General features: G+C 39.3%; 3 protein-coding genes and 1 pseudogene across 67 annotated transcripts; all 4 read right to left on the bottom strand.

Moving 5' to 3' along the window:
• Nucleotides 1–1,584: 1,584 nt before the first annotated feature.
• On the bottom strand, nucleotides 1,585–305,346 carry STAU2 (staufen double-stranded RNA binding protein 2). 50 transcript variants are annotated; one of them, XM_086336490.1, is made up of 16 exons: nucleotides 305,208–305,326; nucleotides 297,716–297,781; nucleotides 281,036–281,146; nucleotides 276,488–276,618; nucleotides 264,884–265,043; nucleotides 255,166–255,301; nucleotides 198,607–198,766; nucleotides 197,292–197,399; nucleotides 195,027–195,239; nucleotides 190,113–190,250; nucleotides 180,493–180,624; nucleotides 167,392–167,452; nucleotides 138,974–139,281; nucleotides 121,798–121,911; nucleotides 3,832–3,920; nucleotides 1,585–2,674 (listed from the first exon to the last, which is right to left on the bottom strand). In XM_086336490.1, the coding sequence occupies exons 3-16, from the start codon at nucleotides 281,073–281,075 to the stop codon at nucleotides 2,581–2,583; spliced, it is 1,884 nt and encodes a 627-aa protein (XP_086192616.1). In that variant the 5' UTR covers nucleotides 281,076–281,146; nucleotides 297,716–297,781; nucleotides 305,208–305,326; the 3' UTR covers nucleotides 1,585–2,580. The 50 variants fall into 50 exon arrangements, with proteins under 50 accessions (XP_086192616.1, XP_086192612.1, XP_086192618.1 ...); XM_086336486.1 differs by having other exon boundaries at nucleotides 276,488–276,633; nucleotides 305,208–305,321; XM_086336492.1 differs by lacking the exon at nucleotides 305,208–305,326 and adding an exon at nucleotides 304,807–304,890.
• Nucleotides 284,384–284,471, bottom strand: LOC147359353 (U6 spliceosomal RNA; annotated as a pseudogene).
• An 11,689-nt stretch (nucleotides 305,347–317,035) lies between the features above and the next one.
• On the bottom strand, nucleotides 317,036–408,529 carry UBE2W (ubiquitin conjugating enzyme E2 W). Of its 16 annotated transcripts, XM_086336465.1 has the most exons (8): nucleotides 408,326–408,485; nucleotides 377,711–377,802; nucleotides 371,973–372,075; nucleotides 359,469–359,624; nucleotides 358,949–358,995; nucleotides 355,801–355,876; nucleotides 317,944–318,048; nucleotides 317,463–317,503 (listed from the first exon to the last, which is right to left on the bottom strand). In XM_086336465.1, the coding sequence occupies exons 1-7, from the start codon at nucleotides 408,425–408,427 to the stop codon at nucleotides 317,953–317,955; spliced, it is 672 nt and encodes a 223-aa protein (XP_086192591.1). In that variant the 5' UTR covers nucleotides 408,428–408,485; the 3' UTR covers nucleotides 317,463–317,503; nucleotides 317,944–317,952. The 16 variants fall into 16 exon arrangements, 15 of the variants coding, with proteins under 15 accessions (XP_086192604.1, XP_086192591.1, XP_086192593.1 ...); XR_015140728.1 differs by lacking the exon at nucleotides 358,949–358,995; XM_086336464.1 differs by lacking the exons at nucleotides 317,463–317,503; nucleotides 317,944–318,048 and adding an exon at nucleotides 344,278–347,826.
• Nucleotides 408,530–435,399: 26,870 nt separating this feature from the next.
• LOC147359350 (tudor and KH domain-containing protein) lies at nucleotides 435,400–441,245 on the bottom strand. Its single transcript, XM_086336461.1, has one exon. It carries the CDS (start codon nucleotides 439,979–439,981, stop codon nucleotides 438,299–438,301), a length of 1,683 nt encoding a protein of 560 aa, XP_086192587.1. The 5' UTR covers nucleotides 439,982–441,245; the 3' UTR covers nucleotides 435,400–438,298.
• Nucleotides 441,246–444,018: the final 2,773 nt, after the last annotated feature.

Here is a 444,018-nt window from a genome sequence, read left to right as displayed (position 1 = left end):
GCTGTCAAAAAAAAATCACCATTGAGAATGTTGGCTTGGCCAAAGAATACTAGGACACCTCAGAGAGGTCACCCCAGGAGAGGGGAGGAGGGTCCTTGTCACAGCCTGAAGGGTGGTGTCTCACCATTGATCTTTGGCAAGTTGTGCTGGAAAGGGCTGGTCAGAGTTCCAAAGTGCAATATTATATTTCCAATTAAAATGTAAAAACAAACCTCTTCCATAAAACACATTGGCTTCAGCCCTGGGAAGTGACTACAAAGCCTGCTGCTGATTGAGAAAAGCTGAAAGCAGACACTGTAATTGATAAAGAAGATAAGTCAATCTGTGTCCTTTAAAGAATAATGAGTTCCATTTTTCATCAAAAAGATCTCCCTGTGCTGAAGAAACATTCTTTCAATAAATCTACTTAATGGTTTCCCCTCTAATGATATATAACATGGCAGGCCACCCATCATTTGCAATGCTAATTCAACCCAAAGGAAACCCAACCAGTTCCCAGGAAAGGCTGCTGGAAAACCATCTAAAGGGAAAAATTCGAAAGGCCTTTTGGGGCTCCTCAAGTAGGTAGCTGGATGGGAATTTGAATACATAGAGTCTCACTAAACTTGAAACTCGATGCAAATGTCCATCCACTACCCCCACGGCCACTCCTGTGTGCTCACCTCCAAGGATGACTTGTCGGAAGGTTCCAGAGTAAATACCTCAGATGCTTGGGCTGTGAGAAACGATGAGCTTTGTTTGTTTCCTGAGCTCATCCATCTCCCACAGCCCGGCCAGCCTTGGTGGTGTTGGGACCGTGGGCTGTGGGAGGCACTTTATGGCATTCGGGAAACTGAAGATGTGTTTTAAAGATCCTGTCTGAGTGATGCTGACAGGGCATGGTCCCTGCCCAGCCCAGAGCCAGAGCCTCAGGTGCTGAAAGGCCTAGGGGGAAGGAGGGGCCTGCCCCCTTTCCCAGGGTGTCATGTAGGACCCTCCTCACCTGGTGCCAGGCAGCAGACTTATTGTTTGACCTGGCTGATCTTTGTGAATCCAAACTTTACAAATGGGCTGTTATCTCCACCAGGGCCCAGACTTTAGGGAGCAAAACCTATTTCCTCTGAGGGCACCCAGCCCTCTCGATGCTGGCGGACTTCCCCGCCTGGGAGTCATTAAGAACAACCCTCCAGTGATTTCCTTCTGTTGCTGTTTGTTTATCCTCCAGTCGCGTGTGAGTCAGCCAGATCATGACTTGCGGTGGTTTTGCTTGTGAAACCTTATATAATTCTAGGCCTATTGTCACGTTGGGCCGAGCAGTTAGACCATAGAGTGTTTTCTCATTGCACAACGTTGGCAGATCAATAGGGAGAAAACCTGAACAATGAGGTGACGCTGGCTGGTCAGGAACCCAGCTCCGAGTCACCCAGGGAGGCAGCCCTGCAGTTTCGCAGAGGCAGCCTGGTAGCAAGAGAAGCCTGGATGTCCCCTACTGTCAGCACTGTGCAGTGACGGGGCCCGCCTTCGGGACGGGTGACACTGGGGTGACGTTTCAGAGAGGAGAGCGAAACAAGGAAAGAAGAACAATGACCACGCTTCACACAGAAACCGACCACATTTTTTTTTTACTGCGTTGTCTTCACCCTGGATTCCAACATGCTGGTCCAGAGTGTGGCTGGCAAGACCTCTGTGGATCCTCTGACTGGCCTTCCTTCCCCGCCGTGTACATTACTGCTTTTGATACCACTCCGTGACCCAAGTGCAGAGGCAGTTATCAAAGAACACTTTGGATGCAAACAGTGAGCAGCTTACAACACATGGATGGGGTGGGAGCGATGTCCACCACGAACGTGGAATCCACAGAAATGGCTGGAGAGGCAAGACGCCTCCTCAGTGGCTAATAGGATGATGGCGTTCAAAACCCACAACTGGTTTTTGTTTTCTTTCTGAATTCCTGGCGTCTATTGAAACCAGTTGTTCCTACCCTTATTTCATATGTGTAATCACAAGTCTGACCTGATTTCCACCATGGTTGTTGGCATACATCTTTGAGTGGTGCACCCTGAAGTTATTCATACTGATATAGGATGAAGCTTACAAACATCTGCATTGAAAGAGAAACTGGGGTGACTCTATATGAAGACAACGACCATCACATTGCACAGCACATCGTTGGTTAATCTTGGAATCGTCAGGCATTATTTAAAACGAGAGAGAATAGAAGCGAACACAAGTGCCACGAGAAAACAATCCTAACAACAGAACCGAACCCAATTTCTCTATTCATCATTGAAAAACCAAACCCGATTTCTCTAACACTTTTCATTAATTGTTATTTTAAGCTCCAGTAGCAGGATCGGATTTCTGCTGCCTCTGGGCAAATGAGTTATGATCTGATCTCAAGTTCCAAGGGAAATGCTCAAAGTTTTATTTTCCCCCAGTTGAATAAACAGTCCTATGTCTATTATCCCTTGTGTTAGAATAGTGTTGTCTTCACATAAGACTCAAATCATGGTATTAGTCATTCATTTCCTTGAACACAGACACCCTCATGCGTGCTGACAGGTTTATAAGGATGCGGTGGCAGCGCGGTTATGGGAGCTGCTAGATGACCGACCTTGATTTCTTGCAGTCCTGAGCGATGGAGCCCGGGTGTGTCTGGTTATTGTTCGCTTTCTCTCCCAGATGCTGGGCTTGTCTGGAAGATTAATACATTAACAAGAGCTGAAGGTCCAGGGTTGCACATCTTCAGACATGTTTATTAGCAGATGGCACACAGGATTCAAAGGTCACCACAAAAGTGACATTTTAAAGTGAAACAACAATATTTATGTTCAGATAGTCTACTGATGAGATCATGTGGAAATGGTTTTGATTAAATTAGCTTATAAATGGTTGCCAATCTATAGACAACTTAAAATGCCACGTCTGTTTACCAAATGTTTTCTTCTCACGCTCTCACCCTTTAAATATTAATGACCAAATGCTGTTTTATCTTGGTCGGCGTGGGGGGGTGGATAAGCTTTTTTTAACTGTAAGATCTGTATATTTGGTTTTGACTTCCTGGGTTATCTGACTTTTCCTTTTTTTTTTTTTCATTCTAAAAATGTTATCTCCTGTATGAGTTCTGAAGTCTCACCTGCTATTATTCCTGCTCGGAAAGAATTTGGATTCCACTATGGTAAATACAATGGCTTGCAATTTCTTTAGTATAAATTGGATCTCTGGAGGGACCTAAAGTTCAGTCCCTCGGATCAAACGTTATGTTCAATATCATAAAAGTGGTATGAGCTGGATTTTAGAAATTCTTCTTAAAGCTGCGATTTGGCCTCTGCAGCCCTCAGAAGCCACAGTTTTGTGACAGTGTGCGCCAGTGCTTCATATAACAACGTGAAAAAACAAAATGAAGCCAAAGGGAGAGAACCCTGCTCTCATCTTCTTTTTTTTTTTTTTCCCCTTCTCTGTTGTGCCTACAACCTAGCAGGGCTTTGAGGGCAAAATTTTACCTCAGAAAATGGTTTAGTCAGAGAACACCCAACAGTCTGAAATCAAAGTCATCTTTTGTAAGTTTTGCAGGTCTCTGTGGTCCATAAAACTCACAGAACTATTTCCAGCAAAGGCATTAAAATGCAGAAATAATGATCCATCAGTAGATTAAAACTTTCACAGAGATATTTAGAGGCAACAAATATGAACATATATACTGGTTCTCTTTTATTTACACTGAATTGTTATGAATAATTTTGCAGGATATAGATATTATTGTCTTGAGTTTTTCACTTTATTATGATGTTGATCTTATTTTCCAGACAAGTTACAAAATTACAAATGTAATACCACAGAAGATGTACTCACTTTTCAAGAGAACCTTTTTCAATATTCATTGCCCCTTCCATTGAATCCAGTCCTTGTTCAGAAAATTGTTTCAAGGCACTTAATGCTGCCTAAAAATGAAAACAAACACACAAACAAGGAGATTCATTCACTGACTTTCATGTAATAAACAGGAATGCAATGGTAAAAGAAAGCTGTGATATATAGTAAAGGCTATCATTTTCATTCCTCTAAATAAATGCTTTTTTGTATCACTTAACAAAATTACATTTGAGAGGCTATATTATGATGGAGCAATGTATGTCCTAGAAAGGCTTTATTTTTGTGTGTTTGTGGGGAGAGGTGGAGAGAGGAACCTGCATAAACCTTATGCCTTATCCATAATTTTGTAAGATGGCAACAACGTTTTATCCGCAAATGTAGAAACATGTCATAGAAGCCTATCTATGTTCAATGATGATTTCTGCATCATTTCTCCTTACATTCCTGAAACTACATGTTCTCTTCTTCCAGATGTGAAAGCATCAGATATTTTTTCCCAACTGTCCAAAGCTAGCATAAATGTACTGGTCAATTTTACAGACATTTAGCCCCAACCAAGTCACAGAATGTGAGCGGTGAAAGGGACCAAAGACACTCTTGAATTCCGATGGGATGGTATGATGACGGTATTCTGTACATAGAGAAAAAATCTGCCTCCGTGGGGGCCCTGGGGAGGCCCGCATGGCCACCGCAGAGCCTCCTGAGGTAGGGATATGCCCGGATGCGTGGGATGCCGAAGGGTGTTGACAGGCTGGTGGAGCCTCGCTGAATAGCTGGGAGGCACCAAAAAATGTGATGCTGATAAGATCTGCATAACTTGTTGACACTCTTGTGCACGGTCCAAACTGTTATTTCTTTGAATAAGAATTTGGTTCTTCTTCCCCTCCCCCACAGCCCACCCTTTTAAGCTCGATTTAGAAGGGCTTTGTTGAGTCTGAGATAGGTGTGAGCGGCCAGGCTTGTTTGTATCTTGGAGATCCTGCTGGGTCACACTTTGGTCATCTGCATCTTCTCAAAGGCCTTTGTAAAAGAGTTAACTCCTGCCACTGCTCAAACTTTTATCTGCCAGCAGCTTCTTTTGGGTAGTTAAGTGCATGATCTTTTCTGCATCTCTTTATACGTAATATATCTTTTTGGTTCAGATTTTTAAGTTAATAGACTTAATTTTTTTTTTTTTTTGAGAGCAGTTTTAAGTTTATAGAAACATGAAGCAGGGAAACCCTCTTCCCTTCCCCCTCCCTCAACATCATTTCCCTTATTATTAACATCCAGCATTACAGAGGTACATTTATTACAACTGATGAAATATTGATATATTATCATTAACTTAAGTCCACAGTTTACAGTAGGATTTGCTCTGTGTTGTACATTCTATGAATTTTGACAAATGTACAATGTCATGTGCCCACCATTACATCATGGAGAATAATTTCATTGTCCTAAAAATCCCATGTTCCACGTGTTCACCCCTCCGAGCCCTTTCCACTTCCCCATCCCTGGCAACTCCTTTTTTTTTTTACAATCTTTATAGTTTTGTCTTTTTTGATGCCATACAGCTATAAGTGTACAGTATGTAGCATTTTCAGACTGGTGTCTTTCACTTAGCAATATGCATTTAAAGTTCCTCTATGTCTTTTCATGGCTTGTCAGCTCATCTCTTTTTATTGCTGAATATATTCTATTGTCTGGATATACCACAGTTTGAGGGACATCTTGAGTTACTTCAGGTTTTGATGATTATGAATAAAGCTGCTATCAACATCTATGTGCAGATTTTTGTGTAATGTTTGTAACATTTTTTTTAGTCCTTTTATTTTTAAAATATCAACCGCTATATTCAACCAAAAGGACTAAAATATCCTCATCTTTTCCTTCAGGCTGTTTCTTCCTTTCAGATCTCTCAGCTGATCTTCCCAGTTCAGCTGAATGCCCACTGATGCCTCCGCTCTGGCCTGGGAGAGCTGGGGCAGGGGCAGGGTGATGATGGGGCGGCTGTGCTGGGCTCTGTGTTTCATCACTATCTCTCTAAACCCAGAGTCCTTTAGGAATGGCAGTGCCCCAGCCCCATTACCCTTGATCTCGGTCTAGGCTCCTACTACACAGTAGCTGGCGTAGGCTACAGTGACACGTAAGCACTAACCTCAGTTGGGTAGGACCAGTATGGCCATCTCATTGGGGTTACTATTATTTATTGAATTATGTCCACCCTCAAATTCGTATGTTGTTCCAATCCCCCATACATAGAACATGGCCTGAGTTGGAAATAAGATCTTTGCCAACATAATTAATTAAGATTAAGTCATACTAGATCATCCATCCCAGGTGGCACAGTGGTAAAGAATTCACCTGCCAATACAGGAGATGAAGGAGACTCGGGTTTGATCCCTGGGTCAGGAAGATCCCCTAGAGTAGGAAATGGCAACCCACTCCAGTTTCCTTGTCTCAAAAATTCCATGGACAGAGGAGTCTGGTGGGTTTCAGTCCATGGGTTTGCAAAGAGTCAGCCACAACTGAGCTCACACACACACACATATATTAATTAGATTAAGGTGGGTCCCAACCCATTATGACCAATGTCCTTACAAAAAAAGGAAAATTCAAAAACAGAAACACACACAGGTAGAACACTGTGTTAAGAAAGTGAGTTAAGAAAGTGTTGAATTGCTAAAAAAAAAAAAAAAAAAAGAAAGTGTTGAATTGATGCAACAGAAGCCAAGGAACACCAAAGGCTGCCGGGCAACCACCAGAAACTAGGAGAGAGGTATGGAACAGATTCCTTCCTCATGGCCCTCAAAAGGAACCAACCATGCCTACACCTTGCCCTTGGACTCCTAGCCTCCAGAGCTGTGAGACAAGAACTTAGTGTTGAATTTATTGTGGGTAGTCCTTTGTTACGGCAGCCCTAACAACAATTACAGGCACATCATCATTCCTCTATAAGGAAAGACCCTCTTTCTCCTCTCTTTAATATTTCCTTCATTGTCTTTTTATTATAAAAATAGTTTCTCATTACAGAAAAATCATAATATGTAAGCAAGCAAAAAGAATGTGAAAATATTCAGTCTTACACACCACTCAAAACTTGGTGCATGTCTTTCCGATCCTCTTCTATCCCCCTCCTCACCGGTACGCACTTTAACCTGGATCATATCCTAACACTGTTTTAGAACCTGCTCTTTTCATTGAATCATTAGCGATTTTCCATAGCAACAGAAACACTTCAGCAACGGCATTTTGCAGGACTATACAGTATCTCACTGACTTTATGTGCCTTCCTGTATTTAACCAATCCCTACTGTTGACATTGAGACCACATCCAATTTTTAGGCTCTTATTAACGCTGCACCAGGACCTCCCTGGCAGTCCAGTGGTTAAGATTTTAAGCTCCCAATGCAGGGGGCATGGGTTCCATCCCTGGTCATCGAACTGAGATCCCACATGCAGTACAGCATGACCCAAAAAACCAAAAACACTGCACCAACCAAGCTTTCTAATACTAAATCATTGCCTACTGTCCCAATAATTTCCTTGTGATAAAGTCCTATAAGTTGAATTTCTGGACCAAAATGCACGCATATTTTGAAAGATGTGATATGAACTTCCCTCTGCCCTCAGAGAGGTTGTATCCACAACAATGCTCTGAGGAGCACCTGTTTCTCTAGGTCCTTTTGGAATTACCTCTCAGAACAACTTGTGGATCATTGGAGCCAACCGGTTTTGTCATTTTATGGCCCCACTTTATTTTTCATTTGTCCATCCTAAGCATTTACTTTATTCACTAGACTTAACTTTGAGGGAAGTTTGGTTGCCTTCAAAAGTTAAATTCACCCTCAAAGGACTCAGATTTGGACATTTCTCCTCCTTAAAATAAAAAGTAATTCACACAGGAATTAGAATGTTTTAAAGTCAATGAAGTGACCTCTGTGGTCCTTTCAAGTCCTGAAATACTCAGGGGGCCTGGGCAACCTGCCCACGTGACTCTGCTGAGCATGGCCCTGCGGGTGTGCACATCCTTGTGGGCTTGTCACGTGAACCTGAGTGCTGAAGTCCCGCCCCCTGTGCACTCGCATGGAGGGTGGCACCAGGCCTGCTCGCAGTATGTGAATTATTGGCAAGAATGCTGACTTTTATCAATTTCTTCCCAAATGGACATTACAGAACACCTTCCACAGTCATCTGTCTGCATGTGGCTCCTGTTGCTCAGGAGTCCTGAATGAGACTCCTGAGCGCTCCAGGGCTTCTTGGTCCTGCTTTATTCCCAGCATAGCCAAAATGACCACCAGTAAAAATTCTTAAAAAATAAAAGCAAAACTCACTTATGAGCTAACTGCTCAGCCCATTTTTCAGTAGTTGCTTGGGGAATACAGGTTGTGTCAATACCAGAAATGCTATGTCTTGGCTCACAGAATCCAGGACCCATTGAAACTCATTCTCTTCCATCCAAATAGAGGTGCCCCTAAGAGATGAAGGTGAAGTCTCAGGGAACAGGTTGCGTGCTTTAGCTCTTGCAAAAGCTTTTGGATGATTTAATCAACATGACAGGCAGGTCCCCAAGCGCTGTGAAGATGACTGTCACCTCTCCAAGAACGTCCTCCCAGCTGGAATGGCGGCATACTCTTTCACTTGATGCCATGAATGGATTTTCAGAATTCTTATGTGGCTGGTTCCCTCCAAAGGTATGTTTAAAGGCTTTCAAATAACATTCCCTTATCTGTCTGATGAGATAATCCAGCCCACATCTTATTGATAACCCTGAATACAATCGCTTCTAAGTATGAGAGGACTTCTTTCTAATTTATAAAAGGCAATGAAGATACTTTATCTTCTCTGTAAACAGCAGTTGCTGCCATTTGATGAGCATCCCTGTGCCACAGTCATGAGACCAGGTCCCTTACCTGCGTGACCTCAGGTGTTACCACAGCCCTGCAAGATGGGCCCTTCCCATGAAGAATTCAATAACCTACTCAAGGTCACATGGCTAGTAAGTGGCAGAGCAGAGGCGTGAACCCAGCACACATCCTGGGTCACTTCACATTATTTTCTTCAGATATAAGAACTGCTCACATTCAGCCTAGCCAATTTCAGCATAACTCCTTCCAAAGTCCTTCTAGTCTAAACGTCTAAACAAGGTCCGTCTAGTCAAGGCTATGGTTTTTCCAGTGGTCATGTATGGATGTGAGAGTTGGACTATAAAGAAAGCTGAGCACCAAAGAATTGATGCTTTTGAACTGTGGTGTTGGAGAAGACCTTTGAGAGTCCCTTGCACTGCAAGGAGATCCAACCCAATCCTAAAGGAAATCAGTCCTGAATATTCACTAGAAGGACTGATGCTGAAGCTGAAGCTCCAATACTTTGGCTACCTGAGGCGAAGAACTGACTCACTGGAAAAGACCCTGAAGCTGGGAAAGATTGAAGGCAGGAGGAGAAGGGGATGACAGAGGATGAGATGGTTGGATGGCTTCACCGACTCAATGGATGTGCGTCTGAGCAAGCTCCGGGAGTTGGTGATGGACAGGGAAGCCTGGCGTACTGCAGTCCATGGGGTCGCAAAGAGTCAGAAATGACTGATCGAACTGAACTGAACTGCATGGACCTAGAGACAGTCATATAGTGTGAATGAAGTAAGTCAGAAGGAGAAAACAAATCATTCAGTAATGCTTAGATGTAGAATCTAGAAAAATGATACAGATAAACTTATTTGCAAAGCAGAAATAGAGACACAGATGTAGAAAAGAAATATATGGATACCAAGAGGGGAAGGAGGTGGTGGGAGGAATTGGAAGATTGGGATTGACATATATACACTATTGATACTACGTATTCCTAGGGATCTTTCTGACCCAGGGATCGAACCTGCATCTCCTGCATTGGCAGGAGGATTCTTTACCACTAAGCCACCAGGGAAGTGGTAAAGCAATGGAATATTCAGTTCAGTCAATTCAGTCGCTCAGTCGTGTCCGACTTTTTGTGACCCCATGAATCACAGCACGCCAGGCCTCCCTGTCCATCACCAACTCCCGGAGTTCACTCAGACTCACGTCCATCGAGTCAGTGATGCCATCCAGCCATCTCATCCTCTGTCGTCCCCTTCTCCTCCTGCCCCCAATCCCTCCCATACAGCCATAAAAAGAATGGAATAATGCTATTTACAGCAACATGGATGGACCTAGAGATTATCATGTTCAGTGAGGTATCAGTGAGTGTTAAATATGGTGTCACTTATATGTGGAATGTAAAAAAAAATGATATAAATGAACATCTTTACAAAATGGAAATAGACATATGAAACAAAGTTATGGTTACCAGAGAGGATAGTGGGTGGTGGTGGTCAGGGTAGGGGGAAGATAAATTAGGAGTTTGGGATTAGCATATACACACTGCTGCTGCTACTGCTGCTAAGTTGCTTCAGGTGTATCCGACTCTGTGTGACATCATAGACGGCAGCCCACCAGGCTTCCCTGTCCCTGGGATTCTTCAGGAAAGAACACTGGAGTGGGTTGCCATTTCCTTCTCCAATGCATGAGAATGAAAAGTGAAAGTGAAGTCGCTCAGTCGTGTCTGACTCTTAGCGACCCCATGGACTGCAGCCCACCAGGCCCCTCCATCCATGGGATTTTCCAGGCAAGAGTACTACTACACATAAAACAGGAAAACAGTAAGGGCTTACTGTATAACACAGGCAGGGCTTCCCTGGTGGCTCAGTGGTAACAAATCTGCCTGCCTCTTTTCATGGAATTTTCCAGGTAAGAATACTGGAGTCAGTTGCCATTTTCTCTTCCAGGTGATCTTCCCAACTAGGGATCAAACCCATGTCTCCTCTGTCTCCTGCATTGGCGGGCGGATTCTTTACCACTGATAAAGGTCTATCCAAGGCAGTAGATGTAGCTTTGTTTGAAAGGTGAAATTTTAAGTGTTTTTAAAAAGTGGATGACATTTCCTTTTCTTAGTGTCTTTCCAGCTCATCACTTGTATCCACTTGTGTGTGTGTGTGTGTTTCCCTTAGAGGAGGGCATCTGCATAGATACAAAGAAATATTTTTGTCCCCCAAAGATTTTACAACTGTTTTGGGAATAAAGCCCCACAGGGTCTAGAACAGATGTCGCTACCATTTCATGTAGGGCTTGTTTTGTGCGTAGTTATAGCAATGCCAGAAACATAATGCCAATAAGATGCTTCCCATGCCGGTTTGTTGGTCTTGGTTTGCATGTGTGTGTGTGTGTGTGTTCACAGGATAGGGGTGAGCCTTTCCAGTCATTTCTGTCATTTCTAACTTTCCTCTGGTTGATGAGCAATTAAGCAGACTTGAAACCAGTGCCTACTCTTCCTGCTTTCTTCTGCAGGGATTAAATAGCTTGTAACGACAATGTAGCAGCGTTAAATCATTCTTTGAGAGACAACAATGGTTCATTAGCAAAATGTGAATTTTAACTCATCCCCTCTTGACACGCAGCACTTTTAGGAGTCTTTGAACAGGATGCCCAATAGATCCTTTTATTCCTTTCTTTTTTTTCCATTTCACACTTTTCCCACCGATTTCACATCCTGAACCCCAGAAACAGGCTGTTCCCATTAAAGTCAATGGTAACCATACAAGTCCAAATGTGGCCTTCATTTTGAAGTTAAGTGTTCAAGGTTTGTTTAGCCTTTTCCCCCTTAAAGTGCTTGCTCATATGGAACTCTTCCTGGGAGTAGATCTAACTGCTGGACTCATTTCAGAACGCACACAAATGGACCTATATGTGGCTCATTAAATCAGTCTCCTTTAATGAGAAAATCACAGGCTTCAAATTACAAACATCTTCAACTGAGCTCAGGACTCCTCTCACTTTTTTTATTTTTTAATGTGGCTCATTTTTAAAGTCTCTATTTTATTTGTTACAATATTGTTTCTGTTTTCTATTTCAGTTTTTTGGCTGCAAGATACATGGGATTTTAGCTTGCCAACCAGGGATCGAACCCACGCCCCCTACATTAAAATAAGTCTATCCATGGGTTCGCCAGGGAAGTCCCAGGACTCCCCTCACTCCTCCCAATAATCTTTGAGGTCAACTCTGTGAAATCACTTAAATGACTGAAAAACCAGAAGGTCTTTTCTTCAGTAGGTTTGAAGCCTTACTGCCCAAAGAATGTGAATTTTAATGTTTCTAAGTTATCATTTTCTTACTTTTAAAAGTCTGTAACAAAATGCCAAGTCTCTCTTTATATGAAATAAAAGAAACCCCAAAGAGAACATTGTATTTCTAAATTTTATTACATTATGATAGAAGCCTCAATCTGTATTACATTTCAGATGAATCCATGGTTGGACTTAAGAAATAAAAATAGGATTATATTGAGCTTTAATTAAACCAATTGCTGCTCTGCTTTCTAACAGTTTCACTATCGTCCCCACTTTCATTTGTGCTTACACAATCCTGTTAGTTCGGGTAATTTTAATAAAATTAGTATTTTATTAAAAAAAAAAAAACTCCTACTGTTGGAACAAAGGGATGTCAGCTAAGGTGAAGACTACTCATTCTGGGGAAAAAAAAGAGGTGGGGGTGGTCAAAAGACATGCACATTTTAGACCATCTCCTAAGGCAAAGAATAGGAATTTTGGCTTGAGAATTTGGGGAATTAGTACAAAATGGGACATTTAAACTATAGACTTAGGCATCATCTTTATTTCAGTGATCAGGCTCTGACTGTTGGTTAATCCACGTAGCTGCCAGCCTTGACAATAATACAGAATCAAATTTGAAAAAGGATTAGCTGTGCTAAGAGGAGTGTTTTCAGCGTGCTTAGAACAAGCTCGAGTGGCGCCCTCATCGTGTTCTCGCCGTCCAGTCACGCTGGGTCTGTTTTACCAAGAGCATTCATTTAAAATTTGTGTGTTGTCTCTATTTTTGCTTCAACGAAAAGTCCCCTTTGTAATGGCGTTTATGGAAACATGTGTTGGGCACAAAGGCAAGCGTCCCTGAATGGTGACAGCATCTATCTCTAAGCTTGGCAGGATAATCCTCCCAGAGGTGTCCATGTCTTACCCCCCAGAAGCTGAATATACTGCCTCACATGGTAAAAGTGATTTTGCAGATGGGACTGAGGTATGAACATTGAGATGGAGAGGTTATCCTGGATAATCCAAGTGGGTCCAATTTAATCACGTGTCAAGTCACTTCAGTCGTGTCCAACTCTTTGCGACCCCATGGACTGTAGCCCTCCAGGCTCCTCTGTCCATGGGCTTCTCCAGGCAAGAATACTGGTGTGGGTTGTCATGCCCTCCTCCAGGGGACCTTCCCGACCCAAGAATAGAATCCACGTCTGTCTCCTGCATTGGCAGGTGGGTTCTTTACCACTAGTGCCACCCAGGCCCTAATTTAATCACACAAGTGCTTAAAATTACAGAACCTTTCCTGGCTTTGGTAAGAAAGAAAGATGTGGCCAAAAATATGGTCAACGAAACGCAATGTTCTTAGTCTGAAGGTGGAGGAAGGGGGACACAAACCAAGGCAAGTGGGTGGCCTCTAGAAACTAGAAAAGGCAAGGAGATACTAGAGCCTCAAAAAGGAACTGCAGATATCTTGATTTCAGCTCAGTGAGACTTAAGACTCCTGTCTGAACTCTAAGATAATACATTTGTGTTGTGCTGAGCCTATCCAAAAGAAAATCAGTCCTGAATATTCATTGGAAGGACTAATGCTGGAGCTGAAACTCCCATACTTTGGCCACCTGATGAGAAGAACTGACTCATTTGAAAAAACCCTTATGCTGGGAAAGCTTGAAGGCAGAAGGAGAAGGGGACGACAGAGGATGAGATGGTCGAATGGCATCACTGACACGATTTACGTGAGTTTGACATAAGATTGACATGGTAGGCTCCAGGAGTTGGTGATGGACAGGGAAGCCTGGCGTGCTGCAGTCCCTGGGGTCACAGAGTCGGACACAACTGAGCAACTGAACTGAACTGAGCCACTAAGCCTGTTGGTTTTTTATAGCAGCAGGAGAAAACGAATACACTCTTCTGGTCGCCTGGACAAGGAAGTGAGAGGGCATGGCACTTGAAGTCTGTCAGGCCTAGACTCAAATGCCAGCTCCATGGGAGTTCCCTGGTGGGCCAGTGGTTAAGACTCCATGCTTCCACTGCAGGGAGCATGGATTCAGTCCCTTTCAGGGAACTAAGATCACACATGCCTTGAAGCATGGCCAAAAAAAAGAGAAAGAAATGCCAGCTCCACTGCAGACCAGCTGTGTGTCTTCATGCAAGCGACTGTATCTCTCACAGCCTTGTTTTCCGTGTGCCATGATTAGGCCTAAGCAAGCTAACAATAAACCCTTTCTATCATCTAAATACCCGGGTCATGTTAAAATTTCCCTGATAACTTCAATAATGTATTTTAAAGTTGGTTTTTGAATCTATATTCCAACAGTTCACCAGTTGTATCTGATCGACCTTTTAGGATCTGCTGGCATTCCATGGCAGCAGAATAATGCCTCCCAAAGACATCTGAGTTCTTGTTCCAGAGACCTGTGAATAACAGTTTTCAAGGGACTTTGCAGACGGGATAAACTGAGGGCCTGGAGATGGGAAGATTAGTCTGCATTCTCTGGTGAGTTCAATCTGATCCAACGAGCCCTCAAAATTAGAGAACCTGTCCCACCTCCAGTCAGAGAGAGACACAGTGATGGAAGAGGGGTCGGAGGGCTGCGACATATTGGCTTTGACAATGGAGGAAGGGGCCAGGAAGCAGGGAATGGGGGAAGCTTACAGAAGCTGGACAAAGCAAGGAAACACTCTCCCCGCTGAGCCTCCAGAGAGGAACACAGCCCTGCTGACTCTGGCTTTCAGCCCTGTGAACCGTGATTGACTTCTGACTACAGAAGTGTCAGATAATCCACCTGTGCTGTTTCACACCACCCTGCCTTTAACAGAGGGACTGAAGTCACACTGAGGTGTGACCTCTGCCGCCAGGTTCTTTCCCAGGACCAGGCTGGTGCTGGGTCTGACAAGGAGGTCAGAGGGCCTGCCTGAGACTCTGGCTTGGGGGTCTGAGAAGAGGGGCCAGCTGAGTGGCCGCCCTCCTCAGGCAAGAGCCAAAGGACTCTTCTCAAAGCAGACTTCACCCTAGGATCAGGTCGCCAAGATCAAGTCACCTAAATCCTTCTAGGACCTCCCTCTGCCCTTGGGGCCCATGCGACTTCTCTCCCTTCGCTCCTTCCATTCTGTGCTGGCCTCCTTTCTGTTCCCTGACTTTGACAAACTCCCCCTGACCTCAGGGACTCACATTGGCCAGTCCCTCCAGCCACCCTCTCCTCAGGACCAGCTGCCTGTCAACAGTCAGGTCTCAGACCAGGAAGGCCTGACCACCGCCAGCAAATCACACATTATCCTCATAACACTTGTCACAGCCTGTCATTATTTCCCAGAGGGAGGGGCCTTGTCTGTCTGATTGACAACTGGGTACCGTCATTCAGTCAACAGAGTCAGTGGTACTATGAGGTACCACCTCACACCTGCCAGAATGACCATTCATGAAAAAGTCTACAAATAACAAATGCTGGAGAGAGTGTGGAGAAAAGGAAACCTTCCTACACTGTTCATGGAAATGTAAATTGATACAGCCATTGTGGAAAATAGTAAGGAGGTTCCTCAAAAAACTAAAAGTAGAATTACCATATGATTCAGCAATTCTAATCAGAGATGTATAGACAGTAGATTGGTGGTTGCCGAGGGGGTCAGGGGTGGGAGGGGGTTGGACTGGAAGTTTGGGATTAGTAGATGTAGACTGACAGATACAGGACGGATAAGAAAACAAGGGCCTACTGTAGAGTGCAGGGAACTACAACATCCTGTGATAAATCGTATGTAACAGAATATGAAAAGGAATGTAGATATGTATATAACTGAATCACTTTGCTCTACAGCAGAAATTAATACAACATTGTAAATCAACTATTCATCAATAAAAAATAAAGGGACTTCCATGGTGGTCCAGTGACTGAGACTCTGTGCTTTCAATGCAAAGGACCAGGGTTTAATCCTGGTCAGGGAACAAAATCCCACACGCTGCCACTAAAGATCCCACATGCCGCAATTAAGACCCAGCACAGTCAAGTAAATAAAGATAAAAATAAATATTAAAAAAATACAAAAGAAAAGAAAACAGGGTCATTGAGACCGGGGAACCACACTGGGCACCAGGAAAACTCAGCTGAACAGACAGGGTCCCTGTCTGACCACACCAGGCCGAAAGGTGATGCTGTAGAGACAGCGCCGACAACAGCAGCCCTGGGAAGGGCACCCAGGTCTGCCTCGAGAAGACGCTGTCATGGAGAGGCCACAGGGTACGCAGGGTGAGAAGGACTCCTTCGAGGAGGCGAGCGGTGGGCGGAGGGTGATGCTGGCAGGGGGCACTGCTCCTGCACAGGGGCTGGGAGGGAAGGAGGGCTTGGGGACATGATCAGAGTCCTGGGTGATAGACCAGGGAGGCTCCGTGTCCTGGAAAAGCTGAGCCAAGCCCGAGGGGCAGAAGCCATAGGCAAAGGGATTTGGTCTCCAAACAGGAAGGAACCTTGTGTCTGCAGAGAGCAAGCTGGGCCCTGAGGAAGGACTGGGTGGGACACCTCGCTGGAGCAGGTACCTGTGAGGCCACTTGCGCCTCAGGCTCTCCGATGCTCTAAGTCAGGTGAAGAACGCCTCACAGCTGCAGAGTGAGGTGGCAGTTGCAGAGGTGACAGGTAGAGCTTTGTCACCTGTGATGACTGTGGTTTGCAGGGGAAAGCTGAGTTTGGGCCTGAGCTTCATTATGGGCCCTGTGAGAAAGTGTCTTTCCCTTCTCGTTCCTCAATGTCTCAATTTAGAAGACGGAGTAGCCGTACTATTACAGGGGTGAATTGATGGGTGTGTCCTGGGGTTGTCTGCCACACACTGTGCTGCATGGAAAATGTGTAACAACTAACCCTCGTGGGGAAAAATCCCTAACTGGTACCACCTCCAGCTCCCTCCTCACTGCTCGGAGGCGGGGCAGCAACGTGGTTCTAAGAGCCGGGCTTACTGACCCGCTCCACCAACTGGCAACCATAATAGGACTTTAGGCAAGTGAAACTCTCAACTCTTAAATGACATCTCATGTTCTTAACACTCACTTTACTCTAAGAACTTTCCATCCCTAACTCGTTTATCTTCATGGTTGCTACAAGGAGCCTTGACTGTCATCTCCAATTTAAGAGGAGGATGCAGAGACAGAGATGAAGAACTTTATGCAAGATCAATAGGACTTGATCTTGATGGATCTGAAATCTGGACACAGATGGTTTGGCTCTGGAGCCAAGATTCTTAACTATTATATTGTACCACCTGCCAATCCAGTGATAGGATGCACCATCTGAGTGCTCAAGAAATGGCCTGATGGACTTCCCTGGTGGGCCAGTGGTTAGGACTCTGGGCTTCTACTGCAGGGGGCACGAGTTCAATCCCAGGTTAGGGAACAAAGATCCCACATGCCTCTCGGTGTGGCCAAAATATAACAAAAAATTATTTTTAAAAAATATGCCAGTAGATCTTGTGTGTGGTGAGGTGCTTAAAAAGAAAGAAAGGGATGGCATGAGCCAGTCCAAGAGTATGGAGCCTCGTGAGAGACAGGGTCTGAGTGCAGGCTCTGAGGATATGGGCTGCCTCTTTGATCCAGTCCCTTACTTCCTCTATGCTCTTCTGAGCTGTGGGCTTTGGGTGGGAATTGAGAACATATCTGGAAAGATAGATGTGAAATGTAAATGTTCTAGCTGCTCTTTAGGACAAAATCCCAATTTCTGACTCAGGCCCTGACGTCCTCGTGACCGTCGCCATCTACTGCTCAGTCTCAGCAGCCTCATTACCACACTCTTCCAAACCCCAGAGCTCCAGCCACACCAGCTCCTCTGCTCTTTGTAGAGCACCTTGAGTTCAGTGCTGTCTCGTGGACCTTCACACACTTCTCCCTAGACCTGGGGCCCTTCTCTCTGGTCTCCATAGGGCCCTGTCCCCCATTTCAGCCAGTTCTCTGCTCAACTGTCATCCCTTGAGACCAGTGACCCTACAGGAGCAACACATCCCATGCCTAGCCTGGCGTTCTTGCATCTTCTTACACTGCCTAATTTTCAGTGCTTACTGGCCCTAAAATTTTATGTTATCTATTTAACCATCTCCTCAATTATTGCCTACGTCCACATTAGAATGTAAGTTCCGTGAGGGCAGAGATTTGTCTGTTTTGTTCATTGCTAAGTGCTCCACACCTAAAATAGACACTCATTTAATAAATACTTATTAGTTGAATAGGGCTTCCCTAGTAGCTCAGATGGAGAAGGCAATGGCACCCCACTCCAGTACTCTTGCCTGGAAAATCCTATGGACGGAGGAGCCTGGTAGACTGTAGTCCATGGGGTCGCTAAGAGTCAGACACGACTGAGAGACTTCACTTTCACTTTTCACTTTCATGCATTGGATCGGAAATGGCAACCCACTCCAGTGTTCTTGCCTGGAGAATCCCAGGGACGGGGGAGCCTGGTGGGCTGCCGTCTATGGGGTCGCACAGAGTCGGACACGACTGAAGTGACTTAGCAGCAGCAGTAGCTCAGAATCGTCTGCAATGCAGAAGATCCCGTTTTGATTCCTGGATTGGGAAGATCCGCTGGAGAAGGGATAGGCTACCCACTCCAGTATTCTTGGGCTTCCCTCGTGCCTCAGCTGGTAAAGAATACTCCTGCAATGCAGGAGACCTGGGTTTGATCCCTGGGTTGGAAAGAGCCCCTGGAGAAGGGAAGGGCTACCCAATCCAGTATTCTGGCCTGGAGAATTCCAGGGACTGTGTAGTCCATGGGTTGCAAAGACCCATGGACTGACTGGGTCCCACTGAGTGACTTTCACTTTATTAGTTGAATTAATGAATGACTGAATGAATGGCTGAAAACAGTGACCAAGAATATCTAGCTACCTCATATATACGGTAAAGTGAAAGTAAAAGCGTTAGTTGCTCAGTCATGCCCAACTCTTTGCAACCCCAAGGGCTGTAGCCTGCTAGGCTTCTCTGTCCATGGGATTTTCCAGGCAAGACTACTGCAGTGGGCTGCCATTTCCTTCTCCAGGGTATCTTCCCAACCCAAGGACTGAACTCTGGTCTCCTGCATTGCAGGCGGATTCTTTACCATCTGAGCTACCAGGGAAGTCCTGTATATACAGTACGGTTTTATTAATTCTCAGAAGTTCCTTATGGAAATTAAGGGGTAGCTCACTTCCTCCACTGATCAGAAGTAAATAATCCAGAAGTAAGCATTCATTTGATGTTGAAAGGCTGATTATTCAGCTGAAGTACGTAGCTGCTACATGTTGGTCTTTCAAATGAGGGAATTAAGTATCATGATAGATCCCCAAGGTGGGTGTTCTCATATACTGTGGACTTATTTTACGCCAATTACTTTATTACAACATTGGAAGAAACTTTCTTGGAATTAATTTTAGTTTTTTTTTTTTTTCTAGAAATTCTTTGTTTTCTTCAACTAAGAGAAATATTGTCACTGTCAAGTTCAAGAAGTAAACTTTTATCTTCTTTCTCTAGGTGCCACTGAAAGAAGCACATCACTAACAATATCACAGTTGGTTTGGTCATTTTTAGAAACTCCATTAAAAGTAATTGTTAAGGTTTATAATTAAATAGCCATCTTAAAGGAAAAAGTAGTATCTTGGTTTCCTAAAAACACCTTCATTAAGACAATATAATCAAACAAAGAGATTTATAAATGGATCACAAATAGTCCCCTTTCCCTGCCTCCACACTCAAATGAAAAGTAATTTAGTATACTTTTGGGGATGTAGTTTAGGTTTGCCAAATTCTTCTAAGTTGTTTCAAGCTAGTACTCTGAGGGTTGACATTCTAATATATCCAAACAGAGGTTTTTTTTTTTTTCCCCTAATTGTTTGGCTGCAGATAAAGATGTAAGGTTATAAGTATAAGAATTTATGCGATGATCAGTGATGGAATCCTAATCCATCTTAAGCTGTCAGCATGACAACTGGCAGTTCCCAATGTGTATTAAGAGACAGAGAAATTTTTTTTTGCCCGAGGGTACATTTCCTTTCAAAAGCAGAATATTTTTCTTCTTTTGCTTTCTAAAGATATCATGTCAGACTCCATTCTTAATGGTTAATCTTTTAAGGAGGCAAGATAAATCGGAGAGAAAATATGTGATAGATTTATAAATTGGGGGAAAATATAACATGAGGCATTCCAAAACGCAATTTCAAATCAAAACCTTAACATGGGCAAGGGACGCTATATCAACCAACAGCATTCTTTAGAAATGCCTGACATTCAGTTGGATAGAATTATATATTGAAATAGATTGTAGGCATATTGGGGATGTTTTTCCTCTAGCATCTGGTAGTATCAAAGGCCAGGAGGAAGAGTGGGTCCAGAATTTAAAAGCTGCCTTTTGGATAAATATGTGGAAAGGATAGGAATTAAGTTATCAAAAGGCTAGAAGAATTTACTGAAAGTGAGAAGGGTGCTAAAAGCAATAAGCTATTTGGAATTTGATAGCACTCAACTTTAGGGCTTTGCAGAGCTGGTATTGTTAGCCAAATAAGGGTAAAGTGATCGTACAAAAGAGGACAATTTAAGAATGAGTCAAACATGAAAAGCAACCAGGCAATACCCTGATCTGTGAAAATAAGCAGTATTTATAGTATCTGAAAGTCTTCCCAGTGGCTCAGTGCTAAAGAATTCGCCTGCGGTGCTCGAGCTACAGGAGATGCGGTACGATCCCTGAGTGGGGAAGATCCCCCGGAGGAGTGCAAGGCAACCCACTTCAGTGTTCTTGCCTGGGAAACCCCATGGGTGGAGGAGCCTGGTGCGCTACAGTCCACAGGGTCACGAAGAGACACGACTGAAGAAACTGAGCATGCACACACATATAGCATCTGAGAGGCAACCTGGAGTGAGCCCCAAGGGAGCCTCCTCTATGAAGCCTTCTCTATATTTGGAAAAGAATAGTGACTGGTGATTTCTATGCCCTGCGTCACTCAAAGTAAACTGCTAAACAGTCACCCCTAGAATCTCAATGCTCATGGAAAGACCTATTGCACATTGCTGGACAGCGGACCCTGATCAATCAAGGTCCTAGACCCCTTCCATCTTGTGACTCCACCCTCCTCTAGGCTTGCATTATGGTCCTCTCCATTCAGCCAGTGAAAGAGAAAATAAAATGGAAGATAGCACTTAGGAAGATTTTATGAAAGAGATCTCAAAGCCCTCGTGCTGCGGAACCCAGTGACATGACCATACTGAACTCCACGACTCCACCCAACTCCAGGTTGGGTAACTAAATCTGGCTGTGAGCTGAGGAAAAGAGGAAGCAGGTGTTGTGAGCAATTAGTCTCAATTAGCACTCACAAGTGGTACTATGTCATCACACGCATTTGCTGAGGTATCTGCATGCCTATCTCCTAGAGCTGAAATTATAGTCTCTAGAACTGGGCAGGGAGAAGGCAATGGCACCCCACTCCAGTACTCTTGCCTGGAAAATCCCATGGACAGAGGAGCCTGGTGGGCTGAAGTCCATGGGGTCGCTAGGAGTCAGACATGACTGAGGGACTTCACTTTCACTTTTCACTTTTATGGATTGGAGAAGGAAATGGCAAGCCACTCCAGTGTTCTTGCCTGGAGGATCCCAGGGACGGGGGAGCCTGGTGGGCTGCCATCTATGGGGTCGCACAGAGTCGGACATGACTGAAGCAACTGAGCATCACCAGCAGCAGAATCGGGCAGAGCTGGATGTTGTTTAGTAGCTACAGCACCAGCAATGACATAGAATTAAGGCTCATTTGTAGTCAGGGGACGTGGGCTGCCTGGTTTACAGAGCACAGCAGCCTGGAGATGCTAAGACTGGTGATCTATGTGTGAATATTGCCAAGAAACACCCAGGTCTTTCTCCCTTCCTCAAGATGGCCTCTCTGTGAAGATATTTCCAGAGGGCAAAGGGACCACATGCCTACAGTGGGCAAGGGGCACTTAAGTCTGTTAATTCTTAATGTGTCTTCATGCAAAAAGCCTTCCCAGGGACCCTATGTCTCTTAGGAGGTGCTTCATTGTGGGAGGGAGCTGTTGGGTTCCTGAATGACAAAGGATAGGGTAGAGGGTTTCTTGTGAACCCAAAGTTTTGGACTAAAAGTGGAAACAAAATATTTGTCAAGGGAACTTTACTGGTGGTCCAGTGGCTAAGACTCTGTGCTCCCAATTCAGGGGGCCTGGGTTCAATCCCTGGCCAGGGAACTAGATCCCACATGCTACAACTAAGACCCAGTGCCGCCAGATAAATAAATACATTTTAAAAATAAAGTCTACTAAAAAATCTTTATCAAGGATACACCAGACTTTCTTGTTAACTGAGAAAGAAGCCAGAAGTGATAGGTGAATAGGTAGGACTATTTAATGTTATAAATTTATAGAATGTTATTCTGTCTCCATTTGATTTCACACAAAGTAGTAACGGCCCCCATGTGACTGACAGAGGACTGGTATCTAGAATATATAAAGTAAATAACAATCCAACTAGAAGATGGACAAAGGACACGGAGAGAAGGTTCACCAAAGAGGATTTACAAATGGCAAATAAACACCTGAAAAGATGCTTAACATTACTAGCTGTTAAGATTATGATATCATTACAAACCTATTAAAACACTGAAAACAAACATTTGTGACAATACCAAATGAAGGAGAGAATTCAGAGAAACTGTGTCTATTGTTATACATTTGTGATGGGACTATGAAATGGGTCAGCCACTCTGGAAAATAGTTTTCCAGTTTTATAAAAAAATACAACATAAACTTACTATACAGCCCAGCAATCATACTTTGGGGCATTTGGGAGGTTTGTGACATTGTACAGGAACGTACAATGTCACTGTACAGGAATCAAGACCATCCCCAAGAAAAAGAAATGCAAAAAAGCAAAATGGCTGTCTGAGGAGGCCTTACAGATAGCTGTGAAAAGAAGGGAAGTTAAAGCAAAGGAGAAAAGGAAAGATATACCCATTTGAATGCAGAGTTCCAAAGACTAGCAAGGAGAGATAAGAAAGCCTTCCTCAGTGATCAATGCAAAGAAATAGAGTAAAACAATAGAATGGGAAAGACTAGAGATCTCTTCAAGAAAATCAGAGATACCAAAGGAACATCTCATGCAAAGATGGGCTCAATAAAGGACAGAAATGGTATAGACCTAACAGAAGCAGAAGATATTAAGAGGTGGCAAGAATACACAGAAGAACTGTACACTGTTCACAAGCCAGATAATCATGATGGTGTGATCACTGACCTAGAGCCAGACATCCTGGAATGTGAAGTCAAATGGCCCTTAGGAAGCATCATTATGAACAAAGCTAGTGGAGGTGATGGAATTCCAGTTGAGCTATTTCAAATCCTGAAAGAGGATGTTATGAAAGTGCTACACTCAATATGTCAGTGAACTTGGAAAACTCAGCAGTGGCCACAGAACTGGAAAAAGTCAGTTTTCACTCTAACCCCAAAGAAAGGCAATGCCAAAGAATGCTCAAACTACCGCACAATTGCACCCATCTCACACGCTAGTAAAGTGATGCTCAAAATTCTCCAAGCCAGGCTTCAGCAATACATGAACCTCGAGCTTCCTGATGTTCAAGCTGGTTTTAGAAAAGGCAGAGGAACCAGAGATCAAATTGCCAACATCCGCTGGATCATGGAAAAAGCAACAGAGTTCCAGAAAAACATCTATTTCTGCTGTATTGATTATGCCAAAGCCTTTGACTGTGTGGATCACAATAAACTGTGGAAAATTCTGAAAGAAATGGGGATACCAGACCACCTGACCTGCCTCTTGAGAAACCTGTATGCAGGTCAGGAAACAACAGTTAGAACTGGACATGGAACAACAGACTGGTTCCAAATAGGGAAAGAAATATGTCACGGCTGTATATCGTCACCCTGCTTATTTAACTTATATGCAGAGTACGTCATGAGGAACGCTGGGCTGGAGGAAGCACAAGCTGGAATCAAGATTACCAGGAGAAATATCAATAACCTCAGATATGCAGATGACCCCACCCTTATGGCAGAAAGTGAAGAAGAACTAAAGAGCCTCTTGATGAAAGTAAAAGAGGAGAGTGAAAAAGTTGGCTTAAAGCTCAACATTCAGAAAGCGAAGATCATCGCAGCCGGTCCCATCACCTCATGGCAAATAGATGTGGAAACAGTGGAAACAGTGGCTGACTTTATTTTTCTGGGCTCCAAAATCACTGCAAATGGTGGTTACAGCCATGAAATTAAGATGCTTACTCCTTGGAAGGAAAGTTATGACCAACCTAGACAGCATATTAAAAAGCAGAGACATTACTTTGCCAACAAAGGTCCATCTAGTCAAGGCTATGGTTTTCCCAGTGGTCATGTATGGATGTGAGAGTTGGACTATAAAGAAAGCTGAGTGCCAAAGAATTGATGCTTTTGAACTGTGGTGTTGGAGAAGATTCTTGAGAGTCCCTTAGACTGCAAGGAGATTCAATCAGTCTATCCTAAAGGAGATCAGGCCTGGGTGTTCATTGGAAGGACTGATGTTGAAGCTAAAACTCCAATACTTTGGCCACCTGATGCAAAGAGCTGACTCATTTGAAAAGACCCTGATGCTGGGAAAGATTGAGGGCAGGAGGAGAAGAGGACGACAGAGGATAAGAGTTGGATGGCATCACTGACTCAATGGACATGGGTTTGGGTGGACTCCAGGAGTTGGTGATGGATAGGGACGCCTGGCGTGCTGCGGTGCCTGGGGTCACAAAGAGTCGGACACGACTGAGTGACTGAACTGAACTGAACTGTCCCAGAGAAGAGAAAATTTATGTCCACATCAATAACTTGTACACAAGTGTTCAAGGCAGTTTTATCTGTATTAGTCAAAAGAAAAAAAAGCCCCAAACCCCCACAATAGATAAATTATTAAACTGTGGTACATCCACACCATGGAATACTTCTCAGCAATATACAGGGATGAACTGTTGGTACATACAACAACTTGGATGGATTGCAAGGGTATTGGGCTGAGTGAAAAAAAAGTCAGTCTCCTTTTGAGACATACTGAGTCACATACTGTATGATTCCATTTATATAGCATTCTTGAAATGACAAAAGTCTTGCCAAGGATTAGTGAGTGATAGTGGTGGGAGGAGGAGTGGGTACAGAGTGAGACCACAAAAGGATAGCATTAGGGAGATCTCTGTGATGATCAAAGAATTCTGTGTCTTGATTGTGTGGTGGTTACATGAGTCTCTGCATGTGATAAACTGGCCATAGACCTACATTACAGAAGTGGTCCATTGTCAGTAGGTTTCCTTGGTGGCTCAGAGGTAAAGAATTCACCTGCCAAGGCAGGAGTTGTGGGTTTGATCCCTGGGTTGGGAAGATCCCCTGGAGCAGGAAATAGCAACGCACGCCAGTATTCTTGCTTGAGAAATCCCATGGACAGAGAAGCCTGGCGGGCTACAGTCCATGGGGTTGCAAAAGAGTAGTACGTGACTTAGCAACTAAACAACAACAAACCAGTGTCAATATCTTGGTTTGGATATTGTACTATAGATAAATAAAATGGAAAATAAATAATACATAAAATTGGGGGAAACTGAGTACAGAGTATACAGGGCTTTTTTGTACTATCTTTGCAACTTCCTGTGAATCTATACTTATTTTGCAATAAAAACTGGAAACAAAATTTGGACTGTACTGCTTGTAAAAATTAGTATTCCTAATTTTAAAATAGTCCTCATTGTAAAACTTTGAAAAATACTTAAATGTCAAGGAAAAGCCGCCCATATTATCTTACCCTTCGATCAACTACAAGCCCACAAACTAGAAGTAACTGCTAATTAATAGTTTGGTGTGCATTTTTCCAGGTATTTTGTTTGGTATATCCTTACACATATACATGCTCTTTCCCTTGTGACTCAGACGGTAAGGAATCTGCCTGCAATGCAGGAGACCCAGGTTCCATCCCTGGGTCAGGAAGATCCCCTGAAGAAGGGCATGGCAACCCACTCCAGTATTCCTGCCTGGAGAATCCCATGAACAGAGGAGACTGGTGGGCTACAGTCCATGGGGTCACAAAGAGTCAGACGCGACTTAGAGACTAATACTTAATACTTATACATATACATATATGTGAATTCTGTGTTTTCCTCAAATGGAATCGCTATGCTGCTTCTTCTGAAGCTTGCTTTAGTGGTACTCTAGATAGGTGGTTTAAAATTAGATGGGCCGTCCTCCTCTGCGTTACTGAAGAATAAGGATTTGCAAGCCCAGCTGCCTGATTCCATCTCTTGAGGAATTCTCTTAAGATCTGGAGCTCTGTCATCAAGGGCACCCCCTTTCTTTGGGAATGTGGTTGTCTGGCCCACCTGTAGGCTTGGCAGTTCTTGCTGATGGGACACTGATACATCTGCTCTAGTTTGAACCCACTAGGGCACCTGAGGCTAGGGTCAGGTTTCCCTGCATTTAAAAGAACAGGCTGGATTAAAATGTTTGCATTTGTTTACTAAACAACACATTGTGTGTTTGGGAGAATTTGGTCTAATAATTGCTTTTATTTTAACACACCACCGGACAGCATGGTTAAACAGAGAGGGCAAGCTCGCTTCTCCCATCCTTAGTTGCCAGAAGTAACAGTATGTGCATGCTCGGTCACTTCAGTCATGTCTGACTCTGTGCAACCCCACGGAGAGAGGAGCCTGCCAGGCTACAGTCTATGGGATTCTCCAAGCAAGAATACTGGAGTGGGTTGTCATGCCCTCCTCCAGGGAATCTTCCAGACCCAGGGATTGCACCCGAATCTCTTACATCTCCTGCACTGGCAGGCAGGCTCTTTACCACTAGTGCCACATTGACCAACATTCACCAAAGGATCCACTGGTTAACGACAGTCCTAAGAAGCATACACCCTGCTGGGTCTGGGGAATGACTGGCCCTCTCAGCCATTACCTCCCTCTTTCTTGTTTCCATCACAGACCCATCCCCATTGTGATTCCACTTGAAATTTACCTTGGACTAGCCTAGCTGTCTATGGGGTCGCACAGAGTCGGACACGACTGAAGCGACTTAGCAGCAGCAGCAGCAGCCTAGCTGTCAAGGGATGGAAGCTTCCCAAGGAGGACCCCGGGGCAAAACCCTAAAACAAATCTACTGTAAACTCAGTTCTCTCAGTTGTAGGCATCACTGAATCTTAACTACAGAAAGGAAAGGTTGGCAAAAATCATCTTGGCTGAAATTCACAGGTCAGGGATCACTGGGGAGAGATCATTTGGAGAAAAATTCCCATATGATTTTTTAAAAAATCATTTGCCAACAGGAGACACAGACCTTAGAAAGGCTGAGAAACACTGACTGGGACCTGTGCCCATGGTTTACTCAGAAACTTGTATCTCAAGGCGGTCATGGACTCTTCTGAGGTCACAAAGCTCGTGAACAGCCCGCCCCAGCCTTGAACCCAGATTATCCTGGAGTAGGATAGAGTGAGTACAGTCCAGCTGGAGGGATGGCTACATGTATTTGTTCATCGGATACTTACAGCAAGCAGAGTGCCAGGCCCTGGGCCAGGCTCTGGGCACACAGAGATGAAGGACAGACAAGCCTGCCCGTGGGATGCCCTGGGCGGGTAGGGAGCACGAATGCGCATGTGATGATGTATGCAGTCTGGCCTGCAGGGTGCGGGGGGTGGGGAGGAACTTCTTGAGTGAGGTGCAGCCTGAGCTTTTGTAAAGAAAGGCATCCAGGCAGAGACACTGGGGTGATAAGCAGCATGCCTGGGTGCCTTGCGAAGGACGAGGCACCAGTGTTCCCAAGCGGCAAGGGGACACTGGGCCTGTCCTCATAGGAAGCCCGAGAGTGAGGCTCTATTAGTTTGCTGGGTTGCGTAACAAAACACCACAGACTGACAGACTGGGTGCCTTAAACAATAGAAACATACTCTCTCACGACTCTGGAGGGGAAACTCGGAGATCGAGGTGTCAGCAGGGTCACTCACCCCGCAGCAAGGCTTGCAAACAGACGCCTGCCTTGTCCCTGCATTCTCACATGGCTTTTCCTCGGTGCACATGCCTCCCTGGGCCTCTCTCTGTGTGTCCTAATCTCCTCTTCTCATAAGGACACCAGCCAGATTGGATTATGGGCTTCCCGGGTGGTAAAGAACTTGCCTGCCAAAATAGGAGACATGGGTTTGATCCCTGGGCCAAGAAGATCCCCTGGAGGAGGAAATGGCAATCCACTTCAGTATTCTTGCCTGGGAAATCCCATGGACAGAGGACCCTGGCAGTCTATAGTCATGGGGTCGCAAAGAGTCAGATACAACTGAGTGACTAAACCGTTCTTGGCCCCATTTCATTTATAACTTAATCATCTCTTTAAAGGCCTGTCTTAAAGCAGTCACATTCTGCCGTACTTCACTGTATGGGGCTTCAATATATGCATCTTGAGAAGAAAGAGCCCAGTCTCTAACAAGGGCCTATGTGTCATTTCAAGGAGCAGGGACTTGGGCTACACAGACGTTCACCAAGACAGGGACACGCTCAGGTTTGCGTTTCTGAAAGAGCCCCGCGTCTGCAGCTGGACGGTGGCCATGGCAGGGAATGCAGTCAGGAAGCAGCAGAGTGGACCAAGCTTTCTCTTCCTGACTTGATCCTTTTTCAGCTCTTCTTCCACCAACAGCCCTTGTGGTTACACCACTTTCACTCTGTTTGGGCCCAAGCGGCCCAGTTCATTTCAGTTGCTCAGTCATGTCCGACTCTTTGTGACCCCATAGACTGCAGCGTGCCAGGCTTCCCTGGCCATCACCAACTCCCGCTTACTCAAACTCATGTCACTGAGTCAGTGATGCCATCTAACCATCTCATCCTCTGTTTTCCCCTTCTCCTCCCGCCTTCAATCTTTCTCAGCATCAGGGTCTTTTCAAATCTTCTCTTCGCATCTGGTGGCCAAAGTATTGGCATTTCAAATTCAGTATCAGTCCTTCCCATGAATATTCAGGACTGATCTCCTTTAGGATGGATGGGTTGGATCTCCTTGAAGTCCAAAGGACTCTCAAGAGTCTTCTCCAACATCACAGTTCAAAAGCATCAATTCTTTGGCTCTCAGCTTTCTTTAGAGTCCAATTCTCACATCCATACAAGACTATTGGAAAAACCATGGCTTTGACTAGATGGACCTCTGTTGGCAAAGTAATGTCTCTGCTTTTAAATACGCTGTCTAGGTCAGTCATAGCTTTTCTTCCAAGGAGTAAGCGTCTTTTAATTTCATGGCTGCAAGCACCATCTGCAGTGATTTTCAAGTCCCCAAAAATAAAATCTCTCACTGTTTCCATTGTTTCCCCATCTATTTGCCATGAAGTGATGGGACCAGATGCCATGATCTTAAGTTCTCTGAATGCTGAGTTTTAAGCCAACTTTTTCACTCTCCTCTTTCCCTTTCATCAAGAGGCTCTTTAGTTCTTCTTCGCTTTCTGCCATAAGTGTGGTATGATCTCCATATCTGAAGTTATTGATATTTCTCCTGGCAATCTTGATTCCAGCTTGGGCTTCATCCAGCCCAGCATTTTGCATAATGTACTCTGCATATAAGTCAAATAAGCAGGGTGACAATATACAGCCTTGACGGACTCCTTTCCCAATTTGCAACCCAGTCTGTCCATGTCCAGCTCGGCCAAGCGGCCCAGCCAAGGGCAAAATGGTTCGGGTGCAGAGAGGCCTTTCCTGGGTGTCCACTGCTATCCCCTGGGTGACTGCTGGGCCCCTTCTGCCATCATCAAAGACAGCAACACCTTCCCAGCGGGGCTGCAGAGAGGGTCAGAGGCAGACAGAGGCCAGAACTCCTGCCAGGCTACTCAGCGCAGGTCCAGGGCCAAAAGATGGGCCGAGGTTCTCGGAGGCCAGGGGCTGAGTAGAACAAAGTCGCAGCCCAGGGCTGCTGCTTAGAGACTGTCCACCAGACCAGGGGTTTAACTTTGGGCTCATGGATTTAGGAGCTTTATGAATTTAGACAGGGGAGAGATTCAGTTATGCATATTAACATCTAACAGAAACTTAGCACTTCTTTAAGCAAAATATTGAGCTTCCCTGGTGGCTCAAACGGTAAAGAATCTGCCTGCAATGCAGGAGACCTGGGTTCGATCCCTGGGTCAGGAAGATTCCCTGGAAAATCTTGGAAATGGCAACCTACTCCAGTTTCTTGCCTGGAGAATTGCATGAATTATATTAGATGTATGGTTATCAGACCCACTGCGAGATCTAGTCAGTCAGTGTGCAAATAAACAGGTTTATTGCTATAGCACAGCTTTATTCTTTTGATAACTGAATATCTGATAATTGATTTTAATATTTTTTAAATCTTATGTATTTTAATTTTAGGTAGGTTCACAGTATTCTGTGCAAAGGTCTGAAGGTTTCACCAGATAACCAACAGAGTTGTTGTTGTTCAGTTGTGTTGGTGTTTAGAGGTGTCATACACAGATGTTTCAGACTGCCAACCACCCTCAGTTGTTTCCAACTCTTTTTCGACCCCATGGACTGTAGCCCGCCAGGCTTCTCTGTCCATGGGATTCTCCAGGCAAGAATACTGGAGTGGGTTGCCATTTCCTTCTCCAAGGGATCTTCCCAATCCAGGGATTGAACCCAAGCCTTGTGTACTGCAGGAGGATGCTTTACCACTGAGCCACCAGGGAAGCCCTCTGGCAATAGATTCTACGGCTCAAAACACATTATAAACCAAGGCCACAGATATGATGAAGCAGAGTCCAAAGACAGGAAACTAAATGTGCATTTTACCCTCGAATAATTAGGCGTTTGGGAGCCAGGACTTCAGAGAATTAAAGCAGCTCCTGAGCAACTAGCAAGTTCAGAGCCTCCAAAGAAAACACAGATCAAGATGAGAAAGATATCTGTGTTCCTCTGATGACAACTGATCTGAGTTCTTTATTATCCTTTTGCACACAAACCACAAATCTGAAAATGGAGAGACCTTTTGTAAAACACTGATCATCATCAGGTCGCTTCTGCCTTCAGCCCTGGATGTGTTTATTTAAAACCTACCAGTGTGTGCCAAACGGGGTGAGGGGCTTTGCTAAACTCACACCAGTCAGTGAGTGTTCGTTCTGTGCTTCTAGCGGACCAGAGGCTTCCGTTGTGTATGGAAACACCGCAGGGTGTGGTAGCCTGGGGACTCAATCGCCACCCGGAGAGAGGACAGGAACAAGATGGTGACGGCTTTTGCAGTTGCCAACCACCCTCTGAAACGTCTGTGTATGACACGTCCAATTGCCAGTGTAAAGGACGTGCAAACCAAACCGGGGAGGAACTGTCCGTGAAAATATCAAAATGCCCAGTGGTCCATGAGTTGGTGCCCCATGCTGCTGGGCTAGGCATGAAGTTGGTGGGCGTCTTGTCGCATTTCTTTCCCAGAGCAACCAGGTAAATGGAATCCTTGAACAGGGTGCTCTTCTTCCTAGCCACTCCTTCCTAATTCCGGGCTTTCTACTTTTGAGATGTTGTCTGTGTTCATCGCACTTGAACCTACAGCCGTCAGCCCCTTTAATAGGGGTGTCTATAAAGAGCTGCCCTAAAATATGCTTTTCCAGTGCACTTAATGTCTTTCCAATTAAATCCAGATGTGAAAAGCTGAAGGATCAGTTCTCAGGACCAAACAAGATGACATAAATCTTGCAGCTGACAGAGATCCCACTGAGCTCGGTTGGAGAAACTCACAGAGAACTTGTTTGGGGCCAGAAAATCGGCTGGGTATAAAGACAGATGTGTACACTCTGATGCACAAAAATAAGTTAAGAGAGAGAAAACGCTCTTCTAACCCGGAGCCTCCAAAACTGGGCTGGAGGCATGGAGCAGGTTGGTTGGACTCCCCTCCCACCCTCTGCTACATCAAAGGAGGTGATTGAAAAGGCTTTACTAGAAAACAGACCCAACCCAGCAATGCTTCCTGGTCTCCTTAATTGCTCTTCTTAGGGAGAGGAAGGTGGGCACTCCTGACAGACCTTCGCTGGAAGAGAACAAGGGCTGTTTGTGCAGCTGAGGGCTTGGCTTTATTTTTTTAATTATCGGGTTTTGTACACTTTCCAGAAAGTTCCTTTTAAAAATAGTATATTCTTCCTCCTCTGCTCCAGATGCTAGGAAGTACAGGTTCAACCCAAACCGTGTCTATTTCAAAGGGACACAAAAACCCAGGGCTGGAGTTCAAGGAGTTTGGTGGCAAGCTGCCCAAGGACTAGAGGCTTGGGTTTTCTCTTACCCTCCCGGTAATTTGGTTTTAAAGCTTGGAAAACAAATTCCCCTTGGAAGATGGGCTGCTGCAGGATGCAGTGTGGAGAAAGGCTGGGCTAGGGGTAGAAACCAGGAGCCGGGGGCAGGGAACACGCCCAGGCCAGAGTCCAGGCGGCCATACTGACGGACAGGTGCACGATGGACGCACAGCTCCCTGCTCATCCAGGAGGCTGGCTGGCTGGGTTTCAGGGACACAGGACAGCAGTGTGGCCTTTCCCCCTCAGGAGCGCCCCCTCCGCAAGTATCCCTTGCTTCTCCTCTCACCCCTCTCCTGCCCCATTGTGACAGCAGCTCTGTGACTGAGGACGGAGGGCTGACACTTGCTCGCCCCACCCTGGCAGGGCAGTGAGAAGCCTCCGGCCTCCTCCATGGAGCCTTTTGGCTTTTTCCTGCCGTGTGTCCCACAGAAAGCCCTGATGAGAGTGCATTTCATTGACAATTTTACGACCCTGACCATTTCCCCCTGTAACCATATCTTTAAAATGACTCGTTGTCTTCAGGTGGGTGAGACTGTGCCCTTCTTTCTACTTCCTGCTGCCAAAGACGTCTCTGCCCAAAACAATGGGACTAAAGTCTTAGAAAGTGAGTTCTGGATCACAGAGCTATGACCACTTTTATTTTCCATCTTGAGATAAAAGCCAAAACATGTTTTTTAAATTTATGTTTGACATCTTTTCGTCGGGTATTACTTTTCAGAGTGAATTCGAAGTGTTGTAAAGATGTCTTCAAAGACAGACAACTTCAACTGGGAAGAAATGAATGCCAATTACAGTGCATCCCACATGCTAATTTATAGCACCGTAAAGGTACAGTTCAAAGCTCGGACGAGCCAGAAGGAAGCTGGTGGATTGATGGTTTGCAGTAAGAAAGGTTTAGAAACAATAAAATGTAACCAGGATTTTAGCTTGGAAATGAGCTAAAGGGTCCATTTGTTCCAAGTTACTGAGTTTTTAATTTAGATCTGCTGTTAAAACCTAATGCATTTTGTGTCTGTGGTTAGTAAATGACTCAAACCCAGTGTCTTTAAGGAAACATTGCAAAAGAGCAGGAATAATTCTTAGATAAGACTCGAAGCTGCAGGTTCCTTAGCAAAAATGTAAGCTTGACATCTCACCTTTAAAATGATGTGATTACAAAATACAAAAGTTAAAAAAAAAAAGACACACCTGTGATTTTTTTCTCTTAGCGGTTAGCAATTATTGTAAAAGGGAAAGCTTATTTCCACAGAGGCAAAAATTCACTGGTAATAGCATATAACATATTGTACATTCATGAACACTTACTGGCAGTTATTTTCCCCAAATATTTGAACCCGAACAAGAATGCAAAATCTATCATTCGCTGTATAAATACATGTATAAACATGTACTCCCATTTCTGTGCTCAGTATTCATGTCACTTTACTCTGCATCTACACCTAAGATGGAAATATATTCAAGAAACGTATTCTTTAGATTTAGAGTGCTATCTGGGAAAAACTGAGAGGCACTTCACTACCCAAACCAAGCTGATGAAAACTGGCACAGAGGCTTGTCATAGCCTGAGTGTTTTGAGGCCAGAGCAGGTAAACTAGTTTGAAAAGAGATAGCTCTTCTTAGAAATCAGAAGGAGAGAGGTTTTTTGTTTGTTTGTTTTCTAGTAGGGAATGCATTCTTAGGATAGGTCAATTTTATTTTTCATTTTATACTGAACAGAAATATAAACTCTGCTTTGGTAACACAACATCTCTTTCTAAAAGACACAAAGATATTGATTAGGCATGTCTTTTTTTTTTTTTTTTCTTTTTAAAGTCAAATGTCCTAGGTGTGAGTCAGAGCAGCTGGGCCACTCTCCCCATTGAGGTACCCATCTCTGAAACAAATGACTTTCCCCAGTGACCACTCTGCTCCGAGGGCAGAGCTGAGTGCCTTCAGTCAGGGCACATCTGCATGGCCAGAAAACAAAGGGGCACTTCCGCTGAATGTATCTTCCTTTCTCTCAAGACCATCTGATTCTAAATATGCTCCTCAGGGGGGAAAAAATGACCCAGAATATTAGACTATTTAAAAATGAGTTATCCATAATAAATAAATTCTCTATAAAATGGAGGTCATTAAATTTGTTTCTTAGTAGAGCAAGCTGTAAAACAGGCATCCTGTTTGCCCGTCCAAGTTAGCAGCTACAAATTCTGCACTTTATGCTGCATGTTCGTTCTTCAAATACCACACATTCATAAAGTTGGTTTTTACTACACAGGCTGAAACATTAAACAGTAACTGGGATATTACACCCACTGGACAAATTCATGATTCACAGGACCCTGAAGAATAAGATTTCACCTTGGATTGTCTGTTTGCCCATTTCATTTGTAGATATGACCTAACTAAAAAAAAACGTTAAGTGGATCTACCTTCAACTCACATATTTACCTATGCGTTTTTCTTTAACCCATTTTGCCCCTGTCTCTCTCTGCTCTTACCCCTTCCTGGGAACCGCCAATCTGTTCTCTTTACCTATGAGTCTGGGTTTTTGTTTGTTTGTTTTTTAATTCCACACACAAATGAGATCATATGGAATTTGACTTTCACTTAACAAATGCCTCCAAGATCCATCCATGTTGTCACCAATGCAGGTTCTCCTTTTCATGGCTGAATAGGATTCTTCTCTCTCTCTCTGGCTATATATATATATATATATATATATATATATAGGTTTCTCTGTGGTTCAGACAGTAAAGAATCTGCCTGCAGTGCAGGAGACCCAGGTTCAATCCCTAGGTGGGGAAGATCCCCTGGAGAAGGAAATGTCTACCCACTCCAATATTCTTGCCTGGAGAATCCCCATCGACAGAGGAGCCTGGTGGGCTACAGTCCATGGGATCGCAAAGATTCGGACATGACTGAGCAACTAACACACACACACACATATACACACATCACATTTTGTCTATTTGTCAATGGACACAGGTTGTTTCCATATTTTGGCTATTGTAAATCATGCTGCAGTGAATATACATGGGAGTGCATGTATCTTTTCTGATTTTGTTTTCTTTGGATAAATACCCAGGAGTACATTTTCTGGATCATATGGTAGTTCTACTTTAATTTTTTGAGAAGCCTCCAAATTGTTTTCCACAGTGGTTGCACCAGTTTACATTCCTTTCCATAGTACACAAGGATTCCCTTTTCTGCTTATACTCCTTATGCTTTCTATGTGTGCTTCTTGATAATGTGACCATAGAAATGAATTTAAAAGACTTCTTCATGTGATGCTTGTTTGCACCTGTATTGAGGAATATTATTCTAAACCCTAACGCAGTGGTGGCAACACAGAAGGAAAACGAAGATCAAGATACACAGGAATGGGACCTTGGGGCCTGTTTCCCAATAGTACCATATACTCATCCACTCTCTTCTTCAACATAACAAAAGTAATAATACTCCACAACAAAAAATTCAACTTTAAAACTCAATTTAGAGACGGGATTTTCCCCCTCTAACACATACTGAACATAAATAGCTATCTATGTTTAAAAGTTTTCATTACTATACTAAAATGTGAAATAATACTTTGAACGTTATTCCAAATCCAAATAATATGACTGTTATATAGACTTCGTAGTAGTGTTAGTCGCTCAGTTGTGTCTGACTCTTTGTGATCCCATGGACTGTAGCCCACCAGACTACTCTGTCCATAGGATTCTCTAGACAAGAATACTCAGAGTGGGTTGCCATTCATTCCCTTCTCTGTTCTTTGGGCTTCCCTGGTAGCTTAGTTGGTAAAGAATCCACCTGCAATGCAGGAGACCCTGGTTCAATTCCTGGGGTGGGAAGATATGCTGGAGAAGGTATAGGCTGCCCACTCCAGTATCCTTGGGCTTCCCTTGTGGCTCAGCTGGTAAAGAATCTCCCTGCAATGTGGGAGACCTGGATTCGATCCCTGGGTTGAGAAGATCTCCTGGAGAAGGGAATGGCTACCCACTGCAGTATTCTGACCTGGAGAATTCCATGGGCAGAGGAGCTGACAGGCTACAGTCCATAAGGTGGCAAAGAGTCAGACACGACTGAGCAACTTTGACTTACACATAAACAGAAGAACAGAAAAGTGAAGTGAAAGTCGCTCAGTTGTGTCCAACTCTTTGCCACCCCAAGGACTGTAGCCTGTCAGCTCCTCTGCCCGTGGAATTCTCCAGGCCAGAATACTGCAGTGGGTAGCCATTCCCTTCTCCAGGAGATCTTCCCAACCCAGGGATCGAACCCATATCTCCCACATTGCAGGCAGATTCTTCACCATCTGAGCCAACAGGGAAGCCCTGTGAGCTACAGGAAAGTCCCAATTTATAGCCTTTAAATTGTTATAAATGAAATGAAGTCATTTATTGAAAAATATTATAAAGTAACAAGACATGGTCAGTGTAATAGTGGTGGGTATGAAATTCAGGGCCTTTATTTCCAGTGTCTGATCTCATTAAAAAAATAATAATAGTCCATGATGAAATCTTACATTTGAATGGCATTTGCCATTTAACGATTTTCAAAGAGAGAAGATAAGAGACCAGGAAAAGACTAATGAGGACGTTCATTCAAAGGCAACTCAGTATCATCTCAGCTTGGTTGTAGAAGTTCTAGATGGATGGCCTGTAGGCACATGCCCACAGAAGACTGCTTCAGTGACTTTACAATAAGGCTGACAGTGAGACTGTGCTCCCTAGGGAACAATGACAGCAATGAGAGCTGTGGATGCACAGGTCGGTCATTGTTGGCGCTGGAGGGTGGGTGCCTGTGAAGCAGGCAGAATACTTTGGTGGAGAGGACAGTTCCCCCCGGGGCTAGAAGGGGAGTGGTTTGGGCAGTTCTTCCAAGCCAGCTTATGCTTAAAGATAGGATTCAGCCTCGAGCAGAGATGGAAATACTTAGCCAGGTCATCCTATTCAGTGTTTGTAGCATGACACTGGAATTCTCCCATGTGCAAACCCACCAAACACATGCCTTGCTGCAGGCAGAAGGGCCATCTGGTTCCCATCTCTCTGTACCAAGGTGCAGGTCTGGGAGTCTCCTGCCTGCTCCACTTAGGCTGGGGCTGGGACTCACTGCCACCTAATGGCAGGGACATTCTTCCTGAAAAGGTTCAGAAACGAGAGGCCCTGAGGATTTGGAGAATTTAAGATCTTTGGCCTCAGGTCAAACTCCTTCTCTCTTGAGCTGTGTGGCCAAGGTGGAAGGTCCAGAGTCTGGACCACCAGTCAAAGGCCAACATGCCCAGAAGGCTCACACCAGCCACAGCAGACTCTGAGGTCTCTGATCAGATCTCCCTTGACCTGGGAAGGGTGTGGGAAACATTCCCAATAGGCTCTATGTGCACACTAAGTCGCTTCAGTCTTGTCCAACTCTTTGCAATCCCATAGACTGTAGCCCACCAGGCTCCTCTGTCCATGGGATTTCCCAGGCAAGAATAGTGGAGTGGGTTGCCATTTCCTCCTCCAGGAGATCTTCCTGACTCAGGGATTGAACCCATGTCTCTTAAGTCTCCTGAATTGGCAGGCGGGTTCTTTACCACCAGTGTCACCTGGGAAACCCACTGGGCTCTGAGGCAACCACAAATCAGGGCAAGGATGGAAGAGGGTCGTCACAGCCCCCAGAGAGAGGCTCAGCACTGCTCCAAGATTTTGCTTGGGCTACTTTCTCTGCCTAGAGGGCCCTTCCCCACCTGCCTCCCCATGAAAAACCACTACTTATTACATATTAAAGATTCAGCAAAACCATCATTTCCTCCCTAAAACACTCCCCACATTCCCTAAGGATGAGCTGTTCCTGCTTTTTGTATTCCAGAATGTTTTGCCCATGTATTCATTAGAGACTTTATCACACCCATGATATGCAAGGCTACACATCTCTGTACCCACCAGGCCACCAGCTACTGAAGGTCAAGAGGTGTGTTGTACTTATCTCTGAAAATGAAAGTGTCCGTCTCTCAGTCCTGTCCGACTCCTTGCGACTTCATGGACTGTAGCCTCTGTTCATGGAATTCTTCAGACAAGAATACTGGAGTGGGTTGCCATGCCGTTTTCCAGGGGGTCTTCCTGACCCAAGGATTAAACCTGGGTCTCCCGCATTGCAGGCAGATTCTTTACCGTCTGAGCCACCAGGGAAGCCCATTTATCTCTCTAGTCCTAACACAAAACCCGAAATATAGTGGATGTTCAATAAATATTGGATGGATAGATAGATGAGAAACTAAGGCTTGGTATCTGAAGGTGTCAGCCAAATCAAAGTTCACTGGCTTTTTAATTTTTAAGCTTTTTATTTTGTGCTGAGGTATAGTTGATAAACAGTGTTGTGATAGTTTCAGGAAAACAGCGAAGGAATTCTGCCATACATATACTTGTATCCATTCTCCCCTGAACTCTCCTCCTATCTAGGCTGCCATGTAACAGATTTCCATGTGCTGTACAGTAGATCCTTGTTGGTTATCCATTTTAAATAGAGCAGTGTGTACCTATCCATCCCAAACTCCCTAACTATCCCTTTCCCCATCCTTCCCCGCATCATGGAAGTCTGTGAGTCTGTTTCTGTTTTGTAAGTAAGTTCATTTGTTATTATTTCACTTTAGATTCCCCATTTAAGGGATGTCATACTATATTTCTCCTTCTCTGTCTGACTTAACTTCACTCCAAATGACACTCTCTAGGTTCATCCATGTTGCTACTAATGGCATTATTTCATTCTTTTTTAATGGCTGAGTAATATTCCATTGAACATATGTACCACATCGTCTTTATCCATTCCTTTTGTTGATGAACATTTAGGTTGCTTCCATGTCTTGGCTACTGTAAACAGTGCTGCAGTGAACATTGGGGGTGCATGTATCTTTTGGGGCCATGTTTTTCTCTGGATATATGCCCCGGAGAGGGATTGCAGGGTCATATGGTAGTTCTATTTTTAGTTTTTTAAGGACTCTTCAGACTGTTCTCCATAGTGGCTGTACCAATTTACATTTCCACCAACAGTGTAGGAGGGTTCCCTTCTCTCCACACTCTCTCCAGCATTTACGGTTTTTTTGATGATGGCCATCCTGGCTGGTGTGAGGTGACATCTCACAGCAGTTTTGATTTTCATTTTTCTAATAATTAGCAATGTTGAACACCCATTCGTGTGTCTATTGGCCATTTGTATACTTCTTTGGAGAAATATCTATTTAGGTCTTCTGCTCAATTTTTGAGTGGGTTGTTTTTACGCTGTTAAGTATCATAAATTATTTGTAAATTTTGGAGACTAATCCCTCATCTGTCACATCATTTACAAATATTTTCTCCCACTCTGTGGGTTGTCTTTTCGTTTTGTTTATTGTTTCCTTTGCTGTGTGAAAGCTTTTTAGTTTAAGTAGGTTCCCTTTGTTTATTTTTGTTTTTATTTCCATTATTCTGGGAGACAGATCAAAAAAGATATTGCTGCAATTTATGTCAAGAGAGTGTTCTGCCTATGTTTTCTAGGAATTACATAGTGTCCAGTCTCATATTTAGGTCTTTAATCCATCTGGAGCTTATTTTGTGTATGGAGTTAAAGAATGATCTAGTTTCATTTTTTTTTACATGCTGCTGTCCAGTTTTTCCAGCAGCATTTGTTGAAAAGACTGTCTTTCCAAAATTGTGTAGACTTGCCTTTTTTGTCATATAGTCACATGGGCTTATTTCTGGTTTTTCTATCCTGTTTCATTGGTCTAAATTTCTATTTTTTGTGCCAGAACTATACTGTTTCGATGATGGTAGCCTTGCAGTATAGTTTGAAGTCAGGGAGCCTGATTCCTCCAGCTCTGTTTTTCTTTCTCAAGATTGCTTTGGCTATTTGGGGTCTTTTGTGTCTCCATACAAATTTTGAGACTTTTAAAATTCTAGTCCTGTGAAAAATTTCACTGGCTATTTTTAGAGTCTAAGAAGATGGGTTCAGTGTTGAGGTCCAAGTGAAAAAGGAAGCCAGGTACCGGCACAAACTAACTGTGAAGATGTACTCTCTCTGGTGGGCAGGATCAGGCTTAGCAATAAAAAAATATTCATATAATATTCAGATCTGGGAGCAGATGTACTTCAGTCTTGTTGCCACTGAGCATTGTTGAATTAAAAGTTAATCTTATAAAGCAATTATCCTCCAATTAAAATTTTTTTTTCTAAGGTTAAGCAGGGCATAATTACTGCATGGGATTAAGCATAAAAAATAAAAGATTATTATAAAGCAATTATCCTTCAATTAAAAATAAGTAAAATTTAAAAAAAACTAAGTATATTATATTTAAAATACACAGCATGGTCTACTTAGATCCCAGTTGGTGGTATAGAGGACTTTAAACAAGATCTGTTTAAGATAGGTGAGCCTAAATGAATCCAGGCTAAGAAAGAGAACCTCTCAGCTTGCATTACACAGAGAAAGAATAACTGAAATCCGCCCAGAGTTATCAATCATTCATTCAGGCAGCTATTTTCTGGACACCTCCTAAGTGCACAGCATTGTCTCTGCTTCAAGGAAGGGGTAGAGAAACAGGCAAAGCGCCCATGAAAGGAAGAACTCGTCATGTGGTCTGAGAGCAGCAGGCACTCCTCCAGGCAGGAAGGGGAGGGGCAGGGGGCCCAGAGCTGGAGGTCTTGGCGAGGTTCCATTCCATTTCATCTTACCAGATAATTATTCTCTTCCTATTACTCATATGCAGGTCACCTGGGCTGGTACAATTCTATATTTTTATCGCCACTGACATTTTCTCTAGGTCAACGTTTACATTTTTTTAAATACGGAAAATTTATACACAAACACATGGGCATCCATTTAAAAATGGGAACAGTACAAGGGCTGCTGAATTCAAATTTGAAGAGTATTACGGAGACCTTTTATTTTGTAGTGAACCACACAAAGCGTATTAAATAACCACATTTAGCAAGTGAAACCAATATCCTTTTTTTTTTTTTCAAAATCTCTGATGCACTAATTTAATAAATGCATCGCTACTTGCACTTGCTAATGACATTCTTTTAGCCCTGACATCTTTCTTTAATTTGCCCTGGGCCCTCTTTGAAATGCTATGAGTTTTCCTCAAAGGCATGTTATATCCATGAATTAAGGTTTTTTTTTTTCCCCATAATTCTCTCTGGCCTTTTTTTGCCAGAGAAAAGGACATGGGAAGGTACAAAAATGAGTTTGCCAGTGGAAAAAGGCAAGGATATTAGAGACGTAATCAAGCTTAGAAATATACAGAAACCTCAACAACCAAAAAAGCACTTTCCTTCTGATACTAGCATCTAATGCCAATCAATAACACAACAGACTGGAGGTTAGTGTCCAAGCATAGTCCCCTGGGGGCTACTGGACCAACAAGCCTGTACCAGGTGCCTGGGGGCTCCAGGCAGCCCCCCAACAGCCTCAGCTCTTACACATGTGGTTGGGTCTTCATCTCAAATGAACCATTCATGCCTAGGCTTCCTCTCATATTTCCATTTGTAATGTCATAAAGGAATTTCATTTTATACTTTCCAGACCAATGATTTGGTACAAAAACGATCTGCTGCCAAAATAAGAGGATGGGGGAGGAAAAGAATTCTCGCAGACACTTGTGAATCAGCAAGGCAATGGGCTGAGAGAAACTATGCAGTGACTTTCATCTTCTGGGTCCCAATGTCTCCAAGGCTTGGCTTACAATCTATCACAATCTATTCAATCTGGGCTTTAAATACCAGTCTTAGTTTTCTCTTTGATGTCATATTTGTATTCATCTGACTTTAATTTCTACTGAAATGTCTTAGTTTAGGTGTTAATTTATATGATTTCCCACTAGGTTAGGCATGCTATGCAAAGTCCTGAATGACAGGATAAGTTAACTGGTTAACAGGTTAACATGGGCATTGACCAAGCAGAGCTGCCTGCTGGCCTGGGCTGGGGCAGGGCCTTCAACATCCCATTTTCACTGGGTGTAATTCACTTGGTAGCTGGGTCCTGGGGAGATGGAGTTGGGGGATCTCAGAGAGGGGCCTGGGCAGCCATGGGGTTGGTGGCAGGCACTCAGAACTTGAAAATGCAGCTATTACCAATGGGTATGGAGGTGTGTCCATATTTTAACGATCAGTTAAAGTGAGTACATTGGTGGTGCAGTGGTAAAGAATCTGCCTACCAATGCAGGAGACACAGAGACATGTGTTTGATTCCTGAGTTGGGAAGATCCCCTGGAGTAGGAAATGGCAACCTACTCCAGTATTCCTGCCTGGAAAATTCCATGGACAGAAGAGCCTGGTGGACTAAGTCCATGGGGTCGCAAAGAATTGGACACAACTGAGCACATCAGTGTGTTCAGTGTGAGTACACCAATATCCATCTGAGGAATATCATCTCTATTAAGATCTACTTTAAAATTTCATTCCTTAATCTGATTTTTAAGTTTCCTTACCAGGAACCTCATGGAAGGAACTACTACTCAATTAAAATTCTCAGCTTTACTTCCATAAAACATTTGGTTGGCCAAAAAGTTGGTTCGGGTTTTTTCCCCCCATACGATGTTACGGAAAAACTCAAGCAAACTTTTTAGCCAACCCAATAAAACTGGCCCTAGAACTGACCTGGAATCTCGGTTTTCACAATTATAGTTTTCCTTATTAGACAGTTCAGCTTCATGATAAACTATTTGAATCTCATGGTTTCTACTCTAATCCTGATTCAATATTCTAAGATATTTAGGAATATTACTTTTACTCCTGTTCTCATTCTAGTGCACAAATACCTTTTTCACTTTATCAGTTCTTTGGACTTAACCTTGTCTAGGAAGTTTATAGAAACAATAAAGAGAGAGAGAAAAAAGAGCCTGCAGTTTCATTAACAGTTGCCAGACATTCTTCCCAATACTTGTCAAGGAAAGCTCAAGGAAAAAGGTTAAAAACTGAGAACAACAACAACAAAATACCAACAGAAAAGTCACTATAGAATGCTCTTTAAAAAAAAATTATTACTCACTCGAATACCACCTCTGACTGTAATAAAAACATTGGCTCGTTCTGAACCTCTTTAACAAAGATATAAGGAAGTGTCTATTGTTACGTGACCTGATTTTTGTCATGTGTATTCTCCAAAGGGGAAACCAGAATTTTATCCTGATATGTTCAAAACCAAAGTGGTGTAAACCAAGCTCTGAATACAGAGAAAGAACAGGAGGAAGTTGATGCTGTTCAGTGGGTGGATGGCACTGAAGAAGGGCAATAACACTTGACATTAATTATACATCTACCCACCCGGTCCGAGGCAGGGTATTTGCCAAGAAGTTCTTACATTCCTGTGGCCAGGAAACAGGGCCACACTAAAGTTTCATGGAAAACAACAGTGCATTATAAAACATTTTAATCACTCCAGCTCCCTGCAATGACTAAATAACCTAACAAAACTTTTCACTGAATAGAAGCCTACCTTTGCGAAAGTAATCAAATTTGGACTCCAAAAAAATTTTTTTCTAAAAGAAGTTTCCTTTACTCATTTTTCTCTAATGACTAACAACTGCTGATTTGATGTTAAGTTGACAAGGTTTTTATACTACAAAGATAGATGCAGAGATATAATTTACAAAAATAAAAAACAAAATCAAATAAAGGGTGCTCTTACTTTGTGTATTGACACAGAAGAGAAGCAGAGCTGTTTCTCACCTAGCATGAAACAAGATAATTTCCAACAAACACAGAGAATAGGAGCCATTTCTGATAGGTTTTATAATTTTTTGTTGTTTAGTAGTTAAGTTGTGTGCAACTCTTTTGCGACCCCCTTGGACAATAGCCCTCTAGGCTCCTCTGTCCATGTGAATTCCCAGGCAAGAATACTGGAGTGGGTTGCCATTTCCTTCTACAAGTCTTTATCATTATATTCGTACAAAAGACGTAGAGTTTTAGAGAATATCTTTTCCGTACAGAAACTGGCAATTGCTAAATCCATTCTGAGAGCCTGCTGAATGTCCAGGCTTTTTTTATAGGGACAATTTTATTTTAAACAGTAGTCATTTTAATGAGTAAACTATTCTATTAAAAGACAGAATCTGAAATAAAATACCTATATAGCTATGTTGTTTACTATCAAATCAATTGTACTATAAGGGGAAAAAAGGCCTATGTCTGCAGAACATTTTATTGAAGTAAAATAGCCAATAACAATTCTAAACTGACATCTTATAGACTAGTCATTAGCTGGTGCCTCAGACAGTAAAGAATATGCCTGAAACGTGGGAGACCTGGGTTCAGTCCCTGGGTCAGGAAGAAGGAAATGACAACCCACTCCAATATGCTTGCCTGGGAAACTCCATGGGCAGAGAAGCCTGGCGGCCTACAGTCCATGGGGTCGCAGAGTCAGGACACGACTGAGCCACTAATACACACATCAATAGAAGCAACTTTAAAACAGTTCCAAGGCACTCTGGTTTCTGGGGCTTCCCAGGTGGCGCTAGTGTTAAAGAATCTGCCTGCCAATGCAGGAAACGCAAGAGTAGCAGTTTCGATCCCTGGGTTGGGAATATTCCCTGGAGGATCAAGTGGCAACCCACTACACTATTTTTGCCTGGAGAGTCTCATGGACAGAGGAGTCTGGTGAGCTACAGTCCATGCGGCCACAAAGAGACACAACGGAGCACACATGCACACTGGTTTCCGGCGCTGCACCTTCTCCTGCCAGGAAGTGGGGCCCCCTCCCTGAAGTCTGATCTCTTGAAAATGATGCCCGCCACAGAGCCCTCCAAGGCGGCCCGAGCATGCGCAGAGCTCCCCACTGAAGTCAAAACCCACTCCCGACTCACGAAGCTCCGCCCCCAGATGTGGCCGCATCCCACACAGGCTGCCGTCCTCACAGCAACGCTGTTGTCACAACACCCCACGGGGCTGTTACTAAGGGCCCTGGTATGCGGCCGAATATACGTATTCAAGAAGTTCAAAACATATTTCAGGAATACTAGTCCTTGGCTCCACATCTCTGTGCGCTCAATGTGGCCACTGTGTCTGAGGGAGCAACTCCTCTGGGGCCTGGCTTCCCGGACTCTGGAGGCCTCTTGGTCCCCAGCCCCAGTCGTGAATACACAATGGAGTTGAGAGGAATGCTGCCGGAGGAATCTAGGGCAGAGATGAATGGGCTCCTTCTCCTCCTTTTAGACCATTCATACAGGTCATCACATCTCACTTCACCCCATCCTCTCCTCGGCAGTGGCTGCCAACCCCAGCTCCAGCTCCTGCCCAATTTTGTATCCTTATCTTCTTAGGAGTCTCAGTGTCTTAACCTGAGGTACCCGATGAGTTATGTGTCTGGCAAGCATTTGGTTCACCACCACCCCCCACCCACCCCTCAGACTGGGTGTTGTGGAGTGGCTATTGTTTGTATATTGAACCAAGGAAGAACTTGAGGACAAGGGCATTGCTGTTGTTTTGATAAAGGTGGTTTGGAGAAGGCCATCTGCTCCAAGTGAGAAAAGCAACATGATTTAATCAACAGCACAGATGACTAAATCAAGATGTTGTTCAGTGGCTCAGTCATGTCTGACTTTTGCAATGCCATGGACTGTACCCCTCCAGGCTCCTCTGTCCATGGGATCTTCCAGGCAAGAATATTGGAGTGGATTGCCATTTCCTTCTCCAAAATCAAGATGTGGGGCTGTTAATTCTTTTTGAACATGTATGCTAAATCCCTACAGGGGATGAGAGAGATTGTGAGCAAGTTTAAACACATTTGACAATCCTTCCTTTTGGAACGCCCTTCAGCGTTTCCTGGAAATTGCCATGAGTAAACTAACAGAGGGAAAGGATGGCTAGATGGTAATTACAAAGGGCTTTTGAGGAAATCACTTAAGCAAGAGGGGTGATTTCTGTCCTCTGCTAAGGCTCTGAGGACCCTTAGACCCATGGTCTTCTAGACTGGAGGTGTCTTATGATTTTTCCCTAGTTGCTTCAGAGGAGTCGGCTCTGGTGACACAGAAGCGTCCTTTGCTTCTAGGATGAGAGGCATGATGATTTACTGCCAGACTGCACACAGCTTTGTTTTCACAGTCCTCACACTGATATCATAAGGAGCTCTATGATTGTCCTTGTGCACTTAGGACTTGGTCACATTCCACAGATTTCCAATACGCTTCTGAAAGGAATTCATTCCAAATGGTTTAGCTGTCAACACTAGAATCTGCTTTGCATTAGGAGCCTGAATCATAGCTCTGAGTTTTAGTTTTTGGGTGCACCTGCTCCCCTCCTGCACCACCCCCCTATTCTTTCCTTCTTTCAATTGAGTTCAACAGACATTCAGTGAATAACTGTGTGCCAGGTTCTTTGGTACGTAGTACGTGACTGTACGGGCTGCGGTGTCAGACTGACCTGGCCTGCACCCTGGCGGGAGACCTTGGGGAAACTGCTTCACCTCTCAGAGTCTGTTTCTTCAATGGTGGTGGTTTAGTCACTCAGTTGTGTCCAACTTTTTGCAACCCCATGGACTGCAGTCCACCAGACTCCTCTGTCCATGGGATTCTCCAGGCAAGAATACTGGACTGGGTTACCATTTCCTTCTACAGGGGATTTTCCTGACTCAGGGATTGAAGCTGGGTCTCCTACACTGCAGGCGGATTCTTCCCTGAGCCTCCAGCAAAGTCCTTCAGTAAGTGTCCTCAAAGGAGTTAGTGCACACCAGTGTTTACCAATGTCTGACACTATGGAAATGTGTGACACACAGCAGTTCTCACTATCACACAGATGTATGTGACAGACCACAAACAGCTCATGGGCTAGTGGAAAAAGAAGACACTCAACATGCCATTGCAATAGTTCTGGTTAAGTGTTGGTTTTAAAGGAGCAACACTTATCTCAGCCTGAGTTAGTAAGTAGGTGGAAGGTGAGGCTCAAGGATTGAGACCTGAGCTATATCGTATTGGATAAATAGAGGGAGATGTCCTCTCTCTTTGGTTTAAGAAAAATCAGAAATGGAAACAGTACAAGTGCTTCTGGATTCAAATTTGGAGAGTGTTACAGAAAACTTTATTTCATAGTGAATCACACACAGGGTATTAAATAACCACATTTAGCAAGTGAAACCAATATTCTTATCTATTCCAAAATCTCTGTTGCACTGATTGAATAAATGCCTCACTACTTGAACTTATTAATGACATTCTTTTAGCCCTGCTGACATCTTTCTTTAATTTGCCCTGGACCCCCTTTGAAACGATATGAGCTTTCCTCAAGGGCATGTTATATTCTTGAATTAAAATTTTTTTTCATAATTCTCTTTGGCATTTTCTTGCCATAGAAAAGGACACAGAAAGGTATAAAAATGACTTTTCCTGTGGAAAAAGGCAAGGACATTAGAGACCTAATCAAGATTAGAAATACACAGAAAGAAACTTCAACAACCAAAAGTGGACTTCCCTTCTGATATTAGCATATAAAGGCTGGTGGCTCAGTAATAAAGAACCCACCTGTCAATGCAGGAGACGTGGGTTCGATCTCTGGGTGGGGAAGATGCCCTGGAGGAGGAAATGGCAACCTCATCCAGTATTCTTGCCTGGAAAATCCCCATGGACAGAGGAGCCTGGCGGGCTACAGTCCATAGGATTGCAAAGAGTTGGACACGACTGAGTGACTGAGCATGCACATACGCCAATCAATAACACAATTTCTCCTGTGTATTTGCAAATGCATCTGTATGTTAAGGACAGGATACCACATACATCATGTCATGCTGGTGGCAGCCCTAGCATGAGGATGGCACACAGCAGTGGGAGGAAGATGGAGACTGTGTAGGAAGGGGAGAATGCGGTGGGGATAAGCAGGAGTCAGGCTGGGCCCCAGCTGCAAGCTCTCTCCCATCTGTGGAATGCAGGGGAACTCTGAAACTTCGAGCCTGCAGGAATGGAACTGGCCCAGTCACCTGGGACTTCAGGCTTAGGTCTCTGCCTGGCCACGGTGCCCCACCCCGAGCTCTAGCTCCATTGTCCCCAGCCTGCTTCCACCCTTCTCCTTGGTCAATCCAGCCTCCCTGCTTCTTTGCCTAGTGTGATGACCTGTTCCAAGCCTGTCACATCACCTTCTCTATCAATCTTTTAACCACTATCCTCCATTTATAAGGATATTTTATCCACATCTACTGATAAATAACAAAAAATGTTAAACCTAAAAATATGTAAGGGATGTTTCCTTATTCCTGGTGTATCCATGAACTTCAGACCTCACCTATACTGTGATTTGCCAAAATGTGTTTTTAGTCAATTTAATGTCTAAATGATACCTACTAGTTAAAAAAATGTGCAAGTCCAGGGGTTAGGAGTCCACCTTCCAATGCAGGGGACTCAGGCTCGATCCTGGTTAGGGAACTAAGACCCTATATGCCATGGGGCGACTAAGCCCAGGCACCCGAAACTAGAAAAGCTCCTGAGCCACAATGAAGCAAATACTCAGAACAGCCCCAAACCCAAAAAACTAGTTACAATAAATAAATATGATAAAAAAATTTTTTAATTAAAAAAATGCAACTCACTTGAGTGCTTTTGGAACGTACACAATTGATCAGGCAATACAGATTATGGGATTCCAGAGTGTGTAGTCAATGATGGGGAAGGAAATTGTTTGCACAAGAGACAATTAACTTGAAGCAGGTAATGAGATGCTTTTGAATTGTGGTGCTGGAGAAAACTCTTGAGAGTCCCTTGGACAGCAAGGAGACCAAACCAGTCAATTTTAAAGGAAATCAGTCCTTGAAGGACTGATGCTTAAGCTGAAACTCCAATACTTTGGCCATCTGATGCAAAGAGCCAACATATTGGAAAAGACCCTGATGCTGGGAAAGATTGAAGACAATGGAGAAGGGGGTGGCAGCAGATGAGATGGTTGGATGGCATCGTGAGTTTGAGCAAACTCTGGGAGACAGTGGACAGGGAAGCCTGACATGCTGCAGTCCACGGTGTCGCAGAGTTGGACGTGACTTAGCTTGAACAACAACAAGATAATGAGAAGGCTCCTTTCTTTTCTTTCCGGTCTACTTGTCTGCCTGCTTCTGCTTACCTGCCAGCATTCATTGAGCCAAAATGGAGAAGGGTGTGTCAAACAGGCCTGGATGTGACTCCTGGCTGTGTGACTATGGACAAGTTAATTAGTCATTGTGACACTCTCTAGAGAGTGATAAGACTAATACTGCCTAGTTTTATCCTACTTCATACCTCATCAAGGCAATATCCTGACCTTTGAAAGTGAAAATGACCCATAGGTCTTTCTGGATGGCCAAGTCCATTGGCTGGACTTGAACTGGTTCATGTGGCTCTTTCCTGACCTACTTGCACCAGTGATGAACAAAATAAAAATGGCTTTTATAACAATGTTGTCCAGAACAATTGTATTCTTGACATCTAGTGCATGTGTGCCAGTTCTGAAGAGTAAATATGCTTTAGCCATGAATTTCTGATACTTGATTATAAAGGATATTGCTTCATAAGAAAGATCGTAAAAAAATAAATCACCATAATTATTCTGTAAGCTGATGACAGAAAACAAATGTTCACAGTTCAGGCTTCTGAGTCTTTCTGAGTCATCAAGACGTTAGCCTGATACTCTTCCCACAACTTTGCTAGAAGTTTATTTATTGTCTATAATCCACGATTCAGACCTTACTTTTATGGGAAGCACATTCAAACAGAGGAGTGGAACAGAGGAGTGGACTCTATATCTGAAGGTGACTTTCAAGAAGGCAATTTCCTTTGGTTCTGATTTATCTCATATCTGAGGTGAACAAAAGTTTGAATTCTGCAAAATGAGTTCTAATCAGCGAGCAGCTTCAGGGAACACTTATGAGCTGTAGGATGCAGAACAGGAGAAGGAAAGGGTGTCACGGCTCATGGAACTGAGTCTGAGTATTGTCAACTGGAACCCTGCAAGCCAGCAGGTTCACCCATCTTGGATGTGCTCAGAAGAGGGAGAGGAGGTTGGTGGCTACGAAGCCAAGACTTGAAGATGGTACATCAGAATTCTTTCTACTGACAGCCACGTTCGTTGCTGCTGCTGCTAAGTCGCTTCAGTCGTGTCCGACTCTGTGTGACCCCAGAGACGGCAGCCCACCAGGCTCCCCCGTCCCTGGGATTCTCCAGGCAAGAACACTGGAGTGGGCTGCCATTTCCTTCTCCAATGCATGAAAGTGAAAAGTGAAAGTGAAGTCGCTCAGTCGTGTCCGACTCTTTGCGACCCCATGGACTGCAGCCTACCAGGCTCCTCCGTCCATGGGATTTTCCAGGCAAGAGTACTGGAGCGGGGTGCCCGTTAGAAAATATTTTTATTCCACCATTTTTTTTCCTTTTAATAAAGAGTCAGGATTTTTGCACCAATGCTTCCCAAGTTGCCTGAATAATTTGTAACAACTTCTAACTTTTGAATGAAACACTTCTGGGATACTGCCTGAACCAGCAGGCCCTAGTGGGTTTTTGTTTTTTTTTTTTTCCCCACACAAGAAACAGGCTGGCAGAGGGACCAGGCAGAGCCTTGTTTCAAGAGGCCACTCAATCTTCTAAGCTCACACCAAGTATAAGTTGGTTCTCAGAGTCTACATTTCCTCTCTGAATCCTCTCTGAATGAAGGTCCTTGGGGCTGCTCACTATCCTTTTGGAGGGTGACACCTACTCTCTATTCTCCCTCACTTTGAATATCATTTTTCAAGCTTTCTGGGAAACGCTGTTACACTTCTATGAAGAGACTCCAACTGCCAATCTCGAAATATTCTTTGAAACCAGTAACACCAGGTGCTCTGTTTAAGGCGGAAAGGAGGCAGTGCCATAGAATATACAATACGACATTTGTTCACAGGGAGAGCATTGGGCTTAAACACACACACACAATGGCAGCCTAAATAGCTCAATGTTTCTCTTGAAACACTCTAAGGGTTTCAGGAAATGCAAGGAAACTTTCAAAAACAGAGCATTTAAAAAAATGGAAACAGAAGAATCAAAGGAAACTTTAAAAAAGGGATCCAAGTTGAACAGGGCTTGTAATAACATGCTTAAAAGAGCGGAAGCTGGGAAGATGGATGGAGTTATATCATCAACCTGCAAATAAGAATGACCTCTTTCAGAATGAGAAAAGATCTACTCTTTGTAAGCAGTTTTAGAGGGGGTGGATTTGTTTTTGTGATATCATTTTAGGAAGATACAGCTCAAATGAGCTCACTGCCTGTTGGAGGATACTGCTGTTTTCTCAGTATAATTTATGTATGGAACCAGAGTCAATGGAAGAATAAACATCAACACAATGTTTTCTCCTGTTGCCAAGAAACTAATATTTCTTCTTGAATTTTTAGACAGTCTTGCTTTTCAAAGAGCAGAGACCTGCAGAGGAGGAAATTGAGGTGGTAGACAGCTGACCCCAGGCCCAGCCCACACACACTGATAGCCTGGGTCTGGTCTACTTCCCTGGTCACTCGGGCCGTGTGACCCAACAGTGCTGAGGTATCCTATCCGATGCTCAACAGTTTAAAGACGTGATAAACATTTCATATCTTTTTGGCAGCATGTTTTATGTTTTCCAGCACATGTGATCATATTTCACTAAGTATTTGATGGCAGTTTTAAAAACAGTTCCTTTATGGTATCCTAGAGTATCCCCGGGAGAAGGCAACGGCACCCTACTCCAGCACTGTTGCCCAGAAAATCCCATGGACGGAGGACCCTGGAAGGCTGCAGTCCATGGGGTCGCTAAGAGCCGGACACGACCGAGCGACTTCACTTTCACTTTCCACTTTCATGCATTGGAGAAGGAAATGGCAACCCACTCCAGTGTTCTTGCCTGGAGAATCCCATGGACGGAGAAGCCTGGTAGGCTGCTGTCTATGGGGTTGTACAGAATCGGATACAACTGGAGCAACTTAGCAGCAGCAGCAGAGTATCTCCATCCTCCTTATTTACTTATTTCCACATTTACTAGGAATATATGAGACTAGAAAATGTTCAGAGCCTCCCAGATGGTGCAGTGGTAAAAAAAAAATCCACCTGCCAATGCAGGAGATGTAACAGATATGGGTTTGATTCCTAGGTCAGGAAGATCCCCCAGAGTAGGAAATGGCAGCCCACTCCAGTATTGTTGTCTGGGAAATCCCATGGACAGAGGAGCTTGGTGGGCTACAGTCCATGGGGTCGAAAAGAGTCAGATATGACTCAGTGACTGAGCAAACAGAAAATGTGTTAGACCCACCTTCTTTGTTAGTGGAGGTATTGGGGTGACTCATTTATTTTTTATTTCTTAATTATTTACACTAATTATCTCTTTTAAATAAAGCTTAGGTAGCTGCTGTCTATATTTTTTGAAGAAGGTGATTAACTTCTCTCTTTGCTTTCAAAGGACAATGGTTTAAAACTCTCCTTTTCCTAACCTTTCCCAGGCAAGATCACTTCGGACCTGTTCCAATTGATACTAAATGTGAATAGCTCCATATGTCTATCACAGCCTTGCTTAGTTGTCATGATTTAAATATACGTGTGCACACACACATATATATGTGTACATGTATTGCTTACTTATATCACAATGGAATTTGACACCCGTTATTCTTTGTTGCCTTTTGTGTCTTCATTGTTCTGAGTTTCTTATCCCTGAGTTTAAACGCAGTATATGTAACTGTGGGCTCCCCGGGTGGCTCAGCTGGTAAAGAATCCACCTGCAATGCAGGAGACCCCAGTTCCATTCCTGGGTCAGGAAGTTCTCTTGGAGAAGGGATAGGCTACCCACTCCAGTATTCTTGGGCTTCCCTGGTGGCTCAGACAGTAAAGAATCTGCCTGTGATGCAGGAGACCTGGGTTTGATCCCTGGGTTGGGAAGATCCCCTGGGGGAGGGCATGGCAACCCACTCCAGTATTCTTGCCTGGAGAATCCCCATGGACTGAGGAGCCTGGTGGGCTACAGTTCTTCGAGTCACAAAGAGCTGGACACGACTGAGCGCCTAAGCACAGCACAGCACATATGCTATGGTAGGATTATCCTCAAATGTTTTCATCTTTATTTTTTGACCAATTCAGCAAATGCTAGGGAAGTGCTTTTGCATTTTAGAAGAGCATACCTATAGATCTCACAGACCTGAATGGCCATTCCTAAATTACATTGCTTTAAACCAAAACACCATGGGGTTAATCTCATAGCTGTGCTTTATGCAGTTACTCAATCCTCTTTACTATTTTGTATGTTCTATTCATTTTAATGTGGCTTACAAATCGTGAGCTCTCCTTTCTTTACACTGTAGTTCTGAGTCTTAAAAAGAAATTATTTTCCCAGCTATTAGCTCCCCCATCTTTGTAATAAAATTCCTGTAGAGGAGAGGTGAAAGGGCTTGAACAACGCCTTCTACCCTCTGGCTTGTTAGAGAGGATGAAGGGTTTCTAAGCAGGATGAAAGCAATAATCCAGGAAGGAAGCCAGGAAGAAAAGGGGGTGGAGGGAAACCTAAGCCAGTGTCAGGAGGTCGGTAAATAGAAGAATGTGACACAGAAGAGCAGAAAAGAGAAGCCACTCAGATAAATCTCACTATCCATCCTTGAAGGCCTGTTTCAAAGTCTTCTTCTCCCTAGAGCCTTCCCTGCCTTCTTTACCCTCACACAGCCCCACCACTGGTGTCCCAGAACATTTTATCTGCATCTCCCTGACAGTCCTTGCCAATTGCGACTTTGGATTATAGGTACTTGTGTGATTTCCTATAAGCCCTCCATTAGTTCAACACAATAAACGATTACTGAGCCCCACTTCCCTTGATACCAGTTGCTTTGCTAAATGCCAGAGGTCCAAAGATGATTGGGACATCACTGTTGCCTTCAGGAAGCTAACGGGGGACTTCCTTGGCGGTCCAGTGGCTCAGACTGTGCTCCCAGCATAGGGGAAAGTGAAAGTGTTAGTTGCTCAGTCGTGTCCAACTCTTTGTGACCCCATGGGCTGTAGCCCACCAGGCTCCTCTGTCCATGGAATTCTCCAGGCAAGAATACTGGGGTGGGTAGCCATTCCCTTCTCCAGGGAATTGTCCTGACCCAGGGATCGAACTCGCGTCTCCTGTCTTGCAGGCCGATTCTTTACCATCCAAGCCACCAGGGAAGCCCCGCAGTGTAAGGGGACCGAGTTCAATCCCTGGTCAGGGAACTAAATCCCAAATGCCACAACTAAGACCCAGTGCAGTCTCTGTTTATATACATATAATTCCCAGAATCAAAAGGAAACAACAACAAAAAAGAGGCTAATGGTGGCCCAGCCCTTGCCTAAACCACCAATCCCATTCCCTGCTGGGACTCATCATCTTGTCTCTGTCATTTCTCTGTCAGTGCAGTATCCCTTGCCTGAAACACTCTTTTCTCCTTTTCCTTCTTCTGTCTGTCAAGGCTCATGTGCAAACTCCTCAGGAAGGTTTCTCTGAACTGCCAGGCTGGGTTCCCACATCATAGACACACTTCCCTTCAGCACTTCCCATAAATCAAAACTTTCTGTTTGCAAAACTATCTCCCCCAGTGGATTCAGGGTGGGACCCTTGCCTTCTTCCCTTTGATTTTCTAAGGTCAATGACTATGTCTGGTCCATGGTGTGTTTATGTGTGTGCATGTTAGTCACTCAGTTGTGTATGAATCTTCTGTGACCCCATGGACTGGGGCCCATCAGGCTCCTCTGTCCATGGGATTTCCCAGACAACAATACTGGAGTGGGTTGCCGTTTCCTTCTCCAGGGGATCTTCCTGACCCAGGGATTGAACCCATGTCTTCTGCATTGCAGGCAGATTCTTTACCACTGAGCCACCAGGGAATCCCAATAATTAATTAGCTCTCCTCATATGTCCCTCTAAGGTAAGGTGGGAAGCAAGGGACAGTGCTGTGGACTGTTGGTGTCCACCTATCCCCCCACACTGTGCCAGATTCATCTGTTGAAGCCTGACCCCAAGGTGATGGTATTTGGAAATAAGGCCTTTGGGAGGTCATTAGGTCATGAGGGTAGAGGCCTCATGAATGGGATTAGTGCCCTTACAAGAAGGAACACCAGAGATCTCTTTCTCTCTGCCAAGTAAGGACCCAGCAAGAGAAACCAGGAAGAGGGCCCACCAGAACAGACCATGCTGGCACCCTGATCTTAGATTTCTCAGCCCCTCAAACTATGAGAAATATATTTGTTACTTAATCCATCTACTCGATGGTATTTTGTGAAAGTAGCCCAAACTGACTAAGACAGATGGAGAGGATCAGTGGCCCAGCTCCAGATTTAAATGATGGCAGGGTTGGGAAAGGGGCTTCCCAGGTGGCATAAGTGGTAAACAACCTGCCTGCCAATGCAAGAGACATGAGAGATGCAGGTGCGATCTGACTTGGGAAGATCCCCTGGAGGAGGGCGTGGCAACTCACTCCAGTATTCTTGCCATGGATAAAGGAGCCTGGAGGGCTATAGTCCATGGTGTTGCAAAGAGTTGGATGTGGCTGCAATGCACGCATACACAGGGAGAGGCAAGAAGACGTATCTTCTGCTCTAGTCACCAGACTGTTATCAGATTTGATATTAGAAAAAGGTGTGCCTGTTTCTTCTGTGTCATCTTAGAGAGTTTGGCTAGGAGACTGAGGAGAAGGATGGGGAGATACAAAGATGCTGGGACAGACATGGTAGGATCCTATTTGACAAAATGGGGAAGTAAGTGAAATGTTATTTTTGGTAATCTCTGGAGAAGACAGGTGGAGAGTGTTGCATGGATTCTAACCATGTCAATTCAAAAAAGGAAAACAATGTGGGCCAAAGGAAAACAGGGTGAAAAGTAGATTAACCAGTGACTACTTCTGCTGGGCAATAACACACAAATAAAAATATCCAGAGGGCAACTGAGAAAAATCATATTAAAGCTTGAGTTAAAGAAAAACTCTTTGCTTAGAGGACAAGGTGCAACCTGGGAAAAATGGGAAACAGCTGAACTGATTTATGAGTGACTATCTAATTGATGTGACTTTTAAATGTGCAGATGTATTTTATTTTTACATAAGGGTGACAGCACAGGGCAGTGGGAGGGGCCTGCTGGCTCCATTTTCATTCAGAAGCTCTGGTTTTAGGTCTCCCTCTTAAAACTCACAGGCTCTGTCACTTTGGGCAAGTCACGTAGCTTCTCTGAATTTTAGTTTCTTCTCAAGATGATATCATGCTGTATTTTATAGGGCTGTTGTGAGGACTGACTCTTCATTAAGAAGTTCAGAATTGTTTTGCAAATCACTACATTCAGGGTTGGATGAGGTTGTTGGTCAGTTTTCTCAAAAGGCAGACGCTCCTTTATGTCTTGATGGCAAATTTCAGTTGCATGACCACCGCCAGGTGCAAGGAGTCTGGGAAAATGATAACCAGTCTTGTTTTTGAGGGTTTTTTCCTGTTTTTATTGTTACTGTTTGGTTTTTGTTTCTATAAAGAGAAGAATTTCAGGCAGAAAGGAATTCAGAAAGGTTTTTGGGTTCGTCAACCTTTGCCTCAAAACCCCCTACCCAGCTGTGACAGCACCTGCCTAAGTGGACAGCAGAACGCAATCATGGGACAAGAGCTAGGCCGTGGGCTTGGGATAATGAATCTAATTAAATAGTAAATTAAGAGTAATAGAGTCTGTGGGTGGAGAAGCCCATTAAGAGGAACTGCTGAAGCGCTGCCACCGTGAGTTTCCAGGAATAACACGTAGGCATATTTCCAAGAAAACTGAGTAGGAGATCAAGCTGCCTCCTTTTAGAGTCTCTCTTTTTCATGGTTGGATGTCAGCATTTGCTTTTCACTTTTCACTTCTCCCTGCTATCTACCCCGAACCTGGATGGTTTTTAGTCCCTTAAATGCCATTTTGGGGTGGGCTCCATTTCCCAGGATTTTCTGTTTCTGTCTCTTTTCCTCAAGAACTCAACTATCTCATGTTTCATTTTCTCAGACTCTAATTCTTGTTATTGCCTCTGTGACTGAAAAAGAAAGGAAGGACAAGAGAGAGGGAGGAAGGGAAGGAGGAGGGAAGGAAGGGATAAAGAAAGAAAAGCCAAGCTGAGGTGGGTTAACCCTCTCTTATTTACTTTTATTTACATTTTAATAGTAGCCATTAATGTCAGAATACAAAGTCCTGCAACAGGGAACAACGAGCATGATTTGGGGCATTACAGGATAGGACCAGTAGAAAGAAGATTTTCAGATTAGGGGACCTTGTCCTAACTTTGTCAGCTAACACATCCTCACATTGGTTAAGCCAAAGACCAACACTGTTCACACCATCTGGAAACAGAGATGCTGGAAGGGAATGCAGAATGGACTTGCCTCTAGTCAGAGTGTGGGGTAATAGTGTACTAGAGTGTACACACAGGGTGGTGGTGTACTAGAACTGGGTGGGGAGGGCAGATCTGTCCAAACATGAGAAGGAAAACTGATGTGCTAAGGAGGGATGACACAGGGTTGAAAATGAAACTTCATAAAAAGCTACACAATTGCATAACACCCAATCAAAATACTCCTTGCTGCTAATGGGACTATTAGCATGGAGATAAAACTGTGAGTTATACATGATAACCAAGGAGGGGAGGGGTGGGTAGAGGGAGAATACGATTAGGGAAGGAAACAGTGAAGATAAAAGTTGGCCTCATATTAAAACATACCCCGGGCAAAATGAAGGTGACTTTAGTTTGCTTATTCTTCAATAGAATGAATTTCTTTTCCTATGTGTTTAGCTATAGGTGGGTACTATTAGAAAACCATCAATAAAAGAATAGGGAACTCTGCTCAATGTTATATGGCAGCCTGAATAGGAGGGGAGTCTGGGGGAGAATGGATACATGTATATGTATGGCTGAGTCCCTTTGCTGTCCCTGAAACCATCGCAACATTGTTAACTGACTAGACTCCAATATAAAATTTTTAAACAGTTTTTTAAAAAAAGAATATATACAGATAAATTAGGGATTACTGACTTTACCAAAAGAATTCTCTTAAATTTTCCTAAGTGCCATTTAAAATACTACACAGGTTATCAAAGTTCTTTTTTAATGTATAGTATAGCTTTTAAGAATTCTATTTCATAAGGTAATTCCATGTAATAGAGAGTTAAAGGTTTCCATCAATTTAGTTCAGCATAGAAAAAAAAGAAGAAACATACACTGCTAACAGAGAAAGGAGATAGAAAAATGCAACCCACCTTGAGCTGTAATGAGGGGTCATTTTATATGCTATGCCAGTAAGCTCTTGTTTCACCAAGAAGAATTCATTAAGTAGAAAGAAAGTCAATAAAAATGAGCTTTATTAAAAAAGAACTGATATAATTAAAGGTATTGGTGAAAACGAGCCCAGTTATGAAGGGGAAATGACTCAGCTGCATGTTTAAGAAATGAAACAATGTTCCATAGAATCTTCTCCCAGTTTAAGTTATTTCGGAAACAGAAAAAAACGATACTCTACATAATCTGTAATAGCCAAGGTGAATGCCAGCATGATGGAGGGGGAAGTGCTTCCATAAAACTGTCACTCTTCAAACAGTAGTGAATTATAGTATTGACAGTGCTCGAAGCCCAAGAAATCTGTTCACGGGGGAGGTAAGAAAGCACACCCCCCCCAACTTCTGGCGGCTTAACATGGGTAACGGAGATGTTCCTTAATACCGTGCTGCATGTTATAATCTAAATGAGAACACTGGGTTTCTGGAATACATAAAGATGCAGACTGGGAAAAATAGGTTTAAGACTCTCTGAAAATCCCAGATCAGATGATATTTCTGCAGAAGCAAATGTATGGGCTAGTCAAATGGAAGAGCACACACATACCACCCAAGAGCAGCAGAGTGGCCACGCCGTAGTTTCTGAAAAGCATCATCTCATCCAAGTTTACATGGTCTTAGTGACATGGCTGAACATAGGGCAAAAATCCACACGAGAAGAAAATGGCAACCCACTCCAGTGTTCTTGCCTGGAGAATCCCAGGGACGGAGGAGCATGGTGGGCTGCGTCTGTGGGGTCGCACAGAGTCGGACATGACTGAAGCGACTTAGCAGCAGCTGCAGCAGCAAGACCAAGTCACATGTATGCTGGGCATTTTTGCAGACCTGAGATTCAGGGATCTGCAAAGATGCCAGAAGACCCCAGGGAGTGACTAGCACCCTCTCTCCCTGGGGGCCTGGGGCTTAATGCTGTCTTGTGATCTGAACACGACCTGGGAGACAGAGAAACAGCTGGAGGCCTGGATTTGCCAGCAATGCCATATGACAGGTCTAACACCTTCTAATATAACACCACCAAAAGGATAAAGTGCTTACTGGCTACAAAGCACTAGAAAGGTTAGTGCAGTGTTCGACTTACTGGCTGCCTTACCCACACGTCGAGGGGGACATAACAGGGGTATTGTGAGAAGAAGGGAGATGGAAAAAGTTGGGAAATTTCCAGTTACAAAAATAATCAGTTCAGTTCAGTTGCTCAGTCGTGTCCGACTCTTTGCGACCCCATGGGCTGTAGCACGCCAGGCCTCCCTGTCCATCACCAACTCCTGCAGTTTACTCAAACTCATGTCCATTGAATTGGTGATGCCATCCAACCATCTCATCCTCTGTCATCCCCTTCTCCTCCCACCTTCGATCTTTCCCAGCATCAGGGTCTTTTCAAATGGGTCAGCTCTTCGCACCAGGTGGAGTATTGGAGTTTCAGCTTCAACATTTACAAATGGATGGCACTTACCAAATTGGAATAGAACGTTTTCATATGCTCTGTGACCCACACAGTCTTTGCTGTCTACCCCCAGAGAGTCCTAAGACAATCAAATGAAATATTGTCTACAAGAATGATTTCACAACTATAAATCCCTTAGAATTTATGGTGGTATGCAGTCTAAATGGTTAAAAACACAAACCCCAAAATACCTCAAGAAGCTTGAAGAGGAGTATCTGAAAATGGTTAGGCCTTCATCGTGTCCCTAGAGTTTGCAGGCATTTTTCTCTTGAAATGCTTGACAGTGCACATCAGAACTGCATAGTTTGGGGCAGTAAAAGGCAGATGGTCTAACACAGTAAAAATAAAATTTGGGTGACCAATTTGGGGGATGGGTTAGTTCATGATCTAATTACTGTCATCTTGCCATGATGTGTAAGGGAAAGACATTAGAAAAAGTTTTGATGAATCTGAAACTTTAAGTAGGTTTACCTTACCTAAAACTTTTTATACCCACAAATCACTGCTCTGTTAACAAACAGAAACTGTCATGTTCTATCTCTAAGCATTGCTTAGGATGGAGTGCTCTTCAACTTTGCTCTGTTTGTCACTCCTTAGGCACAGGAGGTATGTCCCGTTTACCTCCCATCTTAATGGGTGTGTCTATCCGGGAGAGAGGAGAAGAAAGTAGGCTGCATTGAACAAAAATTAATTTATGCCTTTTGATGTATTATAAAGCTAATTTCTACCCAATATTCCAACAGATCAACAGTCCATATGCCAACATATCAGAGAAGGCTACATTTAAAAATGGATCAATCTCCCCAGTAGAAGTGGGCATGTATGGTCTCCATATCCTCTGAGCTACCAGGGAAGCCCAAAGATATAGAAGAATATATATAACAATATTCATAATAGCCAAAAATGGAAAAAGATAAACTGTGGGTAGTCCAGTCATGGGATAGTAAACAGCAATGACAGTGAATGACCTCCAACTAACACCCAACAGTATACAGAAATATAAAATTGAGTGAAAGAAATCACATAAGAGCATTTACAGCAAGACTCCATTTATGCAAGGCACAAAGAGAGGCACAACTAAATGATGTTGGGACTTTTGGGGGTGGGGGTGTGACTGAAAAGGGGCACAGTGGGGGTTTCTGGGTGCCTGTGTATTTTTTGATCAGGCTACTGGTTAAATAGACGTGTTCAATGATTGAAAATATATTAAGTGTATACTTACAGACTTTTCCCTGTGGTATATTTATTTTAGAAAGATGTTTTTTTAAAAGTGGAGTGGCCTCTAAGTTGACAGGATTCAATTAGATTTGTTCTAGCCAGTACTCTGATACCACCTGTTTCCAAACTTTCCAGTTTCCATGGATCAGGAAGCAATAGATCAACAGAAATTTGACTGTTTTCTAAGGCTTAAAGTTGAGACAGAATCTATAAATAAGGGTTTTTACTTCTACTATAAATCATGGATTCAGTAAATGCATCTGTAAATTCAATGGATCTACAAATAGGTACTCTGAATTCAGTGGGTGCTATTTTGGTTATCTGGATTTTGTTCTATTTTTGAGATGTCTTAAAAACCTTGGAGATGCCATATCCTCTATATGACCGAAATCTAAACTATCTACTGAATTTATTTAAATTGACAAAGGATTTTTCCACTGACATATGATCAGGGTCTCACAATGCTAATTTGGAATCATAGAAGATGTTTTTGAAAATGATCATGTTATGATTTTTAACCCCCTCAGTTTATAAATCAAGAACCTGAGACTCAGGCTAAATGATATGCCCATGGCCAGACAGATATTCAAACGCAGAATATGGACTAGAATTCAGGTTCTCTAACTAGTAGACCAATTTATGTTCATTCTAGCTTTCTGGCTTCTATTTTACTGTTGATTCACAGAATCATGAACAACTAAAAAGAGATGGTATGAAATGAAGTTATAATGGGCCAACACTAAAATTTTAATTTATTGGGATATTTACACACTCCAAAGATCAAGTCCAAGAAAGTTATGTGACCCTAAGTGATTACTGATTTTTAGAAACTAGCTAATATCAGTTAAGGAACTCATATATTAATACTATCTTTTTGAAAAATACTTTCATATTGGAAATTATTGTTATCAATGGGAGCTGTGGTGGCTATTTCATTTTCTTGTTCAAGAACACACATTATCACATATTATCAAAATGTCCTCACATCAGCCAGAACAAAATTTATCAGACTCTTCTACATACATCTGAAGACATATATTTAGATGGATTTGATGTTATCTCTAACTTCTTAGCTTCGGGCCATGGGTCCTGCAGATGTTTTCAATTTTTGAAAATACATCAAGTGTACACTTACACACACTTGGCCTATGGCCTATTTTTACTTTACAGTGGCCTTTCAAGGACTGTTTACCTGCTGTGGGTCCTTACTATTTGTAAATGGTGATAATTATCTGAAGTTAAAACCATTTACGGTGTTCATTCCATTTCCCTGGATGCTTTCGACTCTGACTCACTGACTGTACCGAAAAGTACTTTCCTTATTTTTGAACCAATATACTTTCTGGCTTTGTATTATGGGTAATGTACTGTGACTTGGCATTGTGACTCTTATTCAGATTAAAAATATAAGTTTTCTTGACCATGGCTGTGTAATATCTATAGTCGGATTTAGTACACGCTCAATAATAGGAATCGCTAGATAAGACTAGGTTAAAAGAAACCATCACACGAATGAATTGACAACATAACATTTGGTGACAGACGTTAGGATATGAATGTATTCTCAGGCTGAGGCTCTTGGATGACTGGGTATAAACTGCACTTTCCTCTCACTGCCTGAAAAAATGGTAACCTCTCTCATGGTACTTATGGTACTTGTACCCATGGATGGACTCCTTGGCCCACATGCTCAGGGGACATAAAGAGACAAATGCTCACAAGTGGCTTCTAAGTACTGTAGAAATCCAAGCATAGAGGTAATATTAATTATATACCTAGTCCTCAATAACAGTTGGGAGTGGGCATGATATAACATCAACACATCCATCAAAGACTTCATGAACAACTATTCTGTCAGTTGGAGTTTAAATGAGATAAGCCGTGTGAAGGGTTTAGCATAGTTCTGGTCTGTGATTAACACTTTATAAATGTTATCAGGGTGGAGTTCCCTGGTGGTCCAATGGTTAAGAATCTGCCTGCCAATGCAGGGGGCACCTGTTAGATCCCTGATCCGGGAAGATCCCACATAGGATCTTCCAGAAGGACAACTAAGCCTGTGCTCCACAACTACTGAGCCCGCACTCTAGAGCCCGTGCTCCACAACAAGAGAAGCTGCTGCAAAGAGAAGCCCACACGCCGCAACTAGAACGCAGCTCCCGCCTGCCGCACCTAGAGAGAAGCCCATGCAGCAACGAAGACCCAGCTCAGCCAAAAATAAAAGTTAATTGAATTTTTAAGGTGTTATCAGGGTGACACGTACCGAAGGAAGCGACTCTGAAGCCGGTATGGGAAGGAGGGAAAGAGTTAACCAGGCAGACACAGGTAGAGGAAGCAGAGAGTTGTCAAAGGCAAAAAGAGGCTGGCAGCCCTCTGGGACGGTCAGGGGTCCGGCAAAGCTGAGACATCAAGTGGCAGGAGCAAGGGCCGGGGTTACAGAGGTGAGCAGGTGGCAGAGTACGAAGAGCCCCATCATTCTCGTTAGAGAGGTTGGTTTTTATCCTTTGTGCAGTAAGAATCACAAAAAGCAGTGCCTTCCACACCATAGGGTCTCATCTATTAGTTAGCTCCAAAATCATTTTCATGGATTTCAACCAGCATTACTTTTATAACAAAAGAGATCAAAGCAGAATGAGATAGGACAGAATAAAAGACATAAAACTTGTTTATATACTTGTGTGTGTATTGGGTTATGATGTTAAATTTACTTCTTATTGTAAGCTGCAGACTCAAAGATTAAAGGCCACTTCTTTGAAGGATTTAAGTGGACAAATGATACAAACAGCCTTGCACTTTGGAAAATCAATTTGGCTGCCACATAGAAAGGACTGGAAGGGAAGAGGCGTGAGAACAGTAAGATCAGTTGCCACAGCCAGGCTACACGCGGTGACAGTATTACCTGAGGGTGGAACTCGTGAGGATGAACGGACCTTCTGTAGATGGGTATCAGGCTGCTGAGCGGGCCGGAGGGAGGAGGGGAAGGTGATATCAGTGCAACCTGGGTTGCACAAGCTTCTACCTTGGGCGGCTGGTTGAGCAACCGGATGAGTGTTGCTTCTCTTCTCTGGGGCAAGAAACATTAGTGCCAAAGTGGTTTTGAAGGCACGAGAAAATGATTAGGTCAGGACATGCCGAGGCGCAACGTTGAAAATATGAAGAACACAATTTAGATAACGTGACAGAAGAACTTCTAGAAACCAATCATTATCAAGTGTCTGTCTGATGCTAAAAGTTAGCACAGATATTGATATTAATGTCAGAAATACAAGTATATGCGTGTGTGTATTTGCAGTAAGGAGAGTACATAAGGGATTTGCAAGTGTTCAGACATTAGGAACAAGTAGAAAAAAGACACTTTCTAAAGTAAATGCAATTAAGACTCCTAAAATAGCCAGTGGGAATTTTTTATAATGTGCGGGGAGGTCATGTGGTGCTCTGTGACAACCTAGAGGGGTGGAATGGAGAGGGAGATGGGAGGGAGGTTCAAAACGGAGAGGTCGTATGTATGTATACCTGTGACTGGTTCCTATTGATGTATGGCAGAAACCAACACAACATTGTAAAGCAATTATCCTCCAATTAAAAATACATTTTAAAAAAGACCAAAAAAAGACTCATTAATAGAATAAGGTTAATGATTACGGACAATGCATATAAGCACACATAGCACCTGACGCACAGTAGATGCTCCAGCATCTGTTAAGTTTTTCTTTCCCTCTGCTTTCTTATATTTTGTCAACAGGTCTCAAGATATAGCAAGATTTGAACTATTTACGTGAGTATATTTCAAATAATCTGATAATTAGATTTAACAAATGATGGTTTCATTCACAAAACTGATCATGTGTTTTATTTTACAAGGGCTACCAAGAAGTTAATGAGCAAAACCATGATGTACCTCCAGTAAGTATATATATATATATATATATATATATATATACAGAAACTCATCATGGGCATTTTGTATATTTCAGTTCAGTGCAGTTCAGGCCCTCAGTTGTGTCCGACTCTTTGCGACCCCATGAATTGCAGCATGCCAGGCCTCCCTGTCCATCACCAACTCCCGGAGTTCACTCAAACTCATGTCCATTGAGTCAGTGATGCCATCCAGCCATCTCATCCTCTGTCGTCCCCTTCTCCTCCTGCCCCCAATCCCTCCCACCATCAGAGTCTTTTCCAATGAGTCAACTCTTCGCATGAGGTGGCCAAAGTACTGGAGTTTCAGCTTTAGCATCATTCCTTCCAAAGAACACCCAGGGCTGATCTCCTTTAGAATGTACTGGTTGGATCTCCTTGCAGTCCATAGGACTCTCAAGAGTCTTCTCCAACACCACAGTTCAAAAGCATCAATTCTTCAGTGCTCAGCTTTCTTCACAGTCCAACTCTTACATCCATACATGACTACTGGAAAAACCATAGCCTTGACTAGACGGACCTTTGTTGGCAAAGTAATGTCTCTGCTTTTGAATATGCTATCTAGGTTGGTCATAACTTTCCTTCCAAGGAGTAAGCGTCTTTTAATTTCATGGCTGCAGTCACCATCTGCAGTGATTTTGGAGCCCAGAAAAATAAAGTCAGCCACTGTTTCCACTGTTTCCCCATCTATTTTCCATGAAGTGATGGGACCAGATGTCATGATCTTTGTTTTCTGAATGTTGAGCTTTAAGCCAACTTTTTCACTCTCCTCTTTCACTTGCATCAAGAAGCTTTTTAGTTCCTCTTCACTTTCTGCCATAAGGGTGGCGTCATTTGCATATCTGAGGTTATTGATATTTCTCCCGGCAATCTTGATTCCATCTTGTGCTTCTTCCAGCCCAGTGTTTCTCATGATGTACTCTGCATATAAGTTAAATAAGCAGGGTGACAATATACAGCCTTGACATACTCCTTTTCCTATTTGGAACCAGTCTGTTGTTCCATGTCCAGTTCTAACTGTTGCTTCCTGACCTGCATATGGGTTTCTCAAGAGGCAGGTCAGGTGGTCTGGTATTCCCATCTCTTTCAGAATTTTATTTCACCTCAGTCTTATTTTTAGGGCTTTTCCTCAATTCCTCCACTTACACAATATCATTGAGAAGTTTTTAAAGTCACTTTAACTCTTTTTTTGAAACAAGTCAAAGCCCAAATGGATAAATGGCCCAAATTCATGGATGGCTGCATGTTTGATGATTAATTATTAATCAGAGGTGTATGAGCTTGAGTAGCTGAATTAGTTCACTGAGCCTTGGATCTTTCTTCTTCTAAAAATATATACAGAACTAGGTAGACTAGTATAATGAGTCCCTATGAATCCACATGCTAGCTTCAACAATTGTCAACTTATGGCCAATCTTGTTTCATCTAAACCCTCATCCACTTCCCAAATTCCTGGATTAATTTAAAGAAAATCTCAACCACTGTATCACTGCATTAATAAATGTTTTAGTATGAATTTCCAAAAGATAAGGACTATTTAACAACATAACCATAACACCATTATTACACCTAAAAACAGTTAACAATTACTCCTTAATGCCATCAAACACTAGCCAGTGTTCAAGTTTTCCCCCAAATTGTTTCTTAAACTTTTTTTTAACAAATTGAATTTTAGACACAGATTATTTCTGGATCAACTTTTAAAACAGTTCCTCGATAAGTTATATTGGACAATTTTTTTTTTTAGTTTCTTTTGGCAGCACCATGTGGCATGTGACACCATAGCTTCCTGCTCAGGGATCAAACCCGTACCCCCCGCACCGAAAGGCAGAATCCTAACCACTGGGCCACCAGGGAAGTCACAGTTCCTCAGTAAGTTCAGCTTAGGATCAGGAAGGGAAACTTACAAAGGAACCTTCTCTTCCTGGCCTGTAGCTGGATTCCTCCAGCTCTTCCTTAAACTTGTTTTTCTCTTCCTATAGTCCTCCCATCTGCTCATGTTCTTTGGGTACAACTTGAGTTCACGAGTGCATATGCACACATGCACACACACACAATGGAAGAAGCTTTGAAACTTACTGAAACTTTTTTTTACATAAAAACAAATGATATAAAACTGAAAATTGTAATATAACAGAGAAACAGGCAAAGCAAGTCCTTAAGAACACTGTTAAGAATTATGAAATGTATAACAATTATCAAATCTTTGAGCAGCCTATTTTTTAACCCTGATATATATAAATACTATTCACATATATATATGTATGTATGTATATCTACAGGCATCCCAGGTGGCACTAGTGGTAAAGAACTTGCCTGCCAACGCAGTAGACGCAAGAGACATGGGTTCAATCCCTGGGTAGGGAAGATTCCCTAGAGAAGGGCATGGAGAACCCCATGGACACACCAATATTCCTGCCTGGAGAACCCCATGGACAGAGCAGCCTGGCAGGCTGCAGTCCACAGAGCCACATAGAGTTGGGCATGACAAAGTGACAGCATGCACGCACATGCATATGTATCTACATACATATGTAGGTATTTATGTATGTGTGTGGGGGCCAAAAAAGAACACTTTACAGTGAATATTCAAAGTAAAATACCCCAAAGTTTCTGAAAAATTTTATCTCCCTTTCAAAATATCTCTAGGAATACAGACATACTGAAGTGAATGGCTTTAGGGGAATGAAAAAAAGAGCACACAAATGTCTTTCCTTCCACTGGCTCTGGTCAGCCTCTGTACTGGTTTCTCTCACTCCCGTCTTTCCTCCATGCCACCCAACACATAGATGCTGACAGAGCTAGTTTTCTAAAACCCAGATCGAACACATCATTCTTGAAATCATCCATTGCTAACGACTGTCTATAAAACCAAGTTCAAATTTCTGTACGTGGGAGTCCATGGTTATTACAATCCACTCCCAGCCTGCTTTTGCAACCTGGTACCCCACCTTGTGTTCCCACACAAGTCCCTCTGTGTGTGGCAATCATTCCACGCCCTTGGTCTTCACACCTCGGTGTTGTTCCCTTTGCCCCAAATACAATATTTACTATTTATTCAGCAGGTAATAAATATGATCTTGCAATGAAGTTAGGCATAAGGCATGATCACTGCTCTCAAGGAGCTCACAACCTGATGGGAAACCCAGATAAGTGAATAAATTTCAATAGAAATGTGATGAGTATAGATGTATTAATATGTATAGTAGGTTGGGTGGTGACATAAAGAAGGGAGGACTTAATTGTGTTACGGATATGAGACTCTTAGTCAGCATGGAGAAATACAACACACACACAAACACATGGAGAAAGGAGGTCCAACCTATGCTTTAAGCACCTCCCAAATTAAGGATGGAGAAATGACATGTGGCCACGGGATGGCTATATTCAAGAGTTTCATCTAAAAGCGTTCACAGTTTATTACAGGTAAGGCTGAGGACAGATTGTAATCACAAACTCAAATATAACTGCTTTACTTTAAGAAGTCTTTGTTACTAAATAAACACAAAATCTGTGGGAACCAAAGTGGAAGTGGAGGATAGCAAAGGGAGGCCAAGCATTGTGACCTACACACGGAGAGACTCAAGCAATTTCTTCCAATAGAGTACCACACATGCTAAAATACAGACTCACGATTCTTGTAGTTCAATGTGACACTGAGAAGTAAAGCTTCTATTGTAAATTTGAGTTCGCCATACTTACTTGCTAGCTTCCCAGGTGGCGCTAGTGGTAAAGAATCCACCTGCCAAGGCAGGAGATGTAAGAGACGTGGGTTCGATCCTTGGGTGGGGAAGATCCCCTGGAGTAGGGTGTGGCAACCCACTCCAGTATTCTTGCCTGGAGAATCCCTTGGACAGAGGGGCCTGGTGGGCTACAGTCCATGGGGTTGCAAAGAGTCAGGCACGACTGAAGCAACTTAGCACACACACACAGCACACAAACATGCTTAATGCTATATTCACTCTGATGTTATTTAAATACTTAAAAACAATATTTTTAAAAATTCTTAGGAAGATTATAAAACAAAGAGTGCATATATACAAATTCATTTTTTAAAAAGTCAACAAGCATCCATGTACCTAACTCCCAGGTTAAGAAATAGAACATGACTGGGATCTTGAAAGCCCGAAGAACCTCCCTCCCCCATTGCCTCCCATTCCTTTCCTATGAGTGGTGACCATTATCTTGTTTTTTGTGCTAATCATTCCTTTGGTTTTTATTCTAACTTTACCATCTATAGCCTACTGCCTAAACAAGCCTTGGGTTTAGTGTAGGAAAACACACAGCAAGCACGGACCTAACAGTCTAAGGAAACTCAAGCAATATTGCTGTTGCTAGATGGAGAAGGCAACGGCAACCCACTCCAGTACTCTTGCCTAGAAAATCCCACGGACAGAGGAACCCAGTAGGCTGCAGTCCATGGGGTCTCTAAGAGTCGGGCACAACTGAGCGACTTCACTTTCACTTTTCACTTTCATGCATTGGAGAAGGAAATGGCAACCCACTCCAGTGTTCTTGCCTGGAGAATCCCAGGGGCAGGGGAGCCTGGTGGGCTGTCTCTATGGGGTCGCACAGAGTTGGACACGACTGAAGCGACTTAGCAGCAGCAGCAGCAGGTGGAAGGCCAGGAGAAGAGGGACTCAATGGGAGCCTATCCTGGCTTCAGGTTCTTTGAGGATTTTCAAGAGCCTCTGCTTGAGGCGCTTAACCAACGGACCACCAGGAAAGCCCTCGGGAAGCTTTTTGAGAAAGAGAGCACAAGAGGTAAATATTTTGAGATTTTGCAGGTCTGAAACTATATTTGATTCACTCATTATTGATGAATAGTTTGGGTGGGTAGAGAATCTAGTTGGTGGCTATTTTCCTTAAGAACTCTGACGGTTTTGTTCCAGTGTCATCTTCCTACATTGCTTTTGAGAAGCCCAGAGCTGTTATGATTCCCGAGCCTTTACATGTAAGCTCTAGAAGTTCGTAGCTCTTCTCCTTGTTCTTGATGTTGTGAAGTTTCACAATGATATGCTTTCATGGGGAGCGATTTTCACCCATTTCATGATACACTCTGTTTTTTTTTAACATGGAAACTCACGTTTTTCTCTTCTCTGTACTCTATTTTCTGAGACCCATAATATTTGGACATTTTTGTTTCCCTACACCTATTTTGCATCTCTTTATCTTTTTGTCTTGCTTTTTCACAATGTTTCTCAACTTTATTTTCTAATCCTCCTGCTGCTGCTGCTGCTAAGTTGCTTCAGTCGTGTCCGACTCTGCGACCCCATAGATGGCAGCCCACCAGGCTCCCCCATCCCTGGGATTCTCCAGGCAAGAACACTGGAGTGGGGTGCCATTTCCTTCTCCAATGCATGAAAGTGAAAAGTGAAAGTGAAGTCGCTCAGTCATGTCCAACTCTTCGAGACCCCATGGACTACAGCTCACCAGGCTCCTCCGTCCATGGGATTTTCCAGGCAAAAGTACTGGAGTGGGGTGCCATTGTCTTATCCACTAATCCTCCTATTAGCAAACAAAAGCATATTTCTGGGAAATAGCCTCATCATATTTGTATGCCACATGGCAGTAAAGACTAGGGAACACCTTCTAAGCAAAAGTTTCAGGCCAGGCATAAAAGGAAAAGGGGGCCAAACGCTCCCAAGAGCAGTTGCAGCTGTAAGACCAGGTGAAGTTACTGCAAGTGCAGCGTGCGGCTAATTCTTTGGGTCTACTGAATAGTCAGCTTTCCTCAACTGTTCTCTGCTCAGAGGACTTGCTATAAAATTTCACCCCGAGGAATTCCCTGGGTTCAGTGGCTAGGACTTGGCACTTTCACTGCCATGGTCCCAGGTTTGATCCCTGGAGAATCCCAGGGACGGGGGAGCCTGGTGGGCTGCCGTCTATGGGGCTGCACAGAGTTGGACACGACTGAAGTGACTTAGCAGTAGCAGTAAGGAACTAAGATCCTTCAAGCTGTACAGCCAAAAACATTTCTTCCCTGAAGACGCCATGTTCCAACATAAGAATAGAAATTTCTACCAGCCCTAAAATCTTGAATGTGTCTTTCAAAGAATTTGTTCATTTCATATAAATTATTGAATGTATTTCCATAAAGCTGTTCATAATATTTCCTTATTATCCTTTTAATGTTTGTAGACTCTGCAGTGATATTACCTCTCATCTCTGATAGTAAAATTTGTGTCTTTCCTTTTTTCTTTTGTTGTTCTGACCTCTAGTCTGGCCAGAGGTTTATCATTGTATTGATCTTCAAGAATCAGTTTTTTTGTTTCACTGATTTTCTTTATTCTTTTTGTTTATTATTTCACTGAGTTCTCCTCTGATTTTTGTTATTTCCTTTATTCTACTCACTTTGGGCTTATTCGCTTTCCTTCTTTTAATCCTTGGGGATGAAAGCTGAGGCCAATCATCTGAGACCCTTCTTTTCTAATATAGTCATTTAGTGCTATAAATTTCCCTATAATTACTGCTTTAGCTGTGCTGACAAATTTGAATGAGTTGTAGTTTTGTTTTCATTCAAGATATGATCTAATTCCCCTTGTGATCTCTTCTTTGATCCATTCATTATTCAGAAGTGTACTTTGTAGCTTCCAAGTTTTGATTTCCCATATTTTGTCCTGTTACTTATTTTGAATGTAATCCTATTGTGGTAGAGAACATAGTTGTGTGACTTGAGTCCCTTCAAATTTATTTAGACTTGTGTTACAGCCCAGAATATGGTCTGTAGAGGTAAATGTTCCATGTGTACCCGAAAATAATGTGTCTAGTGCTCGGTGGAGTGTTCTATTAATGTCAATTTGGTCAAGTTGGTTGATAGTATTTAAGCTTTCTGTATCCTTACTGATTTTCTGTCTAGTTTTTTCCTCAGTTATTGAGCAAGGGTGTTGAAATCTCTGACTATAATTGTAGATTTGTCTATTTTTCTTTGCAATTCTATCAGTTTTTGCTTCATATGTTTAGAAACTCTATTGATAGGTGCATACACATTTAGGATTGTGGCCTCTTGATGAACTGGTCTCTTTACTACAATGAATGATCATTTTTATCTTTGGTAATAGTCTTTGCTCTAAAATCTACTCTGTCTCATATTAATATAGCCATTTCAGTTTTTTTTTTTTTATCTTCTTTGAGTGCAAAAAACCGATGGCCATGTACAGAACAATCATCTCTGTAACACATCTGACAAAAGTCATAAAGCTAATATATTAACAAGTTCTGTGTGGTTGAAAAGATGACATTCAGAGCAGGATACTGCGACTTGCCAGTATCAGCATCACTTAGGAACTCGACAGACATGCAAATTCTTAGCTCCACTCCAAAGCTACTGAAACGACCCAGAAATCTATGTTCTAATAAGTATACCTGGGAATTTCAGTGCATGCCAAAGTTTGAGAGTCCCTGCCTAGAGCCCATTCTCACTTCTGATTCTAGGAATAAGTATTTGGATGAGAATATTTATTTGTGGTAGATATGAACCCAAAACCCCTTTCTCAAGCTAGAAGGGTATTTCTGCCACCCTACATTTATATAATGTGGCTAAGAGTCAGATACGACTGAGCGACTTCACTTTCACTTTCATGCATTTTGGAGAAGGAAATGGCAACTCACTCCAGTATTCTTGCCTAGAGAATCCCAGGGATGGGGGAGCCTGGTGGGCTGCCGTCTATGGCGTCACAGTCGGACACGATTGAAGCGACTTAGCAGCAGCAGCAGCAGCCCCAACTAAAGACCCATTTTTGAATGTTAGTTATATAATAAAACTTCTAATTAAAGTGTAATAACAGAATAAATAACTATGCAAAGAACTAAAATTTGTTTTAAATAGAATCACATTTCAGGAAAATGGGGAAACATTCATTGCTTTGAGTTTTCTGCTATGATCTTTAAAGGTAGGCAATGCTGCTTGTGGAAACAATGAATTTTCACTGCACATGACTAGAGTCTTGGGGATCAATCAAAGGCAGGATGACTCAACAATTCCCTCCTTTAGGAACAGCTCTACAGGGCATGATTTTAGTTTCCCTTAAGGTCTAGTACAGAAGGTGAGTGAAGTTTCCTTATCCTGCAGTTGGTCGGTGTATGTATACTCTGTCAAATGCTATCCCACAGAAGCAGGATTCTTCTTCCCTTTATTTATTTTTTGGCCACATTGTGTGCCTATAGGATCTTAGCTCCCTCACCAGGGACTGAATCCGTGCCCCCTGAAGTGGAAGTGTGGAGTCTTAATCACTGGACCACCAAGGAATTCCCTCTTCTTCCTTTCATATAAATGTACTTTTATACCCCCTCACTACTTTCTGCTGCTACTTCTGATCTGTACCATTTTTAAAGCTCCTCTCGGGTGTGGGGCTGCACTTGGTTCTTTATACATATGATCTCATCTAATGGCCCCTATCACCCTGCCAGGCAGGTACTACCCATGTTACTGACCAACAGAACAGCTGACCTATGATCCCACTGCCAGGGACTCTGTAGATGAGGTGGAAGATTACTCTGAATCCAAATCCAAGAGAATTCCCACTGGGGCCACCAGAGCTACAAGTTATAACTTCAAAACACAAAGGACAAAGAAAAAGACTCAAAATCTACAAAAAAAATTTTTTTTTAGTTCAAAAATTGAATAGACATTTGAATGGTAAACAAGGTGGTATATTTTAGCCTACATGACATATTCTAGGTATTAAAGGAATCCAAAGGAAGGAGAAGATATTCCTTGCCTTGGCACTTTGTAAACTGACTACACACACCCTCACACAAACACCCTAAGCCAAGAGTTCTTTCAATAAACAGTCACAGGCAATGTTATGTGGCAGCCTGGATGGGAGGGAAGTATACGGGAGAACGGATATATGCATATGTATGGCTGAGTCCCTTTGCTGTCCACCTGAAACTATCACAACATTGTTAATCAGCTGTGTGTGCATGCGTGCTAAGTTGCTTCAGTCGTGTCCATTCGACTCTTTGCAACACTGTGGATTGTAGCCCACCAGGCTTCTCTGTCCATGGGATTCTCCAGGCAAGAATACTGGACTGGGTTGCCATGCCCTCCTCCAGGGAAATCTTCCCAACCCAGGAATCAAACCTGCATCTCTTACATCTCCTGCACTGGCAGGCGGGTTCTTTACCACTAGTGCCACCTGGGAAGCCCCATTAACTGGCTATATTCCAATATAAAATAAAAAGTTAAAAAAAGAAACGGTAGCAAAAGCCATTTCAGTGTTTCGCCTCTCATTTAATATGGTCTAGACTATATACTTATATGAAATGTACTAAGTTTTATTTTTAACAAAAGTCTTTTATTTGGGTTACAAGCTACATATTACTTAATTTTTTGCAATCAGAAAGATCAAGACTCATTAATTGTGGTACAGAAATTTTATCATATAGCAGTAATTAAGTAATTATTTTTATATATTGATTTGAACCACTCACTAAATAAAACTTAAGAACTTCATTTTGGGGATCACAGGGAGAATTAGGTTCATATTAAATATGGGAGCTATTTTGTCAATTAGGGTGGCTTATTTGGTGGTTTTCTCTACAAAGAATGGTAAACAGAGCTCCCATACCTTTTCTAATTTCCTTGTATCAGAACCCAATATAATATTTAATATTTGCTTTGTACCTTATACAAGAAATTGTTTTTTAAAAAGCCCCATGCACAGAGTAGTCAGTGGTCAGCAAAAGAATTTGAAAGCCTCAAACAAGAAACAACACTGAAAGACAGAGTGGTAGATCTTTCCTCTTTGGTATCTATTTCTAGTAGCATAAAAGTGGAGTCACAGAAAAAAGTGTTTTCAACATGCTGATCACATGCCTTGAAGGAATTTTAACAACATAATATTAAGGGGAGAGGAGGCTGTCATATGAAAGCAAAAGCATGTCCACAAGAACTTGAAGAAATCAGGAAAAAAAACTTCACAAACTGTCTAGACAATCATGAACAATCATTGACTTGGTTTGTTATAATTTCAAATTCACTCCTCATTAAAACATGTTATTTATATGTGACCATTTACACAGCTCTTATCTATAATTTCAAAGGTGATCAGTTCAAAGTTTAATGAATTTTCTCAATACTGAATTTTTAAACCTTTGAAATTACAGTTCAGTAATGTACTATTAGCATTTTTAAGCCAAGCTGCAGGATCTAGAGAAAATGCAATCTCTTCTGATGATTAAATGTCAGTAATTAAACATAAAAACATTTGGAACCAGAAGGGCTGTATAAATGAACTGTCAGCATATATTACAACATTACAGGGTTGCGTAGGTAAGAAAAGGCTCCTTGAAGAAGTTGGCACAATGACCAGCCAATTGGAAAAACAGAGGAAGTGAGCTATCACTGCAATAACGAGGAGGAATTCCATTAAGGCTCCAGGCCAGGTATGTGAAGGAGGTGTGATTGATATGTGGGACTTGGAGATTAACTGTGTGGGACATTCTGAGGCTATGCCTACACACATTGAACATAACGTGATATTTGGTATCAGAGTTTGACTGAAGTGATGTTTACAGAGTCACTGCTCTTACCCTTTTCTTTTAAAGGCTAAGGATTTTGTTTTACCGATGGCATCAGCAAGGGAGCATTTTTTTGTGAGGAAAAGAAAAATATAGTCATGCCCAGAGTTAAGTCTCATATTAAGATGCGATTAGTGTTCGCTTTTAATGTCAATGACAATTTAAAAGGCTACATTTCATACAAAGACAGGGATGACAATGCCCATGAGCTCATCAAGTTCCCATGTTCCTATCAGTAGGTCCCTTTGGATATTGCTAATAAATGGTAATATTTTAGAAGCCAGCAGAATGACATGATATAAAAACAATTTCACAAATTTGATATTTATGAGTATGGGAGTATGGAAGAAGTCATTGTTCTGAAGCTGCTTCTAGAATGGCTACAGAGCATTGGAATTTTAGTTCAAGTTAACATAACATCTTTGAAATATTGAGGGCAGGAGGAGAAGGGGACAACAGAAGATGAGATGGCTGGATGGTATCACCGACTTAATGGATGTGAACTTGAGCAAACCCCGGGACATGGGGAAGGGCCAGGAAGTCTGGCATGCTGCAGTCCATGGGATGGCAAAGAGTTGGACACAACTAAGCAACTGAACAATGACAACACAACATCCTTAAAATGTTAAAAGACAAAGGTTCATTCTGAGAATATATATCTACTGTAAGTGATCATATAGTGGAATAGAGGTCAGCCGGCTGGGTTTGAATATCCTCAGTTTTTAAAATACTCTTTCTGGAATATCAGTGAAGCACTGGAAATCTAGCACAATACAATCTTGTTAAGGGATGGTTTTTTATTACATGAATTCTGATATGGGAAGGGTTCAATAATGTTTTACGAAACTCACCTATTACTTACAATAAAAGTAAGTATGTGATAGCTTGGGCTTCCCCAGTGGCTCAGTGGTAAAGAATCCACCTGCAATGCAGGCGACAGGGACTCGATCCCTGAGTTGGGAAGATCCCCTGGAAGAGGGCATGGCAACCCACTCCAATATTCTTGCCTAGAGAATCCCTATAGACAGAGGAGCCTGGTGGGCTACAGTCCATAGCGTCGCAAAGAGTCAGACACAACTGAAGCGACTTAGCACACACACACACACACACACACATGTAATAGGTTGGTTTGTAAGGTAGATGTTAGTTCTGTTTACCAACACCCAAGTTATAGAGAAAAGATCCTGCTTTCCTGTTTATGACTTCTGCTGTACATATAGAAGAACGAAGCAGTCTGGGATTCCTAGTTCTGTTACTAGCTCACTCTCTGCGGCAATTAATAATGCAAAAACTGGGACTTCCCTGGTGGCCCAGTGGTTAAGGTGCCACACTTCCACTGTAGGGGGTGCAGGTTCGATCCCTGGTCAGGGAACTAAGATCCTACATGCAGCATGCTTATGACCAAAAAGGTAAAAGAAAGAAAGAAAAAAAATGCAAAAACTACACACATTGGAGGTTTAAGGTTTCCTACAAAATGTTCTCTAATTAAATAATGTTTAACAACTGGCCCCAACAGAAGTAAAAGACATAACCTTAAGGTATCTGCTTTTTCCATACGTTGTTAATTAGTAATTTTACATCATAATTGTACTTCATCTTTCTTCCAAGACCAAGTTCAGATGGACACATTCCAAATCCCACGGGCACAAAGAAGCAGCTTGTCAGCCAGCATTGCCAGGGCAGTCCCTGTTACTAGAAGTCACAATGTGTCTTCAACACCAGCAACTGGTATTACAGGCAATTTTTTAAATGTTGCTCTGTTTTGCTTTTTAGAAAACTACATCCCTACACTTTTAAAATGATAATTGGTTCTAAAATGATCAATCAGTTTGATATGACATATAGCACTGACATTCTTCCCCACCCCCATCCCGCCCTACTCTGTGTACTTAGGAGACAAACGATCTTCAGCCCAACAGGGAATTTATAATCCAACAACCAAGTGGCTCCAGGAGAGAAGTGAAAAATGCATGGTGGTTCACATATACACAGTATTGATACTATGAATAAAATAATGAATGAGAACCTACTGTCCAGCTCAGGGAACTCTACTTAGTTCCTAAATGTGGTGACCTAAATGGGAAGGAGATCCAAAAAAACGGGGATATATTTAAAATGTACAGCTGATTCACTATGTTGTACAGTAGAAACTAACACAACATTGTAAATCAACTATTCTTCAATAAAAATTGATTTAAAAAACTATAGAACTTAGAAAAAAATTGGAAAAGACCCTGATGCTGGAAAAGATTGGGGGCAGAAGGAGAAGAGGGCGACAAAGAATGAGATGGTTGGATGGCATCACCGATTCAATGGGCATGAACTTGGGCAAACTCCAGGAGGTGGTGAGGGGCAGAGAAGCCTGGTGTGCTGCAGTCCATGGGGTCGCAAAGAATTGGGTACGACTTGGTGACTGAACAACAACAATAACAGAGAATTAAGAAACTTGTTTCTGGAAAAAGGTGACCTCTGCAATGAGATTTCAAGTATGATGATATAAATATGAAAGAAAAAGCAAGAACAAAATAAACCATCACGAAAGCCCAAGGAAAACTAGGTGGTTTGGCCAAAGCCAAAGAGTGTCTGTGGGATGGTGGGCGAAGAGGCTGCCAGGACGTCTGGGTCTACTGTTTAGGATCTTGGATTCTTCTGATAAGGAGTGCAGACAGGAAAAAAAAAAATGGAGGCAAGACCTCTCTCCACAGACATCTTACCTGAGACTAGGCTACTCAAAATACCATGTAAATAGAGAAAAATGATCAAATTCTATGTGCAAGGAGTGGATGTTACAAGTTTGTACTGGAGACTGCTCTTGCGTACGATTAACTATTTATGTGCATCTGTATTAAATGCAAAACAATTTTTTTTTTACTAAACATGAGCTCTAATAACAGAAAATACTCATCAGTTTTTCCTGACAAATATCTATTCTCCATATCTGCTTTTAAACAATTAAGCTAGGAATCCAAGAAAATGTCTTATAATGATCACAGAAAACCATACCTAATATTTCAGAATTTTCCTCTCTCATTAGCCATGTAACTCTTGAAACTGGTGTGAGTGACAAATGTAATATGCTCCTTCATCCCTACTTGTGACATCATTCAAGGAAGGAAGCATTTTAATGGAGCCCTAGCTTAAGAATTCTCTTGTCCATGAAGCTGCCAGTGCTACCCATAGGGCAGTCAAGGAAGTGATGCAGAGAACGTCTTATTGAAAGGCTTCCCCAGACACTACCTCTGGACAAGACCTGGGGCCTCAGTGCCTGCTATTAACTCTGGTGGGTGGTGGGGGTGGAGTTTGGTTGTCTTGATAGAAGACAGGGACCCTGGTGTTTCCTCCCCAAACTGAAAACCCCTGACTGTCTTTGGAAATTAATAAAGAGGTGAAGAGACAGTGAGTTTTCTGCAATAATAGAGGAGGTTCCCAAACATGGCAGTGATTATGGATGAAGAATGCACTTTTCTCTCCCTTCACAGAAACACCCAGGAGTGCCCTTCTATTTGATAAAGAGAATGATAGAGGATCTGATTTGTTTGTTTGTTTAATGTACAACTCTTGCCTGTTCCTGCTGCACTCTGCAACACAAAAAGGAACACTTTTCTTGCCAACTCCACACATACAGCATGTTCGCACATCTTTAAGAGCTTTAAATATATCTGTAGAAGGCAATATTGTGTCAGAAATATTAATGTTGAACAGTGGTTTAAACAATTCCAGACCAAATTAGCTTAATTCCAATTAACAATTGATACCAGAAAAGAAAACCAACATTTGGGATCTAAGAAAGGAGAGGGCAAAGTTACTTAAAAACCAGATATAAATTTTCATTAGGTGCAAACTGTATTTAACATAAAAATGAATTCATGCTTTATAATGAGTCAAAACATGTATTAACTGATAGTGATGAAATTATTTGGGAGAATGAGTGATTCTCAAATAGAAAATTTTTAATCTAATTTGGGGGGAAAAAATCAGTTTTTACTATAAACAAAAAACATTTTCTGTGATGCAAATATTTAGTCCAGGCAAAACAGTTTCGGTTTTGTCGCACAAAGTTTGTACTAGGTAAGTGTTACGGGAGTATCTGGGTCAATGAATGAAAACTTTACTATGAACAATTTTGTCCTTTAAAAGAACAGTGGGGCAATGTAAGTAGACTCTTATGTAGCACATAATTTTTAAATTATTTTTATTTATAAACATAATTCCAAATAAAAAGATGGAGCTAAAATTCAGAAAACAACATATATATTTTTTATATATTTTCTGTGCGAATGACATCAGGTTTGCATCCAGTTGTGGATGCAAGGTTAAAAAAATATGCTCAGATTTCCTATTTGAAGACCAAATTCATCATAAAATAGCTTTTGATTACAAAGAATCCAGCATTTATGTCTCTGCTAGTCCAAGGAAATAAAGCTGTACTAAAGGAAATAAAGTGGTAATAAATTGCTCTAAAGCAAAGGTAAAATGACCACTCAATTAAGACATAACTCTAAAAATCACCTTGAGGTTACATTGGGAAGAAATAAGAGGAAAAGGGCAATTAAAGATCAGTCTTTTAAATTTGAGGCCTCCTCACTGATAATGAAAGATTCAGTTACTTAAACTGTTTTTCGCTCTTTCATTTATGACTTGCTTTTAATAACATTTCATTCCTTAACAGAGAGAATAAGGAATGCTCTTAGAAGAGAAAAAAGCTAGACCAGGCTATCAAAATCTTTGCTAAGAAAAATAAACGAATCAAGATTGATCTTGTGGATTTCTCAGAAGTTCACCAATTCCAAATGTTCACATACGTTTCACAAGGGAAGAAAACAATAAAGCTTCTCTCTAGTAGCATGGTGAATAACTCACGGAGGGTGGTAATGTAGGGGTTACTCCTGCATTTTGTAAAATGCATTAACTATAATGAACATAAATGTGCATTTCTTTTCCTTTTTGAAAAATCCAAGTTTCTATTCTCCAGTACTGAGAAGTATGGATCAGTTTTGTCTACCAAATCTTTGGGGGCTTTCTAGAATATTTTTTAAGAACAGATTGAATGTGCTTTTAGCAATACTTTGACAGAAAGGGTGTTTTTTCCAAATTAAAAAATCTAACAATCATTTAAACTATTAAGTATGTTTACAGAGCAAACACAAGGGAGACTTCCTTTACATTTAAGCACACTTACTTCTTTTTCAAGAGGTTTTCAATATTAGTGACTGATAGAGCAAATGAAAAAGATTTTAAAAAATATGAATCACATTACCGAAAAAAAAAAAAAAGACTGGTTATTTCCCCTTGTTTTAAAATTCTCTTCCTGCTTCTTTTAAAGTCCACCCCAAACACAGTTTGCTCTAAATGTCACACAAATGGAATGGCTAAATAGTTCAATACAACTGAAGGAATCTTAATCTAATGTTCCACTGTCTGTCAGCTACTCTCTCCTGCTTTAACAATCTGAGTTTAACTACTTTGTGATGAATGAGACAGGGTGCAAATGACCTGAGTGTTTCAGCCCATAAAACAGGCTTAGGGAAATAAAACTTGCAAATTTGATCACCCCCCTCAGATTGGCTATCATTTGGCAATACAGTTAGGGTTTCCACAGAGACTAACAGTTTCAAAGAAATTGTCTAAGTGTAATATTAGATAACGAAACGTTAATACTTTAAATGTAAAGTACCATTTACCCTACAGCAGACTCCTAGCTGCAAGATTTGCCATTACACAACTGAAATTCAGATAGCTCTAAATTGAAAGATGGTGAGCTAGCTGCTGGAGGATCCACTGAAGCTGAACATTTTGTAGACTCAGTTTTACAGAAAGTTTCTCAGAAGCATTAACCGGTAGTCACATTAAGCAAAAAAGACTCTGGTTGTTAACAGCAGTAGGTCTATTGTTCCAGAAGTAATAAATTTCAGGAGGTTCATTATCAAAGAAAGAGGTTGGGGCGGGGGAGTCCTTTTTGGCATTCTACATATCAAATCTTCTCAAAAAGACATCTGCAGTTTAAAAAAAATTCCACCTACTTTTACTACTACAAACCTTGTTAATTTTCTACAATTCTCTGCTCTGACTTAAAAGTCATTTCCTTAAGAAAACAGATGACAGACAACTTGAGTGACTGATTATATTGGACCATCACTTTGTTTTTCTCCAAGGCCTTGGTTTAAGAGGATGGATGTTAGTGTAGATGACAGAAAGGGGAGCTTCGCATACGATTTCACTTCTGTTCAAAGACAAGCTAATGTAACCTCGCTGCGGTGCGATCAACTTGACAAATGGACACGGTGCAACCCTCTGCCTCCCACTGAAACCTGAGAGCCTGATTTATACAATGTTCTCCCTGTAGATGGAAAAAGACTTCATGCTGCTTGGCTGTATAATGGGTTGATCTGATAATTCTTTGTATGTCATGAAATTTGATAATATGAAAGTGAAATGCATCTCAAAGACTGAAGTGGGTTAATGATCTTATAAAACTACACTTAAGTCTTTTAAAGCCTGAATAAACAGACAAAGGGACTTATTAGCTTAAACCATACCAAGAAAATACAGCAGTTCTCATGCTTAACTCTGCAATCAATGAGAGAGATATATATGGCTTTTACTGACAGTGAATAAGAGATCCTTGCTCTAAGGAGTACAGCCCTATTTAAACAATTCGATATCATCTGTAGACCTTGGTGTGCCTTATCTTTACCATCAGATTTTTCTGTCCTCAATTCTTTACCTCAAGAATTGTACATTACTTTATCCTGTTAAATTATGCCCCTGAAAGCTTAATATCTTTCCTTTTAAAGTAGGACATTTCTGAAAGAATTTATAAATACTACTATATTTTACAATTATACTATTCAATTTGCAAAATTAACGAACAGTTCATGTGGGGATGTAAAGTATCTTAAACCAACTATGGACACAAGTACACACACACAAATCACAGCTTCAGAAGAAAAATAAACTTTTGATTTAAAAACACAGTGTAAATTCTTATTTATTCAAAGTCTGAATGTTTAGATACATTACTTTAAAAAGAGGCACACGGTGTAGTGTATTTTGCAGGCCAGGCTACTTTCAAATCCTCTGCAGTAAACCTGTCTTTTGGTATCAACGCTTGCAAATAAATACCATGAATGTAAACTGCAATCAGAAGCAGTTTTAACACATGTAAATGTTGAATGAGGTAGAATTTTAGTCTTTTGTTTACTTTGCTGTTGTCACAAATAGAAAAAGCACTTATGAAAACATTTCATGCTGAAGTGAATGGATTTCAGCAGCTGCTGACTTGGTGACATGGAGAACCCCAGTGGAGACATCCTGCTGAATTAACGTTTTGGAAATGTTAAAAAGAAACTTCAAACAGACCTCGTTTTAGCAGGCGGTCAAAGATTTTGCTCAGTGGGGATCATGTGAAGACTAGCAGAGCAGTCATTCAACCATGAATCAGACTTGTCAATAGTTGCCCATTTTCTCAACAGGTGATTCAAAAAAAGCACACAGTCTATTTCCCCTAACATTTCTGTGTGTGCTTGCATGGAAAAAAAAAATCCTAGATTTCTGCTCTGACATTATTTAGGACGGCACAGCATGCATAGCTGAGGAAATTATAGTTTCAGGGGTTTAAATACATTAAAAATTTTTCGGTACTTATGTTCGTTTCTAACCCAAAATATTTAGCTAAGCTATATTTAAAATCCACTGACTTTCAAATAAACTTTTATCCTAAGATGGAAATCTGGGACAATTCAATCAAAGAATTATAGAACAGCAAGGAGTCTTGGGGATACCAAAGATCAAGTTCCTTGTTTTACAGATGAGCAAATGGAGACCTACAAAGATTTAGTAAAGATTTCAACAATTTGTCTGAAATTTCAGGACTTCCCTATAGCTCAAATGGTAAAGAATCTGCCTGAAATGCAGGGGACCCAGGTTCGATCTCTGGGTCAGAAAGATCCCCTGGAGAAGGAAATGGCAATCTACTCCAGTATTCTTGCCTGGAGAATTCCATGGACAGAGGAGCCTGGCAGGCTACAAGTCCATGGGGTCACAAAGAGCTGGACATGACTAAGTGACTAACACACACACACATCAGCAATTTGTCAGAGATCACACAGGTATTTCTTTATGTCTTAGGACTTAGAATGTCCATCTGCTGATGTCTCAGCTCAACATTTATTATACTTACCCTTAAGAAATAAATCAGATTTAAGCCTCATTTAGCAATGTAAAATACTTAAGGAAAGAAACCGTTAAGCTGGGCAAGATCTCATGGTTCAGTGTTTTCCTGATCTGGCATGTTTTGATTTTTTTTTTCCTTTAAACTGGCCACAAAGAGAGTTAATGGAAAATTCCTTCCCACATCACCAAGAAATGGGGGAGGAGGAGGGGGGCATGAAAAGAGGTCCAGTACCAAGCTTTGTTTTCAACTTTCAACATTTAAGAGTTTAGTACAAATATAGAGTACAAAAATAATAAAGCATTGCATTGTTACTGATTCAGATTGGCACTGTAAACTGTGCAATACAAGCTACTATTATGTCAGAAAATTACCAGGTATCCATTAAATGAGCCCAGACTATTTTCTATTGTTCAAGGATTTTTCGTTGTTTTGAAAGCCTAAGTACAGAGTTCAGTGAGAGTTCTCGGAGGTGACTCCACAGTCAGAGTGATGCTCACCAGCTTAGTCAACCTCACCTACAGCTCTGTTAACACACAGTCATTATCAGCAAAAGCAAAAATAGAACCTGAGGCTTAGGAAATCATTTCATATAGACAAGACATACCCTGTTGGAAAATACTTTCCACTTTATTTGGAGAGAAAAATCAGGAGGATTTGTAAGTAAATGACAATCCATAAACAGACACACAACTATATACACAAGCTCTTAGAGTCCAAGTTCACTAATTCTTGTTATTAAAATTAAGTTTAACTCCTCATAGGGTAAGAGGAAGCAGGGTACTCTGATACTAAAGTTGACGGGAGTGTAAAAGCCAGATTGGGTTTATACATCAAAATGAAAAATGTTCTAATCTTTTGACCCAGAATTCCCATATATAGAAATTAACCCTGAAGAGATAATTCAACAAGTAGGGAAAGATATATGTGCGAGGCAGTATTTTTTATGGTAGTACAAAGTTGGAAATTAAGTTAAATTAAAATTAAATTAAATTAAAAACTGGCCAGAAAATAAAGGTACATACATACAACGGCATACATGCAGCTGTTAAACATGGTCATTCACTTAATACAAAGCTACGATAAAGATATTAAAATCACCATTCATTTTATATAAAGTACAGTAATGTTAGCATATTTACTAAAGGAAATCAACCCTGAATATTCATTAGAAGGACTGAAGCTGAAGCTCCAATACTTTGGCCACCTGATGCGAAGAACCCACTCATTCATTGGAAAAGACCCCAATGCTGGGAAAGACTGAAGGCAGGAGGAGAAGGGGGTGACAGAGAAGGAGATAGTTGGATAGCATCACTGACTCAATGGACATGAGTTTGAGTAAACTCTGGGAGATAATGAAGGACAGGGAAGCCTGATATGAGGTAGCCATGGGGTCACAAAGAATCAAACATGACTTAGCGACTAAACAACAAAAATATTAGCATACAGATTGGCAAATAGATGAATGGAACAGAATAGAAAAACCAGAAATAGACTCACACTTAATTTGGTCATTTGATTTTCAACAAAACATCAAAGTAATCCAACTTTGCTAGCATTCCCTAACTGAACGCCATGTGTAAACAAAGAAACAAACAGAACTTAGACTTCTCTCACCACACACAAAAATTAACTTTAGGTCTATCTTAGACTAATGTAAAAGCTGAAACTATAAAGCTCTTACATGAAAAAAAGAATATCTTCACAAATTGGGACTAGGCAAAAGTTTCTTAAAACAGACTTAAATGATCATAAAGTAAAAATGTATGGACTGTATCAAAATAAAAAACTTGTGCTCATGAAAATACACTGCAAAGAAGATGAATAAGGAGGCCAAAGACTAAGAAAAAAAAAATACTTGTAAAGCATATATGACAAAGGATTAGTATCTAGGATACCAATAATGAACTTCTATAACTTAACAATAAAAAGACAAACAACCTATTTTAAAATGGGCAAAAATTTAAACAGATTCTTCACAAAGAAAGATATATGAATGACCAATAAACACATGAAAAAGTATTCAACATCATTAGTCATCAGGGAAAAACAAACTCAAACCAATATGAGATATCATTACACACCCACATTATGGATAAAATTAAAAGGACACACCCAATGTTGGCAAAGATGTGCAGCAACTGAACTCTGCATGTGATTGGTGGGAGCATCAAATGGTGTCTTATACAAAATGCACACCTACCCTATGACCCAGAAATTCTACTCTTAGGGACTGATTCAAGAGAAATGAAAACATAAAAGACTCGTAGATGAATGTTCGTAACAGCTATACTTATGGTAGTTAAAAACTAGAAAGAGCTCAGATGTCTATCAAAAGGAGAATGAATAAACAAACTGTAGTCTATTCCTACAATAAAATATTGAACTATTCGGCAGTAAAAAGAAACAAACCACAGACACACAGAGCAACATGGATATACCCCAAAAACGTGTTGCTGAATAAAAAGCAGCAATGCACAAGCAAGTGTATGCTATATGAGTTCATTCATATGAAGTTCTGGAACAGGCAAAACTAATAGATCATGGAATAATATCAGAACAATAGTTACCTTTGATGGTGGCAAGGGCTGGGATTTATGGAAAAGGGACCTTGGGGAATTTCTTGTGGCGATGGTAATATTTTATATCTTGATAGAGGCTTGAGTTGCACAGGCATACAGTTAAGACTTGTCAGCTGGTACACTTTAGGATTTGTGCATTTTATTATATGTAAATTTTACCTCAAAAGGCAACAGAAGAACCATCAACAAACACTGAATTCAAGTTAATAACATGCATTTTAAATTACTGGAGAGGAGGAGGAGTACATGAATGTCTACTCTTTTGAGATGTCATTTCCCAAAGAGAGATTAATAGATGCTTAGACACATATATGATGAAGCAAGTATAGTAGTCACAACTGTAGGTGATACAATGAAAGCACAGAATTTTTCAAAATAACATTTTTGCAAACTGATGTTTTGCCTCTACGAATAGATACTTCTCTCATCTTTGTACGCAATCAAGTTTGATGACTGAATGATATTCAAGTCCATCTATGGTAAATTCAAAAGAAGATGTTAAGTAAAACTAGTTCAGCTTGATCTATAGGTCTGAATATCTGAGTTCTATTAAAAATCTAAAAATCTTTATTCAGAGTAAAAACTTTTTTTATGAGTTCTTTCTTTTTTAAAGAAAAGTCTCACATTTTTAAAGTCTCTATTGAATTTGTTACAATATTGGTTCTGTCTTGTCCCTTTGTTTTTTTGGCCTCAAGGCATGTGGGATCTTAGCTTGAAAGCACATCCCTTGTATCGGAGGGCAAGTCTTAACCAGAGGACTGCCAGGGAAGTCCCTAAGACTCTTAAAATGATCTGTATTATCAATAAATTGTAAGCCATTTGCACTGCAATTAGAAATATAAAAAATTTTAAGAAATAACGTTAACTTAAATTTTAATGGAAAGTTTTGATTACAACTAACATTTAAAATCTTATAGATTACTTATTTCGGAGAAGGCAATGGCACCCTACTCCAGTACTCTTGCCTGGAAAATCCTATGGATGGAGGAGCCTGGTAGGCTGCAGTCCATGGGGTCACTAAGAGTTGGACCCAATTTAGCGACTTCACTTTCACTTTTCACTTTCATGCATTGGAGAAGGAAATGGCAATCCACTCCAGTGTTCTTGCCTGGAGAATCCCAGGGACGGGGAAGCCTGGTGGGCTGCTGTCTATGAGGTCGCATAGAGTTGGACATGACTGAAGCGACTTTGTAGCACCAGCAGCAGCAGCAGCAGATTACTTATTTATATGCATACAGAAGGAAAAACATTTTTCCAGTTGTGTTATGTCAACAAAATGGAGATTAAAAAATCACAAGACATTGTAGAATCGCCCAGAGTAATGTATAATAAGAACACTTTATTACAATCTCAGAGTTTCTTTATCATATATTTAGAATAAACCTTAACTTTGTTCCCATTTCTAAAGTAATATATTCTATTGATAAAAGGAAGAGTTTTTACTCTTGTTGGGTATGATTTTTTATTTGCAATTGAAACAATAAATCTACTTTATATCACATTCTGGGTTGGTTGGCTATAACCCAAAATACCATGCAAGGAAACTGACCTGTTCAAATTAGAAATGGACTGGTCTCGGTATGCTGCTGCTGCTGCTAAGTCGCTTCAGTCGTGTCCGACTCTTAGCGACCCCATAGACTGCAGCCTACCAGGCTCCTCCATCCATGGGATTTTCCAGGCAAGAGTACTGGAGTAGGTTGCCATTAAGCACTAAATATATCACTATGTATAAAATTTAATGAAATATAGGGGAATATGATTATGGTATTCATTAATTTACAGATATTGTTTGCTACTTCATATTATAAAAACCACATAACAAGCCTCAGCAGGATTTCTTCATTTTCTTGGGTGATACAATATTTTTGTTCTCAGTCACACAAATACATGGCATCACATATCAATAAAGGTCAATGAAGTAAAAGTGCTCTGCCATTTAATTGGAAGTGAGGTCTTTGGTTTTTCTTTTTTTTTTTTCTGGTTAATGAGTAAAAATAATGGCTAAAATGTTAAAAAGTTTATTTTAAGCATTTATATTTCTAACTTGTTATTTTAATAAACACGTATCAGTTACTTTACCAAATAATTCATTACTTATTTAATGTCCTCTCTATTTAATGTAACATTATAGAGTCTTCCAGTCATTAAACAAAAATGCCAATAAAAAGTCACGTTTTTTTCATTACTTAATTTGCCACATTTAAAGACAAGAGACCTTAAATTATAAATTACCAGTAAGAATAACTTATAAAGCTCCATATATATAATATATATTTGAATAGTTAACACTAATTCTTGGGTTTATCTCATAAAAAATGTGACTATAAAATAACAATGATTAAGGTATCTCAGAAATTAGGTATACAAATGAGCACTCTTATTAATATTCATCAACAGAAACAGCAATTAATATAGTTGGAGAAGTCCATTTTGGAATTACCTTTCACAAGACTGTCTACCTCAAGCATACGTGTTCTCGCTCGCTCTCTCTCACACACACATAGGCACATACGTACACACAGGTGCACAAATATGAAGTTATCTTCTTTTAAAATCATACTTTCAGACACAATAAAACTACTTTGCAAACATCTCTAAATAATTTGTGTGTGTGTCAGTCGCTTAGTCATGTTCAACTCTTTGCGATCCCATTAACTGCAGCCCACGAGGCTCCTCTGTCTGTGGACTTCTTCAGGCAAGAATACTGGAGCGGGTTGCCATTCCCTTCTGCAGGGGGTCTTCGCAACCCAGGGATCGAACCCACGTGTCCTGCATTTCAGGTAGATTCTGTACTGTCTCAGCCACCAGGGACTCTGGAAATACTTTGTAGTTATTTCTAAAAATCAAAGCCCCACAAAAAGTGATCAAGTTGCTACCAAAAGAATGTTTGGAAAATTCTGAAGACATTTCTGAAAGTGGAAACTTACACGTATCACTAAAATAAACAAACATACAGTGCCTCCCAAGATGCTAAGACGGCCACTTCTTATTGAAAGCACTGGAAGAACCAACACGTACTGAAACATACATGCTCTGGAATGTGTGCATGTGTGTGCGTGTGTGTGTGTGTGTGTGTGTGTTACAACTCCCACAGCCGAAGGAAGTGTCAGAATGGAAAGAACTGGGTCAGATATCAGAAAGCCTGGGTTTGAATCTCAGCTCTCCCTCACAGTTTATAAGCTGTGCAAGTTTGGATAAGTCCCTTCACTTCTTTGGGTTTCCGTTTTCTCATCTTTAAAATAAAAGTTTGTCTAGACAAGCACAGTCTAATAGAAATATAAAATGGGATACATTTCTAATTTTTACAGCCACATTTTAAAAAGTAAAAAGAAAGAGATGGAATTAACTTTAAGAATATATATTTATTAACCTGATACATCCAAAATAATCTCATTTCAATATTTAATCAATAAAAAGTCATTAATGAGATCCTACACATTTATTTTTGGTACTGGATCTAGAATGGGAAAGACTAGAGATCTTGTCAAGAAAATTAGAGATACCAAGGGAACATTTCATGCATAGATGGGCTCAATAAAGGACAGAACTGGTAGGGACCTAACAGAAGCAGAAGATATTAAGAAGAGGTGGCAAGAATACACAGAAGAACTGTACAAAAAAAGAGCTTCACAACCCAGATAATCACGATGGTGTGATCACTCACCCAGAGCCAGACATCCTGGAATGTGAAGTCAAGTGGGCCTTAGGAAGCATCACTACGAACAAAGCTAGTGGAGGTGATGGAATTCCAGTTGAGCTATTTCAAATCCTCAAAGATGATGCTGTTAAAGTGCTGCACTCAATATGGCAGCAAATTTGGAAAACTCAGCAGTGGCCACAGGACTGGAAAAGGTCAGTTTTCATTCCAATCACAAAGAAAGGCAATGCCAAAGGATGCTCAAACTACTGCACAATTGTACTCATCTTACACACTAGTAAAGTAATGCTCAAAATTCTCCAAGCCAGGCTTCAGCAATACATGAACCACGAACTTCCAGATGTTCAAGCTGGTTTTAGAAAAGGCAGAGGAACCAGAGATCACATTGCCAACATCTGTTGGATCATCAAAAAAGCAAGAGAGTTCCAGAAAAACATCTGCTTCTGCTTTATTGACTATGCCAAATCCTTTGACTGTGTGGATCACAATAAACTGTGGAAAATTCTGAAACAGATGGGAATACCAGACCACCTGATCTGCCTCTTGAGAAACCTGTATGCAGATCAGGAAGCAACAGTCAGAACTGGACATGGAACAACAGACTGGTTCCAAATAGGAAAAGGAGTATGTCAAGGCTGTATATTGTCACCCTGTTTATTTAACTTCTATGCAGAGTACATCATGAGAAACACTGGACTGGAAGAAGCACAAGATGGAATCAAGACTGCGGGAGAAATATCAATAACCTCAGATATGCAGATGATACCACCATTTTGGCAGAAAGTGAAGAACTAAAAAGGCCTCTTGATGAAAGTGAAAGAGGAGAGTGAAAAAGTTGGCTTAAAGCTCAACATTCAGAAAACGAAAATCATGGCATCTGGTCCCATCACTTCATGGCAAATAGACATGGAAACAGTGGCTGACTTTATTTTTCTGGGCTCTAAAATCACTGCAGATGGTGACTGCAGCCATGAAATTAAAAGACACTTACTCCTTGGAAGGGAAGTTATGACCAACCTAGACAGCATATTAAAAAGCAGAGACATTACTTTGTCAACAAAGGTCCGTCTAGTCAAGGCTATGGTTTTTCCAGTGGTCATGTATGGATATAAGAGTTGGACCATGAAGAAAGCTGAGCACTGAAGAATTGATGCTTTTGAACTGTGGTGTTGGAGAAGACTCTTGAGAGTCCCCTGGATTGCAAGGAGATCCAACCAGTCCATCCTAAAGGAGATCAGTCCTGGGTGTTCATTGGAAGGACTGATGCTGAAGCTGAAACTCCAATACTTTGGCCACCTGATGCAAAGAGCTGACTCATTTGAAAAGACCCTGATGCTGGGAAAGATTGAGGGCAGGAGGAGAAGGGGACGACAGAGGATGAGATGGTTGGATGGCATCATCGAGTCAATGGACATGGGTTTGGGTGGACTCCGGGAGTTGGTGATGGACAGGGAGGCCTGGCGTGCTGCAGTTCATGGGGTCACAAAGAGTCAGACATGACTGAGCGACTGAACTGACTGACTGACTGAATGAATTTTGAAATCCTTAATGGCACACATCACATGTGAACAAACCACATTTCCAACACTCGGTAGTCACATGTGGCTAATGGTTAACAATTTGGATAGCATGGCTCTAAACAGTTGCTAACAATTCTTTCTATTTTAAAAACCTACTGTTACTTTGCTGCCCAAATTAATATATTAGCATCAGAATTAATAGAAAGTTCAGCACAAACGTATGAAAACCATAGATTAAATGCTTCCAAGGAGCATCTCCTTCCTGAGTAGGAGCATTCCTACTCAGGAAAGGTTCATTAATTTCCTGTCTTATCTGGCATTTTTAAACTCCGGATGATTTTTCCCAACCCTGAACAATCATTAAGAAGTAAAGAACAGCAATTACCTTCTGGACTCAACCCCATAGAGAGCGGATTACTTAATCTATCAAACTGGCTTAAGTCTATTAATAATTGCCAAGTCCCCCATTTCATATTATGTGATGCAGATTTGGCCTTAATCTGAAGCTTAGATCTTTATGTAATCATAAAAATCATAAGACTCTTTTGCAAATGAATAAACATCCAAAGTTACTATTATAATGATAAAGTCTACTTAATTTTTGCTTTGTTTCATGTAGCCCAAATGACTAACACTATCAGGGTTTTATATCAGTAAATCATAGCACAAGTGAATTAGTGTTCAATAATAAGATACCATTTTGTCGATTATTAGGAGTTTATTACTGGAAAAGCCATGTTCATTAAAACAGGTAATAATATCCAATAATATTTTCTTTTTTTTGAAAGATTTTTTTGATGTGGCCCATCTTTAAAATCTGTATTGAATTTGTTACAATATTATTTTATGTTTTGGTTTTTTGGCCACAAGACAAGTGGAATCTTAGCTTCCCAACCAGAGATCAAACTCATACCCACTGCATTGAAAGGTGAAGTCTTAACCACTGGACTGCAGGGAAGCCCCAATATTTTCTTAATAATAATTGAGAAAAAGAATTAAGCCATTAGCTATGCAGTATCATTAATCATTTGGTCATTTAAAGGCTGGAGCAAAATCTACTTGCATCACAGGACAACTGTTTAATTATCAATTACACCTATGACAGATTCTTACAAGTTATTTATCTCCAGGTACAATTGTACATCATCTCAATTGATTATGAGTTTGTTACACCAAAATTTACAAAAATCATATAGATGTACTCTCTGATTAGTATAATCTTCTGAACTGTCTCTTTCCTCCTCAAATTCATAATAATAGAACATTCAAGTGTTTCTGTATCATTGGGGCTTCCCAGATGGCACTAGTAGTAAATAAATACCCTGCCTGCCAATGCCAGAGAAGTAAGAGATGAGGGTTCGACTCCTGAGTCAGGAAGATCCCCTGGAGGAGGGCATTTATTTAGCAAAATTCTTATTTTTTAAAAAAAAGTTGCTAATAAAACATCCTATATGCTTTATGTAATAAGTGTTTCTGCAAATCTCTAAAATGTATTTCAACATTGTATAAAGAGAAAGCTGATGATACTAATTTATAGGTAGCAACCTAACAACAGTGACCCCTTAACAACGGGCATAACATACACTGTGTTTATAAGGGCTTCCAAGGTGGTGCAGTGTAAAGAATCCACCTGCAATGCAGGAGATGCGGGTTTGATGCCTGGGTGGGGAAGATCCCCTGGAGAAGGGAATGGCAATTCAGTCTAGTATTTCTGCCTAGAGAAGATCATGGACAGAGGAGCCTGGCAGGTTACAGTCCGAGAGGTCACAAGGAATCGGACACTACTGAGGGGCTGAGCATGCACACAGGCATATTATGTTTGTAAATTTGTCAGTAGGATAAAATCATGTTATTTGGAGTCAATTTCCTACATGATTTATACTATTCAAGGAGCATTCAGCAGAGCCAGTCTGACACATAATATTGTCATGTCTGGAGGAAAAAAGATAAGCATTATTGCTATTCTGCAGTTACTATAACTAATCCCGCCAGGCAATTATCTTTTACATGTCAGTGGCCAATGGAAAAACTAACAAAGGCAGAGTCATAAAACCCTTAATGTTATGTGGTCCCTCCTACTGTACTGCCTGGCACTTTGGGGATGTGTAATGTTTGCTGTGTGAATGGCCATACAGCACATACACTATACAGTATATAGTATATATAATATAGTATATATATAGTGAATATGTGTATAAACACTGTACCTTGCATTCATTCTATCTATAAAGAAGCACACATATACATATACACACAGTGTATGTACTGTATATGCATATTTCCTTTTTTTTTTTCTAACTAGAGAAATTTGTTGGTAAGAACTTTTAATCTGATTCTAAAGTCTGAATCTTAGCTCCCCATTTGGGTGACATCAAAACTCAAGTCTTTTTCCTGTTTTCATTCATTAAGAACTCCGTTCATTCATATTTAGGTAGCCGGCATACGATAGGCACAGGGCTGATACAAAAAGAATAAGTATATCATGGAGACAAACACACAGACCAATCATTATTGTTTTATAAACAAAGAGATTGCTATTTGGGAAATTAAGAAATGTGCCCAAGGTAACCCAGCCTATGAGTGCAAGAATCAAGGGTCAAAACTCAATCTAAATGTCTTCCAACTATTCCCAGAGCTGAAACACACCAAGAGCTGGAAAGGAAATGTGATGGTTAATTTTATGTGTCAACTTGGCTAAGCTGTGGTGCACAGTTGCTTGATCAGACACTAGTTTAGATACTGTGGTGATAATATTTTGTAGATGTAATTAATATTCATAAGCAGTTGCCTTTAAGTAAAGGAGATTATCCTCAATAGTGTGGGTGGGGCTCATCCAATCAGTTGAAGATCTTAGGAGCAAAATTAAGTTTTCAAAGAAGGAATTTTGTCTCAACACTGTAACACAGAAATCCCGTCAGCCTGCCCTTCAGATTTCAGACTTAAGATTGCAACATCGACTCTGCCTGTGTTTCTGGCTGGCTGACCTGAACTACAGACTTTGGACTTGGCAGCCCCCACAACTGCATGAGCCAACTGTTTAAAATGTCTCTCTATGTATGCATCCTACTGGATTTTGTTTCTCTGGAGAACCTTCACTGATACAAGAAGTCACAGCGAAGTACAGAGGTTGGTGAAGCATCAAAGTATGGATGTCGATGCAGTTCATGGAAGTGGAATGACACAGATGAACCAAGGAATCAAGGGTAAAACTTGGGTATTGCAGCATTTAAGGGGCCAGTAAAAGATGAGGAGTCAAAAGTAAGAGGTGAGTCAAAGGAAAAGAGGATTTCATAAAAGAGGGAAGTAATCTTGCAGAAAGGCCCAACAGGAGAGCTGTGTATGTGTGTGCACGCCACGTCACTTCAGTTGTGTCTGACTCTTTGCAACCCTATGGACCATATCCCGCCAGACTCCTCTGTCCATGGGATTCTCCAGGCAAGAATGCTGGAGTGCGTTGCCATGCCCTCTTCCAGGGGATCTTCCCAACCCAGGGATCAAACCTAGGTCTCCAGCATTGCAGGCAGATTCTTCATCATTTGAGCCACCAGGGAAGCCCAGTCTAGTACTATAAGGGATTCAAAGATGCATGAGACCCATTAGCTACCAGTCTACTTGTTTGGCTAATATGACCTAGTACATATTGAGTCACTGAACAGAGTTTTTATCCATTCCTAGAGTTAAATTATTACTAGTACGGGGTTATCGGAGAAGGCAATAGCACCCCACTCCAGTACTCTTGCCTGGAATATCCCATGGACGGAGGAGCCTGGTAGGCTGCAGTCCATGGGGTCGCTAAGAATCGGACACGACTGAGTGACTTCACTTTCACTTTTCACTTACATGCACTGGAGAAGGAAATGGCAACCCACTCCAGTGTTCTTGCCTGGAGAATCCCAGGGACAGAGGAGCCTAGTGGGCTGCCATCTATGGGGTCGCACAGAGTCGGACATGACTGAAGCGACTTACCAGCAGCAGCAGCAGTATGGGGTTATACAATATATTGTGGGAAACCTTTAGCAAAATACACTCATTTCTGTCAAGAATTAATAAAAATTACTATTGGTCCTCTGTGTTTCATCATTTGTAGAAATTTTTAAATAGAAGCTTGAAAATAAAATTTCCAGTACACGGTTTGGGGCTTCCCTATTGGTTCAGTGGTCAAGAATCTACCTGCCAATGCATGAGACATGGGTTTGATCCCAGGGTTGGGAAGATCCCTTGGAGAAGGGAATGGCAACTCACTCCAGTATTCTTGCCTGGAGAATCCCATGGAGGGAGCAGTCTGGCAGGCTACAGTCCATGTGGTTGTAAAAGTCAGACACAACTTAGCAACTAAGCAACAACACACAGTTTAGTTATAATTCCAATTAAAAAATAACTATGTGATCTTAGTGTCTATATGAAGAGATCACTATTACATATAAAAGCATAATAAAATAGCACAGTATTCTTTGATCTTACCATGTTCAAACGTTTAGAAGACTACACTTGAGACTAATGATCAATAAGACTTCTTCTTTATTATTTTCACAACTGTGAATGTAAAGTTATTAGACAAATAATATGTAACATTTTTTCCTTAAAACAAAGGAATTTGAACATTTTTCTCACATTCTGTGAAACTATGAGATGGGTGGTTAGAGGCTAAAATCTTTACGTTTTCCAGTGATGCATTAACTAAACCAAAAGGACAACTTTACTCATTTCAAAATGTTTTATTATAACAGCAATCTTCGAAGGCAAACACAAAAGATTCTTCCATGCTTAGATTTTAAAACATAAATAACCAATTTAATGCATCACTAATAATGTACAATAGATGTCTTCTTGTAGTACCAATTCAAATAAGAGACTGATGTAATCTGCCAGATACTTCAAAGTAACTAATTTGCTAATAAGAAAACACTTCTATTGTGCAAAATTCCCTACTAAAAAAAACTGCAGAAACCTTCCCAGTTGGATATTTACTAAATAAAAGTGTTGAAGTCTCATTAAAAATGCTATTTAATAAGAAAAAGAGGACTAAGTATTTTAGGTCTTAAAAATGTATCTTAGGCTTTTAAATGGAAATATATCTCTATTCAAAGAAAATAGATATTAATGGCAAAGTATGACCTCTTTTAGAACTGTGTATTTATATTCAATGCATTTATATTTCATGTCTTCAAATTTTAAATATCTATTACATCTGTTGCTTTATGTTATACACTCTATATACACACACTCCAGGTACATTATCTATGAAAAAAGTATAGTAGTACACTTCACTTTTCTATAAATCTTCCCCAGCAAGAATAGGTAAAATATTTCCCAGATTCTAAACTTCTGAAGGTAAAGACTTAGGTCAGTTTCCTAATCATATTGTATTATACTGTTTAACATATTTTTCCAGAGGAAGAAACTTTAGACTTCTGCCTTTTTTCTCTCTCACCTATCATGGAATCCATAATTTCAGCCTTAATAGGAAGAAAAAAAAAAGCCATACAAAATTCAACAAGTATTTCCCAAACATGTTTAATAAGACTATTGTTCGTTGACACAGGCCATTTGCAATTTGTCTTTTGGCCTACAAATGTCAAGCAAAATATAAATGTAAATTAAGACATGTTCACTTATCTGTTGTTTCTTCTCCAGAACCAGCTAATCCTGGGAAAGTACCTCTTATTCCACAAAGGAACAAGAAAGAAGGAGTTTCCATTCCTACAGTCACTGAAAGAAGGGTGTCCAGAAGTGGCCACAGTAGATGATTCTTCAGGCTCCTTTCAATGGTATTCAAAAGACCCAGGATCTAATTCTTCGATCTTTTTATGGCTAATGATAGAGGGATAGAAGTAACACCTATTGTGTTACCAACAGAAGTAACATCCTACTGTTACACTAGGATTTTCCTCCACCACATACTAGATATTTTAGGACTTATGCTCTTAATGAAAGACAAACCTAAATCATTTGAGCCATATAATAATAAATTATATTATCAAGGGAAGCATTATATTATTTATTCCACAGAATTTTAGAACTAGAAAAAAAGATATTTCTTGAATTTGCTGAATTATTTGTGGCTTAATATTAATGGCTGGGTATGTCCTATGCCAGTACATTAGCCATGTTTGGCTTGCATGTTTGCAAATTTTCCTGGCTTCTCATGACCTGCTGGATGAGATCCAAATTCTTTGTCCTGGCATCCAAGACACTTAACAGTCTGATCTCTGTCTCTCTAGCCCCTTCCTCACTAAGATCTGAAGACCAACGTTACACTTCAACCAAAGAGTTCTGCTCCCTAAATGAGCCTCCCCCCTCCCTGCCAGTGCCTGGGCTCCTACTAGCCCAGCTGCCACATTTTATTAAAAATACCTTTTATTAAATGCCTTTTCTATTGTTTATTGGGAAATCTGATTTATCCTCCTTTTCTAGAGAAGGCCACTTTCCGCATAAAATTGTCTTAGTCAAAATCATCCTTAAGGGTCCCCCAGATTTCTTAAACATTTTGCTGATGTTTCTCATAGGACCATTGTCTTTAATTTGCATTATAGATCTTCTTGTCATCACGGTAATCAATCTTTAGGGGCAGCATCCATTTCTCCTACACACCTTGAGACACATATCCCCTCACTGCTTGGATGCATCAGACATTCAGTAAAGGTTTATGGAGTGAATTAACTTTTATGTAATCATAATCTTTTATTCTGGATTTATTCTTACATGAGCAGTCACTGTAGAAACCAGCGTCAAAAACCATCACTGCCTATAATCTCCTTTCAAAAGCAAACAATAGAAATGATGAATCTCTCAATTATAAATTCAATTGGAGGTGAGACTAGAGATCAGCCTCATTCATAAAATGAGACAGTAGAAGCCCATAACAATACTGACAACCAGGGACTAAGCAAGGGGCCCTGAATGATAGGTTTCCTCATAACTCTGCATATCAAAGCGTGCATGGGACATGCCATTTGATGTAAGACAGGAATGAATACAGGGTACACTGAAGCGCTTGATAATGAAGTTTTGCTGAATACATTCTTTCCTACGCTACTGAAGTGGTCAAATTTTAAAACCTCTAAATCAATGAGGCTTAAAGTAATAGCAAGGCTCATTTCCTGGGATGATACATGATTCTCTGTTCAGAGTTCTGTCATCTGCATAAATTGAGAAGCTTGTAATGAAAGAATTAATAAAATCGGGTTTTCTTTCACAGAACTGGTTGAAACAGTGAGTCACAATTTGAAAGTTACTCATCTAAAACAACAACAAAACATAAAACATCCAAGCTCCTTGCCTCTGGTTTAAAACACAAGAGTGCTTTTTTTTTTTTTTGGCACATAGAGATATTGAACAAATATTTGTTGAATGGATGAATAGATGACTGGTTGCTTTTTAAAATCGAAATATTAAATGAGAACACTGTGACTAGTGATGCGATGCTAATATCTGAGCACGAACTTTAGAGGAAGAAACCAAACACTGGCTTCTTGGGTGCAATTCGAGAAATGTTCCCCCAATTTTATACTATTTCTGCTTATGTGGAACTACAGCTCCAGGGGAACTCCATTGCTCTTTGTGATTCTGGCCTGAGCATACAAACTTTAGTGTGGGGGAGTCCGTTTCTGTTAGAATAAAAGCAACGGTCTGTTGCCTTTTTAAAGACATCTGGATACAAGAAGGACAAAGTAAAAACATATATGAAAAGAAAAAAACAATACCTAAAAGAAGGGAAATCACTAGCAGTGTCAATGTTGAAAATAAAAGTGGATCATTACTTGCTGACTCTAACGAAGAAAATCTTTTGAATAGCACAGTTTATAAACTGCTTTTTGTCTCAGGCTATTCTGAAGCATATCCTAAGTCCTATGAAATTAATGAAACCTCCAGAAACTTTTGTATTCATGCAAGAGAGAAATGCAACCTACAGTGATAGACATTGGTTGAAAAAGGACTTCTATGCACGATGCTGGATGCTTGGGGCTGGTGCACTGGGACGACCCAGAGGGATGGTATGGGGAGGGAGGAGGGAGGAGGGTTCAGGATGGGGAACACATGTATAATTTTTTTTTAATTAAAATTGAATAAAAAAAATAATAATAAAAGAAAAAAAAAAAAAAGGACTTCTGAGAGCTTCCTACAAGCTACCACTAGATATAGAAGCTTACTTAAAACAGAGTTGGTCGTTTAGCTCAGGGTTCTTTAATAGTATTTTCCAAAGACCTATGTAGAGCACAGGAAACTGTGCTCAGAGTTATGTGGCAGCCTGGATGGGAGGGGAGTCTGGGGGGGATGGATACATGTACATGTATGGCTGAGTCCCTTCGCTGTTCACCTGAAACCTTCACAACATTGTTAATCGGCTATATCCCAATAGAAAATTTAAAAAAAAATTAAAGATAGCATTTCCCAAGAACTTTAGGGACAAAATTGTGAATGGCCACAGTCATTCTGTCTTTGTACTTTATATACCTATTTTAGTATTTTGTGTGCATCCCCAAGCATTCATAACTGTTTCCTGCCAAAAAATCAACACAAGGTGTATCTTCACCCTCCACTTCACAGGAAACCTCAGGATTACATAGACTATGTATTTCAAATGTATAGAGTGTTTGATTTTTTCAAAATGACGGTTTTTAAGGACACATCACTGAGGAAGAAATGGCAAAGCTGGGTGCAGAAGCCCTGCTGTTTTCTCTCTCTCCAGCAGCTTGCTTTTGCCACCTAGTGGGGAGGCAGTTTCCTAGTTACGTTTGTGTTTTGCAGGACTCTGAGAGCAAAGGTGAGCTTAGTAGAATATGATCAAACATACTTCAATATGATCAAACACACTTCTCTTTCATATTGGGGATTTTAGAAAGTTTGGTGCGTGCTAAGTTACCGCAGTCGTGTCCGACTCTGCGACCCCATGGACTGTAGCCCTCCAGGCTCTTCGGTCAATGGGATTCTCCAGACAAGAATACTGGAGTGGGTTGCCATGCTCTCCTCCTGGGGATCTTCCCAACACAGGGATCGAATCCACATCTCTTTTGTCTTCTGCATTGGTAGGTGGGTTCTTTACCACTAGTGCTACCTTAGGAAGCCCAGAAAGTTTGGGAATAGCCATAAATAATATCTCCAAATTGTCTGTCCCATATGCACTGATTTTCTTTTGAAAAGTCAGTTGTTACTACAATGATCAACCCTGAGGAGGCAAGGTAAAATAAAGCCTCCTCATGTACACGTATTATTGTAACTGTAAAAACACTGACCTCTTCCTGGTTTCTAATCATTCCCCATCCTTCTACCTCACAGGACTTCACAAAGCTTCAAACAGTCTGTGTTTTTGCTCATTTCTGTTTTTTTCTTTTTCATGTTTCCCTCATTTTCCCTTTTTTTTTTTTAAAGCAATTAAACATTTTTAAATTTACTTTTGGCTGTGTCGGGTGCTCACTGTTGCACAGGGTACTCTATGTGCGGTGCGTGAGCTTCTCCTGTTGCAGAGCACAGGCTGTAGTGCACTCAGGCTTCAGTATTTGTGCCCACTGGGCTCAGCAGTTGCGACTCCTGGGCTCTAGAGCACAGGCTCAATAGTTGTAGTGCGTGGGCTTAGTTGCTCCACAACATGTGGGATCTTCCCGGATCAGGGATCGAACCCATGTCTCCTGCATTGGCAAGGGGATTCTTTACCAGGGAAGCCCCTCATTCCTGTTTTACATACTTAGGTGGGGACCAAATCTATGTCTTCACCCCTTAATTTCTCATTGAGGTTCTAATCTCAAATCTTCAGTTATCTACTGAATATCATCCCTCGAAATTACACTGAATATGTCAAAAAACCTGCCATCATCCTTCAGAAGAATCAAATAATGGGCTTTCCTTTAGAGCCAGTGTGGCACGCTTAATCAGAGCTAGGCAGCAGTACCAGAGGTTAAAAATGGCAGAAAAAATTTCTTTTCAAGTGTGTGAAAATTAATGAAAAAAGTTAGGCAAAAGGAACAGTCAGGATCAGTTTACTGGGTAGGGTGGGAGGAAACACGATGAACATGAGTTTGGTGGAGCAATAAAAATGAACAGGAATTGAGGTCAGGAACATAGGAAATTTAAAACAAAGAAAACTGGAAATAAAAGGACAGAGAGTTTGGAAAACGATCACAGCTCAAGCCTTCAGGCTTAGGCATATGCAAGGACTAAGAGGGTGAGGACCAGCAGATTAGTGGGGTCTCAGACCTGGAGGAACGTGGTGATAAGGTAACCCCCACACCCACCCCAAGCCCAACTGCCATGGAGGCTTCTGGAGAGCTTCCAGAGTTCCTGACCCAAATAAATGATTGCTTACCAAAACTGCCATGATCATGAACAGCCCTTTAATCCTGTTGGTCTCTGAGGCTTTGAAGGTTGTTTTTTTTTTTAACTCATTTATTAAGATGGGGCTTTCAGGTGACATAGTGGTAAAGATTCCCATCTGTCAACGCAGGAGATGCAGGAGACATGGGTTCAATTTCTGGGCTGGGAAGATCCCCTAGAGAAGGAAATGGCAACCCACTCCAGTATTCTTGTCTGGGAAATCCCATGGACAGAGGAGCCTGGGGGCTACAGTCCATGAGGTTGCAAAACAGTCAGACATGACTTAGCAACTAAAAAACAAACACAAATTAAGATATAATTATATAAAACATAATTATATATACACCACAAAGTTCATCTCATGTGAGTAGTTTCAATAAACAGCAAGTTGTAGAAACATCACCACAATCTAGTCCTAGCCACTGGACCACCAGGAAATTCTCCATGTAGCGTATTTCTGAGGTTTGTCTTTGTTACAATGTGTATCATGTCTGATTCTTGACCCATGACCCATGGACTCAGAAAGAATCAGACATGACTGAGTCCACACACACAGGATACAGCCATACAATGGAATACTATTTAGCAATAAAGAATGAACGGATACACATCATAACAAAGACAAAGCTCAGAAACATGCTACGTGGGATTTTCCAGGCAAGAATACTGGAGTGGGTTGCCATTTTCTGTTCCAGGGGATCTTCCCAACTAGGGATGGAACTGATGTCTCCTGCGTCTCCTGCATTGGCAGGTGGATTCTTTACCATTAAGCCATCTGGGAAGCCCACATGGCTATATCACATTTTGCTTATTCTTTCGTCAGTTGGTGGGCATTCAGATCATTCCCAGTTTTTTGGCCATTTTGAATACTCACTGATGCTGTGAATATTCATATATACATCTTTGTGAAAACATATGTTTGGAGGGCAGATGTAGGAGTGGAATTGCTGGATCATGTTGTAAATTTGTTTAACTTTTTAAAAAACTGCCAAATTGTCTTCCAAAGTGGCTGTTCAATTTTCTATTCCCACCAGCAATCTGTGAAGGTTTTGGTTTCTCCCTATAGTTGCCAATACTTGTTATTGCCCGCCTTTTTTAGCAAAATCATCTTAGTGAATATGAAGTGGTATCTCACTGTGGTCTTACATTCCCCTAATAGCTATTGACACTGAGTATCATCTCAGGTATTTATTAGTCAGTTGTATATTTTCTTTGATGAACTGCCTATACATATAATTTAATAATTTTAATTGAGTTGCTTTCTTATTATTACATTATAAGAGCTCTTTGTATATCTGAGACACAATTCATATTTCCACATGATTTGTTAATGTTTTCTTCACAAGTTGGTGGCTTGTGTTTTCATTTTCTTAATGATGTCTTTTGAAGCACAAAAGTTTTAAGTTTTGATAAAGTCCAATTTACCAATTTCTCCTATTATGGATTGTGCTTTTTTTTTTTTGACTGTGGTAGGTCTTCATTGCTGTATGATGCCTTTCATTAGTTGTGGTAAGCAGGGACTACTCCCTATTATATAGATGCAGTGTGTGGGCTTCTCTTGTTTCAGAGCATGGGCTCCAGGGTACACGGGCTTCAGTAGCTGTGGCTCATGGGCCCAGAGTTGTGGCCCACAGGCTTAGTTGCCTCACAGCATGTGGAATCTTCCCAGACCAGGAATCAAACCCATGTCCCCTGCATTGGCAGGCAGATTCTTAACCACTGGACCACCGGGGAAATCCTGGATTGTGCTTTTGATGATGAATCTAAGAAGTATTGGCCTAACCCAAGCTCAAGCCAAGTTTCTCCCACGATTCTTTCCGAAGTTTTACAGTTTTAGGATTTAAGTCTATTCTTCAAGTTAATTTTTATATATGGCTGAGATAAGAATCTAAATTATTGTTTTTAATATGGATATTTAACTTTCCTAGTACCATTTGTTGAAAAGACTATCCTTCCTCCATTTAATTTCCTTGGCATTTTTGTTGAAATTGAATGAACATAAATTATAAAGTCTCATTTCTGGACTATTCCATTTGATTCTGTTCCATTAATTTATATGCCTATCCTTAAGCCACTAACTTGAATAATGTAGCTTTATAGTTAAATGTGAATCAGTAGTGCAAGCCTTCCAGTTTTTTTCCCTTCCTTTTCAAAAATGTTTTAGCTACTCTGAGTTCTTTGTATTTCCATATAAACTTTAGGATCAGCTGATCAATTTCTACTTAAAAAAAATAAGCCTACTGGAATTTTGTTAGCAGCTGCATTGCATCTATAGGTCAATCTGGGGAATTTCCAACTTAACAATAATGTCTTATAATCCATGAAAACTGAATGTCTCTCATGTAATATTTGCTGCTGCCGGTTAGTTGCTAAGTCATGTTCAACTCTTTATGACCCCATGGACTGTAGCTCACTAGGTTCCTCCGTCAGTGGGATTTCCTAGGCAAGAATACTGGAGTGGGTTGCCAATTCCTTCTCCAGGGGATTGTCCTGACCCAGAGATAGAACCTGCATCTCCTGCCTGACACGAAGATTCTTTATCACTGAGCCACCTTAGATCCTTAATTTCTCTCAGCAATGTTTTATAGTGTGAAGTCAACATCTCTTTGGTTAAATTGATTCCTAAGCATTTTCTATCTGATGCTATTATGAATGACACAGGAAATTTCATTTTTGGATTGTTTCTCATATACAGGAATAAAATTGACTTTTGTATATTGATTTATATCCTGTAACTTTACTGAACTTGCTTTAAGCCCTAATAGGGCTTTCGTTTGGTTGGCTGGTTGTATTTTCCCTAGGGTTTTCTACACACGGGACCATATCATCTGCAAATAAAGGTAGTTTTGTTTCTTCCTTTCCAAAACACATGTCTTTTTTTTTCTCTTTCCTTTTCCTTCTCTCCATATTGAACTGGATACAATCTCTAGAATAATGTTGAGTAGAAATGATGAAAGCAGGCTTTGTTCCCAAACTTAAAGGTAAAATATTTAATCTTTCACCATGAAGATGACATTAGCTATAGTTTTTTTTGTAGATGACCTTTATCAAGTTAAGGAAGTTCCCTCCTGTTCCTAGATTGTTCAGAGTTTTTAATCAGAAATGGGTGTTGGTTAAGCTGAATAAAAATGACTCACACCTTTGAGTTTTACTCTTTAAATAAAAGGAAAGAAATGGGTGTTGGATTTTGTCAAATGTTTTTTTGTCTAGAGATTATCATGTGGTTTTTCTCCTTTATTGATATGATGTAAACAACAACTGATTTTCAGATGTTAAATCAACCTTGATAACTGTGTTTAATCCTTTTATATGTTGCTTGATGTTGTCAAACAATTTATGAGGCTCTGTTAATTTTTTTTATTCTTTTTTTTTGTTAATCAGACTAGATTATTTCTTTTGAACTATCTTGAAGCCTATGGACTCTTTTTTCTGCCATCTCAAATATATTATTGAATCCAATCCCTTTACTAAATTTTTCATTTCAGCAATTACTTTTTACCTCTAGAATTTCTATTTGGCCTTAAAAATTTTTTTTAATCTCTTCATTGAAAATCTCTATTTGTTGAGTCATTATCACTATGTTTTCCTTTAATTCTTTCAGCATGGTTTCCTTGACCTCCTTGAACATATTTATTACTGCAGCTTTGAAGTCTTTGCTGAGTCCAACATCTGGGCCCACAACTTTTTTACAAGGAATACTGGTTACCCTTTTCTTTCTTTGTATATCTTGTAATTTTTTATTGAAAACTAGAAATTTAGATAATACACTTTAGTTACTCGGGGTTTTAATGTTTCTCTCCAGGATTGTTGCTGTTGCTGTGGTTTTCTTATTTATTAATTTGCCTAGATTAAATCTGTGGACTCCATTTCCCTCACAGCATGTGGCTGCTTGTGTCTCTTCTCAGTTTTTTAAAAAATTATTTTCCTTTTCTATTTTTAAACCCAGTCTCCTAGGGTTTAAAACATCTTGTGTCTATACAATTTAGTGGCAGTCAATGACTGGGCAGTGGTTGTACTTCAACACCCTAAGCCAACAAAGCTTCTACTCTCTGACAATGAATTTGTGTTTGGGTTGAGGATTACATTCAAAGATCAGGCAGTTCTCTGGTCTACTTTGGCTCTACTTGCTGCCAGGCCCTCTTACATTTCCTCTGCAGGGATATGTAGATAAATCAGGGATGTACACTCAGCCAGGGATGCGTAGATAGCATGAGCCCTCTCTGGTCTCTCCTGCATGTGTATGAAGTCTTTTGATCAGCTGTGTTGAGTTTATTGAAGCCCCTTATCACTGTTCATTTTCGAAGTCTCTCTAACAAATTTCTGGCTAGTCTATTGGTCAAAGACTGTAAGCTCAGTTTCACTGAGCTGCTAGCTAGCCTTTCCTGTTGGTTTGCTACTAAGATATTTACTTTTATTCACAATGCCACTGGGATGGGTTTTTCACATTCCACTTAAATCAAGTAAGGCCACTCCTCCAGTGAAACTGCTGATTTCCATGGCTGCTTTGCCTTTGCAGAACTAATGTGTGGGCTGAGCCTAGAGATGGGAAAGAGATCAGCTCCAGGCAAGAACACCAAAGAATTCTATCCTTCTCATCTGAAGTTCAGTAGTTTTTCCATCAATAAATATTTCTCAATTCGGTGAATGCTTCTGACCCACTTCCAAGTCCTAAAGTTGATATTTTTGACAATTCAGTCCAGGTTTATTGTTGTTTTTTTGGAAGATTTGCTCAGCTCTCACTATGCCATATTGGTAGCTTGCCTTAAATGTTATTTTTAATTGCTGTTTCTTTCCACTATACTCAGCTGGTCACCAAAGTCTGCTGATTCTTTCTCTACAATGCTGTATTTAGTCACACCCACCAAGGTAATTAGCACCCATTCATTCTTGAATTACAACAACATAAGTGTTCATCACAGTCAATTCTGCATGTGGCTAATAGAATAACTTTACAGGCACCAGTATAATAATATCCCTTGCTTCTGACTGAAGTATGCTTCTTTGATGCAAAGAACATATAATTCATACTGCTCAATCTAGCTGTCAAGAACTTACTCAACGGTCTTGATCTTATGGAGGATTTATTCCTGGAGCTTCCTCCAAGTTGAGTTTTTCTTCACCCACATACTCCTTGCCAATTTCCATGCTTCTGTTTTCCTTCATGTTTTCCCTATATGGAAAGCCCTTATAATTTGTCTTTCACTTCATAGTCCATCAACTCTTAAAAGAAGCTTAATCAGGTAAATTCTTCTGCTCTTGATCATTTCCATCAGCTACAGTCAAACTTCAAAATTCATATACATATATAGATTTTTAAAACATTTCTTGACACTAAATCATGTCGCTTTGCAATCAATCCTCAACTGTTTCTGCATATGTCTTGTTGTTTCTCCAACTTTTTACCTTTTAAATACTTTACTTTTTAGAGGAGTTTTAAATTCACAGCAAAATGGAGCAAGGAGCACAGAGAGCTGTCATATACCCAGTCTCTAACTTTTAATTGCACTCAATTTGAGGGCTTTCCTTATTTACAAAATATGAAATACTTCTTTAGCATCTAGTACAGTGGTAGAGTACCGGATGCTAAAGAAGAATTTCCTACTTTGTTGCAAAAGAGCTGGGACACAACTTGGTGACTAAACAACAGTGGTGGAAACACAGCTGGTGCTCGGTACATGACAGCTGAATGCTACACTAAAACACTTTCTGATTTCCCAGGGACATTTTCAAGACTCTTTCAAGAAAAATGATCACCTTAGGGTATCTCCCCCACCTTCCTACTCCCTTGAAGAACTTAACTCTTGCAAATATCTCTGAAAGCAGTTGTCTAGGAAGCAGAAATGTATAAGCAACAAGGAGACGGCAGCCAGACAACTCTGTCCCTGAGCTGGAGATTTTCTTACTTATGTGCGTCCTACTAGGGTTTCATCCCTCCCTGGTGGCTCAGACTGTACAGAATCTTCTTGCAATGCAGGAGACCCAGGTTCGATCCCTGGGTGGGGAAGACTCCCCTGGAGGAGGGAATGGCTTCCTACTATGGCAAGAAGCTATACAAAAGCAGGTGCTATCTGCATATGAGGTTAGGTGACCCAGCTACAAAGCCTATCAGCTGACAGTCTGTTAGAGTGAGAAGTATTACAGGTGTGGGTCTTGGTAGACTGATGATGCTTCTTACCAAAGGTACCAGGTTTGCTGGTAGTACATCACTGTACAGGCTATGAAGGGCAACAGAGACATTTTAAAGTAACTGTGTCGGCCCCTATTGTTTAATTTCACACCCATTAAATATTTGGGGCTTTAAAAAATGTCTTTACATTCCTCCCATCAGAGGATGCAAAAAAAAAAAAAAAAAAAACAACCAATGAACCAAAGAGTATTTTAAAAATATGTGGAGAGACATTAGCTATCAACTTAGAAACAAGGAGAGCAGGTCAAATAACTGTTAGCGATGACAGAATAAAATTGAGAATTAGGAAAAATAACCAGTGACTTGCCCGTTTAAAAACGAGTTTTGGAAATGGGGAGAGGCGTGACTTAATTGAAGGTGCATTGTTAAGAGAGAGAAGGTGACCGATTTTCAGTTTTAAATAGTGTAATAAATCATACACAACACCATAATTTGAGTTTATGAGGAACGTAATACTCTTTAGGTTATAAAAGTGACCTCTAGTGGGCAATAATGCTCTCAAATTTGTGACCGAGGGAACTATATTCTATTGATCGTCACTTTAAAAAGGTCTATATAGGCAACAGTTCTCCATTATAACTTTCATATCCATTTAGCCAATTATACACATGTGGTATTTACTGACTCAATAATGTATCTGGTTATAATTCACCAGTATGAACTGTTAACAGAAAGGTTTTTAGGATATTTCCCCAACAATCTTCAAATCAACATCAAACATCTAGCCCTAGGAAAAGTTGGAATATTAAATTCCTACTTAAATAATTTAAAACTAGAATACTGAACTGAAAATTATAGAACTACTGAAATGGAATATGTATACAGGTCCAAAACAGAACAAAACTTATTAGAGAAAAATTTTAAGAAACACTTTTGGACTCTATTTGTCTCCTATGAGATCACAAACATGAAATTATCTTCAAAGAGATAATCTGTTGTGAAACACTGAGCTACAGGTAAGGTGAAGTACAGAGCAAATAACCACATTGAAAATATTTTTTTCCTTGGTGCAACTGGAAAGTCATGTTTTGTAAAACTTAAAATTTCACACTGTTAATGAAAATAGTTGTTCTTCATCACTATAGGGAGCTTCCCAGGTAGTGCTAGTGGTAAAGAACCTGCCTGTCAGTGCAGGAGACTTGAGATGCGGGTTTGATCCCTGGATCATGAAGATCTCCTGGAGGAGGGGGGCATGGCAACCCACTCCAGTATTCTTGTCTGGAGAATTCCATGGACAGAGGAGCCTGGTGGGCTAAAGTCCATGTGGTCGCAAAGAGTCGGATACAACTGAAGCAACTCAGCATGCTTCCATCATTTCAAGAAAAAAAAAGAAAGAAAACAATAACGTAAACTTGTGGGTTTTGACTAGAGTCCAAAATTATTTTATGGGTTAAGTTCGTAAGTCACTTGTGTGTCCAATATGAGGATATATACAACCTCTTGGAAACATGGTCATGATGCACTAAGCATAAATAAAATTATGAGTCAGTTATAAAATGCATGGGCTTCCCTTGTGGCTCAGCTGTTAAAGAATCTGCCTGCAATGTGGGAGACCTGGGTTCGATCCCTCGGTTGGGAAGATCCCCTGGAGAAGGGAAAGGCTACCCACTCTAGAATTCTGGCCGGGAGAATTCCATGGACTACACAGACCATGGGGTTGCAAAGAGTCAGACATGACTGAGCGACTTTCACTTTCACATACTATAAAATGTATAATATTCAATCTTCCCATTACCTTCCCCTGTAACTGATTGTTGGTTCTGGAAACTGGTTATATATTTGAAATGAAGAGACGAAAGATCATTATGGAAACAACAGAATATTCTCTATTACTTAAAACCTACACACAAAACTCAGTTAAGAAGCATTTCTAATGGGATTTCAAAAATGACACAAAGTAACCTTTTGCTATTAGTAAACTTTCTTTCAATGCTTCAGTGAATACTGATGAATAAAGATAATTATTTTTCCCTTAGTGAATTAAACTGCTTTCTAATGTAAATAAATCCAAAATTCACAACCAAATCTAACTGTATTATAATACAGGCTACATTTTCAGTAAAACGACACCTTTCTGAAAGAAAATGAACTCTGAATGACCATGTTTAGAGTAACATTTGACACAAAATTCAAAAAGTGCATGCCTGATGTTTCTTTCTTCTAGTTCCGGGAATGGATCAACAAACTTTCTATAAAGGAGAGGACAGTAAGTATTTCAGGTGTTGTAGGCTAAAGGTCTCTGTTGTAATTACTCGTTTCTGTTGTAGTGAAAGTGGTCACAGACAATATTGAACACATGGGCATGACTGTATTCCAATAAAACTTATTAACATTAGAATTCTATGTAGTTTTCTTATCTCATGAAATGTGTGTACAAATGTGTTAGTCGCTCAGTCGTGTCTCTTTGTGACCCCATGGACGGTAGCCCGCCAAGCTCCTCTGTCCATGGAATTCTCCAGGCAAGAATACTGGAGTTGGTAACCATTTCTTTCTCCAGGGCATCTTTCAAACCCAAGGATTGAACCTGTGTCTTCTGCATTGCAGGCGGATTCTTTCCATCTGAGTCACCAGGGAAGCCCCTATCTCATTAAATATTAATCTTCTTTTGATTTCCCCCCCCAAATTTCAAAGTCTAAAAGTCATTCTCAGTTCAGCTGGTAGGCTGGATTTGGCCCATGGCTGTAGTTTCCTGATTCCCGTTCCAGTCCATTAAGTAATAACTACCCAGTGATAAGAAGCTTTACCTGGTGACCTTCCCTCCTGAAGTATTTTTTGAAGATATGACTGAATATGTAACCATGTGTGGTGATGGATGTTTACTAAACTTGTGGCAATCTTTTCACAATATATACATATATCCACCTAAAATTAATACGATGTTATATTTCAATTATATCTCAATTAAAAAACAAGTAGCTAAAAAACAAAACCAGAAGGAACTTGTGGACACAGCAAGGCAAGGGGAGGGTGGGATGAACTGACAGAGTAGCACTGACATATATACACTGCCACGTATAAACAGAGGGCTATGGGAAGCTGCTGAATCACACACGGAGCTCAGTTTGGTGTTCTGTGACAACCCAGAGGGGTGGGACTGGGTAGGCAGGAGAAAGGCTCAAGACAGACAGGATATATGTGTACCTATAGCTGATTTACACTGATGTAAGCAGAAACCAACACAACACTATAACACAATTACCCTCCAATTAAAAAGAAATAAAATTTAAAAAGAAAAGGAAAACCACAAAAATGCTATTCGAACTACCGGACTAATTACTGACATACAAAACGTAAAGGAAAAACATACGGGAATTTTATACTGCAAATGGAAAGCCAGCAGAACAAATTTTATTCCTATAATTATGGGATAAGTTTCAGATAAAAGAAATATCTTAAAATACAAAAACAACAAATATGAAAGCACTTTCCCAAAACAAACATTAAGACTGATGTGTCTTTTTAGTATCTCTCTCAGCATCCTATTTCATAAAAAATAAACAAAAATCAAGTTTCCTGTTGAATTTTGGCAGCTCCAGAACCTCCTAGAAGCTGCCAATGGCAGTGTTTATACCTTCTCTTTCAAAACCCTATGGTCCTCAGCACTGTGGTTTGACAGTGGAGCAAGTGAAAAAGTGAAGTTCAAAACTTATACTGAGTCCATGTAATACAAAGAATGCCACAGCTCTATTGCAGCTATGCCTAGGACAATGCAGTGAGGCCTGCTATTACACAGTGTCAGTCTTTAAGTGCCCTTTATAGTAATACAAAGCCCTATTTGTTGTGGCTCAAACCTCTGAAGCCCGTGCTTCTTTATATTCAGAGGGATGCACTCCTCCATGACACTATTCAGTGAATATTGACTTAAATGGCGCCTGTACTCAGTCATGTCCAACTCTTTGTGACCCCATGGACTGTAGCCCGCCCAACTCCTCTGTCTATAGGATTCTCCAGGCAAGAACACTGGAGTGGGTTGCCATTTCCTTCCCCAGCGGATCTTTCTGACCCAGGGATCGACCTGTGTCTCCTGCACTGGCAGGCGGATTCTTTACCACTGAGCCACCTGAGAAGCCCTACTGATGTGTAGATTACATTGTGAAATGCTAGAACCAGAAAGCAGTGTTGGAACTTGAAAAAAGGAATCTAGACGCTGAGAAGGATGTACTCAGGTTAGAGAAATTCAAAGTTACAAATAGATCAGTAAAGAAATTAATGGAGATCTATGATGGATTCCCAAAGACAGTTATATGTATTCAGATTATTTAGATACTCTGAGGTCACATTTGGAGGGCCTCAAGATGCTTTCATAGAATACGTACCTATAAAGCCACCACCAGAGGAAACAACCCGGGCCAAACATTCTATTTCTCTCCTCAGTTCTATCAAATGAATCCTACCAAATCCAAGTCATTCTAAATTTTCTCAGAAATTCATTTCCATGCTATAAATATGTATTGAGTGCCTCCTAACTGGGCTTCCCGGTGGCTCAGTGGTAAAGAATCTGCCTGCAATGCAGCAGCCACAGGAGATTTGGGTTTGATCTCTGGCTGAGGAAGATCCCCTGGAGGAGAAAATGGCTGCCCACTCCAGTATTCTTGCCTGGAGAAGCCCATGGACAGAGGAGCCTGGTGGCTCAGACAGTAAAGAATTTGCCTGCCAATGTGGGAGACTCAGGTTCGAACCCTGGGTTGGGAACATCCCCTGGAGAAGGGAATGACTACCCACCCCAGTATTCTTGCCTGGAGCATTCCATGGACAGAGGAGTCTGGTGGGCTACAGTCCATGGGGCCACAAAGAGTCAGACACGACTGAGCGACTAACTCTGTCAGTTTTATCACACCAGAGCAAAGTCACAGAGAACACTCACGCAAAGAAGACACCACCCTGGACCTCAGTGCTCAGAGGCGTAGACTGATAAGGAAAAAAGTAATGGGAAAATCATTTCATCAATGTAACGGTGGGATGATGTAAAAAGTAGGTTTTGTTTCTCCAAAGAAGCTATACAGATGGCCAACAAACACAGGAAGAAAATGTTCAATATTGCTCATTATTAGAGAAATGCAAATCAGAACCACAGTGATATATCACCTCACACCAGCCAGAATGGCCATCATCAAAAAATCTATAAACAATAAATGCTGGAGAGGATGTGGAGAAAAGGGAGCCCTCTTGCACTGTTGGTGGGAGTATAAATGGATACAACCATTATGGAGAAAAGTATGGAGAGTTCTTTAAAAACTAGGAATAAAACTATCACATGACTGAGTAATCCCACTACTGGGCATATACCCTGAGAAAATCATAACTGAAAAAGACAATGTACCCCCAATGTTCATTGCAGCACTATTTCCAATAGCCAGGACATGGAAGCAACCTAGATGTCCATCAATGGATAAATGGGTAAAGAAGTTGTGGCACATATATACAATGGAATATCACTCGGCCATAAAAAGGAATGAATGTGAGGCAGTTCTAGTGAGGTGGATGAACTTAAAGTATGCTATACAGAATGAAGTAAATCAGAAAGAGAAAAAAAATTGTATTAACACATATATAACAGAATCTAGAAAAATGGTACTGATGAACCTATCTGTAGACACAGAGAACAGACTTTTGTACACAGTAACAGAAGGAGTGAAAGTGAAAGTGAAGTCGCTCAGTCGTGTCTGACTCTTTGAGACCCCATGGACTGTAGCCTACCATGCTCCTCCGTCCGTGGGATTCTCCAGGCAAGAATACTGGAGTGGGTTGCCATTTCCTTCTCCAGGAGATCTTCCCAACACAGGGATCGAACCCAGGTCTCCCGAATTGCAGGCAGATGCTTTACCATCTGAGCCACCAGGGAAGTGGCAGAAGGAGAGGGTGGGACAAATTGAGAGAGTAGCACTGAAATATATACACTGCCGCTACTGCTGTTGCTAAGTCACTTCAGTTGTGTCCGACCCTGTGCGACCCCATAGATGGCAGCCCACCAGGCTCCCCTGTCCCTGGGATTCTCAAGGCAAGAACACTGGCGTGGGCTGCCATTTCCTGCTCCAATGCATGAAAGTGAAAAGTGAAAGTAAAGTCGCTCAGTCGTGTCCGACTCTTAGCGACCACATGGACTGCAGCCTACCAGGCTCCTCCATCCATGGGATTTTCCAGGCAAGAGTACTGGAGTGGGGTGCCATTGCCTTCTCCGAACATATACATTACCAAATATGCAACAGATAGCGAGTGGGAAGCTGCTGTATAAAACAGGGAAGTGATTATCCTCCAATGAAAAATTTTCAAAAGAAGTAGGTTTGGAGAAGGCTTATTGACTGGAGTGACATGTTGCTGGATCTGATGGACATAACAAAATCTCTCTTATAAGCAAGGAGCAAATAGCCCCAGCAGAGGAAACAGGGCAAAGACAGACAGATACAAGAGAGCAAGAGATGTGGGAACAAACATTCCAAGGCATAAAGTGTGAGTACAAGTTAGGCACATGGAGAGCGGTCAAGGGTGAGACTGGAGACACAAACAAGGACGGAGTCATAACGCCCTTGGAGTTCATCCTTTCTAACACACTGAGCACTTCAAAGAGACTAGTCCAAAATGGGATGTATAAAAAAATATGAAATATCTCAATAATTTAAAAAGTTGATTACAGGTTGAAGTCATAATTTAGATATATTGGGTTAAATAAAAAAATATTATGAAGATTAAACTTATTAGTTTCTTTTTAGTTTTTAAGTGGGTCTACTAGAAAAAAAAATTGTAGGACTCCCTGGTGGCTCAGAGGTTAAAGCATCTGCCTGGAATGCAGGAGACCTGGGTTCGATCCCTGGGTTGGGAAGATCCCTTGGAGACGGAAATGGCAACCCACTCCAGTACTCTTGCCTGGAAATTCCCATGGAGGGAGGAGCCTGGTAGGCTACAGTCCATGGGGTCGCAAAGAGTCGGACACAACTGAGCGACTTCACTTTCACTAGAAAATTGTAAATTATTTATGTGAGATTTTATCCCTCATGTAATAGTCCTTGTGGTTGATTCCTCAATAACCCTTTCACCCCAAGCATTTACACTAGCAGGGATCTCTTTTTCTCTTGCCAGTGACTAGCTTAGATGTGGGCATGTCACGGACACAATCCAGGCCTGAGCTGGGAAGGAAAGATGGCAGGAGGAGTTCCAGCTACAGGTATCTTTGCCCCAGAAAGGAGACAGATGGAGACCAGAACTCATTTTTTTTTTTTTTTTTCCCTAAGATGTGGCTATATGACCAATGACACAGAGAACCATTGTGGCCATCTTTCCATGACACAGGGGATAAAGCAGAGGATGGCAGAGTTTATAAATGAAGTAAAACCCAAACCCCTGTTGACATCACTGAGCAGCTTTATCAAACAACCTTGGAGTTCACCCTTCCTCTGAACTTCCTGTTATGCGAGATAACAAGATTTTTTATTTTTTAAGCCAAAATGAGTCAGTTTTTCTGTTAGTTGTGGCCAAAAGCATCTGAGCTAATACACTCCATTAGACTAAAGGGCAAGGAAATATATGTATTATCATTTAGGACTCAAGCACTGTGAAATTCTTTACATAATCTACAATCTACAGTGTGATAGTATTGATCGTTGGGATAGCATATACTTAGTATGTGTCAAGTATTTTTCTCTTTTAATTTTACATTACTATACAACTGTAAGACATTATGACACAATTACTCAAGTGAGTGTGTGAGTGTGAAACCTGCTCAGTCGTGTCCAACTCTTTGGGACCCCATGCACTATATAGTCATGAAACTCTCCAGGCCAGAATACTGGAGTGGGTAGCCTTTCCCTTCTCTAGGGCATCTTCCCAACCACGGATTCTTTACCAACTGAGCTATCAGGGAAGCCCCAATTACTCAAAGAGATCTGTAATTAGTCCAAAAAAGAACTATGAACAGGATTTAATCAAAAGTAGAAGAAAATACTCCTAAGATTTGTAAATTCTCAGTTTAACACTTGGTTGCCCTTTCGTTGAGAAGTCTGCCTTGAATTCTAGTCAAAGCGCATGTATTGAGAACAACTACACTTAATTTTACTAACCTGGACATAAACCCTTAAAGGCAATATAGCAAGTGAAACAAGTAAGCAAATGGTACAGTTTCTACCTCATCAAGTTATCAGAAGAATTAAATAATGTAAGTCGGGTCTAGCACAGTATCTAGTACACAGTAAACACATTATATATAAATCTGGTTATTGTTCAAACTAGTAATAACCCATGGGGAGCAGGAAGGGAGGAGAGACAAGCTGGGAGTAAGAGATTAGGAGGTACTAACTACTATACATAAAATAAATAAGTTAAAAGGATATATAGTATAAAACAGAGAATAAAGCTAATGTTTTATAAAAACAATAAATGGAGTATAACCTTTAAAAATTGTGAATCACTATGTTGTACACTTGAAAATACACCTCAATTTTTTTAAAAAAGAAACTAAATTTGGCTTGTGTTCCTTTTCTCTCGTAAAATTGATTTCTAAGATTCTAAGTAATGTGTTAAATATGCATTGTCATTTGCTCTGTAAGATAATCTCATTTAGTGATAATGACTACAGGTCAGTTTACAGCAAATATAAGCAGACAGGTTACACTTCATTGGGTAGTTAGTGCTTCATTAGGTGGTTGATTTATTAACTCATTCTTTCAATTATACAAAGCAGGTGAGTTTCAGAGTTAATCTGAAAAAATTAAGGTAGGCAGTGGTAACACTGTTAACCAGAAATTTAGCTACAGTATTTTGACTAATCTTGCTTACCCAGTATTTGTGAAATTCATGAGATTAATAATGAGTCTGAATGAAAATGGATAGAAAATATACAAACAAGTAAGGAAGTTTATGATTTTGAGGCTGCAATAGAAGGTGACTGATGTAATTCAGACAGACAGAGAGGGAGAGGTACTCAGTAACATCTTGGAATGATATATAAAGATGCAGAAGGGTATCAGGCCAGGAGAGAGGACGGATAGCATCTTCTGAGTTATACCAAGATAGGATATTCTAAAAACCTTTCTGCAGTATTATTTTTGCTTTTACTAATATATACTCTACAATATAAATTTAATTTCCAAATAAGATATTCTGAAAAATACTGACCAAAATCCTCACTAGCTCAACCTTAACAAATAAGTGGGTTTTTTTTAAATTTGGCTTATGAATAAGGATGATGGTCCTTGAAATCACCATATGATCTATAAATTTTAAATTTTGCAAGATGACTGGTTCAGAGAGGACTGTCTTACTATAAGGACTGTTAAGGCAGTTATCTTTGGATGCTCCCATATCTAGTGCAGGATTCCTACATAGTTGTTAACAAATGTTTCTAAAACAAAACTCAACACCTATAAATTTAAACTATATTTATATTCTGGACAATTAAACATTCTAAACTAATGTGAATGTATAATATCACATTTCTTATGGCGAATAAGGCAAACACATGTAGAACATTCTCACCCAAACAGGTGGGGACCTCCAGGCAGATACCGCCCTGAATGAGGCTGTCCACTGCCTGGATGTGAATTCAGAGTTCCCAAGTGGGAAACAATGGCCTACAGACCCTTTCCCTAAAGTCAGACAAGGGCAGGCTCAGACCAGTTTTTGGAGACTAATAATTATTCTAGGAGGCCTTAATCAACCACTGGTATTCAGAGGAGCTCTAACCCAGGCTATTAGTTAAACACAGCACGTTCCCAAGGTGGACCCAACACTCAGAGAACATAGGAAAGGGGATGACATCCTTCCACGTTTCCCTGGGATCAATACCACATGAGTAACTGATAAAATAATGAGTCTGAGGTTTTTTAAAGTTAGGTTTATTGAGGTGTAATCTGCATAGAGTAAAATTTACGTCTTTGAGTGTACAGTCCTGTGAATTTGACAAATGTACACAGTCATGCTTCTATCACGACAATCAAGATATGGTACATCTCAATCACCCCCCAAAACTCCATGATGATATATGGTCAATCCCTCCCCACCACGGTCAATCCCTTGCCATCCTCTGCAACAATCGATGTATTTTCTACCTCTTTAGTTTTGCCTTTTCCAGAACAGCACATATATCACATCTACAGAACTCAGCCTTTTGAGTGTAGTTTCTTTCATCTATTATGATGCAACTGGCCACAAGGCCAGTGAGACTGGGACAGAGTGAAAAGGAGAGTGGCAGGATTTGAAACTGGAGAGCTAGTGGGGCCACATCACATAGGAACTTGGGAGGCCGTAACAAAAGTTTGGGTTTACAACAGGTGTGATGAGAAGCCAGTGGAAGTTTCTGAGCAGCTGAGCAATATGATCTGAGTACCTTAAAAATAATTTTGATCAGCCAGTTTAGAGACTATTGTAGTGGTCTGGGTTAAAAATGCTCTTGACTTAAACCAGAACGGTAATGCTGGAGGTGGTGAAAAGCGTTCCGATTGGAGATGTAATTTAGAGGAAGACAAGTTAGCACTGGATGCAGCACGTGAAGGGGGGAGAGGAGGCAAGGATGCTTCAAAGGGCGTGGCATGAGCAACAAGGCAGATGGTCATTTACCAGGATGGATAGAAAAGAAAGGAGATAAAAGATAAAAAGAGGGAAGAGCAGGTTTGGGATGGGGGAAAGGGAGAATTAAGAGCTCTGTACAATTGGATATCACCAGCATATAGATACTGAATCTCTTTCCCGACTATTTTGCGTATCTATGTTGACCTTGATAGAGAATTTCACTTACTGTTCCCCATCCTGTTACTCTTGGTACAGAGAGGGGAACGCACTGGTATACCACACATTCAGTTTCCACTTTACTGGGTTTCTAGAGTTACGTTTATTTTTATTAAGAAGACAAGCTGTACACTCCACTCAGTATTCTGTAGTAATCTACGTGGGAACAGAATCTAAGAAAGAGCAGATATATGTATCTGCATAACCGATTCACTTTGCTGCACAGTGGAAACTAACACAACATTGTAAACCAACTATACTACAACAGAGCTGAATTTTAGAAAATGAGGTATCACAGGGAGCGAAGTCTATACTAAGATGCTTGATGATGCCGGCAATGTCGATCTAAAACAAATACTTGGAGCTCCAACACCCAAAAAAGGAGGAGGAGGAAGACAGCTGTAAAGGTTAAGGCTAGAGATGTCTTCCATTTCTCACCATCATCTTCTACATACATAAGAACAATCTGAGTTTCCTAGGAAGGACTGCCGCTACATTTTACATATGCTCTTTTTTTTCCCAAATACTTATTCTCTTGTTCAACTGCAGTGGTTCAGATGAATTAAGAATAGAAGACACTTATTAAATAATAGTAATTTTTCTTGCTTTACTTTCCTGTTTTCTAATATTTACCAAAAAAAAAACAGAACAAAATAGGTTAAAAAGCATTCAGTGACCATGTTTTTACCTGATGAGTTGGGAGCCTAGGCTTTTGGTATGGTGAGGGGAGTAACTTTTGCTCAGACAGACCCTCGGTATGAGGAAATGGCAACACAATGTAGAAAAGACATGGAGCAGAGGTTTCCTCTGTGTCTGCTCTCCTCTAGAAACCCAATTACCCAAGCACAAGGCAGGGGCACTGATCACACCCCCATCCCCACTTTGCACCTCTGAGGCCACCAAAGCAGAGTGCTTGATAAACAGGATGGTCATTCTAGTCATGGCTCCATTTATGCATCTGTCTATCTGCCCATCCATTTGATGTATTTCCTAGAAGTCTTTTTTTTTTTCATCTTAAAATTTCATGTAAATTTGTCCCCTGTAATATAGTTGTATTTCCTGTAGTATAAAAATCTCTTTATTTACTTACCACTGAGTAACTAACATTCCAGATAAATGTAGACTAAGACCACCGCGTACAGTCGTGCAGGCTGTGCACGACACATCACGACTGGGAGGGCATTTGCACTGTAGTTACTGTGGGTTTGTCTATTATGACAATTTTCTATTGCATGCTTTGAGTCAGAGGTGTCTTTTTTTTTTTTTCTAATTTGTAAAAATGCCTTATGGGCTAACTGTAGCCCTGCCACTTGGTATATATATCCACATATATGGACTTGGTACAAGCCTGAACCAGCCTCATTATTTGACTCTTGAGGAAGCCAAATTCCAGAGGTGAAGAGACAAGGTCCCACAGCTAGTTCACAGCAATGTTGGGTTTGATTCCGGTCTCCATTCCCAGTCCAATACTCTTTTATAGCAACAAGCTACCTCTACCAACAGTGAGCTGCTCTTCTCAAGTGTGTGGGTTTCTGAGAATGCTTTTATTTATTTGCTTTGCCTAAGGAGAGACCTTTGCAGGATGGATATCTCATGCTGCTGTTGCCCTTTGTTTTTTGGCGTGAGTGAATATATAGAGTTGGATAAGCAGCAGATAGACTTCTTGCAAATTATTCAGAGGGGTGAAAGTATTGGAGTGTGTGTTCCATAAGAGCAGGAACCATGTCTACCATTCATACCATGCCTCTGTGGCACCCGACATATAGCTCAGCTACAGTTTTATACAGGGAAACACAAAACATTCCATTATCTAGGTCGAACCCTGTGCCTCCAAGCCCTGCTATAGTCTCTTCTGCAGCTGGAGCTAACATCAGTGCTGAACCCTGAGAAGCACTAGCGAGACCTCTAAGCTGCTTCCCAGACTGGCATGCTATTATCTGTTAATAACTGGCTGGGCACATTCAACCAAGAGCACAAAGATTACTAGAATGAATCTTGCAAGTCAACTAACTCAACTCCCTCACTTAGCATCCTTGGAAACAGAGTCCCAAAGAGATGACAGTATTCACCCAGGTGGCTGTAGCAGCTTATGTATGCTGTGGTTAGTAACTAACACTCAGATTAGTTATAATTTGATTATTGCTCCTTCCGAAACACCACAATGCCTTGTCACCAAGCAAATGATGACCGGAAATCCATAATGTCAGGGACATCACGAACTACAAAGGTATGCCCTTAGGAATGTTTTTCTTAGGTCTTGTTTGGGCTGGACAATAAACCATGTATTTGAGAAGATAACACTATTATGCTCTTTTATTCTTTTCATGCAACGATACTACTTAGAAAAGAAGAGTAAGGCAAGACTATTAGAAATCCTCAAATTTACTGAGAAAAGGATATGAAAGTGTGTTATGAATGTTATGCATGAAAATGGTTAATTTAAAAGGCAAAGCTGGTTAGTCATACAGTAAGCTCTATATGTCTATTTATTTTGATTCCAAACTAGAAATTCTATGACCTAGATCATTAGTTTAGTCTAATCTCCTGATTATTTTAATTGAAAATATGTATTATAAACAGGATGCATTCTCAAGCTGCTGTCTAAACAATCAAAGGCATTTGTCTTTTCAGAAAATACACTTTTCAGATTTTTAGCTTTATTTCAGAACTAAAACTTTTAACAGTAAAAACAACATTGGAACATCATTTTAATAATATTCCAAGTTATGAGAATAAATGGATGGTTGTAAAAGTTTACTCAGTTATTTTATATTCTGTAACATGAAACTCTCTTCAATAGAACTAAGTCATATGTATCTTAGTGGGTTTATCGTAGTGAGATTCCAGTGTTATCTATATTGTGTTGCTGACCCTTCTTTCCATATGTAATTATTAAAAATAAAAATAACATAGGGCCATTACTTCTTCCTTATAAGAGAATTCTATATTTAATAATGAATCACAAACCAGAAGTCTAAAATAATCGACATGTCCTAAGATACCAGGTTACCAACACACATACACACACACACAGAATTCTGATTTCTCAAAAGCCTAGTAAGTGGCACTAGTGGCTGATATATTAGGGTGAGCAAAGCTGTATGTGTGCACATAGCTTCCACGTTGATGGTCTGGGATGTCTTAGCTGGGCCATAGCACAGCAAAATGGTAGTGGCACGTTATACCTGGTCATGGCTGGCTTCAATGGAGCTTCCAATAGCATGGAAGGTCGTCTGCACAGGGGCTAATGTCAGACAGGTCACATACTCTTTGCCACTCTGTCTATCACAGTAGTGCACCTATAACAGAACACACGCAAGCTGCTGAACGCCACCAGTAAGAGGGAGCCAGATGCAACTGGTCCTTTGCAAAGGTTCTAGCTTTCAAGAAGAAATTTCACGTAACTTATGCAGCAGAACACAATTCAAATATTTAAAACCTTATTGGGACTCGAAGATCTATGGAGACTCTATTAATTTTAATTAATATTTTATATTAATATCCTTTAAAAGAGTATTAGGAAATGCTTTGCAGAGTGCTCTACATTAGTACAGCCAGAAAAAAAAATTCACAACTAAATGCTACACTCATCTTTTTTGTCCAACTTTTCATAATGCATAAAGGGCTCTAAGGTCAACATAAGTCAAGTTCATTTGAATCCAATAAAATTTTGTCAACCTGAATTTTCCTCATCTTTGACTCTATGTGTGTGTGACTGCCACTTGATTGGTCTGACATTCTTCTATTTCTACATTATAGTCCCTATAAAACCAATGTTATCCATATACACACACATATACATATATATATGTATGTATGTATCTCAGTATACCATGTCTGTCTGGAATTTTGACATTAAAATCAAAATGAATTAAACTGAAATGACTTATAATGTACAGACCAAAATAAAGTTACTATAATATTTTTCTTTTAGTTGAATACAACCAACCATTATTAAAACCATGTGTAAGACACTCTATCAGAGGTAAGGTATGAGGGGTGGGAGTAGGGGAATGTGAGTCCATCTGCCCAATGGAAAAATTTCCATCCTTCAAAAAAGTTCTATCAAGCAGTGTTTAATTCTAAGCTAATAAAGTAAAAATCGTGTTGCTTTTGTGATAAACAAACATACATATATATATAACACACACAGTTATAATATGGATCTGACAGAAAATGATGATACAAATCCTCATCTAACGGTTTAACATCATTTTTAAACCAGTAAGGTTAAGATTCGCCATTAGTGTCCCTTAAGGCAGGGAAACTTCCTGGGATCTATTAAAAGTAGTTTAGGGTTCAAATCAAGCCAACATACAAAGCTTTGTTTCCAAAGCACTTTAAAGATTTTGTTATAAAAATATTTTTTCCAAATTAACTTTGGGGAAAAGGATTTGATGACAGTTCGAATTCACTGTACCTCCTGAGCAAATTAAAAGTTCACTCAGTGTACGAGTTCAAGAATGTGGGCCTGTTGTTTACTATGCAGCAGTGAAATATGAGAGGGGGGGTGGAAATGAAACTTACCACATAACAGGTTTATGCAAAAGTCAATCAATGGTGACACTATAATAGCTACAGCTCACAACCATTTATGGTATAGTTAAAATATTATGTCTGATATAGTGCTATCATAAAACATGCTTTTTAAAATGAAATATAATCACCTTTTGACATCAATTGAAAGTCTATATGAAAGACAAGTCACTCTCCCAAAAACCCAAACTGATAGTGAACACGCTCATATGTCAGCAAACTTACTGCAGCTTTATTTTTTTCTTCTAGATAAATGAAAATTAGGAAGGACAAAAAGAGCACAAGACATTTCCAGCCAAAAAATAAATTTCAAACTTCATTTCCATCAGTGGCTTGGATACTAGGACTGAAAGATTTAACTTTTCTTCTAACTCACCATGAGCCTGCAATATCCTGTAAAATATTAAGACATCCTACAGACACTGAATATTGGTAGAACAATACATGTCAGACTAAATGAAAAAGAGTCTCAGCAGAAGCCAAAGGGATACTCAGGCCAAGCAAAGTGACATCTACCAAGAACAAGGTTAGGGGCATGGACCATGGTAAAGTCCAAAGGAAACATAGCTGCCCTTCAGGGACAGAGGGAACTGGGAAAAACATGTAGTATTTTACAATAACTGTAGATGGAGTATAACTTGTAGAAACTGTGAATCACCATATCGCACACCTGCAACTTACATAATATTGCACAGCAACTATACTTCAACCAAGGGAAAAAAAAAAGTAAACATCATCTACATGGAAACCAGTAATGGATGAAACTGGGCTAAGTGTTAGCCTCCTCATTCTGCAGGGCTTCCATCAGAGGAGTGACTAGGCCTGAAACAGAGGTAGAATGTGGAAGAACATGTCTCAGAAGCAGATTAAGTCCCCAGTCCACCAACCACAAATATTCAAAGGTGCTGGAGTATGAGGAAGACAAGAAGAAATCACCGCATACTCTTCCTCCTCTATGCGTCTTGAGCCAAAACGGACGGCTGGCAGTGGGGGAGCGGGGGCAGTGGGGGGGAACATGAACGTGTAGTTTTACAGTGAACTGCACTAAATTTTTTAAAACTAAAGGTGACCAGAAAACCACGGGATTTGCCAAATATAAAAAGAAACACGAATGAGAGATATTACCGATCATGGGGAAAAGTGGTGGCTGGAGAAATAAAATCATTCCAGGTTTATACCCTCACTGCACTGAGACTGCTCCCTCCAAACAGATAAAAATATGTACAAAAATATATATAGGAAACTACTGCTTGAGGACACGGTTTCAAATTAAATAAAAAGTTACAATATACAGACAAAAGGCCTTAAGAAAGAATCATATTTTACATAATCAATCACTAATAAAACAGGTTGGATATGGCTCTTCAGTTATTCTCTTCCTGGACATAGAAACATTAGAGTTCATAAAACTGTGAATTTCTAAAGGAGAATAATGTATGAATGACATTTTAAAATTCACCTTTCTAACTCTAAAAATGCTTCCAATGATTCAAAGCATTAGCGAAACCAGGAATCTTAGAACTCTAAAATAATTAGGGTAATAATATCCCACTGCATTCTACAATGTACAAAATCTTCAGGATTGATGGGTGAAATATTTCTGCTACAACAAAACAGTTGTTTCTACAAATGTGGTCCTAAAATTTCCAATGTACAATAATAATATTCCAGTGTCATAGATCTTGATTTTGATCAGAGAGAAATGAGTAAAGATAATTTTAGAAAACTACAGAAGTCATCTCCTATGTTTAAGATTTACGATTTATGATATCATTTTGCTGTCTTTTGTATTCTAAAATGTACACAACTCATCTTGACTCTTACACTATTGTAGCAGTAGTTCTGGATTTATAACACCATTGACCACAGAAAATTGACATTTTGTTTCTTTCTCTTGGGCTTACAAAAAATATTCCACTAAAAATAATGGGTCAGAAATTCCAATATGTGCAAATTAAATAATGCAGCTTCCTTTGAAATCTGCAAATCTATAATAATTTTTATGTTAAAATAAGTTTCCTAGTTTGATTTGTAATCGCATAAAGCCAGATGAGATGCTATAATTGTGCATTCTGTTAACAATTTCTGCCAGTCTAGAGATTTCTTCTTCTTGAAAGAAGTGATTTGTGTCTGAGACTCATATTCAGATAACTTAAGAAATAAGAATTCAAACCTCAATTTGTGATATGTTTAAATGGCAAATCTTGCTTTGATTTGAATAATATCCTCATTCCTTAAAAAAAATGAAATAAGGGAAAATACTATAAGCTATAAAATAACTTACATAAAAAGCTAGATATGTGAATTTTTCATGCCCTTCTGAAAACATGAGGGACCATTCAAATGAAAAATTTTAATTCTATACCCCCTATCTCTAAAAAAAGTTGAATCAAATTGTTACTTGCAGAGGTTGAGAAATTCCCTAATGTGGGACTATTATTTTACTAATCTCATCAGGGAAATGGTTAACCGCTTGTCTGTTACATATTTTTACAGGTCACCTGCTGTGGGACAAAAATGAAGAGTGTAAAAAAGGTCCATATTTAAAGAAAGCTACTCAGTAGATTGATAAGATAAAGGTCTGTACATTGATGTCTGATAATTAACATCATCATTGTGTCAAGAAAACATGTTTGATGAGCACACCTCCCATTCATGAGTTTACTCCACAGCAGCAGGCAGAGATCACATTGTAGCTATTGCCTCCAGGGAGAGGTGAAGACAGCAAAAAGCTGAAGGGTGGCAATTTAGTACTAGATCTTAGAATACTCCAAACATGCTTGATTCTTGCAGTCTGCACACTAGCTGTACAAAAGATCTAAATCTTTATTAACATGAAAATCAGCATATTCTTGGCAAAGCATAAAACAATACTCCTTGATAAATATGTAGAGTAAATTGGTAATAAACATTTCTTAACTACATCGTTTTTTTGGGGGGGCGGGGGGAAGCTTCTCAGGTGGCCCAATAGTAAAGAATCCTCCTGCCACTGCAGGAGACACAGGTTTGATCCCAAGGTCGGGAAGATCCCTTAGAGAAGGAAATGGCAACCGACTCCAGTATTCTTGCCTGGGAAATCTCATGAAGACAGGAACCTGGCGGGCTACAGTCCATGAGGCCACAAAGAGTTGGACATGACTGAGCAACAAACACTTTCACTTTCCCAGGCAGTAATACAAATCCACACTGTTATCTATTTAGAACAAACAAATTTATAAGTGATAAATAAAAGAAGTTCCCTCAGGAAAAGTACTTAGAATGATGCCTAGCTCACAGTTACCATTAAAATAAATAATAGATATTATTAGAATAACACATCCCATAATAATGTTTAAAATTAAGATATGACATTATGTATAATTATTTCCTCAATACTTTTCATAACTAAAGTCAAGTCCTTTATAACTAAAATGTAAACATATATTTAACATGCTCAGTCATGTACCAGTGTTTTAGCTGGATGAGTAATCTATTTTACTCTGCATACAATATGCTTGACACATTAATGCCTCTAAAGGGATAAGTGAATGAATGAAATCACATTATACAGACTGAGCCTCAACTTGTAATTATCTTTTCTCTCTTTTGGAAACTCTATGCTTAGGAAAAGATTTGAAAATTACATGGCTTTATTTGGTATACAAAATCCAGCAGTGATGTACAGATTTATTTCTAGTATAAAGTCACACACAAAAAAACTGTCTAACAAATGCAACAACAGATGTGTTCTCAGTATTGTTAAGGAAGATAATTGCATTCTTACTTTAAGTGGTGAGTTTGTACATGACACAAATCCTAAATCTTTGTTCACTGCTTTTCTGCTTCGTTGACTATGCCAGTGAAGGTCTAAAGAGGCAGCCAATTAATATATAAATTATACATACACACACAGAATTATTTTAGTTTTACATCCCTGGTGGCTCAGACAATAAAGCATCTGCCTACAATTCGGGTGACCCGGTTTCAATCCCTGGGTGGGGAAGATCCCCTGGAGAAGGAAATGGCAACCCAATCCAGTATTCTTGCCTGGAAAATCCCATGGACTGAGGAGCCTGGTAGGCTACAGTCCATGGGGTCGCAAAGAGTCCGACATGACTGAGCGACTTCACTTTCACTTCCATCAAAACAAAACACCACATAATTTTTAACAGTCTACTACACATCTACCAGAAAAGAAGTTCCTCTCTTCTGTAGATTGTACTAAGGCTTTGATGTGCTCACACACACCCATTTACATATGTAAAACAAGCTACATGAAAATCTACAGGCTTTGCAAAGAAATAACTTTTTAACAAGGAAAACTTTCTCCACGGTCAAAGGAAAATAAGTTATATAGGCACTCTGTATACCCTGATGCTGGGAAAGTTTTAAGGCAAAAGGAGAAGGGGTGGCAGAGGATGAGATGGTAGATAGCATCACCAATTAAAAAATTATCAAATAGAAATGTTAGATCAAACAGATACAATGTGCTGTGCTTAGTCGCTCAGTCGTGTCCAACTCTGCGGCCCTAGGGACTGTAGCCTGCCAGGCTCCTTCTCTATCCATGGGATTCTCTAGACAAGACTACGGGAGTGTGTTGCTGTGCGCTCCTCCAGGGGATCTTCCCAACCCAGAGATCAAGCCCCATTTCCAAAAAGATAGAATAACTGAAGTGAAAAATTTATTATATGCGCTCAACAGCAAATTGGAGAGGACAGAGCAAAGAACCAGTAAATCTGAAAATAAACCAACCAAAGTTACACAATCCAAAGATGGTGAAAAACTGTAAATAGTCTCAAAGACCTCCAGGACAATATCAAGAGGCTCAACTCATACATAACTGGAGTCCCAAAAGGAGAAGACAAAGAAAAGGGCAAAAAAATTTTTTGGAAAAAAACAAACAAACAGAAACTAGCCCTAAATCTTTCAAAACTAATGAGAAACATTATGGTAATCTAAATAGCTAAATGAATCCCAAGCAGGATTAAAAACAACCCTAGACATAGCACAGCCAAACTGGTGAAACCAAAAATGAACAGATATCTTAAGAGCAGCTAGAGTAAAACAACACATTGCATATACAGTACAGAAACAACTGGTTACCCTGTGGGAAAAACAGACTTCCACTCTCACCCATACCACACACACAAAATTAAATGAATATCAGAATTAAACACAAAAGCATAAACCATAAAGTATTTGGAAAAAAATCAGAGAAAAATCTTTGCAACCTTGGGGTAGTCAAAAATTCCTTAGATAGGACAAAAAAAGGTATAATTTATGGAAAAAAAACAAAAAATTGAACTTCATCAAAATTGAAAACTTCCCCACTTTTTAAAAGATGCCATTAAGATACTGAAAAGACAAGTCACAAGCAGGGAGATAATATCTGCAACAGAAAGGATCTGTATCTAGAATATATAAAAAAAGCTCTGATGACACAATAATTAAAAAAAATCAATACCAGAAACTGAGAAACAAATGTGGACATTTCACAAAGATAGAAAATTGGCCAACAAGCACAAGAAAAGAAGTGCATATTACGGGTCATCAGGAAAATACAAACTAAACTATCAATGAGACAGCACTGTATCCTTCATAGAATAAGAACCATATCAATGTATAAAACCCACTGCTTTTGTTGTTTAGTTGCTAAGTTGTGTCCGACTCTTGCGACCCCATGGACTGTAGCTCGTCAGGCTCCTCAGTCCACAGAATTTCCCAGGCAAGAATACAGGGTGGGTTGCCACTTCCTTCTCGGGGAGATCTTCCTGACCCAGGGACTGACCACGTCTCCTGCACTGGCAGGCGGATTCTTTGCCCCTGAGCCACTGGAGAAGCCCATGTCATATGGTACAGCACACTGAAAGAGCATCGGACAGTTCCTTGTAAGCTTGTAAGGATACTTACCACGTGACCCAGGAATTGCACTCTGAGGTACTTTTTTCAAGAGAACTGGAAACTCTGCACAAAATCTTGTACATGAATAGCCGCAAACAGCTTTATTCATAGTAGCCTCAAGCTGAAAACAACGCAAATGTCCACTGACAGACAAAATGATAGTTTGTGCTACACGTCCATGCAATGAACTACTTCTGAGCAATACGAAGGAGCAAACCGCTGATATGCACAACGTGAACAATCTCAAAAACATTGAGTGAGTGAAAGAAGCAGGAAACAAAACTGTCTGTTCATGCTGTCTGATTCCATTTTTATGAAATTTTAGGCAATACTAATCTAATACTCGGAGAAGGCAATGGCACCCCACTCCAGTACTCTTGCCTGGAAAATCCCATGGACAGAGGAGCCTGGAAGGCTGCAGTCCATGGGGTCGCTAAGGGTCGGACATGACTGAGCGACTTCACCTTCACTTTTCACTTTCATGCATTGGAGAAGGAAATGGCAACCCACTCCAGTGTTCTTGCCTGGAGAATCCCAGGGATGGGGGAGCCTGGTGGGCTGCCGTCTATGGGGTCACACAGAGTCGGACACGACTGAAGTGACTTAGCAATAGCAATAGCAATCTAATACTAACCAAGGATAGCCTGGTTGTTACCAAGCCACAGAGAGGTGAGAAAAACAGGCTACAAAGAGGCAACAGGGAATTTTTTCACAGTAATAGAAATATTCCCATCTTGACCCTGGTTGTAGTTACACAATAGCATACATTTTTCAAAACTCATCAATTTATATAACTAAAATGGGTGTAATTTATCATGTATAAATTATACCTCAATGCAATCGATTAAACAATTAAAAGGTGTAGTTATTTGATACACTGATACAACAGCTGGCAACACTAAGTTATTGCTCACTACCTCTCATAAATAATCATAATTAATCTCCCAATTAATTTCCAATTAATTATTACCTTAGGAGACTAATCATTTGAATTTATCTTGTGTCCAAATGTGACTGTGTACACTTCCACTTGTCCTGTTCCCTTCGCCCTGGCCATATTCCACATCCCACTCCCATCAATCCCATCGTGATGTTGGCTCCACGAGGACAGAACACTTGACTGTCATTTACGTTATATCCTTAGTGCCAAAAAGTACACCCGGTTCACAGCAGGCGCTCAATAGACTTCAGCTGACTAAATGAATGAACCAATCCCTTCAACTGTTAGTATTCACTGGGAATATCTCCGAGGTCTTTGCCCACTTTTCTTGGTCAGTCTTACCTACTTTTATGGAATCAGTTACATCTGCACACTGAAGACTCTTGAATATCTGTGTCCTACACCCTCTTGCTGTTCACCAGAACCACTGAAGAATGCCTACTAGACAGCTGACTTTGAAAGTCCCAAAGGCAACTTGTTCGTCATGTTTAAAATGGAACTTATTAACCTCCTCTAAGTCTATACATCACATTCATACTAAAAAATAGAACCTTTCCTACAACATTCATACTATCTTCCTACTTTACTTTATTCTCAAATTCTTGGAATGGTCAACATATCATCTGCCTGCGTCTGCCCTCAATGTGGGAGACCTGGGTTCAATTCCTGGGTCGGGAAGATCCCCTGGAGAAGGAAATGGCAACCCACCCCAGTATTCTTGCCTGGAGAATCCAATGGACAGAGGAGCCTGGTGGGCTGCAGTCCACGGGGTCACAAAGAGTCAGACACGACTGAGAGACTTCACTTTCAACATATCCTGAGATAGCCTCTAACTACTCTTCAGTGCCGGAGAAGGCAATGGCACCCCACTCCAGTACTCCTGCATGGAAAATCCCATGGACAGAGGAGCCTGGTGGGCTGCAGTCCATGGGGTCGCTAAGAGTTGGACACGACTGAGCGACTTCACTTTCACTTTTCACTTTCATGCATTGGAGAAGGAAATGGCAACCCACTCCAGTGTTCTTGCCTGGAGAATCCCAGGGGCGGGGGAGCCTGGCGAGCTGCTGTCTATGGGGTCGCACAGAGTCGGACACGACTGAAGCAACTTAGCAGCAGCACTTTTCAGTGCATTGAATCTAGCTTCCCTCCTGATCAGACCAGTGAAAGTGCCCTCACAGAAGTCAGCACAAGAGACCATTTAATCCTCTTATCTGTACCATGGACACGTGCACCTCCGCCCCACTCCTCTACAACCACTGTGTGCTCATAGCTCAGTTGTTCTGACTCTTCGCGACCCCACTGACTGTAGCCCGTCAGGCTCCTCTGTCCATGGAATTTTCCAGGCAAAAATACTGGAGTGGGTAGCCATTTCATTCTACAGGGGATATTCACAACCCAGGGATCAAACTCGAGTCTCCTGCATCTCCTGCATTGGCAGGCAGATTATTTACCACCGCACCACCTTGGAAGCCCCAACAACCATTAGCTTTGCTTAATTCAATCTTTGCTATTTTTCCACTGAATTCAAGCAAAGTCACTCTAATTGGTCTTTCTGCTACCAATCATTTTTTTGTCTAGTTCCTCCTCCACATGCCTACAAAATTATCTTTCTAAAATAAAAAACCAATGTCACCATCCTTTAAAAAAGAAGTTGGTGGTCTCTAACAGCTAACTTCAAATTCTCAGCAACACACGTCTTTTCAGCTTCCTTGCTGACACTTCCGCTTTGAATTCTAAGCATTTCTAAAGCACATGCCCTTTTATGTCTCAAGTACTTACCTCCTTCTGCCTACAATTCCTTTCCTTCTTAGAATTCACCTTAAGATTCTATGTACTTCTTAAAATTTATTCAAAAGTCCCTCTGCTATGAACTCTTCCTAATTCAATCAGTCAGAGCTGTTCATTCCCACCCATTTTTCTTACATGGCTGACCACACCTCCCCCGATCACTTACCATATTACACCTATAATGACACTTATTACATGAGGAAGGCATTTCATTATTGCCTGCAGTATATTGTAGCAGGTTACATATTTACTACAAATATGTAATTTTTTAATTGAATTGTCACACTATGTTCAAAAACTGATCCCTGGAAACTGGACACAATTGTAATAATGGCCAATCTTCTGTGTATTGATTTTATTTTCCTGTCTGACCCCAATTTGACCATAACACTTCCTGTGCCCACTGCTTAGTATGCTACCTGGCATGTGTAGGTACTTATTAAGTATCTGCCCAGAGTGATTAAATAAATAAATATTCAATTTATTTATTAACTAAATCAATTCTACCATTCAATAATATTTTATAAATGAATTAACTTCATATCCATCTATTCTTCACATACATACTGAAATTAATGAAAACTATTCTTAATGTACTATCTACTATTTCTAGAATTTTTGAAGTTGTGGACTGTGTATTCTTCTCCAATTGTAGTCCTTGTTTCTTCAAATGTTCTCTGCAGGGGTCCCCAACCTCTGGGATCTAATGCCTGATGACCTGAGGTGGAGCTGATGTAATGATAAGAGAAATAAAGTGCACAATAAAAGCAATGTACTTGAATCACCCAGAAACCAGCCCTTACTCAATCCATGGCAAAGCTGTCTTCCAGGAAACCGGTTCCCGATGCCAAAAAAGGTTGGGGACCACAGTACTACAGGACTTGATTCTGAACTTTTATTGTACTTTAAAAAATACTACTACAGATAAAAACATTTTAGAAGCTTTTCAAACATCTCTTACTTCTAACAGTTAAATCTGCTTTTTGATGAGACTATGTGAAGACAGAACTTCCCTGAACCTGAAATCTCCCAGGGATTAGAAGGAACTAATAATTCTCTATGTGAACATGAGTAACCTGCATTACTAATAGGATGTTTTATTTATGCAGTTCCGCAAATGTGTATTTACATCATAAAGTTATCTCTCTGAATAAAATCTAAAGTTCCTTCCAGCTCAAAAGAGAATTAACTCTTAAATGACTCAAACTCAGTTGTGTACACAGTGGAGTGCATGAAAGAAAAAAGAAGTGAAAGTGTTAGTAGCTCAGTCATGTCTGACTCTTTGCAACCCCATGGACTATAGCCTGCCAGGCTCCTCTGTCCATGAATTCTCCAGGGGATCTTCCCTTCTCCAGGGATCAAACCTGGGTCACCTGCACTGCAGGCAGATTCTTTACCATCTGAGCCACCAGGGTGGAAGGCATAAATAAATTTATTAATGCAATCTATGACTAAACCAAAGACCACAGATTACCATGAACACTAATCCTACCTTCAGGAATCAGGCTTCAAACACTACACAATAGTTGGATTTAAAATAAAGATTTGTAAGCAAGAAGCAAAAATGTACTGGCATTTCTGCTGTGTCATAAAATAATGTGTGTAATTCCTCTTTCGCTATCTGATACATAACAAGGCAGTCAATAAATGTCAGTTTCATTTCCTTGTTTACTCATGTATCTTCTAATACCCCTGGCATGTCAGAGTATTTTTTTTCAGTGTGCAGATATCTTTACAGGCAGCATTCCACATACTGCTCTCTTTTTCTCAACAGTTGTCCTGGATGAGAAAAGAACAGTACATTTGAAATTTTAGATGCTGTCATTCATGGAAAAAAAAAAAAAAACTTCAGCTGTAGCTGAATGCTGAAGAGAGGAAAATAGACCATTTCAACATGACTTAGAAAAAAATAGGTGTATATATATATATATATATACACATATGTATATGTATATATATATATACATCAGCCTGACATGATGTAGTACATGATGGGTACTACAATTAATCTTCTGTTACTAAGTAAAAAATCACATCATTGCCAACCATTTCTAGCAAAAAGAAATGAAATTCACCTTTAGATGAAAAATAATTTCCTTTTCTTCAACTTGATTGAAGAAATAACTGCTTATTGCTTTTCAAATAATTTCAAATAGAATTCTTGAAATCTCTTGCAATACAAACAAAAAAGGCTACAGATATTTCTAGTTGGGGATGACACATAATGACAACTATTTTTTTCTGCACATCAGTGGCTCATTTCAGATCCACATCAAAGTCACTGTGTTAGGACAGCTCTTCTAAGTATTACTCTTTCTTTGAAGTGTGTCTTATTGTGTATATGCTGGTGTATCAAGGCTCAAGAGCATGTCTGCCCTGATTACACTGTGCAGTGATTCAGGGTGGAGTTAGTCCTGAATAGTTTATGGTAGTACTGGACTATTTTGCTTCCCTGGAGGCTCTGTGGTAAAGAAGCCGCCTGCCAAGGCATGAGATGCAGGTTCAGTTCCTGGATCGGGAAGATCCCCTGGAGAAGAAAATGGCAACCCACTCCAGTATTCTAGCCTGGGAAATCCCACGGACAGAGGAGCCTGGCGGGCTACAGTCCATGGGGTACAGAGAGTCAGACACGACTTGGCGACTAAACAACAAATGGACTATTTTATTTAAGAATTGATCGATTCTTAACTGTTATTCATCACACTATGTTTTTATAGGCATCAGGATTTCTTTCTTCAAATGTAATATTTTTCTCTAAATATTTGGAAATTTCAGCCAAGTGAGCTGATATGTAATTCTAATGCTTTTTATAAACTATAGTTATGTGAAACGTATTGACAGTTTGTATGCCCTTGAGGTTTTGGCCAAGTATATCAAACTCTGAAGAAACCAGACAACAGGTCAGTTTGCAGATAACAGGCTGCCCACTTGAAGAACAAACCTGAGTTTTAGCGTCACCACAGGAAGACCAAAGACTTCAGGAGAATTCTTCCAATTTCTCCAAGGTCTTTGGAAAGTTGAGGCTAAATCCAAGAGGGCTTTGTAGGAAGTGACCATAAATCAGCAAAATCTCTTGACCCCATGCCAAACCCATAAATGTATTTTGCTCATTGTACTCGGTAATTTCTCATCACTTTATATACATTGTTTAACAGTGTAGATGAAAATTTGGGCTCAGAAGTGACACGGTAAGTTATGTTTCGAGGACAAATTAGAAATGGGGGAAAACATTTCTAAGTGGAGGAGTATATGCCCATGCATGATTTATTTCTCCATATTTTCCTATTAGAAGTCTACAAAATTTTACTTATACTGGTTTTTGAAAAATGGACCCCTTACTCCAAAAAAACTAGCCGCAAACAGCCTGATTATAAATCAAAAAAACTCTGATTATAAATACATGGATTACAAAAAGTGAGGTATAGGGAAAATAAGAAAAAAGAGAAAGAACAAACACTGATTCTCGAGTTGGGTAAGCCCCACTCCCCATGTCCCATCTCAGTGTAAACTGTACTAAGACCAAACTGTTGAAATATGTTATGTCATTCATGCCTTTAAGAGAAGCCCATAATCATAAAGAAACCTGCTGTAATCATACTAAACTTCAAAAAAGAAGACATATTAATTGAAAGGTATTATGTTTGAATTGTACTTGAAAAGAAAGTTTTTAATTAAATAGATACTTCTGAGCCTTTTACTGACATTCTCATCTTGCTAAAAATCACACCAACATCTAAAACTCACAATAATGAAAAGGCACCCCGTCCAGTAAAACATTCCCTGATTTTTATAAAATTAATTAAATATGGTTTAACTAAGATACTAAGTACTTTCTTTACACTCTTTATATGAAAAAGACAAATCTAGTTTTTTATATTTCACTCTGGAGGTTTTAAAAACAATACTGCTCACTGGACGATAATCACAAGGAAGGGTACAGACTAAAAGATTAAAATTAAACCCATCTAGAAAGGATAATTTACTAAAATAATTCATTTTAATTTCCAGTCTAATTTTTCTAATGACTCAATTAAACAATGAAACTGCTTACAGTTAATTATACAGAGAGATTTCTAATATAATTAGTATGGGAAAACATATTTATGATGCAAAAACTCAGAATAATGTAAATTATAACACAACGAAACAAAATCTACTTCAGCTCAAAAATTGATGAGCATTTCAAAAATGTCTCCTCAATAATAATTTTCTTTAAAAAGCTGAATGATTTTGAAACATTTTGGCATTATAATGAGAGAGTATCAAGTACACACCAAGGAACCCTAGACACTAAGGTATACCTGTATTTCAAATGAATTTTCATGAAATGCATAGAAGTTAAAGAAGCATACTAACTGGGCTGGACAAAGCTTGAGGTTCACAGAACTGCTGATATAAAGTTTTTTTTTCCTAAAAAGTAATAAGTCAATAACATTCAAGTTCTAAAAGAAAATTTAAAAAAAAATACTAAATAAAACTTCAAAAAATAAATATTCATTTATGATAGAAATCCAAAAGCTTGCATCTAAAATGTGATTAAAAACTTTAGGTTAGCCCAAGCAAGGATAAAAGAATTACTGAGAATATGCAAGTGTTCAGTCATCTTCTGACCTGCGGAGCCAGCTTTATTAATAATAACTTTAATTGTATAATAATTTTAATTATTTTATAGACTTAAGGGAAAGGATGTGCTTAATACTTGCATTCTGGTGAGCAAATAAGCTTTTTGTCACTCAAATTTCAGTTAAAGAGTGGGTAATGAAAAAAAATTTAAAGTTAAAACAACATAGTTTTCAGTACACTAATATATTTTTTACTTTTAATACAATATAGCTGTCACATACAATGGCTCTGGTAGGCTTAAATCAAATGTCAATGGGCACAGAAGGCCAGAGAAGAGTTTATACAATATTCAATAAGCAATAATATCTATTCAGTGTACAATAACAAAATTTTAAAAGTACTAACCTTGAGACACAGAGAAAGAATTTATTGTTTTTAAGTTCCAGAAATAAAAATAACACAATAGCATGGAATCCGTAACAAGCTGGCCCTATCATTTCTAAACTATGGTCCAATTAAAACATTTAAGAAATAGAAACAATCCTACATGTTTTTCTAGCAGGTAAATACACCTGAGAAAGTTACCTATAAAGAAATAGGCTTTAAAACTCTTAACCACAAAGACTCTTCTACTGTGACATTATGAGGATGTGCTGGGCACCTGTCAGGGCATGGAGCCATTTCCCACAGTCTGTTCACTGCACAGCTGCAGGTTGCAGCTTGTCAGCAACACAGTATTTCTTATCAACATCAAGCTCATTTGACCAAAGAAGCACAGTAATGTTTCAAACCATCTGCTTATATTCATTAGTATGTAAAAATCACCAAACACAATTTGGAAATGTTTACTAACTTGTCCATAAATAAGAGTGTAATATCTCAGCATAAACTTTAAAAGAAAAAAAAAAGGGTCTGAGTAGTCAGCCCAAATATAGGAGTAACAGATTCTACATTTTGACTAAAGCAAAACTATTTTAAAATTACAGTTGCTGTCACTGCCAAGAATTAACAAATAAATACAAATTTAAAAATTTAAGTAGTTCTTCTGGCAGCTAAATGAACATCTACCACAGTAACTTCTCCAAGCAAAAAACTCAATTCAGAGCTTGAATCAATTTGTGCTTTGTTTCTATAAAAATCCAAATGTAGTATTACTTTCGGACATTTTTAGACAACTAGATTTGTAAATAAACAGTGAATTCCTTTCCATCACAGTTTATTTCTAGTTCATCCATGCACAATATAGATAGAACTAACTGCTTAGTTCTTTTTCTGCAGGACTTTAACTGTGTGAATGAAGGTCCTTTTAAATAGTGAGTTATTATTCTTAAGGTAAACCACAAAACAAACCCTAAAATTTTAATTTTTAAATTAAATGCTTAAAATTTCAGATGACAGAGCCAAAAACTGGTAACAGCTTTTTAGATTTCATATTAATAATCTAATTAAAAACACTAACCACTACCTGGCAAGAGATTGGAAAGAATCAGGTTTCTGTGAAGGGAAATAAACAAACAAAAAAAAACATGCAAAAATTCCACCCCCTCAACCGCATGATCTTCTCTCATATCTAAATTTGAAAAAAATGTATAAATACATGATCATTTTAGACAATACAGACCTTCTAGAGCATTTCTAAAGGAAATTACAGTTTTTGGTCTTAGGGAGTAAGACTAAGATGGAAAGGGGTGTGAAAATCGTGAACTCTGCGGGGACAGTCTGTTCTTTCTACACACAGGCATGCTGCTGTTCATCCAGTCAAGTGGTTACAGTTCAGTACAGGATTTTCAAGGCAACTAAGATGTCAAAACACAAGTATTTCCTCTTCCTAGAGTTAACAATTCTTTTAAAAGATCTACCCACAGAGGATTATTGTGGTTTGTTTTTTTCCAAAAGGAAACAATGACTAAATGGGGGAGGGGGAGAGTTTCCAGCCCCAAATTCTTATACACAACAAGGGGCCTATAAGCTAGGTGTAGACTGCCCGATGAAATAGAATTATTGGTACCATCTGAGGTAGGTGCTACCCTAGATGGTTCCAAACACAATCCAGTAAAACAATACATGTTTTTATGCCTCAAAGAGCTAGAAAGCATTTATTACTGTTCTAACACCATGGTTAATGAACTCCTAAGACAACAGGCTTCCAGGATTTTGTACCTTAGTGGCATCTCGGGATCATTACTAGCAACAGAATGCCAAGTTGAAAATTGCTATGACAGTAAAATCAGCATTAGAAAAACTCAACCTTACTGTAAACTGAGGGAGCACTTAGTGTTAAATACTAAGACCAAATGTATGAAGGCAGGATCTTTACTTGGGAGGACAGAGTGGAGGGAATAGATGCGCCCAATTGAGACCAATCAGAAGACAGAACAGAGGATGAAAAATGTCTTAAAAAAAAATAGAGGAGGAAGAAAGAATATGGAGGAGAGCCAGGCAGCAAAAAATAATTACTGGAGAGAATGAAAAATCTTTAAAATGAGGCATGTGCACATGGCTCGTTTTTCTGTCCTCCGTGTTCCTAATGATTTACAATGTAAGTGGCACAGAAGTCACGCTAGCAGGCAAGAATGAGCTTTCTGATGGAGAGAGATGGAGGACTAGGGGCTAATGAAGTGCTTTGTTTTCTTGGTTTTGCTTTTAATTCATACCTGAAAGCCTTGAATCCTTGCTAAATATTCCAGCTGTTTTGAAGGTTGTACTGGAGAACAAGGGGGAGTAGGAGAACTTCCTTTTAAACCTATGGCTTCAGCTGTAGAAGATGTTCCGTTCATAAGGAGTTCCCTGGCAATTGTAGCTGAACTACTCGATGTGGGAGATATACTGAAGAAAGAGCTCGAGGGTTGGTTCATATCTTTGGGTGACAAATAGCCTAGAGTCGTGCCAGAGATCACTTTGTGGCGGCTGGCTTCCATCTCTTGATAAACATCAGGAGACAAATGAAGAATTCCTTTTGGAGCTATAAGTAAAATAAAGGAACATTGTTATTACACTTAAAATAAGTGAAACAGAAACATGTTAGAGCATTAGTGACTCAAGGATTTCACATGAAACAAGGCAATGAAAAACATCGTTAAGTACCCGTCTTCCCCATACTTGCAAAGGCAACTGCAGTCCCCTCTTTGGAGGCGAAAAATGTACGTTTCAATATTCCTAAAAATCATTGGCTTAAAAAATCACAAAAGTGACTTCAAGGGGAAGCATATGTGGTGGAGAAGCTATGGAGGAAGATGGGTTACTGACGTGTAGAAGTGCACTGGGGGTAAGATTAGGAATGTGTACGGTCTTCAGCCTGCAATTTAATATTTTATGATTTCATAAAAGAGACACTAAATCCCTAACGTATGCAGCAGTTGAGACACAGAGGTAAAATGATGGCTGGGTCAGTCCAGATTATCTGAGCAAAAAAACTCATACATCCAATGGCCTGCTGGTATTCCTCTCTCCACAAGGATGTCCCACTGTCAACTCTACCTAATGAACATGTTAAAAACTGACAGAGCATCTTCTTCCCCCAAATTGTCTCCTATCTGGCTTATCTCATCATGATAGGGCTGCCCTGGCGGCTCAGTAGTAAAGAATTCGCCTGCCAATGCAGGCGATGTGGGTTTGATCCCTGGGTCAGGAAGACTCCCTGGAGAAAGAAATGGCAGCTCACTGCAGTATTCTTGCTTGGGAAAGCCCTTCAACAGAGGAGCCTGGTGGGCTTCAGTCCATGGGGTCACAAAAGAGCTGGACACGACCTAGTGACTAAACAACATGATACCACCATCCATCTGCTCAGCTGCCCAACCTAGACTCCTGGCAACCAGCTTTGACTCACTCACCAACAAGTAGCCACTATGTGCAGTCTAGAATGTGCCCTGTCAGCTTATCAAGTGTATTAGCCCAAGTCAGGCCATATGCAGATTCTAACATCAAGAGGAGTGAGCCTGGGGCTGTGTCATCAGTTGGCAGAGTTGTAAACATATTTCCCTTGACCTCCATTTGTCTGAGAGATATTTCAAACCACATTTCACATGCTTCTTCTAACATCTTTGGATCAGATATTAATGACTCTCAAATCATGACACCATCTTCTAAAATTACTGATCAATCACCAGTTTTGGAGAATGTGCTCTGAGAAAGAAATCCTGACACTCCCTTTCCCACCACTAACCTCCTGACTCAGGCCCTCAGTGTTTCTGACAGGGCTATTGCAACCATCACTAAAAGCTTCACACTGCTGCTCTCCCCGCTGTCCATTTCCCAAAGTGGGTCTATACCATAATCCCCAAATATAAGGGTTCCATGATAAATACATGGGGGAAATACTGCAAATTATATCACACACAAACATCCCTTTGGGAGGATTAAAAATGCATGTTAGCACAGTAAAAACTCTGAGAAATCCAGAAGAACAGAAATCCATTTAACTTGGTTTAAGCCAGGATTTCCCAGATTCATATTATATCCAGGCTTCCCATGTAACATTAATAACAACACCCTAGGAAATGCTAAGGCTAGACATTCTCTCACTTTAAAATCTTTACTGGCTCTCCATCACTTACACATCAAATCAGAATCCCTCAGATGACAAATGAGGCCCTGAGTGCTCCGGCTCCTCCTTTCCTCCCCATCCTACTAAAATCTTCATGGAGACCCCATGTTCCACCCATGCAAATATAGTCACACCTCTCCCCATACTCTGGCTTGTTTGATCTCATCACATCCTTATTTCTATTGTTCAGTCTCTCTTTCTCTCTCTCACACACACCCACACCCACCCTCCCCCCCACACCCCCACACCCTCCCCCACACACCAGTTAGCCTCCTACTGTTAGGTTTTAGGCACCGTGCTAACCAATAGTGTCCTGACCTCAAGTCACCCTCAGTCTCTCAGATGAAAATGAAAGGGATAAATATCATGGTGTGGCAGGTACCTCTGCAGAGACGGGTTGGGGAGCAGTGGGAATGAGAAGGGAGAAGCACTGGGAGCTCAGGAAAGGCTTCCTAGAGATGGTACTGTCAGCACATCCCAAGGGACGAGGAGAACTGGGCCCAGGAGGGAGAGAACTGAAGGCAGGGGGAGGCACGAACAGACACAGGGATCAGCAGACCTGGGAGCCTCTGCCCTGGAGCAAGAAGGGGGAAATGTGGACTGCAACAAGGAAAAGTGGAGGGCTGGAAGGGGCCAAGCTCCAGGGAACTTCACCCTGATGGTGTTATAACATAAAGCGAGTGAGTGAAAGTTGCCCAGTCATGTCCAACTCTTTGTGACCCCATGGACTATACAGTCCATGGAATTCTGCAGGCCAGAATACTGGAGTGGGTGGTTACCATTCATTGGATGGAACACAGGTCTCCAGCATCGCAGGCAGATTCTTTACCAGCTGAGCCACAAGGGAAGCCCAAAACATAAAGGGGTTGCTTTAAAAAATAATTTATATATGGCACTTCCCTGACATTCCTGTGGTTAGGACTCTACATTTCTACTGCAGGGGGCACAGGTTTGAAACTGCTTGGGGAACTAAGGTTCTACATGCCGCATGGCATGGCCAAATGAATAAATACATAAATAAATTATACAGCATAAAATATCATCCTATTTTACAGATTTAAAGGACTTCCCTGTAGCTCAAATGGTAAAAAATCTGCCTGCAATGCAGGAGACGTGGGTTCAATCCCTGGTTAGGGAAGATCCTCTGGAGAAAGAAATGGCAATTCAGTCAGCATTCTTGCCTGGAGAATCCCATGGACAGAGGAGCCTGGCAGGCTACAGTCCATGGGGTCTCAAAAAGTTGGACACGACTGAGCAACTAACACACACATGTTTTATGGATTTAATTTATCTTTGTATTAGCTTTACATTCAGGAAAATTTTTAACAAAAAAATTAAAAAGAAAACATATGCGTTGGGGAAAAATTACAGATAAATCTCACTAGCCAGAGTAAACTACTTTTAACATTTTGCTTTAAACATATACTTTTAGTCTTTTTTCCTATACATTTTTTGTTAATTGAAAAAACAAGTTAAAAGACAGAAATACAACATGATCCTTTTGTTATTTATAAAACTATGTACTTTCATTAATAACTTTAAGCTTAAAATTTCATTATATCAGTTGTTTCTTTAAACAGTTTCGTATTGTTGGACATCTAATTTATTTCCTTTTTAAAAAAAACAACACAGGGGGACACATTTTTTAAAATTACATCTTTATTCACATGAAAATTGATTTCCTTAACTCAGAAGCAGAACCGCTATTTCAAAGAAAATGCATTTTTTTACACTAATAAATTGCTCTAAATTGGTACAAACGCTAGTAGTTGTGCCAATTTCACACCTCCATACAAATATGTGAAAGTTTCTCCTTCTTATTTCAGTAGTAGATATTATTATTAAAAAACCTTTGCCACTGCTGTTAGTATAGATAAGTGGCGAAGATTTTTAAAATAATAATATCTAATATAAAAATAGGGGAAAAAAGCTACTTTCAGCTTCACCCCATGATATCTGGGGAGGTGAGAGAGGTTGGAGATTTGAGGGCTTCCCTGGTGGCTCAGATGGTAAGGATTTGTCTCTCATGCAGGAGACTCGGGTTCGATCCCTGGGTTCAGAAGATTCCCTGGAGAAGGGAATGGCAACTCACTCCAGTATTCTTGCCTGGAGAATTCCATGGACAGAAGAGCCTGGCGGGCTACAGTCTATGGGGTTGCAAAGAGTTGCACAGGACTGAGCGACTTCGCTTTCACTTTCATGTGTGACCAATGGTTTAATCAATCATGCCTACATAATGGAACTGCCCCAAACGCCCATAAACGAGGAGGTTTGAACACTGTTTGAGTTTGGGTCGTGTCTCCCAGCTTTACTGGGACAGACGCTTCTGTGCTCCAGCTCCTTTTGAGCCCCACCCTGTGTACCTACCTCTTCCTCTGGCTTTCATTTTAAATCTTTTATAATAAACCCATGATAGTATCTTCCTGAGTTGTGTGAGCTGTTCTAGCAAGTCATCAAACTTGAGAAGACGGTTGTGGGAACCCCCTGAATTTACACCATTTCGGTCAGGAGTACAGATGGGAATATGGGGCTTGTGACTAGCAAAGTGGGGCATCTTGTGAGCCTGAGCCTTTAATCTGTGGGGTCTGCACTGATTCCAGGGAGCAAAGGAACCAAACTGTAGGACACCCTGTTAGTGTCCAGAAAGTTGGAGAACTGGTTGCTATGGAGGAAAAGAATCCCTACACAGTTAGTGTCAGAAATGCGGTAAAAACAGCCATATGTCAACTCTGATCAAACTAGACATGTATGTGCAGTTTTATGTTCAATTTTATCTCAACAAAAAACATTCGCCAATTTGATAAGTGAGATGACATATTACTTTTTCACTAGGTGTACCAACACCAGACACAATTCTTATTTAAAGGATAACTTAACGTATGACTCTAAATTCTACACTTAATTTAAGAAATCAAGAAGCTAAGAGCATTATTTCAGCAATGTTATTATATAGCAATAACGGGCTTGCCAATAGCAATATTATCAAGCAACAAAAATGCTCTCCCAGCACTCTGGAGAGGGATTACATCACAGCAGAAGAACTTATGTGGGGTACAGGCTCCCTTATTCCACTGTAAAGCCTGAATTGACTTCATGAATAAAGAAGATTCCTTTCTATGGAGATCAACTAATATAACAGTCACAGAGAGAGTAAAGATATGTGTAGATGTCTGCAGTCAACTACTGAATGATTTTCAACATGAATATTAGTAACTGTTTGGATCAGTCACAATTCATTTAGGTTCTTTCTGTTGTAAATTTAAGTCACTTTTCAGTGGGGTAAAGACCTAAAACAAGAATCAAAGAGTAATTTAAGGACTCTCTGGTGGTTCAGTGGTTAAGAATCCACCTGCCAATGAAGGGCACACAGATTTGATCCCTGGTCCGGGAAGATCCCACATGCTATGGGGCAACTAAGCCTGTGCAACTAAGCTATGGGGCAACTAAGCCCCACAACTGCTGAAAGCCTGTGCACCTGGAGCCCATGCTCTGCAGCGACTCACTCAACTACAAAAAGTGTGCAGCAGTGGAGACTCAGCCGAGCTAAAAATAAATAAAAACAATAAAACGAGTAATTTAAAGTATACATATTTAAGGACTTTCCACTGTCTCCTGAAAAACCACCCATCTCAATTTATACTGCTATTAGCAATGTGTGACTAAACCTGCTTTCTTACACATCTGTCAAAACAGGCTTTAGTTATTCTAAATAATTACTATTACTCTACAACATTTTGTTGTTCTATTAATTTACATTTTTTTGATTACTGCACAGATAAACTTTCTCTCATGTGACCCCCGTAGGCCCATGCCTTCTTTCTTGTTGGCTCTGAACTCAGTTTTGCTCATGGACTTGGAAAAGAATTCCCCTGCTCAGCCTTGTAACGTCTGTTCTTTTCACCCTCTATTTGAAGATGTTCTGAACCGTTCTTCCATCATCTACCTTTTGTCCCTGATGTGGCCTTTAATATTCCCATCTTGGTGTTGTCAATCTGTAACCACTGTACACAGCTACACTGCAGAGACAACACGGGCACTATTCTAGCACTTTACACGCATATGTCGTTTAATCCACACAACCACCACATGAAACGGATTTTTATTTCTCTAGATTATAGATGAAAACACTGAAGCACAGAAAAGTCAGGAAACACAGCTAAGGGTATGGGTAATGTTTAGCAATGCTAGATTTTAACTCCAGGTGGTCTATCACTAGAGTCTGGACACATTACATTAAATGACTTCCTAAAAGAACAAGTAGAGGGAAAAAAGTGAAAAGTCCAGCCAGTTCTAAACACCCAGGTTTAATCCAGGAAGTGAACTCCACATGTGAAGTTTACCCAGACTGGCTCCACAGTTGATCCATGCCACCATGGCTGTTCTTAGATGTTCCAGAGATAGCCTCACCAAAATCTTCCCTAAATTATATGACGTCATACAGGATTTTAAAAGCCCCAATGTGCCAGGGACAGTGACATCCTACAAATGAGGAATGCCAGGCCATGGTGCCCTTTCTACTTGTTTTCCCCACTAGGTTTATGCTTCTCTCAAATGGGTGTGTAAACCCTCTAGCCTCCCACAGCGTTTTCCCAGTGCTCCAGTTCTTACTGGAAGGGCTGAAGAGGACATTCTGAATTGAGATCTCTTAAAAGGTCTTATCATATGTATAGATCAGCAAACTTAGCAGAACCTTGCCTTTTGATGTTCACTAACATCGTAACTCTTTGAGAGGCTGAAGAACATAAATGAGTAGTAACTGGTACTAGGGGTATCAGAACAACAGGGCAAACCAAAGGAGTAAGAAAGATAACGTCACTTCACTGGTACAAGCGGTTAATGTTAGTCTATAAAAATGAGTTTCTATGCACATCCATTGAATGAATGCATTGTGTGTGCTTCATCACTAAGTCATATCCTACTTTTTGTGACCCCGTGGAATGTAGCCCGCCAGGTTCCTCTGTCCGTGGGATTTCCCAGGTAAGAATAATGGAGGGGGTTGCCATTTCCTTCTCCAGGGAATCTTCCAGGGATTGAACAAGCATCTCCTGTATTGGAAGGCAGGTTCTTTACTACTGAGCCATGGAATGAGTACCTAGCTATCGCTTAATAAAATGAACTTGTCACTTTTTATACCAAAGCTTCAAAAGAAAAATCTTACTGTATGTTTCCATAAATCAGCTTGAATCTTGCCACAATACTGCTGGACTAAATGTTTTATTTATAAATACTCAAGTACCCAACAATATTCATCTACTTCTGTCTCAGTGAGATTTTTCATAGCAAAAAAAGAGCAGAAACAGTGATGACGGGTTCTTCTGATTGAGATTTACGACATGTGGGTAGATGTATGACTGTTTCAATGCAGATACTATCAAGGATGACTCACCAAATGTTAAGAAGAAAGTCAATTGTTTGTATATGGTTTGAAAGCTGAGGACTTAGAATTATACTCCTCCTCTGATCAGACAGAACATTTTGTTTAGTACTGATACTATCTCAGAAGACAGAGTCTTGCTTCCTAATAGGCATCAATTATCTTAAACCACAACCTAGTTTTGAGGTTTGCCAATTTAGAACTGGATATCTGAAAAGTTACTTGGTTGTTACTGGAAAAAATAGACTCTTAATGAGGATTTTCATTTTAACATTTCTTGTTCAAAGTTTCAAGTGACAGCCAGGAAGATATAAACACATTCTGTGACTGGTCTTCCTGATGGTGAAAGTGAAATCCGCCTCTCATAGCATTTGCTGTAAAGTCCACCTCTCCTGGCATTTGCTGCTCAGTGAATTTCCCTAGGGTGTCCTGATGGTGGCAAAATCTCGTCATCATTCCAATGTTGAATAAACCTTATTTTTAAGGTATCAAAAAATTATCATTAAAAAATTCTTAAAACTTGGAAAAATAAACTGCTGGTTCAAAACAGGAAATGTGAGAAAAGGATGAGCAGGAACAGCAAGATTTATCAGTTTGACAGTGATTTTAAAAATCATTTATATGAAAACTCACAAAAATCCAAGTAAGGTCTATAGTCTAGGTCACTGTATCATTCCTGTGTCAATCTTCTCATTTTGATAAAGTGCTATGATTTTATAAGATGTCGCCACAGGGAGAAGCTGGGTGATGGGTACACACTGTACCATTTTTACAGCTTTAAAAAGCTTTAAAAACCCATCTACATGAAAGCACTGTTAGGCTGCTCTGGGCATTTCCAGGATAGAGGACCTAGAACAAGGCTGTGTGGAGACCTCAAGGTGGAGAGAACCTTGACAGCTCCAGCTTCGGCCACTGCCTTGCTTAATGTGCAGCCCTGGCTCCCTGGGCTCTGGCTGCTTGACCTCTGGTTCCATGATAATAAGGAAGAACATGATGGGAGTGTGGACCTCGTGGTTGGCTTTCTGTTCTTCAGCAGGGAAGCACCATGCCACCAAAGGACAAGTGGGGAGCCTAGGCTCTGAACCTCACCAAGGCTTCGTTGGTGGTTCACTGTAAAGAATCAGGCAGTAATGCAGGAGATCCAGTTTCAATTCCTGGATCAGGAAGATCCCCTGGAGAAGAGAATGGCCACCCATTCCAGTGTTCTTGGCTGGAGAATTCCATGGACAGATCCATGGTCAATTTTGGAGCTTTCCTGGTGGCTCAGATGGTAAAGAATCTGCCTGTAATGCAGGAGACCTGGGTTCAATCCCTGGGTTGAGAAGATCCCCTGGAGAAGAAAATGGCAACCCACTCCAGTATTCTTGCCTGGAGATTCCCATTGACAGAGGAGCATGGGGTCACAAACAATTGGATACTGAGCGACTAACATACATGCGTACTCACATTAGCTGTAATGAGGTTCCCCTGGACCCTGTGGTAGTGCTGCACACAGCCTAGAAGAGAGCTGGGACTTTGATACTGCTTCTTGATATCAATGCAGACCACAGGGAGACTGGACTTCTACTCCCAGCCAGCAATAATGAGTAGTGTCATAAGAGAAAGAGTGGGAAGTCAGGACATTAATCATCACCTAGAGGTAAAGAGCTTATCCTCTCTGTGATATCAGTGAAGATCATGTAAGGACCAGAATTCCTACTCCACCCAGCAATAACAAGGAATCTACCACCTTGGACACCAATGGAGGCAGAACAGGGAAACTGAAGTAGAATTCTGAAAAGTGATCAAGTAACCCACAACGAGTGAGTAAAGGAAAGCAAAAGAATAGAAAAAGTAAATAAGATGGCAGACTTAAGTCCTAAACACATAATTACATTAAATGTAAATGATCTAAATATATCAATTAACAGGAAACTAGCAAAGTAGATTAAAAACATGACCCAACTACATGCTGCCTAAAAGAAATTCACTCCAAATATACTGATATAGGCAAGCTAAGAGTAAAGGATGAGGAGATAAGATGTATATCTTATAAATATTAATCAAAAGAAAGCAAGACATTCTATTTCTAAATAATGACATATGGAGGTCTATGGACCCACCCCAACAAACAACCATAAGTTATGAATATTAATTTTAAAATACTTTTAAGTCTCTGGAAATTATTCTAAGGGCATATAACAAATAAAACATCCTCCCATGTAATAAAAAATTTGGCTGGACTTTGTCCCCCGTTCCCGGGAGACAGCTTCTAAGTCCTTAGAATTCTGTGAGTGACACAAGTGTCTTCTTTATTCATGGTGCACCCCTCGGACATGTCAGGATTTATGCCAACAAGGTAACTCAGAATGGGGGATGGCTATGTCAGAAAGATCAATCATGTGTGTAGAGGGTTGAAGCTTTGAGTCACGTGGCATCAACTGAACCTCTATGACCAATGATTCAATCAGTTACACCTGTGATATTAAATCCCCACAAAAACTGCACAACTCTGGAAACTGAGTGAACCCCCACCTGGCAATACTCTGTGCATATTACACATCACTGAGTTAGGGAGCAACATGTTCCTGACTTCATGGGAAAGGACATCAGAAAAAGTACACTGGAAGATTTGTGTCCGGGACTCTTCAGATCTTACCCTATGTGTCTCTTCTTTTAGCTGGTTCTGATTTGAATCACTTTTGCTGTAACAATATTGTAATCATAAATATAAGACTTCCCTGAATTCTGTGATTCATTCTAGTGAATTATCTTATCTGAAGGGTAGTGCTTTTCAAACTATGGTATCGAAAGACTCTTGAGAGTCCCTTGGACAGCAAGGAGATCCTAAAGGAAATCAACCCTGAATAGTCATTACAAGGACTGATGCTAAAGCTGAAGCTCCAATACTTTTGCCACCAGATAAGAATAGCCAACTCACTTGAAAAGACGCTGATGCTGGGAAAGATTGAGGGCAGAAGAAGAGGGCAATAAGGATGAGATGGTTGGATGGCATCACCAACTTGATGGACATGAGTTTGAGCAAGCTCTGGGAGATGGTGATGGACAGGGAAGCCTGGCATGCTGCAGTCCACGGGGTCGTAGAGAGTCAGACATGACTGAGGGACTGAATTGAAAGGGCAGTGGGAAGCCTTGACTTTATAGTCAGTTGGTCAGAAGTGAGGGTGGCCCTGGAAATCCTCCCAATAGTGGCTGGTGTTTTTTTTTGTAATTAATTTTTGGCCTCCCCGGGTCTTTGTTGCTGTGAGTGAGCTTTCTCTAGTTGCAGAGAGCTGGGGTTACTTTCTTGCTGCAGTGCACAAGCTTCTCATTGCAGTGGCTTCTCATTTTGGAACATGGGCTCCAGGTGTGTGGGTTTCAGTAGTTGCAGCATACAGGCTCTAGAGTGCGGGCTCAGGATTTGTGGGATACGGACTTAATTGCTCCACAGCATGTGGGATCTTCCTGGACCAGGGATCGAACCTGTGTCCCTTATGTTGACAGGAGAATTCTTAACTACTGGACCACCAGGGAAGCCCTGGTTGGTGTCTTTTGAAGTGAAGCAGTGTTGTAGAAGACTATGCCCTTAACCTGTGATACCTAGCCTAGCTCCAGGGTTTGTATCATTAGTCATTGCACCTTTATTCAGGGAAATCTAATAAATCTCAGAATAAAAGGCTCTGGTACTTGAGCTATGACTCATTCCTTCCACCACCTGCAGCTACAAAGATGGGGCTCTTTTTCTCCTCAACCACCTGTAAGTAATATGGTAACTCACTAGAAGGGCAGGTCACCAGAATTTCTCATTTCCCCCAGCTCCGAGCTGCAGAAGTTAAATTTCTCACGTATACAGCCAAAAAAGTCAGGCAGTCCCTTTTTACACCCAGCCACCACTCACACAGTGAAAGCTGAGAGCACCTGAGAACTGACTGCTCTCTCCTCAGCTTGCTCATGGGATGGAAGTTCACATCAGAAAAGGCAAACCAACAATACTAGAGACTACCACCCCTGACCAACACTCTGCTCACAGAGCAGCAGTGTCAACTCAAAGAAGTGGGCCACTGTCCCCATTCCTACTCCAGAACAGTAGCTCAGAAATTCTGAGGTAGTCCATAAGAACAGAGTTCTGAAGTTTTCCCAAAGGAACTGACTTTATTTTAAATAGAAGATAGGAAAATTCAAGCCTAGGGGCAGTCAGTCATGCATAACTCTTTGCTGGCCCATGGACTGGAGCCCTCTAGGCTCCCCTGTTCATGGGATTTGCCAGGCAAAGATACTGGAGTGGGTTGCCATTTCCTCTTCCAGAGGTTCTTCCTGATCCACAGATTGAACCCAGGTCTCATGTCTCCTGCATTGGCAGGCGGGTTCTTTATCACTAGCACCACCTAGGAAGCTCTACTGGAGGTTTTGGTAGTAAGTAATTCACAGCCAATGAGCTCTAGCAGTGAGCTCCAACATAAACCAGCTAATTTCCCAGAAAGAACCAGGGAAAGAGCTAGGAAAAGCGCCTCTAGGGACTGAACAAATCTGAAATACTGGTTTCAAAAACTATCCTGAAAAGGGACTCAAACTTGATTGTATCCGAATGAGAGCAATTTATGGTTTTATGCCAATAACCAGCAGTACTTCCCAGGTGGGACCAATGGTAAAGAACCTGCCTGCCAATGCAGGTTCCATCCCTAGGTAGGGAAGATCCCCTGGAGAAGGGCATGGCAACCAGCTACATTATTCCTGTCTGGAGAATCTCATGGAGCCCGGTGGGCTACAGTCCATAGGCTCACACAGTCAGACATGACTGAACTGACTTAGAACGCAGGCACGCAATCAGTGGAATCAAACAGCTGAGTGTCGTGTCACAAAACAGGCAAAACGTTTATCACATTAGAGTGAGAAAGAGTAAAAGAGAGCCCTACTAAATCTGTCATTCCATGTGACTATGAGCATGCTAAAGATGCTCCCTCCTGAGAGGTGACATCAGAGGCTTCATTCTGCAAGAGAAATAAACTTCATAAAAATAGTCCAGCTTTTCTTCTGAAATCAGGAACATGGCAAGAATTCCCCATTTTTGACACTTCTATTCAACAAATACTGGAAGTGCTAATCAAAGCAGTTAGGCAAGAAAAAAAAACACACAAATTGGAAAAGAAGTAAAATTATCTCTATTTGCAGATTTCTTACATGTAGAAAACATGAAAGATTCCACAAAAAAAAAACCTGCTTAGAACTAATATATGAATTCCAGCAAAGTAGCAATACATGAAATCTATAGACAAAAATCAGTTGTTTTTTCCATACACGAAAGATAAACAATCTAAAAAGGAAATTACAAAAATAATTATATTTACAAAGGCATCAAAAAGAATAAAATATTTAGGAATTCTCTTAACCAAAAAAGTAAAACTTTCATACTGAAAATTATAAAATACTGCTAAAAGAAATTAAAGAACACACAAATGAAGAGATCCTGTGTTCATGGATAGTGAAATATGTTAATAATACTATTAAAATGTTCATATTACCATAACAATTTCTAGATTCAATGTCATTCCTATCTAAATCATAGAGGCATTTTTTATAGAAATTAAAAAAAAAATCCTAAAATTCATATACAAGTATAAAAGACCTTGAATAGCCAAATCAATCTTGAGAAAGGAGAAAAAAGCCGGAAGCATCACACTTACTGATTTCAGAATATATCAGAAAGCTGTAGTAATTAAAACACAAGGATAAAAGCATAAATACTGACATACAGACCAACGGAACAGGTTAGAGAGCCTAGAAATGACATGCTTTATGGTCAAGTGATCTTCAACAATGGTGCCAAGACTACACAATGAAGAAAGAACAGTTTTCTTTAACAAATGGGCAACAGGATATCCACATACAAATGAAGGGAACTGGATCCTCAATCTTACACCACACACAAAAATCACCTCAGAATAGGTTAAGGACTTAAGATCCCAAACTGTAAAATTCTCACAAGAAAACATAGGGCAAAGGTTTTACAACATGGGTCTAGGCAATGATTTCTTAGGTGTGATACCAAAAGCACAGCACCCCCCACCCCGCCAAAAAAAAAGCAAAAATAGACCAGGTGGAACAATGGCAAACTAAAATGCTTCTACACAGAAAAGGAAACAATGAACAGTGTGAAAAAGCAATCTATAGAATGACAGAAAATATCTGCACACCAACTATTTTATAATCAGTTAATATCCAAGATATATAAGGAACTTCTATAATTTAACAGCAAGAAAACTAATCTGGTTAAAAATGTACCAAGAAAGGACTTAAATAGACATTTCTTCAAAGAACACATATGAATGGTCAATAGATATGAAAAGATGCTCAACATCACTGATGATCAGAGAAATAAATGCAAAGGCAAAGCCATAATGTAGTATTGCTTCACACCTGGTAGGACGGCCATTATTTTAACAAAAATGAAATAAGTGCTGACAAAGATGTGGAAGAAACTGGAGCCCTTGTGCACTGTTGGTGGAAATATAAAATGGTATAGCCACTATGGCCGGCGCTACCTCAAAGAGTTACAAAAAGAACTATCGCATGAAATAGCAATCTCACTTCTGGGTATTTACCCAAAAGAACCTGATAACAAGTTCTTAAAGAGATATCTGCACTCTAGTGTTCACTGCAGCATAATTCACAAAATTCAGGAAATGGAAACAATCTAAATGCCCATCGATGGTTGAATGGATAAAGGAAGTGTGATTTATACACACCATGGAATATTACTTAATCACAAAAAAGAATGAAATCCTATCATATGCAACAACATGAATGAACCTTGAGGAGATGACGCTAAGTGATATAAGCCAGTCATAGAAGGACAAAACTAGTTGATTTCACATAGAAGAGGTATATAAGGCAGTCAAACTCATAGAAACACGAAGCACGATGATAGAGGGGAAATGGGGACCTGCTGTTCATTGAGTACAGAGTTTCAGTCAGACAAGGTGAAAAAGTTCTGGGGATCTGCTGTACAACACTGTGCTTACAGTTAACAATACTGTATTGTACACTTAAAACTATTAAGAGGAAAGAGCTCATGTTATTTTTATCACAATAAAAAATAGTGAAACTTATAGTAAATATCCTACATTCCAACAATGAAAAAGTGTAATTTGAAATTAAAAACACAATACCATTTATTTTAGCACTGCCCCAAAATGAGATATTTAGGTATAAATTTAACAAAATATGTACAGATCTATATGAAGAAAACTCTGATGAACAAAATCATGAAAAACTAAATAAATGAAGAGATATTCCATGTTCATGGATAAAAAGACTCAATATTGTCAAGATGTCAGTTCTTCCTAACTGAACCTATAGATTCAACATAATCGCAACCAAAATCCCAGCAAGTTGTTTTATGGATATCAACAAACCGATTCCAAAGTTTATATGGAGAGGCAAAAAACCCTGTAAAAGGCAACACGATACTGAAAGTGAAGAATAAAGTTGGAAGATTGATGCTACCTGACTTCAAGACTGACTACAAAGCTATGGTAATCAAGATAATGTGGTATGGGTGAAAGAACAGACAAATATACGATGGAACAGAAGAGAGAGCCCAGAAATGGACACCCATAAATACAGCCAATTGATCTTTGATAAAGGAGCAAAGGCATACAATGGAACAAAGGCAGCCTCTTCAACAAATGATGCTGGGATAACTGGACATGCACATGTAAAAAAAGTAATCTAGACACAGACCTTATACCCGTCACAAAACCCATAGTAATAAACGTAGAATTCAAACTATGAAGCTCCTAAAAGATAACACAGGAAAATATCTAGATGACCTTGGGTATGGTGATGCCTTTTCAGATATAACACCACAGATCCATGAAAAAAATAACCGATAAGCTGGACTTTGTTAAAATTAAAATTTCTGCTCCACAAAAGGCATTATCAAGAGAATTAGAAGAGAAGTTACAGACTAGGAGAAAATACTTGCAAGAGATACATTTAATAAAGGTCTATTATCTAAAAATATTTTATGAGAGGCTCTTAAAACTGAAAAATAAGATATCAATCCATTTTAAAAATGAGCCAAAAACCTTGACACCTCACCAAAGAAGATACAAAGATGGCCAATAACCATATGAAAAGATGTTTCACATCATATGTCATCAGGGAAATGCAAACAAAAACAAACAGATATCACTACATAACTATTTGAATGGCTAAAATCTGAAACTCTGACATAACCACCAAGTGTTGGTCAGAACATGGAGTTAAAGGACTCTAACTCATTGCTGACAGGAATGCAAAATGGTACAGCCACTCTGGAAATTCATTTGATGGTTGCTCACAAAACTAAACATACTCTTACTAGCATATGTTTCCTGGTATTTAATCAAAAAAGTTAAAAACTTATGTCCACATAAAAATCTGCACACAGATGTTTATAACAGCTTTATTCATAATTGCCAAAACTTAGAAGCAAGCAAGATGTCTCTCAGTAGGTGAATAAACTGTGATACACTTTTCAGAGCTAAAAAGAAATGAGTTATCAGTCGTGAAAAGACACTGAGGACCCCTGAATGCGTATCACTATGGGAAACAAGTCAATATAAAAAGATTACAGGTCTGTGATCCCAACTACATGATATTCTGGAAAAGACGAAACTACGGAGACAGAACAGTGGCTGCCAGGGGTGATGCGAGGTTAGGAGAGCCACAAAGACAAAAGGGAACATTTTGAGAACAGTCAAAATATTATGTATGATACTGTAATGACAGATATACATTAGTACACATTTGTCTAGACCTATAAAATGTTTAGTACCAAGAGTGAACCCTAAGGCTCACTATGAGCTTTGAGTGACCATGATATGCCAATGCAGGTTCATCATTTGTTTAAAAAAAGGTACCATCTGTTGAGCTATGTTGTTAATGAGAAAATTTATGCATATATGATGATGGAAGGTATATGAGACATCTCTATATCTCTTTCTCAATTCTTCTGTAAATCTAAAACTGCTCTAAAAAAACTAAAATGCTTTTAAGTAACAACAACAAAAAAATATTAGCACAGAATGTAACAAAGGAAAGATGATACAGTTCAGTGGTAAACATACTTGAATGAAGCCCAGCTATCAGAGGTCAAGTTACAGATTGCCTCTTTACCTTGTTTCCTTCATCTGTAAAATGAATTATACTAAGGGAACTTGAAAATCTCTTTCAGCTCTAAAAGTTTATGAATCATCTTAACACAAACCAGAAAGCTTGGAATAAAACAATATGCTTGAATAACATCACCCCAAAAGCTTGTTGAGTGTTTTTAAAAATGGACTATTACTAAAGTTTTTAGGTCTTAAGAAAAGTCATATAAGGCAGATGGTGGTTTCACTGGTAAAACAAACACTGCACGTGCTTTCTCAGCCGTTTAGTGTTTTTACATGATCCACCCAAATATCAAACTGGTATCTGAAACAATAGTTTGGACATCTTCCACATTATGAAACATCCTATAAAACATCCTTTCAAGAAAATGCGTATTTAATTTTAGTGGAATTTCTTTAAGAAAACATTATTCAATTTTCCCTTAATTATCAGCAAGTGATATATCTAAGAAATAAATACGTTGTCAAGTAGCAAACGCAGATCTTAGAATCAGAAGACACGAGTTCAAGTTTTCACTATCTCTAACTAACTGAGTATCCTCAGGCAAGTTATAAAATCACCTGCAACCTCAATTTTCCTGTTTATAAAATATAAGAGCTGGATGTTCTCCGATCTTTTCAGTCTTAGGACTTCTGTTGTCTTTTTGTTCTATGAATACCACGATTCAAGGATCTGTCTTTCAGACAGACTGCATTTCTTTAGTAACAATAAATGATCTTTCTGTTTCTTCCACCAAAGACTGCCAATGTGAGATTCAGAACAGCTTGATATATGAACTCAGACATACACTGTTCTAACCCAAAGCAAAGCAGTCTACTAAGAATGAATGCATTATTTCTACTAGGTTGTTGAAATACCAATAATGATACCTATTATATGTAAGAGTCTGGCAACACCATGCTGAGAACTATAAGTCTAGATGATATCTAAGACCATTAATACAGTGGGAAGAAAAGTGAAACACTGCTTTTTTTTCATTTATACGAATATTAAACACTGACAATGTCAGGTACTATGCTATATTATTTTATTTTAAAATTATAAAAGCAATTGATTTTTTTGTTCAAATTACACTTTCCACTTTTTAAGTTTTCTTTCCTTTTCTTATGGGCAGAAGAGGAATAGTTAACCCTGTTTATCTTACAGACTGAGTAGCTTCCCAAAAAGCAGTTTCAACTTTTTTTTTTTTTTAGCAGTTTCAACTTTTAAAAACTTCATTAAAATCAGCAATAATACCAAAACCAGTACATGCATGCATGCTCAGTCACTTCAGTTGTGTCGAACTCTTTGCCACTCTATGGACTGTAGCCCGCCAGGCTCCTCTGTCCATGGGATTTTCTGAGCAAAAATACTGGAGTGGGTTGCCATTTCCTACTCAGGGGAACTTCCTGACCCGGGGATCAAACCCAGGTCTCCTGCATCTCCTGCACTGCAGGCAGATTCTTTACCACTGAGCCACTGGAGAAGCCCCAAAATACTACAATGTAGTCTATAAATACCTTCTGAAGGAATGAATGAATGTTACACCCATTACACAAAGAGGTTTTAGGGAGACATCACCGCTGCCTTTCCAGACCCTAACTGCCTTCAACCATACAGTCCCCTGCCGCCTCTTTCAGTGCTCTTAATTGATAACGTGACTAGCCACACTCCTCTCATTTCTTATCAAGGGGATTTTTATCTTTTCAATTATTTATACTCCATGTAGTATGTGCAGAAAAGAACATAGACCAAACATACCTTCATTCACATATGTTTTAAACAAAGTTTAAGTTTGCTGCTGCTAAGTTGCTCCAGTCGTGTCCGACTCTGTGCGACCCCAGAGACGGCAGCCCACCAGGCTCCCCCGTCCCTGGGACTCTCCAGGCAAGAACACTGGAGTGGGTTGCCATTTCCTTCTCCAATGCATGAAAGTGAAAAGTGAAAGTGAAGTCGCTCAGTCGTGTCCGACTCTTCGTGACCCCATGGACTGCAGCCTACCAGGCTGTTCCGTCCATGGGATTTTCCAGGCAAGAGTAATGGAGTTAAGTTTACTCATATTAAAATAATGATTAAAACTGGTGCACAGATAAATGAGGGCTTTCCAGGAGGTTCAGTGGTAAAGAATCCGCCTACCAATGCAGAAGATACGAGTTTGTCCCTGGGTTGGGAAGATCCTCTGGAGAAAGAAATGGCAACCCACTCCAGTATTCTTGGACTATGGGTTCTTGGACTCCAGTATTCAGGATATGCCTGGACTATCCCACAGGCAGAGGAGCCTGGCTGACTATATAGTTAATGGGGTCGCAAAGAGTCGGCCACAACTGAGAACATGCACATACACCATGGTCAAATGAACAGAAGACAACAGAAAGTGCAGAATAAAACCACATACACACAAGAATCTTAGTATACAACAGTCATGTCAATGCAATGGGGATGAAAGCTGAATCCATACTTTTAGCATAAATCCCAGAGGTATCAAAGATTTAAGGACAAAAAAGAGAGAAAAAAAAAAAAAAACTACAGAATTTCCAGAAGGCAATTAAAGAATTTTTTATAATCTCAGAATGGAGCAGGCATTATTAACTATGCTAAGATTACAAATGCTATAAAAGATCATAAAATAAAGGCCATTCAAATACATTAAAAAGAAAACCAAAATTTAAAAGAAAATTCCACCATAAATAAAGAGACCAAGAAAAATATTGGCAATTCATATCATAAAGGCACACACACATGCTCTTTTCAAGTAAGGGGGAAAAAAAGACCAACAAACTAATTTTAAAATGAGCAACAGATATAACCATATCACTGACATAAACTAGTTTAGAAACAAAAAAAGTGTCGAAATGGCTCATAAATGTACAAAAGATATACTCAATCCTACTCTCAATGGGAGAAATGCAAAATAAAACTACGCTGGATAACATAGTTCAGCTATCAGATTGGCAAGTATCCAGAAGTTTGAGAGCACATGCTTACTGAAGCTGTGGGGAAACAGGAAATCCCATACACTGCTGGTAGGAATGTAAACAGGGAAATCTCTATTGAGCATAATCTGGCGATGTTTATCAAAATTATAAGTGCATGTATTCTTTGACTTACTATTTCCACTTGTGAGAATTTATCCAAAACACTAGCAAACATGTAAATGGATGTGGGTATGAGGTTTTATGCAACAGGATTATTTATGATATAAAAATACAGTGAAGTGAAAGTCACTCAATTGTGTACAACTCTTTGCGACCCAATGGACTATACAGTGGGCTTCCCTGGTAGCTCAGACAGTAAATCACTGCAGATGGTGATTGCAGCCATGAAATTAAAACACGCTTACTCCTTGGAAGGAAAGTTATGACCAACCTAGACAGCATATTGAAAAGCAGAGACATTACTTTGCCAACAAAGGTCCTTCTAGTTAAGGCTATGGTTTTTCCAGTGGTCGTGTATGGATGTGAGAGTTGGACTATAAAGAAAGCTGAGCGCTGAAGAATTGATGCTTTTGAACTGTCGTGTTGGAGAAGACTCTTGAGAGTCCCTTGGACTGCAAGGAGATCCAACCAGTCCATCCTAAAGGAGATCAGTCCTGGGTGTTCACTGGAAGGACTGACGTTGAAGCTAAAACTCCAATACTTTGGCCACCTGATGTGAAGAGCTGAATCATTTGAAAAGACCCTGCTGCTGGGAAAGATTGAGGACAGAAGGAGAAGGGGATGACAGAAGATGAGATGGTTGGATGGCATCACCAACTCAATGGACATGGGTTTGGGTGGACTCCGGGAGTTGGTGATGGACAGGGAGGCCTGGCGTGCTGCAGTTCATGGGGTCGCAGAGTCGGACACAACTGAGCGACTGAACTGAACTGAACTGAAAGCACCTCCCTGCAACGTGGCAGACTTGGGTTCGATCCCTGGGTTGGGAAAATCCCCTGGAGAAGGAAATGACAACCCACTCCAGTACTCTTGCCTGGAAAAATTCCATGAATGGAGGAGCCTAGTAGGCTACAGTCCATGGGATCGCAAAGAGTCAGACACGACTGAGCAATTTCCCTGGTCACTGGACTATATAGTCCATGGAATTCTCCATGCCAGAATACTGGAGTGTGTAACTGGTCCCTTCTCCAGGTGATCTTCCCAACCCAGGGATCGAACCTAAGTTGCTTGCTGGGCAGGCAGATTCTTTACCACTGAGATGCCTGGGAAGTAAACAATCCCAATGCCCGTCAGTTCAAAACTAGTTCAATAAGACTAAAGTCCTACATATAATCAATTTGGAAGGATCTTTGGGACATATCACTGAATGAAAAGAAAATTGTAGAAGAGTGTGTCTAGAAAACATATTAAATAAAGGTATGTATTATTTTATCCATATTTGAATTTGCTTCTATATGTATAAAAAGATTCTGGAGTAATATATAAGAAACTAATCAAAAGTTACTTGTTTGAGAGACAGGGTGGAAATTGTGCCAAAGAGGACAAAAGGGAGATTTCTGACCTTTTTTGCACTTAAAATTTTTATCCATTCAAAAGACTAAGTAACAATAGAAGAGTAAAATAAATAAGATTAATGATATAGTCTTAATTATTTTACTCTTATATAGTACAGCTTCCGTGGTGGCTCAGATGGTAAAGAATCCACCTGCAATGCAGGAGACCCAGGTTCAATCCCTGGGTTGGGAAGATCCCCTGGAGAAGGGAATGGGTACCCACTCCAGTATTCTTGCCTGGAGAATTCCATGGACAGAGGAGCCTGGCGGGCTACAGTCCGTGGGGTCGCAGAGAGTAGCACACAACTGAGGGACTAACAATGACAGAATAGAATTTGAACTAAATTTGAACTAATCCAACTAAAACATCATCAAAATGAAGTCAAAGGTATAAAAGTGAGTTTAAAATGTTTCTATTTCTACTAGATATTTTGAAGGGCACTCCAGTTCTTCTTCTATAAAACAACCAGTGTTTCCTGTAAATCTGAATTTACACATACCCAGTTATACACAGATACCACTCCAAGGTGTGTTCCCAGAAACTCTTACACAAGTGTACCAGGAGACATGGTCAAAAATGTTTACAGTGATGCTGTTTATAATAACAGAATCTTGCAAATAACCTCAGTGGCTTAACAGGAGGATAAATCAATTGCAGAATATGCACACAGTGGCACAGTGGATGGAATAACCATATGTTAACCAAAGTCTTAAATCACAATTTGAAGTGGGAAAACAAAGTTCCAGAAAGTATACAACATAATGTCATTTTTCCCCTAAAGTTTAAAAAAGCAAACTAAACAAATACTGTTAAAGACACATACTTAACAAGTTGGGAGGACTATATGTAAAATCCAGAGCGAGCAGTGACCTCACGTGGGAAAAGGCAAGCCAGCCAAGAGACGTGAAAGAAGGTAACGACACTGGCAACATTGTGGGTCTCAAATGGAGTGGTAGGAATCTCAAGTGTTTATTATCATGTGTCATAACTTATTTGTGTTAAATTTACTATATAGCAAGCATTACCTATATTTTTTCTTTAAAAATAACACACAGTTTAACATCTCTTGGAAAATTACAATATATTATCTGGGAGTTTATAAACCTCCATCTTTCTAGACATGCTGATGAATGAGTACTTACTACTCTTATTTTCTCCTATGTTTATTGTAGAGTTTCTCTGATAACAGAGAAAATCAACACTGTAGTTCTTAATACCTCAACTTTCAGTCTGGGAGACTTTCATCTGTGTGTCACTGCTCTGCTCTTTTTCAGTTGGAAAAATCCTAGTTCCAAACACCTTTGATCCCCATAGGCCTCTGAGAATACAGAGCACATATTTCACATTTCCAAAACACATTTCAGAAACTGAAATTGCATTCAAACTTTAGAAAACTACTCATTTTCTCTTCTTAAAAAAAAAGTCATAAAAGGCTCAAGTGGAGAGCCTTAGGTATTCAGATAACTACCTCCCTAGCTATTTAGTATATATATCATTTGTTTAAATTCAAACAGATTGTGCAATTCAGGCCAAAGTTTGTACATCTGTGAGTGTTACAAATACACTTCAATTTTTTTTCTGATTATAAACCAGGGTATGTTTATTACAGAAAAAAATTCTCTTATATTTTTCCATATCTTTTAGTTAAGTTATAAGAAAAAGTGGGCCTAAGCTTTGTATTCTTACTTCTTCAGAAAGGCACAGCTAATTCACGATCCTCTAACAGCTGGTGAGTGCTTGTTGCTTCAATGGTTGGAATAATCATTTTTTAACTCTCGTCAATTATATGGATCAGAAATTATGGAACATTTACTTCTAAACTGGACTTTCCTGATTGCTGAACAATTTCATTATTTAATTTCTGTTCTTTTTAAATGGCTCCCTAAGTTCTTTGGGCATTTTTCTATTGCTGTTCAGCAGCTAGGTGTGTCCAGCTCTTTTGCGACTCTGTGGACTGCAGCCTGCCAGGTTCCTCTGTCCACGGGCTTTCCCAGGCAAGAATACCGGAGTGGGTTGCCACTCTCTCCTCCAGAGGATCTTCCTGACCCAGGGACTGAACCAGTGTCCCCTGCATTGAAGGCAGATTCTTTACTACTGAGCCACCAGTTTATCAATCTCTAAGTGTCCTTTGTGTATTTTTACCTGTGGCTATATAGGATGCAAGTTATGCCTTCTATCATTTGACTTTTTACCTTCTTATGTTGTTCCTTGAATTCATTTTTGGTTTTCATATATCTAAATCCATACCTTTCTTATGATTTCATTCTCTGCTCTTATGCTTAAGAACACTGTCATCCTGTAATCAAGGGATGCAGCCTTAAATTGTGCATATGGTTTCCTTTTTTCAAAAAACATGTATCTGAAATTGTTTTGCATGTAAAAATGTAAGTCACGCAAGTTTTTTAAATCACGAAAATTTAAATTCATTCGATCTTTCTTGAGAATATTTCAGAAAAATATACTGTGTTAATCTGATTAAAGACTTTCCTTCCAGTTTCAGGTTATTTTTCCTTAAATAAATAGGCATTTGATTATTAACTCAACTGGTATGCCTTAAACAGATAAGTTTAACACTCTCTCATACCCCTAATCGAAATACCAATGAATTGAGACTTCCTTCGTGGTTAAGAATCTGCCTGCAAATACAGAAGACATGGGTTCTATTTCTGGTCACGGGCAACAAAGCCCGTGTGCCACAACTACTGAGCCTGTGCTCTAGAGCCCATGCTCCACAAACAAGAGAAGCCACCGCAATGAGAAGCCTGCACACCACGACTAGAAAGCAGTCACCAACATTACTTATTGTGATGATCATTTCATGAGGCAAGTCAATCATTATGCTGTACACCTTAAAGTTATACAGTGTTATATGTCAATTATAACAATAAAACTGGAAGAAGAAAAAAGAAATAAGATCGCCACAAGTAAGCTATACTCTTAGATTTCCAACACAGTATTTATGTTCAAGTAAATAATTAAGTTGAATCACTTGGCTTTATATTTAAATCGTTTTGGCTCCAAGTAATTTAACTGTCTCATTACAAAGAAGCTTCTATTATGGAAGGCCCCAAAGGGAACTGTATATTCTTGCCTGGAGAATCCCATGGACAGAGGAGCCTGGCAGGCACAGAAATGGACATGAGTGAAGTGTCTTAAGCATAACACAAAAGTGACAAAATTTTGGTAAGTCAACTTCAATACTGCAAAGGTTAATAAGAATTCTTTCCCATCCCAAAAGTATTTGTCTTGGGTCATCTCTAATGAACCTAGAAGAGTCAGCATATTTCACAGGGGCTAAATAAAACTTTTTAAAAGGTTAACGGAAAAATATTTATGTGAAAAATGCCTCCAAATAATGTTTTAGTGGGTGGATTCGGCACATACCAGTGAATACCTTTGAGCTGAGTCCAATTCTGAATTAAGCTGGAGTTTACCTTTAAGAAACAATGAACCTGCTTTTAAGTAAAATCCTGTATTAATAAGAAACATGGGATGTGAATTTAAAAAAAAGATTTTATCAACTGAACTGTATCTAAGTATTTTACAAAATTTTCCATGAGCCATCAGTAAGTCTTTAAAACACATGATCTTTTAAAAAACTTGCTAGTCATTCATCTGTAAAAATCTAGCTTTTTATGTGCATGCCAAGCATAAAATTGCCCCCATGCTAAATTTAACACAAACCTCACATTACAGAATTATGTGTTCTTACACTTTGACATGACTATGACAGTGATTCACAAGGTGAAAATACACTTAGAATGGTCTACGTTCTGCAACTCAGGACAATGAAGAAAGCCTGGGAAGGATGTAAAAATTAGGTCCATATTTTAAATCTGCAGCCAATCAAGCCAGGAACCCGGCTATGCAATCACAATCACTTGCAAAACCATTTAAACTATTTCTTAGCTGTACTTGTTAGCAGTTTCTTATGACTGTAATCTTTTAAAAAAAATATCTCCCACTTCAAATATTAAATGCACATGTACATTAACTTTTTTTTGTCTACCTACAGTTAGGCGCCGGAGAAGGCAATGGCACCCCACTCCAATACACTTGCCTGGAAAATCCCGTGGACGAAGGAGCCTGGTAGGCTGCAGTCCATGGGGTCGCTAGAGTCAGACACGACTGAGCGACTTCACTTTCACTTTTCACTTTCATGCATTGGAGAAGGAAATGGCAACCCACTCCAGTGTTCTTGCCTGGAGAATCCCAGGGATGGGGGAGCCTGGTGGGCTGCCATCTATGGGGTCTCAGAGTCAGACACGACTGAAGCGACTTAGCAGCAGCAGCAGACAGTTGGGTGCTAACAGCAGCAGGCTAAAATTGTCTTCTTTACCCTTTACAATTCTGCATTCTCTTAATTTTTGTATACTATAGCTTCAAGTTAATTTCATAGTATTTATCCACATAATGAGTGGTTAAAATTTTGTTCCTTTTAACTACAATTTGTGAAGTAAAGTTTAGCCAAGAAAACAATGAAGAGAGTCACTTTATGACATTTTGTTGTTTGCAAAGTAATGTTACCTTTTTAGATGTTATTCAAGGGTTATTAGTCAAGTTTAGAAAATCAAAGACACTTAACATTATAAACTGATATGTGTAACTCGTAACAGAGCACATGGAACAACAAGATGTAAACTGAGTTGCTCAAGGTCATACAATATGGCAGTGAGGCGGGCAGTGAGGCGGGCAGTGAGGCAGGCAGCTCAGGCAGTCTCAAACTCTTGTCTGCCCCTCACGTACCATCCTGAGCAACTCCTGCTCTAACTTCTGCCTGCAAAACACTAAGACACATATTGTTCACAGGACAGGAAACACCTAGGGCAGAATTTCAAACTTAAGGAACTGATTAAGTAGAAGAGACTTTAACCTAAAAGCTATCATACTATGTGAATTTAAATTACTTTTTAGGTGATGGAGTCATCATAGTGATCTACTTTTTCTTGTATTTAAAGTAGCTAGGAGCTGGCTCCAGAGGACTCAGGGGTTCCACTACACAGAACCCAGGGGTTTCACTACACTTCTCTCAGGAGAAGAGAGACAGCTGACTGTCAGAGCTGGACTGCCCTCGCTGTCTGTGGTAACCTGGGCAGGGCCCACTCAGAGAACCTCTGTATCAGCTTTCTCACCTCCACAATATTGGGAAGGGGCCAGGGAGCATTCTTCTTTCAGATTTTGAACTACTGGAGACCAGAGAAAGTCCTAAAGTGCTAACATTTGGTTAAATTTTAAGGATGCTTCAAACAGCTTATCATTTCCAACATTATGTTTAAAGCAAATCTTTTAGACATTCTTATACATTTCTCATCAATGAAACTCCCTGGCCTTTTTGTGATATTTCTTCCCCTAATTGCAAAGGAGCTCCAAATCCCTCAGAAAGTTAAAAAAAAAAAAAAAAAAAAAAAATCAACAGACGTAAAGATGAGGGTCAAAATACCACTGTTTAGTGATGGAGGCTTCAGGTCACCTATAATGTGCTTTCATGTTAAAACTACCAAATTAACAACTATCTGACTTCCATATTTAAATATGTAATGTTTATGTTCTCTGAAAAAAAATCTAATGTCAAAAGTAATCATTCAAATACAAACCATACATATTCTTTGGTCACGTGTACATGCAGAAAAATCTGAGAGATAAGAAGTTTAAGAATGACATTTTTGGCAAGCCTACACAAATTTATAGAATTTTTATTAAAAAAACAGGGGTGGGGGGGAAGAAGGCATGGAAGAAAACTAACATTCATTATGTGTTTGCTAAGAAATAGCTCCTGTGCTAAGTACTTTACATAAAACTGAAATCAACTGAATGTTTCTCACATTCCTTGACCAAATAACTATATGCTGTGCTTAGTCACTCAGTCATGTCCAACTCTTTGCAACCCCATGGACTGTAGCCCGCTAGGCTCCTCTGTTCATGGGATTCTCCAGGCAAGAATACTGGAGTGGGTTGCCAAGCCCTCCTCCAGGGGATCTTCCCAACCCAGGGATCGAACCCAGGTCTCCCACACTGCAGGCAGATTCTTTACTGTCTAAGCCACCAGGGAAGCCCAAGTAAATTCAATCCTCTATATTCAAACAACAAAGGAATTAAAAACTCTCTGAGAATCCTGAACTGATTCCATTTTTCCTTCGGGCAATGTGCTGAGCCTATCACATTGAACATCCTTACATACACAGACAAAAGGCCCAGACTCATACTGAATTATTGAAATTATTCCCAGAAAATAATTCATGAATACCACTGCCTCACTGAAACAGTTTTTTCAAGAGGCTAGTTTTGATAATCCAAGAATTCAATTCTCATAAGCAGGCTCTGATAAGAATTGTCACAAATTTCATTATACATCAAAAGATGAGCTACTAATATGAAAGAATATACTCTTCGTGACAACAATTTACGTATTTAAGCTAGTTCTGCTTCTGAAGGTTATCAGGAAGAGAACTGGGGTTAGAGATGAGAGAGATCCAACTTTACTGGGGACTTCACTTTGTCAGGGTCTTCACTGGCTGGCTGTTTCATTTTATTGATTTACAGTTAAATGGTCACTTCAGTGAAAACAGATGCTTTTGGGGAGGCGGGGAGGAAGTTAAAAATGTCTACACTTTCAATGTGTAACAGCTTGATCATGTACCTTTGAAAACAGAAATACCTGAAGTGGATTTTTATTTTTATTCTTTTAAAATGTTTTTGAAGAGTGAATTGGCTTTATTCGATGATTCATGAATCAGGCAGCATACTATCTAGCAACCAGGAGGGTGCTCCAAACACTGGGAATTATCTTAGGTGAGCAAAATTTGCCTGCCATCCTAAAATGTTTCTCTGTGACATGTAGATTATTTTGAGCTGAAAACAATCAAGGTCCCAAAGACTCAGGAAGACCCTTTCATCTTCCCATTAACTACTTAGAAGTATTTAGTTAGAGGATTCACTCCAGGAAGGGAGCTATCACCATAGCTCCCTTCTCCCACTTCAGAAATGAAGTGGATTTTTAGATGATGATATACTATTATTTGGAATAAAATTGTGAGCAATTTTATCCTTACATTTCTGATATTTCAATTAGTAACTTTAATAAAATACCAAAAATTCTAATGACTCAGCACAACCTAAAAAATGTGTACTACAGTGTTAAATGAAAACACACTACAAATTTTTGTCTATATTCTAATTATGTTAAAGTATCTGTGTGTGTACCTAAAAAAGTAGAACTGTGAATACAGTTAATGCTGGGTTACATTGGACTGGTAGATAACTGTTTCTCTTTCTTGATTCTTTTCTACTGTGATAATGTCACAATAAAAACAACTTTAAAAAAAACAACATCACTTTATGGATAAAATGGTTTTCTGTCTGCAATGACTTAACCATGTTAAAGATATAAGTTGCTGTGTCTTCTGTCAGTTGCAGGAAAGCAAACACCACAACTTCCTGCATCCTTCAAAACACTTAGCATAGCATCTCAGACCCAGTAAATTCCCAGTGAGGGACATGTCATGGAACCACTGACGAACACCAAGTGTAGCTAATATAAAGGTAGAAACTTACTGTTATTTGTTGGTTCAGGAAACCCAGCCTTTGGACCACTCCATCCTTTGTTTTCCCCTGTCTGAAAAATTAAACCGATTGTTTAAATTCAGGAAAGAAACGTAAATTCAAAAAAAAAGTTAATCCTAATTAATAAAAAAAGGGTACAGGTTATTCTGTTCATCCTCTCCACTGCTGACCCCAGGACCACGGACACAAGAATTACTAACAAGAACTATAACATCTATCCCTTTTCTACATTCATATCTGTTTCTTATGCCTCCTGATTTTATCTATTTAAATTTATAATTTACATCATCAAGAAAGCCCTGTATTTAGCATAATATTTAGTATATATATTATGTATAACATGGGCACTATCAAGGTGGTGAAGAAGTAAATAATTTGTTTTCAAACAGTAAACAATAATCATCGCAAGTGCTAAAGTAACTAAAAGAGATTTTTTATCACTTCTGAAGTTAAATTAATGATAGAAATATTATTATGTCTGTTCTGGAAACGTCATGATAAGGGTCACTGAATATTGCTAACGACAGGTACAAAAAACTGAAAACTAAACCCTAACTCGAAGCAAAATCTGGAATATCCTGGCTTTTCCAGATGTTTTGGTCAACATTTAGTGTAAAATACACTCTGAGGAGGGAGGAGGGTTCAGGATGGGGAACACGTGTATACCTGTGGCGGATTCATTTCGATATCTGGCAAAACTAATACAATATTGTAAAGTTTAAAAATAAAATTTAAAAAAATTAAAAATTTTAATTAAAAAAAAAATACACTCTGAGCTCAGACTCTAAAGTAGTATTTTAATCAAATTATAAGTGACATTAACTGGTTATGTTCTCTTTTTGTGGAGCTGGTATTATTGATATAAAGTACTTTGGGGTGGGGGAGACAAACTTATTTTTATAATCGGTATTTTATATTATGCTGCTGCTGCTGCTAAGTCGCTTCAGTCGTGTCCGACTCTGTGACCCCATAGACGGCAGCCCACCAGGCTCTGCCGTCCCTGGGATTCTCCAGGCAAGAACACTGGAGTGGGTTGCCATTTCCTTCTCCAATGCATGAAAGTGAAGTCGCTCAGTCGTGTCCGACTCTTAGCGACCCCATGGACTGCGGCCCACCAGGCTTCCCGTCCGTGGGATTTTCCAGGCAGGAGTACTGGTGTGGGGTGCCATTGCCTTCTCCAAACACAAACTACATTTCTAGCAAATAGCTTGCAACTGTGAAAGGGTGGAAGAGAAGGTAACGTGTGTAAATGCAGATACACATGGATGGGAAGGCCTGACGAGACTCCCACACACATGTTCTCTGTGAAGCACAAGACAGGATCATAGAGAGAGGGGGGCGCTGCAGGAGGGAGGGAGGTTATAAATCTAAGCAAAGTGTACACAGTAAGCAAAAAGTCTAGGAAAGAAAGAGCTCAACGATTAGAAGAATACAGATCCTCAGGCATTTGAGGGCTCAGTTGAAGTTGGTAATAATATATTTAGCACTTCATTCCTCCTTTTCTCTCCTTCCACTAATAATCAAAGTTATTTAAATATTGTTTTATTCCCTAAGCCTGATTTTTCATCAACTGAATCCCAAGCCTGCTGCTCTCTGATTTCTATCTCAACACTCTAATGAACTGCTTTTCTAAGGTTTCTGCTTTAACATGACAGAGTAAACATTAAGAGTAATCTCTTCTCTCTCCCCAAACAACTCTAAATTGATAATCCAATAATCCATAAACTCTCTCTCCTTCCCTCTGCCCCTAGCCTCCCCTGAATATGAAAGGAATCAAGAGAAGAGAAAAGTCAAAATTTGTAACATGGAGAGTAGATTAATTATAACTAACTTAGCAGGTGTGGGCCGGCTGAAACCTCACCTGCAGAGCTAGAAGCTAACAAAGAGCTTACAAAGAGTAAACTGATTTGTGCTTCAGGACCCCAGAAAGCCTCAGGAATCAGAAGCACACCTGGTACTTCTAAAGATGAATCCTGGAAGAGTATGAAAATAGGAAGATTGTTTGGAAGTCTTTCAAATGTTATGAAACTTTCAGGTCACTTCTGTGACCCCAAGGAGACAAATTTCCTAAAATGTTGCCTCTTCAGAAAGGACTAAAACAAAGAGACTCTGGACACCAGGTACAGCTGAGGATGGGATGGATCTATACACCACATTGAAAAGAGAGATGGATTCCAAAGTTACATCCTGGAAGATAAGATCCCCAGCTCCCTTTATCACTGGGCCTCTAAAGACAATAATCAGTCTCCCAATCCACAAGGAATGGTGAGCATAACACAGGGAACAGAATAAAACCTCAAAAATCATTAAAATAAAAAAAGCTCTCAGAGAGACATAAGTATTATACCCATTAAACAAGAACAAGAGGTTATAAAAGGAATATTCTGAGAATGAAGAATAGCTCTGGGAAATAAAAAATACAGTATCCAAAGGAAAATATTTCAAAGAAGGACTGGAAGACAAAACTGAAAAAATCTCCAGTAAACAGAACAAAAAGAGAAACAGAAAAGAAACAAAGGAAGAAAGAAAGAAGCAAAAAATCATTCCTTAGACTAACAGGTATCCTAGAAAGAACCAACAGCAAAAATGGAAGGAAAGAAATCATCAGAGAAAAAATATAAGTTTCTCCACTTTTAAAGTACACGAATTTTCGGATTAAAACCCAAACACCCAAAAACAATTTATCAAAGAATACACAAATACAGTCAGTCGCTCAAGAAATTTCAGAACTTCCGAAAAAAGATGTGAGAAAAGCATCACGAGGGAGAGGAAATGTAAAAGTTTCATAAATTGGCTAAAGAATCTGAAGACTTTGGAATTTCAACAGTAATGCTGAGAGATAGAAAACATTGGTACAATGCCTTCAAAACTGTGGAAAAAATATTTCCTATTTAGAATTATCTCTCAGAAAAACTACCAATTAAGTGCGGGGGAAATAGAAAGATATATCAGAACTACAAGGTCTCAAAAAACTATATTACTCATGCATTCTCTATCAGGAAACGATGAAAATGTGTACTCCATCAACACAAGAAAATAAATTAAGAACAAGGAAACTGTCCAGAAAGCAGGCAACTCAACAAGAGAGAGGCAAAAGGAATTAACAGGGAAATCGTGAAGAGAAGAACCAAAACACTGGGTCTTCAGCAGATCTATCAAACAAATAATCCAACACAGAAGAGGAAGATAAAGAACTCCAACAAAGAAAAAACAAAGAAACTAAACAGTACATGAAGCGTTTACTTGGCAGAGGGTAACAGGGATAAGTTAGAGAGACACAGAAAACTATACATGTTGAGTAAGAAAACTAACTCTTTGGTTTTCAAAGCAGGAACCCAGATAACATCTAAAAAGAAAAAAAATCAAGAAACTGCAGTGTAAGTTATTAACAGTACAAAATAACAGAACAGCTAAAACGGGTAGTAAGTGGTTGCCTCTATAAAAAAGGTAACAGAAATGGGCAGTCCCAGGGCAGGACAGCATGGTTTATTATAAATCTTGAGTCTTTATATCATTAATCTTGACTAAGTCTTGATTTGTTATGCATATATGAGTATTACTTTGAACAATATATAATAATCAAATATAACAAAGAATGAAGCACATGCCAGTTACATCTTGATGCGGAACAAGCTCTAAGTTGTAACCGAAACCCCATGTAATTGAAAAAAAAAAAAAAAACCAAGATGCTAGAACAGTGTATTTTTTAAAAAGTAAAGAGTGTTCGGCTCTTCCTTAGAATGTAGAAATATAACAATGACTCAGACAATGTAAGAAATCATAACTTTTCTCAAACCCATCAGAGATCTGAGATTGTAAAGCAAACAGATGACATGAATTCTAGAGAGTGACAAAGCCCTCTGAGGCGAGGTTCAGCTCACAAAATATTTCAACATTGGCAAAGAAAAAAGAGATGAATATCAAAAATATTGGTAAGAAGAAAGCAGATGAAATGTTAATGAATTCTAAAAGACTGTGTGAGGGTCAGCACAGCAGTTTAGAAAAATTAGGAACTCCAGAGAGAAGTTCTTTTCTATGGGCTTCCTTTGGGAAGTCAGGACAACTGGAGATACAGCAGAGAACCAAAGAGCCTCACTCAGTGGTGCAGGTGTGAAGCAGAGAGAACAGCTCAGAAATCTGCACACTCCTCTGGAGAAGGAAATGGCAACCCATTCCAGTACTCTTGCTTGGAAAATCCCATGGATGGAGAAGTGGTGTAGGCTACAGTCCATGGGGTTGTAAAGAGTCAGATACGACTGAGCGACTTCACTCACTAGACTCTTCTTTTACACAAAGCAAACAGCACAAGCTACAAGAGAAAAGGAAGAAACAAATCCTGTCTGCCTCTGAGATAAGGCAAGAAATTTTGTTGCTCCAAAAGCTCAGGCAAGGACTCACTGTTTCTGCAAAAAGACTAGAAGCAAAAGTTACCTGCTCCTAGGAAAAAAAGAAGGAGGTGAAAACCTTGAGAGCAAATCCCTGCACCAATATTAAGCAGATTTCTGAAAATGCTGGGGAAGGGGCTGGAAAACTCCACTGCACCTAAGACAACCTCCAGTTCAAAAGTAAAATTTGGCTATCATGGAGACGGAGGTAGAAACATTAGGGAAAAACCCACTTCTGAGACTCAGGCACACAGAGTTTGAGAATGAAGCTGTACAAGAAAATCAAGAGCTATGCTTCTATACCCAACACAATCCTACAACCAAATAACAAACAACAGCAATTGACTATGGAGCATAGAGCTATCCCTCACCTCATGGCATAGCAAAGAGAGGACTGATAAAACCAGAGGATGGAGCAGAAATATTGAGGAAAATCTTCCCCAAACCTCTCCCCACACAAAACAAAGACACTGGCAAACCAAAGCTAAAGGAACCTGAAGTTAATAGTGACTGTGGAAACAAAACACCCAAAATGAGCTTAATTACCAACTGGATTGATGTCACCCTCCATGTTAACAGTCTGACAGAAAGGGAGACATGCCTGTTTCTTAACATAAGTACTATTTAACTCTGCCTTTACTGTTTCACAATACACAATGTCCAGTGTTCATTCAAACATTATAAGACACCCAAAATTGCAAAAATAAATATGTCAAATGATAAAGAAGTCAATAAAAGGGAGGCTCAAGGGTGGTGGTAGGGGGGAGATATACGTATACTTATAGCTGATTCATGTTGTTATATAGCATAAACAAATACAACATTGTAAAGCAATTATCCTCCAATTAAAAATAAATAAATGAAAATTAAAAAGAAAACAAGTCAATAAAACAGAGCCCAGAGATGACCCAAGCGCTAGAACTCTAAGAAATAAGTTTTATAATATCTATGATTAACAGGATAAAAGATCTAATGAAAAAGGCAGACAACATGCATGAATATTTGGAGAATTTCATTAGAAAAACAGAAACCTTATAAGAAAAGCATATGGAAATCCTAGGGGGAAAATACCACAGATGAAAATTAATATTGATAACATTATTAACAGATGGACACACCTGAAGAAATAAGTCAGTAATATTACAGATAAATTAATAGAAATTACTCAAACTGAGACACACACAAAAAAAACGGAGTGAAAAATAAAAAGGAACAGAAAATCCTGGATCCATAAGACAATACTAATGGTCTAATTTTTCTAAACTGCTGTGCTGTCCCTCACACAGTCTTTTAGAATTCATTAACATTTCATTTTCCCCAGCATTTTCAGTTATATATAACTGTAAACTCTCAAGGAGAGAGAAAACAAGGAAGAAGAAATATCTGAAAAGAAAGATAACAGCTGAGAATTTGACAAAAATTAAAAAAAACAACAAATCACAGATCCAATATATTCATATTCATTAAGCAGAAAAAAATACAAAAAGGAGAAGAAAGGAAGGAGGAAGAGGATGAAAATGAAGAGACAGGGAAAAAAGAAAAGGAAGGAGGAGAGGGAAGAAGAGGAGAAAGAAAGGAAAGAATCAAATTTAGATACATCACAGTTAAACTGCTAAGAACTAATAAAAAAAGGACATTTCTGAAGGCCTTTGGAGGGAGGAACAAAGCATGTCAAGATGAAAAAGAAGATAATCACAGCAGACTTCATACAAGACTATGCAAGTCATAAGACAATTGAATGAGATCTCTGAAAGTGCTGAAAGAAACATAAAAACTCAGAATCCTATACCCACACAAAAGTAACTTCTAAAATGAATACAAAATAAATTTCTCATCAAACAAAAGTTGACAGAAATCACTGCCAGCAGACCTGCTAATACAAGTAGTATTAAAGGAAGTTCTACAAACAGGAGTATAATACCAGAAAGAAATCTGGATCTAAACAAATGAACAGTATTGAAAATGGTAAAAATGAGGGTAAATGTATTTTCTGTGATTCTAACCACATAGAAAGAAAATTAACTATATAAAGCGAAATTTGTAACAACGAATTATGGGTTTTATACATATAAAGGTAAGTAAAATGCACGACTACATGAGAGGTCAAAGAGAAAAAAGTGAACAAAGAATAAATGGAATAAATAGAAAACAATTAGAAAAATGAAACGTTTAAATCCAACCATACCAAAAGCTACAATAAGTACAAATGGTCTGATCACTCCCAACTAAAGGTAGAGATTGTCAAAGGGTATTTTTAAAAGCAAGACTCAATTATATGCTTTCTAAAAGAAATCAATTTAAACATAAAGACACTGATAGGCTAAAAATAAAATGGTGGGGGGAAAATACCCCATGCAAACACTAATAAAAATAAAACTGAAGTGACTATTAATATCAAAAAGAATTTAGAACAAGGAATATTACCAGGGATGGAAAGAAAATCACATAATAATAAAGTTGTAAAGTCATCAAAAAGATATAACAATCCTAAATGTATATGTATATAACAACATAGCTTCAAAGTATATAAAACAAAACCGATAAAATTTAAAGTAGTCAAATTCAAATTTATAGTTGGTGACATTAGCACTTGATAAAAGAAGTAAACAAAATCAGAAGAAATATAGGACTTGAATGAAGAAACCAAAGGGAAATTAGAACATATTTTGATGAAATGAAGTAAAAACTCAACTTCTCAAAATTTGTGGGCCAGGGCTAAACCAGTACTTAAAGAGAAATATATATCACTAAATTCTCAGATCCACAGCCTAAGCTTCTGGCTTACAAAATTAGAAAAAGAACAGAAAATTAAACCCAAAGCAAATAAAGGAAGGATAAAATAAAGAACAGAAATCAATAAAACTGAAAACAGAATAACAGGGAAAAAAATCAATGAAATCACAATCTTGTTGTTTGAATATGATAAAAACAATTGACAGACCCCTAGCTAGATTCATCAGGATATAAAAAGAGAAGAAACAATTATCAATATCAGAAATGAGAGAGAAAATATCATTATAGATGCTATAGCCACTAAAAGAATAACAAAGGAATCCTATCAACAATTTTATACCATTAAATTCAGCTCAGAGGAAATGGACAGACTCCTTGAAAGATTCAAACTGCCAAAGCTCGCTCAACAGTAGGAAATCTGAGTAGTCTTATATCTATTTTTACATCAATTTATACTTAAAACCTTCTTACAAAAAAAATTATAAACCCAGATGGCTCCACCAGTAAATTTTACTCAACGATTAATGAAGGAAGAATACCAAACTCTCTGAGATGATGAAAGAAAAGGAGATACTTCCAAACTTACTATATGAGTCTAGCACTACCCTGATAATGATACTAAAACCAGTATTTCTACTTCAGATGATGAAAACTTTCTGGAAGTGGATAGTTGAGATAGTTGTAAAACAATGTAAATGTACTTAATGCCACTGAATTGTACACCTAAAAATGGTTAAAATGGTAATTTTTTGCTGTGTATGTATATACAGGTATTTCACACTTTACACTTTTCAAAAGTTTATGTCACTTTGCTTTTATGAAAGGCATGCACTAATACCTGTTTTTGCTAACTAAAAGAAATCCAAAGAGGATTTTCACTTTTATGGAAAAACAAAAAATAGCATTCAGTGTTTTACTTCCCAGCTAGCCATTACTGAGGCAGCACACACCAGGAGCAGGGAGAGTGGCAACTATACTCAGTATCTCAGCATCCAGTCACCACAGCTTTGAACCGTGTGTGAGAATCTGTGTTCTGTCTGGATTTATTTTGTCCATTCATTAGCAAGATGAGTCCTAAGGTAATTGCTTCTTTGTATCAGGCCATTTTGGCTTACAAAAGGTTTCACAGCAATTGCTTTACTTTCAGATAGTGGGGGAAACCTGTATCACATAAATTTTAAAAATCCATCAATTAAAAAAAAATTCACCATATCCACAAACTAAACAGAAAAATCATGCAAGTATCAACAGATGCGGAGAAAACATTCAGCAAAATTCAACATTCACTGATAGTTACGGTGGGGAGACTTTTCAACAAAGCAGGAACACTAGGAACTATCAAGCTGATGTAGAGCATGTATAAAAAGCCTACAAGCATCATGTATATAATAGCAAACACTGAACAATTTCCTTGTAAGATCAGGAACAAAGTCAAGATACCTGTTTTTCTGTTTCAACAATCAACTTTCTATTCAACACTGAATGGGATGTTTCACTCAAGGCAATAAAGCAAGACAAGTAAATAAAAGCATACAAATTAGCAAGAAAAAATTAAACTGTCTTTATTAACAGATAACACAATCATCAATGCAGAAAATTGCAAAAAATCTACAAAATAAGCTACTTTAACAGATAAGTCAGTTCAGCAAGGTCATAGGATGCAAAGTCAATATATAAAAACAACTGTATTTCTATATGCTAGAAAAGAAGAATTAGAAACTGAAATTAAAAACCAATGCCATTACCAATAGCACCCACAAACATGAAACATTTAGGGATAAACATAAAAAATGTGGAAGATATTTCTATAAAAAAGTACAAACACTGTTGGGATATATTTCAAAAAACCTAAATAAACAGATCAAGATCTTGTTCAAAGGTTGGAAGACTCAATATTTTTAAGATATATTAATAAATGCAAACATGATCTATGTAATATTCAACATAATCCCAAAGAAAAATTCCAACTGGATATTTTTTTGGTAGAAATTGATTTAAAAATTTATTATGAAGATATAAAGATTAGCCAAAACCATTTTTTAAAAGTAGAACAAAGATGAAGTTCTTTATCTGATCTCAAACCTTATCCAAAAAAGGTACACTCTATATACAGTTGTACAGTTGAAGAATAGACATACAGATTAACAAACAGAAAATCTAGAAACAGATCCACACATAAGTGGTCAACTCATTTTCAACAAAGGTCTAACGAACTCAATGGAAAAAGCATTAATCTTTTAAACAAGTGGTGTTTGGACAACTGGACAACATATGTAAAAAAAGAAGAAGAGAAGACAGAAGGTGAGAGACAAGAATCCTTTATCTGATAAGGCACTGGCATCTAAAATATATAAAGAGCTTTTATAACTCAATAATAAGAAAGTAAACCATCCAATTTTTTAAAAGACAAAAATTCTGAACAGATACTTCAAAGAGACACGAGTGGTAAATAATATATGATGAACTAGTCAGCATTATTAACTAGGGAAAATGGAAATGAAATCCAATAAAACAACATTAAACACCTAATACCATCATCAAAACTATAAAAACTGACAATACCAAGAGCTAGAGAAGATGTGGAGTAAGCAGAAATCTCAAACATTGCTTGTGGAAATGAAAATGGTACAACATCTCTGGAAAACATCTTCAGTTTCTAATAAAGTGGCATGTGCACTATTATATGAATATGTACCTAACAGGCTATATTAGAGAATATATACAGTCAAGATTTGTACATGAATGTTCATAACCACTTTATTTACAATAGCCTCAAACTGAAAACCTAAATGTTGGTAAAGAATAAAACAATAACAAACAGAAAAGATACATGATAACAAATGATAAACATGATAAATGCAACAACATGGATCAATCTCAACAATTAAGGGTTGACACAAATGGCTACACAATATACCATTCAATTTATTCAACATTCTGGAAAAGGCAAAACTGTAGAGACAGAAATCAGATCAGCGTTTGTCAGGAGCTGAGGAAAAGGAAAGACATTTACTATAAAATGGCATTAAGAAACTGGGGTAACAGTAATGTTATAAATCTTAATTGTGATGTGGTCATATACACACACTTGTCAAAATTCTTTAAGCTGCAATTCACTAAATCTTAATGTTTTTAAAGTGGAGATATATTCGTGCATACATACAGAATATCTTTGTGAGGACATTTATCTTTTTTTTTTTAATCCTTATACAAGATTCACTATATTCAGACACTATTCTAAATGATGCACAAACATTAACTAAACATGGGAGATACCTTTAGGAAGAGACCAAGTCTGAGGGTCTCAGGGTAAAGTGAGGCTAATCTTTTCTTCACTGTCCACTCTTTTGCACTTTTAAATCCTTCCATGGACAGAGGAGCATGGCAGGATATAGTCTATGAGATCGCAAGAGTCAGAAACAACTTAGCAACTAAACCACCACCACCATCATCACTCAGTTATGTACATACCTTGATTATTTTTTTAAAAAGCCAACTTTTCAAAAGCTACTTTTAAAGATTTATTTTTATAATTGCTTTTGTCACATTCTCAAAAGCTCTTCTTATTGACAAATCAAGGTATTAACTAACTCCTCTTACTTGATCTTTGCAGCATACAACTACCACTGTTTTTATTTTTGGCCATGCCACGCTGCTTGTGGGAATCTTAGTTCCCTGACCAAGGAATGAACCCGGGGCCAGGCCAGTGAAAGCACCAAGTCCTAAACACTGGACCACCAAGGAATACAGGCACCTCTTCCGTAAAGTCTCTTGCTACTCTCTTTTTTACAGGTATTCTTCCTTTCTGTATCCTCCATGCACTGTATCTGCTACTGAAATCTTAACACATACACTTAAGAAGCATGGCTGGTGTCTTTTCCCTCTCCTCTCTACACCACTGCCCTAGTTCAGACCCTCAGTGTCTTTCACCTGAACAATTCTGCTAGCATGGCCTCCCTGCCTTCAGTCCTGTCCTGCCCATATCCATTCACTACATTACTTATAGGACTGTCCTATGTAGAAAGCAAACCAGATCATGCCATTTTCAAGCTCAAATCTCAGTAATTCAAAAGCACATTACTTCACATAAAAATAGTCATCTCACTACTCCTGACTTTCCAGACTCATCTTCACATATCTAGAATTTTAATTATACTGTAACTTTTGTTACGTGATATAAGCTCCTCACCCCTAACACTTACTGGTCAGTTTCGTGAGTGCAGGGACCAAATTCCAGTCATCTTATCTTCAGTTTTAAGTGTCTGGCATTTAGTGAGTGTGATGATTAATTTTATGTGTCAACTTGTCTGGGCTAAGGTACTCAGATATTTGGTCAAACGTTATTCTGGGTGTTTCTGTGAGGGTGTTTTTGGAAGAGATTTACATTTAAATCACTGAACTCTAAAGAGTAAAAAAACTGACTCTCTAGACTGTGGGTGGGCCTTGTCAGTTGAAGGCCAGCAAAGGCTGACCTTCCCTGGAACGAGATGCAGCTTGCCAGTCAATGGCCTCCAGACTCTGCAGCTCCTTCCTGAGTCTCCAGCGTGCTGGCATCCCCAGCAAATTCTGGAGTAGCCAAGCATCCAAAACTTCATGGGTCGATTCCTTAAAATAAGTCTCTGTGTGATACACACACACACACACACAGACACACACACACACACTCCCTGTGGGACTCTGTTCCTCTGGAGAACCCTAACTAATAACACAGTGGGTATGCAAAAATATGTTTTTCTAATTAATGAAATTAATGCCGGTGTTTTTTTCTGTTTTATTTTCATTTAACTTACAAATAAAGGTCTACGAGATTTATTCTGACATATTTTTATAAATCACTTACCAGTTTTAAGTCAATATAAATGTGTTAAGTTAAAACAACATATACACAATGTAAGAACTACAGAAATTTGAACACGTGTTAGGTTTCATGTTACAAATACTTTTAAAACAAGAAAACACATTCACTAGCCAGGTTATAAAAACAGAACTGAAATCTCCAGTGATATCACACAGATAAATAATTTTTAATCACTCAAAATAACTGCCTAGATATTTACAGCACCTTAAAAAGTGTATCTAAGTATTTTTTAATAGATAATTTCATTTTTACTCCAAACTTCACAAAGGTGTTCCTGCAGAAACTGAAAATATCCCTGAAATAGAATCCATATGTGAGAAAATGGCATGGAAAAAACCGTATTGTTTATGACAGAAATAATTATTAAGCTTGTTTTGGGAATGTTCATACAAATGAAATGTTTAATAAAAATAATTTCTACATATGTATAGATAAAATGATAATTGAATACAAAGTGAAATGAAGTCAGTTCCTGCCAAGTTAACTGCCAAGGCCTGAATTCAGGGTTCTCAGCTTCTCTTGCAATGCAGGCAGGTGTTAATGATGTCATTACCTGCTGCAGAAGAAACAGGGGACCATGAACACAAGTCTTGGCAGAAAATAAACACCCTCTGAGTTTACCTTTAATTTAAAGTAAATAGAAAAATCAGTTTATAGAATGTCTGTCCTATATAGCTCCTGCCCTAAAGGGATAACTCAGGATCTTTATTTCCAGGGTTTTCAGCTGTATTCCAGAAATAAAGGCTAACAACCTCCATTCTTAAAAAGCACAAATTAAAAAACTGGGTATATATATCATTAGTCAGTATGGTAAAACTCACTACACTGGTACTAATATTATATAAAATATATACAATTATACAGCAAATTTTTAGTATTTTCTAATTGTAAGATTATAATATTTTATTGTGACCCCTAAACAGTGGTTATTTTGTACCAGGAGAATCTGTATCTTTAAAGATATGAAGATAAGAGTACCAACTTGGAAAAGTTAAAACTTGACATCTACTTTACACTAGTTAAGACAATACTGAGTCAAGAACACTGGAACAGAACTTGCTCATTATTTTTATATTCTGACAGGACAGAACTTCTCCATGTAAATTTAACTCTCACCTTGTCAAGCTGATCTTGAAGACTAGTGGATGCTTTATAACCAAGTTGTAACAGCATAGCTTCCGCAGCATTTTTTTTGGCTATCTTTTTATTAGGTCCTGTTCCAGTAGCAACTTCATTCCCTACCTTGACCTGGTAGGAATAAAGTAAGAAATGTAATGACAGCTGCTTTGGTAACAAACATTAACATCACTAAGCAATGTGTTCTGCTCTCTAGCATTCAAAAATATAAAGTTCAGTCCATAATAAAATAGCAATTACGATCCCTTTTATATTTTATATATATATATATATATATATATATATATATACATGAGAATGCATACACAGAGAAAAGTATGGAAATCTGGTCCTCAAAATTGAGGACATTATGAGGGGTTATATCAGGATGACAGAATCTTGAGTTCAGTTCAGTTCAGTCGCTCAGTCGTGTCCAACTCTTTGCGACCCTATGAACTGCAGCATGCCAGGCTTCCCTGTCCATCACCAACTCCCGAAGCTTGCTCAAACTCATGTCCATCGAGTTGGTGATGCCATCCAACCAACAGTTTTAGAACATTTTTATTTCCTTACATATTTCTATATTCTTTGATTTTTAAACAATAAACTTATTTATGTAAGCAAAAAAAAAAATTCACATTGTAGAGAGTTGATCATGACTACATTTAGTATTCTTTACTTAAATTAATAAACTGAAAAGACTAAAATTCACATTGCTGCCATTTAAAATAACGTTAAAATGCGCAGAAAACCTGAATACCCATTTCTCCAAAGAGGATACGGAGATGATCAATAGGCATATGAAACGATGTTCAGCACTGCTAATCATGAGGGCAATGCAAATCAAAAAACAATGAGATATTACCTCAAACCTGTCAGAACGGCTATCATCAAAAATATCCCAAATAACTAATGCCGGCAAGGATGGGGACAAAAGGGAACCCTTGTACGCTGCTGCTGAGAATGCAAATTGGTGCGGCCACTATGAACACAATGTGGCAGTTTCTCCAAACAACTAAAAACAGAATGGGGGGAGGGATAAATTGGGAGAATGGACTAGAGATATATACACTGCTATACATAAAACAGGTTACTAGTGAGGACCTATTATACAACACAGGGAACCGACTCAGTACTCGTAATGACCTATATAGGAAAAGAACCTTGCTAAGTCACTTCAGTCGTGTCTGACTCTCTGCGACCCCATAGACAGCAGCCCACCAGGCTTCCCCGTCCCTGGGATTCTCCAGGCAAGAACACTAGAGTGGGTTGCCATTTCCTTCTCCAATGCATGAAAGTGAAAAGTGAAAGTGAAGTCGCTCAGTCGTGTCTGACTCTGTGCGACTCCATGGACTGCCGCCTACCAGGCTCCTCCGTCCATGGGATTTTTCAGGCAAGAGTACTGGAGTGGGGTGCCATTGCCTTCTCCAAAAGAACCTTAAAAAGAGTAAATATACGATATGTATGATTGCCAGGTGGCTCAGTGGTGAAGAATCTGCCTGCAATGCAGCAAACGCAGGTTTGATCCCTGCGTCTGGAAGATGCCCTGGAGAAGGAAATGGCAAACCACTCCAGTATTCTTGCCTGGAGAATCCCATGGACAGAGAAGCCTGCTGTACAGTCCACGGGGTCACAAAAGAGTCAGACATAACCTAGCGACTAAACGACAACATGTATATGTATAACTGATTCATTTTGCTGTACACTTAACACTGATACAATACTGTAAAACAACTATACTCCAGTAAAAATCATTAAAAAAAAAAAAAAAAGGAACTACCATATATCCCAGCAATTCCACTCCTGGGTATATATCTAAAAAGCAAAAACACTAATTCAAAAAGATACACACACCTCAACGTTCATAGCAGCAATGTTTACAACTGCCAAGATAAGATGCAACCTCAGTGTCCATCAACAGATGAATGGATAAAGAAGTTGTAGTAATTATATACACAGTGGAATACTACGCAGTCATAAAAGAATGAAATTTTGCCATCTGAAACAACATGGATGAACTTGAAGGATATTATGCTAAGTGAAATAAGTCAGAGAAATACAAATACTGTATGATGTCACTTATATGTGGGATCTAAAAATACAACAAACTAGTAAATATAAAAAAAAAAGAAACAGACTTACAGATATAGAAAACAAACTAGTAGATACCAGTGGGGAGAGGGAAGCAGGGAAGGGCACTATAGAGGCAGGGGATTAAGAGGTGCAAACTATTATATATAAAATAAGCTGTAAGGATATACTATACAGAAAAGACCATATAGCCAATACTTTATAGTAACTATAAATGGAATATAACCTTTAAAAATTATTATAAATTATTATACTGTACCCTTGTAACATATACTATTGTACATCAACTATATACAATAAAAAATCTTTAATCCAAAAAAATAAATTTAAAAAATTATATAGTTTACAAAGGATTACATTAAGTAGTTTCTGAAGAGTACATATAAAGATTAATACAATACTGTGGTTAAAAACAAAGACTTCTGAGTCAGATTTGGGTATGAAATCTAACTCCATTATTTCCCATGAACTGATTCAAATTACTTAATATCTCTAAGCCCCAGTTTTTTCATTAGTAAAAGAGGGGTAATACAATGACCTAATAGTGTTACTCTGAAAATTAAACAAGAAAATGTATGTAAACTACAGTGTGTATTATAGCGTAATTGCTCAATAAACAGTAGCTTTTTATCATTAGAACTATCCCACAGTTCTCTTTTGTGAGCAAGATGCACACATGTATGTACTTCCATACATTCAAATATACATCAGTCATCTTATGTCCACATGTACATTTCCTGAGCTGGGTAATGATTTTTTAGTCATGTATATGCTGAGATAATATAAATATAAAAATTAAATCAGCAAACAAAAAAGGAAAAAAATTATATGAATAGAAAATACACAGTGAAAGTGGGATTTATTTTTACAGATTGTTCTCAGTAAGTGATAGAAGGAGCAGACAAGAAGATCATCACAATTTTGGAAATTAAAGAATGTAATCTAAATAATCTATGGGCAAAGAAGACATCTCACTGGAAATATTTTAAATAAGTAATAATGAAAATGCAATATGTCAAAACTTGAAAGATGCAGCTAAAGAGGGTGTAGAAGAAAACATGTAAGCCATAAAAGCTTAGAAAGAGTAATGAGCTAACCATTCATCTCAAGTAGTTACTAACAGCAAAATAAATCCAAAGAAACAGGACATTAAAAACAAGAGCAAAAATTTAGGAAATATAAAACAAAGTACAACAGAGAAGTTCAAAAAGCCAAAAGCTGGTTCCCTGAAAAGACTAATACAGTGATAGACCAAAGGCGAGGCTGATCAAGAAAAAATAAGAGAAGACACAATCAAGAATGAAGATGGGAGATTATGAACCTTCCATAGCATCACAAAATAATAAGGGATACTGAATAATTCAGCTAACATTTTTTAATACTTAAATAAAATGGAAAATTTCTAGACAATACACATTTCCAAAACTGGCACAGAATAAACCCCTAACTATATAAATCTATAACTACAAAGAAGTTAAAACCACAATTAAAAACTTTTTCACAACGAAAACTTCTGAGAGTTTTTCTAGCAAGTTCTACCCGATATTTAAGGAAGAATAATGCTACTCTTACAAAAATGCATCCAAGAATAAAAAAAAAAAAAAAAAAAGAGGAGTCCATCCCCAATTATTCAGTGAAGCATCACTTTGGTTTCAAAATCCAACAAGAAAAGTATAATTTGGCAAAACTAATACAATTATGTAAAGTTTAAAAAATAAAAAAAAGAAAAAAAGTTTAAAGACTAGTTTCATTCATGAACATAAATGCTAGTTTAAACCATGTAATAGTACACTGAACAAAGCAATGTGAAAAAAAAAGAAAAATAATGACTAAGTTAAGTTTATTTCAAAAATGTAAGGTAGGTCTAACATTCGGAATTCAATCAATCAATGTTATTTGCTATATTAATCAGTTAAGGAGACAAATCATATGATCACCCACATAAATTGAACAAGAGCATTTGCAAAACCTCAATGTTCATTCATATTACTCAGCCACAAAAAGGAATGCATTTGAGTCAGTCCTAATGAGGTGGATGAATCTAGAGCCTATTATACAGAGTGAAGTAATCAGAAAGAGAAAAACAAATACCACATATTAACACATATATATAGGATCTAGAAAGACGGTAGTGATGAACCTATTTGCAGGGCAGCAGTGGAGACACAGACATAGCGAAGAGACTTAAGGACGTGGCTGGGGGGTGGAAGGAAGGAGAGGGTGGGATGTATGGAGAGAGCAATATGGAAACATACATTACCATATGTAAAATACAGAGCCAATGGGAATTTGCTGTATGACTCAGACCGGGGCTCTGTGACAACCTAGAGGGATGGGATGGGGAGGGAGGCGGTAGAGGTGTTCAAGTGGGAGGGCACATAGATAAACCTATGGTTGATTCATGTTGTTTGGTAGAAACCAGCATACAACTGACAGTGTGGAGATTCCTTAAAAAACTGGAAATAGAACTGCCTTATGATCCAGCAATCCCACTGCTGGGCATACACACTGAGGAAACCAGAAGGGAAAGAGACACGTGTACCCCAATGTTCATCACAGCACTGTTTATAATAGCCAGGACATGGAAGCAACCTAGATGCCCATCAGCAGATGAATGGGTAAGAAAGCTGTGGTACATATACACAATGGAGTATTACTCAGCCACTAAAAAGAATACATTTGAATCAGTTCTAATGAGATGGATGAAACTGGAACCTATTATACAGAGTGAAGTAAGCCAGAAAGAAAAACACCAATACAGTATACTAACGCATATATATGGAATTTAGAAAGATGGTAACAATAACCCGGTGTACGAGACAGCAGAAGAGACACTGATGTATAGATCAGTCTTATGGACTCTGTGGGAGAGATGGGGAGATTTGGGAGAATAGCATTGAAACATGTATAATATCATGTATGAAACGAGTCACCAGTCCAGGTTCGATGCACGATACTGGATGCTTGGGGCTGGTGCACTGGCACGACCCAGAGGGAGGGTATGGGGAGGGAGGAGAGAGGAGGGTTCAGGATGGGGAACACAGGTATACCTGTGGCGGATTCATTTCGATATTTGGCAAAACTAGTACAATATTGTAAAGTTTAAAAATAAAATAAAATTTAAAAATAAATAAATAAATTCAGAATGCTTGCTAAAAAAAAAAAAAAATCACGTGTATACCTGTGGCAGATTCATGTTGATATATGGCAAAACCAATACAATATTGTAAAGTTAAAAAAATAAAATTTAGAAAAAAAAAAAAAAAAACAAATTTAAAAAAAATGTTTAAAGGATGTCTTAACAGCTATCAGAAATTTTATAGTTCAGATCTGTGCAATGTTTTTGAAACATTTCATCTTGCTTTTTCTGCTGAAACCACATTATAACAAATCAACAGTAGTCTTATGGACCCCACTTAGAAGCACCGATCTAGTGCCTGGAGTTGGATGAACACGCACCACCTTCCGTATCTGTTGGCCTGCTCCTGACCCGAACAGCAGGCCCTATACACAAAGTCTTCAAGTCCCTGGCTAGAGCCAGCCTCTGCTGCCTGTTGTTTTTTCCAGTGCTTGGTTTGTTCCCTGGCTTCACGAGACCCTGTGCTGTTGCTGGAAAACTTGAAGCTGGAAAGAAGCTTCTGCTACTGCTCTGAGGGTCAAAAGACTTGCCAAAGTAAATGGCAGTGAAAGATAATGGAGCAGCAAAAAAATGTTTCAACTGTTTTCACAAGCTATATACCTTTTCTCATTCTCATTCAAATCTTTGGCTCCTTCATCCTTAAATCTCAGTTACTGCCCAAGCCTGAGACCCTCTGCCTCTAGGTTCCTATTCTTGGGACAGGGGGTTCCTATCACAGCATTCATTTTAGATCTGAGTCTGCTGGCTTTCCATCTGACCTACTCTGACACCTGAAGACTTACTTACAGAGTAAGTACTTTCAGATTCATTTTTCCTATTCATTCGCCCCTTGCCTAACACGAGCTTTTATAGTTCCATAGTTCAATAGCTTGTGAGTAGCTGGTTACCCCAGAGTTATTTGTTAGGACTGAAAAAGACCACTGTGCTAAAGGACTTTGGTTCCCTGCCAGCACTTACAATGAGCACTCAAAAGAAAAAAAAAATTTACCGCATTATAAAAGTCAGTAAGCATGTAAATGGGCTTCCATGGTGGCTGAGTGGTATAAAGAATCCACCTGCTAATACAGGAGCCACAGCTTCAGTCCCTGGTTCAGAAGATCCCCTGGAGAAGGAAATGGCAACCCATTCCAGTATTCTTGCCTAGGAAATCCCATGGACAGAAGAGTCTGGTAGGCTACAGTCCATGAGGTTGCAAAAGAGTAAGACATAACTTAGTGACCAAATAACAACAAAGCACGTAAGTAAACCTCCAAAAGTCATCTTCCTAAAAACCTTCCAAGATTTATGACTACTGTAAGATTTTTACATTAAAATGTAAATTTTTCTACAAAGAAGCTCAATTATTTTACTATGCAATAATTTTATGATGACTAGATTTTTGTCTTTAAACAAATCATTTAAATTAAATCCTCTGGACTTCACTGGATGTCCAGTGGTTAAGACTCTGCACTACCACACTGGGGGGGCATGGGTTTCATCCCTGGTCAGAGAAGGCGATGGCACCCCACTCCAGTACTCTTGCCTGGAAAATCCCACGGACGGAGGAGCCTGGTGGGCTGCAGTCCATGGGGTCGCTAAGAGTCGGACATGACTGAGCAACTTCACTTTCACTTTTCACTTTCATGCACTGGAGAAGGAAATGGCAACCCACTCCAGTGTTCTTACCTGGAGAATCCCAGGGACGGGGGAGCCTGGTGGGCTGTGGTCTATGGGGTTGCACAGAGTCAGACACGACTGAAGCGACTTAGCAGTTAGCAGGGAACTAAGATCCCACATGCCATACAGTGCAGTCCCCTCCTCAACAAAAATTCAAGATACTATTTTTTAAAATAATAATAATAAATTAATTCATTAATGAAGTCTATAAAAAACTAACAAGAAGTCTGGTAAAATAGCATTTACCAAAAAATTAATGAAATTTCCTTAATACATATTTTTTAAAACTTGAAATCTTAAAAAAAAAAAACCCAAACCTGAGATCTTAATCACAGATAGGTAGAAAAATTAACATATGATATATAATAATAAAATGTGCAGACACACAATTAATTTAGTTATCATTATTTTCTCTTTGAAAAATTAAAATACCCCTTTCCAAAAAAAGAAAAAATTTCCTCTGGACCTAAATGCCCCAATAGTGTCACTGGAAATTTTCCTGTACCTAGTAATCAATACAAGTAAGGACATCCATTTTATAACACACATTTATTTGTGGTGTTTTTCTGGTGATAGACAAATATGAGCATATTATCTTTATATCATTTACTTCCACATTCAATAATAATGATTCCATTATAACAAATGATAACATTGTTTAAGCAGTTTATACAAAACCCTTTACTTTGATGAAGTTACAGCAACACTGTAATGAATCCACTGGGGCTTTCAGAAGAAGGAAAAAACAATATGAATTCAGTGTAAAAACATTTAAAAGCACAGCCAAATGTTCCTGTTTGACTAGAATGTTTATGAATACCCATAAAATGGAAGCTGGCCTAAGATATTCTAAATTCCTCTTTCAAAAGGGATATTCGGTATATTCCACAGGAAAGGAATTGTTTAATAAAGTCAAAGCCAGTTTTTATTTGTAACACAGGTCTAAAATGTGTGTGGGGGGGTGGGTGGATCTTTTTTCCCTCAAGTTTTGGACTTCAAAAAATACTTTCTAGAATTCCTCAAAGTTAAGAATGTAAAAAGAAAAATGGTGCACATTCTTTACAGAGTAAAAAATACTAGAACAACACTGCTCTGGGTCCTAATGACATCTAGAAAACCACGTGTTTAGTAACCACAGCAGAATCCCTCCTCCTTGGACATCTAAGTTAACAACCATGGTTTACTTGTAACTACAACATAAGTTTATATCTCCAACAAAAGTCAAACATACTAGCTCTCAGTCAGGCAGGCAACAAATATACCTTATAGGTTTATAAGATCCTACTATACACATACCACCATATTGGGTACTGTGAGATAAAGAAACACGGAGGTTATAAATTGGGAAGGAAGGTAAAACTTAGACATGCACAAGAAGTTAGTCAACATGAGATACCATGTTTGAGTCTAGATGTCTGCCATATATGGTCAGCACTTAATTAACATCTGTTGATTGTAACTGGGTTATATCAAATGTGAGATCCACAGGTTTGGCTGGAAAAGCTTCTTTGACAAGCCTGTTGTTGCTCAGTAGTGTCCGACTCCTTGCAACCCCATGGACTCTAGCCTGCCAGGCTCCTCTGTCCATGGAGTTCTCCTGGCAAGAGTACTGGAGTGGGTAGCCATTCCCCTGTCAACCCAGGAATCGAACTGGGGTCTCGTGAATTGCAGGCGGATTCTTTACCAGCTGAGCTACCAGGGAAGCCCATAACCTAACAGAAACAATTGGGACCATAAAGAGAATTTAATATAGACTGGGTGCTAGAGGATTCTAATGAGCCATACCTAATGCAAGAAAAAGTAAAAACCTATGTGTTTTAGAGTCACACACTAAGCATACAGGCTAAAATGACATGTGGTTACAAATTAGCTTTAGAAAACTTCAGAAGAAGGAAAAGAAGGAGGGAAGAAGGGAAGAAGGAAAAACTGATAGCCAAAGCCAAGCACAGCAGAAATCTTTACTGTTGTTTTTGGATGATGGGCATAGTCCCCAAGAGGCCGTTACGCTCTTTCATTATACTGTCCTTTATTGTGTACTATTAAACATATCCATCCACCTTTGGATATGCTTAAAATTTTCATAATAAAAATGAAACGTTTCTATGATACTGAGACTTGAGTTGGTAAATGAAGATGGATAGGTAGCATTTAAAAAGGAGGGCATTTCAGGCATTCTACCTCACTCCCAGTCCCCATCCCTAGACCAATACACCAGCAGCCACTCTTCAAGTTTCCAAGCTGTACAAAGCAGCACTTAAATCTCTCAGCAACTCAGAGCCCCTCTGTGCTCACCAGGCAGCCAGCTATCCCTCTTTTCTCGATTTCTCCAATGACAAGCAACCTCATGCTCTTGGCCCTGTTTCACCTACTACCTCCATCCTTCTAAATTATGTTTCTAATTCCATCTGTCTTTTATTCCCAGTAGTTAACAGACTCCAGCTGCAAATTGCAACACATTAAGTTAGAGATAGGCGTTCTCAACGAGGAACTCTGGGTGAGCTCATAGTCCCTTTGAAACCTCACACTCTCCAGTCTGACATGTCCTTGACACTTGAATGTTCCAACCAAGTTGGTAGATGGATCTGGAGGGAATGAACACTTTAAGTGTAAACAGTTTTATCTTCTACTATTAATTCCTAGTCTTCCTTCCCACCATATCTTTATTCTAGCCTTAGGATTTCTAAATGTTTTCAGTAGTTTAGAAAAAATCTTTTAATATGAAAGTGAGACATACTTGCATCACAAATTCCCGACGTCGCGGCATTCCTCTTTCTGAAAGCAAAACGTAATCTGGCTCCTTTTCCTTTTTGGCCTGTTGAATCTGAGCCAGGCGGCTAATGGGGTTCATTCCTTGACCATATTCTGGTCCAGCCTAGAAAATAATTGAAGAAAAAAATTTCAAAATATGAAACATGCTTGTAAAACTTCTTACTGGATCCTTAAAGAAACCATGGTTCTCACCTCCTCCCCTGCACCCCAAAACTGTGACTGGAGGTAATAAATGAAAATCAAGACAGTTTATAAAGGAAAATCATAAAGTGAATCTGAAAGTAGGGTTTCTAGAGGATTTAGGGCTCACGGGTATTATTGGTAAGTTGGGTCAACTATCCTTTTAAACGCTTTAATACAGTGGGAGTTGTTTCACAACTTGTATTCATCAAAAAACACCAAAAAGAAAGAAGACAAGCTATCAACTGAGAAGAGATATTTGCAGTATGTATAACTAAAAAAAGATGTATCCAGTATCCAAAATATATATTTTAAAACTCCTAAAAATTATTAAGAAAAAGACAATCTAAAAAAATTGAGCAAATGAGATGAACAGATATTTAACAGAAGAAAAAAACATATAAAAAGATAATTCATCTCATTAAGATTCAAAACGCATATTAAAACCATAGTGAGGTACTATTTCACACTTATCAATTTAGTAAAAATTAAGAAGTCTGACCACACCAACTGGTGAAGATGGGGAGTAACAAAAACTTATACAGTGCTGATCCTAATATAAATTAGGAAACAATTTGGCAATGTCTCTAAAGCCCATGACCCATTCTTCAGTAGTCTATTCATCTAAAAAACTGTTACCCAAATGTGCCAATTCATTTGTACAGGAATATCCACAGCTGCATTATTTAAAATAGCAAAAAAGAAAAACTAAAATAACCTTATGGCATGTTCATACAGTGAAAAGGCATACAGCAGTGGAAATTAAGATTTAAGTACTGCTACCTGCATCAAGATGAATGAATTTAAGAAAAAAAAAAGTTAAGTGGCAAGAACAAGCACAGAAGAATATATGAACTATAATATAATTTATATACACTCCTGCTGCTGCTAAGTCGCTTCAGTCGTGTCCGACTCTGTGCGACCCCATAGACGGCAGCCCACTAGGCTCTCCCGTCCCTGGGATTCTCCAGGTAAGAACACTGGAGTGGGTTGCCATTTCCTTCTCCAATGCATGAAAGTGAAAAGTCAAAGTGAAGTTGCTCAGTTGTGTCCAACTCTTAGCGACCCCATGGACTGCAGCCTAACAGGCTCCTCCCTCCATGAGATTTTCCAGGCAAGAGTACTGGAGTGGGGTGCCATTGCCTTCTCCGATACACTCCATTAAAACATAAAAAACTGGTGAAATTAACTAAGGTCTCAATAGGTGGACAGGCACAGGTGAATGGAGCAACAGATCCAATATTTTTTAAAAGTCAATTGTTTTCCAACTGATCTACCAGTTCTCTGCAATCCCAATCAAAACCCCAGCATGCTCTTTTTGGGTAATAACTAATAAGCCAGTGTTTAAAATTCACATGGAAATACAAAGGAAAAATAATCAAAACACCTTGAAAAAAAGAACAAAGTTGGAGGAATCCAAATACCTGATTTCAAGATTTATTATAAAGCTATAATAATCAGGACAGTATGTGTGGTACCGGGACTTCCTGGCGGTCCAGTGGTTAACAATCTGCCTTGCACTGCAGAGGATGCACGTTCAATCCCTGGTCAGGGAACTAATATCCCATATGTCACAGGGCAGCTAAGCCTGTGCACCACAACCAGAGGCCATGCACTGCGACAAAAGATCTCGCATGATGCAACAAAGATTCAGTGTGCTGCAACTAAGAGATCTGACACAGCCAAATAAATTAAAAAAAAAAAAGACAGTATGTGTGGTACTGGCATAAAGAGAGAGAAAGAAATCAATGAAACAGAACAGCAACCCGAAATAGATCCATACACACGCGGCCAACAAGGGTGCAAAAGCCATTCAGTGGAGAAAGAGTAGCCTTTCAACCAATGGTACTGGAACAACTGGATATTCACGTGCAGAAATAAATTTCAATCCACACATCACAGAAAAATTAACTCAAAATGGCTCATAGGCTTAAATGTAATATCTAAAACTTCATAAAGAAGATACAGAAGAAATTTTTCTGGTTTGGTTAGGTTAACTATTTCTTAGACACAACACCAAAATCACATTCAGCAGTAATAATAATAATAACAACAACAAACCAGTAAGGATAATCTTATCCAGAAAACTTTTATCTCCAACAGCAGAAAACCTTCTCTGAGGCCTTACCTTGTAGAAGAGAATTACATTAAAATTGAGAATATAAATTCAAAGACACCATCAGGTAGTCTTACATTTTAACAAGGTAACTCTGTAGAGTAAATTAAAATCCAAAAGGAGTTCACAACCACCCAGTTTGAAACTGGCACTGGCATCAGACGTGACTGGACTCGAAACCTGACTCTGCTCTGTGATCTGAGGGAGGTTTCTTAAACACCAAGAACCTCATCTTTAAAATGAGGATAATATCTACATCTCAGAGTGATTAGGAGGTTCAAATGAGACAATGTGATAGCTTCATTATTCTAAATAAAATCAAGGTAAATCATCAACAGATATCTTCCCTGTTTCTATTGTATAATAAGGAATGGTAGAACCTAGATATAAAAGACATTTAAGGAAGTGACTAAAATGTTGAAAACCAAGATACTATCCAAGGTGATCCACTTACTGGCCCATTATAAGGTCTGATCATACTCAAAATTAACCTAAATTTCAACTCATTGTATCCGTGTTGCTTTCTCAAAATAACCTAATATTTCAGAGAATATCTATAGACTTTAACATAAGACAGATATGATACAAGTAATTCCAAGTGTGATGTATGTGAGGAAAAATGCAGGGGGCTAAATGAATGTGGGAGTCAGAGAGAACTAGAGAAGACTTCCCTGAGGAAGTCAAGTGTAAGCTGAGATCTGAATGGTGGACAAGAAGAAAGTTCTGCAATTAAATGCATATATAATAGAGGTAGTAGCAAAAAGTCATTTTTAAAGTTCAAAATGTTTCTCCCCTCTTTCAGAAATTTCAACAATATTCTTGCTTTTAATGGCTACAGTTAAAAGTAACGGGAGTTATATTTTTAGTCTACTATAAAAATGATAGATCTTTTTTTAGATTAAAGGCTGGTTATTCTTAATTTGAGATTAGAGTTAGTTTAATAGATTAGGTGCAAGTTAATGTGACTAGTTTTGCAGTAATGTAGAGCACTGTTCTTCCACTATGAAGAAGTTTTATGTAGATTTTATATACAAAGGAATTTAGGAAAACAGACCACGGATACGCTCATATACATATAAAATATGAACAGACAGAATGAGATACAAAATAACAAAAGCTGGTATTTATTGAATGGGTTTCCCAGGTGGCTCTGTGATAAAGAATCCACCTGCCAAGCAGGAGTCTGGGCCTAGGTCGGGAAGGTGGCCTGGAGGAGGAAATGGCAACCCACTCTAGTATTCTTGCCCAGGAAATCCCATGGACAGAGGAGCCTGGCAGGCTACAGTCCATGAGGTCACAAAGAGTCGGACATAGCTTACTGACTAAACAACAAGCAACAAATATTTATTGAGTACTTACTATTTCTACTGTTAATACATATTTAATAATAACTAATGCATTCTATGTATCATCTTGAGTAACATGTAACAATAATTCAATTATTATTCACCTCATTCCTCTGAACTATGCCTTAATTTTTTTTTTTGATTAATGTACGCAAAATCTGATTCCATAAAAGAGAATCACAACCTCCTGAAAAGCCGTGTGGCTCTACATTTTTCTGAAAAGGTACTCACGCCTGAGAGAACAGAAACCAAGCCATCCCATGACCCCCAGGTGTGCTCAGTCACTCAGTCGTGTCCGACTCTGTGACCCCATGGACTACAGCCCGCCAGGCTCCTCTGTCCATGGGGACTCTCCAGACAAGAACACTGGAGTGGGTTGCCATGCCCTCCTCCAGGGGAGCTGCCCAACCCCGAGATCAAACCAGGTCTCCCGCATTGCAGGATTCTTTACCGACGGAGCTAACAGGGAAGCCCGAGGGCTGCTCTGTAGATTAAACGTGATACAGCACATGAAGCACTGGAGCCCCATCTGGCACACCAAGTGCTTTATATTTGCTGTCTGCTGCTGCGGCTGCTATCATCAGTGTGAGTGTTACTCATACAATTATTACTCTGCATCCTATCACCATGTCCTAAAATCTTGGGAAGTTGCCACACAGCAGTGTGGACTGCCCAAAGAACGCTGGATTATGGATCAGCAGTTCAGGTTGCCACACGTGATCAGTGAACACAAGCAAGCAAAGTCTTTGAACGTGTTTCATAAAACCTTATTTGTAAAATGAGGGGCAACATCTGCCTTCATTGTGATGAGAATTTTACCAAAGGCGCTTATGACTGAGAAAGTATTTTTTAAACCATAAAAAACTATAAATACGCAAGGTATTATTATTTAATGAATGAACCCAAGTATACAAGTGTCTAAAAGCAAAACAGAATTACTATTCACTTATAGACACATGTCCAACCCTGATTCTGCTGATAACCCACAGGCTTAGGTGCCTGCCCTATGGAAAAACTTTTAGCTAGAGTTACCAGGGGAAGATCCCCTGGAGGAGAGCATGGCAATCCACTCGAGTATTCTTGCCTGGAGAATCCCATGGACCAAGGAGCCTGGCGGGCTACGGTCCATAGGCTTGCAAAGAGTCAGATACAACTGAAGCGACTTAGCATGCATGCACTATAATAAATATATATATTATATATATATATAGTCTAACATTCACAAGCATATACTTACCTTTACTATTGTTTTAGGGCGTTTTTTAAAAAATAGTTTTGGCTTTTCAACCACAGGCAGAGGTGGAAGTTTCTTAAGCTCCTGTAGCACAGTGGTTGCAGCGCGCTTCTTGGAGAGTTTTTTGCTATTTCCCTCTCCTTCAGCGGAGAACTCTCCCACTGACACCCGAGTCACAAAGCTTTTCATGTGTGGTGGTCCACTTTCTTTAATAACCTATTAAATATAGGCAAAAGATTCAATACAGGGACTTAAGATGGGTTTTATGGCATGAATCTTTCTTAATGTTCATATAAAAATCAAAATTGAAATTATTAAGAATTATACCAAAATTATGGATTTCTTCAATAAAGCTATTATGAACTCATTATACAGAGACTCTTCATTTACACTTATGATGCTTAATGAATTACATTGGAAAAAATAGAAATCTAAATAAACATATTCAAGTCATGGTCAAAATTGTGTTTTACTAGTTTAAAAAAGGCAATTCTAATTATGGTTGCCCTGTTTCTTATGGGACAGAAAATTAAGATCATAAAACATACCATTACTGCATACATATCTAACTTTCTCCTCTGTGCGAATAAGTTACTGGAGTATAAGGAGTATGTCTCACTGGAGTTCTATAACTTATGAAGCATCTTGCATGTGGAAGCTTCTCACAAACAGGTGATAGATGAAAAATCACCTATTTTTGATGGAGACCTCAATGGTTATTTTACAATAAGGAATATTTACTCTCTGTGACATGGTCTTAAATAGGTAAGTAGATTTGCCATAAAAATACCTAGCTTTCTAGAGTAAAGGATTATGAATCTGTCAGCTATGAATGTTCCTAAATCCTGTATTTAACATGCTCTTTTCAAACTATGCCAATTTTGGGAAGCAAAATGCCTTCTAAGACCCAAGTGCTCAAAACTTCATTATGTCTGTCAAAAAGCCTGACCTATTAAAAAAATACCCTATTTAAATAGTTTACCATTGACCATTATATTAAAATTTTATCTTCTAATATTGGATACCAATGAAGAAAAGATACAGTATCTCAATAATCCAGTACTATAGAGGATAAAGGAATTTATGATAAGCATACTTTTCAAGTAATTTAAGCTTACAGATTGAAACACCAAAACTGTTTAACCACTTTGATGGACATCTTTCTCAATTAAAAAAATATACATGTATATTTTACTGACTAAATATTCAACCTGTTACTGCTCACATTAGATCACCATTATAAACATGAAATATTCTACACTAAGGACATCTAAGGCCTCTAGGGACATCTAACATTTTTAAAACTGTTCCTGTTCATCTAGCGTTTAAAAGGCCCCATCTTCCAAAGACTTTCAAGTAAATGCAGTTACTATTGATAGGTTTTCCATATTTTCCCTGTCATTTCTCTCTGGGACCAATAGGCCCTCAGGTACATTCTCTTCCTGCCTTCTTCATTCTGCTGCCTTTAATCTGCTATGGGCCGAGAAATCAGGTAACACAACGTGTAACAGAATTATGTTTAAGAAAGAAAACAGGCTCTCAGTTGAGGTGAGTAGATCCTGCCAGTGAGTAAAGCGTGAGAGCTTTCCAATTGGTGAACAGAACATAATTTGAAGGAAAATATTCCTCAACTGTTTCAGCTTATTCCTGGGTTTTGCCTATTTCCTAAATACTTGAGTTGCAAAATTAGTGATCTCTTAATAAAGGAGGTATTATAACAATTTAATATTTTTTCTTTTTTAAATGCCACATAATTTTACAAATATTTTATGACATATTTATCCAGTTTTAAACTAGAGAACTGCTTAATTATGTCTTAGTGACTTATCAGTAAAGGTTAAATGTAAAGTTAAAAGATTAAATTTATATTTTGGCCTCCATAACTTTAAAAGAAATTAAATATTAATATATACATGTGACTAAATATTAATTATATATTGAACATTTTCAATGTGACCTTGTCAAAATGCCAAATCTTATAGGTTACTATAAATTATCTTAAATTTGGAAAATAAATTTTATGATGAAACAAATGGCTGAATACAGAAAAGCCAAAGAGATCAAGAGGACTCCATGATATTGTAAGCTCTGTTTTCTTAGGGCCTGCATCATTTCATGATAGACAGCTCAAACAGAAGGGAGCACATTAATTCTTTCAGGATGCTAAAATTTTATTTGTCAAATAAAATTTTGTTTTATTTGTTTGTTTGTTTAAAACAATGAGGAGCAAGGAGGGAAAAAAATGGGAGATCACTGCTGAACACATACCTCAAAACTGACGGGCATATTTCTCTTCAGAGCAATTTCAAACACTAAGCTGATCTCAGACTTATTTGCATCTTTATCATCATCCATTTCTTTTCCTGATTCGCAATTCTAAATCACAAAAAAATAGGACGACATTGAATCTTCACTTTGTAACAAACTTTACATGTACTGAACAATCAAGAGAACCTATCTTACACATCACAGGAAACCAGAGACTGGATCCTGTGGATTCCCATGGAACCACCGCAGTCAAGGGCTTTGCTGAGAGGCTTCTTGTGATTTGTTTTTTTTTCCCTCGAGTAGAAGGATAAATGCTGAGTGTGGAAACCTTTTACTCAAACACTAATCTGATGTAGATATCCCCAGACCTAGTTTTCTTTACAGACCTCCATTGCTCTCTCTCTCTCTCTCACATACACACACATAGTATCTCCACAAGTGTGTGATATTTAATCTTCTATGAAGACTAAGTTGCAGAAAGAGTATAGGATGCAAACCAGGATGCTGGAGCTCTGTGTCTGGCTCTGCACCTATTTAACACTTACTTCTGGAGCCTTACACATGCTGAACACCATGTAAGCCTTAAAGAGATCAAGAGACAGTATTCTTGCTGTCAAGAAGCTTAGGACTTAGTGGAAAGACTGAGAAGCAAACATAAGAGTCATGATGAGAGTGCACAAGGACAAAAATACTAAGTCTGCCATTAACTAAGATAAATCTCAAAGGGGGAGAGACAACAGGTTTGAGGAAAGGCAAACTAAAGGCTGGACCTCTAGCTTCAAATAACGAAGTGGAGAACTCAATAAGAAGGGGACTTATTAGACACTCCTGAACTAAAGATACCATTTTGAAGTCAACAGAGAAAGCAGCTGAAACCATGGGAATGAGTAAAATTACTGAATATCTGCTTTGAATAACCTCACTGGTAAAATAAAGTAGGACTAAAAAAATCCATAAATATCTCCTCCACTTTAAACTCCTTGATTCTAGGTGAATTAACACAATGTAATTCATGCTCAATAAAACAAGCACTCAATGCAAAGTAAATGAACGTTATTTCTCACCCTTGCTCACATTCCCAAATCCTGACTTGCCTGGGAAGTGGACTCCCTAGGCTGAGCCAAAGTGCTCAAAGGCAAGGCTATCCCAACAAGACACAAGAGTCTAACCGAACACACAGGTGCACTGAGGCGCCGCCACAGCCAATCCAGCGTTCCCTTCTATTAGCAGAGACGTCCTCTATTCGTAAAGGAGCATTTGTCTTTGTCTTTGTGTGGCTATTAGAGATAGGCTGCCACACACCGCAGGGACCCACCTGAGCTGATTTTTCTGGAATAGGTTCATTCTGCAGTGCCTGAAGGGCTTTCATCGCGGCATTGTGTCTAGCGGCTTGTCGAGTCTTCCCTTCCCCAAAAAATTCATTATTTCCTACAGTCAGCTGAACATAAAAGATCTTGGGCACTGGGCAATGATACCTAAAATAAGAAAATAAAAATGTTAATACAAGTTCAATAAAAATCCCTCTGTAATCATTAGTAAAATGTGTTTTGTTTGAGATATTAATAAACAGGCATGATCCACTATGTGTGTGTGTGCCAAGGCACTCCAGTCGTGTTCGACTGTTGTGACCCCATGAACTGTAGCCTGCTGGGCTCCTCTGTCCATGGGGATTCTCCAGGCAAGAAAACTGGAGTGAGTTTCCACGCCCTCCTCCAGGGGAGCTTCCCAGGGATCAGGCCCAAGTCTCTCATGTCTCCTGCATTGGCAGGTAGGTTTTTTTACGAGTGCCACCTGGGAAGCTCAGATCCATTATAACCTCCTATTAACCTCAATAAAGTTTTACCTCACAAATGTATTTATAAAAGATAAAATGTGAGTGAGCATATATATTGATAATACAGCATGTATGCTGATCTCCATGAAAAATGTATTTTGGAAAACATTAAACATAACTTAATACTGTAAAAATTATTTCATTATATCACAGAAGACTTCCTGGCAACAAGTTTTCAGTTACATTTTGATGGAAATGAGCCATATGATCTGGGGCTGAAGGATGGGGACCCGCCACAGAGACAGAAACAGGCGAGACCATCCAGGTGAATATGCAGACTGCCATGCTTTTAGCAGAGGGTAACCATGATTAGACATGGGAAGGGCAGAGAGATGGAACTACTACTGTAAAGTAATAAGCACTTTGCAAAGTACTAAGGAGAGCAGATTCAACATAAGAATGGGGAGTTTCAGCCAATTCTAAAGCAGAAAGAACCATAATAAAATGTATTTAAGGTGAAAACTTTTAGCAGGTTTGTGTTTAATGAGACTGAGAGGAAGCATAATTAGAAAGCTGCAATGATGCCAACATGAGGGGAGATTGTAAGGGGGTTGTAAGAAGAAAGGACAAACAAACGAAATTAAGAGGCTTTGCAATATAATCTATTAATTTAACAATTATTTATGGGGCACCTTTTTATGATGAGGGACTATCACAGCAAACAAAAACATACCTTACAGTGGAGAAGACAGACAATAAATAAAATAAATAGGCAGAATATCTAGGATGTTAGAAATACATGTTGCTTTTTAATATTTATTTGTTTGGCTGTGCCAGCTCTTAGTTGAGGCACACGGATCTAGTTCCCTGACCAGAGATGAAAGCTGGGCCCCCTGCATTGGGAGAATGGAGTCTTAGCCAATGGATCATCATGGAAGTTCCATATACATTTTAAACAGAAAAAGAAGGAAAGGTTCAAAAGTGAACTTTTTAAAAATTGCATATATTAAGATTACAATAGAAACACTAGTGACACCATCTGAACAAAAGCAGTGATTTAATTCATTCACTGGTAATGGCAGTGAATGAAATAGTGAAAGTCTCTGGAAAGAATCAATCAATTATCCAAGAGCTGTAGATCTGACTGCAATATGGTCTTCCGGTGTCGTTTGTACCTTCAGCGGCTTTCTCCTTTTTTGCCAACTACTCTTTTGAAGTCGTTCATATTTGTTGCCTGGAGTCCCAGTAAAAGTAAAATATGAAATTCTTGTTGTTTCTTCTTCCCTTGATTGGGCTGAGGTGTGAGGAAAGAGGGGCAGATAGAGTGATCAGTGAGTATCTCACTGAGAAGGTGACAACTGTGACAAGAGCTTGAGCAAGTGAAGAAGGAAACCATACAGATATCCGGAACAGGGCATATAAGGCACTGAAAACACCAAGCACAAAGGCTCTGAGGCAGCCGAGCGTCAGGAACGTTGAAGCAATTCGGAGGATTCCCACCCGGTGAGAGCTGAGGGTGTAAAGGAAGGTAGGCTACGAGCTGGAACCGGTGCCCAGATGCCATAGGGCCTTCCTTAGAAATCACTGCAAGGATCTGACTTCTACCCTGAGTGAAATGGCCAGCCTCCAGAAGGCTTTAAGGAGAGAAGTGACATAATCTGACTTAGACCTTGGAAAGATCATCTATTATGTTGAAAACAGACTGTAGGTGAATGATGGCAGACACAGGATATCTGTAAAGAAGCTATTGCAATAATAAGGGGGCCTGAACTAGGGTGACAGCAAGGGAAGTAATGGGAAGTACCTGGATTCTGGACGAATTTCAAAAGTAGAGAAGATGGGTTTACCGAAGCACTGGCTATGAAATATGAGAGAGGAGTCGAGGAAGACACCAGAATTTCTGACATGAGCAACTGGAAGATGGAGTGCCCACACATTAAGTTGGGGAAAACTGCAAAAAGAATGGGTTTGTTGGGGATGAATACCAGCAGCTCTGGTTTGGAGATGTTGAGTTATTCAGTCTTTTAGACATCCAAATGAAGATGTTAGACAGTCAGATCTAATAAGTCTGGATTTCAGGAAAGAGGTCCAAGGTGGAGATAAAATTTGGGAATCATCAATGCAGCATATATGCTGCTGCTGCTAAGTAGCTTCAGTCGTCTCCGACTCTGTGCAACCCCACAGATGGCAGCCCACCAGGCTCTTCCGTCCCTGGGATTCTTCAGGCAAGAACACTGGAGTGGGTTGCCATTTCCTTCTCCAATGCATGAAAGTGAAAACTGAAAGTGAAGCCGCTCAGCCGTGTCCAACTCCTAGCAACCCCATGGACTGCAGCCTACCAGGCTCCTCCGTCCATGGGATTTGCCAGGCAAGAGTACTGGAGTGGGGTGCCATTGCTTTCTCCACAATATATATATATATAGGTGAAATTTAAAGCTACAAGACAGTGAGAACTCTGTGGGACGGAGTGATAGGAGGAAAACCAAGCAAGCAGAATATCCTTCCTAAAAGCCAAATGGGGACAAGAATGTCCAGGAGGAGGGAAGAGTCAGTCCTATCAAATGCTACTTTACAAGTCAAATGAAATGAAGACAGAACTATGACCGCTAAATTGGGCAACTGAGCAAAACTAACAGAACCAATTTTGATGGAATGCTGAATTTATCATTGAAACACTGAAAAATAAGTTAAAAATCACTCCAGTGCTGGAAAATGTCTCTTTTTAAGCAAAGAAAAGCCAATCAAGTTACCACTAAGGTTTAGACGATTATTGGTGTCCAAGTGGCAGACCTCTATAGTCAACCTGAGATAAATTGCACACAGCCCATTGTATAAGAATTGACAGGTAGATGGGACTCATCAGTGAAGGTTTACTGAAGGTGAAGGACTAGAAATGTACATCAGTACTGAAGATGAGATTTGGGAGGTAATAACTGAAACCATGTTGAGTGGATAAGCACCTGGAAAGGGTAAGTGTAAAAGCACCAAAAAAAAGAAAAAAAGAGCCTAAGGCTGGGATCTGATGAATACCCATGATCAAAAGGCAGGGGAAATAATAGACAGCAGTGAAGGAGATGAAAGAGGGTCAGAGTTAGAAAAGAAATTACAACACAATGTCAGAGGAAGAGATAATCAACAACGTCAAATGTAGCAGAGAAATCCAGAGTGAGTATGAAAAAAAAGGCACTGTTTTACATTTTTAAAGTCAATTTTCTTGGCCCACAGTTTTCTATTAAGATAAAATATGTTAAATGTGTTTTCATTATATGTCATATGTTCTCATTTTTAATTGCTAAATATAAAAAAGTTAAAGGAAGAAAAATCACTTATAGTAAAAGATATTTTTAACATGCAGAGACTACAAAGCATTAAAGCCACAATTCTTTTTGCTCTTTGATTGCAAAAACTAATGATGTATTGAATTATATAATTTCCTAATACCTATTTTACCTTAGATCCCTTTAATGCAGAAATTTTGACAGACTAATATCATGAATGCAGGTTATTTTCCTTCTCACAAGATTCAGTTTTCCTATCTTCACAGAACTTTATGCATATTTCTAACTGGTTCCACTATAAAACTTGAAAACAGACAACCTGAAATCAGAAATTTACTCCTAGACTGAGATCTTATGTGGCAAGCTTTCACCATAGAGCAAATGTTTACAATTAATTATACACTTCTGAAAACAGAGGTCCCCGGCTGGAATGCTAACAGATCTTTAACTACAGTGGAGGGAGCGGGCGCCACTATAATCACTAAGGCCTGCTGACAATTACAAAACTCATTTTGGTTTGCCACAGAGACAAACAAAATTTCTGTTCATTATAACTTTACTGGAATATGATGTCATAACACATAACCATACTGAAACAATCTGCTGATTTTCTGACCAAATTATTAATTGCACACTAAAGAGCCCTTGGGGCCTCTTCCTTTTTGGCCATCAAAAATGGCTCTATGTACGTGTATGTGTGTGTGTGTGTGTGTATACATATATATATATATATACATATATATATATAGTATCACATAAATATCAGAAGGAAAACTATGTTGTATTTTTAACGTAAAAAGTAAAATGCTCTAGCACTAACAGCAGGAAATACCAAGACCCAACGACTGACTTGTTTCATTCCAGTTTCATTCCATCCTCTTACTTAACAATGATTCTTAATAATTTACCCCACGTGGTTTGAATACCTTATATATCACATCTCCTCATATCATCATGACTATTACGATTAACCAGAGCACTCTCATTAATGGCTCCCAGATTGAATTATAGGAGAGAAGATGAAGAATTCGTTTTGTATGTTAGGTCCTGGTCTCTAAATATTCATTTCCCGTGGTTAATAAAAAAAAAAAAAACTAAGGTATTTAACTTTAAAAGCTGGTATGGACAGAGGATGAGATGGCTGGATGGCATCACCGACTCGATGGACGTGAGTCTGAGTGAACTCCGGGAGTTGGTGATGGACAGGGAGGCCTGGCATGCTGCGATTCATGGGGTCGCAGAGTCAGACACGACTGAGCGACTGAACTGAACTGAACTGAAGGTCCATTTAATGGAGTTCCTTTTTCTATTTTTATTTATTTCTATTTTATTTTTGATAAAGTGTGTATAATAAGTGATGCATGTTTTTTTACAAATTAGTACATATATACTTACCTAATCTTATTCTCCTCTTTTCTCTTTTAATATTCATCAGTTTGGTTTTATTTTTATGAAAACTTTTTAGTTTGTAGTGGGGCACAGCTGATTAACAATGCTGTGCTACTTTCAAGTGAATAGTGAAGGGACTCGGCCGTACATACACATGTATCTTCTCCCTCATCCCATCCCATCCAGGCTGCCACAAACACTGAGCAGAGTTCCATGTGCTCTACAGTAGGACCTTGTTGGTTATCCATTTTACACTGCTCTTCTTGAATGATCTTCCTTAATTAGGATTTTGTGATCAATGCTTCAATCCCCATAGTGATTACTGTTAAAAGATGAGCCATGAAAACTCACCCATCCAGGCTATTAAATGTTCAAGGTCAAATGATTTCTACCCACCGCTTCTTCCAGAGTATGTTTTGTAAAGCATGATTCTGCTTTCATAAGCATCTTTGGTGCTTGTTACAGATGCAAGTTCCTGTGTCCCAACCCTGATGCGCTGAATCCATCTCTGAGAACGGAACACAAGGCTTCACTTGCACAAGTTGCCCTGGTGAGCGTGCACACTATAGTCTGAGAGTACCTGCAGCCTACAGGATGGCTGATGCAACCTGATGACTGCTTCAAACCCAGTGCAAGCAAAGGACTGAACTCGCTCCCTATATCGCCACAGTTAGGTTTCTTGCATCTCTTTCTCATCTAATCCTAAAGGCAGCTTGGTGAGATTGACGTCTCCATGGTCACCTTGTGTGTGTGTTAGTCGCTCAGTCGCGTACGACTGTTTGCGAATGCATGGACTGTATCCCACCAGGCTTCTCTGTCCATGGAATTCTCCAGACAAGAATACTGGAGTGGGTTGCCATTTACTTCCCCAGGGGATCTTCCAGAGCCAGGAATAGAACCCAGGTCTCCTGCATTACAGGCAGATTCTTTACTATCTGAGCTACTAGGGAAGGTTTTATGGTCACTTTGAGATGTAGCAAAACTCCCCAACAGTTACTGGGGGGTCAAACTCAGTCTTCCTAACTTCAGAGCGTAGGATGCTCAAGTCATTTGCTGATAATCTGCCTTATCTTCTTCTATTTTTGTTCACATATATTTATGATACTAGTTATATCCTTAGCAGGCAAGAGAATATAATACTGGGTTTTTTCTAAACCTAATAAGGTCTACTAACAGATGTCAGTTGTGCTTTACTGACAAGCTGCTGAACAAACAGAACTCCACAATGATATTTTATATTTTTATGGTATGTCAGGCCAAGCAGGGACAAAAATAGGCACAACTGGGTAACCTACCAGGCACTAGTAGTAAAGAATCCACCTGCCAATGCAGGTGACACCAAAGACGGGTTCAGTCCCTAGGTGGGGAAGATCCCCGGGAGTAGGAAATGGCAACCCACTCAAGTATTCTTGCTAGAAAATTCCATGGACAGAGGAGCCTGGCAGGCTGCAGTCCATGGGATCACAAAGAGTCCAACAGACACACATACGGACGGACACACACACACACCCCCAGGAGCAAAAGATCAGAAAAATGGACACACACACACACACACACACACACACACACACCGAAAGGAGCAAACGATCAGAAAAATGGGCTCAAGTACCACCCTGCCTAACAGTCTTAAATTTTATAAAGGCTGTTTGTAAGACCACATTTTCCCCCCATTCCTCTTTGTCCTCTGTCTGCTAATAGTCTTATAAAAAACAAACAAGCACAATTTCAAATAAAATAAAAGCTTCCCTTTTCTTTAGACCTCAAAAGTCTTTAGATTTGGCCTGTCTTCAACATTTCACAAGTCACTACAACAATAAAGAAAAGAATGGTACTTGGTTCTTTTGAATTAGTACTTGACATTCCTTATACAGTTTTGCTTTGTTTCTGAGCAAAGGGAAGGTTTTACATTCTTATATATTCTCGTGAGAACATGATATTCTTAGTCTTATATCTCACTGTCAGTTATAATGACTTTCCATACCATAGATCCTTGCCATCCTCCCTAAAGTTACCTCATTAATGCTCTCTTTGCAGACTCATTTTATATTTATCTTTCTAAACAACCAGAATCCTCCCGATTATTCTCTGCCTTCTTCTCCAACAGCACCACTCTTCTAAGTATCATTTTTACAAGGTGAGAAAGATATAGTCCAAATAACATTATAACTCTTAAAAATTGAAAAATAATTGCCTCATTTTATTTGATAGCCTTATTCATAAATCTCAGTCCAGCTTAAGTGTTCATATCTCCCCTACAGGTTTATGTCTTAAATATATGAACATGTTATCTTCTGATCTAATAAAGAAGGGCCTTGAATTTCTGTGTTTACTTCTAACATGGACTGAAAACAGCAATGTCACTTAATCTTTCTATCTCAGTTTACTTAGCTGTAAGATGTTGGCAGAATTTATGTTTAAAGGACTCTAAAAAGCAAAACTGAGAATTCAAATGTCCTTTTGATTATTCTGACGCTCTGTACACTTTTTGGCACAACGAAGCATTCTTTTTCTTGCTATAGAAAAATAATAGGCTTTATCACAAAGCTATAAAATAGTCCCTGGCACATTTTCAAGCTTGTATGTATATAAAATGTCCAGATAGGAGAGAGTTCTTTCTCTATTCACATCTATAAATTTTGAAAATATATCTTTTATGGGAATGTTTAGTCTTGAGAAATTTCAAAAATGAACATATATTAGAAAAGATTCACAGGGCAGCTGAAAACAAGCTTTAAAAGAGTTTTTAGAATATTCTATTCTATTTGTTAAATTATTAGGTTGGTCAAAAAGTTTCATTCAGGTTTTTCCATTACATCTTATGGAAAAACTCGAACAAAACTTTTTGGCCAACCCAATGTTATGTTTAAAATGCATAAAGAAAAATACAGAAAGATATGCACTAAAAGCTGGGATGGGATGTTTTGAAGTGATTGAATTATAAATGATAGTTTCTTTCATAATCCCAAATGTTTTAAAATAATATAGCTGTACTGGTGTATAAACAGAAGAAAATGTTGAACTGAAGTAAGTCTAGGCGCTGTCCAAAGGTAAACCTGTGTTCAAAATGTAAATCTGATGAATTAGTGGAATGACTTGTAGAATATAAAATATGAGCCATTAAGAGTCAGTAATTTGTACCAGGTCACTGATGCCAGGAACAGGACTATGGAAACCAGAGCATGTTATCAAAGAGCCCCACTTTATAAACACATAATCAGCACCCGCAATCCCAAACTTGGATCCAGCATGAAACTATTCTTGCCCCTTCCCTAAATGGTTATCTAGATAAATCATCATCACCACCATCACTGTGATCACAGCAAACACACAAAACTCACTACGTGCCAGTCATTATTCCAAGCTGTGTGCATACTCAACTCATTCAGTCACCATAACGACCTCAACATCACTTCACACATGAGGAAATGAACAAACATGTTAACTAATTTGCCCAAGGCCATACCACTTGAGTCAGCATTTAAACCCAGATAGGGGCTTTCCTAGTAGCCTACCTGGTAAAGAATCCGCCTGCAATGCAGGAGATCCCGGTTCGATCCCTGGGTTGGGAAGATCCTCTGGAGGAGAGCATGGCAACCCGCTCCAGTATTCTTGCCTGGAGAATTCCATGGACAGAGCAGCCTGGCGGGCTACAGTCCATGGGGTGGCAGAGACTTGGATACGACTGAGTGACTAAGCACCCACAGTCTCACTCTAGAGTCAAGATCTTAATGCCTGTATTATGCAGCCTCTGAATGAAATGGATAAATGAGCACTATAAATTTCAGAGCTACTAACCCTAAACTTTGGAGAGGTCATGACAGACCTAGGACATCAAGGCAATTTAAGTCAAACTAGATATAAGAAATCAGTGCTCACATCGGTTCCAAAGAGAAAGCTGGGGGCGGTAAGTTCAGGAGATGGAGCTGACACCAGCCTACTGATCTTTCTCAGGCTTTGCCTCCTCTCTTAACCCACCTTGTTGGAACCCATGCTTAAACGCTAACAACCCCATTGTTGCTGTTCAGTTGATAAGTCATGTATGACTCTTGGACTGTAGCACATCAGGCTTCCCTGCACCTCATTATCTCCAAGAATTTGCCCAAGTTCGTGTTCATTGCATGGGTGATGCCGTCCAACCATCTCATCCTCTGATGCCCTCTTCTCTTTCTGCCCTCAATCTTTCTCAGCATCAGGTACTTTTCCAAAGTCCCATTAGGGAACTGCATTAGTTCCCATCAGAGAACTGCAAATCAAACCCACAAGGACATATCAACTCACATCCACCAGGATGGAAACAGTTGTGCAGCCATTGCATTCCTTAAAAGTTACACACAGAATTACCATTTGACCCAGCAATTCACTCCCAGGTGTATAAAACCTAAGAGAAAATGTTAAAGGTGCTGAAACAAAAATGGGTATGCAAATGTTCATAGCAGCATTATTCGTAACAGCCCCAAAGTGGAAATAATCCAAAGGTCTGTCCAACTGATGAATCAAAAAACAAAATGTAGCATACCCAAACAATGGAGTATTGTGCAGCCATACAAAGGAATGTGTGGGTGCTAAGTTGCTTCAGCGGTGTCTGACTCTTTATGAGCCCATGGACTGTAGCCTGCCAAGCTCCTCTGTCCATGGGGATTCTCCAGGCAAGAATACTGGAGTAGGTTGCCATGCTCTCCTCCAGGGGAGCTTCCTGACCCAGGGATCGAACCTATGTCTCCTGCATCTCTTGTACTGGCAGGCGGGTTCTTTACCACTAACACCACTGGGGAATGAAATCTTGATATATGATACAATGTGGATGGACTCTGAAAACATTAAGCTAAATGAAAGCTAGACACAAACTCTACATATTGTATGACTGCATTCAGATGAAATGTCCACAACAGGCAACTCCATCGAGACAGAAAGGAGATTAGCGGTTGTCAAGGGCTAGGGAGAGGGAAGGTGGGGAGTAACTGCTAAGGAGTATGGGGTTTCTTACAGGGGTGATGAAATGTTCTGGAATTAGATAGTGGTAATGGCTGTAAAACACTGTGAATGTAGTAATTCACAATGCACTGAACTCTACAAAGTGGTTAAAATGGTGAATTTTATGTTACTGTGGATTTTACCTCAATAAAAAACAATTTAAAAAAATGTTCATACTCCCTAGGCTTCAATCTTCTGTTTCTCATAGACGAGACAGTCTTCCTAGGTGATGTCACCTGTTCCTACTTACATTCTTGGCAGACTCCCAGAAATTAGCCTGCCAAACTGGGGGAGCACAGGGGAGAGAGAATAAAACCATTCCTCCCTTCTGAACGCTCAGGAATGAATAACCTGGTCCTCTTCCTGCCCTTGTTTGGTTGCCAGGGGTGTGGGTAGGTGGGGTATATGAATCAAATTATTGACTCAACAAATATTGATTAAGGGCCTAATTTGTGCTAGGGACTGTTTTAGTCCTAGGGATGGTGGATAGGACTCAGGAGACAATCAATCAAACAGCATCTACTGGTAAGAGTACTAGGAAGAAAAGTAATGCAGAGGAAGGGAACAAAGTTAAAGGGCTCATTCAGGAGGTAACACCTGAATAAAGAGATAGATGGAGTAAGAATTCTAGGCATCCAGATGCCAGGAGGAAAAAGTGTCTCAAGCAAATAGCACGGCAAGTGCAAAGGCCCTGGGGCGGTAACAGAGGGGGGCATTCTTTGAGAAAGAGCAAGTGTTCTTATACCTGAGAAGCAGTGAGTCAAGGGGTGAGTGGTAGGAAACTAGTCATACCTTTACTCCACGTGTGACAGGAGCCATGCGGGCGGGGGGAGACGGGTAAGCAAGGAAGTGACACGGTCTGACTTCTTACTGAAAAGTCTCTCACTGCTGTTTGTCCGAACAAAGGCAAGAAGAGAGTGGTTGGCAGGACATGGCATAGTCCAGAGAAGTCATCTCTGAGCACATGAGACTGAATTTGCCCAGGAGGATACAGCAGAATTGCAGCAGAGATGAAAGCCCACCTAAAGACTATGGTCATTATTTTAAGATGAGACCGGTCAGCACAGTTATACTTTCTGAGGTATATTTGCAACCCTATGGACTATAGCCCACCAGGCTCCTCTGTCCTTGGGATTCTCTAAGCAAGAATACTGGAGTGGGTTGCCATGCCCTCCTCCAGGGGATCTTCTCAACCCAGGGATCAAACCCATATCCCTTGCATCTCCTGCACTGCAGGTGGATGCTTTACCTGCTGAGCCACCAGGGAAGCCCAATACAGAGGCAGAAGAGCTGGACTTAACCAGTTAAAGTTCTGCAAAGCATCAGTGATCAATGAAGCAGGGATGCACTAGGAAGCACAGGAGTTAAGTGACTGACCAGGATGGTAAGAAAAGAGTGATTAAGCGCCCATGAAATGCAGCCCTGCAGAATCTGGCAGGTTACTAAAGGCTGCAACTGTCCTGGAGCTCTGCGCAACGTGTGCCCTAAACACGGGTAACAGAGGACACCCTCTATTTCCTGCCACCCCGATGAACGGCGGGCGTGGATCAGGGCAGCTAGGCGCGCCTCCCATGTGATGGCTGACATGCAGTGCTGGAACTTGTGACTGGAAAGAAGGGTCCCCAGCAGAGCAAGCTGCAGGGAGCTCCCCTGCCAGAGTGTGTTGCTGCTGTGTCCCTCTGGGCATTGAGGCACACCGTCCCAGACTGGTAAATGACTGGCACCGCAGCCAGCCATGTGAGGAGTGATGGTACAAGAATGGGGTTGGGGCCCTCAGGACAGAGTGTCTCAAAGTGAAGTGAAAGTGAAGTTGCTCAGTCGTGTCCGACTCTTTGCGACCCCATGGACTGTAGCCTACCAGGTTCCACCGTCCATGGGATCTTCCAGGCAAGAATACTGGAGTGGGTTGCCATTTCCTTCTCCAGGAGATCTTCCCGACTCAGTGATTAAATCTGGATCTTCTGCATTGTAGGCAGACACTTTTACCATCTGAGCCACCAGGGAAGTCCCTCAAAGGCCCACATAAAAACCACCAGAGTCCAGGACTTCCCTGGGGGTCCAGTGGTTAAGACTCCAAGCTGTCAGTGCAGGGGTCCAAGTTCAATGCCTGGTCAGGGAACAAAGATCCCACATGCTGCCTGGTGTGGCCAAAAGATTAAAAAGAAAAAAATCATCAGAGTTCTCCTGGAGGGGTCGAGGAACACCAGTTAAAAGGCAGATTCAAGACTGACAATCAGACTCTTCAGGTGAGTCCAGTAATCAACACCATTAACAAACTGCCTTGGTGATTTTTTTAATTTTTCTTCCCTTCCCCTGCTTATGAATGCAAAGGATTTCAATTTCTAAATGTTAACTTTGTCCTATCTCCCTTACCGAATTCTCCCGCTGCCTGTAACAAGATTTTAGTTCTCTCGCAATTTTCTAGATAATCACATCTGCGAAAAACTGGTAACTTTCTCTACTTCTTTCCATATTCTTTTCATTTTTCCCTAAATTAAATGGGTCCATATTTCCAACTTTATCACTACGAATAAAGCTAGTGGAGGTGATGGAATTCCAGTTGAACTATTTCAAATCCTCAAAGATGATGCTGTGAAAGTGCTGCACTCAATATGCCAGCAAATTTGGAAAACTCAGCAGTGGCCACAGGACTGGAAAAGGTCAGTTTGCATTCCAATCCCAAAGAAAGGCAATGCCAAAGAATGCTTAAACTACCACACAATTGCAGTCATCAGAACACGCTAGTAAAGTAATGCTCAAAATTCTCCAAGCCAGGCTTCAGCAATACGTGAACCGTGAACTTCCAGATATCTGTTCAAGCTGGTTTTAGAAAAGGCAGAGGAACCAGAGATCAAATTGCCAACATCCGCTGGATCATGGAAAAAGCAAGAGAGTTCCAGAAAAACATCTATTTCTGTTTTACTGACAATGCCAAAAAGCCTTTGACTGTGTGGATCACAATAAACTGGAAAATTCTGAAAGAGATGGGAATACCAGATCCCTTAACCTGCCTCTTGAAAAACCTATATGCAGGTCAGGAAGCAACAGTTAGGACTGGACATGGAACAACGACTGGTTCCAAATAGGAAAAGGAATACGTCAAGGCTGTATATTATCACCCTGCTTATTTAACTTATATGCAGAGTACATCATGAGAAACGCTGGGCTGGAAGAAGCACAAGCTGGAATCAAGATTGCCAGGAGAAATATCAATAACCTCAGATATGCAGATGACACCACCCTTATGGCAGAAAGTGAAAAGCAACTAAAAGGCCTCTTGATGAGTGAAAAAGTTGGCTTAAAGCTCAACATGCAGAAAACTAAGATCATGGCATCTGGTCCCATCACTTCATGGCAAATAAATGGGGACAGTGGAAACAGTGTCAGACTTTATTTTTTGGGGCTCCAAAATCACTGCAGATGGTGATTGCAGCCATGAAATTAAAACACACTTACTCCTTGGAAGGAAAGTTATGACAAACTAGATAGCATATTAAAAAGCAGAGACATTATTTGCCAACAAAGGTCCCTCTAGTCAAGGTTATGGTTTTTCCAGTGGTCATGTATGGATGTGAGAGTTGGACTGTGAAGAAAGCTGAATGCTGAAGAATTGATGCTTTTGAACTGTAGTGTTGGAGAAGACTCTTGAGAGTCCCTTGGACTGCAAGGAGATCCAACCAGTCCATTCTAAAGGAGATTAGTCCTGGGTGTTCATTGGAAGGACTGATGCTAAAGCTGAAACTCCAATACTTTGGCCACCTCATGCGAAGAGTTGACTCATTGGAAAAGACCCTGATGCTGGGAGGGATTGGGGGCAGAAGGAGAAGGGGACGAAACAGCATGAGATGGCTGGATGGCATCACCGACTCGATGGACATGAGTTTGCGTGAACTCCGGGAGTTGGTGATGGACAGGAAGGCCTGGTGTGCTGCAATTCATGGGGTTGCAAAGAGTCAGGCACAATTAAGCAACTAACACTTTCACTTTCACCTCCAACTGAATACTGAAGAGGAACTGATAACGGATGGTCTTGTTTCTTATTTTAATGGGAATGTGACTAGCGTGTCCTTATAAGCATAATGCTGGCTTTTGGGTTGGGTCAAGATGGAATGGGATGGTTGTGTGTGAAACAGAGAGAGACTATGATTTCTAAGTCAAGAATGGGTTTTTAAATGTCTTTTCAGCATCTGTGTAATTAACAATTTTTGCTTTTTATCTGTTAATAAGGTGAATCTTATTAACATATTTTCTAATAGTGAAACAATTTTACATTCCAAGAATAAATACCACTCAGTAAGGGTACTTACTTCTACATACTGACAATTGTTGGCCAATATTTCAATTAAGATTTTTCCACTGATATTCTAACACACAATATTGATCTGAAGCTCTGTCCTTTGCTGTTTCAAACTTGCGTTGTTGAGCTAGACATCAAGGTTATTCTTCACAGGTTCAGTAAAATCCCTCTGTGAAAGCACTGAGGCCAGGTGCCTTTCCTTCAAGGCAGTGGGGGAAGGTGGCGGGAGTTAGCTCTTCAACTACTTATCCTTTAACATGGATAGACATCGCATCTTTATTTTCTCCTTTTGAGTTCAGTTTTGATTGTCTATTTTCCTACAAAAGCAGCCCACCCGTGATCGTAGGTTCTGAACTCTTTCCCGCTGAGTTGCACACAGCCGCCTGTCAGGAGGGGTTTCAGTTCTGCATCTGCAGTGTTCTCCCATCCTCAGACTGTGTTATGCGTATCTGCGCTTTTGCCTCATAATGGCTTGCCTTAAGTCACCTATTCATATATTGTATTGGTTCTAAGAATAAGATGTTGGATTATACATGTTTTTTTCTATTTTTCTTCGGTTTTCTAATTTATCTATTAATACATTCATCTTCCTTCCTCAGACTTCTGTTACTCCTTTCCTAACTTCTTGTGTTGGACATACAATTAATTTTCAAGGTAACTATTTATCATAGATATAAGGTTAATGAACCTGCCTTCTAATAGGCCTTATGTTGTCTGAACTGTAATGTCTTCAAGAGGGAAATACACAATACAGTGCTTCCTAAATATTTTTGGTAATGAAACTCCCTTTCTAGTGAACTAGCATTCTACAAAACACACCTAGAGACATACTGCGTTAGTTAGGACTCTGCATATCCCTCTGGGTTACTGCTTAATCTGCTAAAAGCTTTTTATCTTAAATGTAATAAAGATTACTTAATATTTTAAGAAATATAATTAAAAATATTTATCAAGTACACTTACAAGATTGATCAAATTAGATAAACACTAAGAGAGTGAACAGAGATCTTTAGATTACATTAAGATCAATCGGATTGAGGCTCCATCTCAATACATATCTCATATATATATATCTCTCTCTCATCTATAAGCTCTTTGGGTTAAGAGGAGGAACTTTTTCTAAGACTCATCAATAATATGAAAGATTTTGTCTGTATCAACTTTCTTCATCTGATTCAAGTGGCAAACCAGAGGGAAATGACTGCAATTTTCATGAAATATCACAGCACATCTGTGTATTTATTCAGGAACAATTTTCAAATGTGTGTGTGTGTATGCAAGCACCTCAAGTGCACTTTGCACTTCAAAAGCTTTTGTAAAACATTTAAAGAAATACAATTTAAAATTTTAATATGTATTTACTAAATACTGCACACTACTAGTCTAACAGCAGATCCTTTAGCTTAAGGAAATTATGGAACACGTGGCTTATTTTTTCTTTGAGTTGAAAGATTCTCTTATTCAATTCCATCAACAGATCAGCTTTGGTTGGGGGCTGTCTGAGAGTGTTCTCTGAAAACCATTGGTGAAGAGAACCTCTCAAATCCTTTCCAGTTCTTGAGACTAGTTTCAGAAAATATTTTAAATACTTCTGTTTCTTCATTAGCTTAAGCCCCAACGATGTATGTTATGTTACAAACATAATAGATTATAATTTTAAAAAGGGTCTAACATGCTTTGTGGATAAATTAATTTTGTAATGTCTAGAACAAAAGATTCAAGTTCATGACTGTTTGCACTGGAATCTTCCAAGAGCTTTAGAAACTGCTTTGTTACAATGTCGAACCCAGACATCTACTCCAGTGCCTTTACTGATCAGAATTAACTATCAACTTTGGACGCTTGCCCACTTCAAATACTCCCAAAAGTAACATGGAGACATTACATCAGCGTCATTGCAGGAAGATTAATGTGCTTTGTTTGGAGATGCAAACAGTAATTATACTTACTGCATACTTCCAGTATTTTTGCCTTTTTTACCTAAATCTAAGTGAATCTACTTGTATATTTGCATATAGTTTAATAACAACAAAAATGTGTAGTTAACAGATATTCACTGGAATATAAAAATTTATTTGGCATTTTCCCAGCTAATTGTTTTTACAGCTTGACTTCACTTATGCATTAGCTGCATTCATAAAAAGGTTTACATAAAGCAAATATTTTCATACTAAATCCCATTTTCCCACTGTTGCCCAATATTAAATCTTGAGTTGTATTTCTACAGGAAAATGCTGGCTCCAACACATCATAAAAATTATAATTAAACATCTAAAGATGTATGCCAAAGAATAGGTACATTTAATCAATTATTTTACAAAATACATTTTATCCTCTCACCTGCAATAAAGATTAATCAAATGGATAGCCATTTTGTTTCACATTCCTACAATCATTAGAAGGGCTTGTACATTAAAATAACAACAACAAATGCAGAGTTTTGGGTGACTTCATAGAAACTGAAAGTAGAAATATAACTTATTACCTAAAATTGCCACAGGGAGACATGTTGTCAGATTCAGGCAATGCAAGTAGTCTCAGATTATTGATAATAATCATTAAAGGGTCTTAGCAATTTCTTCTGGTTATTGGTAATATACTTGGCATTTTATTATAATCCATACCAGATGACTTACTGGAATTATACTGACCATTGGAGCCAACACCATCATCTGACTCAAAGATTACTTTTCAAAGAAATGGAAAAAAGGACATGCTCAACTACCTGGGATCCTTTTACAGTATAAAAAGGGTGAAAAGCACCTTCTGCTAAAGTAGAAGAGTACCTGGGACTTTTACAAAATTTGCCAGCTTTTAACTATAAATAGTTTCAGGTAACGCTAAGCAATTCAATTTTCAGTCATTTTAAATTAATTTGTTAATTTTTCTGCACAAATTCTCCAGGGAATACTATGTGGACTGCAACTGTCTATGTACCCCTTTCCACAACAGATGCAGATGATCTAGGTATGCTTTTCATCAATAATAAAAAATAAATTTAAAAAAATAACATCCTTACTTCAGAATCTGCACTAACCTGCAAAACATGAAATCTTCATTTCTGCCATGAACTTTGAGGAAAAAACATGGCATGGCAACAAATCAGATGATCATACTGAAAGCTGTGACACTGATACTCAGTATGACTACTGCACAAAGGAACAGGCTGAGTAACACTTAGAACTTTATTTATTTATTTATTTATTTTGACTATATGCACCTTTATTGGCAAAGTGATGTCTTTGCTTTTTTTTTTTTTAATTTTATTTTATTTTTAAACTTTACAATATTGTATTAGTTCTGCACTTAGAACTTTAAAAGGCTAACAGTTCCAAACTCATGGTTGCTGGGGTAAAGGACAGTTCGGGAGTTTGGGGTGGATATGTACACACTGCTGCATTTAAAATGGATAATCAACAAGGACCTACTGTATAGCACAGGGAACTCTGCTCAGTGTATGTGGCAGCCTGGATGGGAGGGGAGTTTCAGGGAGAATGGATACATGTATATGTATGGCTGAGTCCCTTTGCTGCTCACCTGAAACTATCACATCATTGTTAATCAGCTATACTTCAATACAAACTAAAAAGTTTAAGAATAAATCAATTTAAAAAATAAAAGATTAACAGTTCTAACCTCTGATTATTCAGATAGTTTATTCCTGATCACAGTATGGATAAGAGACTATACTTCAGTCACGCACTGCAAATTCTCTTTTGTAGGCAAAGCAGCTTTTGAGGTTATCCTTGAATCAGTCTGCCATGATCTCCTAATATTCCAAAAGTGGTGACATTTATAAGAGTGAGCATAACACAGCAGAAATAAAGCATGAGCTCTGCAGACATGTAATCCTGGGCTCGAGGACCACCTTGGTCCTCTACTGGCCTATAACCCACAGCAAGTTACACTCGGGGTTGGAACACAGTAAGAAATCATGGTTGTCTGCCCTCCTCTTTCTTGGCAACTAACCCATCGTCCTTCTTAGACATTCCACAGTGCTTTTATGATACTTCAGCACCTCTCATGCTTTTTATTATTCCCCTTAATTAAACTAAGGGCCTTGCCACCAGCTCCTCAAACCCAGGGACCCTGCCACCAGCTCCATTTAACTATGTCTGCCAGGGGAGCCCAGGAGGGAGGTGAGGCAGTGATGCTGGTGGGTCTCTAGCATTTCACTTCACGTGCTGGGTGGTGCCCCCGTCAGGACTCACCACATCAGGGAGAACAGCACTCTGTGACTGCCTAGGAACACTGCCAGTTGGTTCATCAGTCATTTGAGAATGCTGATGCACATCAAAATATCAGGTGGTGTTCAGAAGGCATAATGACATGTCCGGATATTACAAAGACCAGGAAAAATCAACTACATAAATCTTCCGATGAATCTAATGTAAAGTAATGAACATTACTTTTACTATACTTTTGAAAATTCTGTCTTATGTCTCAAGGACATCTATTTACATGTTTGGGGTTATGTTCTATCCGTATAAACTATTCTGTATTGTGTCAGTCAACCACAGTGTAGGAGTCTAGTAATTAATTTATCTTTGAAGAAGTGCATCTTGACCAGAGACTGTGAGAATGTCAACAAATAATGAGGAAATAAAGAAAGCGAGTGGGTCAAGGTTCTGATAACTGAAGCCAAGAAAAAGCCTGGGAAATTATTGAGCAGTAAGCTCCCAGGAAACCTGCACTGAGAAAAGCAGCAAACCATCATAAGAATAACACCTGAGATAATCACATATACAGTCCAAACAGTAGCAGAGGATCCTAAACCTGACTCTGAGGGGAAAGAGAAAGTGAAAGTCACTCAGTCGTGTCCGAATCTTCGCGACCCCATGGACTATACAGTCCATGGAATTCTCCAGGCCAGAATACTGGAGTGGGTAGCTGTTCCCTTCTCCAGGGGATCTTCCCAACCCAGGGATCAGACCCAGGTCTCCCTCACTGCAGGCAGATTCTTTACCAGCTGAGCCACCAGGGAAGCCCTGACCCAGAGGTAAAGGAGAACAACTAAACAGGTGAGGGTGCTTTTTTCCATCTCAATGAGAGAGACAAGGGATGAGGAAATGGCAGAGAAAAAGCATGAAGGCAACAGAGTGGAAAATACCTGATGACGCTAGGTATGGTATTAAATTATTTTATTATATTCCATTAGAAATAAAGACCACTGAAACAACATAAACAAGTACTGGATTTAGGAGAGATCAGAACATGAGAGAGTTTTCTTTTTGTTTTACAGTGGGATATGGAGACATCTTAAAGTTCAATACAGTTAAAAAAAAAAATGACCTGCTGACTTTACTGATTTCAACAAAGTCTTCCATATGATCTTAAAAAGACAGGATGTCAATCAATGGGTCATTCAAACCTAGTGTGTATAACATTCCAGAAGTATTTGAGGAATTCTGAGGAACACAAGAGAATTCTGAAAACCTGAGACCCACATGGGAGTAAAGTAAGAATGCACCCTGAGCAAATTTTACTTATTTCCGTTATTCTCTTTTTCTTACTTTTATCACTCTTCTGAAAAGTTCACTGAAGAGAACAGAAGAAAGGCTCACACACACACACACACGGACTAGAGAGTCTTACTTGTGGAGAGTGACAGCTGTTGCAAGACAAGGAGAGAAACTTGCAGTATAATCTCAGATGGTAAAACTGGGAACTCCCCAGTCATAGAGGCAACAAGACTGACAAGTGCATGAGTGCAGTGATCCCCAGGGAATAAAATCACCCACACATGCAGGAGAAATCCCGGCCAGACACTGAGCACTTCAGAGCTGGGGAACTTATGATGACGTCAACCAGATGAAGAGCGAATCTTATCATCTTGGTTGTCATTTGACTCTTGTTCTATGAAAATGTAATTCTAATAACACCAAAATAAGTACATTCTTTTACTTCTCAAATTTAAGAAGGCAAGGCCGCCCCTGAAAATGCCTGTGAACCCTGTAACCAACCATAAAACTCCTTTACTAAAAGAAATGTTTAGAATGAATAATTCACATACTCTTCTGGAGGTGATATTCTAGGAAGGCTGTAAATGGACTGATTTCTGCTCAAACACAGGGGAAAGGGGAATCTTATTCATTGTAGTCTTAGTGTCTCTTATCTGGCGTGACGCTGAGCACTTAAAAGGAGTCCAACAGGACTTCCCTGGTGGCGCAGTGAGTAAGAATCCACCTGAGAATGCAGGGAACACGGGAAGATCCCACATGCCACAGAGCAGTTAAGTCTGTGCCACAACTACTAAGCTCACGCACTCTAGGGTTTGTGCTCTGCAACAAGAAAAGCCACCACAATGAGGAGCCTGTGCATCGCAACTAGAGTAGCCCCCACTTGCCCCAACTACAGAAAGTCCATGTGCAGCAACGAAGACCCAGCACAGCCAAAAATGAATAAATAAAATAATAAAAAATATTTTTAAAGAATAAAATGAATTTTAAAAAAAGGAGTCCAATAAATCTTTGTTAACTAAGGGAAAAGATCACAGTTAGCATTTACTAAGCAGTGACCCTACACCAGCACTGTGCGTATGGAAATTCATCTAGTCCACACAAGAACCTTAGAAGGTAAATACTATTCTCACTTCCATTTGACACCTGAGGAAACTGAAGAAGAGAGAAGCTAAAGTAACCTGGACGAGGGAGGTCAGACTAGCTCCACAGCCTCCGTGACGGCTCCTCCATACGCTGCAGTCCTCTCCACATGAGAGTGGACGGCTGGGGGAGCAAACTGGCCAAGCAAGGGCCAGGCTCTAAGTCTATGGGAATAATGGGTGAAGAGAGGACAAATGGAGAGGTGAGAGGACAAAGCAGCCCTTGCAGCAGGCTGAGTTCAAACTAAACGACTGTCTGTGAGGTCCGGTGAGGGAGCGTGCCAGGAGCAGACATGCTCAGTTGTGACAGTGGACTCTAAGAACGTCCCAACACTTGGCATGATCAGTGACCTCAAGGAAGAAAAGCTATGACAAACCCAGACAGCATATTAAAGGCAGAGACATCACTTTACTGACAAATGCTATATACTCAAAGCTATGGTTTTTCCAATGGTTAGGTACACATGTGAGAGCTGGACTAGATAGCAGGTTGAGTGTTGAAGAATTGATGCTTTTGAACTATGATATTGGAGAAGACTCTTGAGAGTCCCTTGGACGGCAAGGAGATCAAACCAGTCAATCCTAAAGGAAATCAACCCTGAATATTCATTGGAAGGACTGATGCTGAAACTCAAGCTCCAAGACTTTGGCCACCTGATAAGAAGAGCCAATTCATTGGAAAAGACCCTAATGCTGGGAAACTAAGGGCAGGAGAAGGGGATGACAGAGGATGAGATGCTTGGATGGCATCACCAACTCAATGGACAGGAGTTTGAGCAAACTCCAGGAGATGGTGAAGGACAGGGAAGCCTGGTATGCTGCAGTCCACGAGGTCGCAAAGAGTCAGACACGACTTAGTGACTGAACGACAGATGGGAAATCTCAGAAGGGAACTATTAAAACAAAAATGGAAATTCCAAAACTGAAAAATAAAATTTTCATATTCACTTAGATAGGCAAAATAACGGAAATGAGATGACAGAGTCAAGATTAATCAACAGAAATTATACAATCTGTATAATTAATCAACAGAAATTATACAACAGAGCTAAAATGATTGGAAAAAATGAATGGGGCCTTAGGAATCTGTGAGACAATATTAAAAGGTCTACCAGGAAGAAAGAAGATAAAGAAGGCAGAAAAATATTAAAAGACATAAGAGCCAAAAACATCTCTTGGCAAAAGATGTTAAGTACACAGTCAACAAATTCAGTGAGTAATATAAAGAAAACCACACAAGACACATATACTTGAATTGTTAAAACCTAAACACTATACACAGGAAATGATCATTCAAAGGATGGTTGACTTCCTTTTTTGTCAGTTAAGGAAAAAATATGGTTGTTTTTAAATGGCTGACTTCTCATGAGGGAAAAAAGTGAGGCCCAAAGACAGTGGAACATCATCTTTAAAGTGCTAAAAATAAAAAAGCTGTCAATTCAAAAGCCTATATTCACTGAAAATATACTTCAAAAATAAAAGCAAAATAAAGACATCTATTTTAATGAAACTGAGGGAACTTACTGCCAGCAAACCTGTAGTACTATAAGAAATGCTGAAGAAGAAAACTCTAGGCTAAAGTGAAGCCAGATGGAAACCTGGATCCTGAGAAAGGAATGAAAATGGTGAACTTGTGAGAAAATGTGAAAGACTATTTTTTTTCCTTTAACTTTCTTTAAGATATGCAGACTACTTAAATTCCAAATTATTGTGGCAGTTCATAGGGTATGCACACGTAATACAAAGAACAATACAATTAACAGAGGAGCTGAGGGGTTAAATAAACCCCCACAGTTATCAGTTCCTAACATCTTCACACTAAGTTATAAAAAATGATGCAACTCCGTGTAGTAACATGGAATAATCTTTAAGGCGTAACTCAAACTTTAAAAAGATTCAGAATATTGTTACAGAATGATGCTCTGTTAAAGTAAATATACACATTCAGCCAGAGGATATCCTGAAAGGATAAGCATGAATCTGGCAAGGGCAGGTTGGGTACTGGAATGCATGGGTGGTACAGTGTTCACACTAATACTCAACTTTTAAAAATTTTGTATATAAAAGTAATACCAAAAAATTAAAAATAATATACACAAAAAGCAAAAGCTCTGAGAAGTTACACAGTAAGAAAATGTTTACAGTGTCCTTGATTCATCATTTCCCAAACCTATATGACTAAAAGAATGCCACTCCCTTCCCTTTTTAAAATAACAGCTATTTTATCTCAAGAGGGGTTAGTGATGTAGGTAGTGGCTTTTTAAAAAAAAATCACTCAAAAAAAAAAAATCACTCTTGGATTAATTAAGCTAACTAAATACAGTAAGAAAACTACTCAGGTCATTTGAAATACTACTTTTAAAAAAGACTTAGACCACCCGAGTAACTCTAATTATAATTGCAATTGCACTGGCAGTTGAACAAAGTTGCATCCACTGAAAGTCTAAACTCAGTATCTTCCAAGATACGCTTAAAAGCAGTCACTATCCCATGACTTTTTTATTTTAAAAAGTCTGTCTTGGGTGTCTCTGACATTCCTGGCCAAACTGAATGAATTAACTATCTCTGAAAGCACAGAAACTTTGTTTGTTGAACAAATAGGTTCCATTAAAAATGCCACAATACATTTTTAATTCCTAAAGTTTTACTTCCTAAAGATTGATATGAATTATGACCATTATTTTGGTGTAAGGATGAAAAAATTTAAGTTCAATTAGTATTATTAGAATGTATCCATCTTGGTGTTACAGGTTAATATATAATCTTTCCATCTGATAATACACTCATTTTACTAGTTCTCTGGATTCTGGGTTCCTCTGGATTTTAAATAATCCACTAGTCAATCTTCTTTGAGTGAGTGAGTGAGTGAAAGTCGTTCAGTCATGTCCGATTCTTTGCGACCCCATGGACCATACAGTCCATGGAATTCTCTAGGCCAGAATACTGGAGTGGGTAGCCTTTCCCTTCTCCAGGGTATCTTCCCAACCCAGGAATTGAACCAGAGTCTCCTGCATTGCAGGTGGATTCTTTACCAACTGAGCTATCAGGGAAGCCCTCAATCTTCTTTAATAGTGTATTTTATGCAATTTCTCTTTGCACCTCTATGAACAAAGGAGTAAGACCACAAAATGTGAATACTCAGAAGTTCTTTAAATCAGGAGATTGTATATGTTTCTATGCTATTTGAAGAGAGGACATGATCCCAGTTTCATCTGTGCTAACAATGAGAATTTATTATGAAAAAATTGGGGAAAGGGATGAGATGCTAAAATAAAAGAAACAGACGCCTACTATATTTGACTGGTTTTCCTCTTCATAAATGAAGTGCTGATAGTGAGGTGTTAACCCATACTTGATAGCTATTCTCTACAACCCTCTCAGATGACTCAGAATGAAAATAAGTTTCTGTATTACAAATTAAACTAAAAATTATATTGACAAGGACATGTTTAAGTACTTTAGAGGTATCTACATATTCCAAGTTGATTCTTAAAAACATCATGCTTTAGGTAACTTTGAACAAGACAGGCATAATTCCATTATTCTTATTCTGGTTTGATATTGTTTTTGTTTCTCCCAAACCATAAAATTTGTTAAGAGAAATAAATTCATCCATAAAAGCGTTCATATATTTCAAAACAAAAATTAAATCAACTCTCTATAGAGTCAAGAAGAGAGTTATCAAACAGAATACATAATAGAAACAAAGTTATGCAAAACTAAACTGGTAGCTGCTGCTGCTGCTAAGTCGCTTCAGTCGTGTCCGACTCTGTGCGACCCCATAGACGGCAGCCCACCAGGCTCCCCCGTCCCTGGAATTCTCCAGGCAAGAACACTGGAGTGGGTTGCCATTTCCTTCTCCAATACATGAAAGTGAAAAGTGAAAGTGAAGTCGCTCAGTCGTGTCCGACTCTTCATGATCCCATGGACTGTAGCCCACCAGGCTCCTCCATCCACGGGATTTTCCAGGCAAGAGTACTGCAGTGGGGTGCCATTGAACTGGTAGCACCATATATCAAAGAGGAACTAATCTAAGAAAATTTATTCTGGCTACTTTAGGAGGAAAAGTCAATTAGTGATTTGCTAGGCCAGCAAAATCCAATAAGAATATTATTCTGCTGATTATAAGATCATTTGAAATAATTATTTTTTAAAAAGATTTAGTCTATAGCATTTTAAGGGGCTTCCCAGGTGGCGCAGGGGTAAAGAACCTGCCTGCCAATGCAGGAGAGGCAAGAGATAGGAGCTTGATCCCTGACTCAGGAAGATCCTCTGGAGTAAGAAACAGCAACCCACTCCAGTATTCTTGCTGGAGAAATCCCAAGGACAGAAGAGCCTGGCAGACTATGGTCCACAAGGTCGCAGAGTGGGACACGACTGAAGCGACTTTGCAAGCAACGAGTTTCATTTACCCCACATGTAAAACAGTATTAAAACGTGGCCACAATAATTCTGGCATTTTCATAATTAATGTCATTCTGTATGTTAATACTGAAATGTCTTAGAAAAAAAAATCGAGACACAGTCATGGAAACCACACTGGTTACCTTTAACTAGTTAAGATCCCAAGGGAATCACATAAACCAGCATTACCTAAAGTCTGTTCTATATCCACAGATAATCTTTAAAATAACAGAATCCATCACCAAATGAATTTGGGAAATACTATACACTAGATATATTTCTAGATTTATAACACACACAAGCATACCATAAATTCTGAGAAGCTGTGCATTAAAGAAACTTTTTGGTTTAATCCAGATTCTCCAAAGTGACTCAATTGGTTTTTTAAAGAAGTAGTCATTAACATCCCCCCAAACTAAACTTCCTTAAACCACAATTTGGGAAATTTTCTCATCAGTAGAGATGAGACAAATAACGCTTCGGGTTCTAAATTTTAAAATTCTGAGAGATTATTTGTGAAAGCTGCTCAATATTTAATGCAAGTTCACAAACCTGAACCCTCTGGGCCAAACAAACTCATTATGCTCCCACAACACTGGGCCCTTCCTCTTTTGGAGCACTTACCTTCGGATTGAAATCACCTCTCTAATCGTCTAGACTCTCCTTAATTGGGAGAGAGAATCATACTCCATCATTCTTGTTTCTTCAACACCTAACAGGGTGCATGGATTATTAAATATTTTGCTTTTGTCTTTATTCTAATGCAACAGATTCCTATTTGATTAACTCATAACCACTCTTAACCCCTCTCTTATCGCCTCTCTATGCAACTATGGTTACGTTTCCTCCTCCTTGAAAACCTTCATCTCTCACTCCTCTTAAGATAGAGGCCAAATGCCATTGGACAGCCCTGGAGGAGCTCACCTTCATCCCCTCTTCTCCAGCTTCACTTTGCATCTTTGCTCCTCTCTGCTTTATACACTGCAGTCACACAAAGACAGTACAGATGCCACCAAATGGCACACACGAGAAGGACAGGACAGGGACTGGGAATGTCAGGGTGAAGTCAGGTGTGCGGCCATGAATGGCATGACTAAAATGTTCCACTAGTGACAGGGAACAGAAAAACAGCTTGAAACTATGAGACTGGACAACTCATTTGGAACATGCAGCCAGTGTGGCTACAGGGGAGCTGACATGGTGGAGAGCAGCCCATGAGGTCAGAAAAGTAGACCAGGACCTTCGAGGGCACTGGGCACGCAGCCAGCTGCTACCGCCTCCGGGGTCATCTCCTGTATCAATCTAGATTTGACAGCTCCTCTTGGATGTCTTACTGGAACGTTTATCTGAGGTCTTACTTTCCATTTCAAATGTTTCTCCTCCATTCTTCCCCATCTCAGCAAAGGGCAGTGACTTCCACATACTGGCAAAAGCCAGAAACCTGAAAGTGCCTCCCACTGAATTGAATGTAATGAACATTCTCCATGCTCAGTGGCCATTTCCTCTGATTAGCAGAGCAAACTTGGGGAAGAACCTAACCCCATACACAGAGTACTCCACTGATGACTGCCTCCAGGCATATATTACACACATACTTGCATCTGATTCCCACGGGAAGGAATTAACATTCCTGTAGGTGCAGAGGCTGGGTGAAGTGGGAAATTTAACCTGGGTGTCCCTGAAATGCCACATGTTCATCTAAGACAAAAATGGAACATCACCTAGCTTTCAACCCTAACAGTAGCTTCAGGCTAGGAGGCAGCAGTCACAGAGGAAGGGGACCCTACAGCCTTTGACAGTCTTAAGTCTAAACGAGAGAGATCCAGTGAACCCTATCCAGTAGGATCAAATGTCCCAAATTGCTTTATTTTTACACTCTCTAAAAAGAAATGGAAACCACAGACCAGGAACTACTGTTCTGCTTGGAAACTTCCCCATGATTATTATTTGTGTTATTATTACTTCATGGTGACTAGCAACCAACTTCACACAAAAATAACAATAAATTATGGTGTATTACTACAGTGAATGCTAAGCAAATTTATTAAGTGATAGACAGTTACATGGAAAATCTTAATACATTTTAAGTGAAAGAGGAATATATGATTTCCAAACAAAATATTAGTAGCAGCACCTCTGAAAGGTAAGAGTAGAGATAGTTAAATCAAAGGTTTGTATATATGCTTGTCCTAGAAGGTAGCAAGAGGAGCTAAGAAAATGTGGAGCTAAGAAGGAAAAATACAAAATCAGACATAGATTTTTTAAAACTACATTTTATGAGACTTACTGTAGTCTTTTACTAACAAAAACAGATTCTGACACCTACTTTCTACTTTTGGTAGTCTTATTATTCAAAAACCTTTTGTGAAAAATTTTCTAGCAATGAAATACAAACTTCTATCTTTACTGAAACATTAAATTAGCTATGTATGATGCTTTACTCCTGAAGTCTAATAAAATTTATACACATAAAAGGAAATTATGGGTTCCAGGATAAGACAGAGTAGATGTACTTCTCTCCTCCCCTCACGCTAAGTACACTAAAACTCCAGATCGTTACACATACCATAAACTTAAGAAAATTCTGAAGGTTGGAGAAGGGAAGCTGGCTAAAGAAACTGGGACCAGACGAACAACACACCAGGATTTCTTTTTGCCTAATATACCCTGAACTGGGTGCTAAGAAGCCAGCAATCTGGAAATGTCAGTGTGTACAGACAAAACACACACACACACGCACACACAAAGAAAGGCTTATTCTCTCCAGCCAAAGGATGAGGAAAAGGGCAATCATGCAGGACAGAGAGCTTTTAGATAATAATTGCTATACTCCAACAATGTACCACAAAAAAGCTGCAATTCCATCCCATCTCTGCCAGCAAGATTTACGTAAGGAGCCTAGATTTCCATCCTCCCCAGCTATAATGAGGAGCTCTTTTTCCCCCTGCTGGAATGCTGTCAGAGATAGCCATGTGAAGTTGGGACTTTCATTCCTACCCAGAGGTAATGAGCCTCCTTTTCCCCTATGAGGTGTCTATGACACTAAGCAGGAAACCTGAATTTCCATCCAGACCTGGCAATCGCATGACAAAGTCCTCACTTTCCTGCTGGTGCAGTATCAGAAAAAGCCTACTAAAAAGATTTAAGTTAGCTCCACAGTCTCACAACATAATACCCAAAATGTCCAGATTCTAGCAAGATCAGTCATCATACCAAGAACCAAGAAAACCTCAACCTGAATGAAAAAAGACAATCACTAGATACCAAGGAAAGACAACGCAGATGTCGGAATCAACTGACAAGTATTTTTAAAGCAGTTGTCATAAAAATACTTCACTCAACAATTACAAACATACTTAAAACAAATAAAAAATAGGAAGTCTGTGTCCAGAAAAACAAAAACCAGAAGATAGAAACAAGTAGAAGTTTAAGGACTGAAAAAAAAAAAATACAATAATCAAAATGAATAAGTCACTGGAAAGGCTCAAGAGCAGAACAAAGATGACAGAGATAAGAATCAGCAAAAGTGAGCCTAGGACATGAATTTCTCAATCAGAGTAACAGAGAGAAAATAGACTGGAGAAAAAAATTAACAAAGGCTCATAGAACTGCAGGGCTATCACAAACGATCTAAACATTTGTATAACTGGTGTCTCAGAAGAAGAAAAGAAACAGTGTATAGGGTTGGAAAGTAAGTCCTCTTCCAAAGTGGTTGGAAAATTACCAGTTTTCAAAAGATGTAAACTTACAGATTCAAGAAGCTGAGCGAACTCCAAACAAGATAAACCCAAAGAAAACTATGCCAAGACAAACTCCTGAAAATTAAATCAAAGAAAAAATTTAAAAGCCACAAGAGAGAAATGACACATTAACACAACCTATCAATAAAGGAAAATCGATCTGAATTGCAGTGGATATCACACCAGAAACCATGGAGGCCAGAAGAAAGTGACATAACATTTATCATGTACTGAAAAAAAGAAAAAAACTATCAACACAAAATTCAACATCAACTAGGCTTATCCTTCAGGAATGAAGGGGAAATCAAAGCATTTTCAGATGAAATTAAACTAAAAGAATCTGTTGCCAGTGGACCTATCTTGAAAGAATAAAAACAGAATGTTCTTGAAATGGAAAGAAAATGATAAGATCTTGGAACATTCAAAAGGAAAAAAGAACAAGGGAATAATTATAGATAAACTGAGGAGATTTTTTCCCCATTTTGATTTCTATGCTATATTTAATGCTTGGGAAAAAAAAAAAAACATAATACCACTGTCTGATATGGTTCTCAAAGTACACATTTAAAACAATATTACAAATGAAAGACTATTAAGGGACTTACAGGGAGGCTAAGGTTTCTAACATTACTTTTACTGGTAACATGCAAATACCAGTAGACTCTGATAAGTTATGCATGTATAACATAATATTTGGAGCAAGCATTTAAAAATCTATACAAAAGGATATACACTGAAACACCAGGTAAATCAAAATAGAATACATAAGGCCCAAGCAACCCATATGAAGGCAGGAAAAAAGAAAACAGACAAAAGAAAAACAGAAAATAATTAACTGATGAAATGAAAAACAAAATAAAATGGTAGGTTTAGGCCTTGACATATCAATAATTACAGTAAATATAAATGGTCAAAATATTCCAACTAAAAGATAGAAACTGGCAGAGTGAATTTAAAAACATTATCCAAATATATACTGTAAGAAAGTACTGAAAATATAAGATTACACAGAGGCTGAGAATAAAATGATAGGTAATAAAAGAGTACTATTTTAATATAAGAGTAGATTTCAAAGCAAAGAAATTACCAGAAACAAAAAGGGAAACAATATAAAGATAAAAGGGTCAATTTACCAAGAAGATACAGTAATCCTAAAAGTGTATGTGCCAAACCACAGAGCTACAAAATACGTGAAGCAAAAACAGAAATGGAAGAGAAATGGACAAGCCCACAATTTTATTTGGAGACATTAATATACTTCTCACGGTCAACAGAACAACCAGACAGAAAATCAGTGAAGATACAAACTTAACACTTTTAACCAATATGACCTAATCAATATTTATGGAACACTCTACCAACAACAGCAGAATATATATTCCTTTCGAGTGCCCATGGAATATAAACCAAGAAAGACAATATCCTGAGCCATAAAATAAATTTCAAGTTTAAAAGAAGTACAATCATACAGAGTACACTCTCCGACCACGAAAGAATCGGACTAAGCATGAGTAGTAGAAAGGTAACAGGAAAAATCTCCAAATATTTGGAAACTATACAACACACTTCTAAAACAATCCTTGGGTAAAAGAAGAAGTATCAAAGGAAATAAGTATATACATACTGAACTGAATGCAAATGAAATACAACATATCAAAATCTGTGAGCTGAAACTAAGAAATGCTAAGAGATAATTTATAGCACTAAATGTGTACATTAGAAAAGAGGAAAACTCTCATATCAATAACCTACGCTTCCATCTAAAGAACACAGAAGAGCTACATAAACCCAAAGTAAGATGCAAATCTAAAATGGAAATCAATAAAATTGAAAACAACAAAAACTATAGAGAAAAGCAATGAAACAAAAATCTTGGTCCTTTGAAAAATCTGATAAAGTTGACAAACCTCTGACAAGTCTGGCAAAGAAAGTAAGATAAGACACAATTATCAATACCAGGAATGAAACAAGATATCACTACAGACTTTGTAGACATAAAAGGGATAATAAAGGAATACTAAGAACAACTTCACACACATGAATTTGACAACTTAGACAAAATGGACCAAATCCTCAAAAAGCACAAACTGTCACAAGTGATTTAAAATGAAACAGATGACTTAAATAGTCCTATAAGTATTCAAGAACCTGAGTTCATAATTTTAAAGTTCCTGAAAAACGTTAAGTCCAAATCCATACGTTTTACAGAATTCTATCAAACATTTAAAGAATTCTGTGCAATTTCTTCCAGAAAACAGAAAAATGAACACTTTCCAATCCTTTTGAGTCCAGTACTATCCTGATACCAAAATCAAGCAATGTACTAAACAAATCAAAAAAGCTATTGACAAATATCCATCTTGACTATAAAAGCAGAAATCTTTAACAGAATATTAGTAAATAGAACTCAACAACATACATAAAAATTACAGATCATGGCCAAGTGGCATATATTGAAAGCATAAAATATTCAAAAATCAATATTCAACAGTCAATTAATATAATCACAATGACAGCTTAAAAAAGACAAGTCACATAATTAGATCAATTGCTGCAACAAAAGAATTTAACAAAATTCAACACTCATTCATTACAAAAATTCTCAAAAATCTAGTTAAGAAAAACACTCTCAACTTAATTTTTAAAAATCTACTGTTAAAACATATAGCTAAAATGATGCTTAATCATTAATGATTAAACTTTTTCTCCCCAAGATCAAGAATGAGGCAAAGAGGTATGCCCCATCACTTGTATTCAACATAGTGCTATAAATGCTGGCTAGTCAGTGCAATGAGACAAGAAAGGGATATAAAAAGCATACAGATAAGAAAGAAATACAAAACTATTTGACGATGGCTGACTATCTATGGAGAAAATTTCAGGAAATCTATTTTAAAAATCACCTAGAACCAGTGAGTTCAGCAAGGTAATAGAATACAGGATGAAAATTTGAGGGCGATAAGAGGATGAGATGGTTCCCATCTCATGAACTCAGATCATAGTTCCCTATGATGAACTTTGATTCTGCATAAGAATGTGGATTCACAGTAACATAGATTCTTGGTGTTGGAAGAAATCTTAGAAGTCATCTAGATTAGTGTTTTTAAAGTACAAATGATGACCCATCAAGGAGTCATGAAATAAATTTAATGAATTACAACTAGCATTTTTAATAAAACCAAATAGAAAATATTATAGACTACAACACACACGTACTGCATCACAGACCTTCTGTTTCATTTGTATATGTGCATGCATGCTCATAGCTAAGTTGCATCTGACTCTGTGACACGATGGACTATAGCCAACCAGGCTCTTCTGTCCATGGGATTTTCCAGGCAAGAATACTGGAGTGGGTTATCATTTCCTCCTCCAGGGGACCTTCCCCACTCAGGGATCAAACCTGTGTCTTCTGTATTGGTAGGCTGATCTTTACCACTGAGCCACCTATGTGTATGTATGTATACATAAATAGGTACTAGGTCACACTACTGAAAAAATTATTCCTTACCACAGGTTAGTCAAGAAAGTTTTAAGTCATTCACCTACATCAAGCCACAGAAAGAAACCTCTCTTGGATATCCTTGCCAGACGATAATGCCACCTCTCTTTAAATATCATCAAAAGTAGTATATTTACTACTTACACTTCAGACAGTAATGTTAGGAAATATTTTATGTAGAACCAACATCTTTCTCTATTGATTTTTGATACACAATTCAGAGAAAAAAGGTTTTTTTTCTTCCAAAGAAAAATACTCTGCAGTCCTGTTTCTTTTCTTTTTCTTTTTTTAATCAATGAACAGAGACAGTTACACCTAAATTTCAAAAACTACAAAAGCAACTTCTTTTCTTTTGGTTCCCAAGAGACTCTGGAGACAAAGGGCAATAAAGGAACAGAGAAAGTACATAAGGACCCTGACTTGAGGAAAAAAGCAATACCGAATAAAAAGGTCAAGTCAATAAAGGAGTATCTTTGTAGAGATGACATGAATAAAACTATCAGACTCTGCAGACAATTTCATGAGACTACGCATTATTTACCAGCAAACAGTCTCATTTTGGAAATGAGACATATCTTTTTTTAAACACACACATCCACAAAGATAGAGAAAAGAATTATATTCAAAAGAAGAGGAAAAAATTGTGCACAAATGATACCCTCTCATTAACTTGTGAGGAAGCCATTATTTGAAATTTATCAAAGCAATTATTATTTCTGTCCAATCTTCCTGTCATTAAATACATAAATATATATATAAATACATTATTTTATAAACATATAATTATCCAAACATGTATTCAGTTAGCTGGCAACCTCATTCTACCTAAAATGCATAAAAAATTCAAAATGCATGACATGAAAACTTATGACATTAAAAAATTCATGAACTAAATAAAGCTCATGAACTTCACCCTTGGGCTTCTCAGGTGGCTTAGCCGTAAGGAATACCGTAAGGTAGCCACCAGTGCCTACCAATGCAAGAGATGTGGGTTCGATCCCTGGGTCAGGAAGATCCCCTGGAGAAGGAAATGGCAACCCACTCCAGTATTCTTGCCTGGGAAATCCCACGGACAGAGGAGCCTGGTGGGCTACAGGGGTAGTCCTGGGGTTCTGGGGTTGCAAAGAGTTGGACTCGATTTAGCAATTAAACAACCTCATACTTATAGGAGCACCTCAGAGCCCAATCCAAAACCTTGTTACTCTTACTCTGCTCCCAATTCTAATATCAGTTTCCAAGACAATAGCAGTTTAAGAACATTAAATTAGCAGGCAAGCACTGTGTACACAAGTGCTGACATGCAACAAGAAATAAGGTGACAACCTGACTGTCAAGGATGATTTACAGAGTAACAAGGTGCTCAAGAAACTGATGTCAAGCATAAGGACAAGCCACAGTCTCATGAGGCTTAGAGTAACACTTGCCATTTATATGGTTCAGACTGAGTCAGCATGTGAGATTCTTTATGTTCATAACTGTTAGCATCTTTTTAATTTATTTTTAGTTGGAGGATAACTGCACTGTTGACATTTTTAACATGAAAAAGGTATGCCTTAACCTTTAGAAAATTTTCTCTCCACAATCACTGAAGTAAAAAAAGTTTAGTTTTCAAAAAAGGGTGAAATCCTCCACGATTTGGAACCCTTGGCTGTCCAGAAACAATTGATTCCCTGAGATCTGTGGTTAACTGTAACTTTTACCTTCTACTTAGCTCTTTCAAAAGTTCTATGACTACTTTAAACCAACATATCATAAAGTAATCTTTGATATTAACAGAGGGTACCGTGTGTTTGGGTTAGTATTCCAATGACTGCACATTAGAATCACCAGGGGAACATTTTTAAACACTGATGTTCAGATGCCCCAACCAGAAATTTTGATTTAATTAGTCCAGATAGAGCCTGCCATCAGATGTGTTAAAGCCTTCCAGGAGAGCCTGCCATTCAGTCAGGGTTGGGAACCACTTGGACAAATCATTTTCTGCGTGACATCTTTAAGAATCTGTAAGGAGTCTTCAGGGGGATACAGGATGCGGCATTTTGCAAACTTATCTTCAAATCCATTTCTCAAGGAGTACCTGGTAATTCATCAAGATAAATCTTAAGTCTGGAATCAAATTGAGTAGTTTTACAAATTTATTAAAGCTCTAATGTGCTTACCAGGGATAGGGAAAGTGAGGGAAAAAAGAAAAAGAAAGGTTCACTTTTATACAGCTATTTTTTATTATATTACAAAAATTCCAAATGAAAGATTTTAATTTGAACTAAGAAACTTCACAGTTTATTTAACTGATGCTGACATTACATCTGTGACTCAAAAGCATTCATACACCATGAAAGCTAATTCCAAAGGTAAATTTATGCTGCCCTCTAATGGGTCAAGACAAATATTTTTACCTGGACTATGCCAGAAATATCAATGGTGGATACAATTTTATTATTTCATAAATGGGAGAATTATTTTAAATACTATAGAAAGAAAACAAGATTTCACTTTTGGGTGTAACTAAACTCAAAAGATGAACTATGACTGCCATATTCATGTTCAAGACTTTTTAAATTACCAATCATCATCTACTTCTTTTCATCATCCATTTTCATTGCCACATTTGCTAACGTATGTAAAAGGCAAAATGAAACTGTACACCCCTCTGTGCATTCTGCAATGGTCATCTCTAACTCAGCTTCTCTTCAAATCAGTCCATGGCAATGGTCTTCAAACTTAATGCTCATACCTCATAAAAGAATTTTGAAAACTATGTATATATACTCCTCGACATTTTTGATTACATTTAAAATTTTAATTAGTATCTAAAATTTTTCATTAGCAGCTGAAATACAAAGGATGAAGTTTCTGGCTTATTGTAAATACTAATATTTCAAAATAAAGGCGCTATGTCACTCCTCTAAATGTACTGAAAAGAATCTAAATATCACAGTAAGCTGATATCCACCCTTATCTACTTCAAAAATACATAAATTCTGTTAAATACATTAGGAATTTTACATCAATTTTTTCTTCTTGATCTTCCTTTTAATTCTACTTTCCATAGATTTCTATTCTAATGTTACATTTTGTTGCTCACTCTCACAAACCTATGCATGAAAAACATGAATATTAATTCAAATTTTCAGAAATTTGTACTGCCTGTGATCATACACATGAACATTTAAAAAATTTGTGGAATTAGCCATTATTCCAATTATTAGCAGATAAGTAATGGAACATGAATATTACAAATTTTGATAAATAACTTTCTAAAAATGTAAAATCTTAATAGGCATGCTTCTCAATGAGATAGATAGGGCTTTTAAAAAAAATGTACACAGCTGTATCTAAGGAAGTATTTCTTACTACTAAAAAAGATAGTTTTCTCTATTTTATTCTTATTTCAGAGTTTTCTAGGCATAATCACTGACAATTATTCACAAGTAAATCATCCTTGAGTTTTGTTATAGCAAAAATTTTTTCTATCACAACTTACATTGTGATCTATCATCAAAAATTATTTTTAATGGTATGGCAATTGACAACTTGACTGGCTCCTCAAGAACCAGAAACTGCCTGACTTACAACAGGGTGTGTTACAGGTTTATTGAGCTTCCCAGGAGACGCTGGTGGTAAAGAATCCGCCTGCCAATGCAGGAGACACGGGTTTGATTCCTGGGTCGGGAATATCCCCTAGAGTAGGAAATGGCAAGCCTCTTTCAGTGTTCTTGCCTGGAAAATTCTATGGACAGAGAAGCCTGGTGGGTTACAGTCCATGGGGTTCTAAAGAGTCTTTTTAACTAATGCCCCCAAGACACACACACGTATATATCTCAAACTTCACATCCTTTATACTTGCTGTCAAGAGCATCTGCAATATTCCCCCTGATCCTACACTACATCTCAAAGAAAGCATGAGAAAGCTTCTACAAAAAGAAATATTACCAAAAAAACAATCTAGGAGCAAAATATAATAAACCAAAAATGAGTTAAAAATTTTTATAAAGAAGACCCTTCTAACTCTGAAATTGAACCTGTAGTAAAACAACTTTATAACAAGAAAAAATTCTTGGAACTATAGAATCGTTAACAATAATGAAAATACTACATAACAGAATCTAAGGGACACCTGTAAAGCAGTGATCAAGGAAACTGCAGAGCTGTCAACAGTTAAGCTATAAAAATGAAAACATTAGAATAAATGGGTTGAATTCAACTCAAGAAGATTTTCTGAGAGATATACACTTTAATTAATTTGGTATCAGAATCTATTTGCTCAAGTTTTTTTCTCATATGTTTATATATTAGACTGCAATTTCTTTTTCTGTCCTGTCTTGCCAGGATTAGGTATTAATGTTATATTTGTTTTCTAAAGAAAATTAGAAATTCCACTTTCCTCTCTATCCTTTCCTCTCTACTGTCTAGTCAATATAACATTAAAACTATCTGGTCTTTGATAATTTGAGGGATAGAATTCCCCTGTGAAACCATGTGGGCCCACTGCTTTTCTATGGGCTTATTAACTTTCTCAATTTTTTTCCAGCGTATATTGACATATTTAAGCTTCTATCTCTAATGGGCCGATTTGGTGCATAATATTTTCCTGGGAAATTATCTATACCATCTAGGTTTTTAAACATATTTTTACAGAAGTCTGCAAAGTAGTCTCTTATAATTTGTTCACATTTTTCTCCAACCCCATGGTTATTTTCTCTTTGTCATTTCTCTGTCTTTTTTCATCTGTTCTTTCTCCCTTTTACCTCTTTGATAGTTAGCTAGTGGTTTGTCTATTTTGTCAATTTTAAAAATCACAGTTTTGATTTATCAGTTAGATTTACTTCCCTCTATTCTCTACCTCATTTATTTCTGTTTTCATCTTCTTTATTTCTTCCTCTGTACTTTCATTTATTTTACTGTTCAAACTGGCTTTTATGTTGTTGAGCCATCCTATCCACACAAAAAATATCTTTTCATTCATTGAAGTTTACTTTTATGTCTTTCCAAAGTACTCTAAAGTTTTCCTCATGTGTTTTTACACACTTCTTCGTAAGTTTATTCATCAGTGTTTTCTCCTCTTTGTTGTTGTTGTAAGTGAAGTTTTCTCTATCATTATATTTGTTTTGTTGTTGTTTCAGTCACTAAGTCGTGCCCAACTCTTCTGAGACCCCAAGGACTGTAGCCTGCCATGCTCCTCTGTCCACGGGATTTCCCAGGCAAGAACACTGGAGAGGGTTGCCATTGCCTTCTCCAGGGGAATCTTCCCAACACAGGGATCGAACCCACATCTCCCAAATGGGCGGATGTGGATTCTTCACCACGGAGCCATCAGGAAGTCTACTTATAAGTCCTTGTATATTTGAAGGCTATTGATTCTAGATATAATTTTATCATGCCACTTTGCTGAATTCTTGGTTTCAATTATTTTCTAAGCCTTATGCCTCTAAATTGCTCACTCTCTCTCTTCTCTAACTGCACCAACTAATGCCTCTAGGCCAATGCTGAATAGTTCTGGAGATGGTGTGCCTTATTCCATATCTTAATGGATATGTTTTAAACAAGTTAAATTCCATATCTTAACGGAAATGTTTTAAACAAGTTAAAAACACTCTATTTTTGAGGTGTATGTGGTAATTGCTGTCATGGCATGTATCACTCTGAATTATAATCATCTACCCTCTCCCACTAACTTATAAACTCAAGAATAAAGGTGATGTCTTACTCATCTTCATGTTCACCACCATCTTACTAATAAATATATTCCTCTGTCAATGAATCAGAGAAAGAACATGTCCCCAGACAAGAATCAGGAATGGAGAAGTGGCTTTAAAATTGGTGGGGATCACTTCATATCCATTAGGATGACTATTAAAAAAAAGAAAAAAAAGTATGGAAAAGGTGGAGAAATTAGAACCCTTGCACAGAAACAAATTTGGATGATGTAGATTTTATCTTATAAAGCAGAAATTTCCCTACAAAATATGGGAACTGTTTTGTTCCAACATGCCATTCCCACTTCTTAACAACTTTACACTGCACTAAACATTATATTTCATACTATTGCTATAAGGCATGTCTTAGCCACAACACCCTGGAAAAAAATTAATGCCATTATCACTTTTTCATCTTCAGGTCCTTTCTACAGTTTTTACATCTGGTTATTTAGCCTACTGCTGTCTTTAAGCCTTCTCTTAAAGCACAGCCAACCTTAAGGCTCTTCTTTGTGACTGACTAAATTTGTTTCCATTAATAAACAATTTGAATTAAAACCGTGGAGGAGGAAACTCCCTCTATCAGCCCCTTTCTTTTCTACTCCTGATACTTACTATTAGAGTTGCAATAAGCTCATTACTATAGATCAGGTGGCATTAAGAACATGTTCCTTGAAGTTAGAACTGTTTACAAAGTATGCTGCTCACTGTAATTAAAACGAGTTTTTATAGGCTATCTTGGGAACTTTGCTACCATTTATCACAATCTTTCTATGATCAAATACATTCAAGTTTCCAGTCACCAACATAAAAACAAACTCTGCACCATGGCCTATTTTGACGATCACCCAAATCTTGCCCAGAATTTATGAGACACAATATTCCATTTCCAAGAAGTCCTATTATTACATAAACTTCTATAAACATATAGCATAAAGTCTTATTATTAAAAGTCATAGCACTTGCATTAAAAACTATACTTCAATTTCTTTTTTAAGTCCAATTAAAGTTAAAAACTTCACAAACCCCTCACTAAATATCATTAAGTGTTAGTCTCTCAGTCGTGTCTGACTCTTTGCAACCCCAAGGACTGTAGCCCACCAGCCACTCTGTCCATGCGACTCTCCAGGCAAGGATACTGGATAGGGGTAGCCACTCCTTTCTCTAAGGGATAATCCCGACTAAGGGATCAAACCCAGGTCTCCCACATTGCGAGCAGATTCTTTACAGTCTGAGCCACCAGGGAAGCCCCCATAGTTGAAGGAGATATATAAAAAGTGATTATTAATGAGAAACACCAGATGACACTGTTTCTCAATTCATAAAGGAACTCTCCAAAACAAAGGAAAAAAAGATTCAGAATTTTCAAATTTCTCAGAACTAATATAAGGAACCTATACAAATTTTCTTTGCACAATTCTGAAAAATGAAAGCCCCTCATTCACCTGATATGCCACCTTAAAAAGAGCTTTGTAAACTGATCTGTCATTTTGCCCAGATATTTCCTTAAAACACAAATAAATAAATAATATGCACTGCTGAAGCAAGATTCTGTTCAAGTGAACAAAAAGAAGACATCTGTGAGACCGTATTGCTTCAAACACAAAGGAAATTAAGTATTGTGCTTGGTTTTCAGAGACTGAACAACAGATTAATAAAATGTCTCAATAGAGGATGTGGTTTATTTCCCCTAAACTAGGGTAAAAATTGTTTAAATATAATAAATTTAGCATTTATCACATTTAAATCATGGTTGCTGCTGCTGCTGCTGCTGCTAAGTCGCTTCAATAGTGTCCGACTCTGTGCGACCCCATAGACGGCAGCCCACCAGGCTTCTCCATCCATGGGATTCTCCATGCAAGAACACTGGAGTGGGTTGTCACTTCCTTCACATGAAAGTGAAAAATGAAAGTGAAGTTGCTCAGTCGTGTCCGACTCTTAGCGACCCCACAGACTGCAGCCTACCAGGCTCCTCTGTCCATGGGATTTTCCAGGCAAGAGTACTGGAGTGGGGTGCCATTGCCTTCTCCGAAATCATGGTTGCATTTTCCTAAAGAATCATGATGAACTTGAGAAGGGAAAAACAATTATTCTTTTGATGCAATTTCCTTATATTCACATTTATGGAAAATAATACATAAACTTTTAGTATAAAGAACTCAAAAACAGAACTCCCCTCAACATTTAGTGGTTAACACTCCACGTTTCCAATGCAGGGAGATGGATTTGACCCCTGGCTGAGGAACTATTAATAAGATCCTGAACGCTACACAGCAGACAAAAAGTAAAAAAGTCAGAAAGGATTTCACGAGCATTTTTTTTGAGACTAAACAAAACTCAGACAAAGGTCAAGCAAGAATTATAAAAAGTAACTTTTTAAATTTAAGAATTGGCTTTGTTCACGTCTGCTTTTGTTTGGGGACTTTTTTTGGGCGGGGGGGGACACAAAAAATGTTAAACTCATGTGGCATGAAAATACTTTTTATTTAATAAACCTACCAGATCATTTAAACCCTCCTAATCTAGTTATGTGGTGAGCCTTGAGCCTGCCTGCCTGACTGCCTTCAACAGCAGAGCCAAGGAATAGGAAGTTCTGGATGTGTATCATGGGAAATTCATTAACAAGTTATTAGTACTTGAATACTAACTCAGTAGCAAGGAAACACAGACTAGCCATTTTTCAGGAATGAAAGTGAGAAAGTTGAAAGATCAAAGGTAAAACAGATGGCTATAATGCCATGGCGAGGCAGCAGTGGGATGTGCATAAGACAACTACATAAAAGGCACAGGTGCTCCGAGGCCTGCATTTAAACCCTAAGTTAACAACCGCCGAAATACACAGTAGTTTTCCAAAGAAATGACTCTGAGCTGCAATGACAGCATTATCCAAGGCCAACTGAATTCCAACAAACGGCCAAGAGTATGCATATCCGTATTACAGAATCAGCCATCCCTTATCTGAAGCATATACTCAGAAATAATAATAGAATTATAGTGTAATTTTTTTAATTGGATAGAAATGAAACTTTGAAAACCTCTCAAAATAATGTCCTGGAACAAATACACAGTTATTTAAATTATTTTTAAGGAACTAAAAACATTATGGTAAAGTAAGGTAATGGGCCATGTGCAGTCACGGAATTGTTAAATTCTGAAAACTACCCTATGAGGATGCAAAATTTATTTTCTCCAATTTATAGGTGAGTTAACTGAAAATGAGAATGTTTGAGTAACCTGCTCAAATCCACACAGCTACCATTTCAACTCCAGAGTATGCATTTGTAACCAAACAATATTACCCATAATATAATAAAGGCTAACAATTAAATACCATTTATTGAAGAAAGGCAGAAGCTAAGCAATTAATAGACATTTTAGCCTCACTCTATGAGGTAAATATTACTTTAGCCCCTAGTAAGACATTTATAATGGTTTTAGCCAAATGCTTGAGAGGCAAAAATCAGATGCTTTCTGAGAAATATTTTTAGCATCAAAGAAAATTGAGAATTACAAAATGTATTGTTAAGTCAACTTTATTGAGGTGTATTTTACATATAATGAAATAGGCCTACTTCAAAACTCATAACTAATGAGTTTTTACATCATCTATTTAACAATCACCAAAATCTAGACAGTTTGGGTAAACTCTGGGAGTTGGTGATAAGACAGGGAGGCCTGGCGTGCTACAGTCCACGGGGTCGCAAAGAGTAGGACACGACAGAGAGACTGAACTGAACTGAAAATCTAGATATAGAATATTTCTATCACCCAGAGAAAAGTACTGGTATGTTGGAAAAAAAATTCCCACTTTTTTTGTCACAACAGATTAGTTTTGCTTTTTCTAAAATGTCACAAAAATAGAATCTTCTAGTATATACACTATGCATCTGGCTTCTTTGGTTCAGCATAATGTTGTGGGGACTCACCCATACTGTGACTTGGACCAGAAGTGCTACTTCCAAGTAGTATTCCATGCCATGGGTATGACACAATTTAAGCATTTACCTGGTGGTGGATATGACCAGTTCAGGGCTATTGGATATGACCAGTTCAGGGTTATTCAGTTCAGTTCAGTCGCTCAGTCGTGTCCGACTCTTTGCGACCCCATGAATCGCAGCACGCCAGGCCTCCCTGTCCATCACCAACTCCCGGAGTTCCCTCAAACTCATGTCCATCAAGTCGGTAATGCCATCCAACCATCTCATCCTCTGTCGTCCCCTTCTCAGGGCTATTACAAAGAAAAAATGCTACAAACATGCATGAACAAGTCTTTGAATAGCCACATATTTTCTTTCCTCTTAGGTAAATACCAGAGTGGAACTGCTGGATGGCATGTAAGTGTATATTTAACTAGAGTGAGAAACCACGATAGAATGGCCATACCATTAATATTCCCAGCGGTAATTACGAGGGCGCCAGTCATTCCACCCTCATACTTGGTATTATCAGCCTTTTTGGCTTTTTTTCAATTGGGGAGGGAGTATGTTTGTTTTGGCTGCGTGGCTTGTGGGATCTTAGTTCCCCAAACAGGTACTGAACCTGGACCAACCGCTGTGAGAGCACAGAACCCTAACCACTGGACCGCCAGGAAATTCCTTTCAACCTTTTAAAATTTTAGCTATTTTATGCCACATTTCCCTGATAACTAGTGATTTCAAGCATCTTTTCATGTGCTTATTAGCCATTCTTTATCTCTTCATTGAAGTGTCTAGTCAAATATTTTGCTCATACTTGTCTTCCTGTGTTCGTTTATATCATTCTGGATTCAAATCCTGTCAACATAAGCACTGCAATTTTTTTTTCCAGTCTGTCCTGCTTTTTCGAGTTTTTTGTTTTAGCCACACCACATGGTACGTGGGATTTTAGTTCCCCGACCAGTGACGAACTTGTGCCCCCTGCAGTAGAGGCAAGGGAAACCCTAACCACTGGACTGCCAAGGAATTTCCCCATCACTTTTGCACTTTTTTTTTTTAAAGGTAAGAGGTGAATTTATTCAGAGAGAAACACACTCCACAGACAAGAGGGCCATCACAGCGTGCGAGTGCGGCAGACTTTTTCCCTCTTAAAACTGTGACTCTGGGGTAGTAGAAGTTTTAAATTTTGATCAAGTTCAATATCTCAATTTTTTCTTCTATGATTTGTGTTCTTTGTGCTCCAAATCTCGGTCTCCAAAGTAACAAAACACTTTCTTCTAGAAAGTTTACAGCTTTTTACATGGAGGTCTATGATCTATTTCTAATTAATTTTGTCTATGGTGTGAGGTAAGTGTTGAGGATCACTTTTTCCCATCTGGATACTAAACTGAATTACCACTGGTTGTTGGAAGGAGTAGACTCTGCCTATTAACACCTTCACTGAAATTAATTTTGAAAACAAAACAAATTGACCATATGTGGGTATTTTTATTTCTTGACTTTATATTCCTGGGATCAGCAAACTTCTATACAGGGCCAGATGATAAATATTCTGGGCTTTGCAAGCCATAAAACTTCTGCTATACCTACTCAACTCTGCTAATGCAGCAAGACAGCAGCTACAGAGAAAACACAAACAAATAATCATGGCTGTGTTCTAATAAAACTTCACTAACAGACCTTAAAATCTGAATTTCATCTAATTTTCACATGTTATAAAATATCACTCTTTGGATTTCTTTTCCTCAACCATTTTAAAATGTAAAAAACATTCTTAGATTACAAACCACGCAAAAGCAGGCAGGAAAGATTTGGTCCATGGGCCCTAGTTTGCCAACTTCTGTTCTATTCTGTTCCACTGATCTACACAGTCAGCCTTCATTATCTGTGGGTTACATACACATCCTTGGATTCAACCAACCATGTGCAGAAAATATTAAAAAAAAAAAAACCTCCAGAAAGTCCCAAAAAAGCAAAACTTGAATTTACCACACGCCCTAGCAACTATTTATATAGTATTTACATTGTATTAGGGATTATAAGTAATCTAGAGATGATTTAAAGTATGAGAGAATGTATACAGATTATATGCAAACACTGCATCATTTTATATAAAGGACTTGAGAGCATCATTGGATTACGATATTTGCAGGGGCTGGGAGTGGGGTTCTAGAACTCACTCCCCATGGATACCTAGGAATGATCATATATTATTCCCCATGCCAATATTTCACTGTCTTGATTACTGTAGGTTTACAGTAAATTTTGAAGTTAGGTGGTGTGAGCTCTGCAAATTTATTCATCCTTTTCAAAATTGTTTTCACTACTCTAGATCCTTTGCATCTCCATTTAAATGTTAATTTTATCTTACTATTTCACAAAAAAAACCTGCTAGGGTTTTGATTGAGATTTTATCACATCTTCATGTTAACTTTAGGAAAATTGATATCTTAATAATACAACTGTTCTTTAGCTTGAGCAATATTTTTTCACAATCAGTATACAGATTATGCACATATTTTCCTACATTTAAGCCTGAGTATATGTTCTTATGCTTTTTAAATTTTCTGGCTGTTCTTTACTATTAAACAGAAATACTGTTGATTTTTTTGTATAAAAATTAATACTGTAATTTTTTGATCTTGTAACCTGTGATCTTGCTCAACTCCTCTATTTCAGTAGCTTTTGTGATTTCTTATAATTTTCTACATATATGATCATGTAATTTGCAAATAAAGAGTTTTATTTCTTCTTTTCCAGTATTTTCTATTTATTTCTTCTTCTTCCTGTACTTGCTAGAACTCAAGCACAATGTTGAACAGAAGTGAAAATGGTGTGCATCACTGTCTTGTTCTTTATCTTAAAAAGTATTCAATCTCTCACTACAAAACATGTTAGCTAAAGGTTGTTTAGAGAAGTCCTTTATTAGACTAAGTTCTCTGGCATTCCTAGTTTGATGAGTCTATATCATGAATGATTCCTGACTTTCATCAAATGCTTTTTCTGTGTTTACTAAGGTGCTCATATGGTTTTTCACCTTTATAAATATGGTTAATGCTTTCCTAAGATAAACTCCATTTAATCATGTGTATTGTATGATTTAAATATTACTGAATTTAAATTGCTAATATTTTGTTAAGGGTTTTTCTATCTGTGATGATGAAGGATACTGATCTCAAGTTTTAAGTTTTTTAACTGATTTTGGTACAAGACAACACTGGCCTCATAAAATGAATTGGGAAGTGTTCTTTTCCTCTGTTTTCTGAGATAATGACAGTATTTCCTCCTCAAATGTTGGTAGAAATTATTAGTGAACTCGTTTGCAATTTGAATTTTCTTTCTGGCAAAGTTTCTAAAATAAACTCAACTTCTTTAATAGGGTTTACTGAGATTTTTCTAATTGTCTTTAAGTCAGTTTTGGTCATTTGTGCCTTCTTACAAATTTGCACCTAAGTCAGTCAACTTTTCCTTAAAGAACCAGACAGTAAACACTTTAAGCTTGCAGGGCATATATAAATAGTCTGTCACAACTACTCAACTCTACTGTTACAGTTGCAGCCCAAAACAATATATGAATACATGGACATGGCTATGTTCGAATAAAAGTACAGGCAACGAACCTACAGGTCACAGTTTGCCAACCAATGATCTAAGAGATCAAATCTAGAAACAGTCATTCTTAAGGTTCCCTTATAATTCTTTTGGTATCAGTAGAATTCCCTCTTTTAGTCCTGATATTGGCAGTAATATAAGTTCACAATCTCTCTTTTGTTGGTCTAGCTAGAAATTTATCATGTTATAGATCTTTTCCCAGAATTACTTTTTATTTCATTGATTTCACTGAGATTTTTTTTTTTTCAGTTGTTTATCCGTTTTCAATGTCATCACCTTTTGCTCCTATTTTTCCCATTTCCTTCTCTGTATTTTGATATTTAATATGCTCTTCTTCCTCCAGTTTCTTATGGTAGAAACCTAAAGCATTAATTTTGGATCTGTTTTTCCTCATGTAAGCATTTAAAAATATACATTCTCCTCCAAGCACAACTTCAGCTGCACCCACATATTTCAATGTTTCATTTTTACCCTAATTTAGTTCAAAATACTTCTCTAGTATTCTTTGTGACTTCTCCTTTGACTCATGCATTACTTAGAAATGTGTCCTTAAATTTCCAAATATTTACAGAATTTACAGAATTTACCAGATATTTTTATGATATTTCTAACTTTTTCCCTTTGTGGTCAGACGACAGAGTCTGTATCATTTCAAGTCTCTTAAATTTACTGAAAATTGTCTAATAGCACAGCATATCCTGTCTTGCTGAACACTGCATGTGCACTTGGAAATAATGTATATTCTGCTGTTATTGAAGGAGGGTTTCATAACCCTGGATGACAGTGTTAATGAATTCTATCAATGTCTTAGCTTGCGCTGTCCTAGTAACTTACCATTGACTGGGAGGCTTAATCAGGAATTAAATTCCTCTCAGTTGTGGAAAGCCAGATGTCCAAGATCAAGGTGCCAGCATGGCCAATTTCTGATGAAAGAGCTCTCTTTCTGGCTTGTAGACAGCCAACTTCTTATGTCCTCACATAGGGAGAGGGGCAAAGTGCAGAAAGCCAGCTGTCTGTGGCTGTCCTTATAAGGACACTAATTCCACGCTGAGGGCCCCACCCTCATGATCTATCTAAGCTTAATTACCCTCCAAAGATCCTATCTCCAAATACCATTACTTTGGGGGGTGTGAATCTTGGGAGTACATAATTCAGTCCATAGCAGCAGCAGTACGTATTTCTATTAACTTACTCTAAAGCCTGTTAGTAGGTGCATGTATATTTAGAACTGTTAAGTCTTCTTGATGATTTTACCCTTTTATCACTGATAATTTTATACCTTGTCATATTCCTTGTCCTAAAGTCTACATTATCTGATATAGCCACTCCAGCTTTATTATAATTAATGATTGCACAGAATATCATTTCCCATCCTTTTAACCAATCTACGTCTTTATATTTAAAATTGGTTTCTTTAGATAAAGGTGAACTTACTTACAAAACAGAAACAGACTCACAGACTTAATGAATTTATGGTTACAGGGTGGGGATGAAGGATGGATGGAAGGGATAGTTAAGGAGTTTGGGATGGACATGTATATACTGCTGTATTTAAAATGGATAACTGACAAGGACCTACTATGTAGCACAGGGAACTCTTCTCAATGTTATGCGGCAGCCTGAATGGGAGCAGAGTTTGGGGGGAATGGATACATGTATATGTATGGCTGAGCCCCTTCACTGTTCACCTGAAACTCTTACAACATTGTTAATTGGTTATACCTGATAAAAAATTAAAAAAAATTTTTTTAATATTTTTAAATAAAGTAGATTTCTTTATACATCATATAGTTGTATCTCCTGCTGTCTTATACAATCTGACACTCTAACTTTTAACCAGTATTTTAGACCATTTACATTTAACATAATTATCAATATAATTGTGTTTAGATCACATTGTTCTTTGTTTTCTATTTATGAGTTCATTACTCCTTTTTCTACCTTTTTTCTGCCTTCTTCTAGATTACATTTTATGATCCCATTTTTATCTCCACTATTGTATTCTTAACTATTTTTTGCCCTGCATCAATATACATCTTTAACTCACAACTTCTCTTCATATCAGTTCATATATAATATAAAAATATATCCAGGTTTTCTAGATTTTATAGTGAGAGGGTAAATCTAGTCCCAATTATTTCATCACAGCCAGAACATAAACCCCCAAAATATTTTTTAATAATTTGATTTTTAATCCTATACTTGGGGAAACAGATGTTGAGAGACCCTCTTCATATTGCACTTTAAAGAAAAAAGCTATATTTCGATTTCATAAAATGAAGAGTGTTGCATCTAGTTTAACCAAGCAATTAGTTTTGTTTTATTTAAAGGGTTACAATGTACAGTAGTTCCTATTCTTTATTTTTCTTTCAGTTACTAGTTCTTCTTCTTAATTTTAAATAAGACTGCCTAAGACAAGAGCTTCTGACCCAAATAATTCTTCCTTTACCTTTATCTCCCTGGCTCTCTGATTCCTGGCTTCATTGAATTCCAGTTCATTCTCCCTCATTTTTGCTTTGGTAACCTATTCAAATTCTCTTTTCTGGCTTATGAGAGTTTAATCTTTCTTTATTATGGGTTTAGACTTATTTCCCAAAATGAAAAGCATCCCTAATTTAATTAATATAATCCTATATAAAAATATGAGGAAGTACTGAAAGTTTTGTCTTGCAGTCTTTCAGTTCTACATCTATTCTATAAAGTGATATCTTCATAAAAAAATACTATTTTTAAAAAGTATCATTTTGAAAAGTTCTGACATACATTTCATGAATAAAGCATATGATAAAAGAGAAAGAATATATTCAACAAATCAAGAAATATAATACATAACAGGTAAAATCAGATTTAGAATGAGTTTCTGCTTTTTACCACTTCATATTTATTTGAGATGGATGGCATCACCGACTCAATGGACGTGAGTTTGAACAAGTTCCGGGAGCTGATGATGGACAGAGAAGCCTGGCGTGCTGCAGTCCATGGGGTTGCAAAGAGTCGGACATGACTGAGTGACTGAACTGAACTGATTTATTTCACTTATCCAAGAGGCTTTAGAATTATGTACTTAGCTAAATTTTTCCTATTAGGTTGAACTATACGAAACTGTAATATTTACAGGTCAAAGCAAGGTCAAAACTGGCAATTTTATATAATTTAACCTGTCACTAATCAATAAACATAAGCCTTGGAGTATTAACCAAAGAGAACTTAAAAAGTGTGTAGGTTGTTTTATCAGTACACAAGCGCCATCTAGTGGCAGAAAGCAAAATTGTAGCTCTGTACTTGTTAATACTACTGCTGCTAAGTCACTTCCCTCCGTCCATGGGATTTTCCAGGCAAGAGTACTGGAGTGGGGTGCCATTGCCTTACAAACATTCAATTTCTCAACTGTTCTACTTTCCAACATACTTTTGAGAAAGGCATTACAAACTGGTAACACTTAGACTGATTGTTTAAACAGGTTCAAAATACCTAGTAAGCCAACATCACAATAATTAGCAGCTAGTCATCAGCCTATAAACTTTGAAGATGGAGAAGAGGGGACAGTGACTAGATATTTAGGAGGCAGACTTGGAGACTGCATGATAGAGGCCATGAAGGGTGACTTTCACATATGTTGTAATAGTGTTCACAATGAGAGGAGTTGGAGTAGACCTTTGGAGAGAGAAGGAATTCAGTTTTGACTATGTTCAGTTTCAACTGAATATGAGATCCTTATAAAGAGTCCATTTTATCACTCTTTAAAGCCTCAGTGAAGGGTATTAGAAGATCTATCTTTGGCATTGAGGGTTTGTTGGGAGTACATATGGAGAGAGGAGTTTTAGGGTCTAGCGCTTCCATAATATGGAGAAGGCAATGGCACCCCACTCCAGTACTCTTGCCTGGAAAATCCCATGGGCAGAGGAGCCTGGTGGGCTGCAGTCCATGGGGTTGCTCAGAGTCGGACACAACTGAGTGACTTCACTTTCACTTTTCACTTTCATGCATTGGAGAAGGAAATGGCAACCCACTCCAGTGTTCTTGCCTGGAGGATCCCAGGGACAACGGAGCCTGGTGGGCTTCCATCTATGGGGTCGCACAGAGTCAGACACGACTGAAGCAACTTAGCAGCTTCCATAATAGGGATGTGTAATATTATCTTGGATAAAATGGCATTGTTTAGGATACAACCTAAGTTTGAGTGACATGTCTGTTATTCATTCATCTGGTATTTAAGCTTCTCTCCTCAAAGAGTTTGGTTATATTGGATTGCTGTTGTTCCATTTAGAACAATTTCATGGCATGCTCCTGTGCCAAGTTCCCCTTGTCATCAGGTGTGCTTGGTATGTTTGTGTCAAGACAGTATTTGGTTGCTTTTGGCTAATGTGTCCAGGTCCTGGTCCAGTCACTGGTAGCTAGGTTAGAAAAGTTGCTTTCTCTTAGCATGTGTAGTATGAGTCACAGCAAGTTAAACTTGTCCCTATAGGCAGATCCAGGTACTGCTTGAGGCTTCATGGTCTCCCGTTTTCCCTGGGAGATAAATCTGTGAGACTTAGAACTTCGTGGACAGCTGTGGCTGTTAGTAGAAATTTGATAGGTGAAACAGATTTTCTGAAGCATCTGAGCTGATTTAATTTCATTATGTTAATTATCAGTAAAACTAGAAATAACTGGATTTTAGGTTATGAAATAGCTTATTAATTACATTTCACTTTCAGGTTCTCATCACATTAAGCCTGAATTACAGCATCCTTGTAATGCACCTTCTCCCTTAAACTTTAAGCCTATCCAAACTATTTCCCATGTAGTGCAAAAGCAATTATTTCAAAGACAAATATACAATTATTTTATCTCTCAACTTAAAATCCTTTCAAGGCTCCCAATCAACTCCAGGATAACCTCTAAATCTCTTGGCATGCCGCTTGAGGACATCCAGATTAGCGACCTGCCTGAGCTTCAGCCTCTTTATTCCATTCAAACCAAACTGCCTGCATGTCCATGAATAAACTAAACTTCTCAGGATTCCTTGCCCTTGTTCCCAAAATCTAGATTGATTTTTTTAACCTTCTTCAGCTGGCTGATGCCTTATTAACCTCGAAGATTCAGTTCAAGTGTCAATTCCTTCTGTCAATTCAGTTCAAAGCCAATTCCAAGTCAATTGGCTTCTTTTAATTCCCCAATCTGAGTGAGGTGCTTACTGTCAACATTTCCATAGCAGTCTATGGAGACATCTATCACTCTGTTAGTTCCTCTTCACTGTCTTCCTCCTCTAGCCAACTATAGTCTACCATATTGTCTTTCACCAAATTATCTACTCTAACACAACATGTGGCAAAGAGTAGTCATTAGATAAATGTTTGCTGAATGAGTGTAATCTTGCAAAAGAGGAAAGTAAGGGAGGTCGAGAGCCTTGCCCAAGATCATACGATTGAAGGCATCAGAACAAGAACTTGAACCAAATATTCTGACTATAATGGAAATAATTTTCCCTCTGCATCTTTGCCTTCAGGGAGCAACTCTATAAAATAACTGTGCTCTGAAGAGCAGTTTGGATGGGACTAAACCCTGTTTCTCTAGGTTGACAAATTCTGGGATGAACAGATTACCTGGAACTTGTCTAAGAGCTATCCACAAACAAAAATGTGTTCCTCCTCTAGTACAAGTCTAAGGGCTATGTGGCCTATGAGGTATAGCAAATGGAAGACAGTGTTTTTGAAAATCAAGTCAAGCAGAAGAAAAATGAGACAAGAGCTAGAAAGAGAGAAAGGGAAAATGAGGGTGAAAGCCCTACAGTTTACCAGGCCTGAAGGTTTCCCCAAGAGACGTCCAGGTACACACAGAGAAATTCCCATGTTCAGCCTATACAGTTTGAGTTGTGGCCCTTTGACTATCTGCATCAGTAGACCAAGGGGCTTTCTGGCCATTAGCCCTGCAATAAGGCTTTTTTAATCTGTGAATACAAAAAAACTAATCAACTATTTGCAGGAGGCCTGATTTCAGCCATTCTACTCCTTGAGATAATGTAAGTCTTTATTACAAAAATATAAACAAAAGTATAAAATGTTCACCAATCTTACATCTTGTACTGTCATATAAATTTCTGTGTGCATTCAACTTCCTATCTGTCAGTTAACACTACCCCAAATGAGAAAGAAAAAGATATCCTGGATGTATTCATTTTCAAACATCTTGGGTACATTAGAAGGAGACCCAGGTATTTCAGAATTCGAGTTGTATACACAGAGTTTGCTCATGGATAAATCCTCTTCCCTCAATCAACATAAAATGAGGCAGGCTCGGGGAGGGAGACCTTTTTATGAGCTCCTGTTTAGGCCTTTGAATAAGTTCAAGTGAGAAACCTAACCAGAAAAGAATTTAAAACAAAAAAGGCATGAGTAATATCTAATTATTAAATAATATTATTTTAAACAGAAAATGAAAAGATCTTTTCAAAACTCCCTCTAAATGACACCTGTCTCTTTGACTTCTTAACTTTTCAGAACCTGCCTTAGTAAAAAGCTACCAATTCATCTGGAGTCTGACAAGGAGAAGAGCGTCTCCTCTGATCTTTGGTTCCAAATTCCCTGTCACACACACAGGTGTTGTCACCTGCAAATTAAGATCATATATGAAACCATAACGTTAACAGCCTAATAAGTAATGGGTAGGTTTGCCCTTTTGTGAGCAGAGTGTTTAGGTTGAAACATGGTTTGGTTGTTTACCAGTACTTCCTTATTTTCTTTTTACCCTTTTTATGATCTGCAGAAAATTCTAAAGACTCTTCAAAAATCTGAAGGAAGAGTCCACTTGATCCATTAAATGGGAACCGCCTAAGGCATAATCGTTTGGAGAAGTCGTTAAAAAATTCTCACAGCCTCATGACAACCATGGAATCAGACCTTGAAACCAGAAATTGCCAAGAACGGAAAAATGACAATGTTCTTAAGGTAGTGCTAGTGGTAAAGAACCGGCCTGGCAAGGTGGGAGACATAAGAAACGGAGCTTCGATCCCTAGATCGGGAAGAATCCCCTGAAGACGGGCACAGCAACCCACTCCAGTATCCTTACCTGGAAAAATCCCATGGACAGAGGAGCCTGGAAGGCTACAGTCCATAGGATCGCAGTCAGACATGACTGAAGCAACTTAGCACAAATGCAGGCACTCACTCAATAGAAAATCTAAAACGGGGGAAAAAATCAAATCAAACCACCTGTCTGCAATGCAGGAGGCCTGCATTCGATTCCTGGGTCCGGAAGATCCCTTGGAGAAGAAAATGGCAACCCACTCCAGTATTCTTGCCTGGAGAACTCCATGGAGAGAGGAGCCTGGCAGGCCACAGTCCATGGGGTCACAAGAGTCAGACACAACTTAGCAACTAAACCATCAGCAAACCACCTGACTCCTGTCACATCCTCATAGCCCCACTCCTCTCCTCCAGGCCCAGGGCGGTCCAGCCACACTGGCCTCCTGGGGGCGGCATCGAGGCACCAGGCTTTGTGCTGCTTTTTCTTCTGCCTCAAAGTTCTCCCCTCTCTCTTAGCATTGACACTGCTTATTCCCTCTGCTCCTAGGCCTTGATCAAAATAGTCACCTCACCTAAGACAGAAATTACTGTCTGATTTTTTCATTGCTTTAGCACTAGACTGCTTTCATTTAAAAGTAGTAAGTTCACTAATCAAAAACTTCACTTCAAATAAAGGACTACAGATATCAAAATACATTAAGCTTTAAATATAATATTCTCTTGAATATTCATTATAGTACATTAAAAGAAAAGTATCTTATAAGTATAAAATTGACAAGGTGTTCCTATCTCAGGTGATCAAACCTATCTGTTGTGCTCAAGTAGGCAAGTAATTGTATTTATATTCGGTAACCTCAGACTGATGAGAAAGGCAAGGGTATGTAACAGAAAAAAGGGAAGCAAAGCAACCATAAGAGAAATGGTTTATCTCTTGTGCTTCCCATGCAGCGTGGACACCAAGTTGAGGGCTGGTAAGCCTGGCAGCGTATGCTCCAGTAAGACAGAAGAGGATAAGAATCGAACCACATCCAAAGGAGACAAGGAGAGCTAAGAGCTTAGTCCAAAAGGGCAAGAGGAAGATGGTCAATACTCTCCCACAGCATTACCTGAGGGGAAAAGACGGACTACAAGTCACCAACTGCAGGTTTCAGCAGGGCAGACAAGAGAGGAATCAGCCACTTGGTGGACAAGAGACATCACACCACAAAGACCACATGAGCCAGCACTAAGAGGGGGTTGGGGGGAGCGGCACCCTCCCTTCTCACCAGGACAATAAAGTAAACCCCCCCAGACACACTGGAGAGGAAAGATAAAGAGGCGGACGTTTTTCTTAGAGAACTTGAACAACAATATTTAAATGAGCCATTTATTATTTGAGTAAGACTGAATCGTGAATGGTAATTTTTCCACTACCAAGCAAGACACCAAAAAGTATTAGATTATCTATTGATTAAACAAATAACTTGTCCTATCTGAACGGTAATAATTTGTCAGCAAATACACAAAATGCTTTTAAAAGCAACAGCATCCCAACACTAAAAGGAATGATAATCATGTGACTGGAGAGAGGTTATAAGCTAACACTACAATGGCACCCATACTGCAATATAAATGCATCGAATCAGTGTTCTCTATACCTTAAGCTTACACAACGTTGCACGTCAATTATGCCTCAATTTAAAAAAAAATTTTAAGCATCAACAAATGTCTGATCAAACATGAGAAATAATTTCTTAAGCATAGAAGCTGTGGGAGAAATCACACCAAAAATTTTATAGATTATGCCATATAACATTTAAAACTGGAGTACATTAAAAAACAAAACTAAAAAAGCCATTTTTAAAAAACAGGAAAATCAAACAAATATTCTTAATGCTAATATCCTCAACACACAAACATCTGAAGACAGATTAAGCAATGCAATCAAAATTAGCCAATTAAAATGGACAAGTAACTAATAAATATTTATTTAAAAAACTGTTGAGCCTAACAGGTTATCAATAAAACCAAAAAATATACCACTTTTTAACTATCAGGACTATGTTTCAAGCTCAATGTTGTCAGAATAGTATGAAATACACTATAAGAAATTAGTATAAACTTTAATGTAATTGGGTAATATATTATTCTTTTTATTTTTTTTTAATTTTATTTTATTTTTAAACTTTACAATATTGTATTGGTTTTATATTACTCTTTTTAACCCAATACTCCCCTTATAGTAATCTATCTTAAGGAAATAATCAATGATATAAACAAAAACTTGCATATAAACATTTTTTACTGAAACATTATTTATAATTGTCCAAAAATAGGGGGAGGAACAATCTAGATGATCAAAAACAGGTGTTTTTTAATATACTTATCATTAAGTATATTAATAAGTATATTAAAGTCTTGTAAACAAGTCTTGTTTACACTTTACTAAATTCTTGTAAAGTATACCTCAACCATATGAATATAGCCATCAAAACTGTTTTTCAAAGGTTAAAGATATGAAAAATGATACCTCTATTAAGTGAAAAGAAGGTGTAATACTCCACGTTCAAAATGAACAAATGATGATATATTCATACAAAGAACATTATTCAGCAATTAAAAAAACGGTAGAACCTAGGTATAAGCAACATGGATGAATCCCAAAAATCAAAAACTAAAAACAAACAAAACAAGAAAACCATTATATGAAGTGAAAAAAGCCAGACACAAAGAATAAAAGCTGTAGGAGTCTATGTAAGTTCAAGGACAGGCAAAACTAATCTATGGAGATAGAAGAGTGGTTATTACTTCTAGGAGGAAGAATACCAAGTGCAAATAGGTATGAGGAAACTCTCAGGGGGATGGAAATGTTCTGGAGCTTGACAGGTGATGATCACATGAGGACACACAGATGTGAAAGGCCATCAAATAAACTATAAATACATAGGTCCATAAATAAAACAATAAAGTCATCAAGATGTACATTGAAGACTCGTGCATTTTACTGTTCCTGTATTATACTTCCATAAACTAAGACAGAATTGCATATAAAGGATAATTTATATTTGGTTAAATATATTTGTGTGAAAAGAACAAGAAGAATGTAAAGCACATCAAAATATTAAAGGTCTTTAATTCTAGGTTTGCAAATTATCTGTATTTTTTTACTTTCTGCATTTTCCACATTCTCTACAATGAGCCATATGACTTTTATAAATAATCAGGAAAAAATAAAAACCCTTAGATTTTTTACAGAATTCTGCCACATGTGCAAAAGAAAATTCTGTTACACTTAAAACTATCCCAAAATTATTCCATGGGCAGAAACACTTAGTAAATCCTAATAACTTTCCTGTAAGTTATAAACAGTCATGTTTGCAATGTATTCAGACAAATTAAGCAAAGTACTAATTAAGCTAAAAGCACCTGCTTGCTGAAAAAATGAGCAAGACAACTGAAAATTCCACAGCACACTGTGGAACAACTTTAAAACGTGGTCCTGCCTGCAGCAAACGTAGGGCTCTCATGAGCTCCTGTAAAAGTTATTTTTTTTAATGTATTACTTTTTTCTTTATAAGCCCGATATATCTATATTCCATGAAAAATACCCCAAGTGAACTTTCTTTACAACAAAAATACCTTTTGAGTTTCAGAAACTTTGATAATATGCATAAAATAATAAATAAGAACAAAACCAAAGAAGACATACAAACCTCTGATTGTACATGCCCCGAAAGTTGTAATTAGCTCTATAATTGGGGAAAGGCTTTGGGTCTAATGGCCTGTAGATGGCAGGCTCTCCCCTTTTCATAGCAAGCCCATTCAGTTCCACAGTTGGAGTGATACTACCTGTTTAAAAGAAATATTAAAGGCACAGAAATGAAATATTTCCATAATAAATCATCAAGTGTATGTTTATTTTACATATAACTAGCACAGAGGAGTGGATGGCCCCTTGTCTGATTTGTCTAAGGAGGCGCATAAACAAGCTGCATAAACAGGAAAGTCATTTCTAATGAAATCTCTTCAGGGTTTTTGCAACATTTTCTGTACAGTAATGGCCAAAAATTGAACTTTACAGTTACACTATTTCAAAAGAAGAGAAACAAACATTCATAAATCGCTTAGTTTGTACGTCATAAAAACCGTTGAACTTGACAGTTACTTCCTCCAGAAAGCTTATGATTTTTAATCATTAAAACCATTATCATCTGAATATTTTTATTTATATTTTGGTAATCAAGCAACTAAAATTAGCAAAAAATACAGGGTTATCAGTAATTCTTGCACTTATCTAGTGAAAATAAATTTTTTCTACAACTAACAACAGGAAAAAATAGTACATAAAACAATGTCCTGTGAATAATCTTTAAAGATACTGAAGCATTTATGGATGAAGTGACATATCTGAGATTTATTTCAAAACAATTCAGAGGACAGAGAGATGAGAAGATGGGACATGTAGGTAACTGTTGCACCTGACGACAAGTACAGAGATATTCACTATCTTACTCTCTCTACTTTTACAAAAGTTTGAAAAATCCCATAATAATTCACAAATAATGTACAACTATTACGTCAACTTTAAGCAGCAAAAAAGGTTATTTAGTTAAAAATATATACATATATGTTCCACATGTTGTTGTTCAGTCACTAAGTCATGTCCAACTCTTTGCAACCCCATGGGCTGCAGCACACATTATAACAAACTACAAAAATGAACCTAAAGCCTTAATAGAAAGTAAAATGTATTTCCAGTCTAATTCTGTATTATTTCATTTGAATTATGCCTTTTGCAGGCTCCCCTATAGCTCAGCTGGTAAAGAATCTGCCTGCAATGCAGGAGACCCTGGTTCGATTCCTAGGTCACGAAGTACCCCTGGAGAAGGGACAGGCTACCCACTCCAGTATTCTTGGGCTTCCCTGGTGGCTCAGACAATAAAGAATCCACCTGCAATGCAGGAGACCTGGGTTCGGAAGATGCCCTGGAGGAGGGCATAGCAACCCATTCCAGTGGACTGGAGCCTGGAGGGCTACAGTCCATGGGGTCGCAAAGAGTCGGACACAACTGAGCAACCTGAGCATAACATAGCATGCCTTCTGCATCACAGATTTAAGACTCCATTCATCACTAACAAAAATGGGTCCACTTATTGCAGAAGAGAAACTGGGGCACAGTATCAGCTAAGGGGTGGTAGAGCCTGACATAAACGCACAACTGGCAGCCAGGCCAAAAGCAAGCCATCAAGAGTCATAAGCTGCTAATTTTATGTCTCATTTCTAAGGAATTCACATGAAATCGCTGAAGAGTATAATAAAAACAGGAACTAAGAAAAAAGAATAAAGGAGGTGGGAGGACAAAGGAGGAGGCAGAAAAAGAAAAAGGATAAGAAAAAGTTAACATATTAAATAAGTCCAATTAGTCCAAACCCAAATTTAATGCACACACTCAGAGCAGAGGAAGAGTATGTCAAGCACAAAGGGATTCTCTTCTTGTTTCTTACAGTATTTTACCACGGTATAAGTAAAATACACAAATCTTGAGCATACAGCTCCATGAAATATTATCTATGTACACACGCATATAACCACCGCTCAGATTAAGATCTGAACATTTCCATCACCCAGAAATACCCAGTCAAAACCCACCTCCCCACCTTACCTGTTCTGACTTCTGCCATCATAGATTAGTTTTGCCTGTTTTTCAAATCTGAATGTATATTAGTTTGTCTTGTTTCTTTCCTTCAAAATAAGGCTTTGTTGAATATCACTATTTCAGACTTTGTCACTGAATAATATTCTGCTCAGTTTATCTAACCTGCTATTGATGGAGTATTTGGGTTGTTTTCAGTTTGAGGCTATTAAGTATAAAACCACTTCAAACATTTTTCAAGAAGCCTCTTGGCAGACACATACACTCTTTTTAGCTGGGTATACATCTAGTAGTGAAACGGCTACATCACAGAGTAGGCTTATGTTTAACTTCATTAGAAACTGCTGAACAGTCTTCCAAAGATGTTTTAACCCCAAAGAGCCATGAACGCCTTTAGAAGTTTAGACTTTTCTTATTTCAGAAAGATTTGTTTAGTAATTAACAGACTAATCACTTGTATGATTTATGTCATTATGAATTCTTTGCAACAATCACACAGACACAAACAGCATAAAGTTCAAAGGGGAAAAATAGAAAAAAAAAAAAAAAGAAGCAGCAGCAGCAGCTTGAAAGACCTCATCCTTTAAGTGTGACCATAAACAGAAAACTAATGTCTTTGAAAATGATCAGTGAAATGATTTTAACACACTGGCAGGATACAGCATGTCTGCCACCCACACCAAAATTCTATTTTAAACTTGGTAAAAGTACTGTATTCATATTATTTAAATAAAGAAATAATCCCATGTAAATTCCTCACTTGAAAGTAAGGCTACAGTACATTATCTTCACAGAAATGCTAGAAACTGGTGTTGTAAAGGAGAGGAGAAAAGAAACAGAAAAGCACAAACCATATGGAAAAGGTCCCAATTTCTTTAGAGCGAGGGACTCCATCTGTTTCCTACAGAACAAGACTGACATTTCTACACGAGAATACCTTTTGATATTGGATTGGCCAAAAATTTTGTTCAGGTTTTTCCATACGATGTTATGAGAGAACTCAAACTTTTTGGCCAGCCCAATACTTACACAGTAACGCTGTCACAGAAAACATTTAAATAATCGAACTATGTGCTGCCTCCAGGAACTGCTAAGTAGTACCATGGTTTTCAACATGTGTGGGTTAAGACCCAAGTTGCATAAAGATGACCATTACATAGAAATCCTCATATATTTTATGGCTATACAGTTAACAAACATCAGTTTTTAGTGGTTTTTAGATACATCAAAGGAAATTTCTACATTTACTGATGACAAACATAAAAAGACTGATTAATTAAATATACAGAAGTACATAACAACAATTGCGGATTCCTGTTATGAGACAGATTTAAAAAAGATGCCACAACTAGTTCTCAAGGAGCAACATATTGCTAACATTTAAAGAAACAACTTTGTAGGAAGTTAGAAAAGTCCCTGGAACATATAACAGTAGTCACTCAATAAATATTTGCTGAAAGAATGAATTGATTAGTCAGTCAATCAGGGCTCCTAAAAAAATGACTGTAACCAGGGAAAAGAAAATGTAAGATGACCTAGAGACAACTTCTACTGCCAGAAAGCAATGCCCAAAGAATGAGGAGGAACTATCTGAAGGACACAGGAGTCAACCTGAGGAGCCATACCACTGGCCAAGCCTGGGACAATTTGAGCATCAAAATAAATAATGATAATAATAAATAAATATTTATTTATTCAGGAAGCAACCTGAGCTTCCCAGGTTGCTCAGTGATAAATACCAGAATCTGCCTGCCCATGCAGGAGACACAGGTTCAATCCCTGGGTTGGGAAGATCCCCTTGCCTGAGGAAATGGCAACCTGCGTCAGTATTCTTGCATGGAAAATCCCATGGACAGAGGAGCTTGGCGGACTACAGTCCATAGAGTCACAAAGAGTGTGACATGACTGGATGACTGAGCATGTGACCACACACACATATACACATATCATAAGCCTGTAGGTAAAACAGGAATCCAAGAATCGATAGTGATACAAACAAACAAAAAAATGAGGGGGATGAGAAAGCTCTTGGGTAGAATTCCAACTAACTAATAAATCAAAAAAGAATACGGAATTAAAAATCACCCTTTGGCAACCTTCAGAGTAGTCACTGATTCAGACAAGAATCATCAATGGATGCCAAAGCTGGTAGGTGAATGAAAGTTTGATAAGGAAAAGAATGTTTACATAGTCTCAAAGTATCTCCTCAGAAAATACTTATTAATTATACTGTTTAATAATAAAACATACTTATTAATTAACTTTACAAAACAGAGGCCTGGCTGACACACTCTTCACCAAGAAACCAACGTCATCACTAATGGGACATTTCAACATCCTGGATCTCCAGACATGAAACACTGAGATGACCCCAGGTCACTTCTGTGATGTTTGTGCTAAAAATGCATAAGTCATGAGGAAACACCAGACAAATTCAAGTGAGGAGCATTCTACATACAGTGTGTGGAAATGTCAAGGTCATAAAAGGAAGACTGAGGAACTGTTCCAGTTCCATTCACGTAAGTGGAATGGAGAGACACAGTAGGCCAGTGATCCTGATGAGATGCTGCTCCTATAAAGGACGGTATTGGGGTCATCACTGAAAAGTGAGGAGAGTCTGTGGGCTGGTGGTTTGTGGGAGTCGAGTCTGGTGATACCAGATTGATGCCAGCGTCCTGAGTGGACAGTCTCTGTGCACTTAGGGAATAAGGGATAATGGGACACCATGTCCATAACTTATTCGCAATTGGTTTGGCAATGTTAATCATTTCTGGGTGATGGTTACCTGAGAGCTCTATGTACTCTTTCTATAAAGTGTGTGTGTGTATATAAAAGAAATTATTTATTTAAAAAAGTTAAAAAAAAAGAGGAAGAAGAAAGCAAATACTTCTTAGATACACTCCTCATTAACTGGCAGATTACCTATGCAGTACTAAATTTAACTCCTCTCTTGGATGTAATTACTATTTAAGGCCCATCTACTTCCTATGAAGTCAGGCCTGGATCTCCCCTCTTCTGCAGTGCAGAGAGGAATGGAGTGAATGGATTACCTTTTTAGTAAATAATGCTAACTGAATGTTTATGTATTAAAAGGGAGAAAAAAATCTTGAACCCTACCTCAGCTCATACATAAACCTCAATTCCTGACAAACTTAGATCTAAATTTAGAAGATGAAATAATAAAACTTATAATAATAATAATATTTATATAAATAATAATTATTATTTATCATTATAATAAGCTTTATAATAATAAAAATAATATGAGGTCATCTTCACAAGTTTGTGGGAGACAAAGGTGTCTTAAATAGCACACAAAAAACCACTACCATTCTAGCAATTCCCCTTTGAGTATTTATCTCCCCAAAATAAAAAACTTGAAAGTATATTAATATGTGCACTCTCATGTTCACGGAAGCAAGCTAAGTGTCCGCTGATGGATGGATGGACAATGAAGAGGTGATACACATGAACAAGAGACTATTAATCAGCAATTAAAAAAAAAGTTGCCATTTGTGACAATAGGATGGCTCTTGAAGGCATTTTGCTAAGTGAAATAAGTCAGATAGAGAAAGACAAATTCCACATGACCTCACTTATATGTGGCGTCTAAAAGAAAGAAAACACACAAAAACACCACCAGAATTCACAGATACAGAGAACAGACTGATGGGTTGCCAGAGGTGGGAGATGGAGGTGGGTAAAGGGGTCAAAAGATACAGACTTCCAGTTATAAAGCAAACAAATCAAGAGGACGCAATGACAGCATGGTGACTACAGTCATACTGTAATTTATATTTGAAAGCAGCTAAGAAAGGTAGATCTAAAGGCTTCTCATTGCAAGAAAAAAACATAACTATGGGGACGGATGTTAATGAGACACTGTGATGATCATTTCGCAACATATACAAATATCAAATCATTGCGTTGTGCAGCTGAAACTAATATAAACCTATGTTCAATTACACTTCAATTTTTTAAAAAGCATTTAGAAAGATGATAACAATAACCCTGTGTACGAGACAGCAAAAGTGACGCTGATGTATGGAACAGTCTTATGGACTCTGTGGGAGAGGGAGAGGGTGGGAAGATTTGGGAGAATGGCATTGAAACATGTAAAATATCATGTATGAAACGAAATGCCAGTCCAGGTTCAATGCACGATACTGGATGCTTGGGGCTGGTGCACTGGGACGACCTGGAGGGATGGTATGGGGAGGGAGGAGGGAGGAGGGTTCAGGATGGGGAGCATATGTATACCTGTGATGGATTCATTTTGATATTTGCAAAACTAATACAATTATGTAAAGTTTAAAAATAAAATAAAATTTAAAAAAAATAAAAATAAAAAAATAAAAAGCACTATCCATAACGGGAAAGACTAATATATTACACTTCATTAATATAAAAATCTGTTTACTAAAATGTACCATTAGGAATACAGAAAGATATCTGCCATACACATATCTGACAAAGGATATTAATCCAGAATATCTAAGAAACCTGTAAGTCAATAAAAGAACTGAAAAGAAATAAACAACCTGCCAATGCAAGTTTTTAACAGGAAAAATATATCAACCTCAGAGAAGATCCTATTGCCAACAGGCATATGTAAAGATGTTCAGTTTAATTACTAGGGAAATGCAAATTAAAATCACAATGAAATACTACTATATCCCCAGAAGAATAGGCAGAAATTTTGAAAGCTGAGCATGCCCTTTGTGGACAAGGACATGGGAAAGTCGCATATACTGCTAGAGGGAGGAAAATGTGTCAGGTTGAACATTATGTATAATACTGAACACATACATAACCTACTTAGCTACACCCCCAAAAGAAATGTATACATCCAAAAATGTTCATAGCGTTGTTGTTGTTTAATCACTAAGTTGTGTCCGACTCTTTGCGACCCCATGGACTGTAGCCCACCAGGCTCCTCTGCCCATGGGATTCTCCTGGCAAGAATACTGGCGTGGGTTGCCATTTCCTTCTCCAGTTCACAGCACAGTAGTCTTATCTCTAACAGCCCCAAACTGGAAACAACCCAAATGTCTACCACCAGTATAATAAATACATAAATCGTGGTATAGCCATGCAGTGGGATATTACACAGCAAAAAAATACTATACTGTTAACAACACAGATGAATCTCACAAACATGACACTGAAAAAAATAAGCTATGACAGAAGACTCTGGCGGACGATTCCAACAAGCAGGCACAACAAATCTAGGCTGACAGGACGCAGAACAGCGGTTCCCTTTGGAGTTGTTTAACCTAGTTAACTAGAAGGGCTTTAACCCCTATGAGAGAGGCTTCTGAGGCTCTGGGAAACCCTGCAAAGCATTCACAGTGCAAAATCCCATCAAGGCTCCACAACCATAGTTTGTGCACTTGCAGATACATAGTTATATTTATTTTAAAATTTTACCTCAGCAACAAATAAATGTATAAAATGTCATACAAAAAAAAAAATTCAGTTAAAAAAACTAATTTACCCCCCCAAAATCTACTCATTCTGTCAGCTCAGTTCAACGTTCAATGGTGGGAATATCTCCACTGGCCTTCACACTCTCCTGTTCCCTTGCTCTGACTCCTCTGCTCGCTGGTCTCCTGCTATAGCCCCTGGGAGTGGACCTGAACCGAAGCTCAGCACACAGCTGCTCGTGCTTCACAGCCTCTGCCCCAGGGGGCAGGTCCACAGGCCTGGCTTTCACCAGTGGATCAGTAACACTTGTCCTTCTGCCCATTCCATGAACATGAGTTTCTTCTCTTTCTCTTCACCCATCAACTATGGCTGTGGTTTCCTAACTGATTTAGCTTCTAGTATCTTCCACCTTCCATACATATGTCAAACTCAACATGAGCAACTAAACTGCTCTTTTGAACACATCATCCACCTGCTGGTAAAAATTAATCCCCGAATAGAGATAACATTTATTTCCTAAAGCTGCATTCCAGTCCATCACTATCTGCTTTCTAACTACATCTCTAGTCTTATCTCTTATTAGCCACTTAACTGCTGCTGCTGCTAAGTCGCTTCAGTCGTGTCCGACTCTGTGCGACCCCATAGACGGCAGCCCACCAGGCTTCCCCGTCCCTGGGATTCTCCAGGCAAGAATACTGGAGTGGGTTGCCATTTCCTTCTCCAATACATGAAAGTGAAGTCACTCAGTTGTGTCCAACTCCTAGCAACCCCACGGACTGCAGCCTACCAGGCTCCTCTGTCCATGGGATTTTCCACACAAGAGTACTGGAGTGGATTGCCATTGTCTTCTCCGAGCCACTTAGCTACTCTACTTAAAAATCATCTACAGGGGGAGGGGAGAAAAAAAATCATCTATAAAGAAAATATTTTTTTGCCAAACCCACAGTCCAGATTCCTATTCCAAGGAGTTTCCTCAGTATTCCCGTAGCCTGGAATACCCTTTCCTCTGCCCTACACCTGCCTGCTCTCTATTCAAGACCTATACCTCACCTCAACCACCTCAGTACATGTGTATCACCTATAATACTGAAATCTGCTATTACCCACTTGGTACTTAATCTTTACCACTGGGTTACATGTTTTATGTAAATAACTAAAACCCTTACAGAAAAGAACAATGGTTTTATTTTACATCTCTTAGATGTATTAAAACAAATGCTTAATAAATAGAATTAGTAGTATGGTGCTAATGATCAACCAGTAATCTGAACAGAGTCTGAAAGTTAAATATAGCCTCTACCTAGCTTTAAGCTAAAAGAGTCTTTTTTTAAATTTTAACAGTATTTTGGCTTATTTACCCATACTTAACAAATACTGGAATAAGCTGAACATATGTAAAAGGACTACCATTAGGAAGGTCACGAAGTTCTGAAAAGAGCAGTCCTTGAAAAAGGAGACTGTCTACAGAGCACATGCCACATGGGAAAGAAGTGCTGACCTGATTATGAGTATGAGCATGTGGACTCTAACTAAACAGCCTATGGAGTCAGTGTTGGCAGGCAAAATGTCTTTTTTCACTCCATCACAAAAATACCTAAAGCAACACTGGTCAGAAGGTAACCACTTGCATTAGTAAGTTAACAGATGAGTAAATGGCATAACGCTGGTACTAAATTTACAGAACTTTATTAATTTGATGCTATCAATTCATGCATGGTGTCCAATACAGGTTTGTTCTTCCCAATAGATAACTGGACATATAATGCTGCTGGTACTGCATGCAATCGACTTTTTAAAGTTGATGCATGGAACAACTTTTTAAAATTATTCTTAGGAGCTTAAAACTAGAACTCTCATTTTCTTAGAATATTATACACAGGAGGTTTTACTGGATTTGTGGGTTTCTTAACAAACTTCATATGAATGTTTTTAAATGTAAATGGCAACCATCTCTACATGAGCAAACAAAATAGTAAGATGCTTAGGACTAATTTTATAATTTTCTATTAAACTAAAATATAGACTATTTTAATTAATAATTATATGTTATATACTTAGAAAGAGAAATTGATGACTTCTATCTTTGCTTTAGAAAAAAACCTCAGTCCTATTTTCATGTCTTTGTATCCAAATGCCTTTTTGTCACATTTAAAAAGTAAATAATACACCTTTAGAGTAGCCATTAAAGCAGAATTTTAAAATAACTCCAATTACATTCTTCATTCTCTCATCTTCAGTTACTATACTGCTGTCTGAATACCCATTGACTATGCAACAGGCCTGCATGAAGGAAAATACAAGAACAGCACATGCAGAGGACAAGAACACAAGGAACCAAGTCAGGGCCATACCTGGGTTATTATTAACATTGCTCTTGGGTGGCTTCTGAACTGGTTTGGGGAGCGTGGATTCCGTCAAAGCTTTGTTAGCGACGGCTTGCTGGGCCTTCTTTATACTGCTCCCTTCGGATTCCCATGTCTGCTCCCCAAGACTCAGTTGCACTGAGAACATCTTGGAAAAACATAAAGAGACCAGGAAAACATTGAAATTTTTCAGGAAATAAAATGTGCTGTCTGAGAGAAAAACAGACACACCACAGAATCAAAATGTTAGAGCTAGGGTTGAGTTTATAGGTCATTTGTAACAAAAATCTTATTCTCTCTAGTGAAAGAATGTTAAGAGGTCGAATTCTGTTCTATCCAGAGGCTTAAAGGCAGCTCTAAGTGTACATTTTTGGTAGACTATATCAAGAAGAAAGAGCTTCCCTAAATGGAATCATATTGTTAATGCCATTCAAATAGTCCTCAAAAAAAGTAGAATAAGAACAAAGAATAAGAGAAATTGTAAGAGAATCCAAAAGAACCTGTCTCTATAACTGTAACAAAAACTAATTACTTAAACTTTATACTTAACACAATTTAGTCAATGAGTCGGGAAATCCTATTAAATATCCTGTCACCAAGAAACTCTCAATCCTCCACAATCAACCTTTACCCAGTCACCAAATCCAATCAGTTTTAACTTCATAAATATTTCTCAAATCTCCTTCCTCTCTTTGCCAGGAACTCTGCTGCACTGGCTACAGTCTTTCATCATCTTAGCTTGGATGTAATAATCTCCCATCTGATTGCTGCTAATGCTATCTTTCTAAAACTCAAATCCCATTGCATCACCCAGAACACCACCAGCTTGAAAACCTTCAACTGCCCCCAGTGCTGCAAGCCACAAAGGAGTGACCTGTCCATCTTCACTTCACACACACCCCTCCCCTTGCACATCCTAACACTCCATCTACACCGTATTTCCACATGGGCTCAAACACCTCTAAAATTTAGGATCAAGTTACAGTATACACACACAATCTGCTGTTTTCCTCTCTAGATAGCCCACTGCTCTGTAGGAATACAAGGTAAGAACCTCAAAATGCTTATTAATTATTTAGAAATAAATGTGAATTTACAGGAAAGAGAGCAGGTAGAAGATACCTTTAAAAACCAAGTGTTTAGAATTAGCATCATCAATAATCATACAAATGAACATCACACGCCTCCCGACAGGATCCAATGAGAAATATGTAGCATTCTTGGCCAAAAATGCTTACTGTGAATCTAATCATAGGAAACAATCAGACAGATCTGTATTATGGTGTATTCTCTAAGAAACTGACTGAAACTCTTCAAAATGTCCATGTTATGAAAGAAGAAAGACAGAAGAATGCAAAGGGGCTGTCCTAGATGAAAGGATGCTAAAGAGATATAGAAGGTCACAATAAGCTATCAATAAGCTATTGATCAGACTTGTACTAGAAAGAAAAAAAGTACAAAGCGTATTTAGAGAACAACCAGGGGAAACCAGGGAAATTTGACTATAGACTATATAATAAATAATGTCTTCAGTTATAATTTTCAATTAATTGAGTGATGATAGTATTATGGCTATGAAGAAGAATGTCTTTGGTCTCACAAGACAGATATACAAGTATTAAGGATAAAAATGTCATGATAGTCGGAATTTATTTTCAAACTGTTCAAGGAAAGAGTATATATATTTCTATACAGAAGGAGCAAAGAAAGAGATAAATGTAGCAATGTACTGAATAAATTAATGACTAGTAAATATGAAAGATTCATTATTATACTGCTCTTTCAATTTTTCTCACAGATTTTCAATTTTTCTCATAGATTTTCAATTTTTCAAAATATACAGCTGAAAATATTTACAATCATTTGAAATTCAAAATATATACAAATCTTTTAAAAGTGAGTAATTTTTCTTTTGATTCAGTGTAAAATTTTTATCTAAAACATATTTTAAATACATTTGCCCAATTTTAAAATGATTTCTCAGTGACTAGGTCTTTTGGTTTTCAAATTATATAGTATGTAACAGAGAACTCTGCCACAAAGGATATATTCTCTCTCCCATTTCTTCCAAATCAGCTCATCCTCCAGAATGTTTCATCCATTTTTCTTTCATTAATTCAGGTTCAAAACCTCAATAGCTCCTTTGTTTATCCTTGTCTTCTTAAGATTTATTTCGCAACACTTCAAAACTGTTCCCTGACGTTTCTTTTGTCACCACCTTAGTCTAAGGCCCTATAAACTCAGGTTTCCTGCCTCCTAACCTTCCAGATGTCACCACTTTTCCAGTTCACAAGCCAAACACCTTTGAATGGTCCTCCTTGTCTGCTCCATTTCTCTCTACATTCTCCCCTGCATCCAACTGATTCAATTTCAAAAACACTTCTCAGATCTGGCCTTTATCTGTATTCTCAGTTAAGAGTATCAATGTATCTCTCTCCTAAATTACTACAAGACCACCCTAACACCATTTCTTTCACATAAGACTTTCCCATCAAACTGTCCCTCTTGGGAATTCCCTGGCCATCCAGTGGTTAGGACTTGGTGCTTTCACTGCCAGGGCCTGGGTGCAGTCCCTGGTTGGGAAACTAAGATCCAGAAAGCCATGCCATCATCAACATGAACATGCTATAAAATGCAAATGTATCCAAGTCAATTCTCTGCTTTCTGAGACCTCTTAAGAATTCCACTATGCTGCACCTAAAAGCAATGCAACATTATACATGAACTACATCTCAAAAGAAAAACAAACCAAAAAAAAAACCTGGAGAGGAAAAAAAGTCCCACTATAATAAACATTTAGTAGCAATTTTGAGTAGGAGTCCTGGGACATACTGCTTATGAGCTTAAGTCACAGATCCACCATTTACTATGTGTCACAGTAAGGAAGTTATTTACTCTTTCCATTTGTCTTCTTACTTCTTTAGTGAAATCAGGGTAATAACCACAGAATGGTTATGAAAGTTAAAATGGTGTAAATACCCCCATTTTAAATGTAGAGACTGTCAAACTGGATAAGAAAACAAAATCCAACTACATGCTTCCTACAGGCAATGCACTTCAACTATAAAGATACATGGTTTAAAAGCAATGGGATAGAAAAAATATATCATAACATAAATTAATGAAAAGTCAGAATGGTTATAATAATATTAAGCAAAGTAGATTTCAGAGCAAAGACTACTACCGATAATAACAAAGGTCACTTCATAATGACAAAGGCGCCAACTAATCAAGAAGAGGACTAAAGATTCTAAACACTTGGGCAATGCAGTTCATATATACAAGGGAATATTACTCAGCCATAAAAAGGAATGAAACAGTGTCATTTGCAGAGACATGGATACACCTAGAGATGGTCATACAGAATGAAGTAAGTCAGAGAGAGAGAAACAAATACTGTATAATATCACTAATATGTGGAATCTAAAACAATGGTACCAATGAACTTATCTGCAAAGCAGAAATAGAGACAAAGATGTAGAGAACAAACTTACGGATACCAAGGGGGAAAGGGAGAATGGAATGAACTGGGAGACTGGAACTGACATATATACACCACTAGGTATAAAACAGGTAACTAATGAGAACCTACGGTACAGCACAGGGAGCTCTACTCAATGCTTGTGGTGACTAAATGGGAAGTCTACATAAAGAGGGGACATATGTGTAGTTGATTCACTTTGCTGTACAGCAGATATTAACAGAACATTGCAAAGAATTATACTCCAATAAAAAATTAATTAAAAAAAAAAACACTCGGGCAACTAACAACACGGCTTCAAGATACATGAAGCAAAAATGAACAGAATTCCAAAGAGAAATAAAGAATCCACAATTAAAGTCAAAGACTCAATATCCCCTTCTCAATAATTGATATAACAATGACAGCAGACAATCAGGTGGAACAGAACAGAGCTGAACAACACTATCAACCAGTATAAACTGACTGCAATGTCTTTAAAACACTCTACCCAAAAGGGGCAAATATACATTTGTCCTCAACTTCTCACAAAATATTTACCAAGACAGACAATATTCTGGACTATAAAATAACTCACAACAAATTCTAAGGATTCAAGTGATGTAAAGTATATTCTCTGACCACAATGGAATTAAATTAGAAACTAATAACAGAAAGATCTCTAGAAATCTCCAAATATTTAGAAAATAAATAACACATTCCTAAATAAATAACACATTTCTAAATAACCCATGGAGAAAAGAAGAAATCAAAGAGGAAAACAGAAAGTATTTTAATCTGAATGCAAATGAAAATACTGTATCTCAAAAGATGATGCTATTAAAAATACTAAAGGGAAATTTCCAGCACTACATACCTACACCACAAAAGAAGTGAAGTCTCAAGTTAACTTCAGTTTTAATCTGAAGAAACTAGAAAAAGAGTAAATCGAAGCTGAGGTAAACAAGGAAAAAAGTAATAAAGGTAAAAGCAAACATAAGAAAATAAAAAATAGGAAAAAAATGGAGAAAAACCCAAAAAACCAAAAGCTGGTACTTTGCAAAGATCAATAAAATTTGTAAACCTCTATGAGAAAAAAGAGAGAAGACACAAATTACCAGCATCAGGAATGAGAGAGGACATCACTGCAGATTCTCACAATATTAAAAAGACAACAGGGGAATATTTAACTTTATGCCAATAAACTCAACAGCCTAAGTTTTTAAAGGCCACTGTTATGAAAGCTCATTCAAGAAGAAACAGGCAACGTGAATAGCCTTATATTAATACATGTTAAAGGAACTGAATCTGTAGTTTAAAACTTTCCTACAAAGAAAATTCCAGGCCCAGATGATTTGGATATAAAGTCTACCAAACGTTTAAGGAAGAAATAATGCCAATTTATAAAAACTCTTCCCAAAACCTGAATCAGAAGGAACACCTCTTGATTTACGTTATGAAGTTTGCATAACTTTGACAATGAAACCACAATAAGATACTACCAGGGAAAACAAAACAAAACTACACACCACACAAAACATAAAAGTCCTTATCAAAATTCCATTAACAAATGGAATCCACCAATACAGAAATCAGATAATACTTTATAACCAAGCATTTCACTCCACAAAGACAAGGACTGATTGTACATCTGAGAGTCAAACAATGTAATTCACAATAATAAGAGATTAAGAACAGCAAGGTCATATGACCATCAGAATCAATGTAGAAGAACCATAAGACAAAAACCAATATTAATTCATGTTAAAACTCTCAGCAAAAAAAATAAAAGTAGTGAAGAATTTCCTCAATCTAATTAAAGACATCTATAGAAAAAGCTACATTTAACATCACAATTAATGAGGGAAAACTGAATGACTAAGTCACGAACAAGTTAGAGATGTCTGTGCTGATCACTTTTATTCAACATTGCACTGCAAGTTCTAGCCAATGCAATTGAGCAAGAGAAATAAATAAAAGGCAATCAGGTTGGGAAATAAGATTTAAAACTGTCACAAATAGCTTGTGGGACACACAGCAGGATCTTAAAAAAAAAAAAAGTCTACTAGAACTAATAAGTGAGTTTAGCAAGACTGCAAGATGCTGGATCAATATACAAAAATCAGTGTATTTTTGAAGCAGATTCACAGAAAGAACAGACTAGTGGTTCTGGGGTAGGGGTAAGAGAGGGGAAATGCAGGGATGGGGGAATGGAAGGTACAAACTACTGATCATACAACAGACTTAACGCTGTGCTGTACAAATGGGGAATAGAGCCAACATTGTGTAATAACTATGAATGGAAAGTAACCTTTAAAAAATATATAAAAGGGCTTCCCTGGTAGCTCAGTGGTTAAAAATCCACCTACCAATATAGGAGGCATGGGTCTGATCTCTGGTCCAGCAAGATTCCACATGCCGTGCAACAACTAAGCCCGTGCACCACAACTATTAAGCCTGTGCTCTAGAGCCTGGGAATCCCAACTACTGAGCCCCGCGCCCTAGAGCCAGTGCTCCGCAAGCAGCAGCAGCCACGAAATGAGAAGCCCGTGACCACAACCAGAGACGAGGCCCCACTAACTGCAACTAAAGAAAAGCCTGCACAGCAACGAAGGCCTAGCATACCCAAAAATAAATATATTAATTTTTAATTACATAAAAAATTTATAAAAAGAATTTTTAATGTATCATAAAAATAATCTGATATATTTCACTCTCTTCTACATTCTTTGGCGCTGTATGGATTCCCTATATTAGAAAGGCAGTTATTTTTAGCACTATTTGACAGTATAAATTAAAGTTAACCTGCTATGGAAAAACTAGGAATCTTCAGATTTCTCTATTTGTACTTTTATTCTTCACACTCTCATGTGTGCATACTTATACAGAAATGCTATACATATTTCAATGATTTAAAATTTATAAAAGAAAATATACAGAACAAAAAAATCACTGTATTTTTATATATTAGCAATGCTTAATAAGAAAAATTATAAATTGAAATTTTTAAAAACCATATCACTTACAATGGCTTCAAAAACATGAAATATTTAGAAATAAACCTAAAGATGAGAAATACCTGTCCACTGAAAACTACAAAATATTGAGAGAAATTAAAGAATGTCTAAGTAAACAAGAGATACTTTGTTCATAGGTTGGAAGACTCAATTTTTCTAACATGTTACTCTTCCCAAAATTGAGCTATTTATTCACAGCAGTTCTATTCAAAATCCCAACAAGGTGCTTTATAGAATGGACTAGTGGACTTTAAAATCTGTATGAAAATGCAAAGTGTATTGAATAGCCAAAACGACTCTGAAAATGAAGAACAAAAGTAGAAGGCTGGTACTACCAGATTATAAAGCTATAGTAATCAAAATAGTTGTCCTTCCCAGGTAGCTCAGTGGTAAAGAATCCACCTGCCAATAAGGGGACATGGGTTCGATCCCTGGACAGGAAGGTCCTCTGTAGAAGGTAATGGCAACCCACTCTAGTACTCTTGCCTGGGAAATCCCATGGATAGAGAAGCCTGGCAGGGTACAGTCCCTGGGGTCACAAAGAGTCACACACGACTTAGTGAGTAAAACAACAATCAAAACAGCATAGTATTTGCCTAAAAACAGAAAAAGAGAGACCAACAGAACAGAACAGAGACCAGAAATAAAGATATATATAGACAGCTGATTTTGGACAAAGGTGCAAAGGCAATGAAGTAGGAAAAGGACAATCTCTTCAACAACTGAACATCTGTAACCAAAAAACAGAAATAAAAAATAAATTTTGTTACATATCTCATATCATCTATAAAAATTAACTCAAGGTGGCAATTAGATCTAATTAAAAGACCCAAATGTAAAACCTACATAACATCTAGAAGAGAGCACAGAAGAAAAATCTTATGACCTCTAATAGGGCAAAGATTTCTTAGGTATGATACCAAAAACGAAATCTATAAGAGAACAAATGGATAAACTGGAGTTCATCAAAATTAACAATTCCTGCTCTTCAAAAGACACTGTAAAAAAAGAAAGAAAAAGATAAGCCATGAAGAGGGGGAAATAATTGTCAGGCACGTATCTAATAAAGGATTTGAATCCAGAATATACAAAGAGGCAAAACGGCAGAGCAGAAAGCTCCAAAAAGGAACAGTGTCTGTCATATTATACTCAACAGATATTTTACCAAGGATTTTTAAATCCTGTATACAACTATTAATAACATACAATGAGACAATTATCCAGGCATCTCCATTATCAACATACTTGCTAAGAATTTACAAACTATCATCCTATTATACTATACTAGAACAGGTACAATAGTTCTCAAATTACAGGTGAGATTCTAAGTTGTTTGAGGCCACACAAGCCAGATAACGTAAGGCAAAGATCAAGCCTGGTAAATCTAGCAAGAATTAAAAGAAGAAAAATACTTCACTTCAAGGCCACTGGGTAGAACTGCCTCCCTCAGCAATATTTATTCCAGAGTAAACTTTCTTCAAGTGTCACTATGACAGCAGCTTTCTTAACACTCAGCCATGCATATCTACAACTCATCAAAATAGGGAAATAAAGTAAAAAAAAGAAAATACCACTTTATGTTATTCATGGCTGTCTGCATTATAATAGCCTTCTTTTGAGATTTGAGAAAATCTAAACAAGTCATAAGAAAATAAAGAACTAGATTTAGGTACCTAAGAGATACAATACAGCAATGTCATAATAACTCACATAAATATAAGGAATAACAAATAACAAAAATAAAAGGGGACAAGGCAAACATTAAAATAGTTTTTATTTACTAGTCACACATTGAAAGTTCTGCAAGTTGTTCACATTCTGTAAGACTCAATGAGGAAAGAAGAAAGCATGTAAATATAGATCAATACTTCCCATCAAGAAGTATGTATGAGAAGACAGTTCTATACCACCTTGAAGATATTAATCTCTGTCCTGTGTTTCTCAACTCTGGATGCACATCAGGGTCATCTGAGAGCTTTAAAAAAAGTCCTGGTATCTGGGCCTCATCCAAGACCAATTAAATCAGAATTTCTGGGAGTAAGACTCAGGCTTAAGTATTTTTTAAAGCTCCAATGAATAACCAAGGTTGGGAACCACTACTGTTAAACATGTGTGTGTGTACATAAACACATCTTTACATACCTATGGAAGTTGCCATATAACCGGCTAATGTCCCAAGAAAATTAATGAGTTGGAGCTAGGTTTAAATTTTTCATGCCAGAGATAATCATTTATTTCACTCAAATATATTTTATGTCTCACTTAAAACCACTAGCATACATGCATAAATGCAAATGACTTTACTTTCCACAAAAAAGACTCAGACTTAGCCAACTATTATTAACATTAAAATTAATTATGACTTAAGACCAACCTAGACAGCATATTAAAAAGTAAAGACATTACTTTGCCAACAAAGGTCCGTCTAGTCAAGGCTATGGTTTTTCCAATGATCATGTATGGATGTGAGAGTCGGACTATAAAGAAAGCTGAGCACCGAAGAATTGATGCTTTTGAACTGTGGCGTTGGAGAAGACTCGTGAGAGTCCCTTGGACTGCAAGGAGATCCAACCAGTCCATCCTAAAGGAGATCACTCCTGGGTGTTCACTGGAAGGACTGATGTTGAAGCTGAAACTCCAATACTTTGGCCACCTGATGTGAAGAGCTGACTCATTTGAAAAGACCCTGATGCTGGGAAAGATCGGGGGCAGAAGGAGAAGGGGACAACAGAGGATGAGATGGTTGGACGGCATCACCAACTCAATGGACATGGGTTTGGGTGGACTCCAGGAGTTGGTGATGGACAGGGAGGCCTGGTGTGCTGCAGTTCATGGGGTCACAAAGAGTCGGACACGACCGAGCGACTGAACTGAACTGAACTAAGACTTGTAAGTACTACCTTTCATTCAAGAATATGCTACTTATTCTTGTTCTCACTCTTTTTAAGACGAGCAACAGGCTAAATGGTGTGGTGTATGATCAAAGACCCAGAGCAGTAGGTGGAGGTTGCCAAAGGAATCTCCACATTTCCTTAAAACCCAAAGGAATCTAGGACTGTCTACAAAGAAGAATGTGGGCCAAATTAGAAGCAGAATCCGGTCCATTAGAAGCAGAATTTGATGACACAGAAGAAAGTTACGGGAGGAGAGGGGAGACAAAGCTGGAGGAATGACCTTGACTAGGCAAAGAGGGGTTGGGACTTGGTAAAGAAATAGAAACAACTACTCATTGTCCTCTACAAGTCGTTCATCCATACCTCAGAAGGGACGGCAGAGTGGGGATTTGGGTTGGGATTTTGCTAAGCGTGTTCTAATCAAGAATGGAAGAGAGTTAAGGGTACATACCAAGTGTATGGAATTAAAGCTGAAAAAGGAAATGAAGACTGAGGTAACTGAGAAATAGTAAAAAGGTGGTAGAATCAATGGACTTGTGTTGTGGAAAGACTACTGAAGGCAGACTACTAGACCGAATGAACTGGGTGTCAGAGACAAATGAATGCTTGCGATTCTAATTCTGGAGGGTCTTGCAGTTACTGGTAATGGTAAAATCAAGACTTTGATCATAGGAATGAGTGGGTGAAGGAGAATGGAAGACAAGATAATTGGAGAAATGTAAGACACTAAAATGTCAGCACGCTGAAATAACCATCATTTAGGCAGTATCACCAAAAATTAAGAATGAATATTGTAGAGACTGAAAGTGAGCCATGAGAAATGTGATGGAATCACTCAGAGGTCAGCAAATGTCTAGTGTGATGTCACATGGGCGGTGAGTCTATTAACATGAAATTCAAACCCGGAGGTCTATCTCAAGGAAGAATTCCTGGAATTGGCAATGAGAATAAAAAAACAGGAGACATACTACAGGAATTATGAATTGTAGTAGGATAAAGTATTTATTGCTCTAAGGAAATGGTCTCACACAGCACAGTAGCACAGGACAGCAACAACTACAACTAAGAAGGTCAAGGCCTGCCAGAGGCCCAGTGGAGGCAGCAGAGAAGTTTCACAAAGGTCTGGAAGATGTGAGATGTGTGTTCAAATCTGACAGATGTGAAAAACCATGAGACACTGTAAGAAATTCAAACACTTCAACAAGATTAAGGGTAGAAAGAAAGAGTGTGTAATAGATATGAATTAACAGGTATGGAAGAGAAAGGCTACTACCTTTGTCTCTGAACAAAAGATATTCTGAACAAATTAAAGTGCTGCCCAGAAATCCTTCACAGAAGTCTCCAATATGGAACAAAATGGACAGATTTCAGTTTCATCTCATTTCCCTTACTTTGAAGGAGATGCTAGAAGACAATTAAATAATCCAATAACCTGTACTGTATGAAGATTAACCAACTTTTAGAGAATCAATTGCTTCCACATTGCATACAAAAATGTATAATCATTATCATAATCTCCAATATCCAAGATTAAAAATGTACCAAGGATATGTGTGCACAAGTGGTATTTTTAAAAACAGGATGACAGAGCTCAAGCATAAACGCTTTAGTCATAATTTCTTTGCAATGTATACACAAGCAAACATGTATGCATGAGGCAATATAAAAATATAAATCAATTTTACATTTAAAAGAACAATATCATAAATGAATACACAGCTAACAACAAAACTGGCACATACAACTTTTATAAATGGTGAATCTCGGAATTAAACATCCTATTGGAAAAGGCGTCTAAGTAACTGTTGCTGTTTTTACTCTGCATCCATTTTTAGGTTATCAGTTACTATGTCATGGGAAAAGCACCATACCTGGAGGTCACAGAATACATGGACAAGTGCTGGCGCTGGCACTCATGAACTACTAAGCAAGTTACTTAGCTTTTCTGTGCCTGAGTTTCTTAATTTACAAAATGGAAATCAAAAATTCGTATCTCATGTGGTTGCATTAAGATTTTTGTGAAGTACTATATCAGAATGAACTCTGCAAACCATAATGAGCTATACAGTTACAGACTTTAAAATACTTTTAAAAGAGAACTAAGAGACCCTTTAGGCCATCCAGTACCCCCTCCCCCCAAAATAAAGCACAGTTAAAACCTGAGATGATAAATCTCACAGATTTGATAAGCATGGCTCACCACCTCTCTTCGGAACCTTACCTTCGAATGAGCAGGCCCTCTTTCTTTCAGAAGTTTATACTGGGGTTGGACTCTATTGAAACGGGCTAACTCATTTACCAGACACATTGGAGTTTTCTCTTTGGGGTTTGCCATTTTATCTTGGAGAGAAGCTGTAAATAAAAAGGCTGTAAAGTTTTTGTGAAGAATGACTTTACAAAATGGAAGAAAAACTAGTTTTGACTTTTTCAGGTTGAAATCAGATTGTATATTTGGACTAAATTATTTTCATGAATTTTAGATAAAAGTTTCAAATCATCTAAATTTCAAATCATCAAACCATTTGATCATCATTCAAATCATCTAAATTTCCATTACATGCAATAGAAATATGTATCACATTTTAAACAAATTAAGGTAACTTTTTTCCTGAGTACCTAAATTGCTCTCTATACATAAACATGAATAACAGCATGCTTAAAGACTGAAAAACAGTATAAGATTATATAATAACTTTTAATTTATCCTATAACTTTCTTCTCAAGAAATTTTAGCATAAACACATAATTCTTATTCTTATTGCTATAAAACTAAATTTTATCTGACTGTTTTATCATGTAATCTTCCTTTCTTCCTTCTCATTCTAAGGTAGCATATTAAATTGAAAAAGCTCCAGACGTGGGAATCAAGTCCTAAGTTTAATTACTAGCTCTCCTGACTATTATGTTTTCATAACTTTTTTTTTTAATGAAATTTTGGGGAAAAAATTAGAATAACAAATGACCAGTTACCACCCAAAATTAAAATTAGTATTTTGTTTGCTTTTAGTCTTACTTTTTAAAAAAAGGAAAAACAGTATTACATTCCAGTTAAGTTCCCTTTATCATTTGCAGAAACTACCACTATGTGAATTTAAACTATATCCCTCTCGGATAATCTAAGATACATTTATATGCATGCATATATATCCACAAAGAAATACATAATCCTGACATATGTGGTTTTGTAGTTCATATAAATAGTAATATAACAGACATACCATTTTCACAACATTCTTCACTCTTCATTATGTTTTTGAGATTTAACTCATAGATCCAGTGTATTACTTTTTAACTGATGTATAATTTTCATCACAATACCTTAGCCATGTTTTAACCCTCCTTACTGATAGAAGACTTTTATTAATAGATTGTCTTCAATTTCTCACTCTTACAAGTTAAAGTTACACTACCCCAAACATCACTAAAAAGGATTGTACCTTTCCTCGGCAGCATGGTAATTACTATTTCCCTCCAACCTTGAAAATGTGTAGTATGGTCAGATATTTTCATCTCTGACAATCTGATGTCTGACAAAACTGTTTTTGATTATCTGGGTTTCCTCTTCTGGGAACTAGTTCTGTCCTTTTTTCTACTGACTATTTTACGTATAATATTTATCAATCTTTTCTTTTGTGGTCTGTGACTTTACTACCTTAAGAAACTCTCCCCTAATCTGAAATGTCTTAATTATTTTTACTTAAATTTACTAAGCCTATTATTTTTTATCTATACAATAAGAGTAATAAGTATATTCTACTTAACTAACAGGTTGTTATAAGGTTACAATTTTAAAATACATAGTACTTTAAATTCTACCACAATTACAGCTTCAGAATATTTTTATAGTATCTTATCCTGTATTTTTCCTTCATCTCATTTACAGACATATTTAACTGCTTTTTTAGTTTTTCTTTCACCTCCAATTTTAAAACTTAAACATAGGGACTTCCCCAGCAGTCCAGTGGCTGAAACTCTGCCTTCCAAAAAGGGGGCGTGGGTTCAATCTCTTGTTGGGGAAATAGGGTCCCACATGTCATGGGGTATGGCCCAACACTTAAAAAAAAAAAAAAACCTTAGCATAAAACATGCAAATGGATTACTTCCTGCTCAATTAAACTGGAGTCACAATATATAAAGAATACATTAAATAAACAGAAATAGCTGGTTTTAGGAACTTCATCTATAAACTTTCTATGACAAGATTTAATGTAGAAAATAGCATCTTTTTTAATACTTTTAATTTACTTTTTAATACACTTTACAGGACTAATAATTTGGTATAATAACGATCTCAATCATTATTAAGAAATTATTTTGTAACAATACTACACAAATACCTAGTAAGGCATAAGTTAAAAAAAAAAAATATAAGCAACCAACTGTAGGACCAATACAGTTGACAGTTAATTCTACAATTAAACCATTCTAAATGGCTTGCAAAGCAAAAATAAACAAATAAGGAACACCACAAAAAAGGCAAAGACTACTAGTCAAGAAAGTTGAGGAAATCTGCATTTATAAACATTTTATAAACATTTCTGTGCCAGGAAATCAGTTATTATATAAAATACAAAATGATCTGGGACCATAGTCAAATTCTGATCCTTGCAACCATAGTGTTAAATACTAAAGTACAACAGATCACACAGCTACCTGAACACCAAAAAGCAAAAGAAGAATGAAAATGAGAAAATATTTAAGCCTGGCAAAAATGAGTTATTTCGCATAATACTAAAACAGCATTTATACTGCTACTATGACAATTTTCGTAACTCAGCAATGCTGCATATTCATCTGTTATGATTCAAAAAATATTAAGATCATAGCAAGAATAATGTGATGATTTTACAGTATAAAAAGTAACAGCACTGGATTTAAGCATGTTTAAATGTGTTTAAAATATGTTTATAGCTCTATAAACTTAGCTCTGTTTGGTAAGAAAATCTGATCTAAATTCCTTAAAGGAAAATGATAATAACATGGCACTAAAACTTATATTCCACTCATTCTAACTTTCTGCTTCATAAACATTACATGAACCCAATAATGGATTCACAGAACGGAATCCAAAAACGGATTCCATGTTTAAGTTTTGGTGTGAAAGATGTGCAAAATACATGTAAGATCAACAAAACTTCAAAGTCCAAATGTTTAGTTAGTAAGTTCAAAAATAATTAGTCCTGGTTCAGATTTTATTTTACAAAATGATTAAAACTTTATTTTCCATAGCTGTTCCTGCATTCAATCAGATATCTTATTAACAATACTAACAATACTAACAGAGTTCAATGACAAAGTAGTAATAAAAAATTAAACCAAAATTTTGATTAAATATCTACAAAATTATAAAACAAATTGGTCTATAAAAGTTGATATCCATAAACTTTATTTATTATTTTTTAGAAAAGTCAATAGTACAAAAAGTGAGAGAGATATATATATATATATACACATTGTTTCATATGTTTTCAAGAGACTAAAGAAAGCTTCAATTCAATTTGGTGGCTGGAATAGTAGATACCTGCTTAGAAGTAAATAAAATTAATGACAATGAATTTCACAGTTTTAAAACTTTGCTTCTGAGAGAACAAATGCCATATATTTAAGAGCCTAAGAGCCTGTTTTGGGTATCTCTGCCACTGACTGACTTCTACACATAACGTTGAGAAAGTACTTAAATCTCACTTTCCTGGACAGTGAAATAGAAATAATAATTGTTTTTTACTAGATTATAGTATATTGGTTGAATCAAATGATGTAAGATACTATTAACAATAAGAATCCATTATTACTCTGCATATAAATAATCTTTAGCACACTATCACTGAAAATGATATGATTTCATAAACTTTTTTCATGGCTTCCTAAGCTAAAATATTCAGAGTTAAAATGTTTGTTAGGATAAGTTGATTATATTCATACTATTATACTTCTTTATTATTCTATGAAAAGCATGTATTTGCTATTATTTTTCCACTGACTTACTATAACATATTAAGCTTGCTTCCATTGAAAAATCCCCAAGTGTGATATATATTATATGTAAGATTTCTCATATTTCTGTTGGGGAAGTGTTTACCTTGGATATAAAGTTTGTTTACATGTAACTCTCCGTAACTTTGACAAGTTACGTTGGTAAAATCACTGTAACAACAGGATCTGCACACTCAGCAAAACAGAGGCCTACCCTGCTTTTTGAGACAGATTGTTTCTATACTTAATAAAATGTCCTAAACTCTCTGGGACTTGATCTTCAAAATATGCCAAAATAATACAGTTGACAGTTTTCAATCAATAGGCAAAGAATACTTGTTCCAAAGGAGTTCAGAGTCTGTGAGAAAACACGCACAGAGAGAAGAAACACACACACTAGACTACAACATGGAAGGTGCTGAGATAAGGCTTTAAAGGGACTCCTTAGGTGAAGGGGTGTTGAAAGGCAGGTTTCAAGGGGTGTGATTAGATTACACTACATTAGTTAAGGAAAGCAGGCACTCACCGAGTTAGTGAGGGAGGGAAAGAGAAAGAGGCAGAGCTTTTCCAGAGCACACATGCAGAAGAAAGCACATTAAACACATCACATTCTGGAAAATGCAAGCAGACCACTGGCAGAATGTAGAATGCAGAGTAGGATGTAGCAGAAAAAATACGTGACCAGAATCCACCAAAATACCAAAAGCTGCCTAAGCCAGAACTCAAGAGTAGCACCATTTTTAAGGTAGTTAAATTACAGCTGAAGTGATGCCAGGAAACCAGAGGCTAACCTCACCTGCCAAAGCAAGTCTCTCCATAGAAGAATCCGTGTCCATCACAGGTACAGAAAGTGACTGGAACACAGTCTATGTCTCTCTGCTGGCTCCCCTCTCCCTATTCCCTGCTACTGGAAGGGGGTCATCCGAATTCCCAAGTAAAACAAAAAGAAAGAACAGAGTCAAAATAGAACAAGGAATTTACCTTCCACAGAGTCCTGACCTCTAAGAGAAATGTAACTGTCTGTCCACAGCTGCAACTAAAACATAGCTTATAACTTCACATCAGACCATAACCTAAGGCTGTCCAAGCAAAATCACCACCCAAGGATCAAACTGCTGTACTAGAATTGGCTGTTAATTAGGAAAAATTAAAGTTCCTATCTCATATGGTTGTGGTGGTATTTTAGTCACTATGTCGTCTGACTCTTTTGACGCCATGGATATAGCCCGCCAGGCTCCTCTGTCCCTATCTCAAATAGACAGAAAAATTAATTCCAAATGCATTAAAGTGAAGAGTATAAAAATATGACAAAAGCACAAGAAAACTTGGCTAAAGGTATGTCAAAATCCTGCAACATAGAAAACTTCTAGAAAGAAACCTAAAAATCATGACGGGATAAACTGATAGATTTAACAACACAAAAATGTAAAACTTCTGTAGAGCAGAACACACCAGGAATGATACTAAAAAATTGTCAACATAGACAATTCCCCTGGATCTACAGATTAATTTGGTGAAAATCAACATTTTAACAAAGCTGAGGCTTCTGATCCATGTACATGACATATAATCCATGTACATGACATGAAAATCTCAATTTTCATTATTGAGATGATGATATCTCAGTGATAGCTATGTTTTTTAACATTCCTGCAAAACAGTGAATTATTAAATACTGAGTTATTGCTTCTGGGGAAATAAAAGGTTAGGTTCCTGTAAACATCTGGGCATAACATTTTTTTAAAGTCAACTAATAAATAACCTTGTTTTATGTGTGTTTTATCTAGCTAAAGATCCCTTACTTAATATATACTGTTGAACTCACTAATACTGAACTCAGAGCCAACAATAACTCCTGAATGAAGCTTAGCTAAACAGATATATCTTCTCCATAAGACATATCACAGCCTTCTTGTGCTTAAAGACCCTATAAAGCACTTCAGCACTATGCTTGGGAGCCATTTTAATAGCTAAATCACCAACCAAAAGACACAAAAATAAAATGTGGCACTAAATAAACCAAGAAAAGGACACTTGCTTATGGCAGGAGAACTGAAACGAGAGCAGCCTGTCATCTGGTTCAACCCCAGTTCAGACTGTGCACACAGGGCAACTCAATTTTTCACCACTCCGCACTTGTCAGTAAATGATCACAAAAGCACTGCAAGGATTATTTAGGGATTACATATAAATTTTAGCAAATAGACCAATTCACAAATACAGAATCCATGAATAATAAGGATCAAATGGATCTCAATTATTTAGGTATTCTTTCATTTCAGCAGTATTTTATAGCTTTCAGTATTCTTTAACATACTTTGTGAGATTTATCCATAAATATTTCATATTTTTTATACTATTTTTAAATAGTATTTTTTTTAAAGATTGTTCCTTGCTGCGCACGCTCAATCATGTCAGACTCTTTTGCAAACCCATGGACTACAGCCCATCAGGCTACCCAGTCAATATGATTTTTCAAGTAATACTGGAGTGAGTTGCCATTTTCTACTCCAAGGGATCTTCCCAACCCAGGGATCAAATCTGCGTCTCTTGTGTCTCCTGCAATGACATGTGGATTCCTTACCACTGTGCCACCTGGGAAGCCTTGCTAGTGTATAGAAACACAATCAATTTTTGCACATTTATCTTGTATCCTTCAATCTTACTATACTTCTTCATTAGGTCTAGTAGGAGTCCATCAGATTTTCTACATAGAAAATTAGGTCACATCTGTTTATTAGGACTTTCTTTTATTCCTATTCCAGAACCTACTGCCTGGTTCTGCATCTCAGTAATGCTGACACTGAGGTCTTTAGAAACCACTCCTTCCACTTCAAATATTTTTGAAAAGTTGGTGTAGAACTAATATTATCTCTTCCTACAGTATTTAGTAAATTCACCAATTGGTCCAGTAGGTGAACTGGACTTACAGTTTTCTTTGTGGGAAGTTTTTTTTTTTAACTACAACTTTAGTATCTTTAATACATATATAGCTATTCAGATTAATCTCTTCTGCTTCCTCTAGAATTAATTTATCCTTTTTCTACATCATTAAGGTGGAAACTAAGGTCATTTATTTGAGATCTTTATTCTTTTCTAATATAAATATTTAAAGCTATGGATTTCCCAGTAAGTACTGTTTTAGCAACATCTAATATATTGTGTTTCTGTTAATTTAAAATACTTTATAATTTCCCTTTTTGTTTTTTCTTTTAATCATGAATTACTTATAAGATGCTATTTAATTTTCAAATATTGTAGATTTTCCAAGGATATTTCTATTAATAATTTCTAATTCAACTGCACTGTTATCTGAGAAGGTTCATTTTAGGAGTTGATTCCTTCTGAATTATTGAGATTTGTTTTATGGCCCAAAATACAGTCTATCTTGGTAAATGTTTGGTATGAACTTGTGAACGAATGGGTATCCTGACCTTCTTGTATAAAGTGGTTTGTAAACGCAGCCAGGTCAAGTTGGTTGACAGTGTTATTCAAGTCAACTACATCTTTGAAACTTTTTTTTCTGTCAATTTATTACATCAGTTATTGAGAGGGATCACTGAAATCTCTGACCATAATTGTGAGTGTTTCCTTGAATTTCTATTAGTTTTTGCTTCGTTTGTTTTGAAATTCTATTACTAGCTGCCAGTGGCTCAGTGACAAAGAATCTGCCTGCCAATGCCGGAGACCTGGATTCAAACCCTGGGGCAGGAAGATTCTCTGGAGAAGGAAATGGCTACGCACTCCAGTACTCTTTCCTGGGAAATCCTGTGGACACAGAAGCCTGGTGGGCTACAGTCCATGGGGTTGCAAAAGAGTGAGACATAACTTAGCAACTAAACAGCAACAACAACAACAAAACATTTGGCACTAATAGTCCTCTTAATTAACTGATCCCTTTATTGTTACAAAGTGATCTTCTTTAACCCAGGTAGGAAATATTTCTTGCTCTGAAACCTATTGTAATACTAATAAAACCAGTCCAAGTTTCTTTCAACTAAGTCAATCTGTTATGTCTTTTTCCATTATTTTAATCTATTTGTGTTTACAGTTACTATTTCTTAGAGGCAAGTATATGGTCAGATCTTGCTTTTTAATTCAATTTCAGCCTTCAAATCAGGATGGTTTTTAACACTACTTTTTTAAAAATATGAAACACCACACAAATTTATGTATCATCTTTGTACATCTCTGTATCGTTCCAATTTTACATGTGCTGCTGAAGCAAACACTATTTACATTTAATGGGATTATATAATATCACTAGGTTTGAACCTATCATATTATTATATTTTTCCCATCTGGTCTTTGGTCCCTTCATCTTTTCATGGTTTCTGTTGACTTAATTATTTTATATATTCAATTCTATCTACTGCTTTGGCTTATCAGCTATAAGTTTTTGTTTTGCTGTTTTACTAACTGCTAGAGTTTATGACATATATCTTATCTACCTTTATATTGTACCACCTAATGAAGGGCATTAAAATCTTTAATAATATCTTCCATTTCTCCCTCAACCTTCAAGCTGTTACTATGCACTGTACTTTTTTGTATGCTATAAGCCTTACAATAGTTTAATATTTTTGCTCTGAATAATAAATTACCTTTCAAAAAGATTAATAAAAAAAGATTATACATTTACCCAAGTAATGACCATTTCTGCTTTTTTCTTTGTTCATCTTTTGCACTTTCCTGCTGCCTGAAGGACATTCTTTAAAATTTTTCCTATAGTGGTAAGGTATTTGCATAGACATTTCATCAAGAATGACATACAAAAAGCCAACAAGCAAATAAAGAGGCATTAGACATCACTAATATCAAAGATGCAAATAAAAACTCTAAGATGCCACTTCATATCTAGTACGATGGCCATTAGCAAGGAGGAGAGGGCAGGAGGGAAAAAGGAAGGAACAAAGGAGAGAAATAAGCACTGGTGAGGATGTGGGGAACTTGAAGCTCTTGTTTATTATTAGTGGGAATGTGAAATGGTGCAGCCACTAAGGGAAACAGTCATTAAACAGAGAACTACCATAGGCTCGAGCAATTTCACTTCTGGATATATACCCAGAATAACAGAAAGTGGGCATCTGAACGTACACTTGCACCCCCAAGCTCACTGCAGTATTACTCACAAGAGCCCAAAGGTGGAAACACCCCAAATATCTATTGACAGATGAATGGATGAACAAAATGTGATATACACATAGAACAGAGTATTAGCCAATGGTGGTTGACAGGGGCTGATGGATTGAAGAATGGGGAATTAGTGCTTTAATGGGTATAGAGTTTCAGTTTGGGAGTATCAAAATTTCTGCAGATGGATAATGGTGATGGCTGCATAACACTGTTCATGTACTTAATGTCACTATACACTTAAAAATGGGCTTCCCATTCTTTACCAGCTCAGTGGTAAAGAATCCACCTGCCAATGTAGGAGATGTAGGTTCAACTTCTAGGTCGAGAAAGTCCCTTGGAGAAGGGAATGGTAACCCACTCTAGTATTCTTGCCTGGAAATCCCATGGACAGAGGAGTCTGGTGAACTACAGTCCATGGGGTCACAAAACAGTCAGATACAACCTAACAACTCTATAACAATAAAACTTAAAAATAGTTAAAATGTTAAGTTCTGTGTTATATACTGAATATTTTATAATAATTAAAAAATTTTAAACAAAAGAGTCACTTCTTTTTCATTTCCTCTGGAATATATTGTTATTGAAGTATAGTTGATTTACAATGTTCTGATAATTTCGGGTGTACAACAAAGTGATTGTTTTATATAAAAAATATACGCATATATTCATCAGGTTCTTTTTCAATTATAGATTATTACAAGATATAGAATACAGTTCTCTGTGTTATATAGTAGGTCCTTGTTATTTATCTATTTTAAGCATAGTAGCGTGGAGAGGGCAATGGCACCCCACTCCAGTACTCTTGCCTGGAAAATCCCATGGCGGGAGGAGCCTGGTAGGCTGCAGTCCATGGGGTCGAGAAGAGTCGGACACGACTGAGCGACTTCACTTTCACTTTTCACTTTCATGCACTGGAGAAGGAAATGGCAACCCACTCCAGTACTCTTGCCTGGAGAATCCCAGGGACAGGGGAGCCTAGTGGGCTGCTGTCTACGGGGTCACACAGAGTCGGACACGACTGAAGCGACTTAGCAGCAGCAGCAGCAGCAGCTTCGTGTATCTGTTAATTCCAAACTCCTAACTCATCCCTCCCCTACCTTTCCCTTTGGTAACCATAAATTTGTTTTCTATGTCTGTGAGTCTGTTTTGTAGTAAGTTCTTTTGTATGACAAGTAACTTCTCAGAAAACATTCTCAGAGGGAACAGAATCCAAAGTTAACAAGTATTTTATGGTATGTTTAAAATGTCATTTGACTCTTTTCTGGCTTGTACATTCCAACAAAAACTGTCATCCTTATCTCTTTTTCTCTATATATAATGTCTTTTTTCCCCCTGACTGATTTGAAGATTTCCCTTTACTATCACTGATCTTCAGTCATTTGAATATTGTTTCTCTCAAATTAGATTCACTGAGCTTTACACAGTTATGAAGTTTATACTGGATTGGCCAATAAATTGGCTTGGGTTTTTCCATAATATTTAATGGAAAAGTCATTGAAAAGTGAATGAAGTCGCTCAGTTGTGTCCGACTCTTTGCGACCCCATGGACTGTAGCCTACCAGGCTCCTCAGTCCATGGGATCTTCCAGGCAAGAATACTGGAGTGGGTTGCCATTTCCTTCTCCAGGGGAAAAGTCATTATTTGGTCTAATGTTTTCCTGTTCCCCCTCCCTTCTCCTGAACATCTAATTAATTTATCTTAGACTTGTGATGTTATCCAATAGCTCACAGATGCTCTGTTCACTTTTTTCCTGTCTTTTCACTCTTTGCTTCATTTTGGTTAGTTGCTATTCCCTACATATTCCAGCTCACTTACCTTTTCTTCTACAGTGTCTGCTATTAATTCCATCAAGTATTTTTTACTTCAGATATTGCATTCTTCATTGCTAGAATTCCCATTTAAGTCTACTCATACCTTTTATTTATATTCTCATCGTTTTCCTATTTTCCTCTACCTTCCTGAACATTGACAGCATTATTAATAGCAACTCTTTTTACAGTTTTGTCTGCTGAATCAATCATCTTTGTCATTTCTGGGTCTCTTTCTAGAGATTAATTTTTTTACCCTAGTTATGGTTATATTCTCATGCTTCTTTGCAAGCATTTTAATTTTTTAATAGAAATGAAACTGACATACCATCAAATTAGCCATTTCAAAGTGAAGACATCAGGGGCATTAGTACAGCCACAATGTCATGCAACCACCACCTCTACCTAGTTTCAAAATGTTTTTATCACACCAAAATAAACTCCATACCCACTAGCCAGTGATTCCTCCTTTATCCTTACCCCCCAGGACCTGGCAACCACCAATCTGCACTCTGTCTCTATAGATTTACTTATTCTAGCTATTTCAGGTAAATGGAATCAGATAATATGTGACTCTAGTGTTTGACTTCTTTCACTTATTAAAAGTGTTTTGAGGAGCATCACATTATACCATGTATCAGTATGTCATCTTTTCTTACAGATAAATAATATTCTATGGTGTGTATGCACCACAATTTGTTTACCCATTCATCCATCCATTTGGGCTGCTTATACCATCTGGTTATTATAAATAGTGTTAATATGAACATGTGTGTGCATATATTTGAATAACTGTTTTCAATTCTCTGGGGTATATATCTAGGAGTGGAATTGCATGGTAATATTATGCTAAACACTCTAAAGAAATCCCAAACTGTTTTCTACAGAAAATAAAACACTTTACATTCCCACCAGTATAGTACAAGTGTTCTGCTTCCTCCACAACACCACCAACACTTGTTATTGTCGGTCTCTCTGATTCCAGCCATCCTAGAGAGCAAGAAAGGATACTCATGGTGGTTTTCACTTGCATTTCCCTAATTACTAAAGAGGCTGAGTATTTTTGTTCACGTTCATGTTGGTCATTTGTATATTTTCTTTGGAGAACTATTTATTCAAGTCCTTTACCCATTTCAGTTGGGTTTCTTTTTATTGTTGAGTTACAAGAATTATAGTTCTTATGTCATTGACCCATTTTGAGTTAATTTTTGTATGTGGTGTGAGATAGGGGTCCATGTTTATCCTTTTGCATACAGATATCCAGTTGTCTTAGAACTCTTATTTATTGATGATGTTATTCTTTCCTGCGCTGTGTGGTTTGGGGCAATCTTGTCAAAAATCAGTGGGTCATATACGTAATAGCTTATTTCTAGCCTCTCAATTCTATTCCATTGGTCCTCCTTCCTTACGCCAGAACCACACTGTTTTGATTACTGTAGACTTACAGTATGTTTTGAAATGGAGTATGTAGGAGCCGTCCAACTCTGTCCTCTTTCAAGATTGCTTTAGCTATTTGGGCCCACTGCAATTCTATAAGCAGTTGAAGATCAGTTTTTCAAGTTCTGCAAAAAAGGTCACTGGAATTTTGACAGACTTTATACTGAATATGCAGACAATTTTGCATAGTACTGCCATCTTAACAATACTAAGTCTTCTAATCCATAAACAAAAAATATCTTTCCATTTACTTGAGTCTTCTTTAATTTCTTTCAACACTGTTATATAGTTTTCAGAGTACAGGTCTTCCAATTTCTGTATGCTTCTGGATGATGTTATAAATGCAACTGTTTTATGAATTTCCTTTTTGGATTCTACACTGCTGGTATAGAGAAACAGAACTGTATTTTGTATCATCTTGTACTACAGCTTTTCTGAATTCGTTAGCTCTGTTTTTTTTCTTTGTACTCATAGATTCTTTGGGATTTTCTATATACATGGCACATGTCATCTGCAAGTAGAAATGGTTTTATTTCTTCCTTCCAGATTTTGGATGTCTTTTATTTCTTTTTCTTGTCTAATTACCCTGGCAATAACGTCCAGTACAATGCTGAAGCAGTGGTAAGAACAGGCATCCTTGCCTTGTTCCTGAATATAAGGAGAACTTTTTAGTCTTTCACCATTAAACTGGATGCTACCTGTGAGTTTTCCATAAATGTCCTTTATCATGTTGAAGAAGTGCCCCTCTATTCCTAGTTTTTGAGTGTTTCTATTATGAATAGGTGTTGAATTTTACCAAGTGCTTTCTGTATCACACAGGAGGTGATTATCTGTGTGTGGTGTGGGTTTCCATTGTCTATTAATGTAGTGGATTATACTGATTGATTTTCCTATGGTGAACCACTCTTGCATTCCTGGAGTAAATCCCACTTGGCTGTGGTATACAATCCTTTAAATATATTGTTGGATTTAGTTTGTTAGCATTTTGTTGAGGACTTTTACACCTATATTGATATGGAATACTGATTTTCAGTTTTTTCTTCCTCATGGTGCCTTTGTTTTGGCTTTGATACCAGAGTAATACTGGTTTTATAGAATGAATTAGGAAGTATTCCCTTCTCTCCTATGTTTTGGAAAAGTCTGAGAAGGATTGGTGTTAATTCTTCTTTAGATGTTTGGTAGAATTCATTAGTGAAGCCATCTGGTTCTGGACTTTTCTTTGGGAGGGATTTAAAAAAAAACTGAATCTGTTTACTTCTAATAGGTCGGTTGAAATTTTTTATTTCTTCTTGAGTCTGTTTTGGTAATCTGTGTTTCTAGAAATCTGTCCATTTCATGTAGGTTATCCAATATGTTGGCATACAACTGTACTATGAGCCATGCTGCTGCTAAGTCGCTTCAGTCGTATCCGACTCTGAGTGACCCCCATAGACGGCAGCCCACCAGGCTCTGCCATCCCTGGGATTCTCCAGGCAAGAACACTGGAGTGGGTTGCCATTTCCTTCTCCAGTGCATGAAAGTGAAAAGTGAAAGTGAAGTCGCTCAGTCGTATCCGACTCCTAGCGACCCCAGGGACTACAGCCTACCAGGCCCCTCCATCCATGGGATTTTCCAGGCAAGAGTACTGGAGTGGGTTGCCACTGCCTTCTCCACTATGAGCCATAGTACTCTCTAATAATTCTTTTACCTCTTTAAGGTCATGGTAATGTCCCCACTTTCATTTCTCATTTTAGTTATATGCATCTTTGCTCTTTTTGTCAGTCCAGCTTGTCAGTTATCTTTGCAAAGAACCAACTTTTAGTTTCAGTGATTCTTTATACTGCTTTCCATTCTCTATTTTATCTCCACTTTAATCTTATTTTCTTTCTTCAGCTAGCTTCGGGTTAATTTACTCTTTTTCTGGTTTTCTTAAAGTGAAAAGTTAGGTTATTTGTTTGAGATTGTCCTTTTTAAATGTAGGTGTTTCCTGCTATAAATTTCCCACTGAGCACTGCTTTTACTGACTCCCCTAAGTTATAGTATACTGTATTTTTATTTTCATTTGTCTTTGTTGTTCAGGCGTTCAGTCATATCCAACTCTTTGCAAGCCCATGGTTGCATGACACCAGACTTCCCTGTCCGTCACTGTCTCCTGGAGTTCGCTCAAACTCACGTCTATTGAAACAGTGATGCCATCCAACCATCTCATCCTCTGTCGCTCTCTTCTCCTCCTGCCCTCAATCTTTCCCAGCATCAAGGTCTTTTCCAATGTGCTGGCTCTTCACATCAGGCGGTCAAAGTATTGGAGCTTCAGCATCAGTCTTTCCAATGAATATTCAGAGTTGATTTCCTTCCGGACTGATTCGTTTGATCTCCTTGTTGTCCAAGGGACTCTCAAGAGTCTTGCCCAGTACCACAGTCCAAAAGCATCGATTCTTCAGCACCTCAACCTTCTTCATGGTCAAACTCTCACATCCGTACATGACTACTGGAAAAACCATAGCTTTGACTATAGGGACCTTTGTCAGCAAAGTGATTTCATTCATTTTTAATACACTGTATAGATTTGTCATAGCTTTTCTTCCAAGGAGCAAGTGTCTTTTAATTTCATGGCTGCAGTCACTGTCCGCAGTGATTTTGGAGCCCAATAAAATAAAGTCTATCACTGTTTCCATTTTTCCCCATCTGTTTGCCATGAAGTGATGGGACTGGACATCATGATCCTATTGTTTTGAATGCTTCTGAAGCCAGCTTTTTCACTCTCCTCTTTCACCTTCATCAAGAGGCTCTTTAGTGGCTTTTTGCTCTCTGCCATTAGGGTGGTATTATCTGCATATCTGAGGTTATTGATTATTTCTCCCGGCAATCTTGATACTAGCTTGTGTTCCATCCAGCCTGGCATTTAGCATGATGTACTCTGCATATAAGTTAAATGAGCCGGGTGACAATATACAGCCTTCATTTGTCTTTAATTATCTGCTTATTTACCCTATGATTTCTCCTTTGATCTGCTGGCTGTTTAATAAGAGTATGTTGGTTAATTTCCACATATTTGTGTGTTTTTTTGTATTCTGTCATTGATTTCTAGCCTTATTCCACTGTGACCAGAGAAGATACTCTGTACGGTTTCAATCTTTCAAAACATACTGAGGTTTGTTTTGTGACCTAACACATGGCCTATTCCTGGAGAATGCTTTATGTGCACTCAGTAAGAATTTGTATTCTGATGTTGCTGAATGCTTTGTATATGTCCATTAGCTCTAATTAGTTTATAGTGCTGTTCAAGTCCTCTATGTCCTTACTGATCTTCTGTCTAGATGTTTTATCCCTTATTCAAGGTGAGGCAGCATTTTAATCTTGGATGACAAACACTGAATTTTATATGTTAGGTTCTGGATTGTGTGGCATTCCTCTATATAGTTTTGGACTTTGTTGTGGTGCACAGTTAAATTACTTGGGATCACCTGGAGTCTTCTGAAGACTTTCCAATACCCTATGTATTACAAGGTCTTTATAAACTAGACAGTGGAAACACAAACTATTCCCAGCCTCGTGTGAGCTCCAGAAATTCTTTTCTTACTACTCTCCAGTACTTCTTTCCCTGACTTTGATATGGTCCTGTCATGCATCTACAGATCAGAACTGAGCCAAAGACTCAAGAAGAACCCTCTGAAGCACTTTAGAATGCATATATGCTTGAGTGCACTCTTGATTATATATTTGCCACTTCTCCCCACAGCTCCCTTCTCTCTGGTACTCCGACCTACAATTCTAACCACCCTGGCCTTCCCGAACTCTTATCTTTGTTTCCTAATCCCAACAAAACTTGGTTCTGTTTTGATTCCTCCTCCTTCTACTGCAGCATGCAAACAACCTCTGGCTCTGTTTCAAACTACTGCAATAGAAGGGCTTACTTCCATGTGTTTCTATTCTCTCAGAGACCACAGTCTGTTGCTACCTGTCATCCAATGTCTAAAAACCATTGTTCACATATATATATACATATATATATATATATACACACACACACACATACATACACACACACATACACACACACATATATATGCTTTCAAGTTTTTTAAGCAGAAAGAGTATATTATTGCTGCATAACAAATTACCCTCAACTTAGTGGCTTAAAAAATAAGCATTTTTTAAATCTACTTTCTAAGGTTCAGCAGTCAAGGACCAGCTTGGCTTAGTGGTTCTGGCTCAGAATCTCTCATGGTGCTGCAGTCAAATGGTGGTGGGCCAGCAGTCTCTGGGGTGGAAGCTTCACAAGGGCTAGAAGACCTGCTTCCAAGAAGGCTCAATCACACAATGTAAGCTAAAGGCCTCCGTTCCTTGTTAGCTGTTGGCAGGAGACCTCAATTTCTTACCATGTGGGCCTCTCCAGTGAGCTATTCACAACATGGCAGCTAACTACTCTCAGAGTGAGCAATGCAGGGTGACACAGAGAGAAAGAGAAGAGAAGCTTTTTTTCTTTTGGGGGCCACACTCTGCAGTATGCAGGATCTTAGTTTCTCACCAGGAACTGACCTTGTGCCCCCTCTGTGGAAGCACAGTCCTCTGGGCTGCCAGGGAAGTCTTCCACAAGGTCTTTTATAACCCATCCCTGGAAACGATCCATCACTTCTACCATATTCTACTGGCCAGACCTGGCAGAGCATTAACACAAGGGTGGCAGAGATCACTGGGGGCTATCTTGGAAGCTGGCTATCCAGAGGACAAATCCTGTTACGCCAGCATGGCAGAAAGCCAAAATCTTTCTTAAACATTTTATCCTCCCTGTGATTACTACTTTTTTTAATCCCCTAACTGTAAACTGCATCCTGTGACTTTAAAAAGGGATGGGCAGACTGTGGACCCTACTCCAAAGACAGACTTTGAAGAAAAATAACTAAGAGTAAGTACCAGCAGCTTTTAAGTGAAAAGGACAGTTCTGGGGCATATGGTAAGAAAGAAGAGAGCACTTGCAGCTGACCTGCCTTGAGAAACATTCAAGTGCTTCACTCCCCCAAACAATTACTTACTCTAATGACCAACTTAAACATCTGCCCTCCTTTCCCAACAATTTCCAGAGCAACAATAGCAACAATACCAGTCATAGTAATTTTAACAGAAGTAACAAGAGTGCTAGGACCAATGCTAAGCATCTGGCCTTTGTTGTCCCAATTATTCCTCACAACAGACCTGTGGGATACTATCATTATCCCTTAAACTTTAGACCTTTTGTTTCTTAATGACCAAACCCTGGCTTTACACTTTACAGTATACCTTGATACAACTTTATTCTTTCTCTATAATACCTGGCTCCCTCTTGTTCTATAGGATTCTCAACTTTTCTGGCACTGAAACTCTATTTTGTCCTCCCTATTCTCCTACTTCACTTCAATCAGGCCTTAAAGCTTCCCCTTAGTTTCCACGTTCCCAACAGCAACTACCAAACCTCTTTAGAAGGAATCACCACTTTAGACTTCTATTAAATCCCTGCTGCTGGGCTCTCCCAATACTACAGTTGCCTAACACAGACTTCCCAACCCCCTGAGACAAACTGCCCAATCAAGTGTGCCTCACCAACTAATCCGAAAACATTTGCCCTATTTCAGTCACTAATTTTCAAGGATCATTTCACAGCACATGTGGCTTCTCAATTTATATTTGCTGCAGCTTAATGTTGAAATGGTTTCCTTTCCCTCAAAGTAAAAGTGTTAGTCACTTAGTCGTGTATGACTCTTCCCAACCCCATGGACTATAGCTGACCAGGCTCCTTTGTTCATGGAATTCTCCAGGCAAGAAAATTGGAGGGTGTTGCCATGTCCTTCTCTAGGGGATCTTCCCAACCCACAGATCAAACCTGGGTCTTCTGCATTGCAGGCAGATTCTTTACCATCTGAGCCACTAGGAAGCCCTAAGGGCTAGTAATGAAACATCAGGAAGAAAGATCCAAACTCTTAGTACAGTATGCTGGAAACACAGGTTACCATCAGTTATTTGTTGAATGAATGAAAAAAATAAATAAACTAATGACTAACTTAGAAAATTCTGAAGGGGATATAATCCAAAGAATTTTTACAAATAAAAAGATAAAGATGCCAGTGAAAACATAAGCAATTCACAAAAGCCAAAATACAGAAGAATGTAAGCAAATCATAGAAATTCAAATTAAAATATCTCTTTTTGTCAGACAGATTGACAGAGACAGAAAATTTGTCACAGAAATAAGGAAACAGGCATTCTGATAAACTTCTAATAGATATAATTTTGTATTTTTGGTATTTATGCATCAAATATCTTTAAAATCTGCATATTCCTTTGAATAGTATTTCCATTTCTAATAATTAATTGCAAGAAAATAATGGACAAAGGAACACAGGTGTATATAAAAAAATACTCATGGTGGCATTAACTATAATACAAAATCTGTCCAACAATAAGGATTTGATTAAATAAATTTTAGTACTTTCAAACTATGGATTAAATCACTTGAGTATTATGTATTACATAATTCCAGTTTTTTTAAAATAATACATATTCACATAAAAATATAACTGCATAGAAAAAAAATTAGAAGTATACACCCCAAAATGTTAGCAGTGATTACTTCTGTAAAAGAATAATGGAATTACTGGTGATTTTTTTTTCCTTTTTACATATCTATACCACCTAATTTTTCTGCATGAGTTGTACATGCATAAGAACACACACTTTTAAAAGGTGAAAGTAAAATTGTGAAGAACAATTTAAAGGCAGAAGTATCATTATGGCAGCAGAACATGGTACATTCCTATGTTCCTTAGTAATAATGTCAGCTAGAGACAATATAATATCAAAGAGGATACCAAGTAACTCGGTATTCAATACTCTAGTTTTTAATTAGTTCTAGGAACATATATGGAATAATTTGCTAGTACTAATCAGGCATTTTAAGAAACAAAACACCTCCCGAATAAAAATTTATCTACTAATCCTAAAGATAATACTGAAAATCACAAAGTGAAAAATCTCAACTGCTGCAAGATGCCAGCTTCAATCGCCTTTTCATATCTTTTCACATTTATCTTGAGAACTCTCTCTCTAATACGAAAGCAATCACCATGAAAATAACAAAACATAAAAATCACTTGTAAGTTTAAAAATTCAATGTGACTTTAGGTTTGGCCAAAGAGGAAATGTTCTCTATAACTTCTACTATTCCAAATTAGGTTAGTTTTTTCTCTCAGACTTGAACAGTTTGGGACGATAAAACTTAATCAATAACAAGAGAGGGTCCTGAAGCGAGCTGAGAAATACTTATTTGCTACAAGCAAAGTATGTCTGTCTCCTGGCCCTGTGGACAATTTCTAGCCAAGGTGCAGGGAACTGCTGTGGCCATGCAGAATGTTGCCTAGTTTTTGTCTGCAAGGCCTGGTTCAACATGACCAGCAGCACTGAGGGTTAGTAAATCCTCATTAGGACTGATCCATAAACCATAATTTTCAATGACGTGGTCTGACATAAAACAAATGATAATTTCTATCTATCTATGGTAGAATTACTGTACCCATATAATTAACAGCAGGTATTCATACAGTCACTTAGGGGGAACTTCACACCTACAGCGCCGTTTGTAAGTCACATCCCATAAAGCGCCATCAATGCAGCCAGTGGGACTTGACGGCAACCCTGAAGGCACAGGAAGCGCTAAGCACAGTACCTTCCCTTTAGCCTGTGGAGTAATGTCTTTGAGGAAAGCAGTATTTGCTACACAAGAAAACTGCCTAATTCAAGGAAAAAATCAAAGATAACTTTGCATAAAGGAGAGATTTACATTAATGGCATCTGCGTGAAGCAGCATCATACAATACCAAAACTTACAACACAATTATGGTTACTGTTGACAAGGATGGAGATCTCCCTGCTTTAGTGGCAACCCTAGCACCATTCACCCACTCATCCAGCAAATACGTAAATATCACAGACAATAAGAACTATTCTAGGACCTGGGGATTTAGCAGTAAACAAAGTAACAAGGAAGACAGATGTTAATTAACATTACCTATTTGAACAGAATTTCAAATGTCAGAGCGTCATTAAATAAAAGGGCAGGGTGTTATGAGAGCACATCCCAGGCCTGTGAGTCAACTGAACCAAGCACAGGGCAAGAGGTGGGTGGGGGGAGAGTGAGAAGAGGGCCAGGGAGAGGTAAAGCAGGAACAACCATGCTTAACCTAGGACCTAAAAGAGTCTAGTTTCACTGAAGCATTTAGACTGTTTCCTAGGCACACATTAAGTCCGAGACGCAGAAAGATATCCAAGCTAAGAGATCAAGTTGGTAACTGCTCCCTAAGTCTGAAGCTCAGAAAAGAGGTCTCGATGAGGTATAAACTTAAAAGTCATTGACTCAGAAATGATACGTGAGGCAGAGGAACTGGAGATTTCTTAGGCAAGGTGAACTTCATGGAGCGGGGATTAGCGGGGAGGTCATGGATTACTCCCTCAAATCACAAAAAAATGTAATTTCTTCTTGCAGTGAAATTAATTACTCCTCTCTTGATTTGCAAATGTGAAATAAAGTAATTTTGTAAAATTACAGTTATGATACAATACCCTTTTTTGTTCAGAAAGGGTAAGATTAAATGTATAAAGTTCTTGGAGAAATGCCAAGACCTAAGAAAACTATTTCTTACAGTGAGTCCAAGGCATTATATGCTATAGTTTATTTAGCAGAGCACTTCCTTTTAGCCTTCTCCAGCACCCCAGAAAAAGCAATCTTTTTCTAAAGCACTGATACAACTACTTCACAAGATTTGTCACTGAAAGTACTTCCAGTCTGCAGAACTGCCACCTACTGAAGCTAGATCATGACTCCTGAATACACCAAGTCCTGGAGGGATGTGACACCAGAAAGAACAGACGAACCTTCTGCTGTTAACACTCAAAATCTACCAGCGTTCAGGACTACTGCTATAATTCTTACACAACCTGCCCTGCAGCCTTCCTATGACAAATATATAGTATGTAACTGCTCTATAAACTGGTGGTCAGGTGGTGGTTATAGGAAAGCTGAGTTAAAATGCTCTATAATTTATGGCCCAAGCACCATATAAGAGTGACATGCCTTAACACAAACTCACCTGATTTATCTGAAGCATGTTAAAACAATATTGACCAAAGTGCTGTATCCCTCACGGCTCCAAAAACTAGAAAACGAAAATGAAGAAATAAAAGTTCAACTTAGTTGGTGATCACAATGATTAGCACTTTAAACATATGTTCGTGACCAAAAATCAAATATATAATGGAGCAGATCTAGATCAGCGTAGAACTTTCTATGATGATAAACATATTCTAGATCTTCACTGTCCAAGCTGGTAGCCACATGTGGCTACTGAACACTTGAAATGTGGCTAAAACAAATAAGAAAGTGAATTTTAAACTTCCTTTAATGTTATTTAAACTTAACCACAAGTGTCGACTAGCTACCATACTGGATGGAGCAGATCTAGGCTGAACAAAGTCTCTTCTGGTTCTAGAGTTCTACAACAATTTCAGCAAAAGTGAAGCTGTTAAAACAATCTAAAAGTTTCAGATTAATATTGAATATATACTTCCCTTGCTTCAGTAAGGTTTTAAACAGCTCTGTTCCCATCCTCTATAAGATAAATTAAGCCTGAAGATGTAACATGCATACTCTCTTAGGTGGAGTGGAAAAGAGCACATGGTAAGGCTACCTAGTTTTGGTTTTTTCCTGTTTCTGGCTTTAATATCATTACCAAAAAACTGCATGCATATTAAAGTTTTATATAACATTTTCAAAAAGAAAATCACCACTGTGACACATCCCATTCTTACATTTGGATTTGTTTCCTTATGGGTCTGACCTCCTTGCGATGGCTGTATTATCTTCATGTGGCAAATCTCTTCTACATGTAACTTAAAAATAGCTATCAGGGACTTCCCTGGCAGTCCAGGGGTTAAGACTCCGTGCTTCCACTGCAGGGGGCACAGTTCGACAGTTTCACTACCAGGGCTCAAACAAGATCCCACAAATCCCGTGACCAAAAAGAAAGATAGCAAAGAAGGGCAGGAAAACCCAAACTTATAAATAAATGGACCTTGTAATGGTAGAAGTTAAGACACAAAATTATCTACAGTCCCCCCAAAAAATTATCACAACTTTTATATACAGCAAGTTAAATTCAATCACTTGTGTAGAAACTTTTATACTAAAAAATTTTAATACTGAACTTTCCCTCTGAAGCAAAGGTTCTTGAGATACGTATATACAGACACCATATGAATATACATGTGTTTATATGTATATACATTTCTGACTACCATTTTTTCAAGATGACAAACTAGAGTCAATTCAAAATGCCTTTGAAAGTTTTCAATTATCTAATAGTGACCTCAGCATCTATGTCAGTTTTTACATTTTTCAAGAGAACTGCATGTTGTAGAAATAGCACAAGGCCTGAGTACCGGTGAATTTGCATTTTAATCCAAGCTCTTCAGGAGATTGCCTTTTGAGCCTTGGTAAATTACTTTGTGTATCTTCAGAGTTCTTTCTCTTGCTTCTATTTTCTTTTTTCTTTTTTAATTTTTGAAAAGTAAATGCAAGTCCTCTGGTAGGCAGCCTCTAATGAATAGAGGAAAGCAGCAATAACAAACTACCATTTCCAAGACTGAGTTATAAAAAGACCATCATTACCCTCCTGCGCGTCACCTGCTCTCATTCCCTCTCACCTGTTTGCTCTGTGGGAAGCCCGTGCCACGTTGTAAGCTGTCCTGTAAACAGACCTACGTGGCAAAGAACTGAGGGACACCTTGGGCCAACAACCCAGAAGAAACTGAGGCTTTTGGTCCAAGACACTGCAAGAACTCAGTCCTGCCAAGAGTCTCATGAATGACTCAGAAGCAGATCTTCCTCTAGTCAAGCTTTCAGATGAGATCACAGCCCCAGAAACAGCTTACCTGCAATTTCCTAGGAGACCTTGAGCCACAGGCACCCAGATAAACTGCACCCAGATTTCTAACCCATAGAAACTGGGATGATAAATATTTGCTGTTTTAAATTCTTAATTTCTGGTGTAATTTGTTATGTGGCAATAAGTAATACAGTCCTGGTCAACTCTAAAGTTCTATAATTCTATGATGCTTTAGATGTTAACTAGTATATTTAGGCAAACCCCAAAAAATCAATTCCCTGTTCAACATTAATAAATAATTAATGCTAGAATATGAAAGTGGTAAATTATGAAACTTAAACATTTACATTTTATTCAAGAGAAAATCATTAAAAAGTACAGCATTAGTGAAATGGTGTTAAAATACACCACCAATATGTAAAACTACAAACCAAACCAATTTTCTTTTTTTAATCGAAAAAAGTTCACTTGGACATTAAAATATGAATTAACTACTAAAAGCATTCTCAGTGATCTAATATCCCTTACTTCCCAGAATTTAACATTATTTAATAAGAATTTACCAAAGTTAAAAAAATCTCATTTTGTTTTTCATGTATGCCTCTACAAGTTAACAATGCTTATCTACAGACCTGTCTGTGTTTCTTCAATATTAGAGTTTGGCAACACTGGTGGCTGATCCTGAGAAAAAGGCACAATAAAATACAGCGGAAGTTCTAATCTTCCGATATACAAAAGGCAGTTTTATGAAGAAGCAAAAACAGAAGCACCTATTCACTCAAAACTGACGATACAATTTTAAAAATTCTGTAAGCCTTTCCTTCACAATTATAAAGATCTGTATAAATTAAAACATGAAACTATCAGTCTGTAACAGCACTCTGGGAAGTCACAGGATAAAAACTCTGAACTTAGTTTTTTTCACAAACAAGTTATATTAGATTTATACCAATATAAAGATTTCAACTATTCCACAGACAATCTGGAATGCCCACCATAGCACATCTCTTTAACTTCATTTCTTCTTTAAAGACATGCCACATCTACTGTCCTATATTTAAAAGAATCTGATAAAAATATCAAGTCATATCAATACAATGCAGAGCATTTTATACTGCCTACAGCTTCATAAAATCCACCTTCCCTTCATCTGTCAAAAAGTTTCTAGCTACCTTTCATTCCAATTACAACTATGTGCTTTTAGAGAAACCTATTCACGTGTCCCAAAATTGCCCTACAGTGATACCCTGTCAGGCACATCAGGACATGTAGTTCCAGATTCCAAGCTACTAAGTGAAAACAGGCAGGATGGTTTATGGATACAAGGCACCACTACCTGGAGGGGACCTGCCACTCATGAAGAATTAAAGGTCCATCGTGAATCTGAAATGTACTGCTATTATCACTTGCTGGGTGTATTATGAATCACATTCTGCTCATCTGATTAATTGAAAGCTGTGCAAAATTAAATCTATAAAATCCTCAACAATTAAATCCTGCTTTATAAAATGGCATTATTAAATTATTATATCTATACAACATCTTATATTGACACCTATCCCACAACCGACAGGCAACCCTCACTTCAGTGTCTCATCTGACAATATGAAAAGCAAAACATTTACTATTCCCATTCTTAGATTCCAAGCCACTACAAAACTGAATACCAACTCAAAGCTTCTTACTCTAAAATTTTCATGGGCTTCTTAAAAAGTGTTTTAAAAAAAGTTTTTCATTTTCATTTCTTTTCAAAAGTACCACAAATAACTATTTTTCTGTAAGAAAAACAGAACAATTTGGTACATATTTTAACAGTGCCCTAGAGACTATGAAGGCTTCCCAGATGGCTTAGTGGTAAAGAATCCACCTGCCAATGCAGGAGACCTGGGTTTGATCCCTGGGTTGGAACAATCCCCTGGAGGAGGGCATGGCAACCCACGTCAGTGTTTTTGCCTGGAGAATCCCATGGACAGATGAGCCTATCAGGCTACAGTCCATGGGGTTGCAAGAGCCAGACACAACTTAGGGACTAAATAACAACAAAGAATCTATGATATATTCTAGAGAAGTCTCACTCTATGAACCATTCCAGTGGAAAACATCCACATACATACTACCAGCCAAATAAAAAAGAAAATAGTTATCAGACACCAATTTTAAATATCAGGTGCCATATTTTGCCATATTTATATTACCTCCTTTAATCCTCATCACCTTGGAATGTAGGTGATACCTCCGTTTTTCTAGAAGTTGGGTCACTCCTCCATGGTCACATCACTAGGATTAAAACTCAGTTTTGTCTGGTTCAAAGTCCCCTTCCCTCCATTATATGTTAAATTATAAAGAACTCAAGTCCTTAAAAATATTCCTGTAACAAAGGGCCTGATCTCTAAAACAATAATGGCAAGGATCCTATATAGAACTTCAGGGAATTACTCAAAATCGATGACACAAAAATATAAATTATAATTATTATGAATTCTATACACATACCTAATATTTTGAGTATCTAGAAAAGGCATGAATATATCTAGATATGATTTGATTATAGTGTGTATTTCTCCACTATTCAGTCTAATAAAAACAAAATTCAATTTTGCAATATCTAGACTTTTATTATGATCTATACACATAAATGATCCGATATCCAGTGCTCAAAGTATACAAAAGAAAAGAAGACACAGAAATAGATGTAAAGAGGAGGTTAACTACAGAGAAAAAAAAAACCCAACACATTGGCCAATTATAACTTTCAGAACCTGATTCTAATACAGAAAAACCACTCAACCTCACTTTCTATACTGTTTGTATACTAATAACTGATAATCAGCTTAGATATTTTTGATAGTCTTATTCTTTGTTGAAAACCAGACCAAGCCTCTCCTTCCTAGAATTTCATTCCAGGCATGGCAAGTAAGCTAAAATGTGAAATTTACATGGTCTTCCATGCTGAATTATGTCAGAGTAAAGAACTATGATGTATGTAACTTATCCTCAAATGGTCTAGGAAAAAAAACATTATGTGTGTGACAGAAAGAAAGTAAATGATAAATAGTAAAATGGTAACAGGTGACTCTGAGTTAAGGTTACAAGAATACTCTTTGCATTATTCTTATTATTGGTACTTTTCTGTAAACTTGAAATTATTTCCAAATAAAAAAATGTAACTTAAAAATTACATGGCAGTCTATCTGAAGTTAACAGTGCAAACCTGGAATATACAGCAACATTGTCACAAATACAAATCACAGATTTTTAAAGAAAATTTTAGTGATGGGTGAAGAAATCTGAACCATGTCCTACCAACTAATGATCACTCAGGAATAAATTTCAAACTACACTGCCATGGAATGCAATGTGGCAACCGGTGCCTTGAGTTGAAAACATATTAGGATAAAACCGTAGACATCACATAGTTTGTTTTAAGTTTCACAAATTTAATGTAGGCCTGCTGCAAAATGCAGCAAATTTACAATTCAAGTGGTATGTGTTATCTCTGGTTTGCAATAAAATACAAATTGAAAAATGAAAAACCTGCCAAATTACAAAACAAGAGTATCTGGATTTTGATGGTTTTATTAAACAAGATTTTTTTTTCCTACTGCAGCTCAGTACACCGTGGTATGTGTGAATCATCTTGAGAACGCAAGGACAGAGAAGAAATAGCCTCCAGGAGCAATGTTGCAATCTTTTCTCCTACAAGGTTACTATTATCCCGCGTGCCCATCACAGTTTTGATTTCAAATATTCATCATGCTTCCTTAAAACATAAGGATGCATCAGAAAAAGTGATTAATGCTCAAAGTTCCCCAAAATCGTGAAATCAAACATTAAAATTGAAGGTTTTCAGCTAACAGTTAAACACCTTTAAAAGATCATCTCATCTTTTCTGCAGGAATCACCCAACTTAAAATCCTTTAGTATGTTCCGCTAATTGAATGGTCCTTCTCTACCCAAGGAGATTTAAACCTTTTGGGGAAGGTGGTGGGGGGTGCGGGAAACGCGTCACCCCAAGTAAAGATCCTTTCCAAAGAAAATTCTCAGCAAGTGCAAAATTCTGCACATATTTTCAGGGACTTTCAGATCCCAAGGCCATTATCCCCGCCCCCTCTCCAGAAGGATCCCAGCTGAAGCGTTTCCCCGATCGCCTCTGCGGAACACCCCCCTGGACCCAATCCACACAGTGCCCGGCTCTCCCCCGAGGACGGGAGGCTCCGTCCTCTCCGGGTGGATTCTGTAACCGATCTTTGTCTCTCCGCTCAACTCCCTTCACCTCGGCAAGGTCACTAGCTGCCAACCACCCCTCTGTGCCGAGCTCTCACCGTAGTAGTTCGTAGGAGCCACGGCACAACTTGCGTATCATAGGATACATTTTGCCCCCCTCGGCCCCACCTACCTTCCCCATTTCGGAGCCTTACGTCTTCATCACTTGCCCATTATACAGAAATAGCCACCACCGCCCGCCCCCCGCGCGCCCCCGCCCCGCCCCACCGATCCTCCCGCGCCCCCCGGGCCCCTTCTTGGCAGACACTCCAAGGATGGACCCCCCCCCACCCGTCTCCCCTCCCTTCCCCTCCGCAGGGACCCTCCCCCTCCCTCTCCCGCACTGTCGCCTCTCCCGCAGTCCCCTCTTCCGGCCGTTCCCACCCCCCCGGCCCCCCTACGACCCCCACCTCCCGGGTCCCTGCTCCCCCTCACCCACTGGCCCCCTCAATCCATTCGTGCCGGCCTCCTCGCCTCCCTCCCGGCTCCTCCCCTCTGGACACCTGTGTCGTCCCACCCCCTCCACATTCGCCCCCCCCCCCCAATTCATTCACCTCCTCCCCGGCTCCCTGCCCCCCGCCATCCTCCTCCCCTCCCCCTCCCGCCCCGAGAGGGCCCGAGGAGGGAGGGAAGGCGCGGGGGGAGGGGAGGCCGCCAAGGGGCCGCTCTTCTCGGGGTTCGCCGCGCGCCGCGGACCCGCAGAGCTCCCCAGCGCCCTCTGTCTCCTCCCCCGGCGGGGCGGAAGTCGGGGCCTCCAGGACGCCCCCAACGAGGGTATTTACCTTCTCGCCGGGGACACTTTGCAGACGACTCCAACATTGGCAAACACTACAGAGAACTGACCCCGCTCGGCCGCCGCCGCCGCCGCCGCCGGCTTCCACCCCTCGGGTTCCCCGCCCCCCGCCTCCGCCCGCCTTTCGGGCGCTCCCGCCGCGCCCTCCCGGGCCCGCGCCGCGCGCTCCCGCCGACGCAGCCGCTCCCGCGCCCCAGCCCGCCCGGCACGCGCGCGCGCGCGCCCCCGAACCCCCGCGGACCTGCGCCGCGCGCCCGGCACCGACCCTCCCTCCCTTCCTCCTCTCGCCGGCCCGCGGCCGAGCGCGGCCATTGTTCGAGGCTCCGCTCCCGCCCCCTGGCGGCCGGCAGTGCGCCGCAGTGGCGGCCGTCCCGGGCGCTGCGGTGCTGGCGCCGGCAGGCCGGGCCCCCGGGCGAAGGCCCCGTCCCCGGGTCCTTGGAAAACGGGGGCGAGCGAGCACCCTGTGATCGCGCCCCGTCCGCAGTCTCCGGGCCCCCGCGGCCCGGTTCCCCGCCCCCTCGGCTGCAAAGGGTGGGCCTGGGGCAGCCTCGTCCACACCTGCAACTCGGCCACTGCCTCCCCCGCCCAATGGACCCTCTGCTCTTTCCCGGCGGTGTCTGCACCCCGACTCCCCGCCCGTACCTTCCCCAGGCTTTCTCGCTGCCCCCCTTTGCTCTGCTGGGGACGCGCTACCATCCCGCGTCTGCTCCGGCCGCCGCTGTGCGATGCACGGTTTAGCGGATCCTGCACCTTTCCAGACTGGGAGGAGGAGGGGGCGGGGGAAGGGGAGGGGGTTAGCGCAACTGTCTCGCCCAGAAAACACTAGTGATCAGTAATCACCTGCTCTCCAAGAGCCGCAGCGTGGCCAGACAGCCTCCTCGACCAGAAAAATCACGAAAAGATATATCTTTCGAACCAAAAAGGAGGAGGATCATCCTAGAATAGTGCCCTAGATTCTAGATTGTTGAGGCGAGAACGCCAGAAAACTCGAATTACTTCTTGATTCGTCCTGGTTTTGATGTGGGTTACTGATGTCTGGATAACTTCAACCCAGTTAAGCCCCGTGAAATCCAACACTCCATTTAGTAAATGGCACCATAAATAATCTGGTAATAAAGTACGTCTAAAAATAGAATTATTACTGTGTTTCACAAACTTATCTATTTGCATTATTATTCCCAGGGTTCCTCTCCCAGTATCAATTCTCTGCCTGAGACATGTCTACCAGACCTGTGATTTCTTTCAGTCATCACGTAAAACCGATAGTTCTCTGAACAGCTAGGAAGACAGTGTAGCATACAGGTTACAAGAAACGGCATTCTAACTAGATAACCAGGGCAGGTTATCCACTTACCAAGTAGAAGACCATGGGGATGTTATTTACCTGATGAGTTTTATTCTTTTGTTGCCCAGGAGACAGCAATGTGTATTTTTTTTTTTTTAGGATTTATTTATTTTGGCTGTGCTGGGTCTTCCTTGCTGCATGTGCTTTTCTCCAGTTGCGGTGAGTGAGTGCTACTCTCTAATTGCTGTGTGCAGGCTGCTCACTGTGGTGGCTTCTGCTGCTGCTGAGCACGGGCCCTAGGGCAGGTGGGCTCAATAGTTGCAATACCCCAGCTCTAGAGCACAGGCTCAGTAGTTGTGGCACATGGGCTTACTTGCTCTGCGACATGTGGGATCTTCCCAGACCAGGGGTGGAACCAGTGTCCTCTGCACTGCCAGACGAATTCTCAACCACTGGACCACCAGGGAAGCCCTATAACGTGTGTTTAATGTCATAGTATGCACAAAGCCCTTTAAAGCAGGGCCTGACCTGTGGTAGGTCTCCCGTGCAAGGACACCATCTCCTGCCATGTTTTCCTCCTAGAACTCTTTCCTATGCTTCTTCCCTCTTTTTCACCTCTGCCAGTTCCTTCAAACTTAACGTGGCGCATCCTCCCTAAATGTGCCCTAGTCCTTGGTTAATGACTTCTAGCGCTCAAGCCTAGCATTCAAATACTTGTTCAATGCTTTGAATGAGAACATGCCCTTCATACCAGCAATATGGAAGGACAAGCCTCCCACATTTGTGCCTTTGCTGGGCTCCTCCCGCTCCCTGCAGTCCATCCTCCTGTGAGCAAGTCATCCTTCAGTTCAGTTCAGTCTCTCAGTCGTGTCTGGCTCTTTGCGACCCCATGAATCGCAGCACGCCAGGCCTCCCTGTCCATCACCAACTCCCGGGGTTCACCCAAACAAACTCATGTGCATCGAGTCAGTGATGCCATCCAGCCATCCAATACTTTGGCCACCTCATGCGAAGAGTTGACTCATTGGAAAAGTCATCCTTCAGATCCTTCCAAAATCACCTTCTTGAGACCATTTTGCAGCTCCTCTGAGCAGGCCAGCTTTTTCTTCTCTCTCCTCTGACATGATAGGTGTATTAGATTGTTTTTGAACCTGATTCTATATGCCAAACAGTACCTTGTGTAAGGCCAGGCTCTGTGTCTCATTCATCTTTGTAGTCCCAGCATCCAACAGCCAACAGGTGGAAGTAAATGCTTTCAGAATAAATGGATGAGTTGATGCTTTTAGAAATGGCGCTGAAGTGGTCAGGAGTGTCATTCCCTCTTATTCAGGTCGTTATAGTTGATTGAAAACTTTATCTCCGCTGTAACTTTTTCTTATAATTAATTTTAAGGCTTTGGTTATCCACTTGCTAATTAAGAGATGTTGAGGGGGCGGGAGAGAGACCATGGGTGTGTTACATTTAAGCCCCAAATTGAATGAATTTTTAAAATTTCATTTATTTAATTTAGTTTTGGCTACACTAGGCAGCATGTGACAAACATGCTTACAGTGAAAACACCAGACGTGGGAAAATCCATATATGCAGTATTAGAAATGTTTGTATGAATAGTAAAAGACTGTTTCGTTTTTCTCATTAAGTTGGCATGCAGAGAACCAGAAAATCGGCTGGTAGTGCGGGAAAAAAATTCCAGAGAGAGAATTTATCATCTGGCTTTATTCTACCATTGTTACTCTAATTCCTGATACTTTTCTTTGTGCCTTGCTTGTAATTATTTAAATTTTCTTGAAATAGAAAAAATGTGTAACATCTCTGAACACAGGGGCGTGGGATAGCAGGTGTTTCTTCTTAAATAAGTTCAATTACTTCTCCTAACCCTTTTTAATTGTGTCTATTTTGAAAGGTATCATTTAGCACTTTGTCATCTTTCCTTCGTGTCCTATCCCCTCTTCAAAAGGCTTCATTATTCTTTCTCCCTTCCCATTTATAAAGGAGCGGGGCGGGGGGTGGGGGGTGGAGAATAAACATTCTAGCTATTTATACTTTCTCACTCTTTCATCTCTTTGGTACTTGTGATTGCATTCTGAATTAGTAATATATTGCAGTTGTAATAAACCATCCCCAGGGAAATCCCTGGTAGTCCAGTGGTTAGGATTTGGCGCTTTCACTGCTGGGGTCCAGGTTCCATCCCTGGTAAGGGAACTAAGATCCCACAAGTTATGCAGCACGGAAAGGAATGAATGAATAAAATAAGCTCTCCCCACATTTAGTGACTGAAAACAACAGAGGTTTATTTAGTTCAGGCAGTCTGGACAAAGCTCAATAACTTTATATTTCACTGCTCCCACAGTTATCAGCTAGGACAGCTCACAGGCTGGGAGCCCAAACCGGGTAAGGCCACACCTGTGGTTGATGCTGGCCGTCTACTGGGACCTCATCCGAGGCTGTCGGCCAGAACACCTACCTGTGGCCTGTGAGCTGCTTGGCTTCCTCAAAGCACAGTGGCTCGGTTCCAAACAATAAGAAGTCAAAGACACGTGTTCTTTTAAGGCCTGGACTCAGCAGCTGGCACAACTGTGCTGTGAACTCTGCCATATTCCATTGGTCCAAGAGTCCCAGGGCCCAGATTCAAGGGGTGAGACCAGACTGCCAAAGAATTTTAGAGTCACATTTAAACTCTACACATTCACTGAAATATATCTCCTTGTCTGTTCACTCTTTTGCTCTTGTGTTAAAATAACGATGGCATTGAAAATGTCTTTTCATGGACACCTGGGTCTGTGTGTATCATGGCGACTGATTTCTCATTGAACGTGTCCCTCGCCCACTGAAGACACCTGAATGATGGAGGCTACAAAAACCAGGTTCCAGAGGCCTTAGTAAACTTTTCTAGTCCACTCCCTGCCTCAGGTCAAGGGGGAGACTTCGGGCAAGTCAGGTAGTCAGCAGCTGCAGCAGTGGGAGAGAGAAACGGGTAGGTTGGATGCTGGAGGAAAGGCCCAGGCTGTAACGTGCAATTGTAACACCGAGTCACGCTGTGTTTCTGGAATGCGTGCAGTTGGCCGTGCGCCATGCGGCCAACGAGGAGGTGAAAAGTGACCCTGGGAGGGACCGACAGAGGCAGGGTCAAGACAGGGTCAAGCCAACTGGCAATGTCAAGAGGATACATCACCCAGGACAGGGGCTACTCCTTCCTCTCCCATCCCTTTCTCAGCATCTCTGTTGCGCTTAGTCGCTCAGTCATGTCTGACTCTTTGCGACCCCACAGACTGTAGCCCACCAGGCTCCTCTGTCCATTGGGGATTCTCCAGGCAAGAAAACTGGAGTGGGTTGCCATGCTCTCCTCCAGGGAATCTCCCCAACCCAGGGATTGAACCCAGATCTCCCACATTGCAGGCAGATTCTTGACTGTCTGAGCCACCAGGGAAGCCACCAGGCAGGTGCATTTTTTCATTTACTCATTCAGTGTTCATGCTGTGCCTGGGGCAACCCCAAAATATGGCAGCTTGGCGTGAGGAGTATGTTAAGCTAAAGGAATTTTAGAAACAGCATGTAATGGAAAAACTTTCTGACCTTCCCCTGAAACAGGTCATAAAACCCTCATGTGAAACATGCCCCCTTTATACCCAGAGGAAAGAGCATCCTTATCTTCCAAAGATGAAAGGACACGGAGAGGAACTTGCATGAACAAGCCTTGCTCAGCTTCGGCCAGTTTGCTCCCCTTACCTCATAACCTCTGTCCCATCACATCTTTCCCCAACGTTCCACTGTTCATCAAACCTAGCATAAAAGTTTGCAGGTTTAATTGTTTCTTTGAGTCCTCATTGCCTTAGGAAAACTTCTGTGTCGTGTAAAACTTGTGTCCAATAAATCTGCATGCTTTTCTCTTGCTGATCTGCCTTTTATTATCGGGGTCCCAGTCGAGAACTTGGCAGTGGGGAGACAAAGATCTATTTCCTGCACTACAGCCGCCAGTGACAGTGATGTCTGTCAGGGTATTAAAATTGTCTGCTGCCACTCTGTACCCCTGCCACTACACGGGGCCAGCAGATTTGTCTGCCTCACCGACCCAAGTTCCAGTGTGCTACCCTCTGATGCTGAAAACTTAGCTGCTGTGCAAATCAAATCTCAGAGACAGATTTTGAGGTGCAATAGTAAATAATAGCTTTATAGCTTCCATGGGCAAAAAGGGACACAGCAGACTTGTGCCCTCAAAAACTGTGTCTTCCACCAGGGTAGGGGGGTGAGAGTATTTGGTGAAGAGTCTTATAGCAGTGCTTCAAAGGTGGGGTTGCTGATAAGGGTCAGTGTATGTGCGGGGTAAGCACGCCTTTAATTTGGCCTCAGGTGGTCTCCTAATGAGCTTCCGTGGTTCTCAGAATGCTCAAACTGTGACTTTCCTTGGAATGAACAATGCTTCATCGAGTATCTCCCATTTAGGGGTTAGTTCTATAGAAGAGTTTAAAGATATTGTCATATATTCTCTGAGGCAGAACCAAGACTCTCTCCCAAGGCTGCATTATTGATTCTTGACTGCTCCTCCCATGTCTTCTCCTCCCCTCCTTTCCCTGATTAGTAACTGTTTGAACCTACCCTCTGAAACTCAGGGAAGGTCATGGAAGCTGAAGCCTGTTACTTACAAGCTAGAAGCAGGGAACACAGAAAGGCCTCTGTGCCCAGGAGCCCCACAGGGTCCTGTTTGGTTTCACATTCATCCTGCCAACTGCCCTCTGACAGACACACCCACACATACACACAGGGTCCTGTCTGGTTTCACATCCATCCTACCAACTGCCTTCCAACACACACACACACACACACACACACACACACACATTTCATTTCTTAAGACCTGATATACAGCTTCTGTCCAGTACCTGCTGACCTCTAAGCCTACACTTACCTGCATCCTCATCTCTTAGGGTATCTTCCCCTAAAAGTGATCCCAGCTGTCCGCAGCCTCACTGCAGCCTCAACACTTGGCTGCTGACCCTCTGCCACTCCAACCTTTCAGGGCCCTATGCTCCTAGCTCCCTAATTTGCTTGCAACTGCACTAAGGAGTGTCTCTTTGACCTTCTAAGACTCACACTGGCAAGACCACCACTAGGCTAAACGCTATGGAAGGTAAAGGAGTCTTTCCATAAACCCACTTAAACATTCCGGTCATCATAATTCTATCAGCACTCACGTTTCTCCATTCACTCCACTAAGTGGTCCAAGAGGCAGCATTTCACCAAACTGGCTGGTACTCAGTGCACAGGGCTCCCACGTCAAGACTCGCAAAGTTCTCTTCTCCGTCTTCTGACATACTTTACCGCTCTTGTGCATTAGGCTTTGGGTCCCCAGTGAAGGGGGTTGAGCCTATGGACACTGGCCCTTCTGTCAATCTTTATCTTAACTAATCTGCCTGAGATTTGCATCAAGTGGTTGCAAGTCAGGTTTTTCATTATAAACTTTGCTTTCCAGCTTTTAAAATGTCTCCAAACTGGGGTAAACAGAGCTGACCTATTTGGGTGTCTCACTAGCCTGGCCAACCTTTGAGAGCACAGTGGTAAGACCTCTGTTTTAACCCCATCAATGTCAGTTTTATGCAACCCATTTTTAAATAACCGTCTAAAGCTTTCCACCTGGCTGAGATGAATTCCATGGCCCTTCTTTTTCTTTTGTCTTATACTCCATCAATATTTCCTTTATTCAGATTCTTTCTTAATAACAATGTTACAGTTTTCATACTTCTAAGACCAGTCCCTTGACTCTTGCCTTTGCCTCTCCCCATTCTCCTGCTAATTAATCTAATGTTTTTATAAGCATCTGCAAGACCCATGAGGGGAAGCTAAGAAAGCAAATTCCAGATTCTCGCTTGATTATACATCACTAAGTTTATATGAGGTACCAGGAGATGTGGGTTCAATTCTTAGGTGGGGAAGACCCCCTGGAGAAGGAAATGGCAACCCACTCCAGTATTCTTGCCTGGGAAATCCCATGGATAGAGGAGCCTGGGAGACTACAGTCCATGGCTTTGAACAAGAGTTGAACACGACTCAGCAACTAAACAACAGTTCAGTTCAGTCACTCATTTGTGTCTGACTCTTTGTGACCCCATGAACCACAGCATGCTAGGCCTCCCTGTCCATCACCAACTCCCAGAGTCCACCCAAACCCATGTCCATTGAGTTGGTGATGCCATCCAACCATCTTATCCTCTGTCGTCCCCTTCTCCTGCTGCCCTCAATCCTTCCCAGCATCAGGGTCTTTTCAAATGAGTTACCTCTTTGCATCAGGTGGCCAAAATATTGGAGTTTCAGCTTCAACATCAGTCCTTCCAATGAACACCCAGGACTGATCTCCTTTAGGATGAACTGGTTGGATATCCTTGCAGTCCAAGGGACTCTCAAGAGTCTTCTCCAACACAGTTCAAAACCATCAATTCTTTGGCACTCAGCTTTCTTTATAGTCCAACTCTTACATCCATACATGACCACAGGAAAAACCATAGCCTTGACTAGACAGACCTTTGTTGACAAAGTAATGTCTCTGCTTTTTAATATGCTGTCTAGGTTGGTCATAACTTTCCTTCCAAGGAGCAAGCGTCTTTTAATTTCATGGTTACAGTCACCATCTGCCGTGATTTTGGAGCCCAGAAAAATAAAGTCAGCCACTGTTTCCACTGTTTCTCCATCTATTTGCCATGAAGTCATGGGACTGGATGCCATGATCTTCGTTTTCTGAATGTTGAGCTTTAAGCCAACTTTTTTACTCTCCTCTTTCACTTTCATCAAGAGGCTCTTTAGTTTTTCTTCACTTTCTGTCATAAGGGTGGTGTCATCTGCATATCTGAGGTTACTGATATTTCTCCCAGCAATCTTGATCCCAGCTTGTGCTTCCTTCAGCCCAGTGTTTCTCATGATGTACTCTGCATACAAGTTAAATAAGCAGGGTGACAATATACAGCCTTGACGTACTCCTTTTCCTATTTGGAACCAGTCTGTTGTTCCATGTCCAGTCCTAACTGTTGCTTCCTGACCTACATACAGGTTTCTCAAGAGGCAGGTCAGGTGGTCTGGTATTCCCATCTCTTGAAGAATTTCCCACAGTTTATTGTGATCCACACAGTCAAAGGCTTTGGCATAGTCAACTAAACAACAACAAGATTATTTGAGGTACCTAGGCAAAAGTGGCCCCCTTAACGCCAACATTTACCATGATTCAGGTGACGGGCAGTCAGCAGGTGAATATCCTGTCAGGAAGGCACTTCCACGTGGATGCACATGAAGCACAGCAGCGCTTCACCTAGAGTGCTCCACTGGTGTTTATAGAGGGAGTTGGCAGTCTTTCTTCTCAGGGTAAACAGACCTTACGTGGCTTGTATCCAGTTCACAAGCCTGGCTGTTCCCTCAGGAATACCCTGCTTTGTGTCTTGATCAAGTATAGTTTTCTGTGATCTGTCGACTAAAAAAAATGCTCACCCTAAAAGCTGAGAATTATATTTTATTCAGCAAACTCTGAGGACTTAAGCCCAGGAGATAGCTCCAAGGGGCTTTCTGAAGAGGTAAGAGGGGAGCCAGAATATTTAGTTTTTGCAAGAAATGAGGTGGTAAGAACATCAAAACATCACTGTTAATTAAAGAAAAATAGACATCTCAAATCAATGAAGTTAGCACTCTTCTTTGTATGGGAAGATGCAAGAGTCTGGGTTCTTTGAAATCATTCCTTGGATATGTAGATATATACCTTATCACTAAGGGAAAAAAAAGTTGCCTGTCTTATCAGTAAAAAAAAAAAAAAAGAATCTTACAGCCATCAAGTCATCACATTGCAGCTGGCCTGATGGTGAGCCCTAAGGGAGCTCAGGGCAGAAACAGGAAGCCGAGCCATCAGACACTGCAGCCGACACCCTCACCACAGAGCACCCTGAGACTCAGGGTGAGAAAGTACAGATCCTGACCCCAGACAGCTGAGGTGCACATCAAAAGAATGATTTCAATGGGTCCTGACTTTTGCATCTTCCCATATAGAGAAAGGCATTAAATTCCTTAAGTTGAGATGATTGGTTTGTTTTAATCAATAGTCATCTTTTAATGTTCTGATTTATTGTCTTTGTTGCAAAAAGTCCTTTATATTGTGATCCTCCCTTACCTCTTCAGTGCAGTCTCTCAGAGCTGAGATGCTGTGTCCTGGGCTTAAGTCCTCAGTTTTGTCTACCAAATAAAACATGATTCTCAACTTTTAGGTTATGCATTTTTTTTTCCAGCCAACAACCTTAACTATCTAGGGACAGAATCCTCATTTTCTCCATCCTGAATCCATTGGGGGTGGAGAAGGGGACGGCTGCAGTGGCTGACGGCTTGATGGCTGTTTTCTGATACAGCAGGTGACATTCTATGTCCACAGTTTAATAGTGAGGCGTGTGTGCCTGGCTAAGTCACTTCAGTCATGTCCAACTCTGCAACCCTATGGACTGTAGCCCACCAGGCTCCTGTGTCCATAGGATTCTCCAGGCAAGAATACTGGAATGGGTTACCGTTTCCTCCTCTAAGGGGTCTTCCAGAACCAGGGATCAAACCCACATCTCTTACAACTCCTGCACTGGCAGGCAGGTTCTCTACCACTAGCACCACCTGGCCTGTGCCATAGTGAGCCGTGGGTCATGGATAAACCCAAACAGGCTCTTGCATTTGCAGCCTTCAAAACCAAAGATGCTCCTGCTACATTACTCTCACAATATGTTTTAGTAAAGGTTCTTCAACAGCTGCAGAGAGACTTTCCTGGTGGTCCAATGGTCAAGACTCCATGCTTCCACTGCAGGGGGCATGGGTCCAATCCCTGACCAGGGAACTAAGATCCTGCATGCCGTGTAGCACAGCCAAAAAGTAAATAATAGTTTTTGGTTTTTTTTAAAGCTGCTGATACCAATCCACAAAATGAAATTTTGTCACGCTGTACTCCATGCTTGGCTGTGCCCTCTCCCACATGGAGGTGTGCAGTCAGGGGCTTGAGAGTGTGAGGCTAAAAGTTCTAACACTTTAGCTAAGACTTGATTTTCCTGGTGACCAACCCAGCTACTCATCATCTCATTAACATTAAAAAACAGACACACTCATCACTCAGGACATTCCAAGAATCTTAGAAGTTCTTGTGTCGTTGTTCAGTCGCTAAGTCACGTCCAACTCTTTGTGACCCCATGAACTGCAGCACACCAGGCTTCCCTGTCCTTCGCCATCTCCCAGAGTCGTGTCCATGGAGTCTGTGATGCCGTACAACCATCTCATCCTGTCGTCTCCTTCTCCTCCTGCCTTCAGTCTTTCCCAATATCAAGGACTTTTCCAGTGAGTGGGCTCTTTGCATCAGGTGGCCAAAGTATTGGAGCTTCAGCTTCAGCATCAGTCCTTTCAGTGAATATTCAGGGTTGATTTCCTTTAGGATTAACTGCCTTGATCTTTCTGGTGTCCTGCATTGCGGGCGGATTCTTTACCAACTGAGCCACAAGGGAAGCCCTTTCTGGTGTCAGAGAAGACTAAATATTATAACAAAAGACACTCCTATTCCCCCATCATTTAGGAAATTACAAGAGTTTCAGGAGCACTGTGTCAGAAACTTGGGGCAAAGATCAAATATATATTTCTTATTATATGACAAATGTCTTTTGTGAGAATTTAAAAAATATAACTCCTCTGGGTGGTCACAGTTCCACAGACGCAAATGTTATTGAGTAAATATCACCTTTGTGCCAAGAAAATGGGTATAAGGAGAAGATGCAATGGATCTCCAACCCCACTAGGCTCTCAGCTAGGGCTTTGTGAATGGGTAGCCAGAAATGGTAACCGCTCTGTTTCCATGCTGTGGACTCAGTCAGTTGTCTGAAGCCAGCTGGTGGCTGACAATACCCTGAGGTCAGAAATGATCTAACCCTTCCCATTCCACTCCCAAGTTAATGCCATTTTTCCACTTCCATTCAGTGAGTGACTGTCTGTCTCCCCTTATAGAACAAAAGGAATCAAAACACTCATCACTGGATCCTATCAGGTCAGTTTTTCCAGCACTTCTTTTAGCAGCAGACACAATGGATACCGTCAGAATTATTCTTGGATCCCCTAAATTCAGACTATAAAGCCAGAACCAGTCAAAAACAGGGTTAACAATATCAAGTATGGAATCTTTTGAGCAAATTCCAGACCTTAAATAGGACTGATCCAGAATACCATGTACTATAATTCCATGCAATCATTTCAACAGACATTAATAGATGTTATGTGGCGAATGGGTTCTCTGATTAAATGTGTCTAAGAAGCTGTTAGACACATTCTTTAACAAAGTTAGAGAAGCTTCTTTACTGCAGAATTTCTCAGAGACTTTCTTCTGCCAATATAGATGAAGTCTCCAAGAAGGGATAGGTTATGTTCTGTTTCCCAAACTTATTTGGCTACAGGACCTCTTTGGCAGGGAGCACATCCATGGAGCACATTTTGGGAAACATTTAGGCATGGTTGAAAAATCAAACAGAGAGACTCTGCCTGTAGATGGAGCTAAAGACACCAATTCCCAGCTAGGTACTGGAAGACTACTGGTAAAATAAGACATTGCTAATTCCCCTGGTATCTTTACTTATCAACAGATCATTTTTAAAAATAAAAATTTTTTTTTTAGAGCAGTCTTAGATTCACAGCAAAGTTGAGCAGAAGGTACAGAGGTTCCCCATTCATCCCTTGCCCCACACAAGCATAGCGTCCCCCATCATCAACATCTACACCTGTGCCAACATCCTGTTTACATTTGTGATGACTGACACCTCGTGATCACCCAGAGTCCACAGCTTACATTAGGGGTCACTGTGTATGTTGTACTTTTCAAGGGTCTGGCCAAAGGTATAATGACCTACATCCACCAACTGACCATGTTTTCATAGGTCTTCTCTCCGTTCTCTGTACTCCATTTTTTCGTTTGTTTTGTTTTGGCCGCCACATGGGGATCTTAGTTCCCTGACCAGGGATTGAACCCATGCCCCCTGCATTGGCAAGGCAGAGTCAACCACTAGATCTCCAGGAAAGTCCCTGGTACTCCATTTTCTTAACTCTAAGATCTAAAATGTTAAATTTGAAAGCACTATTGATGGCCCAATGTCTAAAAAATATAAAGTTTGATGCTTTAAAGCAATTACAGCCTATGGGCCAAAATTAGCCTGCTGACTGTTTTTGTAAATAAAGTTTATTCAAAATACAGCCACACACTTTCATTTACATATTGTCTATGGTTGCTTTCATGAATCTACAGAGTTGTTGCTGCTGCTGCTGCTAAGTCGCTTCAGTCATGTCTGACTCTGTGCGACCCCATAAACAGCAGCCCACCAGGCTCCCACGTCCCTGGGATTCTCCAGGCAAGAACACTGGAGTGGGTTGCCATTTCTTTTTCTAATGCATGAAAGTGAAAAGTGAAAGTGAAGTTGCTCAGTCGAGTCCGACTCTTCAAGACCTCATGATTGCAGCCTACCAGGCTCCTCTGTCCATGGGATTTTCCAGCCAAGAGTACTGGAGTGGGGTGCCATTGCCTTCTCCGCCACAGAGTTGAGTAGTTGCAATTGAGTTTGTAGGATCGTCCCCTCCACCAACTGAAAATATTTACTATCTGGCTCTTTATTAAAAAGTTTGCCAGCCCTCACTGAAAAGAGAAAATAGAAGGTGGTGTTAGTTCTGTATTCAGTCTTTTTCAAAATCATATTTCAGTGAATTTTGCTAATTTACACTTGAAATGATGCGATTAATTATATTTTGTTTGCATTAGCCATCTCTGTGTATTCTGCAAGTTTTCCTTTCTCTCTCTTTTTTTTCATTCTTTGACCACACCGCAGCACACAGGATCTTAATTTCCTGACCAAGGATTGAACCCAGACCCCATGCATCCTCTGCCGTGGAAGTGTAGAGTCTTAACCACTGGACCACCAGGGAAATTCCTCCTTCCTCTTTTCTCAAAGAGCTCTCCCCTTCTTCTGTCAACTAGAAAAAAAAAAAAAAAGCACAACCTAGGAATTCCCCAGCAATCCAGTGGTTAAGTCCAATGTTAACAAATGTACAACATAAAAGTTGCAAGTTCAGATTTACTTGGAGACTTTACTGGGGACGATAGCCGGGGAGGCAGCCTCTCATATAGCTCTGAAGAATTGCTCCAAGGAAATCAGGGAGGAGCCAGGATATATTTGAGTTTTGCTGGAAAAAAAAAAAAAAAAAACGTGGTCAAATATCAAAAGGTTACTGCTAATCACAGAAACAGACATCTCAAGTTAATGATTTTAGTGGTTTTTTATGTCTGGGAAGATACAGGAGTCTGGGCTCATTGAAAATTTTCCTTAGATATGCATCTTAACGGTCTGGGGCCAGTATTCAGAACACAGAATGTTTCCTGTCTGTCTCTATTCTGAATTCCCCTAAGGACACACTGATGTGGGGAGTGGGGATTGGTGGCTGCACTGGCTGATGGCTTGATGGCAGTATTCTTTGTTTATCGGAATGGCAGGCAACATTATCTTGCCATATTCCCATAATACACCTCCCTCCCAAATATGAAAGGTACATAGAAACCATTTTTTTTTCAAATTAATATTTCTGGTTATAAATGGCAGGTTGAACACATCCATTTATCTCTCATCTCCCTAACATCCTCTTATGATGAAGTCAAAGAATCTTAAAATTCTAAGCTCATGAAGAAAAATTTTCAAAAACACCAGTAAACAAAAAATAGTTAAGAAAGTAGAGAATATGTACAGTGGATGAAGTGCTGACAAATATCATCACCTGTTAGCCAAGAAAGCAGAACCTAAGTGCCTAGTGGAAAATGAACTTATTTAACAAGAAGAATCCAGGAACAGCCCAGAAACTGAGGCATCAGGTAGTGCTTAAAGGGGATAAGGCATTGAGCTCACAGCATAAGAACTGATTGAAAAACAGGAGCCATTAAATGAGTTTGTACTCCTGCAACAAACAGCTGAACAACTCTTGTTTAGTCCCCCAAGGAGATGGGAGGCTTATTCTCCAGGGAAATTGATCCATAGCAGCTAAGAGTGACCAGACGACTAAGCTGTCTCCAGAGTATAGTCAGCAGACACTTTCTTGTACCTGAACTGCCCCTAGTTTTTTCCCTTTACTTAGGCTGGAATCTGCTTAGTCTGAGATCCTGTTTCAATTACAGAGGACAATGCCTTAGGGCAGTTCTTAAACCTCCTGTGCTGGTGTGTTCTCAGTCTCTTGTCCGACTCTTTGAGACCCTATGGACTGTAGCCCACCAGGTTTCTCTGTCCATGAGATTCTCCAGACAACAATACTGGAGTAGGTTGCCATGCAGTCCTCCAGGGCATCTTCCTGACCCAGGGTTCTAACCCACATGTCTTTTGTCTCCCACATTGGCAGGCAGGTTCTTTATCTGGAAGCACCACCTGGGAAGCCTTGACGAGGATCAAAATCATCTGAGAGTTTATGAAAACACTGAGCCCCACCCAGAGCTTTCAAGGGTTCTGATACGGTAGCAGGCCAGAAAATTTGCTTTTCTAACAATATTCTAGGTGATGCTAATGAACCATTACCCTAGAAATGTATCTAAGTAGAAGGAAACTGGATCCCTGAACAATCAGATGGAAGGAACAGTCTATTTACCCAAGCTTGACAGATATTCAAAAGAGAACTTTGTTCCTCAAGCCACTGAACTTTGGATCCCTATCTGGCGTTCTATCCTTATGAACAGCCACACCTCGCTTCTGGAACTGCGGCAGGCAAGCTGACACCTAGGCAAGAGACTAGAGATTTCCCTATAGAATTTGGTTGGCTGCAGAGAAACAATTTACAGATACTGCTGGAGTTACCCAATAACAAACAAAAGCAATAACCCTCAGGCTTATCGCCTTATCATATGCAGTAAATCCTACACGTCAGTAAGCCTTGCCCATGCACAGGGCATGAAATTAAGACACTTGCTCCTTGGAAGAAAAGCTATGACAAACCTAGACAGAGTATGAAAAAGCAGAGACATCACTTTGCTGACAAACGTCCACATAGTCAAAGTTACGGTTTTCCCAATAGTCATGTACAGATGTGAGTGAAAGTGAAGTCGCTCAGTCGTGTCCGACTCTTTGCGACCCCATGGATTGTAGCCTACCAGGTTCCACCATCCATGGGGTTTTCCAGGCAAGAATACTGGAGTGGGCTGCCATTTCCTTCTCCAGGAGAGCTTCCCGATCCAGGGATTGAACCGGGTCTCCCACATGGTAGGCATTGTAGGCAGACACTTTACCATCTGAGCCACCAGGGAAGATCCTACAGATGTGAGAAGTGGACCCAAAAGAAGGCTGAGGACCAAAGAATTGATGCTTTCAAACTGTGGTGCTGGAGAAGACTCTTGAGAGTCCCTTGATTGCAAGGAGATAAAACCAGTCAATCCAAAAGGAAATCAATCCTGAATATTCATTGGAAGGACTGATGCTGAAGCTGAAGCTCCAATACTTTGGCCATCTGATGCAAAGAGGTGACTCACTGGAAAAGACCCAGATGCTGGGAAAGATTGAGCACAGGAGGAGAAGGGGACAACAGAGGATGAGATGGTTGGATGACAGCAACTGACTCAATGGACATGAGTTTGAGCAAACTGAGAGATGATGAAGGACAGGGAAGCCTGGCATGCTGCAGTCCCTGGGGTCACAAAGAGTCGGACACAACTTAGTGACTGAATAACAACAACAACATGCGCAGGGACCTAGCCAGCTTTTTGTGCCTGCCAGACACAGGAAGAAAGTATCGAACATGAAAGAAAATGACTGAAAATGAAAACAGGGGGAAAAACAGGACTAAGACGAGAGACAATGCAAGGAACAGAAGTTTGTTTTTTTTTAATTACCATTAATCAGAGTTTAGAGTCAATACTGTATCCTTTAAAAAGAATTAGATGTTTTGGCTTCCCTAGTGGCTTAGTCGGAGAAGGCGATGGCACCCCACTCCAGTACTTTTGCCTGGAAAATCCCATGGACGGCGGAGCCTGGTGGGCTGCAGTCCATGGGGTCGCTAGGAGTCGGACACGACTGAGCGATTTCCCTTTCACTTTTCACTTTCACGCATTGAAGAAGGAAATGGCAACCCATTCCAGTGTTCTTGCCTGGAGAATCCCAGGGACGGGGCAGCCTGGTGGGCTTCCGTCTATGGGGTCGCACAGAGTCGGACACGACTGAAGTGACTTAGTAGCAGCAGCAGCAATGGCTCAGTGAAAAAGAATCAGCCTGCCAATACAAGAGACATGGGTTCAATTCCTGGTGGAAGAAGATCTCGCCTGCCATGGAGTAACTAAGCCCACCCAGTGTGCCACAACTACTGAGCCTCTGCTCTAGAGCCAGGAAACCAAAACTACTGAGTCCAGGTGTTGCAACTACTGAAACCTGAGCCCTAGAGCCCCTGCTCAGCAACTAGAGAAGCCACTACAATGAGAAGCCCGTGCGCTGTGACTACAGTAGTCCACGCTCACCACAACTAGAGAAAATCCTCTGCAGGAAGGAAGACCCAGCACAGCCAAATAGATACATAAAATTATATAGAAAAAGAATTGGATGCTTCCCTACAGGAAAAAAAACCCACAGGGAACAGTCGCCTCCTGGTGGTTGAGTGAGGTAACACACCATTCCGGGCTTGGGTCCAGCCAGCCAGGGACTTCACAGAGTGTGACCATGTCTCCACACCCCAGTCTCGTCTATGCAGAAGAAACTAAGGACCTAACCAAAGTCTCCCCACTGACTGAGCCGTCTGAGCTACCCCTCCCCCTGTATGGAACAGAAAGTCAGCCAAGCCCCTCCTGTTTTGGTATTTCAGAGCCATAAAAATGGTGAAGGGGAAAAAAAAAAAAAGAATTAAATGCTTTAAAAAAATTATAATCTGAAAGAATGTGTTCTTAGAAATTTAAAATAACTGAAGTAAACATTAAAGCAAAAGAATGAAAAACAAATATAAAACATGAAAAATAAATAAGCAAAAAGGTAAACAATAGAGACTCAGTTAAGGAAATGAAACATCCCTCTACTGAGGGCTCCAAAAACAGAAGATGAGGGGTGGAAATTACCAAAGAAACAGTAAAAGAAAATTTCCCCAAGTTGAAGGATAGGAATTTCTAGATTGAAAGAGACCATCAAGCACCCCACACATGATTGAAAAAGAGACCTATTTAAGAGGGAGGAAACATATGTATACCTATGGCTGATTCAAGCTGATGTTTGGCAGAAACATCAGTATTGCCAAACACAATACTGTAAAGCAATTATCTTTCAATTAAAAATAAATAAATTTTAAAAATAAAGAATTTTAAAAAGAGACCCATTTAAAGGCATGTTGTCATGAAATTAGTACTTCAAAAAAATCTTCTGGAACTTTTGTTTCCAAAGAGGAAACATATCACATACAAAAGAACGAGAAAAAATGGCATTGGCTTCACACACACACACACACACACAAACTGAAATCCAGAATCGGTAAAGACATGCCTTCAAAAAATTCTGGAAAAATGATCTCCAACTTAGAATTCTATACTCAGCGAAACTGTTAATCATGAATAAAGACAAAAAAAAAAAAAAAAACCAAGCACAAAAAAAATGAATAAAGACAATTTTTTGTGGCATGCAGGATCTTAGTTCCCTGACCAAGGAACCAAGGATCAAACCCATGCTCCCTGCAGTGGAAGTGCACAGTCCTAACTACTGGACCGCCAGGGAATTCTGGTAAAGACATCTTCAAACCTGAAGGGTTTCAAAATTTACCTCCTGTGCCTGCCTTCTCTTCCTACAGGGAGAGTGAAACCAAATGATAAAGTAAACAAAGGAGAAGAAAAACACAGGATCCAGTAAGCAGGGTCCAGTCTACATGACACACAAAGGGAGTTCCCAGGATGAAGTAAAGGGAAATGCCTGCATGATCCACCACGGCTGTGGGGCGGCCCGAGCACAAGCAACCCGGAGCAAACAGGAGACACGGGCCTTGGGGGCATGACTCCTAGAGAAAACGGACCTGATAAATCATCTGTGGAAGACTATTCCCCTTCTGGGCTTCCCTGGTGGCTCAGATGGTAAAGAATTTGCCCGCAATGCGGGAGACCCAGGTTCGACCTCGGTGGGGAAGATCCCCTGGAGAAGGGAATGGCTACCCACTACTCCAGTATTCTTGCCTGAAGAATCCTAAGGACAGAGACTCCTGGCAGGCTACAGTCCACAGGATTGCAAAGAGTTGGACACAACTGAGCAACTTACATCCCCCTTCTGCCAAATATTTTGGCTTTTTCCATGATACCCCTCCTTTCAGTGCCCACTCCTGAGATTATAGACCCCTGCCCCCTGGGATGGCGAGCCTGGCCAAAGAACCTACTTGACCCAACATATCTCGAGTAAACGTGATGAGTTACGTGAGTGGAAACTTTAAGAGCCAGTGTGTGCTGTCCCACCAACCGGCTCTGTTCCAAAAAGAGGCTACTCTTCACTCAGTCCCAGAGCAGAGACAGCATGCAGCCAAACTCGGACAGACTTCTATTATGAGAAAAATCAAACAAAACAACTTCTCTCTTGTAAATCTCTGGAATTTGTGGGTAATTTGTTACCACAGCCTGACCTATGTTCTGACTGATATATCATCTGATATGTTTGACCATGTGGAAAAATGTAAGAATGTGGGAAGACCTAGTGAGAGGTACCTGGAAAATTAAGCGATTACATTCATTTATTTTAAAAATATTTATTAGCTCCTAGCATGTGTCAGGAATTTTTTCCTAAGGTACTAAGAATATGAAAAACAAGAAGGTTAAAGAGACAAATTTTTTTTGGCAATGTCACACAGCATATGCTCGGCAGTGAAAGTGCAGAGTCCTAACCACTGGGCTGCCAGGGAATTCCCAAGTGAAAGTCGCTCAGTCGTGCTTGACTCTGCGACCCCATGGACTATACAGTCCATAGAATTCTCCAGGCCAGAATACTGGAGTGGGTAGCTTTTCCCTTCTACAGGGTATCTTCCCAACCCAGGGATCAAACGCAGGTCTCGCACATCAGAGGCAGATTCTTTACCAGTTGAGCCACAAGGGAAGCCCAAGGAGGTGATTATTAGTAATTATTAATTTCAAAAAATGCTTATAGGAAAGAGAAAAAAATCATAACATACTTCTTGCCTCATCAGAGAATAATGTTCACATAGTTACCATATAAGAATTGATGAGAATAAAGGGAGGGTAAGCAGTGAGGTATGGAAGTAGTAATCTAAATCCTAATACACCATAATGGGATAATATCTAAAACTGATAAATCAAAAAATAAGTTATAAACATATTATGAAAAAAATAACACAAACTAAGTTAATAAGTTCAGGAAGGTTGCAGAATACAAGATCAATACATAAAACTCAATTGTATTTGTATACACCAATAAGTAATGTGAAATTGAAGAAAGTATTAATAAAATAACAATTTCATATGAAACAGCATCAAAAAGAATAAAATATTTAGGATTAAATTTGATAAAGGAAGTAAAGACATATATCCTATGTTTAGAATTGGAAGACTTAGAGATCAAGCCAGTTAATCCTAAAGGAAATCAGCCTTAAATATTCACTGGAAGGACTGGTGAAAGCTCCAATAGTTTGGTTACCTGATGTGAAGAGCTGACTCATTAAAAAGACACTAATGCTGGGGAAAATTAAGGGCAGGAGAAGTGGGTGACAGAGAATAAGATGACTGCATGGCATCACCGACTCAATGGACATGAGTTTGAGCAAACTCAGGGAGACAGTGAAGGACAGGGAAGCCTGGCGTGCTGCAGTCCATGGGGTCACAAAAAGCGGGACACGACTTAGCGACTGAAGAACAGCAATTGTAAAAAGGCTGTTATAAATATGTTGTTTACATCTTTGTTGTAAAGATGGCAATACCACCCAAATTAATGTACAGACTCTATATAATCCCTATCACAATCCAGGCTGGCTTCTTTGCAGGAAATGACAATCTTAAAATTCATGTGGAAATTCAAGGGATCCCAAAGAACCAAATGGTCTTGAAAAAGAACAAAGCAGGAGACCACACATTTCGTGATTTGAAAACTGACTACAAAGCTATAGAGTCAAAACAGTGTTACTGGCATAATGATACTTAGAGATGTAACTCAATGGAATAGACTTGAGAGGCCAGAAATAAATCCACACATGCATGGTCAATTAATTTTCATCAAGGGTGTCAAAATCATTCAATGGGGAAAGAACTGTCACTTCAACAACTGTGTTGGGGCCACATGAATGTGCACAAGTGAAAGAATGAACCTGAATGTCTACCTCACACGTACAAAATTAATATTGGGATGGCCAAAAATTCACAGAAGAAAGCATAGATGTAAATCTTTGTGTCCTTGTATCAGACAACTGATTTATAAATATGATGCCAAAACCAGAAGCAAAAGAAAAGAGAAAATAATAGGACTTCACCAAAATTAGAAACTTCTGTGCATGAAAGTGTCAAGAAAGTAAAAAGACAACATACAAAGTGAGAGAAAATATCTGCAAGTCATATATCTAATGGGGTAGTATCCAGAATGGGAGAAGGCAATGGCACCCCACTCCTGTATCTTGCCTGGAAAAATCCCATGGACGGAGGAGCCTGGTGGGCTGCAGTCCATAGGGTCGCCAAGAGTCGGACACGAGTGAGTGACTTCACTTTCACTTTTCACTTTCATGCATTGGAGAAGGAAATGGCAACCCACTCCAGTGTTCTTGCCTGGAGGATCCCAGGGACGGGGGAGCCTGGTGGGCTGCCGTCTATGGGGTCGCACAGAGTCGGACACGACTGAAGCGACTTAGCAGCAGCAGCAGCAGCAGTATCCAGAATACATAAAGAGTTCTCACAACTCAACATCAAAATGATAAAGAACTCAATTAAAACATAGGGCAATGGAGAGACTGTTAACACGGGGTTTCTTTTTGAGGTGATAAAAAAGTTCTGTGTTAGATGGTGGTGATGGTGGCACCAAATACTGAAAACCACTGACTTGTACACTTTTAAAAAGGTGAGTGTTACAATGTGTAAATTATACCTTAATTTTTGTAAACATTGAGAGAAAATATCAGTAGACACAGCTAACAGAGATGGCAGTGGTAACTTCTAGAGAGCTCTACCTTCTCTACAAACAGAGTGAGCTGATAACTACTGCTTTTTCTTGCATCTCTTAGTATGTCTGGCATTCAATGCTATAAATATTTATTACTTTGATTTTTTAAAACTTATTTTAAAAACCACTGCATCTCAAAAAAAAAAAAAAAAATCACTGCATCTCAACCCCATTCAAGGTCTCAGTGGAGTCTGAGAATGGAATGAAAATACATCATTAATGAATTATGCAATCCTCTTCAAAAAACATGACTTTTTACTTTTGGATAGGAAGGGAGTGGAATCTTGCCTGAACTCTATTTTCTTGAATTAAGACAAAGGAAAGCTTTGGGGAAAGGATGGCACAGAAATAGAGGTGGCATTAGTTAACTTAAAGTCAATGAAAATCTAAAATTAAGGGGAAATTTAAATGAGTCAAGAGCTTCTTATTTATAAAATTGATTTAAATGGTTATGCTTGAAAATGAGCTTGGAAAAAGGGAGCCACTGGACTTTCCTGGTGGTCCAGGAATTAAGAATCCACCTTCCAATGCCAGGAGAATGGGTTGGATACCTTCTCTGGGAGGATTTCACATGCCGTGGCGCAATAAAACTCGTTAGCCACAACTACTGAGCCCGCAGTCTGAAATAAGAGAAGCGACCGCAACAAAGAGTAACCCCTACTCACCACAACTAGAGAAAGGCCGAGAGAAGCAGCAAAGAAGCAGTGGAACCAAAAACAAACAAATAAATACATTTTTTAAAGGGAGCCATTAAGTTATAAAATACCTTCAATTTCCAAATGGAGATAAGAATAAAGCTATCAGAAATAAAGTACTTACCAAGCACTCTAGATCAATGTGACTCAAACTAATGGCTTGTATAAAATACAATAAAAATGAATAACTAGAAAAATGAAATTAAGGAATGAATACATACAAGCTACAAAGCCAAATTTTCATTATTAGATTTAACAGACACTGGGCTTCCTCGGTGGTTCAGTGGTAAAGAATCCACCTGCAATGCAGGAGACACAGGAGACGAGAGTGCCATCCCTGGGTCGGGAAGATCCCCTGGAGGAGGGCATGGCAACCCACTCCTATGTTCTTGCCTGGAGAAGCCCATGGACAGAGGAGACTGGCACGCTACAGTCCATAGCATTGCCAAGCATGGGACACGACTGAGGTGACTGCGCATACACGCCTATATACATTAGAGAGTGGGCCCAGGCTATATGTGTGTACTTGCATAGCAAAGGGTAGAAAATATCTAGGGACTTCCCTGGTAGTCCAGTGGTTAGAATGCCTCACTTCTACCACAGAGAACACGGGTTCCAATCCTGGTCAGGGAACTAAGATTCCATAACTTGCATAGTGCAACCAAAAAAAAAAAAAAAAAGATAGGGGCTAGACTTTATACTCATTAACCTTAAGGGAAAGGTTAAGAAAGAAAGAGAAAGGTTAAGAAAAAGAGAAAGAAAAGGTTAGGAAAGAAAAGGGACATAAAGGGGGAAATTTTTACCTTAGTTCATTCATACATTCACTCATGATTTATTTGAAAATCATGCACCAAGGACCAATTATGTTCCAGGTGGGAAGAAAACAATGACAGATAATAAGCAAGTAGACAAAGAACTTGAAAAGAAAGGAAAGAAAATAGGAATTCGGCAGGGAGAAGGGAGAGAGGGAAGGTGTAGGGAAGGGGAATGAAAGCAAATTCCAGAACAGCTGATAGAGTATTTTGTCCTGTCTCTTAGACAGTGGGTGCTAAATGGCTTCAGTTGTGTCCGACTCTGACTCTGTGAACCCGTAGCCAGCCAGGCTCCTCTGTCCATGGGATTCTCCAGGCAAGAATACTGGAGTGGGTAGCGAATCCCTTCTCCAGGGGACCTTCCTGACTCAGGGATAGGACCTGGGTCTCCTGTACTGCAGGGGGATTCTTTACCATCTGAGGCTCTAGGGAAGCCTAGTATACAGAAGCGAAGGAATACCTGCCCCCACCCTCCAGGAGGTGGAAGAGACAAGGAAGCATTCTTGTCTGGGGCTTCCAGAGTAGAATGGTCCTGCTGTCATCTTGGTTTTGGACTTCTGACTTCAGAACTGTGAGATAATAAATTTCTGTTGTTTTAAGTCACCAAGTCTGTGATAATTTGTTACAATAGCCACAGGAAATTAATACACCATGATTACAGTAAAGTTAAAATACCAAAACTTAGAATACTGTAAAATTGAATGAGAATTATTTAAAGCATCTTAATTGAGGAAGGAGCAGGTTAAATTCTTATTGACTGGCATTTATAGACAATTTACTATTTAAGCACTTTAATGTAATAGCTCATTTAAGTGTTACAACAATGCTCTGAAGTCATTACTATCCCTTCTTAGTATTTGGAAACAAAAAACCCCAGGTACAGAGGTTTAAATAACTTGGCTGATGTCACCCAGCCATGAAAGGGCCAATAAATTGTTGTTGCTGTTGTTGTTCAGTCACTAAGTTGTGTCTGACTCTTTGCAACTCCATGGAATGTAGCCCCCAGGCTCCTGTATCCATGGGATTCTCCAAGAATACTGGGATGGGTTGCCATTTCTTCCTCCTTGGGATCTTCCCAACCCAGGGACAGAACCATGTCTCCCGCATCTCCTGCGTTGGTAGGCAGATTCTCTGTCCATTAGAATTCCCCAACCTCATTCTTGTTGTGTTGGGAAACTCCTCCCCAACTGCATGTGGTCCTGATGTAGCTGTAAACTCAGTCCCACAGGGAAAACCATGAGACTCATACCTGCCAAAGTTCCCGGTACCCTCAGGCTCAGTGATGACTGAGGGGTGTTGCAGACATAGGGTAAAAAAAAGTTTAAGGAGAGTCTACTCTAAGACAGCTTTACCAATACTGGGAAGAGACACTAGTTTTCTTGGAGGTGCAAGGCTGGAAAGTATAGCTGTCAGTGATCCTCTTCCTCACCATTTGGGGAGAATTTGTAGAATAAAGCTAAGTAGAGCTGGGAGAGGGAGACAGAGCCCTGACTACCTCCTGTGAGTCCTGTTTCCAGCTTTTCTGAAGCTAGTGCCACTTTTGACTCTGGTTTTATCAATCCACTTATCTCTTTTAGCTAAAGCTAGTTTTGCTTGAAAACAAAAATAGCCCTAATACAAAGCCCAGGTTCAGCTTGAAATACGGAGAAATGGGAAGGATGTTTATGAACATTAAAAATAATCTGAACACTTCTTGGCCTTTTGGCTAAGATGAAGTGTAAACATAATCTGATTTCTTTCTGATGACTGGAGAGTTTGTCACTGATCTTAAAACAATTCTCTCCACTAAAATCCCGTATTTATTTTAAACAGGAAGTACGCATGTGTGCTCAGTCATGTCCGATGCTTTACGATCCCATGGACTGTAGCCCACCAGGCTGTCCATGGAATTTTCCAGGCAACTGGAGTGGGTTGCCATTTCCTACTCTTGGGTATCTTTCCAACCCAGGGATCAAACCTGCATCTCCTGCCTCAGCAGGGGATTCTTTACCACCTCGTCACCTGGGAAGCCCAACAGGAAGTGTTTTCCTCTTAATATTTGGTTAGCAGTTTATATATCTTCCTCTGTTTCTGCAATAGAATTACAGTTTGTACATTTTGTTGTTGTTCCCTTGCTGTGTTATTCTCCCAGACAAGTATTTACACTCCTGATACTAAATTACAGCAAAATTTGTCTTCCGTCCTCCTGGAAAAGAAAGAGAAATAACATTGCTCGTAACCTAAGAAACTTGGAAGTGAGTTAAACCAGTCATCCTGAAACCTGGCTGTGCCTCAGATTCATCTAGGAGAGCTTTATTCCCCTAAAGTATGAATTCTGGCTCCATTCCAAATCTCACTGGAAGAAGATTGAGTTGAATTGATTTAACACTCAGCAATGCTATATGGGCTTCCCTGGTGGCTCAGACGGTAAAGAAACCGCCTGCAATGCAGGAGATCCAGGTTCAATCTCTGGGTTTGGAGGATACCCTGGAGAAGGAAATGGCAACCAACTCCAGTGTTCTTGCCTGGAGAATTCCATGGACAGAGGAGCCTGACGGGCTACCATCCATGTGGTCAGAGTCAGACACAATTGAGCAAATAAGCACACGCACTGCTCTAGTGAATGAAGTTATAGTTCTTTCTTAAAGAAACAAAGATATAAAACACGATCTCTTCTGTCACTGGCCAGCATCCATGAGCTCATGAGAATCTGTTCAGCTTTGTGACTAGAGGAAAGACCATGGAAGACTGAGCAACAGATGTAATTCCAGCAACATGGAAATGAGAATACACAGATACAGTCCTAGAAATATTCTAGAGCTTTGTTCTGTGATGCAGTTGAGTTGCCTGGAAAGAGTTTAGTCCTTTTTGATACTTGCCTTTGGGTTTTTTGTGGTGGGAGCAGAGTTGGGAATCCATTTTTCCTTACTACTTAGGCAATGTTCTCCTGAATATTCCATGCTATGTCCCAGATATTACAGGGTTCCCCTCTCTGGCTGGGGAGAATACAAACTCTTCTCGGCCTTTTGTCGTCTCTTAGGGTTGCCCTTTTTCGGCGCAGTTCTTTTCTCAGACTCAGATGTGGTTTTCTCACAGGCTGAGGACTTGCTGGCTGCCACCTGCAACCTGGAACTCGCTGTTCCACGCTGGAACTCTCTGCACATTGCTCCTGTTTCTCAGCGCTTGAACCTGACAATGCTAGTTATGCTGGGCCCCCCTTGCCTTCCAGCTTTGTCTCCTCACAGAGGAGGTGGTGGGGCTCCACCGAGCTCCCCTGCCCACAAGGCAGCCTGGAAGACCCTCTCCAGGCAGGAAGCTGTGCTACATGTAGGGTTCACCACAGCTGCTTCCTTTCTCTCAGGAGCACTGTCCTTCCTTGGCTGATAGCCCACGTTTGGGAAACTGTTACTTCATACATTTCAAACCCATGGTGGCTCAGTGGTAAAGACCCTGCCTGCCGATACAGGAGACATAAGAGACGTGGGTTCAATCCCTGTGTCAGGAAGATCCCCTGCAGGAGGGCACAGCAACCCACTCCAGTATTCTTGTCTGGAGAATCCCATGGACTGAGGATCCTGGCAAGCTACAGTCCATGGGATCACAAAAGAGTCAGACAAGACTGAAGAGACTTAGCACACATGCATTTAGTTCTCTCCATTCTTTTCTGTTCTTTACTTTCTTTAAATTGGTCCTGCTTTCTTTCTGATAGAAACAGAGAGTAGAAAATGAGTGGTTACTAGGGGCTGGAGGTGGGGGAAATGGGGAGATGTTGATCAAAGAGTGCAAACTTCCAGTAAGATGAATAAATTGTTGTTATTGTTCAGTCGCTCAATTGTGTTCAACTCTTTGTGACCCCATGAATTGCTGCCCACCAGGCTTCCCTGTCCATCACTAACTCCCAGAGTTTGCTCAAACTCATGTCCATTGAGTCAGTGATGCCATCCAGCAACCTCATCCTCTGTTGCCCCCTTCTCCTCCTGCCTTCAATCTTTCCCAGCATCAGGGTCTTTTCCAGTGAGTTGGGTCTTCACATCAGGTGGCTAAACTACTGGAGCTTCAGCTTCAGCATCAGTCCTTCCAAGTGAATATTCAGGGTTGATTTCCTTTAGGATTTACTGGTTTGATCTCCTTGCTGTCCAAGGGACTCTCAAGAGTCTTTTCCAGCACCACAGAAAAAGTTCTGAGGGCCTAATATACAGTGAGGTAGGAGGAGAAGGGGACGACAGAGGATGAGATGGTTGGATCGCATCACTGACTCAATGAACATGAGTTTGAGCAAACTCTGGGAGATGGTGAAGGACAGGGAAGCCTGGCGTGCTGCAGTTCACAGGGTCTCAAAGAGTCGGACACGACTGAGCGACTGTACAACATTGTAATAATACCGTATAATAGGGAATTCCCGGGTGGCCTAGTGTTCAGAATTCCAGGCTTTCAGTGCTGTGGCCGAGGTTCAGTCCCTGGTTGGGGAACTAAGATTCAATAAGCTGTGTGTTGAGGCTAAAAGAAAACCAAAACCAAAAACAAAAACCCCAAAACATATTATAAACTTAAAAGTTGCTAAGAAAGTACATCTTAAATGTGTTCATTACAAAAAAGAAATGGTAGCTATGTAAGGTGATGGAAGTATTAACTGACCACACTGAAGTAATAATTTCACAATATGTAAATATATAAAATCACCATATTGCATATTTATTTATTTGGCCACACCGTGCGGCAGGCAGGGTCTCAGTTCGTTGACCAGAGATCAGAGCCAAACCCCCTGCAGTGGAAGTGAGGAGTCTTAAGCACTGGGCCACCAGGAAGTCCACACTATACACTTGAAATTAATACAGTTGTATGTCAATTACATCACAAACGCTGGGAAAACTTATATTAAAAAAATATATAATTCTTTCTTTCCATTTCTGCAGCACATTTCAGGAAGGTTCTGCTGTACCTTAGACTTACACATGGGAAAGCATTTTAGCTCTTTTTTTTTTGGCCAGGCCCTGAGGCGAAAGTGCCCCCAGTCCTAACCACTGGGTCGCCAGGGAATTCCCAGCATTTTCGCTCTTTATTGGGAGGGTCAGGCCATCTCTACAGGCTCTAAAATTTCACAGAGGTCAAGGGAGCCAAAATATTTGGAGTTATCCACCCAGATGTCTCCATCCCAAGTGTCAAAGTCTCAAACTATCCCAGCTGGGGCTTTGACCCTGGCATTAGAAACCTCTCTCAGCTGAGCATTCAAATATCCTTGAAACTGAAGGCTATTTTACTTTTGAACTTTGGTCTCCAGCTTTTCCTTCTCTCCCACTGCAGGAAATAAGATCGTCCTTGGCAGTTAACAAAGAGGCCCTCTGGTGTTCAGACACATTTTTCCATTGTGTGTTAACTGCCCTCAATTTTGCATTATCTTTCTATTGGGGGTGCTACAAACCGAACTGTGTTCCCCTTCTCACCCAATCCCCAATTCATATGTTAAAGTCCTAAATCCCAATGTGCTAGTATTGGGTACAGAAATAATTAGGTTTTGGAGGCTTCCAAGGAGACTCAGGCATAAAGAATATGCCTGATGCAGAAAGGCAGATTTGACCCCTGGGTTGGGAAGATCCCCTGGAGAAGGGAATGGCTACCCACTCCAGTGTTCTTGCCTAGCCGTGGACTGGACAGAGGACCCTGGTGGGCTATCATCCATGGGGTCGCAACAACGAAGAGAACAGTGTGTCACTTCTTGTGTCTCTCTGTGAGTGCAGGAAGAGGTCACGGGGGCAGAGATGGCAGCTGCCTATCAGAAGAGGCTTCAGATACTTTGCCAACACCTTGATCTTGGAGTTCCGGCCTCCAACACTGTGAGAAATCATTTCCTGTTGTTTCGGCCACTCATCAATGGGATTTAGCTATAGGGGCCCAAACAGGCCATCAGTGGTCAACAAAATTAACAAGCCAGCCAATTCCATTGTTCTCTCATAGTTTCCAAAGGCACGAACCATTGTACTGTCCAAGACGGTCTCCAATGAAACATTATTCCCAGGCATCACCTCACTGTCAGGGTGACAGTGAGCGATGAGGTCTCAAAACTCCGTCTTATCATCTTTTCGACAACACCCAGTGCAAACTGTGCTGATTCGGGTTGTTGAGGAAGCAGACACTGATTTAGGAGCATGGGAGGTTTGTCGTGTAGTTTGTGGAAGACAAAAGTCAGATGCGGCTGGGAAAACCAAACTACGATGCAGATATGAAACCTGTGACAGGAACAAGGGGAGATAGCAAATTTGGGTATGGAGAGATGCAGATGCAGATCTCCCCTAAAGGGAAGATCTAGAGCAAGTATTACCTGTTTGGAGAAGGTCCCACATTGGGCTGAAGGGGCCAGGCCCCCACAAGCTTAGTTATTGGCTGGGAGATAGTTGGGAAAGGGGCTTCCCAGTTGACACTAGTGGTAAAGAACCCGTTTGCCAATGCAGATGTAAGAGACAAGGGTTCGATCCTTGGGTGGGGAAGATCCCCTGGAGGACAGCATGGCAACCCACTCCAGTATTCCTGCCTGGAATCCATAGGGTTGCAAAGAGTCAGACATAACTGAAGTGATTTAGCATGCATGTACGCTTCAAAAAAGGGTGACTTTGGTTCTAAAACCAAGGCAGATTATCCCTGAAGGGCTTCAGTTAGGGGTAGGTACCAGCTAAGTACACTGTCTGCAGCTGACCAGCAAGTTACTTCAGGAAGGGAGATGGGAGCAGTGCGCCCTCACTGACACCATCACTGTTTGGTCACTCTGAGATATTTTTAGAGTGAAAATGTACATTTCAGCAGATTAAAAATTACATAACAATACATAGAATTTACTTATTCAAATAGAAACCAAAGGAATGACCATTTGGAACCAGCAGAAGCTCACCAAAAACAAGTTGCACCAGAAAATCAGCATCTCCTTTCTTTGATAAAACTATACAGAAATATGGCCTGAGAGGTGATAGTTTAATGTGTGACGGAAAAGCATTAGTAGTTTAAATAACACACTGGGCTACAGATACTGTAGCCTGCTGTCCTTTGCTTGTTTTAAACATGGGAAAGATGTAGAACAGAGGCTCTGAGGTGATATTGAAAAGGAAGGAGAGAGAATATGGTACAAGATGGAAAAAAAGCAAACAAAAAAACACAAGGCTCAACAAACAAACAAAAAAACACACAGCAGGACTAAAGGTGAAAAGACATGAATAAGTAACACACTTTGTTGTTGTTGTTTAGTTGCTAAGTCGTGTCTGACTCTTTTTGACCCCATGGGCTGCAGACCACCCGGCTCCTCTGTCCATGGGATTTTCCAGGCAAGAAAACTGGAGTGCATCTTCCCAACCCAGAGATCAAACCTGCGTCTCTTGCATTGGCAGGTGGATTCTTAATCGCTGTGCTACCAGGGAAGCCCAATCAAGGTGGAAGCTTCCTCAAATAAGTAATGAACTTTACTGGGGACAAAACAATACAATTAAGGGGGGAAAAAAACCCTACACAGATATAAGCAACATGCAAAATACAGCTTCAGCAATCAAAATCAAGTGTGATGTGGCTGCTGGAAAAAGTGAATTCAACCACAGGTATTACTAAAAGGAGTGTCTAAACCAGTGCTTCTCTAACTTGTTCTAAACAGCAAACCCTTTCTCCTAATGCAAACGTATACAGACCATCAATGTGAAACATACTCAAGTATTTCCCTGAGGTAATTCCAAGGAATTCCTAGAGCTGTGAGAAACAGCTTGAAAAATCTTTGACCTAAACCGGAGAGTAAATTCCATTCTCTTATTTGAAGTAGTGAGATCAATTCTGGTTGTTATTGTTGTTTAGTCGCTGAGTTGTGTCTGACTCTTTCGCGACCCCATGGACTGTAGCCCACCAGACTCCTCTGTCCATTGCGTTCTCCAGGCAAGAATATTGGAATGAGTTGCCATTTCCTCCTCTGGTGGCAGGGAGTGGTGTCAGATTCAGATTTAAATTCCAGCTCCATCACTTTTAAGCTGTGATTTTTGAGCAAGTTGATGACAGTTAAATTTGTTCATGTTCTCATACCTATTTCAGACCATTTTCATTCTTAGTTTTTTATTACTGAAAGCTTACTAATTCTGTTTAATTGAGGTAAGGTGTTCAATAAACTACAAATATTTAAAATGCACAATGTAATGAGTTTATATATAGGCGTATATACATATATATACACACACACGTATATGCACATCTGTGAAATCAAGATAAGAAAAAGAACATATCCATCACCTCCATAAGTTTATTCACACCTCTTCTCACCACTCTATATTCTCCAGGTATCTGGAGAATATAGGTATCAAACAGGTATCTGATTTCTTTTTTGTCCTCATGTTATGCAGGATCTTTGTTCCCCAACCAGGGCTTGAACCCATGCTTCCTGAAGTGGAAGCACACAGTCCTCATCACTGAACTGCCCCAGAAATCCCTGGTTTATTTTTTTTTAATTGAAGTTTAGCTGATTTACCAACAGCATGTAAGTTTCAGGTATACAAAACAATAATTCAGTTTTTAAAACTCATACTCCATTTATAGTTATTAAAAATACTGGCTATATTCCCTGTGCTATACAATTCGTAGCTTATTTTATACATAGTAGTTTGCATCTCTTAATCCCCTATCCACATCTTGTCCCCCTTCCACTTCCGTCTCCCCACTGGTAATGGAGTTTGTTCTCTGTATCTGCGAGTCCACTCCTTTCTGTTATATTCACTACTTTATGTCATTCTTCGGATTCTACATACGACAACACACAGGACCTGTCTTCCTTTGACCCATTTCACTACGCATAAACCCTTCAAGTCAATCCATGTTGTAAATGGCAAATTTCCATCTTTTTATGGCAGAGTGGTATCTCATTATGTGTAATACATGTGTACATATATATGTCTATATATACATACACCACATCTTCTTTATCCATGCATCATCCCACCCCCAACTCCTTTCCCCTTTGGTAATCATGTTTGTTTTCTAGATCTGTCTGTGCCGCTGCTGCTAAGTCGCTTCAGTTGTGTCTGACCGTGCGACCCCACAGACGGCACCCCCCTCAGGCTCCCCCGTCCCTGGGATTCTCCAGGCAAGAGTACTGGAGTGGATTGCCATTGCCTTCTCTGTGTCTGAGTGAGTCTGTTTCTATTTTGAAAATAAGTCCATTTGTATCATATTTTAAATACAAGTGCCATCATATGATAGTTGTCTCTGACTTATATTGAAAAGCAGAGACATTACTTTGCCAACAAAGGTCCGTCTAGTCAAGGCTATGGTTTTTCCTGTGGTCATGGATGGATGTGAGAGTTGGACTGCGAAGAATGCTGAGCGCTGAAGAATTGATGCTTTTAAACTGTGGTGTTGGAGAAGACTCTTGAGAATCCCTTGGACTGCAAGGAGATCCAACCAGTCCATTCTGAAGGAGATCAGCCCTGGGATTTCTTTGGAAGGAATGATGCTAAAGCTGAAACTCCAGTACTTTGGCCACCTCATGCGAAGAGTTGACTCATGGGAAAAGACTCTGATGCTGGGAGGGATTGGGGGCAGGAGGAGAAGGGGACGACAGAGGATGAGATGGCTGGATGGCATCACTGACTTGATGGACGTGAGTCTCAGTGAACTCCGGGAGTTGGTGATGGACAGGGAGGCCTGGCATGCTGCGATTCATGGGGTCGCAAAGAGTCGGACACGACTGAGCGACTGAACTGACTGGCTTACTATGATAATCCCTAGGTCCATCCATGTTGCTGCTAATGGCATTATTACATTCTTTTTTATGGTTAACACCCTATTGTGTGTGTGTATACACACATATATGTATGTATGTATATATATCGGAGAAGGTGATGGCAACCCACTCCAGTACTCTTGCCTGGAAAGTCCCTGGTAGGCTGCTGTCCATGCACTGGAGAAGGAAATGGCAACCCACTCCAGTGTTCTTGCCTGGAGAACCCCAGGGACGGGCGAGCCTGGTGGGCTGCCATCTACGGGGTCGCAGTCGGACATGACTGAAGCGACTTAGCAACAGCAGCATGTATCCCTATGTGTGTATATATATATACATCACATCATCTCTATCAGTCCATGAACACCTAGGTTGCTTCCATGTCTTGGCCACTGCAAACAGTGCTGCTATGAACACTGGGATGCATATTATCCCATCGAATTAGAGTTTTCTCTGGATACATGCCCTGGATCGTATGGCAGTTCTAAATTTCTAACGATCCCCCACACAGTTCTCCAAAGTGGCTGCACCAATTCACATTCCTATCAACAGTGTAGGAGGGTTCCATTTTCTCCACACCCTCTCCAGCCTTTACTTGTAGACTTTCTGATGGCCATTCTGACTACAGTGGGGTGATCAATCTTGAGTTTTGATTTTCATCTCTCTGATAATAAGCAACATTGAGCATCTTTTTTTAATCAATTGCTTTTGATGATTTGTGTCATAGTTAAGAAGTCTTTGCCAAATTCAAGATCTCAGATTTTCTCAGTTTCTTAAAGAAATTTCAGTTTTTACTCTTAATTTAGGTGTATGATTCATTTGGGATTAATGTTTGTATATGGTGTGAGGTAGGATTCTTCAAATGCACTAGTACCACATGTTGAATAGATTAACCTTCCCCCCTAGAAGTACCATGGCATTTCTTTTGAAAATTACCTTTGGACTCTCTGTTGTGTTCCACTGATGTATATATTTATGCCAATGCTTTATAATCAATTCACATCAGGGTCATCTGCTGTCTGCATTACAATTAAGCCTCCTGTCGTAACTCTTCCAACCCATGGCCAAGGTAACTTTTCTGAAGTGCATATCTGATTCTGTCAGTCACTACTGCCCATAAGATAAAATCAAAACTCTATAACCTGGTCTTTCACGTTCTAGCTTTAGTTTTATCTTGTATTTTCCCTCATTCAAATTTCACGCTGCACAGTTCCCTCACCCTTGGTTTTTCTATTTGCTGTATGCTTTATCTCAGATGCAAATACTCTTCAGCTCCCCCGGAATTCTTTCCAGACTCCCTTAGCTTTGATTATTCCTTAAAAAAAAAATTATTTTTTGGGAGTATAGTTGGACTTACAGTGTCATATTAGTTTCTGACGTTTCACAGCAAAGTGAATCAATTATACACATGTATCTACTCTTTCAGAGTCTTTCCTGTGTACGTCATTCGAGTAGCGTCCCTGTGTTACACAGTAGTTCTTGTCGTTCAGTTGCTAAGTCGTGTCCGACTCTTTGCGATCCCATGTACTGCAGCATGCCAGGCTTCCCTGTCCATCACCAACTCCTGGAGCTTGCTCAAACTCATGTCCATTGAGTCGGTGATGCCACCCAACCATCTCATCCTCTGTCACCCCCTTCTCCTCCTGCCTTCAATCTTTCCTGGCATTAGGGTCTTTTCCAGTGAGTCGGTTCTTTGCATCAAGTGGCCACAGTATTGGAGATTCAGCAACAGTCCTTCCAATGAATATTCAGGATTGATTTCCTTTAGGAGGGACTGGTTGAGTAGGTTATTAGTTATCTATTTTATGATTGGGCCTGCTTTGATGCTCACTCTGCATCCTATTATTACCCTATGACATCCCTGTCCTCCCCTCCCTGCCAGATCATAACCTCCTGGGGACCCAGCACAGACTCGGTATTTGAATGTGTATAAAGTTAAACAAGACAGGTTCTTGTTCTTGAGAAGCTAGCAACATGGGGTGGCGTGCAGAGCAGTAAACCATATCAGATAGTGTCACTCCCCACCCCCCCACTTTAAATGCTTTCTAGGTCTATTTTTTCTGCTTTTTTACCCTGGTATCTTGTTTCCAGGTAATCTTTGTGTACAGATCACTGAATTGAAATGAATCACTCAAGTTATACAGGAATAACTTGAGGCTTTCTTCAGAGAGAAACTTCCAATTGCTTTTGATCTCCTCGGGAGGACACAGCCAGTCAGGGACTTCATCTTAATATACATCCAGTCTGACATTCCCCAAACCACTCCAGGGTGCAAGTTTGAATCAGGGCTGTTTTCCCAAGTGATCCTTCCTCTGGGAGTGGAGTTCTACTAGGCTCTGGCTTTATGTTAGTTTTGATGGGTGGGATGTTGGCAGAGTAGCTTAGACCCATTTGGGGATGTTCTGGACTTTGCTAGGCAAACATCCCTATGATGTTGCCCAAACAGGGGCTCAGTTTCCTAATTTCCTCCTAACCGGCAAATGCCCTGAGAACAATGGCAACTTTGCCTGCTAGGCCCATGGAAGCCATGAAAAATCAATTTTAGTCTTACCCTGATTCATGAAGTCCTACATCATTTGGCTTTTGGCTTCTGCTCCCGTCTCTAAACCAGCCACACCATCCTTTGGGTTGACTTTCAGACAAGTCCTGTCCTAGAGCTTCTGTACTTGAAACCTTTGTACTTGCCTAGAATTCATCCATAAAGTTTGTATTTTTCAAGCCATGACATAACTTGTTCCTCTGATTGTCAGAAACTACCATTTATCTGTGGGCCCAGATGGCTCAGTGGTAAAGAATCAGTGTGCCGATGCAGGTTTGACCCCTGGGTCAGAAAGATCCCCTGGAGAAGGAGATGGCAACTCACTCCAGTATTCTTGCCTGGGAAATCCCATGGACAGAGGAGCCTGGCGGGCTACAGTCCATGGGGTTGCAGAGAATCATAGAAGACTGAGCACACACATGCATGCATGCCATTTATCTGTACCCCTTCACATTCAGCACTTTTGTATTATCTATCTTCCTTATTATAGGCCCTTGGAAGATATATACTTTTCTTACCTGCCACCTTTCTTGATATAGGATAGGTCATCACTAAGTATTTGCTTAATGCCCATTCTTAACCTTAACGACTGTTAGGCTTATTTTTATGATCTCAGAGTTCCGCAGATATATTGTTTAAAATAATCATATTCTTAATTTGTGAACATATTCAAGCAATTTACCTCAAAGATAAGGCATTTTATAAAAAAACAAAGCCAATTAAGAATGACTCATGATTAAAGCAAATTTTTTCAAACTGTCTGGGACAGTAAAGGTAGAGTGTTCTAACATTTCACACAGATGATGGTTTGCTTTAGATTTGTTCAAAAATTGCTAGTGCCTATGTTTCCTTGAAAAAGCTGGGATAAAAATACAAGTACAATCAGGTTAATTCAACTAACATTTATTAAAAGCTTTTGTGATAGGTACCGTGTGCCACAGTGCTGGGTACACAAACACAAGTGAGACATCGTCCCAGTGGAAAGCGTTCAGGACAGAAGGCTGGTAGGACAGCCTTCTAAAAGGGAAGGACAAAGATGATAACCTTATAACTAAATTTGTAGTGGACCTTGAAAGTAGAAAAGGAGATAATGAACATTCCAGCAACAGGGAAGAACATTAAAGAACACAGTAGTCTTTTTGTGCTGTTATCTATGGAACAAGGTGTGTAGGGGGCTGAAGAGCAGCCTGAGAACACAGGGCCAGGCAATGAAAAGTCAACAAAGGGACTGGAGAAAAGGAGAAAATACCAGAGATGGTTTAAAAAGACAGGCTCAGCAGGACTTGATGAAAAATGTCAGAGAAGACTGGTAAATAGTGCTAGATTCTTCATTTGTATAATTAGGTTGGATAGGAATGCAATTAACTATAACAGAAAAGAGAAACAGACATTTGGGAGGTTGAAAGTAGAGATAAAGAGATTTTTAATGTTAAGCTGAATACCTCTTCTGTAGGACAATCATCCATATTAGCATCATGTATGATTACATGTATTTACCTACATTAAGCACTTGAAGGTCAAGTACATGTATGAAAGGTATTTTCTGCCTTATTTCAGCTTTCCTTATTTGACACTTTTATTCAGTCAATGTTTAATTTTGCCATGTGTTACCTCAGTGTGAAAAGTACTACGGAATATAGGGAGGATTTCAGTAAGACCACTTATCCACATAGCTTAAACTAGTGGAGAAAAGTCATCCCTTCTGTGAGAGGTAGAAATTATTTTAAGGATTATAAAAGAGGGAGAGAGGGCCATCAAAGTACAAAGACAAACCTTGCATTTATCTAATCAGCTACTCATCTAGTTGTTTGGGGCTGTAGAAACAGCTTGCAGAGATAAAAGAGCTTTATGGTAGCCTGGCTGCCCCAGTGGAGGAGTACAGTGTTCCTGGGCAAGCAGATCTCCTGTGCAAAGAAAACTTAAGACTAGCAGCAGGGCACACTGAATTTCTTCCTGCCAGGAATATCTGAGATGTGGAGATATTCCCTTCTGCTTATTTCTTTCTTTTCAGAGCTTCAGGAGCCCCTCAGTTATATAAGTTAGTTGATCTGTCTGTATACTTGGTAAAGTATCTGCAAGTTCTTTACAGCATATCCAGCCTGAAGTTCAGGAGCACCAGACTCATGATTAACTCGAAGTCTGGTCTCAATTTCCATCTTTTCTGAAAATGCCCAGTCTTTAACCAGGACTTAATTAATTGAAGTATGAAGAATCACTCAAATATACTAGGCTACACTAATAAGCAAAGATGATCTTTAAATAAACAAAGTGCTTTAGTGACTATCTTCATTCTGTTGTATTCATTTTGGAAATGGACACATTACTATCTCCATAATCTTTTAAAGATCACAGTCTTCTGCAAAGGGGAATTACTATGTAATTTTTCACATTATTATAAACTACAAAAAGTTTTAATATCTATCCAATTTAGCATTGAAGTCTACAAAAAAAGAAATCAATGACAACTGCTTTATTATTAAAAGTTACTGAGTTCCATAAAGCACACAATGTAGTTTATATTCAACTAACAAAAGTTTCATACATGTATTTAAAAATATATAATATATAGATTTATCTGTCAACATTTATATTCTATTTAAAAAGCAGTAGCTTTACATATTTTACAACTTGATTTTATAAAATATATACATCCACCCTATGCAAATCTTCCAGCATGAGCTTTCATTCCTATTAATAAAATGCACAATTTGTATTTCTGAATATTAAGAGAAAAATGGTACCAACTAAAAATAAAAAATTCATTATAACTTGAACATGCATCTAACTCTTGGCTACTAGATAACTGACCTAATAATCTATTCAAATAACTGTGTTACCTTGAGCTTGACAAACAATTTGCATTATGTAAACAATCTGTGGTTAACCATGAAGAGACTTGCATTTCTAGGTATCTGAAACAATCTACCAAATTCTTTGTTTGCCCTGTTTCAGGTTTTTAATTAGAGAGGCAGGATTCTTCAATTATTTGATGTGCCATGAAATCTGACAAGTCGCACCTGACAAGCCAAAGCCCTGTGAGTTTTGAAGCCACACTTTTGCCTTTGAGAAAACAGCTCTGAGAATTATTGTAGGAGCAGTTTTCTCAAAACCCCTGATGATGTGTATACCAAGAAACAGAACAAGAACTGCTTCTCCTTTCTCCAATCAACTGCATTGAACTTGCAAAACTCGAGTTCTGGTACGTGAGGATGTACTGACGTCTATTCAGACATTCCTGCCACATAGTCAAAATAGCTTCAGATATCACACTGTTTTACTAACAAAAAATTTTTTATAAAAAAGATATTCATGTAATAATTTTTGAGATTCAACCCCAAATAAAAGTTGCAATACTACCATTAGAGAATGAAATTAAAAAAAAAAATCTAAATTATCAGGAGCACAGTCAGAACTAGAACTTCAACTTGAAGGACAGAGATCTAAGTTTGAAGTACAAATTTAGATTCCATGGACCTTAGTGATAAGGGTGTATATAAGTCTGTCTTTAAATTCTGCTGAGAAGATAAAAATCTCCCACAAATTATTTTTAAAAAATAGTTCCATCCAACTCTCAAAAATGATTAACATTTAATCATTAAATGTTAAAAACTTAAAAGGAAAAGCATGTTCATCAAAATAAGTAATTTAATTCATTAGGGCAATAATTTGTCTTCGAGGGACTTCCCTGGTGTTTCAGTGCTTAAGACTTTACCTTCCAATGTAGGTGGTGTGAGTTCGATCCCTGGTTGGGGAACTAAGATCTCACGTGCCTCAGGGCCAAAAAAATAAAAAAACATAAAACAGAAGCAGTATTGTGACCAATTCAAAAAAGACTTTAAAAATGGTTCATATCAAAAAAAAATCTTAAAAAAAAAAAGGCTTTGAGAGAGTCACATCCAGAAAGTAAACAAAATTCCCTCAATATCAGTATTTAAGAACTAAATTAGAGCTAACTGACAGCGTATTTATCAAGCAATTATTCAACAAGTTTAGCCATCTACTGATGGACTAAAATTATTTATCAGAAATTTTTGTAGGATGGAGTCTTTTTATTAAAACTTTTTTTGGATATAATTTTAATAACCCTCTGGATTTCCTATTCTCAAGAATGGGAGAGGGAGAGTAAAGGGGAAGGGAGGAAAGAAGGGAGGGAAGAGGGGAGAAAAACTGAGTGGTCAGAGGGGCACTGAAGACTGATCCACTGATACCTGTGAGATGAGAAGGTAGAAAAATAAAGGAGGAATAAAAACAAAGACTGCAAAGAGGACTAGAGCCAGGAGGTGCGGATTAAAGTCACCTTCTTCACAGACCTTAATTATGCAAAGGTATCAGCATAAAAGAATAGTGCAACAGCTGGCTTTTGGTAGCAAAGAATCCTCAAAGGGACATTCAGTCAAGCCTCAGCTCTTTCTGAAAATAAACGTGCATACACAAGTTACAAACCTTATGCATTCAGCTAAAATATGTACAAAAAACTAAATAAAAGTGAGATGGAGAAATATAAGCAGCAGTAACCATAAAGGCTGAGAACTAGTGACACCGAATTCTTTATTAAAAAAAAAAATTTTTTTTTAAACACACAGTACCTCCTCTTCTCTTCTATTTTTAGGAAGAAGCTTTAACAAGTTTTAAATGTCTCAATTCTCAAAAACAATAGGCTTTTTAAAAAATAAGACTTGATTACCAGAAACAAGTAATATGTGGTTACATACCATTTTCATACCATTACTCATTTCAATTTATCTTTGATGCAACCTGGGAACAATTAAGCAGTCACTAGATACCTGTTTTAGAATCTGAAGAAATTATTATCCACCACAGGAATCTAATGATATATGTTTTTGCATATAGTTAAAATTTCAAAAGGGAAAAAAGTAGCTAACTATTCTCATTACTTTGTACCAAATATTTATATACCTAGTCAAAACAATAAAGATCAAGATCTTTCTCCAGATGAACTGTATATAAAAGCTATTTTTAGCATTTTCTTCCAGGGATTAAAAAAAAAAAGTCTTATTTCCCTGCTGGCTAAAAAGGAGGAATTTAAATTCCTTAAGAGAACTGCCATAAAATTTGTTTTTAAAAATTTATCTTAAAAAACTGAAAACCATTTCTCTCTTTAAAATCTATGGCATTAATTACCTACTTGACTTTTTTTTTTTTGAAAGGGCACCAAGTTTGTGATCTAAGCATGCAAAATAAGGAACTGAATGTATCACTGCCTTAACAGAATTTGGCAAACCAGAAAAATGGCCTTAAAATAAATAAATAAATAAATAAAAAGGAAGAGAGTCCATGCTGTCTAAATCTGAAGGTCTAATTCTGTAGAGCTCTACAGCAGACAGTGCCTCACAGAGGGAATGAGGGCAAGAGGGAAGTAGCATGTTCCTATGTACACACTTGCTTGGTATTCTGGTTGTTATTCAACAACGTATTACAGAGAAATATTCTTTTTATTATTACAAAGTCGGTAATTGCCCCTTCTTGAGCAGTGACTTAGGTAAACATCTTTACGTCTTTTAATAATGTAACATATTTAAAATTAACTAAATCTAAGTGCACATGAGTTTTCAGTGATTCCTAAAGTTCAAGGAAGTAACGCAGGTGTTATCAGACTGCAAATTCTGAATGGTTGGTGCATCTATGTTTTAGAATATTTCGTCCTGTCTTCTTTCCCTTAAACCATAAAATGTACCAGAGTTATTTGGTTCTCCTCTACTTTCCTTTGCGTCATCTTAATTTATTTTATGGTATCTCTATGTAGAGAGAGAGGTATGTTAAAATATTATTATTCATATTAAAAAATTCAATTGAGACTATATATGACCTATTAATCTATATGATAGCAATGTTATCCTTTGACCTGGTATATTAATTCCTTTGGTGAATAAATGCCACAGGTCATTTCCTTATAAAAGGATTTTAGTAAGAGGACCAGCAGTATGGAGAGAGATTTCCCCCACCCCACCCAGGAAAATGACCAAGTGAATCAGTCAGTAGTTTAGAGCAGTTATGTAAAATATGAAAAATACATCATTTACAGCTGCAATTTTCATATTAAAAAGCAGTTAAAAACTAAGAGCAGTTCAAAGCATTCCAAAAAACATTTTTTTTGTCTTAGCTAAACTGGCCAACTAATAGGACTGATAAGAGACTGCTGAGAGAACTCACGTACATCTAGGCAAGACAGAACAAAAATGTTTTTAATTTTGAACAGTGGTAGTTGCTATTAATAACTAGCAGTATAAACAGTGTCCACAATTTGGTGGCTGGCCATAGTTTAAAATTTTTTTCAAGTTAATTTCTACAGCAGACGTATTTTTGAAGTCTACCCACCCCTGAGTTCAACAATTATACTTTTAGAGTGTAAAATTATATGCCCTTAATTAACAACATGTACAAAGCTACAAAATTTCATCTATACAGAGATTAAAAACAATTTTTAAAATATTATCTGCCAATTACTGATTGGATGGTTTTGCTGGGGTACATATTTCAAACCTTTCAGCCAACTGGCTTTCATTTTTAAGCCCAAATTGATTCATATATTCACTGTAGGATATGTCATAGAGTGCAACAACAGGCATTAGTAAAAATAACATTGTAGTAGAAACAGATTTTGCATATGCGAAAAGGTAATTTATAAAATACATTAATTGCTTTTTAAAAAGAGAACCTAGTTGCAGTATCATTAACTTACATGGTACTGAGAGTTGGACCTTTCAAACAATTTTTTTTCTATAGAAAAATGTTGTCTACCTGTAAGTGAAGTCTTAAATAACAACAAAACAGAACAAAACAAACAAATCCCTCTAGAAAAAAAAACCTGTATGGTTGTGTGAGACAAATAAGCAAACATACCGTTCTATAGTGTACTTTTGCCTAAAATTTAAAATAAAAATGTCCACACTCTTTTGTTAAAACATTAAGCCTCTGTCAAAAATGTATTTCTTATTTTAGGGTACAGGATAGTAGGACAAGATGATACTTACAAGTAAAGAAAATTTACAAGAAAAAACTTGACAAAAGTTTTTCAATTAAAAGTATCATAACATTCAAACTTGACTTCAAACATAACAAAAGAAACAAAATTGCAAACAAAAATGTTTATGGATTTTCCAAACATAAATAAATGAAATAGTGTTTAGGCAGTAGGGCTCATGCTGATGGCTAGCAGGAAGTAACAGAGTGTCATCTATTTGGAAAAAATTGATAATATACAAACAATAAGCCCAAATTATGGACTACAGCAGTTTAATAATCACTGCCATTTTTCTTACTTCCAAAATAAAGCCTTGATTAAACCACTTATACCCTATATTACTCATACCTTTACTTCAGAGATTGAGGAACTATGTACAACAAACGAATTTATTTTCACCATAGGGATAACACATTGTACCTCTCTGCCAATGTTACTTGAAAACCGTCCATGTCAAAACAATTTGACAACAGATATAAACAATTCAATAAATACGCAATGATCTTTCATTACAGTCCTTTAAAGACGCATGTTAAGTCATGCTGTTAACCTTAGGTTCACAGTGCATAGAATCCAAATATGAGCAGTTGGGGTGACTTTCAGAGTAATGTTGGATCCCTCACTTTATTTATAATCCCACTCTAACCGTTAAGTTCATGTCATAGGCCCTATCACGCATTAATCATTGAGTGGCAGAAGGGTGAAATTTTTTCCTGTTACAACGTCCATTGCCGGCAATGAACGTCACAAAACCGCCAAGGAAGTCATTGTTATTGCACAATACATGAGGACCTGGAACTTTTCAAAAGCTTAAAAAAATAAAAATAAAAAATGGAATTATATTTGACATTTCCTGACACCTGCATTAATACTGTATGACTAATCAAAGCATGTCAGTTGCCTGGACTCAACCAGCGATCAACATGCGCCCCGAATGCACACGAGTAAAAATGCAGTCAAAGGAAGCAGTCTTCATTGCCTATAGGTCACTTCCAGTCAAAGGTTAAAGTTCAAAGACTGAATGATCAAAGTGCTCATTTTCTCAGTAGGACTATCTTCTGCTAGGAGGATGAGAACAGTGGCATCAACAAGTATCATCTTTAAGAAAAGGAGAAAAAAGATAATTAAAACAGTCAAGCATGCATAAGTAAAAGTTACAAGTCAGTCTAATACAGCGAAAATTTCAAGTAGCAAGAAGAACATGGTTTACGTTTCTGACTCATCTCCCTGGATCCCCTGCAAAGGAGTCCATTTTGTGTTCAAGTATATATTTACAAACAAATCAAACTCTAGGTTTTCAGAGAAGTGGTAGTTTGCAAAAATTTTAAAATGATATTATCAGTACGTTAAGTTCTATTTAAAATAATAAATTGATATGTGTTAGCACCTATTAATGATTACCAGTCATCAGAGAATTTTTTTACAGGTAACAATTTAAAACTATAATGAGATGGCAAGTAAACTCACAACCAACACTGTCACACTGCTTAACAAAGACTAATACAAGTCGTGTCTGAAGGAAGTAACTTTACAAATGAGGAATAATCTCTAACTCAATCAACAGTAAATGTTATTAACTTCTCTTCAGAAAATAAATTTTCAGGAAGTATATATATATATATGCAAAGGAGGTCATTTTAAAAAATCCCAAAGATTTAGTGACACCTTCTGATAGCTTCAACACATTTATGTAACATAAATTCTGGTGGGTTCATCACTTATTTCACAACACTTACCTCACAAAACATATTTGAAGGATCGTGACGATTAGTTATTATTTATGAAGTACCTTTAGAAAGATTTAAGACCAGTGGCAACTAACTCAAAGTTGTGAAAGCTCTCAAGGAGAAAATTCTGAAAAACTGGCCAAAATGTTTTACACAAACCACCCCCTATTAGGATTGATATATTGCTCATAAAGACGCAATGAGAACTAAAAAGCAGTAAATCTGACTTCTATGCTGGGCAAATTAGTGAAACATTTCACAATCCTATACACCTTAAGGGTAATATAAATGGTGAAATAGACTAAATTTTAAAAATAAGCTGTATCTAAGTCATTAGAATCCTTTAAATAAGTAAATAACATCTTTAAGAAGAGATCAAGTAAATAGTTTACAGCCTCTGCCACATTAAAGTGTATGTCTTATGGGACTTCCTTGGTGGTCCAGTGTTTAAGATTCTGTGTTCCCAATTCAAGGGAGGCAGGTTTGATCCCTGGTCAGTGAACTAAAATCCAGCATGCCGCAGAGAATAGCCAATATATATACACATATCTGTTCCTTGAATGACTGCGGATCTTGAAATAAAGAAGATATGTTTGTCATGGATCAGAACAAGCTTCAGAATATGAGGAGGTTTCTTAAAACCTCACTTCTCCAGTAGAGTATTTTATAACACTAGGCTTCTTGAAATTAGTACTAAAACTGCTGCTGCTGAGTCACTTCAGTCATGCCTGACTCTGTGCGACCCCATAGACAGCAGCCCACCAGGCTCCCCCATCCATGGGATTTTCCAGGCAAGAACACTGGAATTGGGTTGCCATTTCCTTCTTCAAAGTACTAAAACTAATCACATTTAAATCGCTAAGCTAAGAGATGCCACTAAAATCTACCTAGGATGTCAAACTACTGGGGAGGAACTTTAGCTGGACCCATAGACTGAAACATTATATATTCATGATGGTTATATGGCTAATAAGGAATCTATAAGTAAAAGTTCAATATGGAGACAGGTAATGACCCAAACCCCTGTCGACCTTTTCCCTAAATAACAGAATCACTAAGAAGGAAAAAATTCATTTGTTAACAGAGGGAATAGTTTCCTAGTTTTGGCTTTCCCCCCCAAAAAAGGTTGTTAGAGTTAACCTATCTTGGGTCAAGACAAGTATAGGTCTATAAAAGGTGGTGAAAGAACACAATTATGTTTAACCTCTTGGCTACAATATTTGTGGCAAAATTATGGCCTAAAAAAAAATCTTATCATAAACCACTTAAACTTTTTCTGGAACTAGAGAAGACCCTACTAAAATTATATCCTCAAATATAATATACAAATTAGCAGTTCTTAAAAGGTGACACCTACCATGGCTAACTTCACTGGGTCTCTGGAAATTATGAATGAGAGAACTACATTAGGAGATCACTTAATTTTCCCCAAAGTATAAAAACTATCACATTTTATTGGAAATCACCTCCCTGAATATACCCATGGACAGAAGACAAGAAGCAAAGGAACAGAGTAAGAGGTCAGTAGATATGAAGTGGGATTCCACTTCCAAGAAAAACAAAAATAAATCTTTACAGTTAAGTTTGTGTCTCAACAGTTTAGGGAATTAAAAGTTTTCCTCTGATGAACTGATTCAAGAAAGATTACACAGTAGATCACAGAACTGCTATCCCACAGAAAATAAAGGGCAAAGAATTAAACTGAGTGAAAGTTTGGACTCAGGAATTTAGAAAGTGGTTGTATAACACTAAAAGGTAGTACAAATAAAAAGGTTCACAACTAACAGAGGTAAACCTTCAGATACATATCAAGCAAGGAGAAAAGGAATTGTTATACTACCCTGAGATAATTTTGCGTTCCTATCCCCTTATAATCCTTACTGTCCTAAAGGAAATGTTCCAGTTGAATGGAACCAGAATGTACTCTGTAGTTTTATACAAAAACATTCCTCTACTCTTCCCCAAATTACCATCTCATCAGTCTACTGGACATAATATCTAAACATTATGTCAATTTAGTTCTTATAAGTCTAGTTTTCTGGAGCCAATACTCAATAGTCATCTTAAACTATACTGTTCATTTATCTATCACCTTAAGGAAAATGTTTCAGGAACCACAGATCTACACTCTCATCAGTGAAAAGCGATCATTTATGACACTAAGTCGTTTATATTTAATATTGATCCCAGGAAACAGACAGGTATTATCAATGGATTCTACTTGGCTATCTCACTGAAATATTTTTATGATGTCATAAACAGGTATTTTTTTTATCTTTTTCAAGAACAATTACATTTTCTTTATGATCCAAAACTCAGGTTCAATCATTAATCTGTACACTAGACTGGGTATAGATCTATTTTCTAAGGAAAATTCTAGATCTGAATTGTAGATTAATTCCTCAGTCCTTTTGTATGCTGAGGAGAGTTGTCTTATTACCTATTTTGGTTAGGTCCCTTTAATTTTTTAACCCTATTCTCAGCTCAAATGATTTTTCAATGCATATGGACCCCTACCTTAACTGGCAACACAGAATATTTACATTCCAATGCAGGTATGGCCTTAATTTCTTAGTGAATAGAAAGTGAAAGAGTTCTGGGCAACAGGTTGATAGTCAACTTCAAGTAATTAACAAAACAATATATATTCACACACCAATGACTTTTTATACTTTAATAACTTATGGCGTGCTGGAGAAAAATCTAAAAAGAAATGTAATATAAGATGTGATGTGTACAAAGTAACAGTGGGCTAGGATGACTGGCCTAATTTTCAAGGAGTCCTAATAATGTGGAAGATCACAAATTTAAACTTGGGCTTCTTTTCAACACTGGTATTGGGCAGCTCAATTGTGGTATGTCAGCTGACTCCTTCTCATCTAAACAAAAGGAGATCAACTCAACTTCAGATTTGTTGTTTTTCATTAATAATGAGTCCATTATACATCCTGGAAGCTCCTTCTAAGGTACACAGATGTCACTAATCTGAACCCAAATCTCTCTTGCCTCTTTGATTACACCTGACAAACACCCTGGCCCATGCTGACCCAAGTATGTTGGTCAGCACCACACAGAATGGCTGTGGAGTTTGACACCTGAGGCTTACAATTCTGCGTGGTTTCTAGAAACTAGAATGATAAATGTTTCAGTGAGTTCTTCCAACACCAAGCAAGCCTTTGTTTAGTGTCTGATCTTTTGTTTACCATTGCAGGTCACATCTTGACATTGCTCTGACCTTGCAATCCTTTCAGAATTAAGGTGATGATAAGAAAATAACTAGAGCCCATATTTCTTGGAACTCACATTCTAAAGAGAACACAACCATTACAGATCTTTTGGAACTAAAGCGGCTAAGCAGAAAAATGTAAGCTGAAATTTCCAAAGTTTCAAAACAAAGCTGATGTGGTTGTGCTTAATGAATGAGTATGATTACCTTTTTTGATAAGATTCTTCCAAATTCAACTATAATGCCAAGGCGAACTATTTTTCATATTGTTTGTAACTGTTATCGTGGAATGTAGAAAAGACAATAGAAACTAAACAGCTGAAATGCTTTAGCTATGGAAAGATGAAGGAAGAGTTCAAGGAAGAGTCCCTGTACTCAACTACCTGAATGACAGGGTGGGAGCTCTATCATCTCAAAGTGTAATGAACACTACCCTTCACTGACTTCATATGACAGTCATTCATGGAGGAAAACCATCCACTTAACGGAGAATGCAGGAGACGAATGACCCAGGCATACAAGGTTCAAGCCAAGAGCAGAAAACTATCAACGTAAGAATGGGGGTGCGGAGGAGGGTGAGTGGGGGTGAGTGTTTTCCAGTGTCTGACTCATTGTAACCCCATGCACTGGCAGGCAAGAATACTGGAGTGGGTTGCCATTTTCTCCTCCAGCGAATCTTCCCAACTCGAGTATTGAACCTACGTCTCATGCGTTTCCTGCACTGGCAGATGGACTTTTTACCACTGGGAAGCCCAAAGAATAAACTGAGGATGTTTTAAACAAGATTATCTGTAAATGAAAAAAAAGTATCTGTATCTGCAACAAGAAACAAGACCAAGAAAGTCATGGTTTAGTTGAATTAGAATCAGGTGCCTTTTTAAAATGGCTAATTCGTATGGGGGCAGGGATACTTTCAATCTGTTTATTGGGAAGATGAATTCCTACACAAACTCTATACTATTTTACATTAAGTAAGAGGTTTAGTTTAAAAAGCCTTTAAAAGAAAAAAATTCTTCGCTAACTTGGAGATGATCCATCTTTAAACAATTAAGACTTTTCTACTTCAGTTATAAAAATAGATTTCTCAAGTAACACATAAAAACTACTAACTATGAAAAACAACATCTATGAAGTATATTTTAAAGAATTATTATATTTCCTGACTTATGTAAGTTTTCTTATTCAAAAGCAGGCAGTAATAAATTCTAGAAGTATTCTTAAGTAAAGGCCTTCTTGTAAGTGCTTTCAACATAACAAGACAACATTAGAGAGCTTCAAAGATGATTATCTTTTTGAAATTTCCCTGTGGAATAGAAAAGAAAATGGAAATATATTATCTAACAATGGGGTGGGACAGAGTGGCAAAGAGGACTATACTTTCAAAATATATGTATTTTCTAAATTCCATCACTCTAAGACAATTTCTTCTCAAGCTTAACAAAAACAAAAACTTAAAAGTGGTTTTAAAACACTGTGGGGGGAAAAAAGGAAAAAAAATACTGTGGAAAAGATAATAGGGGAATTTTTCTATTATTAGTGAGGTTGGGTCAGAAATAGAATGACAACTATCTTGCCAACTTTGACATTTTAAAAAATGTTTGATGTAGTTTAGGTTTCTCAACATTCTTGATTGACTTATCTTAATCTCTGATAATTTAAAGAACTTATGAAAGGTAAAGGGGACTGTGACACTCAAGGAATGTTTTTGTTTTTGTTTTGGAAAACGTTTTTTGTAAAGGCACAGAGGGAAGAGACAACTCAGTCCTTAGTCCTAAAAGACAAGAGAAGAGAAGCTGTTGCTTTCTTAAAAGATTAACTTGCTACCTCAGATATGCAGATGACACCACCCTTATGGCAGAAAGTGAAAGAGGAGAGTGAAAAAGTTGGCTTAAAACTCAACATTCAGAAAACTAAGATCATGGCATCTGGTCCCACCACTTCACAGCAAACAGATGGGGAAACAATGGAAACAGTGACAGACTTCATTTTTGGGGCTCCAAAATCACTATAGATGGTGAGGGCAGTCATGAAATTAAAAGACGCTTGCTCCTTGGAGAAAAAGTTATGACCAACCTAGACAGCATATTAAAAAGCAAAGACTTTATTTTACCAACAAAGGTCTGTCTAGTCAAGGATATAGTTTTTCCAGTAGTCATGTATGGATGTGAGAGTTGGACTATAAAGAAAGCTGAGCACCGAAGAATTGATGGTTTTAAGCTGTGGTGTTGAAGACTCTTGAGTCCGTTGGACTGCAAGGAGATCCAACCAGTCCATCCTAAAGGAAATCAGTCCTGAATATTCATTGGAAGGACTGATGCTGAAGCTGAAACTCCAATAATTTGGCCATGTGATGTGAAGAACTGACTCATTTGAAAAGACCCTGATGCTGGGAAAGATTGAAGGCAGGAGAAGGGGACAACAGAGGATGAGATGGTTGGATGGCATCACTGACTCAATGGACATGAGTTTGAGTAAACTCCAGGAGTTGGTGATGGACAGGGCGGCCTGGTGTGCTGCAGTCCATGGGGTCTCAAAGAGTCGGACACGACTGAGATGAACTCAACTTGCTATACCACCAGGCTTCCCTGGTGGCTCAGATGGTAAAGAATCTGCCTGCAATGCAGGAAAGCCAGGTTTGATCCCTGGGTCAGAAAGATCCCCTGGAGAAAGGAATGGCAACCCACTCCAGCGTTCGTGCCTGGAGAACTCCACGTACAGAGGAGCCTGATAGGCTACAGCCTATGGAGTTGCGAGAGTCAGACTCAACTGAGCGACTACCACTGCTATACCACCAGCGAATAAGCAGTTTTAGTAAGCTCTTTATCCTCCTCCTTCAACACCACACTAATTTTATAAGACTGCCAATAAGTTTCAAAATATTAAAATTTAATTATTTTACCATGTTGAACTTTTTTGCCCATGCTTGTAATTAATTTATTCTTGAGTAGCAATTATAAATGCTCTTTATTTTTACAAAGCTGTTTTCCACATTTTATTTTTTGACTTTACATTGACTGTGATTTGAGGTTTTTCCCCAAGCTTTTATATAAGATTTACATTTTCATATATCTAAATGTTTAATCTGTGACTCCTTTTAAGTTCAGAAGTTCTTTCTTCCTTCCTCCAGAATTCTACTGTATGTAGTTTTTAAAAGGCTTATTAATTCAATCCAAGGAAATATTTTCTATATGAAAAGATAAAATCTTCTTTCCCCAAAATACCAATTTTCTAACAGGATTACTTACTAAATAATTTTTCCCTTCTCATTGGTTTGTGATACATTTATTTATCACATATTCAAAACTTATATACAATAAGGCCTAGAAAAGAGTAATTCTATTTTGATGTCTGTTCTTACACTATTATCTTTTGGTGTTTGGTAGACTTATCCTCCTTCAATATCTTAATTAAAAAAAAAAAAAAAAACAAACCTGCTTTCTTATCTTTCTTCCAAACCTTAAAAGCACCCATTCTATCATTGAACTGAATTTCTACTGAACTACACATTAAAGCAATAATTTGTAAAGAATATACATTTTTATAATATTTCAAAATAATAATTTTATGGTTTCTTTTCTGTTTTTAATTTCAAACACCTCTTTGAGGAAGCAGTTTAGAAAACGTGCTAGCAACCTTCAATTATTAAGTGACCATCACCCAACAAAAACAGAAATTAAAATATTAAAAATAACGTATTCATAAAGCTACAATCAGTAGAACCTCAGATTTTTTTAGGAATAACTATTAGATTAGGAACAGCTTTCTTTAAGTTAATAGGCCATCTCTAACAACCTGACATTCTACCCGCTAACAACAGTACCACAACTGAGTACACTGGCATCATAACTTCTATCTCCAGTAATAGGTTTCCAAATAGGCTAGTTCTAATTTGATTTATTATTATTAAGTACTTCTTTTTTGTAATAAAATAGTAGGGCAGAATATTCAAGCAATTTTAGATTCTACTTGTATGATGGCCATGATTTTATATGCTCCATTAAAAATCTGGTCTAACTTATCCACAACATCCATTATATAATTCCTTCTTTTTCCCAAGCAGATTTATAATCTTTCAAACATAAATACTGAAAAATTATCATTCTAAATAAAACTGCTTACCATGATACCACCATTTTGTTTTCTTTGGATTCTTGTTACATGTTCGAACATAAAAAGAATTATCTGGTGGTCGTCTCTGAAATGAAAAAGTGTAAATAGGTAAGTTACAAAACAGGAAAACATAAGGAGATAGTTTTAATAAAAACCTCTAGGCAAAATTATTATAGAATGTATAAGAAACGATATAAGTGCTGATGTCACAACTGAAAAAAAATATATTCCAGGAAATGTAGCCTCTAAAACACTGAAATTGTTTTTTTTTTTTTTTTTCCAACATAGATATGCATATGTGATTTGGGTTAGCTTCCAGTGGGATTACTCGAGAATGACAATCAACCATAGTGGCAGCATTAGGTTCTAAAGAATTCTAGTTTTATTTATCTTGTCTCCCTAGAAATAATTTAATAATTATTTTTATGAGCTAGTCAAAACAAAAGTCTACCTAACTAGCTTTGTCTGAGAAATTCTAGCAATTTATAAACAAAGGATTATTGCTCTCCTGTAAAAAAAGTATAGTTAAGGAGAAACTAAAGGATTCAGTTTCCAAAATGTATGTAAGAGGAAATGAAGGGAGAGATACATTAGCATTTCTGCTACACATATGTCCAGGCCAGCACACTATTAGAAGCATATGGCAGCGCTACAGGGGAGCTACATCAGAAATAGTGATGCCAACAACAGTGAAGATAGGTTGTAAAAGAATTTTCTTGAAAACTATTAGATGTGGATCAAACACAAGAAATATGTGCCTCTCTACAAAGATTTGGAAACATGTGAAATGCGTATTAGAGCCACTGAAGGCAGGTTAGTGGATATGTGACAGGTCCAACTAAATAGCAATGGTGAACAGGACTACCGACGCAGCGGAAAGCAAAACTGACAGTCAGTCTCACTTGATGCTTCCAAAATCCATATACAAAACTATGATCTAACTCTTATGAGATAGCAATCATAGTAATTTAACAGAACAAGTAGAGCATAAGACAGTGAACAGCTATTCCAAGATCATCCTGTTTATACAGTTTAGAGAAAATTCCTGAAAAATTACCATGAAATTAGATGCCTACTTCAAAGAACTGATGGTCTGCTATTGCCTGTCTTGTAAAGTCATAACCTGTGCTCATGTAGAATAAACTGCTACTGCTGTAACAATCTTATAAACTCATTTACCACAACCCAATCTTCAAAAATCAAAAGAAAGGGGGAAAATTCATTCTGTTTGCTTTTATCAAGAATATAAGCAAATTAGTAAATGACTAGGAGATGTGTTTCTTAAAAAACTAAAGTATACAAAAAATTGGATTAGCTAAATTGTTTTAAGAATGGAATACAAGCTGGAAAGTTTGGACTATCTATATCACAAGATCACTGAGACTAAAGTGTAGGTTACTGAAAGGTCCCTGATCTCAATATCAGAAATGATCTTTAATCTGCAGACATAATGGATTTAAAAGCCTTCAGTCTAGGGAACCATTCTTGACTATGAAAAAGGAAACTGGAACAGAAGAATTATGACTAAAAAATGTCTCTGGTAAAATTAAAATTTGTATTCTGAGAGTTGACTATTAAAGTGAAATTCATATATCCATGTCCAGTACAGAATAAAACTCACCTGTTTTAACAGAACAATTTCCAGTGAATTTTAAAAGACTTTTTTAAAAGTCTGTTTCATGCTAGATTCCTCTCATGCCTGAGCATGCTTCCTCTTCATCTTAGTAACCTGGTACTTAGCACAGTAACAAGGGCACATAGTAGGGTCCTAATAATGTCTGAATTTTATCATTTTTCACAAAACTAATGCTGTCAGAATCTAACTTCCAGATTATCATTTTGGTTGAATAAATTATAATTTATAGTTTATATTATATAATATAATTTATCAATAATTTAAATGGAATGATTAGTCTTACACTATGCAAGAAACACTAAGAGACAACTAGAAAGTGAGGGGAAAGATGAGGGTTAGAAAAGGATGAAGGAGTTAGAGAACAAAACCATTTTCTAGTTTTTAATAGTAAATCATTGCATTTAAATGTAAACAGATCTAATAATCATAAGGCACATGTAAGAACTATGCACAAACACCACTGGCATTAATCTTAACTTATTAAATCCTATAGTTACTGCCTCATCTTTCTATAGGCATTAAAATTAAGAGAAACCTTTGTAATTGTAAACTGCTCTGTGCCACACCTAAGTATGTGTTGGGGTTGGAGGCTGGGAGAGGAGAAAATATGGAAGCAATAAATGAATAAAACTTGTTTCCAAGCCCTTGGGGTTAACAAAAGCTCAAGTGTAGCCTAAAATGTAGCCAAGAAAAACCAACAACCAAGAGGAAACTCAAGTTAGGTGATACTAACATTAGATGATCGGAGAAGGCAATGGCACCCCACTCCAGTACTCTTGCCTGGAAAATCCCATGGATGGAGGAGCCTGGGTGGGCCGCTGTCTATGGAGTCGCACAGAGTCAGGCACGACTGAAGCAACTTAGCAGCAACATTAGATGAAATGTACCCTCTTTCATCTATTCTAAGATGTACATTTTTTTTCTTATTATTTTACCCATATGGGGATCGTCTTTCAACTAAGGGTATGTGATAGTTTAACTGCAAGAAGTTTCTTTCCTTCTCTTGTGGTACATAAAATTGCATATTAAAGGCTCTCACATTGGAATTAATAAATATATATGCAATTTAACCCATTATTTCCCATTCTTATTTGAACAAAATTTTTTCTTATAAACTGAACACCATGAAACCTCCTATGGAACTCACATTCTAAGAAACTCACTTTGCAAACAAGTGACCTAGAGTGTTTCAAAATCTAGATAAGCTACCATTTAAAAATGAAGTACTCTCTTCAATGTTCTCTAAATAGTTATTTGGTAAAAGTGACAGTTCAAATGGAAAAAAAGCTCTGCTACAATAAATGAATAACCCTACAGCTCCCTGATCTCTAAGATAAATTCATTTCTCCTTTAAACAGAATACAAAACAAAACCCTCCCCTCACCCTCACTATGGAGAAGAGAAGCTTTAAAATGTAGAAATACAAGAATATTGAGACACTAACCATCAAGCAGGAATGACAAAGAGGGCTGGAAACAGAGGATTTAGATACTTTAAAAGGGTATTCTAAATTTAACTCACATGATTTTTCTTTCTGGTCTTTTCCCCCTTTCTCCATCAGACAGAATCTGTAGATTAGTAAAGGAGAATAAGAGGAAAAGTCCTGAAAATTCTATTAGTAATTTAGTCTGCCGCCTTCAGTCTAGTCTTTATGATAGGAGAGCTCCGGTTCCTGGAAAATTCCCTAAAGCAGGCTTATAGAGTAGAAACCAGCAGAGAGGCGAGGGGAGCCAGAAGGCTTGTTTCTGGGGCTTCCCACAGTGAAATCTAGAAACCATAATTTCTTATACACTTTTGCCCTGTGCATGCTTACAGAAATAAAACTTAGATTGTTTAAGAACATCTGAAGGCATTTCCTATTTAAGAAATATAAAGTCTGATGTCTATTATTAAATTATTTTCCAATCTACTACTAAACATCCTCTATAATTTCACAGTAAAAAGCATTAAGTACTTTCTTCAAATAAATTTTATATTAAAATAGTTTCTCTAACTGAACTAGAAGAAAAGCTATTACCTGAATAGTTCTGAAAAGTCCTACCTTTTCTTTGCAGCTGGAAAGCATGCTAATAATGCTAAGACAAACTGACTGGACTGAGAGCGCTGGGGACCAGTCTTCTGTTAGAATGGATAAACAGATATGACCATTGCTATAAACATGAGGATGAACAGGAATATTTTCACCAGTAAACATGACCTAAGAAAGAACAAAAACCATTAATTTTATCTGTATTACCAAAAAATAAAATATTCTCCATATAAGTTAATATTTTAAAAACCAAATTGAAAACAAACAAAATCAATGCCAGGAACAAGATAAACAACTGCTTATATTTTATTCTTATTAATTGAATAAGTAATGGTTTTACTAATATGAATAACCATGTAGTAGGAAAAAAACCTTCAGATTATCTAGTTTATATTTCAGCTATTTTTCACAAATTACTTTTAAATTTTCTAAATTACCAAGCAATTTTAGACTAGTGAAAGACAACTGTATGTACAAGAACGGTTTTTCAAATTCTACTCATTGTTCTCCACATACAGAAATCAAATACACTAAAATTCCAAATCCTAGTGTTCAATTTTAGGACAATATAAATTACATGTAATAGGAACACTCCTCCTACTGACGACAATGCTATTATCTAAGGTGCCATATACATAAAAGGAAATGACTGCTATATATTCTACCTCATCTAAACTCAAACTTCAGTATGATGAACAATTTCAAATTACTACTTATTAAGGAGTAAAGACCTATGTGCTTGGATGAAAAAGCAAAGGTTGAATGAGTCTCCCAATTATTTGCTCTTTTTCTCTGCTTTTTCTTTGACTCAATTCTTCTACCAGTTTTCTCCTTTATCCATCTTCCCTTAGCACTGTTTTGAAAGACAATAAATCTATTATTTCCTTCCTTAGCCCTAATACATTCAGAATATCAATAGTGCTGCTTCTGAAACATATCTGTCTGAGCATCTGAATAGGCAGGAGAGTAAATTCATATATTCCAAGGAATCTGTAAGCACAGGCCAAACTAGATCAAAGTAGAAGTCTCATATTTAACAAAGCTTGGATATGTTAGTTCATAATAAACCACTTTGATATAAAATTAACCATCAATCCTCTAAGTGAATTTTATACTGCAGTATGATGCACCATTTTTACTGTTGCAGCAATTCTTAGCAGTAACTCTTATTTCTTGATCTGCCCCCTCACCCCTTTTAAAAGTTTCTGGCTGTGCCTCGTGTCATTCAGGATCTTGGTTTCCTGACCAGAGATGGAACCCAGGCGCCCTGCAGTGCAAACATGGAGTCCTAACCACTGAACTGCCAGCAAAGTCCCCCATCTGGCTCTTAGGGGGAAAAAAAAAATCATCTGGAGATCTGGCTAAAAATACAAATTCAAGAGCCCCACTTTGACAGATTTTGATTCACTAGGTATGATGGTATTTTTATAAAACTCAAGTGGTAAAGAACCTGCCTGCCAATGCAGAAACCATAAGAGACATGGGTTTGATCCCTGGGTTGGGAAGATCCGCTGGAGAAGAGAATGGCTACCCATCCCTGTATTGTTGCCTGCAGAATCCCATGGACACAGGAGCCTGGCAGGCTACAGTCCATGGGATCGCAAAGAGGTGGGACATGACTGAAGTGTCTTAGCACATCAAACATAAACTAGTAGTTCCCAAACCAGACTTAACAGTAAGTGTATCTCAGCCCCACAAATTGCCTCATACTTGAATACAGCAAAATCTTCATAAGGAAAAAACCCTACCTTAAGTGATAAAAAACTGATGAAATATACTGCTCTAGGTATATCCCCCCCTTTTTTCCTTTATAAAGCAGAAGAGAGCCAGTAAAAAAAGTGTAGCCACAATAAGGTATGCTATATTTTAATACAGGATATATTACAGTAAACTACCATAAGTTACGTTTTGCTTTTAAATATCTACCTATAAATCTGATTTTAGTACAATTTTACAAACACTTACATTTAACAAAGCACGCTTTCATATGAGTAGGTGTCTTCTACTATTTTTTTTCTACTGCTAACATATGGGACCCATTTCTTCAGTTGAAGCTAATATAAGATTCCAACAACACAAGCAAGACTCTACACATGGATATCACCAGACGGTCAATACCAAAATCAGACTGATTATATTCTTTGCAGCCAAAGAAGGAGACACTCTATACAGTCAGCAAAAACAAGACTGGGAGCTGACTGCGGCTCAGATCATGACCTCCTTATTGCCAAATTCAGACTTAAATTGAAGAAAGTAGAGAAAACCACTAGACCATTCAAGTATGACCTAAATCAAATCCCTTATGATTATACAGTGGAAGAATAGATTCAAGGGATTAGATCTGATAGACAGAGTGCCTGAAGAACTACGGATGAGGTTCATGACAATGTACAGGAGGCAGTGATCAAGACCATCCCCAAGAAAAAGAAATGCAAAAAGGCAAAATGGTTGTCTGAGGAGGGCTTACAAACAGCTAAGAAAAGAGAAGCGAAAGGCAAACGAGAAAAGGAAAGATATACCATGTGAATGCAGAATTCCAAAGAATAGCAAGGAGAGATAAGAAAGCCTTCCTCAGTGATCAATGCAAAGAAATAGAGGAAAACAATAGAATGGGAAAGACTAGAGATCTCTTCAAGAAAATTAGAGATACCAAGGGAATATTTCATGCAAAGCTGAGCACAGTAAAGGACAGAAATGGTATGGACCTAATAGAAGCAGAAGATATTAAGAAGAGATGGCAAGAATACACATTAGAACTATTAAAAAAAAAAGATCTTCATGACCCAGATAACAATGGTGTGATCAGTCACCTAGAGCAAGACATCCTGGAATGCAAAGTCAAGTGGGCCTTAGGAAGCATCACTACAAACAAAGCTAGTTGGAGGTGATGGAACCCCAGTTAAGCTATTTCAAATCTTAAAAGATGATGCTGTGAAAGTGCTGCACTCAATATGCCAGCAAATCTGGAAAACTCAGCAGTGGCCACAGGACTGGAAAAGGTCAGTTTTCATTCCAATCTCAAGGAAAGGCAATGCCAAAGAGTGCTCAAACTACCACACAATTGCACTCATCTCACACGCTAGTAAAGTAATGCTCAAAATTTCCCAAGTCAGGCTTCAACGTATGTGAACTGTGAACTTCCAGATGTGTAGTCTGGATTTAGAAAAGGTAGAGGAACCAGAGATCAAATTGCCAACATTTGCTGGATCATGGAAAAAGCAACAGAGTTCCAGAAAAACATCTATTTCTGCTTTATTGACTATGCCAAAGTTTGACTGTGTGGATCTCAACAAACTGTGGAAAATTCTGAAAGACATGGGAATACCAGACCACCTGACCTGCCTCTTGAGAAACCTGTATGCAGGTCAAGAAGCAACAGTTAGAACTGGACATGGAACAACAGACTGGTTCCAAATTGGGAAAGGAGTACATCAAGGCTGTATATTGTCACACTGCTTATTTAACTTATATGCAGAGTATATCAAGCAAAATGCCAGGCTGGATGAAGCACAAGCTGGAATCAAGATTGCCAGAAAAATATAAATAACCTCAGATATGCAATGATACTACCCTCATGGCAGAAAGCGAAGAAGCATTAAAGAGCCTCTTGATGAAAGTCACAGAGGAGAGTGAAAAAGTTGGCTTAGAACTCAACATTCAGAAAACAAGAAAAGATCATCGCATCTGGTCCCATCACTTCATGGCAAACAGATGGGGAAACAATGTAAACAGTGACAGACTTCATTTTGGGGGCTCCAAAATCACTGCAGATGGTGAGGGCAGCCGTGAAATTAAAAGACGCTTGTTCCTTGGAAGGAAAGTTATGACCAACCTAGACAGCATTAAAAAGTAGAGACATTACTTTGCCAAAAAGGTTCGTCTAGTCAAAGCTGTGGTTTTTCCAGTAGTCATGGATGGATGTGAGAGTTGGACTGTGAAGAAAGCTCAGCACTGAAGAATTGATGGTTTTGAACTGTGGTGTTGGAGAAGACTCTTGAGAGTCCCCTGGACTGCAAGGAGCTCCAACCAGTCCATCCTAAAGGAGATCAGTCCTGGGTGTTCATTGGAAGGACTGATATTGAAGCTGAAACTCCAATATTTTGGCCACGTGATGCAAAGAACTGACTCATTTGAAAAGATCCTGATGCTGGGAAAGATCAAAGGCGTGAGGAGAAGGGGATGAGAGAGGATAAGATGGCTGGATCACTGATGTGATGGACATGAATTTGGGTAGGCTCTGGGGGTTGGTGATGGACAGGGAGGCCTGGCGTGCTGCAGTCCATGGGGTCGCATGCAGTCAGACACAACTGAGTGACTGAACTGAACTGAATATAAGACAGGAAGAGGAATTTTTTCTCAAAGGAATGACTTTATACACTGCATTTTTTTTGTCCTTTAAATTCTGGACATTCACCCTCCATTTCCATGAAGTTGCTGCTGCTAAGTCGCTTCAGTCATGTCCCAACTCTGTGGGACCCCACACATGGCAGCCTACCAGGCTCCTCTGTCCTTGGGATTCTCCAGGCAAGAATACTGGAGTGGGTTGCCATTTCCTCCTCCAATGCATGAAAGGGAAAAGTCAAAGTGAAGTCGCTCAGTCGTGTCCAACTCCTAGCGACCCCATGGACTGCAGCCTACCAGGCTCCTCTGTCCATGGGAGTTTCCAGGCAAGAGTACTGGAGTGGGTTGCCATTGCCTTCTCCAATTTCCATGAAGAGAGCTAAAGTAAACCTGATAATTAAAAGGAAAAGTCTTAAAACAAGAGATTGTCCTGCCCAATTGCAGAAGACCCCCTGAGAGACTTGGGTACAGCTGTGTTTGAAGGACCATTTAACTCAATTATATCTATCAGTAACAATGTGCTCAGTGTCTCAGTCATGTCTGACTCTTTATAACCCTATGGACAGTACCCCACAAGGCTCCTCTGTCCATGGGATTGTCCTGGCAAAATACTGGAGTGGCTTGCCATTTTCTCCTCCAGGGGATCTTCCTGGCCCAGAGATCAAAGCCAAGTCTCCTGAGCAGAATGAAATAAATTAGATCTCAATAAAGATAATGCTATGAAACTGCTGCACTCAATATGCCAACAAATTTGGAAAACTCAGCAGTGGCCACAGGACTGGAAAAGGTCAGGTTGCATTCCAATCTCAAGGAAAGGCAATGCCAAAGATTGCTCAAACTACCGCACAATTGCACTCATCTCACGCTAGTAAAGTGATGCTTAAAATTCTCCAAGCCAGGCTTCAGCAATACGTGAACCGTGAACTTCCTGATGTTCAAGCTGGTTTTAGAAAAGGCAGAGAAAACAGAGATCAAATTGCCAACATCCGCTGGATCATGGAAAAAGCAAGAGAGTTCCAGAAAAACATCTATTTCGGCTTTATTGACTATGCCAAAGCCTTTGACTGCGTGGATCACAATAAACTGTGGAAAATTCTGAAAGACATAGGAATACCAGACCACCTGACTTGCCTCTTGAGAAATCTGTATGCAGATCAGGAAGCAACAGTTAGAATTGGACACGGAACAACAGACTGGTTCCAAATAGGAAAAGGAGTACGTCAAGGCTGTATATTGTCACCCTGCTTATTTAACTTCTATGCAGAGTACATCATGAGAAACGCTGGGCTGGAGGAAGCACAAGCTGGAATCAAGACTGCCAGGAGAAATATCAATAACCTCAGATATGCAGATGACACCACCCTTATGGCAGAAAGTGAAGAGGAACTAAAGAGCCTCTTGATGAAAGTCACAGAGAAGAGTGAAAAAGTTGGCTTAAAACTCAACATTCAGAAAACTAAGATCATCGCATCTGGTCCCATCACTTTATGGCAGACAGCTGGGGAAACAGTGAAAACAGTGGCTGACTTTATTTTTTGGGGCTCCAAAATCACCACAGATGGTGACTGCAGCCATAAAATAAAACGATGCTTACTCCTTGGAAGGAAAGTTATGACCAACCTAGACAGCATATTAAAAAGCAGAGACATTACTTTGCCAAAAAAGGTCCGTCTAGTCAAGGCTATGGTTATTCCAGTGGTCATGTACGGATATGAGAATTGGACTCTAAACAAAGCTTTGCGCCAAAGAATTGATGGTTTTGAACTGTGGTGTTGGAGAAGACTCTTGAGAGTCCCTTGGACTGCAAGGAGATCCAACCAGTCCATCCTAAAGGAGATCAGTCCTGGGTGTTCATTGGAAGGACTGATGTCGAAGCTGAAAGTCCAGTACTTTGGCCACCTGATGCAAAGAGCTGACTCATTTGAAAAGACCCTGGTGCTGGGAAAGATTGAGGGCAGGAGGAGAAGGGGACGACAGAGGATGAGATGGTTGGATGGCATCACTGACTCAATGGACATGGGTTTAGGTGAACTCTGGGAGTTGGTGATGGACAGGGAGGCCCGGTGTGCTGCAGTTCATGGGGTCGCAAAGAGTCGGACATGACTGAGTGACTGAACTGAACTGAATGCTTAAAAAAAAAAAAAAGAAAACGAAAAACACGGGATTTTAAACCTGCTGCATCGAAGATCAGACGAGATCAGGGTGGTATGGCCGGAGACTAAACATGCTGCATTCAGGACAAATGCAGCCAGTCTAAAACTTCCAACAACCCGAAACACGCGAAGTGACGTGTTGCACACGGCACACACGGTACAGGTAACCCCTAGGAGTTTGTCTAAAGAGAGAAAGGCTGAGTTTCCACGCCAGAGGAGAATTCCTGAGATAGAAGAAAAAACATTTTCAACAGTTTATTCACGTAGAAGTCTGGTAAGCTGTCTGAACAGACAGTTTTGATGTAAACTTTGCTGTTCTGGTTCTTTGCACAGGACACAAGCGTAATCACAGGTGAAATTTTTCAAGGCCACACTCTTAACTGTCCTTGTTTATTTAATATGCAGTACAAGCCTGAGGAGGAAATGGACATTTCAAGCTTTTTTAATGCAGCTAAATAGGTTCTGAAAACTTAAGAGTCTTTAAACTTTTCAGAGTTGAAAACCTATTTTTGGGGGGCCAAGGGAGCTGCAAATAGCTGATAAACTATCTAACACAGATGTGACAAGAAAATTGAATACAATGAATTTGAAACCAAAGGGAATAAAGGGTTTTGCTAATTTGTTTTTTTAAACAATTTTTTCAGATTCAAAGTAGTCATTCAGATTAAACAACTGCACATATTCCCCATTACGTAAATCAAACTGAATAAAATGGAATTACAGACTTTCAAGAACAAGCTGTTTAATGGAAAAAAATTTAGAAAAGGATCTTAGATCTAATGTATGTGAACCACATCTGAAATTCTGAGTCTGCATAAGAAGCAGCTCTCAAGTGTCTCTAAATTTCCAAATACCCAACTATCTGTGTGGCTCAAATTCAAAAGCAGATGAGAGCTGAGAAAGAACTATGCTTTTGGAGGTAAGAACGCATTTCCCACATACAACCTAAAATTTTAAGCAAATCAACCTCTGGGTAACCTTTGGGTACTAAATGTATTATTTGTTCATAAAACTAATAAGATCTAAACTGAATGCTACCGAAAGTGATAATATAAAGGGTGGATATTAGCTAACTGTTTCTAATATGAAATTCATGTTACTTGTTATACCTGAGGACTTTAAACATCAAGCTCAATACTCACTGACCTCACAGTACTAAGATCTTACACAACACAGGCATACTAATGTGTTCAGACTAATGCTCCACAAGTGATTAGAAAGTCAGACACTGAATATGGTATGTCAAGATAGGTCAAAATACAATATACATAGAATGAGCAATACAAAACAGGCTATAATTATAAAAGCCAATCTACAACATGGACACCAAGGTTTCTATAGGGACAATAAGAGGGAATGTGTTCTCTGATTAAAATTGCAAGTAGATGAGAATACTTAAAGGGCAACTATAAAAACTGAACATACAAGTAGACAGTTTCATAAACTAAAATAATCTAATTATGAATAATATATATGACATAGATAGTCCAGCATATATGATAAATATTTGACAAAAGTGGTTGGGGACAAGAATTTTAAAATAGTTTTCAATTCAATTCTCCCCTTTTTAGTCATCTCATATGGATCAGTGGAATGAATATTAATAGTTTTCACAAAGCAGTGTGAGAATCAGACCACAAAAAGATGAAGACACTATTTGCTACAATGTTTCTAAAGCTTTACAATCAAGGCAAGTATATTTTTTAGCACCTTTAAAATAGGTCCAAAATATGGCCACTTTCACAACCTCCATGGTTACCCTTCTGGTCCAAATCACCATCACCTCTCACCTGGGTCAATGTCATCGCTTATCTGTCCTCCCTAAAACCGTGTGCTTCCACATCTCATCAAATAAAATTTTCAGTGAATGGGGAATTTCACAACCACTTGTCCAGAGCAATGGACCTCAGGAAAGTTTTGCTATCAGAAAAATCTTCAAATCTATATGTACATTAAGCTCTGAGTACTGGACCCTTTATAATTATTTTATAACCATATAGATAATATGATTAAAATAACTTTAAAATCATTTAAAAGTATTACTGGACTTCCAGTGCTCTGTCATTTTCTCAATCATGGGTAACAGAACATATAACTTCTATGACATGGGAGGGACCATAAAATTAACTGATGTTAAAAGGGGATCTTCGTATTTCAAAGGACTGGAACAACTGCCCTAGGGTTTCCACATCATTCTACATGTAGTCTTTAATTTTCCGAAATAACATTACTTAATGAATTTTTTGTTGCTGATTAGTTGCTAAGTCGTGTCCAACTGCTTTGCCACCCCATGGACTGTAGCCCACTAGGCTCTTCTGTCCATGAGATTTCCCAGGCAAGAATATTGGAGTAGGTTGCCATTTCCTTTCCCAAGGAACCTTCCCAACCCAGGGATTGAACCTGCATCTCCTACATTTAGCAGGTAGATTCTTTACCACTGAGCCAATTAATGAATAAGCAGATATTTTCCATGTTGGTATTCACATCTAATCAGCAGAATGGGAGAAAAGTAAATTGGGTTTGATTCTTGATTGTTCTAATAACTAGCTTTTAAACCATAAACAAGACAATTCACTTCTACAGGCTTCAATTCCCTCACATTAAAGGAGGATGAATCTATTTCCTCTATTTCATTGAGCTGTTTCAAGATAAAATCAGAATGAAAGTTACATTAATAAAGTATGATGCAAATACTACAATACAATAGAAGGCATGGAGGTTAATGTGTGGCTGAAATGCTTCAGTTCAGACTTGACCATAAAGAGACTGGACTGTTAAGCTTGACTCCACAGGAAGTAAGAACCATCACAGGATTTACTGAGAAGGGTGAGGATGGTGGTGGTGGATGTATGTGGGAAAACCAATGAGGTAATGGCACCTTTAAAGAAACCCAACAGCAATGTGAGAGGATCTCTAGGAGTGGGAAGAATTAAAGGCTACTCTGTAATAGTCCAAATGAAAACTATAAACTTGGACCACACAGCACTGATGATAACTTAAGAAAAGTGATCAGACTGCCTTACGTCTGTGAAAGGATCTGAAAAACCACACTTAAGAATGAGGGAAAGTAAAGAAATTTAACACAAGAAGATGGGTGAACAGAAACCAAAGAGAGAATTCTCTTATTTTGTTATTAGGAAAAAAACTGAGTTTATTAGCTGTGTTAAATTTGGGATGTCAGGAGGTGTTCAAGTAGAGCTGCCCAACAAGGGCATGAAATTAAACCTCAAAAGGAAGAGAATGTAAACAGAGCTGGAAATCTGCGAGTTAGTGGCTTAAGATGGTTAAAGACATTAAAGTGTGAGAAGAATAAAGAAGCTGCTGCTAAGTTGCGTCAGTCGTGTCCGACTCTGTGCGACCCCATAGACGGCAGCCCACCAGGCTCCCCCGTCCCTGGGATTCTCCAGGCAAGACCACTGGAGTGGGTTGCCATTTCCTTCTCCAATGCATGCAAGTGAAAAGTGAAAGTGAAGTCGCTCAGTCGTGTCCGACTCCTAGCGACCCCATGGACTGCAGCCTACCAGGCTCCTCCGTCCATAGGATTTTCCAGGCAAGAGTACTGGAGTGGGGTGCCATTGCCTTCTCCGATAAAGAAGCTAGAGGACACCAAAATCAGACCAGTAAGCAGGAGTGAAATCAGGGAAGAGGATAACGAATACAATCTGATAGGATTTATGACGAAGGCTCTCACAAAAATATTAAAGATGAAATTCAAATGATGCTTAAGTTTGACATTTGATTTAGAATGAAGAACACAGTTTTAGAGAATACCTTAGACCTAGTTTCATGGTTAGAGAATTTTTTTTTTTTTTTTTTTTTAAGATTTGTGAGTTTCCACAGTTAACCTTCTCCAGTATTCCCTAAGGCAAAGTTTCTGATTCCATGATTCATATTCTTCCTTCACAGGCCTTCAAGGGATTTAGCTGAAGTGAGGTAGAGGAACAGGTTGAGAACAGTGGATACCTCACTGCCTTCAAGCAAAAACAGTTAAGATGATGCTGATAAGCCAAAGGCAACAACAGAAAGTGAAGATTATTTTCTGAAGAGAAGGAATACATTTGGTTTCTGATTACAGTTGATGTGTGGTTATTACAGAAACCCAGAGATCACGACAAGACACATTTCTTCACTTTTTTTTAGAAAAACATAAAAATGAGCCCCCAACATCTTACTTTTCTGCTCACATAGAAACTTCAGAACTCAAGGAATCAGTTTCCATTTAATACTATGCCTTGAAACAATTATCTTTTTAACTACAGCACAATACAAAAGTTGACTTCCATCTATACTCCCACATGGCTAAAAGAAGATTAAGCTATTTGTGTCACTACTTAAAGTAGTGACATTTTCTTTTCTTGGGCTCCAAAATCACTGTGGACGGTGATAGCAGCCACAAAATTAAAAGACGCTTGCTCCTTGGAAGAAAAGTTTAGCGTGTTAAAAAGCAGAGACATCACTTTGCCGTCAAAAGTCCATTTAGTCAAAGCTACGGTCTTTCCAGTAGTCATGTACAGATATGAGAGTTGGATCATAAAGAAGGCTGAGCGCCGAAGAACTGATGCTTTCAAACTGTGGTGCCAGAGAAGACTCTTCAGAGTCCTTGGACACAAGGACATCAAATCAGTCAATCCTCAAGGAAATCAACCCTGAATATTCATTGGAAGGACTGATGGTGAAGTTGAAACTCCAGTACTTTGGCCACATTGGAAAAGACCCTGATGCTGCGAAAGATTGAGGGCAGGAGGAGAAGGGGGTGAGGAGAGAGAAGATAGTTTGATGGCATCATTGACTCAATGGAGATGAGCTTGAGCAAACTCTGGGAGATAGGGAAGGACAGGGAAGCCTGGCATGCTGCAGTTCATGGGGTTGCAAAAAGTAGGACAAGACCTAGCAAGTGAACAACAACTTAAAAGTAGCAATAAAATATGAATTTCCTCAAAAATAGCATATTTTAGCACTTAACACGGAGAAGGCAATGGCACCCCACTCCAGTACTCTTGCCTGGAAAATCCCATGGACGGAGGAGCCTGGTAGGCTGCAGTCCATGGGGTCACTAAGAGTCGGACACGACTTCACTTTCACTTTTCACTTTCATGCACTGGAGAAGGAAATGGCAACCCACTCCAGTGTTCTTGCCTGGAGAATCCCAGGGATGGAGGAGCCTGGTGGGCTGCCATCTATGGGGTTGCACAGTCGGACACGACTGAAGCGACTTAGCAGCAGCAGCAGCACCTAACACATTGAATTTCAGGTAATTTGGGAAATTTCATGATCTACAACACCTGATCACCTAGCAGTGCTACACAGAATTAGTCACTGTCTTATCATTTAGCTACAAGTAACTCATTATCCATCTTACCAACCCAGAAAGCTGGAATTCATCCTAAATTCTCTAACCTCCAAGGATTAATCATTTACCACAGTTAAACAGCTCTCAAAAATTTTTATCTACCACCACTACCCTTTGTCCAAGTTTTCAGACATTAACTAAACTGACAGTGCTTCACACTAAAATGATCAAATTTGGGGCTGATATCTAGATATTTAATATCTTAATATTTTGCCCTTGCAGTATTGAAAGGCTACAAGAGACAGCACGGCAATGAGAAATCAAAGAAGTGCTCCTTTCAAAACAGCACTTGCCTCTTAATGATGTCATTCTATCAATATCATCATCTTATCTAGAAAGACATGGCTCCAGCTACTCCAAAATGCGAAGTTCTCGCAAAACCTGTGGGCCTAGGGGTTAGATTTATGCCCTTTGGTCTACTTAACATGAATGGATCAGAAATAGTCTTAAGTTTTTAGAAGTACAAAAGCAGCAAAGCCTAATCTCAATACAGTAAATCTCAATACAGTAAATTGTCCATATGACCTCGATTATATTACAAATAAGATAAAGAAACAAATCTACTTAATATAATTGTAATGATTATAAGTTTTTACTTAGTCAAAAATCACGAATTTGGCATTTGTCTATAATCTAAAAATACAATAAAAATTTAAAAAGCAAAACAGTTACCTGAGGAGAGTCAAAAGGATATCGACTACTAAACTTAAATAGAAGTTGAAATTTTTCCCCTTCATATAAGGTACCTGGTGCACCTTCCATGTCTACAATCCACCTAGAATAGAAAAAAAAAATTTAACTTCAGTTATAAAGGACTGGGGTGAGGAGGAAAAAGAACACCAGATACGCATCTATGCCAGGCAATGGGACAGGAGTCACCCATGTGTAACAACACACTTCATCCTCCCAACAGGAGTAGGTAGTAACACTCCTGGCCCTATTCCCTTCTCTGACACTCCTGGGTTAAAAAACTAGACCAAGGTCAGACAGCTAAAAAGGACAGAGCCAAGTTTTAACTCAGGTCCGGAAAAAAATAAAATAAAACTCAACTTCGGTGTACTGACACCAAAGTCTACACTCTTCTTACTCAATTTATGGTACCTTATTTTTTCAGACCATCTCTACAATTATGGAAAAGATTTTATAGATAAAGTCAAGCTAATCAACTGCTTTCCTGATATCAATTATTTTAGAAGCTATTAGTTTGAGAGAAGTTGATGTCAGCAATGACTACAGCAGCTGTCAGATCAATTTTCTCATGAGTATTCCAGAGACAGCTAACCAGGAAAAAGGAAGCTAAGCTGCCATCAGTCCACTTACTCTGATGGCTACTCAAGGCTCTAAAAGGCCTTTCCTTTGTCTCTCATTATGTTTCAACCGTTTAATAAAACCCAGAATAAATTTAGAAAGATGGTAATGATAACCCTGTATGCAAGACAGCAAAAGAGACACAGATGTATAGAACAGTCTTTTGGACTCTGTGGGAGAAGGAGAGGGTGGGATGATTTGGGAGAATGGCACTGAAACATGTATAATATAAGAAACGAATCGCCAGTCCAGGTTCGATGCAGGATACAGGGTGCTTGGGGCTGGTGCACTGGAACAACCCAGAGGGATGGTACAGGGAGGGAGGTGGGAGCACGTGTACACCCGTGGCGGTTCCATGTTGATGTATGGCAAAACCAATACAATATTGTAAAGTAATTAGCCTCCAATTAAAATAAATAAATTTAAAAAAACCCCAGAATAGATTTCTATGGCATCTATATAAGCTTACTTTATTTTCATATATAATAATCATGAATATAAATCTGTTTATAATAATATACTGCACACTATCTCCAATTATTTTAAAAAAAGAGGAACACAGTTTATTACAACATACATGACAGGGCAGATTTTAGAAGTAAAAATCTGAGTTTCTAATTACAACCATGCCACTTATACTTACTGTATACCTGGTCAATTCCTTAAATCCTATACTTTTCAGGTATAAAAATTTATTATATTAAATACAGGGAAGCAAAAAGAAGGTTGAGGATACACTGCTGGGCTACTATTGAGCACCTCACATATTATGGACTTCAGTTCAGTTGCTCAGTCGTGTCCGACTCTTTGCGACCCCATGAATCACAGCACGTCAGGCCTCCCTGTCCATCACCAACTCCAGGAGTTCACTCAAACTCAGAAATATATAAAATAGTAAGTGTGGCTACTCTCTGAAAGTAACCAGGTTGGAACACATAGAGATCCTTAAAAGCATGACTATTCATTCTCAGAAGGCATGCTGAATACTTTACATGATATGTAAAGATAGAAAAGATATGACCACAGACTCAAGAGGCAGTATTTTACAGCAAAATTAGACAGTCCCTTAGTTAGCTGTGTGGCCCTCAGTACGCTCTTCTGTTTTAAGTACTTAAATTCTAAAATAGTTATTATAAAAAATTGTTAAAGTTAATAAAAAAGTCACCTTAAAGTTTTGTTAGAAAGATAAATGATATTGCATATGCAAAAAATTTAGTATATTCCTAACACCAGAACCAGTACATAGTAAATAAAATGCAATGCAAAAACTGCATTAAAAAGACAAAAACAAAAAACCTACTATCTTTAATAAAAACCAGGTAATTCCTCCTAATCAAACTTACAAGCTTTTGCACAGCAAAGGAAACCATTAACAAAATAAGACAACCTATGGGCTGGGAGAAAATATTTGCAAACAATGAGACTGCCAGGCGCTTAACTGCACCACGCCCGTGCCCCCCGCCCCCAGCAAAAAAGCAATGAGACTGACGGGGGTTTAACTTCCTCCCGCAAAAAAAGCAATCAAAAGATACGCAAAGACCTAAATAAACACTTCTTCAAGGAAGACACACAGATGAAAAGGAACATGAAAAGATGCTCCAAATTGCCAATTATTAGAAAAAAGGAAATCAAAATTATAATAAGATGTCACCTCATACAAGCCAGAAGGGCCATCATCAAAAAGTTTACAAATAAGAAATGTTGGGTGTGGAGAAAAGGGAATTCTCTTAAACTATTTCTGGGAATGTAAATCGGTACAGCCACTAAGGAAATAGTATGAAGTTTAGTTTCCTTAAAAAACTAAAAAAAGAACTACCAGATTCAGCAATCTCGCTCCTGGGCAAGTAGCTAGAAAAGATTAAAACTCTAACTCAAAAAAGATAAATGCATCCCAATGTTCATAGCAGCACTATTTACAACATCCAAAACATGGAAGTAACCTCGAAGCCTATCGACAGACCAATGAATAAAGATGATGTGGTATATCATCTATACATACCTCCTACACTGTTGGTGGGAATGTAATTTGGTAAAGCCACTTTGGAAAAAAGCATGGAGGTTCTGCACAAACTAAAAACAGGATTACTATAGGATCCAGCAATCCCACTCTGGGGAATATACCTGGACAAAACCATTATTCAAAAAGATACATGAACCACTAAGTTCACAGCAGCACTGCTCACAACAGCCAAAACACAGAAACAACCTGGATGTCCATCGGCAGCTGAATGGATAAAGATGTGGTCCACGCATGCAACGGAATCCTATTCAGGCATAAATAAAAACAAGATGGTGCCATCTGCAGCAACATGGATACAACCAGAGATTATCATGGGCTTCCCTGGTGGCTCAGATGGTAAAGAACCAGGCCCCAGTGCAGGAGACCCAGGTTCGATACCTGGGTTGGGACAATCCCCTGGAGAAGGGAATGGCAACCCACTCCAGTATTCTTGCCTGGAGAACTCCATGGACAGAGGAGCCTGAGAGACCACAGTTCATGGAATCGCAAAGAGTCAGATGAGTGACTGAGTGACTAACACTTTCACTTTCATACTAAGTGAAGTAAGTCAGAAAGACAGATACCACATGGTATCACTTATATGTGGAATCTAAAATACGGCACAAGTGAACTTATCTATGAAACAGAAACAGACTCATAGATAAAGAGCACAGACATGGTGGGGGAGGGAGAGAGGGACTGGGAATCTGGGGTTGGCAGATGCAAACTGTTACATTCAGAATGGATAAGCAACAGGGTCCTAAAGTACAGTACAGGGAACTATACTCAATATCTGTGATAAATCAGAATGGAAAATAATATTAAAAAATGATATATATATGTGTGTAACTGATTCATTGTGCTGTACGGCAGAGATTGGCACAATATTATAAATCAACTATACTTCAATCAAAAAAAAAATCAAAAAATAAAGATGTGGTACATGTATACAATGGAATATTATTCAGCCACAAAAAGGAATGAAATATTGCCATTTGTAGCAATATGGATGGACCTAAAGACCTAAAGATTATCATACTAAGTGAAGTCAGACAGAAAAAGACAAATATATGAAGGGAAAATTAGCTTTGCTGGATATATTAAGATAGGATATATACCAATACAGCCTCTCTCAAGAGTTTTCAAAGGCAATTATGACTATATAAAATTTTTGCCTTACATGATGACTATGGACTGTTAACTCAAGGGGTGCCATTTCATTGAGAGACCACAACAGATCCAAGTCGATCTTTTAGTATCTCTGTTCCTTCCTTAGGAGAGCATAGAGGTCAAAGGATAGCATATTAGGTCAGAGAACATGATTCTAATATTTTTTAAGGTCTTAATACATGCTACCAAACTGTCTTCCATAAAGCATAATGGGCTTACTTCATCTTCCTTAGCCATATCCCCCATTTCATATGATCCCACTTCAACAATTTTTTTTTCTTTTTGGCCACATTGCGCAGCCTACGGGATCTTAAGTTCCCAGTCCAGGGACTGAAACTGGGCCCTAGCAGTTGAGAGTTGTAAAGTCTTAACCACCAGACAGCCAAGGAATTCCCTCCATAGTTTTTTCAAACTAGGTTAGAAGTTATATCAAAACATTGCTCTTTCGCCTATCTCTGATTCCTCTAATATCTATCTTTTGTTTCAGCTTCTGCCCTGCCCTGATTAAAGAAACTAAAGAACTCAACAGAAAAAGTATATTATTTTAAAATTAGTGTTTATTTCCTGTTAATTACATGCATCTCTTTTAACTAGATTAATATTTGGTTTGCAATTCACTTCATTCAAAAGATCCTTTCTTAATAATACTGTTCTTAAAGCTTAACTCCTGTCTTAATCACTGACTCCAAATGTCATGGTCAAAGGTAACCAAAAATTGTTTCTTCTGAAAATAAGTATGTCCCTGTTGTGTGAGTTTTGGTTATTCCTGCTCTCTGGTCTCTGTATCACTAAATATTTGAATTGTTCAATTTGTTCTACAAGTTGGTTTACAGGAAATTTTTATCTTGTTGGCTTATACCCCTTTTCATTTTAGGGTTTTTTCCTTTCTTTTTTAAGGACAGAGTCAATTACTTAAAAATCTCCCATTTTACTACATTTACCTTTTTCCAATGGAACTGTTAAATCAAAGGAGTGGTAAGGACAGACCAAATAGTCAGTTGTGAAATCTTAGGATGATACTTTCAAAAACATTTCAAACTAATTCAAATGCTCATTTTCAAGAGGGGGAATGCTCTCTTTTTAAAATGCTCATTGTAAAGGAACCTGTATCTCTCTACTATTCTTGGCACATATCTGGGAAGAAACTTCTGCTCCACTCCCAAGGAAGGAGCTGAATCAGAGGATACTTCTGTGTCCTTCTCCTACCCTTCACATTTCATCCTCATGCAAGTCTCTAATTTATCAAATGAGAATGCTGAGGGTGTGACATTCTCTTAGCTAACGCTGCTATAAAGAAAGCAACCATGCTGTATGTTCAGGGGACAAGGACAGAGGTGCGCCTCTTGACAGTTTATTCACTTCAGTTCAGTTCAATCGCTCCGTTGTGTCCAACTCCTCATGACCCCATGAACCATAGCACACCAGGCCTCCCTGTCCATCACCAACTCCTGCAATCCACCCAAACCCATGTCCATCAAGTCGGTGATGCCATCCAACCATTTCATTCTCTGTCATCCCCTTCTCCTTCTGCCCTCAATCTTTCCCAGCACCAGGGTCTTTTCAAATGAGTCAGCTCTTCGCATCAGGTGGCTAAAGTTCACTTCAGAGCCTCAAATGTTTTTGAAAAATCTGATAAATAACCTCATACCAAACTACTCTATCACAGGTGAAGAATACTCCCTAACAAAGTCAGGCTAAAGTTTTTAACACGCTACTTCATCAGCAGGAAACTTTCATAAAACAAAACTGTGTTTTTAAATGCACAGAATAAGATATGTTTACTGTATTTACTTCTCAGTGGGAGAGAATCAGATAAAATATGAAAATAATTCTGACACACAGAAAATAATTCTGTATTTTTAAAATGAGTATATATTCATACTTACATTGATAACAAAAGAAAAAGAAGTACTTTAAAACTTAAAATACTTACTGTGTAATTGAATTTTGAACACTCTTTTCATTTAAAGTCATTCCAGGAGGTGGGTCATTTTGCAAAGCCAACAGTTCTTTCTGTAGTCGTTTCTAAAAAAAAAAAACAAGAGTATCATTAATAACTTTGTACTTTTTTTTTCTTACAACATAATATCCTTGTAGTCATAAAGTCTGAAATCCTTGATTAAATTTCCTCCAAATGCTCGTGCCTTTTCCTTTATAAACCCCTTACATCTATATATTTTACATGCCTGACTCTCACATTTTTTACTGCTTTCCTATAATTCACAATTATTAAATTATTTCTAAATATATTTGTAACCATTGATGCTATAAGATAGTTACCAAGTTATAAGGTTATAAATGCTTAAAAGTTTTAGCAGGGCTTCCTTTACTGGTTTTCAATGATAAAAATCATAGTTTTCCATAACTCTTAAAGAATGCATCATTTCAGACAAATAGGTTTTCCAGAAGAACTATAGAAAACGTCTTTTGAAAAAGTTTAAAATAATTTAAATTTTCAGCTATTTGTCTTCTTAAAACAGTATCATCCACATATAATTTAATCTTTCAACACCAGAATATATCAGAGCCTGAGATTACATAAAGTTATTTTTTTCACACATTAGATGCCCTGAAATGGCTATGTATTTGCATTCTATTTTGTATAGCTTTTATTGTTCAATTCTTCCCTTATTATTATCACTCGACATTCTTTATCAGGACACAACAAAGCAAAATAAAAACCACAACAGTCCATAATTTATGGGTTTAAAAGCAAAATAACCGTTATTAGAAGTACATGCAACATTATAAAGATTCTTAGTGAATATCTTTTTTTTGGATTAAAGTACACAAGCAGGATTTCCTTGGTGGTCCAGTGTTTAAGAATCAGCCTGCCAATGCAGAGAACATGGGTTTTGATCCCTGCCCCAGGGAGATCCCACATGCTGTGGGGCAACTAAGCCCATGTGCCACAACTACTGAGCCTGTGCACCCTAGAGCCCATGCTCCACAGGACAATCCACCAAAATGAGAAGCCTGAGCACCACGAGAGAGAGCCTGAGCACAGCAATGAAGACCCAGCACAGCCACTAATTACAAGTTTGTTTAAAAATAAATAAAATTGTACATAGTAAGTGTTCAGGAAAGAAAAAAAAGCAAGCACACGAGCATGGATTCCTATTCAGAACTTCAAACAACTCTACTTAAAAACTAGTTTCTGATTTTTCAAAATAGTGGAATATCACTATCAATATATCAATGTTTGTAGTTTCTAGATCTTTTCAATTCATAACATCTTTCAATAAGCCTACCAACATCTAACACCTCTAGAGATTAGAGAACTCCTCCCTTTTTTGTTGAGACTCAATGGCTCTTTTACTTGGCAAAAGTGAAAACTTTTCCTCAAATGGTACAATACCAAAATTGCTAGCAACAAAGAAAATAAGATATTAACTGCAGTTTCTGATCTCAGTTGCCTTCCAAAACGCAAAATTACAAACTGAAAATTAGTTTAGAAAATTTTTAATTATCGAAAACTTAGAAATAAAGCTGCCTAAACAATGTTTTGAATAAAGAGGGAATATATTTGTGAAAAGTGTCTATGTAGAAGAGGGTTTTTAATTTACTTAACAGGGGCTTCCCTGGTGGCTCAAGACTAAAGACTCTGCCTGCAGTGCAGGAGACCTGGGTTTGATCCCTGGGTCAGGAAGATCCCCTGGAGAAGGAAACGGCAACCCACTCCAGCACTCCTGCCTGGGAAATCCCAGGAACAGAGGGGCCTGGCAGGCTACATATAGTTCATGGGGTTGTAAAGAATCGGACAGGACTGTGCGTTTAACACTTTTCACTTTCAATTAAAGTCAACAAATCCTGTAGGTTTTGTGATTAAGTCAATTTTCAAAAACACTAGAGTGAAAAAAAAAAAAAGGTTTTGCTTTTTTTTTAAAGCAGGAATTCTAAGACGTCTGATATACTAACTTGCATGACGATTCTCTAAGGGGAGGAAGATAACATACAGGTTTCCAAAGTAATGGAATCCTCTCAGTGTAGGGCATCTTGGGCAAGTCTTGTTTCAATGACCACAGTTTGGGAAACAATGCTGTGGAAATCCTCCAGACCTTGAGAACTTCATATAAAACAGGGAAGACAGCCCTTGTCCACGAATCAGGATACAAAAGAAGGTCAACTTGCATAACCAGCTACCAAAAGAAACAGGATACAAAGGCAAGCTAAGAAGAATTGCCTTGGTGTAATTATCCCTAAAAGACAACGTGACCAGTGCTGAAGAAAAAGAAAAGTTCTTCCTACTCCAATACTACTACTCGGAGAAGGCAATGGCACCCCACTCCAGTACTCTTGCCTGGAAAATCCCATGGATGGAGGAGCCTGGAAGGCTGCAGTCCATGGGGTCTCTGAGGGTCGGACACGACTGAGTGACTTCCCTTTCACTTTTCACTTTCATGCATTGGAGAAGGAAATGGCAACCCACTCCAGTGTTCTTGCCTGGAGAATCCCAGGGACGGGGGAGCCTGGTGGGCTGCCGTCTATGGGGTCGCACAGGGTCGGACACGACTGAAGTGACTTAGCAGTAGCAGTAATACTACTACTTGTATGTCCACAAAGAAAGGGGCCTGTGGTAGCCAAACTCCAAGAGAATCTCCAAGTAACTGCTTCCTGGTAGTCACATCCTCCCACACAGTACCAGAGTTGGTCAGTGTAACCAATACAATACAGCAGAAAGGAAGGTATGTCACTCCCAAGATTAGGTTATAAAAGACTGTGATTTATGTCTTGGTTGTTCTCTCTAGAATCACTTGCCATACTGTGAACAACCCAATTCAGAGGTCAGCAGGGTAGGTTAGGGCCTCCTGCCAATAACCACGTGTCATTTGGAAGAATCTCCAATCTGGAATCTCCAATTCTAGCCAAGATTTCAGACGACTGCCGCTGGGGCCAATACTTTGCCTGCAAACTCAAATGAGAACCATTCAACTCTGGAATTACAAGGGATTTTAAGTGTTTGTTCTTTCAAACATCGCATGTTTTTCCAAACATTTCAAGACATTAGCTGGTGCATGTTTTTCACAGAGGGGGTGGAGTCACTACATTAAAAGACAAGCCATGCCAGTCCCTTAGCAGTCTCTGCTACCAGGCAATAAACTACCTTGCACATTCATATTTCTGCAGTAGAAGGACAAAACAGGACTAACGTGGGGCAGAGGTGTAAAAGAGTACTTACTAAGCACCCTAATAAAAACTAATGATTCACCCGTGTACTAAAAAAAAAAGATAAGGTAGAAGGTCAAACAGTGTATTTGGTAGGTTCATAAAAACAGGGAATTCACTCTTAGGTGTATCCTTCCCAGAACAATAGTTCATTAGAGAAGGCAGGAAGTGTTTTTGAGTAAGCCAACAGTTTCCCCAATGGTCCTCTGGCTCTTCTAAAAAACTGGTTCTAAGAACCCTGACTATGAGCAAAGAAGCTAAAAAAGGAGGACTTAAAGAGTTCAATATAAAAATAAATGAAAATTCATACTCCAGGATATGAAGAACTAGTATAACTGTTTAGAAATCATACCAAGCAACATCAACAGAAAGCTATTATCACATGAGGAAGCATTCACCTCCTGACTTTGAAGACTAAGTGTTAAAAGTAGATGTGAAATACTTGTGTTAGGATTGAACTCTAGCAAAATACCAGCTCATTAGACCATCAGGGCAACACTGGCTATTTCTCTAGGCAGAGGTAAAATAACAGCCTCGAACTGAGGTAACGGGAGATAACTGGAAAATATCTGCAGAAGGTAACTAAAGAAGCAGAACTACCCACAAACCATTGGGAGCTGAAGGGGGCTGAAAAATTAACAGTTCCAAAGGTTCACAGCCAAATATCACCCTGTCTCTTCCTGAATCGGAGAGGTACGAGAAAAGTAATTACACGTATTACAAATGTATCATGGTTCTCTGAATCTAAGACACACCATCAATTGTATTATTTTATGTAACACTAAGAAAAGAAAACAGCTACCAATTAAACGACAACCCTCCACTGACATATCTTGATTTCAGATATGTTAAAGTAGGGAGGAATATGTGCATTCAAAATTGTTAATAAAGGTCTGATTTCCCTAACTGTTAAGTATCAGAACTACTTGAAGAGTAAAAATTAATTTTCTGAGTAAACTTAATATGCCTAAAATGATTCTTCTCTCAATATTTAACACCTACCCCACAATGCATGATCTCAGTCGATCTGTAAATACGCACTTTATTCCCAGACTGCATAAAACAGAAGCACACCTGTGCTCCAAGGCAGAAAGACCAGGCAGGCCCACAATCTAAATGTTTGAGAGCATCCCAAATCTAGAATAACCTGAAAATTCTATCTAGCCCTCACGTGTGTTAGCTCAAGTCTAGAAAACTCAGAGGAGTTTGAGCTCTTCTAAGAGATCCAAACGGTTTATACACCCAGTATGAAAGATCCTGATGTATCTAAATACGGTGGAAAAAAAAAATGATTTAACGCTTTCAGAACTGGCCAGTGGCTCTACAGTCTAGACAGCACCTTCCTTTCTCTCTTTCCTTATGAATACAAATGAATCAAAGTGATATGAATCCACCGTAATTTACAACTTTGGGGGGTAAGAAGACCACTGACCAATTTTGGAGTTAACTATTGTCAACGACAAGACACTGGGAAGCACCACGCAACGGAATGACATTCCCATATGTCATAATACTATGGTTGAGAAACTCCAGACTACTGCAACAGCTAGGATGTGTCACTCTGCACTCAAGACAGAGTGACAGAAGTTCAGTTCCTAAAACTTTTTCCCACTTCAGCGCTGTGAGGAATTATTCTTGAGATTTACTCTCCCTTAGAACTGGGGCTTACTCCTGGGGTCCAGGAAAGTATTTGTGTAACATGAAAAGGCAGCCCAGGAGCTTAACACCCCCTCTTCTCCACTACCACCACTCCAAGAATCACTATAGCAGCTGTTTCACACCAAAGGTCAAGTGTAGGACAGAAAAAGCCCAAAAGAATAAAACAGATACATAATTACTTTTGGCTTTATGAGACTTAAAGCCTTTGAAAAGCTCAAGCCACAGTTTTTATACAATAGAGTAAAAAACTGTAATCAGGACTTCCCTGTTGGTACAGTAGGTAGGAGTCCACCTGACAATGTAGGGGACATGGGTTTGACCCCTGGTCCGGGAAGATTCTACCTGCTGCCAGAGCAACTAAGCCCTCAGGCCACAACTACTGAGCCTGAGCTCCGCAACAAGAGAAGCCACAGCCACGAGAAGCTCACACACAGCAACAAAGCGCCCCCACTCGCACAACTAGAGAAAGTCCGTGCACAGGGATGAAGATCCGGTACCATCAAAAATAGTATTTTCTTTTAAATGGAAAAAAAAAACCACCGCAATTGCTGTGAGAACTTCCTGGCAGTCCAGTGGTTAGCACTCCATGCTTCTACTGCAGGGGGCACAGGCTGACTCTCTCATCAGGGAACTAAGATCCTGCATGCAGTGCAGCATGGCAAAAAAAAAACCAACACACACACAACAAAACAGTAATCGCTATATATTCTAATCAGCCCTGTTCCATTTTCCCCAACTGATATTATCAATGCCCGTCCCAGTATAGACCCATAATGTTAAACCAAGTTTGAATATGCCATGTACTTCCCTGGAATGACCAGGGAATGATATACAATGGATAAAAATGAATACTTTTAAATATCAAAAAATTTTAAATGAAAGTAGTAAAACTCTAAACTCTAATATGGATCCCTGACATTATGTGTACTGAAAATAATTTAACCTGTTAATAATGATTATTGTGACAGCCTCAGACAACAGTGAGGTCTACAAGCCCACCTGACCCTTCAGCATATAGTTAGAGTAGCTTGATAGCCCCAGTTCTCACATTTTAAACTGTCATCTGCTCTTTGATTATCAGTAACTTGTCATTAATACTTAACCTCTAAGCACAGACATTCTCTTTCTTTCTCTTTTACTTGCTGTTTTCTTTTTTTTTTTTTACTTGCTGTTTTCTACTTTGGAGCCACAACCTCCCTTACCAAGCAAAAAGGTTTACTTATTTTGGTGACTACATTACATTTTTTTTTGGTATAACACATGTCAACTAATCTTCAGTGATGGCATTAACACTGACTAACATTTGTTGCTTCGTTTGCTCTTAAACCAGACTATACTTCCTTGTTGAGACTAACTGGAGAAATTAGGAACAAGTTTACCAAGTCCTCATAAAAATGAAAAGCACAGCCCAGTAATTAACAGGTCCACAGACCACATTGTGAAGCATGGTCCTAAGCCATGAAGTTTCATCCCAATGAGGCCATCTTTGCCTCTTCGGCTCCTGATCATTTTCATCAATCCTAGTGCTTTATATATTAGTTCAAGTTTTTGCTTTTTCAGACAGCTGAGGATGATGGGTATTACTGTATTAAAAAAGTACCACTATAGTTGTTTGATAGTGAACAACACTGTTCAAGTTGAGGAATACCACACTCAGTGAAATACTCTGAACAAACAAACAAAAAAAGGACTATTTTAAACAGCATCCTAAAAAGTTCATTCATTCAGAAAACGGCTCAGCTTCTAAACTAATGGGTTTGTGTTAAGTACTATCCAACACTAATACATGTTGAAACCAAGGTACAAAATATTTAAATGATACTCTGACATTATCAATCAAAAAAAGAAAATAATATATCCCTCTTAGATACTAAAAATGACAATGTATCAATGGACAAACTGACAAGATCCCTGGTTGTGTAAAGCTTAAACTCTAGTGAAGGAAGAGACAGTCAATAAATAATTAAAAAACAAGTACATGTGTGGTATATTAAAATGTGACGAAAAATGGAGCAAGCTAAGGCGTTGGAGAGTTAGGTCTCACATCTTGTTAAATTTTATTTAAAAGTGACATTTTGAGAAACTAAACGGTAGAAATCCTTATTTAGGGTAGGAAGAAATACAAACTAAAGGGGGGAAAACATTAAAAATGTGGAGATATACGACAATGATTGCTAATGCAACTGTACTTAAAATGCCCAACATGTTTTCTCTTAATTTTATCTAACAATCAACTAAAGGTGGAAAATAAACAATAGGAGGGTATGATGGAAAAAAATTAGAACATCATACACATTAACATGGCACAGCAGTAAAGCATACACCTGCAATGCAGGAGAGGAGGGTTCAATTCCTGGTTGGCAAGGTCTCCTAGAGGAGGAAATGGCAACCCACTCAGGTATTCTCGCTTGGGAAACCCCATGGACAGAGAAGCCTGGTGGGCTACAGTCCATGGGGTTGCAAAAGAGTCGGACATGACTTAGTGACTTAGTAACATCATTGTTATCATCAATTAATATCATTACACTAATAAATTACTACTTCCCCCAACGATATTTAACAATTACAACATTTTTCTTTTTTCAAATGAAAAAGGGTGAGATGACACAGCACTGAAATGATTTTACCTTACTTAAAAATTCGGTAGAATTTGATTCATGCAAATTAAGAAAATATTTCCTTTCCTTAGTATACTTCTACAGCTCTTAATTCTAACATTTATTTATTGAAACTTTCCCCCCTTTAAGGAAATGGGTAGCCTTTTAGGAAATGGGTAGCCTTCAACAAATCAAGGTGTTCACTCTTACTTTAAAGTTAATATTTTTGGGAATTCTCTTTCAGTCCAGTGGTTAGGGCTACCAAGGGCCTGAGTTTGATCCCTGGTTGGGGAACTGGGATCCCACAATTCACCAAACAACTAAGCTCACACTGCAGCTACCAAGCACGAGGGCCACAACTAGAGAGTCCACACATCACAGTGAAAGACTCTGCACAACACAACCCAAGATCCCTTGTGCAGCTACCAAGACCCGACACAGCCAGATAAATAAAAAGACTAAACAGAATTTTATTTCTAGCACAATGCAGATACTCTAAATACTTCCAAAGCAAACAAAAATCAAATGAACGCAGGAACTTTGAAATATTCAAACGATCAGGGCTGGATTTCATTTTGGAGTTCTCTACCAAACCCAAGGGGTGCAAGACCAAGAAATATGGAATCTCTCAGAAGACCTGCATAAAACTATGATCCCTCAAACCAATGGTGAATAAGATAAAGGGCACAGAAAGAGATAACAATGAAATCTGCCTGTTCAGAACTTAGCAATGGCTAGAAGAAGAAAAAAATGTCTCCCATGAAATGTCTGAATCTCAAGCAGATACCCACATGGCTCTGTCTGAATTCCCGCAGAGAACCTAAGGCAAGAATTTAATCAAGTGGTCAAGGAAGTAACACCCCAGGCAACAGGCAGAAATAAAGAAAATATCCTGGGGAATATAAATTCTATCCACTGAGGCAACAATTCTTTTTTCAGAATCTAGAAACTTAAAAAAGTAATAAGACCCAAATGAGAAGTTATTCAGAAGAAATAGCATAAAATACCTGATGCAATAAAGATTTTTCTAGCTGGAAAAGCACTAGATCCCCAATTTACTTTATGTTCTTGTAGCATTTGTATAACTGTAAGCAACTCTAAGGCAGAGATTACTATTTACCTTTGTAATCCTAGCATCCAAAACTGTATGTGTCAGTCACTCATATCCGACTCTTTGCAACCCCACGGACTGCAGTCAGCCTGGCTCCTCTATCCATGGAATTTTTCATGCAAGAATATTCGAGTGGGTTGCCATTTCCTCCTCCAGGGGATCTTTTGAACACAGGAACTGAAGCTCCATCTTCTCTGGCAGGTGGATTCTTTACCACTGTGCCACAAAACTGTGCCTGACACATAATGCTTTCCCTCAGTAAAATTTTTTTTTTAATTAGTAAGGATGCTGACTGCTTCACTGTATGCAAAATCCAGAAACAATATAGGTGCCTATCAATAAGTCTACAAATTGTGGCATATAGAAGTAAGACTATACAACCATTAGGCTTCCCAGGTGGCTTAGTGGTAAGGAATCCATCTGCCAATGCAGGAGCCTTAAGAGATGTGGGTTTGACCCTTGAGTCTGGAAGATCCCCCAGAGTAGGAAACATCAACCAGCTCCAGTATTGTTGCCTGGAAAATTCCATGGACAGAGGAGCCCAATGGGCTACAATTCATAGGGTTGTAAAGAGTCAGACACAACTCAGCATACATAAGCACACACACAATCATTAAGAATGATGTGGGACTTGGCTAGTGGTCCAGTGGTTAAGAATCCACCTGCCAGTGTAGCGGATATGGGTTTGATCCCTGATCTGGGAAGATCCCACAAGCCGTGGGTCAACTACCTGTGAGCTCCAACTATTGAGCCCCCACTCTAGAGCCTGCGCTCTGCAATAAGAGAAGCCATCACAATGGGAAGCCAGAGCACTGCAATGAAGAGTAATCCCCAATCTCTGCAAACAGAGAAAGCCTGCACACAGCAAAGAAGATCCAGCACAGCCAAAAATAGATGAATAAATAACTTTTTTTTAAGCTATGTCTTTAAAAGAAAAAGAATGATGTGGATTTCTGTGTACTAACACCAACAGAAGAATCCCCAAACATACTGAAATGGAAAAAAGCAAGCCTCAAAAATACATGTAATTTCTTTATATTAAAACAAAAGCAAGAGTTATACAAACATCATATAAATGCATATGGAAAGGACCAGAAGCAAGCGCATCCAACCATTTTATAGTAGTTCCCTCCTAGCAGTATAAATAGAGAAGTGGCTACCCATGTTTGCACTACATACTTTTATATATATATTTATATACATATATACTTATATATGCTATCACTTCATGGCAAACAGGGGAAAAGCAGAAACAGTGACAGATTTTATTTTCATGGGCTCCAAAATCACTGCAGATGGTGACTGCAGCCACAAAATTAAAAAAGACACTTGCTCCTTGGAAGAAAAGCCATGACAAACCTAGACAGCATATTAAAAAGCAAAGACATCACTTTGCCAACAAAGGTCCGTATAGTCAAAGCTATGGTTTTTCCGGTAGTCACGCACAGATGTGACAGTTGGACCACAAAGAAGGCTGAGAATGGAAGAATTGATGTTTTCAAATTGTGGCGTTTAGAGAAGACTCTTGAGAATCCCTTGGACAGCACGAAGATCAAACCAGTCAATCTAAAGGAAATCAACCCTGAATATTCACGGGAAGTATGGATCCTGAAGCTCCAATACTGTGGCCACCTGATGTGATGAGCTAACTCACTGGAAAAGACCTTGATGCTGGGGAAGACTGAAGGCAAAAGAAGAAGGGGGCAGCAGAGGATGAGATGGTTGGATGGTATCACTGACTCAATGGACATGAGTTTAAGCCAACTCCAGGAGATAGTGAAGGACAGGGAAGCTTGGAGTACTGTCGTTCATGGGTTGCAAAGCTGGACATGACTTAGCAGCTGAACAACAAATAAGAACATTAAAAAATGGGTAAGTTCTTTAGTTAAAAGTTAAATGGATGGTGAAAATATATAGTTTCTGTGATTTTTAAAAGACATAACTAAAACGTAAGGACAAAGAAAGGTTCAAAATCAAAGGACAGAAAAAGACATCAGGTCAAATGAAAAGTTGATAACAGCTGCACAAGTATCAAGTAAAATTGACTTTAAGACCAAAAATACTAACAGAGATTTAAAAAAAAAACAAACTACATAATGGTAAAAGGTTCAGTTCATCAAAAGTATAAATATATCCAACTTAGCTTCAAAAACAAAGGAAAATTAACAAATCTACCTTCATAGTAGCAGATTTTATTAACATCTCTCCAAGTAATAGAGACAAAAAAGCCTGTAAACTATTTTTGCCAGACTCCCCTGTCTTTCACTTTGCCAACAGAAGGTACTGGGGGGGAAAAAAACACAAGACAAAAGGAGAAGAAAAATGTCATTTCCCCTCCCATTCTTTCCTGGTTCTGATACACCCAAGTGAATGAGTCTCCTCCTACTGAAGTCAAGACCAGGCAGCTGTAGAACCAGGAGTGTGCATGGTTCTACGAAGTAGCAGGAACTCATACCAGTATCTCCAGCAGCTTAGCACAAGTACAGGCTCTTTAGTTCCACCCACAGAGAGTAGCTTTTTAAACAATAATCTCCCTCTCCCTCTCAAACCCTTATAACTGAAAACAGTGTGGCAGATGTACTAGAGAAGTTTAAGACAGAATGAAGCCCAGGAGGCCAAACTGAAAACTGATCGAAGGATAAGAAGTTGAGACATTACTAGTGAACAACCAAGATACAGAACAGACAAGATTTAGTGGTAAATGATCAAGAGAAGTGAGAAGGAGGGAAAAAAAAAGACTCCAGGTTAGCTTAAGTGATGGTAGAAATATTAATTTGAAACATACACAGCAGGAGGAACAGGTAGAGGAAGCTAGTCTACGTGGGGATGGAGGCAGATGAGATTAAAATCAGTTTTGGATGTGCAGATTCAAGCTTCTTGAGAACATTCAGAAGGATAGACAAAAACAACTGAATCAACCAGAGCTGAAGTCTGGCTGCTCCTTTTAAATGAACTCTTTAGGCTAGGTATCCTCTCTACCATGGGCCCAATGGATCCATGATATATACTTTAAAGCAGCGTGGCTCCAGGAGGCAATGAGTTTACAATGATAAAATCATATCCAAATTTCTCAAGCTACTTCAGAAGTTATCTGTCTGGTGTTCTGGAAATTAACACTCTAAATAAAATATTTAAGCTACCCAGAAACCTTGACTCTGGATGAAATAAAATACAGTTGAGAGTCTACTGTCCTGACCTTGTGATCACTACATTTCAAGCTCTAAGTGAAAAGCAGTAATTATCATTAAGTCTGATAGAGTCAAGGTCCCATTTTAGGTAACCTTTTTTGACAGGGGAGGAATATTTAAATTCCTCCCTCCTTGTAAATGTACAATTCAAAATTTTTTACCTTTCAGATTTGGCTATGCTGGGCTACATTCAGAGATTCTGATAACTATTAATAAAGCTACTGAGGCAAATAAAATATCATAAAGCATAAGACAACTATATAGTGAGAATGTAGATTATACATGATTTGGCACACACTAACTCTTTTTTTTCCCCTTTAATTTCTTTATTTGTGGTGGGTTTTTCTCTAGTTGTAGGGAGTAGGGGCTACTCTTTGTTGCAGTGTGCAGGTGGCTTCTCTTGTTGCAGAACATGGGCTCTAGGGCACGCGGGCTTCAGTAGTTGTGGTACCTGGGCTCTAGAGCACAGGCTAAGTAATTGTGCCCACAGGCTCAGTTGTTCCACAACATGTATGATCTTCCAGACCAGGGATCAAACCTGTGTCTCCTGCACTGGCAGGCAGATTCTTTACCACTGAGGCACGAGAGAAGCCCTCAAGTCTTAAATAAATATGCTGAGTGCAAAGTCTGGTTTGACCTACAAACCAAACTGCAGATCTATCACATGAGGCAAGAGTTAGGATATAGGGTAATAGAACTGGTTACTTATTTGTTAAAAATGTAAGCAAAAGTCAAGCCTTAAGAGTAAAAGTGCATGGTCCAGTAGTTAGGACTCCACACTTTCGATGCTGGGGACTGGGGTTCAGTCCCTGGTCAAGGAACTAAGATCCTAGAAGCCACAAGGAGCATCCCAGGAGGGGGAAGAAAAAGTTTAAGTGCTAAAAGGAGTATGTTCAACTGAACACTCAACATCTGCTTTCCAGGAGCGTATAGTACGTTTGACTTGGGATAAATAATATTCTGTCTAAATTTCTATATAATTAAATATCTACCTCATGCTCAGTAGCATCCAACTCTGCAACCCCATGGACTGTAGCCCACCAGGCTTCTCTGTTCATGGAATTTCCCAGGCAAGAATATTGGAGAGGGTTGCCATTTCCTTCTCCAAGGGATCTTCCCAACCCAGGGATCAAACCCACGTCTCTTGCACTAGCAGGTGGATTCTTTACCACTGAGCCACCTGAGATTGTGGATTGTGGCTAACAGAATGAGATGGGTCAGCAAATATAACAATATTTTGAAAAGTTTAAATAAACACACTAAGGCAGTATTAAAATTACAGATAGCAACTAAAGCAAAGATATGAAATAAAAATATCCTAAAATTAGGATAGTAGAAAGAACTTTATTAGAAAGTGCATGAAAATATGTATCAACTTCATTTATTTGGGGGATTTTTTTTTTTTTTCTTTTAACCCAGCCCCTTGGCAGTGAAAGCTCTGAGTCCTAAGCATTGGACTGCCAGGGAATTCCCTGGAGTGATATTTTAAATAACAAACTTCAGCTTTTCTTTCAACTGAAAAAGAAGATTCTCTCCCCTTCTCGAATCCTTCCACCTCTCTCTGGACCTCATGCCTTACCAACTCATCCAGGATATTGTTCTCAGAATCAATAAGGTGGTTTCTAGTAACTTCACTCTTTCCCAGTCCATAACCCCTTCCTTCAGTCATCAACTGGGTCTCTCCTAGCTTTAAAAGAGCCATGATTTATTTTCTGTCAATTTCTTCCTTTTCTTTCATTGTAAAACTCCATGAAAGAAGTGGGTGAGCCAATATCCACTGCCTCTACTTCCCCTCTAACATATCCAATTAAAGCTTCAATTTCTGCAAGCTTCTGAGAGTTCAAGCCACTTGCTGATTAAATCTACTGGAGGTCTTATTTCACAGATTTATCAGTTACAATCTTTCATGTGAAGAGCTTTCCCTCTTTGATTCTATTATGCTGAACTTGGCTTCTCTTCCTATTTTTGCTATGGTTCTTACGTTTTACTTGCTGGGCCTTCTTTTTGTAGGTACTCACACAGCAAAAATTTCTGGTACTTTTAATGCCACAACTTTCAACTCACTATTATCAGATATTTTGAAAGCTAGAAAACACAGATTCTATGACTTAGTAACACCATTCTTGAAAATTTACCTTAAAGAATAACACAAAACTGGGGGTGCGAGGGAGAGGAAGCAGCACACACGCAGCTTGTAATGGTGAAAGTGTGGACACAGGAATATGGCTACTTAGAGCGCAACATACTGTTAGAACAAATACTGATGCTCAACTCTCTATACCAAAGGGCAGCTTCCACAGCTTTTATCTTTTAAGTTTTACAACTTCAAAAAGATTTTATAAGATTCTTTGTAAGCTGTAAGACGAGATGGATCTTAGTTACATGGATATATCCTTCTTGCAGATTTAGTCTCAAAGGAGCACACATCTGGTTATTTATAATTTACTGAGTATGACTCAGTTATAATACTGAGTAATGTTACCATACTCTTCTAACAAATACATATTTTTAAAGATGTACTGTATTCCTCCTACAATTTTACTGTTCTAGGTTCAACATTTTTCAATGAACATAAAATCTGGTTTTGCAATGGAATCCATATTAGATAAATAAAAGATACTACAGATAATTTAAGAACATTTTTTATTCTGTCAAGTAGAGTTATCTGAAAGCACAAATAATAAATTTAAGTTAGGGAGACCATTTCCCAAATTGCAAGTATACCCTAAGTATCATATCTAGGGAAGTTACCTAAGTTCTGGGTCCATTTTTCGTTTTAAAAAAGGATTACCTCTGAGTTCTTTTAAATCAAAAATTCCAGAACACAGGTTACTCTATTTCAATTTTCACAAGTTAAAGCCTCCTCCATATACTGTTCAGTCCAATTCAATCATATATACCTATAGTTATTTTTCTGTAGTTTTACAATGTAATGTAAATGATGTAAATATTCTCATTATGGTTTTAAGCACTTCTCAGTATTATAAATCCTGTGTGGTACATAATATCCTCATCTAATGTGAGCAGTGTTGTTTATATACATTCATATCCCTACATATATCTTTTTACTACAAACAAACTCAGAAGTCAACAACTTACAATACAAGGCCATTACAATTATTTTTTTTATAAAACCAACAACCGGGTTTTTTTCAGAATAACACGAAACTCTACTTTCTTGAAAAAAAATAAAATTAAAGAGAACATCAAATGTATTTATACCAAGATTCACTCTAATAAGGAATGTAGAAATATGAAAGTATAAACGACTATAATTTATAAAATCAATTTTGGCATTCTACGATATTAGTTTAAGAGATTTTGTACCTTTCAACTGTTTTTCCAATTACAAAAAGAAGAGCTGCTGAGTTTTTTTTTTTAATTTAGTCTTAATTTTTGCCAGTTTATGAGGATCTAAAGTAAGTTAATAAAAATTATTTAATGTGGGAGCATGGTTTCCGTGGTGGCCTAGTGGTTAGGATTCCAGGCTTTCACCACCACGGCCTGAGTTCAACCTCTAGTAAGGGAACTGAGATCCATGGCCAAAAAAGGAAGAAAAAAAAAAATTCAATGTATCTATATAGGAAAATCTGGTTTCAGTCAGAACCCAATACAACAGTCTATTTTAGAACAGGTGATACAAAAAAGGAAGAAGCAGTAGCTAATAATGCTACTTTTGCAATGCCACTAACTGTCCTGGCTTTCTCTAGTACTTCCATCACTGTCATTAATATGAAAACTAGAGGCTTGCCAAGATTGAACTGGGCTTCTATATCCTCACAGGGGTTGTTTTTTGAGGTAATGTTTGTTTTGTTTTTGGTAGACGTAGTCCAAATTGACCAATTCTTCCATTATATTTTAAACTTAAAAAATCTGAAGTAAAGCTCTGTCACTAGGAAAACACCACCACTACCATACACAAAGAACAAAGGGCTTGATGTTCACCACCCAGTTCTACAAGTGTTAAGGTGTGCCCAGCAACAGTACAATCTGAGGGGAATTCAGAGTGAAAAATAGGATAAGGAACTCTGTTCCCTGGATAAAACAGGCCCTCAGGAAGAACTGCAATGATGCCAGATTCTTGCATCTTTCCATAAAGAGACAAGCACTAAAAGTCATCACTTGGTGTATCTGTTCTTTGTGATTAGCAGTCATCTTTTACCAAGACATATGCCCGAATGCATGCCTTAATATTTCCTAGCCAAAAATCATACATAACTTGGCTTCTCCCCCACCTCTTTGGAGCAGTTTCCTCAGAGCTGAGTGGCTATCTCCTGAGCTACTGTACTCAGTGAAACCCTGAATAATATTTAAACTCACAACTCTCAGGTTTTGTGTCTTCTTTAAGCCAACACTGTGTTTAAGTGTAATAAGGCTGATAGAAGCCCAGCCTGAACTTCAGACATCAACAGATGTTCTGTTCTTTGCTACTTCTCAGAGAATGAGACTCCTTACACCAGAACTCCTCCACCCATACAACCTCATACTTTCTCCTCCCACAGGCAGAGACAGACAGATCCACACCTAGACACACCCTAGGAATACAACTGGAAAAGGAATACAATTCCAGAAATGAGAAGAAGTATCCTGAGACACAACATAGTTGGGCTTAGGGAGAGGGCAATCACATAATTTTAGTCTCCATGAAGCAAGACCTAAGATTACTGTTGTCAAAATAAATGTTGTAGATTGGAAGCTTAAGGGGAAAAACCTACCATGGTGGGGTGGGGGGTGAGGGTGGGGGGGAGAAGGGGATACAAATAAGACTTTCACTGAAACATTATCTTCAAAGTAAAGAGTTACAAACCAAACATTAACCTAGTTGAAACAATGCATTTAATTAACAGGAAATGAACATTAATTTAAAATACTATATACTTTTTCCTATTCTTTAGTTTAACTGATCCAGTGTTAGATGCTCAGTCATGACTGACTGACTGCGACCCTATGGACTGTAGCCCACACCAGGCTCCTCTGCCCCTGGAATTCTCCAGGCAAGAATACTAGAGTCGGTTGCCGTTCCCTTCTCCAGGGGATCTTCCCAACCCAGGGATCGAACACAAATCTCCCCTTTGGAGGCAGATACTTTACAGTCTGAGCCACCTGGGAAGCCCTAATTAGGCCAGGGCAGAAGCCAAAACAAAGGATAGGGCAAAAGGGCAACGTTTTGATATCACTTCTGACCTATTTTGAAAAAAGCATTTCTTTACTTTTACTTGAGTGCTTACTACTAGTAGCACACTGCCCTCAGTGACTTAAAAAGCAATAAAGTGCCTTTATAAAAGTACAAGGCGGAAGTGAAAAACTCTATGAAAGAGGTAAGGAGTGCTATGAGGACATACGAGGTAAAAAAGTGCGTACAGCTGTGAGACTGAGACTAAGTTTGGTGGATTCATGATGCCAGGTACAAAGTTTTAAAGAACTAATGGAGATTTTGAGTAAAACGTGAATTCAAAACGACAGTAGAAACAGTATGTAACTTAGCTAGATAAGTCTAAAAAAAAAACACACACACAAAAAACTCAGGAACAATGAGAAAACAAAATTGGGAACTGTGAAAGTTACCCAGAATGCAAAGCGGAAGCTCACTATAAAAAGAGACTAAGAGCTGCTAAGGATTCATAGCAAGTAAAAGCTACTGACAGAATCTACATGTTTACAGTAATACCCAGTTCAACCTAAAGACAGGAAAAAAAATAGACTCAGGCCCCAGAATCATAAAGAGCCTGATTCTCTGTGATTTTAAGACAAAAAGCTCTTGGCATAGGCCTAACATGGGAGCTGCATGATGTTATGCATTACTGGATAACAATAATGGCCAAAAGACTAAAAACAAGACTAATGTTCCAAGGGCTATTTACATTTTAATATAGGACCCCTAAGATTATTTAAAACAACAACAACAACAAAACAAACCCAAAACCCAACAACCTTAGATTGGTAACTATTCACATTCAACTCCCAAAATTCCTGATATAAAATGTGTTTGTCCAGATACACAACTGGCACAGAAGAATCACTCAGCTCACAGCTAAGCCTGGAGGGTCACCCAGCAGCCACATCTTCTTTTTTAAAAAACATGTATGTATGTATTTGGCTGCACTGGATCTCGGCTGCAGCATGCAGGATGTTCAGTGGAGGCATGTGAACTCCTAGTTCTGGCCTGTGGCATCCAGGAGGCAAGTTCCCAGCAGCCACATTTCAAACGTATTTCCTTTACTAATCCTCCTCCAGAAAAACTCTTACAGCAGATATTTTGTTTCTTTGTATAAAGTAGCCATCAGAACAAGAGATTTTTGCAAGGTAGTCAACATTTGCTCTGATATACAGAAAACCCATGTTTTCTGATAGAACCCTAATCAGCCAGGAACATAAAACAGTTTTAGTCTCAACTTTGGTTCTTAAAAAGATCTCTCCAGAGGCATCAACTTTGAAAGGTCTACCATCTCCTGAACGCTAAATCTGGCCCAAGGATAAATATTATATCTTATACAATTTACATAATTTGCACAGCTAAAATTTCCCACTGTAGCCAGATAAGTTTTCAACTTAGGTAGCAGATAAGGCTTAACAAGGTGTTGAGAAAAATTTCAATATCCAGGATGAACACCAGACCAATTACTCTCTGGGGATAGTTGTTGTTAAAGCTCCCTAGGTGTCTTCAACATAATTCCAACAGTGAAAATCACTGACTTGCACTATGTGGGTAAATAAAAACAACACCACCAACAACAACTGAGGGACAGTATCTAAAGCAGAAAATGGAAAAAGGGAAACAAGGAACCTGACCAGAGTGACATTACATTCTACCAGTTTTAACATGGCTTCAACACATTTCAGATCAAAGGGGGACGGAAATTTAAATCAAAATATAGACATTTTACTTTTTTCATTATTCACAGTAGTAACATTCTATAAAGTCACAGCAAATACTTAATTAGCAAATAGTGAACCACTGTTCCCAGGGGAAAACAGGGTTAGGTTCCTGTAATCCTCTGCTCACATCCAACCAATTAATAATAACCTTAGTTTTTGTGTGCTCCTATTTAAAGAGTTCTTAATATATATTGCTGACTCAACACTGAACCCAAGGGCAACAGTACATGCCTAAATGAAGGTTATCTAATACACAGATTTTCTGAATAAGACACATCAGTCTTCTTGGAACTAGAAAGATTGAACAGCACTCCAGTATACTTGAGGGCCACTTTAAACAGTGAAATCACCAAAAGCACAAAAATGTGAAAAAAGTGGCAACAGATACAAGGAAGGATATTTGTTTATTATATAACAGCTGAAACAAGACTGTGTTGCTCTGTTTCACCTGAGCAGGGCACATGCACACGCAGCAACTCAAATCTTCCCACTCTGCACATGTGTGCAAATCACCACAAAAGCACCATGAGATTGATTTCAGGGTTACAAATAAATGTTATCAAGTAGGTGGATTCACAAGTACAGAATCCATGAATCATGTGGATAGACTGTAGAAATATCAAATCAAGGTAGCTCAAAAGACAGGAATTTATGAGGTTTCCACTAAGCAATATGAAGAGCAAAGATGGCACCAATATGCCCAGCTACATAATTTTCTCCACTACAATCTTTAAATTGGTTTTTCCTATCTAAGGGACATTTTTTCTGTAACATTTTTCCTCATATAAAATCCATATACTAAAAAAGAACTATATACTCAATTTGCTCAACATATGCCTTCCATGAAGTACAAAAGTAAACATTTTACCAACGATCACTAATCACAAAATTCAGCAATGATTTAAAGGTATGATGGTTGGACTAGATGACCTCTAAAAATGTCCAGTGGCTCAATGCTTTTGCAAGTTTAAAAACCAAAGTTGATTTATGTCTATTTTAATTACAGTAAAAGTCAACATATGACTATATTCTTAGTAATAGTTTATTAGGATTACAATCACATTTTTTAGTAGTAGGGCTACAATATAAATCTTATCTGAAAAACAGATAGTAGCTGCACTCACCAAAAGAAATAACTTGAATCCAATTGAGTATTATCAAACCTGATGGATCCTCATCGTGGATCTATACAACTTTGAAAACAAAACAACCTGCCATATTAATGCTATAAAGCTAAATATGCCTCAAACTGTATACAAAAGTTAACTCAAAATAAATCAAGATGTAAACGTAAGAGCTAAAACCATAACACTCTCAGAAGAAAAGTATAATAAACTGCAAGTCTTCATGACCTTGAATTAAGTAATGATACAAAACAAAAATACAAATGAAAAAAGAAAAAAACTGGACTTCATCATAATTAAAAATATTTATGCTTCAAAGGATACCAGGAAGAATGTGCAAACATAGCTTATAGAATAAAAGAATATTTGCAAATCAAATGTCTAATAAGTTCAGAATATACAAAGAACTCTCACAAGTCAACAATAAAAAGATAATTTTTTAAACGGCAAAAGATTTGAATAGACATTTCTCCAAGAAATGTACCAATAAAAACAAGAAAAGATGTCCAATATTAGTCATCAAGGAAATGCAAAGAGAAACCACAATGAGATACCACTTCACACCCACTAGGACAACTACAGTTAAAAAAATGGACAACAAATATTAGCCAGAATATGTACAAACTGGAAGCTCTGCACACTGCTCATGGGAATGTAAAACAATGCAGCAGACACGGAAAGGTCCAGCAGTTTCTTAGAACATTAAACGTAAGTTACCAAATGACTCAGCAATTCCACTCCTAGGTATACACCTAAGACAAATAAAACATGTCCACACAAAAACATGTTTATAAATACCCACAGCAGCATTATTCAAAAGGTAGAAATAATACAAATAGTCAATTAACTGACAGGAACAGGAAACAAACCAAATGTCAATTAACTGATGGATAAACAAGCTGTGGCATAACCATAAAATGGACTATTAGCCTAAAAATGAACCAAGTCCTGATATACAAGCTACAATATGGATGAACCTCAAAAACATTATGCTGAGTGGAAGAGGCCAGTCCCAAAGGCCATATATTGCCTGACTCCATTTATATGAAATGCCCCAAATAGGCAAATCTATAAGGATAGAAAACAAACTAGTGATTTCCAAGGGTGGGGACAGAGGAAGAAGGGGACCAGGTAACATGATACACTGGGAACAAAGTGACTGATAATGGCTAAGGGGTTTCTTTTAGGGGTGAGTTTATGAATATATTCTTTTCGTGACCATGGGTATGAATATGTTTTAAACGCCACTGACTTTTATACTTTAAAAAAAGGTTGTTTTATGATACATGAATTGTATTTCAATTAAAAAAAGGAAAAAATGAACTTGCCATTTAAAATTGATATAGAAGGCTCAAAATTTTACTTGGCTAATTCTCAAATTTTGAAGAGGACTGGCAAAGAATACACGCTAATTAGAAATCGTACTTCCTTTCTGCTCCCTGTGGTGTGTAAACACAAGGAGAGACTTCATATAAAGGAAATCTGCTTTTTTGGTAGACTTTGTTGGTAGGCAACAAAGAACCAGGAATCAAAAAAATTTTTAAGTGAATATCTGACAGAGGTAGTTTACACAAATAAAGAGGCCTACAGAATTATAAGATATAACTCACAAACAATTCCAAAGATCTATGGCATGAAGTGATTTGTAATTTTACCCCATATGATGGGTTTTTTTAAAAAAGGTTACACAGATTTTAAGTGGCAGAGCTAGAATTCAAACAAAGGTTATCTGAATTCAAACCTGTACTTATTCCACTGACAGTTACTGAAGGTCTACCACATGCCAGGCACTGGGGTATGTCCAGCAGAAACAGTATATTAATTAACAATATGCCAGGCATATAAAGATCAAATTTAGCAGGTTAAGGGGCACTGCAAATGCCAGGGATGCTAGGACTATCTTGTACTGGGTGGTCAAGGACGGCTTCTCTTAGAAAACTACATTTGAAAAAAGATTTGAGACAAAAAAAGGAAGTGAGCCATCAGATAAGTGGAGAAGAGCACTCCAAGTAGAGGAAATAACAGGGGCAAAGACAAAAGGGAGGTCCATATAGCTGCAGAGAAGTGAGGAGGGTAAGGTGGAGCGTGGTCAAAGAGATAATATAAGGCCTTTCTAGATCACTAACAGGGATTTTAGCTTGTATTTTCAATAAAATAGGGAAACCACAGTATGGATGTGAGTGAAGTAACATTTGACTTTTGTTTTGAAAGAATCTAAATGATGAGTTGAGAAAAGACTGTAAAGGAACAAGTGCAGAAGCAGGGAAACCAGTTAGGAAGCTACTGACATAATGTAGATGACAGATGATGATGATTTACATCAGGTAATTATGCAGGTGGCTCCAGTAGCACAGAACCTGCCTGCCAATGCGGGAGACGTAAGAAACATGAGTTCAATCCCTGGGCTGGGAAGATCCCCTGGAGGAGGGCATGGCAACCCACTCCAGTGTTCATGCTTGGAGATCCCATGGACAGAGAAGCCTGGCAGGCTACAGTCCACAGGGTCTCAAAGAGTTGGACACAACAGAAGCGACTCAGCACGCACACACACAATGATGCAGAAGAGTAGATGGCTGGATTCTTGTTTATTTTGAAGGTAGAGCTCAATAGAATCTGCTGATGGTTTGACTATGAAGTGGGATGAAACCAAGGTTTCTAATTGAACAACTGGAAGAATCAAGTTTTGCCAAGCACCACATGAGGAATACTATAGAAAGGTTTGGGAAGTTTACAAATGCTTACCTCTCTGCTCAACTACTTTTGTCTTAATCACTACACTACACACTGGGTTTTGTGCAACACAGCTGTTAAGCAGTGAAACAGAGCCTGAATCCAGGTCTTTCGATTCTAGATCCTGGGTGCTTTTTTCTAATGAAGTTTTTATAAAAGTAACTGAATGAGAATACAATTTTTCTCAGGAGAAAAATAACTCAAAGGCATGCACCATTTGCTGGTACTCCAAAAACAGCATTCACAAATAAAGGCCATCAAACAGAGACATTTTAAAAATACCCGACAAACATGAACAAGTATTACGCAGATAAAACAATGAAGCAGACAATGATATAAAAGATGCAATAAAATTCATCTCAGCAAAGGCTCAACCTAGATAAATACTATGTAGAAGTGTATTTTCAGAAAAAATGCCAGGGCTTCCCTGGTGGCTCAGTGGTAAAGAATCTACCTGCCAATGCAGGAAACACAGGTTCGATCCTTTAGCAAGATCCCACATGCCACACATGCTGCGGAGCAACTAAGCCTCTGCCACAACTAACAAGCCTGTGACCTAGAGCCGGGAAACTGCAACTACTGAAGCCCACAGTCCTTAGAGCCCCTACTCAGCAATATGAGAAGCCACTGCAAGAGAAGCCTGCGCTCCGCAACTAGAGGAGCCCCCATTCTCTGAAACTAGAGAAAAGCCCACATAGCGAGGGAGACCCAGCACAGCCAAAAGTAAAATTAGTTCTCATCATAAGAAAAAATATTTTTAAAAAATAAAAGTGCCAGATCATCCTTCTAAAAACTCTCCTTAAGAATAAAGAGTATCTTTGAACACTAAAGGTTTGCCATTATAGTTTTATTCATCAATCAAGTATATGCATACAGAACCTTTGTAAAAATTTTGATACATAAAGTAACTTTATATTTTAAAATATAAGGAACACTTCCCTCTCATTTTCTTAGCTATAGAAGCAATAAAATATTTTAGTGAATGGTAAATTATTGACTAAAGAGTTAAATAAGTATCTCCATGATTTCTCTACAAGATCAAACTTGTTAGTATGTTCATCTTAACAGCATCAGCTTCACTACTCAGTTGCTATACAATTTTGGGTAAGTCACTTCTCAAATAAGTGCTGCTGCTGCTCCTGCTATGTTGCTTCAGTCGTGTCTGACTCTGTGCGACCCCATGGACTGCAGTCCACCAGGCTCCCCCTTCCCTGGGATTCTCCAGGCAAGAACACTGGACTGGGTTGCCATTTCCTTCTCCAATGTATGAAAGTGAAAAGTGAAAGTGAAGTTGCTCAGTCCAGTCCGACCTAGGGACCCCATGGACTGCAGCCTACCAGGCTCCTCCGTCCATGGGGTTTTCCAGGCAAGAGTACTGGAGTGGGGTGCCATTGCCTTCTCCACTCAAATAAGTGATTATTTATCAAAAATCACTCTATTCATTAGACTGAAATGGGATTTGACTTCCCATTTTACAAGGCTGGAGTAAGAATCCAGAGAGAATGTAAATACTTTGAAAAACACCAAAGTTATGGCACACATAAATCAAGAAAATCAGCCAACTTTGAGGGGAATATACATGTAATATAAAAATGAATTTTAAAGTATTTCTTTATAGGTACTCGACCTTTCTATTAAGAGAACTGTTTATTAGATTTCTCTAAAATAGAATTAACGCAGAATCTGCTGTGTCACGTGATGGACAAGCACGCACTGTAATCACTATGTGCACATTTAAGGGACAATGAGAGAGGATTTTTTTTTTTTTTGGTTCTTATCGAATCTATGGCCAAGGAAGTGGAAGAGACCTAAAAAGTTAAAATAAGAGATCCAAACCAACACTTTTAGGACAAAAAATAGAAGGCATCTTGTAAAGCAACAACTGATTAATAACAAAAAGAAAAATACCACAATGACTGCTGTGAGAATTAAGAAAAGATAATGACCCCAGCTTTATGCTTTTATTCGGTGAAGTCTACTATCTACTTAAGTTTATCACTGACACAGAACATCTTCAATTCTACTCTTTGCTGTTTCCCTTTTCCTTCAGCACTTGCTCCAACAGCTCTGTGCTGGCCCCATTCCCGGCCAATATCTAGCCAACCTTCTCAGGTACTATAATTCTAGGTATACTCCACAAGCCTCCAGTGCTTAGTAAGCCTCAGGATCCGTGATGACAGTCAGTTTTCTCACTTTTGATTAAGCTGTAACCCTTCATGATGATATCAACAAATAGTCATATGGAATCTAATTGTCAAGTAATATGACTATAATAATAATGTCAGAAAGAACTCATACTCTTATCTCTCAATCACTTCCCTGGGGCTTTCCTGGTGGCTCAGATGGTAAAGAATCTGACTGTAACGCAGGAGGACCCAGGTTTGATCCCTGGGTCAGGAAGTTCCCCTGGAGAAGGAAATGGCAACCCACTTCAGTATTCTTCCCTGGAGAATTCCATGGACAGAGCAGCCTGGTGAGCTACAGTCCATGGGATCACAAAGAGTGACTGAGTGACTAACACTTTCACTTTCAAGAACCCACACTCTCTCCCTCAATCGCTAGAACCAACAATTTGAGTAAACAACAATGCAGAGTTGTGAATAACCCGAAGTAATTTATTGTTTCTAAGTCATCTAAAAATAAGCACATATTCAAAATCAATTTCCCTCCATCTAGCCAAATCAAGAGTCAGTATAAGACCCAATTAACAAAGAGGAAGAAAATGAAGAAAATCCACAGAGTAATTCAACTGATCATTTCTCTCAATTATATCACTGCTAAAGTATCAACTACTATACACTGACGTTCTAAGATCTTTAGACATAAAACAAAGGTAGCTTATTATCTAAAATTAATAAATCTAGGTGGTCAAATTAGAAAAGTATACCAGGTGTACTAAAAAACTTCCAACATAAAGAAGTCTGAATGAAACAGCTAAAATCTAAAATCAGAAAATATATCCAGGAGGCAAAATTAATTAATCATTTCATAATATGAAATGAGCCCATGGGGAAGAAAAAAAAAGATTAAGAACAAAATAAAAAAACATACACAAAAAATACAACTTTATGGTTTAGCTGAAAACAGAATGCCCTAATATTGCTCCACTTTTAAGAAATGTTTTGAATCACATAAAAAATTCACTCTAATAATACTCTAAGAAAGTCTGTACCAAATAATCTAAGTCCCTAAAATGCTAAATCTAAACAACTGGTATGACCAACTTTCCACTTAATAGTTTAAGATTTCTAGAATCATCAGAATTAATGTAAATCTACTTATTCAACTCCTGTAAAGTTTAAGTACCATCATGAGACCACCATTCTCTAAGAATGGTTTCTTAAAACAAAATCTAACCATATCTTACTTGGTGATTTGTGTCTGTTCTAGGAAGAAACAGTAGGGAAAAGATGAAAGAAAAAAAAGCAAAAATAGGAAAAAAAACATCTCAAAGGGCTCAGAGAAATCTGAAAACCACAATCCTGAATCGTATGTTGAAGAACAAATGGTTTCTTAAAACAGAATCTAACCATATCTTACTTGGTGATTTGTGTCTGTTCTAGGAAGAAACAGTAGGGAAAAAATCAAAGAAAAAAAAAAAAAAAACAAAACTAGGAAAAAAAAAAACAAAACTAGGAAAAAAAAATCTCAAAGGGCTCACAGAAATCTGAAAACCATAATCTCGAATCGTATGTTGAACAACTCTAGCAAATGGAGCAGAAGTTTACCCAGCATTATGGGTGTACCAGAACACTGATCCTCATTCCCAATGTTTTGTTGTGAGCTGCCCAGCCAGGTGCTTCCAGCCTCCAACAATCTCATCCACCCTGGTGTGCAATTCAAAAATTATTTTCTATGTGTGCTACAATGTAAAAAAAGGTTGTAAGGCACCCATAGAGTATACTACAGTAGTTACAATGTCAGCTTTAAGATACATACTCTCCAAAAAGAATCTGAAAAACAACAGATACAACTGTATATCTTATGCTGTTGTTGTTGTTTAGTCACTATGTGCAGGTGTGCTCTGCTGCTGCTAAGTCACTTCAGTCATGTCCGACTCTGTGCGACCCCATGGACGGCAGCCCATGAGGCTGCCCCATCCCTGGGATTCTCCAGCAAGAACACTGGAGTGGGTTGCCATTTCTTTCCCCAATGCATGAAAGTGAAAAGTGAAAGTGAAGTCGCTCAGTCGTGTCTGACTCTTAGCGACCCCATGGACTGCGGCCCACCAGGCTCCTCCATCCATGGGATTTTCCAGGCAAGAGTGCTGGAGTGGGGTGCCATTATGTCCAACTCTTTGCGACCCCATGAACTGTAGTCTGCCAGGCTCCTCTGTTCACGGGATTCTCCAGGCAAGAATACTGAAGTGGATTGCTATTTCCTTCTCCAGGGTACCGTCCGGACCCAGGGATCAAACCTTTGTCTCCTGCACTGGCAGATGGATTCTTTACCACTGAGCCACGTGGGGAGCCCTTTCTATCTATCTACATATAGATATGTATAACTGAATCACTATGCTACACACCTGAAATTAACATGACATTGTAAGTCAACTATATTTCAATAAAATTTTTTTTAAAAAGACAAAACAACAACATACTCTCCAAAAAAGAAATTGAAAGTCCACCCTTACTTGCTATCCTGATGATCCTTACGGCTAAATTATTTCATCTTTATCAATACAGGTAGTAAGTCTTATATACATTTGCATAATATGCATACTTTTAAAACACAGTTCCTCTTACAGGTTAAGTAACCTCTTCATCAGCAGTCATACCCTGGTGTGGGTAAGATGAAGAAATCTACTGAAAACATTTTAGGTAAGGACATGGTTAAAGCAGCGTTCATGCATAGCTTACTTTTTCCTAAGAACTCTAACTAAAATTCAAAAAACATTTAGTAGCCTCCTTCCACAAGTTTTCTCTATAGCACCATAGCCGTCTAACATAATAGCAATTAACTTAAATATTTTCTTCTTACCCATCACCCATAACCAGACTATTACATCCACAAAGGCAGAAACCTCATCTGCTTTTGTTCATCGCTGTATCCTCAGCACCTAGATGAATACCTGACATTGAGGGCCCTCAAAAAATAACTCATGCGTAAATGAACAAATATAACCTAGTTGTTGTTTGATGTATAATTTATTTGTCTTGAAGAGTTAAACTTTGTTATTAAGATGGTCAGGAAAAAATTTTGTGCAAAGACAAAGAATAACCACACAGAGAAGTGCTGTGTTTCAAAAAGCCTGGTTAATCTATACTAAATATTTTTCAAATACTATCAGGAGAGGACATAAAAGAAGAGAGAACCCTTGCACACTGTTTGTGGGAATGTAAATTGGTACAGCCATTATCATAAACAGTAGGAAAGGTCCCCAAAAAGATGGAAATTAGAAGTACTATATGATCCACTACTGGGTATGTATAAGAAAACGAAAACACTAATTTGAAAAGATACATGCAGCCAAATATTCACAGCAGCACTATTTATAGTTGTCAGGATAGGGAAGCTACGTAAGTGTCCATCAACCAATGAAGAGATAAATAAGATGTTGATGCATGCATGTGCACACGTGCACGCACACACATGATGGAGTATTACTCAGCCATAAAAAAAGACTGAACCATCTGCAACAACATGGATGCATGTGGAGGGTATAATGCTCAGTGAAATAAATCAGAGAAATAGAATATTCTCTATAGAATATTCTACACTGTAGAATATCATTTACATATCAAATCTAAAAAGTAAAACTAGTGAATATAACAAAAAAGAAACAGACTCACAGATATGAATAGTGGTTACCACTGGAAAGGGAAAGTGACAGGAGCGACATTGGGAGACAAGGTTAACAGGTACAAGCTAAAGTACAAACTACTATGTATAAAATAAATAAGCTACAAGGATATATTGTACAGAACAGGGAATACAGCAAATATTTACTAATAACTATAAATGGAGAATAACCTTTAAAGTTGTGAATCATTATGTTGAACACCTGAAACAAAATATTGTAAATCAACTATGCTTCAATAAAAAACTTAAAAAATAAAAAGATACTACCAGAGAATCTGTATCAGGTACTTCTAAAATACAAATAAAAGGAAGAATTTAGTTTTAATTAAAAGGGAAAATATCAGTTTTCCATTCCTCTAATCAGAAGACATAAAGGAATAAAGGGTGAAAAGGAATAAAGGGTGAAAAGACAGAGGTACTTGGGACACAGAAAAATGCAGTATTACACTGCCAAGTATTGTGTCTATTGCTTAAGTCGCCATGTAAAATTCCAGACTATCAACATTAAGTTTTGTACTCACTCAGTTTTGAAATCTGTTTTCCAGACACTAAAGGTCTAATTTTAATCAGCAAATCAGTTATCCCTATACTCCTCTGCCAAATATCATCACTAGTACTGTGGATTTTAATCCTTTTATTCTTAAAGAGAATGGTTTTAATCTTAACACAAATAATCTTAAATTGGTCACATAGCCGATCTACTGTTAAACTCGTGTTCTACAGTTCCTTTTTTGGCCTCAAATGACGAAACCTCTCTAACGTCTCTGGGGAGATTACGGTAAAGTATAATGTTTCCTGAAATTGTTTTTGTTTTTTCTCTGGACTGTTTCATGACATCTCTTCAACTAGGAATGTTATATACAATTGCTTTGGTTTGTTTTTTTTTTTTTTCTGTTCTGCAGTAAAGTCCAGAGGGAGAAGCAAAGGTAAAAAGAGTCTTGTATGGAGAACAGGCAGAAAGGGGACAGATAACACAAAAGCACAGAAGTAAATGCGAAGCAAATACGTGCACAAAAGAGGAAGAAGATTCAGAAAAGAGCTAAAAGAAAAGCACTGTTCTCGCCTAAAAAGAGAAAAAATCGGCAGGGGGATAAGGAAACTTGCTTATTCTTCTAGAAACAAAAGCATATAAAATCCTTCTAAGAAAAACGTGGTCTCTTTAAGATGCTGTTAAAACTAAAAAGCGCTCAGCTGACACTTCAAAGGGGAGTTCTGCCTTCTCTATGTTCTGACAGAGCTAGTCTTCATCTATAAATTAAATGCAAGCTATAGATAATGCAGAGTTAATCTCTACAAAACTGCAATTGTGGATGCCATCTTTGTCTGTTAAAAAAAAACACACACACACAACTCTTTGGAAAAAGAAAAAAGAGTCTATTAAGTTGGAAAACCAGAAAACCACGCGTTGCCAAGTCAGGTAGCTATAACATGGGTTAACAAACGCCTCTTACCAAATTAAGGTGCCACTAAGGTCTGGGGAAGAAGGGCAAAGGGCTGTAGCCTAACCGCGACCGCAAGGGTGGGGCACTGTAGGAAATAAAAAGATTGGAGGGTGAGCTATCCCGGGAGGTATAAGGGGCTGGTGATCCGTCCTTCGGGGAGATAGCCAGTTAGACGGCAAATGATTCTGAGGGGTTCAGGGCAGCTTCAGCGAGTGAGAAAATGAGCTGCGGGACCTCTGCGGGTTGAGACTGAGAAGGCTGATAGAGGAAGGTACCCCTGGGGCATAGGACTAAGAGTCAAAAGGAGAGTCGAGGGACCGAGCAGCCAAGGAGGCCGAGCGTGGGAGGCCTGAGTCGAGGCCGCGAAACGCCTTTGCGAACAGCCGCCTTCTCCCGGAACGCCTTTTCGGCTCCCCACACTCAGCCCCTCTCGGGGCCGCCCCAGCCCCGGCGACAACGGCGAGAGCAGCTGTTTCCGCCCAGCCGGGGACCGCGGTGGAAAAGGCATCCCTGGGCCCGGAGGCAGGCAGGCGACAGTCGTCCGTGTGAGCCGTAGGTGATTCGAGACCAACGCCGCGGAGCCAACATCAAACTTCGCCCCTTCCTCCCCTTTAGCCTTCTTTATCCCCCAACTTCCCGGCCGGCTGGTGTCCGCTTCGACCGACCGAGACCACCCCCCCCTTCTCGCCGCCTCTCACCCCTCCCCAACGCCCTGAAGGTGGGAAGGACCGGTCTCCGGGGCCGCTCTGGAGCCCGCCCGGGTGCCCCACAGACCCAGACACACCCCCGGAGGAAAGGCTCTCATCCTCCCCGCGGCAACGGAGCCCGCCCAGATGCTGCAAACTCCTCTTACCTGCATTGACGCCATGATGGTACCATCCCCCCAAGGCCGGCGAGGCCAGAGACGCAGGGGGCGGAGCTGCCGTGCTCGCGTCACGCCGCGGGGCCCCAGCATCCCGGGCGCGGGGGGCGGGGCCTCCGATGGGAAGGGGATAGCGCCAGGGGATTGGCTGGCGGGCTAGGCGCCCGGGCGGGGGAGGGGCAAGCGAGGGCACAGTGAATGGCGCTGTCCCTACCTTCGGTCGCATAGAGCTCTCCGGCCTCCACCAGACCCCACTGTCTACCTTGATCACTTAGGAAACGCTGCTCGGGTTCTGACCCGAACCACGGTTGTTATTTTTTTCTGTCTATACCCCGAGATCCTGATGATATCCAGGCCCGTGAGGTTTTTGTTTTCCCAACCACAGGTGTTAAGATTTACAGATTTTACCTTTCGTATTCTCTTTCCACACCACCATGCCCACTTTCACAGCTTTGGGCAAGATGAAACTTCCTGCTGGGCTGTTTTCTGCTCTTTACGGACCCGGAAGGCTTCTCATATTCCTAATTCGGGGAAGAGAGAGACACAGATTTCCTTCTACAATGGGATAAGAATTGGGGACAGAACAGCACTTGGATATTTTAAATGAAAGGGTAGATCTGTAGAGCCGAAACTTGCCTGAGGGGAGAGAGAACATTTTGAAGTTTTTCTTTCGTGTACAGTTTCTCCCCATAACCCTAGACCCTCAGTTTGAAACTTCCCGTGTGTCAGTAGTAGTTGTTGTAATGGCATTGACATTTGGCTATAGCGATTTGACCCTAGACGTGAAATTGTTTTTAATGTATCAGTGTCATGTTACAATATACACTTGTATACACTTGTATCACTTCTAGACTCCTCTGAAGCCTGTTTCATGGTGGGCAATTTTGTGGTCATTTGACGCAGGAATGTATTTGAGTAGGGAGAGCTGAATACACAGAATTTGTTCTGGAAATGCACTAGTTCTCCCAGCGTTTATAAGAAGCCACGCATTTAAACGCTGTTCCAGAACTGAAGATGTTGTTGATTTATAACAGGAAAATGGAAGCCAAAGGTTTGCACTTCCTGGTTTGTTTGTTTTTTTTTTTCCCATGTAGGTGGCTGATACATTGAGTAGAAAGCTTTTACTTTACCAGAATGAAACCTTAAAATCTATCATTAACTTGAAGTTCTTTTTAGAAATGTATATAAGATTTAAATATAAGGGCAACATAGGATACTATCCTTCCCACTCTATATCACAATGTTCTCTGTGAAATTCTCTAACGTAAAATGTGTTCAAAAGGGGGAAAGATCCTTAAAATACACTAATTATTCTATGGTATAATGTTAAACACTCTATTCTTCATCACTGAAGAGGAATTTATATTGATATACCTTTTTTCTCTCAAACTTCCACCTGATTCCTAGAAATGGACCGGTTTTCCCTTTGTTGTACAAAATGACTATGCCCTTGAGGAATGTTTGGAGGCTCTCGGCAACCAAGGATGACCGAGGAACATATTAGATGTCAGCCCTGTTGTGTTGCCTACATTTCAGCTGAGTAAATCTCATATCATGAGAGCTTTTCCAGATATATTTTCTTCTGGAGATCTTTATCCCTATGATCTCAGAAGATCAAAGGTAACCACCTGCAGTTCACTTTAAAAGCTGATTCTTCTTAAGGTGTGAGTGACTTTAAATAACCCCACAAACAAAGCATTATGACATCATCAGAATCAACACCTTGCCATGACAAATACTAATAAGGAAGAAAAGGGACTACAGGAGTCTTAACACTCCTCACAATAAAATCAACATCTGGCCCCTTGGGGGTTATATGTGTTAAGATTGTCACAGGAGGGAAAAGTCAGTACCAGTCATATCTTTCTAGAAAATATTAAATAGGACATAATTACCTCACTATCTTCTTTATTCTTTCATTGGTACATAAAAGATCCTGATGTACTCAGGAGCTAAAGCAGTGACTATCAGATGGAGTGGGAACATATCATTATCTCCAGGAAACATGAAATGTTTATATCTAAAATGATTATACAACATTTGAGGACCAGACTCACATCTCATTTCTTCAGTTTTTGTTCTGTTTTGTTTGTTTTTTTCACACATTTCATTTCTTTACAGAGTGGGGCTTGCTGTCAGATAGGCAAAAGATAAAATGCCTGACAATTCCAAAAGTAGGAAAGGAAATGGAGCTCTTATAAACTCTAAACAAGTAAGATTGGTACAGTCTCTTCAGAAAATAGTTCAGCAACAATAAAGCTTCCCTCACCCTTAAAGTATCTTTTTAATAGCATCATTTGCAGTAAGAGAGACATGAGACATATTAAACAAATGCAGTATGTTAATCTTGTTTGGATCCTAATTCAAACAAACCCCTGTATAAAAGGTATTTGGGAGACAACTGGAGAAATTTAAACATAAAATAGGTATTATATAATAGTAAGGAATAATTACTGTGTTAGATTTGATGATGATGTTCATTTTTAAATTTCCACAGCAATTAGAAATGACCGTCAGGGAAGTTCCCTGGTTGTCTAGTGGTTAAGAATCTGCCTTCCAATGCAGGTGATGCGGTTTGATCCCTGGCTAGGGAACTAAGATCCCATGTGTTGAGGGGTAACTATTGAGCCCAAGTACCACAGAGAGAAGCCAGCACATTGCAACTAAGACTGGTCACAGCCAAATAAATAATAAATAAAATTTTTTTAAAACTTATCAAACTGTGTATTGAAGACCTGTACATTAAAAAAAGAAAGAAAGAAATGATCATCAGGTTCAAAGAGCTCATTCTCCTTCATCTCACAAACTACCCCAACTTCCACTTTCCTGTAAGAAAAAAACCAGAAGGGACACAAGCTGTATATGTGCCTGAGGTCTTCCCTGCCAAGGAAAAGAAATAGTCTATAACACAGAAGACTAAAAGCAACTAGACTTTCTTGCAGAAAAGGGAAAGAAATATGGGAAAACAAATTGATGAATTAGTTGAAGGATCCAGAGAGGGATCAGTGGGCAAATCCTGCAATATTGATAATGTCACATGATTTATGAATGTTTGAATTCTAGAGATTCAGTAGATTGGTGAGTTAGGAGCAGTCCTGTGAGAATATGCTTGTTGGGGCGTAAAGAGGCAGAGTCGACTTGTCCTTACTTGAGTCTGTGTCTCTCCAGAGTAGTTTATTCTTAGTCTCCCACTGGGTGATCTCACCAGAGAAACAGAGGCAGTTCAACAACCAGCAGCTTGTTTATTGGTTGTTGGGAAAGGCACCAAGCCAGGAATCCAAGGCTTGTATTCTTGTCCAAGCTTTGTCATTGGCAAGCTTGGTCAAGATTTTTAACCCCCCTGGGTTTATTTCCTTATCAATAAAACGAGCAAGTCAGACTGTATAATCTTCATGATTTCTTTCCAGATTTCAAATTCCATGCACCTATCAGAGGAAATCTAAATTTTCAATGATTTGTCTAAGATACTGTTTAAAGTCTAAGATGAAATGCAATGGAAATGACATACTATCTTGAGTTTAAAAAAATTACTTTTATAAATTGTAAAATGAAGAAGGAACTTGGCTTCATTGTAATTTATGTAGAAATACTGGGGTGCTTTAGTTAACAATTTTAAAATGTTAGTAGTGAAAGTCCGTCAGTCGTGTCCAACTTTTTGCAACCCTGTGGACTGTAGCCTACCAGGCAACTCTGTCCACGGAATGCTCCAGGCAAGAATATAGGAGTGGGTTACCATTCCCTTCTGCAGGGTATCTTCCTGACCCAGGGATCAAACCCTGGTCTCCTGCATTGCAGGCAGATTCCTTACCATCTGAGCTACCAAGGAAGAATTGAGCTCTAGATTTTTAAAATGCTAATATAATGCAATTGAGCTATAAAAGGGATTTCAAAAAGTATCAAAAACTCCAAATCCACAATTTAGAGTGATAGAGTAAAAAGCATATTTGGGGCTTCCCTGTCCAGTGGTTAAGACTCTGGGCTCCCAATGTAGGGGACTCAGGTTCGATCCCTGGTTGGGGAACTAAGATCCCACATCCTGCACAGTGCAGCCAAAAAAGAAAAGCATATCTAAAAAAGTGTATTTTTTTTTTATAATTCTAAACTAGTCATTTCATGTGGATCTCCTAAGAAGAGACAAAGAAAATTAACAAAATAACAGATGGTTTGTATGTGTGACCTATTCTACATGTCAGAAACAATTGATTTATATAATGCCTGGTTTGTAAATAAGAGTGACTCTCAGGAAAACTTTGTTTTCACTTTCTCCCCTTCCCCCAAGCCTTTCTGTCAAGAATTCTTTTTCCCAGATGTGTAGACCTCGAGCACCTTTCTTCCTTGCTTCTCCCCTAGACCTCTTAGAAAGTTATCCTTTTGAGGGGGACAGGGGGCCCTTTAAAAACCAAGTGAAGGGCTTCCCTGGCAGCTCAGTGATAAAGAATCCACCTGTTAATGCAGGAGGCATGGGTTCCATCCCTGGTCCAGGAAGATCCATTTGCTTCAGAGCAACTAAGCCCATGCACTGAAACTACTAAGCCTGTGCTCTTGAGTCCAAGAACCTCAGCTACTGAGCCCTCGAGCCACAACTCCCGAAGCCCACACACCCTAGAGCCCATGCTCCACAAGAGAAGCCACTGCAATGAGAAGCCCTCACACTACAACTTGAGAGTAGCCCACACTTGCTGTGACTAGGGAAAAGCCCGCACAGCAACGAGGACCCAGCAGAGCTAAAAATAAATAAATAACCGAATGAAAACTATGGACCCACTTGACAGGAAAATATTCATACTCATAAAATTTGTAGTTTAGGGGTTACCTGACCCCCCGCCCAGAAATACATCCATTGGCAGAGGTGTGTCAACCTCAAGGTAAGAACGCCTTTACTGAAGAGGCAATGATGGATACCCTTTGCCCTTTGCAAAACTTGTCTGCCTTTCATGTACACATAATGTCACAGAGCACTTGTTTGCTTTTCATTCACTTGTTTATTTTCTAGTCTTTCTCAAAAGCAGATTGCTGTGTGCAGAGCTCTGGATCAGGAACCAGAAAAGATCGACCACTTGCCCTGATCCTTCTCAGAGGGGATAACTCAACTTATTTAACAACAGATGCGGCACAGGTACCAACCACGCATAACAGAAACTGCTCAGTGCTGAAGCTAGGGTGTGGATGCTCCCTGCCCTGGGGGCCAGGTATCTGTAATTGGATCATAGTGAGGTGTGGGGGGATTCCAAGACCACAGAAGAAGGTTCTTTCGGGGGTCTGAGGGCAGTGGCTATTAACTAACTGCTATAGATATATTTCATGGGCTTCCCTGATGGCTAAGTGGAGAAGAATCCATCTGCCAATGCAGGTGCCACAGGAGACTCGGGTTCAACCCCTGGGTGGGAAGATCCCCTGAAGAAGGACATGTCAACCCATTCCAGTATTCTTGCCTGAAGAATCCCATGAAGAAAGGAGCCTGGTGGGTTACAGTCCATGGGGCTACAAAGTCAGACACGACTTGGTGATTAAATAACAACATGAAAGTATTTCAGTGTTTTCTTTTGGCGGTGACAGAAATGTTCTAAAACTGCATTATGGTGATAGTTGCTCAATTGTATAAATTTACTGGAAACTATTGAATAATTATTCTGGGTGACCTTTATGATATGTGAATTATACCCTACTAAAAACTGCTTAAAAACAGAAAGGAACATTTCAATATTTTAACACAGCCATAACAGTAAGTCCTGGCTGGCCTTCAGACTGGCTCTCCCATTAATGGTATGAGACCAAAGGCTGGTCAGGTGTCTCCCTGGGTCTACATTTTTTTCATCTGTAAAATGGTTTCTGTAAAGATTTCCAGATAATCCTTTTCCTTGCCAAAACAAACAAACAAAAAAACCCATTATTGTGTCATATTTCTTTATATATATATATTTTTTTAATTTGCTTCCTTGCTTTTCTTTTTTTAAAACATATTTTTTTATTGAAGGATAATTGCTTTACAGAGTTTTGTTGTTTTTTGTCAAACCTCAACCTGAATCAGCCATGCTGCTGCTGCTAAGTTGCTTCAGTTGTGTCCGACTCCATAGACGGCAGCCCACCAGGCTCCCCCGTCCCTGGGATTCTCCAGGCAAGGACACTGGAGTGGGTTGCCATTTCCTTCTCCAATGCATGAAAGTGAAAAGTGAAAGCCATAGGTATACATATATCCCCTCCCCCTTGAACTTCCCTCCCATCTCACCCCTCTATGTTGATACAGAGCCCTGTTTGACTTTCTTAGCCATACAGCAAATTCCTGTTGGCTATCTATTTTACATATGGTAATAATGTAAGTTTCCATGTTACTCTTTCCATACGTCTCACCCTCTCCTCCCCTATCTCCATGTCCATAAGTCTGTTCCCTATGTCTGTTTCTCCATTGCTGCTCTGTAAGTAAATTCTTCAGTACCATTTTTTTCTAGATTCCCTATATATGCATTAGAATATGGTATTTATCTTTCTCTTTCTGACTTACTTCACTCTCTATAATAGGTTCTAGGTTCATCCACCTCATGAGAACTGACTCAAATGCATTCCTTTTTATGGCTGAGGATTATTCCATTGTGTGTATATATACCACAACTTCTTTATCCATTCATGTGTCGATGGACATCTAGGTTGCTTCCATGTTCTAGCTATTAAAAATAGTGCTGCAATGAACCATGGGATGCATGTGTCTTTTTTGGTTTTGGTTTCCTCAGGGTATATGCCTAGGAGTGGGATTTCTGGGTCACATGGTGCTTTTATTCCTAGTTTTTAAAGGAATCTCCATAACGTCTTCCATAGTGGCTGTATCAATTAACATTCCCACCAACAGTGCAACAGCATTCCCTTTTCTCCACACCTCTCCAGCATTTATTGTTTGTAGACTTTTTGGTGATGGTCATTCTGACCGGTATGAGGTGATATCTCACTGTAGTTTTGATTTGCATTTCTCTAACAATGAGCAATATTGAGCATCTTTTCATGTGTTTGTTAGCCATCTGTATGTCTTCTTTGGAGAAATGTCTGTTTAGGTCTTTTTCCCACTTTTTGATTGGGTTGTTTGTTTTTCTGGTGTTGAGTTGTATGAGCTGCTTGTATACTTTGGAAATTAATCCTTTGTCAGTCATTTCATCTGCTATTATTTTCTCCCATTGAGTGTTGTCTTTTCATCTTGCTTATAATTTCCTTTGGTGTGCAGAAGCTTTTAAGTTTAATCAGGTCCCACTTGTTTACTTTTGTTTTTATTTCCATTACTCTAGGAGGTGGGTCATAGAGGCTCTTGCTTTGATTTATGTCATTGAGTGTTCTGCTGAAGTTTTCCTTTAAGAGTTTTATAATTTCTGGTCTTACATTTAGGTCTTTAATCCATTTTGAATTTATCTTTATGTATGGTGTTAGGAGGAGAAGGCAATGGCACCCCACTCCAGTACTCTTGCCTTGAAAATCCCATGGATGGAGGAGCCTGGAAGGCTGCAGTCCAGGGGGTTGCGAAGAGTTGGACACGACTGAGGACTTCACTTTCACTTTTAAGTTTCATGCATTGGAGAAGGAAATGGCAACCCACTCCAGTGTTCTTGCCTGGAGAATCCCAGGGACGGGGGAGCCTGGTGGGCTGCTGTCTCTGGGGTTGCACAGAGTTGGACACAACTGAAGCAACTGAGCAGCAGCAGCAGCAGTATAGTGTTAGGAAGTGTTCTAATTTCATTCTTTTACATAGAGCTATCCAGTTTTCCCAGCACCATTTATTGAAGATGCTGTTTTTGCCCCATTATATATTCTTGCCTCCTTTGTCAAATATAAGGTACCCATGGGTGCGTGGGTTTATTTCTGGGCTTTCTATCTTGTTCCATTGGTCTATATTTCTGTTTCTGTGCCAGTACCATACTGTCTTGATGACTGTAGCTTTGTAGTATAAGCTGAAGTCAGGAAGGTTGATTCCTTTAGCTCCATTCTTCTTTCTTAAGACTGCTTTGGCTATTCAGGGTCTTTTGTGTTTCCATATGAATTGTGAAAGTTTTTGTTCTAGTTCTGTGAAAAATGCCATTGATAATTTGATAGGGAACGCATTGAATCTGTAGATTGCTTTTGGTATTTTCACAATATTGATTCTTCTTACCCAGGAAAATGGAATATCTCTCCATTTGTTTATGTCATCTTTGATTTCTTTCATTAGTGTTTTATAATTTTCTGTATACAGTTCTTTTGTCTCCTTGGTGGTGGTGGTGGTTTAGTCGCTAAGTCGTGTCTGACTCTTATGATCCTGTGGACTGTAGCCTGCCAGTCTCCTTTGTCCATGGGATTCTCCAGGCAAGAATACTAGAGTGGGCTGCCATTTTCTTCTCCAGGGGATCTTCCCGACCCAGGAATTGAACCTGGGTCTCCTGCATTGCAGGCAGATGATTTCCCAACTGAGCTATGAGGGAAGCCCATTACCTTTGTCTCCTTAAGTAAGTTTATTCCTAGGTATTTAATTCTTTTTGTTGCAATGGTAAATGGGATTGATTCCTTAATTTCTCTTTCTGATTTTTCATTGTTAGTATATAGAAATGCAAGTGATTTCTGTGTATTGATTTTGTATCCTGAAACTTTGCTAAATTCACTGATTAGCTCTAGTAATTTTCTGACGGAGAAGGCAATGGCACCCCACTCCAGTACTTTTTGCCTAGAAAATCCCATGGACGGAAGAGCCTGGTAGGCTACAGTTCATGGGGTCGCTAGAGTTGGACACGACTGAGCGACTTCACTTTCACTTTTCACTTTCATGCATTGGAGAAGGAAATGGCAACCCACTCCAGTGTTCTTGCCTGGAGAATTCCAGGGAGGGGAAGCCTGGTTGGCTGCTGTCTATGGGGTCGCACAGTGTCGGACATGACTGAAGCGACGCAGCAGCAGCAATTTTCTGATACTGTCTTTCAGGTTTTCTATGTACAGTATCATGTCATCTGCAAACAGTGAGAGCTTTACTTCTTTTCCGATCTGGATTCCTTTTATTTCTTTTTCTTCTCTGATTGCCATAGCTAGGACTTCCAGAACTATGTTGAATAGTAGCAGGGAAAGTGGGCACCCTTGTCTTGTTTCTGATCTTAGGGAATGCTTTCAGTTTTTCACCACTGAGAATAATGCTTGCTGTAGGCTTATCATATATGGCCTTTACTATGTTGAGGTAGGTTCCTTCTATGCCCATTTTTTGAAGAGTTTTAATCATAAATGTGTGCTGAATTTTGTCAAAGGCTTTTTTTGCATCTATTGAGATTATCATATGGTTTTTATCTTTCAATTTGTTAATATGGTGTATCACACACTGATTTGCATATATTGAAGAATCCTTGCATCCCTGGAATAAACCGAAGGAAATGGCAACCCACTCCAGTGTTCTTGCCTGGAGAATCCCAGGGACGGCAGAGCCTGGTGGGCTGCCATCTCTGGGGTCCCAGAGTCGGACACGACTGAAGTGACTTAGCAGCTTAGCAGCAGATCATGGTGTATGAGCTTTTTGATGTGTTGCTGAATTCTGTTGGCTAAAATTTTGTTGAGGATTTTTGCATCTATGTTCATCAGTGATATTGGCCTGTAGTTTTCTTTTTTTGTGTTGTCTTTGCCTGGTTTTGGTATCAGGGTGATGGTGGCCTTGTAGGATGAGTTTGGAAGTGTTCCTTCCTCTGCAATTTTTGGAAAGAGTTTTGGAAGGATAGGCATTAGCTATCTCAAAATGTTTGATAGAATTCTGCTGTGAAGCCATCTGGTCCTGGGCTTTTGTTTTTTGGGAGATTTTTGATCACAGCTTCAACTTCAGTGCTTGTAATTGGGCTGTTCATAATTTCTATTTCTTCCTGGTTCAGTCTTGGAAGATTGAACTTTTCTAAGAATCTGTCCATTTCTTCCAGGTTATTCATTATATTGCCACATAGTTGTTCATAACAGTCTCTTATAATCCTTTGTATTTCTGCATTGTATGTTGTAACCTCTCCTTTTTCATTTCTAATCTTGTTGATTTGATTCTTCTCTCTTTTTTCCCTGATGAGTCTGGCTAAAGCTTTGTCAATTTTGTTTATCTTCTCAAAGAACCAGCTTTTAGTTTTATTAACCTTTACTATTGTTTCTTTCATTTCTTTTTCATTTATTTCTGCTCAGATCTTTATGATTTCTTTCCTTCTGCTAATTTTGGTGGGGTTTTTTTTTTTTTTTGGTTTTCTTTTTCCAGTTGTTTTCAGTGTGAAGTTAGGTTGTCTGTTCAATGTTTTTCTTCTTTCTTGAGGTAGGATTGTATTGCTATAAACTTCCCTCTTAGAACTGCTTTTGCTGCATCCCATAGGTTTTGAGCAGTCGTGTTTTCATTGTCATTTGTTTCTAGAAATTTTTTGATTTCTTCAGTAACCTGTTGGCTGTTTAGAAACATATTGTTTTATCTTCATATGTTTGTGTTTCTTACAGTTTTTTTTTTTTTTCTTGTATTGATATCTAGTCTCATAGCGTTGTGGTCAGAGGAGATGCTATATATGACTTCAATTTTCTTAAATTTACTGAGATTTGATTTGTGACCCAAGATGTGGTCTATCCTGGAGAATGTTCCATGTGTACTTAAGAAGAAGGTGTATTCTGCATTTGGATGAAATGTCCTGAAGGTATCAATGAGATCCATCTCATCTAATGTATCATTTAATACTTGTGTTTCCTTAATGATTTTCTGTTTTGATGATCTGTCCATTGGTGTGAGTGGGGTGTTAAACTCTCCTACTATTATTGTGTTACTGTCAATGTCTCCTTTTATGTCTGTTAGTGTTTGTCTTATGTATAGAGGTGCTTCTATGTTGGGTGCATAGATATTTTCAATTGTTACATCTTCCTCTTGGATTGACCCCTTGATCATCATGTAGTGTCCTTCCTTATCTCTTGTAATCATCTTTATTTTAAGGTCTATTTTTTCTATATGAGGATTGCTACTTCAGCTTTCTTTTGCTTCCCATTTAGATGGAATATATTTCTCCATCCTCTCACTTTCAGTCTATATGTGTCTTTAGGTCTGAAGTGGGTTTCTTGTAGACAGCATATATATGGGTCTTGTTTTTGTATCCATTCAGCCAGTTTGTGTCTTTTGGTTGGAGCATTTAATCCATTTATATTTAAAGTAATTATTGATGTATATATTCCTATTGCCATTTTCTTAATTGTTTGGGATTGATTTTGTAGACATTTTTCCTTGTCTTGTATTTCTTGACTATATAAGTCCCTTTAATATTTGTTGTAAAGCTGGTTTGGTAGTACTGAATTCTCTTAACTTTTGCTTGTCTGAAAAGCTCTTTATTTCTCCATCAATTTTGAATAAGATCCTTGCTGGTTACAGTAATCTTGGTTGTAGATTTTTCCTATTCTGTACTTTAAATATATCCTGCCATTCCCTTCTGGCCTGCAGAATTTCTGCTAAAGATCAGCTGTTAAGCATATGGGGTTTCCTGTGTATGTTACTTGTTGCTTTTCCCTTGCTGCTTTCAATATTTTTTCTTTGTGTTTAGTCTTTGTTAGTTTGATTAGTATGTGTCTTGGCATGTTTCTCCTTGGGTTTATTCCATACAGGACTCTTTGTGCCTCTTGGACTTGATTGGCTATTTCCTTCTCCATGTTGGGGAAATTTTCAACTATAATCTCTTCAAAAAATTTCTCATACTGTTTCTTTTTCTCTTCTTCTTCTGAGACCTCTATAATTCGAATGTTGGTGAATTTGATATGGTCCCAGAGGTCTCTGAGACTGTCCTCAGTGCTTTTCATTCTTACTTTATTCTGCTCTTCAGAAGTTATTTCTACCATTTTATCTTCCAGCTCACTGATTTGTTCTTCTGCTTTAGATATTCTGCTATTGATTACTTTCAGAGTATTTTTTATTTCAGTAATTGTGTTGTTTGCCTCTGTATGTTTATTCTTTAATTCTTCTAGGTCTTCGTTAATTGATTCTTGCATTTTCTCCATTTTGTTTTCAAGGTTTTTGATCATCTTTACTATCATTATTCTGAATTCTTTTTCAGGTAGTTTGCCCATTTCCTCTTCATTTATCTGGACCTCTGTGTTTCTAATTTGTTCTTTCATTTGTGTAGTATTTCTCTACCTTTTCATTATACCTTTTTTTTTTTTAATTATTGTGTTTGCAATCTCCTTTTCCCAAGCTTCAAGGTTGAATTCTTTCTTCCTTTTGGTTTCTGCCCCTCTAAGTTTGGTCCAGTAGTTTGTGTAAGCTTCTTATAGGGTGAGATTTGTGCTGAGTTTTTGCTTGTTTGTTTTTCCTCTGATGTGCAAGACTGAGTGAGGTGGTAATCCTGTCTGCTGATGACTGGGTTTGTATTTTGGTTTTGTTGTTGTTTAAATGAGGCGTCCTGCACAGGATGCTACTGGTGGTCAGGTTATGCTGGGTCTTGTATTCAAGTTGTTTCCTTAATGTGAGTTCTATTTGATACTCCCTATCTAGTCAAGGCTATGGTTTTTCCAGTGGTCATGTATGGATGTGAGAGTTGAACTATAAAGAAAGCTGAGTCCTGAAGAATTGATGCTTTTGAACTCTGGTATTGGAGAAGACTCTTGAGAGTCCCTTGGACTGCAAGGAGAGCCAACCAGTCCATCCTAAAGAAAATCAGTCCTGGGTGTTCATTGGAAGGACTGATGCTGAAGCTGAAACTCCAATACTTTGGCCACCTGATGTGAAAAACTGACTCATTTGAAAAGACCCTGATGCTGGAAAAGATTGAGGGCAGGAGGAGAAGGGGACGACAGAGGATGAGATGGTTGGATGGCATCACCGACTCAGTGGACATGGGTTTGGGTGAATTCCGGGAGTTGGTGATGGACAGGGAGGCCTGGTGTGCTGTGGTTCATGGGGTCGCAAAGAGTCGGACATGACTGAGTGACTGAACTGAACTGAGGGTTAGTTCTTTGGTAGTCTAGGGTCTTGGAGTCAGTGCTCCCACTCCAAAGGCTCAGGGCTTGATCTCTGGTCAGGAATGAAGATTTCAGGAGTGGTTTGTTATGGCATTAAGTGAGATTAAAACAAATACCCAAAAACTAGAAACCAAAGATGAAACTCAGACAAATAGCAGTTACAAAATCAGGCAAATAATAATTAAAATAATGGAATATACACATATACATATACACCCATAAGCAAAGTCAAAACAGTCCAACTAAAATAAAATACAGTAGATTGAACTGGCAAACAAAGGAAATCAAAATTATATTTACCAGTTAAGAACAAAACTACCTAAAGCACAAACTGTAAAACAAAACTAAAGCAAGGTTCCACGTGGAGGATAAAGCAATAACAACAACAAAAAAAAAACTAACAAATATGTTGAGAGGAAAGTAAAGAAAGAAAAGAAAGAAAGAATAGATATGCAACATTAAATAGAGGTAGATGAAGAAGATTTATATGCATTAAAGAATAACTGCAAGGGGGGAAAAACAGTAGGAAAAGCAAAAAAAGGAATAGATGTAGAAAAAATATGTTTAAAAAAATTAAATCTTAAAATTATAAAAAAGAGAAAAGAAGAAAAAAGGAAGAAGAAAATAAAAAAAGGTAAACTTCGCAGAACTGCAAAATCTCAATGTAGAGGCAGAGGTTTACAACAATAAAAAGTGTGACTGAATATACACATATACAGCATTAGGAAAATCAAACCAGTCCAACAAAAATAAAGTAAAATAGACTGACCCAGCAAACGAAACCCAAAATTATATCCAGCAGTTAAGAACAAAACTAACTAGAGCACAAACTAGAAAACAAAATTAAAACAAGGTGCCAACTGGGGAATAAAGCAATGAAAATAAAACTAACAAATATGCTGAGAGGAGAGGAAAGAAAGAAATAGATATGCAAAGTTAAATAGAGGAAGATAAAGAAGATTTACGTACATTAAAGGTTACTGCAAGGGGAAAAGAACAGTAGGAAAGGCAAACAAAGGAAAAAATGTAGAAAAAATAATAATAGGTTTAAAATTAAAATTAAAGAAAGAGTAAAGAAGAAAAAAAAAAACAAAGGAAAACTCCACAGAACTGCAAAAACCCAACACAGAGGCCGAGGTTTATAACAACAATAAAAAGTGTAACTGAATATATACATATACACCCATAACAAAATCAAAACAGTCCAACAAAAATAAAGTACAATACATTGACCCTGAGAACAAACGAAACCAAAAATTATATATACCAGTTAAGAACAAAACAAACTAAAGCAGAAACTGGAAGATAAAACTAAATCAAGGTCCCAACTGGGGAATAAAGCAATGAAAATAAAACTAACAAATATGTTGAGAGGAAAGGAAAGAAAGATATACAAAGTTAAATAGAAGTAGATAAAGAAGATTTATATACATTAAAGACTAGCTTCAAGGGGAAAAGAACAGTAGGAAAAGCAAACAAAGGAATAAATGTAGAAAAATAATAATAGGTTTAAAAATTTTAAACTAAGATTAAAAAAAAGAGAAAAGAAAAAATAAAAAAAGGAAAACTCCAAAGACCTGCAAAAGCCCAATGTAGAGACAGAGGTTTATAACAATAAAAAATGTGACAGAAAAAAAGGAAGAAAAAAAAAAAGGCTCAAAAGCTTAATTAGATTTCATAATGCCAATAAAACCAACAACTACAACAGCTGGGGGGGGGGAAAGAAAAAGAAAAAAACATCCAAAAGAATCTACAGAACAAGTCAAAACATAAGAAAAATAAATGTTTCTCTTGAGTCACTGCTGTCAGAGTCCTTTCCCTCACTGGGAATCACAGTCCACTTCCCCTCCCTAGGATGCCCTCCAACACTGTGCTGATCTCTGGACCTGCTGTGGGGACAGCTCAGATTCTAATCTGGTCCTACTCCTGTGTGTTCTTGCCTCCAGTGTCCACAGCTATCAGAACTTGTGCACTTTCTTTTGTAGGCGCTCTCAATGTCCTTTTATGTATTCCATAGACACAGAGTCTGCTTAGTTTGATTGTGTGGATTTAATCTGCAGTTTGTACAGCTGGTGGGAAGGGTTTGAGTCGTCTTCCTTAGCCACACTGCCCCTGGGTTTCAATTGTGGTTTTATTTGCACCTCTGCATGTGGGCCTCCCACTGGGGATTGCTCCTGAGGGTGCCCTGGAGGACTTGGGTTTGCCCCTGTGAGGGCCAGGTGTGGAGGTGGTGCAGCTGCCTGGGTCGCAGGGGTTCTGGTAGCACCAGGGGAGTTGGCAGTACTCAGGGGAGTTGGCGGCTAGGGCAGCAGGAAAGACAGTGCTCTAGAAGGGTATGGTAACCACTATTGGCCAATATGCTCTAGTATTCTTGCCTGGAGAATCCCCTGACAGAGAAGCCTGGCTGGCCACAGTCCACACGGTCGCAAAGAGCTGGACACGACTGAAGTGACCTTGTGCACACAGACACAAGATTTTTTTTTTGCCTGTGGCAGCTGTGCCCCCATGAGAGTTGAGCATGAAAGTGGCATGGCTGCTTGCCTTGTGGGTACCCTGGTGGCACAAAGTGTGCAGGGACATGGACTGCCTCTGCCCTAGGAGTTACAGCCCTATCTTAGTCTTTTTTCAAGCCTCTTGTAGCTGGCGATCAAAAGACTTCTTTAGCCAGTCTTTCTCTGCAGCTCTGCCTGTTCAGGCACTTAGAGGGCTCCTTTGCCTGGGGTCCTTCTCTGTTGTTTGGCGTATCAGGCACATAGAGGGCCCCACTGGCTGGGGTCCTACTCTGTAGTTCAGTGTGTCAGGCACGTTTGATGGGCCAGCCTCGCTATTGTTCAGATGCCAGATGCTGGCGTGTGGGGAAAGAGAGGCTATGGTGATGGCTCCGCCCTCTGTGCGTGACTCAGGAGTATTGCCTTGCTTCCATGGCTGCCCAGCTTTCCTCCACAGGCATTTCCCACCACGATCTCCTCCCTCACATCCCCTTGATCCGTCTCTCCACAGTCAACAGCAGCCCTCACCTTGGGATGGCTCCACAATCCCTAATCTCCAGCTCCCAGCCGCTGTGCCTTCCAGGGGACCAGCCTCCCTGTTCAGGGTATGCATGCTTGCAACAAGGACTGTCCGATTCTCATTCCATTTAGGCTGCCACAGATTAGCTGTTTCACTCTCAGCTTTAAATGTGTCTCCTCTGACTCAGACAGTTGCCCTGATGTGGGGATCGGACCCCTGCTTCAGTTCCCCCACCTGCTGAGGGTAGGTCCAGTCCTACTAACATTCTTATTTTCCCCCCTAGTTCCTTCATCCTACCAAGTTTTGCATGGTTCTGTATATTCTTTTCCACTGGTCAGGTGCTCCTGTCCGCTCTCAGCTGGTGTTCTGCATGTACTTCTGTGTCTGAAGGTGTATTCTTGATGTATCCATGGAGAGAGATGGACTCCATGTCCACCTACTCCTCCGCCATCTTGTTCTCAAGATACATCATATTTCCTATTGTCCTTTTTCACTTGCTTATTAAGCTGTCATGGCCCAAACACATATATATCCTTCCTCTACTGCTTTAGGGCGCTCCCCAGGTGGTACTGGTGGTAAAGAACTCACTTGCCAATGCAGGAGAGGTAAGAGCCTTGAGTTCAATCCCTAGGTCAGGAAGATCCCCAGGAGGAGGGCATGCAACCCACTCCAGTATTCTTGCCTGGAGAATCTCATGGACAGAGGAGCCTGGTGGGCTACAGTCCATGGGGTCACAAAGAGTTGAACACAACTCAGTGATTTAGCACAGACGCACATGGCTGCTTAGGAGGGACAGCAGCCTTGGTGATTCTGTCCCTACCTGGCAGTTCTTTCTTATCTACTTATCTTGACTCTACCTCCTGCCTCCTTTCCCCATTATTTCATCCCCCGCCCCCACCCCCCCCCCCCGCTCTTTTTTCTCTGCTCCTTTTTGCCTGATCACCATTTAACACATGTTCAAAAAGGCACTAGACTTGACCTCCGAAGAGCTAGACTGTGAATTCTAACTCAATTACCTCTTAGTTCTGTGACTTGCAGTTGGTCACTTAAATTTCTCTGAACCTTAGTTTCATCATCTGCCAAATGGGGATAAAAATGTCAGCATGTGTTGGCAGGTATGATCATGGATGTGAAGGGGCTTGGTAAAGTATACAGTACCCACTGATGAGAGGCGAAGCCTGTTGTTCATTGTTCAGTTGCTAAGCCATGTCCGATTCTTTGTGACCTCATGGACTGTAGCATGCTAGGCTTCCCCATCCTTCAATATCTCCTAGAGTTTGCTCAAACTCATGTCTGTTGAGTCAGTGGTGCCTTTCAACCATCACATCCTCTATCATCCCCTTCTCTGCCTGCTCTCAATCATTCCCAGCATCAGGGTCTTTTCCAGTGAGTCGGCTCTTCACATCAGGTGGCAGGTATTGGAACTTCAGCTTCAGCATCAGCCTTTTTTTTTTTTTCAGCGGTGGGAAGGTTGAACTGGGTCTTCCTTGCTGTGCACAGGCTTTCTCTAGTTGCAGCGAATGAAGGTTACTCTTTCTCGTGGTGCATGAGCTTCTCATGGTGGTGTCTTCTCTTGTTGCACAGCACAGGCTCTAGGCACGAGTGCTTCAGTAGTTGTAGCACACGGACTCAGTAGTTTCGGCTCGAAGGCTCTAGAGCGTGGACTCAGAAGTTTGCCACATGGACTTCATTGCTCCATGGCACGTGGAATCTTCCCTGACCAGGGAGCAAACCCTGCATTGGCAGGCAGATTCCTATCCATTGCACCAGCAGGGAAGTCCAATGCCTAGCTTTTCTTCTGAATTACTCTGTTCTTTGTGCAGTGAACAGATGAGATGTTGGGTAGAGATGAGAAATGGGGTGTATGACAGTGACTAAGAAATACCCATACCAAGATTCCCAAATTTCATACCACTTTGTGAACATGGAAGAGGCTAGACAAACTGCTCTGAACTGAACTTGCCATAGACAAGCATTCAAGGTTGAAATCTTGTCTCTCTCTGCCTTACTCAGTGTGCTTCTCCACATGGCATCCTCCCAGAACTGCCCTTATTGAGAATAACAAGGACAGCTGCCTGGGATTGAATATTTATATGTGCCACACAGGCACATGAGAGGCACTTATATTTCCTGTGTGATTTAATCTGTAACACAGCACTGTGAGGGACATAAAACAATTCCTATTTTATAGGAGAGGAAACAGGCTTAGTGAGGCTAGGTAATTTGTCAGAGTCACCCAGCTTCTGAAGAGTCAGAACTTTACCTTGAAAACTAACTCTATTGCATTACAGATTGAGTTCTTTAACTAGTGCACCTATTGTCCTTCCAAATCCATTCTCTTAATGACCCATACCAGTGAGGTTTTAAAATGAAAGTAACTCTAAACAAACTGATTCATTTTAAACTATGAAACCTGATAGGGAGGGTAGACTTTACATTGTGCTAAGAATATCTGATGCCCCTAAATAGATCTAATTGGTGAATTTTCAGACATTTAACAAAATGTTTAAAAATGTGGCAATTTTGTCCCCAAAGCATATATTGAATGCCAGGCATTGGGGATGCAAGATGATAGTCACCTTATTTACATCACTTGCAAACAGGGAAACAGATGAAAGAGGGGATTTTGAAAGAATATGGAAAAGGCTACTTCCTGGCTATGTTGGTGCTATAACTGAGGGGCACCTGAGCTTGCCTAGGAGCTGAAGATGACTGCCTGCAAGAGCTAAGGCCTGAGCAGAGCTGAACAGAAGAGGTGTGCCGGGCAGAGGGAACATGAACCATGTAAATGGTGTCTACAGTGGATGACAAGCACTTTGGTGTCACCCAGCAGAAATTGATGGAAGGAGGTGGGAGACAAGAGGCAGGCAAGATCTGGTCATGGAAGGCTTTGTTGGCTGGCGAGCCTGGACTTTATCTGAGAAACCATTTGGCAAATACAAGTTATCTTCAAGTGGATATGGTGAGGCCAGATTTGTATTTTGAAATGGCTGCTCTGGTGGCTGAACAGATTTGGTCAGGTAAGATCAGAAAAGAAGGCTATTTGTAAGGGATGAGAGCTTGGAGTAGAGCATGTAGGGAAAGGATATTAATTCCTTAAGATGTTTTGGAAGGGGAACAGACAGGACTGAGATTTGTGGCAGGTGTGGGACAAGGAAGGAGTTGCATCCCAGGTTTCTGATTTGAAAATAGGGGAGTTGGTAGAGACAGAAGAAATATATATATATATATATATATTTATATATATAATATATATAAATATATTTTGAGGATTTAGTTTCCCACAGGTCATCTGTCATGCCTTTTAAAAATGAAAATTGTAAAATCTACCTCAATCGAAATCACTAGGAAATCCTGAGAATAGAGAATCAGTTGAGGTTGAGGCCCTTTTTCTGTGTATCTCTGTGGTGAGCAATATGACCTCCAGTCAGGGAATTCTCTGGCTGTCAGCGGTTAGGACTGTGTGCTTCCATTCCAGGGTTCCCAGGTTTGATCCATGGTCAGGGAAGTAAGATCTCACATGCCAGCAGTGTGGCAAATGATAATAATTTTTGTTTTTATTTCCATTACTCTAGGAGGCATATCAAAAAGGATATTGCTATGATTTATGTCAGTGTTGTGCCTATCTGTTCCTCTAAGAGTTTTATAATATCCGGTCTTACATTTAGGTCTTTAATCCATTTTGAGTTTATTTTTGTGTATGGTGTTAAAAAATGTTCTATGTTCATTTTTTTTAATGTGCAGCTGTCCAGTTTTCCCAGTACCATTTATTGAAAAGACTCTCTTTTCTCCATTGCTTAGTCTTGCCTCCTTTGTCATCGATTAATTGACCGTGGCGTCCCAGGTGGCGCTAGTGGTAAAGAGCCCACCTGCCAATGCAGGAGACTTAAAGAGACTCAGGTTTGATCCCTGGGTTGGGAAGATCCCCTGGAGGAGGGCATGGCAACCCACTCCAGTATTCTTGCCTGGAGAATCCCATGGACAGAGAAGCCTGGTGGGCTACCATCCATGGGATTGCAAAAGAGTCAGACACGACTGAAGTGACTTACCAAGTGCACAGGTGCATGGGTGAGAATAACTAAATAAATGCAATACAACTACACCTCCAGGAGGGTGGCTAAAATAAAAATGTCAGTACTGAGTGTTGGTTGGTAAGAATGTAGAGTAACCAGAATTTTCATACAGTGCTGGGTGAAAGCATAAATTGGGACAACTTAGGAAACCGTTAACCAAAAACATGCAAAATCAAACATCTGCATTCTCTATGAATCTGCAACTTTACTTCTGTGTTTTACACAAAATGTGTATATATGAGCCCTAAAAGCCATGTACAAAAATTTCATAGCAGTGTAACAGCCCCAAATTGGAGACAACTTAAATGTCCATCAACAGTGGAATGAATAAATAAACTTATACTGTGCTGTATGTCAATTATATCTTAACAAAACTGGGAAAAATCAGCAATAACCCTTCCTTTCCTGAAGAGGAGCAACTACCTAGCCAAGTATTGAGTTAAAAAAAAATCTAAGATCTCTAAATGATGTCAGTTTCTTGTCTAGTACTCTTGTGACCCCATCAAGGACTAATTATAAAGTTAAACCTCTGTAAGGCCTTAATTGTGGGCTTCCCTCATGAGTCAGACAGTAAAGAATCCCCCTGCCAGTGCAGGAGATGTAGGTTTGATCCCTGGTTGGGAAGATCCCCTGGAGAAGGAAATGGCAACCCACTGCAGTACTCTTGCCTGGAAAATCCCCTGGACAGAGGAGCCCAGCAGGCTACAGTCCACGGGGTCAAAAACAGTCAAACACGACTGAGCAACTAACACTTAGGTGGAAAAAGGAGATGGTAGGGGGTAAAAACGGAGAAGGAAATGGCAACCCACTCCAGTACTCTTGCCTGGAAACTCCCACGGACGGAGGACCCTGGTAGGCTGCAGTCCATGGGGTCGCTAAGAGTCAGACACGACTGAGCGACTTCACTTTCACTTTTCACTTTCATGCATTGGAGAAGGAAATGGCAACCCACTCCAGTGTTCTTGCCTGGAGAATCCCAGGGATGGCGGAGCCTGGTGGGCTGCCGTCTATGGCGTCGCACAGAGTTGGACATGACTGAAGCGACTTAGCAGCAGCAGCAGCAGGGGGAAAAGAAGAAGGGAATTAGTTAACACATGTGATAGAGACAGAGTAAAGGGACATAGTAGGTGATTAACTGGTGAATCCCACTAGGAGACTGTGAGTAGAAGAAAAGATGAGAGACCCCTGTAAGCTAATGATTACTCAAGAAAGCAGGTTTGCTTCACCACAAAACCAAGCAGGCTTGCTTAAGTTAACAAAACCATGCAACGGAAGCAGGAGACATGCTCCCAAATAATGAAACGATGATGGCATGAGCCCCACATCCTGTGCGGTGAGCTCAGTAAGCTAATGGTCCCTAGGACACACTCTCTGCACACATTAAAAAAATTATAATTTGTGGACCTAGCTTGATGGAAATGGCAACCCACTCCAGTGTTCTTGCCTGGAGAATCCCAGGGATGGCGGAGCCTGGTGGGCTGCCGTCTATGGGGTCGCACAGAGTCGGACACGACTAAAGTGACTTAGCAGCAGCAGCAGCAGCTTAATGATGTAGGGACAAGAAAACTTTCCTGCCCAACCTGCTCGAAAAAGACAGAGAAGTTCTTCTTTCTCACTTTTCCTTTGATTATAAAACTGTAGCCCAGTAAGTTCTTAGGGCGCAGCAACCCCATTGCCTGCCTGCTTGTAAACCTCACAAGTGTCCTATTCTACTTAATCACTTCTTATCTCTCACTTTGCCTTTGGCTGAATTCTTTTTTGCTCTGAGATATAAAGGACTCTGGTGCTGGAGGTCTTTGGAAATCCCTTAATGAGACCCAAATGGTTTCACATATAAACATACGCAGGACATAGCAGAGAAGAATATAAAGGAGAGTTTGTAATTGTCATTTCTACATAAGTAGAGTAAATGAGTAGTAAGTAGGCTGTAGTAGTAGTAGGAGAAGGCAATGGCACCCCACTCCAGTACTTTTGCCTAGAAAATCCCATGGACGGAGGAGCCTGGTAGGCTGAAGTCCATGGGGCTGCTAAGAGTTGGACACGACTGAGCGCCTTCACTTGCACTTTTCACTTTCATGCATTGGAGAAGGAAATGGCAACCCACTCCAGTGATCTTGCCTGGAGAATCCCAGGGATGGGGAAGCCTGGTGGGCTGCCGTCTATGGGGTCGCAAAGAGTTGGACACGATTGAAGTGACTTAGCAGCAGCAGCAGCAGCAGTAGTAGTAGAATGAGTAGTAAGGCTGAGGGCTTCCCTGGTGGCTCAACTGGTAAAGAATTTGCCTGCGATGCAGGAGACCTGGGTTGGGAAGATCTCCTGGAGAAGAGAACAGCTACCCACGCCAGTATTCTGGCCTGGAGAATTCCATACACTGTATAGTCCATGGGGTTGCAAAGAGTTGGACATGACTGAGCAACCTTCACAGTAAGGCTGAAGCAGATTTTCATGATCTCCCTCTTCCATTACCATGTTTCCTTTGCCTTCAGGCAGCAGACCTTCTGGCTGGAGTTTTACCCAGAGGGGTGACTTGAACTTTTATTTCTGAAGGATCTGAGCTCCAAGCGGTCTTGTCTTCAAGGAACTGGCAGTAATCTTCTGATAACTTCGATGCTGAATTCTAGGAGTCCTCAGGGATCCATTTGTAGTCTTAGTCTGAAACAATGACAGGTGAGATGAGAATTACCTGTCCCCAGAGGGTATCTTCAGGTATAGCGGAGACCCTGCTTCTTTCCAAAAGATGGTGGCAGATTGATTTAGCTGTCCAGGAGGATCATAAGGGTTTCAAAATGACCCCCTGCTCATTTTCTTAAAGTACCACCTTATCTCAATCAGTATCCTAAATTTTACATGGTACTGAGATAAGTTCAGTTCAGCTAAGTCGTGTCTGACTCTTTGTGAGCCCATGGACTACAGCATGCCAGGCTTCCCTGTCCTTTACTATCTCACAAAGATTGATCAAACTAATGTTCATTGAGTCAGTGATGCCCTCTAACCATCTCATTCTCTGCCACCTTCTTCTCCTTTTGCCTTCAATCTTTCCCAGTATCAGGATACTTTCCAGTGAGTCAGCTTTTTGCATCAGGTGGCCAAAGTACTAACTAAACTACATGTAACTTAGCAACTTATTGGACCAATCTTAAGTTTGGTTTTACAATGATCGGAAAGCTATCTGGGGTTAAAGAACAGAATACTAGATATTTCCCAGGATCCTGCTGTGCCCTGAAATGAAATCTGAGGCATTTGAGGTTATATTCTTTCTTTAAGCTATCCGGTATCATTAAAAGCAGCCATTCCACTTCTCAGGCTATATAAATTCACACCACTGATTTTCAATGTTTGGGTAATTCCCTGGGGGTCCAGTGGTTAGGGCTTTGAGTTTCCACTGCACGGAGCATGGGTGTGATCTCTGGTCAGGAAACTGAGATCCCGCATGCCACTTGGCCAACAAATAAAAAAATAAAAAATAAAAACCCATTGTCTTCTATTCTGTTCTTTGATCGGTGCATTGAATGCTCGCAAATCCCTGTTCTCAATAGACAAGAAGTAACTCAAATAGCTATTTAACCCTCCCGAGCTCTTGGCTTTCAGATTCTCATTTATGAATATTGTGGAATTGTTCCCACTTTTGGCTCTACCTGAGCAAGATAATCAAAATTAGATCCCCCATTTTCTGGAGGATTTGTTGCCTGCAACCTACCGTCAATATCAATTTCTGTAAGAGTTGTAGTTCTCAACTGAAAGCCTAAGTAGAAAAGGCAATTATTGGAAGGACATGGAGGGTTCCTTGGTCATGTTCCTATGCCCAGGCAGGCAGGAGGCAGGAAAGAAGTCACTTTTTCGATTTCTGTAGCAGTATGTGGGGGCGCCACTTTCACCTGGATGTAGATAATGGATGTTTCCTAAACCCAGGGTGGGGATTTCTATGCTGTATAGCCAAAACAAAACAAAACATTCCACAATGCCCACTACATTTTCTACTTCTCTCTTTTAGATTTCAGAATTTTTCAGTTCACACTTCTGGAATTTTTCTATGAGATTCTATATTGCCTGCAGATATTTTTTCCTACTCTTTTCCAGTATTTATGCCTATTTTCTTCAATTTAAGTCTGAATTTGGCAATAAGGAGTTCATGATCTGAGCCACAGTCAGCTCCCAGTCTTGTTTTTGCTGACTGTATAGAGCTTCTCCATCTTTGGCTGCAAAGAATATAATCAATCTGATTTTGGTGTTGACCATCTGGTGACGTCCATGTGTAGTCTTCTCTTGTGTTGTTGGAAGGGGGTGTTTGCTATGACCAGTGCGTTCTCTTGGCAAAACTCTATTAGCCTTTGCCCTGCTTCATTCTGTACTCCAAGGCCAAATTTGCCTGTTACTCCAGGTATCTCTTGACTTCATACTTTTGCATTCCAGTCCCCTATAATGAAAAGGACTCGTGAACTTCCAAATATTCAAGCTGGATTTAAAAAAAAGGCAGATGAACCAGAGATCAAATTGCCAACATCCGCTGGATCATAGAAAAAGTAAGAGAGTTCCAGAAAAACATCTACTTCTGCTTTCTTGACTACGCCAAAGCCTTTGACTATGTGGATCACAATAAACTGTGGAAAATTCTTCAAGAGATGGGAATACCAGACCAACTGACCTGCCTCTTGACAAATCTGTATGTAGATCAAGAAGCAAGTTAGAACTGGACATGGAACAACAGATTGGTTTCAAATTGGGAAAGGAGTATGTCAAGGCTATATATTGTCACCTTGCTTATTTAACTTACATGCAGAGTACATCATGTGAAATGCTGGGCTGGAAGAAGCACAAGCTGGAATCAAGATTGCCAGGAGAAATATCAATAACCTCAGATATGCAGATGACACCACTCATATGGCAGAAAGCGAAGAGGAACTAAAGAACCTCTTGATGAAAGTGAAAGAGGAGAGTGAAAAAGTTGTCTTAAAGCTCAACATTCAGAAAACTAAGATCATGGCATCCGGTCCCATCACTTCATGGCAAATAGATGGGGAAACAATGGAAACAGTAAGAGACTTTATTTCTGGGGGCTCCAAAATCACTGCAGATGGTGACTGCAGCCTTGAAATTAAAAGATGCTTGCTCCTTGGAAGAAAAGCTATAACCAACCTAGACAGCATATTAAAATGCAGAGACATTACTTTGCCAACAAAGGTCCATCTAGTCAAAGCTAGGGTTTTTCCAGTAGTCATGTATGGATGTGAGAGTTGGACCATAAAGAAAGCTGAGCGCTTAAGAACTGATGCTTTTGAAATGTGGTGTTGGAGAACACTCTTGAGAATCCTTTGGACTGCAAGTAGATCAAACCAGTTAGTCCTAAAGGAAATCAGTCCTGGGTGTTCATTGGAAGGATTGATGCTGAAGCTGAAGTTGCAATACTTTGGCCCCTGATGCGAAGAACTGACTCATTGGAAAAAGACCCTGGTGCTAGAAAAGATTGAAGGTGGGAGGAGGAGGGGACGACAGAGGATGAGACGGTTGGATGGCATCACCAACTCAATGGACGTGAGTTTGAGTAAGCTCTGGGAGTTGGTGATGGGACAGGGAAGCCTGGTATGCTGCAGTCCATGGAGTCACAAGAGTCGGAAACGAATGAGTGACTGAACTGAACTGACTTATACCTAACTTAAAAAAAAAAACAAAAAAAACATTGTCCAGATATTTCCAAGAAATGCTAGAGTGTACTGATAGCAAGTATTCCTATGTGTTTTATTTTGATGTATAATTGACATGTAACATTACTTTCAGGTGTAAAGCATAATGATTCAATATTTGTATATGTTGCAATATCATCTCTACATTAAATCTAGTTACTGTCTCTCACCATACACAGAAAAATTTTTTTCATTTGAGGAGAACTTTTAAGATGAACTCTCTTAGCAATATAATATTACTAACTACATACATGCTGTACATTACATTCCCATGACATTTTATAATGGGAAGTTTGTATCTCTTGACCCCTTCACCCATTTTGCTCACTCCCCACCCCTTACCTCTACCAACTACCAATGTGCTCTCTGTAAGCTTGGGTTTTGTTTTTACATATAAGTGAGATCATTTAAAAAATATCTTCATGACCCAGATAATCACGATGGTGTGATCACTCATCTAGAGCCAGACATCCTGGAATGTGAAGTCAAGTGGGCCTTTGAAAGCATCACTATGAACAAAACTAGTGGAGGTGATGGAATTCCAGTTGAGCTATTTCAAATCCTGAAAGGTGATGCTGTGAAAGTGTTGCACTCAATATGCCAGCAAATTTGGAAAACTCAGCAGTGGCCACAGGACTGGAAAAAGTCAGTTTTCATTCCAATCCCAAAGAAAGGCAATGCCAAAGATTGCTCAAACTACCACACAATTGCACTCATCTCACACGCTAGTGAAGTAATGCTCAAAATTCTCCAAGCCAGGCTTCAGCAATACCTGAACCGTGAACTTCCAGATGTTCAAGCTGGTTTTAGAAAAGGCAGAGGAACCAAAGACCAAATTGCCAACATCTGCTGGATCATGGAAAAAGCAAGAAAGTTCCAGAAAAACATCTATTTCTGCTTTATTGACTATGCCAAAGCCTTTGACTCTGTGGATCACAATAAACTGTGGAAAATTCTGAAAGAGATGGGAATACCAGACCACCTGATCTGCCTCTTGAGAAATCTGTATGCAGGTCAGGAGGCAACAGTTAGAACTGGACATGTAACAACACACTGGTTTCAAACAGGAAAAGGAGTACGTCAAGGCTGTATATTGTCACCCTGTTTATTTAACTTCTATGCAGAGTACATCATGAGAAACACCGGGCTGGAAGAAGCACAAGCTGGAATCAAGATTGCCGGGAGAAATATCAATAACCTCAGATATGCAGATAACACCACCCTTATGGCAGAAAGTGAAGAGGAACTAAAAAGCCTCTTGATGAAGGTGAAAGAGGAGAGTGAAAAAATTGGCTTAACACTCAACATTCAGAAAACGAAGATCATGGCATCTGGTCCCATCATTTCATGGGAAATAGATAGGGAAACAGTGGAAACAGTGTCAGACTTTATTTTTCTGGGCTCCAAAATCACTGCAGATGGTGACTGCAGCCATAAAATTAAAAGACGCTTTCTCTTTGGAAGAAAAGTTATGACCAACCTAGATAGCATATTGAAAAGCAGAGACATTACTTTGCCAACAAAAGTCCGTCTAGTCAAGGCTATGGTTTTTCCAGTGGTCATGTATGGATGAGTTGGACTGTGAAGAAAGCTGAGTGCCGAAGAATTGATGCTTTTGAACTGTGGTGTTGGAGAAGACTCTTGAGAGTCCCTTGGACTGCAAGGAGATCCAACCAGTCCATTCTGAAGGAGATCAGCCCTAGGATTTCTTTGGAAGGAATGATGCCAAAGCTGAAACTCCAATACTTTGGCCACCTCATGCGAAGAGTTGACTCATTGGAAAAGACTCTGATGCTGGGAGGGATTGGGGGCAGGAGAAGGGGACGACAGACGATGAGATGGCTGGATGGCATCACTGACTCGATGGATGTGAATCTAAGTGAACTCTGGGGGTTGGTGATGGACAGGGAGGCCTGGCATGCTGCAATTCATGGGGTTGCAAAGAGTCGGACACAACTGAGCGACTGAACTGAATGAACTGAGATCAGTTTTTTGTCTTTGCCTTATGTCATTTAGCATAATGCGCTAGATCTATCCATAATGTTGCAAATGGCAAGATTTTCTTCTTTTTAAAAGCTGAATAATATTCCATTGTATTTATATACCACAGTTTCTTTATCCATTCCTTTAGTGGACACAGGTTTTCATATCTTGGCTATTATAAATAATGCCTCAATGAACATGGGGGTGTATGTACCTTTTTGAGTTACTGTTTTTTGGATGAATACTCAGGAGTGGAAATGCCAGATCACACAGTAGTTGTATTTTTAGTTTTTTTGAGGAACCTCCAAGTCTCCCCTAGTGGCTGTACAATTTAAATTCCCACCAAGAGTGCATGAGGAGTCTCTTTTTTCCACATCCTCAGCCACACTTGTTCATTGGTCCTCATTTTTAATGAGTCTCTGATCAATGTTTTTTGTGATAACTTTAGCTTGAGGTTGTTTTAAAATAATAAACGAGGGACTCACCCAGCGGTCCAGTGGTTAAGGCCCTGTGCTCCCAAAGCAGGGGGCATGGGTTCGATCCTGGTAGGGGAACCAAGATCCTGCTTGCTGTGCAATGCAGCTGAAAAATAAAACAAAAAATGAAAGTCTATTCCTAGTGTATTAGTTTAAAATCAGGCATGGACATGATGCTTCACCAAATTATTTTTAAACCTCTTTTGAAATGCTCCTACATTTTTCCTTCAGTAAATGTGTATAAATGAATTTTCTTACCTTAAACCATCTTTGCTTTCTTAAACAATTACAGTGGAATATTCTCTGATGACAGTCCAGATTTGATTTGCTAGTATTTTATTCAGGATTGTTGTCTCTATATACCTGTGTTATAGTCTATAGGATTTTTTTTTTTTTTTCAGGTGGGGGTCTATGTTATCTCAGAATTTGCTATCAGGATTATACTAGCTTTGTAACAGGGGCTTGTAAATTTGCTGTTTTTTATTGTATGTTAGAACAGTTTACTGTGTGAATCATGCTCCTTGAAGATTTTTTAAAAATACTTAACTGTAAGAATAATAGAATGTTATGCTTCTTTGGTAGAAATATCTTGACAACTACTTCATTTTCCTCTCATGGTTATTCAGATTTTGTCTTGGTTTAATTTTCACAATTTATATTTTCCTTAGAAACTCATGCAATCACAACTTTAAAATTTGCTGTAAATAATAACCTCATATGGCCCTAGTGGTAAAGAACCTGCTTGCCAATGCAGAAGGCTTAAGATTCGGGTTTGATCCCTGGGTCAGGAAGATCCCCTGGAGAAGGAAATGACTGAAGTGACTTAGCATTCACACGTTGAACATCTACCATGTTTAAATCAGCCTGCTAAGCACTGGAAGTGATAACATCCCCACAAAATACAAAATGCCCTCCTTGTTGCTTTATAACCTAGTTTTTAGCTGATATACATAAAGCAAAAATTGCCACTAGGAAAAGCACAAAAGTATAGTTACACATAAGAATAATCACATTAATTGTGACTTCATCAGTTTTTTTTTTTTTTAAATTTAGATAACTTTCTTAAGAACTTTATTCAGCAAAGAACACCCCAAATGATCTAAACAGCTCTACAAGTTCTCTATGGCTCTGTGTGTATACATATATTGATATAGATACTATACCAGCAATATAGCAATATTTCCTGAGTTACCTTTCTCCTTGTCTACTTGTATTTTAACCAAAGTTTACAGGGAAATAGCTGGAGCACTGTTACAAAAATCTTGTCTCCAATAACACATTAGCAGTTGAGGCTGGGAGGCAGTATTCTCTTCTCACTTTCTGAGGCTTTTAATATAATTATGCTGATTTTTGCCTTTGCTGCCTGACTTAACTGCAATCTTTGAGTTTACCACTCAAAAGATTTCCCCTTAACCAGAGTCACCTGATGTGGTGAGTCAGTCTGCAGAATTATCACTTCCAATAACCAAACCCTGGCTGTTTCCCAGCCTCAAAGAGGACGCTGCCTAGCAGTACTGTGCATTAGGACTGCCAGAGGGGAACAAGCTGGATACTAAGCAGCCTGAAAGTCATGTGGCAGTACTCACACTGCACAGGGCACAGGGGGTGGAGTTAGGGGCATGTGTCTGTCTCCCTCCACCCCACATGCTCTCTGGTAGTCCGGTGGAAGAAGAAAATGCATTTGGTTCACAGCAAGCCAGGTCATGTATATAACGAAGGAAGAACTGCATAGATCTCTATTACAGGCTCTTCTCTCCAGGCACCGAGTCTAATGCCAAACAGCAAAGCAGATGGCCGAGGCAACTGAAGGTGACTTCAGAGTAAGTAGTCATCTTCAAGATTATCATCACCAGACATAGAGGCAGCTTCTGATAAACTGAGGCAGGACAGGGTGTTTGCTATCTCTCCAGGGCTCTTCTTGGTCTCAGTGAGCATGCTCAGTGAGACATCTGTTTCTGTGGCGAGGTCGTCCAACATTACTGGGACAGCTCTGTTTTTTTCCATGTCTTCTGCAAGCTCAACTGCGTATCCTTTACGAACTAATTCTAGCCCAATATCAAGATTCTTCCCGTCGCTAGTATCATATAAATAGATCTTGGGCCAAGTTGAGATCCCAGACTGGACATAGCTAGAGATCTTGGCCACCAGGGGCTTCCAGTCAGCACAGTGAGTGAGTCTGTCAAACTCATCCAAAGCTTCCTCTTCCCACTGTTCACCTGAGGGGGCAATCCGTGCCAGACTACACTCTATTGCTTGAAATGGAAGGCTGAGGAAGTCACTCCTGAGCACCCTGAGATCCCTCAGTGGGCAATCTCCATTATCTCCAAAGTCAACAAAGTAAAGGTCCAGGTTCCCATTCTCCAAGGTACCAAGGACCCGGGCTCGATACCAGGAACCATTTGTAGGTAAAGGTGCTGCGACAATGTCTCCTACATGTACAGTCAAGTCTTCAGGCAGACTATTTTCGTAGTGCTGGGTCATCTCACTGACAAGCTTATCCAGCTGCAGGCTGCGGGAGCCAATGATTTGGATCCAGAAGTGGTTAGGATGTTCAGAGGCAGAGACATACACTTCTAGGAACTCATCAGCATGGAAACTGAAGTCCGGACTGGGAATTTCAAACATGGACATCTCTGGACTGGTCTGGACAGCAGACCTCTGAAAGCTGTCATCATTAGGTTTCTCCCAGGAACCCTCTTCTGGTCCCACAGCAGCCACGTCACCATCTCCTTTGTGGGGAGGAACTGCCAGAGGTGCAGCCTGTTTTAAGCTAGTGCCAGTGTTTTTCCATAAAGCTGGCTCTCTGGCTCCACCTGGCTCTGTCACTTCCTCTCTTCTTACGCTGATTGGCTGCTTCCGTGGAACTCTGGTTTCTGCAGAATGAGCAATTCTCTTCCTAAGTTCTTCATCTTCTGAAACTTTCTCCAGTATCAAATGCTTAGCTGCTGCCACTTCCTTCTGCGTTCCTGAGATTTTTATAAGTCTTGATAGTAGCAATGTTCCTTCTGATTCTTTGTCACAGGTTATTTTGGCTCCTGAGGCCTTACAGATAGAACGAATTGTCTCGCCGCCTCTCCCTATGATTCTGCCCACGGATCTCTGGGGGACTGAGAGCTGCTCAGACACTGGCGTATTCTCTGTCAGGATCTGATGAATTGCTGCTTTGGCCTTGCACACCTGAACAGGAAACCCACTGATAAGCAGCACCCGCTCATCTCCTATATCCTCCGTGTCCACATCGATCCGAGCACCTGTCTTCTTTCTTAGTTGTTTAATATTGGCTCCTTGCCGACCAATGATGAGCTTTACAGCCTCCTGGGGGACTCGCATCTCTATCTCGATGTCATCTTCCCCAACAAATGTCAGCCGTTCTTCTCTGCTTTCCCTGTATCTGCGGTATAGGATATAGGCCACTGTTGCACTGGCAGGGATCCCAAGGCCCAGTGCTATTTTTTGAATAGTGGACAAACTTGTCCAAGAAGTCCGTTCAGTGGACATTTTCAGCCGCCTCCGCTCCTGGAGTTAGCCGTCGCGCGCTTTGCCTCGCACCTCACCCCTGGGGCCGTGGCCGCCTCTCAGCAGCAGCACCACTCCGAGGCCCGCCAGCCTCGCTTCAGCCGCCACTTCGACTTCATCAGTTTTAAGGAGCTCTTGGCTTTTTATGACTTTTGTATTGTCATTCCACCAGTCAATGGAACTTCATGGACTCCATTCTTTAGGTATGCAGGTTTTCATTCAGTGTTTAAGGATGAAATAGTACTTATCAGATAGATCATACTCTTGCCCATAACAGAGAAACTGTATGATGTTGTAGTAAACCTTGGTGCATAGAACAAAATAACATAGATGATGTCTTACACTGTAAGATAACAAAAACTCATTTTAATCACAACTTTGATGTGGCCACTTTCTTAAATTTGGCTTTGTGACATGCCATGCGGATTTGGACAACCCCAGGAGAAGGCGATGGCACCCCACTCCAGTACTCTTGCCTGGAAAATTCCATGGATGGAGGAGCCTGGTTGGCTGCAGTCCATGGGGTCACTAAGAGTCGGACATGAGCGACTTTCACTTTTCACTTTCATGCATTGGAGAAGGAAATGGCAACCCACTCCAGTGTTCTTGCCTGGAGAATCCCAGGGACAGGGGAGCCTTGTGGGCCACCGTCTAGGGGGTCGTACAGAGTTGGACACGACTGAAGCGACTTAGCAACATGCTGCTGGCATGGTAACTGGTTGCATGAGAAAGCTACTCTAATTCCTTTAATTATGTATCTTCTGCCTGGCCACTCATCTTTATTCAGTAGTTTTAGATCAAAAACACTGACTGTTGCAAAACATTTAAAGAAAAGAATCTAAAAAAGAAAGAAAAGCATCTCCCAACACTGAGGCTATTCAAAAGAACATTTATTATAAGCTCTGAAGTCAGTTCCAGAAACATTTTTGAGCAACAATAGCCCTACTAAGTGAAGGATGATGTTCATTTGGATAGAAATGTCATATACCTTAAAAAGCATTTATTATAAGCATTTATTATTTTAATGCATCGCATGCATTAACTCCCTACCCTAATTCCACCATTTCAATATTCTGTATATTATTTCAATACTCTTAACATGACTTTTCTGAACGTAGCATTCATAGGATGTTTATAGAATCTAAGCACCATGTTTGTTCTAATTTGAACTATGATCTGGGTCTAGAATCGCACTGTAAATTAGCCTGTAACCTTGGGCTAACCTAATCCTCACTAAAACAAAAATCAAAAAGGAATATATTGGCTGATTCAAATGGTGGCTATAGGAAAAGAAAGAAACATGCATTTTCAAAAACAGCTGTATAAAATTATGGAAAGACAAAAATGGTCTTTAATGGTCTGAAGAAAATGTATTTTATAATTCAAAATTATACTTGAGATGGATGCACAGACTCTTGAAGTTTTCAAGAGCAGAAATGATACAGTATATACTAATTCAAAAGAAAAATACATTTGTAAATTTGCATCAAGATTTCATATGCCTAGTTAAAATTCTGATGTATTAAAAAAAAAATCATAACACTGGACCTGGGCCAGTTGGTATGCATAGGCAGATTTTATCACAAGCTTTACTTCATGATATAAAAGGTTCAAACGGAAAAATTTTAGACAATTCTGGTTAAAAAGTCATGAAATTTCAATTTTTCTTATCACAACCTATCATCTTATGCATACTTCTGTACATAATGAAGCAACAGATGCTGTCACAAATAAAGGTCTTAGCATATATATATCTAGATAAATGTAACACTTTTGTATTAAAAATGATGTAAGCATCTAGAAAGGGGAAAACTCCAAATACTGATACAGTTGTGTCCTACATTAAGACCAGGAAGTTCTACCTCAAAGCAACTTAAAAATTTTCCAAATTAAAAAAACTGTGTGTGTGCAGGAGGAGGAAATGAGAAAGGAAATGGAGTATTCTACAAGGCATTTTGAAACGGTCTTGTTTTCAGCTAAAGAAACATGGCGCAAGTAAAAAAATTATGTAACTAATTCAGGATAAATTAATAAACTTGAGCATAAATGAAAACTGAATTTTGGATTGACCTGGCATTGCATATTACTGTTAGGGGAACAGCATATAAATTTCCCTTTGTATCACAAAGTTAATGATGACCACAGCTAAAATGGAATTTTCTTTATATAGCAGGCAAAAGAAAACAAGGATTCTAAATTAATCTAGGTAACTTATTTAGTACTGATGTGTAATATTTAATGCCTAATCAAAAGCAGCAATAATTGAAATTTATAGACTGCTACTTAGAAAATGCAGCAAGAAAGCTTTTTTCTAATTCTTCTGATCTTCTGTAATGTTACAATTTTAGATTTAAGCAACATCAACAAACACAATCTTGTTTGTTCATTAAAAAATGTGGCCAACATAACCTTATCGATGTGTGGTCTCCTAATTTCCTAGATGTGAAATTAAGACCCAGTCACTTGCTCAAGATCACATGGCTTATCAGCACAAGACATTAGACTTTTTAACTCTTAGTTTGGTGCTATGATCTACCAGAATCTTTTAGACCCATAATTTGTTTAAACCAACAAACCACTGGGTATCATACTTAAGAGTTTAATCTAATAGGAATACAAAATCTTAGCACAAATGACTGGCCTGGAATTAAACCAGATTTAAAATTGCAAATAAAACGCTATATAAAATTGATGGTATCTATTGATTTCCAGATCTTATGTTTTACCAAAATTAGATAAAACTAAATAGAGGCTCAACTTAGCACTGCGAAGTCTAAATATATCCCAGCTTTGTTAATTTGTACGAATTTTCCTCTACATAGGAATTATGAGGGTTAAACACTCTTCAATCTTTAACAGCAATTTTACAGTATTTCTCAGAATATCTGTACTATTTTGAAAGAATAATAAATTCAGCAAAATGATTCAGAGCTAAGATGACAGCTCCATACATAGCATGATGTCTCTAAACGTCTATTTTAACAAGAGCTAAATTTACCGCTTATAGTAAACTGTATCTCTCAATATTAACAGGTCTTCAAGAGAAGACTGTTATCTGCCAATAATAATTGTAAGAAAGATAAGCAATCTAAAAGCATAAATAATCTAGACAATACAAAATGAAATACTAACTGAATAAAACAAGAGGATTTTGTGGTGGTATTCTCTGTGCAGAAAAAAATATCGGGGATTTGCACATAATTCGAAAAGTAAACTAATTACCAAGGTTAGAAAACCATTAAGGTTTCAATACTATATAAAATCATCTGTTAAATTTAACCAAATAAAAATTCCTACTATTCAGTCATGTGACAGATGTACTGAAGCAAATAGTTTCATACATCCTCAGAAAAACAGAAAATTAAGGCTAAAAAGATCAAACACCAAGTGTTCATTAAACCTTTCAGTCAATAATCTTTATTAACATGCAAGTGTCATTTGCCACAAGATACACAGTTTTCCTAATCTTTCAGTTCTTTTTCAATATTTTAAATTTGAGGTTACTTCTGGATCTAACATACAAAGTAACCTACTAAAGTGGGTCAAAGTTAAACTTTATTCTAGCTATTACCTTGACCTTTAAGATCATCACTTAGGTTTATAATTGGCATTATTTGTCACCAAGTAGCAGAATATAATTCTTGTACTTGATAATCTTCTATACTAAAATATGTACCAGTATGTCTTAAGAAGTTACTAAAATATATGCAATTAACATTTATATTTAACTGCTTTCAATAAGCTGGAAAGTACAATGTTAGGTCTTCTAAGTGGAAAAATTACTTTTATAGATCTTGGTTGGTTGTGGTCTTTGCAAGTTCCAGAAAAACTGGTCCATATTAAACCAGTCTCAAAGAAGCTAAAGGTTTTAATTTATAGACCCTGTAGTGACAGCTTTGTTTTGCTACTAAGATAAAGACTATAGTAAATCCAACTCTAGTGCTTCTTTTCCCATGACTAAGCAGAGACACTCTTATAGTTCTTAAAAAAATTTTGTCTTAGTACAGAAGCTGAAAGGC

The sequence above is a fragment of the Bos grunniens genome, chromosome 14, assembly GCF_055505025.1.
Source record: "Bos grunniens cultivar Pamir isolate PY7600 chromosome 14, Bosgru_T2T1.0, whole genome shotgun sequence".
In the NCBI taxonomy this organism is placed as follows: domain Eukaryota; kingdom Metazoa; phylum Chordata; class Mammalia; order Artiodactyla; family Bovidae; genus Bos; species Bos grunniens.
This window is presented reverse-complemented; position numbering and strand designations above follow the sequence as displayed.

Coding starts and splice junctions, on each gene's coding strand:
- UBE2W (XM_086336478.1), bottom strand. CDS start 408,427: ATGCTGGGGCCCCGCGGCGTGACGCGAGCACGGCAGCTCCGCCCCCTG. Junction 372,076..377,710: donor GTTCAAAATTCAATTACACA/GTAAGTATTTTA, acceptor TTTCTATTCTAG/GTGGATTGTAGACATGGAAG. Junction 317,504..355,800: donor AACAAAATGGTGGTATCATG/GTAAGCAGTTTT, acceptor TTCTCTTTTCAG/TGAGGGCTGGCAAACTTTTT.
- STAU2 (XM_086336486.1), bottom strand. CDS start 281,075: ATGGACACGGATTCTTCTATGGAGAGACTTGCTTTGGCAG. Junction 265,044..276,487: donor GAGGGCCTGCTCATTCGAAG/GTAAGGTTCCGA, acceptor TGTTTTTCCAAG/ATGTTCTCAGTGCAACTGAG. Junction 198,767..255,165: donor CGGGGCATGTACAATCAGAG/GTTTGTATGTCT, acceptor TTCTTATTTTAG/GTATCATTGCCCAGTGCCCA.
- LOC147359350 (XM_086336461.1), bottom strand. CDS start 439,981: ATGTCCACTGAACGGACTTCTTGGACAAGTTTGTCCACTATTCAAAAA.